We start from the raw sequence: 529,478 nt of genomic DNA on the forward strand, positions 1-529,478 counted from the left end.
TCGTTACCTGCACTCTGACTACTTGTCAGCGTTGTGTCATCAATCCGGACCTGCGAGTGAGGAAAGTAAAAAAAAAAAAAAAACCCCAAAAGGACACCAAACACTGCCGGATTTGATATTCCTCAATATGAATCCGAATAACATCGCGTTCTGACTGGCGGGGGGAGAATTCCTCACGCTTGGCGATGGCGGGCGCCACCCTGAGCCGGCTCGGACCAATATATGAGTCGTTTATTTCACACGTCATGATACATGGCTAGACAACTGTACACATTATATCAAACTAACAAAAATAAAGGAGTACATCGTTGAAACGCGAGAAGCGCAAATGGCATCCAACAGATATGAAAGTTGCACCGTAAAAATGCAGTTCTTGCAATTGGCGTACAACCGGACAGCGTTATTGTTGAGATACTGTACATTTCCATTCCTTGCGGGATCCCTTCGGGGGAGATGTGGAAACGGCGGCGTTTATGGCATGACGACAGTCACCGCGAGCGAGGAGCTCGTATCAAAGTCCCGGCTACGCAGTCTGCTTGAAATCGCACACACACACACACACACGCACACACACACACACACACACACACACACACACACACACACACTCACGTCCAAGTCAACCCTCGACCTTCGCCGCACGCGGGAAGCGCGCCCCCCTTTTGCAAAACGTTAGTCGCAACATCGTCAGAGTGGACGGCATTCAAATAGCGAGTCGCCGGCCGTTACAAGAACACACGATACACCCTCGGAACGCAAAAGAAAGTGTCATGAGTACTAGCCAAGCAACAGACAGAAGTTGGTCAAACGGAGATCTGCGTTCACTCGACGACAACCTAAATAGCCTCCAAGCCAATTCAAAGAGTCACAATGAGTGTTGCAAATTGAGCCCTTATGTTCTCTGAGAAGTCGCCCAACTGAACCCCCCCCCCCCCGCCCGCCCCGGCTCCGCCCCACCTCATCATTCGCATAGAAACAAACTCGAGCGGAGCCTGCGCCCGACCCAAAATATCTCTGCGTCCGAACTTTGCGATGAAACACATTTCAATGAAAATAGATTGATAGAATTTGTGGATTTTTCACAGTAGTTTGTACTGCACCGTACCTTTGTGTCCATCTATTTCTGCCTACGTTATCGTCACCTCCGTCGAGTCACTTCACAGCAAGTGTGGCGTCTCCTTGAGAAAGAAAAAAACCCATTTCATCGCTCTGCCGTTCCTGTCCAGCGGGGTCACTACGTACGAGTCAGCACGTCCTCCGTCACTGCGGGCCGCCAGTGATTTCGGGGCCGAAGACTCCCAAAGACGTCGTCGTCGTTCTTGTGGATTTTGTTTTTATTTTGTTCGCCCATTGGCAACGCAGTTTGGAGAAAAACGCAAACAAACCCTTTGCTTTGGCACAGATTTACATGGTAGCAACGTCCGTTCCTCGATCTCCTCGGCCGAGAGCGCGACGACAAACGCTGAAGTGGCCCGCGGCGGTCATCCTCGGCTCGGTACACCATCGCGGACGAGTCTTTGCGTTTGCGCGTCGTCGCCGTGTCCCGTCCATCGAGTCAGTAAACCCCCTCCTCCGTCCCCGCGGCGGCGCTTTTAGATCTGAGTCTCCTGGACATTTTCCTTTGAGCTCCCCTTGAAGAGAAGCGGCTCCATTTGGGGGTTTTGGTTCTGGCCCATGAAACCTTTAATGGAGCCGTGTAGGCCCATCGCGGGCATGGGGAGCGACATGGGCAGAGGCGGCGACATGGAACTCGGGGCGGCGTTGCCGCCGTTTCCCGAGGAGACCAGCAAACCGGACGTGGAAATGGGGACGGGCATTTGCTGGCCTGGCTGGTTCTTGTGCAGTCCGCCCGATGCCATTCCGTCGGGCCCGATACTCAGACCCATCACGTTGTTGTTGAAATGATGGGCCTTGTAGTAGTGGTTCAGCGTGTCGGAACGGCCGACGTTGGGGAGGCCGACGATTTCGGGACGGTGCCTCCGCAGGGTTCCTTCCGCGCCACCGCCGCCGCCGGTGTTGACGGCGGACCCGCCGGAGATGCCGCTTCCCGCGCCGGCGCCGATCTCGTCCTCCACGTTGACGATTTCGATGGCTCTGGCCGGGCCGTGGTGCTTGTGCAGCTGGTGTTGCTTGCGGAGCTTATAGAAGACCACCAGCATGACGGCCGCCATAAAAGTGATGGCCACGAAGCAGCCGATGATGATCTTGGTGGTTTTCATGACGTCGTCCAGGCCGGGAATGTTGGTGACGTCTACGACGGAGACGGTGGCCGCGTTTTCCGTGGCCCTGTTGGCCCGCGGGGACAGCGAGGAAAGCGAAGAGGCGGCCGGGGCCGCGGTGAAGCCGTCCGAGAGCCCCCTTTCGACGGTGGGATTGGGGAAATCTATGAAGGTCTCGTTGATGTACTGCCTGGCCGAGCTCTTGTTGTTCCCCCCTCCCACCGTCTCCACCGTCTCCACGGTGACGGTGGTGAAGTAGCTGTAGCTGTTGCCGGGGTCCGAGGCGGACACGTTGAGCACCGCCGTGGCGGTGGTGTTCCCGGCCGAGTTGGTCACCATGCAGGTGTACTGCCCGGTGTCCTGCACGGTCACGTTGGTGAAGTTGAGCGTTCCGTCGTGGAGCACCGAGATGCGCACGCGGTACGAGCCGTGGGTCATCAGCGTGCCGTTGGGCGTGAACCAGTTGACGGAGGTCATGGAGGTTCCCGTGCGGCATTTGAGCTCGGCGGCCATGCCCTCGGTGACGTTGAGGTCGGCGGGCGGCTCCACGATGACCGGGGCGTAGCAGGTGAAGTGGCTCTGATCCAGCTCGCCGATGTACTTGCCCTTCAGGCCCGGCGGCGCGTGGCAGCGGGCGCAGCAGGTGGTGTTGCTCGGAACCGTTTCTTTCAGCCACCAGCTGAGCCACAGGACTTCGCAGTTGCACACCCAGGGGTTGTGGTTGAGGTGCACCCTTTCCAGCTGGTGCAAAGGCGTGAAGAGGTCATGAGGCAGCGAATGCAGCGAGTTGTGCGACAGGTTGAGCTCCTCCAAGATCTTCAGGTCGTCAAAAGCGTTGCGTTCGATGACCGCGACCCTGGAGTGCATGAGCCACAGCTTCCGAAGCGACGCCAGGCCCTGGAAGGACCCCGGCCGCACGATTCCCAGCTGGTTGCCCGACAACTCCAGCTCCTCCAGTCGGACCAGCGGCGCGAGGTTGGGGATGTCATTGAGGCCGCACATGCCCAGATTCAAGAAGCGCAAGTTGATCAGGCCCTCGAAGGCGGCCTCCGAGATGAAATCCAGTTTCCTGAGCTCCCCGAGATCCAGGCGGCGCAAAGAGGGAACGCGGTGGAAGGCGAACGCCGGCAGCGTCTCGATGGGGTTGTTCCGCAGCCACAGTTCCCTTAGCTTGCTGAGGTACTCGAAGGCCTGCGACGGGACCACGGTCAGGTGGTTGTCGAAAAGCTCCAGCGTGTTGAGGTTGGGCAGCCCGTTGAAGGCGCCCACCTCGATCTGCCGGATGCGGTTCTTGGAGAGCTGGAGGATCTCCAGGTGCCGCAGGTGTTTGAAGGTGTCCGACTTGATCACCTGGTGCGCAAACACAAACATTTTGGGCCACCTCCCCTCAGACCGCGCGACCCCGGCCGGCCGGCACCCGCGCGACGCCGCGCTCACCTGAATGGCGTTCTCTTGGAGATTGAGGTATCGCGTGTTCTCGGAAATGCTCTCCGGCACCTGATCCAGAGTCTTCCTGGTGCAGATGACGCGGCTCGCCTGATTGGAGCAGCTGCAGGGCACGGGGCAGGAGGGAGCCGCCCCCGTCGGCCGAGGTCCGTGGTTGTGGAGCCACAACAGAAGGTGGACCAACCACAGGAGGGGGGACGGGCCGCGGTGGCTGCTCACCATGACGGCACGCATGGCGACTCAGTCATGACCCACCCCGACTGCTGTCTGACGTTCCGAATCGCCTCCGAACGGGGGGGGGGGGGGGGGGGGGGGGGGGGCTTAAGTGCTTATTTTTATGTTCATGTTTGATGTTCCGATGCCGTTTTTCTCCTTCAAGATGGCTTCATAATTCAGAAAGACGGCTCTGATCTGATATTAAAGACTCGCTCAGTCACTCTCTCTCAGTAGATCCTTATTTCACTTTGCTCCTGCTTCGCCGCGACTACCGAGTAGCGTGCTCTTCATCGCATGTCATTTCAACAAAGCGCGTCCCCCCCTTTTTTTTTTGTTCCCATGACAATTATTAGTCTAAAAATGTTTGTGAGGGATTTCGCTCCGGAACGGAAAGCGTCTCGTTGGATGTTTGTTTCTTCTCACTGTGGAAGGAGGGGCCGGGGGCGGGGAGGGTTAGAAAAGGAGAAAGAGAAAGAAAGGAGGTCAAGTCATGCACAGTGCGGTAGCTTGGAGATATTAGCCTAACACATTCATGCAAGGATGCCCGGGATGGAATTGAATTATGAAAAGATGACAACGTCCCGAGACTGGAGACAAGGTCGTCAAGAAGGGAGAAAAGAAAAGAAAAGAAAAGAGTGGCCCGGAAGCGGCCATATTCTTGACGCTGAACTTAACGACTCAATGGGCATCTGAAATGTCCCCCCACAAAAAAAAAAACGCTAGATGACCAGCAGCAGAAAAGCAGGACTATGCGGTCAACCCGAATGGCTGGAAGATGACTTTGCCACCCAGAGAATGAAATTCGGAGGACCCGCACCACACTTGAGCTTGATTCTTGCAATCCAGCAGAAAGCAAGAACGCAACGTCGTTAGGAATCGAAAAAATGCGACGCCTTCACGCAGGGTCAAGTCATTGTTGAGCGCGCCGCCTAACGCTGGCGTAGCAAAAGCGTGTCCTTGGTTGAGAGGCCGCCGCGCACTTTTTGGGAAGCAGAAACGCCCGCAAGCATCAGCGGACTCGCTAAATTTAGCACGGCTCGGCCGATAAGAGCGGAAAGCGTTTTCGAGACCTTCCGACTCCACCGCGGCCGCCCTCTTCCGAGACGCGCGTTTGACTCTGGAAAGCGACCGGGCTTTTTCACACGCTCCGATGGCGGCGCTCTGCGTCTCCTCTGCTATATGCGGCGGCGACGGCGACGACGACGCATGGGCTCCTAGGAACACGGTTGCCGTGGCAACCTGCTCACTCACCATTTGGTGTTTTTTTACTGTCCGGCGCCCCGTTCTACATTTTTCTGATGAGCGTTTGCCGCGCAAAATCCACGACGGGCGCCGCTGCCCTCAAACGTCAGACGTGATGGATGGCTTTCTTCCTGGGTTATGTCCACGTTTGGGTGGGAGGTTTGCAGGGACAAGAGGGCAAATTGAATGCGATTTGGAGGGCTACGGAGCAGAATACCTGGCGAGGTCTTTGTTGGGGAGACATCGCTGAGAACTGTTATATCGGCTACCAAGGAAATCACGCATCCACGCACGCGTGTTTTTGAAGCAGCTGTGGTAGGCGAGGAGGGGGGGGGGGGATTGGGGGCGGGGGTCTTTGCACAGCCTTGGGGGAGCAAAAACACATTCTTGGCATGTTAAGGACCACGCAAGGTAACAAACCTTTCACTGTGTGGGGCGCGAGCGAGACCTTGACGCTGAAAGCCTGTTGCCTTGAAACGCCATCCTCAATCTCTCCGCCATATGAGGCGACTTAGATCTCATGAGATGCTCTTCAGCTAATACAAAATGACACTGACTCTTTTCTTTTTGGGGTGGTGGGGGGGGGGGATGACGGTTGAATCAAGACATCGTTGTACGCCTGCATTGAATTTATTCCTCCTCTCCCTCCTGAAGGAAATCCTCCAAGGTGTATTTCCTAGTTCCTGCCGCTGTTGTTTTTCTTTTTTTAATCTTTGCTGCTCTTCGGTGTTGAGAGCGGATTGCAACAATGTCGCTATTGATTATTCGATCGGGCCTGAGAGAGCGCTCAGTCGTGAAAAGACAAATTAGCTGCAAGCCGCTGACCAATTGCTACAAAGCAATCTCACCGCGACTTTTCCACAACATGGTCGTGAAGGTTTATGAAGAGGCAGTTTGGTTTTTTTTGTTTTCTTTTCGGTGTGGGGTGTGGGGAGGGGGGGGTCAAAAAGAAGGGTCTATCTGGCGCTGGGTTGTTGAGTCCTCGCATTCAAGGCCCGATGAGATGATGGTGTGCATGAAGACAAAGCGGCACAGGTGCAGCGGGGCCAACATCATCGACTGTAACTATGACAACACTCGATTGATTGCGATGGGGCACAAATGCCGCATCAAATGATGAGAAAATGTTGCATTTTTAAATCATAACGATCATTTGAAAAAAAAAATAACCCTCATCGGAGTGGATTTAGTGAGCCGAGCGAGGACCAGCCTTCAACCTGTGCCCCAATCCAAGAGAATGGCCTTATTCATCCATGCAGCTGCGCACTTTGCTCTGGAACGCAATTGAAATTCCGAAAAGGCCGAATTCTGCACACGCTGCATTACAAAATGGCTCGCACCCTTTCGCGCTTAATGACAACTGCACCCACAACCCCCCGCCGCCGCCCCCCCCCCTGCCCCTCGAAAGGCAACGAAATGTGCTTTTGAGTGAACCTCAAGGTTTGCGCGCCTGTGTCCTTTTGCGCCGAGGAAATATTCATTCCGTCTCAATCGTCACGCATCCTTGCAGCCTGTGCACGATTTGCCACCCGACAGTCTCGCGCGGATGTCAGCGGGCGCACGGCGGAATCAAATCGCGGCGCCGGCCATTTCGTCTCATGCTTTCCCTTCGAAGGTTCACACCTGCACGGGCGCGCGCTTACCTCGGCGTCGCGCAGTCGAACGTCGATGTTTTTCCATTCAACATCCTCATCGGCGCTCGCCCGTCTGTCTTTTGCCACCCCGCCGCCTCCCCCACCCCCCCCCCCTCAACCTCCACCCCTTCCGCCAAAATGGATTGGCTTGTCTCCCGGGCTGAGAGCTGCCTGCCCTCTTCTTGTTCGCCTCGTCGGCTATTCCGCAGCGCCAACGCAGCGGCGGTGGCGGCGGCGGCGGGCGGCGGAGCTGCTGCTGCCGCTGCTGCTGCTGCTGCTGACGATGAACACAATCCACGGCGTCACGGATGGAACGAGGCGGCATGAAAACATGAAAAGGGAGCGAGGAAATTCACTTGGAAGGCCACCGGGAGACGACGATGCGAAGTAGGATCACGTCGAAGGGGACGAGGATGCACGCGAGCGTCTGTTCATCCTCGGAGAAGGCGCGCGCGCAGGCTGCGCGCAAGTACAGCCCCCCCCCGCCCCCGCCCCTCGCTGCTCTTTACGCACATTTCGCACGTCCCCCTTCTCTGAATGCCACTAAGAGCAGCCAGGATGCGCCTCTCGCGGCTACACCTGCAGTCGCGGAGCCGTTCAAGCACCCGATGCTGTAAAAGAGCAGGAGGCCGACTCCAATCTTGGAGTCGTGAGTCACCCCATGGAGCACTCCGGGACAAGTTCAGGCTTTGCAGTCAGCAAATCAACAAGACTTTCCCGGAGTGACTTGATTGATGACTTGCTAAAGCCACACAATAACCCCACTGACCGCTTGATTTTTGCCCTGGCGCTGGGCTTCAAAGGTCTTCGGTCGACTCGCCCCGCCTCCGGCGATATTTTATGAGCTCCGTGACTTTGACTTCCGTCCCTTTTGGGAACAAACACCCTTTTCACTTTTACTCGGACTTCCGCAAAGTGGCTTGCTCTCAGCAATGATGAGAAAGTCATTGACGGTGACCATCGGAGGAGAACTGGATGCGAAGACAAGAAGTAAAAGGGGTCAACCAGCTGGCCAAGATGACGGAGCTCGCCGGAATTTCTGGCGGGTCCGGACCGTTTGCTCTAATCTCTTCACCAAAATGTCACGGCAAAGGGCTGAGGTGGTCTGACCCTTCAAAGAAAAACATCCGAGTCAAAAACGCACATGGGAGCTTTTGTCATGGGCCCAGGTTGAACCTGTTTGGCACCAACATAACGCTGCTTATCACCAAACGAAAAGCATACGTAATGTTTTGGGGTTTCTTGTGTGTGTGGGAGGGGGGGGGGGGGGCGGGGAGGTCTGTTGGAACTGGAGCCTGAGTCAAGGTGGAGGGGCAATTATGAGCAGTTTGAAAAAAAGCCAGCAGTGTTAGTAATAAGCCTTGAGGCTTTGGCTCCAAAGCCAAAACACAAATGTCAGGAGAAGCCTGCAAAAACTGCAGCCATTTTGCTGTACCATACCCCCCCCCCCCACCACCACCAATATATTTGTAATGGCTTGGAAATGATTTTGTTCTCCTTTTAAGGAGATCCCTGTGATGCCATGAAAGCTCTCTGCCAGCCATGGCTTGTCCTGCAAGCCTTTTCCAACAGCTGAGCATGATTTTGGGCTTCGTGAAATGATGCACATTGGTGGTTTGCACAAAAGTGTCTCTTGTGAAGACACGGCAGCAAGCGTTGCCCCGGCGCATTTGGAGCGTCCCCTCTTCTCAGTTGCTGCGCTGCGCTGCCCTCCTCCAAGTTAGCGGGTCTTCGCTCTGTCCCGGCCCGCACTAAAAGCTCAGAGAACACAGAAAGCCAGTTATGCTTCCGAAAGACCCCCCCAAGATATGACAGCCCCCCCACCCTGCTTCCTCCTCGTCCCCTCCCTTTTGCACCTCGCTGCGAATGCCGTAGTGAGCATTGTTCAAGAGCGCTGCCTTTTTTTTTTTTTGCTGAAAGCCTGCACAGCAATGAGGTCTCTGTGCCTTTTCGACCCCCTCCACTCCGTCCCATCTACTCAACCCCCCCCCCCCCCTTCTATTAAATTTCCAGTCACACAACAGTGCAGAGGATATTCCTCCTTTCCCTTGTCCCCCCCCCTCCCGCGTTCTCTGCTGAAATCTCAGCTCACAATCCGGCCTGCTTCCCAACCTGGCCGCCTTTCAGCGCTCCCGCTCCTCTCCGTACGTCTTTTTGCCTTGCACCCCCCCGCCGGCCGCCACGCCATTTCCAATGACTCCACGCCGCCCCTGCCAAGTCGGCGGCCCTCGCCCCCCTCCGCGCTTTCCACTTGGCGTCCTCACTGTGTCATTGCACATTGAATCTGATATCCCCCCTCCGCCACCCCCGCCCCCCTTTCTGCACTTATGGCACCCTTGAGCATCTGCGTGAGGAGAGGAGGACGCGCACATGCGCCTGTTCACCACAAGTCCACATCACGGCTGTATTGCCGGTGTCATCAGTACACGAGGTGCACAGTGGAAGGGCTCGTCGTGCCTCCGCGCGGAGGACAAGCGCGTGGCACTTGGCGATGACAAAACCAAAGCGCTTCCGCTTAACGCCGTGTTGGGAGCCACGGGAGAGGGAGGGCGGCGAGGATTTGGCTGAGGCTCGCTAGCGCGCCGAGACATATGTGGCATGCTGATCGCGACGGCGAGGTGCGGCTCACGCCGTCAAGGGAGTTTTGGAGGGGCGGGAGGGGGCGGGGGGGTGGGGGGGTGGAGGGCGCACAGACACACGTCCGTCACTTCCAATTCCCTCACCAATGTGGGGGGGGGGGGGGGCTGGAAAAAAAAAATCATAAAAAGTGGACATTTTGTGGCGCCAATATGCGGGAGGCTGAGAGACAAAACCCCGCTGGCTCAGTATCTTAGCAACAGCCTCCATCTCCTTGGAGACGGAGGCCTGACATCATTTCCTGCCTGGGAGAGGAAAACTCACTTAAGTGTGTGCGTTTCCGTGTCCGCGTGCTTTAATGGAGGTTGACTGCATGTTCCACGTGGGCATGCGTCGGACCGGCACACTCGAATTAAAAAAAAAACAAAAAAAAAGACTAAACGACAGTTTGACTCCACGAGTAGAGGTGAAATTTTGTCATCGCTATTGTATTTTCTGCCACACTTCCAGCTGATTATTTTTAGTTCAAGAACCGCATTGCCTTCGATACGCGATGGCTTTGCCGACGGCTCATCTCGAATGTTCCAAACGTCAGCGCTGAGAACATTGAGCGATTTGCGACCCAAATTTGTTTATCTTTCACTCCCCTCTTGTGGTGGAAAAGGAAAATTGCAATCGATCTCAGGACGGATCGGAACCACGCGGCAAATGAATTGCGTTATCCTTGTCCCACCGGTAGATTGTGCTGTTGGAGCGGTTTTGGAAGTGGGAGGGGGGCGGGGGGGATTCCATGTTTCTTCCCGCGGGCCCCTTCATCGTCCTTATGCCAAAGGTACTGATAAAAGGTCATGACAAATTGCCTTTTAAAAATACATATTTATTTATCCTCCTCAAGAAGATGTCATATTCTGATTTTAAAGTCACAAGGGGCGACGCCTTAAACCGGTTGCCAGCCAATCGCAGGACACACAGAAACCAACAACAATGCGCCCGCGCTCACACTCACACCTCGGGACAATTTGTAGGGCCCAATCAACCTGCCATGCATGTTTTTTGGAATGTGGGAGGAAACCGGAGTACCCGGAGAAAACCCACGCAGACCCGGGGAGAACATGCATACTCCACACAGGGAGGCCGCAGCCCGGATCGAACCCGCGACCTCTGCACTGTGAGGTGGACGCGCTGGACCACTGGACCACCGGGCCACCATAGCTACTATATTTTTTCCATCTAAAGCCACCAGTTGGACTGTGCAGTCTGTGTTCTCTGAAACTAAGCCATATGCCCTGTGAACTGAACTCAGGCTAAACCGATTTCAAGCATCAATGTCCCTGATAAAAAATAAATAAAAAACAAGCAGAAAACACAAGCCGCACACTCAGCAGAGGTGATTAGAACATTTAATCACAGACTCCTATCGCTGCGCCGCGTCGACTCAGTCGCTCCGAGGTTTGATTTACCCGCCCTCTCGTGAGGAAAAATCTCATTCACGAGACGGATTGCTGAGGGGGGCCCTCCGACCGGCCCCTATAAATCATTCTTTAATCAGAAGCCTCGGAGATTGGGTGCAGGCACCCTCGGGAGCGAGACCGCGACGCGGTGACTCCTCCCCGCGCGCCCGCGCAGCCCCGGCAGTTTTTATCTTGGCGTTTACCCCCTCCGGGAATGTCAGTCCGCTCGTCAGGGAACGAAGAGGGATGACCCCGACCCGCGCCCTTGCCCGAAAGCAAAACACCGCGGCGCAATTCGTGTCTGTCAACGGAACGCTGCTGTTTTATTCAACAGTTGGCGCTCACGGAGGAGAGCGGAATATTAGCCGACTTCAGCAAGGGCTCCGAAATAGCACCGCCGAGGCGAATGCTGCAGCGATTAGTCTGTCACGTTGAAACTCAAACAACACCGTTGTCGGAAACAAAGATGACTTCTGGTCGCGTGATCGCGACAAAGTCCAGTTTCGGTCACATTTTTGCGTCACTTAAGTGGACGTTGTGCTTCTCCTTCTGGTGTGCACGCCTTGGGGGGGGGGGGCAGAGGGGTATGGACTCATCTAAAGCAAAACTACACCATTATCGTTTTCGTTGTAGTTATCACAGCATGCGTTGCTGTAATTGCTGCCCACAGCCACAAGGAGGCAGGCTATCTATGGATTGCTATGATCGGCTGTCATGAAGCCCTCGTGCGACTGATGGATGCACTGGGTTGAATTCATGCAGAGCGTGGTGAAAATATTCTCCAGAGTCTGCTGCGTGAGGGCGGACCAAGGAGGGGGTGCGGCGCGTCAGTCAAGTGTGAGTGAGAGCCCAGCGCGGGTTTAATGCAAAGCTTGATGTGACGTCATGGTTTTTTTTTTTAAGATCTTGTGCGTGCAGAGAGCCAGACTAAGTGGTCAGACCGCGCGCGCCCTCCCCGGCGGTGCGTCATGACCATGGCCGCAAGAGCGGGCCACTCTGAGGAAGGGTTTTTTTTTCCTCTACCCCCACACCCCCCCCACATACACACGGGAAGTTTTGGACGCGCCTCAGAGGAGACGGAATGCGATCTTTTCAAAGCTTTGGAGAGATCAGGCAAGATTAATTAAAGGGAGGGGGGGGGGGAGATGCAGTGCGGGTATCCATGGAGAGATGGCATGCGCGCTCGTCTTCAATCGCCGGCTTACAAAACCATCAGTGTGCTTGTTGTGCCTGTTCCTTTCCTACGCGGGCTACTGCGCCTTATTCCACGCGGAGCCGCTCACGCCGCCGGCCAAGGGGGATCCGGCGGCCGGCGGAGCCTGCGCGTCGATCGCGGAGGCATCGCGGGCGTTTGCGCCGCGCGACAGGAGCCACGCGCCCAGCCCGCCCGCGGCGCACCCCAAGTTCGGCAATAAAAAGTTGCCCGACGCCATCATCGTTGGCGTGAAGAAGGGGGGGACCAGGGCGGTTCTGGAGTTCATACGCATCCACCCGGACGTGAGAGCCGCTGGCACCGAGACGCACTTTTTTGACAGGCACTACGGCAGAGGGCTCGAGTGGTACAGGTAAGCTCGCAGGATGTTGGGGGGGGGGGGGGGGGGGGGCAGCGCATGAGGTGCACTCGTCGAATACTCCGAGAGCAGTTCTGCAGAATTCTCACTGACGCTGTCAGAACTATCGATTCTGGAAAAAGTGGAGGATCGAAATACTCGACACCCAGCAGGTGGGGCGAAACCTCTGACTGAATCAGTGCAAGAGCAGTGATCACAGCGCAAATGCATCTTAAGGTATTTTGGATACATATACACACACACAATATGTGACGCCAGCATCCACTTAAAAGGCTCGAAACGAAGAATGAAAAATCATTCGAGTTCGTGATTAGCCGTGAAGCGAGATCGGCCTCCGTATTGCGGCATTTTGATTGTCGGCCCCCAGAGAAGGTCAAATGCCAAGTCGGACTTCGGGGCTTCGGAAGGCCATCGCAAAGCCTCGTTTGCGTCCGAGGAGTAAAAGGTCAAACCGTGCGGCCGGACAGCTACTCATTGAGCGGAGGAGCCGCGGCCGCGCGCAAGCGCCGTCGGGCGAAAAGGTGAAGCTGGAGATTCCCCAAAGTTAACAAATGGGAAGCGCTCTCGGAGGGCTGCGGCGCACACGCTTGCCTTGTCACCCGCCGGCCGCGCGCCGGAGCGGCTTAGCTCGAGCGGCCTTTGCCACGCGCCGCGACGTACGGAGAAATCATTTGAGAGGATGTAAACGAGCTTTTTGCTTTTGATCTTTCTTTCAGAGGGGCGATGCCGAGGACCCTAGAAGGGCAACTCACCATGGAGAAAACGCCCAGCTACTTTGTGACAAAAGAGACGCCGCGCAGGATCGCCGCCATGTCCCGCGACACCAAGCTCATCGTGGTGGTGCGCGACCCCGTCACCCGAGCCATATCGGACTACACGCAGACTTTGTCCAAAAGCCCCGACTTGCCGAGCTTCCGGGAGCTCGCCTTCCGGAACCGCAGCTCGGGCCCGGTGGACACCTCCTGGAACGCCATCCGCATCGGCCTGTACGCCCTTCACCTGGACAACTGGCTGCGCCGCTTCCCTCTGGCTCAGATGCACTTTGTCAGCGGCGAGCGCCTCGTCGCCGAGCCGGCGGGCGAGCTGGCCCGGCTGCAGGACTTCCTGGGGCTCAAGCGCATCGTCACCGACAAGCACTTCTACTTCAACCGCACCAAAGGCTTCCCGTGTCTCAAGAAACCCGAGAGCAGCGGCTCGCCTCGCTGCCTGGGGAAGTCCAAGGGCAGGACTCACGCGCGGATCGACCGGGACGCCGTCGAGCAGCTGCGCGACTTTTACAGACCCTTCAACGTCAAGTTCTATGAGATGGTGGGCCACGATTTCAAGTGGGACTAGACATTGGGGCCGACCCCTACTTTGACAGGGCGGACGCACCTTTTACGAGGAGGAGTGCGGCAAATCCAGTCAAAACTGGCGGGGCATCACCTCCGCTTGACCGCTCGGCTTCCCGAGCCTATTCATCCGAAAGCAGAGCAAAGGGCAATTCTGGGAAGAAGGACTTTGAAAACGGTGTCAAAAGTGACAGTCGGACGCCTTGATTTGTACTTTAAGCACTTTAGGGGATTTTCTTGCGTGTTCATCCATTCAATTCCGCCCATCGCCCGAGTCAAAAGGGATCTGGGGTCATCCCACGCTTGGCCAACAAGGGGATTGGATGCCTGTGAATATTCTCTCAAAGAGCGTGGCACCCTTTTTTGATAAAAAACAACAACATATATATATATATATATATATATATATATATATACAGTATATAGTGTGTGTATAGATAGATAGATATAATTTATACAATTTGTTTTTGTTTTTTTTCATGTACGTTGTTTCAAAGCCTTGTACAGCACTTTGAGTTGCATTCTTATGGATGAAAAGATCTCAATAAAGTTCGATTGATCGAAGCATTCACACGCGCATTGCGACTCAGCGAGTGGCAAGTGGAGTTGCCAACATGGAAGTTGGGCCTTTCGCCAACGGAAGACAGAAAAAGCATCCAAGTGGAAAGCCATCGACAAAAAAAATAAAAATAAAAAAGCCCTTCAATTTTGTCTCATGCCTTTGTTTCAATGGAATCATAACTGCTGCTCCAAGCTTCACAAAAATCATCAGAAGACCTCATTTGGTGAAGGGTGCCACACAGATCCAAACAATGCTCGTAGAACACACAGTCGAGGAAGGGTGTGGCAGTTCAGTGACAACACAAGAGAAAAAAAAAAAGAGACATGCATGACATCCAAATCAGCAAAAACAACTTCACATCAAAGTCACGCGTCATCATCGGCAATCCGACCATTCGCGTCGAGAAGCTCGGCATTCGCGGCCAGCCGATCTGTCTGGCGGTGTCAAAATGGCCGCCCGGCTCAGCGCAAGTTGCACAAGGGGCAACTTTGTCCCCGCGCTTGCGCTCGCACGTCTGAGCGAGGCGTGAAATGAATGGTTGGCAAAAGAAAGAACGGGATGCAAAACTTAGCTTTTGTGGCCAGCCAGATTCCAAGCCGGGCGCAGGCTGCAGAGTCCGAGTCGATCCCAGGAAAGTCGGGGCGACGGGATTCTCCCAAAGTCCAATCGGTCATTGGGGGCCATCTTTGTCTTTCTTTCATTTTACTCCCGCTTGAGGCTTTCTTGCATTTTGCCACTCCGTTTGGAAAGCTTGGTTCCCTCCGTGCTCAAAGGTGGCACCTTGATTTCCTTCTCCACTTCCTGTTCCTCTCTTTTACTTCCCGTCAGTCAGCCAATAAAATGAGAGCATGTTGAAGAAAGAGCAAGTCAACCAGCAAACAGAAAAACAAGAATAGAATGTGCAGAAAACTCAGAAAAGCTAAAGCAAACAAATTCATCCAAAAAAAAAAAAAAATCGAGATGTTGTTGGGGGACAACTTGAAGCAGCTTGCTGTACTTTGACCTTTGACCTGTTCCACCTGCAGCCTTCCCTCTTGAAATCTTTTCTCACACTTTTTTTACAACTTCTTCCTCACAATAGTTAGCAGAAGATGGTGGCGAAAAAAAACAACTTCAAAGACGCTCTTCCTGCTTGGCACCCTCAAAGCTCGCCGATCCACATTTTTTTTTTCTTTTAGGCTTTGCCCCAACGTGACCTCCAGGCGGGGACGTGGGTGCTGTGCATTCACTCACTGCGACGCCCCGCCCCCCGCCCGTCGCCGTCGTTCCTTGTGTAGCAGCGGCACATATCCGGATCTTCACACGCACGCGCAAAGATGCCGTCGGTGAGCAGCAGACGCCGCCGCGAGCAGTTCCGAGGATGGTGCGCACGGCTCCTAATTAGGCCTGAGGGCCGGGAAGGCGCAGACCCGGGGAACAAGCGGCAGCCAGAGTCTGATTAGACTCTCCCAGCGCTCGGCCCTCCCAAGATTGCTTGCAGGTCAAATCTCGCTCGCTCGCACGCTTTGCTTTCCTTTTCAAATCTCAACTCCCGCAGGAGGCGGCCTATGCAAATGTTGAAATTCTTTGCCGCGGCAGGTTGGCGACGTGACCTATTTGCACCAACTCGGGCCTTCTCCGTGCCCGGGCGGCGAGGCGCTCGACGGTCTTTTGACTCTATTTCGAACTGAACGTTCAAACAAAGATGCGGCAAAGTTCCCCCCCGAAACATAACAAATTAATTGACAGTCGGAAGACGGAGTTGAGAGTGCTGAAAAGTCACCGAAATGTCAGCCAGATGTCGGGGCTCTCGCCCTAAAAGCTACCCGCTGACTTTTAACGACCTCCCAATTTCACAAGGAACCCCGCATTGTTTCTTAGCAATTCTCCAACAAGCGTTAGCGTAGCCCCGCGACCCGATGCCGATCATGCGGCGCGCCCGCTCCATTGAAGGCGGACTACTTCAAACGAGGAAGATGAAAAATGAGGTTCCTTTCCGATCCAGCGACACCGCAGAGGAGGACGGCGAACGCCGAATAGTCGTTTCGGCCGACAGGATGTCCCAGAGGCCGAAATCGTCAAATTAAAAAGGACGCGCTGACAAGTGCGCGGCGCGCTCCCCAGTACGAGGACCTTCGTGATATGCGCCTCCCCGCAGCTCTCGGCAGAGGCGCGGTCCGCGGGGAGGCCGCGTCCGAGGTGATGCGCTCTAATGAGCTTCTGGCCAGAAAAGCCGAGAGCGGAAGAAATGAGGCGGGCGGCGTCAAGGGAAAGTCGGGTCATCTCGCCGCAAAACGTGCGAATGTGCTCGAGGACCCGGACGTCGCGATTCTGAGGCCGCGTGAAACGCTGAAATGCAAAAGGAAAAATGGTGGTGGTGGTGGTGGGGGGGGGGGGGGGGATTTTATTCACAACACAAAAACCTCGCATTTGAACAGGGGTGTGTAGACTTTTTTTTTTGCATCCACCTCACGTAATCATCGCATGGGCTGACGAGGATCCATGAGCATCGTTTTCACAGCGGTCAGAGGAAACCGCAGACAGCGCAGCACTCGACGTCAAGTCTTGGAATGACGTGCGGCGATCGGAGCCGACCCTTGATGACATCATTCGTCAAGAAGAGGCCGCGCGGCTTCGCGAGACTAATCGCACGCGTCCGAGTCTTGCAAATAGGAAAGCGCCGCACGCCAGAGCACCGAGATGGGAGGCGCGAACCCCAGGCGGAACGCTCGCCGGGAGACGTGCGCTAATTAGGATGCGCGCCGCACATCTCTCCGAGGAGGAGGACAAGGTTCACCTCCGCGGCCAATCAAAAGGCGGCCCGCGTGCCGGCGGCCCCCTGGACCGCAGGCCGGCCGCATCCCGAGCCGACGCCAAGATGTCGATGGAGGGCCGATTGTGATCGTGAGGCGGTCGAACGCGTGATTCCAGTGAAATGATTCGGAACTTGACTGTCGTTTGTTCCCACGCGCAGCCAAAATAACAAACACAGAGAGGGGGGCGGCCCCTTCTCTCCGATGGCACGTCAGACGCTCGTCGCGGCTCTTTTCCCTTTTATGTTTCTCCGAGCACTCGTGTATCTCCTTGAGAAAATCACACAGGACAGACACCGACTCATCTTCCCTTCTGAAGACCGAACAACTTTTGTCCGACCGAGTGTGACGCGCACGTGCCAAAAAAAAAGCCTGCAAGATTCAAGGCCGGGTGGCGAGACACGCCTGGTTTCTGACAGGATGCACGTGTGAAAGCGTGATCGGGGCGTACGATAGAAGGAAGGCTGCTTTCCAAAAAAAAATGTTAAAAAGCGCACAAGATCAAAGCCTTCGCCTTGCTCTCTCTGGTGCAGCTTCCATCTCGGCATCGCTGCAAAGCCTCTCTTGATGGAGGATGCAAGGAGGAGCCGCGGCTGGCGGCCAAAAGGAGAGAGAAAAACAAAAAAAAGACACGTCGGAGGCGATGATTGACATCCCGCCATCTTTTTTTCCATCTTCCCGTGATGTCGATCGAGACACACGGACGCCAACGACGGCGGCCTCGCAACGAGGTGGCAAAAGTCATCTGTGCTCAAGATGACAGAGTAGCATTCGGCGTATTTCACCAGGGTGGCGAGCGGCGAAGGGGCCTTTGCGGCCCCGGCCGATACTCGAGTAAATCACAAAGAGTATGAGCGAAAAAGCCGCCGGAGCGCACCGACGAGTACTTGCTTCCTTGTCGATCACGCACGGAGAAGCATCATAGCAGGAGTGGCGGCAGACGTGCGATACTTCACGCGCCTCCGCGTTGGCAACGGCCCCGGGATTCCGGCTAACACGCTAGCCTCCCTAATGGAGGTGATATTCATTTATGGGGGGGGGGCTTCTGGCTTCCTTCCGCATGACAACAAATTCCAATCTCAACAAAACTTTTTATCTTTTTTAAACGAGGCTGCACGTTGCAGAGGCACGCACGCCGGTGATTCCTGAAAGTCGAATCCACTCCCGAGGCGCGGTGGCGTCGCAGCTGGGTTTGTTTGGGGGGGGGGGGTTTTCCTCCTCCGTCGATATCTGCTGGCGCTTATGTAATTGGGTGACGCGTCATGTATATTGCATGGCCTAAAAAGCTGCTCTCTTGCCGCCCGCACTCAAGGCTCGCTGGATTTTTCATCTCCAATTAAAAGGGAACTCGAGTATTGCGCCGTCGGACCGGAGCAAGAGGGAGAAATAATTGACGGGCTCGCTCCCGAAACAAGTGAATTATTTAATGTGTTTTGGACTCTTATGCCGGTTCAAGAAAAAGCTCTTGCACTGAAAATGCAATTAGGTCCTGGACGCAGGCGGTGAAAAAGGTTGGAAACAAAAGGAAAAATTCATCAGGACCCTTCACGAGGATGATGCGCTCGCCGTACTTTGTCAAAGGCGCACAGGACGTGATGTACGTGGGAATCCGTTCGCGACTAGCTAGGCAGAGATGGCTCGCCAGTGAGATCGATTTGCCATCCCAGTCGAGCGACGTACGCTGAATGTCCGAGCCGAAGCTCTGAATCGATCGTCGATTGAACCTCGCAAGATAATGAGCCGTCTTTGCGGCTAACTCCAAAAGCTCGTACCGGGACCGCGTCGCTCTCTCATGTACAAATAGCGCCGTGTCTGACTTGAGAGGTTCTTTGACCTTTTGCCCTTTTGGGTCTGCGGGCTCGGGTCAATGAGCGGAGCCCGGAATTTAGCGCAGCGGCTAGATTTGGGAACTGCAAAATCTCCGGCGCCGCGCGGGCCGCTCGGATCGCGCGTGCCGTTTCGATTGATCGAGGCCCAGAAGCCCTTCAAACAAAAGCTCTCGTCATCAACAAATGATCTCAAGACGGCGAATTGAAAAGCGCCGCTTCGTGAGGGTCGCGGCCCTCGTCCTCTTCAATCCTGCGACAAAAGCGTGTCGATAGGGAGCCTCGCAGACATCGGTAAGGATCGAATTTAGCTTGCGGAGATTGCACCGATCGATCCGCCGAGATTGCGTCGGGCACATTTGGAGCGGCGCCGAAACCCGTCCGACGCGTCAACTCATTCCGCGTGGACGCGAGTCGACAAGGCCGATGTCACGCTCGAATTCAGATGAAAACTTTCAGAATTCTCCGAGGAGGCCTCGCTAATGAGGCTCTCTTGGAAGCGATACAAACTGGAGATGATTATTGATGTGGGAGCAGAAGAAGTCTGGCTCCTTTGCAGCACAGTCTCGTGCCAGCTTTGCGGTCGGTGAGGGTTCTTTTTTTTTTTTTTTTTTCTTGGCGACATTCAAACGTGCATTTTAAGTTGAGCAAGTTCTCCGGCGGCCGAAACGTCGCATGTCGGAAGAGAAGGCCTCGTGTCACCGCGGGCCATTTGGAAATTTGGATCACTTCCCAGGTGACGGAAAGGGGGGGAAAAAAAAGGGGGGGAGAAAGCAATCGGTGAAATTGATGACATTTCGAGAGAATTACAAGAGTGGAAAGGGGGGAAAAGAGGCGGGGCTAACGCCGCCAGCCTGAGGCCAAACCAATAAAAGTGCAATTGAATCGCATCTTCAATAAATGACGCTCCCGCAGTTTCATAAAGGCGTCGCCTTCACCGACGGCCGGATAGTCGACTCCACCGGACGTCTTCATCATACGAATGGGCGGTTGCAATTAAAGGACGCTTCTCCGGAACAAATTGGGTCTTGCACCAATTTCCTCAACTGTTATTTGCAGGAAAATGTGCAGCGCCATCAAGAGGACACCATGGGCAATGCAACTGGAAATCTTTTTGTTTTTCAATGAATAAATGGAATGTTCTGGTTCCCGATTCTGACACTTCCATTGAATAAAAGCTTTTTTTTGACTGAATATCACACGCACACGCGCACACAAAGCGCGCCACGAACAGGCCTCGGACAAAACCAACACGATTGCTCGGTTTTCAAGTCAGCCGGTTTAATTCCATGAGCAGTTGGTGGACATTCATACAAAATGTAGACTTGTGCAAACAAAGCGTGGATAAAGGATGCCTTTCACATGCTCTCTGATGCTGGCATTTGTTTTTGTGTGTGTGCGCGTTTTGTTTTTTGGAAAAATAGAACACTTAAGAAACACTATGTACAGAGCCAAGAGCCGTACGTCATCAAACCGAGCGAGACGTCGCTTGCATAGTTGAGTGCATGCAGAAGCCAGTCGTCATGCAACCGTTTTCACGACGCGTGCGCAAAGCGGTGAAGGAGGAGTCGCCGCAAAGGCGCTCGGTACACGTACCGCACGCTCGGGGGCTCGCCGCACAAACAAATGAGACCACCCTGCTCCAAACGCTCAACCTTACGTTTGGGATTCGGACAATTCGCAATCAATCAATCAAGAAATAATAACAATACAAAAGATCCTGTCGAGTTAGATTTTGATGCAAATGAATGCACGCTGATTCCAAAATGAAAGTCATGTTCTGGTTTTTTTTTGTTGTTGTTGTTCTATTGTTCTATTTCCTGCCATGCATTGTTTTGGTTTTCGGAGCTTGTCATTATTATAAAAAAAAAAAAAAAAAAGCCATCGAGCGGCTCAAAATCTGTCAGACATTGGATAGAAAGTTTTTGTTTGTTTGTTTTTTTTTGCCAAAGTCCGTGCTGTGCTCAGTCCCCGCCGCCCCCGCAAATAGATGCGTTTCGGGTCAAGAACGAAAACGTCGGCCGGTACGCTACAGCCAAAAAATAAGAGTGGTGTTGTGTCTTTGCAAAAGCAGAAGCGGATCTCATTGGATGGTGCAAGCGGACCGAACGGTCGGGGCCGGCGTTGCGTCGGATGGCCTTTTGTGTTCTTTGAGAGGAATGTTCCGAGACGGCGTGGCAGTCGGAGAGCTTCCAGGCCACCAGTGGGCGCCACAAGTAATATAGAGATATATATTCTACTTTATACTTTTTTTTTTTTTTTTTTACTCATTCAGTACCAGCCAGTTCTGGACCAAGTCTGAAAAGACGTTTAAAAACGTCTTTGGGAGTCAATGAGTTAATGAAGGAAATTTCAAGGATCCCGAATGCGAACGCACCAAAACATCGCAGTAAACTAAAGCGATGGCCGGCCGTGCTTCCGTGCAGTACAGTCTCGTATTTCCTGGAAATCATCACGAGCATCCAAAGTGCTTCGGTCAAAGCCACTGGTTGGTCAATCACGACAGAACAAAGTGGACAGCGAGTGTTCGGAATGGCAGCCGTCAAGCGGGCAGCACCGAAAGGCCAAAGGCGTCAACTCGGTGTTCGGAGACGCACCGCAAAGGAGAGCGAGATGAACCTCGGGCGCTCGCGTGGATTTCATTTGGACCTCTGGCTCGATTGCGTGGAGTTGATGGGGATTTTCCTGGACGGCGGCGCGGCCTTTCGGGCGGCTTCTTTCTTTGAAGCAGAAGAAGCCTGCTCGCTGGTTTCGGAGAGTTTGGATTTAGCGGCGGGCGGCAGCAAATGTTTGGCTGCGGCGAAACCTTTGGAGGATTCCTTGTCCTTGGCGGCGGTGGCGTCCGAGGCCGCCATTTGGGCTTTCTTGCCGCTCGCGTCTCCGCCGGCGTCTTCCGGACTCGCTTTGCCGCCCTCCGTGGATTTGGGGGGGCCTTTGGGCCTCAGGGCCGTTTTGAAGAAGGACAAAGCTTTGTCCTCGGTCTTGCTGTTCCTTCGGGGGCCTTTGGACGACGGGGCGGCAGACGCGGCGCCGACAGCCGAGGATCGCAGACTGGTCACGGAGGAGCTGCTGCTCGAGCTTCGGGCGACCGTCCTGCTCTCCGCGGCTCGAACGGCCCTGCCCTCGGCTTTGCCGCCGGCGCCGGACCTGGACGGAGGACCGGCGTTGGGAAGCTTCTTCCCCGAGACGGCGTTGGTGCGCGAAGATTCCCGGCCGGCGCTCCTGTCGGCTCCTTTGCTCTTTCCCGAGGCCGAGCTTTTATCCCCGCCTCCTTTGGCGGCCGTCCTCCTCTGAGGGTGCGCGCTTGCCGGCGAAGCGCTCCTCCTCTGCTGGGCGGAGTCGGGATGGAATTCGTCGCGGGTTTGGGACGGGCCTCTTTTGGAAGGCGTCGCCGTTCTGGAGGAAGCGGCCTTACAGGCTTTGGGCGCCGCGTCGGTCTTGTCCCTCGGATGGGACGCGGCACCCTTCGCCGGCGCTCGAGCGGGCGACTTGGCGACGCCCGGGGACGCGGGAGACAAAGAGCTGGAGGACGTGGAGGAGGCGGCGGGCCGCTTCCTGGGGCTCCTTTCGCTCTCTGCGCCGGTCTTTGCCGAGCTGCGTTTTGCGCCCGCGCCGTCCGCGGCCACGTTTCTTTGTTTCTGCTCCTTAGCGGTGGCCAATTGTTCGGCGCCGCTGACGAGATTGTTGTTGTCCCCGGCCGGCGAGGAGCTCCTGAGCTCGGCCCGCGACGTCGCTTTGGGGTGAAGCTGCTCAAACAGCCTCTTCGCACCGGCGTTACGATCCAACGCCGCCAGGGCGGACTTACCTCCCAGCTTGGGCGAAGCGCCGAAGCGGGACGTGGACAGATGGGTGTCGACCACCTCCCCGATCATTTCCAGCGTCGCGGAAGAGGAGTGGGATTCCAGGGAGAAGCGCGAGGGGGAATTGGAACGCAGCTGCAGCTTGGCAGAGCACCAGGAAGGCTTCTGGCCGTTCTCGCTGAGCACGAGCGGACTGGCGATGGACGTTCTGGAGGAGAAGCTCTGCCTCTGCATGCCTCTGACGGCGGGGCGGCTGGATAAACCTGCGCGCCGGAAAGGCTTCACGTCAGAAGACGTGCGGCGCACGTCGGGAGGAATTTGCGCGCTCACCGTCATCCTCGCTGCGTTCGCCGGCAAACTCCGCCGACTCGGAGAGGGAGGCCAACGACGTTCGTCTGGAGGAACCGGACGACGCTTGGCTCGGCGGACGGCTTCCCATCAGACGGCTGATCCAATGCTCGCACAGGGAAGAACTGGTCGATCCTAAAAGCCCCCCGGCGGTCATTCGGTTGACCTCGCGTCAATTATAGTACATAGGGATTCCCCGAAAAGCCGCATATAACGGATGCCCCCAAGATCGGCCCTATGTAGATGCGTAGATGTACACAAGCCGCGAGTAAGACTGCAATCCCAAACGAGGCAGTCGAAACGGAGGAAATAGAAGCAAGTAAATTACCTCCCACCGAACTGTTGGCAGACCAAGACGGAACGGTGGCGCGTCTCTGGTAAAACAAGATGTAAGCCGTCTGCTTGCAGACGTCCTCTTCCGATATCGGATGAACGTCGCTATCGTCGAAGCAATACCACTGCCCGTCGATGGAGTTCTTACACTGAGCTGCGAGATTCAAAATGCAAAAAGTCAGCGTCGGCCCGGCTCGCCGTCCGGCGGACGGCGCCGTACCCGTGTAATGTCCTCCCTGCATGGTCCCGTGATGGTTGCACACGGCGTAGAGGTCGTAAAGGTAATCCTCGGGATCGCGACCCAAGCCGTACGGCCGTCTCCACGGCGACCAGTGCGAAGGGAGACTCCAGCTGCTCTGGCTCCTCTTCACCATGTGCGGCGCCATGTCCATGCCCGTCAGCGGGAACTTGACCATGTTCTGCATTTTCATCCGCCGATCGCCATCCTGAAGGAATGCAAAAAAATTCAGCGGCGTCCCCCTGAAAACCATGCCGCGCCCCAATACCTGTCTGAAGCGCTTGAGGTGAAGAATGAGGATGTCAGGCAGCGTCCACAAACTCAGCTTGATGCTGCCCTGCTGAAGCCGCTTGCAGTGCGGACAGCGCCAGGCGTCATCGGGGGCGAGCTGGCCAAAGGAAATTGCCAAAACTCAAATCCAACCGACTGCAACTTGTTTGCGTTTTATTTTTTCTCGGTTCGGTTGTTTCAATTAGCTCTTGCGCGACACGGGCTCCCTCTAGTGGTCACTTGTTTTTAATCCAGTCAAGGACGCCTTTTTCGGCGCCGGTACCTTTTCAAGCACACTTGCATAGTTTCCTTTTTTTTTTTTTGTTTTGTTCCTGTGTTCAAATCAACTGACAAGGTGTTGACGACGGCGGCGCACCTGTTCCTCTTTGGTGTAGAGCTGAAAGCACTGAGCGAGTGAGCAGTTCTGAGGCTGGAGGTGCTGCTCCTTCATATGGCGCACACTTTCAGCATCGGGGATGTATTCGTCCTCGGCTCTTTTGAAGAGACTGCAAGTAAACCACAGCGGTGACTTGATCCCGGCGGGGGGGGTCAGCTGGCGCCGGCGTGCACGAGGCCTCAATTCGCTGCATAGGTTGCGTAGGACTTACGAGTCTTTCGTCTCCTTGTCCCATTCCGCAACAATTTTGACGTGCGGCGGCCCCCCGGCACCGCAGGACTTGTATGCTCTGTTGAAAAGGAGAGGTGGCAGTTGGACTGTCAAATCCCATGAATGTGACAGAAATGTCGATCCAAATTTGAAACGCCCCGCCCCCCCACGGGCGGCGATGCCCCCTCGCGGTGGCGGACGGCCTTACCTCTCCACAGAAGGATGGCAGAGCGGCCGCTCCTCCTGAGGCAGGAGATAGGTGATCCCGACGACCCCCACCACGCGCAACGTGAAGGGCCCTGCCTACGAGACGGCAAGAGCACAGCCACATCACGGGTGGGCGGGCGGCAAAATTGCCTTCTTGTCACAGCACGTGCCTGCACGGCGGCTCCAGGCCGCAAGACGTGACGCATCTTCTCCAGAATTTCCTTCTGGAGTCCGTCCCATGTGACCGTACGCTCCAGGTAGAGGATGAAAGGATTGCCAAACCTGCGGGGGATCCCCAAAGCAGCCCGGTTAGGCCCTTCCAAAGGCAGAGACTTCGACTCCGCTGCTCACTCGGTGGAGCCAGAGCCTCGGCCGCTTCCTCTCGGCGTACCTGCGTCCCTGCTGACCGGCGCAGGCTCGGTTACAGACCAAGAGCACCACCTTCTCCTCTGGTCCCGTGTTCTTGTTGGGGCTGAGGGGCGGCGTTGCGGCCTCCTGGATTTGCGGGGATAACCGATTGTTATCCGCGCTGTACTTGAAGTTGTTCTGGTTGAGGTTGGCGTGTGGGCTCCCTGTTTCGTGGTCAAAAATGGTCATTGATGACATTATTTCGATGAAACAACAACAAGAAAAACGACTCTTCGATAGATATCATTGAAGATGTTCATTGAAAAAAAACCCCGTCAATCGAGGGATTTAAGTTGGGAAAAAATAAAGAACTAAAATCGGACCTGGAGTAAGGCCCCCTCGCCTGGCGCGACAGTGTGGCGATTTGACCCATGGGCACGTGTTCACAATTATCTGTCATTGTGCTGGTTTCAAAGGTCGATGCGGCGTCGGTACTTGGTTTGGGTGAGTTTTGTCTGGGAGCGAAGGCATTTCTGCCACATTCAGCAGACGCTACTCATACGCGCGAAGGAGCGGGTCGGCGTACCGCCTCGCTTGGAGCGGATCTGATCGGGCCTGAAGAGCTCGGGCGTCTCGAAGGCAAAGATGGAGTCGCTCTCCTGGATGATCTCCAGGTCGTCGTCGTCGTCGCAGAAGGAGCGGTGGAAGCCGTCGGAGTACATCTCGGTGAGGACGATCTGAAGGGCGGACGCGGAGGCCCCCTTAAGGCGGCGCTTCCCGAGCCGCCGCGTTGGCGGGCGCGGAGGAGGACGTACCTGCTGAGCGGGGATTTTGGTCTCCTGCGCCACCGCTTGTCTGAGCCTGGACACGGTGCCAGACAGAGGCACGGCCACCCCGACCCTCATACAGTGGGAGCACTTGCCCTGGTACACCACCGTCACGTACAAGGGCCTGCGCATCCGCACAAGCGCACGGTGAGGGAGGAAGAAAGCGAATCAAAGCGCGGCTGCGAATTTCAGCGTCCCTTTGGTCCGCCCGTCTCTCTTTCACGGCCGCAAACTCACCGCGTGTGAGGTACGGGGATTGGCAGGGAGATGCAGAGAAAAGGATCAAAGGTGTTGCTCTGTTTCTGGCAGTGAGGACAAGTCAGCGAGGATCTGCGCACAAACGTCACACAAACGACAAACTCGCGACGAGGTTGACGTTTTGGGAAACTTTCACGTGGTCAATCTGCAAGCAAAAAAACTCAACGGACGGTCCTTGCCAACAGATATTGGATGAGAAAAGCGCAACTGCTGATCTACTTTGTAGCAACGGTGAAGGGATGCGCACACCGCCCAATTAAAGAGAAAAAAAAAATTCTTTTTAAAAAAAGACACCCTTTCTAGACACCCGTGTCAGAAAGGCGCTTGTGGTCACTCGAGCCATTTGCTCATATTTGCACACTAAAACGTCAAGTGGCGTCGGTTCACGCGTTTCGTAAACACAACGCTGCACGTCGACGGAAAAGCTCCCAGACGATGCAGCTCATATGGGCAGTGTTTGCGCGTCAACAAAAGTCAAGCGCAAAGGACAACGCGGCGCATTTGTCAAGTCGGAAGACAAACAGCGGCCGGGCGGATGCTCGGTACCTGTATTGAGCCTGGAAAAGTTCTTGCACAAACGAGCCGGGCGCTGGCAGCGGAGATCCTCCGGGGGCGTTTTCGTTCTCCACCGGAGGCTGGAAGGCCAAAAACGGGGATGCGCACACCGCCCAATTCAAAAAAAAAGAATCCCACACTTCATCGGTGTACGAGCGTCGATTTTTCCTGTAGCTGTATCCGTACTGCGCGTGGAGTATTTTTAGCCCCTCTGAAAATAAACAGCGCGCTTGACGCTTACCGTCCTGGGTGGCCTGACGTCAGGACGGATGATGTTGTTGAGGTCTTCGTGAACTCGATCCAGCAGCCACAGGAGGAATTCCTGGGCGTCGTGTTGGGAGTTGCCCTTGAACTGAAGGGCGCTCTTTGACACCACGTTCTGCGGCGGGGAGACGCACGCCTTATTAGCCAGATCGATGGATAAGATACGTTAGATCGGATCGACAAGACGGGTTTGTCGGTAGGTAGATGGTACTGTAGTTTGAAGACAGATTTGTAGCTCGCTTGATAGACAGATCCGATACGTTCAGCAGCATCAAGATACAAAGGATCGAGTCGACATGTTTGAGCGCGTCCCGACCAAATGATTTTTCCTCTTATTGCTATTTGACTCATTCGCATTCTTTCTCCTCGCCATTAATTCTCCTTCCGACTTCGCCGAGTGTTCGTGCACATTTCGAGGCTGCCGCTCGAACAAGAAAACATCTAAAACCTGTCAGACAGTTCAGACTCTGGCTGGCAACCTAGCTAAGGGAGAAGGGGGGAAAAAAAAAAAAACAGCCCAAAATAGGAGCGCTTTGAGGAAGCAACTACAGAGTCCTCAAATTCACTTTGAAAAGCTGAAAATAGAGGAGCGGTAGCTACATTGTTCGGCGACAAAGATGAAAAGGTTTGCTTGGTACGAAAGCTGAGAAGCGGGAGGCGGGCGGCTCCAAAAGGTAATTCGGTTCATTTGAGCTTCAACGCTCCCTCCTCCCCTTTTCAGCAGAACATTCTGCCTTTAAGATGGAGGTTTTATGATTTGTCAACAAAAAAGGCCAAAGGAAAAAAAATGGAAGAAAAGACACAAGGTCAACTATTCCATCAAACATCACACATTATCACTTGACCGAGGCACAGCAACTGCAAAAATGGGGGAGATGGCCTGAAGGTAGAATTTTTGACTTTTTCTCAAACACAATAAATTAAGAAGAAAAAAAATAATAATCCGAATCACACTGGATAAAATGGTCTCTTCTCAAAGTGCCAATATGACCGTCTCAAGCCAGAGCCTACCTTGAAGTCTCTGCTGTGCTGGGGCGTGTACTCAAAGGTCCACAGAGCTCGAACCAGACCGGACAGCTGCTCCGTCACCTCCCCGGATTCTTCCTGCTGCTGCTGCTGGCCGGACTTCTTCTGCACCAGGACCCCGTTGGACTTACTCGCCTTGGTGTCGGCACCGGCGCCGGTCTGGGATCCCTCGCCCCGGAACTGCTCAAGGGCCAGGTACTCGGCGAAGAGCTCGGTGTTGCTCAGGCACTGCAGGATGGCGTTCATGAAGCAGGTGTTGCCGTGGTTCTTGAGCCCGGCCACGCCTGGCACCTTGTCGCCGAAGGGGAAGCCCCCGCAGTCGCTGTCGTCCGACTGCAGCGAGCCGCCGGTGAGGGCGGCGGGGAGCGACGAGGCATCGTCCTGGTCATCGCGGGCGGCCTGCTCGTCGTTACTGAAGTGGGACAAAGTGGAGAGAGTCCGGAGAACTCTGTTCATGAAGCTGCCCACAGAGCGGACGGAGCTCCTCCGGAACAGCTTCTTGCTGAAGGACTTCTTCTCCTTGTTGCTGACCACTTTGGACATGGCGGCAGCTCCTTGCTGGCCTTTTAGAGAAAGGGCTTGACGAGAGCTCGGCACGTTTGCCTCGCGGTCCTGAGGTTCCGGGTTTGAATCTGGGCCGCGGCCTTCCTGCGTGGAGTTTGCATGTTCTCCCAGTGCTGGGCTGAGTTGTCCCCGGCTTTGTCCCACTTTTGAAAAACAACCCTGTTATGTAAATATGTTATTGACAACAAGACATCGCTGAGTGTTTTCCTTTCACCCCAAAAAAAAAAAAAAAAAGACTAAAATATAATGTATAGTATAATTCTGCTTTTGTTGTTGTCGTTTTGCCCAAAGTCGGCTCTAGCTCCAGCTCGCCTATTGAGGACAACAGAAAACGGAGAGGGGGGGAAAAAAATCGCTTGAAATCGTTGTTTACAGCACTTGGCTGCAGCCCCCACGCGATATCAGTCGGTCGTGTCGTCCACAGGGCCCGGGCATGTTCCACGTCGAGGCCTCGCAAGTTGTGAAAGGAGACAGACGGAGCAGCTTGCATCAACGCAAACGCCGTGTGGTGGCCGTGGAGAAGAACCGCTCGGACCGGGGCGCCTGTCGCACGCTCGCCCGCCCGCGCATCGCGTCTCCAGCGGCGTCGATGGGCCCACGTCATGGAGGTGCACCCTCAGAAATAAACATCAACCGCTCCCGAGTAGCGGGTCGGTGGGGTGGGGTGGGGGGGTGTCCCTCATCTTTTATTCAACGACGCGTGGCTCCACCCTCTCGAATCCTCGAACGGGGCTCGAGCGTTGGACTTATTTCTCGTCTTCCTTAACGCGCCTCCGCGGTGGTCATCATCGTCGCGGTACCCCGCGACCGGAGCTTCGAAGTCCGCCGCCCGCTCTCCCGTGGAGCGCCGCTTCCTCACACGCTTGTGCGCCGGCCGACGGTTTTGGAGGAGGGGGCGGGGGGGGGGGGGGGGGTGCTGGAGTCACGCGGTTCGGTCGTCGGAGCCCCTTAATTGCCGGTCGGGACAAGGCTGGGTGGCAAGGCCGTGGAGCGCGGTCATCCTCATCTGGAGGCAGAGACACTGCAGGCGAGCACGCGCAGGGCGGGGACGGATGACGTCACAGCCCAACACTGGTCCAGGATGGAGGGAAGCAGGTGGATGTTGCCGGATGATGCCCGCGCTCTGCTCCATCAGTCTCCGCCATGAGCGCCAATCACAAGGTGCTGCTGCATGAGACCCCCACCCCCCCCCCTCCCCACGAGAAAGCTGGACAACATTTATCCACAAGATGAATTAAAAACAGAAAACAATGTCATATAAAATCACCTGCAGACGCTTGGACTCAATATTTACATGGCGGGAACACAAACCATTTGAATAAAATACTGTACATCATGTCCTACCCACCAGAGACGCCTCGTTAATGGATGGTTATTATGCGCAGATCCCTATTGAAGCAAACTTGGCTTACTCTGAGCAAATCAATCAAAGGATGAGGGAAAATGATGACATCGAGCGCCAGCTCACCTGATGAACTTGAAGTCTGACTAGTTCAAGAAACAATGCCATTGGTGACAGTTGAAATGACATGGACCAGCACGATGAAGTCTGAAGGCCACGGGCAGTTTAGATGGACATAGCAACACAGGTGCTGAAAACTGATTGGACCCCACACCCCCAAAAAGTAACATCCACCTTTACATACTGGGAGAGGAGCCAAGAGAAACATTTAAAAAATGGCTTGACTGTATGAAATAAATACTGTTGGAATGTGTTGCAGAATTATTCTAAACAGCTATTTTCATTCAAGACATTCCACATGAATGATAAAAAATAAAAAATAAAAAAAAACAGCGCACCGCTCTCTCAGTATTGAATTATTGCCAGTTCATCTCTTTTCGTCAATGGACGCTACAGCTTTGTGTTTGCTTTCAAAACTTAGCTTGTAGCAGACGTGTGCACATTTTCAGCATGACGTCTCTGATCCACTGGTGAAGGACACTTTGATCCTCTCCTTTTTCATCTACAACTGCTTCAGACAACAAAGTGTATGCAGAAAAGTGGTGAAGATTGCACGACTGTCTGTGTCCTATGTGTTGTGTTGACTTCAAAATGGCGCCGCGAGGGTGGCTGCCTTTCCAGCAGCTCCTATATTTTGTTGTTCTACTTCTTCCTTTCATAACTTTGCTGCTGTGAATTGGGAATTTCTCCATTGCGAGACTAATAAAGGTTTTCTTATCTTATCTTAATAAATGTAGCTCGATTTAATCAAAATACAAATCTCTCACCAAGACAAAAATGATGCCATCTAAGCATTTTATACATTTACATACTTTCAAATACAGTATGCTGGAAAATTCCACTTGAATACCGCAGCAAAAAAAAAAAACAATCGATCAGAATATGAAGCTCGTACATAGAGTTGGTCACCTTCGACTTCGCAGCACAGAATTGGCGTAAGAACGTCAAAGAGCAAATAGATTTGAAATGCTGTTCCACGTACCCTGCACTCGTCTCGCCGCAATGCTATATGCAATTGCAATCACCGAGTGCAAAGAGGAGACTCACAACTGGGCCGAGAGGGCACCCGTGATGAAGAAAAAAAACACCTCGTCATGACAATCTGCCTTCCTGTTAGGGGGAAAAACAACAAATGATAAAAAACACCACAGGATCCCACATGAAGTCTTTGTGGCCCTGCATATTCATACGTTTCAATGATGATTTTATATTTTGCATCTTTCACTGTCTTGTTCTAACCGTGAAGAAATTATTTTTTCCGGAGTCCCTTTTTTGGGGTGGTGGTATAAAAATATTTAACATTACGTGCCCCAGGCCACTGTTCATGTAGAACCCCGCACTGGCATCCCGATCCTCACCTCAGCGGACGCAGCGGGTAGAAAATGCAAACAGAGGAGGGGAACAAAAAAGTCCACACTCAATTTTGTTTGTTTTTTTGGTGTTTTAGTTGTCAATGGAGCGCAGGGCGGCGATGGTCGCCACTAGTCGCCGAGGCAACTGTTTGGCGGCTTGTCTGTAGTCTTCTGGCTTGGCCCTCAACAGGGTGACGATCTGCTGGAGGGTGCGAGACGGCTGCAGGCCCAGAGCGTCCATCACGTTGCTCAAGTAATCTGAGGAGCACGAGAAGAGTTTGTCAGCGGAGAATCGGTCTTTCGTGACTTAGCACCATGCGTTGCGATCCGACGGCGCCTGGTTCACCGATGTCCGTGGCCAGCTGCTTGGCGGAACGGGCGCCCAGACGGGGGATGAGCAGGATGGCGTCGCAGTACGTCCGCATGGTTGCCCGAGCGATGGAGCCCAGCCAGTAGTCAGCCGTGTTGTCCAACTCGGGAAGGTCGTCGCCTGGGGAAGTGTGGCGGGGAGAGTTCAAGACCTACTGCCAGGCTCGCAGGCAAAGAGGTGGAAATGTTGAAGAATATCACGTGGAGAAGAGCGAGTGACCTTGCTCTGGTGGAAACGGTAACTTCCCAGCACGCAAGGCCAGTTCCAGCGCCGGATCCTCCTGCGTCACAAACGGTTCCAAGTGAAGCGGCAGAGACATCAGGTACTGACCGATCTGGAAGAGGGCAACGGTGTGGCCGTTAAACTTGTATTGTAGGTCAAGGCAGCACCGGAGCCTAAAAAAAAAGAAGACGAAACAACAGCTCGCTCACATTTGTAATGTACTCTTGTGGTGACAGGCTGAATGTGGGCAAGTCTTCAGCGTAGCTCTCTCCGAAACCCGGCGAGTCGTGATTCTGTGCACAAAGAACAATTTCAATGGAGGATAACGACGTCGACGAATGACAACTCAAGGGCCCACCTCCATCTTGCCGATGGCGGACAGCTGGTGCTTGATCTGTAAAAAGACCGAGTCAAAGGCCAGCTGGTGGGCCTGCTGGTTGAGTCGGGTCAGCGCCGCTCTCGGCTCGGCGAGGAGATTGGAGTTGCCGGCGCCCTTCTCCTGCGACACAAAGGCAGCCGTGTTTTCCAGCGGCCTTGATCACGCCCGGTGCCCTCGCGCCACACCTTTAGCGAGTAGAGCACTTCCAGGAGACCGCTGTACTCGGCCACGCGGCCCTTCTGCAGATAGTTGTACTCCTGCCAGGGATTTTTGCTGGCGCCCTTCCTCTCGGTGGCGCCGGCCTCCTGGATGCCCGTCAGGCTGCGAGGGCTGTACGAGTCCGACAGGTACTTGCCCGCCGTGCCCATGATCCTGCGGCAACGGTTGATTCGGGACATCGGCGACCAAACTTTGAGAATGACACAGTAACGGCACACAACCATCGAGACCGGTTGACTGACTTGTTTGCCAACTGCTGCTCAAAGGCGCCGCATTGTCTCAGCAACTCCCCGCAAGTGGCAATAATTCTGCAAAAGGACAAGACAACTTGGGGTGAAAGACAACGCAGAGGAAAATCAAGGGCGCGTCATGGGCATAGCAGAAGAAAGTGAGGCGCCTCTGAGAAGTACTTTCAAGTTGATCGCTCATCCCAAACCTGACTGAGTTCTGGAAGGCAGTCCAGTCCTCCTGGAAAACAGAAGAACTCGGCGGAGCCTCCTCCAGTTTGCACTTGGTCCTGATGGACTGCAGTGTCGTGGAGAAGTCGGACACGTACCTGGGGAACGCAACGGTCAACGCAATGGCTGCAGAGTCGACTCCAAAGGGAAATAAGATCCGCCAAGGCGGTGCGCGCGTGAGGATAGTCACTTGGTGAAGAGCGCTTTGAGGGCCCGCAGGAGGCCGCACACGCCCAGCCCGTCGGTCAGTTTGACGCAGCGGTCCACGGCGCCGCCCGCCAGGGCCACCAGCTTCCCAACCGAGTGCTTCAGCTCCTCCACGCAATCCGCGAGCTCCCCGTGTTCCTAAGGACGGACCGGATGGAGGATGGAGGATGATGGCGCCGTGCGCGGCATTTCCGAGAGCGCGATCGGGGCTCACCAGAGGAACAGCACTGATCTGAATGAGGAGGTGATTTTGCTCCAGTTCCCCGTACTGTAGCTGGTAAGGCTTGTAAGGGTCGTAGATGGCGCACACAAGCTCGTTCACCTTCAGGAGGTTATTCTCGCCTGGGGACACAGCCAGAAGTTACAGCAACGGCAATTTGCTCATCGCCGTCCGTCTGTCTGCTCGGCACAGACCGAGATGTGGCATCATGGCGGCTTCCAAGTTGCGCCCCAAGGTGAGTGCGGTCTGGTTGAGCTCCAGAAGGACGTCCAGGCGTTGCTCCTGGGCCGTCCCATCCACGGCCGTGCTCAGGCACACGGGGATGGAGGGGACCATGGCTCCCAGAGTCTGGATCAGCAACACCGTCACCACCTCGTGAGGGTTCTTGAACACCTGGGGGTTGTTGAAGCCAATTTTGGTGAGGAATCGCCCCTATAATTTGTTTTGAGAACCGGTCCACGACCCCCCGCACCCATCGAGAATCCCCAATTGAAAATAATAAGGGCGGCGGTGTGAGGACTGGATCTCAAAAGCATATCCGGTGCATTTCCTTCACCTGGCTGCACCACTGGAGCTGAGCGTGCCACGTCGACAACAAGGTGTCGTAAAATTCCGTCAGCTGGCGATTCAGGCTGACCTCACTCTGAGAAAGGTCCTGCCACATATTCACAATCGGGCCCTGCAGAAATGAGGGCACATCACATCACTACAAACCAAAATGAAACATTCAAAAAGATGTCAATTACATTTAACCAAGCCAGCCTCTCGCTTCGCTTAGGAGGAGGCTAATCAAACTGTCACTGCATTGATCTTGGGGTTGTAATCATTTGAAGACATCTGCATCCAAGAGTACTTACCGGCATAAATTCTTTGTCCTCTAAACAAACAAAAAAAACCTCCGATGATAATGCAATTTAGCTGCAGTTGACATCCGTGCAAACAGGCTCCACGCAATTTGAGTGAATTCTTGTCATCGTGACATGGCGAAATTCCTGGCGGGACTGTTGGTTTAGCAACCACGTCCCTTTGTTTACTCACTTTATGACACTTGTAGTAGTACGCAAGGAGCTGCGGCATTCTGTCGATCTCCGAGAAGACTTTGACAAACAGTTTGGCTTGGTCTGCATGGGAATGGTGAAAGGGCCCGTCAAGCTAAGCATCCAAATCCCAACCGAACTAACGTGGGCAAATGGGTGGAAGTTGGCATACAAAACCACACGTTTCAATCGGAGCTTACCGACGGACATGGAATTGAATGCTGCCACTATTTGGGGGCTGGCCAGGGCCTCCAGTCTGTTTTTAAGAGCCTCCAGGTGGACACACTTTTCAGAGTAGTCCGGCGTGTCCACCAGCATTGCCAGGCTGTTCTGCATACTGGTGAGCTTGGATGAGATGGCTGCAAGGTCCTGAAAGACAGAAGGACAAATATTTGTTGCTCTCCGGAGGGGGGAAACACACACACACACACATTAAACCAACATGTACTTGATTGTACCTGTGATTTGAAGGTCTCCTCGATGTCGACACTGAGTGTGCTCCATTTATCGGCCTCCTGTAGCGCCTCCGCTGCCAGCTGCATGCGACTCTTCACCTGGTCGATCTCCACTAGGACCTGGAAGTCACACATGTTCACAAATATTTGACACTTAACTCTCATCGTGATTATAACGACCTTCATGAATAGTTTGTAGACCGAACCAGGATTGCAAAGCACTCTTCAACGAGATATCTTGGCAATCATTTGTGTCTGCAAGTCTGATTAGCTCTGTTGTGTCTCGAAACACACCTGCATGGACTGCACCGTGTCCTGCTCAAACTTCTTAATGTCCTCTTTGACCAGGACCATTTGCTCCTTCAGGAAAGTAGCTTCCTGCTTCAATGCCTCCACATCTCGCAACACTCTGGGCATGTTCTGCAGCGCCTGGTTACTGGTCTCTACAAAAAATACAAGTCCATTTATTTTGTCTTTCTGGAAACTGAGACTCGAGGCACAAACTGTCTGCCTTAGCTTTTGAATGCACATTTCAAAATACGGCCAAGATTGCAAAACTTTCTGTTCCCCAACACGGAGCTGAGGGAAAAGGGTGAAGTACGATACTGACCCTCAATTGCATTGTTGACTTCCTGGATAAAAAGCTGCAGCTTCATAACCAGGGTGGCGGCGTGTGTATCCGCCTTTCCCGGCGCTTCCTTCTGCACCACTTTAAAGGCGCCATTCACCCAGTCTTTCACGTCAAAGTCGTCGTCCAGAAACCTTGAGAAATCCATCTGCTGCCTCCGGCTGATTCATTCGCTCGACGTAAAGGAATGAAATGTCATCGAGCCATGGCGAACGCTAGTTTTTCCCGAACAACGGTTTCGACACAAATATAAAATAAATAGCCCAGGAGAATGAGATAATCATTACAACCAAATAGAGTTCCAACAAAGCAACGGCTTCCTCCAGAGTTAATACGAAGCGTCAACAGATATTACGGAAGAAAATGTTTTGGAGACATCACCAGTAGTGCCGTAGGTATCCGGAGTAAGCTATGACAGCAACTTCCGCTGTGTGCTCCGTGTTTACCTTCCGCGTGATGTCAAATCGTACAGGTTATCCAATAACTAGGAAACATAGGTCGCCTTATAAAACCTAAGTAAGCTTTCTGAATTATTTATTTAATCGCATTTCACAGAAATGTTTGACGCTCAAATTAGGAAATTCCACAATGGAATCAACGTTCGCCAGTGTCACAACGAAATATCTCCGTCATGAAACCTAAACCGGTTTTGATTTCTTTGTGTTCCCATTTTCCTTTTCGCCCATTAGGAAAAAAAAAAAGATCCTGGGCATCCAAATATGATATAGTGTAATATAATTTAGGAGACGTAACGAATAAACTCACTCTTTCAAGTATATGTTCGAAAGCAGGGCATCATGGTGACCTTGTGAGCTGTATGTTAGCCTCATTCATTTATTTTTATTTTTAAAAATAAAGATTTTCTTGTTTTTAAACAAGAATAGACAAGGACAGTCACTACTACGCAGCGTTTAACCGAGTAGTTCAAAACTGTGATTAACATGAGGTAGGGAACTGCACGGACAGATCTGTGGCCATTAGGCCTCGTCTGGTTCCTCAAACTGTGCAGTCTCCAGTAGACCTCGAAAGCAAAAGTAGTTTGAGTTCCAGTATACGGGCGCCTTGTTTTGACACGAGCCCACCACTTCTGGTTTGAGTGAAGCGAAGGGGTTGGCTCCACTTCCCTTCATGTTCACCTCCAATTCCAGCAGGATCTGCAAAGAGTAACTCATTTCTGCGTCGCTGCGGAGGAAGAGGCGAGAAGTGTTAGCGGCTGTCGCATGTCACAAAGAAAGAGGAAGGGAGGGTCAACCCAGCATCGCAAATACTCACCTCAGAGCAGTAAACATCGATGGGATCTCACAATCCCTCAGAAGTAGTAGTGTCGGAAGCCAACCCCGTTCCAATTCCTGACTGGCGTCAAACCCTTCATAGTCAACCCCCCCCCCCCACACACACACACAAGTTTAATGATAGTGACCAGAGGCGGGTAATACAGACACCGTAACGTGATTGTACCGGGATGAAATCCGACCACCAGGTCCGGCTTGGCCGCTTCCTCTTTTTCGACCACTTCCTCCCAGAACTGATGGTAGAGGCCCTTGTAGGCGCTGATGTAGACCCTCTGCCTTGGCCCAAAGGCTCTGAGCGGAGGCCTGATGATGGGCCCCTTCACCAGCTCCGGTCCCACCATGACGATTTCTATCCCCTGGTGTCCGGGGTACATCTTGTTGAGCTCGTCATAATCCGTCAGCTTTGCCGCCAGAGTCTCGCTCTGGCCGGCTCCCACCAGGTGGACGGTGAGAGGTTTGGAATAAGGGTTCAGGGCGAAGAGCCTCATCCCCCAGGCGATGGTGAGAGGCCTGGAGAAGAACTCGCTGCAGACCCTCCACAGGGACTGCTTCAAGTCTTCATCTTCAGGTCGAGGCCTGCCCGCGTCGCTCCACAAGGCCTTCATGTTCGCTCCAGTCAAAATGGGATGCAGGCGAGCGGTGAGATCCCCCTGCATGGCGAGCCACTGGTCCCAGCTCTTTATCTCGGACTCGGGCTTGGACCACTTGTCAGTTGGGAAGGGAAGATCTCCTGTTGGCTCATTTTAAAATAATCCAGTTGCAAAAAAACAAGAGGGTTCCAAAAGACACATCAATGTTCTGTTTGAGGCAAATGGTTGGGAATGTTTGGGGGTGGCCATCTCCACATTCAGAGCCCCAAAAAGAACAAACCGTAGTAAGGTGACCATTTTTCAAACAGTTACTTGAGGATCATCAATGTGATGTCTTCATGAATCCGTAGTTTGGACACCACCACTTCACAGCCATCACCCCGCTCCAACGCCATGTACGACTGATGCTATTCATGTCAACTTTCTTGAAAGAGGATCTGTTGCGTGACGAGCTAACTCCTAGCACCACTCATGATAACACCGAACTCTTAGAGCAGGCTTTGGGGCAAAGATGGGGCTTGGCGCGAATGCCTGCTCTCGGAGTTTGGTGTTTTTAATCAGCAGGTGGTAGTGGCAGGCCTCCCCAAGTGCCATTTGTCCAGAAGAGATCCCGTTTTGAGAAATGTATTCTGGGAAGCATAAACTGAGCAGTGTGTTTTCATTTAGAGTTCATTTCTACTTTTGTACTCAAGGACACTTTCAGAGGCCGTACTTTTGGAATGAAAGGAGTTCGAAGAAGTACTTCTACTTTTACCCAAGTATCGGCACTGCCATTGCCATCTCCGAAAGCATCAGACAAATACAGCTGGAACTTTTCTTACTTGCATACCTTTGAACACAAGCCATTCCACCACTCTGTCAATGGCAGCCAGACGCAGCTGTGAGCAGAACCTCTTGTGTTTGGCCCAGTTGCCCTTTTGACACTCCTTGCAGCAGTAATAAACATTCATGCATCTGTAAAGGACCAACGTTGTTATCGAACAAAGAGTAAAAATAGGATATCTTTCGGACGGGTAAAATAGGTTTCCTTTCAGTTGACCTGGAACAGCGCTTTAGCCTTTGCGGTGTTGCCAGCTGTTCCGAACTCTTCTCACATTGCGCGCACACTTTGAAAGACTCCTCCATTTTCTCAAACATTTCCTTTTGGGAACGGAAAGACATGGATTTTTCCGTCTGTGGGGCCACTCTGGAAAGAGAGCAAACTTAATCATGATAAAAGCATCAACCCCACTGGCTCCTAGGAGCATGAGCTATTTTTAGCAGGAGGCAATTGTACTTGGAGAGGGTGGGCCGACTCAACCACATGACATTTCAAATGTCTAACAAGGAGTGTTAGGATCTTAATGCGACAACACAAACAGGCAAATTAATGCAAATGTGTAAAGCTTCAAATTTCAGTGAAAGACAGCAAAAGCTTAAAAACGGTCTCATCACGTTCATTAAAAAACGGTCATGCAAACGCAGCTTGCACTCTTGCAAGTGCGTTTGCGCGAGACTTTGTAGAGAACATTTCAACCAAAATAAAATCCAAATCGAATGCCTATTAAATACATACCTCACACTTTCTGCCATTTTGAAGCTCTGTTAATGAAGGTGGCCACGCGGCTCCTCCTTCCACTCCTTCGACGACTTGGGGTAGAACGTCAAACCACCTGTTGTCGTCCATCTAGTCTGAATGACATCGATCTTTCCACGTGCTCCGCATGCGCTACAAATTTATAATGCGGCGTCATGTAGGGGCAAAATAAAACCATAAAGTCCAAATAAAATCATGCATATACACACACATTACTGCTGTTTGTCATTGGGGATGACGTTTATGACTTCAGAAGACTATGGAAGATTATCATTTTAAATACCTGTACAGGACTGCGTGCATACGTGTTGTGACCGCGAGAGGTCAGTGTCATTGTTGTTATGATTGTTTCTCTGGACGAGTTGGAACTGGGAAAGTGAATTCCTTTTGTGTTTTTGCATACTTGGCCAATACTGTATATTAGATTTGGATTTGATTGGAAAACGCTAAAAATGTTTGTGTCATGTTTGTCCTCCTAAAGAAAGCATATTAAAATAAAATAAATATTTCCCACCACCATCTTTTTCCATTTTCTAACATTTTTGACAAAGCTCCAGGGAGCTACTAGGGCCAGTGGCTTATTGGTGCCAATCAATTCATCCACCCGTCCATGGTTTAAGACAACCAAAAAAATGCTTGTGCTTAATTTAAAAAAAGAACTTTTATTTGGTCCACTGGAACCTGAGATTGAAATATTAAAACATACATATGTATACACATATATTCACAACCCAAGCCCCCCTAAAGGATTGACATTTTATTATTATCACATTTGTCAGCATTAGGCTCCTGTTCACTTTTTTCTGGGGGGCGGATTTAAAACAACAGTTTGTGTTCACCTTTAGTACCTGTACACTTTCAAAGGACGGCGTGTCGTCGCTATTGTAGCCTCCTCATACTAGCAGCAGGGGGCGCCACTGAAACAGAAAAAGGGGGGAGCGAGAACCCAAGTGACAATGAGACGAGGGGTGGGAGGCAATATAAAGTGATTGGCTGTGACCTTGCACCCTCACATTCTTTCGCAATGACAAATTATTTGACAACAAGTGAGCAAATCGATTCAAATAAATTACATCGCAGAGCTGCTCAGTGCAAATATTCAAGAGTGGTCATATTAGATGAGGATTTTTCTTTGGGGGTGGTTGGTTCTTTTGATGATGGTGGGGGTTGGGGTAAGTACAGCTGCTTCGCATCACAGAAACTTTCACAAGGTGTTTTTAAAGATAAAATGATGGCTGGAAGAAAAATGTAAAATCCCAATCGGCGTGTGTCATTTGCATTCCAACCAGCCAGTCCGGAGCTTTGTGGCTTTCAAGTCAAACAAAAGACTCATGCCGTCATTTCGATGACCGTGAAAGAGCTGTGAGGGGACAATTGTATTATTATTATTATTATAATTTGACGGGATCTCTGCATGGCAAGGGGCCCTCCGGAGGCTCGCGCTCTGCTCGACAAGGGCTACAAGAGTAAACTTGAACGCCTCCCCTCTCGCGAGACTCGACGACACCGGCTGGCCGGCCAGACAGCGGCCCTCACACTTCCTTCCAAGCCTCAAAACCTGTCAACATGAACACATGCAAATGACACACGACCGGCTTGGTCCTGGGTTCGAGACAGAGCGGGAACTTTTCAAAGACATTGGAACATGCACCGCAAAACGCCCAAGATCCATCCTGCACCTGCATGGTCCAAATAAAAAAATACAAAGTCAAGTAGGTTTGGCTCAATAGGTACCGTCATGTCAGTGGGGTGGGAGACAATCAGTGCACCCCCGCCCCTCCTCCCGGTTGTTTTAGCGAGTGGGCGGAAAGCGGAAAAAAGAAGTGTTGCAAATGGCTCAGTAGTTACAGCACTGGGAGTCCACATCCAGCGCTTTGTACCGCACGCACACGCAAGCGGTCAGCGGGGCTTGAGAGCGGCGCCAGTCCGCCCTCGTTCATCCTGAGGGGCCGGCCGCAAGAAAACTTCAGTGTTGAGCAATACATTCGGATGTGAGTCATTCCACATCTTTGTCCGCGTTTCTGGCGTCGCCCGCCCGGCGTTCTGGCGGCCTCAGCGTCCGTGGGATAAACGGGCGCCGCCGAGGACGGTGGTCATAGCGGCCTGGGGCGGTGCAGGCCTTCGATGTCCGGGGTGAGCTGCGGGCTGTGCGTGGCTTTGGTGGGCGTCCAGTCGCCCAGGGAGGCCTGGGCGGCTTTGCGGTGAGCCAGCCGATGCGTGATGGAGAAGCCGGCGTTTCCTTCCAGCTGGGAGAGCACCACCAGAACTTGCCTGGAGGGGGACGCGGAGAAGAAAGGCAGAGACGAGGGACCGTTCAGAGAAGGGCATGCAGACAAAATCGGGTGAATATTTTTCTTTAGCGCTGACTCTCGGATTCGGTCCAGGGCCTTACACCCTGCCTGCATTTCTGCCTTTGTCAAGGATGAATTCAGGAAACCTTCAAGAATGACTTGAGTCAGGACATTGCAAAATAATAAGGCTGACGTTGATTTAAAAAGGAAAAAAAAAAAAAAAGGAGTGGAGCCATCGCCTTAAAAGAGGAAACTATCTTGGGGGGGGACATTTTGTACTTGCCTTTTATGTGGGCCATAACTCTCGGGGAGAACGTGTCGTATAACATGCATCGCTATCAGTGAATCATTTAAAGGCGGACTCAACTCCGAAGAGGATTCATGAGCTGTCGCGGCGCCACCGTGCTCATTTTGATCCCAGACCCATTTCTTCATAGAGTGCGCTCATCACAAAACACAAAAAGCGTCTTCCATCACTTTTTCTTTAGTTCAAAACAAGGTTGTTCATGTATGTGAAAACTGCAACAACAACAAAAAAATTCATGCAAATGGAAACTAAAAAGAAACCATGTCACATTTATGAAATGAACTAAAAAGAAGTACAATTCTAACTCACTAAAATGTCCTTTGTGCTTGTTTTTGTCAATTCATCTGCTTTCGGGTTTGCTGAAGACCGTACAGATGAAAGAAGGTCAAACTGGCGTTTGACAATTGCAGTTTTACTTTATTACGTTTTATACTGAGCCGTGTTTTGTTTTGTTGCTTTATCCTGCGCCCAATAAATATGTCAAATATTTAAAACAAAACAAAACAAAAACTTCAAACAGAACTAAAATGAAGCATTTCTCAAAGAATGAAAACAAATCGACACAAACCTGCCCTAAAAATGAATTGGATTAACCAAACCAAAAACAAACGATGATGACAAATCCCAAACGGTTACGAGGCCGATCCCAGGCAAAACCCGAGCACGTACCGGTGCAAAGGTGGCACGCTGTCGATGGTCTTGAGGCTGCCTCGCGTGGACACCACGTTGAAGCTGTCCGTGCAGTCGCAGGAGACGTGGAGGTAGTACTTGGGGTGGCGGTTTTCCACCACCACGATGAGCCCCGCCCAGCCGTGCGTCAAATAGTAGCACGTCATGCCCTCGCGGCCCTGACAACACAGGAAAAATGGGTCCAAAGTTCCACCCGAGGAAACATTCTAATGCTTACGGTATAATTCGAAAGACATCTCATCACCCCCCCCCCCCCCAAAAGAAGCCCCAAATCCCTTGTCCTGGCTTTTCTAGCCGTCCCCGTGTGACGCGCGCCCTTACGGAGACCGAGACAAGCACCTCGTGTCTTTCGCCCTTGTTTTCTGTCAGGAGAATGATGGCGTCGGCCAGCGTGGCGGCGGCCGCCTCCACCTGCTCCACCATCACCTGCCTGGAGCTGTAGATGGCCAGGATGTAGCCGGGGAAGTCCTGACTGGGCCGGCGCTGGGCTCCGCCGGTTGGACTGGAGACTGCGGGGAGGAAAACCGTCATCCGGTTGGTTTACAAGATGACAAGCGGAAAGGCTTGGACGACAAACACGCCGACATTTCTTCAACGGTGAGCGACTTGCTTCTCATCGGCTTATCTCCACATTGTGTGAATGGAGCTTACGTTTCCGAAATGGTGCAACACAAGTCAGAGGCGACCAAACTGCTTGAGGATGGTTTTAGCTCAACCTTTAACGTGCTGCTCGAGAATTTTGCCCGCTTCCTTTGGTCCATGTTTTGTGACCAACGCGCCTCTCACCGTGAAATCGTTCCAAGTTTGTAGACACTTACTGGGCGTGGGCGGCCCTCCTGAGCCGCTCACGTTCATCTGCCAGTGGTTAAAGGCGCAGCAGACCACGGCATACTCGCCGGGCTCCAGCATGACGTCGCAGCCAACAAACTTCTTGACCGCTCGCTTGCTGTGCGCCAGCAGGCGGCCCAGGGTCAGCTTGCTACTGGTCCCGAAGGAGGCCCGGAACACCATGATGCACAAGTCCAGCAGGTGACTGTCGGCCGTGTCCGAGCGCCTGATGAGCCAGGGGGTCAAAGTTTTGGTGGGTGGTGGGGGGGGGGGGGGGGGATAATAATTAAAAGAAAATAGTAGTAATAAAACTTTGATTGTGAATCCGTTGCACGTGTCCACGTTTACCTGCTTCCCTCCTGGAAGAGAGCAAACTCCAGCGCCGTCCTCTCCAGCACAGTGAGCGCCATGACAGTCACCGGCCCGCTGGCTTTGCTGGGGAAGCATCCCTGAAGCCGCACCTCCTGCCAGTCTGAGTGGATCTTACAAATATCCACCGAGTCAAAGTACCTGCGGGGAGGAGGAGCAAGGAGACGCCGTTCTTTAAATGGAGGCTTCAAAAGCCATTGTGTTGCCTTTGCGTCCCTCCTGGTTTTGTTTGCTTTGTTTCGGTCCAGGCGGGCGCAGGCCGAGACGTTACGTGTGGGAGGGAAAGTGGGACGAAAAGACAGATGGGGTCCTTTGGGCCAAACACATTTTTCAGGTGCAGTTGCTCAAAGAGGACAGCTGCCTAGGCCCTCCTGAACTTACTGCATCTCCTGTTTTACTAGACACGCGCACTCTTGCGCACATATACTTTCTCTACACACACACACGGACACTCTCGGTATGACGCAGTGCAGTGCTCCACTGTTGCAAGCCACCACAATCGTGTCATTTCTTCGTTCAATAAACATCTCTACATGAAAACAAATTCCAACTGAAATTAAAAATCAAGTCACCTCCTGTCACTAATGTGAAAACGACACTAAACTAATGGAAGAAATAATTATTTTCATCCCCATAGTTCAAGATCAGATACGTATAGTGAACTGCAATCAGGCGATGCCGCTAGATTTTTGCCTCAAGTTATCAGACGCTGAAACACTGGCCGTGAATCTCGTGCACAGAAAACGGATGGTTGGCTATTTCACATGGCTCATGAGATTGTTCTGCTTCATGATGAAACATTTAAAATGGGAGGCACTGACAGATGAACCGAATAAAACAAGAAAATGCAAGCATGGTGGTAGAAGCCTGCTGAAATGAGGGCATTTGCTGCGTGTCAACATAACAACAACAGCAGCCGCAGCAGCAGCCGCGTTGCTCAGATTGCTGCCAAAAGCAGATGGTGGGTAAAATCCGCAGGGGCGTGAGCTCACTAAACGCGCCGTCACATGACACGCGTCCATCGCGCTGGACTCGGATGACATTTGGAGAATCCCTTTTCGCCGTTTTCAGCAAGCAAAAGCCTCGGCATTATCAAGCCGCTTGCGCGGAGGGCGTCTTTTCCTCCGATCAAATGTGCCCAGCTGGAAATTCACGCATTTCACATTTGCCCAAAGGCTGCACGTCCGGAATCGAGACAAGGCAGCCGGCGTGCGGCTCACATTCAATGAGCATCAAAATATCAGCGCGGCCGTCGCAACGCAGAGCGCGGCGTGCGTGCTAACGCAAGCGCTGACGAAATGTCCTGTTAGGAAACGAGGGTCGATGAGCTGTCATGACTCCTGGGGGCCGCGAGGGAGAGGAACAGGGAAGCCGAAATTCAAATATTGCTGGCTGAAGACTCGTCGAAAAAAGTACGAGGACCGATTCAACTTGCTGAAAACGCGAGTCAAAAATTGTCAGAGCGCAAGAAAAGTCGAAATGCCTGACAACTTTTGTGTGACATCACGCAGCCGCCGGCCGACTCTTACTTGATGAAATCGCTGTACTCCATCCAGAAGACGCCCTCGCTGCTCCCATGCGCCATCAACTCGTGACGCAGGTGCTGAGGCCAGTCCGTCCACTCGTCCGACCAGCTGCCGTTCCATGAGAATCGACCCCACGGGTTGCGCAGTCGCAACAACCTGGAAGCGGGAAGTGCAGCGTGATGAGGGAGGGAGGGAGGGAGGGAGGCGAGGCGAGGAGCCTCCCTCCCAAAGAGTGCTTCCAGGACCAGTTTCGCACCTGTATCCTTGGACATCTCGGACATCCAAGATGGAGTAGGCGTGGCGAGGCCGCAGCCCCAGAGACTCGTAGACGGCGTCATCGACCTTCATGTTGCCTCCTCCACACGAGGCGCCCATCAGAAATCTGTGCCAAAACACCGCTCACCTTTCACGACGTCTCGCCATTGACATTGTGCCGATCTGTATTGGCCCCCCCACCCCTCTCCGAAAAAAAAAAAAAGGATGACGGAAGCATTGCTTTACCCCGCTTCCTTCGAGCTGAGCATCTTGGCCCAGATCAGGTCGGTATCGATGGGCTCCTCCCGCGGGTTGGTGGAGCTGACCTGCAGCATGAGCGAATCGCACGGCGCCCCGGTCAGCGTGGCCAAGCCCTCGATGGCGCGCCCCGCCTGCAAGGCAAAGTAGGAGCCGTGGAGTTTGGCCAGGGCCTTCTCGATCAGTGCCACCCACAGCTGCTTCCGCTGGGCCTGGAACGACCACGCACACACGCAAACGCACAGTGTCACGTGTCATAGCACACAAATGATCCCCAATTCACGGCTTTTAAAATGATCCAGCTTTGTTCCCGTTTTGGTTCTGAATTTAGAGATGGGATTCGGCCGCTATTCAGTTCGGGGGAAGCGGGGGGAAAAAAAAGCCCGCCAAACGGCCTCGGCAAAGATTTGAAAGAGGTCACGCATTTCAGCGATTCGGCACCTAACAGAGGTCTAACCGGTCGCATTTCACGAGGCAATCGATCAACGGCGTTGTCGGTCGCACGCAGACAGACCCCAGCGCGACATGGTTGTACCGTTCCCCCGGCATGAGCGGGTCAGGTTCCTGGCGCGCGGACAGACCTGGGAGAAGAGGAGGAAACCGTAGTCGTCGCAGGGCAGCATGTCGTCCACCAGCACCGTCGTCCACGTCCCGTCTTTGCATAAGCGGACTTGGTAGGCCCCCTCGGTGCAAATGGTCCTGGTGATCATCACCCTCTCCACCAGCTCGGGACGCTCGGCCAACACGGCCAGAGCGCTGAGGAACCTGCACCGGCAAAAACCAAGAAGACGACGCTTATCCACACGGTGCTGACGGAACGAAACTATGGCATCTGTGGGCTCAACGTGAATGAACCAATGCTGGTGAAAAAGCACCGTTTAGGATCGCAAGCCGCTTTCACGTTGGAATTGTCGGAAATGATGGACATTTTTTGCCATTGGAAAAACAATACAAATGGGAAAAAAATAATTATCTATCTATCTTTATACGTATAATTCTTTTCTTTGTTTTTTGCCCATCCTTGGTTACTATGCTGTCAGCTTGTATTGCAGCCGTTTTCATCGACAGGAGTGGCTGGTACATCTCTACACTACTTCTCTTGGGTTGGCTGGTGCGTGCTTGGTTGTTTACTGGTTATTAGAACAACTGTGTGTGCGCATGTGCGTGTGTGTGTTTTAAAGCGAGAGAGAGAGAGAGAAAATTGGGTTACATCCTGTTGAGAGTGAGAGGATTTGGCTCTGGGGAGGGTTATTTTTGATAAGCCGTGTGCGCTGCTGATGAAACTAGTATCGGGACAACTTTGTGAGCGACTTAACTTTGGCCTGTGTGTGTGTGTTTGTGTGAGACACATCACATGTACACACCCCAAAGGGTGCAAAGCAAGGACAGAAAGATAAAGCACATTTCCCGACTTGGTTTGGATTATCTTCCTGTCAAATCCATTTGTGCATCTTTACACTATGATCTCGCTTTTATATTGTGGGGGAGTCATTTTTTTTCTCCACTCTTTATGACATCATATTTTCTTCATCATTTCTTTGTGTTAGTCACCATCGTTTCCTGCTCTATGTGCAAGGCTGAATTCGGGGCTTGTGAAATATTTTGCAAAGAGGAAAAAAAAAAAAAAGGACATTGGACTCTGGACTTTCCACTCCAATGAACAGAGCACAGATTTTATTAGCCGTCGGCTCTGATAAGGTCTTCATTTCCATTAAATAAGGGGAATGAAACCCAAATTGTTCTTTTATTTTATCACGTTAGAAGATGTTGCATTAGACTTTACAAATTGAGATTTTCTTTTCTTTTTTTTTTATGTGAGGAAGCTTTGAGAGGGGATGTGATTGCAGCACTCCAGATTTTTCTGCACATAGCGAGCACGCCTGTCAAAGTGAAATTCTGAAGCCCGAGGAGCGTCCTACTTCCTTGTGATGCGTTCCGACAGCTCACCAGCAGTTTCCCAGCAGCCCCTGAAGGATGTCAGAAGGTCGCGGCGTGCGGAAAACGGACCACTTGACGCCTCGGTCTTTGAAGTTGCTACATTTGATCTCGTGGGGGCGCAGCCACTTTTTGATTCGCTGCTGGACGCTGTCGCCCTCGGGGAAGCCTACCGAACGAGGTCCCGGGGGGAAACTGTCGTCCACAAAGTTCACCGTGTTCTAATTGAGGGTGAGAAAGAACACGGTAGAGGATGGAGCGTGAAAAGCAGACAAGAAAAGAGGCGGGACAACCAGACACACACAACTTGATTTTTGAGCTGGATAAATTTATGCCTAAAGCCTCAGACAGTCGGAAGGTTGCCCACCGTGTTATCACGGTATCGAGTCGGACTTTCATTTTTTGATTTTTTTTTTTTAACCCACTCTTTGCTATCCCGCCTTTCTGTGAGATGAATTTTTGGGGTAGAAGGCATTGCGAGCTAGCTAACCGCACGTCACAATTCCCCAGCAAACCGCTAAAGTGAATGAAGGCACGCAAGTTGTGATAGAGTGGGAGAGGGATGACTGATTCTATTTACCCATCCCACTTTTTTGCAGACTAATACAAGTATGAGTATTCATAGGTACCAACTACTGAGTCAGGCAGGGGATGTGATCCGGATGCCCCGCTGGTAGCTCCCGGTGAGGAAAATTGATTGCTCGCCAGTCCCTCCCCATAATTCAATTCGGTTGCCTTGATGCCGCATTAGTGACCAGACGAGTGTCGCCGCCTCGCCGCCATCATCCAAGGTCGCAATGTAGCAACGCAGAGTGCGTAGTTCAACAGTTTACGCACAACCCCTTGAACTAGCTTTGACGTTTTATGGATGCAGGTAGATTTACTGTCACACAAAAACACTTGGGCCCTTGACTTCAAAATAAGTGCATGAAGACCAGGAACCAAGATGTCATACTTAGCCTATAAGCTACTCCATTAAATAATCCGGTTGCTGTCCTTTGAATGACTCTGAATCTCCAGGGAAAATGCCACAACTGTCAAAAGTCATGTAAATGCACAATTTTTGGCCTTCTGCTCATACTGGGGCAAAAACACTTTTTGTACCTGACCCAAATAAATCCGTGGCCTGTGTTCCGCACATTAAAAAACAAAAAACTTGGAAGGGTGACTATTATTCGAAATACAATCATCTTGATCTTTTAAGGGTACTCCTTTCTTGTGCGCAGCTGACATCTGAAATGATTTGCTCATAGGGCTTGATCTTACAATGATTCAGAGCCGAAGGCGTTGTGAAGTTGACAGAGCGCGATTCCCTGCTTCATAAACAGTGGCGACATGCCAGCAAGCAAAAACACAGACTATTCCCACCCTGACAGCTCCCAGCAGATGCAAAACTGGCAAACATCCAAGCCTGCTTTTTGGAGGGTGGTAAGCTTGGAGCCAAAATCATCTGTGGCACCGACGCCCTGTTTTTTTGTCCTGCAGAAACAGACCAGCAAGAATGCATCGAGGCGCATTTCACGGCATCACACTTAATTCATGGAAAACGGAAAGGAGCTCTGGCGGAAAGCACCGAGGCCGTGGTGAGGCAAACAGCTGTTAATGACGACGAGTCACACCACCGGACCTACTCGAGGTTTGGCCACAAATTTGGAGAAACAATGTTGGAGACCGAGAGTGACGTAGGAGGAGGAAAGAGAAATCGATCCCAGTCTTGTTCGGTCAGCTTTCAGTTCTGTTACACAAAAGGTGCAGCGACAGTACGGGGCGGTGTTGAACCCTTCAAGCTTCGGATATCCGAACACAAACGATGATGAATGAGAAAAACGGAGCAGGTCCAGATGATGCCCTTAGTGAGGATGTTCACCGTTGGGAAGCGGCTCATTTTTGCCCAGCACTCGAGCTCTGTGGCTAAAAATAGGCCAGACCGGCGTTTGCTTTAGCATGTTCACACACCAGGCAGTCAGCCGCAAAAATGTTGCGACAGTGGGACCGGTTGAGCATGAGAAATGAAGTGAGGAGGGTTGGGAAGAGCGAGGGATCATTTGAATGCCAGTCTAGAATCTGGAAAAGATGTGAAATAAGAGGGGACAAATATTCTCAGACAGCTTCTCCAACCAGGAATGAAGCAATGAATCAAAGAAAAAAATGATCATCAAATACTTGTGTGGTGTTAAATAAATGACACGCAGTGAGTGAACCGGCCTCGTGCTGGCCTGAGGTTTTTAAGTTAACCGAACATGTAAGCGACGTTGCATTTTGGGCATTCGCAGTCTTGACAGAGTTCTAACATAGTGGCCAAGATGTACGGAAAATATCATCCGACCAAACAATTGCAACTCGAGAAACAACAATAACATCTAACAGCATACGTCTTCCAATATTATTGTGGAAGTGACAACATTTGCATCATACTGTGCAAGGTGAAGGACGTTCTGCGTCGAGTCAACAATGAAGACGGTTCCTAAGTCCATAAATTAGTTACAACTACGAGGTCCCAAAGCAATGAAACGGGAAACGCTACGAGACAGTTTGCCTACTCAAGTGTGTCGATGCATTTTTCTCACCTCTCTGCAGAAGCTAACAATGTTCTCCCACAGTTCCTTGGCTTCACCCTCATCATTTCGCCGCCGGGCCTCCACATGCATGCTCTCTCTCCTCTTCAGAGGCTTGATCACCTTGCGAAGGGTGAGGTACTGCTGGGGTGTGTGGCAGGCGGCGCAGTTCTTGGCCTTCACGTCATTGAGCAGCGTACATGCCGGGCAACTCCACTGGCCGGGCCTCTCGTGAAGGCTCGACGAGACGCTCGCGGGCGAGGCGGGACTCGAAGAAGCGGTGGCTGAAGATGAGCAGGAATAGCCTCTGCCCTGTTTCCGTGTTTTATGACCGGTGGAGGACGAAGAAGAGGGGGGCGCGCAGGAGCATGCCGCGCTGGGCCCAGATGGGATCTGGCCGCAGTACGCGCAGCAGCGAAGCAGGGACGCCTGCTGCTCCTGGAAGCCGTGCAGCTTGGACGACCCGCAGGCGGAGCACTTTGGGGCACCGGTGGGGTTGCGCAGGGTGCACTTGGAGCAGGCCCAGGTGCTAAAGTCCGGGCTGGAAGGGCTGGCCGGGGTGAAGCGCACCGTCTCGCAACCCAAATCGATTAAGTCGGCACCGGCCCGCGACGAGCGGCAGCTTTCGCATTTCGACGAGCCGCCCGGGTTAGCTAAAGAGCAGCCTGGGCACTTCCAGGTAGGGGCTCCTGAGGAAGGGTGGTGGATAGCCTGCTGATTCTTTGGAGGCTCTTCTTCTTCTAAGATACTGAGGCGCTTGCTGGGGTATGAAGGCTCCTGGGGTTGGGCGTGCTTGGGTTTGGCGGGTCGCTGGGGGCCAGGCTGCGGGAGGACGCTGGCACTTGGAGGCGAGGTGGGACTTGGGCTGTTAGGGACTTGGTTCGTCGGTCGCCCTGTCGGAGGCACCTCTCTCCTACTCCGTGGCACGGGGTTGTTCTGGAGGGAGGAAAAAGCACTGAAGGTGGAGGACGGCACGGGGCCAGGGTCTTGGGGTTCGCACGGCAGAGCTGGGGGTGAGTCATCAGTTAGGTCTATGACTAGAGGGGCGGTCCCTGCCGAGGTCACGGGAAACCCCAGTACAGGAGTGCGAACCTCCGGTACCACCAAGGCCTCGGGGGGGATTTTGGGTAACGACAGTTTCCTGGGGCCGCCGCAGGCTGAGCAGGACATTGCAACGGGCGTATTGTGAAGCGTGCAGCGAGGGCAAGCCCAGCCCGACCGCTGCTGCTCCATGCCACCCACTTCTCCGTTGCTCTCTGACCTTCTCAACATGTCCTCCTTCACAGGAACCTGTCCTTGGGGCTCTGAAAGCACCGCGGGTGTGAGGGTGGGCGTCGGGGGTTCGGTTGTAGGAGCGGGGGGCAGACCGTTTGAGGTGGCAGCTACGGTCGTGATGGCGGGCGCCGGGGTGGTGGAAGATGGTCCGAAGCCGCAGACGGAGCAGGCTCTCGATCCCTGAGGGTTATTGAGGGTACAGCGGGGGCAAGCCCAGCGGTGCTCCTCGCTACTACTCAGGCGAAGGATCTGGTTCAGGTCAGGTTTCTGGCGAGGCGCCTCACAGATGGAACAGCGAGGGGCTCCGCCGACATTTAAGAAGGTGCAGCGTCCACATGACCACTCACTGCCTCGCACTGCAGCTGCCATGGAGCCAGGAGAGTGAGAGTGGCTGCAAAAGACCAAAACAAACGGTTTAGACTCACGTCATTTTTGAAATTCTACCATTGCCATATTAGGACATTTGCTATTAGCCCCATTCGGAAGGTCAGATTTGAACCTTTTAGGTACTTTCCCCGTACCCGTACAGGGAACGGGGGCTTGTCACTGTGCACCAACTTGCAGCAACGGTACCCTTGACACGTAACTTGGGAAAGGACATTTTAATTGTGGAAACCATACAAAAACTACAAGGAGTCCAACGATATCTTTATGCAGAACGCTGCAGTTGATTATTGCTTATTAAAGCCAGGTTTCTGGAACAAGTACGAGGAAATGAAATTTCGAGATGGCTGGGGAGATGAGTGAATAATAAGATAAACTACCAAGCGAGGGAACACTTGCTTCCACCGAGATAATGGCGGTTGTCCAAAGGAAGAGTCGGGTTGCGGGGGGGGGGGGGGGGGGGGGGGGGGGTGGCAGACAACAACAAACAAACATTTGAGACCACGCGAGGATGGGACCCAGAAAAAATAAGAAAGGAAAAATGGAGTGTGAGAGGGAAAGATTGCCTCGCTCAGGGGAGCAAAAATTAAATCTCTTTCCAGAGGGTACTAAATCCATCCACAATGGCTGTATGATTAGAGCCAAAAAATGCAGCACAGAGGGCAAGAGATGGAGGAGAGGAGGCTGCAATCGCCTCACAATAACAGAGCTACGATTCTGGCTGCTTCTCGACAGACACTCGACAAATGTGACAGACAACTCTCCATCCCCTTAGCCGAACACCTCTCTCCCGCTGACCTTTAATAGGAACGCAGGCTTCAGAAGAGCAATGGATGTGCACTTGGTGCCTTTGTCTTCACCAACACTGTCAAGTCACCGTCACTCAAGTTGCTCACGCGTGAACAACAACACGGTGAAGTGACGAGCTTCGAAGGGGAACGGCGGAGAGCTGTGAGTGGGGGGTCAATGTCGGTGGAATCTATTTGTAGATAGAGTCACATGCTTTACTTTTGTGCCGAGGTTGGTCTGCAGCCTCAGCCTTTCGCCCGAGGACAATCAAAGTACGGAGGAAGAAGTTCCAGTACATTATGTCAGAAGCCATTAACCGAGTATTTATTCTCCTGGGCTGACGTCAGCACTCCAACCTCGAGCATCCCCGGCGAAGAGAGAAAGTATATCGGTCTTCCAGCGATAAAAAATAAATAAAGAGTTGGCTCTTAGCTTTGCTTCAACATTAATTGAAGAATTTAGCAATATAATTATGGAAATTGCGTGTTTATGGTGTTATTAAAAAGACTGCGAGAGGAAATCAATTTTGGAGCCACTGTTGTAATGCTTCTGTTAAAACACACCAAGAAGCTGACTGCTAAATGTTTTCCTTTTTTCTCACATCGCTTGGCCACGGTTAGAATTGATGACACGGCAAGCTACCCAAAGGCCCATCCTCCTGTCTGTCGGTCTTTCCGTCTACAGGGACCCACAACGGCCATGACAACAATGAGCGTCAGTGCGTCACGCTTGATGACAGCTCGTTTCCATAAGCGTCAGGCGGTTTTCCTCGACAGCGGGAGAGCAGAGTCGTGGTGTCGGTCGCATGGCAACTTTGTCAAATCAATTGATTTGGTTGGCATCGGAGCTGAGGGATGGAAAACGTACCATGTCTGTCCCTCCGCAGCAGGCATGAGAGCTCAGAGCATTCTCACAATGAGCGGATCACACGCCCGAGAATTTTCCAAACATCGCACTTCATTCCCTCTTTATTTTTCTGCTGTAAGTGTGCACCGATGAGGGACACCTAACTCAATAAAATATCACAATCCTGGCCTTTCATTAAAACAAATACACATGTCTGGCCTGTGGTCCCAGGACAGTACTTGGGGGAGGGGGGGCGCTCATAAGCGGTCCCGTGCTCAAACCTTTTCTCCTTGGCCCTGTTCAGTCAAGCTGCTCTAAAAGTGCCCACTTCAGCTCCTCGGTTGCTCGGCATCGCAGACCCGGGCAGACAGCCAAGAGGTTACAGGGGTGCGAAAGCGTGAGAGAGACGGAAGTCCACCTTTACAATAATTAGCTCTTTGCAATGAAGATTTCAGTGCTGCAAAGTAGCCGGTCTGAATAAATCATCAGGATCAGGGCATCAATGACCCTTGCGTAAATGCTCACGGGCTGCGGGGCCATCATGTGTCCTCAGTTGACTGTGACAGAATTTGAAAGCTGCAGAGCTCGGGCGCAAAGTCGCAAACGAGTTCAGAGTTCCCAGCTGCGTGCAGACTACAAATAGATGCAAAACAATGGCGGGTTGCGTGATGGGAAGGTGAGGCTGGGCGCTGAGACTCCTGACCGCGTGTACCTCAGTCTACCGCTGGCTGCTCGGATATACTCTGCGGACGGAACTCTGCCACCAGATCAAGTGAGCCGAGTCCCCGCCAGCTTCTCCCCGCGAGACATTTGGCCTTTGTGCGACAGTCATTAGCACTCACTTTCCAAACTTGGCTCTGGGCCCGGGGGGGACGTAGGGGGATGCGGGAGGGCGGGGAAAGCTTGGCCTGCTCCTTGAAGAAGCTTTTTACTTTATTAATCCAACACAGACGCGAGCAGTCTTGAAAATTGACGCCTCGATATTAACGCCACCACAAACTCACACTTAAGTGAGGAGGAGAGTACCAGGACGATAATGTTTGAAGGTTTTCATTTTGAAGGAATTACAATGATTGATTCATTTAAAATTCGAAGAATGCTCGAAAATCTTCATTGAATTTTGTGGGAATCAGACTTTGAGTTTGAACTGGTTGGAGCCGGCGTCGGCAACATTACACAACTGACAGCCGGCCATTTGGTGTTGGATTCTTGTTGGCACCCGTGACTTTAGGCCAACCACAATCAAATCGGTCAGCAACTTGGCAAGATGGACTTGCGCTATTCGACAAGTCTCTCTCTCTGACACACAAGTTGAAACACGTCACGATGTTTTGTAATCTGACACACTGTGAGGCGATGACACAGCAGGAAAAATTTTTGTTGCGATTGAGAGGGAAATTTCAGACACAGACTATGGAACACGTTTCACAATAAAATCTTATTTAGCTCACTTCTGGAGAATACAAGTTGCAGTTACTTTCGAATGAATCTCATCTCAAATTTGACCGAACCCTCTCCTGAATGATAGAATTGCCAAAAGAGTCAAGCTTCTGTTGTTGCCGATTTAGGCTAGCTTGACATATGACCACAAACGCTTTTTGACCAAGGCGACGGCACCCATTTTAACAAGATTCTACCTAACGAGCTCTCGAGCGACTGTGCTTGAACTCTAGCATAGAAAAGGGCAAAGGAAGAAGTCGAGCGGCGCCTGACCTCTGGCTTTGCCCTCTGTGAATATTTCATGACCTGTGCTCATTTTTGCCAAGTGAACGTGTCAGCAGAGGAGACAGCTTGGGATGCTGGAATATTTAAAGAGAGGAAACTGTCCGACTTGGTTTTAGTGCGCTGTGGCAAAACGCTAGCGCGAGCAGGGAGCCTACAGGACACTCCAGAATGGGAGGAAGAAGTGACAATACAGCGCCGCGGGCAGAGAGGAGGCAAGCTATCACGCCATGACGCCTTTGGAGACGAAAGCGACCGGCCCGGGTACTGTACCAAAGGGGTTCGCCCTCTCGGCGCGAGCCAGGCTGACACAGCAAAACGGCAGAGTCGGCCCAAGCGACAAACCTAAAAGAGAGTGACAATTATTGATCGGAAATCCCCGACCGCTGACATAATGAGCGGCAGATCCCAGCATGCCGACGACAGCGTTACATGGAGTGGGGGGAAATCGGCAATCATCCAGTCTTGCAAACAAAGCGACATCATCAGGACATAAAGAGCATTGCGAAATAGGTTGCGGTGCTTTCAACACTGAAGAAGACGCTGAAATAATAATTCAGGCGTAGGCGCCGCGAGCAGGCATTCTGCTTCAGTCCAGTGTTGGTCAGTTTTAATCCGATTAAAAGAAGGGGCAAAATGATGCCGCTCCAGAAAGATAGCAAAGAAATGAAGAGGAAGCTCTATGCAGAAAGTGCAGTGCTACGCTTTTAGTTTCACGTTCTTCGTCTGGAATGGATTCCCGTTTGCAGTCCAGCAAACAAACGCGCAAACGGTGGATACCTCAAAGAAAAGACGTTCTAGATTTGCCAGCAAGTGTCCTCCTGTGAGAACCGATGGCACAAAATCATTCCGCACAAACGGTTCCCCAAAGTCAAACGCAGCTTCGTGAAACCCTACCGGCCAACTTACTGCGGGCCGAAAGTATCATCGCCACCTCGAAAGACAAATAAAGCTGAAAACATTGGAGCCGGAAAATATGCTTAAGAATAAAAGACAGGCTTACTCCAAAAGCAGAAGGCCTTGGTGCTAGATTTCATGCTCCGTCACAGCTCAACAAAGCTTGCCTCACCACAGCAGTGCGTGTTGGCGAGACACGTTCAAGCTTCAAGAAGACAAATTGCACAATATCGTTTTGTCTTCACAGGGACTGAATGTGTCCCTATCTGTTGCTCAGATGACCCTCAAGGGTTGATTGCAACTTGTTATTGAGGGCTGGCTCATGCCTGGAACTGCTGCCCGGGTCTTGAGGAATGCTGACGCCGCATGGAATTTTTCATTAACTCCCCCAAATTGAGGCAGGGCTCGGTCATAACGAGCTCCTATTCTAATCCCCCCCCCCCCCACGGGCTTGTTTTCACAGGGTTCCAAACAGTCAGCTCCATCACCTCTGCAGGAGTCACCATCGACGCTGCCAAAACGCTCCATAATGTGCTCGCAGAGGCCAAGTGGTGGGATTTTGGTCTGCAAATCCAGCTCAGCCAGATTTTCAGTCCAAAATAGAAAAACAACATGAAAATAAAGCCTCAGATTGGATCAGGTTTTGCGAGTTGACCCACGGCTGGGAGGTCACCAAATTCTCTGTGAGCTGTAGCCAAGAAGTGTTGCCAAGACACCGTACAGCGCGACATTCTTGCGCATCCCTCGAGATTTTGGACAATTCTATTCTGTCCATGCGGACAGAGGGGTACCGATACATTGTGTACTTGTCCGGTATGTTTTTCAAGTGGAAGCTGTGAAAGGTTTTGCACCATTTGTCTCCATGCCTGCCGAATGACTCCAGTTGCTTACCTGCGCTCTCGGTGAGGCCGCGCAGCAAGTTGCTGTTGCTGCTGACGCGTGATGAACGCGCCGCCCCACACCGGGCTGCTGTGACTGGTCCTGAGCCAGCCCACCGGGGGAGACGACGAATAGGGGTTGCCGCGAAAGCCACGGTCCGACTCTGTCTCTGCGGAGAGGGACGAGGCCGAGCTCCCCATCGCCACAGTGGCAACAACGGACGAGCGCTTGGAGAAGAAGGGGTTGTCGGAAGCACCTTTTTGCAGTCTCAAAGCTTCCGGTCTCAAGTAGCCAGGCTTCGTGGGAGTTCGCAGACACGTCAGTCCGTCGCTCCGTCACAGCGGTGCCTTATAATTAATTGTCTTTCTTGTTGATTTTTGACCTCTCTCTAGAGCGCCACTCTTCATTCCTCCCGCGTACCTTCGCACATGTCTCATCAGTCTGTGCAGGCTCATGCTTGGTCCTCCTCTTTGAGAAATATGCCGCGTTCACTGTCGCCGCCTCTTGGAACAATGGCCGGGTTCATCCAGGCCATCGACATCAGTCTCCTGGTCCACGCAGACGGTTGCAAACAATCAATAGCGGCATGGATCCTGAGTTACATCCAGTAAGAGAAAATCAATGTGCTGCATTTCCTGGGGAGGGTGTTGGCAAAACTACCAGGCATGCTACTTTTCCAAAATCTCAAATGTCAAACATCCGGTCTGGATAACAGCTGGACTCCAGCAGAACCCCCTCACCGGCCACAGCTGCACATCAGCCGTGGACTTCATCCTCATGGCAAATGTTTTCCCACGCTAAAAGGTATTTAGCAGAACCCAAGATTACACGACTCAGAGAGATTCTTGCAAAATATACACAACTGTTTCTGGCTGGGGATGTTCTCGCCGAGCACTTAGCAGCTGATAACTTCAAATAAGGACGGCAAAAGTGATTTTAAAAACAACAATAGGACGATAGGAACCTCCGTTTGCTTTAAGAGCAGTAAAACAAGTGTCACAAATCGAATGCAGAGAGTGTCGTTTTCCATGCAAGAAAGCCAGGATCACATCAGCTGATCAATTGGCTGCTGGCTGTTACGTGAGCAGTTATCAATGTAAATGTACACATCAATGTACAGATACACTTTTCAGATTGAACCAGTTAGAGAATGCATAATTTCACCTCCACTGCCCTCCCCCCCAAAAAGCATGCTTGTGTCCTCTTCCTTCAGTAGTACAGTCGAGAGGCCAGGGAGCGAGTCTCCATGCAGTCAACACGAATGCCGATGAAAAAGCGAATTGCGCACCAAACGCTCAGTCATCTACTCCAAGATCTCCCACCGGCTCTCTTTTGGGAGCCGATCATTTCCCAGGAGACACATTGACTCGCTGCACATGCCGCTAACATGAATGCCTTTTCCAAGCAGACATGCTCAGTGTTCTCCCTGAATGCAGCAGGACGGCTTCCATTCACCGCGGCGTGTCAAGTGGCTCCATTCGGGTGGGCGCCGTCAAAACGTGCTTGTCGTCCGCTTGTGTGCGTATCGCAGCACATGATTTTCATTCCCAGCTCGACGACAGCGAGAGCGCCGTGAATGCGCGTGTGATCGCCCCCTGAACGGCGGATTACTGGAGAGTCTGCAGCCCGCATGCGCACTACCCCCAAGCCCCCAAGCCCCCACCGGCGGAAAACGAAGCTGGCAGGCAGCAGGCAGGAGATTGAAACAAATCTCAACAGGGTCCGAGCTGTGAGGTTTGAGTCATTATTAAGGAAATGCAGAGGTGGCAAAAGTACCCACCGTCTGCACTCAAGAATATGTACCGGTGCTTTTGTAAGGAAAACAAATAACTGTGAATTTAGAATAAAAGTAAGAAGTAAAAATAATTTGTCTTTTTTTTAACTGTCCATTATATCCACAACAAGTGGGAAATTAGGGATGCACCAATGACCGAGGACTGTACAAGTACTTGCCGATACCAAAATACTGAGACTTGACAATGCCATAACATCTTACAATTGTGATGAGCACCTTTTTTCCACAACACACGCACAAAACCTTTTCTTTAACATGTCATACCTTTCATTCAAATCAAATACGTTTCAGAGTAACCACATTACTGCTATTCCAATGTCCAACTGCATGTACTGCTTATGCAGCCTGTAAACAAGTAAGTTAGGTGTCGTCTCAGTCTGAACACGCGGGGCGTGTAAAAGGAGGGGGAGGTAAGACATGTAGATCATGTGAGAAGAAAAAAAAAAGAGAGGCAAGACAGAAAATAGAGTCGCGGGTGTATCCAAAGTAGATAGAGTCGGTAAAAATAACTTCACTTTTGGTTGCACACGATTAACTGTGTGATAAACGAATGTCATTTCCCCCTCTGTATCTTAAAATAAATCCGATGATATGTTAGTTTCAGACATTTCAATCATGTGCAACTGACGTCAATGTTTAAATCTAATGAAAGTGGCTCTACTCCACTCTGAGAGACTGCCTTGGGGCCCACAAAAACATCAAGCCCAGTTGGTTGAGCTCGTGTTTTTAAAACTGTAACTCAAAAATGCACAAACATCACACATGGCAACGCGCCTCACTCACTGCCTAGACTCCTCTCAAGCTAAGCCGCGCGTTTGATTGACCTAACAAGGTCAATCAAAAAAAATAAAAATAAAAACTATGCATAATCAAGAGTGTTTTTTTTTTAAACTAGCAAAGGGTTATTAACAACAAGAAGATGGCAGTCGGTGACCACACTGCTCATCACCACGCTGCTGTCCCTTCACATTACTGAGATAAGCCTTCAAACTTTCCCTCACTCTTCCACTTCATCTCACTTCGTTGACCTCATTCCAAATCTCCGGTTCCTTCGCTGAATTCATTGCTCACCCGGAAAAGACCGCATTTAAAAAAAAAACACACACAGAGGCTATCGAACCAGAAATTGACATGACTCACATATTTGCCAGTACATCTTCATTGCATGGACAGCAGAGTGTTAAAAAATGAGACGTTGAGTCGCAGACGCACTCATTTCACTGGAACTCTGCTCGGTTCCACTGGGGGTGGAAAAAAAAAAAAAAAAAGAAAAAGGGGCGTGTTGGTCATAGTCTGCAACAGGCATGACTAGCCCGATCATGAAATGAGTTGTTCACACTCAAGCTGGTTTATCAGGAAAATCCGCTCCCATGGCTTCGCCACGTCAAAGAATGCAGATCCTAATATTGTTTGACTTATTTGTAAAAGGGCGAAGCGCAGAGAGGATTTAGCGCCCAAAAAAATCGAGTTGCAATTGGGATTAGAAAGGGGAAATGCTACGAGGACCGAACGGGCAGTTATCTGCTTCATGGAACTGGCGTCCGACGATTTACACAATCACCTTGTGGTCTTCTCATACGTCCCTAATCCTGCATGTTTGAATGGGCCGGGCATAACGCAGCGACATGCCTACCGTAACGCAAATAAAGACTCTGTGACTGTAACTCTTTGTCCGTGGTGCACCTGTCCGTGGGGCCACCTGGCCTTCTGGAGAGAGCAGCTGCACAACGCTCACAGGCCGCGACAGAGAGGTTGGATTTCATTTCGATTCCCTCTGGGACGGGGGCTGATTTCACACCACCTTGTAAAGGTTCCTTAACAAAGACACCAATTACCAATATGAAAAGATGGTTTATTGTATCTTTTTTTTTAGCTGACACCACTACAAGTATTCTCTTGAGTACGATACATAAAATTTCATTGCACCTATTGACAAATGATGATTCACTAGGGTCAAAACGCCACGGTGTAGCACTAACTACTGGCGAGGAGGACCTAATGTGACATTTTGTTTTGCCTGAGGTATCGGTTGCTGGTATCGGCAGGCTCTACGGAAACCGCTACCTTTTAAAAAGTCGATCATAGGCCCGCCTTTTAAATAAAAGATACCTGGCCAAAATTAAGCTTTTTTTTCCTCCCCTAATTGCAGCAATTGCGATTCGAAAATTATTACTCCAGGTATCACAACAATAGTCCAGTTGTCATTTGAAATGTTTTCTTTTCTCAGGGGTTTTAATTGTAACGGGAGCAACTTGAATTGTTTCTTGACCTACCTTGTGTTGGGGTGAATGTAAAACTTGAGTCACTACATGGATGCGGAGGGCCCCATGACTTGGTTTGCCTTGGGCCACCCAAAAAATAGCGAATGCAGTCCCATGACCGTTACAGTTTTCCATTTAACTCAACGAGTCGTTTCGAGCCTCGGGTAAGCGTGGCGTGACCTTTGCTCGTCCCATGCAATCATCCAATGGGTCATAAAGAGCATGACTAAGTCGTTTTCAAAACAACCTTCTTGGAAATTGCGTTAATTGAAATGTATTGGACACTAGCGTCACACAATCGCTCCACTAGTCGCCAAAGCGGTAACGCGGGAATTGTGCCACAGGAGGGATACAAACATTAGCTTGACAGCGTAGCCAGCTGACTGAAAGAGCTTGTCAACAAAGACGGCACGATTTCAATCGAAGGTGTTCACGCGGTCGGACTGAAGTTGATTAGCACGAGTCCATTCAAACATCGGCGATTCTCACCTCAAGTCTAAGCGAAGGGCAGAGGAGTCCCCCGTCTTTGTCGTGGCGGCGCTAACTTTTCACATCCATCGAGAGGTTAAGTTGTTCCCGCGTTGCGCTGCGGCCAAAAGGAACTTCCCTTGCGTGGGCTGCGCGTTCTCCGCTCCCCGAACACGTCGCAGACATTTGGGACAAACGTGGAGGAGATTAATAGGCCGACAGGTACCAAAGGGAACTGATGAGAACGCGTAGGTTTACCCCCCAACAGCCTTCAGAAGGTAGCGGAATCGGTACGCACTAAACTCAAGACGAGTGTGCGTTAAGTGCGCAGCGAGAACCATCTGCCACTTGTGAAGCTGAAGTGAGCGTACGTAAATTCATATAAAGAATACACGGAAACAAAACTACATTTCCCGAGTTCAACACAGAATATCCGGGTTCGATATACAGTATTGTCCTTCTTAAAATGCTGCTTGCGATTTAGATTGAACATATTCGTCCTTATTTTTAGAATTCAACATAATATTTTCAGTTTTACAAATATGACTCTAAGTTAGATAAGTATAACAGTGAAAGAAAATGGCCTTTTACTGCCACCTAATGTCCAGAAGTGTGAACCGTCAATCTGATGACGCTACTGTATCTAAACTTTTATCTGGACCTCTTTTGATTTTTAAATAGTTGATGTAGTATGCTTTTATCATTGACAGTCATTTAGTTCAAGTTTTAAAGAATTTATTTGAGTCGTGTGAGCCAGAAAATAGATCACCAACGGCCACGGCCGAATTGAGATGTCTTCGCTTGTCCCTCGAAAGGGGCCGTACCGTAAAACATCCAGCACACAGTTTAATTAGTACTGTATTTTTACGTGATTAAAGTTTGATATACTTTGCTGGTGGTGAAAGACAACTCGTTTACAGTCTTACATTTTTTTCACGCATTTCCATGAAATTAAATGAAATGTAAATATGGATTTTATTCCGAACGTTTGGCTTTTGAGAGCAGATCATTGTTTGGCCACAAGAGGGTACTAACTGTCCACTGAATTTGTAGCGCCTTATGATGGGAAGATCGAAATTTATTATTTTCACCAAACCAACAAAACACGATTTGAAAAAAATAAGCGCCGTGTTTCAAAAACGAGGCAGAGGTTTCATCCAGAAAATGTAAAGAAACAAATACAGTCTTACCTCCAACACAGTATGGCGGGAGCAATGGTGAAGTCGCATTCGGTCTCTGACATGACTGCGTAACAGACAAGCACTTGCTATCAATTCAACATGTAAAAACTTACACTCGACAAAACGTAAATTAAATAACAACACACAAAGCAATGTGGGATTGTAACAAATCAGAGGACTAATTGAGCACACCTCACAGTAGAAAAAGAAAAACAAAGTGAAATATTTGTATAAAACTGATCATTAGTACGGACCATCAAAGAGATGCGACTCACCAGAGTACCGGTAACTTCCTTGTTGCTATGCCTGATGATTCGGCGGGAAGCAGGTGCGCGGTGGCGTCACTTCGGTCCTAATTTAATATCCTTTACTCATCAATCCGTTCCATATGCACAGTGTCAACATTGATACTGCGCTAAAATAATTGACATTTTCAAAAAATCTTGAAAATGCAGTGTACATAACTAAAATAGCCCTCAAATAAATGTTTACAGTTATTAAAGTTAAATGTGACAGGACTAAGAAAATGTACTATTTCTGAGCTGAGTGAGGACTGAATGTTGCACAACTACACGTATAACTCGAGGGACCCAGCATACAACAAGCCACACTTGAAGAATCACTGATATGGTAGATTAACCCGACAGAGCTCCATGAAATATTTGGTGCATGAATCACGTTAATTAAAAAAAAGAGAGAGAGAGAGAGAGAGATTTACTGAATACCCTAATTTGATGACCACCGGACAATAGCAGTCACGCCAAATGAAGTAGTTACGCGGGAGGATGTTTATGTGAATGCGCATGTGACGCAAGAAGAGTACATCTAAAAAGTCAACACACCCCTGTTGAACTGTTTGGCTTTGTGATTTTAAAAAAAGTAAGACCAAGCTAAATCTCAAGTCATCGGCCGACATCTTTCTAATGTATGTGTCACACGACCAATGGAGCGGAATATGATTGGCTTCATGTTTGTAGGGCCACACACAGAGGTTTGTCACTTGGGGTTGTTTATGTCCTTGTTATGGCGGTTAGATTGCCACCCACAGGGTTGTTTTCGTCTTCTATTTTCACAGGCAAAAACTAACTCTAAAAGGTTTGATGAAAGAAGCTGAAGAAGAAGCGTAAGCAATATACCTTTGTGCTTTAGTGCAGTTAAGGAGATTGATGTTTAAAAAGGTCACGTGTTGTAAAACTCAAGAGGGGAGGTGGAAGGTGTGATAACAATAATTTGTCGGTGAATGGATTTTTACAGGCCTTAAATGAGAGAATTTTATGATTTGGGGATGTTGAAATGTTCTGACACATCCATCGACCTTTATAAAACAAACAAAAAAAGAATCAAGTCATTCCATAGCCATTAAATATATATCACTCAGCGAAACACCCGGTGGTGGTGAATTCAACGCGCTTTACAAGAAGCTGCAATTTTTCTTTTTTTGGCAGTCATTAATTTCATTGTTTGGTTTTGTCTCAACGTGTTTAACTGCTCCAATAAATTCCACTGATTTCTGTGCAAGCACTTGTGCACATGCTGCCGCCGTTCGACAAAAGGTGCGGGGCTCCGTTTTCTTGCTGATGTCGACAACATGCCAACGGGTAAAAGTTCATCTTCGATCAAGTTTATGGAAAAGAGGAAAGGCATAAAAAAGCCGGACGCCTCCGAGAACTCATTCCTGGTTTGCTGCTCACAGAACATTGACATCCCTCGACCATTTCCAATGAGACTTTGGGATAACGGCTTAGCATGATTTGGTTTTCTGTGCAAGTCCAGAACGAATAGAGAGGCAAGGCTGAGGATTGATCAGTGATGGAAATTCCAGGTCTTCGGCTTCTGACGCTTCTTCTGCTCTTTCAAGGAATTTGCACGGTTCGAGGTAAAAGTCGATTGCCCATTTGAAGACTGCCGTGTATTAAAATGAGAACAAAAATGATCAAACGTAATCATAAAGGGTTATATTTAAGTGCTGGGCCTCCAGAACAGAATAGGTGCCTCAAATCTCTGAAAAAGGGGGTAGGGGGAATTAAACGTTTTAACTAAAATACTCATTTGTTTATAACCCCTCTGAATTTTTTTTTTATTATTAAGACATTTGATTCTGTCACATTCCTTCAAAAGAAAGTGGTTTTTGAAAACAATTAATCTCATCTCATCTCTCATCTCCAACTTTATTTTTAAAGTACCTCTACTCAAAACCACCAAAGCTAAAAGAAATTGCTCTGACACAAAAGTCAAACGTTTGAGGGAGGGCTGGCTGACTCCAGAATACGTTCATCAGGGTCATCCGGCCAAAATGTGGTGCGCACTTTGTTGCAATTTCACCAGGTTTGCAGATATTTTGTTACCTGTCAGGCAAGTCCTCGTGAAAGATGAACGTTTTGTCTACACTTGGATGTTTTTCGCCTGAGGGCGGTTCCAAGCTCATCCGGATCACAGATCCAAAGTACACTTATTACATTTACGATTTGAACTCCCCAAATCACATGTTTTGAGCTGGAACCCGTAATAAACCGCCATTGTAAAACACAGTTTGAACATTAACACCAAAATACTTGTAAAAAAAAAAAGATATGTATCTCACATCCAGTCTAAGGGAAAATTGTACCTAAATGAATGTAAAAAAAATTAAGCTGTTTGTGATCAACTGGTTTGATCATATTCCATGTTTTAGATGTATTTTTGTGATTTTTTTGACTTTTGTTGTTGTTTTTTTAAATTTCATTCAGTGATTTCTGAACCGCTAGAGTTGTTATAAATCACAAGCTTTGTGTGTTCTTCCGCAGGGAGCTGTGAAAGCGGGGAATTTCAGTGCACCAGTGGGCAGTGCATAGACATCGCCTGGAAGTGCGATGGAACCAAAGACTGCACGGACGATTCCGATGAGCTCAATTGCCGTGAGTGTTCTGCATGGGGGGCGTTTTATTCGGAGCGGAGTTGCATGGAACAATCTCATTACTTTTTCCTCCCCCCTTTGTTTTGTTTGCGTGAACAGCCCCTCCAACATGCAGCTCACAGCAGTTTAAATGTGTTACGAACGGTGAATGCATCCCACTGGAATTTGTCTGTGATGGGGAGAAGGACTGCACGGATGGTTCGGATGAAGAAAGGGAGTGTGGTATGGAGCGTCTAGGACCCCACTATTTTATCCTTTTTTTTTCAAACTAGAATTCCAGTTTGATTCCTCTGTATTTGTAATGAAACAGGCGGTCGAACCTGCAGCCCGGACCAGTTCACCTGCCAAGAGGGCCAGTGCATTCCCGCCAAATACAAATGTGACCATGTGAAGGACTGCGTCGACAATTCTGATGAAAACAATTGCAGTAAGATAAATGTTGAATGAATCAATTTTATTTGTGTGTATTTTTCCAAGCCCTTCTTTTGTTACAGTAAGAATATTGGAATGTATTTAGTGATTAATTGAATGTAACATGATGTATATTCTTCCCGTTTCTAAAGAGGTCTGTTGTTTGGAAAAGAGAATTTTAATCTCAATGTTTTTTTATTTTTTTTTATTTGGGGAAATAAAAGAAATGATCAAATGTATTCGCGCGTTTTTTTCTTCAGACTACCCACAGTGCACCGAGAAGACATGTGCCAATGGTGCTTGTTACAACAACTCTCAGCATTGCAACGGACTCCAAGACTGCAGAGATGGTTCCGACGAATATAACTGCAGTGAGTGAGAACTTTTTCGTGATCACAAAAAGACCACCGAGGAAATTACAGACCTCCGCCACGGTCAAATGAATCGATTTTCCTTCCTCCTAGCTTAGCGGCTAGTGCCGAAAAGTAACGGTGGTGGAAAGTTTGCCTGTAGGTGGTGGTATAATCTTTTCAAAATGGTACAAATTTGATACAGTAGCGTACGAGAGAGCTCTCAAAATTGTCACACCGAAGAAGACATCAACAATACAGAACCCGGAATGTTTCAAGTTCAAATGGGAACGATTTAGGAATGATCACATTGGGAACGAATGGTGAATTTTGGGGGTGAGAAATGTTGATGTGGGAAAACCAGGAGTATTTGGAATGAGAAATCTCATAACCCCCCTGGCGTGAATTTCAGCCTTCACACAATTATTTGTCATTCTTCATTCTGTCTGAACGTCTGCTTTGCAGCCGTTAATCACTGCTCCATCCATGAATATCAATGTCCCAATGGCATCTGCATCCCAAATTTCTTCTTGTGCGACCACTGGAATGATTGCGGGGACAACAGCGATGAGCAAGGCTGCGGTAAGGTCAAATGAAGTCGCCCGGGTTCAAATGTTCAGGTTGCTCAAGCGCTGCGGACTTCAAGCTGCATTCATGCCATTGCTGCCTCTTTTCTTTTGCAGTGTATCAGAGCTGTCGCGGCGACGAGTTCACCTGTACAAGTGGCCGTTGTATTCCTCAGTACTGGGTGTGTGACAAGTTCAATGACTGTGGGGATAGCAGTGATGAAAAAGGATGTGGTAAGGACCCTCCTGGCCTTGGATGTCCGATTTTTTTTCCCTCCGGCCTCCATATCAATCAAATCTGCCAAAGCCCCTCGGAATCACTTGTTTCTCGATCCAATCAGATTTCAAACTCATCCTCAAAATTAATTTCCGCATCCTGCATCTTACAGAGTAAAAATAAGAATGTCAAACATCTTTTCAGTTTTAGTTCTCTGCTCTCTGCTTTATATTGATATTGTAACGACCCTGCTCGAAAAATTGTCGCTTGCAGACAGCAACTCACGCGATTGTTACCCCGGCGAGTGGGGCTGCCCGGGCTCCACTGCTTGCATCCCGCTGGGGAAGGTTTGTGATGAGAAAGCGGACTGTCCCGGGGGAACAGATGAGACCAACTCCACCACCGGGAAGACCTGTGGTAAGATCTGAAGGTTTCATACACTTAACAGAACAAAGTTTGCCAGTCGACGGGAGCGCATCCCCAACTTTCATAGGGCGCTAAAAGTGACGGTCCAAGCGTTATCGGCATTGGAGGATAGTGCCCCACAAGCATTTCTAAGACGGTAGTTGCTGAGCTTTTGATATGATAATGGCTCTCAACTTTATTGCCGCCCTTACAAACGCTTGGTTGAACGTTAACCAACTTGATAATTGCCCTCGGAGGCAGCACATGATGGCCGTAATTTAGCTTGCAAAAAATTATAATGTCGCCTCTGCAGATGATTAGAGGCCTTTAACAGGATGCGTCGGTAAACGGAGACTTTTATTGGCATCTCCCGCAGGCTTAGGGCACTGCTCAACCTTGAGCTGCGAGTATCTATGCCACGTGTCGCCAGAAGGAGGTGCTTGTTACTGCCCGGATGGCTTTGTTGTCGGCAATGACAGTCGCTCCTGCGTAGGTAAGATGAGGTGATCGAGAAAACCGCATAGCGACGGCTGCTGCTAACATGCGCAGTTGGAGAAATGGCATCGAATTGGACTGCTATGTGCGCAGACTACAACGACTGTCAAATCTGGGGGATCTGTGACCAGCTATGTGAAGACCGGCCCGGGACGCACCGCTGCAGCTGTGCCAGTGGATACTTCCTGGAGCGGGGTCACATCTGCAAGGCCAATTTGTCAGGTACTAACTGCCGCACATCTTAAAGTCTACATTCAAAAGTTTTCGATCCCTCAAACTTATTCTGTGCCTCAAGTACTGGTGGCTGGTATCGGCAGCCTATTACCAAAAAACAAACAAAAAAAGCTACGATTTAGTTTGACTGCGAAAACTGCAATATAGTGAAGGTTTACTGTCGTCGGTTTTTCGCACGATAAAGAATATGTGCCTGCGTCAAACTTTTGTGTCCAGGTGGAATGCCACACCTCATTTTCACCGACGGAGGAGATGTGATGATGGCCGACGTACACGGCCGCAACGTTCGAACTTTGATACCCGCTCAGGGTAAAAATACGGTCGTCGGCGTGGCATTCCACCGACATAGCGAGACCGTCTTCTGGAGCGACACATACAACAACAAGGTGAGCCCTCTTCTGTGACTTTTAAATGCAGCTGTGAGCACAGGGTCACCCCCATCGCCTGTTTTTTGGACCAGGTGTATTCTGCCAACTATAACGGCGGAGACATTAAGGAGGTTCTGACGGCGGCAGTTCACAACGTGCAGAACCTGGCCGTGGACTGGATCAACTTCAAGCTGTACGTGTTAGACGCCGCGGTGGAGCGCATCGACATGTGCGAGTTCGACGGAGGCAATCGGGTCACGCTGGTTGCCGAGAACCTGCTGAGTCCTCACGGCCTCGTCCTGGACCCCACGGTGGGGTGGGTCGAAATTGCAATTCTTGTTGTCGAGTTGTTGAGTTTGATTTGAAGCAACTTTTCATTTCACGGGCCAAAAATTAAATTCATTGGTATTGAATTGACGTCTGCGTTTGCAGTTACATGTTCTTCACCGACATGGGCGACAGCAATGAGCAGGTGAAGCTCGAGCGGGCCTTCATGGACGGCAGTAACCGCGTGGAGCTGGTGAAGAGCAGGCTGGGCACGCCCACCGCAATTAGCATCGATCTCGTCACAAAAAGGGTCTACTGGTCTGACAGTCACTTCGACACTGTAGAAACCGTCACCTATTACGGTTTGGACCGGTAAGCGTCATACCGGGATCGTTTCTGCTTGCCATTCACTGTGTTTAAGGGCCGTTTGTTGCTGCTCCCTTTCAGGAAAATAGTGCTCAATGGTGGAACCCAGGCTCCACATCCTTTTGGGATGGCCGTCTTTGAGAACCACGTCTTCTTCACGGACTGGACTAAGATGGGGGTGGTGCGAGCCAACCGCTTCAACGGCAGCAGCCCGGCGCTCCTCTATCGTACCGCCAAGGGACCTGGCCATATTGTTGTCTCACACCCGGTGCTGCAGCCCATCGGTAAGCGCCGTCCCAGAACCTTCAACATTCCGCAACTGGACTAAATGAGCCATCTCCTCAAACAGTGATGAACCCCTGCGGGCGTCACAACGGCGGCTGTCAGCACATTTGCGTCCTGAGCCATCGCACCGACAATGACGGTCTGGGCTACCGCTGTAAGTGCCGCCATGGTTACGACCTGCAGGCGGACCTTCGGACCTGCTTCAGTGAGTTTACGAAATGGCAAACACACATGATGGTTAGTTAGTTATTTTGACCTGCTTTTACGCTTGTGAAACAACAAAGTGAAAAGTATAGCCCAGCTGTGGCTCCATTGTCGCTTATTGGCACAATTTGCTGAGAGAACGACAAGGCAGGGGCAGGGGGTGTCGGCAAACCGATCTCAATCTCCGGAAAAGCGCCGACAAGCCTGGCACGGGCACGCGTTTGCTCACAACCGCCTTGCACTTGTTGAACAGAGGTAGAGAACTATTTGCTGCTGGCCACCTCCAGGGCCGTGCGAGGGATCCCGCTCAGCATTTCCCTCCAGGAGGACGTCACACTTCCCCTCTCGGGGCTCGGCTCCTCTTTTTCCGGCTCCGCTGTGGAGTTTGATGGCAACGAGGAGGCGATTTTCTACAACGACAGGTTCCGGGACATTATTTATAAGTCCAACCTCAATGGGACCGGTAAGCAAATGTGAATGATACTACGCTCATAGTTTTACTCAAACCTGTCGTGATTTTTGCGCGTACTCTGAACGAAATTCTGTTCTTATCCTTTTAGTTCAGCAGATTTTGACAGGCTACAGGGCCTCATCCGTCGACGCCATGGCCTATGACTGGACCTCCAAAGTTTTATTCTGGACCTCAAGCTCTTACAGGACAGTGACTGCCTTCAGAATCACCGACAAGTCCCGGCGAGACATCGTTAGTGGATTGAAGAGCCCAAAAGGAATTGCGGTGCATCCCGGTGCCGGGTGAGTCGTCATTTGGAGCCAATAACAGCAGATATTCCTGGAAGTCGTGTCATGAAACGAGGTGGTGAGGGACCCCGAAAAGCAGGGTGGATTTAACAAAATGTGTTCATAAAACTAAATCCAAAACAACAAGAAACCCATGAAAGTCAACACAAACAAGGACCCGACCGTGAGTGGTCGGGCAGGGAGTCCGTTTAACAGAAAACTACTCATGACATCATGACCAACAGATGTGCAGCTGTAGGAGGAGCCCCAGAGTGCCACCTCTTGGTCACAAACAGATCCACCATGACAGTCCCCCTCCCTCAAGAGAATGATCGCAAAAGTCCCCAAAACTCACCCAAGGGCTTGACGTGGACGTGCGTCGCTGGAAACGGGGACGGGTGGCAGCTGGAGATGCGCGCCGCCGAGAAAGGGTGCAACTGGGACCAGCTCTTTGGTCCTGCAGGGTCCATCTTTTGGTTGGGTCATTCTCATGTCTTGAAACGAGGTGGTGGAGGAGCCCAAAAAGCAGGCAGGGGGACCTAACGAAACCTATTCACAAAACACTCAGAAAACAAAATCCAAAACAAACAGAATCCAAAGTCACAAACAAAAACCCATGACAGGAAACACAAACGAGGACCCGACCGTGAGTGGTTGCGCAGGGAGTCCTTCAAACAGAAAACTACTCATGACATCATGAGCAACAGGTGTGCCGCCGTCGGGAGAGCCCCACAGTGCCACCTGTTGCTGACAAACAGATCCACCATGACAAATCGTACTGTGCTGTCTCAGTTTGAATTAACATTTCGGAGTTGGAATTGGAATTTCCAACAATGAATTTGCAGCATGAAAAAAAGTCAACATCTAATTTCAGATTCAAACTCCAATGGATCCAAAATGCTCAACATTCGGGGAGTGCAAATCCACTCTTTCTGAATGGATCAAACATAAATAAAGCCCATCATATTTACGCTCCATTGGTCATGTGAGACTTACATTTGAAGGCTCGTCGCCAGCCGGCCGATTACTCTGGGTTTATCCTGGTCTTATTTTTATATATATATTTTTCTTTAATATCACAAAACCAATCAAAAACGGTTGGCATTAAGTGAGTTCAACAGACGTGTGCCGGCTTTTTATTTAGATGGACTGTTCTTCCGTAACATCCACATTCACCCAAAAATGTCCTCCCGTGCAGCTACTTGTTTTGGTCTGACTGGTTTCGTCCGGCGGTCATCATGAGGGGCTTCCCGGATGGCAGCAACGCGGTACCATTGGTCAACACCACGCTTGGATGGCCGTACGGACTTGCCCTTGACTATGCGTAAGCGTACACTGCAAGCTTAATATGCATCTCCTGTTTAAGAAGCATCGGTTCATTGTACCATTTTTTTACTTTTCTTGTGTGTGTGTGTGTGTGTGTGTGTGTGTGTGTGTGTGTGTGCGCGCGTCTTCAACAGCCAAAACCGCTTATACTGGGTAGACGCCCTCTTGGATCAAATTGGTCACATCGACGTTCAGGGAAACAACAGACAGACCTTCGCCAATATTGGGCAGATCACAAATCCTTACTCTTTGACGGTTTATTCAGGTCTGTCCGTTTTATTTGTCTACATGACTGACAAAACATGACCATGTTGTTCTTCAGAGTCTGAAAGAATACAAAGTAAAGCATTTCTTTTTTTGTGTGTGTGTGTGCCCGCCAGACTACCTGTATGTGTCTGATACCAGAACCAGAGCGATATTTGAGATCAGGAAAAGGGATGGAGGAGGAAGCTTTATGATCAGACAAGGAATCAATGGCATTCTGAACATCAAGGCCTACACAGCCGACCTCCATAGCAGTGCGTTGGCGCAGTCTTGGCGAAAACGTCCGAGCAAGATGACGAGGACAAAACAGGGAAGTGACTTTGCGCTTCACTTGTCTCCTTGTAGGTATCACCAGTCGTTGCAATTCGGTGCCAAACGGGCGCTGCAGCCACTTCTGCTTCCCGACTCCGTCCTTCAGCCGCGTGTGCGGATGTCCGTACGGCATGAAGCTGCAGGTCAACCAGCAGGACTGCGTCAAGGACGACAGCGTGCCCCCGCCGGACAACAACTGCGGGGACTACTCTTTTGAGTGCGACGAGGGTCGATGTCGGCCCAACTCCGACCGCTGCGACGGCTATTTGGACTGCGTGGATAAGTCCGACGAGGCCAATTGCACCAATATCGGTGAGTAGGTGTCGATACCATCAACATTTCAGCGCCTGACACCGGGACGTACAAATACGGTGTCTTCGTATATTGTGTTGTACAGTAATACTGCGTTTTTAGTCACGGTCTCGTTCAGTCATGTTTTGGCAATGTCGTTTGATGTCTGGCGAACCTTAGCTGTTGAAGTTAAGCCATTGCTTGCCATCATCCAGGGGCGACTTGCTCACCCATTGCCTTCACCTGCGACAACAAGCACTGCATCCTGCCCGTGTGGCGCTGCGACGGCACGGATGACTGCGGCGACGGCTCCGATGAAGCCGACTGTCCCACCGACGTCCCCGCCACCTGTTCCGCCCACTCCTTCACCTGCGACAACAAGAGATGCATCTCTGCGGCGTGGGTGTGCGACGGCGACAACGACTGCAGAGACGGCTCGGATGAACAAAACTGCAGTAAGTGTAACTGTCAGTTTCCGACAGTTTTTAGCTAGTCCAGGTACCAAGGCGTAAGCGGAGGCTCGGCGGGGATGGAGCCTTTTCCGTCGCCGCTCCCTTTCTTTGGAATGATCTCCCGCTGGTTTCCACTGTCTTTGTTATGAAGTTATTGTTTTATTGTTTGTTGCTGTGTGAAATGTGTTTGTCCCAGGTACAGCACTTTGCATCCAGCAGTGGTTGGTTTGAAGTGCTCCACTATATTACACAGCTCTCCCATTCGATTTTCAAACATCCGACCTCGTTGCTCTGACGTCAATCCGCTTGTCCTGCTTCTCAGATTCCACCATCACCACCTGCGGTCCTTCCTACTTCCTGTGTCCCGACCACCGCTGCATATACGACAGCTACGTATGTGACGGAGACCAGGACTGCTTGGATGGCTCGGACGAGGAAAATTGCGGTAGCAATGACGTCACTCCCGCTCCGCGTCGTTTCAGTTGTGCGGCGATCACACTTTGAAGACACTTTTTTTTTTTTCTTCCGACAAAGAATTCTCATGCCCTTCCTATCAGTTCGCCTGTGCCACCGGCGACCAGTGTATCAGCAGCAGTTATCACTGCGACGGAGTGTTTGACTGCAGGGACCATTCCGATGAGTATGGCTGTCGTAAGTCTTGCAACATTGACGGACTTGCCGTCGTTCGCCATCGAGCCAGGAAGATTTGCCAGCGCAGTGAAGAATTGAGTTTCGTAATGTCTGTGCCCAAAGCCACTCCAGGCCCGGGCTTGTGCCACGACAACGAGTTCCAGTGCCAAACCGACGGATTCTGCGTACCGGAGCAGTGGGAATGTGACGGCCATCCCGACTGCGAGGACGGATCCGATGAGCACATCTCCTGCCCGCCCGTCACCTGCTTATCCGGCTACTTCCAGTGCACAAACAAGATATGCGTCCCAAATGCCTGGTTGTGCGACGGCGAAAATGACTGCCGGGACAATAGCGACGAGCGGAACTGTCCCACGCCGCCGTTCCAGTGTCCCAGCGGCCAGTGGATGTGTCCCACGGACCAGGTGTGCATTCAGCAAGATCAAGTGTGCGACGGCCACGGGGACTGCCCCAATGGAGCCGATGAGTCGCCTCTCTGCAGTGAGTTTTGCTTTGCTGCCGTTTGAAATGCATCATCTCTCTGGCCATCCATTTTCTATGTGGAAAAAAAAAAATTAACAGACAGACAGAGCTGGAAATGATTATTCATCGCTTGTGTGTCATTTGCCAAAGACGAAGAGGACTGTTTACTGAACAACGGCGGCTGCAGCGACATCTGCATTCAAGGACCGTTCGGGGCCGAGTGCAAATGTCTGCCGGGTTTCCAGCTGCTGAACGACTCCAAGACCTGCAACGACATCAACGAGTGTCTCATCCCGGGCTTTTGCAGCCAGCAGTGCTACAACGAGAAAGGAAGCTTCCGCTGTTACTGCTCCTTCGGTTACCTGCTGGAACCAGACGGGCGCACTTGCAAAGCTATAGGTGGGCAAACACGTCATCCGGGGAGGAGGTCACGTATGCGCGAGTCTTAAGTCGGTGTCTTCGAGTGATATCAAGCATGCGCCATACCAAGGTTGTCATAGGTTTGGAGTGTTTATCAAGCGTAAGATTAAAAACAAGCTCACGGGAAAGTAAACTACAGTGGGCTCAAGCTCACGTGAAACCTTTCACAAGAGTCAGCGGGCCAAGATGAAGGGATGGGAGCTTACCCATGATGCTCTATTGTTTGTTTGTCTTCCTCTTTTAGACCCTCTCGCAGCCGTGCTTCTGATAGCCAAGCGTAGCCAAGTCATCGCCTACAGGATCAACGCAGAGCCGCCCACCGTCAGTCCAGTGGTTAGCGGATCAAGCATTGTGACCGTAGACTTTGACCGCGTGACTTCCAGGGTGTACTGGGCGGACGCCTCGCAGAAGAAGATCTGGAGCGCCTACCAGAATGGAACCGATAGACAGGAAGTACGTTTTCCCTTTGATGTGGTGTATTCGCTCGGCAGAGTACCTTCATGCGTTCTGCCATCCTGACAGGGAAAAAGAGAAGACGTGTTTTTCGATGAGCGCCGGGAATCCTTCAATGGATTATGATACTGTCGAATTCGGATCTGTCAAAGTTTGTTTGCCTTTGTTGTTGCAGATTTTCTCCAGTGGTCTGATAGTGCCGGAGAGCATCGCGGTGGACTGGGTGGGCAGAAACCTCTACTGGACCGACTCGGTCATGGAGAACATTGAGGTGTCCACTCTGGACGGTCGCTTCCGGAAAGTGCTGCTCAGCAAAAACGTGACCAGCCCCCGCGGCCTGGTTTTAGACCCTCGCAACCAGTAAGGAAGCATTAGGTTGGCTTCTTGCTTGAGTCATCGGTTCAACTTTTTCTGGTCACCCCGCACAGTACCAACCTGATGTTCTGGTCGGATTGGGGTCAGAATCCGAGGATCGAGCGGGCCGACATGGATGGAGCAATGAGACGGGCCATTGTCAGTACGAAGATTTACTGGCCCAATGGCTTGGCGCTGGACTACACCACGCGCAGGGTCTACTTCGCCGACGCTTACCTGAAATACATCGACTACTGTGACTATGACGGAAAGAACCGCTATCAAGTTATGGCGAGCGACATGGTACGTTGAATTCTAATCAAATTATAGCCAGGTCAGAATCGGGATGCCGTTAGCAACCAAGTCCTTGGGCTCCAGGTTCTCCAGCACCCGCACGGCATGACCATCTTTGAGGACAACGTCTTCTGGTCGGAGCGCTTCAGCAGCAAAGTGATGAGCACCAACAAGTTCCACGGCGGCAATGTCACCACACTGATGAACAGCGTCTATCAGCCCATGGGCCTCGTTCTGGACCATCCCATTAAACAGCCTGCAGGTGACCTATTTTCTGATAGGCACTGACCGATCGTTCCCATTAGTATCCGGTCCGAGTTGGTGCGAAGGTCAAACGGTGGTTTTGTGTGCAGGTCTCAATCCATGCAAAGACAAGATGTGCAGTCAACTGTGCCTGCTGTCGGGCTTCAGGCCAAAATATTACACCTGCCACTGCCAGTCCGGATGGACGTTGGATAATGATAAACGTACCTGCATCAAAGGTGGGAGGTTCTTTTCCGTCGAGCTTGTTGCAGCATACACTGTAAAAAAAAGAAATCGGCAGTTTGACGTCGTCAAAAATAACATCTGGATTCAGATATATTTCGCAAGTCGATGTATAGTCTACGAAATCAAATTGAGCAAATTTAACAAAAGAAAAATAATTATATACTGTATATATTTTTTTTTCTTCCCCCACCGAGGCACAAGTAAGCTCCGCTTTGGTTTGAAACGAATCCACGTGTTGACTCAATTTCAGATGAAACCCCCTTCTTGATGGTGGCAAGAGAGTCGGTGCTTTTCGGGATTCCTCTGGACCCGGCCGACCCCTCCAACAATGCCATGGCGCCTGTGCCGGGCATCAGACAGGGGCGGGACATTGACTTTGATGACCGGGAGCAGTTCGTCTACTGGGTGGAGTCATCGGTGAGCGGACGTGCCGACCTTGTCCGCTAGCCCGGGCTTGTTTGCCGGACCTCTTGGCACAGTAACCGAAAATCTTTGGTGAGAGTCCTCTTTCCTTGACCTCGGCCAGGGTTCCATGTGGCGAGTGCACTTCAACGGCACCAAAAGGTCTCGGTTTGCGCCGGGTGCTCTCATGGGGGTGCCGTCCGGCCTGGCTTTTGACTGGATCAGCCGAAACATGTATTACAACAGCCCCGTGAATCAATCCATTGAGGTACAAATAGCCAGGAAGTGGTCGAAAGGTACACAGCATATGCAGAGCGAGTGAATTCTAAATCAAAACCCTTCCTTCAGGTCATCCGCGTCGATGGACAACAGCTCTATCGGAACACTCTCATCACGGCGACAGGGAAACCCGAAGGCGTGGGAACGCCTGTCGGGATAGCCTTAGATCCAGCAAGAGGGTAAAGCGTGGACTGTATCATCTAATAGGATGGAGCGAGGATGGGACCAAAGACGTTGGGTTCTATTTCCCCTCCCCAGGAAGTTGTTCTGGGCGGACCGAGGGTCAAACAACGGGGTTCCCCCAAAGGTGGGCAGCGCCGACATGGACGGAGGCAACCTCAGAAACCTCTACACGGGCAACCTGGCAAACATCGGCTCCATCGCTGCCGATATTTCCACCAGGAAGCTTTACTGGGGGGTGAAAGGCTCAGGAGTGGTACGTCCGTATACGAGAACAACTTCTGGAGCCTGCGCGGTGGCGCTCACGTGCCTCTTATTGGTTTAGATCGAGAGCGGCACCATGGACGGGGCCAGCCGGGTGACGGTGGTCAGCGGCCTGTCTCACCCGTGGGGCTTGAGCATCTACCAGAGCCATCTGTATTACACGGACATTGACTACGAGGTCGTCGAGAGGGTCGACAAAGAGACGGGCGCCAATATGGTGGTGATGAGGAGCGGCTTGTCCCACCTGCGTGCCGTCAAAGTGCACGCCAGAGACAGTACGCGGATTTATATCGACCGCGGTTCAAATGTGCCCCCTCCCGACGTCTCTCTGCCTCTTTGTTCCATCTAGACTCGGCGGGGACGGCAAACGCGTGCAGCGCCAATAACGGGGACTGCCCTCACCTCTGTCTGCCCAAACCCAACAACCAAAGGAGGTGCGCCTGCACCACAGGCTTCTACCCGTCGCCGGACGGCTCTCGTTGCCAAGAGGTCGACTCCTTCGCTGTGGTCTCCACGCCCAAGTTCATCCGCGGCTTCCACGTGAACAGCTCGGATCATTCGGAGGCCATGGCTCCCATCGGTGGATGTGGGTTGACGTCGTCCGTGGCCCCACAGAGTTTCCTCTGGCCGCCTTGGTGAATTTGGGCTCTTTGCAGCTTTTTACAGCACCAGGGAGAGCTTGGGCCTCCACATCGAATCTGGCTACATCTACTGGGTTGAAAACGGCACCTCCACCTCCTACAAGGGCATCTACAGGAGCAAAACCGACGGATCAAACTACCAGAGGGTGGTCTTCAGTGGCATTGGAAGAGGAGGCATCCAGGGTCTCGCCGTGGACTGGGTTGCTAGTATGAAACTCACTCTATCCCTCGATCATGAACGCAGTTTTTGCGCTCTTTCCGTGACGCTGAGATTCGGCACCAATAGGCTAAATCGGAACCTCGAACCGCTAGTCTGCGTCAGAGCTCCGGGGGGGGTTTACTGTGATGGCATCGTCATTCCTGTTTTTTTCAAACCCCATCTTTCTTGCTCTCCTCAGACAACTTGTACTTCACCAACGCCTTTGACAGTGAGACCTTCCTGGAAGTGCAGGCCATTAACACGTCGTACCGACTGATTCTCCTCAAGTCCGTCCACGACAGGCCCCGCGACCTGGCGGTCAACCCCAAGCAGCGCTACCTCTTCTGGACCGACGGCGGGCAGACGCCCAAAATCGAGCGGGCGCTGCTGGACGGCACCAACCGCACCGTGCTGGCTTCGGAGAGTCTGCTGTCGCCGCGCGGCCTCACTGTCGATTACACCAACGACTTCCTCTACTGGACGGACGATGTCCTGGACATGATCTCTCGTATGGCTGCCGACGGCTCACAGAGGCAGTTGATCCGCTATGGCAGTCGCCTTCCGTCTCCCACGGGGGTCGCTATACTCGGAAACGTCATGCTGTGGGTGGATGGAAAACTTGGCAAGCTCTTGCAAGCTAGCAAAGAGCCGGGCAACCTGAACCAATCCGAGGTGATATAAAGCACTCGAATGTTCTGCGCGTAATTCACGACTTGATTGTTCTGACCACGAAAGAAGCAAAAAAGACGTCATTCTAGTCCTCGCGGTCTTTTGCGGCTGTTTAATCAGTTGTTGGAATTTTATCGTATCCAATATCGCAATCTGAAATTGGCCTCAAAGAGCCCATACGGGTCGGGCCCGAGTCTTAAGTGCTACTTCTGGAATCCAACCGCGGCGCATTCTTGTCACCAGGTAATCCGAGACAACCTCGATGGGGCGTCAGATGTCGCCATCTTTGACCCTCACGTGCAGCCTTTAGCGGCCCACCAAGTGGGCTTCAACCCGTGCCACGAAGACAACGGGCGCTGCCAGCAACTCTGCTTCGCCATCCCGGAGCAGGACCGCCCCAAATGCGCCTGTGCCCACGGCTCGCTCCTCACCAACGGAGTGACCTGCGGGTACGGGCAAGATGACTTCCTGGTTTACACTACAGACTACACGCTGACCAGTATGAGGCTGGACCCCCAAGACCACAGCAGTCCTTTCCCCGCCTTCAACCTGGGCAGCAACCTGATGGGCTTGGATTTCGACCACAAGGAGAAGCGGATTTTTTTCACCCAGTTCAGCGGCTACGGCAGGAGCAAAATTGGTTACGTCACCACCACCTCGCCCTCGACTGCGCCCACCATCATCGCGGCAAGTGAGTTGACCGTTGGCACCGACCCGAGTTGAATGGGCTTGACGCGAGACAAACACGAACTCGAAATCTAACTTGAGACACGAACTCAAGTTTGAAAGCCTATTGTGAAGCTCAGTTTGAACCCCAAACCCTCGGTTATCACCCTACATTGAACCACTCATCCTGGTTTAAAACACGATTTCCGAACCTAAATTCTTATTTAAAACCCGACCGTAAAAGCCTCTGTAAATCGTAACTTGAGTTTGAATCCCTACTTTGAAAGCCGCTCCTTAAGTTTGAAACCCCAATGCTATTTGAAAACCCTACTTTGAAAGCCAAAGCCTCGTTTCGACATCGAAATGGTCTTTCAACTGAATTTGCTGTCAGATTTGGACGACCCCGAAGGCTTGGCGTTCGACTGGGTCAACAAACGTCTCTACTTCACCGACTACTACCGCCAGAACGTGCAGTCGCTCGGCTTGGACGGGAGCAACCGCACCATCATCGCCCACGCAAACCGTCCTCGGGGCATCGTCGTCGACCCCTGCTACGGGTAAATGTCTCCCTTCCACCTTTTGAAACTTTGGACGACGGCCACGTCAGAAATGAGGACGCTCTGTGGCCCGCGCAGGTACTTGTACTGGACCGACTGGGCCGGGCCTGCCAAGATTGAAAGAGCCACGCTGGGCGGGAACTTCCGGAGGGCCATCATCAACAGCAGCTTGTCAACCCCCAATGGCTTGGCCATCGACTTTGAGGAGAGGCTGCTGTACTGGGCTGACGCCTCACAGTACGTTCGCCGCAATCTTCAGGCCCGCACCGGCCAGCGGCTTTTTTTTCTTTCCTTCTTCTCTCCTCAACGTCTCGTCTTCGGTCTCTCGTCCTCCATCAGAGACAAAATCGAGCGGTCCACCCTGACGGGCGCAAACAGACAAGTGATCATGCTGGGCATCCAGTACCCCTTTGCCTTGACCGTCTTCAAGCAGGACATCTTCTGGACCGACTGGACGGAGCGGGCCGTCTTCAGGGCGGGGAAAGACGACGGCTCTGGCGTGGTGGCGCTGAGCCAGGACCTTCAGTACCGGCCAAACGACATTCACGTCTTTTCCGGGTCCAAGCAGGAGAGCTGCTCCAGCTCCTGCCTGCAGTTCAACGGAGGCTGCAGTCACGTGTGTGTGCCCGGTAAGCAGCAACCAGTTCTTCGTGGGGTTTGACCAGCCTTTGAATCCATAAACGCAAGTTGCTCCTCCAGGCCCGGCGGGACCAGAGTGCCAGTGTCCCCACGAGGGCAAGTGGTACCTGGCCAACAACGGCAAGGACTGCATCCAAGACGACGGGAAGCGCTGCCAGCCCGAGCAGTTCACTTGTCTCGACGGCACTTGCATCAGGGCCAGCTGGAAGTGTGACGGCTTCAACGACTGCAGCGATCACACGGACGAGCTGGAGCGAGTCTGTGGTGAGGGATGACGGCTTTCATCCTTGTCCTTTACAGAGACAAAGAGAGAGAGAGACAATAAAAGACAATTCAATCTATACCTTGATGGATGCAGTGCGATATGATTCACGGTCGATTTGCCGCACGTAAAACAAAAAAAGAAAACCAACAAAAAAAAAATACAATATTCCAAATGAAATTGATACCGCTCGTAACCGTTTCCAAGGCCGTTTGGAGTAATGCGTTGCTGTGTGTACGCGCGCAGCCTTCCACACCTGCTCGGGCAGTCAGTTCACCTGCGACAACGGCCGCTGCGTCCCGCTCAGCTACGCCTGCGACTACACGGACGACTGCGGCGACAACAGCGACGAGCGGGGCTGCCCCTTCCCCACCTGCAACCCGGACTCGGAGTTCACCTGCAACAACGGCCGCTGCATCAGCGCCTCTTTCGTCTGCGACGGCTACAACGACTGCCGCGACAACGCCACCTCGGATGAAATCAACTGCCGTGAGTCAATTCGTTCCCATGCGGTGACGCCCCGAGATCACAGCAGGGGATCACCCCGCCCCCCTCGATATTGGGATTCAATATGTGCTTATTTTTTAAACACTGGATGACAGTAAACAAAAAATATGAGTCTACCAACTGACCGAAATAGATTTTTTTTTTTTATTGCGTTCCGCTACTCGATTTGAATTGGATTAATGGTTAGGCCCTGCCTTTCTGCCTTTGACTCTCTCCAGCTGACAGGCAGTGTCCCTCGGGCAAGGTCAAATGCGACAACACCAACATCTGCATCTACCCCGACAACCTGTGTGACGGCTACAACAACTGCGGCGACAACAGCGATGAGAATCCTCTCTTCTGCGGTAAGCCGATTCATCCGTCGGGCCTCGTTTCGGACAGTTTGTTGGCGGGCTCTCAAGCTGGATTTGCGTCGCAACAGCGGGCCGCACGTGCCCCCCCGACAAGTTCCAGTGCGACAGTGGGAAGTGCATCCCTGAATCGTGGGTGTGCGATTTCTACAAGGATTGCGTCGATGGAACCGATGAACCTCTTACCTGCGGTAGGCTCATTTCATCTTTCCGGCCCGAAATCTTCTGTTGACTGCATCTCGCATCTTGTTCCTCTCCAGAGCATCACGTGCAAACTTGCGACGTCAGCGAGTTCACTTGTACCAACGGAAACTGCATCCCTCAGTACTTTGTGTGCGACGGCAACAACGACTGCTGGGACAACAGCGACGAGGCTCCCGAGCTGCAATGCGGTCAGACGTTTAGCCCTTCGAGATGCAACAAGCAGAAACCGGTTTTCTTGTTGTCATCTATATAATGCCGCGTGACATTTCGAAAAAAAAAAAAAAGGAAAGATTCCTCACCTTCGTGCCATTGATGGAGTTGTGTCTCCCACAGGCCAGCGCACGTGCAGCTCCAACCAGTTCACCTGCCCGACGTGGCTGCCGGGTCACCCGCGCTGCGTGTCCTTAAACTACGTGTGTGACGGGGACAAAGACTGCCTGGACGCGGCGGATGAGCTCCAGAACTGCCCAAATCGGACCTGCCACATGAATGAGTTTGCCTGCTCCAACGGCCTTTGCATTTACCTTCCTTATCAGTGAGTAGAACACGAGAACAGCTGCCAAAGACTCTCGGTTCCGTCCGGCGAGGCGGATGTCGCCCGTGACGCTGCTCCTCCCCCTCAGCTGCGACCGGGTGAACGACTGCGGCGACGGCAGCGACGAGCTGGGCTGTACTTACGACACGTGCAGCAGCTCCCAGTTCACCTGCGCCAACGGGGCCTGCATCCCCGCCTCTTACACCTGCGACGGAGAGAGCGACTGCTTGGACGGTTCGGATGAAGCGGCCAGCCTTTGCGTGACGCCGCAACCCACGTGCGCGCCTCAGCAGTACATGTGCAAGTCGGGCGCCTGCATCGACGTGAAGAACGTGTGCAACGGGGTGAAGGACTGCCAGGACAACAGCGACGAAAAAGGCTGCGGTGAGAAAACGCCACTCCTCGTTTTGGCCAGCACTGGAGTCTCCTGGCTCAGCACTCGCACACAAAAATCTCTTAATGGATTGATGTCACAGTTCGAAACGCTGCTCTTGACTTTATTTAGGAATCAACGAGTGCCTGAGCCCTTCGGTCCACCAGTGCGCCCAGCTGTGCACGGACACGCCGACCGGTTACTTCTGCTCCTGCAACCCCGGCTACGCGCTGATGGCCGACGGCAAAGCCTGCGAGGACCTCAACGAGTGTCTCAGCACGCCGTCCGTCTGCAGCCAGATCTGCGACAACACGGCCGGCTCCTACCACTGCAAATGCGCGCCGGGATACCTGCGGGAGCCCGACGGGCGCACCTGTCGCCAAAACAGCGGCCTCAACCCCTACCTGCTGTACACCAATCGCTACTACATCCGCAACTTGACCACGGACGGATCCCAGCTGAGCATCGTGCTGCAGGGGCTCTCCAACGTGGTGGCGTTGGATTTCGACTATTCGGAGAGACGGCTGTATTGGGTCGATGCCGGAGTGGGAAAGATTGAGAGGATGCGTTTCGACGGGCGCGGCAGGGAGGTGCTGGTAGACAGCGGCGTCCTCGGAGCGGAGGGCCTGGCGCTCGACTGGGTGGGCAGGTGAGTAAATGCTCAGGTCAGAAACGGAATAACTCAAAGTAAATCTGGGAGGGACAAAAAACATTTTTGCGGACAAACTAAAAACAAGAGTGCTTGACTGAAATCGTCTAATAATACCGTTTGTATCCATTCAGTTTTGGTAAACACAGTTAGCATAAACGGAGGTTTTTGCCAGCCGTGTTTTAAAATGTGGACAGAACGCACGGTATTGTTGCGCCGCGAGAGGTCACAAAATCATGTCTTTGTTCCTCCATCCGTGCCGTGCAGGAAGTTGTACTGGGCGGACGGTTCCGATGGCTCCGTTCATGTGATGGAGCTGGACGGGCGCTACATGAAGAAGCTGATCGCCGGCCACTTCACGGACGGAAACAACACCTACGTCGTCAGCCGGCCGAGAGCTGTGGCGGTCAACCCCAAATACGGGTACAAATATCTGGCTCGAATCCGCGACCGGAGAAGCTGGACTTGAGAGTGTCGCCCCCCCCCCCCCCCCCCCCCCAGGTGGTTGTACTGGACCGACTGGGCCGACACGCCGTACATCGGCAGAGCGGGCATGGACGGAAGCAACGTCAGCGCCATTGTAACCGCCAAGCTGGAGTGGCCCAACGCTCTGACCATCGACTACACCACCAACAGGATTTTCTTTGCCGACGCCCACCTTAACTTCCTCGAGTAAGTTTCTCTCTGGCGCGCATCCGAGGCGGCGCGCTCCCTTCTCTAATCGACCCGCTTGCAGCTTTGCGGACATGGACGGCCAGAACCGACACCGGGCCATGGCCGGTACCCTGCCCCACGTCTTCGCGCTGTCCCTCTTTGAGGACACGCTCTACTGGACCGACTGGAACACGCACTCGGTGGAAAAGGCTCACAAGTACAGCGGCGAAGGGCGCACGGCGATGGGCAACAACACGCACCGACCGTACGAGCTTCGTGTGGTGCACCCCTACAGGCAACCGCAAAGTAGGATGCGGCGGCGGCGGCGGCCGGGCTTCAGCGTCTGAGCGAATGTGGCCTACCTGGACTGCAGCGGAGAATTTGGTCCTTTTTCGCAGGTGAAAACCCGTGCTCGTCCCACAGCCTGACCTGCAGCCATCTGTGTCTGATCGCCCCCGGCGGGCAGAGGGCCACCTGCGAGTGTCCGGATCACTTCATTGGAATTGCCGTGGGCTTCAGGATCCAATGCGTCGCCGACTGCTCCAGCACCCAGTTCCGCTGCGGGGACAACGAGAGGTCAGTTTCAGCGTCCGTCGCGGCTTTCGAATATGAACGCGGCGCGGCCTTTGACCGTCTTTTCACGGCAGATGCGTTCCGATATGGTGGAAGTGCGACGGCCAGTCAGACTGCGGGGACGGCTCGGATGAACCCCAAACTTGCCCGCCTCGTTACTGCCCCGTCGGCCGCTTCCAGTGTCACGACGGAAACTGCACGTATCCCGGCTTCCTGTGCGACGCTCACCCGGACTGCCCCGACGGTTCCGACGAGGACGCCGCTCTCTGTAGTGCGTCCGGGGAAATCCACTTTTTTTTTTTTTTTTTTTGGGTGCCAATCTGAATTTGGGGATCGGAAGGCAAACACCGTTTTGTGGCTTTAGGTGACCATCGATGCGAGGAGAACCAGTTTCAGTGCAAGAACAAGATGTGCATCCCCATGTCGTGGCACTGCGACGGCTCCAGGGACTGCTCCGACGGCAGCGACGAGGATGCCCAGACTTGCAGCCAGCGCACCTGCCAACCGGGACAGTTCCAGTGCGCCAACGGGAACTGTGTGCCGTCCAGCTACGTGTGCGACGTGCAGGACGACTGCGGCGACGGATCCGATGAACCTTACGACACCTGCAGTGAGTGAGGCGAATAAAGCAAATACAAAGTCAGTGGTATCGCCGCACCAAAATGCGCCGCCGAATCAAATCCCTTCGTCCCTGCCAGTGGGCCCGGATTACAAGTGCGATGAAACCGAGTTCTCCTGCAAAACAAACTACCGCTGCATTCCTCAGTGGGCCCGATGCGACGGCACCAACGACTGCATCGACGACAGCGACGAGCAAGGCTGCGGTCAGTACCGCAACTCCGGAGCGCGTACAAAAATCCTGCTTGAACTGCTTAGCTGCTATTTGTTGTTTTGTTTTGTTTTTTTGTCTGCCCAACAGAGGAGGTGACATGCGACCCCCTGGGCGACTTCCGCTGCGACAACCATCGCTGCGTTCCCGTCCGCTGGAAGTGTGACGGCAGCGACGACTGCGGCGACGGCTCGGACGAGAGGAACTGCCGTAGGTGACAAAGTGGCCGCGGCTTTGCGTTTTGACGCCGCGACGCCGCCGACTGCTCTTTCCAGAGCCGAGGCCCTGCTCCGAGAGCGAGTTCCGATGCGACAACCAGCAGTGTGTCCCGGGGAAGTGGGTGTGCGACCATGACAACGACTGCGGCGACAACTCGGACGAACGAGACTGCGGTGAGCGTCGTCTCGTCGAAGCCTCGCGCCGCACGCAACACGGAGAGAAGCTCAGAGAGCCGCCGACGCCGCATCGTAACGCCGGCGTCCCAATACTTTTGCTCATACCGCCTATTCTCTCGTCCAGAGTTGCACACGTGTCATCCGGGCACGTTCCAGTGCGACTCGGGTCACTGCGTCCCCGCCGTGCTGCAGTGCGACGGTCGCCCGGACTGTCGGGATCTATCGGATGAGACCGGCTGTCGTGAGTCAACGCGGCAAAGTCATTTCGCGCCTCGGAATTTCCGGCCGCCGCGTCCGTCGCTCAACGCTTTGAATGATGTCATTTGCCTCTCCTAGCCACCCGTTACCCAGGAGGCCGATGGTGCCCTCAGGCCCAATTTGAGTGCGCCAACCATCTGTGTGTGAACACGGCCTGGGTTTGCGACGGCGCCGACGACTGCGGGGACGGATCCGACGAGCGGCTCGCTTTATGCCGTGAGATTGGCCGTCGATGGGCTAGCAGAGGGTATGAGCGGAGCGGGACAACTCGGGGCGTGTGCCTTATTTTCAACAGTCAACATCACTTGCGAGATGCCGTCTCGATTTCGCTGCGCCAACGGCTACTGCGTCTACTCCGGCCTGCTGTGCAACCAGAAGGACGACTGCGGCGACGGCAGTGACGAGAAGGAGGAACTTTGTATGACTCGAACGCGCACGCGTCGCTACGATTCACAAGTCTGCATTTATCTTTCGGTTTGCGGGTGTTGAAAAAGCGAGTGAGATCCAATGCAAGCGCTTGACCAAAACGATCGTCAGGATCATTTAAATCCGAGTCGTTATGCTCATAGCAACTAACAAAATAACTCAGAAACGACCTTTTCCTTCACGAAATGAGATCATGGAAATGCTTGAAAGAAAAAGTTGAATATGATATAGGAGTTGAATATCACACACAGCAGTTCAACATACACACGTACAGATGGAAATGAAGAGACTAGATGCAGATGCATTGCAATTTTCTTTTGAAACTGCTTCCATAACCAGGTATGGGGGAGGGGATTAATCAATAAAGCTAAAGCTCATGTATCTCTTTTACAAAGATTAATCTAAGCACCACTAATATGTCCAGATTTTGCCCAGTGAGGCCAGCGAAACGGCTGAAGCGCAAAAGCGACGTGCAAGAGAGAAGGAAATGATATGGAATTGTTGTGCAATCAGCTTAAGCAGCAATCAGAACAAATGATTTGCGGTCGGCGGGGCGGGGATTAAATAGCTCGTGGCGGACAATGGATTTGGAGCAAATGAACCCAAGCGCGAGAGGTTACTGCCTCTGAGGATGGCGCTCAAACCGCGCTGCCATTTTTGCAGGCCGCCCGCCCACCTTGGCCCCGTGCACGCTCGAGCAGTTTAAATGCACCAACGGCCACTGCGTGCCGCTGCCTTACGTCTGCGACCACAACGACAACTGCGGCGACCGCACTGACGAATTGGGCTGCAGTAAGTGAAGGAGCGCTCCCGAAAACAAAAAATTGCCGCCCTCGCTTCTTGGAACGTTGCACCCAAAATGTCTCCTTTGGACGTAGATTTTGGCCACGACCGCAACTGTCAGGAGAAACGGTGCCAGCAGCTCTGCACCAACTTGAACGGCACGGGATTCATCTGCTCCTGCGGCCCCGGCTACACCGTGGACCCGGACAACACTTACACTTGCTTGGGTACGCAGGCGCACACCCCAACAAAAACCGCGTTGTTATTACTTACAAAATTGGGCTCGCCGCCGCAGACGTCGACGAGTGCGAGGTTTTCGGCACCTGCCCTCAGCTGTGCAAGAACACCAAGGGCGGCTACGACTGCGACTGCGCCCCCGGCTACCGGAAAGTCGGCAACGGCGACCTGTGCGAGGCCCAGGGTGAGAGCGAGCGCCGCCGCCAATTCTTGGGAGCAAACGCCGCAGGCTTCTCCTTTTCTTCCTCCGCCAGGCGCCGCTCCCGTGCTGCTTCTACCGGAGAGCGTTCGCATCCGGAGGTTCAACCTGCAGACGGAAGGCTACCACGACTTTGTGGAGGAGGCCGAGCGCATCCTGGCGCTGGACTATGACTGGGACCACAACAAGACCGGATTCAGTGAGTTGAGAGGGAAGGAGGAGGAGGCAAAGGTTTTTGGCAAGTCCCCATTGCGCACGCGTTCCCTCAGGCATGGTGTACTTCACCGTGGCCAGCAAGGACTCGGCGCCGGGCGCCATTAAGAGAGCTTACATCCCGTCGCTGGATGACGGAAGCAACAACGTCGGCGCCGCCGTCGACCTCGGTATCAAGTACATCACCAGACCGGATGGCATTGCCGTGGACTGGGTGGGCAGGTGAGCTCCCGTCTGACAAGCGCTCACGGAGGGTCATTCGGGGCCACGCACGGGGCGGGGAGCCAGCTCGGGGATTTGCTTTGTCTCGTAGGAATCTGTACTGGGCCGACTCCAAGCTGAAGAGGTTGGAGGTGGCCATGTTGGATGGGCGCTACAGGAAGCATCTCGTCAAGACCGACGTGGGCCACCCGTCTGCCGTCGCGGTCAACCCGCGACTGGGGTAAGGTCGGACAGAGGCGGTCGAAAGTGCCCGAGTCAAAGCCCGTCCACTCATGGCGTTGACGGCAGTTCAGGACGGGTTGGAAAATTCCGCTTCCAATTCCCTCTTACTTGAACCGGACCAAAAAGCGTTGTCGGTGGTGACTTCCCACCCAAGGGTAAGATGCGCACCAAGGAGAGACTGGATGTGCTTGTGCAGGATCCTGTACTGGTCCGACCGCGGGGAAGCGGCCAAGATTGAATGTTGCTGGCTGGACGGTCAGGAGAGGAAGGTCTTGGTGGGCCAAAACATGGGTTGGCCCACCGGCCTGTCCATCGATTTCACCAATAACGACAGAGTCTACTGGTCCGACTCCAAGGAGAACCGCATCGAGTCGGTCCTGCCGTCGGGAGAGGACCGCCGAACCGCCGTCTTCATCGGTGAGAACGGAAAATCCGAGGAACCTTCCTGGATTTCTTTTTTTTTCCCAACTGAGCATGAATTCGCACTCCGTCCTCCAGATGCGAGAAACCCATTCAGCGTGAGCGTATTCGAGGACCACGTTTACTGGAACACGCAGGAGAAAGGCGAAGTGTTCCGGCAAAACAAGTTTGGCAGCGGGCCCAAGACCAAGCTGCTGACCGTGGGACCCTGGCTAACCCAAGTCACCGTTTACCAAGAGCAGCGATACAACTCCATCGCCGGTGCGTGACACAAACACAAGTTGGCACGAGCCTTCGCGCTCAACATTGCTCGTCTCCGCAGTGACGAATCCCTGCAAGGGAACGTGCAGCCACCTGTGCTTACTCCGTCCGGGAGGCTACTCGTGCGCCTGTCCCGAGGGCACCAAATTCGTCCCGGGGAGCGACACGCACTGCGATGCCGGTATGTCGGGTGATGACGCCGACTTGTCGTTGGCCGTCTGCCACCAAGTCAGCACCTTTGCTCTTTGGCAGGCTTTGAGCCTCCACCCACCATGCCGCCACCGTGCCAGTGTCAGAATGGCGGCACTTGCTACTTTGACGACAACAAGGCACTCTGCAAGTCAGTGGCGGAACGTTTGGATTGGCAAAAACGCCGTCCCAGCGGATGCCTCCGTTGTAACGCCGTCACCGTATTTGTCGCGTCAGGTGTCCCCCGGACTGGAAGGGCGAATACTGCCAGACCAACATCTACGACGTGGTGGCATCGTCGAGTACGTTGACGCAAATACAAACTCGGCGTGGTATTGCTGACGCTCCTTTATTTGTACTCACCCGCCACACGTGTCCTCCTCGTTGCAGTCGGCATCGCCATCGGAGTGACGGTCATCGTCTTGGTCCTGCTCGTTGCGCTGGTTTACGCCGCCAGGAGGAAGTCCAACATCTTCCATCTTCCGCAGAGACTCCGGGACAGCCTTCCTTCAATGCCTTCAATGCCTTCCATGCCTTCCATGCCTTCAATGCCTTCCATGCCTTCCATGCCTTCCATGCCCAGCTTGCCTTTCTTGAGGTGAGATGACGTGACAGTGCTTCCCAAATATTAGTCTTCGTAATCCCCCCCACCCCCCAAATGTATGGCATGCTTATTTCTCTTACTGTAAAAAGATTGATACGAATGCCAAACCATTTCTCTGACTTTTTTTGGCATTCAGAAAAAGTCCACCTCCAAATGCATCAAACTTCGGAGACCCCGAACCAAGGCACACTTCCGAGGCGGTGAGTCCAAACGTGGAAACAATCAGAAGGCCATTTCACTGCAAATGACTTTTTGTCCCGTTTTGTGTTTTTCCTTCCGTCAGGTCCCATGTATGTCCCTGGAGGAGACGGAGCAGAAGAGTTTTGACAACCCGACCTATGCGAACGGACCGCAGCCCGGCGCTCGGAGCGCGCCCACCGCCGCGGCCGCTCCCACTCCCACAAACCAGGTCAATAGATAAAAGATAGATGCATAGCCTGTACTCTAAGCTAGTAAGATCACTCAACGTGCACTTGCGATAAAAAATAGCGGGTAGCGGTTTCAAACCTCACAACGCTCATGTTTTTCTCTCCTGTGTGCAGAAGAACATCACAAATCCATTCTACATGGAGGAGGTCAAGGTCGAGGATGAGCGCAGCAGAATGAGCGAGACCAAGCCCGCGACTTCCAACAAGGTGCTCACTTGAACGCGCACACTCTCCAACGTAAATCGGCGGGGTCGCGACACCCCGTCGGGAACGTTTGTTTCTCGGCGCGATTTTCCACGTGAGATTGAGTCCTTCGCCCACGCCGATGTTGCAGGAGGCCTTTGAAAACCCGGCGTACAGCTCGGAGAGCGAAGACACCGACGTCCCTTCGCCGCCCGCCGCTTCGAGCGCACAGGTAACCGTGGAAACGCCCGTTGAAGCTTTTCTGCGAGCCGTCACTAACCGGGAATATAAAGCCTCCGGGGTTGGGGATTTTTAAATTGGATTTTGATTTCTTGACAGAGGTTTGAGCCCCTTGAGAATGAGGGGTTTGTGTCTTTCAAAAACCCAATGTACACGGTGAGTGTGGGTTCATTTTAATTTGATTTGAGAGCGGTTTTGCTCGTTTTTACTCAGTTTTGTTTTAAAATGGCTTGTCTTTATTAAGTTTTGATTAGCTTCGTATTTGTTTATTTTTAATGTAGCCAGTATTTGTTGAGTGCGAGGGTAAAATCACTTTGACAAATGTTCTATGTAGTTTCCGTTATTTCAGTTCAAGTTATTTTGTTTGTTCTGGTTAACTGTACTAACAGTGCTCTTTGCTATTATTTGTCTAATTGCAGGAAAAAGGCCGTTCGTTAACTGATGATTCTGAGATCTAATGTGACATCGACAGAAGAAATGAGGCCAACATTTCTCAATTGACATTGAGGACGCTGAAATTATTTTGTACTTTTTTTCCAGCTCTCCCGGACATGGCATATTTAAACACCTGCGTCAAATCAGCACAGTTGTAAAATAAGTCATGCTTTTGGTTGGATCCAAGTCTCGCTGTATGTTTTTTTTTTGAATGAATGATATTATTTTGTAACCCCATGTACATTCAGATTCTTGTTCAATTTAACCCTTGTAATTGTTTTAAACTATTAAAAAGCGGGGGTGGTTGAGCTTCATTTGAATCGACAACATTTGATGGCCTTGCATCGTTAGCAGTCCTCACCATTGTGATTGGCATACACACGCACGCACACGCCGTTCAAGTCAGTCTTGAACGGCCAGGCAGGAGGCCGAGAGGAAGAACAAAGAGGAGGTTTATGGATGGAGTGAACGAGGACACGAAGGTAGCTGGTGTGAGAGAAGAGGATCCACAAAACGGGGTTAGATGAGGCAACCGAAAGGAAAAGAAGAAGAAGATACGGGTTTGGAAGTGAAAGTAACTAGTTGATTTTACGCTACACGATGATGCGTTCAAGCGCGACCAAAAATAGCTACAATTTTAATTACCTATGGAAATGCACGCGTGTTGTTAGATTACAAGACCAAGAAGCATAGTTCTCGTGACTCTTCCTGATAGGAATGCTCGTTCTGCCCTAAAAAAAATCGAGTTATTCTATCGCTTTTCAAAACGACCGCTCGCTCGATATATCACAAAATTAGAATTTACAGGATGGCATTAAATGCGTCGCGGCGATGACAATGGCGCCCGGCCGAGATGGGAGGAGAAAAGAGGAGGCAAAAGGGGCGCAAATAAAATAAAAGCTCATGCGTGAACGCCGGCGTAGAGAGGGTGAAGATAAAAGACACAAAAGAGACCACGAGAAGGAGCGCAAAGAGGAAGGAAAAAAGAGGAGCCTGGAACAAGGTGAGGCATCTTCGATGTTGCGCGTGTTTGCTGCTCATCACGAGAAGCCGGTGCACTTGCACAAATATTCATTTGTACTTTCACTTGCTCATTTTAAACCATGTCAATTTACACAGAGCGCTATGTATTTATAAACTAGACGGCCCACATTAAAGTAATTGCTGATCGGTAATTCAGGGAATCATATAAAAATTGCATTTTTGGGAGGAGGATAAATTAAAGCATTAGGCAAAATAATTCACTCCAGAAGCGTTCGCGTCAGCAACCTTGAGTTCAAACTAAGGCTCGATGACACGATTTAATTACTGTACTATGTATTTATGATGCGTATTTTTCTCCTTGGATATTATTTAATGCTCCTAATGGAATGCCCCCAATCGTTCAAAGGCGTCCTAACATGCTCAAAGGGAGTTTGGAGGGTGCAAAAGCTTCTTACGCTTGGCCAGCCACCAACAACCTTGGCTGTGAAATCTGGCAATGCCTTGCCAAAGAGACCCCGGGCCGCCTGCTCGCCTGCCCTCCCTGCCACAAGCTGGCTGGCTCCAAGCCTGCGCCCTGCTGTGTGTGGTGAAGGTGTTTGGAAGTCTCCTTGCTTCTTGTAAGCCTCTTAAGAGCCTTCCGGTCTTCCTGATCTGCTCGCCGCCGCATTCTTTCCGATTTGATTTCCCACACTTGTAATTGTGCATTATGGAAATGGCTCCGTCGAACAAACACTAGCCGACCAATGTTGTCTGTTTGATTTTGTTTGCGCTGACTTCCAACATGTACCGAAGTTCATTTTACGAGCTACTTGCATTTGAATGCAAAATGTTTATTTCCATTACCGTCCGTGTTCGAGAAAACAGTTACTCTCGGTTTAAGTGACTTTTTTTTTTAAATGGCAAATTCTTTTTGTTTGTTTTTTTCGAAATGATTTCAACATTGGCAGATCACTGCCTTTGATTAATATTGCCGTCAATGACGAGATGTATTTGTTTTAGATATGGGAGCTGATATTTGGTCCAGTAAATCATTAAATCCTAGACTGTAGTCCATATCAATGACATTTTTATCTTGCCAATATGTGCTCCTATTTTCGCTAACAGATAGATGGAAGAGAGGGCAGATAGACAGATAGGGGAAAAAACAGCAAAAATATCGCACGCCCGCACGCAGTGATGGGCAGATGGCCAAATGTCTGAAATGATGACTTGGCCCCATTCCATCTGTCTCCAGCAATGTTCGTCCGGCGAAATGTTTGTGCGCGTACGTGTGCAATTTTAACGCAAGGCCGGGGACCCTGTTGAGTGTCAGTCAAGCACAAACATGTTCAACTCGACTGACCCTCAGCCGACGCAACGACTTCAAGCCTTCATCCTTCTGGTCAAATGATTTCGACGCGTACGCAACACGACACACGTTGACACCATGACGGGCAGACGGCCCTTTCTGTGTCCTGGCGACCACCCCGCGGCAAAATAAGCTTGGCAGACGGGTGGCGTGCGCGCAGGGAGAATTCGCCGATGCGCGCCCGCCGCCATGTACGACGCCGGCCTCGTCATGCAGCCCACTGACTTTTACTACTGCGATAGTACATTTCATTTTTGTTCCTCATGGCACAATTGCCAAAGTTGTTTTTGAACCGTCTCGTTGAGGAAGAAAAGCGCAAGGATCCATCCAGCTGCTTGCCTCATATGGAATGACCAAAATAGCAGGATTCATGTAAGGGTCGTCGTGGCAACCCTGCCAACACAACACAACCTAAATGAGAATGTTGCGCAGACGTTCGCGCCAATGCCTCGTCCGATTGGCGGGCGGGTTTCTCTCGTAGTCTACCACTCGTGTGTCGGTTTTCCAGGAGTGCCAACGATGCCATCTTAAATCAAGGAGGCGAGATAATACGCGCCATCTGCTCGCCAGGAAGGGAGATCGGTTGTGGGGAAAAAAAGGGGGGGGGGGGATGTCGTTGGCTTAGAGCTCTTGTAATTCGAGTGAGCGCGCAGATGAAGGGAGGAAGAAGCGGCACGTCGGCAGAGTACGCAGTCGATTCAAACGACGGATACTCACAACCGTTGAGCAATGGAAAGGACATTTTTATCTCGTGTTATCGAGTCGATGAGCAGAGCAGACAGATGGATGGACGACAAGTGCAATCAGTGACGATCACGTGACCCGCCGGCTCGAGGTTAGCGAGGGGGGTGCCGCCGGCCAGCGCGCTTTAATCACCTTTGCATTGCGAGTTCAACCCGCAATCATACAGAGCGGGCGACACGAGCGACCTCAGAAGATGAACGCCGCAGATGGTCATGAGCGCTTGGAAGAGGGCTTGTTGTTGAGCTTGTGTCCATCGTGAGAACACCATGCGAAAAACGAATAGTCTCCTCCACTATTGTCAAATAATATGTCTCGAATATTAGTGGATGAAGGTGCAGAATGGCGTTGACAAAGTTGACAAAGCCCACCGATGGCATGCAGCCGACTAACGACTACGTTTTAAAATCGGCCGTGTGTGACATTTTTCACCTTGGACTGAAGTGGAGGATCGGCGGGCACCATTGGAGCGACCTTCGCCAGAGGCGTGGCGGTTGACCCTCCTCCTTTCCTGCTGACCCCCTCCTCGCCTCCTTGGATGATTCCGACAAGCATGCCCGCGGCGTCTGCAAACACAGGTAGGAGCTCACAAGGTGCCGAGAACGTTCGCCGTGAGCGCAAACCACGCTGTTGACTGAAACGAAAGGTGGCGTTGCGTGTCACCCGTTCCATCTGCACGAGACTTTGGCCCTGCTCACCTCTCAACTGCACCCCGATGCCAACCACAAGGAGGATCTGGGCTTCCTCAAAGAGGTCTTCAGTGAGAAGAGCATCAGCTACCTCATGAAGGTAAGTCGCCTCTCATATGCGCCTCGGCGCAAGAAATTTGGGCCACTAACAGAAACTCTCAGATCCATGAGAAACTGAAGCAGTACGCGAAGCAGAGCCCGACGCCGGTCCTGCGCAGCGCCTCCTGCCTGGCGGAGGATGTAAGTGCGGCCCACCCTTTCTTGTCATTTTGGGTCTTTTTTTTCTCCCCACTTGGCCCATAATGATTTGGAATTTGTGAGCCAGCTGACAGAGGAGCTCCAGAACGGGCTGCTGGAGGAGGATGAGAAAGAGCTGCTGCTTCTGCTCAGCACCCCTCACCTCAAGGTACGCACGCGGCACGAGAAGACCCAAAGCGCGGCTCTTACCGTCACTTGCTCGGGCCCCGCCCCGCCCCGCCAGGCCGTGCTGTCGGCCCACGACACGGTGGCCCAGAAGGACTTTGACCCGGTGCTGCCCCCCTTGCCCGAGGACGCCGACGACGAGCTGGAGGAGGAGTCGGTGAAGATCGTCCGATTGGTGAAGAACAAGGAGCCTCTGGTGAGACCAAAACGTGGGCTCGTCAGTCCGATTTAGGCCTCAAAGAATTTGAAAACGGAGTTCTGCCCCGATTGGTGTTTACTTGACTGTTGGCGTCCCCCCCAACCCAGGGCGCGACAATCCGGCGCGACGAGGCCACCGGCGCCGTCATCGTGGCGCGGATCATGAGGGGGGGAGCGGCCGACCGCAGCGGTGAGGAGCCACGACATGTTTTGCCTTTTTTGCTGGGGGAAGGGGGGGGCCCCCCCCTTCAACCCCAACTTTGCAGCAACACGACTTCCTTGTCCGCTCTGACACACAAGTGAGGAGATTACGTTGTGTAATGCTTCGCAAACTGTCAACAGAGATTAAAGCCTCCAGATTAGTGGCGCGAGATTGCATATTTGGAGATTCCAAACGGGGCTCGCCCCTGGATGTTTCCATGGAGACGTTACCAACTTCGTGCCATGCGGCCAAATGGCGCCTTTGCTTGCGTTGGTCTTTGCAGTCCGTGAGATTTCACGTCACAGCCTTTTGTGTCTTGCGTTGCCAGGTCTGGTGCACGTGGGGGATGAGCTGCGCGAGGTCAACGGCAACCCGATCGCTCACAAAAGGCCGGACGAAATAAGTCACATTCTGGTAAATGCCGCGTTACCGCCCGCCACTTTGAAGACCAGAGCGGCGCTTGATGGGGTGACCTCGTTTCCCGCCAGTCCCAGTCGCAGGGCTCCATTACTTTGAAAATCATCCCGGCGGTCGCTGAAGAGGACAAGACGAGGGAAAGCAGGGTCAGCGCTTTTGCAAATGAAGGTGAAGTCAAGTTGGCCGAATCCTCTTGATTTGAATTTTGTTTCTTGACCGCCTCCATTGGGCAGGTCTACCTGCGGGCTTTGTTCGATTACGTGCCCTTTGAGGACCGAGCCGCGCCCTGTCACGAGGCGGGGCTTCCTTTTAAAAGGGGGGACATCCTACAGGTGGTGAGCCAGGAAGACGCCACCTGGTGGCAGGCCAAGAGAGTGGGCGACTGCAACATGCGCGCCGCCCTCATCCCCTCCACGCACTTCCAGGAGAGGTAGCCTCCCACTTGTGCTTCATTATGGAGTCGGTGACCACATTTTAAAAAACAAACAAACAAACAAACAAAACGGAATGTCTACTTCCTGCCCTAATTTCTATAGACATGTCTATTCATTGACTTTCTTAATGTGTTCCATTGTAAAGATCAATTGCAACGTTAGCTAATTGAGTTTTTCTGCTGAATACGGTCTTTGTTCCGAATTTATCGTTGGATGAAATTGATTTTTTTTTCTCTGCTCCGTGCTTCATTGTATAGCGCGGCGCTTGTTTTCAAGCGCTCCGGAAACGCAGTCGAGTTATTTGCGATTTGTGCTCCGACAGGCGTCTGCGATACCGCCTGAAGACGGGCTCCTTCCCAAGCGCCGCGTCGTCCTCACACGTGGCCGCACGTAAGCCCTAATCGCCGCTCTCCTGTCCGCCGTTACCTGAATTAAGCCCAAACCGACAAGCGACTTTGATGAGATCGATGCCCGCGGCGCCCCCGACCCTGCGAGCATAAACCGACGAGATGCATAAAGGCAGATTATGCAAACAGAACAGCGGATTGCTCTTTAATCTCCGCAATCTATCGTGTCATCCCCTAATCCAATTTTGGGGCCACGTTAAATGAAAAAGGGACGCGCAAACAAAAGGTGCTGCTGGGAATCCATTCAGAAAGATACATTTGGAGAATCAGAGAGGTCAACTGTCCATTTTTACCTCGTCATTCGAATGTGGTACAAGAAAAATACAAGGATTTACGCCTAACAGTTGTTTTCATTATTATTTACTAGCTGTAGCGGTTCGTTGTTGTATGCCTCACCGTGATTTATTGCTCGCTTTATTTGAAAATGCAAACAGAAAAGGCACTGTAAAAATCAAGAATCAGAGTCATGTGACATCACAGTGCTGAACCTGCTGCGCTGTGCCGTGTGCAAGAGGATTCACACTACCTTCCTCTCCTCCTCCTCCCGCTCGCTCCACCCCACAGACGATGGCGACCTTGGGGGAAAAGACGGAGGTGAGGACGGGTCACTGAATCAATGGCTCAATCATCACAAGTGGGCGGATCTCGAGACACTTGAATGCGGGCCAGATTGCAACCGATGCTGCCATCCGACCCTCATTTGGATTGAAGAGAGTGGACAAAATGGGCTGAGGGTTGAAATTGGGGCCTTGAATTGCAATTTGGGTGGCCTCGTCGCATCGGTGACCTCTGGAATGGATTGCAGCATTCCCCCCCCCCCCAAAAAATAACATTTCCGAGCCGAGTTGAGTCGGCTAACTGTCATTTGCTCGCAGGTGACCTGCACAGAAGTTTCCGACTCAAGAGGGAGCGGCAGAGTTCTCCGAGTGAGCCTCGCACCCCCGACGCCAATCGCGCCGAATTCCTGATCTACGAGGAAGTGGCGCTTTATCTGTCCCGGCCCGGCGAGAGGCCTCGTCTCATCGTGCTGCTCGGTGGGTGGCGTCCGGCCCGCCCCGGGCGCTCCGCGCTCTCGCGACGGGCTAATGCGGCGGAGGCGGCCGTCTCTGTGTTGTGTTCAGGATCCCTGGGAAGTCGCGCCGCCGAGCTCAAACAGAAGGTGATCGCCGACAATCCCCGACTTTACGGATTGGCTGTGCCTCGTGAGTGCGCTCGAGAAAACAAGAGGGAGAAAAAATAGATATACAGTACATGTATTTTTTAATCGCACGTTCAAATCCGATACATCATTTGGTCATATTCATTTGTCTGTTTCTTATTCTTCGCTTTTTTCTCGGTTTGTTTTCATTTGTGTGCGCGCGCACGTGCAATCCAAGACACCACACGACCCAGGAAGATTCACGAGCGTGAGGGAGTGGAGTACCACTTCATCACCAAAGCCGCTTTTGAGGCAGACATCCACGCGGGCAAGTGAGTCCGCCGCAGCAGAGCTCTCCGCCTTTGAGCCGATTGATTAATGGATCGGAAATTTGATTGGCTTCAGTCGGTCGGCCATTGTAGTTTGCAAAAACGGCGCCGCCTTCCCTGTTGCGCTTGCAGGTTCCTTGAATACGGGGAGTATAAGGAGAATTTGTACGGCACCAGTTTGGAGTCCATTCACAGAATTCTGCTTGAGAATAAAATCTGCCTTGTGGACGTGCAACCGGAGGTTGGTGTCGCGATTCGGAGTTCTTTTTGTTTGTTGGCATGACAGTGGAACCTCAATTTAAACGCGCAGGGGTTGAATTAAATCACTTTTTGGTTTTTTTTTTTAGGCCCAAAGACACCCGGTACATTTTTTGGGACGGATATGCGCACGTTATTGTAACAATATAGAAACCTCTTACCTTCAAACATGCCGCCACCGTTGCGGCGCCTCACGCGGAAGTGGTCCCAAGCAGCGGGAGGGGCGAGAAAGGCCTAGCTGGGTGAAACAAAAGTTGTCTCCGTTCAAATGAAATGTCAACGTTGACTTCAGTTAAAAATTTCCTGCTTCCTTTTCTCACCTGCATCGCCAAAGTAAAGCCTGACAAACAACCATTCACGCTAAATCAAAGTTTGACTGTAATTGGTATATGATACGTTCTCGACATATCTTCTCTCTTCATCTATTTCAACGTTTTGCCCGAAGGCACTGCAGGTTCTCCGCACGTCGGCGTTCAAGCCCTACGTCGTCTTTGTGAGACCCTCCGTCTTTGACAGCGAGAGCAAGTCTCTCAGCTCCTGTTCCTCGCTCGTCAGCGTCGCCGTCACCGTGAGTGCGGACCTTTTGCAAGTCTCCATAGTGACCGGTGGGGAAGGTCGATTCAAACAGCTGAACTTTATCATTGAGTTGGGGTCAGACAAAGACACTTTAAACCTGCCCGTGCATTTGAAAGCGATTCGATGAGTTCAACTGTTTACTCCCCCCCCCCTCTCTAAAAGTCCCCGCCCCCAAGTTGTAGGCATGAATGGCATTTTTTTGAGTAATCAAATGCATCACCTGTATTCTTCCTGGCCGATCTTGTGCGCAGGAGCGCGACATCCAGGACATGAGGCGGTCAGCGGAGCAGATGGAGCGGCGTTACGGCCACTGGCTGGATTACGTGCTGGTCAAGGAGGAGCCGCTGGGCGCGGCGGCCGAGCTCCACGCCGTGCTGGAGCGGGTGCGCCTGGAGCCCCAGTGGGTGCCCGTGTCCTGGCTCAGGCCCTCCTAGACCTCATTTTCGTCTACTTGCCAAGCGGTCCGCACTTGGGTGCGTTTTGTTGGCTCTGCATCGACTGAGATCGCGAGCGCAGATGTAAACGGCGACGGCACCGTGCGAGAATTCCAAAGGGTGGAAAATATCCGGTACAGTTCCGAGGGGAATTTGGGAAATGTTCCAGATGGGAATTTTCCAAAATCTTCAACTTGCTGCAAGTGCCAAATAAACGATGCTCCACTTTTCCATTGGCAGAGATTGTTCAACATGCTCAGCGGCAGCTACTTGTCTCACATTAAATGTTTGCTGTTGATGATAAAACTTTTCAGACGTATTTTTTTTGGGGGTGTGAGCAATCTATTTATTCTAGGACAAATGCAACAATTAGAAAGTGAACCATGAACAAAACCGGGAAAATATACACGTGAGGCTGCATTGTGTGCGCAAACACAAAAGAAGAGAGCGCTACTTCCACAGCTTCTTGATGGACATGTTCTTCTCGCTGTCTTTCTGCATCACCTGTTAACCAAAACACGAGGAACACGTTGACCAAAGAAGTTGATTGAGAAGGGAAACATCACAAGAGAAGTTGACCCACCTTTGCGACAGCCATCTCAAAGTCTTCCTGGGTGACGTGTACTCTCCTCTCTCGCAGGGCGTACATGCCCGCCTCCGTGCACACGCCCTTCACACAACAACAACGCGCGTTTCAACAACACAGCGCGCGCATGCACGCAAAACGTCAGGAAGCGAGCGCTCACCTTAACCTCGGCGCCCGACGCTCCGGGCATGAGCTCGGCGATCTTCCTCAGGTTGATGCCGCGCGTCAGGTTCATCTTGCGGGAGTGAATCTTGAGGATGTCCAGACGAGCCTAACCCACAACATTAAATAAAACTAATAAATGAAGTTGTCATGGCGCAACATCACAAGTGTAACGTGGGAGAGCGGCTACCTCTTCGTTCGGAGGAGGGAATTCAATCTTCCTGTCGATCCTTCCTGGCCTCAGGAGAGCCGAGTCCAAGATGTCGATACGGTTGGTGGCCATGATGACCTGCCGGCGGTACAGAAAGCGTTCACGTCGAGAAAAGGTAGAACGGTGTAATCCCCCCCCCCCCCCCCCCCCCCCCCTGAGTGAGCCAACAGGCGGCGGGCGCCACCTTGATGTTCTTGGTGGCCTCGAAGCCGTCCAACTGGTTGAGCAGCTCCAACATGGTCCTCTGCACCTCACTGTCACCACCCGAGCCCCCTTCCAAGCGAGAGGAGCCGATGGAGTCGATTTCGTCCATGAAGATGATGGAGGGCGCGTGCTCCCGGGCCATGACGAACAGCTCGCGCACCATCCGAGCACCTTGGGGACACAATTCACGCTCGGCTTCACGCGGAAATGGAGCCTATCGGGCGATATTTGTTCTTAGCCGCTCACCTTCCCCAATGAACTTTTGCACCAGCTCGGACCCCGACACCCGGATGAAGGTGCAGTCGGTGTGGTGGGCCACAGCTCTGGCAAGCAGGGTCTTTCCCGTCCCCGGAGGTCCGTACAGCAGCACGCCCTTAAAGCCGCGGCAAACGCGCTGTCAGAGAAGGTCCCTCCATTTGGAACGCCCCCACCTCGCCCCGGGCGTTCCTTCACCTTGGGCTGCGCGATGCCCAGAGCTTCAAAAAGTTCTGGGTGCTTGACGGGGAGTTCGATGACTTCCTTGATCTCCTTGATCTGCTTGTCCAGCCCGCCGATCATCTCGTAGGTGGAGTCGGGGACCTTCTCCACCATCATGAGGGACACCAGAGGGTCCACCTTGTTGGGGAGGATCTTGTGCAGCGTGTAACTGTCGTTGCGAAGAGCCACGCGGCAGTTCGGGGTCACCTGGGACAGAAGGGCCAAATGAAAAGTCGGCTTCTCCTTCTCCGCCCAATCAGGCAACGATGTCTTGTATTCGCTAACAGTGTGTGTGTGTGTGTGTGTAAATGCCAAATGCAACTTTAATGACTGAATAGCGTTTGTTTAAAACGTCGGTAAACAAACTTGTTGGCCCGTGTGTGATGTCACACCAGTCTGTGCGCGCTTCTTGCTTTGGGCGAGTGCACAAGCTAATAGTGTTTTTTTTTTCATCTTTTCAGCGTGTCCCAGTTTGAAATCCCAAATTTGACATGACGTACTGCAAACGATAAACTGACAATACTCACGTCATTGATGTCAATGTTCTTATCCACGTCAACCACAAATTTCCCTTCTGGGTGCACCTGAGAAGAATAAAAAGGAAAATAAATACACGTTACTTGTGTGTGCTAAGTGTGTTCTTGTACCAAATGTCACGCCCGTACCTTGACCAAAACTTTCTTTTTATCCATGACCCTGACCACTTCTCCTACGTAGGAGCCTTGCTCCTGAAGCAACTGCAGCTCCTCACGGAGGAGACGCACTGACACACAAACATTTGGGATTATTATTATGACTAAAATTATGATCATTAGGATTTGGGAGCACCTTTAGCATTGAGTTCATTTCTCTGCGCTTGCAGTCGTCTGAGATTCTGGCTCTTCTCGTTCACGGTCAACTGTTGAAAACGAAAAGGAGGTTCAAGAGACAAAATTGGGCGAAATATAACACCAGTTTACCTGCAACTCTTCTATTTTCGATAAGTAGTACTGGCGGAGACCTGATCCACCTTTACTCTCGCCCATCTCCATCTGGAAAAACAATGACATGAATAAATCAAGGATTAGACAGTATATCATATTCGATGGGTTCCTTTATTCGCAAGGATTGCTTCAACTGAGGGATTACATCATTACCCAGAGTGATAGAAAATGATGTCACTGACGGCTGACAATACAGGACGCCCAGTATGCACATGCGCTCGGCCTGACAGTTCTATTGCTCATTTGAAAGAGCCTTAATTGAAGGTCTTCAAATACAGAAATGGAGTGATGGTGACATTCGAACGAGTGGAAATCCCGAAAATGTTTCGAAACGTAATGCGAATGAAGGCAAAGTGAGTTAGCGACAAGCAAAGCGCTTGTCTTCGTGCTCTTTCCAGCGGACCGACGAACAGCGCCAACGAAAGCCAAGTAAATATACTTGCAAGCCGTATAGGCTACATGTTGAGGGTTACATTATCAAAAAAGACATGCGGATATTGACGCAAAGTGGCCACGGCGCTAGCTAACTCGTCAACTAGCCTAGCCGCAATGATACAGCAAACCGGGATCAACATTGTTTGGAACCAAGCCGAGTAAAATCAATAAACTACAGTCGAAATACCAGTTTTGATTTATTCGAAGTGACGAGAGTAAATAAATATTAGAACGCCACCGACGTTTAAAGACAATTTTCGGACGAAAGTGTTCAAAAGTGCCAGAAACTCTACCTACATTGTCAGTGCCGTCCCCCTCCATCTTGGAAAGCGGGCATCGGTTCGGCAGTGACGCATTTCCTGAAATATCTTTCCTGCGAGGTGAACGGAAGCTGATATGCCTACAGCGCCATCAACTGGTCAAAAGCAACCCAAAATAAGAGCTACAGTATTGTAAATCACCCGTCAAATGGATACTTCAACACTCCCACTTTTAAATTCACCTCTCAATCCATTTTCTATATTCAATTATAGCTATGTGTACTCATGTGCAATACTGTATTTCCTGTGTCCTGACTGTGCAATACTGCTTGATGTGCAATACTGTACTGTTTTGTTGCTAGAACCACGACCTCCAGTGCTAAGCCTACAGCCCTCCTCTCATCCTGTTTTTCCTTTGCTCTGTCTCTATAATAAGCCGCTCCCGCACAACTCAAATTGCCCCACGGGGATAAATAACGTTTTCTGAATCTGAAAATGTTTTTTACTAGTTTCCATTAGTATTCTTTTGTATGGTTACACATGTTGATACCGTGTTCATTGTGTATTTTTTGTGTGGTCGTTTTAAAAAGTAATCTAATTAATACAACTCCAAGCAGGACCTGCTCCACCAGTTTCAACGGTTGAAGCGCCTGAGCTCTCAGACTTGTCCCAACACGCACCTTCATAGCGCAACGTCAGGCTCGTCAGCTCCTTTGCCAGTCACAAAGCAGAAAACCGGGTGCAGTCCTGGGACATTTGTCGTTATGTTTATTTTAAAAATTCCCCACATGTATAAAAGATAAAGAACTTGGCTCGACCTTAAAATAACATGCACATTTTTAAACGCCTTGCAAAAAGCACGCCAACATTACATTCTAAACAGTTTTGGCACATCTGCGAACATGGAATGTTGAAGGAAGCGAAAGCGATCCCGGTGCAACAAAAAAGCATTTCAATGATGAGCCGGTTCATGCAACGAAGTAAAATGAACTACACATGAAACTTTTCAAACCTTTTGTTGTAACTCAAAAAACATTCAGGAAGTTTAAGGTAAAAAAAAAAAAAAACCTCTAAGAAAAGTATTACTTTGCTCTTTCAGAGTTTATATTCACAATTCTCTGAATAAAAATATACCTTTGTGTATACATTTTGGAATGGCTTTAAATGCTTTCGTTTGATCAACAAGATATGGCTTGCAAATAATGAGAGGTAAACAGACACCACATTTGGAACGCAGCATGCCGGTAAGAAACACAGTACCATAAACAATCATTTCAAAAAATGCAAAACAAGTCAACGGCTCAAAATGACAAACAATCTCGGATTTTGGAAAGAAAAAAAAAGCATTTTAAACAAATGGGCGAATGATACTTGATTTAAGGAATGTCAGAAAGGCATGTAAACATTTGAATTTAGACTCAATCTTAGTTAAGACAACGCGTTCACTCTTTAGGTGAGCCTGATCCCAAGAACCTGCTCCAGCTCTTGTCTTCTCTGCTGCACCTGAAGGCAAAGGAGGGGTGGGAGGAGGTCATTTCAAAAGTACAACCGCCGAGCTGAATTGTTTGGCACGCCGACGTACTTTGGAGTACACGTATCTGCCGACTGCTTCTGGCATCCACGGTGCCTGGTAGAATTCAGTCCTCCTCTCCTCTTCTGGATTTCCGGTCACATCTGTCATCACCTGGAGGGGGAAAAAGTTTAAACAACAAAATGGGTGTTGTGGTTAGAGAAAAATGATAATAATCACAATGTTCACCTTCAGATCTCGACATTGAGATTTGAGCCAGTCCTGGATGAAGTCCTGAGGATTATTGCTGAAGCTCAACATGAAGTCTCTCTCGGTCTTCAGCTGGTTGATGTACTCGATGGTCTCGTGGATCTGAAAATGCAAAGTGTTACGCTTTTTTTCTCCCCGGGAGAGCTTTGGCGGTTAAGTGGACCTTGGTCTCCAATGCGGTGATTTCCTGCTGGTTGGTGGTGGATGACAAGAAGCTGCTCATTTGGCTCTTGAGCGGGTCGTCCACCTCCACGTCGATGTCATAGCAAGCCGTCTTCTTCTGATCAGTGGGGTCCACGCTGCACAAAAGCCAAAGGACATCACGCATGGGGCAAACGTGCACACAAACGCTATAATTGGCAGTCATTCGATTCACTATTTGGCAATCCCGCACAATATGAGGAAATGGTTTAAGAGCAGGATCTCTCGCAAACATGCGCAAATGAAAAAAACAAGACGACAAGAGATGGCGCCAAATATACAAAGAGCAAATAGCCAAGTGTTAATTTGCTACGCTGATTCACAAATCCCAAACGCAGAGCACGTTTGCACTGAGGAGGATTGAGAGGAAGAAATTTCATCTATGCTGCATGCCATACATAAAGCATATTTGACAATGAAGATGACCTTGACCTTGAAACCGCGAATCAGCAGATCGTAACGGTCAATCGAGGTTCATATTTGGCGAGAGCAAGAAATCAAAACGGTGACAGCCAACAAAAAAAATGTTGGACTCAAGAGAGAACTTCCAATCCCAGCAAACATACCTGATCATGTGATTGATGACGATGGGGTCGGGGTGCTGGAGCAGCCCGGCCAGTTTCATGGGAATCTCAGAGAACCTCATGCGATTGCAGCCAAATATCTGATCGGTATTACACACGTAAAGAAAAGTACACTCGAGGTGAAATAACAAGCTGCGGTGGCCGTCCAAGTCGCGCTTGGGTGCCGCGTTCTTGCCCGACCTTTCTGAAATAGTGATTGCAGTTGATGTACTCCTTCTCGTGGCTGTCTTGCAGCTTGTTGTTCTTGATGTAGAGCCAAAGAGCCTGCATGATGCTGGCCCGCGTCTGCGTGTGCACGCCCAGCAGCCGAGCCAGCCGCAGATCCAGTTTGTACTGCGGCGGCTGTGCAAAAAAAAGAGGGGGAGAAAAAACTGTTGAGCATTTATTTTTTTCAAAATGATGAATGAGAAAGGTGGCGGCGCCAAGGAGCGCGCCCACCTGGTGGTCGAGCATGAGCAGCAGGGTGCATTTGACGTTGACGTCGCCGGGCCTTTTGACCTGGAAACCGTCCGTCTCCTGAGTGGCGGGCATTCGGTGCCACTGACACAAGAAATATGTTGAATAAATAACATTCCGTATCAAGCGTCAAAAAGTCTCATTCTGTCCATTTGTTGACGAGAACTAGTGAACTGACACGCAAATAAAACTAAACACAATTCCAAATGAAAAGAGTCCATGGGTGAAAACTATTAACATAGGATTGTCCATGTATGTTATAGGTAGAGCAGAAAAGAAAATTTGATGACTTCCATTGATTACGGACGATTAAATGATTGGTCGTTCTGTCACTTGGATGAAATTGATGGTGGATGGAGATGTAGTACTTGGTTCCAACCACCAGAGGTGCTGCTGATTCATTCTCAATGACTTTGCGAACAGAAGAAGAACAGCAATCATGTACTACAGCATTTAAGGTTATATTGGTGAAATGAACAATACCACAAGACCAACAACATGCTTGCTCAATCTTTCTGTCAACCAGACTTTTTTTTTTTTATATAATCGTCATAGTTTCTTTTATTTTAGTTTCTTCTTATCATCAATTTGTTTGTGCATTTACTGACGCTGGGAGCTGGGTTCAGAGGAAAGTAAGGCAGTAGCCATTTTGAAAAGGCCCGCTTGAACGTTGACGTCTTGTAATCAAATGTCTTCGGCCTGATGGCGTCAGGCCATCGTCCGGATGGGAGATCCCCAAGCGCCGAGCCTGAACCGCGTCAAACAAAGGCCGTTCCCGAAAAGGCTTTTAACGATTCCAGCTGAATTCCACTTTCGGTTCAAGTCAGGCTGGCGAGAAGCATTGCTGCTCTCCACATGTTGGAATTCAAAGTGGAATACTTGCAAAGTTATGTCATACCTCCACCAAATGGTTGTCGGGTCCGTAGAGCTCCTTATCGAGCTCGATCACCAGGCTCTTAAAGAAAGATGAGAACTTCCTCTTCTGCTTGCCAGGCTGGGGTACACAGAGCGCCGAAGAGAACATCAAGACAGAAAACACTAGATAACCGTACATGGAGTTGATCTAGATAAAGGTCTATCTATCTAGCTAACTGTGTAGGTTTTGCTGTTGTACTGGCAAGATAATGTCATATAAATAAAGCACGAGTTCATTGCCGTTTCTATAATTGCAGTTCTTGCAGCGTTTGCAGCTGCATTGCTGCGCGCTGACCAAATTGGGGGCGGCGAAGCATAAAAAGTGCAGACAAACAGAAAAAGCCGCGAGCGCGCACGGTCCCTCCCCAGCCCCGTGGAAGCATGTTTGCACAACACGACCTCTTTCACTTCTTCTCTGACATCCTCCCTGGCCTGCGAGCCGCGTGCCTGAACATCCCCTTCATGTGGCCCCAGATGACACCGCCAGTGGTGCCGGAATTGATGGCGGGAGGAGAGGCGTGTCAGCCTCCCGGTATGTAAGGGGCCTGCGGTTTCAATTCCCGCCTTTTAAAACGAGCGCAAGGGCCCGCGCGCCGGCGCGGAGCGCGCTCGACGCACATCTGGACGCGCCGGCCGAGCCGACCGGCCGCGGCGAGGAGAGACGTAACAACGGGGCCCAGAAATACGACGCCGGCAAAAAGAGATTGCAGTGGAATTGGCCTACTTCTTCGAGAAGTTTTCCCTCCACTCGCAATTCCCAGGAGGACACCTTCTCTGTCTCCTCGCCCTCGGGCTTGCACGGGGTGTACGTGTTGGAAATGTAGATCCTCAGCTTGCGCTTTTGCTGCGTCGTCAGAAAGGAAACAAACAAAGCGGAGCTGTGAGACAAGCTGGCGTCTGCTAAATCAAGAGTGAAGGTTGAGAAATTACAAGCAGATTTTTGTTTTTGAGGGGGGGGGGGGGGTTGAAGCCGTTATAAAGACGCTGTCAGTTACAGCACGCGACACTAACCTTAAATGGCTGAAATATAGCGAGAAATAAATGGTGTCATCATGGAGTTCACTGAATACAATTTGTAGCTTAAGTAAGTGTTCGAATACTGTGATGTCTCCGCGATGTTGCATACCATAATGGGCTTCTTTATAGCCTCCTGTATCTCCATGCGCTTACGGGCGATGGTCTGATCCAGTTTCCTCTCAAAGGCCAAGAGGTCCATGTAGGCCTGAGACTCTGGCACCAAGTCGCGGATCTACGGCGTTAACACGGATGTACGCTTTTATAGAATAATCACTGACAATTCCCAGAAGAAATTCCCGGAGGTACAAAAGTCTCTTACTCTCTGTGGGAGAACCTTGTCAGCCATCTTGCGTCTTTTTGCCCTAATGAAGAAGAAAAAAAAAAAAAAAAGCCCACATGATTATGCTCATCAACTGCCAACTAACATTTGATAAATGATTTCACTTTTCACTATGACTCGTTCAACACATCATTGTTTAGCAAAACCATCACACGTAAATGGTCTGGCAATTATTTGCGCTTCACGACACAGCTCCACCTATTTATGAATCTGTTCATGGATTCTCGGAAGACTCCCAAAGTGTTGCTTCGGGCGCAACTCATTCTTCTCCGCAGAGACTTGGGCAGGCCATGAAAGAGCTTCATTGTGGAGGAGACTGCAAGCGCAGCCTCACCTCAAGGCTCGCCGCGGTTATGAGCGTGGCATCGCAGAGCGCTTTCAAGTCCAAAATAGCCACCGGTCTCCAGTCACGGGACGCTGCGATGACCGTTTGTTTGGAGATGCGGTCGCTGTTTAGTGCTCGACAAACAGGCTGCAATGGACATTAGGGACGTCGCTCTGTGAAATTGGCTACGGCCCGATTGCTTATTAGGCGTTGCTAGCTCATCACAATGGAGATATGAGCTTAGTGGAATCCAAACACGAAATGGTGGTGTACAGCAGGGCAATGATTGAGGTCGATAACTTTTCTCCTTTTCAATGAGAGATGCGCATTTCCCTCCATTTTCCCGATAGACGACAAGGGAAATGAACACTCGATAGATTCGATGGTTGGACTTGATAGACGGACTCGTATTACGACGACGCTGTGCTCTACTGGGTGTCAATGTGAATACCGAAGTGCGAGGCATTCTGGATCGCCGCCCTGATTGCGTCACTTCGATGACACCGAGGAGAAGTTTAGAAGTCTGTTGTAATTCCACAGTCTGTCTTGGGCAATCACATTTATTAAGAACCGTTAGTTCTTCTTGCATCACACACTCTCACTTCTTCAGTCCGTACCCGCGCCGGTGGCCTCCCAGCGCCTCTTGCTGCTGGTGGTGGTGGTGATGAAATAAGCGCTTCCGCGAGGCGTCCAGGGTTGTCGGGGGCCCCATGGTGGGCCGCATGGGCATGCCGCCGCCGCCGTATGAGGGACCGGGATGGTGCCCCCCCATCGAACCCATTGGGCCCCCAACTCTGCCGAGTGGCATCCCGGGACGCTGGCAGGGTAAAGGAAAAGCGTTGCTTTAGAAGGACGATCAGCTACAAAAACAATAATGGCTCTTTATGATTGAATGTTTATTTTGAACGGGAAAATGACGATATTGTAACACTTGTTTTCCACGACTTCTAACTTCCCCACCAGCTCCAAATAATTTTGAGGAGTATCTGTGCTTGGAGTCTTGATATTTCTGTCAACTTTGTCATTTTACTCCCTGCTTTTGAAAACGGATACTTTGCAAACAGTACGGTGAACTACGGGGGCTTGCAAAAAGGGTGGACAATATTTGACAACATCCAACTACAGGCATACTATGATGAAAATGACAAAACATTAAATGTAGATCATTATTCTGCACCGAGCCATTGTTCCAACCTCCATTGGAGACAACATGTCAGACGGTCACTTAAGGGGCAGTTGGAAGACGTGGTATAGATGGAAAGAAATACATTTTAGGGGACTTATCACGGCATTTGGCCACTTTCTAAGACCTCAACGTTTCATTCTTCTGCTCCATTTTCATGATGACTGAGCGATTCTGATGCAAGCACCCAAGAGACATTTTTGGTGATATTGCCCCACATGTTTGCTTGACCCAAATGACAACCGCAAGGCTCACTGACAACACGGTGCTGGTGTTAAACTTTTATTTTTACTTCCACCAAAAGAGCCACAGTCTTTTGAACGATTAAAAAAAAGGTTGAAAAAGTTTCTTCATGATTGTGCGCTAACCCCGTTTGAGTTAGTTCCTTTCAAATGCGGAAGCAGCACGGGACACGCAGCTTGTGCCTCGCCTTCAGCGTTATAAAAACAACTATTTTTCAAAGCAATCTCTGAACGTGGACAGAAAAACGTTCGGATAACTTTTACTCTGCAAAATCGAACCGAATATAAATGAGAAAACGAAGCAAAAAGACGAACCTGCGTGTACTGCGGTGCGCCGCTCAAGGAGCGGGGGTATCCCGCCGCAGTTGGCGGCATCCCGGGCATCCTCAAGCCGGCAGCCAGTCCAACATTCATCGGGCTCAGGCTGGGGCTCATGGTCGGACCCGCGAAGCTTCCCCTCGTCGACATTTAGTGGTTTCCAGTTACTGGGAAAACGAAAAAAAACTTGCTCCAACGTACTTGCTGTTGAGTGAACGTGTCAGTTCGAAGTTTTAAAGTTTGCGTTACCGTGACTTGGTTTGACAGCGCGTAAGGTCAACAACAACAAAACAAAGCCCAAAAAAAGCGCGGTCCTACTCGAGTCGCGTCCAATTTCGAGGTTCTTGTTTACTACTAGTTGTTCTTATCCGAACACTGAGCCGTGGTGGATGTTGGACCCCTTCCGAGGTAGTCTGAACATTTTCAACTAGCGACGTTACCCCAGCGTTTTAAAGGAAAGATCTCCTTTTGTCGGCTGCTGTGTTCACAAACATCGGATTTTGGAAAGCCTGTGCGCTTCACTCTCACTCCCATAGCAAAGCATAGTTTTATGTTGTTGTTTTTTCTGCTGTTTTCATCTTTTTTCAGCGCCGCTAATTTTCCTGGCCATTACGATAGCCCTTCATAATTTATACATCCACCATTTTTATCAGAAACCTGTTCAATAAGTTTAAAGTAAGCGTTTTCGAGGCAGTAATTGAAAGCACCATACTGTTTACGGAAGCTCGTTGCAAATGAGGCGTAAAAAATAAATTTCGCCTCTATTCCCTGCTTTCTGATCATTCATACCGGCACAATTATCGCGATTAAAAATTATTATTTTTTGTGGAAGACGTATATTAACACTTAAGATTGTTTTTGGAATGGGCCTTTTTTCGGTTCGACAGCGCCCTCTGTTGGTTATTAGCATCTAAGCAGCAGTAAAGTATTTTCCCCGTTGTATTGGAGCCCAAAAGCAAAAGACAAATAACAAATCATTTATTATGCTAGAGGGATGAAAGAAACTGAGCCAGGATAGCAGCAATTCAACTATCGGAATATTTACACTATCACATCACAATTGAGGATTTGTGCAACCCTTTTACACTGTAAACACATGAGACATGTTTGAACCCTAAAACTCAAGTACGCCCCCACCCAAAAAAGAAAAAAAAAAGACACCTGCTTTCGCCACCAATTAATTTCTTGTTCAATAAATGTGCACTCGTTGGTGAGTGAGTTGTTTCTCCTTCAAACTCACGCATGCACACACACAGGCGCGAAAACAGAAGCCAAACCATTGCTAGTGATTGTCTGAAACGTCATGTGACCCTTAGACATTATTTTCTTCCGGAAGAAAATGCACAGCTGAAATACGCAAACGCTTGCTTGCGTAATTCAGTTTTTCTTTTTTGACAATACTTTGCATGATATATGTAGTGAAATCATACATCAAATGATTCATTATAACCGTGACAGCAATTCCAGCGAGGAGAGGATTAAAAAGCCAGTGTCTTTACGATGATTCGGGTAGTTAAAAAAACAACAACAACAAACTGTCAAGTACGAAGTGGGAGGTCTGAGCAGTAGTCGTCGTACAAGCCACTGTAAAAGGCAATACTTTCACCACAATCGAGTACTGCTGGTTGTCCACGTGTCATTACTGAGGGAAGGCCTCATCTTTCATCAACATGCGCGGGCTTTCCTGGTTGTCCATGCGACGTCGAGGACCCATCATGCCTGTGGGGAAATAAATGCAAAAATAAAATGCACACCATTACGTTGCAGCTAGCTTTTGATAGCCGTCTGTTTTTTTGGTTTTTTTCAGCATGATCCATTCAGGCCGATTTCAACTTACTGCTCTTATGCTTGAAGGATTTGGATCTTCTTGGTGAATTTGGATTCTGAAGTGGAGGGGAACAAGTGACACAGAGCTCAATGTTTTGAATCGTACCGCTGCCAGGTCTGAATTGAATTGACACGGCACGGCCTCAGAAGACAGAGATGAGAAACATAAGAATGAGAAACGTACCTTGTCAGCTTTTCTTTTCTTGGCTGTAGATGTAAGTCGGGGGAAAAAAAACACTTTCAGCAGGTAATACAATTTAGAAAGCAAATAAAAAATAAGAAAAGCGGCACCTTTCTTTTCTGCCCCGTAAGACCAGTCGTTATCATTGACGTCGTCGTTGTCTTCTTGGTCGCTCTCGGACTTGTTGTTGGTGTTGTTACCTGTGACTATTCTGGAAAAACGGGAAGAACGTGCCACGACACATGCACATCATCATTTAGGCCCGACCAGTTATAATTGGACGATATTGGTTATTTTCAAATTGGTATTTTTTTCCAACTCAACAACAAATTACAACATAAGACAAAGATAGCGTATTTTCACGACCCTAAGAAGTCTCTGATTTTCTCCAAAATGGACAGGGCGCCTAATAATGCTGCCCGCACTGTTGTTTGAGCTTTCGCAAAAGCAACAGTCACGACTTGACAAAAAGGTTTTCAAAAAGACCTGCTCTGTGGTTTGCTTCTTGAGGCCTCACCTGCGGTTGGCGATGCGGCTGCTGTTGCGTCCCATGCCGAGGCACTTCTCCAGGTGCGGCGCAAAGCGCGAGGCGGCGATGCTTCGGCTGCAGTTGGGACAAACGCACTCTTTGTTTTTCCACTGGTTGTAAACCTGGCCGAACACATCCAAGCCCGGCTGGTCCACAATTTCTTCACATTTGGACACGGGGGGGTGGGGGGGGGGGACAGTCGAGTCAGATGTGGATTGAGGAGACGCACCATCACCAAAGTCTCAAACGTTGGAAGGCGGCAACTCCACTATTATTGGTTGTGGAGGAAATTTCATTCCGTTTTTTTTTTCTAAAGCACATCAAGTTTTCAAAATAATAAGCATTACATATTTAATAACATCCTTCTGCAAGAGGCCAGTTGTCACCGCTAAGCATCTACACGGCATTCTCACCAAAGTCCCGCATGCTTTCTTGGTCCGTGTCATCCAGAAAGAAATAACCCTGCTTGACAGCCCGGTGCACCTCGAAGCAAAGGCCCAGGCAAGCATCCTCCACCAGGTCAGACAGGATGTCCTGAGCTAGGCCCTGTTGGTGGCAGGAAACCAAGCATCGCTGAGAAACTCACTCACTCACTCACTCACTCCCTCGGCATTGTTCTCCAAGTTAACTGCACCTCCAGCTTGCCGTTGTCCAGGCCGGACATTGAAACCTCCTCCATTTTCATTTGCCACAAGTACCAGATGAGCCGTCGCTGCTGTGGTCATGCTGCAGCTCAGCAAGCCTCGGCCAAAACAGGGCTGCGGAGATTGGTGGAGGAGGCTGACGTTGACGCGACCGGCTCTCGATCGCATGAATGGAACGCACTGCCAGATACTCACAAATGCACGTCAGATCACTTGCGAGGCTTTGCGCTCCCCTCTCTCGCCGGTCTTTCACTTGCCACGTCTATAAGCTGAGGATGAAGACCATTAAAAAGCACGTTAGGTTGACGTCGGCGCATCGACTGGATGGAACCCTCAAATATCCTCCGCCCCCCTTTGGAGGAAAAAAAAAAGCAGGCAGAACAAAACAAAGGAAAGCGAGGGGATTGGGAACGCCAGCTTCCAACAAGGCGGTTTACGAGCTAATCGAGCTAACAGAACGCGACGGGTTTCGAACGTAGCATTCACCGTGTTAACGTGAAGGATACGACTCCCAAGTGTTTGTCGGTGCCTCCCTGGAATGGCTTTCGCCGTCGAGATTTGTGGTGCCCCGTAGCTCAAGCCAACGCCGCTGCATTGCGGCGGCTGCTTTCGCAACATCTCGTGAAAACACGCGCGCGCCGCTTTGCAAGCATCTCGCCGTGGATTAAAACGCGTCTGCGGTGAGCAGGGCGTGCGTAGCAATCGCGTAAAATGTCTTGATTGGGTTTATTTACCTATTGCGGCAGGCATCCATCTTTAGATCTTCAATCAGACAGAAGCAATCGATCGCAGCGCGACGTCTTCGCTTGCCACCTTCTGTCGGTCAGTCACGTCGGGACATCACTCGAGAAGTTAACGCTGAGCCCCGTTATTTATGACTTCAAATGAATACATTTTAGTAATAAACGAGCGGGAATTGCATGCAAATGCCGCGGAAGTGGTTTTCAAGTGTACAATGTGACCCTTGGATTGTTCTGAGGAAATTGTGTCATCTCGCGGAATATTTGGTGGCGATTTTACTGCGAAAACTGCAATGTCGAGGTTCTAAATGATCTGAACGGTTAGAATTTGGAATGGGATGGTGCAGAACTTTTCTGTCGAGTGTGGCATTTTGAATTTTGTCAATAAAACATGTCTGAAAAACCCAAAGTATTCATTTTCCATGGTATTCAAATATAACATTTATTAAACTTTACACAACTCCAAGTCAACTACAATTATTTCAAATATAAATGCATCATTGCAGAAATATAAACAAAACCAAAGGCACACAGAGGGCAAGATGTAATTGCCAACAACACTGTCACTGCAGGTATTTTGAAAACAATATGGCAGCATCCATCTAAAACACATCAAAGCAGATATCCACCGGATGGTCGGCGTCAACCTCCTGCGGATTGACGTCGGAGGGTTTAACGGACAATGCTGGCCACAACAACAAAACACCAAGTCCTGTTTCATCATCCTGACCTCATCGCAATCCCAATACAGTTCCTCTTCATCGCTGCTGCTGACCTCAATGTCTTCGTCCTCAGAATCCTGGGAGACAAAAGTACTAAACTATTAAAAAACAAAACCAAAAAAACTGTTCATATCATGCGGGAACACTCACCGAGGGTCTTGTATCCTTCTCGGTTAGGCCAATGTGATCGCTTGCGGAGTGTTGACGATTCTGCAATAGAAAAATGCTTTGGACATTTTCCCGCCTTAATACGCAATTATTTTTTTCAAGGTCCTATTCCCACGAATTTCAACGCCGGGTTCAGAATCTCATGAATGACTCACCGAACGATATCCCTTCATCTTCAGCGCGTAATCTGTCTTCATCTGCGAGATCGCGCATAGGACCTTGTATCAAGTTGATCAGCAGTGTCCGTGTACTCAACGTTAGCATGCATACCGTCGCGCAGCGCAAACTGAAGCTGTTCCTCTCGCCGGCGGTCAAGTCACGCCAGCGTTGGGCCCACTCGCTCACGTAGCCTTTTTTGGGAACGCCCTCCATGGACCCCCTCTGCTCTTTGCAAAATAGGTTGTAACCGCTCCTTCACACCACACACACACGCAAACACACACGCCACCGCTAAAGCTGACAAAAATGCGCGGCAATCCAGGTTACAGAAAAAAAAACTTTTTTTTTTTCTCTCTCTCTCTCTCTCTCTTTTTTTTCCGCTTGAGTAATAAGAAAGCATGAGTCCATCTTCATTTACTGTATCACAGTGCGCGTTTGTGTGTGTTTTACTTGGGGGGCTTCGGAGGTCGGGTGTCCTCTGGGGATTCCTCCAAACTCTTTTCGCTTTCACCCTAAAAGGAAATGCATCCATTGACTATTTGGGGAAAATTCCAGATGGGTCACGTCAAGATTTTTTTTTCTTACATAGTTGTATTAAAAAAAACAAACAAACAAACAAACAAACACTGTCGGCAATGCTAAGTGGACCCTAAAATTGTAACAGAATCCGCATAGTCTGATTTAACACAAATTAGACTGCACCCCCCAACATCTACATTTCCTCTTGTTGATTAACTAATGTGTCATTTTGCACTTTTTCCCCCTATGAAGTATTTCCAATGTGAACATTTTGCCACACATTCAAGCCTCCAAATGTCATGTGGTCATACTTTGGACGTGTCCTTGGAAAGCCACTTCTCCTTCTCTTGCATGTCCGTATCGCTGCGACAAAAAGGAGTCACAGAAATTTCTTTTTTTCCTTTTTGAACAACGGCAGCACGCACTCCCATGTTAAATTTAGTACCTGAACTTTCTCTTGTATTGTGCATGTGCACGCCGGTACTTCTCCACGTACGGGGCCTGTAAGTGATGGAGAAGAAATGAGTGACGTTCCATTCACGACAGGGAACATTCAGGCTTGAGCCTACCTTCTCCTCCTCTGTCAGGGCATCGTAATTGTCGACGATTAGTTTGAAGAGCTTTTCGCGAGTCAACTCAGGGTGCCGCGCATGATATTTGCACACGTTCTCTTCGTAAAAGATGATCCTTGGAGGACCGGGTTTCTTTGGGCGCTTTGAAAAGACAGATGGATCACAATGACGGTGTGTCTATTTCGTGGGCATTTTCTATCTGGATGCAAATCTCTGCAGTGAAGCCAACCAACGACGGAACGCCTGTTCAAAATTTGACCAAAGACATGTTAATAACCCACTTGGGTTTTACCTTTTTGGGTCTATTTGAAAGTTCATCTGCAGCTTCATCAACAAGCTCTGTGAGTGTTCGAATCTTGCGCATCTGAAGAAAGAATGCGTGCATCTAAGTGCCGTATAAAATGTGCACGAAACAAAAATGTAAATGAAACCAACGACGCATAGAGGGTCAACAATGACTTGCTCTTCCACAGCAGATGGCAGAAGGTACAATTGACCTGCTGCAATTCATACGGCAGAATTTGCGTTGAAATAACCCCCCCTCCCCCAGATTCACGCAAGTAAAATCATGAGTCAATTGAGACGAGATCATCATTAAGTATTTATTATTTTGTGACATTTTTGCCTTAAAAACACATCACCTAAGCTGCAAAGAAATACCACCAACTCTCAAAATAAACATTAGCAACTGTTAAATTCGAAAGCAGCAGACAATACTACACAAAAATTGGTCTCACCTTGTGCGACACAACTATCCACTTTTGTTGGCAATCTTTTGGTGAAAAGGGAGGGAATGCCACTTTCTCCCAGTCCAACTTCTTGACTGCATGCAAGAACGGTCTCATTCGGTCACCGTCCGAGATGTTTGTTTTCATCGCATTGAGAAGCTTCAAAAGATTTTCTGTTGTCCACGCTTTGTAACACAAGGAGGCAACAGAAGGCCACCTTAAACCGCTGCCAGAGTCGTAGCTGTTGAAGTTTGCAATCCCTACCTGTGTCCATTTCGGCTCCGGTCGCCGCAAAACACTGTAGCGGTTTCCTCGTAGGTGACTTGAACGTGCCAGCTCATGAGCAAGGTTAGCAGGCAGGGTGTGTTTTCTTGTTGTTAAATCTCAAAATACAGTTTTGAACACATCGTCGCTCCTGCAAAGTTGATTTAAAAGCATGAAAACGCCGCCGTAAACAGAACGACATGTGCCGGAAGTCATCCCCACGTAGGCGTGGTCTTTTGGTGACCAATCAGGAACGAGCAAATGTTTTCTTCGTGAGTAATCGGGATGACAGAGAGAATCGCATATTGCGCCATCTACCGTTGAATCGGATGTATAATGGACTTCCCGTTGATTAGGATTTGACTCACCAACAAAAAGAAGTGGAAATTAACGTTTAATGTATTATTTAAGGGCGGCCCGGTAGTCCAGTGGTTAGCACGTCGACTTCACAGTGCAGAGGTACCGGGTTCAATTCCAGCTCCGGCCTCCCTGTGTGGAGTTTGCATGTTCTCCCCGGGCCTGCGTGGGTTTTCTCCGGGTACTCGGGTTTCCTCCCACATTCCAAAAAAACATGCATGGCAGGCTCATTGGACGCTCTAAATTGTGCCTAGGTGTGAATGTGAGCGTGGATGGTTGTTCGTCTCTGTGTGCCCTGCGATTGGCTGGCAACCGATTCAGGGTGTCCCCCGCCTACTGCCCGAAGACGGCTGGGATAGGCTCCAGCACCCCCCCGCGACCCTAGTGAGGATCAAGCGGTTCGGAAAATGGATGGATGGATGGATGTATTATTTACAGTATGTTTAAAAAAAAAGGACGGTACTGAAAAAAATAAAGACATTACATTGTGTTAATGTTAGAAGGAAGAGCACACGATCAAAGGTTTTCATAATAATTTTATTGACTTTCAGTAAAATATTACGTTTTTTTCACGGAGACGGAAAAGGCACAAATAGACCGGAATGACCCAAATGCAATTTAAAAAAAACCGTTTTGATTTGTCATCTCGCGATACCAATCAACCATAAGAAATAATTTATACCCATTTTTCAACGGGAATACAATTGCTTGCGACCTGGAATTTCAGCCCTAATTATTTTCTTTTTAAAACGTTTTGAAGAGTGGCCATTCTTTATGTCTACAATGGCATCTGAGTTTCCCAGTAGACATCTTGTCCCGGCTCCTCCTCGAATGTCACTTTAGCGTCATCCGCATCCAACTAAGCAACAAAGGAAATACAAGGCATTTAACATTCCTATACATAAAGGACGTTGCATGAAAAGGGACAAGCGACTTACGCATTTCATTTCCAGCTCAGTAAAGAGACGCCCGGTCATGAACATGCGTAAGGGAATGGTGAGGATGAGGATGAATGGAAGTGCGAGGGAGGCCGGACTGGATTTCACAATCCACAAAAGAGCGAGGCACACGATCTGGATGGCCGTGAACAAGTGCATTCTCCCGGTACTCACCTGCCATCAAAGTGTGACGTGAGAACCCGACCCCAAATCCCGCCGGTACGGGCGGCGGCTGTCGTGGCCACGGGCGGCTCTTACTCTGGTAGCGTACGGCTCGTTGGGATGGTATTTCTTGGGGATGAGGAGCAGCAGCATACGATCCCACAGCTGGATGCCGTTTAGCGACGTGACGCCCATGTAGAGGAAGATCCCAAACAAGGCCGCCATGGGAATCAGCTTCAGGATGGGCTCCATCAGAATGGACAAACCTTGAAACAAACTTTCGCTGGAGAGCTTTTCACGTTTGGAAACGATAAGCGCCGGGGTACTTTGAGACTAAACTTGCTGGGTTACGACGGGTTTGCGGTCCCAGATCCATCCGCAAAGTTTTTTTTTTTTTTGCTATTTCATCTAGACTTGAGACTTATTTCCCTCTTGCGCGCGTCCTCCCACCTCCGCCGCCTCCACTTACCGACCAGCAGCGCCACAACAATGCCGCTGACTCTCTGCTCCAGCACTTTCTCGATCTCGGGTTTGGTTCCTTTGCTCATGACGGTGAGGGCGTTGGCGTGGGTGACGGAGCGCACCGTGGCGGCGCTGAGCCACGGCACGCCGAAGATGGCGCCGATGCCGCCCATGCCCACCAAGAGCAGAAGGTCAAAATGGAAGCCGGAGCCTTTGGCCATCTTCCTTTCCGGTTTGCTAACGATCAAGCTGGAACATTTCACGAGAGACCAATTGGACGCGGGTGTCTGAACGAAGAACCTTTTTTGGGGTTGGGGGGGGGGGGGGGCGGGGCAATAGGACCTACGTTGTGATTTGAGACTCCAAGAAGATGAGGATGAAGACGAGCAAAGCCGGAACGCAGCATGCAAACATCATCCACACGGGGAAGGGTGAGTGCTCGCCAAACGGGTTGATGAGCCAGCCTCTTTTGGCTGGATTCGAGACCATCAGACCTTTAGGTACCACCAGTTTCTACAAAGACATTTTTTTTTTTTTAATCCCATTAAGCCTCGAAATTGCATGAGATTGAGTGCACGGAATGGACAAAAAGCTGAGTGCTGAGAAACGAAGCGTGGTCCTTGTGGTTTTGAACAGCGTTGGATTCCAATAGAACACAATTAAAGCACCGGTACCCGGTTAACGAGCCTCCCGCATTTAGCGGTCTCAATCTTTTTTTTTTTTTCTTGAGTGCGGCTGTTAAAGAAGGTGTGGTGAAGCGGTGTTATTATACAGCATTGCATGCTTTTAATTTGAAAGTCTGACTTTGAACAGGATGTGTTTCTGTTGCCCGAGTGTTGCGGAGCAACAGGCAAGAGCATGTACAGGTTTATGTTGGGGTAAGATGCACACGAACCTGAGTGTAGGTGTCTCCAATGCTGTAGTCCACGACAATCATGAGGAAAATGGCAATGGGCACACCGAAGTCACCCAACAAACGTCTGACCTAGAAGAGCCACGCGATGATGAGGATGAACCCAAGCTAGTTCATAGCAAACGGTAAAGAGCGCTCGTCACCTTTCCCGGCAGAAAGGTTCCGTTCTTGAACTGGCGAAGGAAATAGGCTATGAAGAAGCAGCCGAGCATGAGGCACATGGAGAGCAGGGCCGTGTTGGGGTAAGCCGGCGTCAAAGAGTTGACGAGAAGGGTGGCGTTGCCGGTCGCGTTGTCCAAGACGAGCGTCCGTTCCAGCTTTGGGTCCCAGGGGTTTTCTAGAGACGCGTTCAGATGGTCGTAATTCAGAATCAGCGGATGAGCCTTGAAGATCTGGAGAGGCGCGGGAGAGTTATTGCACTCCGACGGAACACGTCGGCCGGCGGAATTCCGAGCGAAAGAGGAGCCGCGGCCCGACGACGGTTACCCTGGCGAGCTTGGCGAAGGTTTCGTAGATGAAGATGATGGAGATGAGGATGGAGAATATCTCCTGGGTGAAGCGGGAGATGAAGCGCACCAGGAAGCTTCCCTCGCACGCCACGATGATCACCACGATGACCACCAGCCACGCGCCCACCCACACTCGCCCGACAATGTACTCAATTTCCTGGGACTTGCAGAACTGCATCAAACAGATTTGATCAATGGACTTGAGCGAGTAGCCGAGTAGAGACTCTCCAAGTGTTTTCCTGCCGCATTACCGCGACTCCAGAACTTAGACATCGATAAGAATCTGCTCATGCCAAGTTGTATTGCTAACTGCGTTTCCCACTCACAGCATAAAAGGCCTCTTCGAACACTAACAGAGGCCCAGAGAAGCCGATAACGAGCACGGGCTGGGCAGCGATGAAACAGAAGATAATCCCCTGGATGCTGGTGGAGATGAGAAGCTCCGGGACGCCCATCATGTCCTCCACCTTGTCCGCTAAATGAAGAAATAGCACAGATGAGCGCCGCGGTCTCAAGCGCGAGTGCCGGTATCGCATACAGACCTAGGAGGCCCCCGAAAGTGATGGCGGGAGAAAGAGCCGCAAAGTAGATGAAGATAATGGCAGCGAGGACCTGAGCGTTGAGAGCATCGCTAATATCGCTCTTGTAGTACCGGTATCGTCTTCTAATGTCTCGTATCATCCCGCCGAATGGTCGACCCGTGCGGGAAAGGGGGTCTTCGGGGGGAGGTGCGCCGGAGAAGGAAGCTGCAGAATTAAGAAAGCCGAAATTTGATTCGGGGGGGGGGGGCATTTTGGCGCTTTGCAATGAGCGTTTCCTCAATCGCAAACGTCGGGCCTCACGCTGACTGGGCTTGCTGTCCAACACGGGCTCGGACGAGTGGACTCTCTCCTTCAGCAATTTCTTCTGGAAGTCGACGATGGATCTGAGCACGGCTTCGCTTTGGATCTCGACGGGCGGGATGACGATGCTGCAGTCCATGAAGTCGCCCACGGCTTCGGTCAGATCTCGGAGGCTCTGTGCCTGAGACGCCGCCCGGTTGAACAACTGGTGGACAGAAACAGAAGCGTTCATCTTTTTTTTTTTTTTTTGAAGAAATAGTGAGCACTAGCCTTGCGACTTGTGACTCGTACACTCGCGCGATCGACTCGCACACGCGAGCGCCCGGCGTCAGCAGACTCACTTTATCGGCCATGAGCGCCGCCATGGCTCGCCCGGTCTCGTGGTAATCCGTATCGGCCTCGCTGGGCCCCATCAGCGCAAAGACGAAGCGTACGGGCTCCGGAACCTCCGAGGCCGAGTCGAGTGCCACCGCCTCTTTGAGACGCACAAAGACCACGGCGGGCCTTTCCAGGAAGTCCAAAGCTCCTGCAGCAAACCTCTCAGGGTGTCGGTTTGGTGAACGTACCGCTGAAGCGCCGCGTTTTCCGGAGAATCGCGATCGAGCTTCACGATGAAATTCCGGCCGCGATTCAAGCAGGGAGAGGCGAAAACGGCAAAGCCGTTCATCCGTCCCTCTTTAAAATGATGCCGTGCGACAGCGGAGTGACACTTTCTCACCTACTAACACCATCGAAGCCTCCACGTGGTCAGATTCGTCCTTCTGCGCAAAACAAAAAGAGTCGGATGACGTTTCGAGTCCTACGCGCGTGGTGGGATCGACAGCCGATGACCTTTACCCTCTCCTTGACGGAGAACCCGCGGAGGTCCGCCCCATCGGTCAGGGCTCGACTCTCCGGATCATCCGCTTGGCTGGAGGGAGGAAAGAGAAAATGAACTCGAACGCCAGAGTCGCCAGCGCCGTTTCGGAGTCTACCCGCGGTTCCGGAGCAGACACTTGGTCATCCCCTCCTGGTCGCCCGGTCGGATCTGCTTGTGTTTGAGCATCTCGGCGACCATTTTCTCGGCGATGCCGTCCAAGGTTTTCTCCGCGCAGTCGAAAAGCATCACACCTGGGCGCAGAAAGGCATTGTGCTTGTTGCTGACCACATTTTCTGCACGCTCTGAGTCACATCGTTGGGGGTCCAAAAACACATGACGGGGAAGTTTTTTTTTTTCCTCATCCTGCATGCCAACGAAACACAACACGTCACCGTGAATACAATTGAGAATGTCTTTTTTTTTTTTTTTTTTTACATGAAATTTTCACGACATGTTTCATCAGAAATGTGCACATGCGCAGTCGCTCCCCTTCGATAGAATAGATCGGGCCAAGGTGGGGCGCGACTCTACAGCACATCCACCAAAGCCAAGGTAGGGAGGAGTCATTTGTTTCGTATGCTTGTTTTGTTGGCATCCTGGTCCCAAAATGGAGGTAAGCACTTTAAAAAAAAAAAAACTGGACCTCCCAGTTATGGTTCGTGCCCCCACCCCTCCCCAGGCATTTTATTCTTTCTCAATAGATGACCGGTGTTCATGGAGCGTCGCAGCTGGACCAGACTCTTGAAGGTGAGGTACGAGACGGGCGAGGTGGCCCACACGCCGGACCGGGGGTCCGAGCTCTCCTCGGCCGCCGCCCATCGTCCCGTCTCCTGCCAGTAGGCCTGCTCCTTGGGGTCCTTCATCATCTTGCTCAGCTGCAACTACCGAAGGGAGAAAGTCGTTGTTGCTGGTGGCGCTGCGCTGACGTGAATGAGGCGTTCGCCGGCGGCCGCAGTGCGTTGGGGGGGGGGGGACGCGAGGTTGGACTGGAACACTGAAGTTGTAGGTGAAAACAGAATGATTTATTTCCAAAACACGGATGAAGGAAGGGGGTGGAGGATTAATATCGGATTGACATTCTGCGTGGCGCCTGTGTGTGCGTGCGCGTGTTGAGCGTCTGCGCGCGTGGGACGCGACGACATTGACGTTTTGTAACGGAAAGGTGCACATTCTTCGATGCGCTAAAATATTTCCTATTGCACGACCAACATTAAAGTACGGCTGCGTGGAAGGCGCATTTTACTCTCTCACGAGGAGAACAATCTTCAAAATTAATTGGGCAGAATTCTCACGGCTCTTACGTTCTTGCCTTCCGATTTGATGCAGAGGAAATTTTAGTTTTTGTTCGGTTTCATTTTCGATGCGTCACTTTCGAAAAAAACAAAGTCGGAATAACTGCTATTCGATAAGTACAGCGGGAGGATATTTGACGGGTTTATGATGCTTTATTATTATTATTTTTCTTCAATCCGCGTCGTCAGTCAGCGGGTGTTGACAAATGGAGAAATTGGTGATCATTTACGAAGCGCGACACTGCATTGCTTCCTTCGAGACAACTTTTGCAGCGAGCGCGGCACCTACCTCGTGCGGTCATCCACCAAGCGGGCCAAAGCGGTGACGAGCGCCGACTGACCTGGGAAACAAGAAGAAAGCGTGACTTTATAAAAGGCTGGATGTATGGATGCACGCTGCGGGATGATGGGTGGTCCGCGCGCGCGTACGCGCACCAATTGACGGTCTGACATCCGGCACCCATAATATTGATAGTATATACAGCTGCCGGGTATGTGCCGAGTCACACTATGTCATTATCCAACCAGCATCTTATCCCATTTAATGTCTGTGTTTAGAGGTCAACAAAGGCTTGGATTACACTTTTGGGTCTTGCGCGCTCACCTTCAAAAGCGCTCCGACGGATACTCGCTGCTCCGCCGTTCCGTCCATTTTCCAGGAAGTTCAGCTTCCAATGGAGAAGCTCCACGGGAAGTCCTTCTGTCAGGTCCACTGACGACTGGCGTCGCCTGGAACCGTCAAGCCACAATGACGACTGGCGTAGGAGGCCGGTGCCTTATCCGTTTGATAAAAGTGATGCAGAAGCTAAAAACAATCAAGTTTTATGATTAGGGGAAGCGAAACCGTGACATTCAGTGGAAAAATGCGTGGTGATGGATTGCCCGAGAGCACCAAAGTTGACTCCGCTCGGGTCAGTGGCTTCTGGTTAGGTTTTGGTGCCACGGTTTCGAGTCTTGAGGCAAGCTCGGCTTTCAGTCTGCCGTCACGAAGCCAAAGAGGCCTTTTAAACTTAAAGCCGCGGGGACGTGTGAGCATCAACACCAACATTTTGCGGACGTCAGTTCTCAACCTCTCCTATTTGTTGACTTTGACCATCACGTGATAGTTTGGTGCCTCAGTCGGCACAGAATAACCCGTGTCAAAAGTGGTGCTCAAGATACAGATCTTAAAGTCAACACCCCAGATGGGACTCAGACCCTCGAGCCCCGACTTAGGAGGCCAGTGCCTTATCCATTAGGCCACCGGGGCCGCCGACCGAAACCTGAACACCTAAAAACAATTTTTAGGGGGGAACACGTGATCAATTTACATTCAATAAAAACATTGCTGCACTGACAGATGGAATGGACACTGAACAAGTTTCTGGACACGCACATGAGAAGGATTGTGTGATACCTTGAAATGGAGCAGTTGCGGATCTCTCCCAACAGGGGGCGACATTGTCTCACAATACAATGCCATTTAGCCTGCAAAAAAAAAAAAAAAAAAAAAAGATCAGTGGGTATGAGGGATTAATTTATAGATGGATAGTTAGAAAGTTAGTTCGTTAACTAGCTAGCTACATGATTCTGGTGGCCTTTTGGTGCCGGGTAGTTATTTGCCACCCCTTTTGTGGCACGTTTCAGCAAAAAAAGAACATCAATAACGATGTGGCAGAATTATCTTCCATTTCCATCGCACTGGGTGTGTATGAGTGAGTAGTCGCAGCATATCAAGCATATCTCCATGTCCCGAGATGGCTGCATAATGACTGCATTGAGAGCCAAAAACGCCCCGGGCTCATTTTGTTCATTTCAACTGTGTTTCCTCATATCTAATCAATACAAAAGACCCCACTCACTGACAAAAGACTGCAAAAATTCCACCCACACCCAAAATTCTGTTTGACCGAACACAGACAAGGTTGAATAATGGACAATCGGTATCAAAATACGACTCCTTGTTGAACACGTTCGGCGTTCAAACAGCCTTGTCCTCTGCGCACATTGTCATTGACAACACTCGAATGTCGCGTTCATTTACAAAACGGCAACAAACAAAAAACAAGCCTCAAAACAATAGCTTCCGTATTTACAGCGACCGAGCATCGAAAGACCGAGGACTGCCAACCAGCAGAATCTGGCCTTCTTGCGACTGGATCAATAATGTATGAAAGCAAAGAGGAACAGACGCGCAGAGAGAAAATCCGTGTCACACTGCCGGTGGCACATCAGAAAAATAAAAATAAAATTGCACGACCGCCACCGTGAATTCAGATTCTCAAATGACAGTGAACGCGATTGTCATTTGAGCCAACGCACCATCATCACAACTTCCCCAAATGCAAGACTAACCCTTAAACCGGACTTTTATTTATTATTATTTTTTTAAATGGATTCCAAAGTAGTTGAGCGAGGCCACACACGTGCCTTGGCCCAACAGGACCGCTCACCTGGAACGCAATCCTTGATTGGAACCCGAGAGGGGACAGCCAAGGCCTCGCGGACCACCCAGCGTCCGTCCACCGCGTCTTGACAGATGGCCGCGCAACGTGAGCCGCAGCTATGTTGTTTCGGCGCACCGATTCCGATGGGGAGTCACCCGCTAACTTAACCGCGCGAGGTAAATTGCATTACAGCCGCTTGCTTTGCTGCGTCCGGCCTTTGACTTGATTATTTTTGCCATCTCTGGCGCATACCGAATGCCAAATGCAGCCAAAAAGAATGCATGTCCCCTTGTGGAAATGACACCCGGAACCTTGAAACCTTCCAAAAAGTGACTTCCATGTGGCTGCTGGGAAGACTGCAAATTCAGAGTTCCTCCAGCATTTCGGCGTGAGCTTTCGTCTTTAATGGGGCAGCGTGTTTAGTCATGATCGTAAGCCACTGGGCGCTTTTAGTTCTTTTTATCAAGCCAATATTTCGCATCGGGTGTCACATTATTCAATAGAATGCTGTGTCCTCCCATGCATAAAGCCGGCAATGTGCTGTCCAAGGGACACTGAAGTCACAGATTCATGAGCATCTTACAAAAAAAAAAAAGAATGTGTGTGAGTGTACAATCTGTTTAGCGTGCGCGTGTGTGCGTGTGCGTGTTCATGAAGTGGGCGTGGCCAAGGCAGAGGAAGCCGAGGAGCTGCGAGCTGGTGTCACAAGAGCGGAGAGCGCACAAGGCGCAAAACATCCGACGGGCCGCAGTCTGCCCGTGCTTTGCCCTCCGAGTGGAAGCCGCAACACTTCTTTTTCGACACAAGCATGGCCGCCCGGGCGATTGCGCTCGGAAACCTGTGAGCGCGCCTCATCCCACCGCTCGAAGCGCTCCGCTTGGGAAGATGGGAAGGACCGACGGGATGAACATGATTTTGATAACAATCCTGCTGGGACAGGTGAGTAGCTTTTGAGTTACAGTGAATCAACTGCAGCTGTTCCTCTTCTCGTGTGTTAAAGTTGAGAAAAGTCCTCCGAGGGCACAGAAGCTGCAATGGTCGGAGTGATGTTTATGTGTGTGTGTAAAAAAATATATATATATACTGTATATACAGTATATATACACACACACACACACACACGCACATATAGCTAAAATGTGCTGTCCCACATGCAAACGCTTCCCATGAAATTCAACATGTTTAGCTTTGCTGTTGGTGACATCAAGAATTGATTTTTAAGACATGTCATGTACGTAGTAGGATGAAGACGAAGACATCCTGCCATTTTGCAAGAAATCAGACGCCCGAGAGCTAAATTCAATTATCTCTAGTACACGCTACGTGCCTGCTGACTCACAGGTGCCCGGAGGGGGGTCGGGGGGGGGGGGGCGCAACTTTTGATGTTCTGTTGCCAACATTCCGCACACACCTTAATTTTCACGATTTATGAGCGCTCACTTACATGAGACATGAACGTGCGCGCAAACACACACACACACACACACACTGTGTGAAAGTGAGGCTTTAATGAGGGCGTGCGTCAAAGACTGTCAGCTGGCTGACGGCGCAAGGACACAACATTAGGGACACCTAAACAACCGGAGGGGATTCCTCTCGACAAGAATGGCCTTTCACAAGATCGCATTTTCAGAAACTAAATATGGTTGTGTATCAGTACTTGTCATGATATTAAATTTTAACGCTTGCAAAGCCTTTTTTTGGGGGGGGGGGGGGGAGGGGGGTCAGAGTTGATGAAGTTCTAATTCCTAAATATAGGAGGAGCGATTGGGTAGGTGTTCCTAATGTTGCGGCCCCTGTGCGTAAATCAGCCTCACAGGCAAGCGGCGGAAAGGAAAACAAAAAAAAAGAATCAATAAAAACAATTGCTCGTCCTTGGGCCTCAGGAGCCAGATGGCCGTTGCATCTTTTATCAAGGTTGGCCCAGGAGAACAAGTTGTGCTGTGAGTCAAGTGGGAGGGTCCCAAAACACACACACACACACACCTCCTTGCACGAGAGCACGTATGTGACACACAAACATCCCCCTCTGTCAAAAAGACTCGACGGTGGAGGAACGCTTTCATGCGCAAGGAGGCACGAGCCAGCCCCGCTTGTTTTGTGTGCTACATATTGTCGGCGATAATTTAAAAGGCGCTTCAACGACGTCGCTGAGCTCCACTTGCTTGTTTTCACGCCGCAGACTGGAGCAGGCAGACAGTTATTTTGATGTCGTCGTTTGTTTGTTTGTTTGTTTTTTCATTCGGGAAGCCGTTGACAAAAATAAATAGAAATAGAAATGCTTCCTCCAAATCATCTCCTCGCAGGTTACGTAATGGACGGACGTGGCGGGGCACTTCATGTTGTTTTCGCAAAAGCGCCCGGACACGGAAGACGTGCGCGCGCTGCTTGTCCAAACTTGACGATCAGACCGCGTGGAGTCTAACACGCAAATGACAAAAACAAAAACAACCGATTTCCTATTTGTCGTCGTCTGCTCGCTTATTGCGAGCGCACAATGTAAAATGCCATCGACGGGCGAATGAAACTCCCACCTAGCCTTCATGTCGTTGCAGTCAGAGCGCTTTGAGCGACGTATAATCGAACACAAATGATGCAGATGTTATAATAATAGACAGGGGGCATAGATTCTTTGTCCTCCGCCCAAAAAAAACGACCGCGGCTCTTTTTCGCATGTCTTTCGGCAGCCGGCAGTAGTTTGAGAAAGACCCAGTTAGACGGCGAATCGAGTCCGCTCGATTAAACCGGCAGAGCCGAGCGCGTCTTGCCCGTTGCCCGACGGACTCGCTTCCGGCTCGTGTCCCACGCGTTGACGACGTCTGCGATGATCGGCAGGCGGGGGCCGCGGACAAGAAGGAGGAATGCCCGTCGGGCCACTACACCGACGACGGAAAATGCTGCAAGCAGTGCCCGCCCGGCGAGGGCGTCGACAAGCCGTGCGGGGCCACGCAGACCGTGTGCGAGCCCTGCCTGGACAGTGAGCAAACGCGCATCAACACACGCGCACTCATCATTGACAACGTGCACGGATGCAAACTACATCTAGAAGGTTATTCTAGTTCTTGAAAAGGTTTTACAGGCGATCGGTCATTTAAATAGCGAGGGCTCGATGATGTTTGCCGTTATTTGTTAGCACGAAGCTAATCGACGTGACGCTTTCTTGGCAGAAGAATGCGAGAATTGCGCGTTCGTCGAATTAGCGACGGCATCGTCAGGACGCCTTTTCGGGCCGATTCCCGATTATGAAAGCGTTATGACGACTCGGCCTCACTTGGCAGCCGCTGAGGAAATCGGCCGGGTAATCAGAGCTGCCCGTCCGTTACCATGTAGGGAGTGAACCTCGACGGAGCGCGGACTTTATGAGCACGGGCAGAAGATATAAAAACGGGAGCCGCTCCAAATGTTGTCGAAAAATACACAACGGGGGATTTTTTGCGCGACGGACAAAGTGAGACGGAGGAACCAAAGATGGCGGATGAACTCCAGACCGACATTCGGGGTCCATCTGTTTCAACAATCGCCTTGAAGGTTATTTATATGCGAGTCTGCCTTATCCCATGAGGTCAAGAGGACGCATTCAGCCCGCCGAGGCCGGGATTGGTTGACGGCCAGGCCCTGCGCCGTTCCCAGGAAACGGCAAACCCACGTGGGTCAAGTCGCGCGTAAGGAGACCCGCTTTTCAGAAACGATGCAGGTCGTGAGAGAAGTTGCTGGCAGCGCGCGAGATCATTTACTGCACCTCCAGACCCTTCGAGGGATGGGAAGTTTTTCCTTAACACCTTGATTTATTATTTCTTTGTTGATTTAACCCCCCCCACCCCCCCCTCTGGAATTTAGAAAAAAAGATGCCAGACTTTCAGGCTTGTGCAAATTCGGCAACAAATGACAGAAAAGCCCACGCAGACGTTGACTATTAAGGGCAACTCAAAAGCAAAAGCTGACGGCATGCTGAGCCATCGGTAGCCTTGATTGGCCCCCCCCCCCATCCCGCAGCCTTGCGTTATTAATGTATTGACTTGCATTATTGATGAGCGGCATTATGATAATGGCTCTGAGAGCACTCGGGGAGGAGAAGGCCGAGGAAGCGACACGTCTGAGTGCGTCTGGTAAGCGGGGGGGCAACACCCCCCAACATTCCTGGCTCAACCAGCACCAAAAAGGCAAAGGGGACAGCCGGTTTGCACCAAGTCGTCCCTTCCACCTTAATTGGGTGGGACGAAGCCCCGGGACAGTTGGGGTACAGTATCGATACAAAGTGGGTTTGATAGAACATGAGTTGATTTTTTTTTTTTCTGACTCGGGAGGAATCTCCATTTCGTCTGCGCCCTTCCATCAGCTCCGACGACAACGCGGTCACGCGTGCCGCCCGTCAAGCATTTGCGGCCATTTATCGGCGGCTCGGCGGCGAAGAAGGCCCGCGGGCCGATTTACCTCCGCGCGGCGCTCTGACACGTGCGCGCCGTGCGCTTACAAATGGCTCCGTTGCATAATTTAGTGGCTTTCCCAGTTCTGCGGCCATCCGAAATACAAAGCCATAAAACATTCACGACTGACCGCGCCCTCGCCTAGAAAACGGAAAGCATTCCCAGTCACGTTTTTTTTTATCCTCTTTCCTAAGACGAACAAAACATGCTTTGGTTTGCGTTCAGGCGAAAGCTTCTCGGAAAACTTCAGCCACACGGAGCGCTGCCGGCCGTGCGCCAAATGCGCGGGGCTCTTCCGCATGGAGACGCCGTGCACGGACGCCAACGACGCCGCCTGCGTGTGCAACTACGGCTTGTACCTGAACGAGCTGTCGCAGAGGTGCGAGCCGTGCACCAAGTGCCCCGCGGGCCGCGGCATGCTGTACAGCTGCGAGGCGGACCGCGACACCGTGTGCGAGGACTGCGGCGCCGGCGAAACCTATTCGGACCAAGAGAGCTCGCGCGAGCCCTGCATCCCCTGCAGCAGCTGCGACGAGGGCGAGGAGCTGCAACTGCAGGCCTGCACCGCCGTCGCCGATACCGTTTGCCAAGGTAAGACGCCCCGTCGGAAAGGAAGCGGCGTGACACTCTCCCTCCGCACGTTTTCTTTTCTTTTCTATTGAGAAAATGCAGGCGCCGCGCACGAGCGGCCGGTCTCGTTCCGATAACCGAGTCCGAACGTTCGCGATCGCGAGTCGAGCCGGCGGCAAATTTCAAGCGAGTCGGGACAAGTCGTTAGCTGCGAGTCGGCCGGGCCCCGCTTTGCACTCGAGCTTTCGAAATGTAGCCGTACGTTAGCAATGGCGCGGCTCCGCGACGGTCTCCGAACGCAAATCCGATCCGAAGCGCGTGAGCCAAACAACGAGCGAGCGCTCAAACCGGTGACTTGAGATCGACTCGGTCCAAACGACGACCGGGCATATTTGCGGTCGACGTACAGCCGTCAACGCTTGCCCTCGACACGCATCCAGCCGATGCGACACTATCGTCACTGTTGATCCAAATGTCATCGCGCGGCTCGTCCCGCCGTCTTTGGCGACGCGTCTCCACCCCAACGACACAAAGAGTCTTTTTCGCGGGATGACAGGAAGGGTCGCGTCGACGAGCCGCGCTGCGACTTTCCTTTTCTATCGCCGTCGCCCGCGGCTATCGCACCCGCACGTCTCAAATTCCCCACGGCTGCCGTCGGCGGCCGCCGCCGCGACCTCGCCGGTGACCTCCACGCTTTTGTCCCGCGACAATGAAAAGGAGTGTGCCGATCGGCCGCCGTGATCGCGGTCTGAAGGGACTCTCGCTACACTTCGGGTTGTCTTGAACTCGTTGGGACATTCTCGGGACAGTTTTTGCCTTCATATATGAAGACATTCTGATGAGCTCGGTGAGGGCCGACGACGAGGCTTGAATTGTGGGAGCCCGCCATCCCGGAATGATGTCGAGTTTGTTTCCGGGTGGAGAATTCCCCCCCCCCCCCCCCCATCAAAGTGTCTCGTCGGGTTTATTGGACACGTGATGCGCCGCCGTATCGTTAGCGCGCAGTTTAGGAGGCGCAATACACGTAGCGTGTCACCACCCGGTCACACGTGAGTAAGATTGCGATCAGGCGTGCGACGCGGGAGTTTTTCCACACCGCCCGCCCGCGCCGTCGGTTGACGCCGAAGATCCCAAAGAGCGGCCGGCGCACGGCACGGCGAGGCGCAGCCGGACAAAAATGGACGGCTGCCTGACAAATTGGCATTCTTGAGGTGGCGCGTGCGCTGGATGATCCCCGTTGAGTGGAAAAAGCAGCGACTAAAATGCTCTTTGAGGTCAACGGAGAGTCGGAATCATTTTCCTTTGAGGATGCTGCTTGAATGCAATTTGATTGCATCGAGCGAGAAGCACGTCGGCTCGGGAAGATCAGAATCGAAGGAGCCAGAAGTGCACTGCATCCTTTCCATAAGCGGCGCGGCACGTCACGTGACCGACGCGAACTCGCTCGGTTTTCCAGCCGCAGCCCCCCCGCGTACGGCCGGCATCATCATTCGTCGCTCTAACCTCATCACGAGCTCCTTTCTTCCCCGCGTAATCTTTTTAGCGGAGCACTCACGTTATCGCTGCCTCCGAATCTGTAGCGCTGCCAGACGCCCGTATGCATTAGCCCGGTCGGACGACACCGGCCCGCCCGAGGGCTGCGACTCGCTCGGTCGGGAGGCTGGAAGGAGAAAAAAAAAAAAAAAAAAGAGTAAGCGGGCCGCCAGCGGCGTCGGGACGAGTCGCGACTCGAGATTGTGCGGGCGTGCACGGAGCGCGACTTCCTACGCGACCTGGAGTTTGCGATGGCAACCGGCGCCGTTTCGTAATGATGGATGCTCCATTGAAGGCGGGTGGGAGGGGCGGGGGGGGGGGGGTCACCCAAGTGAATGCAAATGGCGTTTAGCCAAGTCTACTTCCTGAACTGCTGAGGAGGGCGAAGAGGAGGAAGGAGCCATTTGCGAGTTTGGTTGACCTTAACAATCGACAGGCCCATGGAGGCGGCGGGGGCGGGGGGGGGGGGGGGGGTGCCCATCACTTCCTTTCGAAGGCCCTCCATCAGGATTTGATTCGCGTCAAAAGAGTGAAATGCCAAAAGTAAAATGCCAGCGACGGTCCACCACATTAGCACATCAAGAAGCGGGAGGAATCCCCAGTGGGCCGGGGGCCATCAGCCCCCCCCCCCCCCCGTCTTTGTGCGGCACAGGGCTCGATTGTGCGCCTCGGCAGACTTTGCGCCACCTCTGACTCCAGCCCTCCGCTGCCATCGAGTCGTCCGTGATGCACACTATCGGCATTGTCGTTTGAATCGTGGCCCTTGTGGACAAACGACATTTTTGGGGGCTGATGCGGGACACGGGGGCGGCCGCGACATTCGCCCTCCGGCTCGTGCCTTCGTTCGGCCAACGCGGCGAGCGGCGCTTGACCGGCTTGCGTCCGTCAAGGTCAACATTTTGTCACGGTTGAGCTTCGGTGCAAAAAGGGAACGTCAAAAGATTCTTTTTCTTTTGCGTTGCAATTTTAGAGTGCTCAATGAACCTGCCGAGCATCGTTTTGGAAGACGAGGTCACCCCCCCCCCCCCAAAAAAAAGTAGCCACTGCAGATATCGAGAAAGACAGCAAAGCGTGAAGAGGGACAGATGCTGAAAAACACGCCGCGCTCGATAAAAGCGATGGAGTTACTCGGCTGCGCTCTCCAGTTTCTTTTTGACCTCCACGAGTGCCGATTGCATTTTGTTGCAGATCGCGCGCAAAGAAAAATGAGAGCCAAGATGGGGGCGGGGGGGGGGGGGGGCAATGCACGGAAGGAACCGCGGCATGGAGGAGTGAGGCAAGCAACGGGATCATTCCTGATTGTGTCATTTTTTTTGTTTGATGGGCACAGGTTGCGACGCTGCGGCGGCGCTTACGCGCTTCCATTTTTACAAGAAAAATAAGCGCTAAGCTTTTGAGTCGATGTTGACAGAGGGGCAGCATCTGCTTCCAATAGGGAGACGAATCATTCGGGAGTGGCTGACGCACGCACACGTTCACACACCAAAACCGGTTTCAAGTTATGTGGGGCCTAAACGTCACCTGTGAGGCACATCTTGACCTAACACACACACACACACACTTGGTGAGTCAGTCAATCACTCACTCACATAAGCGCCTACACTGACTCACTTGGCAGCAAACACACACGCGCACACACACACACACACACAGAACCTTAATGGACAATCTAATGGTCGGGTTGGAGGCCAATGTGGTCTTCCGGTAATTTCACACACAAATTCCTACTTGTAAATACAGACGTACTTTTTTTTCCAACTGTTGTGCTTCTTTCTTTTTCATCTAATAAATCAAGTCGATGCACTGACAAGAGCTGCTGAACTGTGCAAGGGGGGAGGTACAAGCCCCCCCCCGACCCCCATCCATGACCAGACTATCTATGATGATCTCGGGGCCCTTCTTTTTTTTTTTTTGGGGTGTGTGTGTGTGTGTGTGTGTGCGTGTTCCACTTTGACATGTGAAGATCAGATGGATGCAGAGATGGGAGGTGATAACGGAACTAACCGAATAAAAGGACATCACCGGGGTGGACTGGACACAAACCGGATTGAGTTACCGTCTGTGAAAGGCTCGTTCGGAAAGCAGAGAGCCACCAAACGAGCGCCGGCGATTGTTTGGAAAGAAAACGTCTGTTCAAAAGGCAGTCAAATGTGAAGAAAGAGTTGAGGGGGAGGGAGGGGCTGGGGGGGGGGGAGATCGGGCTATCGAGCGGGACAAAGAGGATTTTTGTCAGGGATCGGTGTCTGCTTTCCAGTGGGCAAAAAAGACAGCGACGGTGAAATGGGAGGCAAATCAATACGTTGCAGTGCATCACAAGACGCTTGTTGGGGAATCGCGGCCAACGCGGACGGATGGCGACGCGGCCCGGGGGGGGGGGGGGGCGCCGAGCGGCCAAAGTCGCCACCGCAGCCTTGCCTTTTCTGAAGAAATAGCAGCGTCGTCGTTCACATATTCGCTCGCTCACGGAGCAAAAGTTTTGTTTCGCAGCGATATCGACTGGAAAAAACAAATGCTGAGAGCCTCCATTGCATGTCAAACAAAACCCCAAAAAACTCTTCCTCGAAAAACGTCCCCACTTGCATATGTGCCGACTTCCTTTCCGTTTTCGTCCCGCTCAGAAGTAGCCTGGCGCCGTCTGTTGACAAACATTTTGAAAAGGCCGACTTAATTCCGCGCAAAGCAAAGGCACATTTATGGCAATTATACAGGATGTCCCCAAAAAAATTTTAAAAAAGCCTTTCAAGTGATCTTGGAGAAATCGATGCCTCGAAAGAGCGGCGGATTGATCGCATATTGCATTTCACTTTCCAAATTCCTGCCCCCGGCATCCGTCTCCAGAACATTTGAAATGTTTTTGCCTCGTCAGGGCACTCAGCCGCTCTCTCGGGGTCGCCCGTTCCCCGTTCCTCGCCACCACTTCCTGTTTTCGCCGCTGTTGAATAACAGTCACGTCGGTGACGAGGCGGCGAGGTTCCCGCCGAGGCGCGCGCGCGCGCCGAGAACGGACGGACGGCTAAAGTGGAGGTGCGGGGTTAGCCGCGCCACGGGGGACGGCGTATACGCGCGCCGTTTCCAATCTCGACACCCGCACGATACCGCGAGATCTTCGAACCGAACGAAATCGTAGCGCTCGGAAAATGCTCTTTGCTCCTCACAGAACAGTACCCCGCCGTGTCGCCGACGCCCTTCACCGAGCCCACCTACGTCGACTTCCCCATCGACGAGCCGCCGTCGGACGGCCCGGCGGAGAGCGGCGCCTCTGACGCCGCCGCGACCACCGCCGCCGCCGCCGACGCCGACGACCGCGACTCCCACGAGCGCATCTACAAGAGCCTGAACCACAAGCTCATCCCCGTCTACTGCTCGGTCCTGGCGGCCGTCGCGGTCGGCCTCGTGGCCTTCATCATCTTCAAGAGGTGAGCGCAGGGACCCTTCCGTTGACGGATCGCTTGAATCTATCCATGCCGACAAATCTGCAAAGGGGAGGCCCGGACCGGGTTTTGCTCTGGTAAAATGTGCCCACTGAGGGCGTGAACGCCGCCGAGCAAACTGCGCCGTTGGCGAAGGGCTGACCCCTACGCCGTCCCCTCGCCGCGCAGGTGGAACAGTTGCAAGCAGAACAAGCAGCGGGCCAACAACCGCGCGTCCAACCAGAACCAGACACCGTCGCCCGAGGGCGAGAAACTGCACAGCGACAGCGGCATCTCGGTGGACAGCCAGAGTCTGCAGGAGCAGCCGGGCCAGACCCAAACGCACACGGGTAAGCCGCGCCGCGCCGCGCCGCGCCGGGCCGCCACCCTCGATTTGCCTTTCTCTCACGCGCGTTTGCCGTCGCAGCGGTCACCGTGGACGAGGACCCGGGCCTCCCGCTGCCCCCGCGCGCCAGAGACGAGGCGGAGCGGCTGCTGTTCAACGGCGGCCGGGGGGGCGACGGCGGCGCGGAGGACGACTGGCGCAACCTGGCCGGCCTGCTGGGCTACGAGGAGGAGCGCGTCGCCGCCTTCCGCCGGGAGCAGCACCCGCTGCGCGCGCTTCTCTCCGACTGGGCCGGCAAGGACGGCGCCGGCGTGGACGCGCTGCGCGCGGCGCTGCGCAAGATCAACCGCGACGACGTCGCCCAGAGTTTGGCGCCCGCCCCCGCCAAGGCCACCGCCACCTCGATGGTGTAGCCGACAAATGCCTTCTTTCGCTCGCTCGCTCGTCCGGACATGGAAGGAAATTAGCTTGACCGCTTCGGTCCGCAATCGTTCCGATACGGATCCGAGCCCGTTTTGCCCTTTGCAACCTTTTTCCGAATAACCGCGGTCGTCCCGAAGTGAACGTGGCCCGCAAGCGGCGTTATTTACATATTCTCGTCGCGTTGAAAAATGGCCGCCGAGCGTAGGTCTGGAACCTCGCAGGCGTGACACGCCGAGCGCGGGATGTTTGGATTTGTTTCCGAACGGACCTCTTCGCCGAGAAAGAGTCCCCGAACGCCGAGACGTGGATCGGAGACACCGGAGCTCGCCCGACGCTTCGTCATCACGCGTCGCGTCACGTCACACCCGCTCACGATATGTCGCCGGTGGTGCATGGATTGACCAAACAAAAGCCACGGTGTACATTTCATGACGTTCTGACATTATTCGGAGGGGGTCATTGCGACGTCCGCACATCGGGCTCATTCCTCTCAAAACTTTTTCCACCGATTGCAACCTAAAAAAAGTCAAGTCAATGAAATATCCATCCAAGCGTTTTCAACGGCGCTTATCCGGGGCCCGCTCGTTGGGGGAGCCCGCTCGAGGGTACCCTTGGACCTCCAAAATGTCTGCAAATAAACGCCTCCTTCAAATAGACATAACCCCCCACCCCCCCCCCCCCTCGAAAAAAACCCCCACGGTGAATTTGATTGGCTCATCGACATAATTATTCCTACGCAGGCAGCGTGAATGACGTTTTGCTCGCCAAAACTGCGGCGTCTCCGTACAGAAGTTCCAGCATTCAGTATTAAAGCTTTGACGTCGCAACACGATTTTTTTTTGCTTCATGTTGCTCATGATTCAGTCAGTCTGTTTTCCGTCACTCTGCCCTTCCCTTTGAGAGTAACGCGACACGTGTACCTCCCAAGCCACCTGGCCCCATTTACATCCGCAGACGGCATCGCCGCGAGCTCACTCGCGCGCGTGCGATAGCGACGCCAAAGTATCAAGGCGGGTTTCGCCCGCGCTCTCCTCCCCGCGTTCTTTCTCAGGGTATCGCCAGCCTCCGAGCGACGCGACAATCATGGCGGCGGCTGTCCACGTGCTCCATTATTCTTGCCCAGAGAGGAAATCAAGCACTTATTTCATTGGGGTTTGTTTTTTTTTAAACAGTGCACGAAGGAGGGGGGGGGGGAGTTATATTTGAAGGAGCAAAATGTTATTGTTATTCAAATGAAGGTATTGCCACTCATTTTCATGTTGCTCGCTCGATTGTAGCACTTGTACTTGTCGATTTGTGTGTTTTGCATCACAAGTGCCTGGCCACCATTTCAGGGCTTCTTGATGTTGTCGGACAATTTTGTTTTGTGTTGTTTTTGTAGCAAATTTCGTCCTGTAAATAGATGTGTTTTATTTGATTTTTTTTTTTTTTTTTAAGGAAAAGACCAACGTACAAATTGAAATATTGGGGAAAAACAATGAACACCCCCCCCCCCCCCCAAAAAAAAGATTACATGCACGTTGTGTGATTAAAAAAGCCTCCCATGTGTTTACGATAACTTTCAAGAGTGCCCCACGTTTGGAAAACTGTGAGCGGACACTTAACTCCGGACAGTATTTTGTTTCGTAGGAGAGGTTGGACTTGTACAGTAGTGAAGGTGATGACGTGCGGATTATTTTTGCACTTGAGCGTCGTGTCACAGCGATGATGCAAAAATGAGGGGAGCACCCCATGCGCAGTCGCCGAAATGTACGGCCCGCTCCCAATGTTCCTCATATGTACTAACAGGCTGCATTGTACCGAATGTGATTTTTTGAGCTTCTTGGACCGTACGTACTCAAAGGTCATGAACCTGGTTCAATGATTTATCAACTGCCACCTAACGCAAGAAAATGTAACGGCATGCTCTTCAAATAAAAGCTTCAAAATCCTTGTGTAGTTTTATTGTCGAAGAGAACGTCATCATATCGAATGTACATGAATCAAGAGTCTTTGTCAGTTATTCAATTTTTTTTTTTCCATTCAATGGACGTTTTACCGCTCCTTGTGGTGGGCTCGCCACGGGGGGCTTAAATGCAGTAACATACGTCATTCTTCGCAGAGGAGAAAGAATAGATGCCTTTGAGTACTGTCAACATGTGTGATCAAACATCCGTCGGTTAAAGATTACCACGCGGCAAGAACGATGCCAATCGTTAGCCTGCCTATGGCATTCCGCGTGGTTCGGATGGAGAGCCATCTGTCAAAATGATATCGCGAACCGTGGTGAGGTTTGGCCCTCAAGTCCCCGAACTTCCCTGCGGCGTGTAACCGGAGCCAAACAGGACCCCGCGGGGCTCTAAAGTGGCAAAAAAGTAGTTCGCGCTTGACGCGTGCGGTCCGGGTCCGAGACGACAAACAATCCGTCAAGTTAACGTTAAAATCTAGTCGTGTACTACGATGCGTACTTTGAATATGAACTCCGCACCCGAATGGATGGATGGATGTACTCAAAAGTTCAATGGTAGTGCTCTGAAATCAGGATGCAATTCTGTCCAGTGCCACCAGAGGGAGGCCGAGTACCAAATTTCGAGAATCGCGGCGTTATTTGAGTCAACGTCTCGTATTTTAACAAGAGAAAAGAAAGCGAAAACATTGGCACGCTATCGGTCTGCGAGTGGAAAAGTCATCCGATATGTTTCGAGCTTTGTCATGTTGACTGACGCGGCGTTATTTATTCTTCAAATCACCTCAGGGATGAAACAGGAAAGAGGACTCCCCGAGGACGGTGGGGGAAAAAGCGGCAGGTCGTGGAAGTCGTCGGTGAAAGACCTTTCCGGAGGTTGCGCCCGAAATAACACGCGGCGCTTTGCTTGGCTCGCTCCGAAAAAATTCGGTCCGCCGACGCGGGCCGAGAGCGACGCCGGCTATTTGTCGGCCCCCCCCGTGTGATGCTTTGCTCTCAGCTTTCCAAAACAAAGCCGATCGTCATCTTTGCTTTTTAAGACCCCGTCGAGTGTTGGCGTACTCGGGGGCGAGCGGCTACTCTCCACTAACTCGTTGCGTTTACAAACCGTCCATCCATAAAAATGAAGCGCTGCGGTTTGCCCGCCCTGCTTTCCGACTCTCCTCCTCCTCAGTTTGCTTGGGGCGGGGGGGGGGGGGGGGGGGGGGCGGGGGGGACGAAAGCTGGGGAAGCTCCGAGCGGCAGCTGCCAATTAAGTGAAGAGTGATGAAATTGAATCTGTGCTCCGAGCAAATGGACGCACGAGTTGGAAGGACGAGCAGGGAGAGTCCACTCGGGGAAATTCTATTAAGTCTTGTAAGCGCCCAGTGTTCACCTGCTCCCATCATCGCTGCGTCAAAGCAGCCCCCTTCCTTCCTTTTTTTTTGTTTGTTTTTTTGTTCCTCTTCCTCATCTGACTGCTTTTCCTCGAGAAGGCGCATCAAAGATTTGCCAAAATAGCCTCATTTTCATGCAGTGGGAAAGAGCCCGCTTAGTTTATGAGCGCGGTTCAAAGTGACGTTGCGGCGTGCTGCATTTAATCGCGAGAAAGCCCGGACGAGCGCTCGTGTGGATTTCCTGATCTTTTTTTTTTTTTCTTTTTTTAAGAGGCCACAGCTGCATTAAAAGGCTAAAAATGTGAAACTGTGAATTCGCAGTGCCCCACTTTTGCCACATCTGTTTTGCATTTCTCTACAATTCTACTACGTTAATAAAAGTTTTTTGAAAATGCTCATTTTTTTAAAAAAATGGGCGTGTAGAATTTTGATTTCCGTTCTATCCTTGGTAAGTTCTACCCATTGCTCTTTGCGGAAAAGAAAAAAACAAAACCTGCGGACGCACGGCGCGACCCAATTAAAGCATTCCACGTTTGGAATGTTCTGCGGCGCGGCTACGGATGTTTCGCGGCAATCATTTATTTGCGGCGGTTTTGCGGGGCATGAGGAAAAGATCCCTTGATTGGTCGCAGGTTGTCGTAAGTGAAGAACGCCTTTTCAAACTAACTGATCTTTACGTGAAGCCACATCAAGTCGGTATAGTTTGCGCTCAGGCCTGCTCTCCAGGCACCCCCCCCCCCCCCTCGCCCCTTAATTTACCAGCCTGAAAATATTTTTTTCAATGCCGTTCTACAGGTTGAAGGTCACAGTCATAGTTGGAAAAAAAGAAAGAGATGATTATCTCGGTCGCATCATGATGCACACCAAAGTTCAGGTGTTCTGGTCTGCTTTTCCTAACTTTTTTTTTTTTTGCTATCCGTCCCACCTGGGATTTCTGATGACGGTATTTTTTTTCTTCTCATCCTTCCTGCTCACAAACAAACATCGTCGACAAGATCCCCGAAATGAACACGCAGAGAAGAATGCAAGCATGGCGAGGCCAAGGTAGTTTCCCGTGTGTGTGTTAACAGATTTCGGGGGCGCGCACACACACCTGAGGCACAATGCGCTGCTGCGACTTGTCTGTGGGTGGTGTATGCAAAACACACAGAGGGAGGGCGGGGGGGGGGGGGGGGCAAGACGCGAGCCGCAAGTGAAGAACGACTTTGAAGTATTTGTCACGAGGCCAAAGAAACTCCCCAAAATGCATTCAACCATCTTTCCCACGTTTGTTATTTTTGGGGGGTTTTGGAGGGGGGGGGGGGGCTGGGTGACCATTGAGCTCGCCAGACAATTGCAGGGCACATCTGGACCCGGACAAGGTCAAACTGATTTGATCTCTCATTAAATTGAATGGAATCAAACGTGGGTATAGTGTTACGACGCGCAGAGTCTCGCTTGACGGTGGCATCTGTCATGACAAGGCCTTTTCAGACAAGTGAAGGGTGATAAAACTCCTAATCCCAAAAAGCGTGAAGTCCGCCCAAACCCATTGTTCTCTTGTTCAACTGCTGCAGATTTGCATAGCGACGGCGCTAAGAGACACGTTTGGCCGCGGTATCGACTGTCAGGGATCGGCTGCGGATCAAAGCGGGCCAGTGAAAAGATCGGGATTCCCCCCCCGCAGCCCCCCCCCCCTCCCCTGGGAGTTGTCGTGGGAGTGGCCCATTTGCCTCACGTGGGTAGCGAGGTTATTAGTGTTAATGAAAACAAAAACCAGAAAACAAAAGTGCATTGTCCGTTTACAAAAAGGGCGTTTAAAGTCAAACTACACAGAAAACAAAGAGAGTGATATGTTGTGTATTTCCACATGTCTTTCTTTGGCTTGAAGGCCATTCGCTTTACGCTAGGGCATAGTCGCAAATGCCGTTTGATGAAAAACATTGGCATCACCGTGTTTCATTGACGATCTCAAAATACTCACATGCATATCATCTTTATCCTCTGCGAAGAACACAAACACGACTGCAGCTTATTAAGTAGCCGAGAGCGGATCCGTGTGCTGACATCGCCCCTCGGTTCTCAAAGCGTGGTACTCGTACCACCGACGGCATGTGCGCTCCCTCTCACGGTACGTGAAAGAATCAGTCAAATAAATGTTGAAACTGCGCATCATGCTACGGTGGCTTCAACGTTTGTTTGTTTGTTTTTAATCCAGTACAATAATAGTGCCTTTGTAAAGTCCACTTCAATTGGATTTAACTTTTAGCATCAATACATTTACATTCGGTATGTTAGATTGGAGTTGCAGCTATGCCAATTTCAATCGGGGTGGTCATGAAAGGCCCCCCCCGCCCGCCTCTTCCAAAGACACCAAGAGCAGATGAAGTTAGGAGCGATCGGCTACCCAATTTATCTCATATGCTCGGTGATACGAATCTAATTTCAGCCTCTCAGTACCACAAACAGGAAGGAGAAGCTCGTCGATAAACAGCCCGTGGCCGCTCTGGTTGGAGGGGTGGGGGGGGGGGGGGGTGCTGTTAGGAAAGACAATATGATCCCACAGTAGAAAGTGGGGGCGGGGGAGTGTTATTGTCCACGGCAAACTACTGTATATCAACCTCTAATTCCTGTCATCAACCTAATTAGGATTTTGCACATTTGCTTAAAACATTGTATTGAAAGGGAAAATACTCGGCGATGAGCCTCACTCCTATTTAAAAAGAGCATCGGTGAAAAAGTCAAAATAGTGTCAATCAAGTCACTCTTTTCAAATGACAATTTGTAGCTCGGAATTCGAGTTTCAGATGTAAAACTGAGGCAGAGGAGGTCAGACATCAGCAGGGGTGAACCCGAGAGCACGGCACGCTGGGGAATCGATGATGAGAGACTCAGATTTAACCTGCTAAACTTGAAACATCTTGTTCGTGTCAACATGCTGTCACTCAACTTTGCGTTTTGGCACCTCTTTTCTTCTTCTCCTGCTTTGGACCGATAACATGTCCTCAATTTTCCTCCGTCGTCTCCATCAGCAGTCCAATCAAAAACTTTTCTAGTAGGGGGAGAAAAAAAAGATTGTTAAAATATGACTCACCGCATGTGGATTCACTTAAATTGATGTTTGAGAGGAAGAAGGCAGAATTAAGTTTTCTGCAACATTTGAATTCGTTTCGTTGTTTTATTCGTGGTTTCACCGCTTGGATTAGTGGCACGGCGCCCCCTTGTGTCACTGAAGGGAGAGCATGATGTAGCGTTGACGTTAGCTGGCAGCCCAGCGATTGTTTTACTAAATTGCTCCCAGACAAAATATACGTTCCATCCCTTTCAAAAGCGCCGATGTCACCTCCAGCCAGATCGTTTGGGTACCGCACCTTGCTGGGATGTATATGTTGTTGCAAACTCCAAACGCAACAGTTGTTTTGTCATTATTTTCATTTCAAATCAGTAGCGGTCAAATCAATTTCTGCCTCCCAGAAGTACCCCGATGCTTATTGTTTGGAAACAGTCTAGGTTTATGCATAGATGACAGGCGCAGTAAAGATACCGGTAATTTAAAACCGACGGCACAAATTAACTTTAGTGTGAAACAAGTATTTTCAAAAGGACTTCTCACTGTACGAGGAGGCCATGCCGTTTTTTTAGCCCTCTTAACAAAGATATGCGAGTAGTAGGTCAGCAAAGTATGACAAGCAAATAAACTTGCAACAAACTGGGAAACTGTATTTGATGCTTTGTGAGTCCCCGGTTGTCACAGAACTGATTTAAAGGCTTGCGAATGACTCATACAACGCAGGATTCACCCTGCGACTGTTCGTATTTATTGATGCAACGATAACATGAAATGGGATGTTAGTTTTGCAAGTGATGAATTTAAATGCAAAATGGTGGACTTACTGGTTGTTCTTAGAAGACTCCTGCCCCGTGAGCTCAAGGGCAACTAGCAGCCATGTTCCGTGTATGACGTACGTTTCGACTGCAGGCTTCTCGCACATGACTTTACAGTGATGTATTCTCTCCACAATCAGAAGACGCAACAACCGCAGTGGAAATTGTGGATTAAAAAAAAAGGAGAGAAACTCCAACCCCTTTTCAATGCCAACGGCTTGTTTCTCGAGGACTTCGCTTTGTTAATTGTTTGGACGTGTTCACTACGGAGCATATGTCAGGAGTGCAGTTTGGTGCCTCGTTTTTTTTTTTTGCATGACTATAAAAATGAACAAAAAACAGTTGCTGCAGCATCAGCGGAACCGGTGCCACTAGCGGTACACTGGATCTACCTAGTGGTGTCCAAAACACTTCAAGTCCTCCATTGGATTTGTACGTGAACGGACCATCAGGCGTTGTACGTAATGTTGTGGCCGGTGAAGAGAGCGTCACGCTGCTGCCCTCTGCCGTTCACCCCGAACAACTGTAACGTTAAACGCTCGTGAACGTGACGGACAGCTGTCAACTCCCAACTACACAATATATACTTTTTTGATTTGTTAAGCTACAAAATGTCGTTACAGTTACAGACAAGTGTCGAAAGCGCACACACTTTTTTAACGTAAAAAAAATGTCACAAAAGTTGAACGTTATATTATACTTTTTTGGAATGTAAAATGAGCTGATCAGACTTGGTTTTTATTCAAATTGTAAACTATCATTTGGGGGGGGAATTTAAATGATGATACACAGGGTGGCGTGGGCCCTCGGCCTAACATTTTGTTGGTGGCGCTCAGTGGCCTTGCAATCCACTCTTAAGCCACCAGACGGAGACATTTCACCCGATGTTACGTGGTGCCTGGGTGATTTGACGGTTCGCAACGGCAGTTGGCGTTTGCACGAAACCTGCAGGCTACTTGAAGAAAGTGGAAAAAAGAGTGAGCAAAATCCATCGAGAACAGATTTATATATATATTTTTTTAAATTATATCATTAGGAGTAATGATTTGCCTTTTCAAAACAAATTATTTGTAGTTCCATGTGAAGTATATTTAAAAAGCAGACAAGGTTTGCATTCAATACAAAATAGTTATGGTTTATTCTTTGGGGAACAAAAAATGGCAACAACTAAGTGTCACTTCTCATAAAGCAATAATATCTACAGGAAATAAACAACGATGGTTCCTTCTTAATTCAATGAGCACTTTTTCTCTCACTGGCAAAGAACAATTTAGGTGTTTCATGGGTTGTTTTTTTTCTTTTTCTTTCACATTCAGGTCACATTTGAACATTAAAACGTGTTCATTTCATTTTAAATGGCCCTCAATCAACAAGCCCATAAAGAAAAATAATGTTGAGCGTTGGTATAAAATCTCAAAAACAATTGGGGGGAAAATGCTGCACGTGCATGCATGAACATCGTTTTGAACGTTGAGACCTTGAGTTCGATTTGCTCTCAAGGCCCACATGTGCACGGTGACATCCAGTTGTGTGGTGCTATTCAATGCCGTTTTAACTGCTTTTGTTTTGAAAAATAAAATAATCACAGAAGTCGCCGATAAAGCATCTTTAAAGGGTATACTTGCCCTGCATGTTCAGTTAGTCCATGTGCTTTCCCGACAGTAGTTCCAACTTTACTGCTGATTGTTAAGGGGGCGGCCTGTGGATTTGTTTTTTGTTTTTTTTTTAGTGCAATTTTCCCACATTTGACGAGCCCTTTGGTTGCCGTTCATCTGGGTTCTCTCATGTCATCCTTCCTCATGTCCTCTACGGCCTCCTCACCAAACACAAATAAGATCAAATGTTCAAGACCTTACGTGCGCTCGGCGTCCGCTTTCCACACTAGCAGGTTGTTGAAGGATTCCAGTCTTCACAAATGGGGGGGGGGGGGGGGGGGAACAAGAGCGCAACGTTGTACAGCACTAGCCACAGAGGAAAGTGCAGGTTTGTTTTTCTGTAAACGACAAATATCCACTTGCCTCTCCTCCCCCCTCCTCCTCGCTCTTCCCTCCATCATTAGAAGGGACTAAAATACAGCAGGTTCTGGATTGGAGGGGGGGGTATGGTGTCTGAAGGTAGAGGCTGTAGGTAGTGTAGTAACAGCAAAAAGGGGCAAAAGGTTCTCCATTTTTGTGGGCGTTGGGGGGGACAGTTGTGTGACGCCTTGAACGCGGCGAGGCCCGTTAGGATTGTTTGAGGCGCTTGCGCGGCGGTCCGAGGAAAGGGCACTGGGCCGAGGCCAGCGAGCGGTACGCTTCGGCCACCAGGTGAGGATGGGACTCCACCATGGACTTCCAGCCCGCCGTCTCCATCACCTCCGCGGCGTGGCTGGGAGACGAAGCACGAATCCCCGTGGAACAGATTTAAACGAAGCAACAAAGCCCGCGCAGCGCTGGGAGTGTTTTGTGTGAACTCACTAGTTGATGAAGTCGACCGCCTGCGTTTTGAGCTGGTCGGCGCTGTGCAGGTCGGCCAGGATGAGGATCTCGGCCGCGTTGTCCACCGACAGGCCGGTGCACAGCGCGTCCTCGCACATGACCTTCAATCTCTCCAGAGCGTACTGAGGAAGACGCGGGAGTCGGTGAAGAAATAAGTCTGCTCGGTCAGTATTCGCGCGCCTGTTGGCGCTCGAAACACAGAGGGCCACGACGCGCAACATGCCGAGGTCATCTTCCAGGGCAACCTTACTTTGTCGGCTGCGGCGAGCAGGTCGTCGGCCATCTTGTCAAGGTTGGGAGCTCTGTCGGTGTAGATGAAACACATCATCTCTTTGAAGACCTCGGGCTCGACGTCGTTGATTTCCACCCGGTTCTGACGAGGGAAGACACGGGCAAAGGTGATTCAACAACGAGGCTGCTGCTATTTCACGCACTCAAAAGAACTGCGGCGGAAGAATCCAAAGCGGCCCGGCGGCTCACCTTTTTGCTCTCTTCCATCTCGTGTTCAAACATAGCGCTGAACACAGGCGAGCGCGCTGCAAGAAACCAGAAGGAGAAGTGTGCGACTTACGGGAACGAGCGAGGAGATTACGGCGCGCGACTCGTGTCGCTACCTGCCAGGATGGCTTTGTGGGCCTGGAACTCTTGGCCGGCCACACACAGAGAACAGTCGGTGAAGCGCGAGTTCTCCCACAAGCCGCCCAGCTCGTCGGCGAGTCGGCAGTCGGGAACCTTCACCATGTTCATGGTGTTCTGGCCGGAGATGTTGACCGAATCCTGCACCACGCTCACCTGCGATACACACGCATGCGCGCGCGAGACGTCTCAATCGACGGCAACGCGGCGAGACGGAAGCGCGAGCGACTGTGATATCGGCGAGAACTCGAGTGAATAAACATTTCGGATTTGGCGGCATAACTGTTACTTGCATCAAGCCCGCGACCCTTTGCATTCCCCACACCGTTGAATTCTTCATTTGACATTTTTTTCCAGGCCTTTACTGTGGCCTCTGTCAGTTCTTGTTTCGTTCTGGGAGGGTGGCGGGGATAACGGCAGCATACCTCACAGAAAAGTGTGAGCTTGTCATCTGGCAGGAGACCGTTGGCTTCATCGAGGAGGAAGTCTCTCCGGATGAACTTTTTAAATCCCCAGTCTTTCCCCTGCACAAAGCGATACGCCCTCTGGCTTTCTGCGTCGTCGGGAGGGCAAAACAAAACAAAAACACATCGTCATCAGGCGCTCTGAAGAAAAAAAAAAGCATCGGGTGGGATCCCGCTCACCCATGGCTTTGGTCTCCTCGCCCTTGGCGTTGAGGATGGAGAACTTGAACTTGGCTCGGACCTCGGCCTTTGGACAGCTGACCAGCAGCAGGTAGAGAGACAAGTAGTCTTTGCTCTCCTCGTCCAGGCCTTTGGGGTTCACACGCAAACACCTGAAGCGGAGGGCGGCGAAGCGGCTTTAACCTCAAGAAAAAAAAACGCCTCGCGCTCTCATGTAAGCAGCGCTGCGCACTCACCACTTCAGCTTGTCATTGGCCCCCGAAGAGAATGTGGAGCTCTTGATGACCTCGCCCATCTCCTCACGGCAGAAGCTGAAGTTGTTGATGGTCCACATGTACGAGAACTTCACTACTTTGATCTGCACAAGAAGCGCCGACAAAAAAAAAACATCTCAGTCAAAGGAATTATGTTGAATACAAAATTCTTATCTGACATTTTAAATTCCCCAACGCCTCAACAGAGGTGCCACGTTTAACACTTGACCCGAACTTGTGCTGCGTTCAAAGATGTCGCATTACCTGCGTGTAGCACCAGCTCTCAGCCACAGGCCCGCTGGACATTTCCGCCGGGGGAGGGGGACTCGGAACTCTTGACATTGCCAGCGTGACGGAAGGTGTTGGTCTCGACTGAAGGAGGAAAGCGCTGATGGCACGTACTCAGCGCTCGGTCCAAAAGTCCATCTGCACCAGAACCGGACGCGGTTCGCCCCTTTTACAGACCACAATGATGACAGAATCAATCAAAACTGTGTGTCAGCCCAGCTTTCACGTTCATGCCATTGTGCTCACATTCAGGAAATAAGTCATGAGGTCGGCGTTTGGTGGTTCCCCTAACTCTGTGGGGATTTTCACGCTGACCACGAAAAAATATCTATATATATCACAGATCCCAATAAAAATCGAAATGTGAACGTTTTTCTGTGATCTGAATTGATTTATTCGCGCGCAAATTGCGTGAACCCGCGGTTGCTGCGGCGCCTGTGGTGATGGTTGGGGCGCTCACACACACACACACACACACTGTAAATTGACTGGCAAAGTTAATGTTCATCCCACTCAGTTTCACACGATACATTGCCTTAAGTGTGAGGCACAAGTTTGTCAGCCACGGAAAATATTCAAGTATAATCAGCGAATGTAATGGTTGCACTGGTGCACGTACATGAAAATTGCAGTTGCTTTGTCTAATATTTTAGGGGAACGCGCCTGTGTGTGTGTGTGTGTGTGTGTGTGTGTGTGTGTGTGTGTAAGGGGTGACAGTTAGCAGGTTGGCAACCTGCTAACACTAATTGACAATCATGTCCGTTTTGAAAACGCGTTTCAACATTTCAGCCGCTATGGCTCCACGTGAGAGTGGTGGGGAAAGAGCACTAAATGACAAGGTGAATGTTGAAGCATTTGAAGCGAGTTGTTAAGTGGCGAGGGACTGTCAGCACGCGAGCTAACTTCAATCACGGAAGCTAGCTGCTGGTTAGCCACCTAGCCAAGACAAGCGAAACGCCTCGCAAATTGCACAAGTCGCAACTCGAGAACACACCGCAACGGGCTCCGCCGCGTTGTTTTGAAGCTGTGCGTGTGGCGGCTGGTGTGATCTGTGGACGATCTTACCTCTTGTTTTAAGCTCGCTAGCTTTCCGGGACCCTTGTGTTGTTGTTAGCTATTAAGTGGGAGACCTGAACCGTGTGACGTCACCAGGAGAGCCGTGCTCGTTTGGCCACCGTTCTCATTTTTACAAATAAAAGTATTACTCTGCTTATTTGGTGTTAAAAGTTTAATAACCATGACTTGATGTTATGTCAAACGATGGTATGTTAGTGGATACAATCAATCAGCTGTGTAATATAGTTCTAATACTACAATATTACCACGAGTGGTAACAGGCTCCCTCTAGTGGTACGAGAAAGAATCACAAGTATTTGCGAGAATCAGTTTCCTGAAGTTATGGACACAAATTGAAATATTTGGAAGAATAATGAACTGTATAAGAAAACTTTATTGGGTTTTTAAAGACTAATCACTCACGTTTCTCACATTGTGAATCATTTATACACAACACTTTACAAACACCCCCCCAAGTGTTTTCTTTTTCTGTTAGTTTTTTTGAACACAAATCACCCTCAATGTTGATAATTCATCTCTTCATTTTGGGCACGACGACGTTCCCCCTGGTTGCTATGGGGATCAGGAGCTTGCGCTGCTCCATGCGAAGGTATTTTTCAATCAGCACTTCCACTGGCACCTTGTCGTTGACATGACGCTGCCTGCAGCATGAGCACGTTGACAATTTGACGCATATTGCAGGCAGCCACATCCAACACGTGAAACAAGGAGCTACCTTTTCAACAGCAGAACGGCATCTTCCACCTCAATGGTTTTTCTCGCGGCGTGAGTGGCAAACGTTTCCAGGTCCTCCGCCATCCGATCAAGGAATTTCTCCATTCTGTTAAAAAAAAATTTTTTTAAAAAAGGGTAAATGACAGCAGCCAGCAGTTACCATTCCCGGCTCGGATGCTCAATGCAACGTTATTTATTTAATTAACTCTTTTTTAGATTATGTGACTAAAATTGAATGGCGTATGTTTGCACACACAAAAACAAACAAACAAACAAAAAAAACGGCAGCATGAGAAGATATGACCACCTTGGCGGAGGCAGTGAGGGTGGCATAATCAACATGGTGTGCCCCATTGAATGCGCTTCCAAACGTGGACCGTTTCAAATACTTGCGGGTACTTACGCGTCCCTTAAGACGGGGTAAACATCTCCAGAGACCCTGGTTTTGGCAAAGTGGCGAAACGTGCTCATAAGGTAGCTCTTGGGAAGGCCAACGCCCCTCTGCGCCGTCGCGCCACTTCTCCGCTTTCTCGCTCGTTTTGGTTTGGCTGGCGGTAAAACTTCAGTGGAAGTACTGATGGTGCATGAGGGATGATCATCAGAGAAAAATGCCGATTCATTTTGGGGGTCAACAAAAAAAAAAAATCATTTTAAGAGTACAGCTTGCCTGGCTTGAGGCTTCAATATGGTGGGCGCAGTCGGATATGGGAGTTCAAAGGTCTTCCTTTTCTCGCGAACGAATGCTGGAGTCTTCATGTCTGCTGATGTTGAAACATTTTTCGTTCCATTAATATTCCGAAGTCATATACTTTTTTAAACAGCTCACACTGAATGAGAGAGACACAGACAGACAGACAGAGACCTTTGGATTTTTGGTCATCTTCCTCGTCGCAGTCTTCCTCCTCCGACTCGTCCCCATATTCGGTGGGCTCCGCGTCCTCAGCAGGGGGCCCCTCATCGGGCTGTTTGCGGTTTTCGTCGCCGTTGTTCACCTCCAGAAGATGAAAAGAGTTCATGTCACCAGCGCCGTCCTGCACAGGGCATGACAATTCCCGGTCCGTGTCTCGACCGCTTTCAAGGCTGTGGGAATCGCTGGCTGGATGGGTTCGGTTCTTGACCTCTGAGCTGCCTGCACACCACAAGTCCCACATATCATTTAAATGCAAGTGTTCAACTTAAAAGTGAAATACAAATGAACTGCACTTGGGGAATGATTCTTTCGTGTAGCACTACACTTTCAGTTTTTCAGATCTAAGTTTTGCATAAGATGTCAGTATGGATGTGTCGGTTCTTACCGGGCTCCGTGGCCTCATCCTCTGCAACAGGCACGACAAGTGTGCCCTCAGATCGATGAGCTCGCCGTTCCTTGATCTCATGATCTCTTTCCTCCTCTTCCTCCCCTTCATCAGCTTCATCTTCCTCCTGCTGCCGCTGCCTGTCATTCTCCTCTTCGGCCACGTCGCTTTCCTCAGACCGAGAGGGGGCAGCGACCTCCTCTTCAGTCGGAGAATCAACCACGCCTTCGGTTTCTGAGTCAACGCCAGCCTCCTTCTCTTCAGATGTCATGGCGGCCTCCCCCTCTTCTGCAGATGCTTCTTCATGCTCCGTTTCTTCAGTTTGAGAATCCAGAGCGATCCCTTCCACTTCACCTTCCTTGTCGTCTTCTTCCTCGGGTTCCAATCCGGCTGCATCACCCTCAGATTGGGAAACCGCCGCTTGGTCTTCATAATTGGCGGTGGCCCTCCTCGCCCGGCTCTCAGACACCTCCGGGAGTTGACGCCCGGCGTCGAGCTCTTTCTGCCCATCCTGCTCCGACACCCTCTGAAGCTGAGACGCCAGGACCGTGGCCTTGTCCTGCGTGGCGACCGCGGAGAGGTCGGGGGCGGCGGTGGCGTCAGGCTTGGCATAGAGGGCGGTGTTGCAGTGGATAATGTCAGCGGTAACTTCCGGGTCACCCAACTCGCTCAGACCCAGAGTGATGGTCTCACCGAGGCCGGGCTGCCCCTGCATAGAACCGCTCGCTCCTGAGAGGGGGAAAAAAATGGAGAAAGCAGACCAAAATAGAGATTAGCAATAACAGTTGAAGAATCTCCCCCCAAAAATAAATGAATCAATCATGCATCGAACATGTTTTTCCAAGTGATATCAGCTAAGAGGAGCTGGGGATGAAAAGAGGATAGACAGAAAAAAAGCTCAATCACCGTGATCTAAATGCATCTTATTTACGGCATCACCAAACTCATGTTCAGTGATTCTTTGACGGGAAGATACTCTCCTCCGCAGGCCTTTTCTCTCGGACTGATCATTCACAAAGGGCGTTTTTAGACTCAGCGAAGAGGAGCTGGAAAACACAGTAGGACAGGTTGCCAAGTTACCATTATGTCATTGGAACAGTGACAACGCTTCCAAGAGGGAAAAGAAATGGTGTCGTCATACTTTGACAACGAAAGCGAGAAATCGCCTCGCGTCGATTTGTCCTCTTCATTTTCAGCATCTGTTTGCACAGGAAGCCGACAGTCAAGCAAATGATCAGGTTGCAGTACAGGGAATCCTCGCATATTTTCCCATTTTGGGGAGGAACCTATCTTTCATGATTTGCCGTTACAGCTCCATTTGTTGGTGCTACTCACTCCGGCACTACTTGGTGTCGACCTTCAAATCACAACAACTTTCACCTCACCATCATCATGTTTGAGGCGCTCTTCAAAGGCGGTTACGCTGAAGCTGCGATGTGGTCTCTTCCTCTTCAGTCCTTTTGCCAAGCTCGCTGCCATGTCGGACGTTAAATTGGGCAGGTCCAAGCCAGACAGCTCAATGCTTCAAACGGAAACAGCGACCATTTCTGTCTTATTTTGCATTATGAATACAAACGTTGGGGAAACTAGCAAGAAACGCACATATTGTTCACCTTGGATGCTCGTTGGCAATGCTGGAGTCCGCTGAAGGCAGCTGCGGCTTCATTGGCGCAGCTTCGTCATGAACCACAGGTGACTTGGTTGGTTCTGAAGAACACCACAAAGGATGTTGTGAAACAACCCAGAGGCACCATGTGAGGTTTTGCAGGAGTGTCACGAGCACCTGTCTGGAGGATCTTCATGAGAAGGTGCCTTGGCGTGTCTGCCTCGTCAAATGACATGGAGGACGAGGCCGGCGTGATTGCCGTTTTCAACCGGGCGGAGGCTGATCTTTTTGTCGGTGGCAGAGATTGCCTGGATATGCTCTGGAAAGAATAGTTGTCGTTGAAAAGAGCAGACCACCCCGGCAAGTACTGCGCTGTGAGGCGCTTTCTCACCTCGCGCATCTTATGCCTCATACTGTGCCTTATGATGTCCTGCGGGGTTCGTGCAGGTCCATCTTTGGCTCTCGTTCTGGTGCTGCGAGTTAATGTGCGCCTCTGCTCTTTGGAAACACTAAAAGTAAAGACGGATGATAAATCCAAGTGGGGGAAACATAAACATTACTTTCAACGTCAATTGTCACGTTATATGTAAACAAAGGGGGGGGGGGTTAAACGTAATCAATAATGAAGTTGTTTTCCTGACCTGCGGGTGACGGGAGTCCTGAGTGGCTCGGTCCTGAGAATATGTCGGAGAAGAACCCGAGGAGTCAAGTTCTCCGTCGAATCCATCTCGACGGACATGCCGCTTACTTACCCGAGCTTACTTGCTTTTCCTGGCAATATGCTCACGATAAATCGGCGGCAAAGCAAGTGACTAATTTTTGACAGTCACTACCCAAAAATAGTAAGTTTAAGACGCAGCGTCTCACGCTTGAAATTGGGGGAAAATAGCTTAGCCACCCATTTGAACGGACGTTGACGTTTAGGATCCCGCGTTATTTTGAATTCATCTCGCGCGATTTAACTTTTTCCGCTTCCTGCTCTTCTTCGTCTGGTCTTCTTCTCCTTCATGTCAATGGCTTAACATGGAATATGACCACTTACATGGACCTGCGCGATTAAAGCCTATATTAACAATATTTTTGTTTGGTGACAAAATACGAGAGTGAAGTTATGTTTTCTGAACACACTTTCAGTGTAACGGGCTATGAATTCGCTAAATGCAACACTGGCGTCGCGTGGCCAGAATCGGAATTGCAGGTACAGAAGGCGAACGCGCTGCTCTGTGTTGCGGTTGAATACATTTGTTATTAAATGCGCCCCTATGACAAGAATGATATGTGTAATGTACCTAAGTGTCAGTTGACTACTATTGTCATATTCTCTTAATTCTTCAGTCTTCAATGAAACGAGAGGAGTGATCTCAATACTTCTTTAATAAATTACAACACAGGAAAATTCAAAGTGAATTGTTCAGTCAAACAGGTGCTTGCCTGTTTTATTTATACAGTCACTGATAAATGATCCCCCCCTATCACATTTAACATATGCATTGATTCGATGACAGCAGCACAAGTTTTCAGTCAGCGTTGTGCAAATGCTCCACGGGGGACGACAGTATCACAGATGGGTTTAGAAATCAGGCCTGTCCTTCTTCATCTTGGAGTAGTCCGTGTTTATGGTGAAAAGCTGGAAAGACACATATACACACACACACACACACACACACACACACACACAACAGATATGAAGTAGGCGATATGAACTTTGAGGCATGATAAGAGAGAACATTGGCTTTGCAGTAAAAGGCTGTTGTTCACATCAAGCTTCACAAAAGAAGAAAGAAAATGAATCACATTCAATAAAGTGCTTTGTAAGAAAGAAAGAAAGAAAGAAAAAACTTTACTTTTTGGGGGGGGTATTTTAAATTTTTCTTATTTCACTCAAACACAATTCAGAAAAAAAACATGATTTGGCTGTGATGTCTTCATTTGTAAAGGTTCATACCTTGTACTGCTGATTGGCCTCCATTTTGTTCCAAGGCTCTGGGTTGTTCTTACGATCCCAACTAACAAATGGAAAATAGCTTTTTTTCCCCCTTTAAACTGAGCAATATGTTTTGAACACGAGGTCGGGGAAGTAATCACAGGGACTTACGAGACATCAGGATTCTTCAACGCCAGTCTGCCAAGGTACAGCATGCTCATTGTTGCCCCACCACCGATGAAGATGAACAGTGGGATGAGCTGATGAAGAAAAGGGTCATTTCAGTTCAATGCCATGTTTGGGACAGCAAGTTTTATTTTATCCATCAGCAGGCAGCCCGAATTTTTCTCAATACAGTTAAAAATAGATCTATTGATCTATCGATATTTTGTACATGAAGGATGTTCATTATTTAAGCCATAAATTAATGCACAGAATACACGTTAGAAATTCCAAATAATGAAGCACAGAGCTCAAGACAATCTTTGTTTCGTGGAAACGTTAGAGCAGATCGAAACAAAAAAAATTCTTATTTTTGAGGGGGGAAAAATGTCCTTGCGTAAGTCATGTTTATCTTGGGAAAACACAGAGCATAAAGTACAGGGGCAGTATGGTACATACGTGCAGCTGGCTGCAACATAAATGGCCGTGGGGCTATCATGTATTGTATGTCTTTATTTTCTCAATTTATTATTTATAAAATCGTCACTGCGATAACAGAGCTAATCATAGAGACTAGCGGTATGCTGATTGAAATATAGACATTTATCATAGGCCTACACTTATTTTCCCACTGGTCAAGGGGCTATACGAAATACACGTTTATATATGATGTGATTAATCTCCTGCAATTATTGTTCAAATGTCTAGATTAATGTAAAACCCGATTGGAGATGAATAGGTTTTCATAAACATCAGCACCATTGAGAGTGGCTTTCTAAGAGGACGGTGCTGCTTTGGACTCGTCCTTTAGCCACGCCAATGAGGCACCTTTCAATGTCACCAGGTCATTTCAAAAATCAAATCTGATCAATTCAACGTGACGAGGTACACACTCACAGCTGGATGGGTCCTGAGCTGCTTCGCGACGGTCCCGAGCATCGACATGGTGACACTGACCGGCTCCGGGGATCAATAAACGGCAAGGCTGTCCGGTCACGACGGCAGGTTTCACTGCGGGAGAATAAGTTTCCAGTTTTCCGACAGGCCGGAAGGACCCTTGAAGTACACGCCGCACCTCCTTGCAGCTCAGCCAATCAGCACGCGCAGAAGGCAACAGCTGGCGATGTGACGCACGTGACCGCCGCTTAAAAATATTTAAGCGGTGAGTGGCTCGTTTGGGAGCTCATTACAAAAAAAAAAAAAGAAAAGATAATTAAGTCATAATGCGTCATGGGTGCCCTCCACTGACCATATATGGACGGTGCGGACGCCTCGAACATCTTCACCTCGTTTTGGAATTAATACACAATTTTTGATTGATACACAAACGTGATTGACATTTTTGTCCAAAATTTGGGCTGAAATCTGAAAAGCAGTTGTGTGAAGGTTAAGACAACAATCTGAACACTTCAAGTCCAGATAACAGTCCCACTTCCTGTTCCTTCAAAAATCAAAGTACTTGCCGAGAATCCAGTGCTTTGGCGTCATCCCCATGTTCCTCGTAGCCACAAGGGAACATATTTGCATGTTTATCCCAGGATCGTTTGTTGTCAGTGACGTATTAACCGCCGAAGGCCTCAAGTGTGGCCATTTTAAGGCATTCAGTCACAGCAATAGCAAGCCTCAGCATTTCCACGACGTTATGAGTAAAAGCACATCTTCATTTCAGCCGTTCTGGTAGGCTTTTTCCGCATTTTACATTTTTATTTCTTTGGCCGAGCCTGAATGTTTTGAGTGTTATTTTCAATCTGCTCATAACTGCCTCCACCTCATCGAAGGCCTGACTTCCAGGTGTAGAAAAACAGGCCTACGCCTAACGCGGCCAACCTTGCTGTCCTCGGACCATAAAATCTATTGAAACGTGGGGAAAATAATGACATCAAAAACCAGTGTCGAACGCTTTTAATACGTCACAACAAGGCTGCACGCATCAACAATGCTCTAATTCATGTGGGCAGAACACAGTACCTGAGATGACAGCCCCTCCCCCACATTGCAGTTGATACACAATTCAATGGATACTAAAACTTAAAACGTTCCGACTTGTGCTCATTCCGCACGCACATATACAAAACCAGACTAACATATGGAAGCAAGCGTATCATCTCTGAATAAAACCCTTTCCTGGAAGTGCATAAAAAAAAAATCAATCTTATACAATATTTTTCATAACACCTGTCTTGATTATACAGACAAAACTAAAAGTAACAGGCCTTTTTTCAGTTCGTATTTTTTAGCTTATTTTGCAGGTTATGTGAGGAATGGGAAAAAAAAGGTATGGAAACTACAAAAGTACAAAAGTGAATGTAAAAAAAAAAAGAAATTTGCAAAAGGAGCAATTTGGATTGTGCAAATGTGTCTACCAGGAAATACAACTACGGCACCTTGAAAAGAGGGAAAATGACAATGGGTGTACCGCTAAAACTGGTTAGGTGGTCAACTACATCTAGAAACACACCATTCGGAAACGTTTCCTTTTTGTAACGGAGCAACATGTGAACACGTGTCCTCCCCTCACTCCTCACTACGCAAACTGTTTAAAGCAGGAACGTGTACGCCATACTTTGCAAGTTTCTTTTCAGCCAGCAATCATCATCATCAAAGTGTGAATGAGAAGAATCCCAAATGATTTGTCACGCTTTGTACGCCAGCGGTTGTGAGGGTAAACAAACAGGATGGCGAGACCCCGATAAATAACCTTTTGTGGACTTTGAAAAAAGGGAGTGTGTGTGTGAGTCAAGCAGCAACATGTCTTCAAAGAGACCATCCCACCTCTCGCACTCATGTTTGGCCAAAAGTGAATCTTTGGATCTGGCTCTCACACTCACACACACAAACACAAAGTAAGTCCTCTTTGGATCGATTACTTTCCAAAGTATGATTTTTTTTTTTTTAAATAAACATTTCACACCCAGACGGAAAAGGAAGCTTTCCTAAAATAAAGCAAGAGCAACCACTACCGGAGAAAAGTGTGAGCTTTGATCAGACGGGGTCGGCGCGCGCGTAGCCGTGGCCGGAGGTGACGGCGGAAGAATCGAGGGGGTTGCGAGTGCCACCCTGGCTGGCGACGGACAGGCTGCAGAAGAGCACGTCCATGGAGGGCAACAGCGGCTCAAGGAGGCTGACGGGGCAGAAGGCGGAGCCCCCGTGGGGGGTAAAGTTTACCTTGTTGGGGTCCGGGCAGAAGGAGACGGGCACTGGCCTTGGCCGGTTTGAAGTGCTGAAAGAAAGGACGTTTTACAGCTGTCATTTTAACACTGGAAATTGAACTTATTTTTATCCTTATCCAGGAGTTGAGAATGCTACAATTCAAGTATTAACAGTTGAAGCTTTTACGATGCCTGCAATCAATGAATATACTTGACATTGCAGCGCATGGAGGGAGGACAAACGACAACCTTCCGCCGTACTTGTAAAATGTCCGAGGCCTATCACACACATGCGGCAAGTATGAAGCACGAGGACGCACCCGGTCTCCTCCCAGACTCGGACTTTTTCGCAGCCCTCGGGAGGTTCTCTCTGGAAGCAGCAGCTCTTGTTGGGTCCGGGCGAGGACGAGTTGAGCAGAGCCGGAGAGGGGTCGGCCTCGCTCAGGGACGACGGCGGGGACGGGAGATCCGAGCCTGGAGTCAGGGTGACGGTTCAGAAACGCCCGCGTCGTGACACCAGCAAGTGAGTCGGGAGCTACGGCCACCTTTCCGCATGTCCGGAGGGGCGTCGGCGGGCGAGGAGCCCGGCGAGGACGAGGCCGAAGACGGCGAGGGGGGCGTGGCGGAAGCCTGGTCGCTTTGAGATCCGCTGCTGCAGCTCTGCGGCGGCACAGGAGCGCGGTGGCCGTCCGGGACCTCCAGAAGCTGAAAAGACACCGTGCGGAATCGATACCTGATCATCATGCTTTTGATTTGGTTTTTATGATCACGATTGCAAATCGCTCAAACTTAGCGGCGCCAAGTTCACATATGCTCGGCCAAGCATTTTTGCATCACCTGATGCTGCCGATGCCCCGGCTGACAGACGAACATGCCTTCCAGCTCTTGGTTGAGGCCCTCGACGCTGCAGCGCAGCCGAGGCACCAGCGTGGACAGGGGAGCCAGCGGGATGGGAACGGGCTGAGTCTGAAGACACAAACGGGTCCCGTTTGCACGGAATCGTTCTAAACAGACGGCATTTAAGGTTGTCCGGGGGAGGGGGGGGACGGCCTGTCCTTACGAAGCTCTCTGATGTGCGCCTTTCATGCAAAAGAGGGTGTGTGGGGGGGGGGGGGGTGCAACGGTCGGGAAGCGAATTCCACAGCACGGCTGCAACGTGCACCGAGATATCGCAGGAATTTCATGAAGTGGCAACTAAAGTTTGAAAACCGGCACGACCACAAAAGCGGCCCGCGGCACAAACGTTTTGCGTTGCTGAAACGAGCCTGGAAATGACCCCAAAAAAAAAAAAAACATGCCACAGCTGTGCTGAAATGCAGAAGCGGTGTGATGTTGTGTCCTTCCTGTTGCCTCAGCGTTTGACTTCTTTCATTTCCTGCCCGAGTGAAGACGGCGTGAACATCTCAGCACAATATGCAACTTGCCATATTTTCCCCTCCTTTTTCCAAGTTTTGATCTCCATTTTTTTTTTTTTTTTACAAAAAGTGGCTGAGCGACAGCTCACATCTCGAAAACTCTCAAGGTTACTGGTGAGCCCAGGGATCGTCTCTCAAATCACTCATCAGTTGTAAAGCTGATGAACTTTAAGATTCGGGTGCCTCGATAAAATTCTACACTCGAAAAGCGCCATATTAGCAAATAAGATCCGATTTAAAAAATGTACAGCGTGGGCCTTGGCGCAGGTCTTGCCTCGCTCTCATCGGCTCTCTGGGCTTGCGGGGGAAGGGAGGGGGGGGGGGGGGGCGAAACCAAGCATGCGAGGTGCACGTTGCCGGCAGAGCGCAGAAGCACCTGAGCGGTTCCCAGGTTACAGCTCCCGAGAGCGGAGCTGCGCTGGCGGTCTCGCTCGTGGCCCCCCGAGACGCCAGGTTTGCTGTGCTGCTGCAGCTGTTGTTTTAGTTTGCTGATCTGCAACGGAGAGAGGTTACGTCCAGTCAGTCGGACAGCGCACCGCTTCTTCCGAGTGAGCTAAAACAAATGAGTGTGGAGCGAGTTTCGGTTGCGCGCTTTGTGCTATTGCAATCTCGAGTCATTTTCCATTCCGGCCCAGTGCTCTCGGGTGCTTTGAACAAACGAGAAATGTTGCCAAGTGCAACGCTCACTTCCTGCAGATGCTCCGTGCTGCCCCAGGATGCCGAGCGTTTGTGGTTGATGCCGCCGCCGTTGACGCCGTCGTCCCTCCGGCTCGACGTTTTGTCCGACCAGTTGGGAGTCTGGGAACAAGAAAAAAAAAGATAAAAATATATCATTTTTATGTTTGAGAACCACCGCAATTCCGTCTGTAAAACTCCAAAGTCCATTCCATTGACTCTGGGTGGCAAAAGTGACATTTCTCGCTTGAATTCAAAGCGCCATCGAGAAGGCGTCCCAATCATCTGACCTGAGTGGATTTGTCCTTCCGGCACAAGCTGCCCTCCGGTTCTTTGGGCCAGTGGCCTTGCAGGTACGGGCCGATGATGGCGTCCAGAGACACGGTCCGCCTCATGCCGAGGCTCAGCTGCTGCGGTTTGGCCTTTCCGGCTGTCGTCGGGATACAAGCCGGCGTCAATGAACATCGTTTGGTACGCCACTTCAAGGAGAAGTCCAGCGCTCAAATGTTGACTTCGGTGACGACTTTGATTTCCGATTTTTCGGAGCGACGGCACGTTAACTCTTAAACATATGATCGCTATGCGACACAATAGCAAGATCAGATCTGGAGACTTTGGTTCAGCTGATGTTCGTATGATACTTTTGGAGTAAATGACACTTGAATTAGTGGTTCTACGTGTCTGAATCCGTACTTCTATACTTTTTATGAGTCTTTTTTCCCCCCTCTTGATTTTGACTTATGTACTACATGTCGCTACTTGAATCAGTACTTTTACCAGTCATTTTTGAACACACGCCTTCTACTTTGATACAAAGTGTGAGCACCTGAATGGGTGCTTCTAGATTTACTAGTCAGTTTTTATCCAAGTATCTGTATTTCTACTAGTGTGAGTACTTAACCATTTATGAGTGCCTTTTTTTTTTAAACCCAAGTGCCGGTCTCTCTACTTTAGAGTACGAGTCCTTTTGTATGCGAGCGTGTCTTGGTGCCTCCAATGGCGAGTGACAGGTGGGGAGGCTCCTACCTGACTTTCCATCCCTGCCTTTGGCTCGGTGCTTGCTGGCCAGCTGATAGGGGACGGTCGCCTTGAGGGGCTGCGGGCCCAGAGTCGCTCCACTCCGGCCTGACATGCCTGCAGCAGCCTTTGGTGGACCGGCGACGGATGTGGAGGAAGGTGATGGAGTGGGGGGTTGCTCGCTGGGAAGCACTACCGCCGCTTGTCCCTCGATTGTTCGCTTACTTAAATCAAGCAAATTCGAACCCGAGTCAGCGAGTCGGCATTCCCACGGACGGCGAAAGAGTTACCTCCGACGCCGAGCGGTTATTTGCGGCTCGTCATGAGCTTCGGGCCACTTTTCTTGTCGTCTTCTGGCGAGTTAGCTGCCTAGCAAGCAAAGTTTCTTTGTGAGGATGTGGAGATGTTTGGAGCTCGCTGGCGAACAAGGAAGCGGACACCTTACACGAGGGAGGGGGCAAAAAGAGCACGTCAACAAAGCACCGACTACGGGCTTTTCTAGTCAAATTCAAAAGAATTTTCAGTTGTTTTCGTGCGGGCCGCAGCGGGTTGCGGCGGCCTAGAAAGTTGCGAGCTGGCTCCCGGGGTTCTGTCTGCTTGCTCAGCCCGCAGACTCCAAACACCTCCGCCACGCTGGTGTGGGTTTAATTATGGGGAAGGCGGGACTTAGTGGTCTTTACTTCTGATTGGTCAAGGCAACTAGAAGCTGCCTTCCAATTGGATGGTTTGCTACAAATCTCTTGAAGGACGCACGATGAAGTTAGTTTGTTGACGCCCCCTTTGTTTCATATCACTTGTTGAAGAAGCGGAACGTAATATAAACGCAACATCATCGTTCAACACGTTAAAGGATCACTTTCAACACTTTAAATACGTGTCATTAATGAGTGACCTCTTAGTAGTACACGATGTTCGAAAAGTCACCGTGCCCTTCTGTTTTTATGAACGGACGTGATTCAATATAGAACACAAGAAGCCCTTGTACTCTATATTGTAACATATACATTGTTATTTTTTATCAACAGGCATCTCATTTTGGTCGAAAATCTCCCACCTTTACAGATAATACACCCCCTGGCCCCCCACACAAAATCTGACTCTCACCAAACCAGAGCATAAACTGAACAAATACTGTATGTTGAGACATTTACATGATCTTCTCAGCCCTCCGATGGGAGGCATCACTATGATGTGGCCTGTGATGAGAAGGACTTTCACACCACGCACACCAAATCGGGCTACTTCTACTCTTGCCCCAAAATGGCTGATTCCAGCTCACCCATGATCCGTAATGCAAACAGGCACTATAGTGGCCAAAATATCCAACCCCAACAAATGGCCCCGGATCGTAACAAGGATTTTAAGGCCTGCGAACTGCATGCATGAACACCATCCGGGTGGACTGGTTTGGGGTGGTGTGTGCCTGCGTAAGCTTGTGTGAGAGCGGCAGCGTGCATTGTAGCAGATAAATGTCCCGACTCTGTGCAAAAAGGGAGTGCCAATGGCGGGGGTTGCGAAAGGAGGCACAGATAACACACTATGCCCCCCTTGAAGCAACTCCAAGTAGCCTCCCCCTTAAACTTGACTGTAAATTTGCACCTATGCAAACGCAAGTGGGCTTGACAACACAATTGTCTAGCTGGCCCACCAACACCGATACGCCTTATCTCAGTGGGTGGAATGCTTGTGTCCATCAGCTCATTATTTTGCAGCCAACAGAAACGTCGCTGGCCAAAGACAACACCAAATAACTCTTTTACGGGCGGGGAGTTAACTGAACATGTCAATTAGCATCTAGCCTGCAAATTCACCGCATACTTCCATTTGGTTGTTCAAAAAAAAAAAAGCAAGTTTATTGCATTTAAATAACACAAAAATGCACCGCGTAGCTCTCACTGAAAATATTACAAGATCCTACCGAATACTAAGTGGCTACGTCATGAAAAAAAAAAAAAGAATCGTCTTGAAAGAGCAATTCATTGGTGAAACGATGAGCGACACACGAACACAGTTTGGAGGGTCGTTTGTTTCCTGCTCACGCTTGCTTTTATGGGACAATACAATGGAAACATTCATTCTGCATAGTCATGATGCACTTTCCATTTGTATGGTGCATTGCAATGCCCCTGCAAACCTCGCTAACCTGATGCTAATATGTCATATCCTAAGTCTAAACTTCGACTCGGCAACATTATTTTTCTTGTTTGCTTGTTTGTTTTCTTTACAAGAAACACTAAATTTCTTGTAAAGTGAAATGAAATGTATTATGAACGCGACAGACCACAGAGGACTTGCAATATTTGGAATGATTACGCGGCCACGCTAGCTACCTAATTCCAGGTCTCAGTTGCGCCGGGTCCTTTACGCGGCAGCGTTTGAGCCATGCCCCCTCCCCCCCTGCTTTATCTTCAGAATTGCGGACGACATACAGTAGCTCTCAGTCTTTGCACGTTTTTAGCAGTTATTTTCAAATATGTATGCAGACGACAACAACGCCTGGTTGACAGTTGTCAGTTGATGTGTACGTACAATATGAGTGAAGAAGGGCAGTACTCCAGCTATTTTTTTTTTTTTCTTGGAAAGTCTTGCTACTCGTTCATAAAAATAGCATAGGTCAAAAGAGGGATGGAAAGCGGTGAGAGTTCAAGAGGCGTTATTTTGACTTTGTGTTTCACGCCGAATTGTCTTTCGGACGTGAGCGTTGGTTTTGGCGGCCCACTAGCTGGGAGAGAGGGCGGGACTGTTCTCTGTGCTGATGTGGACCAGGCACTCACTGGACTTGAGGCTTGATAGAGACTTGCAGCTTGGAAGGGAGCCCAAGGAGCCGCAAAGTCCCATGAGGGAAGGGGTGTAGTCCTTTTCTGGATGCAAGAAACATTTTCAGTCGTATTTGTTGCTGTTTCTTTTTTTTCTTCTAACGGACAACAGTGAGATTATTCACCTGTGCGCCAGGCTCCTCCGTTCTGCTTCCCCTCCGGCCTTAGAGGGTCTGAATCCAAGCTAATCTCCACTGACAGCAGCTCTGTGCTGGGGAAACTCCTTCTGAAGATCAACAAACAAAACCAACGAGGTACTGAACAGAGATCGGGCCGACAATTGCTAAATAAAGCTCCTCCCTTCACTTCAATATTGTTCCTTGGCCCTTAGATGTCACAAGGTGGTACCAATCAATATTTTTGAATGAGACATAGCCAGAGCACAACAACGGCGAATAGCTGGCAGATGACCACTCTCCCACCTGACCCTTGCAGGCCCATGCGCAGAGCAAAATATTCCTTCAAAAGAATTCTAATTGTCGGTCAAACCTGCGGAAGAGCTTGACGTGGTCCCGGCTGTCGTACGGCTCGAGCAGAGGCCATCGGTTCACTAGCGGGATGGTCAGGTTCTTGGCCAAGTGGCTGCTGTCGCACGGAATCAAACTTGTTCTGTATCGAATTGAACAAAATTGTTCCGCTTGACATTGTGACGATTGGCGTGGAATGACGGCGACGGTTTTACGGTTTCCACCCACAGTTGCTCCTGAAGCTCGAGGACGACGGTCTCCAGCTCTTTCTTCTCCCGTTGACTCCGACCGCGCAGCTCATCCAGGCGGACTTTCAGCCTCTCGTTCTCCGCCTCGGTGTTCTTCAGCTGGGACTCGCGCAGCCGCACCAGCTCCTCCAAGTAACCCTGACAAGGCACGCCGACTCAACTTTGACCCCACCACAACTCTAAACATGAAGGGTGCGCCGAGTTTGTGCTTGAACCGGAACACGACGACCGACCTTCTGCGCGTGAACGATCTTGAACCTCTGCTCCATCTTGCGACACTTTGTGCTCCAGCTCTCCTCGTCTGTGACCAGAGGCACGTAAGGATGCTCGGGGATGCTGTCGTCACTCGTGCTGCTGTCGACGCTCTGCCGCTCGTCGTCGTCGCTCACGTAGTCGTAGCTGGGACAGAAAGAGGCGTGTCTTTCGGCGTCTAGCTTTCACGCTGCACATCACAAACTATTAGGCCCGCCGCGTGCCGTGCCACAAATGCGACAAAAGTGGACCGCTGCAAAAAATTATAGTTGCCAATCTGTCTGTATCTGATCATAGAACACAATTAAAACTATTTTCTGGAAGAAAAAAAATTGAAATGCCTCTTTACTGTACCTTTGTGTGAATTTCAAATACGGCGTGTAGTCCACAACTGCGGAGCATTTCCCATCCAAGGCTTCCCCTTTCAGACAGAAACTGTGAAAGGAGACAAGCCATAGATCAGATCAGGGTTTGCGGCTCAAAGTGCCTGGAATGGAGGTCACCTAAAGTCTATGGCTCCCAGGCCTATGAGCATCCCGGTTAGGACGGAGGCTTCTTCTCTTAGCATGATGGCTCCCTCTGCATAGAAGCGTCTGCAAATACACAAAATACGCACCGGCTTGAGTTGCCATTTCCGATGCATTAAAAAAAAAAAAAAGAAGTTCAGCCTCTCACCTTGTCGTTCGAGAGTCCCTCAGGGCAGTAGCTATATATTCCGACAGCCTCTTCTCCATCAGGGCCACTCTTATCCAGGCGCGGCCCTTAAGGGATCAACCAAAGACAGCCAAGGTGAATCCAGTATGTCCGAATGTCTGAAGTAAAGCCTTCTTTTAAAAGGCAACATCATCCTCGGCCTTACTTTTGCTCGTGAGGGGCTGATGTTCTCCATGCTCTCGATGCTGCTAATGCAGCTGTTTGGCAGTTTGGCGCAAGCCAGTCGAATGAAATCCCAGAAACTCCTCTGGCCATCGAACCAGCGACCGGAGCCTGAAATCATTTTTTGGAACGGTTCAAAACGGGGCTAAGTAATAGACGTCAAATGTTGAAGGTAGCGCAGGTAAATGGAATCATTTTAGCACGTTAGCATGGAAAGGGCACATTATTGAAAGCGCCTTGTAGCAAATACGTGTGGTCGAAGTGATCAAATCCAAAGGCAATTCAATCCTCAACACAAAGAGAAATCAATGTGGGTTACCTTTAAAACAATGGCTGAGAATGTGCTCCAGGACGGCCGCAAAGTTGATGAACTCCTCCGATGAGTCATCGATGGGCTCGGCCGTGTATTTCTCTAAGAGGGTCTTGACTGAAAACCTGTGGGGAGGCGCCGGGAGAGAATAAAGACAAAAACAAAACAATATGTTGTTAAATCCTACATACATACATAGTAGCTGGAGAAACATGAAGCATTAAAAAAAAAAAAAAAAACGTTTATCTAATCAATCCATTGAAGTTACAGCTTTACATCCATTTACCGAGGACTCAAACTGCCCCACCCAAGCTGAACTGGGGTCACTCTTCAAGGAAAATGTTTCCGGCAGGCATCCAGAAGAAGACCAGTCACATATTACTGGACAGATCAATTAGATGAGTAACTATATTGATAATGCAATGTGCTGTTTTCATAGTGATCGTTATCAGGAATGGCTAACTGCGAGCTCCAGCCGGAGCTCCAAAGAAACACCCATTTGCATGTTTTGCATTCATCCCACCACGAGGAGAGTGATCAAACTCTCCATTGTTCCAGAAGCATCAATGTGTCATTCAGTAGACAACGTAAACAGCGGACGATCACCCGGTGGCTCTTTGAATCAAAATAAACACAATTCCAACGCCTTCTCATGACTCCGTTATTCACTATTGGCCCTCTAGTTGAGGGGTGGTAGGAATGTGAGCCATATTAGCCCCTTTCCGGAGCTAATTAAGGTAATCAAACTATTCAAAACTGCCTGCGTGCACCTTGTTGGTGACCCCTGCTGTAACGGAACAAATCATTGCTGCTACTCATATTGCATTTCCAAAAAGGAGACTCAAAGGTCACGCAAAAGACCCAACATAAGTGATGAGATTTTCGACCCTACTTTTGAACCCCACTTATGGGATCGCCAAATGGACTAGAAGGTGTGAATAAATGCACCCAGGCCTCTTATATGGTGATTCCCCAGGGTGCCAGCCGGTCCTTGCCCGGGGGAAGGTTGTCGTCATGGCAACCACACCATCATCCGGCTGAGGGTAAAATGGAAGATGACACTGCTAAACTCATGCCGAGCCCCTTTTTGTTGCCGTCTTTTCTGTATATGAGTACGTCAGCACAGAGCTGTCACTGTACTGACTTCTAATAAGATGATGTCATCTGAGGTCAGGACACAGCTGAGTACCAAGAGCAGAAAAGTGGGGCGTACATACAGGCACGGTTCGAGACACTTAGGCTACGGCATGTCTGGTAAAGTAACACTGACCTGCACACGGTGATGAGGTTCTTCCTCTCCACCGCCACATTCCGAGTGGATGCTTTCTTCGACACTTCACCCATGGTGGCCACGCAGCAGGGCTCCATCTGGCCGGCAGCCCGGCGATCAAAGGACCCCTCCCTTCCCGACGCGGGTCCGCCTCATTCACGCCCGCGGCGAGAGAGGACGGAGGAAAAGCTAGGAGGAGCCGCGAGATGCAAGCGGCACAAAGGAATCGTGTGTCGTTCCTCTGTTTTGATTTCTAATCTCGCCAACAGACTGCTGTTGGACATCTGTGCTGTCCTTTTCGTTCACGGTGTCTCCGCCCCTATCCTCGACGTCATCATGACGCGACACCCTAATATATTTACAGTATTTGCATCTTTTAACCAATTTGAGATTGATTAAATGTGGAATTTAAATTTAAATTTTAGTTTATTTACATTTTTTTATTTCAATTTTGAATACATTATACATTCATTACTTATCTCAAAGCACCACTGTATATTTTGTCTATGTCAGCCAATAGCAGAGCACACCTAGATAAAAAATTTAAAAAATCACACTTTAGGACAAGTTGGAGTGATCAATTAAACGACCGTGAATGTTTTTGAATTGTGGGAGGAAACCCAGAGAAAATCCACGCAGGCACATTCAAAACATGCAAACTCCACACAAGAAGGCCAGATCCCCGAATCAAACCCATGACCTCTGCCTGCCACGCTATAAAATGCATATATGTATTTATACTATAGCATGGTGCTTTGAGATACAAGTTTAAATGGCTCCACAACAATGCTTATAACTCAAAACATGGTCACTCAAATAATCTTTCACCATTGAAATGAATGGAGCTACCATTAATCTATTCCAGGCTCCCTAGGAAACCAAACAAACAATTCGTAGTGTGTTTTTTAATAAGGAGCATAGCACTAAATATACTAAATATACATGTATGGTAATCAACATAATTAAATATCCATCCATCCATTTTCCAAACCGCTTGATCCTCACTAGGGTTGCGGGGGGTGCTGGAGCCTATCCCAGCTGTCTGCGGGCAGTAGGCGGGGGACACCCTGAATCGGTTGCCAGCCAATCGCAGGGCACACAGAGACGAACAACCATCCACGCTCACATTCACACCTAGGGACAATTTAGAGCGTTCAATCAGCCTGCCATGCATGTTTTTGGAACGTGGGAGGAAACCGGAGTACCCGGAGAAAACCCACGCAGGCCCGGGGAGAACATGCAAACTCCACACAGGGAGGCCGGAGCTGGAATTGAACCCGGTACCTCTGCACTGTGAAGTCGACGTGCTAACCACTGGACTACCGGGCCGCCCATAATTAAATAGAATGGAAATAATTGTTCAAGTTCATGTATCATGATTAATTCATTGCAGCTACTTCTGGTGTGTGCAACTTAGTCACCAGGGGGGCAGTATAATATACCCACGCAGACACAAATGAACAGGAATTTCACAAACACCGGACTTCAACTCTGCATGACCATAACAGGATAAATGGATGGAGTGCAAGATTGTGCCTATACAGTATGCACTTAATGTAGATGCACTTAATGTTGTGGTGATAAAAATAAAACACACAGATACATGTGAATGCTGGTGCAAGTTTGGGTACCGTTTTCGGTGTGAGTCAGGTTCTAAGTGACCTGTGTGAAATTCAGGACAGTGTTGCGAGACGATGAAGTGGAAACGTGGCTGGCTCAGAAGAAGGTGAGGGTGCTTCTTTGTGAGGGAGCCAAAGGCATCTGCGTGGGCCTTTCGGGACTGACGAATAAACAAAGAACAATGACAAGGCTGCACTGCAGCGCCCAAACCGTCTAGACGTGTCTGACCACAGCCGACTGTTAGGGAGGAATGAACGCATTGACACAAGTTATGTTCACGTTTACATGACATTCAAACTGGATCACGCGAGTGTAATTTAGGGTCAATATTGTCGACTTCAGTGAATCTCAAAGTGGGGTACGGGGGCATGGGCTCCCTTCATATATATGTACACCAAACAATATGAACACATTCCCTAGATATTTACAAGACAGTCTCCAGTTCTTTCACAGACAAGGACGTATCTGGATCCCGTTCTCCAAGGGTCTCCGCCAGAGAACTTTTAGGCTCATCGGGTTTCTTGGTACCTCTCGCGTGCCTTGCAAAGACCCCCCCGGCCCCCGGCCCTCCCGCCGGCCTCCTTGCCGCGATCACCGAGCTCTCGCATTCACCGCCCGTATATCTGGGCAGATTGCTTTGCGGATGGAGGGCGGCCTGGCGGGGCAGCCTGAGCCCCGGGCCCCCCCCTGCGCCCCCGCTGTAGCCGACCGCTCGGTGATTGGCGGCGGACGTGCAGACGCTGTGGGTGGTGGTGGCGTGGGACATCATGCCGCCGTAGTAACAGCTGCCTCCACCGTTACTGCTGGTTATCCTGGCTTTTTGTTTGAGGTCCAGTGCGAGGCTTCTCCTTAGCCACGCCTTCTTCACCTCTGCCTGCACCTGCAAGTCATCCAATCTTGCTCAGTCACAACAAATACGATGGCTCTTAAAAGTCTACACAACACAGGCGAAACACCAGATTTTTGTGACTTGGATAACTCATTCCATAATCTTTTAAGCCATCTCTGACTCTGCTGCCCGACCTCTGTTCATCAGACATCGCCGTCACAACATTACCTCGCCATTGCAGAAGCAGTAGATGAAGGCCACAAAAAAGCCCTGGAACACAGCGGGCAATCAATTCACAAATCGCCCGCATCATTATCACGAGACGTGACCCATGGATTTTGTCCGACCTGCGATGAGTTGAAGAACATCTCGTAGTGCATCTGCACCTGCCACAGCAGCCCGGATACTTCGGTGTAAGGGAGAGCCATGAAGACCATGTAGTGGACCCCAAACAAAGGCATGAGCACCAGTGTGGACTTGAGAAGCTTCCTTCGGGGTAAGGTCCACATGTTGGGGGAGCGGCGAGTGGGAGGGGTTAAAGGTCAAGACCTCAATCCCGGGAAGAGAGATTCTCTCACCGGTATTGTTGCCGAGGATCCAGTTTTCCAGTTTTGGTCTCCCATAATTTGGACGCCAACACGCGAATGATGTTGACAAAGAGCAGGAAATTGACCTGCGTGAGGAGAAAACGTGTTTACGTAACAATGTTTCGTATCGGGGTTGCAGTATTGGATTGTACGGATGTACTTCATCAAGTGACCACGGAGTGCATTTTCCTTACAACAATGGCTGCCAGAATGGGAACTTGATAAATCCACTTCAGGTTTCCAGCACTGATGTCCCAACACCTAGAAAAAAAACAAAAAACAAAACGCGTGATCTCGGATTCGACTCCAATTCCCCCCATTAGGATGGCGGCGACTCACTGCGTGTCTGCCAGAGACGCCCGCACGCTGACCCAAATGGACACAAACAAAGCCGGAACACCTAAAATGAGAACGGTGGCCATCAATCGCCGTCCTGCATGGGACCCGCTTCTCCTGCCGTCCCGTGCGCAAGTAAGCTTACCCCAGCCGATGATGGTGAGGGCCCAAAGGTAGTTCTTATCAGAGAAGAAGGCCATGAAGATGAGGCTGTGTAGGTAAAGGCCCTCCACCAAGATCCAGTAATGATTGGTCGCCAGGAAGTATAGAAAAAAGGTGACGGCTACTTTGCAGCCAGCCTAAACACGCATGCCAACATAAAGAGAGGGTGAGGATTCCCCCAGCCGCTCAAACAAAACCGATATTGTGTAGCGCCACCTACTGGCATGGAGATGTCAGATTTTTAAGCAGCTGGAGGCTCGGGGGTTCCCCAACAATACTCATGACTCAAAACATTGGATGTGAAATCATCTTTCCCCATTGGGGTCCTCGGTTTATGACAATATTGACATCTGACTTGATGCGTTTTTTTCGGTTTTTTTAACGATACATGTTCTTAGATCTTAGATCGCAACAGACGCTGAATTCCCCCCCCCCCCCCAAAAAAAAAAAAAAACAATTCAAAAATCCAAATCCAGACATTCAAACTCAAATGACACAGAAATCCCTCCATACAGCGACCATGCATGATTTTACCATGTGTTGCTTCTGTCCCACGAGCTCGGCTTCAGCTTCTGCGCCCTCACCGGACACTGAGTAGAGCACCGCGTCCTTCACAAAGATGCTGACGGCTCGGCAGACGAAGGAAGTGAAGAGGTGCACGTGGATGTAGTTGCGGGTGCAGTGGAGCCGTCTGAAGAGTTGGACAAAATTTTTGTTTATACATCGGAATATAAATGTGAATTCTCTTGTGGCTGTCTCAATGGAAACCAACAAATCTCAATTTAAAAAGTATGAATATTTTTTTTCCCCGCTGTATCTTACTTGAAGTAGCAGAGGATGAAGACGGCCACCAGCAGAGATGCCAGAGAGACGGAGTAGCCAACGGTGTACATAAGGTGCAGTCTTTCAAACACCTTCTGCAGGACAAAGAAACAAATAAGACAACGTAGCGCACGAGTACATCCACGAGGGTGTTCTAGGTGGTGAGCAGCTGCATTTTGGACCAACTGGAGATGCGTCAGGGAGGACTGGCTGACTCCAAAATAATTACGGTTATACATTAACCAAGGCATGGATTACTGTTTGGTAGTACTGTTGTTCTTAGTGAGTTGCTTAACTTAAGCCAGTGGCCTTCTGTATTCTTTTCGTTGATGCTCTGAAGTTCGATTTCCACCAGACAGGGCAAAAGCGGAAGTTAAGGAGAAAACATATTTTTTGCTTCGCCGGACAAACAACAGAGGCCCCATAATTGAATCCTGTGGAACACCATCTACCTGACAATGGGTCACAGTGTGATTGAAAGCAACTAAGGCGACCGCAAAAAGTCCTGCTTGCCAAATCTGCCAAGGATCTAAACCCCGTTAGACCACTAAAATCGTCCCAACTCGTCGACACGGGTCATGCACTAGTAGCATTCTTATCAAGTAATTCAAATATTAAATCAATAGTACCTCTTCTTGAGTCCTGTAATTGGCTGACAAGTAGGTGGTGCACTCGCTGTAGTTTGCCCAGGTCCGGTTGATGACGGACACCTGCTCCCAGTTACCAGACGCATCGCAGTGGCGGTAGGCCCGACCTGGAAACAGTCGGGGACATCAACGCAATGCTAAAGCTCCCTCGCGCACGCGATCGTGCAATGGCATAAGAAGGCGCTCTGCGATTTGTACCTCCGTGGTTGAAGTCGTAGATATACTCGGGACAGCCTACTGACACCAGGTGACCGGCGCTGCTCCTTGGCCAGCAGATGATGCCGTCCCACTCGGGGGCGCAGTCGCCTTCTGCCCCCCCCCCCCCCCAAAACAATGAAAACGTGCAAACATGTTACATTGTAATGCATATCTCCATGTAATATTTGCATCATTTTGTTTGACCGGTCGTTTCTTATTTTTCCACATTCGATTTGTTCTGCTGCAGCTTCTCGATTCTTTCTCCAATTGAAACGGCTGAAGCCATCTATCGACTCATCTACATTTGCATCACAGTGTGAAAGCCAAACGCTTTCCCTGCAGGATATGACAGGCGGTCACTCGTATCTTATCAGAGCTCCCATAAATCACGGCTGCAATAACAGCGCTCGGGATCTTCGCTCTTCTTGTCTTTCCGATGTATTTATAAATCACAAAAAACAATTGACGCATTTAGAAATTCCAAAAAGAAGAATGACAACATACAAACAGACCTTGCATGAGGGCCATTTGTGACTGGATGCTATTTTCACACTTGGCCCGAGCTCCGATCAGCACAAAGATCTGCTCGTCACGCGTGATGACATCATCGGAGTCCACCTGCCAGTCGGGAGAATGGACATGACTCGCAGTAGCTTGTGAACAAGTGAGATTTTACCTAAGACGGTCTCTGGTATGCTCGATATGTGCGGCTGCGCCATTTCTGAAATGGTTTCCTCCTTGAGATCATAACATGTAAATGGTTGCCGTTTGTAAGGGGAATTTGGAGAATTTTTGGTGGGAGCCATGTGTGTGCAGGGGGGCTGGGGGGGCAGTAGGGACTCGCAGAGAGCACCATTCAAGCTAGGGTTATCACTATTTGGATTTGATTTGTTGTAATTTGTGTAAACAAACAAACAAAAACTAATCGCATTCTAAAATCGAACTTAAAAAGCAGTCCTTGGCCAACTGGGGGTGAAATAGTACAAACAGAAATACTACACATACTGTAGATTTGATTATTAAATGTTGTCCAAAAAAAAAAAAAAAGTCACCATTTTTTGACCAACCGAGGCAATCTGTCAACCCTTGCGGAGGATTTTGATGAGTTGCCCCAAGGTGTTGTGAAATAGTTGAGAGAGGACGCGGTATGTGATGATGCGCCGCCAACCCCTTTGCTTCCCGCCGCCTAGGCCGGATGGGCCGGATGGCGGGAGAGCTGACCGACGCCCCACACAAGTGCGGCCTTTGTGCAGCCACTCACGACAGAGCTGGAAAAACCACAAGGAGCCCCAAACCAAAAGAACAACTGTGCCGGGTTACCACTTCACGTATAAAAATCCAGTAAAAATTCTGGGGGGGGGGGGGGGGGGGGGTCTTTAAGATTTCAGGTTTTGTTGCTTCAGGGGGTGCGATGTTAGCACGGCCACCAGCAAGAGGTCGCCGTTAAATCTCTTTATTTTTTCTCCAAATAGCTCAAGAGCAGATTCAAACAAAGGCTCCAGCGTGGTTCGACGTCACCGCCGTGCAGAAAGGAAACGATCAAGAAGCCCAACAGACACATTTCATGACGCGGCCCATTAAAATAAACTGCCAGTCGGCGAATTTGGCTTCCACTCAAAATGTTGACCGGTTATCAATTGTTTTTAGAACGGGAACGCTCAGCCCAAGTCAATACAGACATATTGAGAAACGCAATAGCGGTCGTGAGTTTCATGTGGTGATTCCTGGAAGACGCCTGCTTGCAGGTTGTGTGAATTACTGTGGAAACATCAACTTTCTCATCACCCTCTTAAAATAACAGCCAAAGTTGATGTGTTAAGCAAAGGATGTAGCCAATTTTACAAGTTGTCATTTATGAGACTACGGGAAGTAAAAAATATATATATATCTATAGCGATACATTTTGTCAAAATATGACATAGGCCATTATTTTAAGAGGCTGACAATTATGGAAGCGTAGATCAAGGGTGTGCAAACTTTTTGCCTCAGAGAAAAATCTGAAAAATCCAAGGGTGCATTTTGTGATTTTATCAGAATAGTTTTGCCTCCAAAATAACCCTTTTTTTAAAAATACAAGTTTTATTGTATGTGAGGGAATGTGTAACTTCAATATAATTCAAAAACTATTGTACAAGAAAAATTGTATGTTTTTTTTAATATCAGAACATATGTTTGTAATTGTAGGTTCCCCAACATTTGCATTGCAAAGGATTTTAGAAATCAGTCTGGACGTATACAGTAAATACTGCATATGTAAAATAACTCTTGCATAGTTTTATTTTTTATTATTATTTTTTATAGCGCTGCTGAAAGCCCGCCATGTTTCCTGAAAAAAAAGTTCACACTGCTCTGTGACATTTTCCATATTTGGCCTCAGGTTGGGAGTGGTATTTCTTACAATAACCTGTCACTGTGTGACAATGTTTGATTCATACAATCAAATGTCTTTCTGCGTGTATTATTTAATCATTGCTTGGGGCTGGAGTTTCAATAAAATCTTCAAATATTCACATTCAATCCTCTTATGTTTCCCACAAATTGGCACCATTTATTTTGAAAGCCCACAAAAAAAGGATACAAAATAAAGCCATAACTTTTGCCTGAGCTTGGGTTACTTTTGCTAATTATGAATTGTGTTCCTCAATTTATGATATCCTCAATGAGTAGATCAGTATCACCCAAACGTGACAAGGAGCACTTACCAGTCCCGTCACAGTTATTACACTGTGAAGAAGAACCAAAAGAGAAAGTCCAGGTCCAGGCAACATCCCATCTGTCATTGTGGCAAATTCAGCTGGCCGTTTTTCTGCTCAAAACCTCATGTCCACTCATTCCCCGGATCGGTCATCCCAAAACTCTCCTCTGGATCCCACCTGGGCTCCTCTCCTCTTGAATGTGTTTTTGTGTCAGTCAATTTAAAAAAAAAGAAAGAAAAAACAAGAATTACAGTTCAGGGTCTCTTTCGTGCATCATGATTGTTCAGATTGTGATGTTGCTGTGCACGGCTCAGTGGACATCATGAGAGAGAGCAAGAAGGGGAAAGTGCAGAAGGAACGTGCTACCTTGTGGGGAGGAGAGAAAGAGAGAGGGGGAAGCACTGGGGAGGAAGGACGCTTCCTCCTCCTCCTGCAGTTGTTTGGGAGATTATCACTTCCTGGAGGCCTCATCTTTATTTTTGTAAAATAACACACAAGACATATCTGGTTGTCATAATTGCCATGGAAAATAAAACAACAACATCAAATAAATGACACCTGCCAGTAGACATGAAGAACTCCTTTTAGTTCATTATAGCTGATTACAATTTGGGGCCCTTTTTGGCAAATTTCCCAAATTCTTCAAATTAGACTAAAATGGCTGCTTCAAACCAACATGGATGACTTCCTGTTCAATTTCATGCATGGATGGGTCCCTAGATAATGATTATAAGCAGTGATTACAAGAGGGCCTAATTAGCCCACGTGTTACGAATTTACAATGAGAAGCCAAAGTATTTCTGAATTGGAAAAAAATGTCTACCTTTATGATGATATTAATCACTTCTAAAGTCATGTAAACCAGTCCGATATAATATACCTAAATTACGGAGGTCTTTGAAGGCACCGTGCGGGTCACTGAACGAGTGAGTAGCGTCTAATTGGTAGAGAACCAGGAAGTATGTGGGATTCGCGGACTGGGGTTTTTATGAATGACATGTAATATTTATTGTGTGTGTTGGCGTACTCCGTATTTACAGTCCAGAGTAAATACATGAATTATATATAACTTTAAGGGAGAAGTCATTAAAAAACAATGCAATACAAATCCCAGTAAATTTGGTACTACGGAAGTCTCGGAAGCCAACAGTGTCGTTCTTCGCGTCATCACAACCCGGAAGATGACAGCTTCACAACAAGGACATTGTCACGTTGTCTAAAATAGTAAAGTATCGAACGCTAAGCGGTCTGACGTTATTCATTTAGATGAAATATTTAGCAGAAGGAAGCTGACAGCACGTTTGGTTGGAATTTTACCGCCATGTGACGTTAAAATCAGTGTAGCGTTGTGTGTGTTTGCGTGAAGGGCATGGCGGGGCGCGTGTTGCTGGGGGCTATCCGGACCCTGCGATCCACGGAGCGGGTTTGGAGGAGTCCTCCTGTCCGGGCTGTGCACCCGAGCCATGCCTTGTGCGCAGGTCACAACAAGTGGTCCAAAGTCAAACACGTAAAAGGTCCTAAAGATGAGGCGAGGGGGCGAATGATAGCCAAATTTGTCATGATGATCAAGGTTGCTGTGAAAGGTGAGCATGAAATAAATAGCTTTTTAAGTCCGGTGTATCTGAGAATTCCTTGCGCTTCGCAGAGGGTGGACCCAATCCAGACATGAACGTCAATTTAGCCCAACTCCTGGAGCAGTGCAGAAACAAGAACGTACCAAAAGCATCCATAGAGGCTGCAATCAAGAATGCGGTGCGTTCATCATTCAATTCCATTTCCTACACACTTTTCCTCATTTAGGGTCCTGCGCAGATGTGGCATTGACATAAATGAGGCGCGGGCATGTAATCACACAACAGTGCACGATTAAGAACCTTTTTTTTTCTGTGCTCCCATCAATAGGAAAAAGCCAAGCCGGCATCGCAGCACATATTTGAAGCTCGGGGACCGGGCGGATGCCTTCTACTCATTGAAGTCCTGACCGATAACAGCTCGCGGAGCCAGCAGGATGTCCGAGGGGTCCTGAGTAGAAACGGGTCAGGCGGGCTTCCTTTTTCGCTCTGATTTTCCATCCAAAACACATTTATCTTCCTGCCACACTAAGAAGGGATTTACACAGCAGGTACAACTGCCCGATTCTGATATCATCATCCCTATTTTCTTTTTTTCTTTTTTTTGGTGGGGGGGGGGGGGGGGTCGTTTTCCAGTGATGTGAAACATGCAAATTTGCATGTAAATAACATCATAAGCATCAACACCGGACACTGACAACATGGAAGTAGATCCAAGTATATAAATAAACAACTGAAATATACAGTAGTAAAAGTGTGTTATTTGTTTGTTTTCAGGAAGATGCAAGTGTGCATAGATCACCAATTACCTGTATGTGGTCGACATCCCGCTAAAAAGCTTTGTAACTGCCACAAGATGGCAGCAAAGCACTAGTTTTGTCCGAATGGAAGAACCGAAAACCTGAATTGAAGCGTAAACGCAACCCGACAACGAATTCCACGAGCTGCCTCAACCAGGTGTGTTTATGTGTCGGCCCGCAGAGGGATGCTCTCAGAGGGCGCCCGCCACAGCTTCAGCAGGAAGGCTGTGGTGGTGGTACCTGGTCAGAACGTCACATCCGAGCAAGCGCTGCAGCTGGCCATCGAGGCTGGCGCACAGGACGTCCAAGAGACGGAGGACGAGGATGACGACGCGCCCCTCCTGCGGGTAAAACACAAACGTCACACACAGGAGACAAATGATGAGTTACTTTGAACTCCAATCGAGGCTTAGTATTGCTTAAAAACGATGAAACTCACAGTCGTCTCTTTTTCCAGTTCATTTGTGACAATGCGGATCTGCGGAAGGTACGGGCGTCGCTGGAGGAGCTGGGGATGAAGGTGACGTTGTCGGACTCCGAATTTGTCCCTCGCGCACTCTCGCCCCTGGACCAGGAGCAGCTCGTGGCGGCCTCCACGCTCATCGAAGCCCTTAGTGACTGTCCGGACGTGGTTCGCATCTGGGACAATATTCAGGCTCAGAGCTGAGAGGGTTTCTGGAGAGATGCCAAATTGTAAATAAAGGCCTTTGGACAGTTGAGCTGGAACCTCCTTGATCAATTTTGGGCTCGAGAAGCAAGCGCTGTGACTGGGATGACTGCTTTTTTTTTTTTTTTTTTCCGTCAGTAGAGAAACAGCATAGCTTCCAGATGAATAGCGTTCTCAATCACCATTTAATTTAGTGTTGAGATTTTTCATGAAATACAGAAGACTAACATCAAACTAAAACGTGAGGAAAACCACATTTTCTGTCAAAAATAAAAATGCAGTCGAAATAATCATCGCCCTATAAATGACCAAGATATAAATCCACCAGATTTCATTGCAGCCATTAAACCTTAAATCGCTCTCCAAGTGACAAGGATGGAGTTGGCCCATTCGTTCCCAGTGACTCATTTGATCCAGTCCATCAAGCAATTAAAACCATGAAATCACACCACAGAGGAGCCGATTTGAAACCACACGTTCAACATCGAACCAGCAGATGCTCATATGACACCAATGTTGGTTCGCTTGTTGAATCGGGTTTTTCACTCAACTCGGAATGCTATTTCGTAGCGGGAAAACAACGGCCATCGTCAAGTAGGAGACATTTGAAATGCGGCAATAAAGATCAAATGAAGGTCAAAACCGAAGGACCAATGTCATCGCGGATCATTTCCTCCTCGCGGCGTTGTCATTGTGTGGACGCCGCGGTCAATAGGATGACACATTAGTGCGACGCATGGCAACATATTGAACACTTTCTGTACGTTATGGGTCATTCTGCAATTGGAGGGACGTTGGACAGCCCAGTGAAATTTCGACATACACAAACGATGGAAAAGTACGCGTGTGAAGGACACTTTTCCTGACCATCCAGGGTTACACTGAAAAGAACAAGCGAATACGACGCGGGGAACAAGAGATCTCATAATGATGGTCGATTCCCACGTTTGGGTGCCTCCTCTAAATCGCGCCCCGGTTCTGGGCCGACCCTTGCGGCGACGTCATCTGGTCCTTTCAAGCTGACAAAAATACGCAGCAGCGACTACGTCAAGGATGCGTGAAAGAATGCGACGTAATGTGTCAAGAGGGGAAGTGCGTCGTGACAGGCCTCCGGCTTGATTTCTGTGTTGACCGGTGACAGCCATTGATTTTGCCCTCACTTCCGCCGGGGCCGCAACGTGGCATCGATCGCTTTTCCAGCGTTGACGAAGACATGCGAGCTGCGGGCCACGCGTCACGGTCCGTGCCAGAGAGGAAGGTCCCACGCTGACATTTCCATCGGCTCTCGCAACTGCAGAACCGTGAATGCCACGAGCGGGAAGAGGCAAAATCCCCGAACGAAAAAAAAAAAGAAAAAAGTTGGATCAAGATTCCACATCTTCAAATCGGGTCTATTTGAGCCGCGAACTTTTCAAGCCCAAATCGTTGATGGGAAGAGGACCCGTCTCGCTGTCGATGTCCGACTTGAACCCGATCAAGTGCGGGGGACCGGCCGGCAGGGGCCCCCCCGAATGCCCATCCCTCCCGGCGGCTCCCGGGATGGAGCTTCTCAGCCCCTCCAAGGTGAAGGATCGCGCTCCCAACGTCACAGAGAAGGTCACCCAGGTATGAGCGGGGCGGAAAGGGATTTTGCAGGTTGGGGTTACCGCATTTCTTTCTTTGTTTTGAAAGTACGACGTTCACGACGGCCGTTGATCGGACCGCCAGTGGAAAAACCAGTCGTTTGTTCGGTGGCCGTTCCGGTTGCCAAACGAGAGCGGCGTTTCATTGAGCCGCAGCTCAATTGAGTTGGCGCCCGAGGGCTCGGCATTCCGCATCACTGCCTCTCCGGGACGCCGGCTGCGACCGCAGCGCTCGGGCGGCGAGAACTTAGACGCATCCTATTTGAAAAGAGACGAAAGACAAGACTTCGCCGCTATTTGCTCGCTCGGTTGTGGAAGTCGTCATCGGTCTTGTCCGGTTGAGATTGAAGTCCAGTTACCTCGATTCAACTTTTGTCAATCTTGGGATCGCGTCGCTATTGTTTGGTCCACTTCCTTCTTCTCCTCAAAGTTTTGAGGATATTTTGTTTGGTTTTCCCCTTTTATGGTCCATGAACTCGTGTGCTTTTTGTTGTCACTCGCGAAACGATTCAGGGCAGCGGTCTAACGTCCGCACCTGATCACGTCGATATGATCTCCTTGATCTCCGGATGAAGGTCCGGGTAGTCTTTTAGTCTTTTGGTCCCGTTGCAGCGATTTGCTCCATTAAAAAGTCAAAAGAATGATTTCCTTTCCCGGGGCCAGGTACTTTCGCTGGAGTCCGACGTGCTGCCGGAACATAAACTCCAAGTGGCAGAGACGACTCGGTGGATCTTGCTCCACTACAGCCCCTTCAAGGCCTTCTGGGACTGGATCATCCTCCTGCTGGTCCTCTACACGGCGGTGTTCACGCCGTACTCTGCCACGTTCCTCTTGGACGAGCACGGCGACGGGCGTCGGAGGATCTGCGGCTACACGTGCGACCCGCTCAACGTGGCCGACCTGATGGTGGACGTGCTGTTCATCGTGGACATCGTCATCAATCTGCGCACCACCTACGTGGACCGCGACGACGAGGTGGTGACGCAGCCCGGACGGATCGCCAAGCACTACGTCCAAGGGTGGTTCCTGATCGATCTGTTTGCGGCCATCCCCTTTGACCTTCTCATTTTTCGGTCCGGCTCGGACGAGGTGAGAGCCGTCGCCGTCGCCGCCGTCGCCGCCGCCGCGGTCTGAAAAGGAAGAGAATTCTGAGCGATGCAAAAGTCAATTTCCCCGGCGGTGCGGCGTCGTCCCCGAATCACCCGTCGCTTCCTTTCCCCAGATGGTGACCTTGACGAGTCTGCTGAAAACGGCTCGCTTGCTGCGGTTGGTCCGCGTGGCGAGGAAGCTGGACCGCTATTCCGAGTACGGAGCCGCCGTTCTCTTCCTGCTCATGTGCACTTTTGTGCTCATCGCCCACTGGCTGGCCTGCATCTGGTACGCCATCGGCTTCGTGGAGCGGCCCTACACGGAGACGGGTTGGCTGGACAATCTGGCCCAGCAACTGGGCAAGACGTACGACGACGACGACTCCGGCTCCGGCCCGTCCGTCAAAGACAAATACGTGACGGCTCTGTACTTCACCTTGAGCAGTCTGACAAGCGTCGGCTTTGGGAACGTCTCTCCCAACACCAACTCGGAGAAGATCTTCTCCATCTGTGTCATGGTCATTGGCTGTGAGTACATCTTTTCTTTTTTTAACGTGGCGACTCCCAACCACTTTGCCAATGTCACCAAATCGATCAGGAAATCATTTTCTTTATCTGGCACGACGTCAAATTGTAACCGGGCCTGGAAATGAGTCGACGGCCTCGACTCAATTAACTCATTCAGTACCAGCCAAGTATAGACCAAGTCTGAAAAGACGTTTAAAAACGTCTTTGGGAGTGAACGAGTCAAGGTTGGGAAACGCTGCTCGAATGAAGCGATTACGAACAGACTCACCGTGTCTCGCTTCCTCCCTCGCAGCTCTCATGTATGCGAGCATTTTCGGGAACGTGTCGGCCATCATCCAGCGGCTGTACTCCGGCACCACCCGCTACCACACCCAGATGCTTCGCGTCAAAGAGTTCATTCGCTTCCACCAAATCCCGGTCGGCCTGCGCCAGCGACTGGAGGAATACTTCCAGCACGCGTGGTCCTACACAAACGGCATTGACATGAATGCTGTGAGTTCTGCGCTTCGGTTTGTTTGCTCGAGGTGGCGGAAAGGCCGTGCGGCCCGATTACCCGAAGGTCGGCTTGACGGTCGTCCTCTCCCGCGCAGGTGTTGAAGGGCTTCCCGGAGTCCTTGCAAGCAGACATCTGTTTGCACTTGAACCGATCCCTGCTGCAGACGTGCAAGGCTTTCCGCGGAGGCAGCCAGGCCTGCCTGCGGGCCTTGACCGCGAGGTTCAAGACGGTCCACGCGCCGCCGGGCGACGCGCTCATCCACTGCGGCGACGTCCTCGACTCGCTCTTCTTCATTTCGCGGGGTTCCATCCGGGTCGTCAGGGATGACGCGGTGGTCGCCGTACTAGGTAAAGGGCGCCCGTCGGCAACTCGCGGCGGTGGGCCGAAACGCGGCATGTCACACAATCGGCGTCTCGACGGAGTATCGAAGGGGTTTTTGCGGTCACGTTGTTCGATAAAGATCGATTCTATCCTGCGCCGCACGATGAATGGAATTGCGCAAAAGAATGAAAAGCTCTCTTGCAGAGAAGGACGACATCTTCGGTGAGCTGATCCACCTTTACGACGAGCCCGGCAGGTCCACTTCGGACGTGCTGACAATCACTTACTGTGACCTGCACCGCATTCTGAGAGACGACCTGCTGGAGGTTCTAGATATGTACCCCGGCTTTGCAGACAACTTTTGGAGGAACCTGGACGTGACCTTCGACCTCAGAGATGTAGGCTTGGAAATCCGTGGCGGGTTTTGGATGAACGACGACTACAAATTTGTCCTGTCCATCAGGCGGATCAAGCGGCGCCGATATTAAGCGACGAGTCGGGGGACGACAGCGATTTCCGCCACGGGTCACGACGCAAAATCCACTCTCTGGACTGCAGAATCAGACCCGGTGAGGTTTCTCGGTCGACTTCCTTTCACGCCAGCGTCAAGTCTTCATATTTCATTGCCTCTTCAACAGACGGAATGGACGATGAGGATTCCTATCCTCTTCGGTCCCGCCGGCATCGCTGCTCCCCGCCACAAGCCCGCTGGGAAGACGGATGGAGCTGCGGTTCCCCCCCATCTTCCCGGTCCGGTGAGGACTTGACAAAAAGTCTCGCTCGGGGCACCGAAGAAGGCAGGCTGGAGTTCGCCCCCGCGGAGGTGCGGCCGCCACCCCCGAGTGGCACTTTGGTGGGGAGGGAAGCAGCGTTGGACCGCAGTCGTCAAGGTATCGCAGTCGGGTTCTCTCCGAGCAAGTCCCAATTTCGGTCCTGTGACTCAAGTCTCAGCCAATAAGAGCCCCAAGAGGCCAAAAGCACCCCCCCAGTCAAGTGGAAGCACCACCCGTTGTTTTGCTTCCGATGTCCGCAGCCTCGTCTTTCAACGTTCCACAAATGTTACACTACTGGACGGATCGCCGATCTCAAGCCTTCTCCGGTCGAGCCTGGCGATCATCTTCGGCGCGCAACTCCCACCGTCCGCCGCCCTTCATCGAAGAGCAGCCCAGCGAGCTGGAGTCTCGACTGGAAGTTTTGCATTCGCAGCTAAACAGGTGAGTTCGAGAGCCCAGACGGGGGAGGAAAAGTGCCCCCCCCCACCCCCCCGGCTGTAGTTTGGCGATCACCGACATAGGCGGTCCTTCGCTTGATGCGTCTTTTACTTTGCCAGATTGGAGACCCGCATGACGGCCGACATCAACGTCATCCTCCAGCTTCTCCAGCGGCAGATGGCTCCGGTCCCTCCGGCTTACAGCGCCGTGTCGTCTCGGACGCTTCCGACCGACTCGACGGGCCCGTATGGCGGCGGCACATCGGCGCTGCGTGCGATGTACCCCGTTGCCCACTTGCAGAGAGACAGCCCGTCACCCTGTCCGGTATACCGAACAGTCACCATTCAACTCCGTCAACTCGTTTTTCCAGAGGTGGCAAAAGTACTCACGCATTTTCATCTGTGCCACTCCAGAGTTCCACCCACTCCGATACGAAATTCACAGAGAAGTCCCGGCACTTGGCGGCCACCGGCACCCCCGAAACGGAAATTCATCACGGTTCAACGGCGCGACGGCCACAAGGCGCGAACCCCGGGGTGCGCACCTCTCTCCGTTACCCCTCGCTGCCGGACAACCTGAACTTGACCTCAGGACTGCCCGAGACCCACAAACACCTCTCAGACCCAGCGCTTCCTGGCATCTAATAGGGATGAGAGGACACGCCGGAGAGGCGTGAAGTCAGAAGTCCGGGCCTCCCTGCTAAAGCCGTTGCTTTATTTGGTGGATATTTAAATGACAATGCATGAGCTTGCTTATCGACAAGGGAATCGGTGGCCACGCGTGAAGTACACTTGCACAATCTGAGATCTAAATTACAGGGGGGGAAAAAAAAACGGTCTGATTTGCCAAAGTCACTTGAAAAAACTTGAATTTTAAAAACAAAAACGACAATCTACTGCAGCTCCACATACAAGCACTAGATGGCAGGAATAGTTGTTGTTGTTGTTGACGGTCCAGTTTACTTCTTAGCTAAAAGTGCAAAGTCACACCTAGAGAAGTGATCTAAATCCACATCTTTTTTATTCCTTATACACACACAATATGCAAACAAATCCATGTACAATTCATTCTTTTCTTCACTAAGTATCGTGTGCGCTTACAGATTTTCTCCACAGTCGACTGATCACAAAAATATTCACAATAACACATACGGAATTTACATTTGGGGCAACATGAAGTCAATTCTATTTGAATAATTATATCTATTTTTTTTTCCTTGTCTGAAATTAGCTCGATTTTTGAATTTGGGCAATAGTTTTTCAAGACGTAAAGGAAAACACTCTGAAAGAGTGTTAGTATAACAATACAAAGTGTTTTCAACCCAAAACTACATTTAAAAAGAGCTTAAGTGTCACTGTGAGAGGCTGCCTTTTGTCAGAGGAATTATTCAGAACCAGTTCACTGTGCGTGTCCATATACAGTATAATACACACACACACACGTGCGCACACACACATGATTTTTTTAAAACGATTGTAGAAAAAAAAAAAAAAAAGATTTCACAGAGGTTTATCTTTTAAAACGTTGAAAGTTAGCAGTTTACAACGGATTAGAAACGACGTCTGGCGGGCATTATAATACGCCGACTCGATTGTAGAAAATGGCTCAATTTTAAAACGCCGTACCAGAATGTACGCATTTGACTAAGCTCAATTTTTGGGCAGCCGGTTTCAGAGATTTTCTTCGATGATGTACATGATGTCGCGGCAATGTATTTTAGCGTAATTGGGTCGAAATGAGAGTGGAAAACAATCAAACTTGAGGACGTGGTTGCCTCCTCAAGACGGACGCGGAGGTGGGACAATGTGTCCATTGAGTGCCTTTGACCTCCCTCTCGCCACTTGGCGGTCGACACGAGGGCAGAAGGGCAGTGGATTATTAACTGGGATGCCATTGTGCGCCGTTTTGTTGCGTCGCCGGGAGGAATTTGAGCCATTTGAGCCAACGGGCACCAAAGAACGACTTCGCCCTGCAGCGACATTTAACGCATGAGCGTGTGTGTTCATTCTTCGCAATTGCCGGAATATAGTCGCCAAACGGCATCCAGCGAGTTCCTCATCCCGCACGAAATAAGAACTTGAGTGCTGTGAGATTCCAATTTCAAATACGTGTCGTGTCGTGGCTCAGCAAAAGTTGGGGGTCGGAGGGGGGGGGGGGGGGGGGAGAGGCTTTAAAGTACAAGCACGGGAGGCAAATTAGCAGTGCATTGAGAATATGCAAATTTTTGCAGTATAGCAAAATCCCTGAAGAGTTCACTTTTTTTTTTTTTTTTTTTTTTAAAGTCGTTGGTAGTATGACAAAGAAGCTGCAGACACACGCCAGTGTGGCACAACGCCTCCGTCTTCAACAAACAGCGCCTCTTTCTTTCGGGAGAGCGGCAAGCCCGGCCAGATGGGCAGCACAGGGACCCCTCTGAGCGCCACAAAATCTCTTTGAGCGCATGGAAAAACCCCCGCCAGCTTTTTGAATACGGTTAGCAGAACACTAATCGTCGTCCTCGGGGGGTGGGGCGGCTGGAAAGTCAACCGTTTTCATGACAAAGAAAAAAAAAAACAAAAAAACATTTTTCCTGCATATCATATTTGGCGACGTGTAATTTCAGGCTTTAAAAACTGAAAATTGCCACGTTCCGCAAATGCGGTATTGCCAATCAGAAAGAGAAATCGCAGGAGAGTCTGACACAACCTTGCCACGTCGGGCTCGATTTGATATAGAAAAACACCCTGGAGAAAAAAAAAAAAAAATCATTCAATTGTCCAGTCGAGTGAGATTGGATGAAAAAGTCCTCAGTTGTTCTCGGACAGTGAATTATTCACAGCTGAGTAAACTTGTTTTCCAGAAAGGTCGGACAGCTAAGAGGAACATAAACGTCCCCGGGAACGCCGGATGAATGGGATGAGTCACGCTGCGTCATGACCTTCTAATTTGCTTCGACGCTGGCTTGCGCAATCTGGGCGCACGCCCAGCCGCATAAATATTGTCAGCGACTTCCGTCGCAAGCCGAACCCGGCAAAGCCTCCCCCGGGGTTCATGTGTACCCGCTCCAGGTGTCCGCCAGTCCAAGGTATTCCGGATTCTCCGCCGTGGGGGTGACGAACCCGTTGATTTGTCCGGGAACGTCCCGCTCCGGTTCCGCGGGGCCGTCCGCCGCCGTCGCCCCGGCGACGGCTCTGGCTTTGGCCACTAGGTCCAGGTAGTAAGGGTTGTCAAAGGCGGGTGAGGTGGAGGGGACCAAGTACCTGGGGTTCTCCACGCTGTGGCCCGACGTCAAGCCGTTTGCAAGACGCCTGTCCACTTTGGAGATTTTCCGAGGGAGGGTGTTGGGTCGCTGCGGCCTGGGCTCGTGGACGTCCTGATTGACGTACTCTGAACAGGGCACAGATCGATACCGTTGCCGTGTCCTCATGTTATCACTTATTGGTACGCGCGATCATCCCAATCGATCAACGCTCTTCAATTGTCTGAGCGGTGTTTGTCTCCCCCTCCCTTTTTTTTTATTTTACAATAAATGTTACAAATGGATGGCAGGAATGCTTTTGTGTTGAAGGAACGTTCTGTTCCACTTTTTAAACTGCTTAGTCAGCTCATTGTTTTGTTGGTTGCATCCTCTCATGGCTCGTAGCCTTTTGAGAAAGACTTTGGGAAGTCAGGGGGGGGGGGGGGGTTGTGCTCATTCAAAGACGCCACAAGACTGTGCCAAAGCCCCGAAATAGGAAAGTAGCAATTGGTGTTAAGGAGGTATGTTAAAGTGATACCGGGTGGTAACTTTACACTTTGTTTTGTTTTGGGGGGGGGGGGGGAATTTTGAAACAAAATGTGAATTGAAATGGAAAGTGGCACCCACCTGGCAAGATGTGGTTGTGATGATAGACGTGACTTCTCCTGGGCAGCGAGTGATGAAGATGAGGAGGAGGACGAAGGAAGCCGTTGGGGCCGTCCGTCTCCAGCTCGCCCCGACTCCCGTAGGTGGGGTCCTCGCAGTAGCGCCCGGGGCTGGCCGGGGGCAGCGCGGCGTCATCCAGGGCCGCGTCCGGGAAGACCGAGTCGGACCGGCCGCCGGCGGAGGGGCTGCGGGCCGGCGTCGGGTAGCGGGGGGTCCACGCGCCGTCGGAGGCGCCGGCTCCTGCCGGTAGGGTGGGGTACTGACCGCGCCCGGGGGCGCTCAGGGAGGAGTACAAGCCGCGAGGGGCCGCCGCAGCCGCGGGGGGCTCCGCGTCCAGGCCCTGCTCTCTGCTCTGCACGCCGTCAGACGAAGAAAGGACACCGGAGAGTGAGGAACTCCGGCGTCGAGGCTTCGACAATCAAATGGATGCGGAGTCGCTACGGCACCGACCCTGTATGACTGACGCCCGGACGGCCCGTTGGACTCGGCCCCGTCTGCCTGAGCCCTGGGATAGAGGTTGGGTTGAGGCACCAGATACTTCTCGGCATCCAGCAGCTCCCTCATATTGTTGCCGTCCTCCTCCAGAAGCATGCGGAAGAACCGGCTGTCCACCGGGCTGGACATGCTCATCTGCTCGTCGTTCTGCCAAGGCGTTTTCCTTTTTAGTCAATAGCCACGTCTTGTCGGTCGCGCGCGCAATCCTTCGCCGCGCTCACCTGAATGACGACATAGCGAGGCGGGTCCCTGGCCATGGTGGAAAAATCATTCACCAGATCTTTAAATTTCGGGCGGCTGTCCGGGTCGATCATCCAACCTTCCGTTCAGAAAGACACGCGAGATGATTCATCCGAGCGCATTGCCATCGCTCGCTCACACAACTAAAAAGGAGCAGGGCGGTGCGGTCATATTTATTCTTCGCGGTGTTATGCGGCCCCGCTCCTTTCTTTCGTCAGCCGAGAAAAAAAAAAAAAAAAATACGAACATTTGACCATGATCATGTAGACGTCGATGGTGCAAATGAGGGGCTGCGGGAGGCGCTCGCCGCCTTCCAGCACATCGGGGATGTCTCTGGCCGGGATCATGTCGTAGGGTTTGGCGCCGAACGTCATCAGCTCCCACACCGTCACTCCTGAGGCGCAAAAACGAGGAAGCGACAATGTGTCGCCGCAATGCGACAACGCCAACGTTACTCGGACAACTCACCGTAGCTCCACACGTCGCTTTGATGCGTGAACTTCCTGTGGAGGATGGACTCGAGCGCCATCCATTTAATCGGAACCTAAAAGCGGAGATTCGGCAGGATATAAGCGAAACAAAAAAAAAAAAACAGCTCCGACGCCCGGGCGGCGCAACGTTACCTTCCCGCCGTCGGCGTGATATTCGGTCTCGTCGATATCGAGCAAGCGCGCCAAGCCGAAGTCCGTGATCTTCACGTGGTTGGGGTTTTTCACCAGGACGTTGCGGGCCGCCAAATCTCTGTGGACGAGGCGCACCTCCTCCAGGTAGTTCATCCCCTGCATCGACGCCATTGAAAATTTCACACGTTCAATCGATCGATCAAATCCCGCCGGCGCCGAAAGCGACGAGACGCACCTTGGCGATCTGGACACACCAGTTGAGGAGGAACTGCGAGCCGATGCAATCCTTGTTCTCCCGGACGTAGTCGAGGAGGCAGCCGTACGGCATGAGCTGAGTGACCAGCTGCACCGTGGAGGTCAAACAAATCCCCAGCAGGCGACACACGTAAGGACTGGCCACCCCCGCCATCACGTAGGCTTCCTGGAAACGACGGCGTTTCTTTTGTGCTTTGAAAGCATTTCGGAGCGCGTTTTCCTCACGCGGCGGTTCCCGAGCGGGTCGATCAAGCCCCCCCCCCCCGAAAGACTCACGTCGAGGATCTCTTTGTTGGCTTTCGGCGAGGTGTTCTCCCGTAAAACCTTGATGGCCACCGGTATCTTCACGTTTTCGCCGTCGGGAGTCCACACACCCTTGTAAACGGTCCCAAAAGCTCCGGCGCCGAGCACCCGCAGCTTTTTCAACTCGGTTTCCTTGAGGATGCGCATCTGAGCCTGGTTGGGCGAGGCCCCGCTGGGCGTCAACGGTTCCACCAGCTGCGGAAGAAAAAAAAAACCACACGCTGGCTGAGAGCGCTCGGCTCCCGCGCGTCACCGACCAGGTGAGCGCTCGCGGCGCCCACCTCGTGTTCCTGCAGGATCCTCCTCAAGGTCTCCTTCTTTTTTAGCTTCTTTTGTCTCCTCAGGTAGAAGACCAGCAGAGCGAAGAGGATGAAGAAGAGCACCACGCCGCCCACGGCGGCCGCGATGGTCGTGCCCGGTCTAACGGCGAGAGAGAAGAAGAAAGAAAGCCGACGTTTAGTCGCGAGCGCGTTGTCGGGCGGCTCGGACCTTCGCCTACGTCCGCGGGGGACCTCGCGCGCCCCAGCGGCGGCCGTTTGAGAAAGATTTCTCTTCACGCGTTTGGCAAATGACCTCACCCTGTCTTGGGATGGATCGGACAGCCTCTGTCATCCATCTGAGTGCAGCTGAGAGAAGAAGTGAACGGTGTCAAGGCGATCGCCTTCGCTTTGTTCACTCCACACCTTGCTTGCGTGCGCGTGTCCACTCACGACAGGGTGCAGTTGGTGTTGCAGGGCAGACAGTGCCCGGTGGCGTTGCTGTACTTCCACACCGTCTGCTGGTCCTCCTTGACGCCGCTGGGGCAGTGCTCCACGCACGACTCGCCGTCCCGGAAGTTCCGGCATTCGGCGCACTGGTCGGCGCCCTGCGCGCACAAAGCCCGCCCTCTTACCGTTATTTCCCTTTCGCCGCCGTACAGAAAGCGTCTCTCCGCCGAGCTCTTCCGTTGCTCCAAATGCGTCCGGGCCTCTTACCCGGCCGTGGCAGCTGACGGAGCCGTTGAGGGGGCGACACTCCGCGTGACAGGCCGTGCACAAGAATCCGTCGGTGTATTCGCGTACGGGGCTGCAAGACAAATCATGATTCTCGTCGTCATCTGCCGTCACAACGGACGAGCGGGAAAGGTGATTTGATGGCTAGAAATTCACTGGAAGTCAACACGCGGCGAGGCGAGAGAGGGAGTTTGGGTCCGACTCTCCTTGACGAGACGGCGGCCGGGCGGACGCAAAGGAAGCTCACCCCCGGCGGAGGTCGCACCGCTCGACACACTCGGCGCCGCGCCGGAAAGTCTTGCAGGACACGCACTGGCCGGGCCCCGGCCCCCAACAGCCGCCCTCGCACAGCGGGTGACAAACGTGCCCCTGCGCCTCTGAAAAACAAGAAAGGCCCTTTGCCACGGCGCCGTTCTCACGCTCGCCGTGCCGCGGCGCCGGACAAACGCGTCGGTCGACCCACCGCAGACTTGGGGCTCTCGGTTGCGGTTGACGATGTAGTGGGGCCCTTGGGTGGGATGGAGGAGGCCGCTCCAGGGCAACGAATCGGTGTAGCATAGCTGGGAGTTGTTGTGCAACAGGATCAAACCGCCGCTGATGCTGCGGAGCGAACGCAGTCCGAGGGAACGGATGCCGAGGTTCTGAACGGCCAAGGAAAACACTCCCCTGATAAAAGAGAGCCACAACTCGACCGTCTCATTCCCGTTCATAAAAACCGTCCGGTATTAAATGCAAACGTTGACAGACACGGTCAAACGTGAAAATTACGCTCATAGAAAACGAGGCAAAAAAACAAACAAAAAAAATCTTTGCGGATCTTACTCGCTAATGATTTACACGTGCCGTTGACCTAGTTTGAACACGTTGCGCTCGTCCTCGTGCGCGCCGACCGCTGCTACGTTTGTCCCGGCTGCCGCGCGTCGCCAGTAAGAGCAGCTGGCCTGGCTAATCATTAGCTTTTATGACCCCGAAAGCGTTTCAACGGAAACAGACCGCAGGATTAAAAAGAAATGAATAAAATTCAAAAGTGAATGTACACGATCCATTGTTGCACGATCCAAACACTTGACTTGTTTTAATTTGCCCCCTTGCTGATTTTTGCCGTTGCCCCCGGCTGGGGTCCACGTGAGACGTCATTTGTTTGCCAAAGTGCAGCTCGACGAGCTCCGACAACATCTGCGTGTTATTCACAAAGTCTCACTTGTAGAGCATCCTGCCTCGGATCACCTGCAGGTTCTCAAACACCGACAGGTCGCTCCAGTCTTCTGGCCAGGCATCGATGTACAAATAACCTGAAAGGTTAACGGCCACCGATGAGACGCGCGGCGGACAGGACAGATTGTCGGCGGACAAACGGAAACGGCTTCTATCGGAGACCATTTGCTTTATTTTGAAAGGCGCCGTACCCGTAATCTCCTCCAGGTTCTTGAAGGCCCTCAGTTGCTCGAGAGTCAGGCCAGATGTGTTGGTCGCAGGGTCCCTAAACAGTCACGAGAGACATATCTCAGCAGCGCGACTTCAGAGTGGCCACCAATAATTTTGACTCACTAATTGGAAGAAATTTCAGATTGTTTCGAGAAATCTCAACGGGATTTTATCGCATGACCCAACATGACTGCGATTTGCCTCTCTAAAATATTGCCGTTTAAAAAAAAATAATAACTCACACAACGAAGCTCTGAGGGAGAAAGGCCAAACTCCCAAAAATCTTCTTACAAGCACTGAATTGTTCCACGTTAGAAGAGGTTACCATGGCGACGGCGTGGTTGTCCATGACGCCAAGGTTGTCCATCCCCAGGCCATAACACACTGGGAATTAAAGTCACAACACGGCATGGGCAAAATGATTAGGACCCCCCCCCCCCCTCACACACACACACACCCCGTTTATCTTGAAAGACGTGAAGCGGAACTCGGCGCTGAATTGTCAGGAATCCAAACATTTGTTGAAGACGCTGTTGAGGCCAAAGCACGCACCTTTTGGACAGTCCCCTTCACACTTTTCACATTTCTGCATCTCGTCGCCATCGGGATTGGAGATGATGACCTCCTGGTTGGCTTTGGGGCAAATTAGCGTGCAGGCGACGTCCATAGCCAGGTAATTATCTAACGACGAGGAGGATTGTTAGTCACCGGCGGCGAGAAGCGGCTCACTTCCCGGATTCGTGGCTTCCAAAGTCTCTTCTCACATGGACACGTCTTGACGCAGGTGGCCCCGAAGTTGAACTTTTTGTCCGGGTTGGGCTTGGTCTGAAAGGTGACCGGGTCGTAGATGGTGGGCGGCGGGCAGTTGTCCTTACACACGCCGCTGTCGTTGAAGTGGCGGCACGCCTGCGGGGAAGACGGCGAAAGACGCTCTGTGACCGAATACTAGCAAAGTCGCCGAAACTAAGATTGGAAAAGAAAAAAAATGAAACGTTTTTTCACTCGCTGCCGTCGAATGAAGAATCCGAATGTGCAATTTACCAGACAGTCGGAGTCTTTGGGTCCCGTGCATCCGGCGGCGCACTGCATGTGACAGCAGTCGTTGGGCAGAGGGCCTTTGCAGCGCTGGCAGCCTGACGCGCAGCTGATGCGCGTCACTGTGGGGCGGGGGCGGGGGGGGGGGGCACGGGGGGGGGGGGGTTTGGGGAGGCATTTAAGTGGCACGCCGGTGATGAAATGAGCGACGGTGTGAACGTCACCCACGCGTTTGGCAATCCTGTGCAGTTTCTCCCCAACAGCTGTTCCGGCACGCCGCTGAGCAACCGGGACCTGGCTCAGAGAAGCAAAAAAAAAAAAAAAAAAAGCCAAATATCAACTCATCTGGCAGGCCACGAAGGCGCTGGATCGTTCCATCGAGCGCTCACAGTTCGACGCTCGGGGCTGCAGTCGGTGCGGCCCGGCGTGGATGTTCTGCTCATCCAAGGTGTCCCTCCACACAATGTTCTGGGGATCCGGGAAGCAAAGCTGCGGGTTTCCCCAAATATAGACCCCGCCCAAAAGGATCTCTGCGGGGCGAGTCGTCACGACAGGAGCTCAGTAAACCCTTTCATCAATGACTCGATGAAAGGGTCGAGATTCAGCCGACCTGTTAGGCTACGAAGACGAAGTGTCCGGAGTCCACCCTGGGCATCCCGAGCGTTGTCCTGCACCACCAGCGCATAGCTGGAATTGTAAAGCTGGCTGCCTCGGATAATCCGGAGGTTGTCCAGAGGCACTAAACTCACCGAGACATGAGCCACCAGCACGTAGCCTTGCACCTCCACAATCCCCTGTCAAACGACAACATCAAATGGGACCGTGACGCGCTACCAAGGCACATGCAACCTTGCAAGGGGCTTCCTCGAGGTTTGCTTCTAAGCCCACCGCGGTCAAAATATACCAACGCATAAGTCCAGCCACGTCAGAGTGACCGACTATTTATTCCCTCCGATACTTTTTCAGACTTTCACGTTCCGATCCTGCTCTTGCTCTCAAAGTAAACACCTGTAGGAAGGAGAGGTCCGGCTTTCCGTGAAGGTGCGTGATCTCCAGGTTGCCGTGGACGACCTGGCAGCCGGTGTAGAGAAGCCTCAAGGTCTCGTAGTGGTTTTCCAAGCTAGAGGGCAGGGCCAGCTTCATGTCCGTGCCAAGGCACACTGCGTCGCACGTAAAGACATATGATTGTTATTTCATCAGTATTATTTTTATTGTCATTCCGAAAATCTGATGTTCTCCAGAAAAAAAATAAAAAATACACCGGCGTGGTCACTTCAGAGTGTCTTGTCGTCAGCTGTCAGTGCACGCGCATCGCCGTTAGAAAGTGGCAGAACAGGGAAAGCGGGAGTAAAAAAAAAAAATGTAGATCAATAAATCTGACTTGACAGTCACTGTTGACATAGAAATAAAAACTCTACCTCAGCAATGTTTAAAAAAAAATCTAATTTCAAAATTAAACGCGTTGAACTCCAAAGTGAAATACAACTAAACTCGACCCAGGCATGAATTCTTTCACATACCAGCAGAGGGAGTACTTTGCGAAGCACCGCATTCATTTGTTAACTTTCCCTCGAGTCTCGTCCGTCTTTCCAGTTGATGTATTCATTTTTATGTGAGAAAGTGAAGATGGCGCGGTTGGCGAGTGAAATACAAACCGCATTCATTGCGGCAAGATCTATTTTTCCCCCCAGAGTGGGCCACTACGTTCGGGGGGGTCATACAATGTTGCAATCCGCAGTGGGGGCTCACGCATGCACACATAGCTCCCATGCTTCGGCAATCAGTCATACAGTGAATTGGCCCTCCTCTTCTTTTTCTTCTTGAGGTTATAAATGACTTCCTCTGGCATGCTGCCAACAGCCCCTCGACAGTCGACGCACTTTTCCTGCTGTCGCCGCCCCCCCCCGCCCCTCCCCCGCCCGCCCCTTGTCGAATCAGTGTCCCTCCTTCGGCAGACATGGTTTTAATGCCACACGGGGACCAAGTCGCCGGGTTTAAATGTGGTGCGAGGATGGTCCCTTTGAAACCCGACGGGAAGCCGGCCACTCGCTTGACGGCAAATGGCGCAACGCGAGTCTGCCAAAAATACACGCCCAGCCGTCACAGCTTGTGTCAGGTGTCGATTCCGATGCCTCGCTGCTTGAGCGCTGACATCATGGCGAATGCTTTGACTTGACAAACGGACAAATTGAGTCGCAATGAGACAGATGGATAGGAAATAACATTGTTTGACAAACAATGCTACTTTGCAAGTTCATTATTTCATGCTCCGATGAGGGCTTCATCTATTATTTCTATTAATATTAAATGACCTCAATAATTCGATGATACAATCACGAGCTCAAAGCGTGGCGGTGATCGTTTTTCAACATAAGTGACGACCATGCCAGACTACCTAACCGGCCTTACCGGCGAGCCGCTAACGTGAGCCGACGACAGCCAACTCCACGCTCTCATTCGGCGACTCCCACGTCACTCGCCGGGCTGAAGTCGCAGATGTCATCGTGCGGAACACAAGAAGTGCACAACTTGCACCTCTTTCTACAGCTATTGTAACACAACGGGCTAAAATTGTTTCAACGACCGAGTAACGGGGATCCGTAAAAAAAAAAAAAAGTATGTTTGGCAGAAGAGAGCATCGTTTGTTTCTACTGTTTGTGTTCGGCTTCCTCTTGAATTGTTTGCTCTTCAAATGTCTCCGAGCAACGGCCGAGTGTGCGCACAATGCATTGTGGCCGTCTGCCTACCCTTGACCGTCTACCAAGCCGCTCCGCGGCTTAAGACATTATCTATTTCCACCCCTCCCTCCCCCATTCAATTTTACTGCTGCCACCTGTCCCTCGGCTCGTCTTCACTGGGGTTTCCAAACTCATTTCACAGGAATGTCAGCATCCACATATTTTGAAAATGACACAGTCGCTCGGCGACACGTCAGTGATCCGCAAAATGGCGTCCGAAAACTCGGACCTGCTCGAGTCACCGTCCTTGTCTTCGGGGGGGGGCCATGGGGTCAGCATAAAAAGGGGGAGACGCCCCGCCACAATGTTAATATCTGAAATTGGTAACATTGAGAAACATTTTACGGAATGTTCTCTGAACCTGAAATATGCTGGGTCAGGTTTTGAGTATTTCTATGGGAACAAAATGTCGGCGTACCCAATGTTGTGTCCCAAGTATCCAAGTAAACAAAATCCACTCGTGGCTTTCCTTGCAAGTGGTGATAAATATCAGAACCTTAACCTCAGACGGAATTTGTTAACGAGTACGCTAGAAATCGAGGTCGAGGCCGCACCTTTCGTGTGGCGGCGAGCCAGTCCACGCAACGGGAGCGTGGTTGTTTGTTTACAAGTATGATTAATAATGTCTTTACCGTTGTGTTAACCCGCGCGTGCGGTGACAAACGCGCGACGGCGGCGGCCAAGTGCCGCCATCGTAACGCGCCGGGGAAAAGTCAACAAAGATCAGATCATCTGGCTGCTCAGATTACTGGACCCGATCCCTTGAAAGCTCCCCAAACAGAACAGGAGTTTCTCTGGAGTCGATTCGACTTCACAACGGACACCTTCGTCCTTCGGCACGCATACATTTGACCTAAACCACCCGAAGACGTTTTTTTTCTTGCTTCAGTCCGCCATCGAGCAAGAAAGAAAAAAAGCCCGGTGGCGTGGGGATCGAGTGTTGCTCAACAGACAAGATGAACAGGATCTGAGCAGCACTGCGCCGACGTACGCGTAGTCCTCACCGGCTGTCGTGTTGAGATTAGCATCACAAACACGGAAGGCTTTCTGCCGCAACACTACGCGGTGACTGCTGTCACAAGTTTTTTTTCCAACATCTTACCAGTTCAGCAAAATTTCACTGACTAGCTGGATTAAGAAGAGCCGATTACGATTGGATTCAGTTCCAGCTGCATGCCGATTTGTTTGTGGAAAAAAAAATACAACAACATACTGAGATCGGTTTTGCATTCCGCACCCAAAAACAGCCGTCAGACCCATGCATCCAAAACCCGCCCAAAAATTGTGTTCCTCAGTTTAATCATCCACATAAATATTTCAATGCATGACAACTGCTAAAGATGCACGACGTGTAACTTTGTGAGCCTTGGTCAGCAGCGGGTGCAAAGGTTCCGTCCAAGGCTACTCATGTCATGGCCCCTTTCTCAGCTGCAGAATGAGTTAGATCACTCACGCCGGCGTCTAGACTGGTGAGTCACAGCTGCCCGGCTGATCCTGAAACTGCGTTCAGTTTCAGCTGAACTAATCCACTTCGCTGCGCATTCGTTTCAGCGACGGTGAAGCCGTGTAACCGCTGTTAGGGTACACTTGCACAATCCAAGGAGAGCCAATACGACAGCTGGAAATCTCACTCCATGTAAAAAAAAAAAAAAAAATGCTGATGAATTTATCACTTGTATTTGTTCAACAATATGTTGGAAAAAAAATAACTCAGCGCACATGAAATCGCCATCATGATATTGAAGGGGGGGGAAAAAAAACTGCGAGTAGATTATTTTTCAAAATTCCTCACCGGTACAGTAGCGTACTACTTTTCTTATGAATGAACACATTGCCAACTTTTTTTGTTTGTGTTTTTTAGGGGCAGGAACAAATTATTGACATTTGCACTCAAATCAGTGGGGAACAATGACTTGAGATACAAGTGTTTTTGGGAAGTGTGAATGTTTTCGATACAGCTCTCTGGTCTCTGCGAGTGCTGCCAATGTCATGTGCAATGCACGTATTCCAGTTGTCAGCACTCATGCTAAACTGATGCTTAATATTGATTGACACTAAGGCGCAAAAGTGCACCGACCTGTTCCCGCCAACAATGCGGATTTGTTTACCTGTGGCAAGCGGCTGCGTCACGGTACGTCGTGTACCATCATGGCCCTTCCAAATGATTCCTGCTCAGCTGTGGAGTTACATGACTCTTTTTACTCACAAACAGAACGCGAACAAGGGCAAACTCCGGGATGAATCAGTGCTATTCATGCAAGTATGAACGAGGGTCGTATTGACCCCTTCTAAAAGAGGCCTTTCAGTCATATTGATCTTCATATGCTGACCTCAAAACAAAACAAAAAACGTCTGCGCCCGTTGGCCAATCCGACCCTGCAACGGGACACTTCATTAGGAACCCTGCAGGGTCAAACGGCAGCCAATGCATTCGAAATCCTGACAATAATATCACGTAAAAAGCCCATGGAAACACGCGAAGTAAATGTTGACATTATACATTCAGTGGCCACGGAGGTTAGAATGTCACCAAAAAAAAAAAGAAGTGTCATTAGCAGTTTGCAACGGAGACTACAACTAGTGAATGTTGCTGTTTGGCTCCTTGTTTAAGAGAACAGCGAACCGTACAACAACAACAACAAAAAAGTAGTGAAACTTAAACAGTTGGACGTGTGCATTGAAAGCGTGCCCAGTGTGTCTCGCACACTGGCATGCACTCAGGCAGCCTGCAGGGAGAGAGGCAGCAGACAAGACAAGTGGCTCTCTAATCAGACAACGTCCTGTTTTGGAACCGCTGGTGAATAATTGACATCGCAATGATCCTCGGTTGCACAATGCACCTCTTGTTGTTGTTATTGTTGTTTACATTCACGGCTAACTGGCTAACTAGCCGCCTGGCAGCCTGGCTGGTTGGTTGGTTGACTGGCTGCACACGCCACAAGTTGCAAAGCAGGTTCTCAGATTTCTTCACCTGAACTTTTTTTTCTTTTCTTTTTTTTTAAACTACTCCTCGCGCTGTTTGTGCGTAGATGCGGTATGTAAAGTAGAAACGCCTTTTTTGGAAGTTATTAGAGTTGGGATTTGTGGGAAAGCAACTTTTGGGGGCGACAGGTGTGATTCTCAACGCGATACTTGGAAAGCTGTCACATTTAGACTTATTCAAAAGTTTCAAACGTACGGAATTCCGTGAGATTCTGTTCTCCGCACACTAAACGGGGAGTGGACGTGGGTTCGCGGGTGCCGTTTGGTGCTGAAAAGTCACCTACCTTCCCTGGCCAGCGAGCCCGACCCTCGGAGCAGCACGGCCCCGAACAAGAGCAAGCTTCTCACCGCCTCCATCTGCGGACTGTCCCGGGGCGACGCTAGTCCATACTCCCGACGTCCGCTCTTTCCGTTCGGGCTTTTCTCATCCACGTTGAGGCAACTCGCCGGGATTGCTTCCTGATTTCTCGCCCCTCACACAATCTCGGACTTCCTCTGTGGAATTTCGTGCCTGTTGAGAGTAAAGCGTGTCTGCGCGCGGTCGACACGGAGGCGCGCTCCCATGAAGGCCTGACAGGGGAGTGGCCCGACAACCCACTTCAGACTTTTGATTACTTAACCCTCTGCTGGATGAACGAATGATGAAATCCATCCAGCCCTCCCCCAAGCATTACCATATGTACACATAAATAAAACAGAATACAAGAAAAGAACTCAAAGAAGCTAGTTTGTTGCCAGGTTTTTGTTTTTTTTGCTTCAGTTCATGCCGCTCATTCTGGTGTGCACACATTGGCCACCTGGGGGCAGTACAATACAGACGTACCGTACGTAAGCCCCTCCGTAAAGTGCAGTTAAGCGTCGTTATTCGACAAATAAATCCTACAAATAATATTAAAGAATATATTCCTGGGAGTGTCGTCGTGTTGTCTGTCTACATGTGTTGCGGCAAGTTATTACTCCCACATAGATGAAGATGTTAGATGTAAACATTATTTTTTTAAGTCCGTCTATGGTGTCAGCACGAAGCCAGCGGACTTTATGGCAAAGATATGTGGTTGTTTTAAATACACAATGCATAATTCTCTTTATTTAGTGTTTAGTTTATCAGTAAACGTCATCTTGAGGAGGCAAGAAACAGCTTGAAGACTCTTCTTTTCCAAGAATTATTCATGTATGCCATATTGACGTCATTGATGTCCCGTTCCGAAGGGGGCGCAAAAATCCCCATAAAAATACCAACACTTAACAAATAAGACTGTAAAAATACCCGTTTTAAAACAAAAGGACATTTTTTAAATGTTTGGGGGCCCACAAGTGCATTTACTCGTGGGCAATAGCAAAGGTATACTTTAGTGTAGCACGACCAAAATAGAATATATTAGATTATTTCCAATGAATATTGTGTAAAGGACCACCACAAATGTGCTTTGGCCCATTTCTCCCCTAAAAGACACCATTGTATTTGTGCTCGATTAACGTTCTGCTTCCTGCTGATGTTTAAGAGCCGCAGACGTCACATGGAGACAAATTATTCACCAACCCCTTTCCTTTCACTTTTTCTCATGACCTTCACTCCATAGCTGCAAATCAGGAACAGCAGGAAGAAGAATAAAGTCCATTCATCCTTCTGTGCCCCCCAGTGCCCCCACCCGCAGGAGCCCGGGTCAGAGTCCAAAGCTAGTGCACAGATCTATCAGCCAACAGTTCAAGTGAAGTCACTTCCTGACAGATAGAAACACACGTCTTAGCTTTGCTGAAACCTTCGTGAATGGAGCCGGCGATGCAAAACTGTGTGATACAAGTGTATTTTCGACACAACAAAACCACACAAGTGAGCGTCCTCCTTTATCAACAAAGAATCTTTTTATTTATTCATTTTTTTAATGTGCTTTTCTGTGTGAGGTGGACTGAGGCGTTGGGGGCAATGAAAAGGGACATAGTATGTTGACAAAAGAAGATAGGAAAAGCAATGCACTGACCACATACATGGTATGACGACAGCTTGGAGGGCAATGTGCTCATTTACAAGTATGAGGCAGAGATGATGCCAGAATGTTCATACCGGAAGAAGAATTAAATTCAAACCAACATTGCAAAGCCACGGATTCCCCGGTGTGTTGTAATTTTCCTGATGACTTCCTGACTTATGTTTGAGCCATACCTGTTTGGTCAAATTTTACAAAGGTGTTGTAGTGAACATCTTTCAACCTCTTTCAATTCAAGGTTCCTTTTTTTTTTTTTATCGGGGGCGGGAATACCATTTTTTTGGGGTTTGGTTTGGATTAAAAAATAATAATAATGGGATGGCAACCTAAAAAATTATCGCATATTAAATCACAATCGCAATATTGAGGTGGGAGCAGGAATGGGGGAGGGCGAAATTTTCCAGCCCCATTTTCCACATGGGTGCATTTTGGGGGTGTATGTGCCATTCAGAGGGAATACTGCAGCAATGAAATCCATACAAAGGCCAACAGAATCATTACTCAATACTTTCAGAAATGCTTCTCATTGGTTCCTCACGCTTAAAAAGGCAATCCAGGTGAATAAAATATTTCAGTTTCATGATGCACGTCAAGCACATCCCACTCTAGAGTGATTTAAAAAAATAAAGCACCATAAAGTAATTTAAAAAAATAAGAATTAAGGAAGTGGGTGATAGATTAATAAAATAAAAGATGAACAAAAGCAGCGGGAGCCAACAGAGGCACAAAATAAAAAAGAAAAATATACCAGTCAGCAAAAACAAACAATAACCTCCTCCCATTCTTTCTAGAACAATCCACCAAACGGCGGGGGGCACCACTCTGCCACTTTCGACACAGGGGATGTTGACGCCCCCTATCAAAGGGAAGCATAAACCGCATTTGTGCTGAACTCAGATTTGGGGAAAGAAGTTCTTCAGTGGACCAAAAAAATGTCGATTCTCAAATCTTTAACTATTTCACTTTCACCCTGTTTTTCAACATGATTAATAAGGCAACTAAAAAGGAAATAAATAATTCGAATAAAACAATGTAAACAGATGTGCCCGATGGAAGGTGTCATGCAGGTCAGGCGGGAGGCGGGTCTACTTCTACGTCGAGGGCTTCGTCGGCCGCGATTGGAGAGGTCCAGTGCCGTCGGACAACAGGACTCCGCCCCTACTCCACTTTGACGCCCAGCTTCTCGGTGTTTAGCAAGTAGAGGCTGTCGTCGATCAGGAAACTGGATGGGAGGTCGCATACTCGTTTAAGACGAAAATAATTTCTTTCAAGACTTTGGCTGAGTCAAAACAAAACCTTTCAAGGAGGCGGCCCCACCTGTAGAAAAGGAAGTGCACGGGGACGGTGCTCAGGTGCCAAATGGCGTGCGCGTCCAGGACCCACAGATAAGGCGGGAAGTCCAACAGCTCCAGCAGGGCCAGGGCGTGCATGAGCACTACCACCAGGCCACACTTCCACCAGTACGGCAGCGTCCGCCGGTTGCTCCAGCACCAGCAAAGCCACCACAGCAGGTTCACCATGCCTTCAAACAAGAGGCAAAATGGAATTCCTATTTGGCCGATATCCGTGAAGCGCTTCCCAAGCGCCCACTGGTTATCCCCTCTGGCCGAGCGTTTGTCATACCAAAGCAGGCGTTGGCAGCCATGTTGTAGCCGTAGTCGAACCTGACGAAGGTCAAGTAGGAGATGTGCGACGTGAAGGCCAAGATGAGCAGCACCCCCACGATGCTGGACACCCAAGGGTGCTTCAGGCCCAACGTTCTGCCCAAAAAAACAAACAAAAGAAGGTACAAAAAGATACTGTGTCACAAACAGAGAAAAGCTCGGCCATGAAATTGAATGGCCGTTCAGGAATCTCCTGAAATTCCCGACGGCCACCGCGCCCCTGGGTGTTGCTATTTTATTGAAAGACTTTTCAGAACTTTGAAGGTCTCTCAGGAAAGAAAGTAGGAGCATAAAAGTCACTGCTGTACTTTTCACTAACAGGTTGTTCTTTGCATGGTTTTTTTTTTTTGGTCCAAATGAGGTGAGTTGGGAAATCAACATATATTCCACTGCTGATTACGGTAATTACCTCACACAGCATAAGTAAATGGAGTAGAGAATGACTGCAGTCGCACAGAAATAGTCCATTTTCTGTAAGAGAACACAAAGAAATTTGACTTGACCTCTCTGAACTGCACCTTTGGAAGAGGACGTAAAATGCTGCCTTGACTTATGCGATTTTTTGTGCTGACATATCTGGTGTCTTGACTCGCGACATTTAATGCTAACACACAACTCAAGATGACAAACCAACTACGGGTGACTGTAACTAAAGTTGATATTGCACCCCTGCATTATTTTTCACAAATCCCTATCGCATTATGACACATTACCTCAGTGAGGAAGGTGTCACGGGTGTGAAACACTGTGGACCAGAACCAGGCATTGAGCGACACCTGCAAACACACAAGCACGCACACGCACACCGCCATCCATTTTGAATACAAAATACAGCTTTCTCTGCTTCGTTTTCTAAGACAGCGTCAACTTGCCAGACCAGAGAGAAGGCGTTAATGGTGTGGAACATGGGGCTCTGGCGTGGCACGGTGCTCCGGTAGCGCAGCAGCATGAGAAGGCACGCCAGGCCGTTGAGGAGAGAGGCGAGGGCGGACGCCGGCTCCTCGAAGCACAGGAAGCGTGTAAACGGCCACTAAGACACACATTACAAAACAAATGTGTCAGAATGCCAACGTTAGACACCCGCTGCGGCTATGTTTGGAAGAATTCAACCATTTCCCGGAATCGATGGATGTTCATCCTAAGCAAATGGTTCTGGTATATGGGGTTCGATGTGTTCCGGCTTAATCACAAAAGATTTTGAACCTTGCCGTGGAACTGTGGGACATTGTAGCCTCCGGCCTGGTAAAGACCCACAGTGGTCCACATGCACTCATAGCGACAGTCGTCACGACAAGTCCATCCTGACAAGACAAATGGGAACAACAGTTGAGGGCAGAAATGAGATAAAAGTAAAAACCTTTGTTGACAGTAAAATACATGTGGAAATATTTTGTCCGTTTTTGCGTTATTCTTGAAATCAGAAATTGGGATTGATCGCTTAACCTCGTGGCAATGTACCTCGCAACAGACAACAACAAAAATTACGATGAAACCAGACAGGTATTCATGCTCCAATACACCACCTACATCACACCTTGCGAAACAAGAAAAACCTGCTTTTAACTCGTATAGCAGCACCATTAGGCCAAGAAATCCTATTGCAGTGCGGATTGGAAGGGACGGCCCAATTCAATGGCCACCAAGTTCAACAGCCATTTCCACTTGTTAAAGTCCAAATTGCATGATTCATTCATTCAATTGCTTTCCTCATTGGAGTGGAGTAAGCCTAAATATAAGGTATTTTGGGAAACAACACAATACACTTGTCGCTCAAATAATCTTTCCCCATTCAAATGAATGGAAATGCCATCAATGCCTTCCAGACCTTGGCCACAAGACGGCAGTATAATCGTTATAAAGATACAAATGAAGAGTTTCACATCTAAGTGACTCTGTAAGAAGCACAAACCGTTATTTTGGGCAAATGTCAAAGAATATATGCCTGCTGAATGTATTGTTACGTTAAAAAAAGATATTTGCAGGAATATCCCCAAAAGATCTGCGAATAAGTGAATCTACCGATGCAGGTGTCCACTGAATATGTGCCCCCAGTGCTGGATTTTTTTCTGTTGAGCGTCTACGGTTAATTGAGCTACAGTAGTACGTATGACACGAGTTAGATTAAAATCGAAACACAAAAACAACTAGCGGCGACGTCGACAGCAACAACAACAACAACAACGTCACAGCTCACCTGTCAGCGCCATGTACTGCGGCTGGACTGTCTGGTACCACCATAACTGAGCTCCGGTGCAGTTGCTTTGGACACATTGCTTCACGCAATCCCGGTACACCGGCTCTTTGTCGCCCTGGGAGCCCTCCGCGGTGGACGCCGACATCAGGAGCACCACGACGACAACCACCAATACCACCGAAGCCGTTCTGACAGATGTGAGGCGTGGGGGCAGCGGCGGGGCCATGGTGGTGGAGGGTCTCGGCGCGGCGGTGACGGCGTCGACACTCACGAAGGCACGGTGGGGCGACAGCGGCATCGAGGAATTCCGGAGTCCACGGTCCACATTACCATGCTGCCATTTTCATGTGTGTGGTGACCAAGTGGATTTGAAGTGATGATGGTCTCGTCCGGTAACCGCCAGTCAAAAGACAACCCTCCCCACCATCCCCGGCATTGAAAACACGTCAAAAACCACGTGTAACTCTCCCTTCTGGTTATTGTTTTCAAAGTAAAGGTTTTCGTTCGTCTGTTGCTTATCTTGTAAAAACGTGGTTGTGTCGTTGATCTAATTTCATACTTAATATGAAAGTATGTACACATATTCATCGTGTATTACTCTACAGGCTCTTTTGAAACCTAGTAAGCGGCGGAATTGTTTTACTTTGAAGGGACATAGCGTGTTGGTTTTCTGCTGCCATCTAGTGGAAGAGCATACAATTACGCTGACTTGCTGGCATTGATAGATGGAAACAAAGATAATTTTCAGACCAGTTAAGTGAACTATAAAATTTGTTGTTGACTGCAGGCATATGGCACTCTGTGTGTGAACAGAGATCTAATGTATGCTTTTCCATGCGACACCCTCCCTCCCCCAAATCAAACCAAAAAGAGAGAGTACGGTACGAAAGACTGTGGCTTTTATTGATACTTCTTATTTTGTTACAGTGGAGACATGGTCAGTCACAACAACAGGTTGGAAACAGCAGCAAGAGGGAGGAGGAGAAGAAAGAAGCCAGTTTGACTTTTCTTTCTTTCCTTCTTCCCTCGTCATCTTCCGGCAGCTCCGTCATCCCTGCAATATGACCTGTCCTCCGGGAGAAAGAGGCGGGTGGAAGCTGACTATTTTAGTGCAAAACTCCCGCTCCATCCCCACAAAAGAGGACGACTCCGTTAAAAATCTATGCGAGGTTGAGACAAACAGACCAAGTGGGTCAGACGGCTTACTTGTTTCAAGTAAGTGGCTGTGCCTGCACCACAGCACCCAAGAGAGATTTTATAGGACCGCCGTGTACACCGGACTGCAAATGCATAATGCAGGTGTGATGCAAGCACTGTTGGCCTTAACACGCACAGACAGATTGGAGAGTCAAGCCTCATTCAGGTCGTCTCACTGTGAGTGTCTCAACAAAGGAGACAAGTCTTTTCTTGAGTCAGCTGGCAAGCGGAACTGAGCGGGCCGAGGGATACGTGCGCACGGCGTTGGAGCGGGTTGGTACGGTTCGGCGTGGAAGTGAGGTGAAGGGTTTTTTGTTTATTTGTTTGTTTGTTTGTTTTGCAGCGAGGCGGGTTTACTCTTCCTTTTCTTCTCCGTGTGTGATGACGTAACAGATGTTCTTGTAGTCCACATTGCCAGCCACATCAGGGGGGAAAGCAGCCCACAGGTTGGTCATCTGGATGGAGATGAAATGGAAGAGGTTGTTCATTTTGTTAGAAAAATAACTCGGCCAGTGATTCTTAAACTTCTTACGCCACCGTCATGACTAAAATGAAAATACTCATCAAACATAAGACAGAGTCAATGCCGTTAATCTGTTCCAGTCACTCAAAAACCACAAGCAAACATTTTTTTGAACAAGGATAGCATTCCATTATGTATTTTATAAAAACACTAAAGAGTGACAATAAAAAAGTTATGCGCGTCTTGGCCACCTGAGGGCGGTGTAATCTTGACATGGAGGCAGTCTCAGCTGCTAAACTAGTCATTCTTTGCAGAGGCTAAAAAATACACATCTTGGTGTACTGTATACATACGGCCCCATCTCCCTTCCGTTTGTCTGCCTGTAGGCCTCAGAGGAAAAAGTTTGGCCGTCCCTGCTTGAGAAACTCGACCCACTCACTGTTACAAAGTGTCAATAAGCACGACTGAGCTCACCTCCTCGGCAGTGAACCTGTCACATTGTGTGGTCAGGAGCTCCTCGAGGCTGCAGAAGTAAAGCGGATGCAAATATACATCAGGTTATGTTGATCTAAGACGGAGGATTGAACGACAATGAAAACTCCGGGATCTTACAATTCCTTCTTGATGGAGCCGGTGGCCTCGGGGTCCAGGACCTTGAAAGCGCTCACGATAACATCCTCGGGATCAGCGCCTAAATGAGCAAAAGTTTGTTCCTCATTTTAGAATTTATTGCTTGCGTTTGTTCAAACATACATGGGGAGAGGGCCTTGAAAAAAAAAGCATATTAAATCACAATGGGATTATTGAGGTCAAAAAAATATTCATTTCAATCATGACTCAAAATTGTTCTGCGTTATTCGTAACCCTAATGCGGGCAAGGCCTACGCGGTAGAAAACGGATGCGGCGAACGCGAGCCGCTCGTCAAACGGACCCTTCAGCTTCTCGCCGAACATGGTGAGGAAGACGGTGAAGTTGATGGGGCCGCTGGCCTCCTTCACCATGGCCTCCAGCTCCTCATTCTTCACGTTGAGTTGGCCCATGGTGGCCAGCACGTCCCTCAGGTCGTCCTTGCTGATGATTCCGTCTCGGTTCTGGTCGATGATGGTGAAAGCCTGCCATTGACATGACAGCTATGTCAAAAGCCCGCTCTCCTAATCACGCGCATGGCTTGCCAACATCAACTTGTAAATGTTGCCCGTCTTTCTTTGCGCGCAGTGAAACCAAAGACGATGACATTGGAAACCGTCGCGGACTTGGCAGCTGGTGGGCCACTTGTGTTCCCAAGGTGTTAAAATGGTTGCGGAATGCAGGACAAGCCCTTGGCAACATTCAGGCAGGCGGTATCCATGACCGCCGTCACCCACCTTTTATGTCATAAAACTGAACACATCATGTCTTTTCTAAATTTAACTGATAAAACGTTTAGTTTTGGCATGGACCAGCTAGATTAAAATATTTGAGAATAGGAGTAAAAGTAGGCCCATTTGAAATGTATTGGGACATCCTTTATGATACAGCGCACTTACGGCAGTGACGAGCGATACATGATACTTTGTTTTGTCTCTTATTTAGATCTTTGGGCCCACTGACTAATCATATTGTGCCAACCGCTTACTTCTTGACATTCTATTCAGCTTGTTTCATCGCTGTCACTACGACATTCAGGTTACTATTCCCCAATGGGACTGTTCCCGCTTCTATTGACTGTTAATCCCACCATCTGTTGGGCAGCATTCCAGTGGGGTCACACAGGAGGCCCCACCACCATCACCACAACCACCCCCTTGACCTCCAGAGTCATCAGTTTTACACGCGCTGTTCATGTGGTGCTGCTTTGCGTGAGATAGGGGAGAAGGTTACCTACCTCCTTGTATTCTTGGATCTGGCTCTGCTCAAACATGGAGAAGACGTTGGAGGATCCGCCCTCACCCTGCTGCTGCCTCCTCTTGGCCTTCTTGGGTGCCTAGGATACAAGGTAAAACCAACTTTATTGTCATGTCATGCGGTATGCCACAAATACGAGGTAACAATAAACTGATATCAAATATGTAAGATTACTGCAAAAAACAAACTCAAAAAAAAACAACCCCATCCATCTTCATGATAACTCCTGCATGTCTGAATTTAGGGCTGAGTCAAATCCAAAGTGTTAGGTGCCCTGCATTTGATCTAAGGTACATGCCGGCTCTTGGCCAAAGTCAGCTGGGATAGGCTTCATCTCAGCCGCGAGCCCAGTCAGGACACGCGCTTTTGAAAATGGATGACGAGAGGGATAAAGTCTAAGGAGACGACATGCAGTCTATGATGCGGGGAACAGGCCAAACCTTACCATCTCTCACGTTTGTTGGGTTGTTGTTGGTCAAGAAGAGAAGCCTGCGCCAAGCCGACGTGACTGACATGTCAGCAACGGGACCCTTTGGACCTTATATACCAGCCGGTGGGGGGGTTAACTTTAGCCACACCATCAGGTTTGGCAGGAAAACAGAGCTAAGGGGAAAGTAAGAGAAAAGGGGGCGGAGCGAGGAGGTGGCGGGGCCCGTGTTCCAAAACGGGCATCGGGAGTCTTGGAATGAGGTGAATTCAATGCCAACACACAGCCTGGGACTTTGGGGACATGTGTGGACTAATATGACCGAAGTCACACACGGGGTCACCTTTCATTGGAACAAAAAGATGAGCGGCCATGGATTGATACCAAGTCCTAAGTGGCTAATGCGCCCCGCATATCCAAGTATCATCACCTGTCTCTGGGATAGAGTTGATCTGTGGTGGGGTAGACAGATGAGTAGTAGAACCCTGGAGGATTTATAAACAGCCATGAAATTTGAAAACAGTTGGCCGATAGACTTTGGTCCAGCGCCAGGGATGGCACGCGACGAGGCCAGTGATGTCACTGAGAAATGTCAACAAGTACCGTACACGAAGCATGGAATACGTCTCTCACAATTGGAGCTCATGTTTTCGAGCAATTCATGTGATATCGCATTTTACATGTTGCAGAATGGCCGGAAGGACCCCACCCCCCACCCACTATAAAAGAGTTTCCAACCACTGACGAGCACTTATTGCAGTTGCACTAATTTGGGCGGCGTGCCCCAAATAGTCGCTTTCAAAGAGGACAAAAAGAGGTCCACCCACTTCACTCCATATAGGAGCTGGACTGGGAGCCGTCAATCATACCAACGCGCAGCTAAGACAAGTATGGCCAGTCCAAAGTGAACCCACACTTGATCCTTGAACAAGAACCTCTTGGACTGACTTGTCCTCAAAATATGTCTTCACCGGGTGCATAGCTTCACGTTGAACTGGATTCGGTTCGGTTTTAAGCGCCGCAAATGACGCGAGCGGTGCCTGAAGCGTTGGCTGAAGGTCACCGGCAGAGAGGCCGCTCACTTGGAGCATGGTGAAGGTGAAAAGAGAGAGACAGAGAGAAAGACCATAAAAACAAGACAGCTGGACACACCGAAATAGCTATCCTCACCCCACCCCCACCCCAACGCCGTCGCCATTCTCTTTCTCAACCATTTGAGCTTCCGTCTAAAATTTGACGACTTCTTATGACTGGGCCCGCTTTGCCCCTTCTCTTCCCCTTTTAACAACTTGTGTATTTGTAAATAGCCCCAACCGAAAGACGTCAAAACAACTCCGCAAATTGTTTTGGAGCAAACCACTCGCTTGCTTTGTTGCGCAAACTAACATCGTTGCCATTAATGTCAGTCATTTATATTTGAAAGTTGTTCATACGCCGACGCTCCAGTCTTGTTCGTCCTGTCACTACGTAGGAGAGACAGAAAATTGCTCAGGACCTTCAGCTCCAAGTCACGAAGCTTCAGGAACAAGCCTCCTCTGAGGATGAAGCCACAGAGAATCAAGATAAGAGTTCCTTAGATGGTCCTCTGTGAGAACGGGGGGCTTTCAGGAAACAAAGAAAAGACCCAAACCCCAAAACAAGATACCTGACAGATCAAAGGTAAACATTCTTTACTTTCACTTGTGGAATTGTATTTTGTGTTGACCGCTTGGCCATTCATGTTTCACATCTTTGAACGTTCGCTACGGAAACAAGAAACGCATCTCGGCTTGGGCCGTCGCTCAGCGCCCTCGGCAAGGAGAACGAGGCAATTTGCTTTGGACTTTGGGGCTTCTCCATCCAGATTTGGGGTTGAAGTGTCCAAACAACATGATTAAAAAAAATGAATCTTGATTTAAATGTCATGTTATGGATTGGTAATACTGCATTGAAAGCACATATTTTTGAAATGAGATTTTGAAAATGGACCAATTTACTCAAAACTACTCAAATCGATTAAGTTTTCCTGGAGTGCCACTGGGCTCGCTCGTCCGCTTCTTGACCAATCCGCAATCAGGTCCTTGACTTCCTTTCCAAAATCAGCGTGCAATTTGCTGAATTCCTCCCGGGTGCCCGAACACACCGCCGGGCAGTCCCCCGCGGGCGGGGCCGGGCCGCTAATCGGCGTCACGTTTGCAGTCCTCTTGGGCCACAGTTTGGGCGATCTCTTCACGGTGGATTTGAGGGGAACGGCCGGAGTTTGCAGTGTCGGGATGGAGCTCGCGCTGGGGCCTGCGGCCAAAACTTCAGCCGGATGCCGGGTCAACGTGCACAAGTGCGGGCTCAATTCACGGCCCACATTCGGGGCGGCGGCGGCACCGTTGGCTGGGTCACTGAACAAAGCCGCTAATGTTTCTGAAGCCACAAATAAGAAGGAAACGTTTCATGCGAAGGTGTTCAGTTAAATTTATGAGCATGGACTTCCTAAAATATTCCCTCGCGACCGTTCTCACGCTCTCGCTGTCGAAAAAAGGGGGGACTGTTGTATAATATCACTGTGCGGAACCCCCAAAAAATAATCAGATATCGAATCGTAATAGCAATGTTGGGGGGGGGGGGTGGAATATTAAAATATTTTTCAAAATCGCTAAGCCCTGCGTTCTACTAATACACTTAATTATTTTACTTGAATGGACAAAGAGCATACAAATACACTGACCCAAAGCTGGATATCAAATAAATTCTCAAACGACTTTCAATAAATGACAGCTCAGATTTCAAAACAACAACACTGAGACCATCCGTCAGCTCACCTTTGTACTTCTTCTCCAGCTCCATCACTAGCAGAGACAAGTAGCCGTGGTTGGCTGAGAGGAGGGCTTTGATCCAGCTCTCCTGGCTGGCCTGGTCCTCTGCAGCAAACTTGTAAGGGCGCAGGCCCGGCTCACTCCACACCAACGAAAAGGCAAACTGCTCCTCGGACTCGCACAGCTGGACGGTGCAGCCCTCCAGAACAATGACTCCGATGAGGTCACGGTCATCCGGGTGGTCCTTGTAGAAGAGGAGGTTCCCCTTCAGAACAAACCAACGCTTGTGATAGGAAGGCCTGATGTCACCCTGCAGGACAATGCTGTCGGTTAGTCTGGGTCTTACGCAACAGGAAGCTGAGATGTTGCTGAATTTGTGCGAATGAAGTCCTAAACATTCGCATTAGTCTTTTATGTATGCATTTATTTATTTATTTGGTCATATTGTAAAACAGGACAACTGCTTCTGCTTTATTATAATTGGAAAAAAAAAACTGCCACACAACTCCACCTGTAATTACACTGCAAGTTAACCTCATGAACTGATGGAGGCAGGACGTGGTGAGGTTTGCTGCCGCCATCTTGTGGCACAGTGAAGTGTACTTACAGGTCAATTTTTGCTGGGTACACGATGGAAAAAAATAAGAACAATAAATAAAAAAGACCAAGTGACCGGTTGTAACAGCTAAAAAGCTAGTTGGGCACCTGTACGTCATGGTAACACTGGATGAAAATGATTTGGCAAAGTGTATTATTAGTGCTATTATGTTCTTCGTAATGTTATGATTCATCTATTCTCTTCCAAAAATATTTATTTGAAGAAAATTAATCCAAAAGCAGTTTTATACATTGAAATTAACGTGTACAGGGTAGTTCACCTTCTTGGAGAGATAGCCTTCTTTGTCCACTGGTGAGTTGCTTGATTCCAAATAAGAAACCACCTTCTCATCTATCTTCATTTCATCACATCACAGGCTGCTCAGCACCAAATCTGTTGCAACATGACCGAGCATTAGAACACATGACTGTAGTCCATTTCCTCTCAAGCTGTTAAAAAATGTTTTACAGTTGACAGTTGTGAAGAAGGAATAGCAGTAATAACACACTCAATGTTTGCGGTCAAGCCAGAAATTGCGTTTTTCCTCCTTTCCACCAGTATTCGGCATTTATTTATGTCAGGTTTGTTTTGTTCCCTCAGAAGTTGTGAACCATCCGCAACTTAAAGCTCCGCGCGATGTGAGGAGGACGAGTTTCGAAGGGCGTCAGAACAAGTCTCATGAAAAATATAAATACGCCATAGACTGTGTGTGAGTAAACTATTCGGACACGGTCGTTTCCATATAAATGGACATTTCTGAATTTTGCTTACACAAGATCGGAGTTGTTTGTGGGTACTCACCTGTGGGAAGGACGAAAATGTAGTTCGGGTTTCGTGCAAAGGTGTTGAGCCAATCACTTCCGGGTTGTGGAGCTGGCTGTGTCGACAAAATGGAACCCTCCGAGCAACAAAATAGAAAACCGTGCACGGTTGATGCCGTTTTGTAAATTAAAGTCGTCCTTGGACAACTATATAACTGTAGCTAGAGGTAAAGTGTTTCCTCAATAATAATAAAAGTACCAAATGGCACCACCAAAATGGCTTATTCAACTCCGTGCTTTATGAAGAATTTACATTTTTTTCTGCTGCAGGTAAAAAAAAAAAAAATCCATTTTGCATGGTTTACTGGTAATGTTTAAACATTTTTTATACTTCCATAAGACCTTGTAGCTCAGTGGTTAGAGCACTGTTCTAGTAAACCAGGGGTCGTGAGTTCAATTCAAGGCCTGACTATAAAGAATGGCAAATATCTTTTGAAGCAGACAAAGGGAACACAAACCATGCATTAAAGTGTGATTGCCCTTCCTTTACAAGCTCGGTAATGAAAAATGGCAGAAGTAGTGCATTCAGCAAAGCAGTGAACTTGTTCTATTTTAGGTCCAATGCAGTCTTAAAATACCGTCAGACTCCCAAGTCTATGCCTCCACGGCAATTTCCTCAAAGAGACACAGCAGGTTTTTGGGCCCGAAGCCGGGCTGGTCGTCCGAACGGCTGCGGTCGCAATAGCGGCGCTGTGAAGATCGTCTGGTCTGCCTGGAGTCCAGATGGTCAGTGTGACTTGGGGTGAAAGAGGTGTGCGTGGATGGCGTGTTGCAGTCGCTGTAGTAGACGTTGGAGGGTGCCCGGGCCTCGTTGGATGGGGACCACTCAAATGGATCCAGGTGAGGACTTCGGTCAACGTAATCCAGAGAATATCGGAGAGGAGTGGACGTACTTTTCAAACTCAGTGTGGATTTCATCCTGTTAGAGAAGGCCCAAAAATTAAAGACCTTCAAAATCATTGGTGAATTTGTAAATGCTGAACCGCGGATATGACGGGTTCACCGTAGTACTGTAATGCCTCCAAAAAAATCCATATCAGTCTGGCGAGTATGTCGGCAAATAACTCAGAATAGGTTCACCAAATGCGAATATGCTAACCTGTCCGAGAGCCTTGGGGAATTCCCCGGTCCCACGGATTCCACCAGGAACACCCCGTCGTCCTCTGAGCTGTCAGCGTGCAAGGCGCGGAGGGGCAGCGTTACTTCCCCGTCCCAGTTCTCTTTGGGAGGAGTGCAGGGCGCTGGCTTGCTCCAGACGGAGAAGATCGGCAAGTAAAGAGAAGAGAAAATTCGCCGACCAAAGTCTACCACCACCTGGAAACAAAACCAACCAGCACAATATTAACGAAAAATCAACCAAATTCATCCGTGCATTTTCTGTAAGGCAGACCCGTTTAGGACAGCGGGCCACCTTGAATCAAAATCAACAGTCCTAAATGTGACCAAATTACCCGGCAGAAGAAGGCCAAAGTCAGCATGGTTTCTGTGAAAATAAGGTAAGCGTGTCTCTTCCATCTGTGTTTCCTCACTGCAGGCAGCGCAAGAAGCTCAGGCACTGTCGGCCTCTCTGAAGGCTCTGGAGAAAGCATCATCTGAAGAACTTTCTGAAGGTCGGTGGAAAGCCCTGCAGAGAGAAATGTCACAAAATGTAATCATGACTAACCCTGAATAATCACAAATTACAAACGCATCTGGGGAAGGGGGGTGAGGAGGGGAGTACTGTAAACCTACCCCTCGCGACCTCAGGGAGGTGCCCGTGTCTAATTTGCTGCCAGCCCTCCCCACCATTGGGAACCTCAATGTTGCACGCAAGCTCCAGAATGGAAACACCCAAACTAAAAAGTAAACAATAAGGTGATGTGAGGGAATCCGCCATCTCCCAAAAGTATGACCTTTCTAATGAATGGCGTTCAAGATTTCTGCACCTGAAAACATCTGCGGCAGGTCCATACTCTCCCCGTAGGAGCTCAGGAGCCATGTACCTGGGATCTCCTCCGGGGTCATCTTCTCTCACTTTCTCCAAGCTGCTCTCGTTGAGCTCCAGCAGAAGCCCAAAGTCACCCAGTTTGAGGCGCCCGGAGGCCGTGACCAGCACATTGGCGGGCTTCAGGTCCATATGAACAAAACTGCGAGAGTGCAGGTGGTCCAGAGCTGAGAGGAGGTCGCACAAGTACCACCATGTCGCACGCTCATCTGTGTTGACCGGAAAAGCATGACACATCAGTGGTGTCAAAATATTACCTCAAAAGACCCTTTCATAATGTCTGTGGAGTAACTAAATGGAAAAAAGAGCGGAGAAAAGTCTTGACCAGCTCTGAGAAAAAAAATAAAATATGGCCAGCAGATGGCATCATTGGATCTCTTTGGGATGAGACCGCCTGTATCAAAATTATGCAGAAGCTCACCAACATGCTTGTGATTGATCTAAATGTTTGTCACGTTAAATCCAGTACAAAAAGTGTCACAAAAGGGAGAAAAGATAACCGAGGATACATTTGGACGTTGAGACGAGAGCGTAATGTGGGCACACGTGCGCATGGCCCGCACATAAACGACTAAATACTCCTGTAGACACCTGGAAGTAGGTGTGACGGCGAAATGGTGCAGATGGTCCCTACCGTTACCAGGAGTCTGGCTCTCTGCGTGGAGCAGCAAACTGGTGTGGCACAGTTCCGTCTGGATGTACAACCGACCGCACTCCTCCCAGGCGGCGACCAAGTTGAGGATGTGAGGGTGCGGGCAGACCTGCTCGTGGTTCCAAGCCTCCCTCACCTTGCGGTTCCTGTCACTGTTGCCCCTGTAGCGATTGAGCGAGCGTTTGACAGCATACAGGCGGCCATCCTTATTGTTTTGAACCTATGAAAGAGAAGATGGTGACAGAATTCCCTGTGGTTTCAAATAAATGTTGTTTGAACTGTGAAGATGCTCAGCTACATATGTTTGTGCGACGCTACAGACTGCTATTTTAACTTCTTGAGGTTCTACTGTATGTCACCCATCCCCACCACACTCACCTTGTAGACTTCACCAAAGGAACCCCTTCCCAGCAGGCCCAGCGTAGTAAAGCACTGATTGAAATACGACTGCTGCTTTTTGGGGTCGTACACAGATTCCGCAGGAGCCAACTGGCTGAGCGAACAAGACAGGGGCGTCCAGGGGGACGCTTTTTGCTGGAAGAACCGGCTCACAGAGAGAGACTCCTTTGACGGCGCCAACGGCGGCAGAGAACGCGACAGGTGATCAGGGGTGGAGACGGAAGAGGTGGATGTGGATGAGGAGGAGAAAGGGTGGCGACGCTTTTTCAAGGAGAAGGACTGTTCCGCATGTGCAAAGTGGGTGGGGAGTGGGAGAACTCTGGTCACTGCGGTATCCACGCTTGGTGACATTGTGCCTTCTTTCTGGTCAATGCTCTGAGAACGTTAAAAAAACAACAACAAACATTCTGTGAATTTTAAAGCAATACAATGTGGACACTGGATAGTGTTTTTAAATTAGATTGGAAAAACAAATATAAATCAAGCCATGAACCTCCCAAACCAAATCTCAAGCATATGAAAACAAAAAAAGGTACAATTTTAATTGTTGTTTGGCCAAGTGCATTTCACATGCTAACGAAACATCCCGCCAGACAAGTTATGTACTTGATGTCTACTGTAGAAAGAAAGCAAGTCAGTGCTACTGGTGTTACTGGTATTTATACTGGGACACCTACTATTGATACTGGCATCAATACTAGATTTCCCATAAAAGAGTAAACTGTAATAAGCGATTCGACAATGCTGAAACTACCATTTGGTAAAATGAAGCTCAAGGATGCTTTTCCACAGGCAGCAACTGCTTAAAGTACACGTACATACCCAAGTGCAATGCAGGTATCGCTCCTGTTCACGAACTAACTTAGAAAAATGGAACTGCAGTACGAAATTGGGACTGAAGAAAATGCAACAGAGACGTTAAGAACTTACACCCGCGCTGGATCGTTGACGTGGAGTGTAGCAAAGCGTAGATTTTAGTGTCCTCATAAACGTAAGTAACGTTTATGGTCCTTTGAGTGCGTGTACAAATAAATTAAATTTTATACTGAGCATAATCCAGGATAGATATAAACAGTACGCATTCGAAACAGAGGCGCCTACCCAGCCCTCTTTCAAATCAGTCGAGCAGGATGTTGAGTGACGTGGTCGTGTTATGATGAATCCCACTTGAATTCTCGGCAGGACACTCTCTGCCGCAATATGATTGGCAGAGGCACACAGCTGGCTGCATTATAATTGGCTTGCATCAGCCAATCACATTGATAGCAGGGCGTCCCCTGCCTAGAACTGCAGTGGCATTATACATTGTCAACACGCGAAGTAAAGTCGCGCCAAATTCCGAAATCTGATATACGCAGGGATGCGCATCTGTGTTTCGTGAATTCAACGTACACATTTTATTTGCCGTAAAATCGCGCAGGCGCGGTGAACCTGGGGCTACTGCTGCACTACAGGGCCGGCGCATCGGGCTAGCTAGCTGATCATTTAAGATGGTAAGTGAGTTATTTTAATCACATTTTTTTTGTCATTTCAGTCCGTTGTTATATCACGGGGATGAACCTTCTGTGGTCGGCATCAAGATTACAACGTTGTTGGCGTTTAAAAAGATCGATTTAGGTGTTAAATAGCGATCATATGCTAAATTTGCCGTGTTAGCTTCCAGTTTCCCATCTACAAAGACAGCGAGGTAATTTAGCCCGGCTAACCTTGGGAGTGATGTCATTTGAGTTGAGTTAAATACTTAGCCGATGAAAATAGAGGTTATAAAACGCTGGAGTGTGTCCGAAGTTGGTAACCGTCACGCCTTAAAATGTTTCTTTTCTGTATACCTGCGAGCTGCTTGTCAACATTTAACTCACGATTGGATTAATGCCAGAATCTGTGGTGCTTTCCGGAACTCGGATGAATTTCCAACTCGATTTATAATTAGAGCGCTTCGCAATACTGTACTCGCACACGTATTTGGTCTACTTAATGTGTTATTTGAAGACATTGTCAACATTTTTTCCCCACAACAAACTCACCAAATGTTAAGATTACTTTCATTTCCTTTTATAATCACTATGTCATTTTCAAGATCCAACGTTGTCGCCTTTTCAGTCTCATTTGTTTCTCGTTTCAGGATGTGTTCTTAATGATCCGGCGTCACAAGACCACCATCTTCACAGATGCCAAGGAGTCCACCACAGTCTATGAATTAAAGCGTATAGTCGAGGGAATTCTAAAGAGACCGCCCGAGGATCAGCGGCTTTATAAGGTGAATTAACCGCCTTTCCTAATCTGGAATTTAAATGACACAAAAGAATTTGGTAACTGATTTACATTGTGACTTCACAGGACGAGCAGTTGCTAGAAGACAACAAAACTCTGGGAGACAGCGGATTCACCAACCAGACTGCCAGACCACAGGCACCGGCTACAGTCGGTCTGGCTTTTCGAGTCAGTGGTATGTTAACAGCAAGAATATTCAAGGGAAATCTTGTGGAGAAATGTGCCAAAATGTTGTAACAAAGCTTGTATTGGCTGTTGAAACAATGTTGCATTATTTACCTCATTCAAAAATTTTGGTGTTCTGCACCAACCTATGCCATCTCCTATTATGTGCTAGCCTTAAGTTAGCATACTATCCTAAGACAAAGCTATGTAATTTTTCATTATTTGCCAAACTTCTGATTTATATCTCAAGTTTTCGCTTGCAAGTCAACGTAAAAAAAAAGTCCAAATGATGGCTTTTATCTGTCAAATACGCATTGTTAAAAAAAAAAATCTCTCCTGTAACCCCCAGACGAGATGTTTGAGCAGCTGCACGTCGAGGCCTTCTCCAGCCCCCCAGAACTCCCCGATGTGATGAAGCCTCAGGACTCCGGTAGCACTGCCAATGAACAAGCCGTGCAGTGATGCACGCCCCCTCCGCCATGCGACGCGACTGTGGAAGTAGTGTGTGGGTGGGGGGGGGGGGGTGTAGATTAACTGCAGTGAAGAAGTAGTGGGTTGGAGGATATGTAGTGTCATTTCAGTTAATGAACAGGGACGTTGGCTGGCAACCGCGCCCGTCCATGTTATCTTCACGCTATCATCGCAGCACCCCCCCCCCCAGTTGGCTTCACGTGTCAGGTTTTTAGGTAAATATGATTTCTGCTTGGGCTCTGCTCGTTGGTTTGGAGAAGGTGTGTGTGTGTGTGTGTGTGTGTGTGTGTGTGTGTGTGTGTGTGTGTGTGTGTGTGTGTGTGTGTGTGTGTGTGTGTGTGTGTGTGTGTGTGTGTGTGTGTGACCTATTCTAATTATTTTCATTAATGTTTTTGGAAAAAGTGAAAGTGTACTCGTCCTTTTTAGAAGTAACCTGCATGGGTAAGGAGTGTGGTGTGTAAACGGGCAAACTGCATGACCCGAGGGCTTGATCTTCACACAAACGGATGAATACGTCCTAGTTTCCTTTCATCATGTCTTCCAGTTATGTTCATTTGGTTTCTTGTGTCCCACCAGGAAATTAATTTTGTCGAAGTTATGGCCATGTTTTGTTTTGTGCACGTGTCGTCACTTGTGTCTCTTCTTTGTACATTTCCTGAGACCAAAGGCCGGACACCAGAGAAAAGTTTTTTAAAGATTTTTATTTATTTTTTGGCCACAAACTTATGGAAATTGTTTCGTCACATCATCCTTTTTCAGCACCTTTCCCCACAAAAATACCCTGTAACTGTGAGCTTGCTTAATTAAAGGTTTTCCATTTTTGGTTTTTTTTTATACTTCTGTCTTGTTTTTTCCCCCCTTCAAATATTTTCCAAGAGAAACACTCAAGTCAATGCTAAGAAGTCTAGTAGAATACTGCAATTTTCTCAAAAATTTAGTCACAGGTGAGCCGTTGTTTATCCGAGCTGACTTGAGGCGGGCTACACCCAGACTGGTCGCCAGCCAATCGCACGGAGCATTGAGACGAGATGAGCATTCACATTGACAACTCAGGACAATTGGAGCCCTCTGGAGTAAATATGGGAAAACCCCACACAAGCATGGGGAGAACATGCAAACTGCACAAGGGAGAGTTTCAAACCCCAAATTGTGCTTCAGGTGTGCATGCCACAAAGCCCATCGAGCTGCCTTTATTAGAAAATATTAAAACCTTTGATGGGAGGAATAAAATAAAGGCAACAATCGAGTGTTTATGCTCCATTATCGAAATCACTACTAAGGAACCATTTACATAACGGGGCCTGTTTCCAGTCTTGATTGGTTTTTAGAAAGGCAAGACAGGCTGGATCTTCCCACCTGTGTTCAAATAAAGAAGCTCGAATATAGTCTTAAAAAAACTAATGTAGTCTGTGACCAATTTGTAAAAAGGTACTGTCACACCCATTCAATGAAAAAAAAAGTTGCAATTCCTAATCACGGTCATTTTGAAGGTAGATTTTTGTCTTGTCACCATTTGAAAACATTTTTAATAACTATATATGGGCCATTCCATAATTGGAGGACAATTTGGCACCAACTGTAAAATATTTTTATGTTTCCAAGGGAAACGATAAACAAGTGAATTTGATCTGTCCGGCTCAACGGTCATTGCTAAAGATAAATGTTTTGCTGTTGGGTGCAAACCTGTTCAGGATATTCTGGCACCTGAAAAACAACAACAAAAGAACAATTGAAGTTTAATTTAGTTTGAAGATTAATTTAATGTTAGCATTACCGTAATTACAGCAACAGGGTTGCAAATCAATACTAATGTTGTTTGCTGGAGTAGCCGTGTTAGCTGTGATGCTAACTTGACAAGAACAAACTTCAGTGTCACAGCTTTCATTTCTCAAACTAAAGTAACCACCACCAAAAAATACTCCGCTTGTGTTTCTGTATTTTGCGGACGGACTCTTTGAAACTTCATGCGTGTATTTGTGAGTGCGTGCGTGCGTGTGTGTTTTCCGACTTGAAACCCTTAATTACTTTGTGTGATGACATAAATGCACGTTTTTCCTGACAGTAGTTTGTGCAGTTCGCATCCAGTGCCACTTAAATCCAATTTGTCTCTCTCGCAACTCGGGAAGGTCTCTCTCCAGCCAGACATGTAGTGACGTCATGTGTCCGGGGGAATGCGGGCTGGGAACCGCATTCTTTTTTTTTTTTTCCTGCTACTTCTTCTCCTCCCTCCCTCCCTTCTGTTAACGCCTTCCCGGCTGCGAGGAGGCATTACACAGGAAGAGGGAAGGAGTAAGTGAAAAAAAAATGACGAGATGCCCTCCTCCTCTTCCTCCTGTGTGGGCGAATAACGGTGCATGAGAAGTTATTGCAGCCAGACAATAGCGCCAGTCCATATTACACACACACATACACACACACACACATACACACACACATCCACACGCGCTCGGGAGCCAAGCTGGGGTGTTCCACGATGGAGGATTTGGGTAAGTAGTGAGAGTGTGTTGTTCTTTTAAAGCTGCAGAAGGGGATCTGTATTTTGGGCTGTCCTGCAGGAAATTAGCTGTGCGCTGGCGCTGATTGCCTGATTTCTCTTCCACCGCCCCCCCACCATGTAAGACAGCGATGTGGTGTGTAGCTTCAGAACGCTGGAGTCCAATGATGGCTTGTGATCGCTCTCATCCAGCCAGTCTTGTTTGTCTTGTGGAGGTCTGTGGCGTGGACACGCTCCTAACGTTTGAAAATGTCATTATGATGGATTGTGAAAGCGCCGAACTGATAAAATCTCATTTTCCAAAAGCCGCAAAACACTTCCTCTTGATCCCGGAAAGCATAATGAGGAGGTGGGCAAGACGATGCCCGCAAATAGCCTAACTTGCTTCAACAATAATCCACAAAGCTGTATGAAAATAGAATGAGCGCTTTTTATTATTTGTGCTGTGTTCTTTCCATTGAGTCTACTTTTCTGAGTGCCACAAGGATGCAGCCGAAGCAAAACTCAGCACATCTGGATTAGATTGGCCAGTCAGGCTGGCTCCTAGTGGCCATGTTTGGTCCACTTTATGTGCTTCCCCCCCCCCCCCCCCCCAAATATGTACTGTTGTAAGTTAATGTGTTGAGAGAGGAAGCTGGTAGCGGCGGCCAAGACAAACAATTTGAATGGGCCTACTCTAAATAAGGGCATAATTCCCTTTGGGAGAATTTTAACTCCTTATATGTGCAGACCGAATGTGTGTACGAGGGAGGGGACGACGGTGTAGATTGTGCATATGATCCTCCCCACACACTCGTACCAGGACTGTGAATCATCCTGGGCAGATGAGCAATGGCGGGAGGAACGGCGCTCATATTAGGCAGCTCACAGTTTTTGTTTGTTTGTTTTTTTACAGTTAAAAAGCAATAATAGGCCTCAAACAGTCATAAATTCCAGCGTTTTCAACCTAAAACTAAAACCTGGAGTAGGAATTCTGAATTATTTCTGTGAAACAACGATTGAATCTATGTTGCACGTTTCAAAGCGCCTTGTTGTCAGCCGTGAGTGCATGCACAAAGAGAAAGGTGACGGCGCCGCTGATGTAACACTTGAAAAAGTGGAGAACGGCATTATTTAGGGTGGCTTCAAAATGCTCAAGAACTAATGCAGACCAGCGAGCTTGTAATAAATCACGAGCACGCAGAGAAGCGCATGATGTCATGCAGCTAAAAGTGTGTGTGCCTGTGTGTGTGTGTGTATGTGTGTGTGTGTGTGTGTGTAAAGAGGGGGGTGGATAATGGAAATATAAAGTCCACTGCCAAACAGCTCTTCCTCCTCTGCATCCTTTCCATGCTGGCATGTCCCGGATAGCTGAAAAGATTTGTGAAGCCTTCGAAGGGCCTCCGTGGTGTTTGGTATGAAGTTGTGAAGCTGTCTCCTTTCTCCTCAGGAGTGCCTGAGCCACTTAACTACCCTCTCAGTCCTCGTATTGTTGTCTTTGGTACGTAACTGTCTGAGCACATGCTTCTTCTGCTGCCTGTCTGGGGCATGTTGCATGTTATCTCTCTCTTTCCGGCGCGGTGCCACATGTACTTCCGGGTCGCAAGAGCTCCGACGCCGCCAGTCGGAAACAAAACCTGACATGTCAGTTGACCAAGGCGGATTGTTTTTGAAAAGAGAATCAAAACAAACGTTGACAAAGTTCAGTTGAGTAACAACGGATCGCATCGTGCCACCCGGAAGTACCCTGGTGACTCAGCGTTGACAAACATTCCGAAAAGGTCTGAAGCCACTCCATCCATTTCCCCGACCCTTCCAGTTTATAGTCCGTCTCTCCCGCGCAGACGCCCTCCTGGCTGATTTGGAGAGCACCGGCTCCCCTCTCGCTCGTTGCCCGGTCCTCCTTACGTCAGACCCGCCGATGCACGCTGACCCGGCCGTGCAGAACCCAGCCGAGGTTCGCCCACCGCCGCCAGCCTACACCCCACAGCAGGTACTGAACGAAACCCACCAGGGGTTCGGCAAGAAAAATGTTCGAGGTGAGCAGCGGCACGCTGGAGCAACTGGAGACACTTCATGGAGGATCGGCTGACTCCGGAGTAAAATGCATTGCAGTAATTCAGCCGAGATGTGACCTAGGCGTGAATCACTCTTTCAAAGTGGCCTTGAACACCTCGAAGCGTGACGTAATATGATGTAGCATAGCACAACACAGCATAACTCGATGTAACATGAGGTAACATATAACAAAACCTACTCCGAGGTAACCTAACAACGCGACTTAATGTGACGTGACCAAACGTAACATCACGTAGCATAACCTGCTGGAGCATGACTCAAGGTGACGTCACGTGCCATCGCCTCATGTAACATTTTCAGGTAGCGTGCAATGAGATTCTACTGAGGTAAAATACGTGCTTTGGCTCAATAAAAAGTTGGGAATCACCGTTGGAGAGGATTGTAAAGAAATGATTTATCACCCGCGTACGATCTGTACATTTTTACGGCTCTGGGAATCCTTTCACTTGATAATGTCCCGTTGTCTCAGACGGTTTCTGCAGCCATGACGTCCTCCCAAAATTCCAAGCCAGACAAACTGTACAGGTAACCCACTTTTTTTTTCTCTCTCAACATCACGTGTTTGTCAAATCGTGGTGCTAGCCACTCATCCGCTCGCTTCTTGTGACATCTGTCTCACAGTACAGTGTGTAAATCCCGCTCTCCCCGCTCAGCCGATCCTCCTCCTCCTCCTCCGGCCTTCTCCTCCTCCTCGCTGCTAGGAGGAGGTCTGAGCGAACTGGACCATTTGCTACAGGAGCTGAACGCCACCCAGTTCAATATCACAGGTCAGCGCGGGTGTGTTTGGTTGTGTGACGCTCTGAAAAGCTGTTTTTAATCTGCTATCCTCGAGATCCATCTTCAGGTCCACGTACTAGTGCACTCGTCCTTTTGTGAGAACAATCCACCCAGTTCTTATCACATGTCGTGCATTTTCCAGATGAGATCCTGGCCCAATTTCCCACTTCTAAAGATGACAAGATAAAGGCCTCCGCTGTCTCCATGTAACAACAAATCCGTTAGAATTGCTCAGTTCAACTCAGAGCAACAAATCCTTGATTTGAAATGCAATTGTGTGTTTTCTGGCAGCTCTGTAAAGCCTTCGGCAACATCCGCCACGCTGGAGTTGGACAAACTGATGGCATCTCTCTCCGACTTCCGTGTCCAAAGCACAGTAAGTAGTAACGTGGAAAAAAAAAAAGATGAAGAAGAAGATAAGAAAATAAATCATGCCGCAACCGTGTTATGATTGCTGGAACGGCTGCTCGCTTAATGCTAACCTTCCGTATGAAGCCGGAGAAGGGCAAATGGACTTTAGCCTTTGTCATTTATGCTGGGCGACTGTGTTGTTGCTCGCGACAGCTACAGCTTGTTTGAGCCACAAAGACCTTTCGTTGACCTCACGATACATTCATTGTCACGTCACATTGCTTCTGGTCAGAATCGAGTCAATGGACGGTACCTGCTGATAGCACGTCGTCTCTTGACCTTTGATACCTAAGCACAGCAAATGTCATCCCCTTTAGGGCTTTTAAAAAAATGTCATGGGTTTTGCTTGCTTCAGCCGGCTGTGCCCGTTAGTCCAGTGATCACGACAACGACACCAACAAGCGCAGCAGGACCACCGCAGCAGCAGCAGCAGCAGCAGCAGCAGCAGCTGATGGTCCCTCCACAGGTTACATCGGGCGGCTCGTTGGACAGCATGCTGGGGCTCCTCCAATCCGACTTGAGCCGACAAGGGGTTCAAACTTCTTCCAAAGGAAACTGCTCGGCCTGTCAGAAGCCGGTCGTGGGACAGGTGAGCACTCGCCGGCTACCAGGCAGTAGAACTGAAGTCTTGTGGCTTCACGGTGAAACGACTTCACTGACCAAAAAGAGTCCCGTGGCCTCCATGCAGCTTTTTGCGGAACAACATTTACTGTGTGACCGTTCCCCCGTCGCGCAGGTGGTGACGGCCCTGGGCAAGGTGTGGCACCCCGAGCACTTTGTGTGCACGGAATGCGAGACGGAGTTGGGCAGCCGCAACTTCTTTGAGAAGGATGGGCGGCCGTACTGCGAGTCTGACTACTTCACGCTCTTCTCGCCTCACTGCGCGCACTGCAACAAGCCCATACTAAATGTGAGCCGTCTCTTTGCCTATTGTGGATCAGCTTTCCGCTCGTTAGGAGCTTGACAGACCTTTACCCGTCACTCGCTTTACTAGTCACTCCCTTTCTGCCATCCGGAAGTACCCTGGCGCCGGTGATTTCAAAACACGATGAACATGCGTTTTGTCGTTCACTCAGAAAATGGTGACTGCCCTGGACAAGAACTGGCACCCTGAGTGCTTCTGCTGCGTCAACTGCGGCAGCACGTTTGGTGACGAAGGTAAATAGCAGTAGAAGTATAGCTTTTGGCGTAAAAACAGACGCGACTAAAAGCAGGACTAGTGATTCAACTTATTGAAAGTCAGAAAGTACAAACTCTGAAGCGTACAAATGTTTTTTTCTTTATTTTATTATTTCTAAAAACAAGTAAACATAGCTGGTAGCTTAAAATAAGATGTTCTTAATATGATGTTAGAATTGAAGACATTTACCAGTAATAGAATCTCCCAAAGTAGTTGGTCGATTAAAGTACGTTTTAAAAAAGCATATTCTGCTCTCATTTGAGATGTTTGGATTTAAATTTTTGCCGTGAGCCCCGGCGATCATCACTTGCGTCTCCATCCAAGTGCGGCGTCGTCCTTGTTCTCAGGCTTCCACGACCGCGAGGGCCAGCAGTACTGCCAGCAGTGCTTCCTGACTTTGTTCGCCTCCCGCTGTCAAGGCTGCAGCCAGCCCATCCTGGAAAACTACATCTCGGCACTCAACTCTCTGTGGCACCCGCAGTGCTTCGTCTGCAGGGTGAGTGTGCCATGGGCAGCGAATGTGCACGGATCGCACACGGTTCAGGATTTCGGGTGGGAATCCGCAAAGCTTTTCGGGAGTATTTCTGTCGACGTCAGTGAATGAAGCTACCTTTTATTGGTTGTTTTGTGGATTTATATTTCGGTAACTTTTAGGGTGTATTCCAGGAGATTGAAGAATAGTTTTGATCACTTTTAAGAAGGCGAGCGAGTATTTTTGATGAATCAGGAAGAGTGCTGAGTGAGAGACCAGAATGCATCAGAAAAATACCTTTCTTTTTTATTAATAGCTGAACTTTGGGAATGGAAAAAAAACCCTCATGATTCTCATGTGACTTTGGTCCTGCTATAAATGCCTGCCACTGTTTTTCAAAAAATGCTTCCGGAAAAAAAAATTCTCCCCCCCCCCCCCCCCCCCCCACACATCTTGCAGGAGTGTTACAGCCCCTTTGTCAACGGCAGCTTCTTCGAGCATGAGGGCAAGCCGCTCTGCGAGGCCCACTACCATCAGTCACGCGGCAGCGTGTGCCAGGCGTGCCAGCAGCCCATTCTGGGCCGCTGCGTCACCGCCATGGGGGCCAAGTTCCACCCCCATCACCTGGTGTGCCACTTCTGCCTCAAGCCGCTGAGCAAAGGCTGCTTCAAGGAACAGGAGAACAAGCCCTACTGCCATCCGTGCTTCATCAAGCTCTTCGGCTAAGGATGCGGACCACCTGCTCCTCCTGCTCCTCTCTCTCTCTCTTGTCGTTGTTTTGACATTTTATACTGTGGCAATGAAGGTGGAGCTGGCCTCGTTCGTAGTTTGGAGCATACAGTGAACCCCTGCAAAAATACCTGAATAATCGATAATAGATGCCACAAGATGGCAGCGGAGCACATTTTTTTTTCCCTCTTTGAAAAGGTTATGGTCACACTAAGTGAAGGGAGCAGCTTCATTTCAATATATTTCACGAGTTGAGTTTGGTGCCAAAACAATACAGTACTTTGATATTTGACATGGATTCAGCCTGAGCACAAAAATTGCAAAGCTCCACGTGGAAGCAAGAGGGCACCAAAGCACTATATGAAGCTCCTCAATCACTTCAATACAGTTCCTTAAGACAATGTTTTGGCCTGAGCACAAAAGCAGCAAAATATGCTACTCCAAATCTGTGAATACGTTGGAGGGCATTGTACTGAAATAAAAAGAACCCCAAATAATTATCTGTTCAAAAACAAAATGCACGACACTTAAGCCTGGTGGTGTGAAATACAACTTAAAGAAGTACACTAATTAGAATAAGACCAGGGGTGGGCAAATTATGGCATCAAGCATTTAAATTACAAAGAGTCCTGTAATATTTATTACTTTTATTTAGCCCTTGAAATCGATTCCATAAAATGAATGTATTCCTTGTTTAATTTATCCAAAAGAAAGTTTGTTGATTTAGCATTGTAAATAGTACAACGATACACAAATGTTTAGTTTTTTATAGTTCATCTAACAATGATAAAGATTATAAACAATACAATTTAAAAATGAGAATAAGTTATTTCATTAACGCTATCTGTTTTCCATACAATATTTTATGTTTATGAATGATGTGGCCCATCTGCCCGTTTCAAAAACTCAACGTGACACACAACTTTGAGCACAAGTTTGCCCACCCCTGAACTAAACATACTTAAAAATGAGGTCAAATATTTTTGTAATATGCTTGCATTGTTTACAAAATGTGCAAATTCAATGTTTTTTTTTCGTTGTTTTTTTTTTTACCAAAGATATACAAAATAAATATGGAAGGATTCTCTTCTCTTTCCGAAAAGGAATTTTTTCTTTGAGTTTAAAGACCAAATAAATTCTGCAGACGTTTTTATGTTGTCCTCTACGTCCAGTATATGTTGAGTAGGACCATTTAACCTGTCACACGTTAGATATTACATCACATTATTCTTTCACAAATCTTGTATGCACTTTGCCAAAAACTCTTACTAAGAATTAAAAAAAAACACATTTCATTCTGTTTCATTTGCGTTTTCATTTTTGTGCTGCTTTATGTTTTAGAAGTACAAGTTTACCACTGGGAACTAGAATCACAGCAATGAACATTTTAATGTACTTTTCCAACGTAATACAATTATTAATCTCTGACTGTGCGCCCCAAAATATGTTATAACATTTGTCGAGGCGAATGAAAACTACTGTATACAATTTTTCGTGACGATCAATGGGGTGGGAGAAAAGTAGGAACTTGACATTGGTATCGGTGTACCTAATAAATCGTCCGTTCAAATGAGCCTGGGAAACGGATCCATGTCACGCTAATTCTGACCACCAGATGTCGCCCTTTGCCTACTGAAACAAAATCGAAGAAGTACATGTGCGTCTGTTACCAACGTGCGTGATGGCGCGTCGCGTTCCCTCACGCCCAGGTGAGTTTAATTAAACATAAATAAGATTCAGTGAGTTGCTAACAGCAGGGAAACTTGGATAACCTTTAACGAGACTAAAAATACATCATGAATGATTCAGAGCGAACGAAAGTAAGTGAAGAACATTTAAGGCGGTTTTTCATCAGGTTTGGCTAACGAAGACGTTCTCTCGTTTTTTGGTTTGATTAGTTTCGCCATGTTCGCTGTCGTTCAATGCTGTGCCGCGCCATGGATTAGGTTGCTGGGCCTTCAATGTAGGCTTATACGACCCATTTATAAGAGGCCCAAAAGTGTAAAATTTTTTTGGTTTGATTACTTTCGCCATGTTCGCTGTCGTTCAATGCTGTCCCGCGCCATGAATTTGGTCGCTGGGCCTTCACTGTAGGCTTATATGACCCATTATAAGACCCAAAAGTGTAAATTAATTAATTGTACACACAGGAAATGGCCCATTGTTAAACAAAATGCTGAATGCTACAAATGTGTTTTCAGAATCGAAGTTGAGTTGGCCTTAACAAATTTTGCCCTGATCAGCCAATCAGAGGATGGGAGAATTCTGGCATAATGGCTGGCCCTGCGAAGAAGAATTTGAAATCTGATTGGACAAAACGTCCAATTGCTAATAGTGCCACTTTGGAATTGGCACGAAACAGTCACATTAAAATTGACATTGCAATGTAGTACAAAGCAATTTTCAGTTCGCAAAGGCTGCACTTCTCTAGAATGTCTTGAGAGACCATTACCAGTTGCTTGTATATTGTCATCCAGGTGGCCGAAGAGGTTGAAGAGTCGCTGCAGCCTCAGTGGCCTGAAAATGGAGAAGATTGGAGTGAAGAGGAGGCCGAGACTAGCTTGGAATGTGGCCTCTTGCAGGTCATGGCGGAGGAGGATGAAGAGATCAACATCCATAATGATGAGACTTTCGGCATGGGTGTGTGTGTGTGTGTGTTTTTACCCTCTCAAGGCAACAATAAATCAAAACATATTGGGTCGTGTTTCGAAATCATGTTGGCTTCAATATGGCCCTTCAGCAAAGAGGTTTGCCCACATCCAAAATAACACATTTATGAAAAAGAAAAAAAAAGTGTCATTATTTTAAAAATGGAGGTTGTGCACATAACCTCACTGGAGGTGGAAATTGAAGTTCCATTTCGCTGTCGGCTTTAATAACATTTTGGAAAGGAAAATTGGCATAGTTTAACAAATTGTCTTGATTGTGTTCTGTTTTGTTCATGACAGACGAAGACACACAGGTGACCCCAAATGGGCCCAACAGCACTTTCCTTGAGTTTGGGGACCAGCCGCCTCGACCCCCCACGCCACCGCCTAACCTCAGACCTCCGCCGCCTCACAGCTTGCTCTCTCCTTCTGTACGGGTGCCCCATTACATGCAGCGAAGCAGAGGGCAAGGGCTGAGGAGGGGGCTGGGCAGGGCTCATATCTTCGAAGACCCCGCTGTGATGAGAATAGTGGAGTGCCGGCCGACCCTTAAGGTGATGTTTGCATTGGCCTTTTGACTTTTTGTCAGCTCACCTGTTTGTTTGTTTTTTAACTCCAGAGCCTGGATAGCGCTATCGTGGACTGTGGAAATGTCATGGTCCGTCATCCCTCTGAGGACGTAAGTGGACTTTTCTTCATGACTTTGTGTTACAAATGATTTTTAGAGGCTTTCTTTTGTTCTTGCAGTGGATGGAACCGTCATACAGAAAGACCAGAAGAGTGTCGGGATCGATACTTCAGGTTGAGATAAGTGAAGTCTGGGTATGTCAAGACTTGCAGTCTTACATTATGCGGTTCTGTGTCTTAGGACAGCGCTATAGTGTGTGTTATTGAGGGCCACCGAGGCCAACACCTGACCTCCAACTTCCTGGATCCCGTCGCCTCCTCCTTCAGGGGCAGGAGGGGAGGGGAACTGTGGGGGACCTATGCAAGGCGGCAGTTTGGCCTGAGAGGCCCTTCACAGGTGGAGAATTCTTTTTTTATCTCTACCGCTAAATGCCTTGCTAATTTTAGAAACCATATGTAAAAAAAAAAAAATAATAATAATACAATTTGAAGAGTTGGTAGAATTTGAATGTTTCTGAACCTTTTGACATAGATGCATGCAACTGTTCTACTCGTCACGGTACGTCGCTGGCATAGAGATTTGAACAAAGATGCATTATTTGTAATAAATTTTCAGATCTAGCAATTGGATAATTGAATGATCAATTACTGGTGAAAAAACCGTGTCAGTTTTTTTTTTTTTTTCCGGTGTAGGTGCCCATGATGTCGGGTCCCCCTTTCTCCCGTCAGCCACTAACCCAGAGGCAGTGTTACAATCAGGTATACACTCGCATGCATTCAGGGAATCCAAATTGTTTGCCCCCCATGGATGAATTCTTTTTTATTTTGCTGATCAGACGGGAGGATTTGGGTACCCCACAAACCTGCCGTGCCCTTTCACCCCGCAGCCACTCGCTCCCAAAATGATGCAGCTTCGTTTTGGCCCCAACTCGCCAAGGCCGTCCCCCTTCTACAGTCCCTCATCTAATCCAGTACAACATTTCAGGTTTGTGACTGGGAAAATGTGCATTCAACGTGGTAAAATTCCCATTTTGGGAGTTGATGCATGAGCAAATTGAATCTATAATTTGTTTTTAAGATGAATTCCTTTACGGGTGTTTGCAGATACCCTGGCCCAGTCACCCAGCTCCACCCGCAACATAAACGCGCACTTAACCAAAAACAACGTACATTCCAGAGGTGAGGAGTTGTCCCCGTTGAATCTGACAGAATAAAATGTCGGCTGTACTTTTTATTGGACGTAATTACACACCTTCCGTAGAAAACTGGACGGGTGGGATCCTTACTGTAATCTGATGACAGCCAAGGAGAAGGAATGGATAATCCGGCTTCAGATGATCCAGCTGCAGAGTGAGAATCCGTACCTTGAGGATTACTACTATCAGGTATGAAAATGCCAAATTGAGCCAGGCCTTTACTATCCATGTTTATATTTGCTTCCGTGTGGTGTTTTAGGAGTATTACAGACGAGTGGAAGCCAAGGTGGCAGAGGAGGAGCTGGGCATCAGGAGCAAGCGGGAGCCCCCCAAACTCACCACTCCTTACATCACAAAAACGGACACCTACGCACCAGGTTATGCTCGCCGTCTTCCCAAGGCCACCATTTCAAAGTGCCTTCTGATGAACCAAATAAAGTTCAGATGTTCGTCGTGGTTTTGGCCTTGCAGTGGTGCACATTGAAGGCTCCCTGGGTCAAGTGGCGGTGTCCACTTGTTATTCTCCTCGGCGCGCCATCGGGGCTGTTCACGCGGTTCAAGCTCAGGGTCCACTCGAGGTAATAAAGATTTTTGCCACCGTATTGTTCATGTTTTTAATGTTTCCCTCGCTGACTGCTTCAATTGCAGGAGCAAAAGGACACAACGCGGCAACGATTAGAACTTCTGAGCGAAATTGAAAAGGTGTGGTGGACATCTGTCTTTTTCATCTTTTCTCCTCCACTTCCGCCGTCAGGTTCACTTCTCTTCTTTCCCCGCAGCTGTTTGTAGTTCTGTTAGAGGTGGAAGAGTCAGATCGGACCAAAACCCCCCTCTTGTCCGAGCCCGAGGAGAGGAAGTTGATGGAAAAAACCCAGAGGAAAGTGGAGCACATCTACTGCAGGATGCAGAAGCATGATGTCCTGTGAGTAACTGAAATGACCAGGTTGTCCTCAGACTTGAGACGACGACATGGGTGGTGCACACTTGGAAAGTATTTGCAACACTTTACACACACATTTGAGGTTGGCGGCTTTTTCCAAAAATGGAATCGATTCATTTTTCAAATGCACACACAAATGAATTTTTTGGATTCCCGGGAAAGAAGCCAGAGCACTTCAGCGTCAACACCTCCCACTTTTTTAAAATGCCTTCTTCAAAATGGAAAAAAATTCCTCAAATAACCATCAATATATATCCCCCCACCACCACCATACAAAGTATTTGCTGTGAGTGAATCGGGGGTGCTCAGAAAGCATTCACTGGATTTTGCTCTTTCCGCATTTTGTTACGTTCTTATTCCAAAACGGAGTAAATTTGTTCTCAAAATTATACACACATTTCATGAGGTTCAGTGGGCCCATACCTCAAATGTATCTAAACATATTTTACTTTTTTTATTATTATCTTTAATCGGTTTTATTGGTTAAATTCATCTGTGGGTGTTTTTATTATAAAAGGAATTCGGAAGGCGAATTTCTTCCTTTCCTGGTGGTCTCAAAGGGCAAAAAGCTTCTTGCCCGCCTCTTGCCGTTCTTGAAGCATGATTCGGCCATAAAGATCCTGAGGATCGTCGCCTCCAACCTTCCAACGCTGATGAGCAGAGACACCGAAGAGGTAAGCCCGGTTTGCGGCGTGTTCTCATTGTTCTGACATTTCTGAGTTGATAGTGGCTCGCGTTTTTTGTTTAGAACCTCCCAGTCCTCTACCCTCCTCTCCGAAATCTGATCGGAGGCCTGAACTTCAGTCAGCTGATTGGGATCCTCAGAGTTCTGACCTCGTCGGAGAACCTCTCCACGAATGAATGTCTCTCACTGGTGTGCCAGAACAAGGTCTTTGCCTGCTTGTATGAATGCTGACAGTTGAGAATTAGGCTTTCTGTTCACAATGCTTCAAAATGATTTTTGTTCACGGTTGTGAGTGCTTCCCCCCCCCAACCCTTCTTTCAGTTTGGGATCTCGCTGCTTTATGCTCTACTGTCCCACGGGGAAAAATTGTTGTCCTCCGGTGTTCCTCTGGAGCCCAGCATCGGTGACTTTGAGACATGGTACCGCTTCCAGCTTGTTGCTCCTTGAAAGGAGTTCAATTCAGACGCATCTTCCTATTTTGTTGCTGTTGTTTCAGGACGGACACGATATTCCAGGTGGCGGGGCAGCTTTCCCAGTGTTCGCTGGTGGAGCCGCTCCTCCTTCCCACCAACCTGCTGACGCTCTTCTGCCGCTATTTGGACAAGCGCACGGTGCACCAGCTAAAAAGCAACTTGGAGTAAGTCCTCTTTCATATCAAACGAGTTTCAATCGGGCCTTCCTCGAACCAACCTAATGCTGCACATGGTCTATCGAAAGGAACTCGGATTTAGAGTGGCATACATGTTATTTTGATTCATTTCAAGTGTTTAGTGGAACTGTTGAACCCCCTTGCATCTGTTGATTAGCACGTATATGTACATTGACACATCTGTTGGTTTGTCTCAATATAATCTATTGCTGATTCACACACTGAAAAAAAACAACAACCCGAGCTAAACCCCCAAATGTTTTATTTAGGTCTGCGACAGGAGGCCTGGCGCTTCCGTCCTGAGCACGACTGCGCATGGCCATGTTATACCGAGCAAAGGCCGAACTTGCACTTGGAAGCTTGTTGTGGGTTAACAAGAAGCTTCAATGTAATGTATCTATTTTGATTCTTATTTCTTCCCCCTCCTACATCACTCATTTGTGCACACCCAGAAACTGTTTTTTTTTTTTTTGGGTCACTCTTTTGTCTCAAGCGGTTTAGCTTATGAAGTCAGAAATACAAGTTTGCTGTTTGTCCCTATTTGTATATTTCAATCAGATTTTGTTGGATCAGAAGTTCAGTATTGTGTAGTAATATTTGATTGTACAGTCAAACCTATGTTTATAGCAATCACTCAGTTATAATGTGGCCCATGCACATTACAGCCATGCAGGGTGTTTTTTTTTGTTAAAAAAAAAAGGTATGAGTTGTCTATTTGATGTGAGCTTTTGTTTGGGAACAAGGATTATTTAAATCTCACACTTGTACAGCACTAGCAATATAAATAAAAAAAACATTGTTAAAAATGATTAACAGCTTGAAGGTTTTATTTATTTTTGGCGGGGGAAGCTGCAAATGGACAGTCCAGATTTTACTGCGCTTGTTTATAAATGTGTTTACTTTCAAACAAACAAGTTGGCGTCCTTTGCTGCGACGCCCATGTGCGACATTCCTCAAGAGGGAGAGGGACATGAGAACTTTTATCGGACAAAGAAGGACCACTAGACCAAAAAGTATTGTAGATTGTTAATGAGGAGCAGTAAAATATGCAGCTAAGTTTCCCAACTTATTGTGACATAATGGCCAAATTCTTTGCAAATGTGTTTCCTCAGATGGGTTTACAGTTTGAGGCTGCAATCCACTTTTTTTTTTTCCTCATTCGATAACCTGCATAAAAAAAAGTAGACTGATTTTTGAATGACTGGTCAACATGCCAAAATGACAGCTGTAACCATGTGAAGTCTTTTTTTTTTTTGGACGCCTTGCGATTTTGTAATTGAAGTGCGGACAGTTTGTGCAGAAGCCAAGTATGTGAGAGGTCTGGGCAGACCAGGAGGTGAGACGTTAACCTTTCCTTGACCTCATAAGATTTGGGTTTCGAGTGAGGAATTTAAGTTAAAGGTGAGATCTCTTCCTCTTTTTAGTTGCCCTTTCATTTTGCTTGCTTTAAAGCGTGCAAGTGGGGCACCCAATTCAAGTGATGTGCGTGACGCCATGGAAACTCAAAGCTGTCCCTCATGGTTTCCATGGAGCCCCATCTGTTCGGGGCTAGGTATGGTTCATTGAATGCATTGAATATATCTTTTTACTTTTAAATTTTGATAGCGATGTTCTGTTTAAATTTGCAACATTATGTTTACTCTTGCCCCAACAAAAAGTTAAATCTGTTCAGATGCATGCACAGTACGGTACAATTTGACATTAATTAGGACATTTTAATGAAGAAATTGCAGGAGCGCTTGCAACACTTGACATCTTCGAAGTTACGGTAAATTTAAATACATATTCCTCAAGGGTCTTCGAAGTAACATACAGTACGGTGTGCCTTTTAGCTCCTTTTTATTGTTTAATTTACAAAGTATATATGCTTTCGCTTGGCGGCCTCATTAAATTTCCCCAGCTACGTTTACACCATGCAGTTGTACATCTGTCTCTCCTGATGAAGCCAGTCCGGTGGATGGGAGAGACTTCTCTCCAACTTAACCAGGATAAGACTGAAGTTGTAATCATCTGTCCTGAGTTCCAGAGAGACTTGACTCAAAATACGAACACTGTCTCTACATCCAGATTAAGTACCCCTTTTATTGAGTCGGCATCCATCTCCCTTCGAAGAAAACACCCGCCTGAACTATTTCAAAGATGCTTTTTATCATCTCGACAAACATGAAGGATGCCATGCAGAGGTCATCATCGGTCACTGTCCAAAAACTCTCTCTTTGCTTTAACTTTCTCTTCAGTGTAAATGTACTTGAAGTGCCTAATTGGTCACTTTGCATGTATGTGCTTCCAACGCCCGTGTGGATTCAGGGGGTGATGTGTGGGGGGCTGGAGGAGGAGCACTTGAGGCCAGAGTGTATATGAGACCCTCACATCAAGCTTTGTTGCACACTCGTCATCTTCAGCCCATTCTCCTCTTTTGGGGTGAAAATAAAAAAAATCGAAGTACCTTCAGGCCGTTTCCCCCTCCAGGTCCAGCATGGGTGGACGCTTGGTGTTTCAGAGTGTGCTGATCCTGTGGCTGGTGCGGAGTGCGCAAACTGGGGGTGAGTACATGAAACGCACTTGAAATCCAACCAGGACCTAATTTTCCTCTCAATGTGAAGTGCTATGATATCAAATTGTTAATAAATTCAGGCTCAGTCGAAGAATGTCAATTTAACAACACATAAATAGCCAGCGCCACTTTACTTATAATTAGTGGGGTGGGGGAACAACCTGCCAGTACAAGTGAATTATTTCATATTGAAAGGTTTGATGGATGTTTGGACCACAATTGCACTGAAATTTTAGTGGCAGGCATTTGGAAGCAAGTCATAAAACTCAAAATCTCCTGCAAATAGGGGGGGAAAAAATGGCGGTAGTCTAACTAGTTCTCTGACAGTCTTCACAATTTCAAACCTAGCTGTTTAGAGGCGCAGTGATTGATTATTGAATTTATTGCTGTTATTTTTGATTGATAAATCATTTTAACACTTTTTGAGGGGGGGGGTAGGAGCGGGACAAATGCTCAAAATTTACACTTTGCAACGTGAAAGTGGAGACCTATTTATCTTTGTGTTGAATGTCAATAAAACACTTGCTTTTATTTTGCAAGGCAAATTTTTTTTATTGCCCTCGGTTTCATGATTTAAAAGTGCAATAAAACAATTTACCGAAAGCAAATAATTCAGTAGGCCAGGTCAACACAATCTGCTGTGATAAGTGCTGATGCAAATTTGCATTCTTGTAATTATATTTTATTTTTAAATCGACTCACACCATGGTCCTCTGCCAGCGTGCTTGTTGCGGCCTTGTACCATGAATGATGTAACTTGCTCAGAGTTGAGATAAATTTATTTTTCAAAGACTTGGGTTTGCCTGTAAAATTTCAAACCGTGGTGTTAACCGGAAATCCTAGCAACCATAGCCGCGTTGTCCTTCAGTCATAGGTTCCGTTGTCTGCGCGGCCGTGCGGAATCAAAGACAAGTCGAGCTTCGGTGGCAGCAGCGGTCTAAATTTAACATCCCGCTGCGAGTTTACAAGTGGTTTTACTGCCCGTGCCCGGTCGCTGCTTTGACGTCGAATAAAATGGAATTAGCCCGCTGTGGTTCTTGGTTGCGCACCTGTTGATTTTTATTCCAATAAAACAGTTTCATATAAATCACTGATAATTCTAAAGTCATGGCTAACATTTTCCATCAAAGATAAATGGAGACGTGATAGCTTAATCGAATTGTTGATTAAAAATATACTTTCTTGAAGGTTATGGTGCAGGATTGTCTGCACTACCCAATGGCCATGAAGCACACTTCAACGGTGAGTCTGTGTCAGCGTGTATTATAGTCCCCCCCCCCAAAAAAAAAGATGCATCTGTATATTGCACGTTCGCAGCAAATAATGGCCTTCTCTTGTAGGAAGAAGAGTGCACAATGGTGGAGGCGCTGCAAGAACACTGAGGCCTACGAAAGGTTTAGCGTTAATATCGCAAACCAGTTCATCTGACGTCCTTGCCGCAGGTGCATGACGATCATTTTCTTTTTCTAAGGTGTAGGTTCACCAATGGGCGCCCAGAATGGATATGCTGGATACCGTAACAGTGAAGGAACCGGTGAGTGAACAGTAAATAAAAGTGACATGACGTCAAGTAGAGATGAGATGAACCTCACCTTAGTTTGGCATTTTGCTCCAATTGAAGGCTATGGAGGAGCTGCTGGGATGGCCACTAACATGGGAACCAAAGGTTTCTTTCTTCTTTTTATTTGATTTTATTTGGGGCCTGCTTTGAATAATCGACACATTCCGACTTCTTTTTCAGGCTACGTTGCAGGGAGATTTCAAGGAATGTGGCCACAAGGTAGTAACATACTGAACATGCGTTGTAAAAACTTTGACCAATTCACAAGTGAATGGAGCCACTTTTGAGAGTGCAAGAAACTCACAAGTTATCATTCCACTGGTCCATATTTCTTATTTCCCAACTATAGAAATGCGTTTTACTGAAACACTCAGGTGATAGTTGGTGACATAAAGCAGTTTCATCCAATTGCAGTGGGACTTAAAAAAAGAAATGTCGGTCTATCGTTGTTGCAGGCTATGGTCGCCATTCTGGGCCCACCAACAAACATCCAATGAAAGGCAACGGTATGCTTCCCTTCAAAATTCCCACTGTAGGTGCTCTCCTACAATGTTTTGATGTCAAAATTCTCATTGCAGGCTACAGAGCTCACGTCGGCACATTTGCTGGACGAGGAAATAAAGGCAATGGTCATTTTAGAAGATGAGGAGAAAGAGATTTTGGCGGCCGCCTTGTGTCATTCATGAAAACTCTTGATGTCTCAAGGTTATGGAGGTCCTGCTGCTAGTCCCCAAACTGGAATCAAAGGCCAGATGAAGGGTGCGTAATCGGATTTGAGCAATTAATGCCATGTTTTTGGAGTAAATAAATCATGTTTAAGGTTCTCTTAGGTTATGCTCGTGCAACTGGAGCTCTTGCTGGAAATGGAGTCGAGCCAAATGGTGAGTGACCACTGAGAGTGTCATGGCCTGAGACTGTATAATGTATTAGTAGTTGGTGTGATTGACAGCAGAGAAATCAAATTCCCTCCCTGCTCACTGTAGAGTACTGCGTTTTGAGAAAATAAAACATTTATTTGTAGTCCTTGTAGGTCATGCGTACAGTGGACTTGCCAATCAAGGTTATGGTAAGCAAAGGTTGCTGTGTGGACTGGACTGGGCCAGTGGAAAATATTGGCAAAATACTCCCTTAATGTCCCGGAAGTTGAGCAAATCTGATGAGATGCCAGTTTTTTTTTATTTGGCATCAACACAACTCTCTTAAGGTGTAGGTTCACCTTAAGAGACCAACAAATTGTTAATACAATGATTTATGATTCCAGTAAAACATCAAGTCTTAAGATTTTCTGGGGGGTCATAAATTATTCAACAAACGATAAAATCAAAGCGTTACTGACTAAAGCGATCTTCCCTGACCTCCATAATACACATTACTGCTATTACTCTTTATTAGGATATGGAGCAAAAGCTGGTCGACCAAATGGAGCTGGAAACAATGGTAAAGTTTGGCAAACCAAACCAGATTTTAAGGCCGGCCTTATTTGGCATCTTTTGCATTGCATATTATTCTTCACAGGCCTGGGGAGTGCTGGACGTAAACCCGTAAAAGGATACGGCCAGCCATACTACGGAGCAGGTGATGACACACCTCCACTGTTTTCTTTTGAGGTCAGCGTTTTACTTGTAATTGATTGTCAATAAGGTGCTGGTCCGGGGGTGCCGCAGCTTGCCAGGAACCATGGCAAGGGTGCGCCATATAATGGTTATGGTACACAACCAATGGGTGGTGAGTCGAAGTCAGTCCTCAGAGACCTCCCCTGCCAGATACTGATGTAAAGACTATACATTTGTGTGTATTCTTAGGCTACACTGGCGGTCATGGCAGTGCTGGAATGAGCCTGGGACCTCGATATGGAAGTGGAGGAATCAAAGGACCCAAATCAGGTTGGCGCATCTTTACTGTTGAGAAAAAAAGGTGGTGAACTCGCAGCATGCGCTCACTCGGTAGCAGTAATTCCGGGGTGTAACAGATTAATGGCACTGCCATTCATTTCAGTGAGAGTTTTTTTTTTTTTTTAAATCAAGACATATCGTCTGCATGATGGATTTTTGTTTTGTGGTTGATTCTGAAGGTTATGGATACCCCAATAGTGGCACAAACTATCCTGTCAAACCAGGTAGATTTGGTGATTATACCGTCTTCCTCCCGCACTCCAAATGTGTGCATGTTTGCTTCAAGAATGACTGTAGTCATAGGTCTGTCATCTTACTTGCACCCCTCCTCCTCCAGAATATGGCAATACTCCACATGGGAATGATGGTGCGAAGCCCAACGGTGAGTCTCAGATTGTCCCTTCAAAATGCGTGTTTAATGCAAGTATAGTTATGAGTAAATTTAATTGTTTTTCAGGATACGGAGTGAACAGAAGAGGTACTGCCGTCTCCAAAAACATGTTGTGAAAGTGTGTATCACTAAGTATAATCTCCATGTAGATCCCCCATTTTCTGTTTTTTTTTTTTTAAATCAAGGTTATGCGGCTGGACTTGTGCCGAGTGGAGCCATACCTAATGGTAGTGGATCACACTTAGCTTATCTGTGATACCGGCGGTTCAGGAATGGTGCATTCATGCTTGTTTGCTTTTCAGGATATGGAGCCGGAGGCAGAAAAGGATATGGAACCAAACCCAATGGTGACATCCTATGAATGTGAACAGGAAAGCACTGGTCTTTGCAACATCTCATTTGTTGTTACGCTTTTCTTCAGGCCCTGGAAATGGTGCAGCGTTCAGAGGAGTGGGAAATAAACTCAATGGTGTGTTTGTAGAAATCGGGAACAAGTTGCACATTTAGTCCACAATCTTGGTATTATGATAAATGTAAACCACTTAACGCAGGATATGGAGGAGGAGGACCTGGCTCGCCACCTCAGGCCTCTAAAGGCGTTGGACCTATGTCACCTCTGCAGGGTAGGAGTTCTCTCTGCGTTGTGAAATCCAGACCGGGATGAACTTGTGTATCTAATTCACAGGCTTTGGTGGTGCTGTTGCCCTACCAAATCATGCAGCTAAAGCACCAAACTCTGGTAAGCACAGTCTGCATATGGACTATAAAGTCATATGCATGTCTCCAGTACATTTAATCAACATCAAATCCAGGTCATGTTTGAAGGACAATTTTGTAACACGAGTTATGCAAGAGAGCGGCAGAGCTCTTAAAAGGGAGGACCATAACGCAACAACCCCATGCATCGAACATGTACATACTCTTGAACCAACGTTACATAAACAAAATGACACATTAGCACAAACTGCTGTGACATCGCCACCCTGATTTTTGCAGTAAATATGAACACGATTTCCGCTTGCGTCTCAGGTTTTGGCCACACGCCGTATGGAAAAGGTCCAAAAATGCCAGGTGCCCCTAATGGCAAAGGGCTTAAAGGTGACGTTCTGTCACCTCGACAACCAAGCTCAACACTCCAGGAGGGCGCCTCACCTCAGCGACCAATCATCGAAGGTGGCACGCTGCCGGCACCTGAGCCCACCAGCGGGCGGCTCGTTCTGGTCACCAAAGACCAATACCAGAAACTGCCCTTGCCTGTGCCCCAAGGGAAAAACTTCATGCAGCCGCAGGCTACGCCGGCATATGTGCCCAAAGAGCCCAAGCTTGGTCCTGAATTCTCTCCTGGGTCGGCGCTCATGAGACCACCGGACAAAAGTCTGACGCCCCCCTCTTATGAAGCAGGGCCGCACAATAACCCTGCAGGTGGTAGACCTGTTACCCCTCCCCAAGGCAAGTACCAAGAAACTCTTGTCTTGAATAAATGACACGGAATCCCCACTTTATATTTTTTATTTATTTTTAACTCACTGAAGTTAACACAACTTGCCTGTCTTGGCGGGTTTTCGAGTGAAGTCATGTAGCTTGAGTCAGTCATGTCCAGCCTCTCATACGTTTTAGCAAAGTCTGAAAATTGGCCACTCGAGTCAAGACGTGACTCGAGTGTGCTTGGGGCCCTTGAAAGGTGCAATATCGGCGGATGGAAAAGTATGAGGACATAAGCCTGTTAGCAAGAGTCCTGTAGAATTGCTTGATTGAAATGTATTCCCTTTTGAAATTGTTTACCCATTGCCACTAAACTTGATCCATAGAGCACTTGCAAAAAAAAAAGCAGCAACTCTTGTAGTCTCTTCTCTCTGTTCTGTGTACCTAAATTTTAACATTTCCCTTAAAATTATTGGAGGATTTAATTTTGATTTCAGTCAACAGATACAGAATCATTGAAATGACAACTGAAGAAAAATCAGTTTTCGCAATGATCAATATTGAATGCATTAGCGCTGCCTTTCTCCAGTCTTACGGCCAGCAGAACATTGATGAAATGTCTGACCTCTAGGTTATGTTTTTGGCGCCGATCCGCCCACACAAAAAAGCCCAGAGGCCGATGATGTATTTGGGGTGGGCGTCACCGGTGAGGGTTATTCAAAGGACATCCTACATCCTGAGCAAAGGCCAGCTGCTCAAGTCACCCTTGAGGAGGGAGCCCAAAATCTGGAGATGGAGGAAGCAACTAAGAGGCAGATGGTCAAGGGTGTCAAACTTTCACCGGTTACTAACGTAACCCTGAATTACATGCATTTGCCTCTCGTGAATGTCAAAACACTTTTTTTTTTTTTTTTTTTTATCTGAAGTTGAATGGGGAAAATCGACAGGATTTGAAAGTTTGGGAGTTTGTCGAGCGCTTGCTGGCGTTAATGTGCCAATATACACTAAACTGTAACCTGTAGAACATGAGATTTAGTTTACATGATGCCTGACATGCGACTTGGAGTTTGCTGCATGGTCTGCAATGTAATATACCGGTACTTCGCCCCAAACCATTCATTTGCATCCATGATGTTATGCAAACAATATGACTAAACATAAGCACACTAAGTTTCTAATCTGTCCTGAATTTTAGAGAATGGAGGAGGGGCTTCAATATCCAAGGGACACGGACCTGAAGCAGGCAAACCTGGTAAAATTCTAGTTTGCATGTTAAATTCACCATGACCCCCGTAGCTTGTGGAGATCAACGTGCAATTTGTTGGCTAACGTATTTTATTTGATTTTTTTTTAAGATAAATGCACTTTTCTTGTAGACTGTGGCCCAGGGAGTCCAAATGGACAGTGGATGAAAATACCTCGACCAGGTAAAAACAATGCAAATTAAGACGTCCAGTAGGATTAACCTAGTGATGTGATCACTTACCATTTGTAGGTGAAAATGCTTTGTCACATTTTTGCCATATGAAGTGTTTTTAAGTATCATGAAAATGGGTCTGATTTGAATTTAACGTATGTATATTTATTTATATCCATTGTATTGTAGGAGCTGGCGTGTCGGCGGGCAGCACACCAAACACCAAAGGTACTTGTGTACTAATGACTGGGTTCTTTCATTTGGGCTCATAGACAACAAATGAAACTTGCAAGCCTGGGCTCTATTTATCAGGTTACGGAGCAGTTGGTCCAAACAGATTGGGCGCCAATTCCGGTAAATCTAATTTTTACGTCCGTCTCGACTCTTAAATTGACAATACATTTTCAACTGCACATCTATGTTTTGAAAGGTTCTGGACCTGCAGGCTATGCTGGACCTAATACTGGATATGGCACCGGTAAGATCAACTTGGCAAAAACCGATAATGACAAATGTGCCAACTCATTCATACTTCTGGGCGCGTGCTTTGGCCTCGGATATCCAAACGCAGGCAAACCCCAACAGCCAAGTGAGTACGCTATTCCCTTAGGTCAGAAGCATTTCACTGACACTTAGCACCATTTCGCCAAGGGTTAACGTTTTCATTGCACTTCCTCAGTTTACAGGCCAGGAGCCAACCTTGGAGGAGCTGCCTATGTCAAGGGAAGCTCTTACCCAGGTCAACATTTTAAATAAGATTTTTAAACCAAGTCGTCAAATCTTATAGACAAACAGAATACTGCGTGTGTATTTTTACATTTATGTTCATAAACATGAAATCTATATCTTAAATGCATGAGTGTTTCTTTCCTCCCCCCTCCCCGCCCCATCCCCCAAGGCTATCCAAATGTCGATGTTGCTGGTGTCCAGCCAAACTATGCCAGTATGTAACATCATCAAATAATTCATTGCTTTGGAAGGATTAATACTGTTTCTCTCTACCAGCTGGAATATATGCTCCAGCTCACCCGTGAACATGACGTGTTATTAAACAAATGTATGAATGGTATTAAACTTTTTCCAGATCTTGGCCACGGTGTTCCGACAATTGATGCAAAATCAGGTGGGTGAATTTGGATCCTAATCAGATGTCACTTTGGAGAATTTCATTTTAAAAATGTATAAATTTTTTTAATGCTCAACTTGCAGGTGGCGCTGTGCAGGTGCCTTACAATGGCGCTCCAGCCGGAGTTGATGGTAAGATGATGCCGAATAAAGAGCAGAATTGAATGTGAGGTTAAGTTTGATGAGACTGACCACTCAAGTTAACTCTTTTACCTTCCATTTTAGTGGAATAGGATTTATTGTTCTGCCTGTCACTGACATAGATGAACATTTTTTTAAAATTCATTTTTAGGGGTTCCATCTGTCTCCTGTGATAATCACTGAAATGTTGATTTCTGCAGATGCAAATCAGCCTGAGCCACAGCAAGCCGGCCTCGGTCCAAATGGAAAACAACCCCCGCTGTACACTGGTATGTTGAATCTTTTTAGGTCTTTTTTTTTTTTCTTTGGTGTAGTTTAGTCAAGACTCCCCCCCCCCCCCCCCCCAACATTTTAACAGCAACATCATTTCCCCCACCTGCGCCAGGAATGGAGGGTTTACCTTACGGGGGTCAGCCGGGCATGGGTCCTGAGAAAGCAAATGCCAAGTATGGTGAGGTTTTTTCTTCTTGGTCATTCCAAATCTGTTTTTTGCCTTTTAAGAACGTATTGGTTTGTCAATCATTTCTTCTGTTGCTCCAGGCATTGGCGGCTTGCAGTTTGGTGGTGGCCTTCAGCCAGCCAATAAAGGTGGAGGTAATTATGAAATTTGAAATGTAAAACCCACAGCTCAGGAGGCACGGTCTTCTCGATGGCTTTATTCAAAAACAGATGTGGTGGAAATTGATAGTTGAGATGATTATTGAGGGCCTGGCTAACAGCTCCGTCGCTCTGATAAATGGCACAGATCTTCTTAACCTTGCTAAATACACAATTGTGCTGGATTGTTGTTGGGGTTCCCCCCCCCCCATTTTAAGTAGTTTGATGAGCCATCTGCTGCTGCAGCTCCCAATACTTTGGTTCAAGTTACTTGCTTTACGCCATGCGGGCCTAGCTTGGTGCCTATTGTCAAAGAACAATCTGAAAGGGTCGAACTCTGCTTCTGAGACCGCCAATTTATAATGCAGGCTTTGGCGTCTATGCTCCCGCTGCTGATGTGAAATCTGGGAAATACGGTAGGCACATTGTTTTGTACAGTATGTCACTGATATGTCTATTTTGGCCATGTCTAATCACGATGCAGTGGATAATTGAAGGGCAGAATTTGTTTCCAAGTCATTGTATGTACCCTTCTACATTGATGTAACCTTAGATACGGCCGAGATGGGTGGCGTTGCACCTGGACAATATGGTAAGCACAGATGTACTTAAATACATTAGGAATGGCTCAACTGGGCCTATAACTGTGTCCTCTCTGGTCAGGGTATGGCGGCATCACCAATAATGGCCACCTTCTACGTCTCGGCAGTAATGGACCCCTTGCTGGCAAATATGGTGAGTCCAGTTTTGGCACAGACATAAACAAAAAAACATTTTTTTTGTTTTATTTTTTTTAAATTGTCCTGATGGCTGTTCCCTGTGCAGGTTATGGAAGAATACCCCACGAAGTGCAACCTGTTGGGTTTGACCCCCGGATGAGGTCTCCTGGTGCTGGACAATATGGTGAAAACGTTTATCATCCAATCCAGGAAACGACCCAATAAACGGGACAATTCTTCTTTTTGTGCTGCTTGTTGCTAATTTGTATGTATTCCTCCTCAGGTCATGCGGCTTTACCTTATCACTCAGGTCTTCTTGGATTTGGACCAAATGTGAACTATGGTGAGAGCCTTCAAATAGCATTTTTTGGGGGTGGGGGGGGATTTTTAATTTGAACAAGTTTTTATGATTGTCAAGGTGGTGTTGACGGTTCCTATGGGTCACAAGGCCTCGGAGGTGAAGGAAAGCCTGTCGGGAAACATGGTTTGTTGTTTTTGTTTTAGCATTTGGTACATGACTTCTTAAGGCCATTTGTCGATTTATTCAATTTGAATCTTTTTAGTGAATAATCTGCCACTTCACCAGAGCCAGCCGCTGGAAGCTCCTTCTGACAGCCGATCAGGTAGAGCAGAAAATTCTCTCTGCGTCTCACTCCCTCTATCTGTCTCTGTCTGTAGCTGGAATTTAAGAGAAACTTTGTTGATCTTGGTGTGCAACTTAAAGGGAAAGTGTAAATGACAGAATTTCTCTTGATCTTAAACAGGTTCGCCTTATGAACCCCAGCCAGGTACAGCTGAGAACGCCAACGGCACGTGCTCCACTCAGGAAACGGTTTTCGATTTTTGTAAGGACTTCATTGTGGTGATTTTTGGTCTTCATTTCCTCTCAGCGGGAGGCGATCCAAATCTGTCGCGAGCGGGCGAGGGCATCGCGAATAATAAATATGGTAAGTGGGAATTGATCGCATGTGTGCAAGATTTTTTTTTTCTTCAAGTTACCGTGGCAATAAGCAAGTCTTTACTTGGGCTCTCTGGAACGTGCAACATTTTTTGGGGGGAGAGGGGGGGCTGCAGACAAGTGCATCACTCAGTTAATTTTTTCTTTCTTTCAGAAAATGTGGGTTACATAAGCGGAAGCAAACTGCAGCCAGAAGGTAACGTATGTTTCCAAGTTTGTGTACCTAATGTTCAAAGATGATAGAAAAATGCTTATTTCCCCCTCCCCAGTCATTTCACTCCCAGCGGCACCCACTCCCTCGCCGCCTGACTCAGTCTTCACACCAGCGCAAACAGACGACTTATCTTCAGACCTCACGGGCACTGGCAACCTCGCCTTCAATTCGGAGGCGGACAGGCAGGCCGCCGCCCAAGGGTCAGAACAGCCCAACGACCCAGCGCAGATGCCGCGGCAGCTTAACATCCAGCAGCACCTCAAACTGCAATTTCACCCTCAAGGCAAGAGACACAAATTCAATTGGTTTAAAATAAATAAAATAATTTTTACACTTGCCTTCAGGATCAAAGAATGCAAAATATGACTTAACTGGCTTCTTTGGAAACGGTGGCTACCAAGGTAAGAGTTGACTTCTAAATATAAAAACGTAAAAAGATTAATCTGTCTTCTTCCACACAGGTTAACGCTGCTGACATCACTTTATTCCTCTGTGTCATTGTACGATAGTCGTCCTCACTTCCAGATTGTATAATAGCTTTTACTCCTTTGTATTGTTCAACTTTTTTTTTTTTTTATGGATTGAGTTGCCATATTATCTGTATTATTTTTTATAAAAATATACCTCTGAGCAACAGCTTTATATTCTGCACTTACGTGTTCACTGTACAGGCAAACAAATAGTTTGACGACTGGGGAGTCTTATCCTCGGCGTGTTAGTGTATGTGAATCAGTCAGCCATGCCTCACATAGATCCATTTCTATATAATGCCAAAAAATGCTTTCTAATTAATGTTGCTTGGAAAGAAAAACAAAAATGCTTAGGCTGGTTGTTCCTGATCATGCACAAATGTGAGGCCGCGCAGAAAGCACATGCCAAACACCGTAAACAAGAGCCGGCTCCAATCGCACGTGGCCTTTTTGAGGATTAGCGCGGCTTTATCCTTAAGAATAAGAAGTGTGCGCTGATTGGCCGCGAGTGTGCGTCTCCAACCTGATCGAAGTACAGGGCGCTCGTCCTTCCACCTGAGCTGCGGGATGGCTGGCAGAGGGCCGTGGCGAGGCCTGGTGTAGGATGCCAGCCCTACGGGCGAGTGGTCAGGATGGTTCGCCCGAGGCCGCGGCTGTTGGACTTCACCAAAACTCCTTCACATCTTCAGTTTAACAAATACGTCCTGACGGGCTACCGGCCTGTATCCACTGCTCACGAGTGTGTGCGGAGTCTCTTTTACATGCACAATGAGCTGGGCAATATCTATAGTCATGGTAAGTGACTTTTTTTTCTTTTGCATGTTTCAACAGACTGCGCTTATACTATCCTTAGACTAGCTGCAAGGTCTTCCAGGTCGTGTCGTACAAAGTCGCAGATGTCTGCTGTACTCTCACTTCTGGCTACTTTTCAAAGCTGACGTGACAAGAGTGTGTAATGAGGATATGGGATTAGCTGTAATCTGCCCAGGGAATCCCTGCCTTGGAAATATCCCACTGCTAACTGGGTCTTGAACAGATGAGCATGGAAATGCACTCAGGTGGCTAAAGTACTCGGTCAAGTTGAAGAGCAGATACACATGTTGGGGAAAAAAAAAAATGAAAAAAGCTCTGAGTTGAGGAAAAGGCAAGGCATTTCATACACAATGTAATTCAATGTGCCACAATTAGAACATTAAAGCAATTGCCAATAAAATGTACATTGAAAACCAAAGAAAAAGTAGCCTGCATAAAGAACATATAGTGACTTAAGTTTTTTTTACCAACAACTTGGATATTAAAAAGCTTTCTAAAATTACCAGAACATAAAAAGTGTAACATCAGTGGTTACGGATATCTTGCTTGCAGGAATAAATGTTTTATATGTATTAGCATTTTTAAATTAAATGTTTTGGGGGATGTGTATAAATTTATATTAATTTTTTTTTGGGGGGGGGGTGGCAGTTTCTCTTTACATTTGTATGTCCTGGTCTAAAACATCTCGAGGTGTGTAACCTCTGGAAGTATCAACTCCATGCTCCATTTTCTCATTGATCATCCCTTAAGTTGATTAAATCAAACACTATTGAAGTAGGGGAAGCAGAGGTTAGTGAGCGCGGGCAGGTTCTTCTGCGCATGTGTCCGGTGATCGCCACTGTTCAAACCTCTGTCCTCCCCAGGTATCCCCTTCTTCCTGTTTCTGGTGCTGCTGCCCTTCAGCATCCCCTGGAGGGAGGTAGATAGCATCTGGATCGGCGTGGTCCACTACCTGGCCTGCCTCAGCCCCACGGTGGGCTCTGTGGTCTACCACGTGTTCATGAACCACGTCGGCGGGGAGCACGTGTACGACACTCTGCTCTCGCTGGACATGTTCGGCGTGTGTTTGGTGAACACGTTGGGTGCGTATTTGACACCTTGTCAAAAAAGATGATCTCAAGTACATAAAACGGGCGCAAAACAAAACGGAATGGCACTATTCAACCAAATCGTAAATTTGTATAGCTAAATGCTAACAAATGAGCTAATGACAATAGCATTGTGATGGTAATTATAACCCTTCAAACAACTGGTGTTTTAACACACAAGGAGCGGCAACCTAACAAACCGACTCTAAAAAATGCATTTTAAAAGTCCAAAATGAAATGGAAAAACTCAAAATGAGAAATCTCATGACCCACCCTTCCTTGTCACCAGGCGCACTTCCCATCATCCACATCACGCTCCTTTGCTTCCCGGCAGTGCAGCGGGCCGCCCTGCTGGTTTACATCTTCCTGTCGGCCTACGGCATCTACTGCGCCACCACGGCTCGCACCAACGTCCAGCGCCTGCGGGCCTTCGTGTGGCAGGTCATGTTCCGCTTCAGCCTCTTCCTGTTCCGCGTGTATGGCGGCGGGGCGGGCAGCCCCGACTCGCTGCGCCTCTTCGTTATCATGGACTCTTTGGCCGTGCTGGGGGGGCTCGTCAACGTGATCCAGATTCCTGAGCGCTTCATCCCAGGCCTCTTTGACAACTGGGGTAACAGTCACCAGATCATGCACGTCATGGTTATCTGCTCCATCATTTACCTCCACTGGGGAACACTGGAGGATCTGACCTGGGTTAAGGACTACCAGTGTCCTGCAGAGTGAACCCCACCCAACCCATTCAACAAGCTGGGTTGATAGATTTGACTTTGAGTCAGCAGAGTGAAGAATCGAGTTTAACCCTTCAATACGAATTGAGAGGAACTTGACCAATTTTGACAATATTGGTGAGAATCTTAAATAAAATATAAAGATTAATCATCCATTGATAGACAGGTTGTTAAATTTAAAGACCTATAGCTTATATTTTGATCAAAATAATTAAGATCATCTTGGCCTGGGCCAAAAGTAACCCCTTAACACTATGTAAGGGAAAAAAAGCACTTTAGCCCTGGTGGCACGAACGGGGAGCTCTTCTAATGTGAATTCCATTGTACATGTAAAAATCCATCTTACTGGATTTGTACAGTAGGTTGTTGAAATGCAGCGGTCAATTTATTTTTTAAAAATGGCATAATAAAGTATATTTTTGCATTTTTTCTTGTCTGTGTACTTTGGGATGAGAGATGGAATTCTAGTGGAAAATTCTATCTGGTGGTAATGAATACAACAGCCGGTCTGTTTTTTTTTTTTTTTTTTAATCGGCCATATGTTTCTACTCAGTCATCTTCTGAGCTGCTGTCGTCTTCGCCGTCCGAAACGTCGGCAATGGGAAACCGCAAGATGGCCGCCACTCCGCTCAGTTGAGTCAGTTCTAAAAAAGTAAAACGGCTGACGCTTGATTGTGATTTGCTGACAAACTATCAACTGGCACCAAAGTTTTTCCAGCCCTTGCATACATGTGCCAGATAGTCACAATGAAGCGTTTGCAATACATGCGCAGGATAAATTCCTGACGTAAACTGCCTTGAGACATTTTTTGCCAATTGGCACAATATGTAAAGCAGAATTAAATTCAGACTTGCCTGTACACTGCATGCATGTGCAACTAATATTGTGGCTAATGAATGTAGCTACTTTAGTTTTTTGACGGATGACAGTGCTTCAACTTACGTTCACCAGAGACGTGAAGGCTTGAGAATATTCTGCATGGGGGGGGGAATATATATATATATATATCTTTTTTTTTTGAATCAACAAATCATTTCAAACGCATACTTCATTTTTTTCAGGCTTACCTGACAATGCCACCGCTGTCTCTCACTTTGTCCACCAGGCGAACGTAGCGCGCCCTGGTGGGCACGTCCTGGTGCCTGCAGGACGCCATAACGAGCAGTGAGCACATAATTCACACTGACTACATTTGTGAGTAAATCGAGATGAGATTATCCTTATTTTACTGTATAGAATTTTGGCGAGACTTGTGTTTGTGTGGCAAGACAAGATATATATTTGGGGGACATAAAATTTGGCCCTGTGAAGGTTGAGAAACACCAGTGTATGTTATTTACCTGAAAAGCTTATCGCTGACCAAGAGAGTGTCAATGGCAAGGGCATCGGCAGCCTGTTCCACATGAGCGAGTCTGTGAGGGAGCGCAAGTTTGTCACTAAATGCAACAACGGTCAAAAAGCAACACGATCTACTCATGCTTACCCATAAAAAGCTCTATGAGGTTCATGTTGGAGCATCTTGTAGAAGTCTTCCAGGGCTTTCACCTCTCCGGCAGCCTGGAATTCGAAGAATCGCATTAAAAAAAAAAAATTTAATCTCCACACAGTGTAGTCCATATTATTGAAACAAAAGACTGTCACCTTGGTATCTGACAGCCTGTTTGTCACTGTGGGGTCTGAGAGGATTTCTGCAAAACAACAAGCAGTATTGCAGCCACATGGGGGCAACATAATACACCAATGCACATTGAGCCGTCACAGCTTCTCTGTAAGATGCAGCCCTTCTTCTCAGAGGATAAAGAATATATGCCTGTCCATATTTTTTTTTCTATTACGACACACGATACGCTCTCATGTAAAACCTGCCAATGCTCAGCTCTTATAAGACTGCCCCTTTTCACCTTTGAGTGAGTACTTGTGACCGGATGACGAGTGGACCATCATGAATTTGGGTCGGTTCTCCAGCAGCACCTTGTTGTCATGTCGCACAGCCTCTTTATAGAGATATGTCATGAACTGGTCCTTCACGAAACCCGGACTGGCTACCAGGATGCATTTCACCACTGAGGAAAAAGCAACCACTTTACGATCGCAATACCACAATATACGGTACTCACAAAAAAAATTGAGATGAAGCTAAAATCCACTTGTCCTGAATGTTTGGTGAGTAGCGAAACAGAAGTAAAGTCTCACCATCAAAATTAACGTGGCGAAGTATGGCCTGCATGACAGCATCGTAGAACCTTTCCAGAGCCTGCGAGGAGATGCCAACGGACCTCGCATACATGTAATGCGTGCGTTAAAAAACAAAACAAAACAAAAAAACGGAAATACAGACGCACCTTTTCATGCTGGGTGCAGCTTCCCCTTCGCTTGCGAGGAATGGTGAGCTCCACTTTGGCCCGCAGAAGTGTCATGGCGGGGGTCACCAGCACCAGGTTGGCCAGACCCTCCTGCATCACCACCGCGGCCACGTCCGCTTTCTGCGTTGGGTCGCACGCCTCGTCTGCGGCGCGGTCCACACGATGGTCGTATTGTGCCAAAGTTACATTTTCAACATTGATAACACGCAGGAGCCGCTTACCGATTCTGGCCAACACAACACTGTCCCAGCTCTTTTTAGCAAGTGTGAACTTCCTGTTCAGCTCCAGCTCAATAGTGTGGTACGCCCCCATCTGATGAGTGAAGAACACCACATAAGTACACCATAACATTTATGTACTGAAAAAATATTAATATCTGTGTTTCGCTGAGCAAAAAGGACGCTTCCTTCTTAAGGCGACTTTTGACATGTCTGGAGGAAATCTGTTCATTAGCGCTGCTGACCTTGACATACTGGTTCTCCTCGATGTTGGTGCCCTTGACTCTGAGCTGGCAGGCCTGTGTGTCAAAGTCGATGGTCTCCACGCATAACGTCAAAGTCGTCCGCACTCTGGAGCTGCCCACGCTTCCGGTAGTAGATTCTGTCTGTACTTTTCTGCGGGGTCAGAAAAAATGGCAGTGCAGACTTTGCGGCCAACCCAACTCCAGCTGATGACGCCACCCTGATCTAAGGCTGTGACAATTAATCAAATAACTTGAGTAATTCGATTTCCATAAAACATTGAAGCAAAATTTCTGCCTCAAAGCTTCACATGGATCATTTTTCACCACGGACTAATGTCACTGCAGTCACATAGACCACTTCGTGTAGAAATAAGTTGGTACTTGTGAGATCCACGTCACTCACTGGGACAGGCCCTGCCTTATAAAGCCATTGACACTCAAAGTTACAGATAGTACAGTAAAACAATGCGATACAGTGCTCTTTATTAGAAACACACATCACAATACAGATTTGAGAAATGTGGATGTTACGATTATTTAATTCACTAGGGAGAGGAGTCGGTAAATGCAAACTAAATGCTAAGGATTCATGAAGTCAAGATGGCGCCCGAGTAGGCAGCCGTCGGCAAGTGCTCTTGTGAGCCTTGCTTTTTTTGGTTTGTTTTGTCATTTTGTGTTTGTTGTTACGTCGTGTGGACCTGATGTGGACTTTTTTCAGCATTTTTTGGCCACGACATTCGTCAAGGAGGAAACTCTGTGCTTGGTGGTTGCGCCTTCTCGGCAGCATGGATATACCAGCACTGTTTTTGCCTGGGAGGAATGTCGGCGCCATTTGACTGTCGTTGCTGGACAGTCCCGGGGCGCTTGTGTCTTGCGCCTGTTATGGGCAGCATTTTTCACAGCCCCGCTTTGTTCAGCGGAGAAATCGGTGCTGTTGAACGGTCTGCGGCTGGATGGATGTAAGGCTTGAGGAGCCGACGATGAGAAGAAAGGAGCGTTAGCGCGGAGTGCCGATGCGGATGTGGAACTGGGAGTCGCGGCTTGGAATTGAAGTGGATTTACATGGGACAGGAGATGTGAGCCAATCTCTTTTTCGTCAATGGACGCTACAGCTTCGTGTTTGCTTTCAAAACTTAGCTTGTAGCAGACGTGTGCACATTTTCAGCATGACGTCTCTGATCCACTGGTGAAAGGACACTTTGATCCTCTCCTCTTTCATCTATAACTGCTTCAGACAACAAAGTGTATGCAGAAAAGTGGTGAAGATTGCACGACTGTCTGTGTCCTATGTGTTGTGTTGTGTTATTTTTGTTATTTTGACTTCAAAATGGCGCCGCGTGAGTGGCTGCCTTTCCAGCAGCTCCTATATTTTGTTGTTCTACTTCTTCCTTTCATAACTTTGCTGCTGTGAATCGGGAATTTCTCCATTGCGAGACTAATAAAGGTTATCTTATCTTATTATTTTTCTACTTTTGTGTTGTCATTCAGTCCCGGGGATAGACCCCAGTGGTGGAGTTATGTCAAATTTGGACGTCTGCAGATGAGGTTTGTTTCACGTGTTACCTGACAAGGACAGAGTAAGTAAAAATATTTGAAAATATGTCCATGTGATGTAGGCAATACATTGGAATTGGTAACTGGGACCTGCAAATCCAGCCGTTTGCGTCACAACTTGCGGTATACAAATGTTTGTACAGTGTACCTTATGGTGGACGCTCTCAAACTGTCCCCCTGTTGCAGCAGGTTGTAGGTGTGCCACATATCTTCTGCTTCCTCGGGAATCAGAGTCACCTGACTGCAAGAGTCAGTAAACCCAATTTATATTGCATCGCTTCAGCATTTGGTTTGTTTACACTTAAGTTAATATGCTAGCTGGCGAGACGTCCAGCAGCCTGTTTTTGCATGAGAATCAACATCTTCCCTCTCCGTGGATGTGTTTATTTTCGTTACCAAATGTCAACAAACGTGCTAGCAAGCGGCATGTGCTTAACAGCTGTAAAAATAGGCTAGCTACGCCTGCAAGCTACGTTAGCTTGCCAGGCAGCTCACTCACCCGGCGTTATCTTTTTCAATGTCTCTATGGAGCAGCTTCATTGTCGCTGTTGTTCCACACGCTTTTTCGAAAGAAAATGCTGTAGATTCACGAAGGTTTGTGAGCGTACGGCCTCATGGTGATCTTAAGGCTCGCTGTCAGCTTGACAATGAATTAGTTCGAACAGGAAGAGAAACAAAATGAAAAGTGGTCGCCTCCGCGTGTGACGTAATCAACTCAACAGCAACTGAATGGGCGGTGACAACCGGTAACACAGATAACATACGTTCAGGCCCTGCCGAACACTGAGTCGTACGCCATATTGGAGGTGGTTCGTGCAGAACAGAAAAAAAAGTGTTGAATTTGTTGTTTCTCAACTACGTCTAAAACGTTTTGGCATACAGTCTATCAGGGGTCAACATTCTTTTTCATAGAAAGCTTATTCTTGGACACTGATTAATGTGAAGCGATGGCAGTTTCATATGCAATTATGAAATAACAAATCAATAATTAATGGTATTCATCTATATGCACATAGATGTGTATCAACAATGCTTTCACAAGTTAAGAAACAGATATCACCATGCAACCCTTTTTAACAATCCCTATACATGTTTACATTTTCCAACAATTACTTCTACAACATACCTAGAATATCACAATGTGCCGCCACTTGTGAACTATTTTTGGAATTAAGCTCACACGCTACTCGCGTGGTCTTTGGTGACGGCTGGCCTTTCTAAATAATTTAACAATGACATTTGACAGAGGCATTAGGTTTATGATTGCATTTTAACTATGCAAAGCACTTTGTGATTCCTCCCTCTGAAAAGTGCTCTCTTGATAAACTAGGAATCGTGATTCAAGTTTAGGGGAAGAGCTGCCACATCTAATATGGCGCAGACGTCCACAAATAATTTATTGCTCAAGACGTGGCTACTCATGAACATCTATACATCTGAGTATTTGAGCTACAGTTTGCAAAGAGGCGTCCTTTTTGTGCTTCATGAAACTTTATTGACACATGATTATTTTATTTGGCCTCTTGGCGACGGACGACTAACGTCACACACATCCTCAAGTGTGGACAAGCACAGTAAACAGAATTAATGGTAATGTTGGGGTCATTGCATCATCGCGAATCGCTCACTCGTCTCCCATTGTTTGGCGCACCCACGGGTGCCGTTTCATACAGGAAGGACAACAAACAAAAAGCACTTAAAATATTGATGAGTTAACATAAATACGACGTAGCTGAGTGGGTAAATATACCACAGCGTCCATGTACGACCAAATTCGATGAATGGTTACCATTTCAATTATTGATTTGTTTCGTGTGAGTAAATGCTAACAGACACGAGAAACGACCGATGCACGAGAATACTGAATCCCGCTCATCCCGCCTCGTCGCCGAACGGACCAATCGGAGATCGTCATATTGTACGGCCACTTCCGCCCAACCTTTCACGCGAACTCTCATTCAGTCGTCTTTTTTTGGTCCACGGCATGGTGCTAAGCAGCCACGGCAGAAACAACAAAATCCACCGACAATCCCGTTTGAATTTGGATCTCTCCAGAGAAATAGTTGACTCTGTTCAGTTTCTCAAGTGAATGTCAGCTATTCCGTATTGAGCGACACCGGTAGAAGGCCGTTTGGCTTGCCCATTCTTCCCCAAGGTTAGCTAGCTCACTGGCTAACGATAGCCGATTAAGCGCTATCGCAAAATTAGCTGATCTGGAAAAAAAAGGAAAACAGTCACCCAGGAGTCCGCTGTCACTTACTACTACGCCGTTGGCTCGTAGGTATTTGTCAAAAGAGTAAAAGGCTATCATGGCGGAGGCCGACAAACTGAACATCGATTCCATCATTCAGCGTCTGCTGGAAGGTAAGACTTCGATCATTTCCACCGAGGTAGCCATTTTAGCTAAGTTTACAAGCCGAATCAACGATGCACTGTATGAATTCTTACTACTTACTACATTTATTTCTGTTCCTGCCCAAAAATTGGCAATCGTGTTTCACTAACACAAAAATGTTTTTCAAAATCAATTTAGTTTAACAAAACAAAAATCGACCTTCTCGTGGAGCTATTTTCTCACCATTAACGTGTGCTTGAGATGCATTAAAAAACAATGTAAAGATTCGCGGCATCCTTCTAAACTGCGACGAAAACAACGCGCGCAATCACTTGAGTCTACTACTAATCATTAGCGCTTTTCTGCTTCGACTGAACGATGTACATACAGGCCATGGTCGCGACCCACCTTTGTAGAAGTTAACAAATCACTACAGGTAAAATAGCGTTTGAAAATATTGACGTCTTATTTTAAACCCATCTATACGTCCCACACACGAAATGAATGAGAATCACCGCTTCACAACACAGATTGTATCATCTATTAATGTATTGAATGGTATTAAAAGTTATACTTTACAGTATAGTATAATATATAGTATACAGTATATGTTAATGTTATTAGTCAGAGGTTTTCTTGTTGATTGCTCCCTCCTGCTGTCTCTACCCTGGGTTTCAGTGAAAGGCTCCAGACCTGGCAAAAACGTCCAGCTGACAGAGAATGAAATCCGGGGTCTTTGCCTCAAATCCAGGGAGATCTTCCTCAGCCAGCCAATCCTGCTTGAACTCGAGGCGCCTCTCAAGATTTGTGGTCAGACTTTGGGTTTTGGGGATGTTGGGACGGATACTAGTTAGTGTTCAATCCTGAGGAAATTGTGATTACGCGACTAAATCTGTCTGCTGTACTACAATATATTATGGAGGTTATGTGACGGAGCCTCCCCGCAATATAGAAAGACCTTTAAAAAAAATAAGAAGCCCACCATGCGTACTTCAACCCGTTTGTCGCTCCCCATTACTGTAAAACTGACCCATAAAACGAAAAGGAATTAAACTGTACGTTTAACCATGTTTGCATCAAAAGGGGATGTTCACGGGCAGTACTATGACCTGCTGAGGCTTTTTGAGTACGGCGGCTTCCCACCGGAGAGCAACTACCTGTTCCTGGGAGACTATGTGGACCGAGGCAAGCAGTCGCTCGAGACCATCTGCCTGTTGTTGGCGTACAAGATCAAATACCCAGAAAACTTCTTTCTGCTGAGGGGAAACCACGAGTGTGCCTCCATTAATAGGATATATGGCTTCTATGATGAGTGTGAGTACCCCCCCCACCCCTTTTTTCTAATCTCACTGAATCACATAATGGACGGACGGCTGAGTCGATCGCAACATGTTGAACATGTTGAAGTAATGAAGTAAAAATGTCACTCTCAACCTCATATTAACAGCACAGGCAGTTTCCACGCAAAATGATAATGTTGCTAACTGTCATCCAAGTGTAAAGGCAAGTTAGCTAAAGTCAAAAAAAGGTGAAACACGCCTGGAAGACACGAAATGGAGTATGTGGGAAGAAAAAAATGGGTGACAAACCTCTGTGGGATTTTCTGTGCTTGTCATCTTTAGTCATGCTTCCTGGTGCGGACTATTTCTGTAAGCACCTGTTTTATCAGATGAATTTTGCGTGTGCAATTGATTCACAATTGTTATGAGCAAGCACACCCTGTCCTATGTCACCGTAAGAACCGTAAAACCTTTCATGTGGTATGCCAGGATTCCTTGGGCAGTGTCCAATTGAATCACTGCAGTACAGTTAAGTTGTGAGCAGCCTCAACGTTTAGCCATTGAGTTACTTGAGTTACATGGAAAACGTTACTTGGAAAAGTGAACTATATATATATATATATATATATATATATATATATTTTTTTTTTTGGGGGGGTGCATAATGGAAAAAGTTTAAGAAGCTCTGCTTTCGTCTTTAACGTTTAACTTTGGAAATGTTGTATATCATCACAAACATTTTGCGGTTTATACAAGACTAGGGGTGGGCGAGCCAAAACTAAGGATGCCGATGCCAACCATCAATACTAAAGGCAAATCAGTTTTTTTCTTGAAGTCCTCCTTGCCCGTAGTTGGTGCTAAATTGCAGCAGTTTGACACATTAGCAAATCATGTGTTTCACTTCTTCCTACTCCTTTTCGAATGTGTACAATTTAATGTTATTTTAAATGTTGGTTTGTGATCTTTATTTTATTTTTTTGTCTGCTTAGTTGTTTATTTCTTACGTCATGTTCATAATACATTCACACATTGTGTGTCAAAGACGGAAAGGTGTTTAGTCACTGTTATCGGTCATTGTGTTCATTGAATTATTTTTCAAAAGTACTGACAGTATCAGAACGTGGTATCGGTCGGTTCTCAAAAGTGAATGCTCGTGCTGATACATGCTCTTACGTGATTATCGGCATGGCTGAAAAATAGTATCACTTAAGTTCTGCTCGGCCTTGGGCGTTCGACCATTCCGAATTTACAAGAGATGCTTCAAGTTTGAGTTTCCACTTGCACACAGAAGCAAGAAGGTTGTTCTCAATCGACAGTGTGCGGTCATCAGTGGTAGTAGACTGCCACCCTGAAGCTACACGTGCTCCCAGGCGACACAGCGTGATCAAGCAATGTGAGCCTGCCTGATGTTTACAGCCCAGATTACGTAAAGCACTTTATTATTAATGTGATGCAACAGGGTGAGTCTTGACCGATTTTATTAGCATCTAGATAAGAGTTTTTTTTTTTTTTTTTTTTGGGTCCACAGGTAAGAGACGGTACAACATAAAGCTGTGGAAGACCTTCACTGACTGTTTCAACTGTTTGCCCGTCGCTGCCATTGTTGACGAGAAGATCTTCTGTTGCCATGGAGGTAGTCTCACAAGAACAAACAACACGCGCGCAGTCGTCGCTGCTGGCTGTTTACTGTCAACACCGCCGTCGGTCGACCTTTGAGGCCCACCCGGTGCCATTGTCATTTGTGTTTGACTCACAACTGCGGAGTCACACTTAATGACATCTTGTCGAGGCAATCATGTATTTTGAAAGTTTTTCGTTTCGTTTGAATCCGAAGGACCCCGTTCGGGCCCCAATAATCCAAAAGTTGTCATATGATGAAGTTAAAGGTGAAGATTTTGACAACTAGGTGAAAAAAAGACAACAAAAGATGCCCTTTCTCTCCCCAAAAAATGGTGACTGTTTTTGACAAAATAGACCTTCCCAAAAAATCATGTTATGATAGATGTGTATTTTTTTTTTCATGGGAAGAAAGTTGCATTTTACAAAATGAATTAAAAAAAACGTTCATGAAAACCAACAAATATTTGATCACACCAATTTATATTGTGACTGAGCAAGATTGTATCTGACCTGCCGGAAATTTAGCGGGCACTCGCTCGCTTTATTTTTGTCTGCTCTAACGTAGGACTTACTTGAATGGTCGGAGTCGGGAGTCGTTTTGTGTTAGAACATGGACCAAGTTACTATTTGAAGTCTTCCTTTTAAAAAAAAACAAACGGTCGGTTCTGGAGCAGCTCGATCATCTGTCTCAACCATCAACACACATGTAGCTGAATATGTCAACAGACGGCCGTGATAATTGCTAGGGTAACCCCCCATCTGATCATGTGCTGTTCCGTTGGACGGCAAACACAGCGAACCATTTGCTTGCCGGACGTCATCGCGCGTGCCTCCCCTTTGGCCATCAAAGTCCCTGTGTTTCTGGCAGGACTGTCTCCGGATCTGCAGTCCATGGAGCAGGTGCGAAGGGTCATGCGCCCCACCGACGTGCCCGACCAGGGTCTCCTATGCGACCTGTTGTGGGCCGACCCCGACAAGGATGTATTGGGCTGGGGCGAGAACGACCGTGGCGTCTCCTTCACCTTCGGCGCCGACGTGGTCACCAAGTTCCTCCACAAGCACGACATGGACCTCATCTGCCGAGCCCATCAGGTCAGTTGGGCTCAGGCGTGGATAATTGTCTTGGGTATTCACATTCCAAAAATAGATATAATTTATTGCATCAAATAACTGGCTAATTTCCCCCAAATTCAGGCTGTGGCCTTGGTGCCATCTGGTGGCATCTTGTTGTTATGGAACTGTTGAAGTGAGTTGAGGATCTTTATTTATGCCAAGTCAGGCATCCATAGGCAATTCAAGTGAGGTACAAACCTTTTTAGGCGACCGTCAAGTGCTCGCCCATATTTGTTTGCCAATTTTTTCTCTTCATTTTACTACAATACAACAAAGAATGAAAGTAAACGTTACATATGCAGGATGTTTATTCTCCGTTTGATTAAATGGATTGAGTTATTTCAAATCAAATGCGTCCTGGTTTGGACTCATTCCCAACCCCCATGTAAATGTGAGGAAATGAAGTCTGCCCCTCTGCCAACAGGTGGCAGCAGATTGTCCCTTCCCTTCTGTCCTTTTGGCAACTTCATTTCAGTTCTGTCAAGCCAAAAAGTATACCTCTGAACAATCGCGTCCTAAATGGTGTTCATATTCCTCAATACGAACCGGTTATGTGGATTTCAGGTGGTCGAGGACGGCTACGAGTTCTTTGCCAAGAGGCAGCTGGTCACGCTGTTTTCAGCCCCCAACTACTGCGGGGAGTTTGACAATGCCGGAGCCATGATGAGCGTGGACGAGACCCTCATGTGCTCGTTCCAGGTGAGCAAGCAGAAGATCCCCTCGACAAATTGAGTTGGGTGACAACTGGGTCAGGGACGGCATTTTCAGAGAAACCTCCTTTTTCACATGTGCCTCAATAGATGTGGAAACAGCTTTTAAGGCAGACATTCATTTGTGTTAATTGGATGACTTGCCCTTTGCTCTTTTTTTTCCTCCCTCCGTTGCCAGATTCTCAAGCCCGCAGACAAGAAGCTGTTCTACGGCGGGGGCGGGGGCATGGGCTCCGGACGTCCCGTCACCCCCCCGAGAAAAGCTAAGAAATGACCGCAGTAGCGGGCCCTTGACCTTTGTCCTCTTCTTTCCTGCCCTCTCTACCTCTCCTTTCTTTCACCAAACAGCCAGAAATCAAACCTTTACCCAGGGCTCCCCCCTCCCCTTTTTTTTACCTGTACTTCTTAAAACATTTAATGTTACAAATTGTCTGAACGAGTGACGCCCCCTGTGCCAGTGAATGTTAAAATGCTGGGCAAGTTGTGCGTGTGGTGTGAGAGTATTAGAGATTTCTACCCCCCCACCCCTGCCATTTTCCTGTGGAAAGGTTGAAACCACAGAGTGGGTCTGTACATCGATTTGACTGAAAATTGGCAGCAGACCCCTGCCAGCAGCTGGCGTGTGTGTCCTCATGGAGGGGGGGGTATTTTGTTTTCCCTGTCCTGCCGTACTGTAAAATTTCCACGTGTGAGCACGCACGTCGCCCATGCGCACACACTTACACAACTTTTCAGATTCATATGAGCCAGAGCTGTAAAAAAAAAAAAAAAAAGAGGGAAAAAACATACAGTTTAGGTTTGTACAGATTTGATTACTTGAGATTTTTTTGTCTATTCGTTTTGTAGTCTTTCATCAAGTTGACCAATAAAGCGAGAATCTGAGTTAGAGTCCCCTTTGTCCGCGTTCTTACGTGACGGCGTTCTAAACGCATGCTACAAACGTGTTTTGGTTGTCGAACTTCATTTGCTCGGACCAACCAATTATGGGGATGGATACATGTTGATGTCATGGAGGGCCAGGATGAATTTGAAATCTGATTGGTTCAAGACACAGACATGTACACATTGGAAACAGAATAAAAAGAGAGAGAGAGAAATGCTTTGAAAAGAAGAGAATTGACTTCTGGGAATCAATGGAATTCTTTCTACATATGCACCCTCTCTTGGGATGTAAGCGGAAGGTGTGTCTCTTGAACGTCACACGTTCTATTTTGATTCCCCCGCATCAAAAAAAAAAAAAGGATCCTGTTTCCTTCTTGGGCATTTGTTCGTCTCGATGCATTCATTCATCTTGCTGTCATCGAAGCCCTTTTCCAAGACGCTCCGTCCAGCACTAAGCCTTCGAAACGGACCAATGAGGGGAGAGGTGACGACGGCGACAAATAGGATGACCCGCTTACCTTTTCAAATTAATTGGAAAACAAACGATATTGTGGACTAGAAAAATTGTAGTTAAATGCAGTAAATATACCATTTAAGTCACGGATGATCAAAAGTTGACTTAAAATGTTGCAATACGACACACATATACATTTATATTTATATAATGTGTGTATTTTATGGGATTTTTAATAATCAAGAAATGTTGAATGAAATATGGTTAACTGTTTTTATTTGAATGTTAGAGGAAAAAAATGGGACATCCTTCATTTAAGGTGAAGAACAATCTATTTTCTATCCCACTGACAGCTCTTTGGATTTCATTCGACAGTCCACGTGTACCTAATGAAGTGTGCGGTGACTGTTAACCACCCTCAACGGCAGATTTTAATACTGTACACGTATCACGGTAAGCGCTCTATCGAGCCGCCTTCCTCACTTTACGAGCGGTATCGCAAAACCGGAGAGGGATTTTGTTTACGCTCCTGCAATCCTACATGCTGCCTGCAACCGGATATTTCTATTCTAAATATAATGTGACGCCAGCACCTAATGAAACGTAATGGTTAAAGACAGCGGCGGGTTGGCGGGGAAGCTTGCCATATTATAAACCAAACAAATATCAAATGTGGGACGAGCTTAAGTGTGACGAAGTTGTACTTTATTCGGTACATTTGAAAACGTGGTGGTGGGGGGTTCATTCCTACAAAACACGGGTATGGTGTCGTTTTTTTCTGTTAGTAATAGCTATTTTAGGATTTTTCATTAATCGGTTTACATTAGCATGGCGGTGGTGTTTTGATAGCAGAAAAATCGAGCCAATTAGGTAACTTTAAACAGCATGTGACGTATTGCATTGTTTCTCTGCTTATTCTTGGTGGTACAATATCGAAGTTCGAAAAAACAGGGATTTGCTTTTCTGTTCAGAGAAGTCATTTTATTGAGGTACTTATTGAAGTTATCAAGTTACATTATGTGGTGTACTTTTTCGCTGAGCGTTAGCTATTTTAGCATTTTTTATGAGTCGGTTTACATTAGCAAAGCTGCTGTAACGTGTTTTGTAGTCAAGCCAATTTGCTAACTCTGAAATGAGAGCATGTGACAGAATGCATTTTTTTCTTATTCTTAATGTTCACAACGCAATATGTAAGCTATTAAAAATAGGGAAACAATTTTGTGTTCGGAATTGTGCCAAGTTATTAAAACGGGTTTTGTATATACACTGGTGCCTTGAGATCTGAAGCCTTTTTACATTGTCTCTTAAAACAACTGCGCCTTAAAATATGCTAGCTTCATGCTAACACTCAAGGGAAACACTATAGAAAGGCTAATAAATAGCATCTTAGGTCCAGGTTCGCCTGTGAGCCGAGTGCGAATAAACTGTAGAGAAAATGGATAAAAATAAATAAATGAAAATGCTAATGGATTCTTTTTGATTCCTCCTTTCCCAAAGGTTGGACATAGAGAAGAGCCCATTTAGTGCGCCTGTAATAGTGCCTTTCAGCCTTAAACTTTTTTTGTGGGGTGAGGGAGGAGGTCCGTTTTCTCCTCAATGTTGTACAATACTCGGAGTGTAGTAATCAGTAAGAAGTGTGTAAAGCTGCCGTGGTGCCATGCCCAGCAGCACAGTGTCACCTGCTCTATATATATCTGGCGAGGAATCCTGGATTCACAGACTCAGCTGCCACTTCTATTATTACTATTAGCTAATGCTGTAAAAAGTACTCCGCTAACACGGACGCCGTAGCTCCTTTATCCATTGTCTGATTGCCTGCTACTAATTATGTCCTCACTGTCAATAGCACCCCGTGGCTTTCAAACCGGCTGTCTCTTTGCCGAATCAGTTTCACTTTCATTTGCATTTGCATCTGAGTCAGCGGAGCCTTCCCGTTCGGGTCTTGAGAGTCCAATACAAATATAAAATGGAAGAACTCGCAAGGAGCATGGCGCAGATGCTAATGAGCGGATTGACGGCAGCTCTTCTCGCCTTGTTTCTCAATTTCCCTCTCTCTGACCAGCTTTTTAGACACACATCCTTCCATCCTTCCTCCCTTCACCGAAACCAACTTGCTGCCTGCCTTGTGGCGGGTCCCCCATCTTTTCCATCACGCCTGCTTTTTATTTATGCATCCTTCCGTTGCTTAAAGCTCCTTTTCTGGAATCCTTCTTCACACTCTTCCTTTCCACCTCAGACCTCTTTCTTTCTTTTCCATTTTCATTTTTTGTTTTTCTTTCTTTTCCCTTTTCCCTGGTTTTCTTGTTTCTCTTTCTTTTTCTGTCCTTCCATCTCTATCTTAGTCCCACTTTTTTATTCTCGATTTACTTTATTTTCCTTCCTTCCTCCATTCTTTTACTTAGAACAATTTTAATCCCCTAGCCAAACCTGTTTTCAAAACCTCCTTATTTTCTTGAGTCATATTATTTAATTGTTCACAGCAGCTGTCGGGGAAAAAAAAAAGTAAATTCAAACATGTATACCTAATTTTGGCCCACCCTGTAGAGTTGTAGTCTCCCCCTTTCTAGTCCAACTCAAATTTCTCATGGATGTGAGGTTAGTTTATGTGAATGGGTGATCTCAAGTTCGTCCACACCGAACTCCTCCGAGCATGCCTTCACGAGCATTGTTGGTGCACCGGGAACGTGAAAAGTGACACTTGCCCAGACTGTTCCCACTAGGCTAACTCACCAATACTGTTGAATGTTGAATGTTGAATGTTAGTTTTGAGTGGTAGCCCCCTGCCCTTGTTCCTCTTCAACGACCCAGTCCCATTTTAGGGGAATGTGAGACACTTAGACCCAAAGTATTTCACTCAAGTCCAAGCTACAGCGTAATTTGGTGGTCAGAAAGTCCCACCTCACAAAGGTAGGATCTTTGAAACGAGGTTCGAAGCAAGGTACTGAGTGCTGTTGCCGCCTCGGTGTGTCTCCTTGTCCGTGTCATTTTGCTTGTGCAAGTCAGCAGGGATGCTTTTCAATTGCGTAACCCCGCCGTGCGCTCAGCTGCGCCACCAACTACACACGAGCTACTTAACACTTGTTCAGAACTGGCAACATGGATAGTGTTCACAAATGATGGAAGGGGTGGGAGGGTTTGGCGTTTGGAGTTAATGTGGCACATGGTAATCCCTCAGACCTGGCAAGATGTCCTGGCATATTGCGCCCCCACGGTTGCCCCAGCTTGCACCGTGTTGCGGCTTGAAGAAGGAAGCGGGTTGCGGGGACTCGCGTAAGAGGTTAGGGAAACACGATCCTTCTGTGATATTGAGTTAAATGTCACTGCGCCGTCGTGAGGGAAACACTGACAGGCCGACCCCAATCGCAGCCCACCCCCCACTCCCAATCACAGAGGTCAGAACTTTTGCACAACAGCTGAAGACCAAGGAGTGAAGTTCTACGCCAAACAAAGGTAGACAAAAGGCCTCAAATTGTTTGCTGAAATACATCACATACGATATAGTCTCCCACATTCATTTATGATAAAAAGGATTTATCCAGCTAGCTAATTATAGGATGATTAAAGTCTCTAGCTAACTTGCTAGCTTACAAGCATTTACGACACTTTGTTTAAACCAATAGTAAATCAACTTTTGAACTGCTTTTTCCTCCACCAGTGCGACCCCATAAAGTACTGGGAGTCTACATCTAGCTAGCTAGCTGGAAAAATGTGATAGATCATCTATTATTCACATGTATTTTCTCAGTCATATTTTCTTTCCCATTCTGGATCCCATTGTGCTGTGCAGGTGCACCTGATGTTGCGGCCAAGTCACTGCAGTGCCTCTGCCGCAAGAGGCCATCGTGAGTTGCAGCGTGAGAGGCGCCGCGCGTCTTCGCTGCTCATAACAAGAAAAGTAAGTGGAATATAATTCGACCCCCTCCATCTAGCCATCAGTGCGTCTACTCTGGGGTGCGATTTATGTGTCATGGCGGCTTGGCTCTCGACGCCTGTGCTTGCATTCCCCCACTGCCTGCTCACTTTCTTCCCTCTAATGTTCGTATACGCCACATTACATTGAAAATAATGTCACGGTACGGCACGAAACAAGTGTCATAAAAAGTATACACAGTGAAATAAAGACTATGTCATCTGAATTGACTCACACATTTACTTAGTGTTGAACACAAAGCTATTACAGTATTCTGTTTTATGGATGGGAGTGGGAGACAAATTGTATATTCTGCTAAATAGTGGAAGAGAATCAAATTGTTCTGCCTGTCAATATGTGTCACTAGCATTGATAGGTGCACAAAGATTTAATTACCGGTACTTGTAGTGAGCAAATAGCACTTTTCAGACCCATCAGTTTTTCTCAGTTGCTTTGGTACGTTTCTCAGATCGGAATAAAATTCCTGAAAACTACCTGGGCCTGTTCCAAAAAAAGCAATTTCTCCTTTGCCTAATGCTTTGCAAATTCCATTTCTGAACTGAAAACTAAAGCGATTGAGGAAAAACTGTCTGGAAAATTGAATTGCTTCCTGCGGCTCACCTGCTGATGATCTCTCATGGAAAATTACAGTAGTTGCGACTCACAGCTTCAGTGCATCAGTTTACTCCAATATATAAACAGGATAGTGTAGGGTTTGAAATCTGAAAAAGACCTCCCAAGTTCACCCGAAGTAGATTGGTGATTCTTAACCAGTGTGCTGCGAGATCATCCGCTGTACTGCGGGAAACAATCCACTTTCCCTTCCCGCTAGGTGGCAGAAGGTTGTGTCTACCTCTTGCCTTTCAAACAACTGAATGGCTTGTGTTCAATTTAGCAGGCCCAGATTTGACAGCTACTGTCATACATTTGTGAGTGAACTGAGACGAGATTATTCATTTCAGTTCGGCGGACATTCAGCTTTGGGGAGGACCGGTAAAATATCAAATCTGCTTGAATCAGGAAATGTACTGGTCCATTCATGGATCAAACACCTGCTGCGAATTTTGCCATTCAGCTCCTTGTTAGAGAAGAGCAATTAGTGCAAAAGGTACTAAAGCATTGAATCGCTTCAGGAAGTCACGTCTCCTAACCTTGATGACAGCCTGCTTGCTTTCAAGCCGAGGATAAGACAGCGCTGTTGAAATGAATCGGACTTCACTTTTTCCGAACCGATGTAATTGGGCAATGGCAAGTGAAACTCTTGAGCGACTTCACGTACCTGTAGTCTGCAAACTTTGTCGCCGGTCAGTTGCTTTAAATATCGCTGTCGTGAAGGATTATGGGTATGGTTGGATGTAACCTATTCTAAAGGTATGTCAAATGCTCCCTCAAGGCCCCTGTCCAAAGCATTTTTAGAATTCGAGGGGCATTGAACAATTGAGAGAAGGGTTCGAGTGCATTTGCAGTTCATCCTGAAATTGGCCCTTAAATCCCCAACCTGCTTAGTTTTTATGACTGTCTACTTTTTGTGAGCTTTCTGTTTGGCGCACCTTTGGGAAACACTGCCGTAGATTGGTTTGAAAAAGTTTTGAGGTTCTTAACATGGCTGCGAGCTCCCACAACTTCCTCTGCAGAAAGCAGTTGATCTGTCACTCAATGAATTCCGCCCCCCACCCATCACAGAGGGGGTGAAAAAAAAAACTCCTGCCGCATGATCCCCTCTGTCGCTGTCTCACCTTGTCTCTTCGTCTTATTCCACTGACCATGCATGTTCCAAAAACAGATCCCATTTTCAATCTGCGGTGACACCCCCTCCGACCCACCACAAGCGCTTCACCTCCTTTCCCCAAATCCGAGTCTCCTTGTACCCGCTGTTACTGTCTCACCTCCTCATCGCTCCACCTCACGCCACACCCCTCCCCATGGCGAGCCCTCCCAGTCACCATGTGCGCCCCCTATGTTGGCATGCGAAGGCGTGTGCCGACGGGGGGTGGCCACCAATCCCGGGACCCCTTAGGTGGTATAAAACCCTGAGCAAGTATGCACTTATTCGCTCTTTCTGTCAGACCAGCACTCCTGAATCGGAGGGTGCCACTTAAGGGCAAGGGTGGTGGATCCAGGGTGCACGCACTTGTAGACGAGTAGACCCATCGGGAGAGCGCGGACAGGAACCGTCGTACGGCCCGTCCCTTATCTATCCCAACAGGATGGAGAACGCACACACCAAGAATCCGGCAGAATGCCTGGCTCACTTCGGCGTGAACGAGCACTCGGGTCTGACCCCCGACCAGTTCAAGAGGAATCTGGACAAGTATGGCTTCAACGGTAAGACTGCGTAGACGCTGCAAGAGCGATGCGGGGGGGGGGAGTCTCTGCTTGCACGGCCATGACTTTTTTAGCGAGGCCTTGCGACAGCTGCTTGACACGCAGCGAGACATTGAGAAGCAGAGATCTTTGAGGGCTTTGAGGGGCTATTTAAAGATAGCCAAAGAAGATGGCTGGAGAGCGAGAGAGACAGGTGACAGGCTCAAGAAGCTTCCTGGCTGATATATGGGCCGGGGAGCTCGGATAATTTTAGGCAGGGTTCTAAGGGGTGGCCCTTGGACGGCTTAGGGTTTAATGATATGTGACACGAATGACTATCGACGACTAATTAACTGTGCATCGCTTGGCTTTATTCTTTGGAGTCAACAAAACTTTGTGCGCCGTGAGTGTCATGAAGCCCAATCCCTGATCTCTTTTTGTCTCCTCTTCTTGTTCAGAGCTGCCCGCTGAGGAGGGTAAGTGTTCCGAGCCCAGCCTTCAAACACCTCAAGTGACATTCTTCTTCCCTTGGCCGCGTGATCCGATCCAGGTCAGGTCGAATCAAGGCAACTGGACTCTTCTTATTTGGTGGAGATGTTCTGGCTTGTTGAGGTGCCAATTTAAAATGTGCAGTCTTCGTTTTTTTGATTTGAAGTGTGAAACCTCTGGTTCTTCAGTGCCAAAACCAGAGGGTTCGCCCTTCAAATCGCAAACAGAAGCAGGTCTTTTGATTCCTTCAGCTTTTTTTTTCAGCATCAAAGTTTCAGAATTGAAAAACCAGAAATGCCACACTTCAAATTTGGGCGTATTCGGATGTCTGCAGTTTTAGATATGAGGTGTGAAAGTTTTACAATGGAAGAATCGGAGATATCACGCTTCAAATCTCAAACGCAAGAGTTCTTTTGGATCAGTAGGGTCCTTAGTTGGAAAACCAAAGACTCCACACTGAAAAGCCCTTTGAATTTTGCATTGCAGGCGAAACGTCTTCACACGAAGAGTCCAATTGCCTCGATTCGAACATGACCTCGCGGTCCTCACAATTCGCCATGCCAAACACAAGTTTTCCTCATTAGACTATTACGTGCGCACAGAGGGTGGATTTGTCCTTTGTTTGCACCTCTCAGGCAAGAGCATCTGGGAGCTGATCATTGAGCAGTTTGAGGACTTGCTGGTCAGAATCCTGCTGCTGGCCGCCTGCATCTCTTTTGTAAGTAAACACCGGCTCTCTACCTAACCACGTCTGGCGTTCGAAAGCCGCACTCTAAAACTGGTGTGAGGGACGACAAGTCCTGTCAAGACTTCTTGAACTCACAGGCCAAAGCCCCCACCCCCACCCCCCTCCAACCATGCCTCTCCGGTTCGTCTTCCAAGACCCCTCAGTGTATTTCAGAAGATGACAACTCGAGACAAATTGCGTGTTGTTGGAGAAGGTGTATTAATTCCGGCAGCCAGCTTTCACCACCAGCTGTCATGATGGCCTTAGAAGGCAAATATTGAGGGCGAGAGGGAGGCTTGGAGGGGGTGTCATAAAAGTGAAGGGGGTGGGGGTTGCTGAGGGAGGGACGAGTTTTTTTTTTTTTTTTTTTTTTTTTTTTTTTTTTTTTTTTTTTTTTTTTTTTTTAAGGGCAGGCCGAAGCTGAGGAGAGAAACTGAATCCTTTGGGAAAGGTCAGGATCAAGGAAGGAACGATGGGCTCTAAGTTGCAAGGGCGTCTTGATCCAATTAATAACAGTGATGTCACCACATTATGTCTCCACCTGCCATACAATGATAATCTGTCATTTTTATGACTCATTTATTAAATGTTTATTGCACTCGTAGTAATCTCGAACATGACTTAAGCGCAGTCATTTCCTCTCTCTAAATCACACGGACATCTACAGTGTCCAGACTATTTCCATTGTGGGCCACATCTTAAAAAAAAAAAATGAACGGAAGAAAGCGCATTATGGAAGTATATCACTGCCACCAAAGTTTGAAATTGAATTTGCCACATTGAATTCTCTTTCTGTCAAATTTCTAACACTGAAATGTTCCACTTTCCCAAAGTAATTTTTTAAAGTGTCGAATATGGGCTGGATTTCGGACTCCCTTAATCTAAATAGATTAGCTCACAGCATTCTATTGAGAGCCACTTTGCACCCTTGACCCTCAGTTTGAGAACTGCCCCCCTTGCCCCCCGCAGCTGAACTATGATTGACCCTCCCTTTGTCCTTCAAGGTTCTGGCTTGGTTTGAGGAAGGCGAGGAGACCGTCACCGCCTTCGTGGAGCCCTTTGTCATCCTCCTCATCCTCATCGCTAATGCTGTGGTCGGAGTGTGGCAGGTCAGTGCGATGGCCGGACGGGACGGGAGGGGCTTGAGGAGGTGAGGGGGCTGCCTGGCACATTTGCCAATAACACGCCTATCCCGTTACGGTGATGTCAGAAGGAACACGCTCTCCGGTTACCTCCATTTCATGCCCGCCTGGAACGCTCTCACTTTTACAGCGGCGAGCCTCAAAATAGCTTTTGGCTGCTTGGGCGCAACGTACGTAAACAATGTCACACATGTCACTTTTACGCCACAAACAGGCACACACAATAAGGATTTTTTAATATTCCGTTTGGAGCTGTGGTAAAAGGACACTTGAATTCAACTACTTTGCTTCGGTAAAAGTAAAAAAAAGTACTGGTTTTTTTTTTCTCCAAGACGGAGTAAGTCCCCAAGAGCTCAATCAACCCAAATTACCTCGATCTTCTTTTTTTTTTTTCATGTTGTCATCTGCAGAGGTTGGAAAAAAAAGTAACCTTCCCACATGTCTGTTTTCAAATGTAGGGAAGAAAAAGTCTCAACATGTCAGAAAAATGTCTAATAAATGCATGAAGCTCGCCATGCGTACGACAGATGTTGTCCACGCAGGTATTGGCTGATTGCAAATGTAGCGGTATTCCAACGCCTCCGCAGGCACGCCGTTAAGTGCTTGGCACCGCTGTCGGGCATCTTGTCAGTGGAGGAACGTCATTGCGGCCATGCCAAGGCTTTTTTTTGAATGAGAGCATTTGTCATTCTTCATTGTCAGGCGCAGGACAATGCGAGACGAAAGACCCGCAGCTTTGTTTATATCCGACTCAGCCGCGTTGACATGATTGTGGCATCCAACCGCGCCCCTCCTCCTCCACCCTTCCTTTTTTCTTCACTCATATGCATTTTTGTGTGCACAGGAGCGTAATGCTGAGGATGCCATCGAGGCTCTCAAGGAGTACGAGCCTGAGATGGGCAAAGTTTACCGTTCTGACAGAAAGAGCGTGCAGAGGATTAAGGCCAGAGAAATTGTCCCCGGAGACATCGTGGAGGTGTCTGGTAAGATGACAACGCTTTCCTTTTGGCAATCATGTCGACAACAGTGATTCCGACCCACAGGAAATGATCCCGTTGTTTATTTTTCTTCAAATCATGTGTCGTAGTTGTTCCATCTATGCCGGCCGGCATCTTACAGTGAGGGTAGAACGTGCCATGCCTCAATAAATGTTGGCTTGAACACACGCTACATCCATTCGACTCTTCACCACTATACACTCCCATACTTAATCAATAATAGTAATAATAATAATAATTATTATTATTGTTGTTGTAATAATAACAATAATAATGTCCACTTTTGACCGACAGCAAGTGTGAAACAGCATTACACTGAAAGCTATTTCAAATATTTGGACCCTTGACCAAAATATTAGAAGCAGCTCCCAGGAGGACACATCCCCAATTTAAAAAAAAAAGAAAGAAACAAACAAAAATCGGTTAATACCTCTCTGACAGAGGCATTCAGACCCCAGCATATTTATTTTTTCTTACTCAAAATTTGACCATGATAGATTTATTGAAATATCGGAAACGGCTCTCGGTGAGATGCAATCACAGAAATTAGTTGTTAAATCAATGCAATTGTTATCTTTCTGTATTTATTTATTATTATTATTTTTAGGGATTCAACCTCGTTTTGATTTGTACAAAGGTAAATATTCAAAACAGCTCTAGGTTTAATTTTAGCTCAAGGTCAAAATATTAGAAACAGCTCCCAGCAGAGTGTAACCACAATGATGAACATATTGTTGAATAAATACCTCTCTGGCAGTGCTAATGGAAAGTTAAGATTTGTATGTTTACTTTTAAAATACTACTATTACATTATATTGTTAGATTACTCATAGTATTAAAAACGGATCTCAGTGCTATTTTGGTGAGGGTTCAGAACATTTTTACCATTAAAAAGATAGATATATTAATCAGAACTGAAAATCAAAGAACATAAATAGCTCTCAGTGTGATTTTGATGCCGCTGTCCAAATATTCAACACAGCCACCCGGAGAGGACAACCACGATTAAAAACATGTACGTCGTTCAACAAGTACCTCTCTGACAGAGCCAGCCAAAGCTGAGCAGTGTTACATTGAATGATTGACTGCACGGTGAAAGCGGCAGACGAAGCGTCATGTCTTTTTAAGGCAATGCCAAGCAAGGGCCGGCAGAGCTGCCGCCGGCCTGTGAAAACATGCTGAGTGGAGGAAAACAAAATCACAAAGTATAAATACCCTGGTGAGCACCTGCCTCACCTCTTCTCCCCTCCCTTGTCCATGTACACCTGTTGCCCCTCTGGCTGACCCCACCCCCCTCCAAAAAGGAAAAAAAAAACAGCGCTTCATTCTCACCAGGTATCGGTTTACCCTGCGCACCCTTCTGAAATCCATGGATCAAGTATAGAAATGCTGCGAGGGTTTCCCTTACAGTCACTTGAATGTTATGGGGTGTGAAAATAATTCATGTTCTCTCAGGAGGTCATTATATTTCTGCAGTCCGTGCGCCTCCACACATGTCACACCTGTATGATCCAGTACAGTAGTATACACACTGGTGAACGATCAGAGCAGTACTTTAGACGTATGAAATGGTGAGATAATGACGAGGCATATGCCTGAATGAATTGAATTCACTTTATTATCCTATCCTGAGAGTCATATGATGTTCATCATGTGGAAGTAATACAGTATTGCTGAATTTTATTGTGAAAAGTGTGGAATTTGAGGAATGTGGAAGGTAATTCTTCACATGCAATCTCTCTTAATTTGAGCAAATTATGAATAATTTGAGAATTTGTAAGAGTGACCAAGATGTGCCCAAGGAGCCGAACAATTCAATCGAGAAATGCGGAAGGAGGAGGTCGGGCTGTAAAATGTCATAATTTGGGAACTCCGGCAATGGTAAGGGTTCCCAAGATGTCTGAATGAACAGAACTGTTAGCAGCTGGTCAAGAAATGTGGAGGAAGGCAGTGGCACTAGCTACGTAAAATACGGCAAATCTTACGGGGTTTGATCATCATTGATTGTCTTGTTTCCCAGTTGGTGACAAAGTCCCCGCTGACATCAGACTTGTTTCCATCAAGTCCACCACCCTGCGTGTTGACCAGTCCATCCTCACCGGTAAGCTGTTCCGACGCTATTCACAAAACAGTCTGGGATAGCCTGGCCTCAGGTGAAATTTCTGGATGTTGCAAAAATGCACTGCAACTTTTCCAGGTGATCTCAGCAACTGTCCACCTGTTCAACATTTCTGTACTTTTGAAACAACTTGCTATGCTCTAGCAAGGAGCTAAAAGGCAAAAAAAGAAATCACAAAAGATGTATGATCTGTGAAAATGCATCTCCTGCGTTCAGCTCCTTGTGCAAAACGTACTGAAACTAGGCAAAAATGAAGTTCACTCCAGTGCATTTTTTGCGTCTTTTACCCCATATCCATTGAGCGGTTCCGTATCTAACGTCCATTGCGTCTGTCAGGTGAGTCCGTCAGTGTGATCAAGCACACCGAGTTGGTTCCCGACCCCAGGGCCGTCAACCAGGACAAGAAGAACATGCTTTTCTCTGTAAGCTTTCTCCCACCGCCTTCATTTCCTCCATCCCCTCTGCATGGCCCTCAGCTTCATCTTCTCCTCCTCTCCACCGCAGGGCACCAACATCGCCGCCGGCAAGGCCATCGGTGTGGCCATCGCCACCGGAGTCTCCACCGAGATTGGGAAGATCCGCGACCAGATGGCCGCCACCGAGCAGGAGAAGACCCCTCTGCAGGCCAAGCTGGATGAGTTCGGCGAGCAGCTGTCCAAGGTCATCTCTCTGATCTGCGTCGCCGTCTGGGCCATCAACATTGGCCACTTCAACGACCCCGTCCACGGAGGCTCTTGGATCCGCGGTGCCGTCTACTACTTCAAGATCGCCGTCGCCTTGGCTGTGGCCGCCATCCCTGAGGGTGAGTCAAACACGCGCAAAAGTCTGTCGCCCGGTTTTCCACCCTCACAAGTCTTTCTGAGCAAACGAGACGATCAGCTTTGGCATCGATTGACATTTCCATGTTGCGGTGGATATATTTTGAGGGATGTACTTGTCTTTACAGTCAAAGCCTGAATGATGTCATTAGGCACGGTGTGCTGCTCCTAATCTCTTTGAACGGATTGAAAATGATTTCCAAAGCTCTTATTTGGCATAGAACATCTCTACTCTCGAATTTAATGTCTTCTGTACATGGCCCAAAAGCAAAACAAAAAAACAAGCGACCAAACACGGTCGCCCTATCTGTCTCAGGTCTGCCCGCTGTCATCACCACCTGCCTGGCCCTCGGGACCCGTCGTATGGCCAAGAAGAACGCCATTGTCAGAAGCCTGCCCTCTGTGGAGACGCTTGGCTGCACCTCTGTCATCTGCTCCGACAAGACTGGCACCCTCACCACCAACCAGATGTGTGTGACCAAGGTGGGTGCACTGGAAAAGTCATTGAGGCCATAGCAGGTTGTCTTGCGTGCTACCTGACGACTTCCGCCTCTGTAGATGTTTATCGTCAAGAGGGTCGAGGGCAGCCACGTTGACCTTGACGCCTTCGATATCTCCGGATCCAAGTACACCCCAGAAGGCGAGGTGTAAGTTTTCAATTCCTAACCAGGATTTGTTGCATTGTACGATATGATAAGACAGTGGTGGGCTGCACGTTTGGTACCTGGGCCTTCTCGAGGGATTTACCAGCCTGAATCCACCTCAACCATAACGCGCTTACGGAAGTAACCATCAATTTAAAAAATTATTCCGTCCTTGATGTGCAGTTCCCAGGCTGGTGCAAAGACCAACTGCAGCGCCTACGACGGTCTTGTGGAGCTCGCCACCATCTGCGCACTGTGCAATGACTCCTCTTTGGACTACAACGAGGTAAAGTCGGCATTTTCCGCATCGGAACATTCACTTCCACCGTTCGAGCGACGTGACGTGGCAATGTCGGGACCCATCGTGGTCTTCTGTCTTCCCAGTCTAAAAAGATATACGAGAAGGTCGGTGAGGCCACCGAGACCGCCCTGTGCTGCCTGGTAGAGAAGATGAACGTGTTCAACTCCAACGTGAAGAACCTGTCCAAAATTGAGAGGTCCAACGCTTGCTGCTCTGTAAGACTCCTCTTATTTGTTTTCATTCTCTTCATATCCAATTCAATTGTGGGGGTTTCTTATATTCCCTAATTTGATGAGTACATGCGCCTGACACAGATTAATGGTTGGGAACAGATTAAGGGCATCCCAGTTCACCTCAATGGGGAAAAATGTTCACACAATTCCAAAATTTATTTCTTGGTCTCCAGGTCATCAAGCAGCTCATGAAGAAGAACTTCACTCTGGAGTTCTCCCGCGACAGGAAGTCCATGTCCGTGTACTGCACTCCCACCAAGGGTGAAGGCGGTGCCAAGATGTTTGTGAAGGTTGGTGCCCTTCTCTTGAGCCAAACGTTTCAACTTGCCCAGCACAGGCGTCAAAACCATGTGGCTCCGCAGGGCGCCCCCGAAGGCGTGGTCGACAGGTGCATGTACGTGCGCGTTGGCACCACCCGCGTCCCCCTGACCAACGCCATCAAGGAGAAGATCATGACCGTGATCAGGGACTGGGGTACCGGCCGTGACACCCTGCGTTGCCTGGCCCTGGCCACCTGCGACAACCCTCTGAAGCCCGAAGAGATGAACTTGGAGGACTCCACCAAGTTTGCCGATTACGAGGTTAGCGCTTGATGACCCTGCCCGTCAAATTAACAGTATACAAGAGTTCACAAGGTCTGAAAACCCCCACCCCACCCCTCCGGGACCCCTTCTTCACAGACTGACCTGACATTTGTGGGCTGCGTGGGAATGCTCGATCCCCCTCGTAAGGAGGTGACTGGCTCCATCGAGCTGTGCCGAGCGGCCGGAATCCGTGTCATTATGATCACCGGTTCGTATTCGCTTGTGTTGTCTGGAACGATGATGTCTGTGACGGCCACTAAATTCATTCCTGTCCATCATCTTCAGGTGACAACAAGGGAACCGCCATCGCCATCTGCCGTCGTATTGGCATCTTCGGTGAGGATGAGGATGTGGAAAGCAAGGCCTACACCGGACGCGAGTTTGACGATCTGCCCACCTACGAGCAGTCCGAGGCCGTCCGGAGAGCTTGCTGCTTTGCCCGTGTGGAGCCAGCCCACAAGTCCAAGATTGTTGAGTACCTGCAGGGTTACGATGACATCACCGCCATGGTAAGAAGTCCACCAAACGGGACGATCATGATGAACTAGACGGCAAACACTGACTTGTGCTCTCGCTGCAGACCGGTGATGGTGTGAACGATGCCCCCGCCCTGAAGAAGGCCGAGATCGGCATCGCCATGGGCTCTGGCACTGCCGTTGCCAAGTCTGCCTCTGAGATGGTCCTGGCTGACGACAACTTCTCTTCCATTGTGGCTGCTGTCGAGGAGGGCAGAGCTATCTACAACAACATGAAGCAGTTCATTCGCTACCTCATCTCCTCCAACGTGGGTGAGGTCGTGTGGTAAGCGAGAGAATCAGGAAAACAGTCGGCCCAAGGCCCGAACCAACTTGTCGGGATTTGGAGACATAAGAAAGATGCTTAGGTGCCATGTGTCCAAATGTTCAGCTCGCGGTCTCCAGCTCTGCCTTTGCTTGATCGCTTGGTGTTTGTCTTGCTAGTATCTTCCTGACTGCCGCTCTGGGTCTGCCCGAGGCTCTGATCCCTGTGCAGCTCCTGTGGGTCAACCTTGTAACTGACGGTCTGCCCGCCACCGCTCTGGGCTTCAACCCTCCTGATCTGGACATCATGGGCAAGCCCCCACGCTCCCCCAAAGAGCCCCTGATCTCTGGCTGGCTGTTCTTCAGATACATGGCCATCGGTGGTACGTGGCTTATCGAGATTGTAGTCTATTTTTTTATTTTATATTTATATTTTTTAACGCACCTGGGGCCTTCCTGCAGCATATGTCGGTGCTGCTACCGTCGGTGGAGCTGCCTGGTGGTTCCTTTATGACACCACCGGTCCTGGAGTCACCTACCACCAGTTGGTAAGTCTTTGTCTCTCAATCATCTCGCAAGCTTCCATGTTCAGACATGCATTCAACCCCAAGTTCTCCTCCTCTCAGTCCCACTTCATGCAGTGCCACGACGAGAACGAGGACTTCTCCGGTGTTGATTGTGAAATCTTTGAGGCTTCTCCGCCCATGACCATGGCTCTGTCCGTACTGGTCACCATTGAGATGTGCAATGCTCTCAACAGGTACTTCCACGAATCCAAGAGAAGTGTGAACAGCAATCTACCAGGTCTAGGGAAGTCGATGCATTCTTTTTCATTCTTCTTCAGCTTGTCTGAGAACCAGTCCCTGATCCGCATGCCTCCATGGAGCAACATGTGGCTTCTCGCTGCCATGACCCTCTCCATGTCCTTGCACTTCATGATCATCTATGTTGACCCTCTGCCCGTAAGTTTGTTCACTAGCCAGAGTTGCTTTATGCGCTGCTCCACTGACTATTAAACCTTTCACACCCCCTCAGATGATCTTCAAATTGACCCATTTGACTTTTGACCAGTGGATTATGGTCCTCAAACTTTCCTTCCCCGTCATCTTGATTGACGAGGTGTTGAAGTTTGCTGCCCGTAACTACGTTGAGTGTAAGTATTTCTGCATTCCAGCTCTTTCAGACCAACAACAAATAACATCTGATTCCCCGATTTCATGACTATAACGTATACTTGATTTTTTTTTAACATCATTAACAAATTTGGATTCCATCCTCCAGGTTCAGTCACACCTATCATGCCATTGACCCTCCATTCATTATCGCATTAACCCTTTCTGTTGATTTCCAGGCTAATTCAGTCCAACATCACCGTTACTCTGTAACTAAAGTAAGGTACTATATATCTGCCAAGTACTGCTGGTATTTGTTGTTTTCATGCATGTCAGTGTTTCGTCCCAGCTATCCTCATGCACATCCATCAGGCATGTGCATAGTTTGCATTCTCTACTTTCAAAAAAAATTGATATTTATGTATTTTAAGCCATGTGTTTGTAGCCATTACTGATGTCACATGACACCAGTCCGTTTAAGTTTTCCGCATTCGAGCTCATTCATGTCCACGTTACGAGCGTAGCAGCAACGCTCGCTCTCTAGTGTGTTAGTCAGGACAGTGGTGGCTTGACTTGCGAGTTTACTGTGTCCCGAGCTACGCTTGTCACTCAAAACATTGTGGAGAACGATGAAAGTCAGCGCAAGACCGTTGCAACTAAACTGCAATCCAATTAGACCCTTTCTCAGAGAATATGTGACCGTGAGAATTGTGTGCTCCTTCTGCCTGTGTGAGAAATATGAGCCGTTTAAATGTTTTGAATTATTGCAACGTCCGTACTAGTTTTGTTTGCCCATCTATGGGGTTTTGCATTATGTCTTATCTTGAAGCTAACAGAATGTGTAATTTTCTTCGCTTTCACTTTAGTTGGAAAGTTTTATTTGTATTTAATTTTTTGCACTTTGCCTCTTTTTTGAAGGATTGGTCAGTTGCTGCCAAAATGTCACGTGTATTGTGCCACCATCCAGCCGTCGTAATGCAAATATTTGCTCCTAACTCAAAACCCCCAAAAATCTCAGAAACGTAGTAAGTGGGGTCACTCTTAGGTTGAGGTACCACTGAAATTGTTTGTATTTACATTTTTTTATACACATACTGTACATTTCTAGACTAGAACTAGAATAGTCGCTCTTGTAGTACTGTATTAGTATTGCTTTTAATCATGGACAGAATGTATATCACAAAACGCTTTACGTGTCACTGAATGACATATTTTCTGTCCTGAGTCGCTTGCTTTTATTTGATTTGATGTGGAAAAAAAGGAATTCACATCGATCCCCAATCATATAATGCATTGGAAAAAGCTCTTTTTTCCCTGTGCTTTGATTGCGTCCGTTTTTTGGGGGGAAACGCTCCCAAAAAACATTTGGAAAGCTACTTAAAAGTGCACTGCAATCCCCCCCCCCCCCCCCCCCGCACCCCCTCTTTTTGACAGATTATTTCCTCTGTGCAGGTACAGAAGCTATTTAGAGATGTAGAAGAAGGAGATCTCAAAAGGGTTGAATAGAAATAATTGGAGAAGAGCAAGACAAGAGAGAGAGAGAAAGGAGCATCAAACCATCAGGGCCAGCTGAACCAACCATCAGAGGAGAGAAGATAAAATACAGGGAAATGTGCACCAAAAAAAAAAAAGCCTCTATATAAAGAGATTGAAATCTCAAAGGGAGATGTCCCTGCAAATTCAGTATCAAAGTATTTAAGATTTTATTCTAAGAAATGATGTATTAAAAGTGACTTTTTTTTTGTTAAACTTGGATATTCTCTGCTGTTGTGTTTTTGTGTCCTCTGTCCATTTTCCTATGATAGATTTTTCAGCTCATGACTTTTACTCTTTTAGTCTTTACTGCCTTCTGCAGGCACCCTGCATTAGGCGAGCTCTGCACAGTGTGCTGTAGGGTTGCATTAATGAAGGGCAAAAAAGCCAACATCCATCCAGCGGCCAGGGATTCAACTCTCTCGGCTAGCTGCAGTCAGTGGTCTCTGGACACACGTTGGGCATGTCCACGCAGTCTCAACACTTTTGGTCTTATATATTGTTTACGCGATGAGATGAAATAAAATGATGATGACAAACTCGTGTACCTGTATTGCTGAGCATATTTTATTGATGAGTAATATATATATTTTGCATTAAATAAGAAGTGTTTTATATCTAGGCTTCAGAAAGGAGTCCAATACATCTTTGCCCTCTTTTTCAGACTAATTCAATGTTGAAACAAGCCGTATGAACGGATCGTTTCCTGAGACCGAAAGACATAAACTGTATATATTTTAAAAAATCAAAATGACCAACGTCGCCTTAGTGTCGTTTAGCCAATTTTGTCATTTTATTGTGTATAGCTCGCTAAGTTTCCCTGGTGCGTAGCTTTGGTGTAGTTAAGCTATTTCATGTGGAACAGTATGTAGCTTATCTCCTTAAATTTTGCACTGCACTGATTGAATGTGCATATTTGCGATTGATCTATAATCTCCTGTTGGATCTGTTTGAGGAATGGCGGATTAGTTATGTTTAGAACACTATGTTTTATTCTTATGAGACTCGATGAGCCATTTTTTGTGTGCTAGGACAAGTGTCATTCATAGGTGGCAGTGTCACCATAGGGGGCTCGGGGTAACGTGATTGCACCAGGTCGAATAAAACACACGAGCAGACGACGACGGCGCGAAAATTGAAAATGAACGGCTCGTAAAGCGAGCGTGAAACTCAAGTGGATGTTTGAACATTCATCACAAGAGTCTTCTAGCGTTGTGTCAAACTTCAAGATAATAGTTTCCCCTTCAGGTGTAGTACAAATTCCCTTTCCTTTGTGACAAGCATGAGTGCTGCGTTTATTGATTTGTGTGCGTATTAAGGACCACTACAATGTACAGTATTTTGAGGTTTTAAGCGCCATTTTGTCATTTTCTTTCATAATTAGCCCCTCAGCTCTAGGTACTATCTCAACTTCACAAGGTGTGTACAATACTAAATTGGTGTTAGCATGGACACAATTTTATGCGAGTTGACCACGTTTTTTGCTTATTGTTGTTCTTGTGTGGAAAACGAAAAGAAGATATTTAAGACTCTGAGAAAAGTGATAAATGGTTGGTATCATTTTTCTCTCATTTCCCCCCGTGTAATGTGTGCCCACTGGCTGACTGTGTTGTTGAAACGCCTAATTAACACTACCCAAGTCTCCAAAAAGGAAACATAAAGCTACGTTAGATTGCCATACACTGGGTGAAATCCATGTCAAAACCAAAATTGATTGGTCAGTATTTTATTTTATCGTGATGTTGTGCTGAATGTGTTGTGTAACAAACAGCAACAGTGAAATGCGCAAATGAAAGGCTGCAAAACTTGTTAGATTTCTGTTCTGAACTGTATGTTAACTTGCTTCATTTCTTGCTTCTCCTAGTCCTTGTCAAACTGCTGACTGCTCAGGCTTAAAATTATTTTTCCAATCACCGACTTCTCCTGTTGAGGACCAACAAAAAAAAAGTAAGTGATGTAACTAAGTTTTCTCCCCCCTGCGTGTGTGGATTTTCTTTGGTCATGCTGGCTCTCTCTTCCTTTACAAAAACATGAATGTTATGTACACCGAAGACTAAATTATCCTTAAGTGTGAATGAGAGTGCAAGTGCTTGCTTGTCCTGTGACCAGACCAGAATGTGTACCCTGTCTATTTCTCAGTCATCTGAATTACATTCCAGTCATAATAAAATGCCACATTTAAAATTTTATTATGTTTGCACTTTACTTTCTTACCTATATAAATAACCTTTGGGCGTCAACAGGTTTGGTTAGTCAACCGCACATATTCAGAATGTAAATTAGGAACAGTCAATATTGTGACTAGCAAATTACACTGAGTTAAGAATCCGAATGCAGGTAAGTCCTATACCACTGCACAATATTAGACAACAGTATCACGGTGCCATGAGATACAAGTTTAATTTGTTCTGTGGTCATGTGGAACAAAAAATGTTGATGTAGCTCTTTCACTATCTTAAGTGTATGTACTTTCTCTATTCTAAGTCCTGTAACATCGACATTTTTACCTAGAAAACAACTGTGTCACTATATTCTATTTTAGTGTGATGTTATGTTACAGTGGCAACGCCCAACATCTGAGAAATAATTAAAGCCAATTAGGAGCCACTGCAACGTTGCAAAGCCCGTTAGAACTGTGCTCTGAATGGTATGTTGACGTTCTTCATTTTGCTCTGGTAGTCCTCGTCAAACTCCGCTGACTGCTCCGGCGTAAAATGATTTTTCCAGTCACCGATTTCTCCTGTTTAGCACATGAAAGGGATGGGAGTTGCCAGTTCATTAGATTATGCTTAAAAATATGAGAAAAAAATGAAGCCTAATGGAAAACCGATAGCCGAAATTGGATCCCTACTCCCGCTAAAGAAAACGGATGACTAGTTATCACCGTTGTAAAAATCGCTTGAAATACATATGCGCAGTCGCTTAATGGTGGTTGCATAAATGTTGAATGACCTTTTCTCATGAATTTGGAGATGGTCTGATCAAAAATCTCTTTGCCAAAGAAGCTATAGTTGACCATTGGGTTCTCTTCCATGTTCTTGAAGGTCGTCATCTCCACAATGTGGCTGATGACATCATCAGGGAGGTACAAGTCGAGGTACTTCATGATCCGTTCAATTTCACGTCTGGGATGCTAGGGTTTGACACAAAAAACAAAACAAAAAAGAAATAGAATTACTATGTCAAGAATTGAGAGATGCCCGTATATTTCCGGCCTCCCAGAACCCAAGGACCCCCCGAGAGGCACTTTTGACGGACTCCAATAGTGATGTAACGGCCACTTGATGCAAGCTATCATCAGAGGCTTGACATCCCAGTCCAAACCCATGCAACCCCTGAACAGACTAAGCCAGTGGCAATGCAGCAATAAACTTGCCGAGATCCCAAGGAGCCCACAGAGCGCACCACCTTCCCCAAACAAACATGAGCCCCGGGAAGGTGACTCGGGCGAGGTCTTCATTCACGACCTCTTTCATGTCTTCATAGAACAGGTAAAGGATGTTCCTCTTTTCGCGCTCCTCCCAGTACCCTTTCACATGATCGTACCAGGAGCCCCATCCCACTGCAGAGACAACGTTCAGGACGTCACTGACCTGCTCGAATTGTCCTCACTCGCTGACACTCGCACTTACGCTCTCCACGCATGAACTTGTGGATGAATCCCTCCCAGGGTCCGGGCTCAGGACTGATCTTACTCATGTGAAGAAAGTGGTAGTAGCTCACCAGGGTGTCCTTGGCATTGCGTGCGATGTAGATTATCTTTAAAACACATCACTTTATGAAATGAGGGTGGGTTCGGGATTGGTCATCCCCGCAGGTGCTTGACCACATCAACTTACTTTGCACTTGTTTTCCCAAAAGCCGGCTGGAACCAGCTGAAGCGGCATATGTGTCTTGATGACTCTCGGGGGATCCATCTCCTTCAGGAGATCGAGACCTGATGGTTCACAACAAATACAGTACTGTATATCTGAACTGTCAGTGGTTCCACTGGGCACAGAGATGTTGTTGCTATATTTGTTCAGCCTGTGTCCTGCACCGAGAGGATGCTTGGATCGGAGTACCCGTACGGTCCAACGAGATCCAGTCGTGGTCTAACTTACCCGATTGTTTGCATAGCCGAGTGGAAGCCTCGAGGAAAGGGTGCCGCTTGACTATGGAAGCTCGTTTTGAGCTCCTATCATCTCCGTTATGAAGAAGGAGGTCAACTATCTCCTGGATCCATGTCGTCCCTGATCATGTAAATGCATAAGAACACATTGTGACTTCCAGTAAACATTGAGAGCACCTGAGAGTGAATGACACGTCACTTTCAGCATCTTTCCAAATGGATGGCCGCATGGCTCTGTGTGTCAAGGGGGAGCTGAGGACTGAAGACATTAGTGTTTCTTTCACTCGTGCAAGTTGCAGATTGCAGTTAAAACAACTTTGGACCTAGAAATCACTTTCAATGGACATAAATGTCCACGTCCATCTTGAAAGATTGGCAAGCGGCAGCCGAAATGTATGAAGTGTCTATTCATGACGTAAGTGCAGAATAGAAAATTAGCTGCCAATAACTTGCCATAAAAAAGCTAAAAAACAAACAAACCCACACACACACACCAAATCTAAATGGGGTGTATATTAGTCTTTGTAAAGAATTGAAAACTCCCCTTCAGCTATTTGCGATTATAAATTATATGCAAAAATAAAAAATTGCCCCGAGCAACTTCACAAACTCGTTTTTAACTAACGTGCACATGAAATTGCTTAACAGCCAACATATGATATGGAAAATCGATATTAGCCAATTTCAAGCGGTGACACAGAATAAATGTACTCATGCTCTTGAGTGTTCAGAAATTCTGCCTATTCCCTCGTTTTGCTTCTGCCCTCAAACGTGGCTTGAATAAACATATGTGTCGTAAGAACTCAATGTGTGTACTCGACTGCTCGTGGCATTGAAAAGGTTTGGCAAGTACGAAGCACAAATATTAATTACAGATCGTGTTTTGTTTTTGTTTTGTTTTTAAAGCTGCAAACTGCCCCACTTAAGCCAAAATGTTTGCTCAAAAACCACAAGAAGAAGCAGGACAATTATCAAACCTGATTTAGGGTAAGAGATGATGAGGAGGTCTGACGGATCAGGAGTGAAAGCAGACGCGGCCTCGAAGGCTTTGGCGATGTGGTTCGGAAGAAAAACCCCTTGTACTTTGACAATGAGCGAGCGAGGGATGACGGGCTGGTTGTCTGACATGACTATGGTCGATATGTATATGAATGTTTGCCTTACATCGGTTTAAAAACCAACATACCCTCAGAGGGCGTTGTCAATCGTGTCATTTGAATACCCAGAATGGAATCACGAGAGGCCCGAAGATGCATGTTGTCTTTACGCGATGGGTGGATGATTTATCTGTTTGCAACCGCACATAAAAAAAACGACTTAACACCCAACTACGGACAGTATCCGTTCCTTCAGATACCCATTGAATATTCATTGAGACCCGGCCGTTTGGGAAACGTACCCAAATTCCCAACGGCCACCAGGGCACTGTCTCCATCATGAATGAGTCATGCTTGCAATATAGCTGCCTCGGCGTGGATGCCTTAGTCGATTTGAGGTCGACACACCCGATGTTTTTCCATCGCGTCATTTGCAGCAGAGAGAGATGGAAAATCTCAAAATGATTGCTCCAGGAACACGTAATCAAATAGTAACTCAAAACGAAATTACAGGCAGATGCAAAAAACAAAAACATAAACATTGGCTAAAAATTCATCAGACAAGCACTAAAAACCGCTTCCAGACTCTAGCCCATTCCACTGTAGCTCAATTTGTAGCTCAAAGTGATGTCTGTCCTGGTCTTTTGTCTTGTAATTGAGTACTGCAACTATTTGCATCGTTTCTTTCATGATGGCTTACCTATTTGGTTTTTATTTCTCTCATTGTAGTCTTAAAATTTTATGCGTCTCACTTTTTGCTATTTTATAGATCGCCCTGGGGCTACGGCTGAAATGAGCATTTATGCCAAGTCCGGCACACTTACACTATTTATTCTTGTGTTGATTTATGTGCACTGTCCCAATGAAATGAATAAATACATAAAATAAAGATGGCGATTATTTTTCAAAAAGTTACTCGAAAATTCTACTGTTAGGTCATGCAGACAGTTTTAATGTCTTGTTGTTGTTTTAACTGCAAACTGCCACATGACGAGAAGCATGACGGCTATCAAACCTGATTTAGGGTAGGAGTCGATGAGGATGTCCGACGGATGAGGCGAGAAAGCGGCCACTCCCTCAAGGGTTTTGCCGATGTGGTCTGGAAGACGAATCCCCTTGACTGTGACCAAGTGCGAGCGCGAGATGGCAGTTTGGTTCTCTGACATGACTGAGCTCAAGCCGAAAGTGTTGAGAGTGCCCTCGCAGCGTGTTAGTATGAAGTCCTTTCTCCTCCCAACGATCCTTTGGGCTTTGGAGCTAATCATCAGGAGCCGCAGGGCGGCTGGTCGACCGCTTATCCGTTTGCTGTTACTGTATAATTGCCTGCTTTCCCCGCCCTGTTTCGGTGGCTCTCTCAAACCTGAAGATTGCGGGTTCGATCGGCAACCGTTGTGACCATGCCTACGTGTCCTCGAGCAAGACACTGAACCCTGAGTTGCTCCTGATTCCGTGTCATCCGTCGATAAAATGAGGAGACAGTGTTTAAAGCGCGTTGAGTACCGAAGGTACTTCTTTCTCCCAATACGCCCCTTTCTACCCACCTACATTAAGTTAATAAAAACCCGAGCACAGGACATTTGACAGTATTCTTTTTAATGCATGTGACATTCGTGATTTTAAGCATCAGGATATGCAGAGCACGTTGAAAGTCAAAGCATTTCGATTGAGTCAGGCGTGTGGTTTCGAATTGACATTCCTCAGTGTCACGTAAGACTGTCATGCATCTTGTTGAATGTTGCAGCTAAGACTCTGCCCCGACAGCATCTCTTGTTTCAGAAATCACAAATTAGGAATTTGTCAAATTACACGACCCGTTGAAATGGAATGGAAATGCCATTAATCTGGTGCAGCCGCCACCCAAGGAAAAAAAAACTAAAAGACTAATGTGATTCCAAAATGGAAAATAGCACTCAATAATATATGCTGCACAAAAAGAGAGTCATAGCACAATTAAATAGAATGTAAAAATATCACATGATGGATCATGATTGAATGCTGGAATTCATACTGCTGCACCTTCCGGTGTTCCCTTCTTGGCCACCAGGCGGCAGCGTAATGGCAGTCGCACGGACAAATGAAGAAGAGAAAAGTAAGAACAATAATCTTTATTTAATGATGCACTTTTAAACTCATTTTCTGGCTTTATTCTAAGCCCCCCCAAAAAATAAGTTGGATCAACAACATTCGCAACACGTTCCAATGAAGCATAATTAACGAGTTTCCTCACAAATGGGAACCAACCCCCCCCCCCTTTTTTTATTTTTATTTTATTTTTTTATTTGACTGTGATGGTCAACTGCAGTCGTCACACCCATCAGCAGAGAAATGCGGACGTAGAAATTGAAAGACCGCAAAGCTCGTTACAATTCAGTTTTGAATGGTATGTTGGCTTGCTTCATTTTCTTCTCGTAGTCCTCGTCAAATGCCGCCGACTGCTCTGGTGTGAAGTGGTTTTTCCAGTCACCAACTTCTCCTGTTGTGAACAGAACAAAAGGAGGAGACGCGCCAGTTTTTTTTTTTTTTTTATACATGAAGGCCTAAGTGATGCCTGATTGGGAAACAGGCAGCCCCACCACATGTTGGGACACTTAAAAGAAAATGACCGAATGTTCGTGAACATCAATTGAAACGTGCGTAGTTGCATGATGGTGGTTACATCACGATTGAATGACCTTTTCTCATGAATTTGGAGATGGATTGATTGTAAATCTCTGGCGGAAAGAAGCTGAAGTTGGTCATCGGGTTCTCCTTCATGTTCTTAAATGTCGTCAGCTCCACGATGCGGCTGATGACGTCATCGGAGAGGGACAAGTCCAGGTACTTCATGATGCGCTCCACTTCGCGCCGAGGATTCTGGGCGAGGGAACGAAAGGAGAAAAAACGAGTCTGTTCTGCACCGAGAAGTATTCTTCATGTCCAATTGACTTACCAAAGCCATGCATTTGGTAAGTGTTGAAGTACTGCATTAAAATGCACAATTCTCCTCGTGAACAGAGAAGTACCAGTGACAAATGACTCGACAGAGGTTTGACCTCACTACCTCTTTCATGTCTTCATAGAAGAGGTAAAGGATGTCCCTCTTTTCTTGTTCCTCCCAGAAACCTTTGACGTGATCATGCCAGTAGCCCCACGCCACTGCGGTGACAACGTTCAGGAAGTCACTGATCTGCAGGAATCGTCCTGATGTCTTTACTTACACTCTCCGTGCATGAACTTGTGGACGAAACTCTCCCAGGGCCCAGGCTCGGGACTGGCCAAATTCATTTGATGGAAGTAGTAGAAGCTAACCACGGTGTCCTTAGCGTTGCGGGCAACGTAGATGGTCTTTAAAACACACGTCACGTTATCGGATGAGGGGCGGTTTGGAGTTGCCACCTGTGCAGATGCTTGGCCTTTATCGACTCACTTTGCACTTTTTTTCCCAAAAGCCGTCCGGAACCATCTGGATTGGCAGATGCGACTTGATGACTCTTGGGGGAACCATTTCCTTCAGCTGATGGAGACCTGATGATTTGCGGCAAATCGATCAGTTAGCGCTGCCTTAATTTACGAGTTGAATTTTCTCTGTGACCAAGATCGTAGCTCAAGTCACTCATTTGTCTTGTTGTGTGCGCGGCCCTGTGAGTGATCTCAAGAGCTGAAGTCAGGTTGAGCCATCCTGGCTGTTCAATCTACCTGTTGGTTTTGACCTACTGTATGGCTCCTTGCAAGTGTTCTCATTTTGCATTTGAGCTTTTTCCTCTTCACGGGGGTTTATTTGGCAGAATAGGATTCCAGATAAAAAATATCAGACAGGCCCACCTTTTTCCTGTTGTCATCATCCCTTTTTAATTAAAATCTTTTTTAAAGACATTCCGCCATCTGTGGTTTTCAAATGAATACTGTACAGTACAAGAAACTTCAGTCTGTCGTCCTATTTTTTTCAAACGGTGTCCTCCACTCACTGGACATTTCATTTGGAAAACCTCTACAATGTAGTGGGACCCACTTTAAAGTCCACGCACCTGATTTTGTCCGCAGACGGTTGCTAGCCTCGAGGAAAGCGGTTCGGATGGTGATTGGGGCTCGTCTGCAGCTCTCAACATCTCCGTTATGAAGAAGCTGGTCGACTATCTCGGCCGTCCACGTCGAGCCTGAGTTGATAGTAGAGAGCCTTGTCACCCAAAGGTACAAGAACACGTGACTTATTTGACCTTCCGATGCACTGAATCATCCAAACGCCACATATCGATCCATTGCTCTACAATTTGTCCTCTTTCGGATTGCAGGGGAACTGCGGTGAGTCACAGCTGACTCTGGGCAAGAGGTAGTGTGCGTTCTTGACTGATTGCTAGCCAATCGCAAGGCACATATCGAGAGAAAAACAGTCACGCTTACGATCTTGCCTGTGGACAATATAGAGTATGCCATGAACATAACATGCATGATTTGGGAATGTGGAAGGTAACTGGCGAACCTGGAAAAAAAAAAAAAACCCACACTGCAAAGGACAAACATGGAAATGCGACACAGGACGTCAGAAATGTGAGATGCCAAAGCCGTCACCCAAGACTGTGAAGCAGACTAGCCGACAATGGCATCATTCTGCGTTTGAATGGCACAATAGGCCCCTAAAAAGAGACGGCGAACAGAAGCATAAAGATAATCAAACCTGATTTTGGGTAGGCAACGATGAGAATGTCCGATGGATGAGGACAAAAAGCGGACAGGGCGTCAAAGTCTTTGGCAATGTGATCCGGCAGAAGAATCCCTTGTACTGGAACCAAGAGCGCGCGAGGCTTGACAGTCTGTTTCTCCGACATGACTGAGGTGGAGCGACCCCAAATTTTTGCTTTCGCCCTTTCAGTGTGGCACTTGTGTCTGTATGAAGTCCTTCCTCCTCTCTTATACTATGGTCTCAGCACTTGTCACCGCTGACTATTTATTTATTGAATTATTTATTTGCCTTAGAGCTTCTGCTGATGTGGTTTAAAGCCAAATGACGGCCAGTAGTCAGTGTCAACAGCACCACACCCAAAAATTAAGCGGGGCGCGTCGTGCCTCTGCAAAGGGGCCGGCTGCTGGGCCAGCTCGCCCGTTTAGTTGAAACTTTCCAGCTTTACATCGAGATGTATTTGACAACTTAGGGCAGAGCACCTTTGGTTTGAAGCTACCCACTTTTGAAGCGAGCGAAAGTATTGGAACAGACTTGGAGTGAATAACATTTCATATTTGGTGGCATAACACTGAGCTGCAATAACCGCATGCGACTCACTGATTTCACCAGGCTGTTGCAGTCGCCATTTGAAATGCTTTTCTGTAGCCCCGTTCAGTTCTTGTTTGTTTCTGGTGGTTTCTCCCTTGGGTCTCCTCTTCAGAAGGTAAAACGCAGGCTCTATTCAGTTAAGGTTCTGCCATTGATTTGGCCAGTCTTCGATGGTCTTTATTGAAATGCTTGTAAGTTTGTTTGAACTGTGTTCTGAACGGTACGTTGATATGACTTTTCCAATCACCAACTTGCTGAAATTAGGCTGACATGCATCTCGAAAAACGTCTAAAAACTCTGACTCATAAATTCATATCATGCGGTGACAATCATTTGTTAGTTTTACATCATATTCTCATACATTCAAGAACAGGAAACAGTTTAGCCTGTCACCACCCTTGTTTGACAACATCAGTTGACTTAACTTGGACTTGTGAACAGTAAAACAGAGCAAAAAGCAGTAACTCGCCAAACCTTTAGTGAGCGGGTGTCAAAGCTCCCATAGCTTTGCCAACCCTCCCTGCCCGCAAAACACGTCTTTCTCTCCAAATCAATTGTCCGTGAAAACACGACCAAAGGACAGAAAGTCATATTTTAATGCATGTTACATTCACGTAGGCATCAGAATGTGTGGAACTCATTGTAAGTCCAACTGCGAGCACTGCGACCTTGTGTGTCGAGCCGTGTCGAATTGCCATTCAACGAATCCTGAATATTTCAGCTCCTGTCAGTTTGTCCCATACAGTGCGAGGCAAAGGGTTCCCTCGGTACGGAGCATGTGAAGTAACGAAGATGTTTCTTTCCCCGATCCATCCAATCCACTCGAGTGATTCAAGCAAAGGCAGCACAGTGCTGGAGTGGATCTACACACCGTTCTGAGGTGCCGTTTGAATCTCAACTTGTGAGTGTGAAACCTTGTTTGTCTTTAGGTGTTCTGCGACCAGCCCCGAATGTGCACAAGTGCGATAGAAAATGCCTGAAAGGATAGATTCAAAGCAAGTGGATGGAAGGCTTGTGGGCCATAATCGAGTGTCAGGAGCAACATGCTATATTGTGTTGAGTTTTTAACTTTTGGAGTTAATGACACTTTGGGTGTGGATGTCTTTCTTTAGTCAACCATTTCTTGAAGTCAATATTGTGACAAGGAAATTACGCGGCATAAATTCTTTCCCCAAAATGGCTTGAACAATTTCAACCCACATTACTGTAGTGAACCGCGTGAACTCGGATCATGCAGTAAACTGCTCGAGGCTAGTCGCCAAGCACCACACGGATGTAATCTCTACATATTGTTCGCTTCTCTTCTTGATCTCTTTTGAGAAGCTTTGTCGTAGATTTCTTTTTCACCCAAAAGTTGCTTGGACGAGAAACAAGTTCTCGTGTAGCATCAGCAGGCTTTCCTGCAACTGCAAAACACTTTTGATATAATTTTACTATACTGCTCAGTTATACTGCAGATGTAACAAGCAACAATGGAGAAATGACTCGGTAGACGCCACTGAAACAACGCGAAGCCTTTTAGAACTGTGTTCTGAACGGAATGTTGACTTGTTTCATTTTCTTCTCGTAGTCCTCGTCAAACTCTGCTGACTGCTCAGGTGTGAAATGATTTTTCCAGTCTCCGACTTCGCCTGTTAAGGAGAAACAAAAAGAAGATAACCGCTTGAATCGTCTGGTGGGCAGAATAGTGTCTCCCGCCGCTCCGTGACAAGAGGCGCTAGCCATTAGCTAGCTCGGGTGGTATCAGTACAGTAGTCATAATAACTAACATGGAACATGCCCAAAAAATGGGGAAAATTGAAATAAGAAACAAAAAAAGTTGACAGGGCCTTAAAAGCCTCCGAGGAACAGTTTTTAAAAGCATCAAATCATTTATCCCGCAAATTCTTTGAACCTTAGAATGGTAAGAGAGGTAACTCCTTTACTCTAACAGGACTGAACTCAAGTCGAATGACCTTTTCTCATGAAGCTGGAGATGGACTGGTCAAAAACATTCTCAGGAATGCAAGTGTAGTTGGCCATTGGGTTCTCCTTCATGTTTTTGAAGGTCGTCAGCTCCACAATGCTGCCGACGACATCATCAGAAAGGGACAAGTCCATATACTTCATGATACGTTCCACTTCGCGTCTGGGATCCTGCATGGAAAAGTAACATGAGGGGTGTATGTGCCGAGCTTCTTCAAAGAAGCTTCTGGCAGACTAAATAATTCCAAGAACGTGTGTGTGCGCGAGTGTGTGTGCGTGTGTGTGTGTGTGTGTGTGTGTGTGTGTGTGTGCGCGCGTGTGTGTTGCACATAAAAATGCAATGAACGCCACAGGAGAGTTGTGAACTCACTACCTCTTTCATGTCTTCATAGAAGATGTAAAGGATGTTCCTCTTTTCTCGTTCCTGCCAGTAACCTTTCACATGGTCGTACCAGGAGCCCCACGGCACTGCACAGCACGTGAGTGTGGGGGAAATTATACAATTGCATTCAATGGGTCCAAAAAGTATGACCTATTTGCCACGGGTTTATCTTGTTCCCCTATCTGTGCCAACGACGTATGGTATTACAACAGTGTGAACAATGAAATGCTGCTCGATGACAGAAGGAACCAATCATCTGTTACCGTTTAAAAAACAACTTTTGTGTTCAACTAAAACAGGCCCCGATTTCATACAGACTAAGTGCATTTGAGGGTACATTTGGATTTCAATTGGGCCGCACAATAGAGGGCTCTGTCCTTTTAGCAATTACCCACAATGCACTACCGGCGGCCATATTGGAGGGCTTGTTTATAACAGCCCTCCAATATGGCCACCGGTAGTGCATTGTGGGTAATTGCTAAAAGGACGCAGCCCTCTATACTGCTCCACTCACACTCTCCACGCATGAATTTCTGGAAGTAGTCCTCCCAAGGTCCAGGCTCAGGCTGAGTCATATTCATGCGATCAAAGTGGTAGTAGCTCACCATGTTGTCCTTTGCATTGCGTGCGACATAGATAGTCTGTGCACGATACAGAGGGGAGAGTGAAAGCCACAATGCAAGGAACACCTTCAAAAATAATTAATGAGTGGCGTTGCTGTATGTGAATCCCTACTTACGTCAACTTACTTTGCACTTTTTTCCCCAAAACCCAGTCGGAACCAGCTGAATTGGCAGATGTGTCTTAATGATTCTCGGGGGAGCCATTTTTTTCAGAAGCTGAAGACCTGAGAATTCACATGGAAAAGATGCATTTGCAGCAGAGCAGGGGTCACCAACCTTTTTGAAACTGACCTTCAACGTGAAGGGCTGGCGCTCTGATACACACTTCTATAATCATAGCTTTTACTCTCGTGTAAGAACTTTCAGTTTCTCCACTGAAGTGAGAGACGCACAAGAGAGCAAGTGAGGCCGCCCCTTTGTGGGGTGCAGGCACGCTTCCTGGAAGGGGAAAGAGATTGCCTTCCTTCCTTGTGTGTGCCTTCTGGCTACCATGCCAAAAAAGCCTGCTCCTTTGGTTGCAGTCGATTTCGACTGTAGAATGCAAAGTCAGGCTGTGTGTGTTGATGTGCCAATTTGTCTTCGAGAAGAACCCAGATGAAAAGGGCGTTTTCCTTCTACCAAGTATTTGGAATATTTATGGTTGTAGCGTGCAGTGATGTACCACACCATGCTGAGAGCTGGGTTTTTTTTTTTGTGCAAGGGTCATTTCGGTTTTTATAAAGGCACATGAGAAAAATGTGTTCGAAACAGAAAGATTGTGATCTAATATGAACATTTGCTGTTGTTTGTTTTCAGAATCGCGCGGCAGGCCAGATCAGATGCTCTCTCCACATGAACTTGTTCTCCAACTCTTGTTGTCCCGCTCTAAGGTAACCAAAATACAAATGGCTCTCACTCTGACGTGGTGCAAATCAGCATGTGCACTGCAGATCCTCTTTTGGGTCATGGGAAAGCTGCAGTCTTTTCTTACATTTTGCATTGGTTGCTAGTCAGCTGCTTGGCACTTGTGAATGGGGGCAGTGAACAGGGAGTCTTCATTGAATGTGAATCGGTATACTACAAAACGTTTATACTAAACATTAAATTCAATAATAATGTATAGAGTGTATACTTGGAGATATTTGCTATGGGAGAGACATCAGCTCATCCACTACCCAAACGAGAACAAACACGATAGAAAATGTATAGATGGCCAATACAATATGTTGCTCCACTGAAAAGCATGTATCCCCGTATTTTAGGCTTTTTGGGGGGAGGTCACTTATTTAGATGGTGCTTTATCTTGATCATGTTTACAAAGCCATATCCACTTGTCTCATTCAAGTGTAGTTCTGACCCGCACGTTGACGCAGCGTATGACCACACACAGAAAGGTGAACCTGTTTAGTTTAAAGTAACTTCGTTTAATCTCCAATATCCCGTGCCGTGCCCTGGCCAACGGCAGAGTAAAGGATGTTTTTTTTTCTCTTAGGTCCCATTTTAAATCCATCTGTGTTTCTTCCAGCCTAGCTAGCGCTAAGCAGGTTCGGCATCCAAGTTTGAAAACTCCCTATTGGTTGTTGCTCGCTCTGCACTAGCCAGCCAACAGTTGAGGTGTTAGGTTAGCGAGCCTAATATTCCCCTTACCACTTTCTCATTTGCCCTCCGTTTTCAATGGCCATTAATCTACTCAATTCCACTAACTACTGATTTGGGCAGAGGCCTAGTCACTATACGGTTTCTTTTATTTTTTTTCAGGAATTATTCCGATTGACACGAAGTGATCAGATCAGCATTGGACATTGCCTATCATTCCCTTGTCTTGGCTTGGTAAAATTGTCACCTGACAAGACGTGCCAAATTAGGTTCAAGGAAGTGAAAAGGGCTACATTTGGTTTTATCTCTTTTGACTTGGCTTGTGTCAATGTATCAAGTGAATTTAGAACATATTGCAACAACATACTGTATAGTATGCACCTGAGGGGATTGGTGGTGGGCTGCATATCTCCAGGAAAGGACTGCGGACCGGCGTGGGGGCTCTTCTGCAGGCCTCCGCATCACCGTTGTGAAGAAGCAGATCAACTATCTCCTGGGTCCATGTTGTCCCTTAAACCGACGAAAGTACAAGAACACCGTGAAATAACATCATCCCATATTGTCAACGTGGAGAGAAGCAGTGCATTTTGTCCGACCGGCTTTCGGGTAGGTGGCGATGAGGATGTCTGATGGGTCCGGACAGAAAGCTGAGACGACGTCAAAGTTATTGGCGATGTGGTTCATTAATGGAATTCCCTTCACCGGGATGAGCGGGAAGCGAAATATCGAGCTGCCGGCCTTCTGGATAGCATCGCTGTAGGTTAACTCTTTGTCCTCTGACATGGCTTCAGCAAAAGGATTCAGTGGACAGATAAAATCGCTGCAGAAAATATAGTCTGTTGGCTTCGCCTGAAGTCCTTTCTCCTTTTCCGTCAAATATTTACCAGGGCCGTGATTCTCGACCTTTTCCTGTCACTTCTTTCCGCAATAGAATATCCTTCTCGTCCGGTCCACTAACATCTGGACTTTGCCTCCCGAGGTCCTGTGGGCTTGTTTTACAGCCTCTCTGACATGTGAGTCCCAAAACTCTCAGTGGGCTGTCCCAACAGAATTTTGCTGCAAACAGAGTGAAAAGAAGCTGTCCTGTAAGTTCCCTCCTCCTGATACTTGATCAACTATTTCCTGTGGAAGTTGAAAGAAGGACGAGGAGTGTCTTGTGTCAGTTCCACAGCCAAACAAAGAGAACAGTGGTCCCAGTTCAATTGCACAATTTAATTGTTAAGTTTCGGTGGATTGATCAGCAACGTAGTTTAAGCCAAGAGATAACTTGCCTTATTCCTATACTTTGTTTTTTTAGCCCCCCCCCCCCCCCCCCCACGGCTTGCTGTCCTGTGTGCTAAAGCAATAAAACCAAGATCATCAGTGCATAGTTTGGTTATGCATCAGGACAGTTTGCAGAACACACGAGAAGTCATGTGAGCAGAGTCAGCCTGCAGCAACTGTTTTGAACAAGCACAGAAAGATTTGACCACAAATCACTGTTATCAAACAAACCTCTGGGTGGAGACAATGGGCTTTTTGCATGTCTCTGTGTTATGAGAAGTGACTCACCAGTCTCTAATCGCTCCCTATGCTTCTACCAGAATTTCTGCACAAGTATCTGTACAGAACACATGAAAAAGTATTGCCCTTCATCTATGGTCTTTACGGTAGTGCTTTATTTTCTCCTGTAACCGGAAGTTGCTTCCTCAACTTCCTTGGTAACAAGAAGGCATCGCAACCGCTTTTGGGTAGCAAAACACGAAACACATTTGCCTCGGTTTACTGTAACGTTACGTTCAAAAATAAACGAAAGGTTTCTCAAGCTGCCAAGTAAATAGCCGGCGAGGAATAAAATGCGTAGCGTGCTTTATTTGTGAGGACATGAACCGCCGCCAATGGGGCCGTCTCGCCCTCGTCTTCTTGGTTGGGTGCTTGGCGCAAACGGGAGCACAAATGGAGACAACGCCGACTGATGGGCAAGCTGTGAGCTTTGCGACCCCCTCTTCGGGGGTCACCGACCGGGTGAATTCCAGCAGTCGCTTCCCTGGCGCGAATGAGTCGATCAATATTTCGGTCGGAAGCACTGGTACTCCCGTTGCAGACAACCAAACTTCCGTCGCTGCTACCATCTCACCAAGTGCAGTTCCAACAAACGGGGAACCTGTTCGCTCAGCGACCCTTTCTCAGCGGCTCACCGACAGCGTGAACTCCACCAATCTCCCCAGTGGCACCACGGAGTCGATAAGTGATACAGTCGGAAGCACTGTGCCTCCTCATGTGGGGGCCGCAAAGGGTAATTTACAGCAGCAAACCCCCACCCGCCCCCACTTTTTTTGGGTTTCAATTAATTTGCTGTATGTGTAAATTGTCAGTCACATTACATCAAACTCGATTGTCATTACAGGTCACAAGTACAAGGCAACAAATGCAACTCTGTCAATGTCAGGCTTGGACTGACACTGAATATCTAATACAGACTAACGTCAAGGTTTGTGTCTTATTATCCAGCTTGTGCCTGCGATTTAACTCCTGGTGTCTGCGACATCGGCTGCTGTTGTGACACTGGTGACTGTGGCTTTGCTGACCTGAGTACCATCTTCACAGGATGTCAACAGAAAGCGAAGTAAGAAGGCGTCATCTGTGCATGTAGAAGTGCCTGTTTTTGCCATTGTTTCAAGGATAATATTTTTTTTTGGGGGGGGGGGGTGCTCTGCAGGTCAGGAGCATGCATCGAGAAGTGGCTGATGTTTCTCACCAATGTGGATTCTTCTTTAGTCACTGTGACCGAATCTTTGTTTTGTGTTCAATCTGCAGGTAAATGGTTGCAACTAATTCCTACACGGCAATATACAGTAGTGCCTTGAGATACAAGTTGAAGTCTTTTTGTAAGTTAAATTAATTGTGTCTTAAGTCATTATTCGCCATTGAAATGATTTGAATGCCGAATTAATCCGTCATAGTCACTCCCCCCACCAAAAAACGTTTTTAAAAAAAATCAGTTTTGATAACACGATAAATTCATTTAAAATATGCACAAATGGCCTAATTAAATACAATGTAAAGAATTAAATGCTTTTTTTTTGGCCACTGTTTTTTTTTTTTTTTTTTTTTTTTTGCTTCAATGCTCTGAACATTGTGCGTGCCTTGGGCTCCTTGGAGCAGCATCATACAGACATGAAGATATAGTTGGAGATGATCACTCCTCAGTAACCTGCAGAAATAGCAATCTATCTTTACAGAGGATAAAGAACGTATGCCTGTGGGTATTGTCATTTCTGTCTACATTAGATTACGGTGGCCTGGATGACTGAGAATCTACACATACATAAAGGGGAAAACAAATTCTAGAAAGCACATTTTGTTATTGTGGGAGTAACATAAAAATATTGGGTGGCAATTATGCTATTAGTATCAATTACGGAGCGGTACATGAAAGAATCGTTGCCTAAGTACAGTTGATTGGATTCAACTCAAGTTTAATGTGCGAATTGCTGAATCGGTTTCATCACAAGGAGACGACCGGCAGTGTTTCAATGTTGATTGATTGATTTTTTTTTTCTGCCAGCAGTTGATCATTTCAAGGTTCCCACTGCTCCACTTCAGCTTCCCTCTTTAGGGGACTCGTATCACTTCGCACCAGCGCAACCAATCAGCGTCGGCCACAGCAGACATTTTTATCGGGTAACTGGAACACTTTGGTGATGTTTGACAATGTCTCACACAATATTCCTTCAGACTTTTAATGCGGCTATTCAGAACCAGGTGCATGACTAAAGTTCTTCCTGCGTATGTGACGTTCAAATCCGTGTTGTAGGTCGACGATGTCATCCAGACGTATTTCAGCAGTTCATCTGTGCGAGGTCTCCTTCGTCAGCCGTCTCCGGGAGCCACCAGTGCATTCTGTCTTAATCGCAATCCCGCACGTAAGATGATGACACGTAAAAAAAATAAATAAAAAAAGTAGTTACAAATATAGACATACAGTATCTATATTGTACTGTATTGTACCTTCATTTTCCAGCCACCCGAAACACTTTTGTGTTTTGCTCATTTTGCAGGCTTCTTAAGATCCGAGTCTTTGTCTTGTACTCGCCTGGTAGCCCCTCAGTCGTGCACCAAAGACCCAAATCTCAGCGCGCTCTCCTACTTCTCGGACCTGAGCCTAATCCAAGTAAGCAAGTCTGCGCAAGTTTATCAAAAACAGTTTTCAGATGATCTGTTCTCTTAAATCAATGCGAATGTTGTCATCGCAGATTCCAAAACCTGCACAAGAACAAGTGTCCGACCTTTTGGTGAGAACACGTTTGCCAACTTTTCCTGCTGGTTTAAGTCAAGTCAACTGTATTTATAGAGCACTTTCAAACAGCCATTGCTGCATGCAAAGTGCTGTACATGGAGCAATTTAACATATACAATAAACAGTAAAACAAATCGGTAATAAAGACGGTAGAAAGCACCAAACGGTAAAACCAAGAACAAATCTAAGTCACGCTGAGTCGAATGCCAAAGAATACAAGTGAGTTTTGAGGGGGGTTTTGAAGATGGGCAGCGAGGAGGCTCGCCGAATGTTCAGTGGGAGGCCATTCCAGAGAGAGGGACCAGCAACAGAAAAGGCTCTATCCCCTCTGAGCCTCAGTTTAGTTCTTGGTACAGTACTTATAATAATGTCTGGTCCGCAGACCTGAGGCGCCGGGCAGGTGTGTAGGGGCGGATGAGACGGAAGGCATCAGCATCAATTCTAATGAAGCAAGATGTTTTTTGCTTGTTTGTTTTTTCCCCTCCCAGATCCCAGTGTCCCCGCTCTCTGACTGGCCTGCACCAAGCGAGCAAAATAACCTTTGTGTTAATGTGACAAAAGAGGTGAGAAGCTTTATTTTTGGTTTTCAAATGACAAGTTCAAGCGCAAACGCCGCCAAGTTTCTAATTTGTATTCACAAAGAGTATAATTTACTATTTCAGTGGAATTTAATAGCTATGTGAAAAACTTTGTGGAGTTGTCTCCATTTTATTTCCTGTCAAGACTTTTTTCTCATTTGAAATTCAAGACAATCCGCTTCCTCACTTCAGCTCAGGAAAAAAATTCTTGAAACAGTTCATCTTATCCCTACCACATTTTCTTTCTTTTCAAACTAAAAAAAAATAAAGGCCCATATACATATACATTTTATTGTTTTTCCCACCTCTAATTTCTACATTTTCTTGCCAATTCAAACCATTCCAATTTCAACATGTTCAGGTCATTCAATGCCATTCCACAATTTTTCATTCAGCCTCCTTAGCCTTCACACGCAATTTTTCCAGAATTGTTTTTTGTTGTTGTTTTTCAATTTTTTTTATTACATCGCAGCTATACGTTCATGCCTCCCATCTGTCTGGATGCTTTTTGCAGGTTGAATTTGTCATCGTGTACACAGACAGAGGAGCACTGGCAAGTGCGACAGTGAATGTTGTTTTGGCTGATGTGGAAATAAACCAGTTGTTTCAACAAGTGCACTCGGTCCAATTCAAGGTATTCGCACCAACGGGTCTTTATCCCAAAGCAGAGATTATTACCGTCCTTTCATCTTGTTTTAGTTGGGGACACCTCGCCCGTCTTCACGGCTAATGATCCACTCAGTTGGAGTGCGAGCGGGATCCGGCATCCTCGGTCGCTACCATGGAGTAGTGAAACCCGTATCCCCGTGAACCGTGTGGTAAACCTGCCCCAACACTGGTTCCATATTGTACCTTTGCCAGTCATGCGCGACGGTTCCTTGACAGCATGCCAGGTGACCGTAATGGGGGTGCCGCGAGCTGGCGAGTGCTCCTCTGACCCCTCCGCACGGGCGAGCATCCTCTTCACACACAACACAATTGCAGGCTGCGCATTTAGGTAAGGGCGCATGAAGCAAGAGCGAGGTCAATCCTGCTTTGCGTGCAAATTGAAAAGAAAGACCTTTTAACTTCAGCACAACGCAGAGAGGAGTGTTGTGAGCAAACAAATCGCTTTACGGGGTCTTTTCATGTATTTGCGTGTTCCAAGTTCTCCTTCCAGGGACTGCGCCGAGCTGCGATCCAACGTTCGCTTCGTCTTGCAAGGAGATGCTATTCCTGACATGATTGCCATGAGCTCGGGCTCCCAACCGGAGTGGACCAGAGTGCTCAAAGAGGAGTGTCCCGTCAGCTCGGAGGTAGCAGTCAGGTGTTAAAACTGCTGGCATTATTCTGAACCCGAACATGTGACCACTAACGTTTGAGCGTCATCTTTTCCGACACTCTAATCTTGAGGATCTAATGGGTGGGTTTCCCGACTCTTAGGAAACATGTGCCTCAGGCTGCACCCTACCACACTCGCTCTTTGTGCAAGTGCTGTGGGCTCGTATGGGCCTCCTTGACCTCCCTCAGAGCTACATCCTGGGTGTTAAGTACCTTTTCCGGTGTCAAAAGTTTCAGGTAGGCCTGTATTTTTTATTTATTGATTGATTTTTTTTTTGTCTCCATTCTAGACTGACATTTGGAATGAAAAAGAATAAACCGTGACTTTCCAAAACTGACAGCTGGTTTAAAAACTTGTCATGCAAATTTGAAAATAACCCCTCATCTTGTGTCTTTCAGTGTCCTTTGTCTTCAACCATCAGACTAACCACAAAGGTCGCGTTTGCTGACATGACGGTTTACCGGCAACCGGTGCTGAAGATTGGCTCGCCTTGACTGACACGCCTTGTTTGTCTTCGGCACCACAGACCTGCAGGGACTCATTCTTGTTGCAGTTAAGGTCACTTGGAGTTTATCGCTGCTCACGGTCTGCTTCCTAACAGGATTAGAATTCCTCTGCGGGGTAGCTGGATTGTAGATGCAGGGATTGCTGAAAGTGTTGCTACGGCATCTTGATTAGTCCAAAAGTAATTCGACACAAACACTGGCTGACATGGCATTTCTTTATTGAACCAAGTTTTGTACATTTTTAGTAACAGCATTTCGGGTGTAGGTGTATTTATTTTTTTTGGGTACACATCTCCTTCCGTAGATTCTCTTTTTCCTCGGGTTAGCTCCTGCGCGTACTTTTCTCCTTCTTCCCCGAGTGAAGGACATAGTTGAACAGATGGACAATTGCAGCTGGCGTTACTCCTTGCAAACGTGTAGCAGCACCAAGCTGAGGAGCACAACGATCTTATTTCAATGTCTGACACAACTGGTTGACAAAAATGTTGTCAGTTGTTGTTCCTCCTCAAAATTAAAACAAACAAAACAAAACTACGTATGTTTTTTAATTTAATTTCAAGCGTGAATGAAATTGACAATTTGTTTTCCCATCATTCACTGTGTTAGGAATTATAGTTAGAAAAATGAAAAAAAAATGACGGTGGCTGCAAGTTAAAGTTAGATTTTGCCATCTAGTGGTGGAAAGCCTGAAGTCAACAACAACAACAAAAATCGACAACCTTGCTGTGCCGGTGGTAAGAAGTGTTTTTGTGGGATGGTAACACTGTAAAGATAACACAGGACAGTGTTTTTGTTTGAAACTCACCGTGCTGGGCCGAACTCTGTCCAAAATTTCCCGTACCTCTTGTGACAGAGAGACTGGTAGGGACAAATAGTCTAAATCCTGTGGGAGAGCCATGCTCTCCTCTTTTTGAATTCTCTCAATCTCCTTCTGCTGGAGGACGCAGTGAGGCCTGTACACAGCTGGGCGGCACACATCCACAGAAGATCATCATCATGCGCAGCAGAGATCTTTTCAGAGTATTTGTAAATCAGATACACCAAGATGCTTCTGGCTTGCAGACATTGCATTGACCACACTCGACTTGAACTGAAAACGATGTCGTGATTATTTATTCACCACCTTCTATCTTCAGCCGTTGCGAGAATTCTGCGTAGGGTGAAAGGCATTCCGGGAAAACGGAGACCAACATTTCAAAGGTCGCGTCGTTGTACTGAAGCATCTCCAAGCCACTGAAAGAAGAATCGTATACCAGGTGACTACAAACTCAAATAGAGGAACGCCTATGGGATTACCACTTGAGTTCAACGTTTTGTAACTTGCGTCGGATTGGCGGCCTTCATCTCGCTGATGTGCACGCGAGGCAATTTAAGTCTCCAAGTTGTGGCGGACAGAGAGACATCCCGAAGAGCTGCAAGCGCATCCTGGAGACTGTCTCTCACTCTTACAGTCTGCTGGTAGCGGTGGGAGGACACGCACCCCACCTCCGCAAAGCCTGAAATGACATGCTTAACTCTTTTCGTCTGGATGGTGGGGTAGAAGTCCTTCAAAAAGAAAGTTCTGAAATCTGATTTCCCAGTTGTAATCCGTTTTTCCACCATGACTTATAGAAAAGCAAGCACAAGGTCGCTCCATTGACAGCTCATCCCCAGCGAGGCCCTGCAACGCCGTTTACCTTTGAGGGTAAGTCGCAGATCCGCATTGTCCGGCCTCAGTGACGTTCGAAACTCCGCCCGACTGGTGAACATGCGGTAAGGTTCCGTCACACCTCGTGTCACAAGGTCATCAATCAGAACGCCGATGTAGCTCTCGGTACGAGACAGCGCCATTGTGGGTATGCAGAGTGCCGCGCGGGCTGCGTTGACCCCCGCCCACAAGCCCTGGAGAGCAAAGTGCAGAGCTGGGAGTCATGGATTTATGGGATGTCACCCAAAATACGGTAAATCAAGGTAGCACTGCGTGTACAAATCTTTATTTAAAATCTAAAATGCAATCACCTGCGCAGCAGCCTCCTCGTACCCCGTGGTCCCGTTAATCTGCCCGGCCAGGAAAAGACCTTGGGTGCTTTTCACTTGCAGCGCAGGGCTCAGCTGAGTCGGGCACACAAAGTCATACTGCACGCCGTAGCCTAACACACAAAGAAAAATAGACCTCAATTTACATGTTTGACTTTTCTTTCTTTTTATAAACACGGTTAGGGTCACACGTACCGGGTGTGTGGATTTCGGCCCTGTGCAGGGCCGGGATCTCTCTGATGAGGTGCAGCTGCATGTCAGGGGGCATTGTCATGGAGAGACCCTGCGGGTACACCAGGTCAGAAGTCAGCCCCTCGGGCTCCAACCAGACCTGATGTTGCCTGCCCGGGAAGCGAAGTACTCGGGACTCAATTGAAGGGCAGTACCTGAACTTTGACAAGGGCCTCTTATTTAGGAAGGGATTCTCAAATTGCACTGTTGTACAGAAAATTTAGTTATCTTCTGATTGTTTATTTTTATGTATATTTTTAAATACCATGAAACCAGATAGGAAGTTAGATGTACATCAAAAGTGGACAGGTGTGTACCTGGGGCCCTTTGTGTCCTGCTGTATGTGACAATTGAGATGAAGACTCTCTTTCACCAGTTTATCCACACCAGGAGTGGTATAGGTCAAGTAGCACGGCAGCTGCTCCTCGGCCTGTTAAAACGTGAAATTCAACCTCAATACGCGGTACTTTGGTGTATTCACGTGTGCTTAAAAGTACCTTGCAGTGAGTGTGGCTATTGAGGAAGCTGAAAGGACTTGGTTGACTGTCGGGCGGGTGTAGCGTCGCCTGGTCAAAATCCACTGAAGCCTTCACTATTCTAGGAGGGGTGCCTGTCCTGAGTCGACCCATCTTCAATCCCAGGCGCTCCCTCAGCGTGTGGGACATTCCGGCGCTGGACGGTGCATCTCCGATCCGCCCCCCCGGGGATGTGTTCTGACCCATGAAGAGGGAGCCGGACAGGAAAGTACCCGTGGTAAGAACCACAGAGTGGGCGGAAATTGGGAGGCTTGCACCTGCTGCCATCAGAAAGCATTTTTTTCAAACAGTTCTTAAAGATTGAAAGTATATTATACTAAAAAAAGTAAATACAATTGGAACGTACTAACATTCGCTGCTTAAATACTCTTTAGGGAGTGATTATTTTGCATACCATTAGGGAGCTCGTGTACCAATCGTCTCAAATTAGCTGTCTCCTTTGAAATTAATAGAAATTATCTATTTGTTTTTTTCTACATTCATGGCAGGGCTTGGTCCTTGTGCCCCGTGAGTCCTGGGGGGGGGGGGGGGTTACTCTATTTGTTGTTTTAATGGGTTTGTTGCCCACCTAAACGTATCCCAGTGACTCTGTGGCATCCAGGCTCTTCTGGGTTAGATTCTGTAACAAGAAGCTCCTCCACTGATCCCTCCAGCACCGTCAATCTGGGAGTGGACAGCAGCTCGGACTGCAGGCGAAAAACGGTATAATAAAGACAATCCCAATTCGAGTATACTAAATGCTCGGACAGATGAAAAAGTTTAATCACAACTATAGTTTACAGTAATGTCTAAAACCATCCATCCATTTCCTAATCCGCTTAACCTCACGAAGGTCGCGGGTGTTGCCGGAGCCGATCCCAGCTGTCTTCAGGCAACAGGCGCTGTACACCCTGAACTGGTTGCCAGCCAATCGCAGGGCACACACAGACAAACGATTGTTTGCAAATCAAGGAAGGGAAAAAAAAACACTAAAAGACCGAAGCAGAAATCACCTGAATGAATTGGCCGTAGCGTTGGCGGTCCAACTGAGCCCGGGGTCCCCACACAGCGGGGCCCTTTCTGCGATTCAAGATAGAAAAATGGATGCCAGCCCAGTCTCCCGCTCGACCGCACACGCCGTCCAAAGCGTCCACCTCCTTCACCAGGTGACCCTTCCCCACTCCACCCAGAGAGGGGTTGCACGACAGCGCACCTGGAAGGAACATGGCAGAAGGATGCCGCTCGGACCATGAGCGGGACTTTGGTTTCAAAGCTTGCAGCCAAACAACTTGCACCTTGTTCTCTTACCGATGGTGTGAACTTTCTGTGTGACCAGCAGTGTCTGTGCTCCGACTCGGGATGCCGCAGCAGCAGCCTCGGTACCTGCGTGACCCCCGCCCACCACGATCACGTCATACTGCTGTCTGGCAAGGTGGCTGGCACGTCTGGAGACTCGCCAGAGGAAGCTCTCCAAGGTGGGAAACTTTTGTCTCAACATGGACGATGCTAACCTGTGTGGATGGGAAAGAATCACACTGGATTGGTCACGCTCAAACGAACCGAACGTGCCTTTGGTGTGTGGAGTTCACAGAGCGAAGCGAGATTCGAACCCAGCACCTCTCTACAGGAAGGAAGGCGCGGTCTATGAACAAATCACATTTTAAATCTTGTTCTTATAGACAACGAACACGCGACTGAATGTTAACGAAACAAAATAGGTCTTATTTATGTTTAATTAGCCTTTCACCGATTGCACACTTACAAGAACGAATGCATTGTCAGATTGCGGTTATCACAACCCCTAAAAATCAACACCTTGAACTACGTACAGTTTTCTTGAACTACGTACAGTTTCTTTGCCAAAATTCAGAGAATGGTTGTGGTTTCCGCCGTTTTTTGTTGTTGTTTTTTAAAGGAATAACAAAGTCCCTTGAGTAAGACAACGTTTTACCGACATTAGGAAGCGGCCATGCTGCGTGTGGTTTACGGTCGTAATATATACACTAAAGACGCACACACAAGTTTTCTAGTGTGTGCTTTGTTTAAATCCCGTTGTGCAAAAGTAGAAATTGAGGTAAAAGCAAGATATTCCCCAGCCACTGCCTTATTTGACGGCGTCCACTACGACAAAAATGATTCATAGCGAATGTTTTGAATCTCGTGACAGCCGAATCATCATCCGTTTCTACTGTCGTAAAATTCATTTTATCCGAAAACACTCACACACAAACAGGTACTGTTTTTTTGGTTTGCCTTGCTATCATTGCCTATTTTTTGGAGGGGAGGGGGTAGCCAATTAACATTAGCAAAGCTGCGGGAACATTTTGTTTGATTGTGTGTCTGAGTTATTATCTGTACTTTTTCAATTGGGAAAAGTTCTCAAATGGGTGTTGCATTATCTCTTCTTCCACTTCATCTGTTTTTTGCCCCTTCTGAGACCATGCAGAGGTACCGGGTTCAATTCCAGCTCCGGCCTCCCTGTGTGAAGTTTGCTTGTTCTCCCCGGGCCTGCGTGGGTTTTCTCCGGGTACTCCGGTTTCCTCCCACGTTCCAAAAACATGCATGGCAGGCTGATTGAACACGCTAAATTGTCCCTAGGTGTGAGTGCGCATGGTTGTTCGTCTCTGTGTGCCCTGCGATTGGCTGGCAACCGGTTCAGGGTGTCCCCCGCCTACTGCCCGAAGACGGCTGGGATAGGCTCCAGCACCCCCCGCGACCCTAGTGAGGATTAAGCGGTTCGGAAAATGAATGAATGAGACAAAAATTAGAGAACAATCCGATTCAATCAACTCTTCAACGTGCGCGCGAACGCTCGGTGGAAGGTGCGCGCGCACGTCGAAGCCCCTCCCCCTCCTCTCTCGGTCGTGTTTCCCAGTTAGCCGCGCGCGGATCGAGTCAAGTGAACCTACCGAGAGGTGGTGCTGACTGACCGCTGCAAGGTTTCTCGACTAAACCTAAATTATTTCACTTTCGGAAGCTACTGACAAGCAACATAAAGTCTTTGTTTGGAAAAAATAGGAAGGTTTCGCCTGTGCCGGAGTCAAGGTGACGCGGTTAAATGAAAGAAAGTAAAACGCGGAGTGAAAGCGCCTGACTGCGGCTTGAGGATCAAAGCTAATGCTAAGCCACCTAGCCGTTGCTACATAATTACACGAAAACTCGTGTCAGTTGAGCCGTCGTTTGCTTTGTCATAACCGCTGATATCACAAAGTAGATGTGCGGAGAAGCATTTTGAGGGCGCCACGCCACGTTTGGTTGGAACAGCGGTGGTTGGGGAGGGTTGCTTGAACACTTTAGGCCACAAGCGACTGGTATTCACTTAGCAAGATTAGCTACGATAGCCCGTATTGCCAAAGTGACACCGGCTCAACTGCTAAAGATAGTTTACAAACGAAGCTGATTCGTATCGAACGGTTTAGTGTTGATTAGTTTCGATACTTTTGGTACTGTCCGACCCCCCCGTGCTTATTCGCCATGCTGAAACAACAGCAGCCCAACTCCGGTGGGAGAAAAGCGTCAAATGGTACTACGGGCCCCGCCGGTATGTCTTCTCCAGTCAGTGGCGGCAACCGGACGCCGGCCGGGAGGTGAGTCACCCGGGCTACATGCGCTAGGAAACTACGGGGTCGGCTCCTTGCGCTAAAGGCCTACCGGTTAAGCACACGGAGCTTTCTCCGTGTGCTCAATGGGCCGCGTCGCAGCCACAGAGCTTTCTCTCCTGGCCAATCCATTTCGTTTCTGGGGGATTGATATGTGGGTCGAACGAATCGGATAGCTCGAACGGAACCGAAAACAGACGGAGGGGCGGGTTGAACTTGGGTGAAACCATTAAGTCGCAAATCAACAGACAGGTGAAAGAAAGTTTATCTGGCCGGTCAAGACCCAAAAAGCGGACGCTGTTCGTCAGAACACAAAATCTCTCTATTTGCAACGCTAACCTCAATGTGGCTCGTTCAACGAATCATCATTGAAGAGATTTAATGGCTAACTCAAGGTCTGTCTTGCTGCGTCGTCGCTGTTGTGGGATTTTGTTTTGGTCAGATTGGCCTCAGCCTTTGTTTTGTAATCGTATGTGTGTTTTTTGGCTGCGTTGCCACCTCGTTGAGCAAGCCACATTGGCCTGGTTGGAATTTGACGTAAACATCGCGCTTTGTCCTCTTTTGTGGTTTATATTTCTAGCTGAATTTTTTCTTTTGTTGTTGCCTTTGTGTACGATGAGTTTAGTTTGGAATTGAATCAACAAATAAACTAAAGATCTTGTCACCATTAGAAGGTCAAAGGGGGAAATTTACAGCCTGCCATTGTTTTGTTGAAATTACTATATCAAATAGACCACGTTTTTTTGTGCATGCAATGCTTGTTTTTTCCCCTACTTTATCCTTTTCATAATTTTTGCTGCTGTAAATTGCGAATTTCTCCATTGAGACAAATAAATGTTTTTCTTTTTGTTCAAACGTTTATTTAAACTGACTTGTGTGGAAAATAGAGATTAAACATCTCTGTTTCCTGTAAAACTGATTTGATGAAGTGTCGGCGAGCATTTTTTTTTGGTTCTTGTCTTAGAATAAATGTCAAGTTGCCGCGCTGAAACGTACCATACTTCAATTTCTGTTTTTGTTTTTAACAGGAATCGAACTACTGCGAAACCGTCATTCCAGTCTTCTCCCGTGAGTATGGAGGCCTAGATCATTAGGCCAACAAACATGAGCAAAACCTGAAACATATTTGACCTAATGACTAAAAGCACAATGACAAAAACCACTGGTTTTGTGGACTACTACCGACCACGCTCAGTGAAGGAGCACCAAAGATCCGAAGATCTTTCTTAGCTGAATGAGCAATTGTGGCTCTGCAAGATTCAGTTGCTTTCCACTCAAACAGCGAAAGTAGCTGCCTCCTTCCACCTCACTTCACCTGATATGATTAAGGTTGTTGGAGATTAGGGCTGGCATTTTCTGTTGATGAAAGGTGCGGGCGTAATGGCTGAGTCCCAGGCAAATGGATACATATCACATCATGTCAGGACAGCTTGTTTAGAATGTGTTGCTGGAGTCTTGATGGAGACTGTATCTTGTCCCTTGTGCAGGTTTTTGAGGGTGTGTACAACAATGCTCGAATGCTTCATTTCCTCACAGCTGTTGTGGTAAATCTTCCTTGATGATTTTCCATCTCCATCCAGAGAATGTTGTCAAGTTCCTTGGTAATTACAATTTTCAAATTGCATCTCCTTCAGGGTTCCACTTGTGATATAAGGGTGAAGAATGGGAGTGTGTTTGAAGGCATCTTCAAGACGCTCAGTTCCCGGGTGAGGCTGCTACTTTTGACTTGCAATACACACAGAAACAACTAATGCTGTACTATAGTAGAAATAGTACTATAGTGAAAACGTGACTTTCAATTTTCATTTGTTCCATGACAAATCTGACCAAATAATTTTTCCCTGTTGAAATAAATCGGTGTGCTGTTAATCCCACATCTGCTTAATACAATGATTCAGAAGCTCAATGGAACATTTCAACATTTGGGGAGCCCCGGGTGGGGTGCGATGACAAAGAATCGCCAACACGGCTTGCAATGAATCAATTTACACGCAGTCTAAACTTGTTTGCTCCCCTTATTGTTCCTAGTGTGAATTGGCCGTGGATGCCGTGCACAAAAGAGGGGAGGAGGGCTCGACCCTGGCTCCACCGCGGCGGGAAGACATCACAGACACCATGATTTTCAGCCCTTCGGATCTGGTTACGATGATATGCAGGGACGTAGACCTCAACTATGCCACCAGAGGTGCGCACTCAAGTGAAATTCACCGTTACCATTGTGTTTGTAGTCACGGTCAATGTTTTACTCGTGTCTGTGTAAACAGTGATGAATGTAAGTGCACAAGGCAACTCAAGATTATTTTACCAGCGGTGGAGTTTGCAGTATGTGTTGGTTTGCAAAATGAGCGCTAAAGGACGCGGCTCATAGGCAACTTACGATATTGTTGAGTTGACTATTGCATCACCTTGACTTGTGTGCAGATAGCTTCACCGACACCGCCATCAGCTCCACACGGGTCAACGGTGAACACAAAGAGAAAGTGTTGCAGAGGTGGGAAGGAGGAGACAGCAACGGGGAGAGTTATAATCTGGATGCGGACGCAGTAAGTTCCTGCCAGTCTGTCATTCGCAGCATGAACTTATAAATGTCAAATATTGTCGGTTGATGTGCCACTGTGGTTTTGATTTGTTTTGTTGAATGCTAATTTTTGCCCCCCGCCCCTCAATAGTCCAACGGCTGGGATGCCAACGAGATGTTCCGCTACAATGAAGTGAAATATGGAGTCACGTCAACGTATGATTCAAGTCTCTCTATGTATACGTAAGTTTCCGTCTGAGTCTTTGTGTCAACCTGGCGATATCAACCGCTGAGAAATGTTTTTATTGATTCACTCAAACATTTCCTTGTGTGTATTTTTGAGTTAGTGGTCGATTCTGCGAAGTCAGAGAAACACTGAATATGCACATTGACACAACTCCCACCTCCCACCCCCAACCTAGTGTGCCGCTGGAGAGGGGTACCTCCGATGTGTACCGACAGCGGGAGGCCCGCGCTGCTCGCCTGGCCAGCGAGATCGAGTCCAGCCCCCAATACCGCCACCGCGTCGGCCTGGAGAATGACGAGGGTAAAAGTGAGGAGGACAAATACAGCGCTGTGGTGCGCGACAGCACCGATCGGGACAGGAGCCACGAGAGCCTCCGCGAACGTGAAAGGGGCCGAGACAGCCCCGGGGCCAGGTGAGTAGAACCGTGTGGAGTCTACTGACCGCAATCAAACTCGTCAAGTGATGACATTTCTTTCCTTTTTTTTTTTTTTTCTTTTTTCTAAATTGACATTTACGCTGTTGTCTTGTGTTGTTCAGAGAGGGCAAGTACATTCCTTTGCCTCAACGGCAAAGGGAGATGAACCGGGATCGAGCCGAGCGAGGCCCCGGCGGTCCTCCGCCCCACAGTCGTCTGAGTGGGGGTTATCGCTCCACTCCTTCATCCCCCAGAGCCCCGCTGCCTTCGACGGGCGGTCCCCAAACTGGTGTGTCCCCATCAGAGCGAAGCAGCCCCCTATCGGGCCGAGGCGGGGCCTACGTTGCCCACCACCCGCAAGGTAGCCCCAGCCCAGGTCCCGGCTCCGCTCCCGGCAGTCCATATACACCCGCTTCTCCTGGGGCCGCGCCCAGCTCTGCAGGCTCCCTCTCTGCCACCCCTTCCCCGACCAGCCCACCTGCCCCCCATGGACACTCAGTCCCACATTCCCACTCGCTACCACACTCCCTGTCAGAGGCTGGTAGACCTGTGAACGGAGGTAAAGCTCTGTTTTTGTCAATAGTGTCTTGTTTTTAGAAAAGAACACACACATCATTGTGATAGTACTTGAAAAGTCAAGTTTTTCTTTTTTGGGCTCCATTAATTGGAGGACCACTAAGTTAGACCGTACATGTGCAGGAGGCATAGTCAAAAAAGGGTTCCTGTTTTGCCACATTTTTGCTTCTGTTACTGAATACTCTTTCTCCAGCGGGGCGTTGTTGTGGAAAATGTTCCTATTTTATTGTGTAAATAGCTTCTTTGTGTCATAAAACTCTGTAGCAAAAGCATTTGTGATTAGTTGCCGGTCATCGTAGTTGTCAGGGGCATCGCACTCATGGCAGAAGTGTGTGGCGCAACTCCCCGACTTTTTTCCACTGCCCCTTTTCACGGCAGATGTTGCTCTTTCAGTTGAAAACAAAATGCAACTTGTCTTTCAGTCGCTGCCAGGACTTCTCCCAAAGCTCAAAGACCTCCACAGTCGAGCAGAACAGTCCGCACTCCAAACACACACGTTCAGTCCACTGGTACCAGCTCCTCCCTTTTTAATACATCGGCTACTCAAAACAATATCGTTTTTTATTTTATAATGATTTTTTTAATGACTATTGATGAGCCTGACTCTGTCCTTGCAGCCACTCGTTCACCGAAATCGGGCTCTTCCCAGGACACACCTTACTTGGACACGTCGTCTATCTCCTTGCCTGCTCAGAAGACGTCGGGCCCCGCCCCTCTGTTCCCCGTGGACGGTACAATCAACACTTTGACCTCCTGTTCACCTTTAACAATTGAACATTGGAAAACGAAGTTCACCTGCCAAATGGAGTCCGTCGACTCACCTAATGAAGCGGCACGACTCATTACTTTGTCATTTGTCTTCCCAGTGAATGAAATCCTATGCGCCGCTGCAAAAGAACGCTTGGCCGAGAGCCCCGGCGGCACGGAGGAGAGCAAGAGCAGCAAAGGTGAGAAGGTGATAAGCCGACATTAAGCCGGAACACCACAACTGTTTTCCCTAAAACCATCTTCTTGTTATCCGCTGTTTTCTCGCCTAGCTCCTTCAGTTCAACAAAGGTCACAAATCGAGGAGCTACGGAAGTTCGGCAAGGAATTTAGGGTGAGTATATGCTTCCTTTTCAATGAACTTGGGAATGCGATCCCGAAGTAGAAGATGCCCTGTGGCATAACCGTATCCGTTTGCAGACTGACGCGTCGACTTTGATGAATGTTTTTGTAGAATTTTATTGTAATCCTGAAAATGTGATGACACTTTCATTAAATTAGCACCTTTGATTTTCCTTCCAGCTCCAGCCGAGTGGAGGCTCTCCCAGCTCTCCTGCCGCAGCGACTCCTCCTGTGGTCGGCGATGTAGCCCAGGCCGGCGCCACCAAACCCACGCCGCCGCCAGACCCTCACACCGCCGCTGAACCCAAACCGCAGCCCGCTGCCCCCAGCCCGTCCCATCTTCAGCCGTCGGGGCTCCCGTCCGATGAACCCAAGGAAGCCGGCATGCCGGGTGCCCCCAACTCGGTTGCCGCGGGAGTCGTTTTGGACAGACATTCGCCGGCTGCCCCTCAACCGGCCAGGACCCCGGGAAGTGAGGACGGCATGTCGGAGCGCACGGAGGGTGTGGCAGAGTAAGTTAAAAAAAAAATGTTTTTTTTTTAAATAGGAGAAAATTTCAACACCTTTTCTTTGTCTTTGTCTAGCCAAGTGAAGAAATCCACTTTAAACCCCAACGCTAAAGAATTCAATCCAATCAAACCTCAGATGCCTATGGTGAGCCTTTTTACCTTAAGTGAGTGCAGTGCGAGTACCGCATTTCTGACTCTAATTACCTTGCGGTCCAGACAAAACCCAACACGGCCCCCACCCCGCCTCGACCCACTCCTCCGAGCCCCGTGGTCATTCAGCACCCAGGCGGCCAGGGTCCACTGTACAATGCCCCCTACCTGTCCTATGTGTCGCAGATTCATTCTGTACAGGTACACGAGCAGAGACCGTCCCATAAATAACAATTTCCGATTGTATTGTCAGGCAAAAAAAATAAAAATAAATTCTTGATTGTTCATTTTCCAGACCCCACAGATGTACCAGTACACTATGTCTGCAGTCAGCCAGGGAAAGTACCCCAGGACCAAAGGTCATGCATGAAACTTGTTTTTGCCTCTGACTGAATATTGTTTCAGCTGTACAGTGGTACCTTGTTGGGGCCACTTCCACGTGTCCTCAAACCATGTGGGCCGTTGCATTTCAGGCTCTGTAGTGGCACCGCGCTCAGACCACGGTGCCTCGGCGCCCCCCATGCTGCAAGCGGCGGCAACAGCCGCCGGCGCCCCCTTGGTTGCATCCCCTTACCCTCAGTCCTACCTTCAGTACAACCCGCAGCAGTATGGCCAGCAGCAGGTCATCCAGGCCATGTCACCCTACCCAGGACAGGTAGGAAACAGCACGTAAGTGTTCACGTCTTGCCTTTATTTCAAAAAATGTTCGACTCCCCACTCTCTCTTTCAGCCCATGTATTCCATGCTGCAAGGGGGGGCTCGGATGATAGGGCAAGGCGGGGGTCCCCACCCGCAAGCCCTTGGACCTCCAGGACAGTTCCAGACACAGGGGGACGGGCCACAGGGACCTCAGCAGGGCATCTATGGTGAGCAACAAAGTTATCTTAATGCACCTTAAAGACCTTTTGCACCACTTTTTAACCAATGTTCCTTGAAACTGGCAAGCTGGAATAGTGTGGACTGACTTTTGTCTCCAGCACCCCAGTCCTTCTCCCACCACTCAGGGGCCGTACATCAACCGCAGCCATCCAGTACCCCAACAGGCAACCAGCCCCCACCCCAGCATCCTGCGCCCAGCCCCGGACAGGTGACACCGTCTCGGAACTTTGAGTCTTTCTGATATTTCAGTGTGTCCATAAAGTCTCTCTACACTGTGATAGGGTTTTTTAAAATGAATAGACACAACTTGGCGGCCTTATAACACAAATGCCCAAGTCATTTTTGTAGAAATTCTTACCAAAGGAGCCATACGGCTCCATCAATGACTTGTGCCATACACCACCTGATGGATGTGACAATAGATGTCCGTGCTTAATTCCTGTTGTTTTTGTGCATTTTGCCTTTTCTTGAGAAGTGGGGGGGGGGGGGGGGTTATTTATTTTTTTAAATCACAACCCATTTCTTGAACGCGAAACTTGAAATTAAACATCTGTGATGCGATCTCTACTCTCGTTGGCTGACGCCCACGTCACTGACCAAGTCAGGCCCCGCTCTTCAAAGTCATATACAGACTCGACAGTAAGTAGAATGTGAGCAATACCCACGCCTCACATGCATGGCAGTTATTTTTTTAAATCCAATTAATCAATAGAATATTAGATTCTAAAAATATTTGATCGCTGCAAGCTCTAAATCTGATGAACATATCAATTTTTTTTAGTTTAGTTTTTTTTTTTTTAAATAGACTTTCTGGACACGCTGTACAAACGCTCGAGTGTAAGTGTAATTTTGTTGCAGCTGAAGTGTCAACAAGGGTGTTGCTTAAGTTCACAGTGGTAACAATGACCAAATGCTGATTGTTGACTTCCAGAACACCCAATCCGGCCCGCAGCCCCAGTCCTTGTACCACTCAGGTCCACTGTCCGCACCCACCCCGCCCAACATGCCGCCTGGCCACACGTCCCCGCAGGGCTCCTACCCCATTCAGGGCTACAGCATCCACGGCCACCAGGGCATTCCACCCACGTATCCCCTGGGCCAGTTGGCGCAGGTCGTAACCCATCGTATTGCTTCCCAGGTCCCTTTTCCAGTTACAAATCTGAAGCTGTCCTGTCTTCTTCTTGGTCAGGCCCATGTACAAGGAGCCATGTCAGGCCCCCACCATTCGGGGAGCCACGGTCAGCCACAATTAGTGATGCTGCAGCCTCCCCCGCAGCAGGGGCCCGGCTCGGTGCCCCAGCACCCGCAGCACGGACCGCAGCAAGGGACACACCAACACTTTTACATCGGGCATCCGCAAGGTAGGACGACACTGTGAACCACCGCCCTGAAAGTGAAATGTCCGAAGATGGTGCCCAAAACCTGATTGGAATATTTGTGCTTTGGCACCATCTTGTGGCATCTAAGTCATTTCTAGACCTTTTTCGAGGGCGTCAATTACTCCGGGGGTTTCCGCTCGTCTTGGTAGGGCTCCATCCCTGTCACCCACAAATAGCTGAGAAACTCAGCCGTAATGCTCCTGCGACGGCGCAAGGTGGAGCCAAAGCCCGTGCCTGATTGGAAAGTCGTAAATGGTGTCAAGCGATTTGTCCCGACTAAGACATCGATATCTGTAAATCAGGAGGAGCCACATTTAGCCTCCATTGTCAGTGGAAGTTTCTGTAATTCTATTCAAAAAGTTATTTTCATAGATTATCGATTCAGGGTCCAGAAAAACCTCTATGTAAAAAATAAGCAACCTATAATCTGTGAACGTTTTAACTTTTTGCATGTAATTATGGAAATAATAAAACTTCTCTGTGATATATATATATATATATATATTTTTTTTTTTTGGGGGGGGGGGTGGGAGGGCGGGGTGATTGCACATGAGCGTGCACACTTCCCAGGGGCCTGACAAAAAAAGAGTATGCCATTAATTTTTGGATATCATAAACTGAGTTTGAAATGCTATGATGGTGTTTTGGAATCATAGTGGATGACACATTTAGAATTTAAACTATTCGATATAGACGACGATAAATATTTTCACTATTCACGCCATGAGTTAATGTACTTTGGCCCATTCAGTGAAATGTTTCTTTTTGGCGCTGACAGCCATGCAGGTTCAGACACACCCGGCCTCCTTCCATCCACCCGGAAACTAAACTTCTCTCTTCAAAAATGTTCCCGGGATTGAGCGCCGCCGTCCCCGCAGCCCGCCTGACGACGGTTCGACTGAACGTCCCAAAACGAGACTGACAGCAAAGCGCAGTGGCGGGGGAAGGACATAGCCTCATAGCACCTTCTTGTTTTACTTCTTCTTCTTCTGCTGCTGCTGTTATTGTTCATTGGCCCCAGAAGTGAAGGAGTATTTTCTTTTTTCCTTTTTAATGCAAACGGATGAAGATGGCAAGGCGACGAGCACGACTGCGAACCTGTGTGCAAATCCTGTGCTCCTCTTCAACTTCTTCCCTTTGTTCAGAGGCAGGAGGCACCTTGCTCGCTTGGACCAGTCAGAGGACAAAGGGTTTCATCTTCCAGCAAAGTGTTTTTGGCCTGGTCGGGTGTGTTGGCTTTTTGACACACGCACGCACACACGCACGCGTTCAGGGTGAATACTTACTCTATGACATGGGGCATTTGAAGAGAGGATGGGATTTTTAACAAATCGTTTCTTTTAAGTCACCCCGGTTGCTTAAAAAAGAAAAAAGAATCAACCTCTGACCGTTATTCTCTTCTTTAGGTAAAACATTTTTTAAAAAGGACAAGACAAAAAAAAATTCAAAAACAAAATGACCAAAAAATAAAAGTTTTCAACTTAACCACATGTTATGATGCTACTTCATTTTATCTCTAGTTGCATCGGCATATTGTACCGCATTCATTCAAAAGCTTGCTATTCTTTTGTCGCATTGAAAGCCATTGAGTATTTCTCCTGTATAGCTTGAGGTCCATGTACAAGTCTGCTCTTTGCCTTCACGAGTCAGACAAATCGGCGCATTAGCAGAATAGCTGATTTAATGGTGATGTTTTGACCGCTCGAGTTTGACATGGGTGCAACATTATTAGTGAGGCTAAACCTCACTAGTTGACAACTGTGCTACGAGTGTAAACGGAGGCGAGCAAAATTTAGTCACGAGTAGCATGTAGAGTTTTGCATCATAAGTAACATGGAGTTGTGATACCAAGGCCATTAAATTGGATATCGAACTCAAAAGAGCTTTATGGATTGTGCGCTTGGGGAAAATGACTGTCTTACTCGCAGCATTTTTTTCTTCCACTGCCGTATGACATGTCTGCACACTAGTGGGATAACTGCAAGGAGGGAAATTTTGTTGCACTGAGCTGTCTTCTGATGTACTCGTACATGGACCTTAAACTGGATATTAACATTTGTGGGGTTATTTCAAACGGCCATTAGGGAGAGCCCTCTTCATTCAGCGGCAGCCATGCTGGAGCAACATGGTGTGACAGCGGGCGGGTGACTCTGTGGGTCAGTGGGACATGCTGTCCCCTCGGGGCGAGCGCGACAGCGCAACTCGGCGCGCCCTGTCTCGCGTCAACATGTCCGCGCGCGGCCTACTTTTCCCTCGCTGGGGTCAGTACGCCAGCGAGTAGAGCAGCTCGCCGCTGCGCTCCAGTCGATGACGGTACTCCAACTGGCCGTAGTTGCCCTCGGGGACTCCCTGGACGCCGTGGAGGAGACCCCAGCAGCAGCAGGCGATCACGGCAGTGCTGTCGCTGTCGCCTAAACACGACAAAGACAAACCGGTCAAGTAACAGTTCGGTCGCATTTGGGTAGAGATGGGTCACCCCGGGCTGGTCTCCACCCAATCACAGTTTACATTTTGTCAATTTCAGGGTTTTCACAAATACACTGGTGACAAGTCAGTGTCAGTGCATGTACGACAGGTTGGCAGTACATGTCAGGGTATGTATGTGGGGGTTGTCCAAATGGGTGGGCCCCGAATATGAAATGCTGCCAGTTTGAAGCGCGAACCTCCGTGAAAGGCGGCCCTGCCCATGAGGTCATCTCCGGCAGCCAGTGCGATCATGGGAGCGTCGTGGCCACTGCGTCCTGCCCAGCCCGCCAGGCTGAACGTCTTGTATACGTGGTCTCTCGGCCGGCCCGTACAAGTCGGGCCAGATGACAGGACCCACGCCGTTCGAGATACCCCTCGTATCCAGGTACCTGCAAATCCGTTTGAAAGAAACAGAAAAAAAAGGAGTAAAAATTGTACACAAGTAAACATGGATGAAGTATAATTATGTCAACATTTTACGAGTTAACATCTAACACTTAACTAAAAGTACAAGTTTTGCCTCCACTGGTAACATGCCTAAGTTGTCCTACCAGTGTACAGATGTAGGGGAAAAAGGCCACGACTTGTTCTCCACCTTTCGTCAAGCTTCCTGGCACAAGATTCAAGAGTAAGACGATTTTTATACGAGGATACACTGGTTACACTTGTTGATATCTGTGGGCCACTGTTCACTCGTCAATTTATTCGGGTCACTGAAAGTACAAGGTGCATGCAGTTGTCAACTAGTCAGTTTTGCATTACTGGTAGTTAAATGCACTTGTCCAACCAGTATGCCAAAATTATCCGATTAGTGAGGACAAAGAGCAGACGAGCGCACGGACCTTTACATTCAGTATAAGGTCCACGTACGAGAATAGTGCACTTTGAGCGACTGTATCACGTTCCACAAATCTGTCCCGAAAACCTTTCAACGTATTTGCGAATACGGGATATTTTCGACGAGGAAATACGTTGGAAAGTATTTGTAGTAAGTAATTTGTAGTTGGAAAGTATTTGTCAAAGATGATTAGTATAAACATAAATCTACTTTTTGGCCACAATGCCACCGGGGAGAGGACGGTTTTCATTGACGTCATCAAAAGTTGCGCGCGCACGATTGGCTCATAACGAGCAACAGGTGTGTGTGGCCGTCAATATATTTAAAGTCATTAAAAAAATGTACATATAAGTTGGTTAGTTAACATGAAGGAATAAAAGGTTGACTACATTTCTCATGACATTTGGTTATGATCAGTGATACACGTTGTGCATTAATTGTTAGGGTTCGTGACACACATCGTTAATTGGTTAGTGACAAGCACAGCGCAGCATTGATTGGTTAGTGCGGTACAGTACAGTGAACACAAATGCATTTCCCCTTGCCGGATTCGAACCCTGGATCTCAGGTGAACGAACCCGCGGCGAACCCTTTGGGCCAGCGGTGACCTGTCATCAACCGCCGCTCCCGGTCCGTTCATCCTTAACAATCGCACGTCCCGAGCCGCGGGGTGCCGGCTGCGGCTCCCCGAGAGTAAAAGCCACCGGCGGCCGGCACTCGCCTAAGCCGTCGCGGTCCAGCGGGTAAGGACTCGATGGTAGCTTTCGACGACTCCGGTTCAAATCCTCGTCCAGCTGCCAATGCTGAGCGCAAGGCACGGTCGACCGTTTTGAATGCCCCCGTATTTGTTCTTAAAGTTTGTATACATGCATACGTCATTAATTATTTAAAAATGTATATATAAGTTGGTTAATTTACAATAAAGGAATAAAACGTTATTTGCATTTCTCATGACATTCGGTTAGGATTAATGACACACGTTGTGGCAACATTAATTGGTTAGGATTAGTGACACACGTTGTGGCAGCATTAATTGGTTAGGATTAGTGACACACACGGTTATTTGGTTAGGGTTAGTGACAAGCATAGCGCAGAATTCATTGGTTAGTGCGGTACAATACAGCGAACACAAATGCATTTCCCCTGCCGAGATTCGAACCCTGGATCTCAGGTGAACGAACCCGCGGTGAACCCTCTCGGCCAGCGGTGACCTAGCGCCGACCGCCGCTCCGTCTCCATACGTCCTCAAAAATCGGACTGCTCGCGCCTCGGGGCTCCGGCTTTGACTTGCCGAGGATAAAAGTGTACAGCGGCCGGGAGCCGCCGATCCGTCGTGGCCCAGCGGCAAAGGACACGACGGTACGATTCGACGACCTGGCTTCAAATCCCCGTCTCGGCAGTGGGTGCTGAACGAAAATAATACGAATAAAAAAAGGTTTACATATATATATACATATATATATACATATATACAAATAAAAAAGATATATATATGAATGAATAAAAAAATTATATACTGCATAATTTATATATATATATATTTATGTATGAATGAATTAAAAAATATATACATAAATATAAATATTTAGGGGTGGAGTACTAAAAAAGAGCGTGGGGAAGGGGGCGGCGAAGCCCTCACGCCTACTACGAACCTAGGTTGCTTTTCCGCCGCCGCCCCCCCCCCACCCCAAAGAAAGAAAAAAACCTTTCATATAGGTTTTTTTCATTTACAGGGGTTTTAAGACACTACCCAAAGAAGGAACCTAGGGGGTGGAACCGGGCCCCGGCTTCGCCGGGGCCCGGTTCCACCCCCTAGGTTCGTAGTAGGGTTTTTTCCTGTAAATGAAAAGAAACCTATATGAAAGTTTTTTTTCTTTTACAGGGGTTTTAAGACACTAGGGGTGGGGGGGGGGGGGGGAGGCGGCGGCGAAGCCGCCGCCTCCCCCCCCCCCAAAGAAGGAACCTAGGGGGGTTTTTTCCTGTAAATGAAAATAAACCTATATGAAAGTTTTTTTTTCTTTTACAGGGGTATGTAAATACTATTATACTATACTAGATATGTATATATATATATATATATAAATCTTTTTGATTCATTCAAATATATATATATGTTTTAAATTCATTCATATATATAAATCTTTTTTTATTCATTCATATCTACATATATTATTTAATTCATTCATATATATATATAAAAATCATTTTTAATTTATATATATGTATATATATATATATATATGTAAACACCTTTTTATTCGAATTATTTTCGTTCAGCACCCACTGCCGAGACGGGGATTTGAAGCCAGGTCGTCGAATCGTACCGTCGTGTCCTTTGCCGCTGGGCCACGACGGATCGGCGGCTCCCGGCCGCTGTACACTTTTATCCTCGGCAAGTCAAAGCCGGAGCCCCGAGGCGCGAGCAGTCCGATTTTTGAGGACGTATGGAGACGGAGCGGCGGTCGGCGCCAGGTCACCGCTGGCCGAGAGGGTTCGCCGCGGGTTCGTTCACCTGAGATCCAGGGTTCGAACCTCGGCAGGGGAAATGCATTTGTGTTCGCTGTATTGTACCGCACTATCCAATGAATTCTGCGCTATGCTTGTCACTAACCCTAACCAAATAACCGTGTGTGTCACTAATCCTAACCAATTAATGCTGCCACAACGTGTGTCACTAATCCTAACCAATTAATATTGCCACAACGTGTGTCATTAATCCTAACCGAATGTCATGAGAAATCCAAATAACGTTTTATTCCTTTATTGTAAATTAACCAATTTATATATACATTTTTTAAATAATTAATGACGCATGCATGCATACAAACTTTAAAAACAAATACGGGGGCATTCAAAACAGTCGACCGTGCCTTGCGCTCACTATTGGTAGCTGGACGAGGATTTGAACCGGAGTCGTCGAAAGCTACCGTCGAGTCCTTACCCGCTGGACCGCGACGGGTTAGGCGAGTGCCGGCCGCCGGTGGCTTTTACTCTCGGGGAGCCGCAGCCGGCGCCCCGCGGCTCGGGACGTGCGATTGTTGAGGATGAACGGACCGGGAGCGGCGGTTGCTGACAGGTCACCGCTGGCCGAAAGGGTTCGCCGCGGATTCGTTCACCTGAGATCCAGGGTTCGAATCCGGCAAGGGGAAATGCATTTGTGTTCACTGTACTGTGCCGCACTAACCAATCAATGCTGCGCTGTGCTTGTCACTAACCAATTAACGATATGTGTCACTAACCCTAACAATTAATGCACAACGTGTATCACTGATCATAACCAAATGTCATGAGAAATGTAATCAACCTTTTATTCCTTCATGTTAACTAACCAACTTATATGTACATTTTTTTTAAATACTTAGTGACTTTAAAAATAAATATAGGCGTATTCAAAATGTGACTACTTGCTGGCGGGGTGAAACGTGGATTTGCGGAGCGTGCCTTGCCTTCTGTTCAGCATCGACGAGGATTTGAACGGCAGTCGTCGAAAGCTACCGCCGTGTGTCCACAACCACTGGACCGCGACGGCTTTGGCGAGTTCCGGCCGCTGGTGACTTTTACTCTTGGCGAGCCGCAGCCGGCGCCCAGCGGATCGGGACGTCCGATTGTCAGGGATGAACGGACAAGGGGTTTGCCGGCAGGTCACCGCCGGCCGAGAGGGTTCGCCGCGGGTTCGTTCACTGGAGATCCAGGGTTCGAATCTGGCACGGGGAAATGCATTTGTTTCAACGTACTGCACCGCACTAACCAATTCTTGCTGTACAACGTGTGACACTAACCCCAAATAAACGTCATGAGAAAATTCGCCTCCCGTTCTTTTCTGCGTTTAAACTAACCGACTTTCCTCCTAACCGTCGGTCACTCATGTGGCGTTTTTGCATGCGCACAAACGTTTTGTATTTTTGGAGGCGAAAAACGAGAAACGCCAGAACGCCTAACGGGACCGCAACGCAGACGGCGAACCTCAGGTGCCGAGTTCATCCATTCATTTGCTGATCCGTCCGCTTTATCCTCACGAGGGTCGCCGGAGGCTATCCCGGCCGTCTTCGGGCGAGAGGGGGGCGGGGGGGACACCCTGAACCGGTTGCCAGCCCATCGCAGGCCTGCAAGCACACAGACATGACCGTCATTCCGCGCTCACACCCCGGGACAATTCCGAGTGTTCGATTCACCTGCCGTGCATTTGGGGGGGATGTGGGACGAAAGCGGAGTACCCGGAGGAAATCCACGCGGGGCCCCCCCGAGGCGGAGTCAGAGCCTCTGCACCGTGAGGTCGACGCACGAACCGCTTCCTCCCTCACCTGGCCAAGTTCAGTGACAGCGAATACTCGGAGTAAATATTTAAAGTGGAAGGTACCTTTTCGTTCATCGGCGCAGAAACTTAGTTATTTGAAGTTCAAAGGAATACAAAACCGACAGAACTGCATACTTTGCCTCAAGTGCATGCATTACAGGAAGAGTACCTTTTTTTTTGGTCAGAGACAGCCAATTGGACCACGAGGCAACACGTTTCTATCATAAAAGTAACATGCAAATGTCACCATCAAACTTTTACTCAACGTCCGACTAAAACCGTGAAGCGTGACTGACAACGGGGGGAGGACGGTACTGTATTCGCAGCAAATAAAATGAAATTGCACAAGAGCCCAACTGCCCCAGGCAGAAACGTCACCCCCCCCCCCCCCCCCCCAATACGTTTATTCGAGTCATGGCATTTTGTCACAATCATTCTACATTGTCATTCTTTTACAACCCCCCCCCCCCCCACCCCGACAACAAAACACATTACGCGTACACCCTCCCCAATGCTTAAAGTAGACCATTTGACCGCCCTTCTCACTTTAGTTCAAGAACAAAGACAAACGGTTGCCCCCTCCAAAAAATCCAATGTTGAACCGACGCGTTGTTGCCTTGAGAAGGGTCCGGCTGCCGTCCTCCTCCCCGTCGCCTCCAACAAGCCCGCTGCTGCCGCCACCACCGTCGGCCCGAACGGAAGCTGCAACTGCTGTTCGCGTGCTTCGCCGACGACCGGCTGAGATTTGCGCAACTCGTTGATAGTTTTGTACATGTCATTGACAACAATACCAAAGATGCTGAAACATTTTATTGAATTGGTCGCTGAGGGGCTGACAACGTCCCCATCATGCATTAGCGTTAGTGAGTGCACACCCAGTGAGTTAGTGAGAGAGCGGCGGCGACAAACACCCGAGCGGTACAACGTCGACATACTCTCCCCCTTGTAGGTTTGGCATTTCGCTCTCCCGGCGCCTTGGCCTCCGCGTCTCTCGTTTGGAAACGCTGCGGGGGGGGGGGGGGGGGGGGGGGGGGGAAATGGTCACATGCCTTGTCATTTTTCATGCAACGCAAGTCGCCTCAGGAGCCACGTTCACCTTGGAGCCCCTTCGACGAGAGCAAGTGGCCCTTCTTCCAGATCACATCCACGTCGGAGCCCTGAAAGAAAGAAAAAAAAATGTTAGACTGACGCCACTCACGCATTTCTTGGCCGTGTGTTTCATGACATTTCGACCCTTCTTTCATCCAGCAAAACGAACCTCCCTACACTGTCGCTCACAAAGCAGCATCCCAACTGACAACCACCACAAAGTTGCTCCGGATCCAGACAAGCCAAACAACTAGCTGACCATCTCCAACACGCCTTGCCACAGAGCACTCGAGTCCCCACAAAGACACCGGTTCCACCGCCGGCTCCAAACACAGCCACCGCCACCATCAGAACAACCCGCAGTGACGACGCTCAACCGAGGCACGCCGCAAAGCTCAATGCTCTGGCCCCGCCGCCCGTTCAGCATTCTCTGGCAGCCCGTGGACGGATGATCCTCATCGGTGCGCCGCTTGCGGAACTGCTCCTTCTTCTCACCCCCAGTCGGCTCCATCGGAGGCCTGCGATCCCAAAAATAAAAAGACTTTTCTGCAGGTGCCCCTTGACGATGAAACGGCCGTGCGTTTCGTTACCTCTGCGCGCTCTTCCGATTCATCAGGATCCTCTTCCACCTGACAAAGCCCACAGACGGCTTTAGTCCGGGTCTGATCTTGATCCTGGCTCTGCTTCATTGCCATTTCGCACTGCCAAAAGACAAAACAAAAACCCGCATGTGTACATGTACTTCCTCCCCAACGCGCAAGGTCGACCACTTGAAGTCACTTCACATTTTTATTCAAGGACAAAAACATCAAGAGAAACTGCTTACGGGTTCCCCCGCGGCCCCCTCAAAAATAAACATCTGAAAATACTTCACAGTACGCAATGGAAGCATCGTTGCCTCGAGAAGGCTCCGGCCGCCGCTCTTCTTTCCCGTCGCCTCCAACAAGCGAGACTTCCAAAAATCCACCCCGCACGTATTTGCGGGCCGGTCGTCATCTGTCGAGGCGCGCTGGAGAGTCGAGGTCGGCGGGCTTGGCGCATGGATGAGGAGCCGAAAACGACGGCCTGGGTCCAAAAGCCCCATCACGCATTCGGCGTTAGTCAGAGAGCACAGCCAGCGAGTTAGCGAGCGGCCGAGACGTACTTACTCCCCCTTGCGGGTTTGCCACTTTGCTCTCCCGGCGCCTTGGCCTCCGCATCTCTCGTCTGGGAAAACAGAGTGCTCCGAACATGACTTATCTATTTTTATTTTTTTTAACGCAGACTCAAGTTGCACTGGCCTCAATCGCTACACCGCCGGCCGCCCCTCTTATATCTAACCTTATATCTGACGAGCGCAAGTGGCCCCCCCCTCATCACAGCCATGTCCGAGCCCTGCAAAGATGAACATTGTCAGACCGGCGCCGCCTGGTGATCTATTCTCCGCGTGAGTGTTTTGCCACCTTTCTACCAGTCTTTTCGTCCGGCTCCTCTTTCAGGCCGCTTGGGGTTTTCTTCTCTCACTCACCCCCGTTCCGCTGCTTTGGCGTGCCAAACGGCTCCCCTTTCCCCCTGCAAGTATAGAAATGCAACAAACGAAGCGTGCGCGCAGATCGCTCGGCGACGCCCATCCCGCCTGCAAAGTGTCCACAACGGGAAAAGGATCGCCAAAACCTACGTCGGACCGCCGCCAATGGGAGAATCGGATCGCGACCATGCAAACGTGACTGGAGCAGAACGCAAACAAACAACCGATGGCTCAGACAGAGAAGCGACGGAGACCAGGAAACGGCGCACTGACACTCCCAAAGAGATGAAAACTGTTGTTCTTGCACACGTGGAATTGATTTCTCCAGACCCTTGCTCTGGACGGGGTCGAGGGGTCACGCTGGCGTCAAAAAATAATTAATAAATGGCAAACGCAAAGCTTAAAATGAATTGCATACACAGTTAGAGGTAAGATGTGTCCTTTATAAAAAATATATATATATATCGAGCCCGAGCAATGAACTTGATTTGCAGGCCTGAGCCAGAAATTTCACATTTTATTTGTATTTTTGGCAGGAAAAAACGCAAGACTTCTTCAGGTTCAAATCATCAACCTATTTTAATGAACGTGATAAATGCATTTGCGCAACCAAATAACGCTGAAACACAGAATAGGAGGACAGACAATGACCTTGATGCGCATTTGCTTAATTACGCCGAGAAATCCTGCAGCCCACTCGGCTGGAAAAAGAATAATTCAAAATAGGTCAAGATAGATGAAATAATTTCTATAGTTTTGTCTCAACCAAATTTAACATCGTTTCAATTTTCGTTGTCTGCAATTTGGTGCATGCTCAGCGTCTGGCCGTCTGCGCTCCCGTTTAGTAGTTAAATCGCAATTGCGTTACAGCGCCTTCTCCGTTTTATCCAAATTGTTTGCTTTAAAACAAGTATTCGCACAGCGTTTTAGTAGACATTTTTTAAAACGTACATTTATTTTTTAAAAAGTCAGCGAGAGAGAAGCCCGACCCCGAAGCAACGATTGACATTTTCCACCCCAAATTCGGTTGGGCCACATCTTACCTCGATACACAAATGTCGTCAGAGTCCCATCACTTGTGCATTTTTCACTTGGGTGATTCTTACGCTACAGCGCAAGAATGTCGGCCAATTAAGAGTGACGGAACGACAACGACAGAAAAAAAAGACAATCGCATGACTCGTCGCGCCAGAGGTCAACCGCAGGCTCACCGGCGGCCGATCGGGCGCGTGCGAGACGGCCGCGTCAGTGGGAGTCCGAGTCGTCGAGGCCGGAAGCGCCCCGTCGGCCTCTTCGTCGGGACCTTGGGCCGTTCGTCCTTCTCATGCACAGCACTCGGATGGCCGCCCGCTCGACGGCCGAGGATAGAACCGCCGAGTCGTAGGTTGTCGCCGACCGGCACATCCAGCCGCAGCGGCGCCGTGCCGACCATCTCGGCCTGCACCATTTGAGACAAAAAACTCGGGTAAAAAACGGGGGGGGGGGGGGGGGGGGGCGACGCTGCCTAAACCGCCTGAGGAATTTTAGGCGGCGGCTGGAGATTACCCGGGATTCAACTGGACAGGAAGGCGGCGAGTTGGATGGCTCTGCCGTTTCGCTTTATACTGTATAAAAAAAAATAAAAAAAAACTCAATTCAGCAAATGACATTTGTCGGCTTCGCATACTTGACAGTTTGGCGCTTTGTCCAAAAAAGAAAACTCACGTTAGCGGCGTGCCCGTCACCTCATTTGCGACGTACTCCTTACCCTGGGCCGAGATCCTCTTGCGACCCCCCCCTCATGCGGTCCGGTGCCTGCGCGACCCTGAAACACAGAATGTTTTTCCTCGACGGTATGACGGAGTCCTTCCTGCAGCCCTGCCTACACTGTCGCCCTACAAAGCAGCCTCCCAACTGACAAACACCACAAAGTTGCTCTGGATCCAGACAAGCCAAACAACTAGCTGACCATCTCCAACACGCCTTGCCAAAGAGCACTCGAGTCCCCACAAAGACACCGGTTCCACCGCCGGCTCCAAACGCGCCGCCCGCCACGGCCACCGTTCCCATCAGATATTGACAACCCAGGCCGACCACGAGGCACGACGCAAAGCTCAATACTCTGGCCCCTCCTGTTCAGCATTTTCAAGCAGCCCGTGGACGGATGATCCTCATCGGTGCGCCGCTCGCTTCGCTTCGTTTGTGGAACGGCTCCTTGTTCTCATCCCATTCAGCTCCATGTGAGCCCTGCAACGCAAAAAGTCAAAGAGTTTTGCAGGTGCCCCTCGTTAATTCGATGGCCATGCGTTTTGTCACCTCCACCCTCCAAACCACGCAGACCGCTTTTGTCCGGCTCTCGTCTTCATGCTGCTCTAATTCGCTGGCGCATCCCGTCCCAAATAGCGACTTCACACTGCAAAAAAAGAAAAATGAAAAACACTCGGGTTCTGCATGTTTCACGACTCAAACAGTTGGTTCTCTTACTCTCGCCTCATGGATCTCGTTGCCTCTCGCAGCCCGCAAGTGGACGAATAAAGATGTACTTTGGGCTGCGTTTGGAGCAGAAAGGGCTGAAAATGTGCATTCGTGAAACGATTCAGGCTTCCACAATAATATTCACGTTTATAGAACAGCGAAGGATATTGGCGAATAACCTGCAAAGGGAGGGTGGGGGGGGGGGGGGGGGGGGGGGTTAGACATGCAATTGGGATTCCTCATATTGGCTGAAGGGGGGGGGGGGGGGCAAACATTTTGGACCAAGACAGTGTTGGGGGAAGAGTGGCCTCCTCTTCCCCGCGTGTTCGTTGAATTTCGCACGAGGAGAATGTTGGTAAACCAAATAAAGGCTGGAGGCGATGAACAGTTCCTTCGAAGGGTTTACTTTATCTTTCTGCCGTTTACGAATCGATTCGGGCTCTTGAGGGGTCCAGATTTGAATCAGGAAGCGTAAAAGAAACACATTCATGAGATTATATAGAGACAATATGATAATGAGAGGCGGGGAGGTACCCCTCTCATGCGAATCCCAGAAACAAAAAGTAACATGTCATCTGACCCGGTGTGGCTGGAAGAAGTTTGGAGCGGTGAGGTGAGACCAGACCACCACTACCCACCATTTGGTGTGATGGCAGGAACACAGATACTTGAGATAACAGTTCCTCTTTTGATGTTAAACATGTCCTGTGGAGGGGGGCCCTAAAAGTGGTGGGGGTCGAGGGGCACTAAAGGTGATTGTAAAAACAGTGAGCAGGAAATACCTTCAACAGCATTCTACATTGTTTCTTTCAAGTGTCTGAACAAACACAACTAACAGAGAGGAATAACACCTTAACCACCAAACCTAACTAAGAAGAGAGGAATAATACAAGAGTATTCCAATTCTAGGAGATGATTGTTACAAGGACGCCAAGCTACGCTGTGGGCATGGGAAGGTTAGACAGCATGACTAAATATGAGCAGAATGCAGACTTCAACAGTAAACTTCATCAAACCAGACATATGCATCGGAGAAATAAATGCGTACCACCTGAGAGAAAATGCCATGTTCAAACAAAACCTTTCATTGTTCAATTCCCAAAGCACAAAGACATCGGTTTTGTAATTTGCAACAATTTAAAACAAAACAAACAAACGAAATGAGTAAAAGAGCTGGCCAGCTTTAAAACAAACAAAAAAAGTTGAAAACGTGGCAAAAGAAACGAAGAGCACAATGTACTAAATCAAGGCAAAGGCGAATGGGTCGTGGCGTCCTGCGCTCCAACCTCCAACGCTGCAAATCGGGCAACAAGCAAAAGGACATTGGGAGAAAGGACGACAAGCGACAAACATTTGCCCGTGTGCTCTCGCCGAATGAAAGCCCGCGTGGTCGGCCGCCATCTTGCCGCAGCTGTGCACCGCGCTCGATTAACTTCCTCCCGCACACCTGACTCCAATTCGTTTGTTAGCCTGACGTCACGTCGGCCAATCCGAGCCAACCTTCTTCTCCCGCTGCTTGTTCCACGGTGTTTTGCACACTAGCGCCACTCGTCGACCCGCCTGGGTGACTGCTTCGGCTTCCCATGGAAATTGCTCGACTGTCAGCCCCCAAAATATCAAAGTGATTACGTTACATATTCATCGTCTTCAATTGTTGCCCTCACCTGGTCAGTATGAGAAATGCTGTCGATGACAACTTCTGGGAAATCCAAAATAAAAAAATAGATGGCTTTATCGTAAGGCGTTTTTGGCCCAAAAAAACCGACCATGTATAGTAAGGCGTTTTTAACTTGACAGCTTTGATTCACACACTTCTTTTCCCATCCTTGCAGGATCTAAAAGCGGTTAGCGATGAATTACATATAATTACTTTTACAGCCACGCAGTTTTTGTTCTCCAGAAACATGTACTGCTGAGTTTTAAACATCTCTGCCCAAATTTTGTGTGTGTGTGTGTGTTTTTTTTAATTGGATGAAAAGACTAAACTGTCCTTAAGGTCAATGAGCTCGGCTGTGACCCAAATAAATTGCTATAGAAAACAACAAGGGGGGAGGTTCTTATCTGAAACAGATTTTTTTAGATTCGTTTTGTTTTTTCTCCAACGATAAAGTTTTCAAACGCGTCTGTGACGGACTGACGGACCTTCCGTTGGTACTGACGGATTGCCCGCCACCGAGAGTCTGCGTATTGAATGAAATGAAGGGATGAAGGCATTGTTATGGCCCAAATCCACGGGAAAAAACGTGACAAGAACGTGAGTCGCATGAAAGAGAACCAACTCCTGTTTAAGATCACGCAGGGATTGCACTTTGTCCCTTCAGATTTTATTTTATTTTTTTAATTAATCTACCGTATTGTCACGACCAAAAGACGCACTTAAAAGCCTGAATTTTTTTCCAAAATGGACGCGCCGCCTCAGAATGCGGGTGACCTTGTGTATGTAGCACTTTCCAAAATCGATGAACGCGTTGTGCCACTTCGATGAGGCGTCTTTTTGAAGCCAGCGTCAGATAATACAATGCGTCTCGTGTACGTGTTCAATGCAGAAACAGCAGCCGTACCTGACGCGACGCCTTTGAATATGGTGGTGACAATACGGTAGGTAGAAAAAGAAACTCGTCTTGTTTTTATTTTCTTTACCTGAGCCCGATGCACATGGATCTCATAGCGGCTCCGCAGCCCGTCCCCTCCGGGTTGTAAGCAACTCGGTAGCCGCCTTCCTCCCCGGGCCTCAGCTGGGACACTCCTGAGAAGCCATTGAGACATTTTTCTTGTTCTCATAACATTGCGATTGAATTCTCGAGACTTTCTTGACAACTTGATTTTTATAGCTTTTAATGACTGCACATTCATTTTCAATGAGGCCAGATTGCATGATGGTCCATGTGGCACTTTTTTTTTTCTCCCCAAGCTGAAATGGCATCATGAGTGCTCAAAATATTCACTGTATCACTTTTAATTGTAATTTTTCATAATTTTTTTTCAATGTGGCCCTGACGCATTCATATTTCACATTTCAATTTTGAAATCCACTCACTGATTTTTACTCGATTCAGACTCTTCAAAATGTAACTATGTTCTTCAATTCAAAGAATTCTTTTTTTTCTTTTTCATTTCCGGTGAGGGAACGCTTAGTTAGGTCCTTTGGGAAATCACTCATTGAAATTCCAACTTGATTCTTGTGAATTTGAGGCTTTTCACCATATTCGGGCTTTACTCTTGTAACTTTACGTTATTTTGATAAGCTTACTTAAAAAACAAACAAAAATGTTCTTTTGCTGCTCTGTTTTCGTGACGTTCTGATTTCATTCCTGTCATTTTAGCTCTTTGCTGTCATCATTTGAAGTTTTTGCCGTTTTGGCAATTACCTTTTTTTTTTTTTAATTCACCTAAGACTTTGGTCAGACTTTTTTTTTCTGGTCATCATTGATATTTTGCTGTTGGATGTTTACCAGTTGATCGAGCCAGATTCTTACCATGAATGCTTGAGGGTCCCGGCTCCCTGCCTTCCATGTCTTTCATCCCCTCCACATAGCGAGCGGCCACCTCGTGCAAAAGCTCTTCCCCTTCCTTGTCTGTGTCAGGGAAAAGATGGGCTCGGTTGTGATCTTTGGCATTCAGAAACAGATTCACAATTGCATTATTGTGACTGTGTCATAAAGTGCGACGAAATTCAATGACAGCTCCAATGTGCGGAAACAACAAAACACACACGAGAAAGACCAGTGTAAAGAATATGATAGAATGCGGAGGTTTTGTTTTTATGAACCTGTCGCAAATTTGGAACTCAGCATTTGCAAATGTTGGGGGACCTCATCTTACACTTTTTCCTGCAAATCTCACCTCTTCACTGGTTTTGCGCTCAGGGCCAAAGCGGGTTTAAATTCATTACAAAAAAAAAAAAAAAAAACCACGAGGAAGCAAAAACATCAGCCGGGCTTCGCGTTACCATTTTACAAAACACGTGACACCGCTGTGAGGTCTGCAGCTTGTTTGCCTTCATCACTGTAAAGGTCACAGCTGCGCCTCCCATTCGCCCCAATAACGCCACAAAGGGGCGCAAATGCGATTTAACCTTCAGCCTGGATGAGGAGGGCGGCTTGTGTCTGTGTGCTTGTGCGCATGCGGGCGCGCGTGTTCCTGTCTGATGAGGCCTCATTACGACCACACGGGCCCATCGCGTCAATGGAATCACGGAGAAGACATGAGAGGCATAAACGAGGAAAACGTGCAATTTGGAGCGCACCAGTGGCGAGTCCCTCGGCCGTGGCCAGATGCAGGACCGCGTCGTCGCTCACGGGCCAATCGGGCAGCTCGGCCTTGATGTTCTTGAGCCCGCCCAGCTCCTGCAGAAGAAGGAGAATCCAAACTGAAACTCAAGAAAAATGGACCAATATTCCTACTGGTCTGATTTCACTTGGAAGACCCTGTAAAGGGATATCAGAGATTTTCTGAGCGTTTCCAGGTTGTTGTTTTTTGGGGAGGGGGTGGGGGGGGCGCTCTAATTTACACAGGAATATGTTCCTTGGCTCAAATGAGGTTGGGAAACACTGGCATACTTCATCTGACCTTGTGAATGGCTGCTCCAGACTCATTGTACTCCCATTGCTGGTTCCTGTAGCCCAGAGCATCACCTGCACCACTCAGCAACATGGCTGCCTCGTAGTTCTCCACTGTGACAGTTCTGCAACCACAAAAATTACCAAAATTCCCAGCACTGATATTTTCATCATGTTCATAGCTTGCATGATTACACATTTATGGATCCATATGAGGTGTTTATTGTTTGCAGCAACACAGTGATCATTGACTTGCACACATGCATACCCTATGGTGGGTGGGGGTGGGGAACGCAGAATAGAAATCACGAACACAATAAATCCTGAAATGTCTACAATGTATACCTCATCATTCATAAACAAATTGGTATAATGGACAGGTGTCAAACTTCGGTCCTGGAGGGCCGATGTCAAATGACCATTTGGATCAGGTGTGTTGCAGCAGGGAGAGATGGAAAACATGCAGGACACCGGGCCTCCATGACCGAACTTTGACACCTATGGTATCATGTATGGCACAAAAAAAAAAGCTTTTATTTGCGCATGCGTAACACTAGTGATGTGCTCCACGGGTCGAATCCCTGAAGCGTGTTCCGAGTAATCTCGATGAGTGGTTCATGAATGGGGCGTCGCAGCAGCGCGTGCTGATGACGTTAGAAGCCCCGCGAAGGGGGTGTACCACGTGACTGATTCAGGAAATGATACCATAGGTTCGAGTGTTGTTCGAAATAAAAGCGACAAAGAAACGCTATGGATTCCCCTTCATAATAATAATAATAATGCATTTTATTTAAAAGCGCCTTTCATGCCACCCAAGGACACTGTACAGACAATAAGAAAATACAATGTAAAAATTAGTACCATGTGAAAGAGTTTGTTCAAAAGCAGGTGAAATTCTCTGCAAAAAAAAGGAAACCGCCTGAGTCCAAAAACTTTGGATAAAATATTGTTTTTAAATAAAAACGAAGAAGCACTTTATTTTAACTCCTTATTTCACATTTTAACTTGTTGCATAAGCGCACACATAGACAAAGTAACACAGAACAATTCACGTTAAAACACTCCTCAAATACATATTATTTATTGTGTTCAGAGCATGATTTTCACCCCACCATTTTATTGCATGCACCAAGCATGTTATACATTTTCCTGTCCACATGATGGTGTAGTCGAGGAAATGATTCATCTTGAAGCCCCGAAGCGTGTGTGAAGTATTTCCCTGCAGGGCTTGACCGATTTTTTTTTTAATTTATTATTATTATTTTTTTTGCTTGACCGCTTGATGGGGCTTCATTTTGCCATCACCACGTAACACACTACTGTACATCGCGGCATTATGGGGGAAAAGGTTTAACGCTTAGCCTACCAGTACGTTCGAACGTTTTTCAAAATAAATCAGTTGGAGCGTTTTTAAATACGTTACAGGGGTGTCCTAAATCGGTCCTCGGGGGGCGCTGTCCTGCCTGTTTTCCAGGGCTCCCATTCACGTCGATGGCAATTACAGTCTTCACTTCACCTGCTACGCATATTTTTATAACGTGCGAAGTGATACAGGGAGAACACACGGGGCTATTGAACTTTACTGTAATATTCAATACACAAGCTGACATGTTCTATTCTATTGTGCTTTTATTATTCTTGTTTTGGTTATAAAGTGTCCTTCAGTGTCTTGAAAGGCGCTTATAAATGAAATGTATTATTATTATTGACTCATTCTCCCCGCCCGAGTTTCGTCCACTCACCGGTCCATTGCAGCGACTCTCCCAAGAAAATGAGTGCGCACAACGCAGCTGTGAGCAGGCGTCGACGTCGGGGCTGAGAAGCCGGAAGCGGTGGACCAGCCGTACCTCGTCGCCTGCAAAATTCGATCGCAAAAGTGGAAGTAGTGTCCAGCGACGTGTTCCGGGCCGACAATGTTTTACTTTTGTGTCTCGTTCTGTCGCTAAATAGACGAGCAAAGCGGTCTCGGAGTCTTGCGGCCTAAGAATAAAAAGAAAACGCGAGAGCACACGACTTCTATATGAATGGACCAACAATGTCTCCGACTTGACGCCAGGAGAAATGAAGCCATCGGCGGCCATTTTACGTTGCCACGCGCTGCAGCCACCTAACTTGAATTCTCCGCGGCATTTTCACCATATCCTGTCAATAGCGAAAATGGGATCGAAGCACATGTCTACCTTTAATACTCAAAGCGTTTCACACCGTTACCTCATTCACCTTCCGAGGATGCAGCATCGAGAGTAACTGGAGGTTCACGGTCTTGCAAAAAGGGGTCTTCGGCCTGGTCGCAATGTCCAGGTATTGAACCTCCAACTGCAAGTTGGGAGACCACCACTCTACCACCCTGTATGCTAGAAGGATGTACCAATAAGTCTGGGAGAAGCGCTACACTGCAGATTGAGCAAGAAAGCAATATTAAGAATTTTTTCTAAGGTATATATCAGAATCACTGCTTATCAAAGATTCGTCTACATCATGTTGTCAGAAGCATTAAAAAATTAAATGAAGGCAAAGCATAATGGGACTAAATTCACTGAAATGTCAGGTTCACATTTATAATTCACAGTACTGAGGTCATCTACTCTTGATAGTCGATGCAAACAGTCAAGTTTGTTCTCTGAGAGACTCCCATTCCTTCTAGCATAAAACATTCATTGAAAAGTGCTAGTAAAACATAAAAGTTGTGAATACTGGTGGGCAACGGAAGATGGCTGACCTCTAGCTTCAGCTGCGAGGGTCCTCTTCACACTCCAGTCATATATAAATCTGCTCTCTCGGTAGAAGCCGGTATGTATCATTTTCTTGACAAAATTCAATTTTTGTCATGGGCCGATGTCGCAAGATAGATGATAGAATATCACTTGTCACATTACAATTCCATGATGATTTGGCTTGATCCTCCTCACCTTTTAGCGCTGTAAACAACGCAAGTGTCTGCCACCTTTTTGCCATGACAATATCACCCTCCCTCCCTCAGAGAGGCCGCCGTCTGTTGGTGATACATTTCCAACTTTTTTCATCTCAAGGTAAAAGGAAAGGTAATATTCATACGAGTGACATTTAAAATCAGCTTGAGCAGCTCTTCAAATGGCTCCCGAGCTCCACGGGGCAGCACTTGCTGCCGATACCGACACACATGGCCGGCATCCATGATGGACATTGGCAGCTGTTGAACGCCGATGGCCGACTGATTCCCACAGCTGATGTGTCCACTTTTAGCCACCATCAAAGTGAGTGTATGAGTTTGGAGCGGAGTTGGATGTCAACAGTTGGATGACATTTCAAGTCCATGCACATAGTACAGAAACACACAATTGTCGTGCAAAAGAGTGATAAACTGTAAAAGTGACTCCTAGATGACAAAAAGCTCCGAAGCAGCCCCAAATGTCACAATAAAGATATATGATATACCTGCTTTTATTTTCTTTGAACAGGGGTGTGTTGTGATAACCGCTGGAAGTCGGTTCATTCCAACGTTGACTGTCAGCTCCGAACGAGAAGCATGACACACGTCCCTGGAAATGCCCTCCCGACCTCGTCGCCTCACCCGCGTCCTCGTTCGCCGCGGCTCAGGGAAGCCGAGCGCCGCCGCCAGTTCCGGTGTTGCCTAGCAACTGGATGGCAGAAAACAATCGGGGCCATCAGGTTGGGGATTGAACAGCGAGCAGAAATATTTGCGTGCGAGGGGCGCGGATTATAATTAGACACAAAATAGGCACACGTTAAAGCGTGCACAGGGACGACATTTACTGAGCACCGGAACGGAAACAATTTGTTGCCCAAATCCTTCTTCATTCGAGTGAAAGCATAACACAGAACATTACAGCTGTGAGTCTTTTGTCAACAGGGAGAAATGGAAAAATGAAGACATAAAATGTTTTGAGTTATGAAAAGTGAAGAAAAATTAACGAGAGAAAACAAACAAACAAACAAGCATATACCTTAGACTGTCAATCCACTAGCTTGTTGTGCCATCCCTGAATCTGCGGTTGGCAAATTCAAGGCATCATGGCTTCCAGGGGCGCACCATAAAATTGGGAAAATTGAGCTTTCTTTTTTGGGGGGGGGGGTACCTTTGTAGCTTTTGACAAGACAATTATTTTTCTTTCACAACTGACAAAATAATCACAAATATGACAATAAATATCTGAAATCGTGTCGCAAAAACTCCCGAGAATGCTCAGCTGACAACCAAACTGTTTTTCTCCAAAGCCTTCAAGTTCCTCAGGGCGCCTTTTCATCGGCATAACGCGCTGTCATCTTCCACGGTGTAAATTAAAAACGCTTGTCTGATTTGCATATCAAATTCCCCATCGGAGCTTCAAACACAAATCTGTCACATGCGCGCGCGCACACATGTACAAACAATAAAAGTTGCAAAATTACAAGAAGCGAGTCGAGGAAAAAAAAAATATATATATATTTGCCTAGCAGCCAGTGAAAGAATGAATCCTTTAAAAAAAAATCTTACTCTGTATAAGATTAACCAGCCCTGGGCGAGAACCATTTTTGCGCAGACTTAATTAAAACATTTGTGGGATTTTTATTTTTTTTTGTATTTCTAAGTACGCCTCCTGTTTAATAGCTTCACCGAGACACCAGACTGAAAATTATTATTATTTTTTTTTTTACTGCCCTTTGGAGTGTTTTTGTATCCAAATGTCGGCAGGCCACACATTACCTGAGGCTGCGCGTTTGCCCTTTTTTCTATGGCGTGCTCTCGTTTGGGGGGGGGGGGGGGGGAGAACATTTTTGCAATTTCAACCTGCGCTCGCATTAGCAACAAAGCCCGACCTCTGAAATGGCCACTTTGAGCATTTGCATGTCACGAGACGGCGTGTGCTATTTGTGCCTTCTGTGTTGCACTTTCAAAGCGTTTCACCGTCCCTTTCCTTCGATTCTATCGCTGCTGAGAGTTGCAATGGAGCTTTGATATGCGAGAATAATGCTGCTTGAAAGTAGTAGTTGGTTTCAAAGTAGTGCTTATCATCGCACTCGTGTGGAGGTTTTCCTTAGCCACAGCGGCTCTTGGCATGCGTGGCTGTGTTAGCGCACTGCACGATGATGGAAACATGTAAATATCTGGAGCAAAGTATTCTTCAGACATTTTGTAAGCTTCAGTTCGAACCCCTTTTGTTGTGATAAGTGTACGGCTCATCGGATTTGCATAAGTTATGTGGGGGTGGGGGGTCCGTCATGAGCAACATGGCTATAACCACGGATGGGAAAACAAACACATTTCTTCTTGAAGGAGGCTAACCAGTATGACTTGTAGCGAGCACAAATTACAACCCATCCAAGCACTTTGACGCGGAAACGGCAAAAAGGCGCACTCTCAGCAGAATATTTTATAAGACTAATTGCTGCCATTCGTCTTTCTAAAACGCTTCAGCGCCGTCGTGTGAGCTGCTGCAACACAAACAGACCGTGACTAATTTGCCGCACAAGGACTGGTTGAACCGCAGTTTTGACGCTCTCAAAAGGAACAAAAATCAAAGTGCTAAAAAAAATCAATTCTGGCTCTCGTTTCCATAAGTCCAAAAGCAATTTTGTCGACTTGAGGCTCTCGTTTCCATGATAAGTCCAAAAGCAATTTTGTCGACTTGATTAGGTTTATTATAAATAAATAAATAAATAAAGGAGTCTGTCATGAATGAATACTGGGTCTGTATTGGTTCACAAAACAGACCCGTTGCCTTTATAGTGGTGCCTTGAGATTCAAGCTGGATTTGTTCAGTGGCCACGCTTGTGGTACAAAACACGACATTCAGCCGGTGGACTAGAAGGCAGTTACGAGGTTGTTTTGAATACACAACAAGTACAACTTTTATGTTTGGTTTGTCAACAAACACATTTAAACACATATTGCATGAGCAATGGATAAAAAGGAAAAGTCACGCCCCCCCCCCCAAACTAGCAACCATATCGTGTCACGACATGCATCAATAATCATGGGCAAAGATGGAGATGATACAATGAGCTTTCAGCTGTTGTTTTCTGCTGGATTAAAGAGAATTTGACATTTGATCATTTTCAGCAAAAACGAGAGTGAGCTAAAATCATTTTTTCCATTTTTCTTTCAGATTTAATGTACTAAACATTAAAATGCCACCACGTAGTGGACGACAGTGGAATTCAACGCCATGTAACCAGGAGGCGGAACAGAACAGATTTTAAAATTGCACAAAGTAAAAAAAAGTAGATTAGGTTGACAATTGATCAATTGGGAGCAGGCTAATTTCACCGCCTCACGTTTAAGGGCAAGACAATTATTCACTGGAACCCCTGAACGCATGCGCGTCGCATGATAATGTGCCGAATTTACTACGGTTGCACCAAACAAACGAGGAGAGCCCACTTTCATTCTCGCCATCTATTACTGCTGCCCTCTAATGCAACAACGATGCCAGGAAATTGTCCTATTCCTCTAATTCGGTCCGCGTTAGCATTTCGCTAAGTTAAGTCTCTATTTGGGAAGAAACGTTTACTATCTGCCCAAACGGCTTCCTGCTCTGAAGTGAGTCGAAATCTATGGCGGCTGATCAGATTTCTTTCAATCGCAAGCCCAAAATAAATAAATAAATAACAATAATAATTTGGGCCATACATTATTTATGTATGTCGATACCCAGCTGTTGTCAGCTCGTATCCCTCAGGGAGCACTTTAACGTTGACTGCATTTGTAATGAGCTCTTCAGTTGTTATAAACATACAGACATACTGTACATTAAAAAAAAGAAATAAATAAACGCAAATATGCAATGATAAAAAGCCGCAACGAAGGAGGCCGCCCAACGCTAAAAATATAAAGGGGATGGGTGTGTGTGTGTGTGTGTGTGTGAAGCGCCGTCATCTTGCTCTGCAGGGTTTTGTGCATGACACCATCATGTTAACGCAGTCACGCGTGTCCGTCCAGGCCACGGCATCACTTCAGTGCAAGCAAAACATACAGTACATGACTGGATTGCGGGCGGGCGGGCGCGTGTTGTGTGTTCTATGCTCGGCTGCAGAGGAAGGACGAAGAGGATGGAGGAGCTGCGGAAGCAGAGAGAGCCACAAGGGAACGCCACGAAAGAGAAGCATAAATATCTTAAACAAAAAAAAAGTCGGAAAACATATTCATTGTTCTTAATGTTTCCCACCAAAAAATGCTATTAAAAGACACAAATGAGTCCACAAAGACACTAATTGGTGTATGCAGGGACAAATAGCACGTTTCCGCTTGTCGATCACTAACAGTGACTCAAGAACGCTTAAGCCTAATTATATGGAGCAACTATTACTTGGGGGGGGGGGGGGGAGAATATGCCTAATTTTGCTTAAAGGACCAAAGAGGAGACATTTGAAACAAAACAATTGCATCTTGGAAACTGCCATATATTGATTACAACCCGCACCTAACAGACTAGAAAAACAACAAACATTTGTGATCGACATAGCGTGCAAAGAATTCAACTGTTTGTGCACCATGATGAATTCATTGCGACGATTTGTAATGTGTGCAACTTGGCCACCGTTGATTGTTTCGGTGTATTTTCATGTCTGTCGTCGAACTTGGATTGATTCACGCCTCTCTGAAAGGACGAATAACGGATAGACTAGACCGAATAAGTGTGCATACTAAAAGGGACATAATTGGGTGACTGGGAGAATTAATGAGGTGGCCATTTTTTTTTGTTTTCAGACTGCACTTAAGTTTAATTAAACAAAACCGGCGTGTATGTGTGTGTGAGACTTTGTGGCTAGATGAATGAAAGCGTTTGCATTCTGGGGAGGTGGCTCTCAATTAGTGTCAAAAAGGCTTCGGCGTGGTGCCTTCCTCGCTATCCTCCTTCAACGTGGCCTCCGGTGTTTTGGTCACTCCGGGCGCCGATCCCTCGTGGTGAATTTATCCGCGAAGACAGTTGAGGGCATGCGCAACTCTGCGGGAGGACGACCCAGCGTGGATCGTTGACCCCCGTTGTCAAACGGCCGAGCGTCGAACGCGTCACGGCGCAAAGATGACCGCGTTGGGCTGCTTTTGTTCAGGACTCCGTCCAGCCGAACGAAGACGCAGGCTCAAGTGGGAGTGCGTCAACAACAACAACAAGTGCGACGGTGCGAGCGTGACAACGAATGGATGTGCGTTTCAAAACGCGCCCAGTGATCAGTCCGAGGCTCGGCTTGCATTAGGTTAGCGGTGAAAGGTTGCGTTTGCTTTTTTTGTCTCGGCTGAAGACTTTGGATTTTCGTGGTCATGGGTTAAATGGAGGGTTTTGGGTCAAATTTAGCGGGTGCATTTTGAGGTTCTGCTTTTGGATCAGGTTCAAGGCTTTGGGGATTGTCTTTGGTTCATGGGTTTTGTCGTCGTGTCAGAGGTCATTTGTTGAAAGCAGGTTCGGTGTTTGGCTTGGGTTGGGGTTTTCGAAAACTATTTGCGTCGACTGAATAATATTCTGATAATGCAGCATGTCAGTGAGCGAAAGGTTGGGGGACAACATGCTTGTACATTAAATCAAGGGATTGTCCCCCAAAGCATGTGTATGTGTGTGTGTGTGTTTATCTCGTATGAGTGTATCTGCGAGAAGCCACACGTGCTACACAAGGAATGACTCCCCGCTGTCTGTCGCGTTCTTTCTCTCTCTCTGTCTCCGTCTCGCTCCTTCAGCACCTCCTCCTCTTCCTCCTCCCGCATGTTTTTCTCATGCACCCTCCCAAGCTCCTCATTCTCATCACTACTTGATCTATGGGCACTTTTAATATTTCACCGTCAACGCGGTGAGCCCAACGCTCAGGTCCTACGAGCCCTCCCGCCTCTTTCTTTCTCTCTCTCTGTCTCTCTCCTCCACTTGCTGCATCTACTCTGCACTCCTCTCTCCGCCACCTGTTAGTTAGTCTCCCTGGCTGCGCTACGCTGGAATCCCTCCTCCTGCACCTCTTCTTCTTGTCTTATATGAGTTTCACACTCGCTCTGAGGTAAGCTACCGTCGCATTTGCGCATACATCATCATTTTGCCCGACTAGCCAGTCGGAACAACATGAGGCGAGACGCCGGCTGATGCTCTTCTTTAAACCGGTGCAACATGTGGCAGATGTGCCTCGGCTGCTCTTCCACACACACGGGTTGAAGTTTACGTACTCATTCCCGACTTGGCTCGAATTGATGGGGGGGGCTCACTGTGCTGCAGCTCCAGTAGCACTGGCTGGCACTTAACTTGTGGCATGTGACTGACAGCTGCTTATTTCAAGGTGAACATGTGTGTGGATGTGTATGGGGGGGGGGGGGGGGGGGTTTACATTTTCAGATGTGCGCTGCAGGTGGACCAACATAAGTGACTTTAGCGTGAATGAGAGATACGGATTTAAAAGGAGGAGCGAGCGGGGGAGTCGTCCACGCTTGCGGTATGAGTCTAATTTAAAGTGAAGGCGCTAAAAGAAGAGGAGGAAGTGGAGGAGGCATGGAGAGCAGAAATATACTCCTCAGCATCTATACGGTAGCGATTGTATAACTACAGAGCCACAGGGCTGCTGCTGCTGCTGCCGCTGCCGCTGCCACGGCAGCTGCGCACAACTTGAGCATCATTATCCTCAGCATATGGGAACTATTCAATACAAGTGGCATGAAAAGGGTCAGCCGACATCATGACATGTTTACAGAGGAGAAAAATCTCGGCAGTCATACATGGATTGCTTCCATGACTTAATACTGACTAATGACTGATTAGACTGTTGAGCCTGTTTTGTGGTTGGGGCCCCCCTACAAACACGATGATAGATGAACTACTGAACCTTCGGGCAATTAGTGGGGCACAGAGTTCAAAGCAAACACGCTGCATCAGCATTTAGATGTTATGATGCACGACAAATGGAATAAGCATTGTGTTTCGAGTGAGGACAAAGAACATCCGGCTACATGGACCTAAAGGTGGATATCAAAGACACACTTAGTCATGCATACAAGAGACCTTTCCAGACGTATTGTTTCAAACCGCCGCTGTGATACCCGCTTTCGCCGCATGATTGTTGTTGTTCCTTGAGAGAATGGAAAATGATCTTTACGCTGAGCCAGGTCTCTACCTCCATATTATTGAAGTCTTTTTTTTTGAACTCTTAAGAGTGAGTGAGGGGTTTTCCCGATGTGAGGATGAAAGGACAGGATGAAAACGGCCCTCATGAGAGCGATCAATTAGCGTCGCGCTGCGAGCTTTTTTTGTTGTTGTTGTTGTTGTTGTTGTTGTTGTTGCTTTTCCGCCCTGCGAGCCAACAGGCCCTGCGCCTGCATGTGGGCTCAGAGCCACATGTGCCACTGACTATGCTCATCACTTCAGCGCACGCACACGCCTGCGAAAACCAGCCGCATTGTCTGAGTGCATTAATGAACTGATGCAATCTGCATGTTCACTGGCATTTTTGTGCGCCTCCTGTCACGTTTTGCTAGACGTCTATTTATCTTCTCATCAGAACAAATGAATATTTGTCTTTTTTTTTTTTCTCCAAGCCTTGAAATTCATGACTTCACGTCCATGTCAGGGTTTTTTGTTTTGCCGGGGCAGTTTGCGGCGTCTTTTGTGGGGTAAACGATGAGATGCTTGACACGTGTTGATCATCCACTTTTATCCAATTTTAAAACTGCTTCCGTTGAAACGGTAAAAACAGTCAGGGTGTCGGCCTCTTAGCCCTATCGATTGACATGCAGTTGGGAAACAGACCCTACACGCTTTGCTTTTTAGCTATAAATATATGTAGTTCAGCACTATGGTAAAATGCTAGTGTATATATAGGACTTAGTGGCGGGTAGATGGATCGCTGTCATTTTTGTTGTGACTGTGATACAGCATGCTTGGCATTTTGATTGGCCGTATCATCTGCCACATTACGCTTTCCACCTGCAATTCTCATCTTGAATAGCAGCAAAACTAGCAGCCATTCAATGCCGCACACTGCGCGGCAGTTCCGTTGCATTTGATTGCGTTGCTGGCCCAACATTCCAAAAAAATTATAATAAAATAATGGAAAACTTGAGAATTTGATGAGTAAAATTATGCGGTGGGCCAATGGACGTGCAGTGTGCCTCGAGTGCTGCTTTAGGGACTAAAATGGATGTCAACGGGGTATCAGTCAAATACGTCAAAGACCTTTTTGGGGCTGGCGCGCCAGCGTCCGCCTCTGATGATTGTTTCATCGTCAGCCAAGGAGACGCTGGCAGAATGAGCTTTGATGCGCGTCGCCCGCTGTTTGTGCTCGCAGCGCAGAGACCGGTTGGTTATGCGTCTGTGACAAATGACCCCGCGTTGGCATGGAAGGTCAACAATCATAGAGAGATCTTTTCTGAGCCGTGTGCTTTCTGCGCCGCTTCCCTGACGACTGCAAAGACTTCCAATTGAATGTGGTGAACACGTTTTTGCTTCGACGCATTTTTATCAAAAGTAAAAAGATTGTTATTGGCTTTGGTAAATAGTTTGGAAATAATTTGGACTCTACCAAATAAAGCTAACGCTTAACAAGCGGTACATCGACCAGTCACCCATGTTCCCTGCGCTCACCACAGCTCGGGAGCTCATGCGGGAATGCTAGGCGCCAAGCTAACTACACAATTTGCTGCTGGCTAGCTCCCTATCGTGGCTAAACACCATGACTAAAGCTCACCTCCAAGGCGGCAAATTAGCTGCATTTCCGACAAGTAGAATTATCATCACTAAAGCAGGACTCAGTGTAGCTGCATGCGACACACAAAGCAAGGTCAAGTCATGCTAATTGCTAAGCTAACACGAAATGTGAACAGTCACGCAAACAAACACAATTTGTGGGTGGGAGGGTGTCTTTTTTTTTAATGATTATTATCTAACTCCACCAATTTAGATTCAATTTCAAACTGTACTATAAGGGGCCTTTGGAAACCGCGTCGGTTTTCCCAACTACTGTCTTGAAATGCATATCACACATTGGACCGCCGAGTTCGTTTTGGTCCGGATCATTATTATCTGTATGTGAATCTTTTCCCAAAATACAATCAATCACTTCTGTTTATGTCGCCTGAGTGTGCTCTATTTGCTACTTGGACAGCTTCCATTCTTTGATGCCAAGGCCTGCCAAAACTGTGAGAAAGTGTGTGACTCACCAAGTCTCCAGCTATCCCCCCCCCCACACTAAAGTCCAGAGATATAACACTCCGCCTCCAATCGATGGATCCTGCAGGTGGTCCAGAGGGGGATTTATCAACCTCCGAAGACAAAACGCCCCCGCCGGGGCCAGCTGCGTTCCGTCTTTAGAAAACAAAAGCCATCAGATCTTTTCGACGCAGCCCCCTCTTGTTTATTTAAGGATGGGAACAGACGCGTCGGCCCGGTCGTGGTCAACTCAGCGCTTTGCTAACACAACTTTACGTAACCGTCATGCCATTATGCTGAAGAGGAACGGCTCCGCTATAGAGATTCCATCCCATAATCTCCTGATTGTCTGTGGAGGATTCAGATGAGACACTGCAATTTGATCGAGGAGGATGGAGGCTTGGGGCGAGAGATTTGCTCAGCGTAATGCTTCATCTTTTACCCCAATAGCTTCAAGTGAATTCCACCGTGGTCCACGCAAATGCAAATGAGAGCCCACCATCTGCTGTTTTCTACAAGTAACTTCCTTTGGGTGAGATTTGTAATTATTGCAGCGCGTGAGCCGTCCGCATTCTTACTTCCGAGCACATAAACGCCTCATCCGCATGAAATTCCCCCATATTGGGAATCGCTAGACACACAACTATCGTGTAACTGTCACTTTCTGCTGTAACACAGTCATGTAAGACCCCACTAATTAGATTTCTGGGAAGATTACAACGGTTGGCGGCACAATGGTGGACGCTAATTGCCCGTACCTGTAGGTGTGATTGCGATGAGCTGCCGGCCGGTCCGGTGTGTATCGGCAAAAGTCATTTGGAAAGGGCTCCAGCCCTGCCACCATCCTGAGTAGAATAAACAGGATAAAGAATTAATATGTGAATGAATTATGGCTTTTACAATCTCAGAAGGGAAAGATAAGATAACCTTTATTTGTCCCACACTGGGGAAATTTGCAGTCGACAGCAGGCAGCTTTATTTATATAAGGTAGCTCAATGGGCTTCACAAATATAACATCTGAAGGCATGTGCAAACAAAACCTTGCTAATTACAATTACGCCACGACAGATTAATCGGCCGATATCAGCCTTTTTCCAAGTATTTAACATAAAGCAAAGATATTGATGATTTGTTTTAAAAAATTGACAAAAATCTGCCAATTTTTGCAGATTTTTTCTCTTTTGTATTGGACCAAGTGTTGTAAAACGGTCAAATATTCTGCTTGTTGTTGTACACTTCAAGGGACTGAAAAGAAGTTCTCGTTCATTATAGATTCTTTATCAGAATTTTGTTCTGCTAAATGTAACGGTCAGCATCGGCCTCCCCACGCCCCAAAAAACAAATGATCATCCACAACGGTCAGGCCCTAACAATATATTCAGAGCTTGTGGTGACCTGATGTCCTCTTCCTAGTTGACTTGGAATGACATAACGGTAGTTGAATCCATTTTAGTGGGGAACATTGAATTGATGCACGGTATGAATTGAGTTGTGATGAGACTTCTTCCCTTTCAGTCTTTCAATCTTCATCCCAATGACCGTGCGGAAAGGAAAAACTTTAGCCATCACCATCCAGGAGCACATGGCCATCGACGTCTGCCCGGGACCCATCCGGCCTATCCGTCAAATCTCCGCCTACTTCCCCCGCCTGTCGCCCACCTCCTCCTTCTCGGAGCCGATCTCGCCCAATCAGACGGGAGCCAGCGCAGCCCTTGGCCCTGGCGGCACGGGTCAAGGCGCAGTGGGAGGAGGCAGCGGCGGCCTGTTGTCGCCCTTGTTAGCGGCGGGCGGTGGCGGTGGCGGCGCGGGGGGCTCACTGTCCGCCATGAGCAGCATCGACACCTCCATCGAGGTGGACAGCTGTGACAGCGACGATAACAGTGAGTCACATACAAGATGCTGGAGCAATAAAAAAATAGAAAGCACTGCTCCAATATATCGGTGGTAGCCCAATTTGGTACGCGGCCCCAGAGAGAGTTGGGTTGGGTTTTTTTTAAATCAGCAGTGCATATATTTTCTGATCAGTAATGTACTAAAAAGTAGAAGCACCGGTGCAACTCCGAAATGCACATGGACAAAAGGAAAAAAAAAGACTTGACTGTGACTTCACCTCGTTCTATTTACATGGAGTTTTCAGCCGCAAAAGGTTGAAAAAAGTAGCAAGCCGAAATGTAAGAAGTAAAAATTCATCAGAAATACACGCAGTTGTACTTTGTTACTTCCCACCAGTGCACGGAAAGGACACTAATTCTGCTTCAGCTTTTCATTCCCGCTGCAAGAATGCTCCTATACGCTCTTAATTAAGAGCGTCACGGCTGCCGACGTGATTTAATGTGTCACAATTGTCCCGCGACGCTCCAAAGAAGAACATCACGGTTTCAAGTGTGACGTAGCCTCCATGCTACTATTTTTGAATTGAAGAATCCTATCACATTCAACCCTCTGGGCCCTCAACGCAGGCAACGTGCGTCATTGCCTTAAGTATTATTAAAAAAAAAAAACGTGCGCCTGTGTGAAGGAGTCTTTCATGCATTATTTCAAGTTGTGATGAATGATCGTGTGCAGTCTTTTAATCCTTGAATAAGCCACACGGGTGTAGGTGTGAAGAGGAATCGCATGGAAAAAAAAGACATCTGTGATCTATTCACAGCATCTTTGGGTACATTGGAGTTTGACCTGCTGTATGACCGAGCCACCAGCTCCTTGCACTGCACTGTCCTCAAAGCGAAGGTAGGCAAACAACTTCATGTTGTGTTGTGCTTTGGGGGGTTTTTTTGGGGGGTGGGAGAGATAAATGACATTTGAATGAATTTCAATGGGCAAAACTGATTTGAGTCAGACTGCAAGGTCCCGCTGTACAAGCTGGGAAACACAAATCTAACCATCCTGAATTCATGTACTCGACATCAAAATAAAAAACAAGCACAACAATCTCATCGGGATCAAACGTGACTCTTTTCTGTTCGCTTCTTTTTTGGGGTGCTTGCATGTCATTTGAACACATGAAAAGCATCGTATTTGTTTGGCCGAAAGCCCGCCACTTTGATGATCGACGCACTCACAGAGCCGCCGGCGTTGCTGTAAAATGTCGATACCGGCGGATGAAAGCGTTTTGGAAAAGATGCGTTCAAAAGACGCCCGCGCCGGGCCGGAACATCGGAATCAAACGGTCACGTGTCGATGGGGGCGAGATATGATTTCAAAGAAAAAGTTAAAAACAAAAAAGATCACCGTGCGGTTGAATTTATTCACCCATTCATCGCGACGCATTTCAAGTTTCACCTCTCTGCAGTTTTGAAGAGACGTTTGCTAACTCATGTTGAGCCGGTGCGGCACTCGCGCAATACGGTCGAGTGAAATTTCGAACTCCATTTGGTCACGATGATGATACTAAGTGTGGAAGATGATACTTGGTGTGAAAAGTTTGAGAAGCACTTGTCCAGATCAAATTCCGACTGAATAATTCATTGATCGAGGTTTGTCCCAAGACCTTTTCATCTATCCGCCGGCGCCGTCCGCGTGTGGCAAATTCAATCTCCAAAAGGAAGCCTGCACCTTTCCGTCGGCTCATCCCATAATGGACGGTTCCGGGCATTTGCTCAAAAGGTTGTGCTTCGCTCTTTCGTTTCCCCCCACGTATTGTGCTTTGTCTCTCTGTCTCTGCAAGGGTCTGAAACCGATGGATTTCAACGGGCTGGCCGATCCCTACGTGAAGCTGCACCTCTTGCCGGGAGCCTGCAAGGTCGCAATCTTGTTAGCCTCGTTTTGAGCTAATTGATCAGGAGCCAGTCATACCGCGGGAGATTGCGTGCAAGCTAAGGGCAATCTTCTGTCCCGGGCTAACCTGCCTGATTATGCGAAAGGAAATTGAATATTTGGAATGGCGTGGTCATTAATCATTTGGAAACGGAGTGCACTCTTGGACTCATTTGCTTTCTCAACGACGTCAGCTACGGGAATGCTCGGCTTTTGCCGTCATAAATAATTTCTCTTGAATACGACGAGTGCCACTTTTGACCGACTGCGACGCAATCAAAAGTAGTACGCTACTGCGCTACGCTAGTAAGACTACCGGGCCCAACTATTGCAACTGCCTTTGCGTTGGTTTGCCAAACCTCTCCCGGTGTCCCCAACTAGGTTTGGCAGAACATGAGCCGGCGACTCTCTTTTGGTATTCTGCAGGCCAACAAACTGAAAACCAAGACGGTCCGGAACACTTTGAACCCGGTGTGGAACGAGACGCTCACATACTGCGGCATCACCGAGGAGGACATGCATCGCAAAACGCTGCGGTGAGTGTTGCCGTCCTGCGGCCCATTTGGATGGCAGCCCCGCGTGCCGTGCTCTTAGGCCTTTTATGCCTCGCGTTACACTACATTCCCACGCTCCCACGCTCCCCGCCGCCGCTGCTGCTGCTGGCCGCCGGGATCAGTGAAGATCTCCGCTCATTCCCCCTCCCTTTGTCTGGCTGTGACAGATTGGGGTCACGCTTAAGCACCGCGGGGTGTTTTCATTTCCTAGAGCCCCTGCCACCACCAAAGGTGAGAAAAGCTGGGAATCGTCACGTCCGTGCGACTAAAACTTTACCCGTGTAGAATTTAAACGGGATCGACAGACAATCCCGAGGGCGGGGGGGGGGGGACTGACCTGTGACACTGTGGTCGGCAATCCCCGCCGCTAATTTATATGTACCGTAAAAATAATGTTGTTCTGTTCAGAAGGTCAACTCCAATGAACCCGAAGACAGCGTTCAGTGTTCTGAACATTTGAATGCGATGGCTGTGGATAAATCAATGAGAAGAATATGGTTACATTCGGAAAGGGTTTTTTTTTTCCAGATGCAAATAAAAGCTGATCATTTGTCACGTTGGGCAGCGCTGCCTAATATGGTGCCCGAATGCTTTCCTGCAAAGATAAAACCTTGAGAGATTCTCAATCTTTCGAAAATATGATCAGCCAGATTCTCTCCCCCCGCAAAAAAAGTTATAACGCGGACACAAAGCAAATCATCCCATTCCTGCTCGGCTGCTTTATTCAAATGTGACAAAAGAGCGGAACTCTGTTTTGCTGTGATGCAATTTAATTTAATTTTTTTTTTACTCCCCCACCTACGCGTTTAATCCCCCCCGCTACAGGAAGCCGAGTCAGGCGAGGTGAATCTGTCATAGAATATCATTTAGAAACGCGTCATAATGTTTACGGTGCCATTTTTACACAGTTGCTTTACATAGCTTATGGTATATTTTGGGCTATGTAATTGAAACATTGTGTACAATTGGCTGTGGGCTACTTTAGGCACCGCAGTTTCAAGAGCGCGTGGAACAATTGAGCATTTTACATTTCCAGACGAGCCAGGAATGTTATGTTGCCGCCCCATTCGTCAGAGCGGCGGACACGGCGATTCCCTTTACTCTTTGCATCTCGCACGTCGGCGCCATCCATCAGCACGTCTCCCCTCCCCGTCGCCCTTTCCAAATGTTCCCAAAGTGTCTGTAATGTGAGCTACTTGACTTGATATTACCTCCGAGGTTTGTCACCTGTGCCCCGGAGCAACATCTGGCTCCCTTTGCGCAATCAGGTCTTTAATCATCGCCGCAGAAAGAAACGCCGCGCCGCCTTCTGTCGCCATTCATTTTGGGAGTTTTCGGACAAATGACCGCACGGGAGAGATCGTACTTGCTGGTCTCATCCCTATTTTGGATTTCTTTACAGGTGGAATCTCATCTGAAGCGCAGCGCCGCTTCTCTCGAGCGGCCGTATTAGCCGATGCGCAACCTCGCCGGCACTGTTAGATTGTAACGAATGCTCGCCCGGCGCGTGGCCTCCATCCGCTCCTTGCGGCCTCGCTCGATGCTTTTGATTGCAAACACGGCACCTTCCTCCACCGCTCCGCTGCCTTCCACTTAGGCCTTGTGCAGGTGGCAGGTGTAAAACTCGGATGGATCCATAAATCAGGATGGACTCAGTCCGGCAGGATACACTTTCTCAAGCCGCGCAGCGATGAAAGCGTTCCTTGTACAAATGTCCAAAACGTTCTGTGAAAGGCGCTTTTGTCACGGCTGCAGCTGTTGTGAATGTGCCATCTAAATAAAGATGTATTATACTCGCATTGATTTGATATATTATATCTATACCAGAACGGATCCGTGCAATTTGCATTCATTTCAACGGGCGCCGATGATTTGAGACGCAAGTTTTCAGTCACGCGAGAAATTAAAGTCATAGCTCAAAGCGCCAAGTAACATGAAATCAAAACAGGCACTCTTTGCCTTACAAGGACCAACATCCTCAACATTCTCAGTGTTCGTTCAACAGCTTCTACCTTTTATTGGTGCGCTGCTTCTCCTCCTCCTCCTCCTCCACTCTCAATTTCTATTTTCCTCTTTCTTCCACTTCCAGAGTGTCCGTGTGCGACGAGGACAAGCTGACGCACAACGAGTTCATCGGGGAGTCGCGGGTGGCTCTGCGCCGCGTGAAGCCCGACCAGACGAAACACTTCAACATCTGTCTGGAGCACCCACCTCCTGTGAGAAGAAAATACACGCCGAGAGGGACGGACGGTTCCACCCAGTGGACGCAAATACCAAATACGCCACCTTGAATAACTTCCTCCTTGACCTACTTTTCTTATTGACATGCCTACTTTTACTTCTTCCTTACCAATGTACCTTTATTACTTATCTACCTACATCTCCCACCCCTATAACTTTTTTTTAAATTCTCGATTACTTACTGACCTGCCTTTCACTACTTTCCTTAGTTGTGTATCATGCTTACAGAAAGAAGAAAAATGTTTTGGCCTAAGAATAAAATGACATTGATCTGAGAAAAAAAAAGAGCAGTCAAAATCGAATTGCTTGATTTTATATACATATGTGAGCAGCAAACTAAAAAGGGAAACGGGTAAGAAGAGAGAGACATGATTGACAAGAGAATAACACGGTTGGAAAACTTACCTATCCACATAAAACGCGCTACGAGTATTCTTGTATTGCAATAATAACAACAATGACGTGCTCACGTGCTCAATGCTGCCTTTGCAGCAAACCGCTCAACGCGATGGAGAAAACGGATAAAGATGTCAAAGTGGGTTGGGAGGCTGCAGTTAAGGCTGGCCCTCCGACATCTTTGTCATCTATCTCATGATACTGACCCGTGCCTTGTCGTGTTTCTAAGGAAGCCATTCCTCAGGCCTGACTCTTGTCACCCCCCCCCCCCTCTCTCTGCTGCAGCTGCCCTCGCCCACGGCCATGAGCACGGCACTCCGAGGCATCTCCTGCTACCTGAGAGAGGTGATGACGCCGGCTGTGTATCTGGGCTCTTTCTATACCACTCGCCATGTTCAAGACATTTGAGCCGGGCCAGATTCGGCGACCCTCCCCGAAGCGCCCACATGGCGGCCGCATTTAATGCTGACGCGCACGACTTTTACATTGGAGACGTTTGGTTTTTTGCAAAGTGAGGAAGCGATGCCGCGATCGGCAAATCTGCCGGTAGGCGTGGCTTGTCGGTTTTAGTGACACAACTACTACGCCGCTGCACTTTCATGTTGGCCCTTGTGATGGTGGTTTTTTTTTTTTAATTATTATTTTGGAGTGGAGATAATTCACTGGCCTCTATGTTTGTCACCAAGGTGCTTTATTGATTGCAGTGATTGTTTTTCGTGACATCCGTCCGCTCCCTCCCCACTGAAAGAGCCCAAAAAAGCAAATCATTTCCCATCGGTCCGTGGGCGTGCTGCGACGGCCGTTGATGCCGTTTGCTTCTGCCTCCCTAATGAGTCGCTCGGTATCGACCTGCGAAGATCTGAGCCGTTTCATTACCGCACACACGCTGCAAATTAGTAATTGTCGAGTCCATCAGTCAGACGAAAGCCCTCGCTTCTCCCTTTCCCAAAATATGAGAACTTCAGGAGAAGAGAAGCCAGGGAGACAATTAGCGAAGGGAGGATGAATGTGAGGCGTGCGGCATATTGATCACTTTCCTGTGTGTCCCGCTCTCGCCTGGAGATAAGACTTAATGAGAGACGGAGCGATACCGAGGAGGCAAGAGACTGGAAAGACAGCTCGGGCTTTCACGAGAAAACCCCAAAAGAGCTTGTGCAGCAGGGATGGCGCTCCCATATATTACTATACCCGCAAATAACATGCACGTGTGGATGCTTCTGGCCAAGTGGCTGAGTCACGGCCTCCCACATCACCCTTTTTCTTCCACCTGTCACTTTGGATCTTTTCTGTCCCTTCGCTTGTGTGTCAAAACTTTCGATAACAGTCTGCAGCCATCCAAGTAAAAGTACCGAAGCCCGCGGACATAAACAGAATTAATATGGCTCGGGGCAGACACGCTGCACTCTGACGGCTTCTCACCTCTTCCGACTCGATTTTTAACGCATGGGTGTAGCGGCAGCTCAACTCACAGTCACGTGGGCCGTGGCGACATTCTTCAAGTCCCTGGAAATAAATACACGTGTGTTGGAATTGAACACGGAGAAGAGTGTTGTGAACAACCGTGCCAAATTTGAATGAGTGCAAATTGCCCAACGATATTCAAATGAGGTTCCAAAATCGTGAAAAATGACCTGAAACCATGCCCCCGCTCAACTGGCAATCACATACTACTGCTGCTACGGCCTGAAAAAATGGATGCTACTTCATCTAGCATTCTATAAAAATATCAAATTAAAATATATCCACTAAAATGCTCCAGTGGTTGGAATAGATTCCACTCGGCTATCGTGGGACTTTTCCATACCGCAACCGCGAGGCGCTCTAAAGCGGCCACAGCAACGCCAAGATCCTGTCCGCCAACTCCAAGCCCCAGTTTACATGCTGGCTCTCGAGACTGACAGGAAAAAAAATAAAAAATAACAAAGAAAGACATGTCCTCCAACTCCTCACTTTTCCAGCTTCTTCTGATTGACGTGCATGTGACTCGCAGCCAACATCGAGGCACTCTAAAGCAGACTAAATGAAGCAAAGATGCAATTGGAGTTGCATCCATCAATGTCGGCATTGGACAATGTGAAAGTGCCCTTCAGGAGGTGGTTTATTGCCACATCAACTTTTCACACCCTGAATATTGTTGCTGGCACTGAAACGGTCAAATGCTTGAAAACTCGCAGAATAAAACCTGTCATTGAAAAATCTTATTGCTCGTCCACAAAGATAAACACACACACACACACACACACACATCAATATAGTATTTGAGCCCAACATACAAAATCAATGTTTTTCTTCTTTGTCAACATCAAAACTAACCCCGGCAGGTTTGAGGACTGAACTCATAAAATGCATCAATACGACTCGCGACTCAGGCTACCTGATGCAAGAAAGATTTGTTATCGTTTCCAATCAATATGTTTCACTTTCCCAACCAATTTGTGAAATGTTGAAGAGGATCTGCAAAAAACAAAATCAAAAGTGGAATACAAGGCTACCAAGGACCAAAGTCCCACGATTTTGCCCTTTTAACCTCAGCTCCGTCATGCATCAAAGATGGCTTATTCAAAGATCAACTGATTCTGGCTTGGATATTCGATACGACAATCAGGATCTGACAAAAAAAAAAAAAAAAAAAAAAGAGAAAATAGATATATACAGCCCGTGGTGGAGTGAATAATAATGGAGGGGGTTCTTGCTATCACTCCAGGAAATAAGATCATTCAATCTGGGGTCGGGCTCGAGAGCTTAGTTCTGTAAATGGATTTGGCATCTATACCTGTGACATATACAGTAGTGACGTATTTGGCTTCTGAGACGGGTCACCGCATCTTTCTTATTCCAAACCATGTTTCATCACACACTATTGCCCCGACTTTGACATCACGAAAGCACGAGAGCCGCATCTTATCTTTACAGTACGTCGGGGACCTATCAAGTAAGAATTAGAGTCGCCGCCCATGTTGCGCGCCTGCATTACTTTTGATTACATGCGGGGCTCCTGCGGCTCAACCTTCTGCTTCTCTTTTCGTGTCGCCTGTCTCCTCGCCGTCCTCAGTGGGAGACGGAGCAGCAGAGAAGTCTGGAGGAGCGAGGCCGCTTGCTGCTGTGCCTGCAGTACGTGCCCCCGGTCGACACCGATGGCGAGGGGCCGGGTGAGGGGGCCCGCGGCGGCCTGTGCGTGGCCGTCAAGCGCTGCGCCCACCTGGCCGCCATGGACGTCAACGGATTCTCCGACCCCTACGTGAAAACGTAAGAAACGCACCTGCTTCCGGTGTGGTCACTTTGAATGCTCCTCGCTTTAATCCGCCCAGCCCAGAAGTTACATTCTCAACAGCCACCCCGATGACAGCCGTAATTTTATTTATTTATTTACGGCTGCAACTTCATTTAGCTACCGCGACAACGTTTTGTTTCTGTCATTGCAATTAGAGTCCAACCATTAATCCCGTGGGGGTGATAAAGTAAACAAAAGGACAGAAAGGGTCTCGGACTGTCCCCCCCCCCCCCCTCCCCGCCCAAGGCCCCACGAATCACCTGGAGCCGTCACTCGCGAATGACTGCCCGATCCAACAAGATAATGGCGACAGATGACGGCTGCTTTCCCACCAGCGGGAGACGTCGGCAGCGCGTTCATTCATCAAGTTAACGATGGCGGCGTCGTGTGGAATGTCAGGCCTCAAAAACGGAGTGATGGACTCCAACGTTAGGGTCACGCCAAGGAGCAGACGCCAGAGTTTGGCGGGGTCGTTAGTGTCAAAAAAGTCCCCCGCCGTTTGATTACTCAGTGGCGAAAGGGAAGGAATACCGCACGAGTCAGCGAGGTTAGCGAGATTCCTCCGCTTGACTGATGCGCTCTGACAGCAAGGAGACAAATGAGCGTGGAAATGTCCTTAATGCTACACTCCCCCCCACCCCCCCGGGGGCTTTCTGGCTTGTTCCTGGAACGAGCGGATCGCCAAACAACCCGCAGTCATGCCCACACACAAGTTCACAAATACACACGTGCCGCACAAATGAAAGATGGGAGTCCGCATTTCGCGTCGGCGCGGATTTGACTCCAAACAAACAAACATTGATTATTACGCAAAGCGCCTCATAGTTTGGCAAACAAATCAAACATCAACAAAGCAAAACTTAATGAACAAATAGTGGAATTTTTCTTTTATTTTTAAAGCTGAGAAATGTTTCTTCACACGCATATTGCATCCACATTTTGCCTCCTCTAGCCGAGTGAGCCTCCGCATCCCACTCGTGCGCGGCGATTGCGCCCGCCGCCTTGTTTTGTTTGGCACGTACGCTTGCAATCGCTGGCCTTAAGCATCAGAATTCTTCTCGCAAGATGCTTTGTTGTGTCTGCCCGTGTGTGGGAACATACGCTCGCAGACACGACGAGCCGTGGGTGGCAAACTGAGTAAGAGATTTAGCCACGCTCCTTCCAACTGGCTTGCAAATACTGGGGTGGGGTGGTGAGGGTGCCCATGCAATCTGTGGCGTTGGTGAAGACGATGGCGCGCATGTGGGGGCAGTGGCGTATATAAGGGGTGGGGCGGACGGGCCCGGCACCGAATATTTTTCTCAAAACTGTATTTGTACAAAAACAATATTCACACACCAGACACAACAAGCAACCTCCAAAACAAGCAACTAGAGTTGTTGTTTTTTTTTGTAGTGGACAATACTGTGATAGAAGCCACGTCCAAGTTAATTAAGCGATGGGTTTTGTCTGTCACACTCTCTCTCTTAGGTACCTCAAGCCAGATGTTCAGAAGAAGTCTAAGCACAAAACCGCTGTGATAAAAAAGACCCTCAACCCGGAGTTTAATGAGGTACATTGTCAGTGTTGAGATGCTGAATGGACGAATGCAAAGAGAAGGCTCATTTCGGCTCCTATAGACCTCGGCCACACACTGCTGCATCCGGAGCCAATTAATGTTTGCACATCATCATCATCATCATGCTTCTGCCTCATTCACAAACACAGCAGACCCGCTTTGAGAAATAATGGCTTCACCTTATGCCCCTTCTTGTCAGGAGTTCTTCTACGAAATCTCCTTCTCAGAGCTGGCCGCCAAGACCTTAGAGGTCACCGTGTGGGACTACGACCTTGGCAAGTCAAATGACTTCATTGGTGAGTTGAAATGCGGCACACTCGTGACGTACATATACTTTCTTCCTACAACGATGGCACCGTTAGCAAACAACCGCTTACATGTCGTTTGACCAAGACAAGGCACCTGAGAAAATAGGCAAATGGCTCGACTCATGCGTCTAACCTTGTGAAGTGTCATTTGAAAACACAACCTTGCGTCAGAGAAATTGCTCCCGAGCAATTTCAACAGGCAATTTGATTCCAAAGTAAACGTAGCGAAAATTTAGACGTAGTTAACATGCTCCGTAAGGGATTGGCTATTTAACTGACCTTTCTTTTGCTCGGATTAATGACACGTATGCAATCTTTTTGATGCAGAAATTGATCATCTGTCGTCACCTATTGGTACTTTTGCCATTCTGTTCTGCTAAATTACTCAAAGACAAGCAAAAAAAGTATTTCTAACGTACCTGTGAGAAAATGTCTTCCGCAAATCTCACGATGGCGGTCCGATTTGGAGGATGACCAAGGAGAAGCAGCAGTAAAACAGGCCAGTTATCTAGGGGAGAAAAGTAGTTTGAAATTTAAAAAAAAACTGTTTAATTTAAAAAATATATTTGCAGTGGTTATTTTACTGTGAGCGACAACTCGGCACCTAGCTAGCTATGCACCGAAACCCATTGACTCTGATTGAGTTAGCTACCCGTTACGAGCTAGCACCTTGCCATTATTCCACAATTCCTAACCACTTACTCAACATTTCAAGAAATAGAAGTTAAGTCAAACCAAATGGCCACTATAACTTACCAGATATGAAATGAGCACCGTAAACGCGGCCATTTCTGGTTTTATCCTCGGTCCAGTCTGGGCGCTAAATAGCTCGCAGCCACAGGTGTCTACGGTGTTTCTGAAATAGCCCCCTTAACCTCTTGGAATTGAGAAACCCTTGAACTCATTTCCAGTAGTACACACAGCGGCTAGGCATATTGATATTGTTTGAAACTAGTCCAAAACCTTAACAACCACACGCGTGGATATCTCCCGGTGTTGCGAGTCAATAATGGGCGCTCAGCTTTTGATGACGTGTATTGAAAATGGGTCTCGCTGTACAGTATACGATGAAGGTGGGAAATTGGAATTACAGTATCTCACTGAAGGCGAAAGTTTTTCTGCTTCATCACAACCCATTTTGACGTCCAGAAAACCGTCTTTGAAAATGTGTTCATTTATTTAAAAAAAAACTAACAATAATAATAATATTTGTTGAGAGGGAAGAAATGTCATCTGTGCTGTATGTTACACACACAGTATATTTGACAATAAAGTTTATCCAAAACAATTTTATTTTGAAAGCATTTCATTTCGCCAACGGCCTATCTTCACGCAGTCAATGCCAATCACGTGTCTATTAACTCAATAATAAACAATGTTAGATGATTAGAATCTTGTAAATTATGTTTTGCCACTCACTGTGTTTAATTGGGGGTCACCACTGTCGAGTGACGTCACAGTGAAGTCGGGCGGTTGGGGCGTTCGAGTGCAATTTTCATACTGCGAAGTCGGAAAAGTCTGTCTTCCCACCTTCCTCGAATCTAGCGATAGAGAATACTGTACTCTAGTCTGGAGTGTTTGTTCTCAGATGTTTTCCCTCTGAAATGTGCATCTTCTTGTTTATGACCATGTAAGAAAACCTCGGAAGAAATGCAAATTCCGTTTCTTTACCTCATCTGGTGTCTCTGTGGTGGCCAGGAGGCGTCTCTTTAGGGTGCCACTCACAGGGCGACACCCTACAGCACTGGATCGACTGCCTGAAGAACAAGGGCAAGAAGGTGGAACGCTGGCACACGCTGACCAACGAGCTGCCCGGCTCCACTGCGCAGGAATGAAGCGCAGCCCTCAAGCGCACCCCCTCAGGACCGCGCGTCCGACCGATGACACCACATCGCGGCGGCAAGAAAGAAGGATTTCTACACGATTGTCACCGGTCTCCCGGCTTCACCAATGACTTCACCATTCATGAAAGCAAAAAGGCCTCTGTCAGAGAAAAGCAGGTTGAGGCACACATCATGAAAGGCCTGGTCACCACAACCTGCACAAAGCTGCTTTTTATAAGTCTATCCAATGGGATGCCTGTTGCTTTCTGTGAATTTGGGTGGTCCGAAAGTTGCCCATTTGCAGATAGAGGGGATTAAAAACGCGTTTACAGGGAACACGCAGCAGGACAAGCAGTTGGTGTGTATTTTGGATGTCACCAACGACTGCATTGGCTCAATTTACTCATAAAATACGAAAATGCAGTCGGCTACGCAAATTAACCATACCTTCTGCCATCTGCTGGAATACAATTTCATCGTGCTTCCTGACACTCCGCGTCGCTGGCATAAAATAGATGTGCAAAAAAATATATATATATTCTTACAATTAAATTGGATCATTTCCCGCGCCACACGTGTTTATCTCTAAAGTCACGGAAGTGGGGAATCGCGGCTCTTACAGCTCTTTTTCTGTTTGCCGTGAAACCGTGCAGAAAATAAGAACATTTAGCGATATGAAGGATTTATGTATCCCAATAAACCGGACCAGATATGTTGATCAGATAAAACCGCGCGCACGTCTCGCTCGCACTGCTGCAACGCTTTCGAGGATCTTCAAAGAGACATTTTGCAACATTGGATTTTGAATCGATTGAGCTTGGCACAGCACGCGCTGCCGACAGCCCAATAAACTGGAAAAGGAGAATCGGTTCTTCCACGTTCACTTCTTGTCAATCGTTTGCATGTTCCGTGTTACTGACGTCTACTCAAAAAAAATAAAAAACGAGCTGCCGTTGTTGCCAGTTGCACTGTTTTGATGGCAAGATAATGTTCATGATATATGTTTTTTTTTTCTCTAATGTGCTTCAAGTTGTTTAAAAATATCCCAAAATTACAAACCTTGAGCGAGGAGCACTCATTCGGATTTTTTTTTAACGATGCAAAAAAAACACAACCAAATGTTTGTTGGCATACCAAAACCGACCTGTGAGAGGCGGCATGGTGCTTCGGGGCATCCAGACTGCTGGAAAATACACACAAAGAAATAGTCGTAGTTGTAGTAGTACAGTAGTAGTAGTAGTTTCAGCATTTTTCCATATCCATCTTAAGGTCAAGGAACTAGTATTGCGCCTATTCCTCACTAGTAAGATAATCGTGTGGAGGTTTTCTATAATTTACATTTAACCAAGCACAGAGCATTCTCCAAAGCAACCACTTTTATTTGTGGACGGCGTTAAAGGAAAGATGCATACTTTTGTGTGTGAGGCATGCTGTAAAAATATATATCGTTTGGACATAGGGGTGTTTGTCTTCTGAAAGTTCAAGTGAGCATGGTTTATTTTAGTGTATAAATTGTTCTTGTTATTTGCTTTTGTGCTATCCTCTCATTTCCTTCCATACGGCCAATAAATGCAATAGTGCCTCTTAGAGGCCGAATGTACGACTGCACGTTTCACCCCACAAATCTAAAAACTGATCGTCGAGTTTGACCGAGTTGACGTGTGTGAGCAATAATTGTGTCAACGCGGATACACACACGGAGAGATGCAGACGACATGTCATGAAAGCGCAAATAAGACCGAGCAGGAACACAACAACATCTAATCTGACATGTGACATCAAGCAACTGGACTCCAGGCCACGGGGCTGAACTACAACCAAATGATTATGCCGCTTAAGGAAAAAAACAACAACCTTTTTTGCATTAATTTTTCTTTTACTGAATAAATAAAGATGAATTCCACAGACCTGAGACCCGTGCAAGTGTTACAGTCAGGATGGAAATTGCCCACTTTTGACTGTTCTGTTGACACCATTGTGACTTGCGTGCCCCTGGAAAGAGTGCAACATAATATTTATGGGCGCCACAACAACGAACTTTGAAATGGGGGATGGAAACTGACGCGGGGCACGTTCAAAAGAGGTTCGTGCGTACATACTCACAATATTAGGGACACCAGAAGAAGTCCGTTGAACAACAGGAACGCACTGGCTCATACAGTGGCTAGATAAAGTCTACGCTCCTTTTAAACTGCTTCTGATTATCCCCAATTAAGGCTCAGATGCTCGAGTAGGCTTTTGTTGTACTTGGATTATTTTACTATGTCACAGAAACCTGGTACCTGAACTAGGGGCTGCAGAGTTGACAGTGGAGGAAGCAGTACAGTAGGTGAGAATGTAATCCCCAAATGTGTGTTCTTTTTCTTTGGGTTATAATTTGTTTTTGAGCATGCAGGGCGACAGGACGCCGGCGGCCACACGGCCGGGTGGTTGCTAATATGAGCCAGCTGGATACAATCCCACTGACCCACTTAGTGCTTACGTGGTCAAATGTGAGCAGCTACAGTACAGTAGCTCCTGTCAAATTAGCCGACTCTCAATACTGTGCAGTAGCTTTGCCTGTCAACACGTAAACACAGCCCAGGGCTTTTTATTTTTATTTTTAAATGCTACTCTATGCTTGTATCTTGCCATACATATGTTTTGCATAATATGTTAAAGTTGGGTTAACAGACTTTCATTATTGATATGGGATTTAATTGAGCCTTTTTTTTTATCTAAAGATGCAATTCTCGTATGCTTTCAACTGGGCACGACCAATATCTTGAAGCAAGCACACTCGGCCTCATTTGGAGGAATGTGCAAGTGAGAGTGAGAACAGATTCTTGAAAATGAATACATTTTGTGCAATTTATTAAGTTTAAACGTCTTTAAAGCGTAAGTGAGGGGTAAAATTTGAGTTTAAAAAGCATTTGGTTTTTCTGCATCGCTGATTTCCACCTTTTATGTATGGGAGGGTTTGAAGTCCCCCCCCCCCCCCCCAAACCACCGCCACGATTCTTTAGCAGAAAAACAAGTACAATCCACAGGCATGCAATGTGGATATTATAAATTTATTTCATTAGTATAATATTCCAAAGTGCCAATTCGTGGTACATACATGAATGAAAAATCCCCCGGCATGCCCGTCACCACAAAGACAATCAGAACATGAGAGTAGCTAGTCAAGAAATAGGACAGCCTAGGTGTCTCCACCTGGTCAACTATTCAACTCATATCACTATATTGAGGATTATATACACCTCGTGATAATTAGATCAAACATACAATAGAGAGGGGAGGAAAAGAAAAAAAAGTGCCACGTTGGCCTTTATAGGAGTCGATTATGTACAGTGGGTGAGAAGTCGAGGTGGTTTGCATCACAGTGAGAATCACAGGCAAAGGATACACTGGAGTACTCAAGAAAAGCCATTTTGAAAATACACCGCAAAGGGCGTGCAGGCCTCACCAGTCTTTTGAAACGGATATAAATAATTTCAAGGGTGTTGGCAATCGAAACGCACTTCTGCCTAAAAAGCTACCGCGTAACCGCGTAACCGAGGAGCAGCGCACGCCAGCTACCTTCACTACTTGGATGGAAATCACCTGCTCCTTTGTATTTCGACAAAGTGCACACACAGTATGGCCGAAACACACACACACACACACACGATATTTTACAAACATTATCAAAAGTTAACCTGTGACCGAGATTTTCAATGTTAAACCACACTCACTGGCCCTTTCATTCAGTACTCCTGCATAATCTCAGGACATCCAATACAAAAATTGTGACATAGAAAAACAAAACAAAACAAGTGGGGGTCATTTTGGGTCAAGTCAGTCAATTTTTTTACCCAACAGGGAGAAGGGGAAAAAATATATGAATACAAGAATTATAAAATAAAATGGATCATTTTGTACAAAACAACCTAGAATGTTGGGTCGATGTGATCCACGTAACGGACGGTCCACTTTTTTGAGTGCTTAAGTGGATTTTCACCCAAGTTGAATCTTTTTACTGGATGTCAGACTGTTGCAGGGGTCTCAAGCGCATATCTTGAAACAGTTTCAATGGCGGTACTCACAGTGCTTGAAAGGTGGCAGCGGTCAGAAGATTGCGGAATGTTTTGGCCCCGTGAAAACATTTGAGACTTTCAACTTGAAATTTTTGGCACCTCTGATCCCTTTAGTGTGTACAAGTCTCGTGGAATCCTGTGGGATTCCAGCCCCAAAAGCTCCCCCCCCCCCCCCCCCCCCCCCCGTCTCGGTGCGGCTCCGTTTGATCATGGCAAGGAGAGGCGCAGTCTCAGAACAAGCTGATGGAGACGCTTTCTCCTCTGGGAAGGAGATAGTGAGGGGGGAGCGTCTCCGTATATCTGAGGGGATTTGGCATGCCGCGAGTGCGTCCTGGGATCGCCGCAGTCCAAGTGTCCACTGAGACTTGGGGGACCAATCAGTTTGTCTCCATCCTCCAACAGTAACCAGGCGAACGTTCACAATCCCTCCCTTGTGACTCTGCAGCATTTTTTTGGGGTGGGGTGGGGTTGGGTTGGGGGGGAGTGCATGTTGTCATCCATGAGCAAAAACAGACTTCTGTAAGATCGAAGGGCTAGAAATATCGGGGCTGCGTTTGGGTTTAGTCACAAATCCAGGTAACAACTAGTTGGTAAAAGACAGGCGGTGCAGGTGCGGCCCGGTCGGGATGCGGCTGCCTTATCCCGTTTCATCCCGGGATGAAACTCAGGTTTTCACATTGACTAAAAGAAGGAAAAGGAAGTGGGTTAGTTGACGAGCTGCTGCTCAAGTTATTGGCCATGTACACAATGTATGTGAGAGAGAGAGACACTGGATAAAGACTGAAATAGATTTTTTTTCCCCAGGCCCATACAATTCTAAATGGAATTCCAATACACAATAAACATTTGAAATAAACAGCCAATTAAAGAAAAAAAAACTTTTTTCGTCCCTGAATGCTTACCACAATAAAAATGTGATTTACAGGCAGACCATTTGACTGTTTGTCCATTATGAAACTTTACAAAGAAATAGAAATAACTAAGTTTTAAAAACCGATATTTTGGGGACTAAATGTGTTATTAATTTTTGTCTTACATTGCAAAAGGTATCGTGTTAAAAAAATAAATAAAAATCCCAGGCTTATAAGTGAACTCATCAAAGATGTGTTATGGGAATCCTTTTATTAGCCAGACACAGGAACATACATCAGACTGGTCGGGCGTGTGCTACAGGGATAACAAGACGCTTCACACCGCGTACAAGCAAACAACAGACCACATCCGCACACAGCTCTGTGGCATCATGCAACCGTTTGAAGCAAGAGGTCGGGCGTGCAAAAGATATGTCAGATGGAGAAAACAACGGGATTAAATGGAGATGGAAACAGGAGCTAATGGCAGAACATCACAGAGATGGAAGGGCGGCGCATGACAAGGAAAAAACTCTCTCAATTGACTTTACAATGTTGTTTTTTTTGGTCATGTTATGAGATGAATATTGATTCTCACACACACACGACGTGTCAGAAAAGTGCCTACTTAATGGGGGCTATTTATCAGGAGAATCTGTGTTCAGGGAAGGCAAGCAGCCTTCTTCACATCACGCTTGCAGCATATCAAGACGCCATTACAAGGAAATGGCTTCCCGGGACTCCAAGACCAGGTGAATGGGTCATTATCGACGCACTATATGACATGGAACTACTACCATATAGTTTAAGAAATGAGGAGGAACTATGTCAAGGAAAAACAGGGTTGAAAATGTTCACAGATGGCCAACGAGACAAAGATGACATCCCCCCCCCGCCCTCCCTTATTTGTTATAGAGTGGATCACTGTGATGCATGAAAGCATTTTTGAGTGTGTGTGAGTATGTGTGGGTTGGGGGCGCTGCAGTCAATTCTCCCCCCCCCCCCTTTAAAATACATCTCATGTAAAGAAGGAAAAGTTCATAGGAGTGAATCAGCACAAAGAAGGTAAAGAAAAAAAGGGGGTGGGTGGGAAGATGGAAATCTTAAAGGTCAGATTTGGGACACTCACTGGCCAGGTTGACAATGCAGGCGATGATAATGAGCATCCCGCCCACCAGCGATACCACGGACAGCATCTTGGCCACGCGCCCCAGACGCACGGCGCCATCCAAGTTCCCTTGCTCCAAGCTGTTCTTGGACTGGGAGGGAGGAAGAAGGGGGGGGGGGGGTGGGTGTCAGTCAAAGGGGACAACTTTTTGGTTTTTCTCCCCCTCAGCTGAAACCATGTACTCTCACCATGATGGAGTAGACAAATCCCACGATGTTAATGGGCCACACGGGGCAGAAACAAGCCAGCACGGAGAGCAGGAGGTAGTCCTTCACCTTGGTGCGGTCCAAAGGGGGGTTGGTGGCGATGCTGGAGTGGCGGGACAGCGAGGGCCTGGGGGAGAAGGCGGTGTAGCCTATAGAGCCCGCCCGGCTGCCCTTCCTGGTCTTGGCGTGGTGCGGGTATGAGATGGAGTGCTGACCCCGGGGAGGCGATGAGACCACGGGGGAGGGGTTTTCACTGGCGAGGACCCCGTTACCTGGGGGCCACAACGGATTTCTCACAACTCCAATATGACTACTTTCCAGAAAGTTTAAAAAAAATAAAACTAGCTTGCTTGAGTTATTTGTCGTATGATCATTTACTCTTCAACAAAGTTCTTTGGCTGACTTAATGAAACACAGTTCATATTGCGTTATTTACATCGACACTCACTGCTCTTCAGCTTCTCGTTGATGACTATGACCAGCTCCCCTTTGGACTTGCTGCGTGGGGGTCCGGCACCGGCCGGGCTGCTGCTGCATAGGAGCCGCTCGCCCACGCCTACGGAGGGGCACGGCATGGCCACAGACACTTGATTCAAATCGGGCTCCTCCTGGTCCAGCAGAGACGGTCGCTCCTCTCCGGGCCAGGCGGAAGGAGACGACGCGGGCATCATGTTGACAGCCGGGAGGATTGAAAAGAAAAACAACAGCTGGCGTACCTAAGGGAACAGAAGAGGTCCAATCAGAATTGGCATGACAACAAATGTGGTATTTGTTGATAAAAGGAAACACTCCCTGCATAATGTATTTTTTTGGGCAGTACATTGTCAATATTTTCAGTGATGAAAATAAAGGTCTTCATGCTCATTTAGTTTGAGAGAGAGAGAGTAACAGGCTACGTTATGATACAGCTTGAGACACAGGATATATTTCTGACAACCAACCCCTCTAAATCATCGGTGCCCAGCCAGCAAAATCTCTAACAATGTGAATTTGCAAATGCTAGGTTTTATGTTTTTAATGTCTACGCCTTGGCTTTTTCTTTTTAACATGAAGAATTTACCTTTTGTCTGGACACCCATAATTCTTTGCTGGCAAAGACGTTGAAACACACGAATGCTGCACCAATTAAACATAATGGTATTGCCATGACGACAAATGGTGAGACACAAACAAGTCAATAGAGTCCACACACACACACACAGTAGTGTATACAGTGCATTGCATGTGGTAAAAGCAGCTACGCAGGTGAACACACGCCATATGTACACACAAACTAAAGAACAAAGCGGTGGGGGTGGTTATTGAATGGGTGTGAGAGGGGACAAAGGACCAATCCTCACTAATTATGCTGCTTCGCAAAACAGCCACATTGGATTCTCCCATGAAAAAAAAAAAACATCTGTATTTTAACCAGCTCTCAATGTAAACGAAATGTATCCAGTCAAGAACAATTCACAAGCAGAAACTGACCTTTTTTGATTATTTCGGCGTTTTAAGTGTCAACACAACGGCGGCGAGTCGAATGCCTGCATTGCACGTTCTCCGAGAAGAAATGGTGCCGTTTTCCAATGTTGGCGTTCGCGCTTCCGAAGGGAGGGCATCCGTGTGCGAGGATGGGGAGAATGAGGAAGATGCTTGTTAGATAGCTCGGATGGACGGGAGGGGCAGCACACAGGGCGGGCCGAAGAGCTGGATGAGGAGATGAAGGGTGTGCACACTGCACAAATGAAAGCAGAAGAGGTGTTGTTGTTTTTTTTTTTTTAAATAGAGATGATCGATAACATTCATTGTGCTTACCGATCCGTGTCAAACAGAGGTTGGGGTTGCCCGATTTTAATCGCTCGTAATACAAACAACCACATAAAAACCATCAAATACAGTCGCGGTAAATGAACGTGGCCAGTCAAATACGACAAGTAAGGTCGTTTGTCAAATTGGAAGCAGTTGTGTAAGGATGCATCACATTTACTTCCAGTCAAGATTACAAAAAAAAAAAAAGAAAACCTTGGACGATTACAAAAAGAAAGAAAACCTTGGACGTGACGGGATTTAAACGTAGCGCGCCATCTTCCGGCGTAAAGGCATAACTACAAAACCAGCAGTGAAACCATACGCTGGCAAAACTTTTGTACTTGACGTCATGCAAATTCAAATTGTATCCTTGAATAGCAATCCCAGAGTCGGGGGATTGCTTAGTCGCCCCCATCCCACCGGGATCATTTTGTTTTTGTTGCGTTTCAGAAAAGCATACAATCCCCCAATTGATTCACCCATTTTAACCGTAAGCAGTTCGCTTTCACAGGTATTGGGGCACCTGAAAACAGTTGTTAACATTCAAATAATTAACTAATAGTTTTACTCGAATAACAGAGGTCACAAATCAATTTTTTGATTTCTGCAGACAGACACATAGCTCTAACTGGACAAGAAAAACGTTGCAATATAATTGAAAGAAAGCTTTCGGTTCATGATTAACTGGGTCATGTTAGATTGAATGACACTCGAGGATGAAGAATATAAAGTATCTTTGGACTTCCATTCAGCATGGTGCCCTCTTCACTGAGTCGGGTAGCCCCCCTCTTTCCTTTATGGTTAAAAGGATTTAGCAACAGGGTTTCTTTTTTGTTTTGTGTGTAGACTCATACAACTTCAAAGCATAATTGCAATTATTTTAATTACTACAGAGAATTCCCTTGTCTACATGCTTGGTTTGTGCTCTGACAGGCACGATCAACTGAGGGCCAGAACAGGATGTCGACAGGTGGATGTACAAGTATGCCATTCCGAATCCTGTCCAATCATCTGGATTTACCAGATGGACTGCCAAGAAGCCATAGAAACATCAAGGTTCAGTGGGACAAAATCATGCAGCTATGCTCAGTTTTGAACTTCATGGCAAAGGTCATGAATACTTCAACAAGGTGATTTCTTAGTTTGCATTTCTTTTAATAAAATTGGAGAAAAAACAAAACAAAACAGGAAAGCTTGTGTGGAACCTTGAAATGGGGCAAAAAGAAAAATATTCCATATGCAAATAAGGCTGCAGGCAATATGTGTAAAAGTGGATGCGCTCTGAACATTTCAGGTGCCTTGTACGTCACACAAAACGAAGGTTGGCATCAAAACCCAACCTTCGCCAAAAATGAAGGGGATCACTTTCCCAACACACTCAAAAGGTTTGCCTGGAAAAAAAAAAAGAAAAAAAGATGAGCTTATTAAATTGATACACTGACTGACCACTTCATTAGGTCCATATGCACAATAGCAGACAAGGCGGCGTTCCTGATGACTTGCCTTCATGAAGGTGGAAAATCTTTTTTCTGTCATCCCCTCGACTTGACTTAGATCCTCTAGCTGCGTGATCACAGTCCGACATTACAGGTGGGAAGCACAACATTGTCTTGCAAGTCAGTATACGTACCTTGGAGAAAATGCCGCGGACCTCCCTCCAGCCAAGGATGAGCTTGGCTTTCTTGTCGCCAATCTGCTGCAGACTTTTGAGCTCTTTCAGGGACCCCGTGTTGAGGATCTGGAGAATCTTCTGCCTGGCCTGTTCCACAACAGACTCGTCCAGGTGGGACTCCCACCCGCTTGGCATGTTCTCTTTGCCGTCTGGAAGCTGAGACAATATGCACAAGTGCAACACTCATGTCCACAACTGTCAAGGGAGGGAGAGGGGAAAAAATCCAGAGTCTCCATTTTTCCCTCATAGTATATTCCCGATGCAATTTGTAACTCAGAACTAGCCCCGCTTGCTTTTGTTTTTAATAAATCAGAAAATTTCACACAACACTGACTCTAAAAATATTGTATTTTCTCTCAAGTAATTTACAAGGCGTGTTTTATCTATCAACATAGTTCTATGAAACTGTCAAGCAGGCAATATTTTATACAGGTGTTCCCAATGTTGTGGTCAGTGAGTGCTAGTTGGGAGGTTTTGTCCTAGCCTCATCTGACTGGTTTCTATAGAAACTTGTAAAATAGGGGGGAAAAAAACAAACAGGAGAGACAAGACATCAAAGTAGAAAAAACAGAAAGAGATGGCCACATGCACGCAGTCTCTCTTTGTCTGTGGCCTATGCACACACACTGAAGAGTGGGACGCTGACCTCAGCCTTATCCGGAAGCGCGGCGGCCACTTTCTTCTTGACACAGACCGACTGCTTCCTGATGGTAAGCGCCTTGACAGGGTGCAGTTGGGACACTGCAAAAGGGGGAAGCGCAAATTAGGGCCACATCCCGACCACACCACCATGAATAATCCAAACAGTCTATTTTAGCAGCAACACCGTCTTGCTCACAAAGGCAGCTTACACCAAGAATGGGTCATTCAAGTCGGTAACAATGTTCATCAGCATTTCCACAAACTGTGTCCAATGTGAGCCTTAAGGTGTGATGCAGAGATTGGTCACACTTGTCCCCCCACCAAATACATTTTTAAATATTTTTTTTTTTAAAACTGGAGGATCAAAAAGCTTGAATATTTTTTTCAGATATTAGAGCGACAACAGAACCAACCGGAACAACAGATGGTTATCAATCTGCAATTTGACTTAAAAAAAACAAAACAAAAAAAAAAAAACCTCGTTCCATCATGAATGCTTACAGTGATCCTGCAGCGGTTGGACCATGGCTTGCCGCGTGTTGCTTTTTGTGACGTTGGCCTGTTTTTGCTGCAGTGGCGCCGTGCTGCTCCTGAAGCTTGGCTCCTGACTGAAACGCGACTTCTCCTTCACCAGCTGACTGAGGAGCAAGGCCTTTCTCTCAAAGTCCCTGTGCTCCTGTTTGAGCGCCTGCATAGTCCAAGTAGAATGGTCAATACTGTAGCAGGACACTGCCAACGGGTGCCAAGTCAAGAGGAACTACTTCGCTATTGTACAAAAAAAGATTTCCCCAGGTATCTGTTCTTGTTACTCCCTAAATTTGAAAACAGAGCTGTACTTAAAAAGTATCTGTATTAAGAACAGAGTACTCTGGCCACCCCCCCCCCCAAGTACCCATGAAGAACAAAAACGTCCAACATTTTAAAACCCATCAGAAGGACAACGGCACGTTACCTCGATCTCCTTGTGAGCTGAATATTTCAGCATACCGACACTGTCTTGGTTCTCGCAGCACATCACCCGCTTCTCCAGAGCAAGCAGTCTGTCCATAACCGATTGTTCTGACAGGCTGAAAGGTGTATATGTGTGTGTGTGTGGGGGGGGGGGGGGGGGGGGGGGGCAAGAAGACGAGAGAGTAGGCCGATGGTCAGAACAGAGGCTTTATGTTTATACTCGTCACATGTGTACGCCAGATGGCAAGAAAGCAGAGGACAGATGGTTGGTTCGTGCATAGCCTACTCGAATTTTGGCAGAGCGACAGTGCTCGTGGGGGGGGGGGGGGGGGGTGCAGTGTCGCACCTGTGAAGGTGAGCCGATGGCAGGGTGGAGGCCTCCTGCTCCGTTTTCTTCTCGTCCCTTTGCTTCTTCTTCTCAGGTTCGGTGCCAGACCGCCCCGCCTCCTGCTCCTCTCTGGCCCGTTTCACTGGAGACAAAGCAAGCAGGAGGGAAATTAACAGTTTAGTATGCGGGGCACAAACACTGTTTGCCTAATCTCAGGCCACGCTGCAGTGCCTGAATTCATGCCAACTTGAAGATCGGCAACTCTGATACTGCTTTGCAAACTGCTGGCAAGTGTGTGCCAGAGTACATTTCATCAGGGTGAGGGGGAAAACAAAAATTTAACAGTGGTGGCACCCATTGCGAATGTAAAATGTCACTGCAAAGATTTCATGAATTACAGCACAGCTGCCAAATGAGGTCAAATTTAAGACCTTTCTGAAGGCTGAAGATCAAACTTAAGAGGCAGGGACAATGTGACCACAGCAAAATAAACCCCCACCACAACCACATGACATGATTTGACCACTCTTCCAATTCTGATTAGACTGCACTAAAAGGCCAAAGTATTCGATTGTTCTGCCTGCCACTCTACATCACCGTCATAGATAGAGGAACCAAGATTTTGTATTGGAGTATATGGGATTACTTTTCACAGACCACTTAAGTAAAGCCCAAAAAGAGAACGGTTTGCCATCACCTGGCAGCACAGCCACAGTTTCACGGGTGAAGGGTGTGTTGACGATGAGCTTGGATTTGGCGGCAAAGTTGAGCGCGCCGACGGTATCGAAGCAGTACTCGTACTCTGGGGCGATGTTGACGATCATGAGCGAGTGCGCCGAGCCGCCGAGAGAGTCCTGGAGTAGGCGCGTCAGTTTACTGTCCCTGTAGGGCACGCGCACCGACGCGCCCGACTTGAGCGAGTCCACCACTTTGCTGAGGGTGAAGAGCGACAGGTTGATGGCGCCGCTTTCCTTGAGGCGGATGCCCTGGTTTCCCGTGCGTCGGTTGTCCTCCGAGCCAGCCAGGTCCACCAGGTAGAGTTTGCCCGTTTGTTGGCGGCGGGGGAGGCACCGCTGAGTGCGCACCACCTTGACCGCCAACAACAACAACAAAAAAAGTTGAGATTGGCCAGAAGTAAAAAGGAAAGGCAAGAAAAGGACAAAAGGGAATACAAGGATCGCAGACAGCTGCTTGTACCTCTCCGAAAAAAGTCCCAGAAAGCCCAGCAGTTGCTAGAGGGAGCGTCGCAAGAGAGGGTTGATTTTAGCACCGGCTACCAAATCCTGGCCTACTGCACAAAGGCCACGACCTGCTAAGATGCTCTTTCAAGGCTCTAGTCAAGGAGTGTCCAAACTTTTTCGTCCAAGGGCCGCATCAATAAAGTTCAAAGAAGTTTTTTTTAGGGATCTGGACATTTTTTTCTTCCCCTGCCTTGTCAATCTGCGTATAACACAGGTGGCACAATGCAGGCAAACTGCTTGGACAATGTCAATTCTACAAACTTGTACTACTATATGGCCCCTAGTCTTTAGTTTGGACACCATTTCTCATTCAAGGCACCGCCCCCCCCCAAAAAAATTCAAAGCAAACTATTAGTGACTGAAAGACTAAATGGTTGGGCTCAAACCTTTATGAGGAGGACCGCGTGGCTGCGGCTGGAGCGCTGGTTGAGTTTGGTCGAGGCTGTGGTACGATTGAGGTTGGCCGGCACAAAATGGCGTTCAAAATCAGAGAAGGAAGAGATCATCGTGTGCGTGAGGCCAGGTATGAGGATGTTCTTGTCTTTGTCCTCCCGGATGGGCAAATCCTGGGAGCTCGGTGACAGAAGATCCAGTACCTGAACAGTGGAGACGGAGGATGTTGACATCAGCGTGACTGCAAAGAGCTCCTATGTCGCAATTCATCATTCACACACCTATTTTGGCACAAATTTGCATCGGTTTTTACAAGTGTTATTCCAATCCAAACACGTGGTTGTAAACCAGGGCACAATGTCCCGATTCAAAGGCCCGGGAATGCCTCACCCACAATAAAGGGAGGGTCACTGTGTTATAGAGGAATAAATCTGTGGAACACCACCCACACCTTCTCATTGTAAATTTCTAAATAAGACATTCCAATGGAGTAGTCCCAAGCCTCGTCCTCATCCTGAGCGTTGACCAGGTTGAAGACTTCCCCAACTGCACGAGGAATCACACCAGGTTGCGTCGAATTGCCCAGCATGGTGTGCGTCTTGCCTTTTTTTTGGGGGGGGGGGGGGGGGGGGATATCAATAAATACATACGGTCACTAGTCTTAACAGTAATTGTGTAAAGCAGCATACCAGCTCCTGTTGGTCCATAGGCAAAGACGCTAGCGTTCTGACCCCTGGTAATGTAGGGTAGAATGGGCTTTACCGATGACAAGAAGACCTCTTTTTGTGTCGTTTGCTCACCGTGGAACACGTCAAAGCTGAAACGACAAGCGATTCATTTTTCAGCAGACATTTCAAGGAGACAAGAATACAATTGCACACACTGTCAGTTCAGATCGGTAAAACCAATCCAGAGTAATCTGAAGTGGGATTTTATGCGAGTGTGAAGCTAGGACATAAAAATGTCGTTATTGGTTGAGGGCTCAGGAGCTCAGCCTGTAAGCACTAGTGGGCCACAGTTCAAGTCCCACTGTAGACAAATGTAAAAATGAGGTCTACGAACATGCCGGGATGTTTCTTCCCTCTGGTTCCGTTTGGTATTCAGCACAAAAAAATGGCACTTAAAATAATTGAAATGAATAATGAATTTTCTTTTCTTAAATGTGTCGTGTATTTAATATGAAATAAATCTAAACATGTCTTACTGTAGTAGTCCTGAGACGCTGCTAGTTGATGGAAGGTTTCGATTAATTAAGATGGAAACTTACTGGTATTTCAGTGTTTCTGTAGCATTCCTCCAGTTAACAATCTCCAGGTTCTGTGAGTCCAGGCCCCGCACACAAGGTCCCTCGCCTCGCTCGTCCTGTTTGTCCATAAAGGGTCGTAGTCGAACTGCAACCCTCACTCGGGAGATTTTCTTGCGTCCGCGGCCTTTGACCGACACGCGCTCGGCCATGTTTGGTCTCCTGGACGACATGTGCCACGAGGACAAATAAGTCGGTATACCAATTGGCTGAAATGAGGCGCAATGATAAAAATGAATGAAAATGTAGCGGTGTATAAAATTTCATTTGACATATTTCTGAAAAAGACTTGAGTGACGAGTCTCAGCAGCTCTTCGCTAACCCACAAGAGCCGCAAACTCCACATTTTATAGTCATAAATAGTCAAGCATATATCAAAATGTATCCATCACTTACCAATGTTGTGAACAGAATACCGCAGAAATTATGCCTTTATTAATGTCTTAAATATCGCCCTAAACTCAAATTCAGCATCATTGTCTATGCCGCTCTTTAACAATGACTAGTAGGAACGCCTAACTAACAGAAATCTTTTCAAACACGGGCCACGAAGGCGGAAACGGCTATCAGCCAATCACAACGCCGGCCAAAGAACCTCCACAACAGTTAGCCAATCAGAACTCGCTAAATACGAGCCGGGATACAGCGCAACAGTCCTCTCATAAAATATGCTCAAATCCATTAAAAATAATACTAAATGTAAAATGTGTATTTTTCCAAATTTGAACAAATGAATTTCCCCGGATAATTGGGCAAAATATACTTCTGCCAAGGTCGGCCATACCGGAAGTGGCACCGGACGTAGATTTCCAACTGCAAGGAGCACGAGACTTGAAATGGGTGAGGGAGGGAGATACAAATATAAATATAATGTATGCACTAACTATTAATCGGGAAGATGTGTTCGATTTAATTACACCACTCTCCAGGAATAAGACTCGTATTTAAATTGCATTTAGTGTGCACATTGTACCTATATCGTGGCCACAAAATTTGTTCGTAGTTGCGTCTGCACCTACGAACCAGCGCTACACTTTCGCCACAAGCGCCGCATACTCCACGTGACGTGGAAGTCGGCGCGGGTGAAAAACTCAGCAGGTTATTCTGTCCAAAATGGCGCCTTGTTTACGTCTGAGCATTGTGTAGTCAGAATGGAGCATTTCGCCGATTTCATTCGTCGTCGAGGATAACTTTACCGACGCTTTCAGCAACGACGATCGGTAATGACAAGCCAGCGCGCTAACGTCGTGTGCGGCTTTCCATTCAAAACGTAGCATTTGCCTGGGAGTTGTTCAAATGAGGGTTTGTTTCGTTTTCTCTCAATGCAATTTGCTTATGTAGTCGATCTACTCTCGTGTGCATCTTAAATGCATGGCTTTCTTCCCAGTTTTTCCCAGTTGTGGTTCGCTGTTTTGTAGGAGCCTACTTCATATGTTAATTCATCAATTTTACTCACTCTAGACTCAACATTTTGTAACATGAAGTTTCTTTTCTACTACTTTCTTGAGTGGGGCTCCTTTCAATCCATGCACCATGGCCAAAACATCAAACCCATGATGTTGAAAAGACCAGACACTTGATGAAGTCCAAGGCTTACTTGGAAACGTGTTTCGAATGTATACTGTGCATTCAAGTTAAATACATAAAAGAACAACTGCAAACACTGTTTTTTTGTTGTTGTTTTTTGCACTTCTTCCTTAGACTTTACCTTACGGAAGGATGCAGGCTGAGGCCCCAGATGTGTCCTTACATGAGGGCATCCAGGCTCTTGATGTCAAAGAGGCAGAAAATAAAAAGGAAGTGAGCAAACAGGAGGAAGAAGGCACGGAGCAGCAGGATGCCGAGATGACCGCTGCACCGGTGGAGGACAGTGCAACCACAGACGGCAAAGGTCAAGAAAGTGAGGCAAATTGTAACTGTAGTTCGCATGGCCTTTTGTACGAAGTTGTCATGAGAACAAACGTGTCAATGACACAACTGCAAACATTAAAAATGGATCAAAAGTACTGTTTTCTGAATAAGTACACATACAGTGCATGTTTAGAAGAAAATAAAGGTAACGGTCATACTGATTTGATTCCTTCAGGAAAAAAGTACCATTCAAACTCTGAAACTTACTTTAATAATTTCAGATCTTCAAACGATTTTGACCTACGCACAAAATAACTTCCAACTTTTTCACAAGGCCAAGACTTGGACCGGCCGGAGGGAGACAAACACACACCTCAGTCGGTTGTAGCCGTCGAGGACGAAGAGGGGACACGGGCGGCAGACAAGGACGGCGAATGGGAGCTTGTGTACAGCGACGAGGAAATGGAGGACCCCCAGAACTGGATGCCTCCTCCTGCCGAGATCAAGAGACTGTATGAGCTCCTGGCCAAGGGCGAGATGCTGCAGCTCAATTTTGAGCCCCTTCCCCGCAGGCCGCCCACGCCCGAACGCCCTCTGTCACCCGAAAGGGAGGAAGAGGAGGAGGAGGCAGAGGAGAGAGAGAGGAAGGAGAGGGAGCGCAAGTCAGTCGGATGACGATCCTTTCCGGGCTATTTTTCAGGGATTATAGTTTTCAATTTCGATTAAAATGTTGTTTTTCTTTCCCCCCCAGGCCTCCAAGTCCAACTGAGTTTGACTTTAATGATGAGCAGCAATTGCAAGCCACCCCAAAGAATGCCTTCATTAACAGACGTCGAACGCCAGGTGAGCAGCCTGCCCAAATCTTCACCATCAGGGTTAATAAATGATGGAAAACGGTTTAAACTTATTTATTCCATAGCCACCTTACAGTAAAATAGAATGTTTGGGCATACTAGTAAACTAACGAGCGAAATCGCACTTTGGTTAAGCCTGAACCTGTTTGGCCCCCGCAGGGTCATCAGCTCGCTCGTCCGTGAAAAGGGAGGCCAGGCTCGACAAAGTGCTTTCCGACATGAAGCGCCACCGCAAAATCGAGGAGCACATCATGCGCACGGGGCGAGATCTCTTCAAGAGCGAGAAGAAGCCGGAGGCGGCGCTCTCGCCCAACAGCCAGAAGGAGCGAGACAAAGAACGGGAGCGAGACAGCAACCCAAATACCATCTTCTCACCCAGGCAGAGGAGATACTGAACACTTGTGACGCAATATCATTTTCCAAGAGACCCCCCCCCCCCATCCATCCCCACCTGTACATTTTCCAAGGCGCTTTTCTAAAGTTTTTTTTTTGGGGGGGGGGGGGAATGTAACAAGCTTTGTATGTTTTCTATCGTTTTGGATAATGGGAATAAACATGCTAACACTTAAATGAACATTTGCAAAAACTGGAAGTTAATCCTGTTGGGGATGAATAGACAGAAAATGGTAAAAATTGAAAGCAGTGTGGCGTTCTTACCATTTAAGCAAATGGTGGAGTGACTTGTCAGCAAAAATACTCACAGCCATATTTACTTTCTCCTCCACGTGGCCCAGGTGCACACACGAGGAGCAGCAGAACGTTCTCTGAATTGAAACAAAAAAAATGTTGGCTTTATTAATTTACACTATTTAATCAGTCCATTTTTTTTTACTTTCCCTATTGAAGATCTACATTTTCCCAGAAAGTTGTACATGCTGGAAATGTTTTTGTTTTTTTTAATATCACAAAAACTTGCATTTGAACAGGCGTGTCAACGCCATGAGCGCCATTTCAACTCGCCAGTCAATTTTCTGAAGAATAAATAATTGCAGCCATAAAGAATCACGTGAGACACCGTCAGGACAGAGAAGTATATTTCCGATAAGTTGGAGTAACATTACAGCCTTCACATAAGGCTCAGAAGCATCGAGTATAATATGGATGCATAAATATGCATTCAGAACCACAAACCCAATAAATAAATAAATAAATACAAATAAATAACAAGCATTTGGTGGAATATACAGTACGTTCGGGTCGGGCGGGCTGGCGGCGGGGTCGATGGTTGCTTTGAGTAGGACATGCCTGGTAAGTAGTCCAGATGTTTTGGCACACGCTTCTGTCTTCAATTCTTTTTTTTTTAATCTATATTTGTATATTTTTTTGACCCACTTCCAGAAGAGTGCAGCTGCAGCTTGAAAACAAACGTATTATGTGGGGTGGGGGGGAAGCAAGGCGGTCTGTTTAACAAAGGTTCACAGAACCTGTGGCGCAATTTGCACAATGTAAAAGGTCTAAAAAATAATAAAATACTGACCGCAAGAAATGTTTTTTTTCTGTTTAACACCGGGCTTTCTTTGCTTTTGGCTCATAGTCTGCATGTAAATTCCGAGGGGAATTCTCACAATACTGTTTTCCCTTCAAACTGTAATTCCCTTTATAATGCCCTTAACAAAACTACCAAAAATAAATAAATAAAAAATACGCCTAACATATTTAGTTTTTCGTGACCCAACAAAAACATCCATCCTTTCAAAGTGTGCATGAGCCTCCCTAACGTTGCATTAGCGGGACATGGAATGAAGTCGTACCTACACTTAGCTGCGCATGGGGGGACGGGGTTGTCCATCATGAAAACCAACTGAGGAGAGGTGACAGCGATAAACACTGAATGAAAAAAAAAACAAAACAAACAGAAACGCAACACCGCCCTAATACTGACATGGAAACCTGCGTTATGTACACCCGTCACATTTTTCTCCTCTGAGGATGGAAATCAAGTGAAAAGCAAATCCGTTGTGGAAAAAGGGAATAAGGCAGCAGAATACAGTCTTATGAAATTGTCTTCCGGTTTGCGGGTTGCTTCTTACATGTTCGAGTGACAGTGACTACATAGAGGAGTACAGAGAAACACTAACGAGCCGAAATTTCCTTAAGTCAGGATATATTTTTTTGTCTTCTTGGTTGCTATAATTGAATTCGGCCGTCCGTCTACAGCAAATGTTGTAACATACAATATAATACATTCCTACGGACCCGCTCTTCCCGAGAGTCACGGTGTGATCTACAATGAAGGAAATGGTCGCCGATGCTTGCCCGACATCCAGGCAAATCCTCCCATGTCAGCGCGTGCTCCTTCCCGTCACGGTGCCCAATGACATCATCAGAGTGCGCCGGCGCTCTTTTGTTATTCCTACAAAGTGAGAAGCTGAAGTGCTTGAAGGCCCGCCAAGCAAAACCCCTGGCACGGAAGCGGTCGTTGCGTGCTGCCTGCAAAGACTCCAGTGCTACTTGAGGACATCGTCTGGAGATTTTTACCCTTTCGCCTTGTTGCTACTTATTTCCCCATCCCTTGAAATTGGTACATTCGCCTCCCCCCCCCCCCCCCCCCACCCACCCCCACCCCTCCCGACTCCTCTCAGTGGGTGGCCAAGTCAGGCTCCATGGAGGGCGCTCGGTAGCCGTTGGCCGGCTGGGGCGCCGCCGCGCCGGGAGAGCGCCGTCTCTGGGAGCGTGAGGAGCCCGTGAAGAGTCGTAGGGCGCCTCGACAAATGAGCGAGAACCAATAGAGCTGCGGGGCCATGAGCAGGGCGGCCCCGAGATTACAGTGCCACGGCACCGACAGGGGGACCAAGTGGAACGGAATGGACGCGTACCTGCACCCCGACAGAAAAAGGAAGACACGAGGGGATTGCGTGATTAAACGCGGACGTCAGCTCCCGGCGCACAGGTGAGACTTGCGGGCTCCTGAGCCGAGGGTTAAGAGAAGACAGGCGGGAAGAAAAGACGTACCTTCCATAGACGTAGTAGAGGTAAGGGAAGAGGAGGACCCGACAGATGAAAAAAGTGATCAGCATAAGAGCCCCGTTCACTTTGTGCAGGAGTGTGTGTTGCTGTTTGTACTGAGAGCGGGAAACAACGGAGAGCAGAAAGAAACAGAAAAAGAGAGAGAGAAGCAAGCAGTTTGGTGTGAGTGGTCTTTGTTCATCTTGAGTTTTTTTTTTTTTTTGAAACCCTGTCATACTCCGACAGTCAAATTGACAGCAAAACGCTAAATAAATGGTTCTGATACTATTGGACTGTCCCCTCGTCAAGTCAAATTTTGAACCAATTTGAAGTCTTGACATTAGCTTCAGAACTCATCCACGAACTCTCTCGAAAGGTCCGACATGAGCCGTATGCTGAAATCATGGAACAGGAAGTAAGGGTTAATTGTGCTATTGTTATGTTTGTGAACGGGACGTGGATGTGAAATGGACTTTGAATGGAGAGCAGCGGTGACGGAGGCGACCTGCTTCGGTCAGATAACGAAGATAGGGAAACAGAAGCTTTATCACCCCTCCCTCCCCTCTCCATCCACAACAGCACATTGAAGGCAAAAGGTGCAAGGGGGCCGTCCCGCTTATCAAACTAGCGCACAGACAGCTGACTGGACCGAGCGCAGAGGGAGAGAGGCCATGACAGTCTATCTGCGCGTGCAGTGTTGATTTAAGCAGACGACGTTACCAAGTGACGACAGAGCGGGCTGCTCGTGTTAAGAGACAGTCAACGGGAGCCATGTGCAAGTGGTGCAAAACTGATTGCATGCTGGGAATGAGCAGAGAAGGTAGCACGCCCTGAAGAGATGAAGAGAAGGTGGACAAATGAAAGTGGAGAAAGCAAAGGACCTTCATGAAGGAAGGCACGTTTCCATCAAATTCAGTTCTCCTTGCTCTCCATGAGAAAGGTCCGATATGCGAGCCTCCAGCACGGAAGCGACTCCAAGATTAATGGTGTAATTCAAAAGGTGATGCGGAGTCTCCATTCTGTTCCATATCTATGCAAAATACAGGACGCAGAGCATTGGGAGCTCGGGCAACCTCATTTCTCAATAGTATACCTCAAATAAAAAGGCAGGCAGCAATTGTGTTTTCTTTTTTGGGGGGGGGGGGGCAATAAAACTTGTTGAACGCTATGCAGTGGAAAATTTGGATGCATCTAACCTTGGTGCTGGTGCACACCTGCCATTCATTAGAGTGGAGGTCATTATTTGAGAAATAGTTGTTTTCTCTCTCTCTCTTTTTTTTTTAATGGCAGATTTTTACTCCGTGTACTATACTTGATGCTGGAGACGTGGCTCCAAAGCGGCACGGGTGCCATGCGCACCAACACTGTGGACTTGGTGTGTGTCCACCTACCTGAATGAGTATTTTTCCTAAGCAGACCGACGGAGTGCTGAGCTCGGCCATGAACATGATGCCCTGGAAGTAGTCTCCCTTTCCTTGACGCACAAACTAGAGGAGGAAGAGATGGACAGAAACTAATCACCGGGCCGGAAAACAATTACACCTTGTGCTCCGCTGTAGGCGGCTTGCGGAGCGCACCACTTATAATTATGCTGCGCTGTAAATTCGCCTTAGACTGGAGTCAACAAGCCGTAACTCTCGCTGACAAATGTGAAGATCTATCGCGTTTGATGGCTGTTATCAAATATCTTCTGTACAGCAGAACTATGTTGGCACATCTAAAGAGAATTGGACGCATGTAAACAACACAAGTGACCCCCTCCCCCATCGATACATCACACAATTGAGCATTTAGCGCAAAGAGGAGAAACAGCAGTTACCACAGAAACGGGGAAGCAGACGGTAACCATGACGACGTGGTGCAGCACCATGAGGAACTCGCGGCGCAGGTAGCTGGTCAGCGCGGAGGCCATGTGCTGGGGGGCGGCTGAGGCCTCCTCGTGCCCCTTGACCCTCAGCTTGTACCAGTAGCACATGAACATGGCGTAGATATCATACACAAAGTAGGGGACGGCAAACATGATGTACGTGCTGGTCAGCCAGTGCCTGAGGGGCAAAAGAAATAATATGGCTTGCGGCCCATATCTTAAAAAAAAAAAAGTACTGATAATCAATAATAATAAGCAACTGCTCCACTATACTGTGGTGTCAATTGGAATTGGATTACTTGCTCAGCATTAGCATGTAAACAGCACCAACTACTGCAGATGGACTGAGGACGTTCTTTTTTGTTGACTCACTGGTCCTCGATGATGTCATCACAGGAAGAAGCGATAATGTAGCCAGCTGAGGAAGCCATGACCGCCTGAACCGACGACACCAACCTAGAATGGAGACAACTGGCATGAAAACAAATGCTGATTTACAGTCGCAACTGGCCAACAAGTAGCTTTTAGCACAGTATTTCTCAATCTAACATAAGGCCATATTTTACATTTGGGGGCGGGGAAAAAATGTAATCAAACGCCACCAAGGAAAAATGTCACCAAAAATTGGCTCAATGGGTGCATTTTATTGTTGCGATTCACTCTAGGTCACTGGCAAAGACGAGATGAGCAAAGACTTTTGAACCAATGAAGTGAAATTAGACTCTTTCCTGCACCACATCTGATGATCTCACATGACACACGCGCTGGGGACCAGTTTGAGCTTAACGTGGTTGAAAGGAAAATTTGTCCGTGGCGCAGAGAGTCTCACCTGGCCGACACGATGACGGCGTCTCCTTCGCTCCATCGCAGCGCCGGGATGGACTTGAGGCACTGCTTGGACAGAAGGAAGAGGCCCGGAAAGAACACAGAGCCAGCAGCGAGGATGGTCAGCATGGTCCCTGGCCGTCAGGCTGAGGCAAAAAGTTGGGCGGGCAATCGGATCCTGGAGATTTGTTGCTCTTTCTCCTCCCTGCAAGAGGTCAAAGAGTTAAAGCAATCAACCTGTATTGATCCCCTTTAGTCAACAATAAGAGCAAGTCAGGAGAAGAAGTGCGGAAAATAATTGCCAGGTGATGAAGTTAAGATGGGCTTTTATGCAGCTGACAGTGGTAACTTGATTTGTCAGGCACTTTTCAAAACATGTTTACCAACTGCTTTGAACAAACACAAATACAAATATGTACCTAGAAACAAATGTCTGAATTCAATTTACAGGTTCCTTAAATCAAATCCTAACACAAAAGAAATGTTTTAAAAGTTAAATTCTAAAAGAACAAAAGCAAATTTACTGCTGACTCATTAAAAAGTTGAAATCCATTAGCAACGTGCGCATTGCATCACTGAAAAATGTACTGTATATATATATAAATATTCCTGGCAGCGTTATCTCAGGTTTGGTATCTGAGCAACATGTTACTACAATCAAGTTTAACTGTGTAATAGCATGAGACACATTATGCCAACTAAGCGTCATACACTTGGTACATAATAATTCATCATGATATAATCATATAATCGCTGTCTACAGTTCTTTACGTTTGTCACCAAATTTTACATATATTATGACCAGCATAAATGCACAATTTTTAGACAATTTTTACCGGTTACCACATACGGTATGAATAATAACATGCTTAGATCATCCAATTTCACTTAATTGGTGTGGAAATGATTATTCATCTTAAAATTATATATTTTTGTTCACCTGTCTCCGGCAGCGACAAATAGTGACAGGTACAACAATAAAATGCTCTGCTATTAGAGGAAGAAGACAGCAGTTTTTGGTGACATTTTTGTTTGGTGGGGTGCCGTGAGATTCTTTTTTTTTTTTAATGTAAAATGAGTGCCTTGAAAATAAAAAATTGCAAACAATGCAGCGGCGCAGGTCATCTCAGCAATTGTGTGTTAACAATGATGCTAAACACGCTAGCTAACGTTAGCCAATGTCAACCTGTAAGTCCGCGCCGGCTAAAAAAGCTTTTTACGTTCTAGGCGGTTTTTTTCTTGCGGAATTAAGAGCGCAACGCCAAATACGAGGCGGCTAACACGTTAAAAGTGTGGAAAAAAAACTGTTTTGTTACAAACGGTGGTGGAAATTAAGATTATATGTTATTTGTTTGGAGCAGTTAGCACAAGCCGCCACCGAGCTAGCCCGTTGAGGCTAGCAGACAAGAGTTCAGTGCACATGTCTCGGGGGGCGGGGGTGGACTCGACATAATAAAACTAATATTTACACAGAGGCTTTGGTGGCTTCCAGTCAGCGGCCGCTTGAAACTCGCGTCCCGCGCAGTAAAGCTAGCGTGGTCCCGGGGGTCTCCGCCGCGCCGATCCACATGTTTTGTGCGGCCACTTAGACGCCTGCAGGCTTAGCAGCCAGCCAGCTAACGGCTAGCTTGCACCAAGTTAGATCAAAATCAGGAGCAAGCGCGCTTGCTGGCACAAGTATGGGCGCATTCGGCGACAACACTTGTACTAACGTCTAAGCGAAAGCACGAGAAAAAGCTTTGGGCGGCGAATGTCAGTCGTCGAAGGAGCGATCCGGTGCCCGTGTCATTGCATCTGTGTGTGCGCGTACGCGTACGCGCGCCCCTCGCTCTCCTGCTGCTGTTGACTCAACAGTCAGCGGACTGCTGCGCCAGCTACTTGCTAGCAGCAGCTTCGAGGTCCTGCAATACTCGCCACGCATCCTCAGTTAGCACCACCAGCCTTCATGAAAACCTCGCATCGAGCCGCACAGGGAGAGTTCGCATGGTTCTGCTCCGTGGATGTTAATTGCACAGGTGGCAAAAGTAGTCATACGCTTGAACTTTTGGGAAAAGAACGGACGAAAGTCCCGTTCTTCAGTAAAAGTTTTAAAAAGTACAGATTCAGAAATGTACTTTAGGCGCAGGCACGTGCACACAACGGCCCCAAGTGGTGCTTGAGTCCTTTGGCCTTGGATAAAAAGTGTACATTCTGCTGCAGCCCATTTTTCTTTCATTCACCAATATTTTAAAAAGTACAAATTATCTTCTTTATAACCAACCCCACAAATGCATTTGGTGGTTTAAAAAAAAAAGGAAATGGCTGAAGAGATGAAAACACAACACAGCGCATGTTTACCCATTTTACTTGAAATTGTCCAAATTACAAAATAACATGATCTCTAGCTCAGCTACAAAATGGCCTAATGTTTATAACGGTAATCAGCATTTTTGTTTGTTTTTCGCATGAACCTTTTGGACATGCATACTGTTGAGAAATATAAAAATATAAATATAAATACATCCCATTAATATTCTCAATGAATCCCATGACTAAGATCTGATCATCATAAAATAATTCAAATGCAGTTGAGTACGATAAGGCATTCAGATTTATCACAAGAGCCGCACAGATTTCGAGAGGTATTTTTTTTCTCTCTTAGTGTAAATGGAAGTAAAGTAATATCGTCTAGTGAATGACACGTTTTCTCACCAGGGAGGAAGGAAGAACACATTTTAAACACTACAGTAAAGAAACGTCGCTTTAAAGGTTAAGGAAATATTCTCTCAAAACTGAAAAAGTTTGTCAACTTGCTGTGGCACTCATTTCAAGTCCTTTTTATAGCACATTAAAAACAGATGCAACCAGTGAGAGCCATGTCACATGATAAAGATAAATATGTTAGGTGCTATACACACTAAATCTAATGTCTTATGTTTACTCATTGGTGAGGCAGGTAGACAAAACAAATGGGGGGGGGGGGGGGAAAACTATGGCAATAACGGTTACGATCAAACAAATGGCCAACAAAATCAATTTTTCAAAAGTAAAAAAAAAAAAAAAAACATCTGGTATTATTGTTTAAAACCTTAGTGAAACAACCCCAAAGTTCATTTTGTGCTGATAAGCCTAGTTGGGATTGCTTTCATGCAAAAGTTGTTTTATTGTTTAAATCGTCTGGGTGCAAGAGTCGCAGTGTTAAAAGCAGAAGTGTCAATTCATCTTTCGCCCCCCCCCCCCCCTCGGCGCGATCCAGAGAAGAAAACTTTAGCGCAAGAAAACTCATTCCAAGCCCATTTTCATCTCGACAAACCAAACAATGACAGTGGAACCTCCAATGTTAGTTCACTTCCAAGTTGTTCTTGTTTCAAAACATGTTTCCCAGTGAGAAATAAATTTCATGACTGTCAATATTCCCAACATTGAAACACCATTTCTTGACAGTCACACACGTCACGATAAGTTTTGTTTGACTTGGATGTCGGTTGAACTTCACAAACGGTCCCACTTCAGGGTGGATTAACCTTTGGAAGTTCCACTGGACAGCAATAAGGCACTTACACACTGCACTTCATTGGCCCACGACAGAGAAGTAGCCCGGTGCCTTTAGCCACTCGTTTGGATGTTCAGTAGGCTTTACATAAAAGGAGGAGACAGAGGAGGGACAAATAGCAGCTAAAAGATGGATAAGGGTCCGGGATCTAGGGGAGTTTAGGCTCACCTGTGAGCTACAGCTCAATGAAGAACGTCTCGAGGTTTACTTCAAGCGGCACAGGGAGCAGTTTCTTTTTCAGCGCTTCATCTGCCTCGTGTCTCAGAGCCACCGGGACACCGCTTTCTCCTTGCTTTCCACTGTATAACTGCACCAAAATTTCTTGCTATTTGCATTCTGAAATCAACCAATGTTGTCAGAGTGCACGGTCAATGGAAAAGAAAAAAAAATCTACTCATCGTGGTCACCAGTCTCCAAAAGGCAGCACTTACACAATGAATGGGCTCGTCAACTGCGTTCTTTGTGGTGCTAAGTGCAGTGTGAAAGGGCCTTCAAGGTGCTTGAACCTCCGTGGCGACCTCTGTACCTTTTATCAAGAAGTACTTGCTACCATGCCATATCCACATCCTGATCTAGAAACCGCTAATTCCTAAAGGTAACCACTTTGTATAAAAATCATACAACTCGTATTAAAAGTCAGTGAACAAACAAGCTAACATGCTAAAGACGCCCTGCCTTGTCCACACCGAAACAACTTCCCTTCTCATTTAGATATTGTATTTTTCAGAGCGCAATTTCTCATTCTTAACACAAGCGCTAAATATTTTTAGTCAGTGAGCTGCAAAACAAAAAAATTGGTTCAGATCAGCGCTGGTGTGAGTAAAACACAGAGAGAGAGAGATCAGCGCTGGTGTGAGTTAAACACAGAGAGAGAGAGAGACTTCTAATTACAACAAACACCCAGAAGAGCACAGTTGTCATCAGTTTAGTTGGATACGAGCATCCTGGATCAGTGGTGGGGCAGCAAGGCCTTCTCTGCTGTCTTAAATGCAACAAAAGCACTGACCTACGTTAACAGCATTAGCATTCTCTCCATGAAATAGTGTGCATTTCTTCTCAAGTCTATTCTCCTCATTTTTAGTGTTGACCTGGGCTGCATTGCTTCCAGGTAGTGTGCGGATGTTCGATTGCTTTTTTTTCTTTTTTTCCCCCAATCAGAGTGCCTCTGTGTGTTACCATGTAAATCGAATTCTTCCACAGCCGTTAGAAGCAGTAGCGGTGCCTCGTATAACTGGTTTAACAACGATGGGACTGTTTTGGTTTTTTTTCTTTTTAAACTAATTCGATTTCAAATTTGCCTCGGGGGGCCTCAATGATGTCAGTATTTTTCTGTCCTCTTGACTGGTCGGAGAAAGTTAATCCAGCGACTGTAGTCACACACATGAATACATGTAATAATCAGCATCTCTGATGATTATTTTATCTCATTTTTTAGATCATCGTGTTATAAGTATTGATTGCTGTTTTATTGCGTTTTGTATAGCATCGATCATTTTTAACATCGCAGAGCGATTGTGGTGGTGTTACCTCCCCGCTGAAGGCCCAGCTACCAAAATGCACGACCCGCCACCGTTTCAGATTATGAGGATGACGTATCCAAGCTTGTTGAAATGCAAATGTATCAAAATGTAACGCGGTTGTGACCCTCCAACTGTGATCAGCAACTGTAAACTGATTAGCATCGACGCATCTTCTTCTCTTACCTTGCCCTCTTTTGATTTCAAGGACTGAGGTTATTGCTGTTGCTGCTGCTGACCTGGCTATCGCTAACTCTGCGACTGCGGCGCCGCAATGCTCGAGCAGTCCGTGACCAGGAGGTCCACCACCGTGCCGCCCGTGACATACACGGTGGGCGCCGTCACCATGTTGCTGAGGGAAATGGAGCTTGTGGCGGCCACGTTCGAGGTGGCGGTGCTCTGGGCGCCCTGGCTGCTGCTGTGGGTGCCCATGTGGCCCTGGAGCTGGGTGGGCGTCTTGCAGTGGACGCCGCAGAGATGGCATACGAGCACGCCGCCAGACGCCGTGCCGCCAAAGCCTCCTGGGCTGTCCTTCCATTCCTGGCCGTGGTGCTTCTGGGCGTGGACGCGAAGGTAGGTCAGTGTGGTGAAGCCTGATGGCCAAAGAGTTGGAAATCACCTTCAGCACACTATGGCAAGAGTATCAAACTCATTTCGCTAACGTGGACTTACTGCGGTTGCACAGATGGCAGACATGGTGCTGTGACTGGTTGTGCACCCTCATGTGATCTGTGATGTAGGCGGCCGACAGGAGCTTGCCACAGATGTGGCATGGGACCTTTTCCTCGTGGCGAATCATGTGTGCACGCAAACGGTCCTTCGTGGCAAAGCTGGACTCGCATGTCTGGGTCGGAGAGAGAGAAAAAAAAATCAAATAAAATGTAGACGGATGTGTAATGTTGATTTACACATTTGGACAAATGAACTCCATCTTGACCAATCAGGGGCATCGAACACCTCGGGTCACATGGATGATCTGATTAATGGAGTGCAGCAATGAAACGCCGGACTAAAGAACTAAATCCAGTCCAGACCTGCACGGCCAGATGGTAAGGGGGCCATATCTTCTGTGGTTTTAAATAGCTACACAACCTTAATCTGTTGTCATCCGTTAATAGGGGCGGTATACAGCTGCCAAGTGAACATAATATACATCGATGAGTCAACATGGACGTACCGGGCATTTGAAGGGCCGCTCTGAGGAGTGCACCTGTCGCACGTGACTGTTGAGATGGTCGGGCCTGGAGAACGTGGAGAAAGAAAGGTGAAACTCTTCTGACTTCCAATGGGACACGTTTGACTGTTGAAAAAACTCGTCTGAGGAGTCTGAAAATAAACTTCTACAAGACACTCCTAGTTATTATTAGGGTTCATGAAAACTAAAGAAATTACTAAAATTGCTCAACATTTTTGATCATGAAATAACACAAGAACGAGACCACTTAAAAAAAAAATTATATATATATATATATATATATACAGTATATATAAAATTTTAAACGTTTATATATATGTGTATATAGGGCGGCCCGGTAATCCAGTGGTTAGCACGTCTGCTTCACAGTGCAGAGGTACCGGGTTCGATTCCAGCTCCGGCCTCCCTGTGTGGAGTTTGCATGTTCTCCCCGGGCTTGCGTGGGTTTTCTCCGGGTGCTCCGGTTTCCTCCCACATTCCAAAAACATGCATGGCGGCAGGCTGATTGAACACTCCAAATTGTCCCTAGGTGTGAGTGTGAGCGTGGATGGTTGTCGTCTCTGTGTGCCCTGCGATTGGCTGGCAACTGATTCAGGGTGTCCCCCGCCTACTGCCCGAAGACGGCTGGGATAGGCTCCAGCACCCCCCGCAACCCTAGTGAGGATCAAGCGGTTCGGAAAATGGATGGATGGATAGATATATGTATATATACTAACTGAAACTACATTTTACGTTTGTCACCATATTTTAAATGTATTTATTTCAGTGTGACCGTACGGCCGTACAGAAAAAGGCAGCTGAAAAACAAACAAACGCATAACTAAAATGAAGCCTTTTTGAAAAATGAAAACTAATAAAAGGAATGATATTAAAATACATAAAAATTGACTGCAGAGGACAACACCCCAAACTACCACAATACTGATGAGTTGTTGATGAAACGACGCAGCATTTTAAAGCTCGTCGTCCACAGGTTGAGAACTACAGAGACGTTATTCAAGAGTATCACCTTGAGAAGGCCTTGCTGCAGTGGGGGCAGATGTAAGGCTTCTCCACACCGCCCTGGTGGGAGCGCACATGGTGACTCATCCGGTCCTTCCTCTTGAAGCGCTGCTGGCAGATGGGACAGGAGAAGGGCTTCTCGTCCGAGTGGGACAGGCGGTGGCGGTTGAGGTGGTAAACGTCGCGGAAGGCTTTCCCGCACGTCTCGCATGCGTGGTTCTTTCTCACCGGCGTGGGGTTTTGATTGGCGGGCCGCTGAGGGGGAAAGCGGGCAGCCAGATAAAAACGTGCCATAAAAGTTCAGAGGGGAAAAATAAAAAAATTGGATTCATGCAAAAACACCCACGTTTCGTTTCTATTAATCGGTTTGTTGAATGGAGGCAACTGGAATCTCCGGTGTTGAACATACGCTACCTTTAATCCAAAAGGCTTCTTCAGTTCCCGAGTTCTTTCACACCTCTTTTCAAACCCAGATACCAAACTGATGAAGCCTTTTGAATGAAACACCTTCAAAAAAACAGCAAAGGTTGTCGCCATTCAACTGTTGCGGATTCTGTGTCTTGCATTTTTTACAATCAACACATACATTAACATATTATTAACGTGTGTGCTAATAGTCATTTTAGCATACAGCCCCCCGTTGCGTTAATATTCAGTCTGAATGTTAGATGACTACTTTTTGGTTGCAGAGAACATGCAGAGGAGCGTGGTGGTGGCTTCTGGCACGTTTCTAAAACCTGACTACGAGGATGGAGTTGCTTGGGGTGCCTCATTGCTTCACGGAGACTTGTACAGTGGATAGAAAAAGTCAACACACCCCTGTTCAAATGACAGCTTTTTTGTGGTATAAAAGTGAAGTGTAAGTGAAAGTGAAGTGACAGTGAAGTGACACTATTGAGATGTGGTAGGAAAATACTTTTGGGAGGGGGGGGCAATTGAGTTTTAAAAGGTTTTTGTTCACATAAATGATGGAAAAGCTTTGGAAAGATTTGTCATCCTGCTTGAATAATCACATAAACAAACTGGTATTTGCACAGGGCTGTATAGCCTTTTTAAAATCCACAGCCGTCAACCCTAACACAGCGGAGGTTTTCAGGTGACACACGAAAGCCAAACTCAACCATCCCTGGAGGCAGCAGCTCAAGAAACAACATGCTTGAAGTTGGGGTTGACAACAGCCATCCGCACAAGGCCCTGACCCACCTGTACTGTCGCCCCTGTGGCCATGACGACAGCAGCAGGAGGCGGAGCATGGGGGTTAACACTAGCCACCACGGTGGGCATGGCAACCCCTTCTCCATCCTGACAACCCAGGTCTGACTGCTGGGCCCCCGCCAGCACGCCGGGAGGAGCCAGAAGGGGAAGGGCGGAGAGGTGCAGCAATGTGAGGGGCACTCCTGGGGTCCTCTCCGCCCTCCCTCCAGCCCCAACCGCCATCACCGACGGGACCACCGTGACCACCTGGCCAGCGGCCCCCTCCTGCAGCCCCTCCGCCTGCTCTCTGGCCCTGTCCTTCATGCGTACCCCTGTGTGGACCGACTGGTGCCGCCGAAGGTTGTAGTTGTTCTTGAACTGCTTGTTGCAAATGGCACAGATGTGCGGCACGCGGGCTGGCCGAGACATGGGCTTCACTGGATCAAGGAAATGTGGTGGGAGGGGACAGAGAGACAGAATATGAATAACTTTTCCTTTACAAGATGCTGGTTAGAATTTTTTTTTCATAGTTTATGGTATGAACCACCCAAAAACTACCACCACCCTGACCAACATTTCAATGGGCTTTATGCACAAAACAATGTGACATCCCCTGGGGAAGTTGTGGCTCACTCGTTTGTGGTTTAGGCTCCGTCCATAGCCTTCAATGAAAGATTGATTGAAAGGGATCCCTTTAGCCCAGGAAGAGAAAAATACTGAAGCCGTGCCTAAATTGTAGCATAGCAGTGGTAGTTTCAAAATGTAGATGAAGATAGGTAACAGTTGACAAATGTATGCCCGTCACTGTGTCCATTGGTGTACCTAGTGAAGTAGCAGCAGGGTGTGGATCAGCTCCATGGACCTCGATGGGCATGGGCTCCTCTTTGAGAGCTGTGGTGTCCACCGTGGAGGGAGGCTGAGCTATGTGCTCAGTGGGTGGGGTTTGGGGGGAGCTTGTATGGACTGACATGAGCTCCGATTGGAGGCTCCCCTCCACTTGGTTTTGGGTGGGAGCATTCTGGAGAGACAAGAAGCCATCATCAGCAAACGTGCACATTACTTGCCACCGCAGCAGCTGTTGCTACTGGCGGTGTGTGAGCAAGTCAAATTAAGAATAATGATAATAATAAATAAAAAAAAGAGTCTCACCAAGCCTACCTGGAAGAGGAAATTGCTCCACGCAGCATCCATTTTGTGTCACTGAGATGGAGATTATAAAATCAGCTCCTGGTTGAGATCAAAGAGGGCAGCTTTCGCATGGTTTGGGTCGGCTCTGGAGGTAAAAGAAATACTTGAGCCGTCACCTCCAACGTTGAAAAAGGAAAATAGGTGGGTTTAAACAAACCAAAAAAACTGAAGAAGGAAAGTGATGATGTCACGGGGGCGGCATGATGCAGAGAAACCAAATGGGCGCAGAGGTGAACGCACGCAGGCCGGGAAGGACCAAGATCCCCTCTCGCTTCTTACTCGAATCTTTTACTTGGATTAATTCAACGACAATCAGGCCACGGTTAAAAAAAAAAAATGAATCACACCAATTCGACTGCCTCCATAAACTCACGTCGGAATTTTACACTAATGTACACACACGTGAAGTAAAAGTATAGAGATATATTTTTTGTAACACGGGAGAGCGATTAAGGGTTATAAAACACGTATCTGTCAGCCGTTAAATCATGCTTTGTTTTAATGAGTCAATCTGTTTTCCGAGCCCGTCCGTTAGGCCACTCGGATGTTTGCCGAAGCCTCGTTGTTGGAGTCAAGCCGTGGCCCGGGCGAGTGGCGCTCTCACCGGGCCGCGGCCCGTCGCCCCACCTCGGCCGCTCAGCCGCGAGGATGTCATCTTTCTTTTTTTATCGCCCGCTCTCCCTCCGCCCTCCCTGTGTCTTTCTTCTTTTTCTTTTTTAATTCCTCGTTCTTCTCCCCCTCCTCTCCTTTCCTCGCACCGCTATGTCCCACTCGCTTTTTAAAGGGATAGGGCTTCCTCTTCGGAGCAACCCCCCTCTCTCACTTCCGTCTCTCGCGGCCTCGAGTCCGGTCGGTCCTCCCCCGTCCTCGCGGTCCTCCTCCCCCACCCTTCCTTCCTCTTTGCCCGGGCGTGTCGGCTCTCACGAAAAACACTCACGATTTGTTTTTCGCCTCCGTGCCAGCTGGATGGGCCCGTGGGTCGGACTCAGACGTTTTCCCCCCTGCGTCTCGGAACCAGCACCGCGGCCACTTTTTTTTTTTCTTCAACGACCGAGCCTCGGACCCGTCTTAAAGGGCGGTGCGCAACGATCCTCCCCGTCGGCCTGCAATAATGATGTCAGAGTCGGATATAGCACAATGGAGGAGAAAAGGCGCGGAGCTATGTCGTATTTCGATCATTTCCAATTCCGCAACGAGAAAGCGATTTGTTTTCAGACGTTCATCACATTTACACAGTCGTTAAGGAAGGCTGACCGGTGGAATAAACGACAAAACATTAGGTACACTCGAGGCCAATCTGATGAGGTGTTCCGTACATCCCACTCCAAAAGTCGATATGAGAGGCATTTCAAATTTCAATTTCGCTGGTAACCGCCATTTTAGAAGGACCTCAATGCACCACAGTGTGATTATATCAGTGTGCACAATATAACCAAAACAGTAAACAACTTTAAAGGAGGTATTCACGTGTCTCAGTATTATTGTCACTGCATTTTGTTTTTAAAACACGTCCCTGCTTCTGTGCAGCAAATTACTTTGGTCACCATTTTACAAGCACCTGTGCACAACATAGCCACAATGATAAACCATTACAGTTAAAATACCTCTGAAAAATGATAACACAGACACTCGTGTTTATCCATTTTGTTGTTTTCAGCTTGCTACATTCCACTGGGGATATTCCTGCTTTTTAATTGCCCTCACAGGCTAAAGAAAACACCTGAGTGGGAGTGCAGTGTAATTTTACGCCAGTGCACAATAATCAGTCATTCATTACAATTAGTAGAGGTTAGTAAAATCAGTAAAAAACATTATTTTATAAGCTACATTTGGGTACATATCTTACATGAGATAACATCACCAAACCTAATCATTTGTTGAGTGTATTTTATAGGCATTTTTGCCCTAAAAAAAATCAAAATATGAACTGTTTCAGGGGTGGGGAATCCCAGTCCTGGTGGGCCGCTATCCTGCAAGTTTTCCATCTTCCCCTGTTACAACACACGGATTCTAATGATCAGATCATCAGCAAGCTCTGTGGAAGCCTGATATTTAACCTGTTCATTTGAATCAGGTGTATATAAATATATACTATATATATACAATTTTCTTGTTTTGAATCGGAAGCCCTAATATAAGACTCGAACCGTCAAATATGAAAGAAACAACCACGCAATCATTTAACCATCTCACTCCAACAAGCAACACGTGATGCCTTAATCGAGTTTAGATGTTCACGAGCCACACTGAACGCACCATGAGCAACGGTTCCTGGGGGGGGGGGGACAACGGTTCGCTCGCGAGAAATTCAAACTTTCGCCCTTCGCCCCGCCCCCGCAAAACTATATAAGTACCCTTGCCTCCTTTTCCCGTCAGCTCACTGAACTTCTTCACCCGACTACGCGACGTCAACGAAGAATACCTACAAATATGGTTAGTGTGAACCTAATATTAATAACGTTATTACTCTAATAACGTTAGAGGAACAATTTGCAAATACGGGCAGCAGGTGATGCAGCTGTGTCGTCGTAAAAACGGCACATTTGTATTTCGGAAATATTTTTCAATGCTAATGTCGATTTAAAATAATTATTCCACAGTCGGTGCGGCTCAGATGATAAAATGTTCTGCCTAACTAAAAAAATGATTGTGGCTTTTTTGTTGGGCGAGTGCGTTGCTGCGATCAAAAAAAATCTGCGTAGTTCAATTGTGCAGGGGGTGGGAGGATGAAAGGGTCGTTTTAACCAAACAATGAACCTTCTTGTTTTAAAATGTGTTCAATGCTTCTTTGCCGACTAATAAACGCGTTACGCATTTAGGCCTTCGTGTTACCGCGCGGTGAAGCCGGAAGTTAATCCTCACCCCCACAGAAAGCCGTCAGATGGCCGTTTGTCCTTGAACGCAACACACTGGCAGCTGGACGGAAAAATGTTCTCACTTTGTTGCTTGGGAATAATATCACCTCGGTTCAAAGTACAGTTATCAATAATTGCTCGAGTAAGTGTTTAATGACAAAATACTGAGTAAATTGTGATTTTTTTTTTAACTGAATCTTAAATGGACAAAAATATGGAGTAGAATACAGTTGAGTTGAGAATGTGCAAAATCATGTTGCCCAACTTTTCGCTAACTATAATAAATCTGAATGAAGGAAGAAAAGTGACCTTAAATATGATTTTGTTCAGAGTTCTTCTTGGCTGCGTTGTATTAAAGTCACTTTGAAAATGCTGTCCAGTCATGTTACTACCTGGTGCCATTTGATTGTTTGAATGGAGTCACTCCTGGTTACATTGGATTGGTTGGCGCAGTCATGTGACTGCAAAAGCCCAAATAGATCATAGGTGTAGTAATAGATTAATAAAAATAAAAGCAGGCAGAGTGTAGCTCAATCAAAGTATCTTTTTTCTTAGATGTATACAAAAACTTATCTTGCATTAAAAACTAAAAATATAATTTATCCCAAAAGTAAACTTAAGGTGTTAATATGACCCCGTTTAACTGAAAATAAAAATTGACTTTGTCTCACCCACTTTTCCCCCGCAGCGCGAGTGTATTTCCATGCACGTTGGCCAGGCAGGTGCCCAGATGGGCAACGCCTGCTGGGAACTGTACTGCCTGGAGCACGGCATCCAGCCTGACGGCCAGATGCCCAGCGATAAGACCATCGGAGGGGGGGACGACTCCTTTAGCACCTTTTTCAGCGAGACTGGAGCTGGCAAGCATGTCCCCAGAGCAGTGTTCGTAGATTTGGAGCCAACCGTCATCGGTACTAAAAATGCTTCGTTTGACCTGACACGAAAAAAGATTGTTTTAAAGGGGAGTAGCGGGCATTTGGCATAACTTAATCTCAACAATCTCTATACATCTATATAGGAATCCATTTTGATCTAATGACAAGACTTTGAAATTACATCATACTCACCAGAGAAGATTGTGTAGATCGCCACAGAAATTTTTCCAATTGACTTTTGAGTTGTAAATGTCAAAGCCCATGATCTAAAATGCATTGTCTTTGCGGTCTGCAACAGATGAAATCCGCTCAGGGATGTACCGCCAGCTCTTCCATCCCGAGCAGTTGATCACCGGGAAAGAGGATGCCGCCAACAACTATGCTCGTGGTCACTACACAGTTGGAAAAGAGATCATTGACCTGGTCCTTGATAGGACTCGCAAACTGGTAACTCCCCACCCCACAGTCGCACGCAACACAACTACCGCTAGTTCAGTTAACACGCAGACCGCTTCACGGCCCGCCACGGAAGCCACACACGCAAATGCACAGATCATTACAGTAGAATGCAAAACCAATTTTTGTTTGATTGTAAAAACATATTTGATTTCCTCCTTTCCCGCAGGCTGACCAGTGCACAGGACTACAGGGGTTTCTCATTTTCCACTCCTTCGGCGGCGGTACGGGCTCAGGCTTCACCTCCCTCCTGATGGAGCGCCTATCGGTGGACTACGGCAAGAAGTCCAAGCTGGAGTTTGCCGTGTACCCCGCCCCCCAGGTCTCGACGGCTGTGGTGGAGCCCTACAACTCCATCCTGACCACCCACACCACCCTGGAGCACTCGGACTGTGCCTTCATGGTGGACAACGAGGCCATCTACGACATCTGCCGACGGAACCTGGACATCGAGCGGCCCACCTACACCAACCTCAACCGCTTGATAGGGCAGATCGTGTCATCCATCACTGCCTCGTTGCGCTTTGACGGCGCCCTCAACGTGGACCTGACAGAGTTCCAGACCAACCTGGTGCCCTACCCGCGCATCCACTTCCCCCTGGCCACCTACGCCCCCGTCATCTCGGCAGAGAAAGCCTACCACGAGCAACTGTCTGTGGCTGACATCACCAACGCCTGCTTTGAGCCGGCCAACCAGATGGTCAAGTGCGACCCCCGCCACGGCAAGTACATGGCCTGCTGCCTGCTGTACCGCGGCGACGTGGTGCCTAAGGACGTCAACTCGGCCATCAGCAACATCAAGACCAAGCGCTCCATCCAGTTTGTGGACTGGTGTCCCACCGGCTTCAAGGTGGGCATCAACTACCAGCCACCCACCGTGGTTCCCGGCGGAGACCTGGCCAAGGTGCAGAGGGCCGTGTGCATGCTGAGCAACACCACGGCCATCGCCGAAGCCTGGGCCCGACTGGACCATAAGTTTGACCTGATGTATGCCAAGCGCGCTTTCGTGCACTGGTATGTGGGTGAGGGCATGGAGGAGGGAGAGTTCTCTGAAGCCAGAGAAGACATGGCCGCCCTGGAAAAAGATTACGAGGAGGTGGGCACCGACAGCCTGCCAGATGACGAGGAAGGCGAAGAGTATTAGAGGCATTCCGTTTCCTTGTTTCTCTTCTTGGGCCTGCTCCACACAAAGATGTGGTTCAATGGCGTAGGATCTGTCAGATAAAAATAAATAAATCCTTGTGTGTACTAGACTGTCTCTCTATTGTTCCGTCTCCTCTTTATATTTGTGCAAACTAATAAAATCCTGTTTACCAAGATACACTGTCTCTGTCATTGAACACCTCCACCGCTAAAATTTGGAAAAACAAGCCACAATATTTTTAAAACTTGACCTATGACACTTTAAAAACTGAAGTCATTTATCATGAGAATCCAGGCCGACCTCAGTCGGTGGAAATCTGATGTACATTTTTGTTTTAACCAGTTAACGGGTCCGAAAAATGAATGTCAACTTACCCCGTGTTCCTGCAAAGCGTGAAAAATTGCAGGACTAGAGAAAGAGCCTCATTACATCTCAAATGTTTACATACTGTAGTCGACAGTACGTTGCTATATTAATTTAAAAAGAGTGTGACGCCTTCACCCAAAAATCTCAGGTTTATTTACAAACTATGTGGAAGTCAACTAAATGTTTATGAAAGAAACTATTATCTGCATAGAATTACCGTACCAGAAATGAAGTTTTCTGAATATATTTAGTCCTGTACATGCATGTGCCTTTAAGAGGCGGGGCCTGGTGGAGTTAGCATGACAGCAATTCCTGCAAAGTGTGCTTGTTTGCGCAATTGCTTCAACTGCTGAAAAGTACAGTACATCAGTGACTGTTTCCTTGACCACACGCAAGGGCATCACAAAATGTAAAATGCTATGAAAACCCACAATGACATTTTTTCCCCTTATGCTGTTAAAAACTGAATAAAAAACCCAATTAGAAAGGGGTTGTGTGTAAATAGCAATTTATTCTCTTTTTGTTCAAAGCGCCCCATTTCATTTACAACATACATTTAACCCCGGAGCCCAGAATGCTTGACCGGAATGTTCAAAACAAAACCTGCATGTCTCGTGACTTCATTCTGCCTCTGCCAAGTTGACATAAACAAGTCCACTAACACCGCCACACTTTTCTCCGGACAGAAACGAATATGTTGATAGGTTTGGAAGTCTTTGTTTCAATTACGAGTCTTTTACGCATGCATCCACCAAGACTCCAAATGAAGCATTACACACTAAATTGTCTTGAGCTGGTGTTGTGAAGTTAAAACGAATGACGGCGGCAATTCGATTTTCCAGTCTGATTCAGAATTGTCCCTTTGGGCCTCCTGGGAGGGTTTTGGACAGGCCATGTGAGCAGAGGAAAGAACCTTTCGGGCATTAGCCGCATCACAAAGACCTTATCAATAACAAGCACCGGCCGACAGGCTGCTCACGTCACTGCCACTGGCTCGGAAGTGACCGAGCCAGCGGCTCAGTTGAGGCCTGGCCCTCTTCTGTCCACATGACCTCCTTTTCAATGTTCTCCCCATGTGCTTTGTGCCCTGAAATAAAAACACACCAAAAAAGAAAGAAAAAAAAACGGAGGAGGTCCAAGTTCATTGTTTTGGGGTGAAATTTCAGGATGAACATAGAATGTCAGCTTTTAAAGTCAACCTGTACCAATACATTTGATGGTTTAATCAGAATTGACAATCAAACAGCCCTCTTCATCATGAAGGTCAAGACACCTAACAAGTGATCAACATTTCTATGGAAGTGAACACTGAGTTTATAGGTTGACAAGAGTGTCATAAGCAGACCGCAACAGAGAGACTGGAAGAGTCACAGAAAGGCATACAACGGGACATTACCATCGATCAAACACTTGATTGACTTCACTCTTCTTTTTGGAGGTTAAAATGCATTTTAGGTTCATCCTGAAATTTTATATATAGATAGAGAGACGGGTCATTCCAACTGACATGAGGCCACCAGCATTTGACAGCTGAGCAGTTTTTCTAAGCATGCCCTTCGCCTGCCGTCGGCGCTTCTCGAACTGCAACCTGACACCTCCCCTCCCAGGAAGGGTTGGGGGGGGGGGGGCACGACAGTTGGAGAAGCATCATGGCCGTCGCACGGTTTGCTCTCAGCAAATCAGCACACTCCTACAGAAGGAGTCCAATTTGGCGGACTCTTCAGAGAGCGAACCGTCACCTGTGCCGACTCAAGGTTGTTCAAGGCTTCAAGCCGACGATTACGATGCTCAAGTCAGAGCCGAGGTTAGGTAAACTATCAAATTCCGACGGCCTCCCGTGTGTCCATACGCTACCTGAAATGAAACACAAAACGTACGGTGTGAATGTATATGGAACAGGGTGCGGCGGTGTCTTTTCACTTAAACTGTCTTTCAAAAGGTGGCAACATGACAAGACTTCACTGTTCAACACACAAACATAAATCATTAACAATTATCAATAATCCCTTATTAATAACCATTAATATCTCAAACCAGACCCGACATTTTTTTTTCTTACAGCTTTGCAATCACAGGTTGAAATAGTGAGAACGTGATACGACGACAGCTACAATCAGGATCGCCAAGGGTCATGTTGACAACTCTTGAAAATGAATTTGAAGTCGTTTGCTCTGAAATCTTGGAATCCAACACTTATTTGAATACACTACGGTATATCAAAATTACTTGTCGGCATCTGCGTAACTCTATAAAACCGGCTTATAATATTCCACACAAATATATACAATAAAGATCCCAAAATGTGGCGCGGTGAGATGGCTACGTTACATTGCAAATAGGTTTGGCGATGCTTACGAATGTCTTTGCACATCGAGCTCATGCACTTAAGTGACGCCTACACGCGGTTAAGATACTCAATACGTCATGTCTGCCGAAGTTATTCATATCATCTTGCTTCTTTGTACACTAATTTCTCCTCTTTACAAACATTCAGTTGTGGTCATCAGATACACATTTTGATGACATGACATCCCTTTAAGAAACCCTTAAAGGCATTGGTGACGTTCGAAGCAACATTTTTTTTAAACCCCAAACACTTAATACAAAAAATTAACAAAACATTAAATAACAGGATTTTTTTTTCTTCTTTTAAATAGCCTCAAGTGGACCTATTTTAGCAACTCCTTTTTTGTTTTCTTCGTTCCCGGAGATTGAATTAGCGGTGCTTATATATCTGGACACTACGTACAAGTACAACGCGTACACCAAAAACAACAACCAAGTGGCTCTTGTCCTTTCTCGCTGTCTTCTCTGTTTCTCCATTCCACCTTGGAACATCATAGAAGACAAGACAAATCTGCAGCTAAAAAAAACACTCTTTTGCTTGTTGTGTGGTGTGTTACATTCCTCTCTCCCAACCTGAGTGGATAAAGGGAGCAGGTTGCAGCTCAAAAATGGGCCTGGCTTTGCCTCCCGTGTCCACCGATGTCCTCGTGGCAAGATGACATCGGCATCGAGACGCAGCCTGTGATAGCTTCCGCTTCAAATCGGGCTAGGATGGTTGTTCTCAAACTGGGGCTCGGGGGACCCTGGGGTTTCGCCAAAAAATAATGAGGTCAATGTAACTTGGGAGGTACAGTGGTGCCTTGATTCATGAATTTGATTGGTTCCATGACGCATATGTAAGTTGAAACTTTTTTCCGCAGACAGGAACTGAAACGCACTTATTCTAATCCAGCACCACCTTCTGCTTCCTGGCCACCAGGAGGATGCAGAACAAAGACATCCAACCAAAGAAGGGTTTTTGCAACCAAGAATTTCAAAAGTTGTTTCTCGCGGAGGATAACTAACACATGCCTGTAAATACCTGTTGCTTAAAGGATTCTAGGTGGCAAGCCCATCGATGCATTGTGTGTTCGTATTATGCTAGCAATCATTTCTAAGGAAAAGGTATGCGGTTGTTTTACATACAGAATGTAATTGTCTTCATTTTATATTTAGTTTGACAGAAAATCTCAACTGGGAAAGAGCTTGAAGCCTCAAATTTGAAATGTGAAGAATTGTTCACTAGTTGCCAAACTAAAATTTGGCTCGCAAGGTAAAATTGTTTTTTTAAATCTATTGAGCAACGGGCGGCTTGTATTTGAAAAACACTTAAGTCAAGGCACCACTGTATTACCGTGGTAATCTCAAGTGTCTTTTAAAATGGCCGTAATACAGAAGTAAAGTCTTGCTTTTGAGAATAAGACAAAATAACACTATTTTCTTAGTGACGAAAGAAAAACTAACTGACATGCCATTTTTGTGCTCATGCCAAAGTCATTAGTTAAAAAATAAATAAATATTGCTTTGGCGCCATTTGGAGCCCAGGAAATGTTGACATGAAGGGAGGAGGCTCATATGGTCAGGCCACAGCCTTGTCTAAAAGAAAAAAAATGCGTTTCTGCCATCTTTTTCCAGAGCTGTATATAGTAGGGGTGAACTACATTCTCTATTTTGGAACTAGTCTTTTTTTTTTTTTTAATAGTTTAACTGTCATTTGGATTATGAGTGGGTCCTTGGAAAAAAAAAAAAACTCCCCTGTAAGGTGTCCCTGGACCCAAAAAGTTTGAGAACCCCTCGCCTAGGAGTAGGAGAGGTGCGAGCCATTGGAGATGTGCGAGGTGACGGAGGTGCTTCGGCTTAGGACGCCATCGGGGCCGGTGGCCGCCCCGGGTCCCCCGCCGGACGCCGTCCTCCTCAGAGGCTGAGGGCTGTTTCTCAGGGCCATCAGGCTGGGGGCAGCGCGAATGCCCCCGTAGACCCCGCCCTGCGAGGACGAGGAGGAAGACGAGGAGGAGGACGGGCCGGAGATGGACGGCGGGGCCGGGGGTGGCGGAGGTAGCATGGCGAGAGACTGGGATGAGGAGCGCGAGGGCAGGTGATGGGAAAAGGGTAAGGGCAGAGGGTGGACCAGATCTCCGCCGGGGCCTCGCACGCCAGGCCAGTCCCTTTCCTTCTCCCGTTCCCGGTCCCTATCCCGTTCCCGCTCACGGTACAATTGGGGTGTGCTCTGGTGGTGGTAGTGCTGGGGGAGATGGTGGCGCTGGTGGTGGGAGGAAGAGGAGGACGACGACGAAGAGGAGGAAGAATGAGACGAGTGGTGCGCCTCCCTGCCCCCGTTCCTCCCCATCGCCAGGGCCATTGCCAAGTGCGAGGACGAGGAGTCGCTCCTCCGCTCCACTCGTTCTCCTCCTCCACCGCCGCCGCTGTTGTGGCTGCGTCGTGATGCTTGTGGCGGGGGTGCGCTCTGTGGGTGCACCCCGTGACTCCAGTGGCTGGCAGAGTGAGGGGGTGGGGGCGGCGCGTTGGGGTAACCCTGCTTGGAGTAGGCGTCGCCCGGGAGGCCCGCGAGGGACATGCCGGTGAAGCCCAGACGTAAACTCTCGGAGTCAAACGACTCAATCTCGCTGGCCTGACGCTCCAGGAGGGTGCGGATGCGCTCCGAACGCTCGTTCTGGAGGGACAACATCTCCTCCTCGATCTGAGGGCACGAAAAACACACAATGATGCTGTGGAACGAGTAGGAATAATCACGCAGTGTTAGCACCTGCTAGTCAATGTGATATCATGGTGAAAAGGTCAACGGAAATGAAAGATCTGACCCTCTGCTCCAGCAGCGCGCGTCGGATGGAGACCCTCTGCTCCAGGTCCTTGACCTCCCGCTCATGCTGCGTGTCCGTGTGAATCTTGATCTTGCTCTGGTAGGCGTTGAGCAGCTCTAGCTCCTGCTGCAGCTGCATACGCAGCACCTTGTACTCGGCCTCCTGCGTCTCGTCCAATCGTAGCTACGAGCGAGACAAAAGGACGACAAGCCGGGTGTGAGGAGGATGTGCAAAAGTCAGAGTGCCACGTTGAGGAAATGCATTCTGCTGCGTTACAAGTTATCCAGGTTCGACATATTATGAGCGTTCTTTCTTTAACTTAGAAATGAGTTAAGAGTTGGCGTAACACGGGACAACCAGATATTGAAGATTCCAATGAGCGATTAAAACCTTTTCAGAGTTATCTAGGCACACAGAAAAACGAGTTTACTGTCTGACCTGAGATAAACATTAGTGGCATAGAGTTGCGCAAAGCAATAAAGATACGTTTTAGCCTGAATGTCTGGTGTCTGGGTCCTGGAACGGCAAAAAAAAGTTGAATAGTTTGAGGTTCTGGGCTGTAAGTAAACTATATATATATATATATTTGAAATATTCATTTCAAACGAACATTAGCTACTCATTCTTGAAGTCACCAGCCCTATAAGAAGGCGGGCAAACTAGCGCACACCATTTCGGGTTTCCCTCGGACACAAGGTTGTCCTCCAAAAATGGATCGATCAAAGAAAATTGTGTTCGGAAGCTTCATTAGTCTCCACAACATCCGGAATTGTCAAGAAATTCATTTCGGTGTCATTAGCAGACATGTGGATTTTATGCTTGAGGGTGACCTGAGGCGGATGATACACAAGATGCTGCAAAAAATAAGTAAATAAATAAAAGATAGATATTTATATATATCGGCGAGAATGACTACGGGGTGGGACTGAAACCTGCTTAGGTGTAGTGAGCGACCCGTTGCTGCGTGACTCACAGCCTGCGTGGACAGCATGTCATTGATGGAGTGGTCGTACTGCTCGGCCAGTATGGCCAGCTTCCGGGTCTGTTCATCCTTCAGGCGCTTGAGCACGGCCTTGTGGTCCGATTTGGGCGTGTTCTCCAGAAGGTGGTTCCGTAGGGCCTTGTACTGCCGGGTTTGGATCTTGCACGTGTCCTGGAACTGACGCTTTATCTGCAGCTCTTTGGACTGCAGGGAGAGAGAAACTGGCAAACTTTTGCAACTGAGGGTCACATTCAGGTATTAAAATAGGTGCATTAGAATACTCACTTATTTTTAAACTGTACTACGGATAAGTACCCGTGTCTTTAATAATGTAGCAAATATATTTAATGATCTATGTATCAGGCTTTAGGTTATAAAATGAGATTAAATTGCATTACTTTAAATGAATACAATTGCTTCGAGATCGTAAATGTAATACGTTAAATGTTACTATTGACAATGGCCTAACAGTTACTAAAACGTATTGAAAATGCTAAAGGTATATGTAAATTTGTTGTTTTATGAGGCAAAAACAAAAAAAATCAAAAATCCATTCTACTTTGACAAATTTTTGAAAGGAAAGAAAAAGGCATAACCATGACATTTTTAAGTTGGGTTGAGCTGCGTCTTTGTTAACCTTAAAAATAGAAAGCACTTTGTAAATCATGAAGAACCACCCCCCCCCCCGCCCAAATTTAAAGCCTAATTTGCCAATTGGTTTATGCTTGAAGGACCCTGACACAATAACAAAAAATGACAAAGACAAAACGGCTGGTTTAAGGGGGAAGAACATAAATGACAACAAAGGAAACTGAAATCATAATAACAAACAAGACGATGAGTTCAACACAGCTGGATTTATTTTGGTATAAAGAAAAATATGACAGCTTTTTTTCCTTTTTTTTTTTAAAGCATGTGAGCAACACAGCTAAATGAATAAAAAGAACAAGTGGCTGCCAAACAATGCAGTACTGTACTGTTCTTTAAAGAAATACTGCTTCAATTTGGTAAAAAAAAAGTCGAGGTGATGTGTCAACAGCACATTACGAACATGTAAACATACTCGGAGGAACACGGGACAACTCAAACACAAATGGAAATCAATGGCAGATAACTTACAAATTAAATATGATGTTAAATCTTGTGTTTAAAGTTACTTTAAAAAAAGCCATATTTCCCCTGAGGGAGTTTTGCTTTAAAAAAAAAAAAAAAAAAAAAACTTCATCATGCGCTATCCTTTCCAACGCGCATGAGGCATCAGACCTTCTTTCAAAAAGCACCCTTAATGTACGTTTGGTATGACTTCGCATGAAATGACACGAAAGCACTTTCACTTTGACTTCATCTAATTTCTCACCCGGGATTCATTCAGGTCTTCAGGATGCAATCTTCTGTGTTTAAATCGCTTGTGTCGCTTCATATAAATAGAAACTTCCACTATAGTTGGAAAATATTATGGTAAGACTTTCCACTCTTCACTTAAAAGTCTCTTCATACAATATTTTAAGGCATTTGTGCAAATATTTATTCAAAGGCACTAAGCGGCTTTACGTGCCTATTAAAAAAAGACGAACTGTTTACATGGTAAAACCTAACATGATTATTGCATAAAGAGCAATAAAAATTGAAATTGGACTCAGATATTATCTGACATCTGGATATGTATGCTGCACGCTAGATTTGACTCTGACGATTATTGCACGTTGTTATTCACCGAGAAATTGGTAGTCCGCAATTAATACCGTCATATTTGTTCCAAATATAAAGTAAAAACACCTAAATAACTAAATGTAATTAAATTTTTTTTAAAGATTGCACAGATATGGTCATAAAAACTTCAAATTGTCTTACAAATTAAGAGCAACACATACTGTAAATGTAAGGAACTTTTACAAAAAGCAAAATAATGAAAGGTTTAAAGCTCGATCAGGGCTTGGGAAGGTCACTGTGTGATGGAGGCTGCAGTGCAGCACCTAAAAAGCGAGCAGCTCGGAGCAGCGCGCGCAGAACCTGACAATCCATCAAGCATTTTTTCTTTCAATTTTCCAAAGGGAATCGACAATCACAATATGTAAAAGGCTCTGGTACTTTGTTATTTAAAGCTATGAAAAAGGGGGGGGGGGGGCGATTCGATCTTTTCAGATGATTACAATCATCTGTTCTTAATATATGATTCTGGACTGAGACACGAACGTAGCTTTACTTTATGGTCCTTCCTAAAGCTTCCAGCTCACGTAAACCTGACATTTAAACATTAAAATCAAATTTATTCCTTGGCCCTGTTTTTACAAGTTCATTCTTTTTTTTTTTAAAGCCTAAATATATTATTTGTTTGTTCTTTTTTTTATAATACGACCTCCAACTTTCTTTCTACTCTCATCTCCAGGGCCGCACCTTCCCCCTGACAAACCTTCCCGAGGACGTTCTCCTCAGAGCGCACTCCCAGCGGGTGTCATCACGGAGCACCCTCTCCCTCTGCTCCCTGCGCCGCCTCTCCCTCTCCCGCCTCACTCTTTCCCTCAGCCTGGCTTCCCTCACCTCGCGGGGCAGAAGTAGGGGCAGCCGACTGGGCCGCCACTTCTTCAAAAGCCCAGCATACCTCAACCAACGATCAATGCTGACTGGAAGCTTTTGGACCAACATCCCAGCCAGATTGAGCACGAGTGAATTCGCCACGTCGGCGAGGACCCCCAGTGGGCGCCGAACAAAGTGCTTTACCCAGAGAAGGGCCCGCGCCAGACGGGAAGGCCGCCCGCTGCGAGCCCGCTGATTTAAAGGGAGGCTCTTGAGGGGGACGGGGATTTTGGAGCGCCGCACCCCCCAGTTGCGCCCCGCTTTGGGAAACATCTCGTAGAGGCTGCGCTCGGCCACGCCGCCGAGAAGCGACTGGCACACGGCGAAGAGCGGCCGCGGCAGGCGGAAAAGGACACGCATGCAGAGCCGGTTGACTCTGCGGGGGGCGCGCTGGAGGAAGCGGCGGGCCGGCCGCACCACCAGCACCACCAGCAGGTAGAGCGACAGGAAGAGAGAGGGCGAGCTCAGGAAGGACGCGGACACCAAAATCATGGGGACGTAGTACATCCCCAAGCTGAGGGACAGCCCCAAACTCATGAGGCCGCTGGCCCACAGGCTGAGCGACAGATAGGAGGAGAAGGAGAGCGAGAAGCAGGAGCGCAGAAGGAGGTAGGAGAAGAAATGGCCCAGGAGGGCCAGCTCGGCGGAAAGGAGGAGAGACCCGAGAGAGGGCGGCGGGGGCGAGCGGCGCAGAGACAAAAGAAAGACGCACAGCAGGAGCAGCGTGAGGTTGCAGGGCCGGCCGGCGGCCCACAGCGAGAGGAGGAGGCACACCGAGTGAGAGAAGAGCCACGGGAAGGAGGACGGGGGAGGAGGCGGGGAAAGGACGCTGGGGACGGCGTCCAGCACCTCGGGAGCGTCGGGGAAGTAGAACTCGGACAAGTCGTCCGGCTCGCGGGTGCGTCTCTCTTCTTGGGACAGGGAGGCGATGAGCTCGGATGGGCAGCCGTCAGCAACGCCTCTGCCTTCCTCCTCCTCGTTTTCCCACTGAACTCCTTCAACCTCCCTCGCCTCCTCCCATCCCTCGTGCTCATCAGAACCTCTGCGATTCGGTTTCACGTCATGCTCATTGTCTACATCCTTGGCCAAAACTTCCTCCTCCCCTCTAAATTCTGGCCGATTTTCCTCGTTTTCACGGCTGTTTGACGTCATGTCATCATCCAGCGCATATTTGGCGCCCCCGCTCGAATGTTCATCCTCCTCTCTAAATTCTCCGCCATTTTCCTCGGCTTCCCAACGAAGCCCTTCCACCTCCCTCGCCACCTCCCATCCTTCTTTTCTTTTTGGATTCAGTTCATCATCATCATCGTCACGGTCTATATATTTGGTGCCCTGGTTATTCGCTTTGTCCAGTATCTCTTTGGTCACATCTAAGTCTCCTAACTCCAACCCGTCGCGATCCCTACTCAGGTTCTCTCTTGTCTGAACTCCTCCTATCTCCCAGCACTCTCTTCTGTACGGCTTCATGTCATCATCATCATCATCATCACGTACATATTTGGTGCCTCGGTCATCCTCATCACTCATTCCTAACTTTTCTAACCGGGTCTCCTCTCCTGGGCCCGTTGTGGTCTGGTTATCACTCACTTTGAGGCTCTTGGGCTGCTGTCGGACCTCCACGGCGTGCTTCTGGCGTAGCTCCTGCTCACGCCGCTTGTTGTACTCCATCTGGTTGGTGAGCTCCGTCTGGTGCTGGGTGCGGATCAGCTCGGCGCGGGTGCGCTGCACCAGGCTCAGCTGGCGGAACTCAAGCTCCTGCGTGGACTCGTGGTGGCGGAGCAGCATGGCGCAATCCAGGTCCTTCAGCGTCTGCTTCTTGTTCAGCTCCTGGCGGACAGAGAACATCCAGCCGTTTGTGAACGCAAGTTCTCTTCAAGCTCACTCCGGGTTACCTCTCGGAGGAGATCCTGTTCCAGGTTGTGGCGTGCCAGCAGCATCTTCCTCTTGTACTGGCGGCTCTGGAGCTCATAGTACTGCCTCTGCCTCCTCAGCAGGCCCGACTCTTCCTCCGCCTGGAGCTGCTGCAGACATTCCTTCTGGTGCACCAGCCACTCTTGCTTCTCCCGCTTTGGCGTCGACTGGTTCTCGTTCAGCTCCTTGAGCGACAGGAGCATGCAAAGATGAATGTGCACTCCTGATGGGCTGAAAATGCTTGACTCGCGCTGTCTTGACAAAAACCTTTGGGATTGCACCACAGGTTCGATGGGATACATATGAAAGATGCTCAAGACACCTCTTTGAGTTGCTCTTTGCGCTGTCGATACTGTCGTTTCTGCGACTCCAGCAGACTCGTCAACTCCTTCTTTTGCTGGCCGAGTATGTGTTGCTGGAACTTCTTCTCCTCGGCCATGACCGCCTTGGTCTGGGGAGACAAAGGATAGATACTTCTCAAATTCACATCCAGTGAATTTTATTCAGTATCAAATTATCCTAGAGCCAGACATGTTTATGGTTACATATAGGCAATTAGAAACATTTTTAACAGGGGTAGGGGGGGGGGGGTTCCAATTAGCATTTTTGGGGTTTGCCAAAGGACGTACAAGCGAGCATCCTCCAAATTCCGGAACATTGATCAAAAATACCACATCTGTAACGAAACGCCTCACCTCCTTGTCCATGATGCCAGAGTGCTTCTTGCACAACTTTTCACCCTCCATAGAGAAGCTGTTCCTCTGGTTCTCCAGTTCTTTGTCCAGTCTCAACTGGTGTTCGTCCATCTCCGCTTTTAGTTTGTTTTCAAGACCCATCAACTGTTTCTGGTGCTGCCGACGCATACGCTTGTACCTGCATGGACCGAAAGACCAGCAACTCAAGAGATGGTCGAGAGCTCCCTTTTCACTCAACCTCACAATGGGAGCCAAAATGCCGCTTTACCCAGACATCTGCTCTCTCAGCGCCGACCCCTGCTCATGTTCTTGGATCTGGCGGGTGACGAGCGAGGCGGTCCGGATGGTGGCAAAATGATCACGGCCTCGACGGCGCCTCCCGCCTCCTCCACCACCTCCCCCGGCCCCACCTCCACTGACAGATGACGCATCCCGTTGCAAGTCCACCTCCGGCTGGTAGGGGTCATCATAGATGTTGTCGTGGCTCTGAAAAGGGAGACAACGGTGGACAGGTTCGATTCTGCTTCAATCGAAATCTATTGCAGGGCAGGAGTGGCATGATCCAGGGTGGACCAAAAGTTTTGAATATATACTTCATTGATGTTGTTACATTTACAGTCTCTTTCCTTTCTGACCGCCTGCCTTCCTTCCATCCTTCTCTCAGGGGAGCTCTTTATTCTTGCATCCTTACATCCATCCGTCCTTTGCTGAAAGTTGCTTTTCTGCCTTTTTACCTATTTTTCCTTTTTTTTTTTTTTTTTTTAAATAAATGAACAAGTTCATTTACACTTGTGGCCCATCCTGCATGCATATTGAGGCAAGGTGATTCTTATTCGGTATGTCGAACAACCACGAACAATGAGCATGTGTCACAGTGAATTGCCTTTTCCTGGAGGTGGCGCAAAGCTACGTAACGTGTCCAGTCAGCCTCATAAGTGGGAGGCATGACAGACATATCGCATGGCAAGAGTAAACTGGGGTGGGACTTACCAGGGGCTTGTGCAGGATGGAGCTGTTGGAGGTGACGGTGTGCTCGCCCTCCTGCATCATGGCCATCTCGCCGCTGTCGTCCGAGCCGTCGGCCAGGCTGTTGACCGAGCTGCTTTGGGAGCTGGCGCTGATGGACATGGACGGTAGCGAGTGGGAGCTTTCCATGCTGTTGACTGTGCCCGTGCGCAGCATGTACTGCTCCACGTCCTGAAAAGATGCAGTCAAATCATTTCAGTTAGCAAGTGTTGATCAAGTCAAACATTTGAAAGATGGCTGCTTTTTTCGTGAATGAAGGTCGATGGGCATTAAGAATCTTTATACCTTGGACTTTGAAATCAGCCTAAAATATGATGAAAATAGTGTACCCGACATTCCCCAAATTCCATTATTTCCTTTTGATGAGGAGCCAACCGGTGTAAAAAGTGATGGCAACAAAGCCTTTTGTATGGAAGGGAAGTGTACATTGAGGGCTCAGCTACAAAGGCAAGTGGGCCAAAAAAAAAAAAAAAAGAAAAACGCAGTTCTCAGGTGCGGATGCTTTTGTTCCACTTTAGACTGTAGAGCAAGAGTTCAAATTTAGGGCGGCCACGTTGTGCCGCAACATGCCGGGCAGCACTGAGCATGTTTCATTGACCGTGACACCTCGCACTGTCGTGTGCTCGCTGCAAAAGATTCCCACCCTTACCTCTTCCTCATCAGCCCCTTCAGGTGCGGGTCCATTGTGTGCCTCGTGGAAAAGGATTTTCTTCATCTTCCGGTACTGAAGGTTGTCCAGCTCGCGGACAGCGTCCTTGGTGCGTGCAATGAGGTCCATCACGCTGGTCATGGGACGCTCTCTGCATAGGAAATGATGCTGGAGGGGAGAAAGGAGTTTCAAGAAAACGCAGATGTTAGAAGAGCACACACACTGTGGTAGCTGTCCGAGCTTCGTGTGGATGTGCACCTTGAGCAGCACATCGGAGGTAGGTCTGTCCTGGGCAATCTTCTGCAAGCACGAGTCCACAAAATTGCGGAAGTAATCTGACCTAAAAGACAGCGCAAACATGATCATTTATCTGGACATGCTATAAAATGCACTACTGGAAGTTGTGGCCTGTTTTTCTTTTTTCCACAAGGAGGAGAAAGTGTTGTTTCTAGTCTTAATTATTTTAGCTGTTGGCAAGTAAAGGATACGTGTGTGTGTGGGGGGGGGGGGCCGGGGGGGTCTGTTTCTCACCAGTGATTCGACTGCAACACGGGGCTCTCATTCTGTGCGATGTGGTATAAGGCACTCATAGCATTCATGTTAAAGAGAGGAGGCTTCCGTTCCGCTAGACGGGAACAAAGCGCAACATAGTGAGACAAAGATGCATCGTGGTGCAAAAAACGCAAACAAAACCATCGTGGGCCAACAGACTATGACCAATGAGCGTCCACCTCTTACCCAGCTCTATGCAGGTAATGCCAAGTGACCACACATCCACCTTTCCATCGTACTGACCCTCATCCATGGCCAGGATCACCTCGGGTGCCATCCTGCGTGAAGGAGACAAAACAAACGTGACAACTTCCTGCTTTGCAGACTTCACACAGTGTGAACGCGCCCTTCACAGAGCACAAAAAGGCCACCCACGATCCAAGCTGTCCTACCAGTAAGGTGTTCCTACGAAAGAGTTGGCCGGAGCGACAATGGACGCAGAACCAAAATCTCCCAGTTTGACTTGACCGGGCTCCGTGAGCAAGATGTTTCCTGCTTTCACATCCCTGAGTGGAACAATAAGAGAAAACCGATAGCTCAGCATCATGGCGATGACGACGACAGAAAGGAAAAGATTCGCTGACATGCCAAGAATCCAGTGCAGACGTAGCCAGGTTGACAAAGCGGCCTACCTGTGAATCATGTTGTGAGAGTGAAGATAGACCAGTCCCTGCAGTGCACCATGGGTAATTGCAGCTATTTCCACTTCCTGAAGGGGCTTCTTGTGGACTATGTGAAGAGATGACACAAGATATCAAGCTTTGAGAATTAAGATGACAAAAGGCAGATCAAGGTTTAGTCACCACTTGCATCACACAGATAACAAGACGGTTCTTTCCTTCTCACCTTCCAAAAGGTCCGAAGCCGAGCCCAAGCAGTACTCCATCACCAGCTGGCAGGGACACAGTCGGTGTTGTGAGTGCACAATGCTATTTTTGGCTCACAAAGAGCACAATTCACACCACTTGACCCCGCTAGAGATTTTCCAGCTGCACTTTTGAATGACGACGTAGACTGACAGGCGGTCGAGTGTTCGTCGCACACGCATTTCACAGCGCTTACCCATGCCGTGTGCTCCCTCAGGTAGCAGCCATGGTACTCGACCGTGTTGGGGTGCCGCAGTTTCTGGAGGAACTTCACTTCCTTGATGATATCTTGCCATTTCTACAACACACCCAGAGTGCGAAATGAGCCAGCATGGCAGAAATTTGCAAGTTGCTGATGACCGTGACTGTTACCTCATTGGACTGCTTGCCACTGTAAGACATCTTCTTGATGGCCACCACCTCATTAGTGCGGATGTCATGGGCCTAATAACGACACGGATGATTACACAAACCTGAAGTCATCTTTAACATCCAATAATTCAGCCTTGGCAACTAAAATCCCGGCTACGTTTCCACCAGTGCTCGTAGAAATACAGAGAAACACAACTCACAAAGTACACAGCTCCGAAGCTCCCATGTCCGATCTCCCTCAGGTCGGTGAAGAGCTTCTCAGGATCCTCCCTGCAGAAGAGCTCAGCCACCTCCGGGTCCTTCAGGCTCCCGGCCCGCACACTTGACGGCATGACCAGCGCCTAGTCAAGAGGGGTGCAGGCACACAAGGGGTTAGTGCTTTCAGGGTTTCCAGCATAATTTTGCGACTGCAACCAAAACCATAAACGTCTTGCTACTGTCATTCCTGGCTGACAACATTGTTATGGTTGTCAAAGTGATTAGCTCTAAAGATTAAAATGGGTTAATTACTCTTATACTCACCAATCTAAAATAATATACACAATTAAATTTAACATCCCCGGCAGGAAGCAGCTCGATTTTGACCAAAGTCCAGAGTTGAAAGATAATACACGGTATACTTTGATGACATACTGGTATATTGCTCAACGACAGACATCAGACAGAAAAGCTTTCCGGCACAGCCGTGTTGGTGCTGTTAATGAGGAAGCTGGTTGTTCCCTTTGAAGCAGACGCTTCAATTTTGCAACCAAGGCTAAAGCAAGTACTCAACTCGATTATAACAGGAATCCATCCATGGCAATGTCGTTCCAAATAAATGCTGCACACGCACACACACATATTATATATAAACAACGCAAACTTCACAAAGGAAGATTGGAGAGGTGGAGGAGGAATTGAGCAAAAACGGCCACATTGTGTTACACAATGACATATTGCACCATATGTTTTGTTCCACTTAAAATATTGCATGAGTAACATGTAAAGTGTTCTTTTTGAACTAGGAATGCATTTTTTTCATTATTGGGGGTGGGGTGCAACAACAACTTTGTAAATTGACATTTAGAATAACTCAACATTATCTAAAATCTCTTAATGTGCTGAAATTGCTGGTATTTAACATTTTCACACATCTAGCTGTCAAAGTTTGACTCAAATAAATGTTTTCAATGTCACTAAGAGTTTTACTGTCATGATTCAATTCTTGGCTTGCTTCTCACAGAAATGTACAAGTCGTCAACAGTGCGTGTTTTTCTCCTTTTATGTTTATGTGCACAAGCAGATGTTACTGTGAGAACCTCTGCAAAGGTGGTTGGTCACACAGTTTAAGCGTTTCAAGCTCCAAGACCGTTACAATTTTGACATAAAAACAACACACATTAATGTCATGTTCACTTTGACAGTTTCAAGATTCCCACCATTACTGCAACACCATTTCCCTTGATTATGGAAGATTGAATCAATATTTCCATTTTATTTTTATATTTTGGGCACTTTCAGATAAAGGGATTTTTTTCTACTGGTGCAAAGAAGTCAAAATGTGTCAAACTCCCCTGAACAATGTACAAGGATAAATATTTTTAGCGTGTCTTACCGTGGCTTTTGGGATCCACTGTAGCTAGCTAAAGCTAGCTAACTGGCCTGGCTGGAAAAATATAGGTCTCACTCCCCGTTTTCGCCCCCCAGCGCTGCTGCTGCTGCAGTCTACTCAGCGGGAGCAAACCGCATTCTGCCTGTCGACACGGTTACTCAAACTCGTGGCCATCCCGACGATGCCGGTGAATATGGGACAGAATTTTACAGGCGACATGAATGAAAGTGCCCGGTCGAGTGCGCCAGTGACAGTTCGCGAGCTAGCTAGCTAGCTGACTGACTGGCCGGCTGTCTGTCTGTCAAGCTAACCGAGCTAGCGGCGGGAAGAGCGGCCGCTATCTCAATCGCACGCTAATTAGTATTTAGCGATTAGAGCGATGCTCGGAGCCGAACGGCGAGTCCGCATTGTGGGATGGTGTCATAAGTCCCCGCAGCGGCGCTCCATGCTCGGCTGGGCGCTGTCACAAGTTTTAGTGTCTTTCTTCCGTTCTTCGCCTTCTCCCCATTTCCCTCAACATTGGTTTTTGTTCAGTACCCCGTGATGGCGGAGGAGCGGGTGGGAAAGGAAAGGAAAACGGAAGTGGTCTTTTTCGCCCAAAGCGGTCTGAGTCGTTTTAAGAGAAACACTGCCCTCCTGAGGTTCCGCCAAGATATAGACGTCGTCTCATGGCTGTCAATACTGTACACGAGACCCCGCATACTCGCGATGTGTCATTCATGTAATCACTTTTTTTTAATACGCGCTGAGGTGCTTTTTCAGATTCCGCACTATGCCGCCCATCCTGAATCCATCATTTCAGAAAAAAACAGTACAATTAATTTCTAAGCATCGCTGTCATCCTGATACTGCAGACATCCTTTTCCCCACTACACACGAGACCTGGAACGACCTCAGCTGTCCAAGTGTGCTGGGAGGGAGTGGCTAAAATTCATCAGCACGACATTGCATATCCTAGCGGATTATGCCGTTTATACAACCGATTCTTTTTTTTTTTTTTTTTTACATAAGAGAGAAGCAGGCAGAGATGGAGATGTCACAGGGGCAATGACAATGAGCTCAGCCAGTTAATCAAGTCCAACATGCGGCTCCATGGTGATGGAGGTTAAGTTGATATCTCAAGGAAGGAAAATCTCTTCTGCTAATACTTTGAGTTTACATTTTTCCAAACAAGAGGCAATTAAGTTGATTATAAAATTCATTTTATATGATTCATCCCACTGGCGGTTGCAATTTGAAGGTCATTATCGTACTTAAAAGTGTGTGTTCACAGTACAAAAGTTGGATCAGCACTTGGACATTTACCTTTTATTTATTTATTTGTTTTTTTAATTGGTACTTGTATTTAGGTATAGACTGTGAGTATTTTATCCGTTTCGGTTAAGCCCGCCCTGCTGTCCTGCACTCACGTTGCTGACTCCTCCCAGCACATGAACAAGATCGGATGCATCTTCCCCACCGCTCATCGTCATCATCATCATCATCGCAGCATCGAGCCGGAGTGGCGGACGTACCGAGAGTCAGCGGCGGGTCTGAGGAGCCTGAGAAAGGGACAGAAACAGACGAGTTTACATATGATGTGATTGGCTGAAAGCACAAGTCAAAGGTGAGAACAAATCTGGTGGTTCCCAAACCTGAGACAGAGTCCCATCGGGCATCTGCTTGTATCTCTACTGACAAGCGCCACAATTGTTTTCTTTGACAGACATGAGCTTGGGAGAGGCGTGCATTTTCTTGCGAGGCGGGAAAAATATCGTGAGTACGACTCAATGTGCTTGTTGCAGTTTTGATGTAAAATGTGTCAATGTATTGGATTATTGTCCAAAGTATCACTTAATTGAATGTTCAAACTATGCTTGCGGGACAGCGGCATAAACTTGATTCAAAAGAAAAAGGAATCATGTGTAGTGCTGTCTACATGTGTTGCTCCACGGTTTGTATTCAAATATCGGTGCTTCAAGGGTGATAGAAGGTGTTTTACATTGTGCGTTAGATTTCTACGGGCAAAGCAATGTGGCTGTTTTAAATATGCAAAGTGTTATTCTCTGTGTCTCACTATCTTTGTCAAGGAGCCCATCCCTTATTCCTATATTTCCATCTTCACATTTTGCCATTTTTCTTCCTCCTCTGCAGTCAAGGGATCTGGCGGACGACGAGATAGACGGTAAGCTGCATCAACATACTTCACGTTTCCAGCATCGTGTTTCTGGTTCAGTGGCCGTGTGCCCGACAGAAGGATTTTGCTGTGCGTTTGTGCAGAGCTGCGCGATGCGTTCAATGAGTTTGACAAGGACAAGGACGGCCTGATCAGCTGTAAGGACCTGGGCAACCTGATGAGGACCATGGGTTACATGCCCACCGAGATGGAGCTCATCGAGCTGAGCCAAAACATCAACATGAACCGTGAGTCTGCCACTGAAAAACTACAAACACACACACACACATCCACTTCTGATATAGTTTGGGGACTAAACCCTTAACAACACCCTTTGTTGTATTTTGGAAAAACAAATTCCTTTTTGGCCCTCCAGTTGGCGGTCGAGTGGATTTTGACGATTTTGTGGATCTGATGGCACCTAAACTTCTAGCGGAAACGGCTGGCATGATTGGAGTGAAGGAGCTGAAAAACGCCTTCAAGGAGGTCAGACTGCACCACTGACGGTTAATCGAATTTGAATCAAAATCGCAACGTAGCAGAATGCAATCTTCCACCTGCGACAACCACAAAGTTGTCAATTACCTCCTGACCCTCTGCTCATCTGGCTTTTTAGTTCGACGCAGACGGCGATGGGGAGATCACCACGGAAGAGCTGCGGCTAGCCATGATGAAGTTAATGGGGGAGCACATGAATCGGCGAGAGATCGACGCTATCGTCAAAGAAGTGGATGACAACGGCGATGGCACAGTAGACTTTGAAGGTACATACTTCTTAAAAACAACGCAGGGCCAACACGGTGGTTACTTGACGGCTTGAGACTTGAAGAGATTTTTTTTTTCTGTTCGATTGAATTTGAAATGTGTTTTCCCCGTTGAAATGAATTGAAATGCCCCAAATCTGTTCTGGTCTGATTTCATAGTGAAATAAATAATGCTTGCTGTCTCCCACAGAGTTTGTCAGGATGATGTCGCATCAATGACAGCGGAGGCCGACCGACAACTCACCTCTGCAAATACACAACATTTGTCCGTTCCTGTTCAATTTCGCTTGCCGTTTATTTGGCGTGTATTAAAAGAGCTAGAGTGAGCGTGCTGATGGGAACTATAGCACAACCTGTAATCTAACCAAGATTAAATATTTCAAAACAGCGAAGATATTACTTTTTACCAGCAGTTTTTGTCTTACAGCATTTAACCTTGATTATTTTTTTTCTTAATTTAAAAAATTTAAAATGTTGAGTTTGTATTTTTCAGGAAAATTTAATTTTCTGCGTGGCAACCCCACCACAAAACAAGCTACTGGCATAACATCTAGCTTGTCGGTTGTGTAATGAAACAGTACAATGTTCTATGGATGTTCCAGAGATGGGATTTGGAAAATAAAAAAAATAAAAAAACAATGCCGTCAAACACTGTGGTGGATGAAATGTTTTGGATTAAGGAAACACGTCTGTCTGCCTTGGATTTGGAGGCGCGTTAGGATAAAGAGATTGCGTGGCCAAAAATGGAGAAGCCGGACAGTGATTTTAGACGTCCTCAAAAAGTCATATGACGTCATGCTTCCTTTCATAACAGGCTTTTTAGAGAGTATCAAGATTTTTTTTTTTAATATAAACATTACGCTTCTCTGAGAAATGGGACAGCCTTCACAGAAATGTGGCGGTGCATTTGCAAATCACGGACAAGATTAATTCTTAGTTTTTTTAAATGGTTAACCAGTTTTTGCCCAAACTTTATTGAGCTAAGGCACAAAAGAAACTGCATCGTTGTTTCATGCCACAATTTACAGAACAGCTTGGTGTCCTAGTTGGCATTGCAGATGAATCTGCCGCCCTTCCGTGAAAGGCCGGTGAGCTAGCTGGGGGCTCGTGCCTCTCGCCACAGCATGGAAAGCCGTGCAAAGCACTCGTCTAAACAGTATGAGCAGAAAGTCAATGGCCTTGGAGAGTCTTAAAAATGCTTTTTGGAAGTTGCTATTATGGCATAGACTGCAAAACAAGTGTCATCCATCTCCACGCAACGTGAGAAGAGCTGAACCAGATGGGCTGACCTTCCGACACAGATGATTCTAATTGAAGCCATTCACTTTGGAGCACATCTGCCATTGTCAATCTGTTGATTGGACGGGCATGATGACAACATGATGGCCGTGTGCTAACATGTTGCAAATCCTCTGTGGTCAAATTTGACATGTCCTGTGAAGTCCATTTGTCAGTCGTAGCAAGTCATGAAAGACATTAGGGAGAATTTCCTGCACTCATATAGAGATGTTTTACTTGACTACCTACATTTGAAAACATCTGTATATTTGAATCAGTACTTTCACTTGAGTGTCTGCACTTCTACTCAAGTACAGTGTATAAATCCCATTGCCACCTCAGCCGTTTGTTTTACAGTGGCGAGGAGTGAATGATTGGTGCTGAGCAAACACCAAATGACATAACCACCCCTGATCCATCCAACATCCAGCTTCAACCTTTATCGCGTTAATCCTCAATAATCTCTCAGATTGGGTTTCAGTGCAGTCACTCTGGCCACCCTGCATTTGACAGGATTTTTGCTTTAAACCCTAGCAGCAGTCACCTCTAAACATTGGCAACCTTTCGCTTTGTTTTGGTTAAAGTGCTTGGCTCGCACGTGGTCATTGGAGAGCCTGTGATCATTCGTATCGTTTTCAGAAGTCCAGTGCCGTGCCCCATCATGCACAGAATTGGCCTCTGACCTTTTCCTGCTCACTTCAATGTTCATATATAGATATATAAACAGATTAATTCACTCATTCACAAACTCGCCTGTAGATTATTTTAAATCTCTAACAACACTTTTTTAGGGCTATTCAATACACCGTATTTCATTTCGTCTGCCATCTCATCAATCAAACGTCGTAGCGTAATATTAAACGGACCAATCAAAAACGACCGTAGACTCGCGTCACCGGAAACCGGAACAGTGCAGCTCCCAACTTCTCATGTGAGTAAATTTGATCGTGTGCGTCTCTGTGCTAATGAACATTAAAAATACTTTAAAATGCATACTAAAATTATGGCTTTGTGTGTTCAATAAATAAGATTTGTTTAACCCAACCACATCGCAACAGTTCCCTCCGTTGTGTGTTTACAATATAAAAAGTGGGAACGAACGTTATTAGCGATGTGTCAAGTTGCACTCGGGCAAAAAAATAAATAAATAAAAATCCGCTCTAACAATATATTCTGTACATTCCGGATATTAATACAAATGTTTTGAAGCAATATGAAATGTCCAGTAGTGTGGTAAATATTGATCAACAACCAAACCTTCTTTAAATAAGAAAAATGGCACTCTTCAGTATTGTACTATATAAAAACAGTGATAGCATAATTACAAACAGGCACATTTGATGATAAAATACAGAAGACCATCGCATCTAGCCAGACATGTAGTAATAGTCGTGTTTCGTAGAAGATAAAGAATATGCCAGTGAGTTATGTTATATTGTCTAGTCATGTGTTCCGACTCTTTGTGTGAAAATAATATATTTTCGGAGAATTGTTCACAACCTGCTAAACTGCTGTTTGTTGTAAAGTTCGCTACCACTTTGAGGTTCTGAGGCACCAATGTATTATTGTCCTCACAGGTCTCGCTTGATATTGACTGGATGTAAGACCCTTCCAAAGATATTTCTGTTGCAAAGCTTCAGAAGCGTTTGGACCAGATCCATCCTTCAAATCGCATCCTGTAATTTCCGCTTCATCCTCCCCCGCTATCATTCCTCATTCCGTCCCAGCCCAATGGAGCTAAAGGACGTTCTAAAGGTTTTGGAGGATCTCTCGCCCCTCTCGCTGGCTGAGCCATGGGACAACGTGGGCCTCTTGGTGGAGCCAAGCGAGCCGCGGCCCGTCAAAACCATCCTGCTGACCAACGATCTCACAGAGCCAGTCATGGAGGAAGCCCGGGCCGAAGGCTGCGATCTCATCATCTCCTACCATCCTCCGCTCTTTCGCCCAATCAAACGTCTGGTCCAGAAGGACTGGAAGCAGCGATTGGCTATCAGAGCCGTGGAGGCCAGCATTGCGGTCTTCTCGCCTCACACGTCTTGGGACAACGTTGGTGGAGGAGTCAACGACTGGCTGGTCGGAGGACTTGGTGAGTCGATGGAAAAATGCTCACAGCTAAAGTGGCAAAGAGTTGGGAAGGTACACTGGGGATAGTTAGTTTTAAGTATTCCATCGCGCTTATTTTCACACAGTTTTTCAAATAAAATGCCCAGCGTGCTTGCTTCAAGCCATTGGAGACTCCCGGTTGAAGTTCACTACAAATCCAAAGAGAATTAAACATTGTATATTTCAACGCCGAACAAATGTTCAACCAAGCCGAATAATTTCACTGCTAGCTTCATGCTAACATATAATTCGAAACTCAATTGACAGCCTAACGGAAATTTGCATAAATGTTAGTTTTTTCGAAACCTTCAAACTGCTGCTTTGATCCACGGAGAGCAGCAACACGTGCAAAGGCGGAAAACATGACTCACTGGCATATATTCTGTTTGGCACTTTTTGTCATTTAAAATATGCACCTTGCCACATTAAAGGTTGGAGAATCACTGATCTCTTCTCACCAAGTGTGCTCCATGTGGTTTTGGTTTCAGGTGGCGGTCGGGTGTCTGTACTGACTCAGGCCTATGTGGACTTGCCTTTCAGTCACATAGTGGAATTCCAATGCAAAAATGACATATTGGATGTTCTCTTACGCGAACTGAAGGCTTTCGAAGGAGTGCTAGTACAAGACCCTCTCAGGTTCGACACTATTACTCATACGTAAACCAGATGTGTTGCGAGAAAGTTATTTCAGCATAATCCTGACAACATCAACCAAATGTCATACTTGAATATGATATGTATACTTGGTACTGCAATTTAAATTGGGCAAACTTTTTTTTTTAAATATTTGTCTTTTTAACAGCTGCGACGCCACCAAGACTCAAGTCAGCCTATACTGCAGTGGTTCTGCATTGGCTCCGGTGGTTGATAAAGTGACGCGAGACATCATCGCCGTCGACAGGTCCCTCCGCATTCTTAAGGCAGAAAAGGTGAGCGACATGTTTCACAGCGACGTATAAAATGAGTTCACATGTTGAAAAATGACAGTGGAACCGCCGCTTTTTCCATAAAGTGAATTTGCGCAATTTTCTCTCGCAGGACATGTTGATAGGAAATAACTGATCTCGCTTTTACACTGTTGTCTTTCCAATTTTGACCGCCTCCAGCCTCCTCGGCTAGGCCACGGTCAGGGGCGACGCAGTGTTTTGGATGAGCCGGTAACCATGGCAACAGCCGTGAAAAAAATGAAGTCCCACTTGGGCTTGAGCCACCTACGTTTGGCCCTCGGACAGGGATGCACGCAAGGTGTGGAGACACGCAAGCCAGTGAACTTAATAATGAGGAGGTGTGTAAAAAAAAAAAAAAAGTTTTGCTTACTTTTTGCATGATTCCCAGAATCCCTTGTGCGGACTGTGGCTGCATGTGCGGGATCGGGAGCCTCGGTGCTGAGCGGCGTCCAAGCAGACCTCTACATCACCGGTGGGTTGGCCTCTCCTCTCTGGCAACAGAAGTGCTGTATTTTGCAGTGTTTCAGATTTAATGTGGTTTTAGGTGAGATGTCTCACCATGAGGTGCTGGATGCCGTTGCCAGGGGAACCAGCGTCATCCTCAGTGACCACAGCAACAGCGAGCGCGGCTATCTGTCTGTGTTCCGCCAGAAACTAACTCAAAGGGTTCCTGCCGATGTCATCGTGATGGTCTCCAAGGCTGACAGGGACCCCCTGGAGGTTGTGTGATGAGTAGAATTCCTGTGAACCCCAACCCTGCCCAGAATATCCAGATTCCTCCCATAAATTACACCCGCCCTAAAAAAGGACTTTGTAATGGAATATAGATTCCACAAGATGGCGGCAAAGTTCTTTGGAGCCGGATTGCACCAAAGCAGTGTCAGTGCAGTTCCTTGCCACCTAAGATGTAATAGAATGATGCCAAAGCACTATTGTTGTCAAAATCAAGCAACTCAATTCCTGCCAAGACTGATTCTTGGCTCCAAATGCCACAAAATGGCATCAAAGTAATGCTAATATTGCAGAAACTTCCACGCAAAATGTGTGAACATGTACCTCTTCTCAGATTTCTCGAGGCAACCTTGTCGCCCGTCAGTTTTTGTGCTTTTTAAAACACCTGCCAAGGAACTATGCAGAAGTGAGGGAGGAGTTTTATTTACATCAGTACTCTTTATGCACCATCGAGGTCTTATCAAAGCCCAATCTAAGACAAAAAGGAGCACCAACTTGGTTGCAAGGAACTATGTTGACATGAGAGGGGGAGCTTCTGTCAGTGTTTTGGATTGTAGGACTTGATCCATATTTGCAAAGGGTTGCTGTCATGAAATGTATTGCACAAAACAATGATTTGCGTGCACTGAGGGTTGTTTGTATGGCTTATTTCTGCAAGCTTTTTGTCCTGATAATCACTCGCATCATGTCCATCGCGGGGGTATTTTTTAATTTAATGTGCTTCGCCCCCCAAAAAATTACTTTAAGTCTTGGGGAAAAAAAGAAAACCTAAGTACATGGGATTGAATGTGTGAAGTCTGAAAAGACAAATATGTCTGGGAGTGAATGAGTTAAGTACATTTCAGAGTCTCTACTTGTTACTTTTTTACTTCGAGTCTAATCAGTACTTCTTTTATCAGTCTTTGTTCTACTTAGTCTGTACTTTCACCACCTTGAACAGACGGGAGAGCTTTCTCAGATAGGTTAAAGAACGCTGACAAATCGGCCTACCTTTCACATGCCCTTTGTTATTTTAAGCCTCGAAACTCCTCGTGTCTTGCCCTGTCTTCTTTCACAAATAAATACATAAAAATTCTTCCATAATTGACAGTGCAGATGTCCATTTTCCAGCTGTCACACCAAATGGCACGGACTGGTTGCAACACACTCAGAAATAAATGAGCTGGCGGAAGTGGTTTGCTGAATTCCTGTTTGGACCTAATCTGCGCTGATCATGCATGAGACAGAGTGATGTTTACAAGAATTACAAACCTCTTAATGAAGCATTCCTCCAGGCAGGAAAAGCCCGTTTTGAAAAATATATATATATATAGCTATAGGACATTCAGAGAGGGCATTGGGTCATTCATTCTGCAAGTGCTCAAATGTCTGTAAATAGTTTGGACTTTTTTGTTTTTTCCAAATTTGGCCAAAACGTTTTTAGCCAAATCTTAAAGTGCAGTGTGTGGTTACCAGAGATGTGTTCCTCGAGCCGGTCCTTGGTCCTCGGCCTTGGCCTCGGAGTCAAGTCCTTGGTCTTGGGTTGCCGGTCCTTGGACACAACACTGGTGGTTACATGCAATGGTCTTTCATTTTACATTAATTTGACAGTAAACAGAATGGCATTCAACTGCTTCAAACACCTTCTTGCCCCCACCCCCAAAAAAAATTCAGGTAATACATACCTTTCAGCACCTCGGTACTGGGGTTTTGGGTGAAATTCCTGGAATAACTTTTATGACATGCATAACAGACATTTTCATCAGACCAGCTTGCCACTTATTCAACTCAAGCATGCGAGGAAGAAACCAACTATCAAATCAATACAAACATGAACTTTATTTGAGAAACAGTGGTCAAAGAACAACAATGAAATATTTACAGTTGGGTACATTCAAAACAAAAACAAGTTTTAAACCCAGGAAGAACTAAATACAAAATGTGAACACTGGTTTAGTCCGAATCAGAGTCAAGGTTGTAGCAAACAGGCTTCCTGGCTCTCCTCGGTTTGGCCTGTGCTACCACAGCTTTCGGAGCTGCAGATTCCTTGTCAGAAATCTGGAAGCTTTCATCATCACTCCACTTACTTCCTTTTTTCTATAAAGAGAGAAAGCGTCAACATGCACAAGACACTACCCCGCACCCTTCCCCCCAAAAAAAATAAATTAAAAAAAAAATAAAAAAAAAACACCCAAATTAAACACAAACCTTGGCTCCAGTGGATGTTTTGGACATAATGCGCGACATGAGGTCCCCTGAGTCACTGTCAGAGTCGTCACTCATCACTTGTTTGCTTTTGGGGGCGGGCTTCGGCTTCTGTACTTTAGCCTCGCCCTTAGAGTCAAACGAGGGAATACTCTTGGACATGGCACTTGATGAAGGTTTGGGTTTGGACAGAGCATCCACGATGGATGGCTGCTTCACATCTGAAACAACAATTTAAGACCGTGATCGATGAGACGTTCAAAAGCGTTTTAGCGTTCATGGGGAGTCTTACAACCTGCAGCTTTCTTGGATGCGACAGCTTTCTTTGGAGCAGCCCGTTTGGTCTTAGGCTGAACCAAAGCCGCTGGGGCAACCTCCTGTTTGTCAGACTGAGCTGCTAACGATCCATAAAGGAAAAAAAAAAATGTGGGAGACATCAAAACTTCCAGATGTGCATTTGTCAGGCTTACTGCACAAAAGAGCCAAAGACATTACCGGTACTTACAGCTCAATTTGCTTCCAAGTTGTTTATGAGCTGTTGGTTTAGCCTTTGTCACTTTCTTCCTGTGAAAGATACTTTTTTTTAAAATATGTTGGTATTGGACACAAAAATTAAAAAAAGACAACCAATTTTTATACAGTGAAAGTTCCATTTTTTTAATATGTTGGTATTAGCTGCCCATCTTCAAAACTCTCTTGTATTCTTTGGCATTCGACTCAGCATGACTCAGATTTGTTCTTGGTTTTACTGTTTGGTGCTTTCTACCGTCTTTATCACCGATTTGTTTTACTGTTTATTGTATATGTTAAATTGCTCCATGTACAGCACTTTGTATGCAGCAATGACTGTTTGAAAGTGCTCTATAAATACAGTTGACTTGACTTAGATTAAAAAAAAAAAGACAGCGACCACTTTCTATCGGGTCATACTCACACAGGCTCTGGTGCTTTGGGAGAATCCAGGTCACTGTCCGAGTCAGGGACAAAGCTAGTATTGTCTTCGTCATCGCTGATGACAGCTTTTTGTTTTGTTTCACTCTTCACACAGCCATCAAACTCATCATCGCTATCAAACATGGAGTACTTGATGGCAACTGAAAAGAAACATATCGGATCCGGGGATTCAGTAATGCTGGTTGTTTGTGGCAATCGATGAGCGGAATCCCGCGGCTATCCACAAGAGCAACAGTTCTTAAAACGACGCCCATGCACCGGAACACAAAATAATTAGCAATAAAATATTAGCCGTGACCCATTGTCAAACCCTCTTTAACCCCACATTGTGGAAAAATACATTTAAATATGTAAATAAGTACCTGGGCTTGGATGTCTGGATTCTTAAGATACAAAAAAGTCCTCCCTACCTTCGCTTTGGCCCAAATGAAAGCTCAGTTGTTTGAGGCAACACCCGAATCTGACATTTCTTCCTCTCATCAGTTGTACAGGTACGGCAAGGCAACTTAGATAAAATAGTTGCAGCTTGAAGGCGCATAAAGCAAAAGTTTCCAACATGCCAATAAATCACTTTTTTAAGACACGTTTTCCCCGTAAATGCCTTTCACTAGTTTGACTTGTCATATGCAAAACGATGTGAACATGATTCGCCATTTCAAAGTGTGAATTAGTCACACGTGGCCTTTTTTTCTAAAATAATGAGAGTGGTAGGAAAACTCCCAAGATGGTGAGGAATGACCAAAGTGCCAAGTGGGCAATGCCGATTGTCCTTTTCTAATCAAGCACTTCCGTTTGCAGTCATGCTCGAGGAAGCAGTGCACTTCAGCTAGCGGTGATGGATAAATATTAGTTTGTATTTTGATTAAGTTAGTTTTAGATGTTGATGGTTTGAGTTGAAATTGTGAAAGAAAGAAAGAAAGAAAAAAATCCGGTGCACATGACAAACAGCCTTCGGATTGTGATGGGGGGTCTTGGGCAGAAAGATTCTCCCCCTTGAGCCAAAAAGTCAGAGAACCCGTTTGCGGGACGGACCTTTACTTTTGCGTTGAATTCTTGGGGTAGCAACATCCTCGACCTCCATTTCACTTTCAGACCGACTGTCACTCTCCTCCTCCTCTGATGTCTCATTCTTTTTGGACTTCTTGGCAACCGGCTTGAACTGAAGGGTGGTCTGCTTGCCCAATTTTGATCCTGCAACCAAATGCAGTATTTGACAGTGTTCCAAATGAATGAGTATCATCGTTGTCGTGGCTCTTGCTCTCCGCTTGTCGCAAACGGTATCCGATTCCAAGCATTTACTTTCACTTTTCTTCTGTAGTAGAGCAGTCATGCCGACCTTTGCCTTGTGAGGCTGCTTTGGTCCTCTTTGTCAATCGTGCAGGCAGACCGTCTTCCCCCTCGCTGTCCCCAAATTCCATCTTCACAACATCTTCAGTCTGCAAATGCACAATTGAGAAACAATTGATTCAGAACGAGACCATCTTCCCCAAAGTCTCCCTTGTCTAAATAAGAAAACAGACCGTGACATTTCTGCCTCTCTTGCGTTCTCCTTTGAGGAGGTCGGCCTTCCTGCTCGCCTCGGCTTTCATGGCACTGGTGATGCGTGGGATGACACGGCGGCCCTGTGGCGTGGGCAGAGTTTCTGTTTTGACCGTCATCTTCACCGCTTTGCCTTTGGAAGTCTTTTTGACGGGCAATGCGGCATCCTCTTTCTCTTTGGCTTCAACGCGCTGGGGGGAGATCACAATGACCAGGTGTAATTCTAAGATTTGGAGGCAAATCCTCAACACAGCCAGCGGAAAAAAGAAAAGATGAGCGCCTACCTCCAGTTCTTCCATAAAGGCACCAAGATCGTCTTTCCACAAGTTAGATGGAGTCTTTTTCTTCAGTGCGTTCAACTCTGTCATCTGCAAAGTAATGGTGGCAAAAGGAAAGATCAGAAAAAGAGTAAACATATCAAAAAGAGCACACCGAGAGCAGATGTGAGTAGCTCACCTTAGCATCTCTCTGCTTGCAGAGCTCCTCCTTCTTCTCCTTGGTCAGGAACCACATGGGCATGCTGAGCAGGTAGTTGTAGTCGGGCCCACTCGTGTCCTCCTCCTCCGGGGCTTCCTCCTGATCCTCCTCCGCTTGCTCCGCATTCTAATGATCACACGGGAAATTGAGTGCAGGTGGCTGCTGACTGAATGGAAATGAGACGGAAAGAATTCCCTTCCCGAGGCCGTACCTTGTCTTCCGCCTGTTTCCAGGCTTTGACTGGGTCCGAGTCATAACCCATCTGCTGCAGCATGCGAATCAGTTCCTTCTTTGGTTTGTTCTCTATATGAAGACACTTAATATGAGCAAACCCAAACTCAAGTCACAGCATGCTCTAACTGCCACTTACCAATGACCAGGGCGCCCTGGATTTTCTCCAGGATGAAACGGGCCTGGTTGGTGAGCTTGGCACTCTCTGCACCCAACATGCCCAAGAGCCAGGCCTTTCTCAGGTTGTAGTAATTCAACCTCAAGTCAAAGAAGTCTTTGAGAATGTCCTGCGCGGAGTCGTACTTCTTCAGGCTGCCCACGTGGTCAAACAGAACCTGAAAGCGCCACAAGTCTAAAGGTGCTACATCCACAAAGGAATTCTTGCAGTCTCATGATAGCGACTTGCTGAATGTACCATGGAATTGCAAGTGAGAGGATTCTGCAGCTTGAAGACTTTATGGAGTCCCATGGCCTCTACCTCCCGCAGCTTGTCCTCGGTCATCTTGATCAGAAAACGCACAGTGGTGTCAGTGTGGTATTCCTTGTAGTCTGTGATCAGAGCCGGAACCTTCTCGGTGCCGTTCAGCATCGGCTCCAGAACGTTCTCCTTGTATGTCTGGAAGAGAGATGACACGGCAATGTTGTGATCCAAGTGAGCAACAAATTCAATTTTATTTACGAGCCTCTCCGTTGTCGACACAACGTTAGGAATACCTCAACATTTAAACGGGATAATGCAATCTCTTATGCGGCAAGTAAATCCCAGGCTGATATGTACCTCGGTTTTGAAGCTCATCTTTTATTTTTAAGAAAAATGCGTTGTAAATAGGTTGCATGAGAAATATGTGATTTAAAAAAAATGCAATGCCCCTACATTTAATTATTGTCATGTACTGTATATTTTTAAAATCTGTCCAACTTTTGCAGACAAAAATCAAATCATTCAGAGGGCTGCATTTGGCCTGTGGAACTTCAACTTTACAGCGGTGTATTAAAATATTGTGTACCTCCATCTTGTGCCATCGAGTTTGTGATAGTGGTCTCAAGATTAGATTGCAACTAACCTGTGTCCAGGTTTTGACGGGCAACTCGGAGATCTCAATGGTGGTTGAGTCAATGATTGCCAGCTCTCCACAGACCACGTACTGGTTGTCTATCAGATGATCAATGGTACCTTTGAAGCCTTTATAGTTCGGGAGCTTCGAGAAGACAAAACCAATGAGCATCGCCTTCACTCTTGGTCCACCTTTAAAGACCCGAATAGAAGGGCCTCACCATGGGTAGCATCTCCTCTCCGTTCAGCAAGCGTGTAATATTGGCGACGATCTCTCGGATGTCATAGTTGGGGATTCTGCTGGCCCAGCCTGTGCCAATACCGTCAGAGCCGTTGATCAGAACGGTGGGAATGATGGGTATATACCACTCGGGTTCCACACGCTGGTTGTCGTCATAATTGTTCCTCAGCAGATTATCGTCAGTGGGTGGGAAAAGAAGGCGGGCCAGGGGGCTGAAGAGTTGGGAGACATTGAGCGACCGCGGATTCATTGAGCGACTTTTCAAAAAGGTAAACGTCGACTGCTGACCTGAGCATGGTGAAAATGTAACGGGGGCTGGCAGAGTCCTTGCCACCGTGCAGCCTTGTTCCAAACTGGCCAAGAGGCTGCAACAAGTTCAAGTTGTTGCTTCCCACAAAGTTCTGGGCTAATCCAATAATGGTCATCATCAGAGAAGTCTGGAAATCAACGGGTTTTGTTGTGTGAAACGTCTTAGTTCCCCACTACCTTTGTTGTTGTTTTTTAATGACCCATTGTGACAACAATTATGCTAAAACAAACCCAATGCTGGCCAAAGACATTTGTAGAGTACTGTACAGACAAACATGGGTCCTCTGTATGCAGACACACGGAACCAAAATTCAGAAAAGGACAGTCATGAGCAAATGCGACAGTCACCTCCCCATGATGATACGCTGACATCTCAGCCACAGAACCAGCCAACTGGGCCACCTTCACTTCCCGCTTGTCATTTCTCTTGAAGCAGCAGAACAGTACCTTCCTCTGGCCAGGCTTCAGCCCTGTCACAAAGCAAATCAAATACATTCATCAGAGCCGTTTGCAAACTTAACGGTGTTTCTGAAACTGGCTGCATTAACATACCATCCACCAGGCAGGGAATGGACCTCTCGTTGTCAGAGTGGGAGAAGAGTACCAGCTCCTTGTTGACAAAGTCATCGTAGGAGAGATGCGTTGTGGACTGGCCGTACAGATACTCCTGCGGACACAGAGCAACCCGGTAACTTCAGAGTCTTCACCAATCAGTCCATGAAATAAAAACATTTAAATGACACGGTGGTCAACCTCGGGCAGGTTGTGCTCCTTCCGGTGGCGTCTATTGATCATGAAATTGGTGAGCCACTCTTTGCGTTCGTCCACTTTTTTCTTGCTAAAGGCCTAGCACAAAGAGGACGGACAGTAGATTCGATTGATCCTCCCTTCCAAAAAAATCACCTCAAGCAATAACAATGCCACGATGCAAACAGATGTGACTTACAAGGGTGATGGCTTCGTCGTCTTCTGGCCCAGAGTATTTGAATGGAATACGGTGTCTCTGCATGTCACAGAAATACTCCTTGGCCTCCTGCGACGTGCTAGTTCCCAAACCTGATTGGACAGAAACGGAGCAGACGGCCGATGAGAAAGAGCGGCAGAATGCAGAACAAAAACCGTGACGTAGGTCAGGCATAGAGAGAAGCTTACTTGGCTGGTTTACTACCACACAGGGGTTTGTGACAAACCTTTGTAGTATTTGATTTTCCAAGATTTGTAGTTGGACTGGCGCTCCTTCCATTCATTGAACTCCGGGATACTGTAGAATGACAGCTGGGATTTCTTGTATGATGCCTGAAGGCAGGAAACATTACTGTATTTCATTCCCAAACACGATGCCATGAGAGATCATTAGATGTGCCGCAGGCTTCTATGCTTTGGGCACCGCGTGGCGACATACTTTGATGATTGGAGTGATGAACTCTTCCAGGAAGTTGTGGCGCAGCAACGACGGCCAGTTGTAGTGGATGAAATTGATCAACAAACCTTTAATGTGGGAGCCGTCTTGATCCTGTCACAAACGTTATGCGAGTCAAGATTAGTGACACTTGCGTGGGCTTGATGGGAAAAAAAGTGAGAGGAAGACTAAAAACAAACCTGATCCGTCATGATCATGATCTTGCCATAGCGCAAGGTCTTGAGGGAATCTGGGTCACTGTAGTTCTTTTTGTACTGCAGACCAAGGATCTTGATGATGTTGTTGATCTCAGCGTTCGCCATAATCTGCAAGAGAAGACATGCAAACCGATAAGAAGGCCTTCAAATGACACCAAAGATTGGGGGGCGGGGGGAGAAATCAAGTGGATCTGGAAACCGCCGATCTACCCATTGATGCACATGAACACCATAATGAGATTAAGCAGCATTTCCCATACGAGTGGTAACTCATGGGACACACGACGTGACTTGACACTGTACTCTGCGTAAAAGGCCGCAAATGCCTTTCAATCACAACAACAGCGAAGCCTGACCTGTTTGGGAGAGGCCTCTCGCACGTTGAGGATTTTTCCTCTCAGAGGGAAGACGCCATAGCGATCCCTGCCGACCACACCCAGGCCAGACACGGCCAGAGTCTTGGCCGAGTCTCCCTCAGTGAGGATCAACGTGCAACCGATGGAGTTCTTGCCACCTACCAGATTGACAAAGTGATTACAGGAGCTTCACTCCACGGCCAGAGTGTTGAATTGGAAAAACAGTACCTGCATCGTTGGCGTCATCCAGCTTGGGCATCCCTTTGATTTTGGTGCGTTTGACTGCCGAGCACTTCATGTTGAGCAGCAGCTGAGCTTTGAACTTCACCCAGTTCATCATACTTTCGACAATTCCGCAGCCGGTGGCCTGTTATGGAGATGAGTCGGCAAAGTGAAAGACGCTCAGAGAGGAAGAAGTGAGCGATGCCGGCCGGCCATGCTTTACCTGTTTAATGAACTTATCGCTGAGCTGGCACGTGGAGCCAAAGTTCTTATGTTGCAGAGTCATGTTCTCTTTGGTCTGAGAGTCAAACGTGGGGTTCTCAATCAGGCAGTTGACAAACAGCCACATGTGGTTTTTCACCTACAATGGGGATGGAAATAAGTCATGTGATCTCAACAGCAACATCACTGTCATCTTGAGGAGGTTGTCTTTTCTTTCCCAATATGCATGCCAAAAGAGTATTTTTGAAATACTTTACATGTTTTAACCTACTAAGGAATGCATATGGAGAGAGGATTTTATTTTTTTTACCTGGAATGGTTTGACCACCACACCAGCTTTGTTCTTTTTCTTCACAACATCAATGAGCTTGCTCACTACCTGATCGGCCACGTAATCGGCGTGCCTGCCGCCCTAATGAGCAGAGGACAAACATTAGCACCCAGTTGGCAAAAGGCCCGATAGCAGTCATTTGAATTGCTGGATTGACAACAAAATTATAGTGCCCCGCCCACTCTCGATTACCCTTGTAACGCATCTGAATAAGTGAATTGAGAGGGGCACCTAATCCGGTGTAAAAGTCTACCTTGGTTGTGGCAATGCTGTTGACAAAGCTGACTTGCTGGAAGCCCTTCTCGCTCATGGTGAGGCAAACCTCCCAGCGCCCATTGACAACCTCATGAACCACTGTCAGCTCATTCCCCGTCTCACTCACTTTGTCCTTGACATACAAGTTGACGTAACTGCGGAAATCTGTAACCTGAGGCGCACATTGAACAAGGAAACTTAATAAAGATGCAGCAGAAACATTCTCAATTGTACAAAACGTGACATTTGTTACATTCTGAATAAGGATATCTAACAATGATCAGAGGCACACAAGACAACATGTGAACTTACAGGAAGTCTTTTGCTGTTGAAGAACACGCGGACACCCTTGGTACATCCAGCGATGTCGTAGGCCCTCCTGGTCATCAGGGCCACCGTGTCTTTATCCAGGATGCTCATCTTAAACTTGGGCAGATCAGGCCGAAAGGTGATGCAGGTGAAATCCTCTCCATCAAAGGATTTGATGGTAGCTTCCCCGGTTCTGCCCATGTTGTCGTACCACGTCTGAAGAAAGAAAAGTACTGATGTGAAGTGACAGGTGAGGGAAAGATTCAGAGCAAAAGTTCTGCCATATTTGCTCAGTACCTGTCGAAAGGTCTTCTTTGATTCTCTACAGGCTGTCTCAACGGTGAACTTGGTGCTGAAGATGTTGCACAACTTGGCACCGTATCCATTACGCCCACCTATAAAGTAAGGTATAGACCACAGATGTCAAAATTGAGGCTCAGGTGCCAAATCCAGCACCGAAAAGCATTTTATTGGCCCACCGAAGCAAATTGTGTGTCTGAAATAAACATTGTTTCTCCAGGAGTTGGCACAATTTAAGAGTTTCAAACTTTAGTTGGTACCAGGAGAAATAAAAAAAATCCCAGAAGGGGGAAAAAAAAACACTAAAATGGTTTGGAATAATGCCATTTGCTTTTCCTGTAAGGGTGGTGGTGGGGAGGCATTAAACTGGATATTTTGTAATTTAAAAAAAATTAAGTTGGGTGATGATTTATTTTAGGGTCATGCTACCCAACCCCATATAGTAAAAGAATGTGCATGACATAGCTTACCAGTGACTTTCTTTTCACCGTCGTCATAGTTACTAGAGGTGAGGAGCTGTCCAAAGATGAGTGCAGGTACAAACACTTTCTCCACCTTGTGCTCCACCACTGGGATCCCCTTGCCATTATTCCATATGCTGATGGTGTTGTTTTCACTGAAAGGGGGAGGGGGAAAAAACATAAGCCACGATAAAAACTCATTTAGGTTATGTGAATTGTTCCACGATGTACATTCCCCTGCATATAACCTTCTCTGGGTAAACACCACTGAAGCATATCATACTCACACATCAATGTTGATTTTGATGGAGGACATACTATTATCTCTCTGCTTGTTGTCCGCAGCATTTACTGGGAGGAGGAAAGGGAATCCTTGCGTGAGACAACAAATAAAAGACTGTCATTTGGACTTAAGGCCGTTTCAGCCGTTTGCTTACCAAGGATCTCATCAAAAATCTTGTAAAGCCCCGGTACGAACGTTACATCCCGGCAGTTCATTCCAACATCTTCGTCATACACCCACATTTGCTGAGGAAAAAAATGGCAATGGGTGGGTTCTCATCCGTCTTGTAGATCCAGCTGGCGATTTGAGTCTTACCTGGGTGACAGTCTCTACTGAGCCGATGTAAGAATCAGGTCGGAGCAAAATGTGCTCCAACTGAGTCTTCTTCTGATAGATCCTCTCCACTGACATGCGGTTGGGATCCGTCTTAGTCTTCTCCAGTGACTGGTTCTCGAAGAAATTGATCTGTTGAGGACACAATTTTAAGTCTTTTGATTTGTTTTCAGTATTTCATATGCTCATAATTGTGTATTATACATTAAAATTGTAATCACAGGTAACCCCCCCCCCCCCCAATTCATTTTCGGTACAATTAGTATCTCATTGAATCATTGCAGGGTTGGTTACCATTTCCCATCATTTCCCACTGTACTTTGATGCTAATAATGATGGTGGTCCTTGATAGAAAATTACCCAACCGATTCCTGTCCTAAGTGAAACGCCATTTTGAGCGTTTGGGGGCGAACGCCATCTTGTAAACTGCTTCGTTGACCCCCACAAAAAATGCAAATTGTAGTTCAGCTTCGTACCAAGTTCATGCGAGAGCTCCCTATACTACCACTACGTTTGTTTTAACATATTAGTGACCTTTTTTCCCCGTATCAATAGTCACGTAACGTTGCTTGACAACTTTAGACTGCATGGTAGTTAACCCCAGGTTAACGTCCCAGTCCAGCAGCTCAGTGTCAGTTACCTTCAGTGGTTCAGCCATTTTCCCCTCCTTTATTCGACAGGGATATCCGGTCGGTGTTTACTGCGTTTAAAATGAACAATTTAAATCCTTGGACAATATACACAGGTACACGATAACAGAGGGAGCGTTACCGGAAAAGAACGGAGTTTAGTGAGTGCGACCCCCGTTTAAATATCAGAGCGTTTCAGGCGCCAGTTCACAACAGCCAATGGGTCATTGAGCACGTGACAAAATCATCCAATAAGATGGTCGTAATCAGCGTGAGGTTGTTCAATAGCCCAATCAGCGAGAGTATTGGCCCTTTCACCCCGCCCTTAGCACCCAATGGCCAATCGACTTCGCTTATTTTAAAAACACGGTTCAAACTTTTTCTTTTTTTTCAGTACTACTTTTTTGAAATTACAGTATTTTTTTAACATCTTCCAACAATGATCTGGCCCAACCGACTCTTTTAATTTACCATTTCGAATCTATCCAGTCACTACCAAACATGTCAAAGTTGTGTCGTATAATTGCAAATACAGTAGCTTCCCAAAACAAACAAAGTACCTAACAATTGTACTAAATATGTTGGGACGAGCGACCTCCTCCTCGTTTCCCCTCTAGCCATCTCTGTCACAGCAGAATGAAAATTATTCATCTCTGTGCAAGCAAGCAATCATGCAGGGGGTTTCTTGTGTGTATTGGGAGCGTGGTGCACTTTGACAGTCTGCCAGCAGTCAATGTAAATGGAATGATGCGCTTGCCTCTTCTCCTTATCTGTCCTCCTTGCAGGTCTCTCAGCTGACCTGGACATGGTTGTGAAAGCACTGTCTGTTTCAATGAATAACATTAGTAGTGCTTTGTAAGAGAATACTGGAGGATAGAAGTCTGTAAAATATCCAGCCATCCCCATCCATTAATTTTCTATCCTGCAAATTGTCGCTGTGCTGTGAAAAACAAACAACATACAGTATATGTGTGTGTGTGTGTGTGTGTGTGTGTATATATATATATATATATATATATATATAATACACACACACAGTATATGTACACACTTTTGCACATAAAAATAGAGACAAGGGAATGTATTTTTAAAAGACCAAGCCATTGTCAAAATGTAGTCTGTGTCAACATCTAATAGCCAGTCCCCTTTTGATAATTCATACCGTGTCCTTACTTTCCTCAAAGGTACAAAGCCTGACCTTTAAAATGAACTCAAATCCCCACGGCTATTGTGGTGAATATGCCTGAGAGACACAATATATGCATGACTTTGCAGTTCTTTAAAAAGGCCAGAGGGAACACAACTTTTATATTTAATGTGCTGGCAGGCGGTTGTGAGGTGGTGGAGCGATTTTGGTGAGGCACTGGTCCTGATTGCTCGTTGTGGATGAATATCACTAGAATGAGAAATAGCATAGATGCTACGCACTAAATCAAATTCAAAATCAGTACTGTACAATGTACACACAAAAGGAATGGGGATGGACACTTCTCAGTCTGCCGCTGTAATAGTAGTCATTTTTAGGCAGAGGATAAATAACATATGACCGTGAGTATTGTTATTGATCTGCATGGGTTGCCATAGTTGCAACATTTCCAACACATGAACATTCTCAACACTTTGAAAAGAGGGCAGCACCTATTATGACTGGCTGGGCTTGCTTTGGAAATAAATCCGTTTGATGCGCCCATCTCTTGCGTAAGACCCAGTCAAGACACGCTGGAAAATAAATAAATAAAGCTGGCTAATGTTTTCGCACAAACCCGGCGAGTGTTTGATCTTGTTCTGTGGACGGGGCATACACACGCCCGGGAGCGCTGGAGGAATGAAAAATGAGAATGAAGGAGAAAAATTCATCACGGCTTTTTCATCCAGCTCCACAGCAGTGCTTAGACACCGCGAGGGACTCTTATATGCAAATCCCCCTTGCAAGGATTACTGTCATCTCACAGGTACGGCCTTTATCAAGAGTGCAGACTGGAGCAGAAGCAATCTTAATGAAGCTCAATTAATTGACTTACTTCCAAGTGCAGCTGATCCGAACTCATCCGAACTGCTGTCTCATTGTCAGATTTTCTTGTCAACGAAGAGCGGGAATGCTGAGAGCGAATCATGTCTGGAGTGACCCGTACAAATGGACACATTTCATAATCGGCATCTTCGGTGAGCAGAATGTATGTTTTGGCTGGCAGTACAGGGTGTACCCCCGCCTCTCGCCCAAAGTCAATTGATGAACAGAAAATCAAAACCGTTCTTTAAATAGGTTTTTAGATGCCACGGTTTGATCGTGGAATGACTTCACTGTAACTCTCCGTACTCTCTAACTGCCAGAGAGAGTCCAGCCGGATCTTTAATGGTGTTCGTAAATGTCTTCTTGGCAATTAAACTTGATTAAAATACCCAACGGTAAAAGGGAGTCGAACAAACTGACAACAAATCCACGAACCATGCTGTCAGCTCTTTGTTGCTGAGCACAACCAGCAAACTACCTTCAATTTTTGGACAAATGCCTAAATGGATAATAAATGCTGGCAATATTATTTTGAGAAGGCATTCATAATTGTACACAAAGTACAACGTGGCACTTCATCATCCGCATTATGTCATTCCGGAGCAGCAGGAGGACGGGAGGAACCCGACGTATTGATTTTAATTCCATTACAACCTTATGAGTGGCTGCTTGGCAGACTCCAGGGTCAGCAGAGCTGTTTTAGTGCAATCGATCGGCTTTCCTCATCAAGGGTGTGGACACGACCTGCAGAACCTCAGGACCTGACCGCGACAAGACCACAATTCAAGTTTATTGTTCAATGAGACTTTTCAGACACTTGTATTCTATTTGGCAAAGGCCCTTTTATCAACCGGGCTGTGAAACAACAACGGCTTTGGATTGTTGACTAGCATTCGTTTGCCGTAGGTCTCCTTGTTTTATGAACCGTCTGCTGAGCACCCCAAGGTGGACCGCACTAATCATCCAAAGTCGACTGTGAGAGATTCCAGCTCATTTGAGACCGTGATAAAGGAGACTTGATGAACGGCCAGAAAAATGTATACTGTACTCTTCCTTTCCTTAAGTACAGCAAGTAGACGCTGACCTGCAAAATGCTTGTTTACGGACGAGACCAAAACGTGGAGCAGATTCCGGATTACTGTCGTTAAGATACATTTTACGGCCACGCTTGAACAGAAGTCCGGGAGAAACGACGCCGTTGCAAGGGAAGTCAGCTCACCTTCAAATCGCAAGGGTTCCACAGGGGGCGTGGCCTTCGCTGTGAGGCCACCTGCTGCGTGCACGCGAGCTGCCGGCCAGCAGACCGACCGAGACGATCCGTCCCAGAATCGCCGTGAAAGTCACGTCGTCACACCAGCGAGGGAAGCCCTCGAGAAGCCTCCGGGGGAGCAGGGTGGAGGCGTTCGTGCTGCGTGCGCGTTGACGTATTTGCATCGCACCCATGTTGGACGTGCCCCTCTCCCGGGCGCCTCCCAGCCCGAGCGCACAGGCGCCAGCTAACGTGTTGCCTCCTCTGGTTGCGTGGAAACTAAACGGGCGAGCCTTGAACTGCTGTGGAAGCATCTGCGGCGGAAAGCAACAGACAGCAAGTTGAATCTGCTTCGTGGTGTCGGAACACTGAAAGATGCGGTGGATCATGACGATGGGGGAAAGAGCGCCACAAAGGTTAGTGTATTGGACACATCAATATTTTGTTTTTTAAATAATCATACGTACCACATGCATGACGAGTTCATCATGAATTCTATTTTTCTCCAGACAAATATAGACCAGCATGTCCACATAGGTTTTGTTCAATTATATCTTTCAATTAATTTCCCTTTAGTGTTGCATTATGGGTAGGAACCGCAGTTAGTTGAAATGAATTATGCTCATTTGGCATTGACTGCTTGAAGTGGACACACGACAACAAGTGACGGATCAGCCGCATCGTCAATCATCGGCATCTATATTTTATCAGACTATGTGAACACTTGCGTGAGACGGCGTGGGACACAATCGAAATGTTGCCATGCATCCCCGGTTCAAATCAGTGGAAATTGAAGCTGGCGTCCAATGAGGGCTTTGCGAGTGGATGGAGCTAAGAGCTCGAAAACAACATTACTGCCTGGCTTGATCAAATCTGATCATGTCAAGGCTCGGTCTGCCGCCATCCCCATTGATAAACAACCGGCAGCTGATTCAGGCTCTCATGCCCTGGAAAACACCATGCGCCGGCTCTCTACACGATGCAACTTTAGGGTGCAAATATATATATATATATATATATATATATATCAGAGGATTAAGAAAAAAAAAAATATATATATATCTATATATGTGTGTATATATATATATATATATATATATATATATATATATATACACACGCACACACACACACACACACACACACACACACAGTATATATATATAAAAAAAAAACACAAAATAGGAGGAGAAAGAACTTACCAAATGCCAAAAATGCCCCCAGGCACTATTTCTAGCACTGTAGTCAAACCGTTTCCAAATTTATTTATTCATTATTTTTGGGGCTGTCCTGACACATTTTCAAGTTGTGCCAATTAAGACCAGACTATTGGAATTGTGTCGCTTGAGCCACTCAAAACTGAGCCTCAACTCAAGTTGACCGCGGTGCAGATCGTCTGCGTGGACCTCGACGGCAAGAGCTGCATCAGCGGTTCTCAAATTGTTAAACGGCGGACGGGTGTTAGTTGAATTGGAAGTGGTGGATTTTGTTGGCGGGAAGCCTTTGTGCTCCTCACGCGGGACACAGTATCGCTACCCACCATTGCCACCGCACTGCCCGCTACCCCACCTCACGAAACGCTATTTGATACTCGCAGAGAGATCGATGACATTTTTTTAATCTTTGTAAGTGGATTGGTGCTCATTGACCGTACATTTTGAAGGAATTAAAGACGCCTGGGTGAGCTGTGGCGCCCTCGGACGAGACGGGCCTGCACATTGTATGGTTGGTCTCGGTTTCCCCTCACTGGAGTTCTTTGGATGAGGGAAGGTTAGGCCGGGTGGACAGAGTCCAATTTCAAGAATGAAACAAAGAAAATGACACGTTGTCTATTTGAAACACACACATCATTATGCTTTACATGACAGCGTCGATCCTAACAAACAATGTAAAATGATAGCTCCGTGAGCGAACAGATAGCATCCGTGTCATGGATTGATAACTCTTAAAGCAGTGGAGCAACACGCAAACAGATAACAGTATTCCCAGGCGTATATTCTTTATCCTCTGCGGAAAAAACAACAAATATTCCTGCAACTTATTGCCCTCAGTTGGCCGAGGCGCAAACCAGAAGGAGCGGCAAAATGTCCACTGAACTGAAGCACGAAATGGAGTCGTTGAATTTCTCTGCATTCTATTCAATTGGCACGACCGTATTATCTGTCGTAGTCGAGTGATGTATGTTGACTGCAAACGTTTGAATAGTCGTGGAGATATTCCCATTTTTGCGTCGGCACAACTATCTTATTCTTATCCAAAAGATATGACATGGGATTGTCGGGTGGAAGGACAACTGTGTCAGCTCCTCTCAGTTTTGTGAGTTGTTTTGTCGGAATGCTATGTGCCTCTTCTGCTAAGTTAATGTCAGTCCGCATGTACCGAAATAGACAAAGTGCACGGCAGGGATGCCAATTAGAAAAGCGGCGCCATGGCACCCAAGGATTCTCTCGGGTTGTTTATTTTGCGCATTTTAAAAAAAGGGCCGTTTGATCCTTCCACTTCCCGGGAAAAGCAACGGGAGTCCAGTTGTTTCTCAGCTGCGATGAGGGCGCAGCACCCTGTCCACCCGTTCGGACTGTGGGAAAATTGAGCGGGGGCCCCAGTGGAGTGGGATTGGCCCAGTTTGTGAAGACACCGGTCTCAAAGTGGCGTTTTAAATCGGACGGTGATTTTAGGTCCTCCGATTGTTTGCTGACATGAAGCATGCTCGAGAGTTGCGAAAGCTGACGCGTTGTTTTGTATGCCTCAGGCTCGGCAGTTGCAGGGGCGATTGACGCGTGGCCTGGCCCCAACGCCGAAATGTCCATCGCGGTCGACTACGCGGTCACGTGTGTGCTGCCGCACAGCCTGGTGCTCATGACTTTCTGCTTCCACCACGCCGCCACCACTTGCTCCAAACACTGCTACTGCTCGGAGAGCGACGGCGGCGGCAAGACGGTGCGCTGCAGCAATCGGCAGCTGACCGCGATCCCGCAGGACATCCCCAACGACACGCGGCGAGTCTACCTGGACTTCAACCTCTTGACCTCTATCCCGGCCAACGCCTTCGCCGGCCTGTCGCACCTGGCGGAGCTGGACCTGTCGCACAACGACATTAGCCAGCTGCAGCCGGGCGCGTTCAGAGGCCTGAGCTCCTCGCTGCAGTTCCTTGACCTTTCCGCAAACAAGTTAGTCCATTTCACCGCGGACTCCTTTGAGGGCCTTCGGGCTCGGGCGAATTTAACCAACAATCCCTGGCATTGCGACTGCAACCTGCAGATGGCCATGCCCCGCGTGGACCTGGAGCCCGTGTCGCTGACCGGCATCGTGTGCCAGACTTCCGACCCGGAGGAAATGAGCGTTCGGGGACTGGCCTTCCTCTTGGAGCCCAACATCGACTTGTGCGTGGTGATGAAGAGGACTACAGACGTGGCCATGCTGGTGGTCATGTTTGGCTGGTTCACCATGGTCATCTCTTATCTGGTCTACTACGTCAGGGCCAACCAGGAGGACGCCCGCAGACATTTGGAGTACCTCAAGTCATTGCCTAGCAGGCAAGCAAAGTCTGAGGAGTCTTCTACCATCAGTACTGTTGTTTAGCCACCAGGCCGGTGTTGCCCAACCCTTCCGGAGCAAAGGCAAATACTTGACATCTGGAAACGCTTATTCCCCCTCTGAGCCAAAATGTCATTAAAAAAAACACATTGGGGCCATTCCACCAAAAAGAGTGATGTCTCTAAATACTTGATCCGTGTTTGAGGATGACTGCTGAAAAAATGTTTCAACTGAGACGATGTGGAGCTCTAAGGTTAAAAGGTTTTCAGAGCACGGCTAAAACGGCGCCAAGTCGGGCACGTCGAAGTCAGCACATTTGTTCTCTTTGGCGGCTACATGGCGCAATTGTGCAGTTCGCCGGCTCGCTATGCCGACACCTGACAACACCTGCTTTAGAGCGCCTCGTTGTTACGGCGCGGAAAAGCCCCGTGACATACTTAAACGTGGATACAAATGGCAGCGATTTTGGTGGAATGGCCCACAAACGTTGAAATCATCACCAACCACTCTGGTAGGCTACGTACCAGGAAAGGTAATCTCTTACTGATTGATGTGCTTTTTCAATTTCTCTCTCCAAATCATACAGACATCACAAATCATTTGTGACTCAAAGTTTACAAATGGAATTGAATGCGCAATATCTGGGAAGCGCAGCAATGTAAATCATCAGAGTGGCTCATATTATTTTCCCAGCTCAGTCATAACCGCCCGATTGTCACTTGTGCCTGCTCGGCTGTTTGAGTGGCAAATTAGAGGCGCCGGGCATCCGACTTCATCTTAACTGCCACATTGACCAAAAAGGAACAAAAAAAAAAAAAAGACAAAATCTCACCGAGTTGGCTGATTGAATGACAAACAAGGGACCGACAATTCTGCGAAGGGACAGGGGAAGCCGGACAGACGCCGAGGGAAAAATAAAACGTCACTTACGCATAATGAGACTTTAATGAGAATATTCATAAGCGAATGACTACTCTGTATTCAAGATAGAAGAACTATTAAAAAGATGCGCCTGAGGGTACCGCACTGTGGACGTACTCCCATCAGGATGGGGCCTCCTTGACTTTCAAGTGTAATAACTGAGCTAATTGTCAGCAATACGTTTCTTTGCATGAAAACTCAAGCTGATGCAATGCAGCCCGCATGAATTATTCACCTCTCGACTGCCCATTAGCACTTTTAGAAGGATGCGGTCGGATGCTTGATCGGGGAGTAAAAGCTGTAGCGTGTTTTGGGCCAACCTGGGTTATGATTGCATCTTGAAGCACCTTGTGATAGAGAGGATGCGATGCGAAAGGAAACTGCAATGCACAGTGGGCGATTGCGTCACCTTCACAACACGCGTCCGTACATTTTCATTAAAAAGATGTTTGGCTACTGATGTGTTTGTCTTCTTGCAAGTATACTGGGATGCATGAATAGCAGCTGTCAAAAGACAGAGTGTACAAATGAATATGAACTAGTCGAGAGACACCGGACCTGCTCGGCAGAATAAAAAATGCTCGTTGACAGTCTGGTCTTAGATAGCTTGGACGCGGTGCACTGGTGTTGGTGTTACACCTGCAGGTGCACGCACGAGTGGGAGCGGGGGGAGATAAGGTGACGTGTTAAACGGTGGGTAGGGAGGCCCTCTTCGCGGATTGGGTTCCAGGTGAAATTGCTTCCAGCCACCTTTGTGACACGAGGCGAGCATTAATGCACAGGCTGATGGACTGTGTATTCAGTGGGACGCTGTGCATTGTGGGCTGCGAGGCGGGAGCTGATCCAGTGTCACTTAATTGGTCCGAAAATGATCACTTAGTTACTAGAAATAATACATGTTGTATTCCACTAAACAGGCCCAGATTTCACAGAAAGTCCATTTGTGAAGAAGAAGAGACGAGATCATGATTATTTTGGTTTGGTGTCCACCCTCCTCTATTTATAGCTGATAGGCACCGGGCCCTGCTGTTCTGTAATACAGTATACATTACACCCCCCCCCCCCCCCCCCGCCAGCCAAGGGATCAGTTGAGGTTTAGCGTGCAGTACACACTTTTCCACGAGATGGCCCCCTTGCACCAGTCAGGCCTTTTCATTTATTTTCCTTTGTTCCAGACTTTGACAATCACTTGAGAGTGGCCCGCTGCCCATACGGTTGTCCAACCACCCTCAAAAACAGCCCACCCTTCCATGACTTTCTTTGAACGAGAGGCCCTTTGGAAAGCACATGTACACACTTCATGTTAAGATGGTACAGCCTGTATTTAACGGTGAGGCGTGCGTATCACCCACAGTGAGCTGGGATTGGCTCCGGCACACCCTAATTAGGCGCTACACAAAATTGATGGCTGGAATTTATTCTAGCGGGATGTAGAAAACTGGCATTACTTATCAGAACAATGTTACCAAAGCTTTGGTGACTTTATGAGCTGACTAACTGAAGTGACTTTGGATGCCGTCCTTCAGGTGGACTCCCGGAGGTCCACACCCTTGTTAGTCCCTCTCTCTGCTCACCACTAGTCTCTGAATTTTCCACCAATCTCACCCTCTCCATTTCCATCTTTTTTACGTCAACATTCACTGGAGGTGAAGAATATCACAAGCCTCATTCCATTAAGGAGTAGAAAGTAGCGGTAATGATTATTTTTAAATGTAGGTAGTCAAAGTAAAAAGTCGCGGGAAAAATAAGTACTCCAATGAAGTACTGTATCGATAGCTGAAAAATCGACTTCGGTAGAACGAATTTGAACATTTATTTCCTGCCGCTGTGGATTCTGTGATTTTATTTGTGATTCACAAGACCCAAATAAGGATTTGCAAATATGCTGTGATCTAAATAATGATATTGCTCATCCGTTTCCCAAACTGTCCCTTTCTCACAAAATTAAAAGGAACTCTGCAATCACTGACAATGACACGCTGTCCGAGGCGAGTATTGGGAAAGCCCAGGATATGTCCACTGCTTGCCACTCATATATATATACACGTACGTATGACATTTGGTCAATCAATCAACTGTGTACACTTGAGGTCAGTACTCGAAAGACATTTCCCCAGTCGAGGCCATGAACATCCTGATTGGTGAGTAGTGACGTCAGTGAAATGCTGCCGTCTCTCTGGGCACAGACCAACTGAATCAAACTGTTTGGGGAATTTTAACTTGGACTTTTCTAAGGGGCATGCTAGTGTTCTCTCTCTTTTTTAATTGTATTTATCTTTTTTTTTATTATTATTATTTTTTTTTTTACATGAGTTTGACATGCATTAGTGTCACATGATCTAGGAATTGGCAGCTACTCTGGCCTGGAGGGAGGAAGCAGACAGGGAAGAGCCAGAGCTCAACCCTTGTGCTGCACCCCTTTTGGATTTCGCGTTGTTCGTGACAACATTTTTGTTGCTGTCTCCCTGCAGTTTTCACTCTCTTCCACATGGCCAGGGTTGCGGGCGCCGCGCCTCTACCGGAGGTTTGCGCCGACATGTGCGCACTTGTTGAAGGGGCGCAATTCCAAGCGCTCGTCCGGAGGAGCCGCAGTCTAACCGAGAAGATCCTGCTCGCCATTCCCGAAGCGCACAAATCGAGCATCCACGCCGAGGTGAGGGACTCTTCATCTTTTTCTCACCAGCGTCTTGATTATTATCGCCAAACAGGTTGTGGACCTAATTGGATTATAGCACACGCAGCGGCTGCATGGCGACGAGGCATCACTAATCGAGCTCTATTGAATCGTCGCATTGATTGAGTTCTGCTCTTGTTGATTGACATTATGAACTACTACTGGCCCCTGAGCTGTAGTCCAAATCAAAGACGATAAGATAGTAAAAGGAAATGTTTACTTTCAATTTCTCTTCCAAAATATTAAGCTGTTTGGTGTATTTTTTATTTTTTTTTTAGACGGAAAAATTAGTTTGTGGCTTCCTTCAGTGGTGGGCTCCCCCCCCCCCCCCCCCCCTCCGGCCTTCTCCCGCACTCCATAGACATGCATGTCAGGTTCACTGAAAAATACAAACTGTTCTTAGGCGTGTGCATGTGACAGAATGGTCGTCTATGTGTACCCTGTGATGAACTGTCCCTTTTCAATATGTGCGTACTACCCAGTGGTGAGCACATTTGAGTCTGTGGGTTCAAATCTTGCTTCAGGCTGTCCTGTGTGGGAGTAAAGGATTGTTTGTCTATATGTGGCCAGCGATTGACTGGCGACTAGTTCACAATGGACCTTGCCTCTCGCCCAAAGACAAACGGAATAGAAAAAAATGCTGGATGGATAATCAATTTCAAAAAAATTTTACCATTGAAATTAGGTAGGAACCGAACTTTCGAAAGCATATTTCGCCAATGTTGTAACATGTCTGTTCTTTCGTTTCCTCACCACAGACTCTGAAACTGAATTCTTCCGAAAACGCCAAGCTCGGCACAATGGCGACCAACATCAACTTCCCACCTGCTCCCGTGCTTAAAATTGCTTCGGAAAAAGTTCCGTTGGTGAGTCCCTAACTGGTTCATGGCCAGTGGACTCCATTTATTGTGATGATATCAGTTTTTGTTGATGGAAGAGCCATCCTAATCGATTCAGAATTTGGTAGATTGTGTGAAATGAATTGAACCCCTCCGCGCAGCATTTTCTGCTCATGGAACCACGGGATGAGACATGTTGGTGGCCGTCCCTCACGTCATTACATTTGATTGTGACTTGTCCTTTGGTGACAAGTATTTTTCTTGGCTGATTGGTTTCCTCAGTGAAGTAATCAAAGCCCTGTTGGTTGTTTGCACCCCCTTCCCCCATCAGGAGAGCAGTCTGATACACATACACAAGGGTCTGCAACTGCACCAGGCCTTGCTGAGCACCATCTCACCTCTGCTGGAAAGAACACAGAGAGTGATTGACCTCATGAATACTGTCCGAGATCTCGCTGTTCAAATTAGCAAGGTAAATAAAACAAACGTAAGGCCTCTGCAATTCTTTGGTCAATTTGTGATCGCCAGCGGCAAGAACTTACTGAATACTTTTGATCATTGACTAAAGTGGATTTTACACGCATTTATTTTCCCGACGACTTTTTGTTTGTACTTGTGTGCGATGACTTATGCCATCTCTGATGATCCCTCCGCACGCTGGTCTTGGTGCAGATGCTGCGAGCTGTCCAGACAGATTATGACCCGCAGACAACCCCGAGCCCCGTGACCTTACACATGCACGGCGACTTTGAGGTCCAGGTGGCCGCCCACCTGACGCTGGTGCAGCTCCAGTCCCTGGGCCAGGATATACACCGCTTGCTCCGGGGTCTGGACACAAGCCACGAGGAGGAAACGGACAGCGACCTGCTGATGGGACTGATATAACACTGCTCACTCTTCAAAATTATTATTGTTATTTTAATGTACCAGAAGTATTTATTGCTCCGCTAAGGGATTTATTTTTTTATTTGCCTATTTATTTGTATGTATTTATTTATATTTGATTGAACAGCTGAGATGACTTGTTGCATGCTGCCTTGTGTCTACACTAACCGCCACCACTTGCCTGTGTCATGACAAACTTATACCAAATACTAATCTCAAAGCTCTAATACATACCGGAGTCTGACAATCAAGGGAATCTTATTAGACATAATGGGGCATCGTGAAATACTAAGTTCAATCAAATGTTATTTATGGAGTATTTTTGTATGAATGCCAATAGTATTTATAATCTGTCCTGCAATAAACCGTTTTCTTAATTTCTGCTTCTCTGACCGTCAATCATAATGCAGGATGTAAAAAAAGCCAATAAAAAAAATGATGGCAAAAGCAATTGTTGGCTTTACAACAATTAAGCCAGTTTTCACTTATGTGAAAGAAATTTTGTTTCAAACAAAGACGCGTGGCGACGTGAAAGCCAAAGATCACCAATGCCAACGCCGCCGTGTACAAAGCTAATCTACTACAGTAAAAAGGTTAAAAGGTTTTCGAAATAATTTCCACATAGTGGCCAGTGACACCTGGCGTAGTTAATTCAGACAGCGATGAACTCGTGGCAGCAAGAGGGAAGGAGGTTCGTGCCTCTTTCGGCTTTCCGAGAGGAAGTGTTGTAAGCGCCTGGACGGTTGCCGGTGACCGCAAGCGTCATTCGGCGTGATGAAAAGGCCCCCTCAGAGTCATGTGATGACGTCTCTAAACATGTGATCCTGAACCTGACGCTGGGATGATGCAAACGTTAAATAATGAACAGTATCAAGAAAGACAAGCCTTTTGTTTTTTTAATGTCGTGACGAGTTACCAAAAAGTAGCAGACGTTTACAAACACACAAATGGGGAAGTTTTACACGTCAAGTGTAAATTCATATGGAGCCGAGTTGGATTGCCCCACCCCCTGCCCCCCCACTCATCCCTGGAAATTGTTATGGATCAAATAAGTGTTGTGAATTTTGCTCCAATTGTTGAGGGAGATAGTGCTGAAACACTGAATAATTCCTCAGTTGGTTTTCAAAAGTTTGGACGAAGTCAAGTTATTCAACAGGATTGTTTTTTTTTGGGGTTGGATCCTGAAGTTTCACCCATAGGCCGAATATCCCGAACATTTGGCGAAAGAACCTCAAGCGTTACAAGGCAGCGATGGCTTTGGCTGCTACTCTCCTCCCCAGGGGTAGACTCAAATCAGTGACGGCCAAGACCACTTTGGGTTTGGCCAGAGCGGGCAGCTTCACCAGCTCAGAGACCTGGAGGCACAGAAACAAGAGGGGGAGGGGCGATGAACAAACACATACAACATGTTGTGCAACACTTGAACACTTGAAAGACCCTGAGCAATGTTTTATTTTGCGGAAGATGCCAGTTGCCCCATGAATCAGTTTTCCCGACTTTGTACATGTCCGGGCATGTATATGGCCATGTCAATTTGATGGTCATGGGCCTTTACCAGCCCCTTTGAAAAGATGTTATGGTTAGCTTTCATCCAATTCACAGTGAACACAAGAACAATACGGCGGTGCTTTGCCTCAAATCATCTTTCCCCACTGAAATGAATGAATATCACAATTATCCATTCCAGCCTTTCTCCTAAAAAAAAAGAGCGTATTGTATTGCATTGTTTGTTAGCATTAAGCTAAGCGGACTTTCCTAAGGCAAAGCTATGTGGCCGTTTTAAATACACTCGTGTTTGAGGTTTAGTTTGACAGTAGGCGTCAAGTACTAATGATAGACGATGGCAACGTACAAACCTGAAAACAGCCGACACCACAAAGGAATTGAGAACATCTGTTCTGTCGAGTCAACGTTTATATATTGCGAGAATAAGCACTTCATTCGGCTATTTTCCAGTAAGGTTCGACGAAAGGAGGCCCCCGCCTTGGCCTCCCTCCCATCCTGACTCACCATTGTAAACGGCATGAACTGCAGGATGCTTCCACGACTTCCCTGCTCCAGGCATTCCACACACTCCTCCATGAAACTATGCACAAACTGCGTGTGAGGGCCCGCCATCTTGGAGCCCAGGATGGAGGAAATGAGCAGGAACAGGTTGGCTGCGGAAAGGGAAACGGATCTCATAAATTGTCAGGGTTGAAATTACATAATCCTCTTGAAAGTAAAACGTGTCACACACCTACTGATTACACAATCCAACACAAAAGCCGCCAGAAAATTCTGGCTTTACAAACACATTTCTTTTCATGGTGGTTGCTTGATCAGCCATCTCACACAAAGTGAATATCAGATAGGTATTTATGACACGATAAATAATGCGGTGACATCATTTTGTGTCTAAGATCTTGCATGAGTTGGACTGACCAAACAAATTATTCGTGTGTGTGTGGGGGAGGGGGAATCAATGGGGACACCTCATGATGAGTACTGTAATTCAGTGAGGACATCGCATGGGACAACGTTTCACGCCGGAAATGTTCCTCATTTCAAGGAAAAGTGCTCAGCGTCTGGGAAAGGCAGATATCTCACCCAGGACGCGGTTGAGTGGCTCTCTCATGTTGACAGTGTGGAGCTGGGAGGCAGAGAGGGAGCTGCTCATTGACCGGTCCCCTGAATGATATCAGTGGAAGAAAATTACACATTCAGTATTAAGTAGTATTCATGCATCGCACTTACTTTGCCTTCACTGGAGTATGAAACGGTATTTTTACTCGGCCACATCGAGCTACGATCCACTCGCCACTTTTATTTTAATTTATTGAATTGAATTGAATTGAATACAACTTTATTGTTATTTATCTACCATTGCTTGCGGGATCGCACGTATCGGTTTTGGATTGTCAGAGAGATTTGGGCACTGTCACACGACTGCGCTTTGCCAATTCATCAGAACGACTCGTAAAGTTGGACCGCATTCGACTACTCAAAAGGAGCCGGGCAGTCACGTGACCACACACAAAGACGCTTCATGGAGGATTGGCTGATACCAAAGTCAAGTGCATGGCAGTAATGTACAGAGCCACAGCTGAGTTCTATCTATATTGTGGCCACGATTGACAAAGCAGCGAATGCCAAAAGGAAAGCTCAAGGCCTGGAAGGACTTCTGTGTTGTGGCCGTCACAAAGAACTGGTAATCCTCATGCGACGTTGTGAAAGACGAGCGGGCTTCCTTCCGCTGTGTGCTGACATTCCTAAAATAGCCTTATGAGACACATTTCAGTTTCTCATTGAGAAAACATCACGACTAGAGTAAAGGTTCTTGGATAGTTTGTTTTTTGTTTTAAATAGGCTGTACAGCGGCTCCATGAGATACGAGTTTAATCCGTTCGGTGGCCACGCTCGTATGGCGAAAGACTTACATCTCAAATCATCTTTCATAAACTGGCACAATACACGGAACGCAAAGAATCAAATAGCTTGTGCTTTTTGATCGTTTCATTGCCGCTTGCTTGAAGCGTTTTAAAACGCGCGCACGCACGAGCACGCGCTATTCATTAGCGCATCAATGGCGTCTCCCATTTTAGGTTAAGCATTCAACTAGTGGATTAAAAAGCAAAGTTACGCGGTTGTTTGAAATACACCGTGTGAAATTCTCGAGCCTTCATGTTTGGTTTGACAGTAAACCGAAAGAGGGAGTGGAAAGAAACAGTGTGAAGGCTGCCAAAGTGCTGCCCGTTGCGAGGTGTGTTGCGTTCACGGACACAAAACAGCGCTCGTATACACAGGCCAGAAAGACTAATGGCTAACTAACACCTATTTATGGACTGACCTGGACTGGAAAGTGCCACAGGCTCATCCTCATTGGAGCTGAGGAGACGCATGAGCTTGGAGGGTTGCGTGTCATCCAGGGGAAAGAGGCTGCTGTAGTCCTGTGATCCCAAAAAATGCACACAATTGACACACGTCACGCAGCTGCTGCCTGTACGGTGCGTTTACCTCGATGTCTTCTCGCTGCCTTCTCCGTTGATGAGCGGAGCAGGAACCTTTGTGGTTGGATGAGTACGAGCTGAGTGCGCACCACACAGACAACCTGAGGACGCATCGGGGGGGGGGGGGGGGGGGGGTTCAATACCAGCCCCCAAAACAACGGCAGAGCAAGGTCTTACTTGGCCAGTGCTTTGCCAGGTGGGTCGACCAGGCTGTGCCAGTGGGCAGAGTCGGTGAGCAAGTTGGGCACGATGGTGCCCAGCAAGGTCAGGGTGATTTGCTGACTGTCCAGACAGAAGATGCTGTAAAGCAACTCCACCACACGATGGGCCCACTCCTGCCGAGTTTCCTTGAGCAGCTCCTAAAATTAAAAGTCCACACTCACTGAGATATGCACGCACACACATGGTCAAAGTTTATGTTTTGCTAGCCTAATAGCATAACATTGGGTCAGTCATTTTCAAATGCTTTCAAAAGTAAGTTTGCGAAACACTGATTTATAGGTTTTTAAAAAAATGGCCCTGAAATGGGGCCCAATAAGTACGTTTTCATCGCCCACTTACCTTGACCAAATTATTGGTGAACCAGAAGACGCCGCCCATGTTGAGCAGACTCTGGAAGAGATGCAGCGCTCGACTGTCCACCCAGCCTTTGCGCAGCACCAGCTGGAACTGCTTGGTGAGGGCGGCCCGGATGGGCTCTTTGGCCGGCAGCAGGTTGCGGTAGGGTATGGGCTCCTGGCCCTCCATGGGGGGCCGCAGCGTCGCCGCCGTTTGCTGGAAGACGTCGGCACACATGTGCTCCATGATGGAGCTCATTATTATCACGCTGGGGGGGGGGGGGGGGGGAGAAAGGAACCCACTGAATCAAAGTCAAAACTTTTCATTCTTGACAGTCTTTTTGTCATTTGTGTTTGTTTGTAGTAAGTGCAACGACACAAAGTGTATTTTGCTCAGTAAACAACATCACAAATATGTTGTGTTTGGTATTTTGGGAGGCTGGAACAAACGAATGGCCCTTCCTATTCATTTCCATCGGGAAACACTCACAGCCGTATATACAATAGCTCAATGAACAAGTACAATATGTAATTGACGGAAATTTATTTTGGCTGTAGATAATGCATGACGCTATCATTGTAAAGGCCGATTTTTAAAAGTATTATTATTCAGATGGTGAAGGAAATGAAAGGTGATTCATGTGAATCATTTGAGGGGTTTATACCGTTCGCTGTAAAATTGCAGCGTGTTTTCGCCATAGAGCGGGGTGACAAGCTGGCGGATCATGGTCTGAGGCTTCTCCCTCTCGTCCCGTCCCAGCATCCTGACGTGGGCCACCAGCCACGCCACCGCACAGATCGCCATACTGCAAACTTTGCCCTTGATGTTGTCAGTGATCTTCTGCACTCAAAGGAGGATGTCAAAAAGAGGAAGGCGAAAATGGTGAATGGAAAGAGAATGTGTGACGAAAACGCATCCGCATTGGGTCATAGCAAAACTTCAATGGAAGAAGGAAACGGAGGCATTAATTAGACAACGCTGGGTGATGTCACGGATGACCACACGATCACTCCTCACTTACCAAGAAGGTGATGCTCGCTTGAGTGAGCAGTTAAACAATACAATTCACAGAAGACCGGACAGACCTGCACTGCCTCCACAGAGAGCACGCCGTTCTCCCATGCATTCAAAACTTCCAAAATGGCCGCCGGGGTGCTGAGGCAGATTTCGTGCCATTTCACTTGACTGTGAGCAGAGAAATGAACAATTTAGGAGGTCATCGAGATTGGATATGAAATACAAGTGAGAAAAAGGTTTATATAATACCGTTTCCTCAAACACTATATCATGGTGAATCCTTCGCGCAGATATCGTAGATTTATAATTCTACCTACGAATATTTTGGACATATTGTTTCAACTCTTCCGTGTTCTTCCACAAATACAAATTTAGACTTGTGCGGCTTCACTGAAGTACAACTTTGTGGCTAAAAAATGCGTTAGCCTGTCAACGGTGTTTTGTATCATGTTAGCATTAAGCTGAGTGTGGGGGGGGGGGGTCGATAGATGAAACTGGAGATGACATTGTGAGGTGGGAGGGGTGAATTATTATCTCTATATTACAGATTTTTGTCCGTCGTGGGTCTGTATTGTCGCCCCATGTGAAAAACGGGTGCTCACTGTAATACGATCAATTATTTTCGAGCATAATGGCAAAACATAGTTGGCAACTCACACAAGCTTCATCTCAGAGGAATTGTTTAGCAGGGTCACCAGACTCTCTACTTTTCCGGGCTCAGGCCGAAAGCAGGGGTGATCCGGGTTCAGAATCTTCCCTTCCTCTGGCATACACGTTTGTAGCCATGTCTCAAAAAAGGGAGTCTCCCCTGAGGGACTGGGGTCAGAAAGGACCACCTGTTTGGGGGAGATGGAGCACAACCAGATTTAGCGGCCAGGGACTGCCAAGTAAAATGACAGTGATGCCATCTTGTGGCTGTGCACTGAAAAAACATTGGCTCGGGACTTTTGACATCGAGTCAAGCATGACCCAGGGCTGACCTCGGAGCCGTACGTCTGCACCACATGGCAAAGCATCAGGAAGGAGATGTCGAAGAGCAGGGCCCGGACGGAAGCGGACTTGGCTGCAGGAGCGTTGGAAAAAGTTTTCAACATCCAACACACTAAAAATCAGCAAGGCAGGAAAGCATCGGATTGATACTGTACTTACATCCTTCACCGCTGATGTGCTTGGGAAACTCATTAAGCCTGTCAACAAAAACAACGGTACGAACCTGCTGTGCATAATATATCAGCACCGAAATGCGAAAACCAGTTAAATGCAAGTTATGACCACCAAATGAAAAGCGTGGCAATTCCAATCAAAACTGAGAATACGGGGGAAGTCTTGACACCGGTCTTTCATAGAAGGTGTATCTAATGAAGTGTCTGAAGCGTGTCCTAACTTGATAAACTTTCGGGCGAAGGACTTGAGTTTCCCTGTGGCGGCTGCGGCCGCCAGGAGCAAATCCAAGCTCTTGCCGGACAACATGTGACCAAGGACACCCAGAAGGCCCTCCGGAGACTTGGAGTGGTCGGCATCCACCGTCTAACGGGCCACACAGAAGGTTCAGGGTTAATTGTATGGCACCGCTATTAAAGTAATGATAAGTCAAAACAAAAAACGGTGACACACACACACATTTGTTTTTACTTGGAAAAGTGTAAAAGGAAAAACAATCCATTTGGTTTGCACAGTCATCACATGTTGCAGTTCCCAGAGAGAAAATTTTGCAGACAAAGCAACCATACCTTGATACAGATCTAATTCTGTCCACAAATACACCCGCCTATCGATTTTGGTTCGATTACTAACGTGGTGTGTGGGAAGGACTCATGTTGTCTGATGTTGAGACACACAATGAGGACACACACACGCTCCCCCCCAGCGCCCAACATTAAAGAAATAAAACAAAATACCTCCCTTTTGAAATTATGATTTTTATTGGATGGGGAGTAGTTGGGAGGTCAAGGACGAATTAGCCAGAAGTTTATTATGACATGATTCTAGGATGCATATTGTAACTCATACATCAACGAAGCAATTGCAAGGATAGTCGCTGACTACTAATTAAAGGGTTGTGCGGCATTGGCAGACTCAACTTGTACACCTTTTAAGATTCTATTTGGTGCTGAATAGACAGAAGTCAAATCAATAATGAAATAAATGAAAAGAAGAAATGCAGGCCTTTAAGCACGCTTTGTTTCTAACCTTGAGAATATTGGTCACGGTGGGCTCAGCTCGGAGGATGAGGCCCGGGTTCGGTTGGATGTTAGCATTTTCCGCGGTTTTCAGTTTTGGGGAGAACTTCCTGTCCTCCGTGCTAAATCAAAGGTGCAGCGAGGTGGGGGCGTCGGATCGGAGGAGAGGTGCGAGGAAGGAGGAAAAACAAGGGATGGGATGTGTGATACTTTATGAATACATCAAAAAAAAAATACCAATCACAGTTTGGAACGTGAAAACGATCGGAGAGGGACAGTGTACCGTTTCGATGTGAGGACCTCCGTGTTGGAGTCGGACAGTAGGCCGAGCTTGTTACACTCCTGGAGCAGCATGCCCAGACAGTCACAGCTAGGAGGAAAACGGTTTCTTATTAAGGATGGAGCGCTTTAGCACAAGACTTTTGCCATGTCTTGACATTGAGGTGGCAGGAGCCTGGCACACTCACTTGCATCTTTGGTCAGCTTTGTCCAGCAGTGGCGTCAGTTTGAGGAGGTACTGAAAGGCAATGTTCACATCCTCTGTAAAGTCCTGGAAAATAAAATGGGAATCGGATCATCTTACAGCTTCTGAAAAGGATAGAGTGGCTCGTCAGTTTCCAAACATTGTTTCACCTGTCCTTTGTCACTCCGAGGGTACTTCTTCAGCCGGAGCAGAACTTGTGGAATCTTAGAAATGGAGAGATAAGTGAGTGAGTTTTGTAGGGCACAAAGGGTTTTCTTTTGGCTGGAACAAAGGAGTCTAAATGCAGTCACCTTGAGGAAGGTGAAGGCAGTCCATTTCAGCTCCTCTGTGCCCTCTGGTGACTCGATGAGGCCGGTGAAACACGCCTTCCAGATTTCCAGCACAAAGAATGGACTAGGGATTCTCTGTTGAGGACAGGAGATTTTTATGAAAGTGCTCTTGATTTAAAAAAAAAAAAAAAGTGAACATTCGGGACAGCAACAAAAAAATAAATAAAAATACTGGATTAGAATCAATTAATCTGAAAATAAAAGGGACAAAAAACAAAATTTGCATTATTAAACAATAATGTGTATGTGACCTATAGGTGCTTTGCCCCCTCCAACTGAAAAATACCCTCACCTGCATTCTCTTGATCATCATCAGCTGCTCCACCATCGGCTGCGTCTCCCCTGTCAAATTCATGGTCCCTTCCAGCATGATGAAGGTGTGGATTGACGGGAAGGAGGCGTGCAGCAGCGGGTCACACTGCACCGACAGCATCTGCGGAATGCTGAGCAAAAAAGGGGACGTCATTGATTGAAGACGGCACAAAATGACATGCGAGAAGCTCCAGCGGCTTGGTGTCAACATTTACAAATGAAGGAGGGAGGGCGCACCCTTTCACCAGTGACAAGCTTTCCTCTAATTGAGCCCGCAGCGATGAGTTCGATATAGAGCCGAGGCCGTCGCTCACTTTAAGAAGAGCCTGCTCGACATTACTCCAGGATCCTTTCGGGAAAAAAAAAAAAAAGCCATAAAAAAACTGAACATCAAGACTGTGAAACATCAACAAGATCTGTCAAGCTAGGACTCTCACAAAAAAGATTCAATTTTACAAAATTGTCAAAATGTATGGGTCACCTTGATCTTCCAGCCGAGCGATGTGCACCAGGGCTCTGTTCTTGGTGCTGCTCATGAGTTTGTGCAGCCTCTCCCAGCACTCTGTCAGACAGGCCTCGGTGCCACCCAATGGACCTGGTTCCCTCAGCTTCTCGCAATAGCAGGCGCAGCCCTGCAGCAGCCACACCACCACCCCAAGCAGCGCACGACACAGCCCGATGCATTCCTCGGCCTTCCCGTGGCAACTGCAATTTAAAGGAAAGTTGGAATGCCATTTGAACAGTTCTTCTTCTCGTTTCCATCTAATAGTAAAGGGTTCGGTAGCGCACATTATATAGAAATGACTTACGTGAGGCGATGGCAGAACATGTCCATGATCTCCAGGAGGGACTTGACGCACAGATCCCGAGAAAAATCATCAAACTGCGAGGAGAGAGGCGCGTTTATTGGCCTACCTACATTTTAATATAATGTACTATGTCAAATGGAATACAGTCAACCCTCGTCAATTCGCCCATTTGCCAACTCACATAACTCAAGGAAATTTTCTGTCGAACGTAACTGGAAAAAGCTGGCAATGTATATTCATCTGAGCAGGGTAGGCAATGTCTCAGTATTTTTGGAAGTGGTACTTGGTGTAAATCGTTTGAGAACTCACTTTACTTTGGAGTCAGCCAATCCGCTATGAAGCATCTCCACTGGTCGCACGTGCTCCATCAATACGGTTGAGTTGAGAATTCATAGGTAATACATTTAGACAACATTTTTTAGGTGGAGCCGCTGCGCTTCTCAAGTTGGTGCGATTGGCGGCAGATCTTGGTGTCTAATCCCCGCAAATAGCCAGGGTTGACTGTATTGCCAGCGGCTGTTCTCGTCTTACCTTGCTAATGGCTATGAGCACACTCGAATAAGACACCATCTAAACACAGAAAGAGGGAATCATCAAACATTGCAAATTGCAAACTCCTTTTTAAGTTATCTGTCACCTGTGAATTTATGGCATATTTGAGATATGACAAGATAAGTGGGTTAGGAGATGGACCAATCAGCGCCTGCTCCATTAACGCCTCTGGAAGACACACAAAGAGGAAGAAAATACTATAAAACATAGGACATGGTAGGTATACTGAACAATTCTATTTTTTTCTCTTTTTACACAAACAGTTCATTCATTCATTCATTTTCCGAACCGCTTTATCCTCACTAGGGACGCGGGGGGTGCTGGAGCCGATCCCAGCTGTCTTCGGGCAGTAGGCAGGGGGACACTCTGAACCGGTCGCCAGCCAATCGCAGGGCGCACATAAACGAACAACCATCCGCGCTCACACTCATTCTAAAGCAGTAATGGACAGGTCGCAAAGGAAGAAAGGATGCCAATTAAAGAAGGAAGGAATGAATGAAGGAAAGCATTTAGGAAGGTTGGCTGTAAGATGCATGAATAAAAATCAGGTGTGATGGAGGGAAGAAAGAAAGTCAGGGATGAAAAAAAAAATGCCAGGGGGGAAAAGCAACTCCGAGGGTACCTATTTTTGCCTCATGATGCTTGCAGTCGTTAAGTAGCAATGACTGCTCTTACCTGCGAGGTTAAGATATTCCCATGTTGCTCCCTTTGGGAAATTCCTCTTGATATTAACAGCCCAATGGTAGTCACTCCAGCGCTCCTTCCAAGCCTGCAGGATGGCTTGCTTCAGGTTGACTACCTTCATTCTGGGGAGGAGAAAAAAAAAAGCCTCGATGTCAAACGCAACTTTGAGACAAACACCAATGGATGCTAATCCATCGATAGCCGTACATTCAATGATTTCCTTGAGGCAAAATAAGAGTCGTGGGAACCATAACACGAAAGAAACTACCGATTTAAAATACGAGTCATTTACTTGTTCCTCACCTTTAGTTATATGTGTTTATGTATTTATGTATTCGCAACATATGTCTAATTTGAACTCTGCGTGGATATTTCTCAGCATCCTTTACCAAGCGACGCCATTTTGCTTTTAGTGATGCAAGCGATTATTGGTCGAAGCTCCCGGCATCACAATATTCTCGCAGCGGATTGGCTACATCCAAAACAATAATAAAACAACCCAACCACTTGGAGCCGCTCTTTACCGCTATGTTGTAAAACTCGCAAACAGGTCAAATTCAAACTGCCGTTGCAAATTTAACAAAAGGTTCAAAACGGGGTAGAACAGGTGCAGCGATCATGTGCAGCATCCCTCACTGAGTTTTTTAAAAATCTGCTCGAATGGAGAGTGCAGGTGGTGGTATGCATGGTGAGCAGAGAGCGAGGCTAAAGTGAGGTCCTGCCACTGAAAATCATCCTTCAGTCAATCGGTCAATCATCCCACACCACACGGGTGTTCATGCTTATGCAAGTACAAACATACACAAAAAACGAGAGAATGCAATTGAGGTTAAATTGTCATAGTTTACTGAAAGCAAATCATTTGTAAGTATGGTTTTTAAAGTTGTGAGTTCCTTTTCAATCACCCGAGATGTTTTTAACGAATCTTTTCTCCAAATGATACTTGATCATGATGCAAAATGTACTGCTTCGACATCCACAAGTTGTATTTGAATAAGTTGTTCTGGAATAAAGGTTCACTGTCTCTGTTTGCTCTCGGGTGTGCATCATCGTTGATAAAGGGACATTGTGCTCTATTCAGAACAGAGACACCACTGGAGGCACTTGGAGGTCCCACGAAGACAACAAAGGCGTCCATTCTGCCTGACACTGGAGACGTCCTGCTGGCAGGAGATGACCCCTGTGTCCTGGCACGGCGCAGGCAGGTAGGCCATTGCGGGCCGTTGGGCTGTTCGGAGATGTCTTATCTTATCTCTTTTCCTTCCACTGGGAGATGAATTTGAGAAGGGTGCTGACAGGAGAACCTGTTAAGCCATCTCTGTGTGCATTCTCACGCTTTGGACAGATGCACTTTTGTTGATTAAAGCTTACGTCAGCACCAATGAAGCACACGTTATAATGTTCACAGCACGCGAAGAATTTACCAAATGTGATTTAAATGTGTTTAGAGTTGCAGGTTAGGAAAAATGTGGGATTGTATGAAACATCCAGCTGAGTCATATTTTTTGACGTGCGGTTTGATTCATTCTCTGGGGGTCATGCTGCAGCGTCTCAATTAGGTTGAGGTCAGGATTCTGACTGGACCACTCCAGTTCAATATGAATTTACCTTGATAAATGCAAAACCAACATTTCTTAAACTTATAAAGCAACCTCAATTCAATGCAACTGAACTGTACTTGGACAGTGATTCAGTGACCCACATGAGAATCGCATGTGGAATTTTTACTTTTTCAGCACCTGCTATGTTCAGTAAAAACACAAAAACGTACAGCGATTGTATGTATGGTATTAACTGAGGCAGATCTAGTGCTGTCACTTGATGAGGGAAAAACTTTCATGGACAATGTAGATAGAAATCCAAGTCGTGTAATTCTAAATGGTTCACATTTTCTTGCAACTATACATTTCTTGAGTGGTGTTTATTTTACTGGTGTTTGGAGGCCTACAGTATAAGATTCACTGCTACATTTCAAGCCAAGCGCACAATAGGTTGCAATCAAATGAAGAAACCCTTAAGAAGAAACTCAATTGTGAGCATCAATCTGTACATTTGGCCCCGATGAGGATCATCTTTATGAAAGGTACATCTAAACCGTGGCTCATGATTTTTCTTGATTTGTATTTACTGTCCAGTCGAGCTCTTTTGGGATTTTCCAAATATTGCATTCCACTTTACTTTTATATCCATTTATATTTAGCGAGTAAGCCATCTATCAGAGGCCTTCAGGCGAGGTAATGATCTATGGTTAGGAATACGGAAATGAGAGCAGGCCCCCTCAGGTTGTCCATTCATGTCACTTTGTGAATCGACGTGGATACAATAGAGACACCTGCCTGAGCAGAGAGGATCCTAAATAAAGTCGGACCAACCCCCCTCCTTCAAAATAAGTTCTCTTCATGGAAAATCAGGTCACAGTCACGTGCAGATGAGCTGAGAATTTTGTCTTTCAAATTGGTATTTAGTTAGTTTGCTGGCTATATATTTGCTGACAAAAGGTTTATCAGCATAAACCCACATTTCCAATATATATATTTTTGGCTGGCTCCATCTTTGTTAGGTGTTCTTGTTTTTGTTTTTGTTTTTTTTTCTTCCAGTGTTAGAGGAAAGGCGTGTGTATGTCTGTGTGTGCTGAACACAGCTGGCTGTTCTCCGGGAGTCGCAGAAGGGACATTCCCGTGAGACTGTAGTTTCAAAATTCACTATTGCATAATTAACATTAACATTAAAAATCATATCTGTTTTTCGCCGAAAACTGAGCATTTCCAGTAAAATATGCGATGCCGCAGACTGGTGCCACAAGGCCACAGAACCAGAGAGAGAGAGTCTGTGAACGTATTAGTCAAGTCACTGTGCACTAACATGCATGTTTCAATATCAAATGCAGTAGACAGTTTATATAGATATTGCTGAAATGATAAATCAGATAACTGAAAGAATTTTATTCCAAAAACAGGTTCCCATGGCTCATTTTTCCAAACGGACTCACATTACCGCGGACGTACGGCCCACTCCGTGCATTTCTAATATTCCTAACATCTGTGAAAAGCCGCGGCCGAACAAGAAATAACATTCTCTGTTATCCGTCTGGATCTCAGTTTGTGGGTAGTTTATCTCAACATGCCCTTGATTGTCCCGAACCTCTCGGTGTCTAATCCTACTGTGATGCTAAACCACCACCGTCATATCACACAGCGGCGATTAAAAGTCGGCTCATTTTCAAAGCCGAGTGTTCCTCGACGGTGATCTGAAAATCGGTGACGCTATCGCAGAGTTGGTGCTCATTAACGCCATTAATCCAAAAAGAAGCTGCTCTTGTCGTCACTGTCCTGAAGTGTTCCATAATGCGACTGGGCACAAGGCTTCAACATGGCCTGCATGCTCCCGTTGTATTTCCATCCTGAGACCCGATTGCAGCCGCGGCCCGTGGCCAGCATGATAAAGCGACACCACAACCCAAATCACTGAACAACAACTGATCTCATGCAAATCGTTTTGGGAATATTTATCATTGATGAATAACATGTTGGGAATTTTATTTTATTTTTTTTTACCTCTACCGGTACATGCGCATGTATTCAGGAAATATGTTGGACTACCGAAACAGAATTTGATGCTTGGGGGTGAAAAAAAAAAGTCACCGATTGATCTAATGGAATCCTCTTCTCGAGTTCATCTTTGGCCAAAAGGCCCCGTGGCTTCGCGGGTTGCTTGTCTGTCATCGTGATTAATGAATGAGCCTTCTTGAATAATTGGCCCGAGACCGTGGAATCATTTGGCTGCGGTGACATGAATCTTGCTCTCTACTTAAGGCACCCTTCATGGTGATGTATTACCTTAGCAACCATTTCAACCACTGATTAGTAGTTAGGCCGGGAACTTGCAATCAACAAAAGAAAAACACAAACAGCAAACTGTTTTTTGTGGACTTTATTTATTTATTTGAATTACTTATGTGACTGAATGAAAATGAAAAGCCCAGTAGACAATTTACCGGGCATTTAGGAAGACTTCTACAGAGGTCAAAGTTATTTTCCAATCATCCCTTTAAGAGAAATACCACTCTGAAATGTGCGAAATGGAACTTAAACTATCAAAAGAAAATGGAAAAAAATATATATCGATTCCACATTTCGGCCTCTTAATAGGGAATCGTTGTTGGATTCCGATAAAACAGCGAACTGCGTTTTATCACAAAGAATTTTGTGTATAAAAAATAAGCTGCTTTATTTAGCCAATTCTATCATGTTAGCATATTTTTACACTTAAGATCCATTCATTCATTCATCATCCGATCCGCTTATCCTCACGAGGGTCACGGGGGGGGGGGGGGGGGTGCTGGAGCCTATCCCAGCTGTCTTCGGGCAGTAGGCGGGGGGGGGGGGGGGGGGGACACACCCAGAACCGGTTGCCAGCCAATCGCAGGCACACTCAAGATAATTAATTAAAACACTTTTTTTTGTTGTTTTTAAAGGGCACACGTGGGCAACATCGGACAAAAAAGTGAAGATAGTATTATTTGAAGTGCGGCAAAGAACCTTTTGTGACACTTCACCTAAAACCAGTAAATAAGTGTGATCCGGTGTGGAGAAACATCAGCATTTAAATCCTTCCCAGAAGGCAACGAGCGCTTGTTCTCCCAAAAAAAAAAAAAAAAAAAAAAAAAAAAAAAAAAAGTTCTCTTCGCATCATACTTCATGTCTTGAAATAACAACTACAAAGAAAGTGAACATTTGAGCAATAAATGTCAGGAATCGAAGTAACTGTAGAGGGGTTCAACGTGACAAGAAATAAAAAGGCAAACATTCTGACCGACGGGACACCTTCCTCACGGTCCTTTCCTGAGCATTCAATTTCACATGTGCAGTATATCAAATATATTCGTATGAAAAACTTTTCATCTCATTGGCCTGCACGCAAACGAAACATCACAAGGTTGGTTTGGAAAGCTAGTTTCGAATACCAGGTACATTTGTATCCACATGTAAAATTGTCTTTCCTGTTATTTTGCTGATTGGGGTTTCTTTCTACCGAGCTTATTACATAGCAGGGTATTGCATCTAAAGTGTGGTATAAACCTGTCGTCATTTCTTCAGAAGTACCGACGTTATTGGCATGCTGTTCTAGAATCATCCAAAGCCCTGTGTTTTCATATTCACAATTTTTAAAAGAAGCAGCGAGGAAACAAAAAAAACAAAAATTTTGAACTCACTGAATAATTTAATACCATGTAGCAATCCCCCGGCATTTTGAAAAATATGCAAAGATTAATGGAAAAAAAAGGTGGTTTTTTTTTTTGTTGTTCTGGTTTTAGCTGAGAAAAAAAAAGTCTGATTTTATTTTGTTCAGCGTATCAGTTTATGCTGAAAATGAAAGTACAACTTACACGTTAAGGTGCTTATTTGGGGTTAAGAGTTGAGATAGCCACATCCCCGACTCATTTCGTTGCATGTTGCATTGGAGTTCTGGCAAGTTTTTTTTTTTTTTTTCTAATCCCTTTACAGTGCACATAATGAACGTTGCCTTCTCACGTAATGCTGGTCGGATCACAACTTGGAATGTTCTCAGTGGCTTGTGATCATTTTTTCCCCTTTTTAAATTTTTTTTTATGGCTCATATCATCTCGGTGCAGCAGTGCGCAAACTTTGACTGTGTCACTGAACTTCTATCTATTACATGATGCAAAGGATAAGAAGATTGTGGGCAGAGGGGAAAAAAAAAGTCGACGGAGCGCAATCTACTTTGACAACAGCTGCTTTTAGAAACCGAGACGGCACACAAACGATAGCAGAATGAAAAAAAATGTATTTACACCTTAAATTCAATGATGTCAGTTTGTCATCGCTCATTAGAATCGTTAACACACGCAAAAGTGACCGTGTGAAAAAAGATTCAAGTTTCCACGAAGGAAGAAGGTCTTTCTTTATGTATCCGTGTGCATTATTGTGGACATTTCTTAATTTTCTCAGGTGCATTCTCTGAGCTTGCCACGTTCACTCCCATGTTGTCCCTTTTTCCTCTCAATCGAGCGCAAGCGTCAATGTTTCCTATGGCACTTTGCATCGTTCCGCATTTGTAGAGTCTCCGACAAGAGAGCCCGGACCTAGAAGAAGGTTTCATATTTCGGACTCTCTCCGATAAGACCTTTGCTCCAGCGTCCGGCTGGCCTGCAAGCGTTCAAACTCGTGTCGGCTGTTGCGGTCCGGACTGAGGTTTGCCAGCGCCACGTTCCCACCGCCTCCGCCCTCCTGCTCATCCTCCTCTTCCTCTTCCTCCTCCTCACGGTTGAGGAAAGCCAGCTCATTTTCGTAGCAGAAGGAGTTCGAACCGGGGACAAGGAATTTGTTCTCCAGCATGTCCTTGGCACTGCATCGGGGGGTGGACGGCACCTCGTAGGTTTTGTGAAAGTGAGCGTAATCCACCTTGTAAAGGTTCTTCTCCTCGAACAAGACGGGCTCGAACCTGTGTCCCCAAAGGATCTCGGAGGCTAAGTAGGAACTCCGCGCCTGAGTGGTCATGGCCGTGGCTTCCACCATTCCCTCCAAGATCACCACGATCTCAAAATCGGATGTCTCGAGGTCCTGCTTGCCGATCCCAAAAAGGGGGCTCTCCTCATCGATCTCATGGAGAATGGTAATGGGGGAAACCAAAAAAATCCGATCCAGGCCCTTGTCAAAGCCCACGTCGATGTCGATTTGGTCCAGGGGGATATACTCTCCTTCGTCGGTGACGCGAGGCTTGATGAGCTGCGCCCTGACGTGGGCCTCCACAATGTGGCTCTTGCGAAGGTTTCCCACCCGCCACATGAGACACAGTTTCCCGTCCCGCATCGCAATGACGGCGTTGTGGCTAAACAGCAGCGTTTGCGCTCGCTTCTTGGGCCTGGCCATTTTGGCCATGATGGCGCCGATCATGAAGCAGTCAATGATGCAGCCCACGATGGACTGGAAAACCACCATGAAGACCGCGACGGGGCACTCCTCGGTGACGCAGCGGTAGCCGTAGCCGATGGTGGACTGCGTCTCGATGGAGAAGAGAAAGGCAGCCACGAATCCGTTGACTTGGAGCACGCAGGGCGTGAAGTTGTCATCTCCGGCCGGATTATCCAGATCCCCGTGCAGCAAGGCGATGAGCCAGAAGGCCAGGCCGAAGGCCAGCCAGGAAACGACAAACACCAGGGTGAAGAGCACCAGCATCCATCGCCAGCGAATATCCACGCACGTGGTGAAGATGTCCGCCATGTAGCGCTGCGACTTGTCGTCCATGTTGGCAAACCGCACGTTGCACTGGCCATTCTTTCTGACAAAGCGGCTGCGACACTTGCGCCGCGTGTGGATCTTGCCGTTGCCAAAACCGTTCGCGCCGTGCATGGTCGTGAGGCGGAGGCCCTCTTCCTCGGACGACACGATGCTGTAGCGGTTGATCCTTCCCCCGCTCATGCCGCCGGCACCTCCGGCTGCGGGATCGGAGCGGAAAGGCTGGCCATAGAGTCCCAGCGGGTGATCGAGACCCCTCCTAGCTTGATCACTTGCGCAGTTGCATCTTAGTAGGCCTTCGACGGGAAGCTGGGAGGGATCCTTGTGCTTGAATCCAGTCCCTAGACGGAGAAGGACGATATTGTCAGTGCATTGAGCCTTTGGGTCTGTAGGTAAGATGGCCACAGCCCTTTTTGCCGAAATTGCCGTAGAGGTTTCTCAATGAGTAAAGTGCCGGAATAACAGCCACACTGGTATTCTTCTAGAACAGAGGTGGGCAAACTACGGCCCGTGGGGCAAAATCCGGCCCGTTGGTCTTTTTAATCCGGCCCGCCGAAGGTTGGTACGCAATTAAGGTTCGATGTTAACAACCGCATTCATTTCATTTGGACAGTTACTTGACGTTGCAGAGCATAGGGAGGAAGGGGGGAGACGATACGGAAGCCCGCAGTAGCGTTAAATCAAGCAAATCCCGTTCGATACGACGGAATAATGTACTCTTAAAGTCTGAAAAACGTGCCAAAAAATGCAAAATACTGCTTTTTAAATAAAGAAATCCAATTAATATTATGTCGAATTTAGTTCACCCTTTTGATCCGGCCCTCCATAATATTTTCTGCTTGTCATGTGGCCCTATGCAAAAAAATAATTGCCCACCCCTGTTCTAGAAAGTGAAAAACATTGGCAATTTCCGAGTTGTCTCCCACCAAATGTGATGTGATGACATCTGAGCGGTAGCAAATATGACAACCAGCACTGATGTCTGCTTAGGCGTCACAAAATGTGACGGGCTGTCATGTCGAGATCCAAAAAGTGAATGCCGCATCTATAAATTGTCCTTATTCACATTGTCTGGGTTGTATTTATGGTGTATCGGGCCGCATGCCGTGCCGATGTGACAAATGCAGCAGAAAAGCCTCCCCTTCTGTTCTTTTGTGGCCCAAATTGTCTTTTGTCCTTTCAGCAGAATACTTTAGTCTGGGAATCGGCGACGCCGTGCGTCTGCGCACACTTAGGCTAACTCCCAGCGGGCCTGCGCGTGCGCCACTTCTTCCACGGACACGCAGTAGCAGATGCTGCGTGCTGGGATGGAGGCAGCGGGACTCTGTTTGACCCCGTTGTGCACGACTTAACGTATTCGTCATTTTTGGGAAGCATGCGTTCCATTTCTATCAGCCTCCCGTGCTGCTTTGCTCCATAACCTGAATGAGTTTAGTTCTTAAAGAGTCCTACCGGGCAGAGGCACTTCCTTTACGATGTGTTGGAATGACGACAGATGACCTGGACATCATGCTGGAATTTGAGCCTCGGGTCAAGGGCTTCCGCCCAAGAGGGACCGCGCCGCGGCCCCCTCTGGGCATAGACAGCTTTTATCGCTCGGCCGCAGCCGCTCGGCGTGCGTCTGCTTGATTCGGGCCCTGAAGACTTGACAGATCACTCATGTGCACTCCCAAATCCCCCATGCCCGGCCGCCCGGCCCTGGGCCAAAGTTGCCTGAATCTGGTGTCCTATTACCTCATTCGCAAGTGTCTCCAAAGGGTCGTACTTCTACGCAAAAGATGATGATTTTTTTTTTCTCACGTGATACGGTGACCCTGACGACCGCAACTTCGCCTGAGACATATTCATGATCTGAGCAGCCCTTCACCCCCCCCCCCCCCCGTGCTCACTCCGTCATCGTCATGCGGCGTCGGGTGTCCAGCGTGTTGCTTGAACGAAAATAAAAACCTCGCGGGAGTCCTCGGAATCATTAGAGAAGTACCGATGCGCCAGACCACCTGTGGTGCTGTAAACGCGAGGGCGTCGGCGGAGTGGACGTCGTGCAAGAGGTCCAACTCGCGATTTGGATTTGACCTCATGCAAAAGTTTGACCTAAGCCACGGACACTGCTACACAATAGAATCCCTTCTATAAAATGTGCCATCTCGTGGGAGAGCATCGAAGTGTTCCGCCTCATCCGGCATAGATAGGGGGAACAAAAACCGATGGTATTTGTCAAATAATCTGTGTGTTTACGTGGCATTCATAAATCTTTTTTTTTTTCTTTTTTGTCAGCTTGCTGCACCTACCGCGGTGGACCACTGACTCGTTTGGGAGGACAAATTATGTGGGCCGCGCGTGTCTTTGAGTCTGCCGTGCCCGTTCCTCGGGGGGGGGGCCTTGAGAGAGGGGTCCGGGAGGGGAGCCGAGACCGCTGATTAGGGTGAAGAGAACGCATGATTGGATGCTCACAACAATGGCGGCGATTGGGAGGATAATGAAGCGGAGTGGCAGAGGACACTCGATGTGATGGCGAGCGCGCAGGGAAACTGAGCTGAGCCTCCACGACGGCTCGCCACCTCCCGAGGCCATTGTTGAAGGAAGAGCCCCGCGCTCGGGTGTCATTGGATTTTGCGATTGTGCAACTTCATCTCCTCTCAAGTGACCTCCGGGTATTTTCCTTTAGAAAGCAACACCGCTTGAACACGCACGTACGCCGTCCGTACGTCGAAGATGGATGTGAGCGGCTCGCTGTTTTGCATGCGGGCGATTCCTTTTCGAAGGCAGGTGTGACTCCTCCCCTCTGCTGGGGGTTTCATCACGGGTGGGCCCTAAGAGAGGCGCTCGTGAGAAGAGTTCACGTAGAACCGAGTCAACTCACGTCATTGCAGCAGCTGTTGAATTGTATGTTGTGTTTTTTTTTTATTTTTGCGAGCTGCACATGTTCAGCCTTTTCGACACCTGACTCTCCTTCAGCGCTCATTCCCACCTACATTGTTCGAGATCTTTATTTTGTACATTTTAAATCCTCTCCATCAGATGATTCACTCCCAAACGGGACAATTAAAATGACCTCTCAAACCCACTTGGGCCACTCAAAGCGAGTGGCGCGAACAAAGCGGAGATGAAAAGCGGGATGAGCTCGTGAAGCTGCATTTTGGGTATTTCATTTGCTTCGTCCGCTGTCTCTTTGGGCTTTGTTTATGCGGCGATGGAAGAATACGCACGCGCGCGCGTCCGCACGCTCAGCTCTCGGGTGTTATGCAAGTTGTTGCATTTCATCGCTTGAAAGAGATGAGTACCTAAAATGCTTCTGCTGGGAACCCGCGGCTTCATTTTTCAGCTCATTTGTTCCCCGTCAACTCGACGATTTCGGCTTAATGAGCGGCCAGCACAGGAGGTACGCCTCCGCACTCTGCCTCGATCCACTGCGAGAACGGCATCTTAACTTCTGCGCTGGCGATGATGATAAAGTCAAATAACAGCTGTCGCAGCCCGATTATTTTGTATCGGGTTCAACAAAGTAGCACGCAAATCGAGGTGAGGCCCCGAATAACATTCATCTCTTGCTAAATACAAATCGAAATGGGCAAGGTGCTATCAAGCGCTCCGTGCGAGCGCATCATTCATGGCCGCGAGCGCGGTTGGGCTTATTTGACAGTCGCGCGTACGGTTTTATAGCCGGCGCTTGCAGGTTCGTCGGGCGAATTCTTACCTTTGGTTTCATCTGTCTTCTGCCAGGCTGCACGCAGGACCCAAAGGCGCGCTCTCTCCGCTCTTGCGGCGTCCGCGCGTCAGCCGAACTGAGGCATCGCTGAACTGAGCTCTTCGCTCTTTTGCTTCAGTCCAATTCCTCGGTCAGGCACCACATCATCCTTAGCATCAGAAGGCTCGGGCTCCCTTTACAAGTCTTCATCCTTGCTTGGTCGCAAGGCAGAGAATCCACTCAGTCAATCTTGGGTGTGGGGGGGGGGGGGGGAACAGTATCCGAGTATTTAAAAAAAAAAAAGAGACTTTTATATCCAGCAAATGCTTGACTTGTTCGAGTCAACTTCTGCGACATGGAGACAATCCTTGACAATTGCTTCGAAACTGTCAAGGAGTTCCTCACCGCTTATTAAGCGAACACGTCTCTCTATCAATCTTTGCAATGTGATCTCGTTGGACCGCCGCTCTCCCTCTCCCCCCCTCTCTCTCTATCTCTCTTTCTATCACACTCTCCTTTCGCTCCCCCCCTCCCTCGCTCTCTCCAAAGTGTCACAGAAGCTGCCATTTGCAGCCCACTTCTCTCTCCTTCTCGCTATCTGCCCCCCCCCCCCCCACCCCCGACCACCACCTTTTTTTTTTCTCCCATCCTCCCTTCCTACATCACGGCACTACCAGTTGACAGCAACTTGATGCCTCACTCAGCCAACGGAGGCCCGTGAAACAAAGACTCGCCACATCAAATGGAGAGTACCATCTTTGCTAAGCCCATCTGCTCTGCTTCTCCTCCCGAGTTAAGTCCTGTTCTCGCGCCGAGCTGGAAAAGAGCTTATTCACCTCCTCGCTTTGGGTCAAGCACCTGTCACGAGCAGCATTACTCGCAATAGTTGCCGAATGTGAACGTGGACACGTGGTGCTTGAGGCGTAGCAGTCTCAGGATAGACAGATGTGCGTCTGTCCGTAAATTTCGAGAATTATTTAAAAAAAAAAAAAAAAACGGCAAGTACACGAAATGAGGCTTGAAAATCATTCAAAAATGTAAATGCCGTTTCTGTTCTCGAAGACTGTACGCTGAAACCGCGCCCCGCTCAACTCTCAACTGTTGACTTGGCCGCTTCCGGCGCCCCGGTGACCGGGTGCTCATGGAGCTTTGTCAAGACGCAACAACGAGGCGCTCCATACCCCTCGAGCTTTTTCGCTTTTTCCGACAAAGGCTCTCAGGTATTTTATTTTTTTTTTACATCTTGCCAACAGGGCGCACGTTTTGACCCTGGTGAGAAGCGTTCCCGTAATTGTCCCCGCGTTGCACAGAAGCAGACCGCTACGTGTATCCCGATTCCCTTGTGTGTAGCACTTAGCAAAGTACGACATCCTCAGCGCTTCAGAGGGCAAGTCGTCAGTCAACTAGGGAGCGAGAGGACAGGGAGAGTGTTGAATGAATGTGAGGTTTCTAAATCCAGCTGCGGTGGCTCAGCCTCAGCTTTATCACTAATGATTCATCAGTGGAGGAAAACATCGGGTTTCTTTTCACCCCCCCCCCCTCCTCCCTTTTCTCCCTCACTTTGCGCGCTCTCTGCCACTGATTTCAGACTTGTGCGGGGCGATTTGCAAAAGCCTGTGTGTGATCATCACCCGGCCATTGTGTTTTGGGCCCGAGGACATCAACTAATGGGAGCTCAAAGAGACCCCTGAAAGCGCCTCTCCGGTCGGTGTCGGCAACAGGTATTGTGCGGCTTTTTGCCGATTGTGGGGCTTGCACGCTGCGTGGAGAACAGTAGATCACAAGGCCCTCTTTATCCCCACTCCGGACCTCGTTATGTAAGTGTGCCGTATTCACAGGTGGCAGCGCGCATATGCATGTCTGCGTCTCAATGAGAGGGTTTTGCCTCCTACGGAGTTGGCTAAGTGGGAATCACTGTCGCTGCCATGGCTACAGGTATCACACATTTGGACTATTTTCAGACCAATGGGGGGAAAGGAGCGGCTGCTGGTCACAACGAAATTCAAATCGGGACTCCGACATTGTGATTGCGTCGAGCTCCGAAGCAGACGTTTGTGGGGATTGGTTTTTGAAGGCCCCGTAAAGAGAATCCCAGAGATTTGTTTCTCGATACTTTATATTTATGTTTGAAGAAGAGACCCAGAACTACCGAATGGCACTCTCAGATGTCCAGCAAGTCCCCTTTCTGGGGTGATTGTTTGCTAATTGGACGCCAGTGTCATTTAACTTCTCAAATACTTTTGAGAATTATTTAGAAAAAAAAAAATCAATTTTGCACCATACCTCTATGCCATGCGCATGACCCCCACTGTGGCAGATGGATCGCTTGCCTCGTTCTTGTGAAAGTACCCCTTCTTTTCATCTGGGTGGATGGAGTAGAAGTCTCCTTTGTTGCTTTATGGCCAAACATTTGACCAAAAAGCCCAGTTCGCTCATCTCTCGGCTCCATGTCTGTTGGTTATTTTCTGGAATTTTGTACCATTGCTGTTCGTTTCTTTCTTTTTTCTTTTAACTTCACGTCGGCAGGGATTAGGAATGTGATATCGTTGTACTCACACCGGCAGAGAGAGAGAGTTGTGAAGCGGGCCTCTTGTTCTTGAGCCCAGCTGCTTGTTGATGAAATCTTCAAAAAATTCCAGGAAGTGGCCAAGATACATTTTGTTGGATGTTGAATGAGAATGAAAATGACAGGTTGTGTTTTGTGAATTGTGATTGTGAACACAGAGTGATATTCAGCGTGATGGTAGATAAACAAAAAGTAAGGCAATTCCTTAAACTTCCCAGAGGAAAAGAATTGAGTGGTTTTAAATGACGTGGTGTAAAATGGCTCGACAAGAGTTTCATGACCTACTATGGGGTGACGCGGGGGGGGGGGGGGGGGGGGTGAGCATTGTTCACGATATCACTTTTATCACCGATACCCCGCGGGTGGTTCAACACGACTTGGCCCGGGACCCGGCGTCCCGTTGCCGCCCTACTCTCCGCTCACAGCTAATCCCGACTGACTGGAGCAGCCGCTCGGCTCAATCAACAGGCCAGACGTTTTCAGACGCCGGCTTCGCTTTATTTGCGGATTGGTACAATCGCGCGCAGTGAGCAGTCGTGGAACCCAATATCAGTTCCGAGAGCCGTGCGTCGCTAAATCAGCCCTGCATCGACAAGAACCAGATCACGTTCTGACATAGCCAACTCGATCGCACTTAAATTGTGAGCCGCTGGACATCACACCTCTTTTTTAACTGATTTTCCTTACCACTGCAATCAATCGTAAAAGAATGGTATCATCTGGAAGAGTGCCGTGTAGTTTCACCGACTTGTTGGTGTGGGTGCTCAAACGTTCACGCTTGGATGTGTGTGTGTGTGTGTGTGCACGCGGCTATTTGTAGCAGGTCTTGACTCCCTGGGAGCCCGTCTTCCATCTGTCCATTCCACTGAGCGCCTCCCAGCAAAATCCAAATTTTATCCCAAATTTACCAGCAGTTGACCCTTTACCCCCCCATGGCATCTTAGGAACACGCATTAAATCTGTCAAGTCTGACCAGAGAACAACGGGTCCACGCTTCACAGAATCGGATGACTTTCAATGTCGAGAGCTGGACAAAACATTCAATCGTGTGGCTGATATGTTGAGATGCTTTCAAAAAAAACCAAAACAAAACGAAACTGCTTGGCTCTTTACAACATGAATTAACTAGTGGGGCATATGGTGGTTTTGTGCAAGCATATGGTCGAATGCTACTTTCTCCTTCAGCTCGAGGCTTTTTTGGAGGAAGCGATACGAAGCCATTCATAAGAGTGCGATGAGATCCTGTCCTGTTTACAAGAGAACACGCCAGCGCCATGTGCCGTTTTTTTTTTTTTCCAGGAATTCTATTCTCATACACAAGACGCACTCTACTTTGTCCCTCTCGGGACAGATACCTCGGCCTCACATTGGTCGATCAGTTTGGAGCAGTCATGGCGACTGAGTTCTTCAAGGATTTTTGGGATTCATTTCGGAGCCATCAAGCATCACCCCGAGTCGCGCCCCTGCTGAGACAATCGACCAATTCCACTTAACTGTGTCAGACAAATGTCATTTCCTCCCCGCTTTATGTCTTTCTTTTTTTTTTTTGTCCAAAACGGAGACGTCTCTTTGCGTTTGCTCAAGCGTCCTCCCAGAGGAATGACAAAGTGCTTTTATAGACCTCGCCGCTGCTGAGTGCGCGGCTGTCCAATGAGGTGACCACTGTGCTGTGAAGGAAGTGAGAGTCTCCAAGTACAGCGGGACTTCCTCTATTTTGCGGGGGGGGGGGGGGGGGGTCACTGTGGACTTTGCAGCGGTGAATTAAAGATGGCTCCCGTGGGTAAAATGCACGAGCTCCACCCTTAAATAACGGTCTGACTTCGGGGCTATTTCTAAGAAACCACGATTAACGCTAACCTTGACCGGGCCTGACTTACTGTCTCAGACAGCCCGTGGTTGATTCATCTGCATTCAAGCACAACTGTACACGTTCTATACACAAATGTGTCATTTCTCTTCCAATCAAGCCATCTAATCACATTACTTGGCTAATTTGTGGCGACCGGAGGCTATTTTTAGCATTGCGGTCAGCAGGGTGTCACCATGTTCCGACGACCACGATGTATAACGCGGGATATCTTCAGGGTATTCGCTCCGACCCTTAGACAAAAATATTATTCAGTGGCCAGATGATCAATTTAGACGTTCCGTCTATTTACACTTGCGTGTAGATAGCTCGCAAGTGCTCACGGAGATCGTTTTTCGCATCAGTAGTTGCAGTTCTTTTAATCAGTAGGTTCTTTTAATTGAGCCATAAAAACATGGTGCTATTGTCAAGGAAGAAGCAGATTCCCACACAGAGAGTAACTCAAGTGTGGCATCCCTGCTCACGTTGAGTGTTTCCTTGCAAAATGACTCATCTCCCGCTCCGTGGTCACTGTTTAGGTCCAGATTATCCACCGGATGGACACTAACTTTCACCTGGCTCTCCTTTCCTCCGTCGTCACCGTTTCCAAAATGACGCTCAGCGTCACTTGAAAGTGGATGACTCCACAGGTGAGGAGATGCTTTCGACGGTCGAAGCAATTAAAGCCCCACAAGGTTCGCCTCTGATCCCTCGCCATAGAAATGCTAATGTGCCAAGTGAATTACCAACATCTTTTTGGACCCACGGCTAAAATTAGACCGGCACATTATAGCCTTGTCTCTCGTAACAAGGCACATTTAAAGGATGTGCAGAGGATCACACTTTTCCGACCTGCGATTATTAATTTACACCTCCCTGGCACCTCGGAGGAAGAAGCATGGCTGGATGAGTGGAACTGTGCCGCTTGCGCACGCGCTGTGTGTGTGTGTGGCTTTTGCATGTCTTGCGGTTTTCTGGTTTCTTGGCACAGAGAATAAAATAGAAAAAGAAAATAGTGATTGTATGCTTACGTATGAAATTTGCAAAAATTCCAAAGCAAAAATAGCCTTGACATGTCATCCCCCGATACAGCTGCAAATGCCCAAATACACCACTGTCTGTATATGGGTGAGACTTTCGTCCTAATAACACATCACAAGAATTGTAGTCAGGCAAGGTATGCAACAGCAAGTGAACACTGTGAAGCTTTTACAAATCCTGCGCTACATTGCGGTTATTTTATTTTTTCAAAGAGAAAGGGTATCTCTCCTTTAATGCCTGCCAACCATCCCGCCTGCAGCTCGCTATCTGGCCGCCGAACCTTTTTTCCATTTTGGCCTGATGAGGCTTTTCAATGAGGCTCCTCACTTTCACCGCGTCGTGCTGACACACACGGCCCTGCGCTCACTGCTCGCCCTCCTCTCCGGCGCTTCCGAACCCGCCTGCCGCCTAAGGAAGATGTAAACTAAGCTAAGCCCAACGCGCCCTGCTCCATTATTCATCTGCCCCTTCTAATGAGTTTTCCATCCAACTTAGCGCGGTAAAAGAAATGATTGTGCTTGATCACTTTAATTGAATTGCGCTTTTGTTGGAATGCCTCCATCCGAATCCTTCCCTGTGTGTCAAGTAGTTAAAAAAAAAAAACAACTCCAGAATTTAATAACAGACACTACGTTGCAACATGAGTTTGCGCTGTGCATGTATGGTGTAAATACTAATGCAAAACATTATCGTCTCACAGGAGGATGCAGCACTGAAACTGATTTACAGCGAATATGAGTGTTTACAAAGAGGAGGCCCGCTCAATATTTGATGGCTTCGTCAAGTTTCCGAGCCGCAGCCCAATGCGGCCCAACACAAGGGTTGGGCCTCAGTGCGTGTTTTGCTCTCCTTGTTTGAACAACTCTAGCACAAGCCTCTCGGTAATGTTTTTAACATGAACTTTATAGAAATACAAGAACACACGTCTAATTGGCAGCTCGACATCTTTGATTATCCAATTTGATACCGCTTTAAAAAAAATGATAATAAATAAATTGCAAATATGGCACGGCATGATTATACACATATGCTGGAAGCGTCTTAATCATGACTAATATGCATGGTCCGCGGGTACACATCAGCCCCACGAGATGGGCTTGTGACGGCACCCTCTAGACTTGCGTTCTCTGGTACCTCGGCTCGAGGGTCAGGTCTCCTTATGTGACTCTAAATAAATTGGCTTGGCCTGCTTCCTCAGGCGCTGCTGTGCTCGCAGCTTCCTCCCTTTCTGAGTGGCCAGTCCCAGTGGCGGTAGGTAGGTCTGCCACGAGGAAACAAACACAATCTATCACATTTTCATCTTTGTGCTCCAGTGCAGGAAGGGAAAAAGGATTTTACTTACAGCCCTTGGGTATGGGATTCTGTAATGTAGACCTGTGAGACAAAGCCAAACGCTGTCTTAGAAAGACTTTTGTACCGACAAAAAAAAAAAAGTGATATTCGGCTATTGGAATCTAAAATGCACTGTAATTTTTACATGTGAACATAACTTGCTTCTCTAAACTTTCGAACGCACATGTTCAATAGCTAAATCTTACTAGTTCACTTCCTTGCCTAAACTTTAACATCCCAAATTTTTAATGTGCTTTTTCATTGGAAAACTAGTACTATATAATATTGTCATTTAAAAACAAATCAAACAATTTTTGCCGCATGTTTTGGCTTCACTTCAATTGTTGTTGTGCTGTATCTTCTGGCATGTGCGCTTGGGCCACCTGGTGGACATCGAGACACAGAGTTGAGTTCACTGCCACTGAACTCTAGTGCGCACATTTCAATTTTTTGCTCTCAACTCCAAACAAAATAGTCATTCTGACGACAGCTCGCATTTGAAAAAACTACCATGTTGGGTCACTCGTATCTCAAGGCACCATTGTATCAAGTGGATACAAAACATGACGACACAACAGCAGTATAAACATGCCTCTTACCGATTTCTATCCTTGCATCACATTCCTCAATACATTTCTTGATTGATTCTTGATCAGTCATCTGCAACGGGGCAAACACAACAATCAGGGATTAGCCCAAACAACTACTGCGGCACATACGCCGGACATGTCGCTCCCACCTGCTGGTTCTGTCGGAACAAAGTGCGTGCCTCCTGAAGTATATAATTTCTCTCGGTCAGCGTGTCACTTGCCACTCCACTTTGGGCTTGCCAGGTTCGTGCAATGCGAAACACCCGCATGTAGAGCGACAACACCGTCCTGCGAGTAGAGGCCGTCATCTGTACTCACTTGGGACAAATGTGACAGGACCTGCATAACAATGTGTGATATTGACAAATGTACTGCCAATACTGTATCTTTGTTCATCTCTCGATGCCACAGATGTACACTGACAGGCAGAGCAATTCAATTCTTGTCCAGTACCACCACACACATCATCACTATTTCAGTATACTGTATACAACTTTTGTGGCATTTCTGTTTGGTGTAAAATGTGTCTTGCCTCAGTAAATGTTGGGAAACGTTGCAATTATCAACTTACTGTTTTATATTGTTATGTATGAATTGAATCAGTACTTTTTTAAGGGTTGCAATTTTACCACAAATAACACTGACCGCAATTCCACCAATTTACGAAAGATGTCGCTAAAACATCGTTTGCTACCCACAAGGCGCGCATGGCCGTTGTGAAACACGTTACATACTGCATATTATTTTCGAAACTTAAAAATGTCATAGTTCGCGTGTTCTCTGTGCCAGTTACATTTATATTTGGTTAATTATGCTGTAGTGAGTCAGTAACGGTTTAATACCAACAGACGAATATTGCCTTCTTCAACAGAGCGCACGAACGCCTTTTCTAATGGACACCAAATTGAATGAATGCAATTTCAAATCAAACTACATACCGATAAATAATAGGATTACCGTTGAAAAGTGAGCTTGACTGGTCCTTGTAAAGTGAAACTGCCGGAATCGGGTGACTCAAATGCTTGTCGCATGGTAGTGACGTCACTGGCAAGCTCAATTTAAAACAATATGAAAAGCAGCTAAGCGAGCGCTAAACAACGCGTTTACGTAAATTAATTGGTCTTAAAGATTTTAAGGAATTGTAACTAAATATGTACCAGTTTTCTCATTGATTCGTTGTGTAAAATATTTTAATAGATTCAGTGGCACAACATAATCTCTTAAGGAGCTCTTGAACGTTTCATCGACGGAACATGTCATTCATTCGTTTTTTATTTATTATTTTATTACGGCTGTAATTCCATATTTACGATCACTGTCGTTTCACAGAATTAAAGGATAATCGTCAGTGGCGCTGTGGTGAAGATCAGCTGTTTTGGCCGCTTGGAACAGGGAGGAAGTGATGCATCGAAATGCCCGTAAAGAAGCTCCTCCAAAAGGGGGAAGCACAAAGAAATAGACTGTCGTGTATTTTACTGTAGTTTCTCAACTCGCTTCGACATGCCAAGTGTAGTTTTAGTGGAATTACTGTGACACGTCTTAAACGTTAAGCGCTCTCCTTTCTTTTCCCCTCCCGAGCTGCCACCGCTATTAGATTTTGCAAGTTTTTTTTTTTTTTTGCTGCTTGCTAGCTGGGCGAGCTAATGTGAGTTAACGTGACGAATTGGTCTTCAGTTCTTTTCTGGTCGTATCGGCCAATATTTAACCTTATTTTATTATCACCGATATATACTAGATGGGATTTTTATCCGATTGCACGTCACTGGGACTTCAAAAAAGGTGAGTTCGTGACTCTGTCTTATTCGACACACTTAGCTTAGCTGGTAGCTAACTTTTAGTCAACCGAGGCGACATCGGTCGGGCCCCGATCGGTGACTTGATATTTTACAACTCGGCTACATCCATACTTTGATATGAATTACTGTCAATAAGTGATGAAATTGCTACTCTTCTTCTGGCAAAACTAAAACCATTACTTCATTGTTGCCAGGTAATTTCCGGATTAGTGTACCTATAAATCATGATGCAGTTACACCTAAGAAAATTCTTAACCTCAAATAACATTATGGAAAACTGACTATAGTTGGTTCTTTACTGCCCACCCTAACAGGGAGAGTTTGCCATTTTTTAAAGTAACCACAGCGCCTGAGGAAGAACAACGTACAGAGACAAGGCATGGCAGTCATCTACCAGGCACCTATGAGCCCACTCCTTTCCAGTCACTGCACATCCCGTCCAACTGTCACCGTGGATTTCACAAGCTTTGCTCACAGTGTTTTGGAATATCCACCTCTCAAAACTTGAAACAATATATACTCATCCCACGTTTGCTAACTACTGGCCAAGTGTGTCAACAGAAGCACGGCGAAGGAGCCTCAGATGAGAGTTTTCAGTAGCAATACGGAATTGGCAACATATCTGCTCATCTTTCTGACTTTTATTTGATTGTTTCAAACCTCTGAAGTTAGTGTTATAGTAAGATTCGTGAAAGCAGGCGACATTGAAATCTTGCTACCCTTTGCCGATGTCTGAAAATGTGTCTATGGATGAGCAGTTTTTGCTGCTATCCTGCCTCACTGTGAGGAAAAAAAGTGGGGCTAATTCGTATGATCCCCACCCCCACGCAGTTTCTCTTGAAAATAAAAATGCAGCAATTAAGGTAGACTAAAGAAACACGGCTCAGATTTTCAGGGGCAAAAACAGTAATGTAAGTTAGAACCGTTTTAGCATCTAAATTATTGACATTTATGGCAACAAGGTTTGCATTTTTTAACGCTTTACCCATAAAATTGAGCTGCAATATATGTTGCTCCCGTGGTTTGAAAATGATTATTAAAACAAAAAATGCCTTTTCTCGCAAAGGTGTGTTGGTTGGAGTTGTGATCAGTGCACTCAAGGGGAGATGTCTGAACATGCCCAGAGCAGCAATGCAAGTGTATCAGCTTTGCTTCCATGCTGAGCAGGATTCCCTGATCACAATGATCCGATCAAGTGTGGCCTTGCGGGATCGGAAAATAAACTTTCTAATATTTGGGCTGATATCATATGATTCACAGCCATCAGTATAGGATTTCTAAAGCAGTGCCTGGAACTTGTGTATGTTTTTGTTTCTCATGACATTGGGTTCTGTCTTTTCAGCATTGCCGATATCAAGGTCATAATGATGGCGAAGCATAGAGAGCGACTGATTTGCAGCCAATGCAATGCAATGGATTGTATGTAAGTACTCCTTTGCTATCTTGGCTACGCGCTTGGGGTTTTGTCTGAACAACTGCACTTTATATACATGAAAGCCACTTGATACATTTCCCCTCTCACAAACATTTCTAACCATTGCGGGGAAAGGACATAAAGATATCAATTCGGCAGCCATTTGCATTTTCTGTTGTGCGTCCAAATGGGAGTCAACATTTGTTTTCACGCAGGCATAACAAATTGGAATGCTGTTTTCACTTGTTCTTTTTAAGGGTTTGACAACTGGCAGTGCAAGAACTGGATCGTGGTTTATTTGGCACAGGTAGAGGCCAACATTTTATTTTGCATGAAGGTGTATTACAAAGCATTTTTTCCTGGTTACTCTTCATCAACCAACTGTTGTTATTTGGTACTGTTTAGTGAAAAAAGCCATAAGTGAACAACAATTGAGCAATATCACACAAGTGGGACTCATGTTGTACTCAGACATGAGTCTCAATTTAAAATTGCAACTGGACATAGTGCTACCAATCCACCAAAATGTTTCAGGCCCAGGAATTTGAGATATTCTGTGCAAAGTGTAGTCATTCCTAAACATAAGTGCAAAAGAGACCGCTTAGATCAGTGATTCAGTGGAATGAGTCCAGTTCATATATATTTAACTTTCACTGCGTTTAATCTTTGAGGACTGTTTTTCCAAAAATTATTTTGATACAAATTTTATTTCATCTATGTTAACTGAATTTTAATGGCATCATTCAAGTAACTTCTTTTCCCTATATTTAATGACAAACAACTGCCCAATGTTACAGGGGCTATCCAAGAACATGAAATATACTTTTTTTAGGAATAAAACATCCCCCCCCCCCCCTCTCTCTATTCAATCTCAATATTCTCAAGCTGTCATTGTCCTAATGTTTCTGGCAATCTTTAAATGTTGTCATTTGCTCAAGGTTTGAGGGTATGTTGAGACATCCGGATGGGCCAGAGCAGAGGCGTCTAGGTGGTTCGGACGGGGACTGAAGGGAGGAGGAGGAGGGGGGATCGACAGACGGGCGAGCCGGGAGAAAGACATGGGCCAGTGCGTCACCAAGTGCAAGAACCCGACATCCTCGCTCGGCAGCAAGAGCGGCGACAAGGAGAGTGGCTCCAAGTCCCACAAGAAAAGCAGCTGCATGGGTAGCGCCGGAGGCCACAAGGAAGAGCCCAGCGCCCTGTGCTCAAAAGCCGGCGGCGAGCTGTCCAATGGCACCAAGGCCCTGGAGGCTTGCGTGGAGACGCCCATCATCTCGGCCTTAATGGGAGAACCGCGCAAGGCGGACAGCCCGGACGGAGACGGGCTGTCCATCAAGCACATCGAGGAGCTGTTCTCCTGCTACAAGGACGAGCAGGAGGACGCCATCTTGGAGGAAGGCATGGAGAGGTTCTGCAACGACCTGTGCGTGGACCCGGCTGAGTTCCGCGTGCTTGTTCTCGCCTGGAAGTTCCAGGCAGCCACCATGTGCAAGTTTACAAGGTGAGAGGGCGCTTTGGGAAGGAGTCATGCTCGCTCGCGTTTGGTTTTACGGTAACTGGCCCCTCTCGTACACAGGAAGTGTATCCTGCCAATGTCAACGTGTGCTTTGTCTGAATAGAATAGCCTTCCGCTTGAGTCACTCACTCACTCACTCATCCCCCCCTCTGATTTTCAGCTTGGCTCTTTTGTTGGCAAACGCTTAAGATAATAGACACACGAACCACTGTCCACTGATACGAATGGAAGTTGGTTGGGTCAATTTTATTTGGATTTCACTTTTCACAAAGAGGACAAAGCAAGTGCTTAAGATAAAATATAAATTATATACATGATAGATTAAAATGCAATCGTACAGATGTGCCACATGTTCAAGAAAGTCAAATCAAAACCAATCAAAAATCACAACAATCAATCAAGTCTTATCGGAATGCCTGCCGAAACAAATGTTTCGAACTGAGTCTTAAAACCGACTGCTGAGGAGTCGGCTCGAAAGGAAGTGCATTTCGCAATTTCTGGGAAACGCATTGAAAGGCTCTTTTACCTTTTTAGTTTTTAATCTCATGTGAGGGGGATTTCGTAAAAGGCAGTCAGCAGACCGTCGTGACCTAACTCGACTCAAATCACAGCGCTTTAAAAAAAATGCCACAGCTATAACAAAGTGCTATACATCGGCTTGTACATATAATGCGACAAACATAACATGAATAAAAATGGAAAGCAAGTCGACACTCTGGACCAGTTGGGGACGGTCTGAAGCAGTTCAGAGAAATCGACTGTTACATTTCCCGCTTGGATTAGAAAATAGCATTTAAATAGGCTGGGCATGGTGCACACTTTTGCAACCACATTATATGTTAATATTTAATTTAATACCTGTTTGTTTGTTTTTTTGTTGTGGATTGGGAGTGATCCCGACATGGCCTCCCTCTCGATCATTTCATTGCGGTGTCGTTTCGCGTTGCTTCTGTTCGATTGACTGAGAGTTCTTGTCCCATGTCTGCTCTGACCAGGAAAGAGTTTGTGGAGGGCTGCAAGGCCATTCAGGCGGACAGCCTCGAAGGCATCTGCTCGCGCTTCCCCTGCATGCTGCTGGAGGCCCAGGGTGAGGAGAACTTCAAGGACCTGTACCGCTTCACCTTCCAGTTTGGCCTGGATGCCGACGAGGGCCAGCGCTCGCTGCAGCGCGACATCGCCATCGCGCTGTGGCGCCTCGTCTTCACCCAGGACATGCCCTCCATCCTGGAGCACTGGCTGGACTTCCTGGCCGAGAACCCGCCGGGCGTCCGGGGCATCTCCAGGGACACGTGGAACATGTTCCTCAACTTCACGCAGGCCATCGGGCCCGACCTGAGCAACTACAGCGAGGACGAGGCTTGGCCCAGCCTCTTCGACACGTTTGTCGAGTGGGAGTTGGAGCGCAGGAAAAAAGAGGAGGAACGAGTGGCGATGGCGATGCACGGCGAGGGCACGCCGACTCGGACGGAGTGTTCGCTGAGCCTGGACAGGCTCGAAACGGATGGCGGCAGAGGATCACAAACGTGGGGGGGCCACTGACCAGCAAACACGAAACGTTCGGAAGGGAGAGGAACCTTGGCTTTGAAGTGAACCATCGGGTGAACGTTCGTAGTATCCTGTTGGGATGGGATTCCTGCTTTGCAGTTGTTGTTTTTAAGCGTTTTTGAAAGGGCTCTGTGAACTGACATTTTAAGCACTTCTATTTAAGTTATTGCTCTACTCCCCTTTTACTTTTTTTGTCTTTTTGTGAGACGTTTTTACTTGCACCGTATCTGTTGAAGGCTTTGTTCAAAAACAAAGAGCTATAACATTATCAGCCCCCATTCCTTGGTTTAGAAATCACAGTGGCGCCTTGAGATACGAGCCGTCGATCGCATGTTTTTGTTTACGATACGAGCGCTGCATCGTGGCAGCTGTGCAACTGTGCTCGAACCATTTACGCAAAATATTGAACACGAACAGCACAGAACACATCAGACAGGGAGAGATTTGTATTTTGTGTTCCAAACATGGTCACAGAATACATGAAACCTGTATCTCAAGGCACCACTGTAGTCATTTGCATCTGGTAACTGCTGATTTAGTTTGTCATTTTCAAAAAAAAAAAAAAAAAAAAGGGAAACTGGGACTAAACGTCAACCCATTTTTGGAAATGCGAGGGTCGTCCTGATTGGTCTCGTGGTTGTAATTGCTTCTGTCTTGCGGTGCTGTGAGGATGGATTAATTGCACTTGCCTTGCCTTGGCCACTTTTGGCAAACAGAAACATACAATTATATTCCAAGGGCATTTTCTAAATGGACAAAATTCCTTTGACACTTTGATTCACTGGAAATCCTCTTTCCAAGGTAACGGACTCATGTTTTTCCTACACCCGAGTGCGTTTGAGGTTTGCAGTGCTCCCCATCGACCTCTCACGTCTCCCCAAATGTCTGTTTCCATTCAAGAAGCAGCCAAGTGTGTAAAAACGCAATGACGCTGCCTTTTACTTGCAACCCAAACGAGCAAAGGCTACAGCAACGTCTCGGCCGATTCCCGGTCGAGATGACGCTGGCTCGATCCCGTTGCTTTTGAAAGATGAATATTGTTTACCTCCAGGCCGTCCGGGGTTTGATAGCCTGTACACAAACGCACAACAAGTGCACACTTCGCAAAGTTGACCGGTGGCGGTTCTATTATTGCACAAAACTACGGCATGCCAAGTTGCTACGCTGTTGCTTAACTGCAGTGCTGTCTTCTCAGCCGCATTCATTCCATTGAAACCCGTCACAGAAGTAGACTTGGGTATGGAAAGCCAAGCGAGTGTGTTCAATATCCTTGATAGCCAGATTAAGGACCATGTAATAGTATATACTCTTTGTCCTCACTATTAAGATGATACAGCGCGCTTGTAGAACAACTGTCTTACAAGTAGTAGTCAGTCTGTCGTTCTTCTAGTGGTCTGAATTGTCTTACTGGTGAGAACACAGACTACTAGTGCATTAAGGATGTTATTGCTCAAAACGGCCTTCCATACGGTGGCGTTAATGAGCGTCTGCAATTAATCCGGTGGCGAAAGAGTGTGACCGTAACCTGTCCTGTTTAGTTTACATCCACAACGGTTTTATTTCAGACCTCATTTCATCCCTTCGTTTATATAAATTGTATTGATTTCTAAATAATAAACAGTGTTCAACTTCTGACTGTTGACACTGGACGTGTGCGTCTGAGTTGATGTTTTTTGGGGGCGTGTCGTCGACCTATGCGTCTCTCCTGATTGGTGGAGTGCCATTCTGGTAACCGGCCATCACAACATTGCGGACACATGAGGAAAGATCCTGCGCGTATTTCGGGAAAAGCAGCAAGCGAACTGATAAGCATTTGATTATTTCTACGACCTCTACGGTAGGTTGTAGTAATAATAACTACATTGTGGCCGAAGTGTTTGTGAGGGAACTCGTTTGGTTTCGCTATTCATTCGGCGGGCGCTAGCTGGCTAGCATCTATTAGCATGTGCTCACTCTTTACGTGACTGTTTAACACCTCCTGTTCTTTTATAAAAGACTTATTCGTACTAGTCAACTCTTTGTCATGGCTAATCTATGTCGCTATTTCTAATTTGGCTCAATATGATGTTTTTTATTGACAGTTGGGACATTTAGCTTCCTAGTTACCCGTGTGTCGTGTCCGTCATTTAATGTCACATTCTAGCCACTATCGTGTAGTTAGCAAATGTTTGTGTCCCGTTGCTAGGCAAGAACGAAACAAAAATTCCATCGAATTATGACTTAGAACCTCGGGGTGTTGTGTCCCCTCCCCCCGACCCCCATTTGTTTCCACCTGCAGCGCTCGGCAGAGGCGAAAAAAGAAGATACAGTACCAGCTTTATATAATTCGAAGAATTCTCGACTCGGGTGGAAGATGGACGCAACCTGAAAACCAACAAGTCACACTTTGGAATCATCGAAAAGGGGAAAAAAGGTGTGCTTAACCATGAATGGCGGTGTTCTGGGGGCATTTATGGCTTGTGTACGGTAAAGTATATAATGTCAAGTATCAAAATGGACCGTTTGAGCCTAAATCCACTTCAACAAAGAGCACACGTAACTCTGATCATCACATAGGCCTCTAATAAAGGCTTCTCTATAGTGACACATCGTGGTCGTGTTCATGGAGCACAGAAATTCTCGAACCGTGCTGAAAAGTGCATTCCGAGGATGCATACAATGTTTCCCCACTACAGCTTCCCATTACTGTTAATGCGCGGGTGGATGCAGCCCTCGTAAATGTTGAGGTCTTTCCTCGTGGTGTTTCCAAGGCAAGGTCAGGCGTGGCGGTGCTGTTTTCTTTTTCTGAAGGGCGCCGGAACGCACCACGAGGTTATGTGGACACAGCATCTGTTTCACTGTCGGCCGCCGCACTATGGATTATAAAAACGAGGTAGGCCACATTCGCTTGCCTTAGTGTTTCATTGAACCAAATCCACAGCCAGCCGCATCCTTTCTTGCTCAACACGTCAAGTCGGAGAGGGGGTTCTTTTTCATTTCAGCACTTGCTTTCCAGTGCTTTTCTTTAGTCTCTGAACTGATGCTATTTAACCACTATTGTGTGTTCCCCTTCCCTGCTTGCCTTGCCTTCTCCTCCCTGCTGATTGTCAGATGCAGTAGCCTGTAGTAAATCACAAGTAAGGGTCTTCGGATTTTCTTCTTTACTGATGATGGTGCATGGATAGAAATGGATGCTCCGCCTCATGCCAGTGACGGCAAGCATCTGATCGTATTAGCGAAGTTGTCACGAAAAGAACATATTATGGAAACCACGCAGTAGTTTTCCCATATCTTTTTTTCAATTTCACACTTCAATTTTTTTTAAAAATTCAAAATAGCCCATTGGATGTCTTGTAATAATCTCTCAAGTGGTCAAGGATAGATGCAGCCCATTGTCCACTTTGAATCCCTTTTGTTGAGCTAACATTAATGTGTAATAATAAGCACTTTGAATTTGACACGTTTAGATTGTAGTACTCCTGATATGCGCGGTGTTGTCAACCAACTCATGTCAGGCTCTTGGGATTTTGAAATTATTGTCCACATTTTCAGTAGGTCCTCATCTATAAAAATCACTTATTTTTTTTGACCCAAATATTTGTCTTGGGCAGTGTGCTGTTTATTGATTGTGGTCGCAGTGAAGTGTCCTGTGTACAGTCAAACAACTGAGGTCGGCTTTCGTGCCTTGTTTGTGCATTGTGTATGTGCACTTGAAGGAGACTGAGGCATGCCAAGGAAGGAAGCTCGCTGCCGCCGTTGACGACAACGCCGATGAATATTTAATTGAGCTCCAGCACAGAAACAGGTGAAGTGTGAACACGGGCTCTCAAGGGGACGCCGATTGGATTTCCCAGTGAAGACGCCTAACTCTTCCATGACTTTTAGTCCTTGATTAACACTGCGAAAACAATGATCGGCTCCTCGTTTTGAGGAAGTTTACACTGGAAGTTTTCAGTGGAGCTTGCCTATGGTCCACAGGATCCTGAATCGCCTCAAAGCCAAAGGCCCCAGAGACATAGAATTGGAAAGACTTGAACAAGGCTTTTCCATTTACTTCAACGGAGCCAATGCCGAGTCCTGCAAGAGGCAGCGCAAGAGCACGAACCACAAGCCTGTCACCTCCACGCCCTTTTGGAGGACTCCGTGTACAGCAGGTTTGTAGTTTCTGGTCAAGGAAAAACCCACAAACATTCACTCTGGGTTTTGACATACTTACTGTAATGCCCTCACACATGGGAAAGGAGAGCCTCAGTCTCCGATACACCTTTCAGCCACTAATAACGGCGAGCGAGCATGACAAACGCAAACAAACTCACAAGCACGTTCATGCAAAAGCTGCTGCTCAGGCTCACGCCCTCGCACGCAGACGTCACATGCCACACCCCACCTGGCCCTGCCTTTTAAAAAAAAAAGGCACATACATTCATGCAGACACTAGAACATGTACAATATTTCCTATGTACATGTTGGGTACACTTCAATAGTGTTTAACTTTGGAGTGACCTCAATAAATACTCTATATGACCGCGTACGTATTCCATCAAGTTAGCGTGCCGTGATCACGTGTCCAGTCTCCACTGAAGAAATGATAGTGACAGACAGTTATAGCTGGCAGCAGCTTTTCCATGCCTCATATGTGCCGCGGACCACCTGCGTGCATAATTGCAGTGCTCCATCTGCAGCGAGCGAACGGCGCACCGTGCCGCACGCTCTTCATGTTCCCTTTTTCGTGCTGTGACTCATCAGCAGATGTCTGTCGACGCGCCCACCAGCTAAGTGAAGATTTGGAGCCCGGCCACAAGCGCCGGAGCCACACCGCCCCCGGAAAGGTCCAGAGGAAAGAATGGACACAGGTACGCGCTTGACAGTTCTTGGTACTTTTGATCCATGTGTTTTGAAATCCAATCCTGGTATTTCCATGTTCAAACAGGAGTCTGTCATAATCCGAACAGAGGATGGACCGAATTTGAAGATATGCCCGGAAAAGCGCTACTGTGATGATTTTGAGCCTTATGAAAGTGTAGACATGGAGGTACAATGGACACACTAAGCTTCTGAGCCCTTTTCTTTTTTTTTTTAATAATGGGAGGGGTTGTGTGTCAGCTGCAGCTGTCTGCTGTACGTTTAGCATCTCTCCATCTCTGCACCCCTCTTCCCCCACCCTTCCCCAATCCAACCACCGCCACTCGCGCAGAGCTCCGGCCCACACTCGCCCGGCGCTCCCTGCTCCCCGAGGGACAGCTGTGCGCTTTCACGCTCCTTCAGCTCCAGGCCCCACAATCAAGCGGGACAAGCGAGCCAGGAGCACAGCGAAAAGGTGCTTCTCAATCTCGAGGAAGTGAAGGTGCGTGCGGGGGTAAAACCCCGTTCCTGTGCTTAAGTAGATTATCTATGCCTGATGATTTTTTTTTCCCCCTTCTACACCCTACATTTGGAATCAGATCTCCTTACACCCTCTTCCTTTGCTGTTATTCCCACATCTGACTAAAAACGATCTATAATGGACAGAAGTCGACACACCTGTTCAAATGTTACATGTTTGTGATCTAAAAGAGTGAGACCAGGACAAATAATTTAAACTTTCGTGTCGGCACTTAAAATTAGGCACGTTTTTTTATTTAAACTATATTTATTTTATTATTTTGTAACGCTGACATGCCATATTCGGCACTATGCGAGGGCACGTCTATGAACAGCAAACTTTTGTGTTCAGGTTTTACGGCGCAGCCTGGAGAACAGCATGCGGCGGAGCAGCCGCGGCTCGGCGGGGGAGGAGTCCGACGAAGAGTGGGTGGAGGAGCAAATTGAGCGCGACGTGAGCACCGAGAGTCTCGACGAACTGGGACTTCCCCTGTCGTCCTCCAAGTCTTCCTCCAGCCCTCGGCCCAGCAGTTCACACCATTTTGACCCAGCAAAGCTTATTGTCCTCGACTTTGGACCGGCACCTAAAGGTGAGTGTCACCGTCCACGTCGATATGTGAAATATGGTTTGTTTTTGTATTTTTCCGACTGCTTCATCACTGAGAGTAACATGGTGGAAAAAAGTAATTCAGTAATTCACGCCTTCGTCACATCCTGGCTGAATTACTGTAATGCACTTTGGAGTCGGCTGTAAAGTGCATTACCAACCAATCAGCGCACGGGAAACGGTGATGTCATGGCTTATCCTGCGAGCAGGAATTAGAATTGTTTTTAAAATTTGAAATCCATTTGTAATGTCTTTTGGAGACGGGAGTATATCCAAGCCTGAAATTCTTTTCTCCGCCTTTTTATTCCAGGTCGTAAGCTTGAGCGCTCCTTGTCTGCAAAGCGGAAGGAAAACAGTGACTCGGTCCTATCCGCCAAGCCACTGCTGGTCAAGAGCAAAACATTAGACACGCCGCCCTCAAAAGACGGCTGGGGCAGTCCGAGTAAGTCTTCTGCTTCGGCAGTTAACTTGCATCCTTTTAGACAAACGCGGGTGACTGACGCCGCAGTGGTCGACTGGCCAGACAGGCAGCGTGGGTTCAGTTCCCGCTCGACGACGCCGTGATTGACTGCCGACCGGTCCGGGATGTAGACGAGACTGCCTTTCGCTACTAATCAGCTTGGATAAGGGAAAGATGATTTGATCGGATACGGCACAAGGTTCCACTGTGAAACCCAGATATACCATCAACCCGATTTTTGGACGCTCCAATTGCACTGCAAGAAAGCGAATCTCAAAAATGTGACCTGTGCAGTTCATATGCATACAAGTAACAATTGAATATGGCGTGAAAGTTGCCGTGAGATCTTTCTAATGAGATGTGCCTTGGCTCAACAAAGGATGGGGAATCACTTCATAACATAAATGTGTGCGTGTTTTGAGGGCCGGCAAGTCAGGCTGAGAGGCCCCTGTCAACAGCCAGGAGGGCTTTCACTGTGGAGCAGGACCCAGACGAGGTGGCCCGTGGGGTGTGCGAGGCCATCCAGAGGGAGAACAAGAGTCCGGAGCTTTTCCCTCGCAACGTGGTCAGCATCATGCCCCCCCCCCCCCCCCCCCCCACACACACACACCCCGACGCTTTTCTGACCTTGTCCCTGCTGTCACTGTAGACTAGTCACTCTATGAATGTTGATGATTTTAATCCAGTGACAGATTCGGCTGGCAACTAAACCCTTACCCAAAGGCTTTGTGTGTGTGTGCGTGCGTGCGTGCGTGCAACTCTTCCATTCTGCTTCACTTGCTCCAGGGCGGAGGGCAGCAGATGATGAACGGCTTAATGCATCGTAACAGCAGCGACAAAGAGGACAGCAGTGTCACAGTGGCCATGCAGAGAATCACACTCCTGGACTCCAGGTTGGTGCAAAATAAGCACACGATGATGGCTTTTGGACTCGGAGTCCTATCCGTGGGCGAAACGCTTCCTAGGAAGCCCTCATTGTTCGAATGGTTGACTTGCCATGACGAGCTCGTAAGCGTACCTCGAAATGCAATAGTCATTGAAAAATGTTTTTAAGAGAAAAAACCTTGACGTTACGACCATGAATTAGTGTAAAGGTTGGAGTCTGAAGGAGAATTAAGCTGTATTTGTTCAAGAGGAAAAAAAGACATTTTGTTTGAATAAAAAGTTGCAATCTCACAAATTGGATGATTACGGTTTTGAAGTCAAAGATAAATGAGGGACCCCTGTTTGAGAATCGCTATTGCAGTCTTTTTGTGTTTGTGGTTATCCATGACATTTTGCAGGCCGAAAGCATGGCAGTGTACTATTTATAGAAACGACATGAAAACGGAATCTTTTCTTTGAACCTCCTGAGCACGATGATGATGATGATGATGATGATGATTTGAGAGAGAAGGAAGCAGAAGCTGGTCATGTTTTGTTTCAGGGAACGGCACAAACTGCTGAAAGCCTTGGAGGAGCTGGAAGCTGCACCCACCTTCAACATTCCTCAGGGTGCCAAAAGCGACTGCAGCAAACCGCCGGTCAGTCGCCAAACTTCCCTTGTCAATATTGCTGAGTCAAGAGTCCCTTCGAGCGCCTTTTTTTCCCTTGCATATGTTGTCACGGCAGCCGAGGCGCTCGTCCGAGGTCCCCCCTGCTGTGTACGTCACAATGGAGCTCCTTTCCAACTGGGGGCACGGGCTGCAGGTGGGCCTGACCGAGTTGCAGTTTTTCGGACCGGGAAACAAGAAGCTGTACGTGTCGCCGCACGACCTTGACATCAGGAACGCTGACTATCCGGGGAATCTGCCGGTGCTCGTCAACGGCAGGGCCAAGGTCAGTCTCCTGCCTCACGGATGCATTTGATGTTCTCCATCCAAGAAAGTGGTTGGAAATTCACCAACCACAAAATTAGGTGTACCCCTTTGTCATCCTTTGAGTGAGTGACTTAGATCACAAAAAAACACCACACACACACACACACACACACACAGATACACTTAGGGAGCGGTGGGTAGACTTTTTATATCAATCGTATAGAGTATTCCACGGTTGTGCTGGTGTATATCTGCATTCAACAAAGGACCTTTAAGTAAAGGCCCTCTTATTTGGTGACATATTTAAAGAAATGACGCCCCCAATGTGAACGTGTAGAGAACAAATCTCGTTCACCGATTTGTTTGGCTGTGCTGCGGTGGTCTTCCAGACGACCAAGGAGCGCCACATGTGGACGTGTCCCTTCCACCCTCCCATCCAGCTCTACTTCATCATCCGGAACACGGAGCGCTCGGCAGACTTTGGGATATCGCGCATTAAAATCTGGAACTACAACAGAAGCCTCAACGTGAGTACCCGTTTGCTTTACCTGTCGTTGCGCTGCTGCTCTTTTGATTGCCGCGAAGGGGATGCCCTCATCCGTATCGTTACGTCAGGGGCGCCTTTCCTTTTAAGCAGTGGCTGGCCGGACTGCCACTCAGTCTGTCCCAAATGTGGAGCACGGAGAGATTAGCCGTGAAGATTAGTGCAAGAGGAAGCGTAGGCTTGTGTCCTTTCATCCTCGCTGTTGTTCATTCAGGGGTACATACTGCCCAAAAGGTGTTGCTTTTGGGATTTCTTTGCAAGATGAGAGACCTCCTTGAAGTGAGCGAGTGACCGTGTCGGGTAAGATGATAAAGGGTGGGAATGTCGTCGCTTGACTTGGGTTTCCCGTGCCTCCTGTGCCAAGAGGATCAGTCGGATTTAAGATGGGCCTCAGCCATGTCGTTATCCAGAACGGCTACTTAGTGCTCGCTGGTGCGACTCAATTCGGTGCATCCGAGATGTATTCATTCATTCATTCATTCTGTCAAGCCCAAAGCGTGTCTATTTTTCTCAGAGGTGTGTTTTGAGTCATGATTTGAAAGTGGCGAGCATTCGGTCTTGTTTTGAGTGACGTTTTTGCAGTGTATAAAAAGCCCTCTAAAAATAGAACTTGTTTCTGTTGCTCAAAATATGGGGTTTCTTTCTCTGAACAGGAACTTGACATCGGTGCACGCCATGTAAAGCTGTATCTCAACAGCACGCTGGTGTTTGAAGGCGAGCTGGAGCGGGGCTGCGGGAATCAGGTCTTCGACTACAGCAACACCATCGAGCTCCAGGACTTCCAAGCTTCAGATTCCTTGTTTTCCAGCCCGTCATCTTCGGGAAACAATCTCCGGGGGGCCAGCCCCCAGCGACACGATGACGGCGGCGCGCACCAGCACCTCACTTCTGCCCTGCCGTCATCAGACGCGTCAAGCCAAGCCATGATGAACACTCAGGAGAGCTCGCACGCCCCTCTTCCTCCCATCGCCGCTCGGCGCTCCTCCGCGCAAAGAAACTCTTTTGAGGAGGCCGCCCCCACGGCGCAGACGGTCACCGTGCAGCCGCCCTCCTCGCGGATGACCCCCCAGTGGCTGCAGCCCCTGAAGAGAGCCGCCCCGGAGGGCTGCGAGGCCGGCAGGGAGCGGCCGCGCTGGCTGGTGCCCCAGCAGGCGCCCGCCGCCGAGCCCAAATCGCCATCCTCGGCCTCGTCGTCATCGTTGCTCCCGGAGCTGCCGTGTAACCCCGGTCGGGTGTGCAGGGGAGGGGAGAGAGCGGCCAACGGGGCACAGCGGAAGGCCGAATCTTTGGACCTCAGCTGCGACCTGCTCGACGAGCTCGGAGAGCAAAAGCATGAGCGGCCCTTCAGTGGACGAAGGAGCTCCTTAAGGAATAGGCAGACGGAGGAAATCAAACACATGAAATCAAATCCAGGTGGGGACGCTCATTAGGACCATCCGGGTCCGCTTTTGGACAGAGGTGGAGGTCTTGAAATAATACTGCTTGATTCTCCAGTCCAGTCCTGGCACAGGTCTCATTTTGATGTTTTCTGTAGAGGCGACCGTGTCAGTCAGCGCCAGCGGGAGGCAGCGGACCCCGAGGCCATTGGGTCACAGCCGCCGGGACGACACCCTCATGGAATCGTGGGACTCCCTCACCAAGTTCAACCAGTGCCAACGAGGTCGCATCTCCAACATGGGCTTCGAAGGCGACATATTTGACGACTTCCAGCAGCAGCACGGCCGCGGCTCCCCCGCGGCCCCCGTCAACCCCTCGGCCGGCACGCCTTCCTCAGCCTCGGCCGCCCGGGGGCTGCCGTACGAGGGCCCGGACGGGGATTCTTTCATGGAGCAGGAGGAAGAGTTTGAGATCCCGGTGCTCCCCAAGGGCCAAAGGTTGCTCATCAACATTCGGTCCACCTGGGGGGACCGCCACTACGTGGGCCTCAACGGCCTGGAAGTGTTCAGCTCCAGCGGAGAGCCCGTCCGACCCGCTCACATCAGCGCCGACCCCCCCGACATCAACATCCTGCCCGCGTACGGCAAGGACCCCCGCGTGGTCACCAACCTGACGGACGGTGTTCATCGCACGCAGGATGACATGCATCTCTGGCTCGCCCCGTTCACGCCGGGTCGGAGCCACACCATCTTTCTGGACTTCGGACACGCCTACCACGTCGCGATGATCCGTGTGTGGAATTACAACAAGTCGCGCATCCACTCCTTCCGGGGAGTCAAGGAGGTGGAGATGATGCTCGATGGGAGGTGCATCTTCAGGGGCGAGATTGCCAAAGCTTCCGGGACTCTTTCGGGAGGTATTGAATAATAATGGATTTTGTTTTTCTTGTGTGTGTGTTCCCAGCCAACAACTCGTTCCGTTGCATTTTTCAGTGGGCAACATTCATTCGCCATAAATTGAGTCAGGTGCTTGGTCACGTGAGAAATTTGGGCTTTTGATGTTTTTCTTGATTGACTGATTTGACCTTATCGGAACTCAGGGCTGGATCAATTCGGGGACACTATTCTGTTCACGACCGACGATGACATCCTGGAGGCCATGTCCCGTTTTGACGAAACCTTCCTCGGTGACAGCCAAGGATCGGAGAATCCGGTGCATGAGGAGGAGCTGCATAGGCCGCGCACTGCAGACGGCGAGGGAGAGGAAAGACCTTTCACGCAGGCCGGCTTCCGAGAGGAGGACCTCACCGTAAGTTCACGGCTTTAAACGGCTCGACAATGATGATGTAAGAAACTCTTTTCCACGACGGAACAATAAATAAATAAATCTTACTTTTCCCACAATTCTACATTTTGCACACATGAAAATCACTCTCCGTTGTTTTTGACGCTACAAGAAACGATGATGTGAGCTGTAAAACATCCATGCACGCAACTTTTCTCAACAGTTGAAACTTCACCTCAACGCCAGCGCGAGCCAGTTGGAGAACATGGAGCAGATTCCTGGGACGTACACTGGAAAGTGTGAGCGCATCTTTTAAACATTTCTGCTCCTTCCTCCCAAATTCAGCGTTTATCCTGACCACGCCTCGCTTTCAAACCCCGACCAGGCCTCCGTCTGGAGCTGGCATCGACATGGGGCGATTCGCACCACATGGGCCTGACGGGACTGGAGGTGGTCGGGAAAGATGGGGAGGGCTTACCTTTGGAACTCGGTGTCATGGCCGCCTCAGCCGGGGGCCTCAATGATCTGCCCCGATACGAACATGACCCGCGCACCCTCGATAAGTACGTCCATTGATTCTGTGGGAATGCTCAAGACCCCGCTTGGTCTTGGTGAACGTTGTCTGAGGACCGCATCATAATTTAACACATTCAACATAACTACCCCGTGCACCCCTAAATGGCCTCACCCTAAATATTCCTGACCTTTTTAAATTCATTGCCGGCCATGATTAGACCCTTCTTGACCCTACCACGTGGGGAAAAAAAACGGCGCGTCATTTCTTTGCAGGCTCATCGATGGCCACAACATCACCACAGATGAGCGACACATGTGGCTAATCCCTTTTTCCTACGGAGAGCCTCACACAGTGAGCATCGCCTTCCCCCAGGCGCAGACGGTCGCCGGGCTCCGCATCTGGAACTACAACAAGTCGGCCGAGGACTCGTACAGAGGGGTGGGACCCTGTCGGCGTTTGCGTCGGTGCACCTCGTGCCATGAGCTCATGATGAACTCAATGTCACCCCGAAAATGTTTCCCCCTAGGTGAAGGTGATCCACGTGATCATGGACGACGTGGCCGTCTCCCCGGTGGAGGGCTTCCTTATCAGGAAAGGCCCGGGCAATTGTCACTTTGACTTTGCCCAAGAGATCCTCTTCGTGGACTACCTCCAGACGCCCGCCGACAGCAAGAGTGCTGAAGAGCACCCCAACAAGTACAAACACGTCCGCGCGTCTCCGCGTTCTGGTGGGAGAAATGCCTTTATGCCATGCGCTTGTGTCCACTTCAGGCGAGGCGCAAAGAAAGCCGAACAAGCCAGCATGGATTACGAAGCTCCCATCATGCCTTGTGGATGTATCCTTTGTGCAGATGGATGCAGAGCTTGTGAGAGAATTGGCTTCTTCGTGTGCTGTGTTCCTTAATAATATTTTTGTTTTTACCCGCCAGTCATCTTTCAGCTGCAGCTGTTAACCACCTGGGGAGACTCTTACTACATCGGCCTCAATGGCCTCGAGTTCTACAACCAGAATCATGAAAAGATCAGCCTCAGTGACAATAGTATCCTTTTGCCCCGTGGAGTGCAAATAATGTAAAATGCACCGCCAACCCCCTTGCAAAACGGTTCTCTGGCGTTTGTTTGTTCATTCTCAGTCAGGAGGCATCAGCCTGCCAAACGGAGTCAATTCGCGTCCGTCTGCTTGCCCAACACGTGTTGAAAAAGAAAAGCCCATTAATTACGTGTTCCTCAACGTCTGCCAGACATCGCTGCTTTCCCAGACAGTGTCAACGTACTTGACAACGTGAGCGGCGACGTGAGGACTCCAGATAAATTAATAGACGGCATCAACAGCACGCAGGACGGAAGACACATGTGGCTGGCTCCAGTGCTCCCGGGACTGGTGAGGGTGCAGTTAGAAGGAAAGAGAACAATTGAAAGTTTGGACTTTTTTTTTTTTTGCTAATAAAGCAATTTTTTCTTTTGCATGCAGGTGAACCGCGTGTACGTCATCTTTGATCAGCCGGTGACCGTATCCATGATTAAACTATGGAACTACTCCAAGACCCCGCAGAGAGGAGTTAAGGAATTTGGGGTGAGCCTCCTCCATATTTCGTATGTTGGTACAGCATCCATTTTTTTCTCCCCATTTTGAGCTTATTTTTATAAATACAGAAGAGACAACTCCGAGCTTCATGTTACAGCAACAAAAGTTCTGTGCTCGCATGTGTGTGTGGGTAGCTGCTCGTGGATGACCTCCTGGTCTACAACGGCATCCTGGACAGCGTGAGCCACACGAGCCGCGGCATTCTGCCCACGTGCGAAGTGGTGGTGTCGTACCACACCATCCTTTTCACCGACAACGCGTACATTGCACACCGCGAAAGGAACACCGTCATCAGGTAAGACGCCATCTGAGGGCGGAGGCATTAACTGCTGCGTTGTTGATTTGCCCTTTGTGCGATTGTCACATTTTGTACCAAGAGTGTTGCTGCTTATAGAGGCCCCCACTTGGAAAAGAGCTGCACTAAAATGAGCTGTTTTTTGCAGAGGATAAAGGATATATGCCTTTAAATGAGCAAATTTTCGGAGGCTGTGCGTTTGAATTGAATATAATGTGTAATTTTCCACATCAGCCCTCATGGCAGCCGGCGCCACAAACAGTGAGTAATGCTTTAGAGCGCCCCGTTGTGGTCACTCCTCACATTGAAGATTGCCCCAGTGTCCCCCTCGCCTGGTTGTCTCCCACTCTTACCGCGCATTGTATGTGTGATTCCCCCACCGCCTCTGCCCTCGAGTTTCCTGTTAGCCTCATTATTTTGTCGAACCTTTTTTCCCCGTCTTGATCAACAGCAGATTGACTCTGTATCTCCCCACGCGTGTACATTTTTCACGTCACAGTAACTACGTGGAGGACCAAGATGTGAAGATGACCAATGAGAATCAGATCGTCCATCACAACAAGAAGAAGCAGGCCGCAGACCCAGGTGAGCAATGTCAACATGAAAGTCATTGTCATATTCTCCGCAGTGGCTAGAAAAAGTCTCCAGACCCCAATTGAAATGTAGCTGAGCAGCGTTACTTTATTTGGGGTTTTTAAACGGTGGCAGATGTGTGCTGAATCCCAGTTAACATGATTAGCTTATTTTGAACACAGCCACATCCCCATATTTCATAAGAGGTTGCAAAGCACGGCTTTTCTTTCCTCTCCTCAAATTGGCTCCATGGCACCAAGATGCCACTGGTAGGCGCCAGAGCAATACAAAAAGTTGAGTATAAACCATTCTTCCCGACCTCTGCTATCACAGTCATAACGGTAATGACAACGTGGCCCACGACAAAAATGGGTTTGGCAGCCCTGGTTAAATGCATCTGGGCACAGTGACCCATGAGTTTGTTTTAACAACAAAAAGGTTAACTCGGCTCGCTAATAACATGTGCGCTGTCTTCCTCATTTCAGCTCTTCGGCCTAAAACCTGCATGACTGACGTTGGCAAGCACGGACAGAGGAGGTACTGACTTATGGCTGACTTTTATGCCTCTGGTGGGTGCAAGCGCCTCTCTCTCTCCCTTTTTTATTTTATTAACACTCCACGTGATGTGCATAAGCCGCACTGAAGAGGACACGTTTTGCACTGATCACAACGGTTTTGCGCTACACACACACACACACACACACACACACACACACACACACACGTTTAGTGTATTCCACTTTCTGGTTGGATTACTCCCATCCCTTCTCTACAAACAGAGTCAGCGGCTCCCTCGTTGCCAGGCTAAATAAACCCCGTCAGGCTGCTTTCTGCCAGCCTTATTATTAATGTGCCTGTACTCTGCCTGTGCCGTTTAGATCCATCAAGTCGAATCAAAAGCCAGTCCACTCTCACTCACTTTCTCCATCCGCTGATTATTCACCATTGAATCCACTGATTCTGGTTCTTTGCTCATCCAATGTAATGCTATGCACACAATTGTTGGTAGCTAATGGTCATTTATAAATGTGGGCTCTTTTGATCGGGTATGAGCATTTGCGTAACACCAAGCTGACTCGTGCGTCAATCTTCAAATCAAACCCTCTTCTCCCGTGTCGTGGTCTCAGCAATGAACTTTCTCCTGTCCAACTGCAATGCCTGAAAATAAGGAAAGGAATTACCAGTTACTCTTATTTTCTACTCAAATTAAAAGGAACGGGTATGAAATTGAAGAGGGGTCACTATTTGAGGAAATACCTTAAAAGCAGCTTTGTCGTGTATTTTGCCAAATGCTAGCTTGAGCTTGACATCATGTCGAAAAGGAGTTGGGAAAATCAAGTGACCTTTACCAAAGTTGCGATCCAACTGGATCACTTGACGCGACTCAAGTCATTTGGTCCGCTCCGTTTATAGTCGCACGCTTGGATTTTGTGTCGGCGCCATTAACGGAAGACTTCCAATATGCAGAAACCGCTGACTTTTACCTCAAATTCCGGGATCGACGATCACACTCGGGGTCACAATCACTTTGTCTCGTACGCTACATTTCGATTCATTGCGACGGTCGCGTGGGAAAGTCTCACGAGCTGCATTTGAGTAAATAAGCCACAAGTTGAATGACTCCTCGTCTATAAAATGTCTTTCATTTGAGTACGTGTGACGTCAGAACTCAGCACGGGGTGACGATTATTGTATGTGTGGAATTGAGTGTTTTGGGGGGAAAAAAACTATTTATTTTTCTAATCTTGACGCTGTATATTACATGTAGACTTGTTTCAAAGACAAATAAATTGTATATATGTGTACTGTATGTCATTTTGTTTCCTCCCCCAGGTGTTGAATCTACTTTGCGTCACCCTGTCAAGGGCATTCACGTTATGTTAGCGTAAAGCCAAATGTCAAATAATCTGTTACGCTACTATCAATGTAAAATGTGAGCCCATCAATTAGCAGTAAGCTAGCGGGAGTACTCTAAAGTACTCCGAAGGCACTCTGGAATACTGCCCGGCACGAAAGACGAGAGACAAGTATTTGAGATAAATATAGAATATATTTATTAAGGCTCTGCTCTACATTTTTAATGGCGATTGTAAGGAATGCGCATTTCGAGTCAGTAAAGTTGTTGATGGAGCAACACGCTCCCCAAGCACTTGGCTGTTAATCACATTCTCGTCTGTGTTGACGGTGGTCATTAGATTTTTCCGGGGAACGTCCCCTCCGCTTTCTGCTCGTCCCACTTCTGGATCTAGGAGACATGATGTCAAATCAAAACGTTTTGCAAAAGCAGTTTCATGTAAGCAATGGATTGATGTTCTTTACCCAAGACATGGGGCAGAGCGACTTGTAGACCCTCCGGTACCACTCGCATGGGGCGTTGTCCACACCTTTTGCATCCAGAGCTTTCTGGCAGCGATGGTAATCTATTAATAGCCATTCGACAAGAACATACAACACCTATTAGCTTGTCTAGTCATAGACTGACGACAACAATACAATTGTTATTCAAGTCCGGTGATCTTAGGACAGGTTGGAGGGGAAAGAGCTTAATTAGCGCGTGATGAAAGAGACCGACAGAGCCTGTCTCGTGATGTAGTTTCAATGCAGAGAGTCGGCAAAAAGATCAAATATTTCATGTGGGCCGGAAGCTTTACCGAGATAGTTGGACCAGCAGTTCCTGGTCTGGTTCTGGTTGGGAAACCTGGCATCAAATGGAGCGGTCCGATAGTTCTCCAGTTTGGCCTTTACGTCCTCAGCCATCGTCACCCGCGTGTCCTTAATCAGCAGCGACAGCAGCACCTTCATTAAACGCTCACGTTTCCAACATCTGACATGGCATTCACATGCCAAAGGTAGCAAAAGTTTACACTGGCAAGTGCACATGCTTGTGCACTTAAGCATATTTCATAAAGGTCGGGCCCGTATGTTTTTATTGTAGATAAAAACATGGAATATTTATGTCTGCAGGAAATCTGTTTCGCTTTTTAACCGCTCGAGTAAATGAAGCTTTAGACACGATTCAAATTGATTGTGGTGCACCTTTAGATACATTGTGGCCAGGAGTAAAGCGTTATTTTTTTTTAAGATAAAGTATTTGTACTCGGTTACTTCCCACCACTGCAGACTGTAAGCCCCTGCAAAATAAAGTGTCGATCTTGGAAAATGGCTGCCAAATTGGGCAAATCAGGCCAATTAGTCTTTTGCAAAAATTGGAACGGCAATATTGTAATAACAGTGACATGACTGGTCCAAAAAAAAAAAAAACGTATGGAACCATCGAATTATTCATTGGGGGGAAAAAATAGGTTTGAGAAAAGGTGGATCATTTTCTAAAAAATATCTCTTCTATGCTCTCGAGGAAAACACAGCGGAATATGGATATAATGTAATGGTATATTCTGTTTTATAGGCTACTTTTAAAAGTAAGTAAGAATTACCTTATGCTCGTATCACTTGGATGTCTGTTGACGTTTGTAGGCTCGGAAGTGCAAAGTGTAACGTTTCAGTGATAAACGCCCCTGGCGGACGATGATCATCTCCTAATGCGGAAGTAGTCTGACAAGTAAATGATTACAAACAACTGATGTTTGGGCTCCGGTTTGCAGTGCACTAAAATGCGTTACTAGGATGCAAATAGCTCCCAGTGATTTAATGCCATACTGTACGTTATCATTGGACTATGATCTGTCGCTAAGAAGTACGTGACTGAATCCAATGGACACAGCTCATGCGCGTGAGAACCACAGTTCGCCAATGGTAACCTTTGCGGTCCCCTTTGTTTTCAGCGGTACCTTGGCTTCCGTTTGATGCTGCAATAAATTCATGGAATTCATTTCAATGAGGATGAATTTGGCACGATCCGGCATTATGTTAAATTGTATCATAGCGTCCTCCCAAAGTCAATAGAGTGCGAGTGTTGGTGCGGTAGGTGGATAACAGTTCCAGATGTTTAAAAATCTTTTTAATATTGAACAACTTGAAACTTAAGGAAAAACCCAAGCTTGCCTTCAGAGCAACACATTTTGAATATATTAACATAGGGCAAAAATAAAAATCTTACAAATAGAAATCCCCAAAATACTATAAATGATAGATAAGGCGCTACAACCAATTTGCAAGAATTCACTGCCTCGGCGAATCTTGAAAATAAAACCACAGTGCATCCTTGTAACAAGTGGCGGGGTAGTTCAAGTTGAAATGTAAAAGCTTAAGGCTGTTCTAGTGGTAAAATGTACAGCAGTTACCCCCACTAACCTTTACAGCACAGGTGTGAAACAATTGCATAGATTTGCACAAGAGAGCTTAAGTGGAAAAGAAAAGAATTGCATCGTTGTGAGAAAGTGCAAGTTAAAATACAGCAAAAGGTTCAGATGGATTTCTCAGCAGGCGGTGCGATTGTCAGGGAAAACGACAGCTGTTTTGACAAAACACCATCTAGAATGGTTAGCGTCATAGCTTATATAATTGCCTCAATCATCATTTAACTTCCCGCAAAATTCTTTATTTTCTGAAAACCTTGAAAAAATGGCTGAGGCAATCACGCTATCCGGCATACATGTATTGTTGTCTATGCAAATGCGTGGCCTGAAAACAAACACTTGACACAGAAGGAATGAACAGACAAACTGTCAACTGGTCCAAAGGTTAGTTCAATTATCGCTGAAGCGCAGTCGGTTAAAGGCCTGTTTGATATCGTCGTCCGTTCCCGTGGCCTCGCTATCGCCGATGGGGAGCACCTTGCTCTGCGGCACGTCGTGCTTCAGCTTCCACTTAGTGAGGACGACCGTGCCTTCCGTGTTCTTGGAGTCGGGACCCGTCAGCAGGATGAAGGCGGCGTGACGTCCTCTCTCCATCAATGTCGCTGCCATAAAAATTCACAACAGCCAATTTTACTGATTTATTCGCCGGCTCCCACGTCGCTCAGCAGGCCGTGTCGTGCCTTTCAAAGTCCCATGCGCTTAATGTCTAGCCAACAGTCTCAATCTTGGGTCTTAAACTGGACATTGATGTTAGATTGGATTCAATGACTGGCTTGCGCTGGTCAACATCCATTTTGAGGTTTCAGGGTAGGAGTTTCTATTTAGTCTGAATGACGAATGTGGTACCTTTAAATGTAACGATGTGGTCCGCGATGTTTTCAGACTCGAGCAGCACGTTGGAGTAGAGCGGATACAGCATATAAGAACGATGTTGGACCTGAAACAAGATCTTCGGTTCACATCTAGCATAACAGCGAGCAGTGCGAAGACGTTTCGAACACAAAAGCCTTACGGTGGAGTTGGACTGCGAGGGCAGCAGCCCCCAGAACACAAAGATGGAAATGGAGTTGGTGGTGTGTATGGAGGTGGGTCGAGGCAAGTTGGCGCTGGACACAAGGTCCACTTTCCACAGCACCTCACCGGACTTCCCGTCCAGGATCACCACCTGCGGGAAAAAGACAAGCATTGTGAGTTCACGTTTCTGACCAACATGCAACAGGGTGAAAATCCGCAATATAGAGACCTTTTTTTTTTTTATTCTGTAATTTAGTGCTAATAATATAATGCGAAACACCAAAGCTGGGCTAACGGAAATTAGCATCACTTTTACTAAACCTCAGGACTGCCACGTATGTTGTGGTACCACATCTATTTCTTTTTTTTTTTTTTGTACTGACGAGTTCCAACTTGCCCTCTTGGTGGAGTTGTCCATATCCTCCTCAAGCGCAATATCAAGTATACCATCTTTGTTGAAATGACCAAAGCCAGGCTCCCTAAATGGATGTCAGATAGGAAAAATAAATAAATACAATAAATCAACTAACTTTACCGTTGCTCCATTTTCATAAGACCTATAGAACTACCTCATGTGCAAGTCAAAGTAATTACAGTACTCTTAAAAATACAACTCGAGTGTACTTGACAAGTTCACTGTATTGGAATGAATGGGTTGGAACATTGAAGTGATTCTCCTGCAAACCACTAGAGGGAGCACACGTACCACACTGAGCATGCATCTTTTACTGAATAGGAATCCAAAATGCTTACCTGAAGACTGAGGTGGTATTGAAAATCCACAGAGGCTGTAATGTCTTTCCATCTATTAAGAGTACCTCGTTGCCCGTAACCAGCATCAAGTTGGACGACTGTCCCTTGTCTGTTCTCGCCACACGCCTCAGTGAGTCACACCTACATGCGTCCGGATAAACATCGGGTTCAAATGAGAACGCAGACGTGCCCTGCGAGTGAAGTCCCGGGCACACGGCGTCTTACTCGTAGACGGGGACCGATCCGGATGCGGCCGCGGTTTTTCTCTCCATTTGTTTCGGCTTCTTGAAGCCCGCCTCCAGCCCTTCTTTGGCTTTGGCTGCAATCCTCCACAGAGCCAGTCCGTGCAAGCCGGTGTCTGGAAAATTTGCCACAGAGAAGCATCCGGGTCACTAACATCAGAAAGGTGTAGTACCAAACTACAACCGCGCTAAAATAAAAACGACTTGCACTTAAAGTAAACATGTAACACTATTAGTGAAGAGAAAATAATAGGGAAAACAATTTTAACTTTGAGACAAATGACTATTTTCCTAATAGTCAAGGCTTTGTCCGAAACTTTGCATTCTGTAAATAATCGACGGGTTCGCGACATTCACTAACCCTTTTGCAGCAGCAGGTACTGAGCGCCATCCCCGGTCTTTTGGAGAAGATGACCGGATGTTTCTGTGGTGTTCAGAGCCACTGTGGACCCAATCTGAGCTCCCGTCTTCCCCGAGAGGAACACCAGCTGAGTCTACAATTGAAAGAAGATTTAGCTTAGGAAATAAAAAGGAGGGTTGAAAATTTTAGGAGGGTGTTCAGCAACACAAGTCAACCTTGGGTCGCCACCCTCACATTCAAAGTAAGTCGATCTTAGAGGACCTTGTTTTCGGGATACAACTCTCGCATTGGACCTGTTTGGATACAATGTTGTGTGCGTTGAGTATCTGATTATTTACCTGCATGCCGTCAGATGCCACCAAGGCCACGTCGCTGACCTTGTCCCCGTCCAGATCGGGGACGATGAGCACGGGCAGGCTGCTGTGCAGACCAGGAGGATGCGGCTGCTGCCACCTGACCTCGCCTGGTAATACACACGTGCACACGTCATCAAACTGTTACTGTTGTGGTGCCCATTGTTCTCTTAACATCTCTACCGGTCGCTCAACCTCCATTTTAAATGTACCTCATTAGATTTCTTGGACTTTTTACTTTTAATCCTGGCATTTGAAAACAGATGTATTTTGTACCCCTTACTGATTCATCCATCGATGTTGAAACAACAACCCCCCCCAAAAAGTGATCACCATTACCGTTCGATTTGTCCAGCGCTGACAGTCGGTCGGAATGAAACAGCAGACAGTCCCACTTCTCTCCCGTGTTTGTGTCCAGGCCACACTGGGCCCAGTGGAAGTCCGGATCCAGTGGACGCTCCCACAGGGTTTCCCCGTTGGTCCCATCCACCGCCAGCATAAACACGCACGGCGACGGCAGACCTGCGGTAATGCACAAAGACCAGTTGTTCTCTCATTTACGTCCCCAAAGTTTTGATTTCAATCATTAAAGCTTTTGGAGGGCATCGTGGTGAGGTAGTGAAACGCACATCTGCCTCAGGATTTTGGCCTTATCTTACCTGCATTTGCACATGTATTGTTCAGGCTGGTCTCGGAGGCCTTGACCACAAGTAGGACATCCATCACTTTGTCGTTGCTCGCATCTTGAAATGCTAAGAAGTCATAGGTTTCTGGAGCAAAAAAAGAAGAACATTCGATCCCAAATTGTGATGACACTATCAAAAATCGGGGGGGGGGGGGGGGGGGGGAACACACACACCCGCGCCAGTGAATGTCCTGTTCCAGGAAGCGAGATACTGCGGTCTGACAGGACACGGAATAATGAAGGAGAAGGCAAAGACCACGGTGAGGCAGAGGAACAAGGAGAGGAAGAAGATGGCCGTGCGCCAGTGGGTCAGTTTGGAAAGCCCCAGCACTTCCTTGCAGCCTCTTTTCAATTCGGTGGCTGGAGGCGCCGTCGCCGGCTCCACTCCGTCCTCTCCGCTCTTCAGGGGATCACCCTCGGTGGGACAGTGCGTCGTCTCCATGGTCCTTTTTAGTGCATCGCTCTGCGCAAATCTGCTTGACACAGGCAAAATTCAGTGATCATCTGTGGCACAACATCAAAACTAACCCAGGCTGCACAGTAGTCTATGTGAGATTTCCAGCTCCTTCTGCTACATCTACCTTTGTGAATGTTGGCCTATTGATGCAAACTAAAGGTCACTCCAGATACTTCCCAGCACAGGTCAAACTAGGACTAGCATAACTTGTATTTGCAGGCGTAGAAGAGATCGATTACGTTAGACACATATTTGGAGTACCCGAGTTAGTAGCTACGCTTCTCTGGTGACAAATCTTTGAATGCACGGCCACGACGCTTGTATTTTGGAGTTTGCGGCTTTTAAGAGTTTACGTTTGTGCAGTTTGCTAACTTGTTGAGCGAAAAGGCCAACCCTCACCCCCCCTGACCTCCCCTCCACTCCCCTCAACGTCACACGACAGCTGCAATACGAGCCACCACGAAAGATCCCGTCATTGGAACGTGAGTTCAAAGTTAAAATCAACATGTTTTTACTCACCTTCAAGCGTCGTCTCACGAATCTTTGGCTAAAAAGCTAGAAGACAGGTACGGCTGTTCCCCGTACGCAAGTGAGGGTGGGTGGGAAATCAATTTTTCCGAGTATTTTACCCTGAATTTGTCTGTAAGGTCGACATTCCTTTTGCAATTCTGAACACATTTTCAGATTGATTATAATTCATTATTCTCAATCGTAGTCACACAATCACACAGTGACATTTTCTACGGCAACGCATTACACGATCCACAATATCTGGTTTAAGCAATGTTGCCTAAAAAGTATGACTCAGGGTAGTAATACCAAATGTATAGGAAGCTCCGCTCCGCCCTGATTGGATAAATGTATACTAATGCTCAGCAAACTCTGCATTGATTGGATAATATTGCGGTTCTCCAACGCTTCCATGCTCCATCTAACCCCAAAACGGAACTTTGACAGTAGTCGACGTAATTTCCCCTTAAAAAAAAGAACGCTTAGAGAACGTCTGGAATCGGCGATGCTCGACCGAATGACAGTTTTTCCACTCCTACAATTAATCAGAAGCTCCCATTTTTCTGCCGCTTCCTTTGGTATCAGCGCCGTCGACGAAAGAGCCAGCAACAATGTCAGCCCAAGCTCAAATGCGAGCTTTGCTCGACCAGCTGATGGGAACGGCGAGGGATGGTGAGTGGCTGTTTGTATGCTAGGCCAGCAAGCTTTAGCCCGCTAGCCAAGATGGAGCCAGTGGTGAGGCAGGCCTGCGTGAATGCAAACGAGGCAAACGTCATTATTACATGCGCACATGACGTGGTTTTGTTTGTATCCATTGGTCTTTTTTTCTTCATTTATTTGTTTGCTGGACAGCGCATGGACCTGGGAGAGTGTACCAAGATTCACGACCTGGCCCTCCGAGCAGACTATGAAATTGCTTCCAAGGAGCGAGAGCTGTTATTTGAGCTGGACGTAAGTGACCTCGCGACAAGGCGAAAAAGAACTCGTCAAGACCAGTTTCTCTTTGCCTCTGCGCCGCGGGTTGCGTATTTTGCTTTTTTTTTGTGTGTGTTGTTTTTTGACATATCTCGGTACTTTTTATTCCATTTTCTTTGATCATGTACATGTAATGTCTCGTGTGTCGAATAAATCAGGACAACAACAAAAAAGCCGGACGTACACATACACATTTGTATTTTGTATTCCAAAAAATTGAAATGTTTAACCCCGCAGACGTGAAGTAATAACAATTTAAAAATGAGACACAGTTGTAACAAGTATACAATTCATCTTACATTACATACATACATGGCCAATGATTTTCAACCTCTCCTAAGAATTACAGTGTGTCAAATAACCAGAGAACTCCCATGCAATAGTAGATTAGGAATTGGTGCTGTATTACTTCGGCACCTTATCTAGGCAGGACAACACAACATTATCAACCACATAGTTTGCTATGCCAGCCAAAAAATGCAAAAAACAAAACAAAACAAAAAAACCCAGTAAAACAAAAAAAAAAAAAAGAGTAGGAGTGCCGTGTCTCACCAAGAGGGGGAGACAAACACACCACAGCCCCGCACCCATGCGGAAATGCATTTACAGTACTTTACATTTCATAAAAGGCGCTTTTTTTTGTCACCGACAGCTAAATGCAACTGAAATTTCCCCTTTATTTTACAATATTAGCAACACTTCTAACTTCAACGTTAATCACTTCGCCTCATTTTTTTTCGAGTTATAAGAGTTAAATGGGCCTTCGTTTAGCTATTCATAAAGCATTCGTTTTCTAACAATTATACATCAGAAGATGTTTAGTTTTTGACAGCCGCATTTATTACTGCAGTACAATATGAAATAGTACCAAAAAACTTGACACTAGACACTTGGCTTAAAACAATACTGTCGTTCATGCACTTTCCCCGGACGATCAAACAACGCCCCCCCCCCCACACACACGCACGCACGCACACACACACACACACACACACACACACACACGACATCAAAACAATGGCAGAATAGTTTAAGACCCGCGCAAAGTCCTCCACACTCAGAGGCAGCAAGGTTTTCCGCGGTTGTCTGTCACATGTTCACAGTTACGATGAAGTTACTCAAACACCTGAGTAACATCAAATGACGTTTGACCACAAACAAAAAAGTCCATGGAACCCAACAGGGAAGTCAAGGATTTCATCTTGTGTTACTTTTTTTTTTTTTTTTGGTAACAAAGATTTTAAATACATCTTAACAAATAGTGATTTAAAGTCACAATTGTGTCCTTTAGAATGTGATATCAGCATATTTGCGGTCATTTTTATCCCGAGGATAAAGCCACTGTTTATTAGTGTCAATAAAATACGGCACAATTTTGATATATTGATGATTCCTTCATTGTGCTAGACATAAATGTGTCATATCAACAAAAGGTCAGAAAAGAAGGAGGACGTTAAAACTTTATCTCCGCAATAACAGGTTTGCCAAATATATTATAAAACTCATGCGAGGTCATTGTCTTCTGGAAAACCATTACATAATTTCATATTTTAACGTTGAAGTAAATTTAGATGCAATACAGAAAGAACAAAAAGAGATTCCAACGACCTGCTAGTTATTGGCCAACAACATAAAGTGAAAACACCTTCTACCCTAAATCAGTTTGTTCCGAAATACAACGCCATCACGACGAACTAATTTCCGGTTGTAACAATTTGTTTTTATGCAAGGCCCTGCAAGGCTAAAGTTAACAAACTTAAAACCTCCCAAAGAATAATAAAATGTGATGTACAGTATGTTCAAATACGTCACAGGACATAAAACGTCACAGACCAAAAAATGACCTCCAAATTTTCTTAGTCATGGACCAGAATTTTCCTCAGTTCATTTTATTTCCGGGAGTATTTGACTTTTGAAGTATTTCATTTTAATGAATACTCCCATGAAACATTATGATTCATTTGTACTTGCGAGACACATTTTATTGATGTGTTAGAATTTATAATATAACAACCACCTAGCAAAATTCTTCTTGCCATTTTGCTTAACCCTTTCAGGGACAGCGGTAACTACAGTGGACAGCTTATCATGTTATCAGGTTACAGGGTGCATGAAAGGCTTAAATTTGAAATTTTAACCATTATTTTAGTGTTTGCTCAATTTCACCTACCTAATCGAAAGTATTTTTTCATCATGTTAACCTCTTAAAGTCCTTCTAATCAAATGGCAGGACAGTATTTGGAGGTATTTGTAATTTCATTCATAAATATTTGCATGATGCCTATCGGCTATAAATGCAGTTCAGGTTGTATTTTACCAAAGGCAAAATATTTTGTATTTTTCTAGTAATCAAGATTAAGTCAATCCCAGCGCTATGTATTTATTTGTTTATTTAAATAACAGTGTTCAGTAACAATGGTGTCATCATGCTTAAACCCTTTCAGGGACAGCGGTTACTACTGTGGACAGTTTTTCATGTTACCAGGTTACAGGTTGTGTGAAACGGTTGAATTGTAATTCAAGGACTAGTTTTATTGGCGGCTAAATCTTCAAGTAGTTTCTCACCATAATCTCCTAATCTAAGAATTGATTCCGGCATTTTTAAGACACGTTCACATTTTACGTTCTATCGCTCAACACGGCATTCATTCAAGCAAGCGGGACTACCAAAGACGGGAATGTAGCTGTGCGAGACGAGGAATAGAAACCTTTGTTATAGCCCTCATGGGAACTCGGTGTGGTTCTATGGATACAAAGTACTGCAGGTACGCAGTCACTGTATTTTGACCTTATTCAGTAATGAGAACACAATCGAGAGAAGTATCGGTCCTGTGACCAATATCGCTTTGAAAAAAAAAAACATCAATAGAAAGAAAGCAATCTTAGCAGTGCACACCCACTCAAGCTAGTTTTCTCTCCTCGTCATCCTACAGATATAGTGGTTCTTGTTTAATGACTTGCAGTTGACATGTCTTTTCTTTTTTTTCACGGTCGTCTTCTCAGAATATGGTGCACCTCTTTCCCCTCTTCTTCACAGGCGGGGGGCAGAGCACGGCTCGGATGGCCTCGTCGAACACTGTCTTCAGACCTCGCTGGGTCAGCGCAGAACACTCGAGGTACTTTACAGCCCCTGAGGACCAGGAAAAGACCATGATCAAGGGACATGTTTCCCCCCCCTGCAAAAAAGACCTTGTTTCCCAGGCCCACCAAAGTCCATCAGTTGTCGTCAGTTTGTCAAAGGTGGTAGCGTCTCTCGGCTTGAAGCTCACCAACAGCAAACGTCAAGGTATCCTTAAGCGAGTTACTCGACTGGACTGATCTGAAGTACAGTGGTACCTCCCTACTTACAAAATTAATTGTTTCTGGAAGGAATTTCGTAACTAGAAAATTTTGTAGAGACGTGTTTTCCTGCCCGAATTCGTTCCAAATGTTTATTTATTCAATTTGCTAGTAATCAGCAGAGCATGGGATAATTTCTCCCCCCCAACAAAAAGCATATTGTGACAACAAGCTACATGTGAAAAGATATACTCTATGTACAACAGTAACTTTTTATGACGAGTAGTTTTTGCATCATCTGAACAGTCGATAACAATGAAAATGTGCTTTTGATGGCAAAATAATGGATTTACTGTACAAATGTTCAACAGTGTAACCATTTTACATTTAACAACTTTACAAACTGTTTGCACATTATTTAGTAGTAGTAGTAGTATTTAGTCGTGCGTGTGTGTGTGGTTATGTGTGCCCATGTATGTATGTCTATTACACTATAGCTTCTTGTTCTAAAATCAAATAATCTTTTCTATCTTTTGTGAGGCTCTTCGTAGTCAAACACTTTGATCGATCACTAGCTGCTTGTCACAGTCCAGTTGTGCCGTGTTCAGAGGGTGCACATTGATTTTATCGACGTGATCTCATCCAAAAGAGCCCATTACTGACATCTGCTGTCCATAGTTAGTGTTTTGTCTATCTTTTCTTTTTTTTTTCTTTTTCTTTTTTTTACTTTACCAGCTTAATGATCAAATCCAAGTTGGCCAATACTTTTCTCTGCCAAAAAAAACAAAACAAAACCCCAAAACAAAACATATTGACAATAACTGCCATCGCTGGGGCTGCTCGTTAGGGTTCCCAGTGATGACATTTCATGTCAACGCCAACGAGTGAAGCAATAAGACATGTTTTATTTACACTCTGGGTAATCAAAAATCCTGAATATTGCCTTCAAGAACAGCTAATCTGAACTACTTCAATGAACTCGTACTACCTTTAGCAAAGCGCATGCACGACCACGACAAAGAGACGTCATCAGTCTAATATCTAATTCACAACTGTTGCCAGCCTGTCTTCACCGCTACTATGACTGCTGCCATACGATACAAGGACAGCATCATTAATTAGCCGTTTGGTTTTTTTAGCATCCTTAATTAGCGACGGATCATGATTTCCGAATGTCGTGTTGATGTTGATGGTAACAGTATGTGATGACTACAAAAACTGAGCTCGGGCAGCCTCCAGTCGAGAGGGCAAGTCAAGCCAGCTGCCACGCGCGAAGAGCGCCAACTTCAAAATGAAGGCCTACCAAGGCATTGCTGTTCATGTATTGTTTGTAAAGCTTTTATTTTTAAGATGGCCTTCGCTGCGGGTTGCCTTCCTGACAGTGTCCAACCAAAATAAATGGTCATTTAAATCATTCGATGTCATTGTGAGCAAAAATTAGGCCAAGAATGTGCAGGATTTTTCATTAAAATTTGCCATGGCCAAAAAAATACTGAACGCTACTTGGCCTATTGCCGTTTGTTTGAGTAGCGTAAAGAGAAATAATCGCAGTTATACGCTGGCGCACAGTAGCAGCCAGGCTGACCACTTTGCCTGCTCGGTGGCCATGTTGCTAGGGGCAACATTTCCTTCAACGGCAATGTGTGGACTTTGAAAATAAGTTCGAACATATTTCTCAACTCATTTTCACAAGCTTGACTGTTTTGTCCAGGTCAAATCATGTGCTATCAAAATATACCATTTGGAGAAAAAAAAAGTTCTCTTGTGGTAATTAGTATGGTTGCGATAATCATTGGAATATTCATCATTGTGACTCATTTTGCCATGGCGGGTCACATTTGTATTAGAATTACTGAAATGCTGGAAAAACATCAAAAGAAAAACGCCCCCCCCCCCCCCCCCCGTGACATTTGGAACACCTGATCTTACCAATTTCTCTTGCCATGGCCAAACCCTGTGGGTAGGTGATGGGGGAAAGCTTCTTGTCCCGCAGCCTCTCAATGGTATCCTTGTCATCTCGCAAGTCTAGTTTGGTGCCCACAAGGATAATGGGCGTGTTGGGGCAATGATGTCTCACTTCAGGGTACCACTGATGTGCCACACATACGAGACACACAAATACAAGGACACACAGACACATGCACACATCCGCACAAATGCATGTACCAAGTTGGTGACAGGAGAGAAAGAATAGTTAGTTTGATATAAAGGCCGAGCGTCGCACGCCTTTCCGCGACTATGACAGCATTACGAACGGATCAATCTGGAATGCAAGCATGTATGAGCACAGAATATCCCCAGGCAACCTATCCACGCTACACTGTGAGCTTTGACCCTCAGAAAAAGTGTGATTTCATACGAAAGTATCTCATGATACTCAGCAGACAAAACCACAGAGGTGCCGGCGCGCTCACTCTGCAGAGTGTTTGAACTCATTCAGACCTCATTTTGCAACCTTTTTTATGGCCCGCAGGGTACAAATCCAGTAGATTGTAAAACGAGGTCTGGATGAGTAGTGGGCAGTGTACTAAGCCAGGTGGAGCCAAAGATGTGCCTCGTTGTGGTCAGACTCGGCGCGGTGGGAGTAAAAAGGAAAGGGAGGGAGTTCGGGCGATCAGTCAGCGTACTGACCTTAGCTCGGACGTTCTCAAAGGAAGCCGGACTGACCAGGGAGAAGCATATCAAGAACACATCCTGGGAGAGAACCAAAGACATGACTAGTTGAGAGCAAGATCTGTTTGTGCTAGACTGCGTGTGTTTTCATTGGAAGTACACCGTTTATTTCATTTTAACGTGCAATTTCTTTTGGCTATTGTATTTTCCGCACAATAAGGTGCTTCGGAGTATAAGGCACATCTTCAATGAATGGCCTATTTTAAAACCGTTTTCATCTATAGGGCGCGCCGCGTTATAAGGCGCATAGAATAGAAGCTACAATAGTGGTTGAGGTTGCTTTATGCATTCGCTAGATGGAGCTACGCTAAAGGGAATACAATACAATAAAACACCGCTTTATTTATAAAGAGCACTGGCTGCGGTTTCCTTATGCATCCACAAGATGGAGCTACACTAAAGGGAATACAATACAATACAGCTTTATTGAAGTAGAGCTTTCACAACCGCTAGATTACAGAACATTTAAAATACCACGTCTAAGAAATCAGAACACTGATCCATATAGAAGGCGCAACGGATTATAAGGCGCACGGTCGGCTTTTGAGAAAATCTAATGTTTTAGGGGCGTATTATAGTGCGGAAAATAGGGTATTTTATTTTAATTTTCCTCTGCTTGAAGCGCCGTGTTAATGTTTAAGCCGCACTTAATGTTATACTGCCTACAATAAGATGAAATATTCAAATATTCTTTCTCAGTTTTGTTGAACACTGAAGGCCTTTTCACACTGCACATAGCAGCGCGCCATCAACGAACCCATTTATTGTGTATGTGGTGGGATGGGGGGGCGGGCGGCACTATGGAATGCAGTGTTGCTGGCGCAGCATAGCTGAAGCACGTTTGCTGCAACGGCGAGGCGCCTGGAATCAAAAATGGTTCTATTCAAGTGCTGCAATAGAATGCTATCATAAAGCCTTCAATTATCGGTGGCTCGGTGATACCATCCATGCATCGGTATGTGATTTAAAAAAGAAAAATGTTTCTGACCTTATGCCACTCAAATAGGAAAACATTTACATCCTCGAAATCTATTTGAGTGAATTTTATTATTTTTCACATATTTTGAAATGTTACATAATTACCAATATTTATTTACTAACACACAATGAGTTGATATAAAGCGTTTTAACCCTGTCAGGGACGGCGGTCACTACAGTGGACAGTTTACCATGTTATCAGGTTACGGGGGTGCAGGGATTATGAAAAATGGCTCCTTGTCCATTAATAAATATTTATCATCAAAAGAATTTGCCCTATTAATATAATTCATATTATTACTTTTACTTCACTCATTTTGTTGTAGCCATGATATGATGAGGTGTACATTTGATCTATAAACTCGTGTTTGCATATTCATGTATAGATTTCGTCAATGTATACCGCAAAAATATTTCAAGAGACATATGATTGAGTTATTCAGGCTTCGAGGATAAAAATGGAAACCAACTCCAATCCTACATTTGCATATTGTTTTTTTAGCTAGTCCCTCAGGGAAACGAGTTGGATTCAACCTTGAATTTTCAGGAGCTGACCAGGTGCAAAATTAGATTTTATCCTCGGCACGGAATTCTCGATGACCGAATCCTATTATTAGTTGATTCCGTACGTGCACGTACTGGTAGTGAAGTGGTACAAACCCCAGATAAAAAAAAAAATGTGTCGGTTGTGTCAGGAAGGGCATTCAACATAAAAATTGTCCCACAGATTTCATGCAAGAGACTCACCGTGGCGAACCCTGACAGGACAAGCCAAAAGTCCAAATAACATGAATGCATGTACAGACACTATATGCGTATTGTACCAAAGTACTCTTCTTCATTTCAATTCATCAGTTGAGCGACTCTCGGTGCACCAGCGCTCTATGGTGTCTTTATAGAGCAACGTAACATCCGCTGTGACGTGTGCCGCGTTAATCTCGCGAGAAAAAAAATTAATCCCGTTAAAATTCATTTAAATTAATGCCAATAAAAATGCGCTAAACTCACAGCTCTAATATATACTGTATATATATATATATATTATATATTATATATACAGAGAGAGAGAGAGTTAAACGAACATATATTCATATTAAAAAGATAAACCGAGAGAGTGCCACAAAAGAATGATATCCGAGAGAGCAGGTTTGATTACCGTCTGTGGGTAAGATAATGGTCTGAGTCTGTCGTAGTCCTCCTGTCCGGCTGTATCCCAAAGGCCCAGATTGACCGGTTTCCCATCCACCATCACATTGGCGGAGTAGTTGTCAAAGCTATAAGAAGGATTCGTTGATGTTTTAGAAAGATGACCAGATTTTGTAGCCCTGCCTAACAATGTGAAGCTTGTTTGGACTGTTACGTGCTCTACGATTGGCTGCTGAAAGTGCCTCTGCGCTTCTCAATTAGGGCTGAACAACGAATCAAATGCAAATTGACATTGCGCAACAGCAGAATGCAATTTTCAATTCACAAAGGCTACAATTTGGAGAATCAAAAACAGACGGACAATTTCGGTTGGCTCGTCGGCTTTATTTGGAAATACAGTATACGGTGGCTATATCTATTTATGTCGTGTTTCGAGACTTCTCAAAACACCTGCTGGAGACACACAAGAACAGAATCATGACATCTTAAGCCTTAAGCAGCCTGTGTCTTGTGTGGGAATGTCTCGCAATCTTCTTTCCAACTGTCTGTAACGTTGACCGAACCCCGACAAAAACAAAACACAACATTCGCTACATGCGCGCACACCTGCAAACCTTTGCCGATAAGTGAGATACGCATTAAAGTTTTGGATCAACCAAGCAATGACACGGACGGGCGGTAATGTTAAAAAAGTGAATGCAAACAAGCGCTTTATTAGAGTCCACTGTTGTTGTGGAGAAATGGAAAAATCTTTGTTCAAACAGAAATGGAAAAATCTTTGTTCTCTATTGGCACGGTGCATCATGGAATGTATTTAGATTTTCTAGTGAGCATCCCTTCTTTTCAATGCGTTGTGGAATACACTGAAGGGCACAATTTATGCTTACTGGCAAACGACACGACAAAACGGCAAACTCACAACATTATTTTACTCACACTGTGGGGATGTATTCGCCAGGGAATGCATTGGTGGTGTAGCTAATCAGCAGACAGGTTTTGCCGACAGCCCTGAAAGACAATGGAGGGACAAGTAGTCCAGAGTTGCATAGCGTATGTGCAAAAAAAAAAAAAAAATCACTCTGAGTACGGCTCGTAAGTATGCAGTGTGTGTGTCTGATTGAAGGGAGGCGGAAACTCTCTTTCAGTGAATTCCACACAGACACTGGCCTACATTCATGTGGCCTGAGGGGCACAGTTGTCCTCTGATTTTACCCCCATCACAGCTCACGTGCACCCACATTCGTAATCACAGACACAATTGTCCTCTCATCGACTCACACATAATTGCTGATGCATAGAAGAGTATGACACGGTGCCCAAAGTTTTTTTTTTAGGGGAGTTGAACTTGTTTGAAATCATTTATAACGCCTGACAATTTGGATGAGCGAGCTTAAAATGTCTATTTTCTCAGTCACGTTTTGGGGGGAAAAAAAGCACTTTTATTTTCATGAATTACACGTTCAATAACGTTTTCCTCGTAATTCATTCCACAAGAAGTACTTGTACGTCTTTTTAAAATTAGGCCCCGCCTACCAAGGACGTACATGTACGGTACGTCTAAATTAGGGGTGTCAAACTCATTTCACATTGTGGGCCACATACGGCTTCGGTAGATGTCAAGTGGGCCGGACCATAAAAATTATGCCATAGTCTGCTATAAATAACCAAAATAATATCTTTCCTTTGTTTTGGTCTAAAGAAGCACAAGAACATTAGGAAAATGTTGACATTTAATAAACAGATCTTTTACAAAACATTTCATGAAGCTCCTTAGATTTCCTTAGACAAATGTGCAATTTACTTTTATTTTTCACATACAGTAATCCCTCGTTTATTGCGGTTAATTGGGACCAAAACCACGCGCGATAAACGAAAATATGCGAAGTAGCGAGCAATTAACATATACAGGTAATATTTATTTATTTATTTATTTAAGTCCGCAAACAGTCCGGGAGAAGCTGCAAAACAACAGCGAGTCGCATAGAGCAACATATACAGTACTGTACTCCATGTATATGGGGGAAAAAAATATGAATATGTTTGAAAAAATCCGCAATGCACCGAATCCGCGATAAACAAACCGCGAAGTAGCGAGGGATCACTGTATATGTATTGCAACTGATCCCACTGATTGTACAAAGGCACACAACTTTAACAAGTAATTGGTATTGAAAAAATATAGTCATGCACTTTTAAGATTAAACGAGATTTATAAAGAAAGGAATTTTAAACCATTTACAGTGACCCTCGCTATTTCGCGGTTCGTTTATCGCGACTTCGGTGCATCGCGGATTTTTTCAAACATATTCATCAAAAATAAAAAAAATCTCATATACATTGAGCACAGTACTGTATATGTTGCTCTATGTTTATTGGTCGCTACTTCGCGGATTTTCGTTTATCTTGGGTGGTTTTGGTCCCCATTAACCCCGATAAAGGAGGGATTACTGTACATGTGCATATAAAATCGAAATGTAATCCCTGCCTACACCTTACAAACTAAGAGGAGTGCTATTAAACAAGACTGACCCACTTGGCCACTCCCTGCCTGTAAACGTCCATATGCTCCCAAACAATACATCTTTAAGTGTGCAACGGAGGATTTCTTTCGAACAAGTGCACTAACTACGTGTCATCACTTACAGCTATTTTGCAGACTTAAAAAACAGTAACTGGAGCGTGTCTGTCGTTGCCTCGCTTAATTATGACGATCGCTTCACAGTGGCTTCAATCGGCAAGCGTTATATCGATAGTACCATGGGAATGACGAAGATGCATGCATGCAACTGAATGAAAAAAATTAGGGCACCGGGGCCTGCTTGTTTGTTAACAGGACAACACATTCCCAAGCGTGCATCAGCACTTCAGCCTGCCTCCAGTGGCCTACAAGGCGTGTAGGTGGTCCGCATCGTATCCCGCCGCATTTTAGCCGAATAACCTTACGATACTCTTAAGAGCCACCATTAAGGTACGAAATAGAACCAAGAAGCACAACAACAAAAATGTAACGAACATCAGGGGTAGAGTGCACAAAAATAGGGCGATCGACAGATCAGCGAGCCCCAGCCCCTTTTTTTTTTACATAGCATCCTCCGTGGACACATCACGGGAGAGAGAATCTTGACACGCGTAATTTTTTTCTTACCCGTCGCCGACTACCACGCATTTGATAGCTTGCATTTGTACACGAACTAAGGGCTTCCGGGGAGCCGGCGCTGGTCGTTTAATAGATCCGACAGGGTGCACTTAGGACTCGGATGAGAGCAGTGAGCCAGTCTGCTCCGCGGAGGCGCTGCAGTGAAAGGGGAGACGACGAATGCTTCCGAGCGGGTCCGGAAAGTACCGAACAACTGTTTCGAAGGGGAAAGGCCGTTACCGTTGCAGCGCACAAGAAAATTACCTCCCCCTACTTCCGGTTTTTCCTAGAGTGTCGCAAGTATTTTTTGGGGTCTATATATTACTTACTTACTTACTTACAGTGATACCATTGATACATATATTTTATTTTCTAAGACTGTCAACATTTGTTAACCCTTTCTGTAACAAATCAATGCCTCTTCACCCTTGAAAAACTGTAGTGAAGTTGTCAGGTAGCTAACAATTAAAAGGCGTGCTATTACATGTATTATTGTCGCCTAAAGTTAGCACGTCTTGGGTTGTAAAAACAAAACAAAACAAACGTTGCGCCAGCTATAAATACGTTACAAGCCCCGGAAGTGGCATTGTGACAGGAAAATCCGGATATACAAAGCATTGAACAAAAATACGGCTGGTGACTTATCTTGACAGCAAAGATCTTTGGTAATAGAAACAAGTGACCTCATGCATCTTCAGCCCCATGCCACAGACGAGTGAACACACTGAACGCTAACCCAAAGCTGGAGACACCAGAACAGGCCATGCTATCCATTAAATAATACAAACATAATTCGTTTGTGAAATTACATTTTATTGATTTAGAATCTATGAAATAATACCTGAAATCAAAATAGTATCAAACCATTACACCAGTACAAGCATCCTTGCCGGCATGTGAACTGCATTTTGATTTGACAGACATAATAAAAAGGCTTCAGCTGTAGAACTCCAAACTGAAGCGGTCTAAAAATTGTTAAAACAGAGTAGGGTCTAGAAACAGTGTTGAAGGATTTTATACTTCACTTTTGACAACGTGCCATGAACATGTTCATCTTTCTAAAATAGTTCTACTGTTCTTGTCGTTGTATGGAAGCAAACTGAAAAAGTTCCAATGGTGGAAAATATAATCACACCCTGAAAAACGATTTATTCTTAATACATCACATGTCGTCTTCTAGTGTGACTTTCAGAAAAGCAATGTGTATTCATTAAAATAGTAAAAAAAGTCATTACAGTGAGTGGGGGTGAAAATTAAAACGAAAGGTGAAATGTTTTGAAGTAGCACCGTTTTACAAGGTTTCTGAAGATGAAATATAAAACATTTAGCACTTGTCAATAAAGGCTCAGAATTTTAGTTTGAGGTCATCGAGTCATTTTTTGGAGCTGCTGTACTGTGCCAGAGGGGAGCCTTGGACATAAGTGAGGATGGCATTCTGTAGATATGTCGCTCTTTGGGCTTCATCGTCTCTCATCCTCTTGATCTCTGCCTCTTTAAGTCGGAGCTTCTCCAGCAGAGAAGACATCTCGCTGTCTTTGTCGAGCAGCGCCTCTCGGTGGTTACTACTCAGTACTGCAATGACCACAAAGAAAACATCTTTTAGAAACCGATCAATAACTACCTTTCGGACAGGATGAATTTTGAGTCTACGGCATTTATATGATTCAATTCAGAATTTATATTTTAATCAAATGCCTGCATTTGCTTGATCTTGAACGTTCTTGTGCTTTTTGGGATGTCACACAGATTAATATTATGATCACGTATTATTATTATTACGATTGTTGAAGATTTATGTTACAATGAACAAAAGGCTGAACATTTATAGAAAGTGTATAGAATACTACCATATACAATCATGAAAAAGAAAGTAATCCAAAAAGCAAAGACTATTCCAAGTTTCGGCCAATCGAAACTAGTTCATTTTTTTTAAAATATCATCAATTGTGTGGATTGTCACGAAACTTCAATGTATGCTTGAAGTTAGAAAGAAGACCACAAAAGGCACCTTTAATCTCTCGCTCAAGGGCATTGATCTTCTCTTTCATTCCTCCTTGTGCGATCCTCTCGGCCTCCAAGTGTCCGATCTGCTCCTGTAGCTCCAACCTGACTCGACTCACCTCAGTCACCTTTTCCTGGTCCTTCCCGGATAGTTCCTGCAAGTATACAACACGTTTAAGATGCTATTTTTTATGATTTCAAATGGATTTAATGCTTTGGCTGTTGCCAGGCATGGCTTCCAGTTAATTTAGGTTTTTGTTATCTCTTGGCTCTGGTTTGATTCTTGAACAAATTGTTGTTTTATTTCCCGGTGTCTTGTGTACGTGCCTTCCCTATTTGTTGAATGCAGTTTGACAAATTAGCTAAATTTTGCAAATATTTGGACAATGACATGACATTAAGTTTTGGTGAAGGAATTTTACTCATCACTGTACTACAGCGGTCGTGTAGTGGCCACTGGCTCGAGGTTTATGTCCCCCTCTTCCCGTTTCCAAATGATGCCGCAAATATGGGTTGAAAATGATTAACTATAGTTTTGAGGCATGCATTTTTTGTGTCAAACAATTTTTGTGGTTGACACAACCACGCTGGTCAACTCTTTTCCCCAGGCCTAATAGATATACTGTATATAACAGGGATGACAATGGCTAGTGATGAAAAAAGCGGAAAAGGGGCGTGGCCTGGACTGGGCGTGGCCTGGCCATTTATAAAAGTGGCACGAAACATGCTGAAGATGAAGTGTATTCAATTTACACACTATTTGAAACTTGAACAGAAAAAAAAATCCCAAGATTGTTCACTATTCTTTCAAGTGCAATTTTGCTTATGCATTCCTGGTGAGCACCAATATGTAACTTCAAATTTGCTGCTCAAAATCAAAACTAAAAAAGGAAACACATTCCCTGCCATATTTAAGATTTGTTCATTACTTGTATTCATAAAGTGTTGTGTAAATGTGATAAAAAGCTGTTGATTCTTACCTCATACAGTGATAGTGAAGTCCCACGCTGTTTACTATATATGGGTTATGAATGTATTTTATTATATAAAGTGGATGTCTATTTACAGTATATACAACAATCACGCTGTGTCACGCTTGACTCACGTCAAACCACGCTTCTCCGTCACGTGACCGATTACGCTAAAAACAAAACGTGGGCGGTCGCAAAATGAGTTTAAAAAAAACTGCTGGAGATCGCAAACGACGGCGGCCTTAAAAGGACGTTCGAGACAACTGGATTAAAGTTATGGCTGAATACTCTGAGATCGCCACAATAGCACTGTTGCTATTTCCGACATCCTACCTGTGTGAGGTGAGGGGTTTCTGCAGCAATGGCGACTAAAACAACATTACGAAGTAGACTGGACATAAACCACACACTTGAGGTGTCATTGTCTCCTATTACCCTGAGATGGGACCGTCTAGTTGCAGAAAATCAAGCTCGGGGCTGTGGCGAATCGTCATTTTCATGCACTTTGAATTTGCGTTGTATCGTATTTTGAAGGCATTAAACATTACCATAGCGATCGGTGTTGCGGCCAGATTAGACACTCCTTGTGTTTATTATTATATTTCTAAAACACCGCAGTTTTCATGCAGCTCATAGCATATTATTTTGTTGTATTAATCCGCCACATCTTAAATGCCGGTCCCTGAAAATATTGTCTGACATAAACCGGTCCGTGGGGCAAAAAAGGTTGGGGACCCCTGCTTTAGCATAGCTCCATCTAACGGATGCACAGTGCAACAGCAGCCACTATTGGAGCTTCTACTCCATATTCTTTTTAATCTGAAACGCCTCGTAGTTCATAAAATCCGGTTGGATTAATTTTTCAGCCTTAATATACAATAATGATTCCCAGTGAGGATGTAGTTGTAATGTTGTATGTAGAACAGGCTGCCGGTGTCCATACCTGCTGGAGCTCCTCTATTCTGCGACGCAGGCAGTCTGTCTCGATGGTCTGTTGACTGTTCTTGGCCTGCTGCTCGGAGATGATCTGTTTCTGTTGGGAAAAGTGCAGCTGGACCTCCTGTAGGGAGGTACGCACTGAGCGAAGCTTCTCCTCCAATGATGACACGTGTTCCTGCTGCTCAAAAAACAAAACAAGATTGGATGGAAGGAGGCAGAGTGGTAAATCAGAAAATGTTCTGTATTTTAACCCTTCATGCACCAATAGTGATAACCTGTAACCTGATAACATGATAAACGGTGTGCTGTAGTAACCGTTGTCCCCGAAAGGGTTAAAATACAGTAAATGGAATGTCACTGACGACCATAATGCATCTCACCATTTTTTCTCTATAGTATACAGCTCTGTATCTCCAACTTAAAAAAATGTTGGGAAAAAAAATGCAGTTTCAATGGGTGTCGGGCACAAGTTCCATTGACCTAATGACGATTTCCGATTCTTTGGATTTCGGCATTGCTTCCATGTGGCCCAATTGAGATCTCAAGCACAGTTGATATCAGTGCAGTGCAGATACACACCCCAAAAAAATCTCTTACCAAACCAGTTGAAGAATGACGATGAATCAAGATATCCTTTATTTGTCCCACACTGGGGAAATTTACAATCCAGTGTATTGTAAGCCTTTTGAAACCAACCTCTTCCTGTCGCGCTTGAACGCGAGCTTTGCTCAGTTCCTCCTCTGCCTGGGATCTCTCCGCCACACATGCTGCTTTCGCCTTACTCAAGTCCTTAAAAAGGAGGCAGGACACTGTTACCTATGATTGGTATGTGATCATCAAGCAGTTCATATGCAGAGTTATTTGCGCCACACCTTACAAGAAGAGTCCCTTTTCTATTTACAAAGGAAAATTCATTCTTGATAAATAGTGAATTCAAACTTCAAACCTCTTCAAGTTGAAGTCGTTGTCCCTCCAGTTTGAAGATGCGCTCCTGCAGGGCTTTCTCACTTTCCTCTCGATGCCGATTTACATGTTCAACCTGGGCAGACCGACACCTGTTAGTTTCGACACATTTTAAAAACAACATTTTTTTACAAGTACAGTGGCCGCTTGCCTGATGTTTTAGGGATGCACGCTGTAGAAAACAGTTTTGGATTCCGCACCCGGATATTAGTTAAAAACAGCTGTCAAACTTAACCCAACAAAAAGTGTCTTCCCCAGAGTTATCATACGTTTTTTTTTTTTAATTACAGTTTAATTATACTGCGCCAAGATAATTGGCTTACACTTGTGTTGTTTTAAGTCAGGATGTGGTAGATCAGTACTACCCGGGGAATTCACTGTAAGGGTGAGGAACTACCTCTCTTTGTCGTAGATGATCCATGTCTTCCAGGCCTTGCTTGAACCTTCGCTTCTCGATTTCCAGGCGGTCTGTTGAGAGGGCAAGATAGAATCCATATTTCCAAAGGTTCCGTGTTGGAAATGACAGTCAAAGCGGTGCTACAAATGGTTCACTATCCGTTTACCTTCTGCCTGTGCTAGTTTGAGCTTCAACTCAGCTGTGCTGTTGGTCAGTCCCCGCTTTAGCTCAAAAAGCTGCTGCTGCTGGGATTTGCACTTGCGTTCCACCTCCTCCATCTGACACACACAAAGAAAAAAAAAAAATCGGAACAATTTAAGGGAATCCTCAAAACGGATGTGTGTCTGTACAAAACCAATCGCTGTACCTTATTTTTCAGTTGTACATTGGTGTCGATCAAGTTTTGGATGTCTCTGAGAAGCTTTCCTTCCCTGGAAGCACTGTCCTGAATGACCAGAAAATATCAACAGCATCCATTTCCGATCCACTTATCCTCACGAGGGAGCCTATCACAGCCGTCTTCGGGCAGTAGGGAGGGGGACACCCTGAACCGGTTGCCAGCCAATCGCAGGACACACAGACGAATAACCAACCACACTCACACCTCGGGACAATTTAGAGTGTTCAATCAGAGCCTGTCATGCATGTTTTTGGAATGTGGGAGGAAACCCGAGTACCCGGAGAAAACGCAGGCCCGGGAGAACATGCAAAGGGAGGCCGGAGCTGGAATTGAGGTCGACGCGCTAACCACTGGACCACCGGTTCAATATCAAAACCTTCAAACAATGTTTTTTTTTAAGTGTTAATACGACAGCAGTAATACAGAGAAGAATACTGTGTTTCTCAGCTACTATACTGTGCAAATATCTTTGGGCTCTGCTAGTATTCCTGGTTTTAATGAGCTCCAGGATTGTGGAGAAAAAAAAAAAAAGCTGAGCAAAAAAAATGTGGCCATCAATTTAATTAACAATTCTTCAGCTTTATTTATCTGCCTGTTGTTTCATTCGATTTTTAAAAAGGGGTGCCGCAAAGAGATCTGGATCGCCATTCACGACAAGGGTCAAGATCTGTCATTCTACCTCGTGTGCTTTTTTCTTCTCTCTGCTCTGCGTCTCCACGAGTTGCTCTTTCTCAACCTTCAATCTTGCTATCAGCTCAGCCAGGCTGTGATTTTTCTGCTCCGAGAGTGCAAGGGCAGCCTCCGTCATCTGCAATCTGCACGCCAACATAGAACCATACGGTATTTGTTGCAGGCGATGCATTTATCGCACCGCGATGCTGCAAGGCAGTGCATCCACAGTTACGCGTGGCCGATAACACCGACGGACTTTGAATTTGGAATGAAAGGAATTATTACTTGGCAGTGAGAGAATTTACAGCCGACTTCCTCTCATTTAACGCTTCCTGGAGTTGACCGATTTGCATGGAACTGGATCTAGTCAGTAAAACAAAGCAGAAATAGATTATGTCATGGATATAATATGTCACGGATTTTTAAATGATATTAAAATTGTTTTACAGATCACAGAACGTAATGCAAGTAATGAAAGTATTTGCAGTGCGTGTCTGTTTCTTTGAATGCACTACGCCGTGATGTACGCGTGCCAGTGTCTGCAAAGCTACAAACGGTTATTGATACATTCTCACCGGTTTGACTGTCCCATTTCCTCTCTCTGCCTGTCGATGGTCACCATCAAGTTTTGGAACTGAAAATGTGGAGGAGCAAGATAATTAAAGAGGCTGAATATTTATTTAAGCTTAAAAAAAAATAGCAAACGGCAAATAATAAAAAAGATACACTTCTCAAAAACAAGATATGATTCATGTTTTTCTGACATTAGCAACTACTATTTTAGAGGCTAAAACCAAATCTTGCCCGAGATGAACAGTGCGCACAAAAAGTCGACTTGCCACGCATGTTTTTGGAATGTGGGAGGAAATCGGAGTACCCGGAGAAAACCCACACAGACACGGGGAGAACATGCAAACTCCACACAGGAAGGCCGGAGCCGAACCCCCGCACCTCTGCACTGTGAAACCGACGCGCGAACCAGTCGTCCACCGGGCCGAGATAAATCATTCAAATAAAACAAATTATAAAACAACTTTACCATAAATGTGACATATAACCTCTGCAATTCAATGAGAAGAAAAATAAAAGATCCCCTGATCTTAACTCTCAATGTAACAGTGGTTCACTGTCTCAATCAAGTACTGTCAATATGACTTATATGAAAAATATTCTAATGTTAATAAAAGAAAAAAATATATATATTTTAATATGAATAGACTATTATCACATCATTGGTTGAGTGCCTCAGCTACCTGACGTCCCTTTTCCTGCTTCAGGTTCTGAATCTCCTTGCTGAGGACCTGGGTTCTGCTGTGGCTTTCTTTCAAGGTGGATTGTCGATCGGTGGTGCGTCCGACAACATGCTCTGAAGGGGTTAAGGCAGCATAGGCATGAGTTAGAAGTGTCACTGAGTGTTTGCTGGACCCTCTGGCACACTTGCATGACAACCTTTAATTAAAAAAATAAATAAAAAAATACATTGATTCAAAGTCAGAGGCACATTTTGAAAGCAGGATAGGGCTTTTTTGATGTGCATTGAATGGATTGCCGATCATCAGTGTGGGGCGGGGGTAAAAAGATGACTCAAGACCATAATTACCGAGTGCTTTGAGTGTGTCGCTCGGGATGTTGTTTCCTGCCAGCTCCAATTGCTCAACACTGCGGTTGCTCTGTAGAGCTTCCAGAAGACACCTGCCGCCCAGGAGCCCAATGTTGTTCCACCTCAGATCTGTCAACGGCCAGAGTCAAGAATGAACTAAGTGCATCGACGGGGTGTCCAGATTACTAACGGTATCTGTCCTGCTATTTACTGATTGACTACTTTGTATCAGACTTACTCTCATTAAAGAAAAATGTCATTAACTCATTCACTCCCAACGACGTTTTTAAACGTCTTTTCAGACTTGGTCCAGAATTGGCTGGTACTGAATGAGTTAAAGCAACAAAACTAGGAGGGACTTCAGACTTTTTAAAAGTTCTTTTTTAACCCGATCAGGGACAGCGGTCACTACAATGAACAGACGATCGTGTTATCAGGTTACAGGTTATCATTTTTGGTGCATGAAAGGGTTTAAAAAAAAAAAAGATTTGTGTGTGATTCACCAAGTACTTTCAGGCTGCTGTTGCGTTTAAGTGTCTGAGCAAGTGCTAACATTCCGTGATGGTTGATCTGATTGTTACGCAGGTCAAGATGCGTCAGCACACCGTTGGAGCCCAGACCCTCGCAAAACATAGCGAAGGCTTCATCCCACACTCCGAGCGCATTCCAGTCCAGCACTAACCTGTATACAAAATGGTGAGCCAATGTTCCACTTGTGACATAGTGACAGTACACAACCAGATCTGCATTTAGAATAGTCACAGAATGCAAAGGTAGAATGACAGAAAACTAGCCGTCGTTCTTACCGAGTAAGGGAATTGTTACGTGCCAACAACTTTCCCAATGCTTCAGCCCCTGATGATTTCAGGTTATTTCCCTGTGAAGAATAATTCGCATGGAAAACAAAAATTACAATGAAATATATTCTGCATGTAAGAGTCAATACAGTTGAATTTGTGTAGACTTACCTTGAGATCCAAGACTTTAAGGGTTGTATTGTAAAAAAGACCGATCAGGAAAACTTTCGCACCTAAGGGTCAACACACAAGGTGATAAATATTAACACGGCGAAATACGTTTGACACGAATTCCATGCAGAGAAGCAAAGGTACAATGCAATTGAAGCGATGATACACGATTTTTTTCCCTTTTTTTCCCCCAAGATGGCGCCAGAGTAGGCAGCCTGCGGCAAGTGCTCTTCAAGAGCCTTGCTTTTTTGTTCTTTTTTTGTTGTTCGATCCCGGCTCTGGCCTTCCTATGTGGAGTTTGCATGTTCTCCCCATGACTGCGTGGGTTTTCTCTGGGTACTCCGGTTTCCTCCCACATTCCAAAACATGCATGGCAGGTTAATAGAACACTCTAAATTGGCCCTCGGTTTGATTGTAAGCGCAAATGATTGTTTGTCTATGTGTGCCCTGCGATTGGCTGGCAACCATTTCAGGGTGTACCCCAACTACTGCCTGAAGGCAGCTGGGATAGGCTCCAGCACGCCCCGCGACCCTTGTGAGGATAAACGGATTCGAAAATGGATGGTTGGATGGATGTAAAATACAATCACAAGAACACAACGTTCAAAAACCACCCTTGATGTAACTTTTGATATGAAGTGGCGCTCCGAAACTAAATACACTGAATTAGCTGCTCACATCATTTTTATGTATTCACTTTTGGCACTGAGAACTCGGTGTGTAAATATGTCAATTATGTTTGTAAAGGCATAAAACATACAATATACTGCGCACACATGATCAGGCTACATCTTGGTCATGGTGTCCTCACTCACCTTCATCACCAACCATGCAGTCACTAAGTGACACCTCTGAAAAGAAAGTGTCTTTTTGAAAAGCACGGCCGAGGAGTGTGCAGGTATCTGCGGACAGACTCAGCCCACTCACATCCAGACGGGGAGACCTGCATTCTTGTAGTTTGACCACGACGCTCTCTTGGGGCTCAACACCTCTTTCCTTACAGAGGCGTAAGTATGTCTGCCTGAAATCCTCCATTCTGCCTTCCTTTCTTTCGCACAGCACTTACTTCGTCACCATATCTAACAAAAGATGAAAACATAACAGTTACATATTTTTACAACACAATCCCTCTCAACAATACGGTTTGTCGTTTTGAAATTCCGAATAGTAAATTTATAAATTAGTTGTTTAAATTAAATAACATCTTCTTCCATCTTAAAACAGTCATTCTCAAAGATCAATGTTTGAGTTCCCTGAGGGGAGTTTCTAGTAATAAAAATGCTTTACTTATTCCTGTAAAAGTGGTATTTGCAGTTGCATGTTCAATGTGTGTTCGTTTGTAAATTGGGCCCTCTGCATTGAGTGTAAAGCACTTCTGTGGTATGGGTGGCAACAAGCAGACCCACCGGTTAATGTTACCTTCTGGTACAACGTCGAAGATCAGTTGTGCCTGTCACTATATGTCGTTGTTATAGATAGCTGAACAAAGGTACATTATTTGGAGCAAATGAATAACAACTTTCGGTTACATTAAGTGAAATCGTATAATTTTCCACGGCACCCGTGATTAACCTAGATATTGGTCAACATAAGGTGTCAAATGAAAGAAAAGTAGGCAAACAATCTTTCTTTTTTTGGTGGTACAACATGTTGACTTCCATTCATTTCAAAACTTCGATACTACTGTTGAGTGACGATGTATGCCACTGGCATTATTACTTAATGTTTGGTACTATTTTGTGTGTGTGTGGAGGGATACCGTGTTACGGAGTGTATATAAATAAAGGGGGTGGGCTTCTCTGCAGTTCGCGTATGGCAGCGACGGTACACTGAGGCACGTCGGGTGTTCAGCGACTCACTGGTAGCGACCACACAAAGAAAATAAGAAACGTCTCCAGTTTTGTGCCTCGAACCGAGTGTAGTCACTAGCAATGATGCCTACACATGACCAGCGAGAGACTTCCGCAGCAGGAGGTTCAACAACTACGATTACATTTACACAACGTGCCTTGGCTAACATATCTGTGAAAGAGAAGAGTACGTGCTTTTACTCCAAACAATTTGTCCAAAATAGAGGAGTTAAACTTTCTGAAATGCTTACAACAATTACACAACCAATATATTCTTTAAAAAAATAAATATAATGACAGACCTTTGAGAATTGAGCACCGCATTTTACACACAAAATGACAGACAAAAACAAAACCGAGCGAGTAACCAGGAAGTGTTTTGGGGGGCGTGGGGCATTGTGGTCAATGTAGTGTAATTTTATCAACTCGCTAATACCTGTACTGCTTTTGATCTTGAATACAAAATAACAATTAAAGTAATAGAAATGTACTGAAATACAAATTATATAAGTGTTTCGTGACATTTCATTAAATTCCACGTTTGCGTCGCTACGAAGTCAAACGTGTTAAATCTAATGACCAGCAGACGGCAGTCATGGGCTAAAACGTTGTTTGAAACCAATGAAGAAGATCGTCGCCTTCCAATGTCGTATACTGTCGTGACAAAAAAAACATGGCTGGAAGTACTACAACTGCACCTATTACGAGTTCTCTATCGAAACTACAATCATTGAATGGACTCTTTGCAATTTATAAAAAGCAAGGACCGACCTCTGCAGATGTTTTGAACAAACTGAAAGAAACTTTACTCAAGGGTAAGGCAGATAATAGAAACGAGACTTATTCATGAAGGCCAACACGAACTACCTGTTTTGTCATATAGAAGCCGGCGTGCAGAACCCAAACCCGAGAAAGAGGAAAAAACAGAGTCTGAAGATGGGTCACGGAGGAACGCTCGACAGTGCTGCCAGTGGAGTATTAGGTATGTCTAGTATCCCGTTTTTATAAAATTGTTTGTGAAAGGTAATGAAGAAAATATACACAGTATAATAGAAACGCTATTGCTCAGTCTTGGTTTCAATTTATGTCCTCAAAATGTTATTGTTAGCGTGTCTGAATACGTGGCATCATTCTGTATTCCTTTTAGTTGTTGGTGTTGGAAATGGCACAAAAATGCTCAGCACTATGTTGGCTGGTTCGAAGGTGAGCTGTGGTACTGTATATAATGTAATATTGTATGTCGTGCAAAAATGACACTTAAAGAATATCTATACATATACAATGAGATATTTTTCTGAATGTGCGTGGTTCTTAGAAAGTGCGGTCCAGTGGTGTGACATGGGGGCCCAAAAATTAAATTGAATTGAATTGAATACAACTTTATTGTCAAATGTGCTGTATGAATGTGTAACATACAGCACAGATGACATTTCTTCCCTCTCAACATAAAACAAGAGGAGCCGCTGCGGGTGTCCGCGCCGCCATCAAAAGAAAAGTTAACAAAAAATGACAAAATAATACAAGACAACACATGAGACACAGACAATCGTGCAACCGTAACCACTTTTCTGCACACACTTTGTTTTCTGAAGTAGTTATAGATGAAAGAGGAGCGATTGTTCAATTGTTCAAATTGTTCAAAACCAGGTGAAAATGCGAAATG

The 529,478-nt window shown here is 47.5% G+C and overlaps 65 protein-coding genes and 3 long non-coding RNA genes across 160 annotated transcripts in view; 28 read left to right on the forward strand and 40 right to left on the reverse strand.

Annotated features, from left to right (window-relative positions):
- Positions 1-216: 216 nt before the first annotated feature.
- On the reverse strand, positions 217-3,976 carry LOC147189434 (leucine-rich repeat-containing protein 4B-like). Its single transcript, XM_086139112.1, has 2 exons — positions 3,657-3,976; positions 217-3,569 (listed from the first exon to the last, which is right to left on the reverse strand). The coding sequence occupies exons 1-2, from the start codon at positions 3,897-3,899 to the stop codon at positions 1,593-1,595; spliced, it is 2,220 nt and encodes a 739-aa protein (XP_085995238.1). The 5' UTR covers positions 3,900-3,976; the 3' UTR covers positions 217-1,592.
- A 7,482-nt stretch (positions 3,977-11,458) lies between these two features.
- LOC147189435 (heparan sulfate glucosamine 3-O-sulfotransferase 2-like) lies at positions 11,459-14,376 on the forward strand. The gene is made up of 2 exons (XM_086137980.1): positions 11,459-12,350; positions 13,073-14,376. Exons 1-2 carry the CDS (start codon positions 11,956-11,958, stop codon positions 13,689-13,691), a joined length of 1,014 nt encoding a protein of 337 aa, XP_085994106.1. The 5' UTR covers positions 11,459-11,955; the 3' UTR covers positions 13,692-14,376.
- A 5,751-nt stretch (positions 14,377-20,127) lies between these two features.
- On the reverse strand, positions 20,128-29,704 carry LOC147189436 (ubiquitin carboxyl-terminal hydrolase 31-like). Its single transcript, XM_086137976.1, has 16 exons — positions 27,934-29,704; positions 26,900-27,037; positions 26,650-26,738; positions 26,083-26,175; positions 25,834-25,969; positions 25,605-25,755; positions 25,062-25,242; positions 24,837-24,952; positions 24,672-24,762; positions 24,465-24,542; positions 24,233-24,362; positions 23,855-23,974; positions 23,569-23,794; positions 23,344-23,502; positions 22,998-23,150; positions 20,128-22,930 (listed from the first exon to the last, which is right to left on the reverse strand). Exons 1-16 carry the CDS (start codon positions 28,489-28,491, stop codon positions 21,507-21,509), a joined length of 3,843 nt encoding a protein of 1,280 aa, XP_085994102.1. The 5' UTR covers positions 28,492-29,704; the 3' UTR covers positions 20,128-21,506.
- Positions 29,705-30,752: 1,048 nt separating this feature from the next.
- cog7 (component of oligomeric golgi complex 7) lies at positions 30,753-36,158 on the reverse strand. Of its 2 annotated transcripts, XM_086137977.1 has the most exons (17): positions 35,504-36,158; positions 35,188-35,336; positions 34,897-35,013; positions 34,639-34,807; positions 34,440-34,522; positions 33,958-34,080; positions 33,596-33,794; positions 33,396-33,523; positions 33,165-33,319; positions 32,953-33,072; positions 32,759-32,824; positions 32,483-32,669; positions 32,277-32,417; positions 32,128-32,211; positions 31,916-32,030; positions 31,673-31,816; positions 30,753-31,584 (listed from the first exon to the last, which is right to left on the reverse strand). In XM_086137977.1, the coding sequence occupies exons 1-17, from the start codon at positions 35,667-35,669 to the stop codon at positions 31,418-31,420; spliced, it is 2,313 nt and encodes a 770-aa protein (XP_085994103.1). In that variant the 5' UTR covers positions 35,670-36,158; the 3' UTR covers positions 30,753-31,417. The 2 variants fall into 2 exon arrangements, with proteins under 2 accessions (XP_085994103.1, XP_085994104.1); XM_086137978.1 differs by lacking the exon at positions 35,188-35,336 and having other exon boundaries at positions 35,504-35,668.
- Positions 36,159-36,299: 141 nt separating this feature from the next.
- Positions 36,300-39,105, reverse strand: LOC147189438 (putative protein MSS51 homolog, mitochondrial). The gene is made up of 6 exons (XM_086137981.1): positions 38,959-39,105; positions 38,443-38,589; positions 38,233-38,357; positions 36,980-37,543; positions 36,794-36,887; positions 36,300-36,703 (listed from the first exon to the last, which is right to left on the reverse strand). Exons 1-6 carry the CDS (start codon positions 38,973-38,975, stop codon positions 36,499-36,501), a joined length of 1,152 nt encoding a protein of 383 aa, XP_085994107.1. The 5' UTR covers positions 38,976-39,105; the 3' UTR covers positions 36,300-36,498.
- Positions 39,106-39,621: 516 nt separating this feature from the next.
- Positions 39,622-61,603, reverse strand: capn15 (calpain 15). Of its 3 annotated transcripts, none has more exons than XM_086138602.1 (12): positions 61,331-61,603; positions 50,006-51,659; positions 47,451-47,659; positions 46,085-46,268; positions 45,492-45,715; positions 45,247-45,372; positions 44,994-45,146; positions 43,444-43,605; positions 43,086-43,321; positions 42,607-42,776; positions 42,247-42,425; positions 39,622-41,250 (listed from the first exon to the last, which is right to left on the reverse strand). In XM_086138602.1, exons 2-12 carry the CDS (start codon positions 51,635-51,637, stop codon positions 41,073-41,075), a joined length of 3,453 nt encoding a protein of 1,150 aa, XP_085994728.1. In that variant the 5' UTR covers positions 51,638-51,659; positions 61,331-61,603; the 3' UTR covers positions 39,622-41,072. The 3 variants fall into 3 exon arrangements, with proteins under 3 accessions (XP_085994728.1, XP_085994729.1, XP_085994727.1); XM_086138603.1 differs by lacking the exon at positions 61,331-61,603 and adding an exon at positions 59,721-59,838; XM_086138601.1 differs by lacking the exon at positions 61,331-61,603 and adding an exon at positions 56,798-57,637.
- Positions 61,604-64,078: 2,475 nt separating this feature from the next.
- On the forward strand, positions 64,079-91,518 carry lrp2b (low density lipoprotein receptor-related protein 2b). The gene is made up of 81 exons (XM_086099241.1): positions 64,079-64,088; positions 65,274-65,384; positions 65,483-65,605; positions 65,694-65,810; positions 66,055-66,165; positions 66,610-66,726; positions 66,828-66,944; positions 67,201-67,344; positions 67,709-67,825; positions 67,921-68,049; positions 68,278-68,447; positions 68,522-68,745; positions 68,862-69,068; positions 69,144-69,346; positions 69,412-69,552; positions 69,805-70,014; positions 70,112-70,304; positions 71,488-71,613; positions 71,750-71,880; positions 71,996-72,133; positions 72,225-72,503; positions 72,698-72,937; positions 73,257-73,379; positions 73,469-73,585; positions 73,688-74,065; positions 74,198-74,446; positions 74,712-74,920; positions 75,096-75,280; positions 75,349-75,577; positions 75,653-75,830; positions 75,922-76,050; positions 76,308-76,474; positions 76,584-76,727; positions 76,808-76,917; positions 76,997-77,174; positions 77,244-77,457; positions 77,532-77,768; positions 77,839-78,030; positions 78,222-78,694; positions 78,935-79,382; positions 79,749-79,914; positions 79,993-80,151; positions 80,254-80,543; positions 80,614-80,817; positions 81,062-81,304; positions 81,541-81,666; positions 81,744-81,863; positions 81,933-82,064; positions 82,210-82,411; positions 82,500-82,795; positions 82,917-83,433; positions 83,701-83,856; positions 83,935-84,105; positions 84,170-84,393; positions 84,486-84,663; positions 84,735-84,931; positions 85,025-85,270; positions 85,359-85,484; positions 85,580-85,699; positions 85,765-85,881; positions 86,009-86,125; positions 86,221-86,358; positions 86,438-86,560; positions 87,232-87,360; positions 87,447-87,578; positions 87,647-87,772; positions 87,843-87,986; positions 88,057-88,222; positions 88,314-88,442; positions 88,641-88,861; positions 88,943-89,125; positions 89,187-89,306; positions 89,378-89,465; positions 89,552-89,616; positions 89,705-89,912; positions 90,055-90,118; positions 90,202-90,327; positions 90,461-90,553; positions 90,681-90,761; positions 90,869-90,925; positions 91,189-91,518. Exons 1-81 carry the CDS (start codon positions 64,079-64,081, stop codon positions 91,225-91,227), a joined length of 13,857 nt encoding a protein of 4,618 aa, XP_085955367.1. The 3' UTR covers positions 91,228-91,518.
- Positions 91,519-93,365: 1,847 nt separating this feature from the next.
- Positions 93,366-100,088, forward strand: LOC147189441 (MAGUK p55 subfamily member 3-like). The gene is given in 18 exon segments (XM_086138897.1): positions 93,366-93,908; positions 94,722-94,855; positions 94,924-95,112; positions 95,115-95,206; positions 95,292-95,372; positions 95,448-95,585; positions 95,696-95,777; positions 96,118-96,203; positions 96,278-96,352; positions 96,440-96,636; positions 96,963-97,030; positions 97,612-97,641; positions 97,923-98,081; positions 98,169-98,249; positions 98,424-98,517; positions 98,647-98,755; positions 99,218-99,340; positions 99,600-100,088. Coding segments are annotated over 18 exon segments (1,944 nt in total). The 5' UTR covers positions 93,366-93,885; the 3' UTR covers positions 99,783-100,088.
- On the reverse strand, positions 100,089-103,180 carry psmc5 (proteasome 26S subunit, ATPase 5). Its single transcript, XM_086138898.1, has 12 exons — positions 103,138-103,180; positions 102,382-102,453; positions 102,251-102,320; positions 102,088-102,185; positions 101,950-102,006; positions 101,399-101,629; positions 101,192-101,318; positions 100,926-101,116; positions 100,721-100,819; positions 100,529-100,639; positions 100,366-100,452; positions 100,089-100,286 (listed from the first exon to the last, which is right to left on the reverse strand). The coding sequence occupies exons 1-12, from the start codon at positions 103,159-103,161 to the stop codon at positions 100,233-100,235; spliced, it is 1,221 nt and encodes a 406-aa protein (XP_085995024.1). The 5' UTR covers positions 103,162-103,180; the 3' UTR covers positions 100,089-100,232.
- Positions 103,181-103,840: 660 nt separating this feature from the next.
- On the reverse strand, positions 103,841-110,953 carry smarcd2 (SWI/SNF related BAF chromatin remodeling complex subunit D2). 2 transcript variants are annotated; one of them, XM_086139075.1, is made up of 13 exons: positions 110,459-110,953; positions 109,321-109,535; positions 108,373-108,415; positions 108,163-108,285; positions 107,761-107,880; positions 107,020-107,115; positions 106,104-106,205; positions 105,846-106,007; positions 105,648-105,745; positions 105,044-105,179; positions 104,860-104,982; positions 104,683-104,784; positions 103,841-104,603 (listed from the first exon to the last, which is right to left on the reverse strand). In XM_086139075.1, exons 1-13 carry the CDS (start codon positions 110,609-110,611, stop codon positions 104,550-104,552), a joined length of 1,527 nt encoding a protein of 508 aa, XP_085995201.1. In that variant the 5' UTR covers positions 110,612-110,953; the 3' UTR covers positions 103,841-104,549. The 2 variants fall into 2 exon arrangements, with proteins under 2 accessions (XP_085995201.1, XP_085995202.1); XM_086139076.1 differs by having other exon boundaries at positions 109,336-109,535; positions 110,459-110,951.
- Positions 110,954-111,422: 469 nt separating this feature from the next.
- Positions 111,423-114,468, reverse strand: atxn7l3b (ataxin 7 like 3b). Of its 7 annotated transcripts, none has more exons than XM_086139081.1 (9): positions 114,377-114,468; positions 113,838-113,904; positions 113,601-113,756; positions 113,412-113,544; positions 112,987-113,158; positions 112,580-112,680; positions 112,473-112,495; positions 112,299-112,344; positions 111,423-112,180 (listed from the first exon to the last, which is right to left on the reverse strand). In XM_086139081.1, exons 3-9 carry the CDS (start codon positions 113,721-113,723, stop codon positions 112,101-112,103), a joined length of 678 nt encoding a protein of 225 aa, XP_085995207.1. In that variant the 5' UTR covers positions 113,724-113,756; positions 113,838-113,904; positions 114,377-114,468; the 3' UTR covers positions 111,423-112,100. The 7 variants fall into 7 exon arrangements, with proteins under 7 accessions (XP_085995207.1, XP_085995205.1, XP_085995203.1 ...); XM_086139079.1 differs by having other exon boundaries at positions 113,838-113,911; positions 114,377-114,459; XM_086139077.1 differs by having other exon boundaries at positions 113,838-113,994; positions 114,377-114,440.
- Positions 114,469-114,798: 330 nt separating this feature from the next.
- Positions 114,799-117,740, reverse strand: LOC147189445 (nucleolar transcription factor 1-like). The gene is made up of 12 exons (XM_086139089.1): positions 117,515-117,740; positions 117,260-117,435; positions 116,815-116,886; positions 116,520-116,663; positions 116,396-116,451; positions 116,262-116,313; positions 115,882-115,943; positions 115,543-115,684; positions 115,428-115,469; positions 115,255-115,314; positions 115,113-115,181; positions 114,799-115,032 (listed from the first exon to the last, which is right to left on the reverse strand). Exons 1-12 carry the CDS (start codon positions 117,522-117,524, stop codon positions 114,985-114,987), a joined length of 933 nt encoding a protein of 310 aa, XP_085995215.1. The 5' UTR covers positions 117,525-117,740; the 3' UTR covers positions 114,799-114,984.
- A 649-nt stretch (positions 117,741-118,389) lies between these two features.
- slc4a1b (solute carrier family 4 member 1b (Diego blood group)) lies at positions 118,390-124,471 on the reverse strand. Of its 3 annotated transcripts, none has more exons than XM_086139085.1 (17): positions 124,453-124,471; positions 124,138-124,189; positions 123,263-123,437; positions 122,672-122,807; positions 122,535-122,607; positions 122,416-122,458; positions 122,039-122,223; positions 121,398-121,902; positions 121,182-121,330; positions 120,833-121,027; positions 120,490-120,738; positions 120,329-120,418; positions 119,780-119,946; positions 119,441-119,682; positions 119,068-119,237; positions 118,810-118,983; positions 118,390-118,730 (listed from the first exon to the last, which is right to left on the reverse strand). In XM_086139085.1, the coding sequence occupies exons 3-17, from the start codon at positions 123,420-123,422 to the stop codon at positions 118,650-118,652; spliced, it is 2,619 nt and encodes an 872-aa protein (XP_085995211.1). In that variant the 5' UTR covers positions 123,423-123,437; positions 124,138-124,189; positions 124,453-124,471; the 3' UTR covers positions 118,390-118,649. The 3 variants fall into 3 exon arrangements, with proteins under 3 accessions (XP_085995211.1, XP_085995213.1, XP_085995212.1); XM_086139087.1 differs by lacking the exon at positions 124,453-124,471 and having other exon boundaries at positions 121,398-121,601; positions 121,704-121,902; positions 124,138-124,254; XM_086139086.1 differs by lacking the exon at positions 124,453-124,471 and having other exon boundaries at positions 121,398-121,601; positions 121,698-121,902; positions 124,138-124,253.
- Positions 124,472-126,959: 2,488 nt separating this feature from the next.
- On the forward strand, positions 126,960-138,910 carry ngfrb (nerve growth factor receptor b). The gene is made up of 6 exons (XM_086139088.1): positions 126,960-127,213; positions 129,110-129,251; positions 130,924-131,289; positions 135,959-136,217; positions 136,401-136,561; positions 136,639-138,910. Exons 1-6 carry the CDS (start codon positions 127,160-127,162, stop codon positions 136,968-136,970), a joined length of 1,314 nt encoding a protein of 437 aa, XP_085995214.1. The 5' UTR covers positions 126,960-127,159; the 3' UTR covers positions 136,971-138,910.
- A 6,369-nt stretch (positions 138,911-145,279) lies between these two features.
- On the reverse strand, positions 145,280-149,605 carry spop (speckle type BTB/POZ protein). Its single transcript, XM_086099369.1, has 10 exons — positions 149,530-149,605; positions 148,441-148,630; positions 148,159-148,280; positions 147,923-148,074; positions 147,704-147,831; positions 147,257-147,434; positions 147,123-147,178; positions 146,893-147,015; positions 146,622-146,764; positions 145,280-146,532 (listed from the first exon to the last, which is right to left on the reverse strand). The coding sequence occupies exons 2-10, from the start codon at positions 148,516-148,518 to the stop codon at positions 146,388-146,390; spliced, it is 1,125 nt and encodes a 374-aa protein (XP_085955495.1). The 5' UTR covers positions 148,519-148,630; positions 149,530-149,605; the 3' UTR covers positions 145,280-146,387.
- A 289-nt stretch (positions 149,606-149,894) lies between these two features.
- cenpt (centromere protein T) lies at positions 149,895-154,081 on the reverse strand. Of its 3 annotated transcripts, XM_086099517.1 has the most exons (14): positions 153,909-154,081; positions 153,798-153,830; positions 153,548-153,665; positions 153,334-153,475; positions 153,164-153,257; positions 152,936-153,072; positions 152,692-152,749; positions 152,457-152,596; positions 151,551-152,279; positions 151,118-151,384; positions 150,923-151,016; positions 150,659-150,829; positions 150,257-150,361; positions 149,895-150,182 (listed from the first exon to the last, which is right to left on the reverse strand). In XM_086099517.1, exons 3-14 carry the CDS (start codon positions 153,566-153,568, stop codon positions 150,053-150,055), a joined length of 2,088 nt encoding a protein of 695 aa, XP_085955643.1. In that variant the 5' UTR covers positions 153,569-153,665; positions 153,798-153,830; positions 153,909-154,081; the 3' UTR covers positions 149,895-150,052. The 3 variants fall into 3 exon arrangements, with proteins under 3 accessions (XP_085955643.1, XP_085955642.1, XP_085955641.1); XM_086099516.1 differs by having other exon boundaries at positions 150,923-151,013; positions 153,798-154,081; XM_086099515.1 differs by having other exon boundaries at positions 153,798-154,081.
- A 431-nt stretch (positions 154,082-154,512) lies between these two features.
- On the reverse strand, positions 154,513-156,301 carry coxfa4b (cytochrome c oxidase associated subunit FA4 b). Its single transcript, XM_086138751.1, has 4 exons — positions 156,140-156,301; positions 155,252-155,340; positions 155,102-155,162; positions 154,513-154,783 (listed from the first exon to the last, which is right to left on the reverse strand). Exons 1-4 carry the CDS (start codon positions 156,185-156,187, stop codon positions 154,727-154,729), a joined length of 255 nt encoding a protein of 84 aa, XP_085994877.1. The 5' UTR covers positions 156,188-156,301; the 3' UTR covers positions 154,513-154,726.
- An 828-nt stretch (positions 156,302-157,129) lies between these two features.
- LOC147189451 (protein FAM117A-like) lies at positions 157,130-162,116 on the reverse strand. 3 transcript variants are annotated; one of them, XM_086139041.1, is made up of 9 exons: positions 161,789-162,116; positions 161,508-161,722; positions 160,772-160,911; positions 160,494-160,604; positions 160,183-160,299; positions 159,229-159,357; positions 158,937-159,096; positions 158,712-158,865; positions 157,130-158,462 (listed from the first exon to the last, which is right to left on the reverse strand). In XM_086139041.1, exons 2-9 carry the CDS (start codon positions 161,611-161,613, stop codon positions 158,225-158,227), a joined length of 1,155 nt encoding a protein of 384 aa, XP_085995167.1. In that variant the 5' UTR covers positions 161,614-161,722; positions 161,789-162,116; the 3' UTR covers positions 157,130-158,224. The 3 variants fall into 3 exon arrangements, with proteins under 3 accessions (XP_085995167.1, XP_085995166.1, XP_085995168.1); XM_086139040.1 differs by having other exon boundaries at positions 161,508-162,116; XM_086139042.1 differs by lacking the exon at positions 159,229-159,357 and having other exon boundaries at positions 161,508-162,116.
- On the forward strand, positions 160,246-165,456 carry LOC147189452 (uncharacterized). Of its 2 annotated transcripts, none has more exons than XR_015104134.1 (3): positions 160,246-160,354; positions 165,012-165,221; positions 165,321-165,456. It is a non-coding gene; the product is annotated as an uncharacterized LOC147189452 (long non-coding RNA). The 2 variants fall into 2 exon arrangements; XR_015104133.1 differs by lacking the exon at positions 160,246-160,354 and adding an exon at positions 164,451-164,568.
- Positions 163,322-168,046, reverse strand: rundc3ab (RUN domain containing 3Ab). Of its 2 annotated transcripts, none has more exons than XM_086139039.1 (11): positions 167,738-168,046; positions 166,477-166,592; positions 166,141-166,268; positions 165,957-166,042; positions 165,785-165,874; positions 165,636-165,716; positions 165,263-165,428; positions 165,010-165,167; positions 164,804-164,923; positions 164,440-164,537; positions 163,322-164,359 (listed from the first exon to the last, which is right to left on the reverse strand). In XM_086139039.1, exons 1-11 carry the CDS (start codon positions 167,833-167,835, stop codon positions 164,217-164,219), a joined length of 1,284 nt encoding a protein of 427 aa, XP_085995165.1. In that variant the 5' UTR covers positions 167,836-168,046; the 3' UTR covers positions 163,322-164,216. The 2 variants fall into 2 exon arrangements, with proteins under 2 accessions (XP_085995165.1, XP_085995164.1); XM_086139038.1 differs by having other exon boundaries at positions 164,440-164,540.
- A 158-nt stretch (positions 168,047-168,204) lies between these two features.
- Positions 168,205-176,680, reverse strand: pth3r (parathyroid hormone 3 receptor). Its single transcript, XM_086138941.1, has 14 exons — positions 176,001-176,680; positions 175,641-175,826; positions 173,451-173,556; positions 172,939-173,049; positions 172,723-172,847; positions 172,094-172,188; positions 171,806-171,962; positions 171,255-171,408; positions 171,113-171,173; positions 170,968-171,034; positions 170,765-170,859; positions 170,534-170,675; positions 170,415-170,456; positions 168,205-170,237 (listed from the first exon to the last, which is right to left on the reverse strand). The coding sequence occupies exons 2-14, from the start codon at positions 175,716-175,718 to the stop codon at positions 169,782-169,784; spliced, it is 1,689 nt and encodes a 562-aa protein (XP_085995067.1). The 5' UTR covers positions 175,719-175,826; positions 176,001-176,680; the 3' UTR covers positions 168,205-169,781.
- A 111-nt stretch (positions 176,681-176,791) lies between these two features.
- taco1 (translational activator of mitochondrially encoded cytochrome c oxidase I) lies at positions 176,792-178,722 on the forward strand. Its single transcript, XM_086138943.1, has 5 exons — positions 176,792-177,217; positions 177,280-177,386; positions 177,537-177,670; positions 178,187-178,352; positions 178,463-178,722. The coding sequence occupies exons 1-5, from the start codon at positions 177,004-177,006 to the stop codon at positions 178,670-178,672; spliced, it is 831 nt and encodes a 276-aa protein (XP_085995069.1). The 5' UTR covers positions 176,792-177,003; the 3' UTR covers positions 178,673-178,722.
- Positions 178,723-179,856: 1,134 nt separating this feature from the next.
- kcnh6b (potassium voltage-gated channel, subfamily H (eag-related), member 6b) lies at positions 179,857-185,438 on the forward strand. Of its 2 annotated transcripts, XM_086138940.1 has the most exons (11): positions 179,857-180,277; positions 180,958-181,383; positions 181,517-181,910; positions 182,203-182,402; positions 182,501-182,753; positions 182,932-183,125; positions 183,191-183,296; positions 183,366-183,617; positions 183,761-183,941; positions 184,058-184,262; positions 184,352-185,438. In XM_086138940.1, exons 1-11 carry the CDS (start codon positions 179,978-179,980, stop codon positions 184,580-184,582), a joined length of 2,742 nt encoding a protein of 913 aa, XP_085995066.1. In that variant the 5' UTR covers positions 179,857-179,977; the 3' UTR covers positions 184,583-185,438. The 2 variants fall into 2 exon arrangements, with proteins under 2 accessions (XP_085995066.1, XP_085995065.1); XM_086138939.1 differs by having other exon boundaries at positions 183,191-183,617.
- erbb2 (erb-b2 receptor tyrosine kinase 2) lies at positions 184,940-199,484 on the reverse strand. Its single transcript, XM_086138938.1, has 26 exons — positions 199,194-199,484; positions 194,198-194,349; positions 193,800-193,983; positions 193,579-193,719; positions 193,418-193,483; positions 193,196-193,311; positions 192,919-193,060; positions 192,707-192,835; positions 192,397-192,538; positions 192,136-192,209; positions 191,931-192,021; positions 191,193-191,395; positions 190,977-191,106; positions 190,712-190,802; positions 190,448-190,602; positions 190,316-190,363; positions 190,019-190,157; positions 189,711-189,932; positions 189,415-189,600; positions 189,180-189,335; positions 189,025-189,100; positions 188,804-188,950; positions 188,538-188,635; positions 188,272-188,463; positions 187,783-188,173; positions 184,940-187,304 (listed from the first exon to the last, which is right to left on the reverse strand). The coding sequence occupies exons 1-26, from the start codon at positions 199,264-199,266 to the stop codon at positions 186,967-186,969; spliced, it is 3,882 nt and encodes a 1,293-aa protein (XP_085995064.1). The 5' UTR covers positions 199,267-199,484; the 3' UTR covers positions 184,940-186,966.
- Positions 199,485-200,741: 1,257 nt separating this feature from the next.
- On the reverse strand, positions 200,742-205,208 carry pgap3 (post-GPI attachment to proteins phospholipase 3). The gene is made up of 8 exons (XM_086138045.1): positions 204,753-205,208; positions 203,762-203,859; positions 203,436-203,588; positions 203,272-203,334; positions 202,968-203,029; positions 202,518-202,654; positions 202,212-202,416; positions 200,742-202,116 (listed from the first exon to the last, which is right to left on the reverse strand). Exons 1-8 carry the CDS (start codon positions 205,048-205,050, stop codon positions 202,053-202,055), a joined length of 1,080 nt encoding a protein of 359 aa, XP_085994171.1. The 5' UTR covers positions 205,051-205,208; the 3' UTR covers positions 200,742-202,052.
- A 421-nt stretch (positions 205,209-205,629) lies between these two features.
- On the reverse strand, positions 205,630-210,218 carry mylpfb (myosin light chain, phosphorylatable, fast skeletal muscle b). Its single transcript, XM_086138047.1, has 6 exons — positions 208,743-210,218; positions 208,278-208,376; positions 207,345-207,525; positions 207,025-207,103; positions 206,887-206,935; positions 205,630-206,404 (listed from the first exon to the last, which is right to left on the reverse strand). The coding sequence occupies exons 1-6, from the start codon at positions 208,743-208,745 to the stop codon at positions 206,303-206,305; spliced, it is 513 nt and encodes a 170-aa protein (XP_085994173.1). The 5' UTR covers positions 208,746-210,218; the 3' UTR covers positions 205,630-206,302.
- Positions 210,219-210,379: 161 nt separating this feature from the next.
- On the reverse strand, positions 210,380-212,972 carry LOC147189460 (sesquipedalian-1-like). Its single transcript, XM_086138046.1, has 4 exons — positions 212,910-212,972; positions 212,389-212,501; positions 211,517-211,820; positions 210,380-211,118 (listed from the first exon to the last, which is right to left on the reverse strand). The coding sequence occupies exons 2-4, from the start codon at positions 212,467-212,469 to the stop codon at positions 210,697-210,699; spliced, it is 807 nt and encodes a 268-aa protein (XP_085994172.1). The 5' UTR covers positions 212,470-212,501; positions 212,910-212,972; the 3' UTR covers positions 210,380-210,696.
- Positions 212,973-213,148: 176 nt separating this feature from the next.
- Positions 213,149-217,079, reverse strand: pkmyt1 (protein kinase, membrane associated tyrosine/threonine 1). The gene is made up of 8 exons (XM_086138049.1): positions 216,895-217,079; positions 215,944-216,339; positions 215,548-215,785; positions 214,855-215,122; positions 214,661-214,764; positions 214,381-214,553; positions 214,029-214,243; positions 213,149-213,848 (listed from the first exon to the last, which is right to left on the reverse strand). Exons 1-8 carry the CDS (start codon positions 216,949-216,951, stop codon positions 213,524-213,526), a joined length of 1,776 nt encoding a protein of 591 aa, XP_085994175.1. The 5' UTR covers positions 216,952-217,079; the 3' UTR covers positions 213,149-213,523.
- A 278-nt stretch (positions 217,080-217,357) lies between these two features.
- LOC147189462 (elongin-B-like) lies at positions 217,358-219,707 on the forward strand. The gene is made up of 4 exons (XM_086099519.1): positions 217,358-217,457; positions 218,087-218,221; positions 218,302-218,410; positions 218,750-219,707. Exons 1-4 carry the CDS (start codon positions 217,455-217,457, stop codon positions 218,860-218,862), a joined length of 360 nt encoding a protein of 119 aa, XP_085955645.1. The 5' UTR covers positions 217,358-217,454; the 3' UTR covers positions 218,863-219,707.
- Positions 219,708-221,186: 1,479 nt separating this feature from the next.
- LOC147189463 (transforming growth factor beta-1-induced transcript 1 protein-like) lies at positions 221,187-228,287 on the forward strand. 6 transcript variants are annotated; one of them, XM_086099317.1, is made up of 12 exons: positions 221,187-221,357; positions 222,716-222,845; positions 223,189-223,337; positions 223,893-223,948; positions 224,045-224,190; positions 224,343-224,406; positions 224,492-224,576; positions 224,967-225,200; positions 225,348-225,521; positions 225,688-225,769; positions 226,139-226,287; positions 226,723-228,287. In XM_086099317.1, the coding sequence occupies exons 1-12, from the start codon at positions 221,226-221,228 to the stop codon at positions 226,987-226,989; spliced, it is 1,668 nt and encodes a 555-aa protein (XP_085955443.1). In that variant the 5' UTR covers positions 221,187-221,225; the 3' UTR covers positions 226,990-228,287. The 6 variants fall into 6 exon arrangements, with proteins under 6 accessions (XP_085955443.1, XP_085955444.1, XP_085955445.1 ...); XM_086099318.1 differs by having other exon boundaries at positions 223,189-223,301; XM_086099319.1 differs by having other exon boundaries at positions 221,226-221,357; positions 222,795-222,845.
- A 501-nt stretch (positions 228,288-228,788) lies between these two features.
- Positions 228,789-234,546, forward strand: patl2 (PAT1 homolog 2). Of its 2 annotated transcripts, XM_086138880.1 has the most exons (20): positions 228,789-228,812; positions 229,470-229,632; positions 229,941-230,194; positions 230,260-230,319; positions 230,388-230,441; positions 230,509-230,664; positions 230,800-230,805; positions 230,961-231,026; positions 231,104-231,252; positions 231,372-231,446; positions 231,529-231,652; positions 231,723-231,840; positions 231,935-232,041; positions 232,112-232,165; positions 232,243-232,385; positions 232,921-233,077; positions 233,152-233,292; positions 233,410-233,507; positions 233,585-233,725; positions 234,007-234,546. In XM_086138880.1, exons 1-20 carry the CDS (start codon positions 228,789-228,791, stop codon positions 234,038-234,040), a joined length of 2,124 nt encoding a protein of 707 aa, XP_085995006.1. In that variant the 3' UTR covers positions 234,041-234,546. The 2 variants fall into 2 exon arrangements, with proteins under 2 accessions (XP_085995006.1, XP_085995005.1); XM_086138879.1 differs by lacking the exon at positions 230,800-230,805.
- A 1,593-nt stretch (positions 234,547-236,139) lies between these two features.
- cmn (calymmin) lies at positions 236,140-247,358 on the forward strand. Of its 5 annotated transcripts, XM_086138760.1 has the most exons (50): positions 236,140-236,280; positions 237,480-237,533; positions 237,632-237,685; positions 237,763-237,825; positions 237,913-237,957; positions 238,033-238,071; positions 238,308-238,358; positions 238,431-238,475; positions 238,558-238,611; positions 238,683-238,733; positions 239,245-239,289; positions 239,368-239,427; positions 239,494-239,577; positions 239,655-239,735; positions 239,924-239,977; positions 240,082-240,126; positions 240,202-240,222; positions 240,321-240,362; positions 240,438-240,482; positions 240,557-240,604; positions 240,687-240,758; positions 240,821-240,874; positions 241,165-241,308; positions 241,402-241,584; positions 242,753-242,809; positions 242,913-242,984; positions 243,164-243,202; positions 243,287-243,328; positions 243,405-243,452; positions 243,546-243,563; positions 243,654-243,713; positions 243,873-243,917; positions 244,059-244,097; positions 244,184-244,231; positions 244,441-244,509; positions 244,599-244,691; positions 244,781-244,834; positions 245,206-245,253; positions 245,391-245,429; positions 245,501-245,572; positions 245,663-245,740; positions 245,840-245,899; positions 245,975-246,040; positions 246,120-246,179; positions 246,321-246,344; positions 246,447-246,503; positions 246,669-246,710; positions 246,784-247,011; positions 247,073-247,129; positions 247,190-247,358. In XM_086138760.1, the coding sequence occupies exons 1-50, from the start codon at positions 236,214-236,216 to the stop codon at positions 247,192-247,194; spliced, it is 3,021 nt and encodes a 1,006-aa protein (XP_085994886.1). In that variant the 5' UTR covers positions 236,140-236,213; the 3' UTR covers positions 247,195-247,358. The 5 variants fall into 5 exon arrangements, with proteins under 5 accessions (XP_085994886.1, XP_085994881.1, XP_085994885.1 ...); XM_086138755.1 differs by having other exon boundaries at positions 241,165-241,584; XM_086138759.1 differs by having other exon boundaries at positions 241,165-241,584; positions 244,626-244,691.
- paqr4b (progestin and adipoQ receptor family member IVb) lies at positions 247,192-250,254 on the forward strand. The gene is made up of 3 exons (XM_086138767.1): positions 247,192-247,993; positions 248,875-249,093; positions 249,389-250,254. Exons 1-3 carry the CDS (start codon positions 247,831-247,833, stop codon positions 249,820-249,822), a joined length of 816 nt encoding a protein of 271 aa, XP_085994893.1. The 5' UTR covers positions 247,192-247,830; the 3' UTR covers positions 249,823-250,254.
- Positions 250,255-250,309: 55 nt separating this feature from the next.
- pelo (pelota mRNA surveillance and ribosome rescue factor) lies at positions 250,310-254,964 on the reverse strand. Its single transcript, XM_086138764.1, has 13 exons — positions 254,708-254,964; positions 254,357-254,449; positions 252,655-252,805; positions 252,413-252,503; positions 252,171-252,334; positions 252,022-252,082; positions 251,730-251,891; positions 251,470-251,516; positions 251,312-251,385; positions 251,169-251,240; positions 250,896-250,970; positions 250,771-250,802; positions 250,310-250,471 (listed from the first exon to the last, which is right to left on the reverse strand). The coding sequence occupies exons 1-13, from the start codon at positions 254,746-254,748 to the stop codon at positions 250,377-250,379; spliced, it is 1,158 nt and encodes a 385-aa protein (XP_085994890.1). The 5' UTR covers positions 254,749-254,964; the 3' UTR covers positions 250,310-250,376.
- A 781-nt stretch (positions 254,965-255,745) lies between these two features.
- On the forward strand, positions 255,746-262,148 carry ppp1cab (protein phosphatase 1, catalytic subunit, alpha isozyme b). Its single transcript, XM_086138766.1, has 8 exons — positions 255,746-255,798; positions 256,490-256,572; positions 257,222-257,353; positions 257,627-257,857; positions 259,352-259,456; positions 260,312-260,535; positions 261,121-261,255; positions 261,445-262,148. The coding sequence occupies exons 2-8, from the start codon at positions 256,518-256,520 to the stop codon at positions 261,538-261,540; spliced, it is 978 nt and encodes a 325-aa protein (XP_085994892.1). The 5' UTR covers positions 255,746-255,798; positions 256,490-256,517; the 3' UTR covers positions 261,541-262,148.
- Positions 262,149-264,057: 1,909 nt separating this feature from the next.
- atp2a1l (ATPase sarcoplasmic/endoplasmic reticulum Ca2+ transporting 1, like) lies at positions 264,058-280,839 on the forward strand. 3 transcript variants are annotated; one of them, XM_086138762.1, is made up of 23 exons: positions 264,058-268,837; positions 269,275-269,292; positions 269,941-270,023; positions 271,037-271,141; positions 272,019-272,157; positions 274,193-274,273; positions 274,628-274,713; positions 274,796-275,093; positions 275,426-275,592; positions 275,668-275,756; positions 275,937-276,039; positions 276,138-276,269; positions 276,461-276,868; positions 276,968-277,079; positions 277,157-277,380; positions 277,452-277,672; positions 277,831-278,033; positions 278,113-278,198; positions 278,277-278,410; positions 278,495-278,612; positions 278,686-278,803; positions 279,002-279,045; positions 280,215-280,839. In XM_086138762.1, exons 1-22 carry the CDS (start codon positions 268,720-268,722, stop codon positions 279,004-279,006), a joined length of 3,048 nt encoding a protein of 1,015 aa, XP_085994888.1. In that variant the 5' UTR covers positions 264,058-268,719; the 3' UTR covers positions 279,007-279,045; positions 280,215-280,839. The 3 variants fall into 3 exon arrangements, with proteins under 3 accessions (XP_085994888.1, XP_085994887.1, XP_085994889.1); XM_086138763.1 differs by lacking the exon at positions 279,002-279,045 and having other exon boundaries at positions 265,734-268,837; positions 276,461-276,577; positions 276,650-276,868; XM_086138761.1 differs by lacking the exon at positions 279,002-279,045 and having other exon boundaries at positions 264,061-268,837.
- Positions 280,840-282,460: 1,621 nt separating this feature from the next.
- Positions 282,461-286,999, reverse strand: LOC147189470 (sulfotransferase 1 family member D1-like). 2 transcript variants are annotated; one of them, XM_086099380.1, is made up of 7 exons: positions 286,519-286,999; positions 284,399-284,527; positions 284,135-284,232; positions 283,928-284,054; positions 283,763-283,857; positions 283,248-283,428; positions 282,461-283,035 (listed from the first exon to the last, which is right to left on the reverse strand). In XM_086099380.1, exons 1-7 carry the CDS (start codon positions 286,766-286,768, stop codon positions 282,923-282,925), a joined length of 993 nt encoding a protein of 330 aa, XP_085955506.1. In that variant the 5' UTR covers positions 286,769-286,999; the 3' UTR covers positions 282,461-282,922. The 2 variants fall into 2 exon arrangements, with proteins under 2 accessions (XP_085955506.1, XP_085955507.1); XM_086099381.1 differs by lacking the exon at positions 286,519-286,999 and adding an exon at positions 285,384-286,491.
- A 791-nt stretch (positions 287,000-287,790) lies between these two features.
- Positions 287,791-290,356, reverse strand: LOC147189471 (sulfotransferase 1 family member D1-like). Its single transcript, XM_086137962.1, has 7 exons — positions 290,155-290,356; positions 289,508-289,636; positions 288,910-289,007; positions 288,701-288,827; positions 288,544-288,638; positions 288,176-288,356; positions 287,791-287,976 (listed from the first exon to the last, which is right to left on the reverse strand). Exons 1-7 carry the CDS (start codon positions 290,303-290,305, stop codon positions 287,864-287,866), a joined length of 894 nt encoding a protein of 297 aa, XP_085994088.1. The 5' UTR covers positions 290,306-290,356; the 3' UTR covers positions 287,791-287,863.
- A 963-nt stretch (positions 290,357-291,319) lies between these two features.
- LOC147189472 (sulfotransferase 1C1-like) lies at positions 291,320-296,076 on the reverse strand. Its single transcript, XM_086137961.1, has 7 exons — positions 295,890-296,076; positions 295,675-295,803; positions 293,845-293,942; positions 293,610-293,736; positions 293,087-293,181; positions 292,704-292,884; positions 291,320-292,379 (listed from the first exon to the last, which is right to left on the reverse strand). Exons 1-7 carry the CDS (start codon positions 296,074-296,076, stop codon positions 292,267-292,269), a joined length of 930 nt encoding a protein of 309 aa, XP_085994087.1. The 3' UTR covers positions 291,320-292,266.
- A 452-nt stretch (positions 296,077-296,528) lies between these two features.
- LOC147189473 (tectonic-3-like) lies at positions 296,529-302,508 on the forward strand. 6 transcript variants are annotated; one of them, XM_086137934.1, is made up of 14 exons: positions 296,529-297,568; positions 297,784-297,898; positions 297,992-298,089; positions 298,841-298,956; positions 299,090-299,198; positions 299,334-299,446; positions 299,529-299,567; positions 300,061-300,135; positions 300,665-300,784; positions 300,850-300,948; positions 301,044-301,147; positions 301,298-301,456; positions 301,573-301,707; positions 301,870-302,508. In XM_086137934.1, exons 1-14 carry the CDS (start codon positions 297,157-297,159, stop codon positions 301,895-301,897), a joined length of 1,722 nt encoding a protein of 573 aa, XP_085994060.1. In that variant the 5' UTR covers positions 296,529-297,156; the 3' UTR covers positions 301,898-302,508. The 6 variants fall into 6 exon arrangements, with proteins under 6 accessions (XP_085994060.1, XP_085994055.1, XP_085994056.1 ...); XM_086137929.1 differs by having other exon boundaries at positions 301,298-301,448; XM_086137930.1 differs by having other exon boundaries at positions 301,298-301,445.
- On the reverse strand, positions 302,179-307,498 carry mto1 (mitochondrial tRNA translation optimization 1). 3 transcript variants are annotated; one of them, XM_086137927.1, is made up of 13 exons: positions 306,589-307,498; positions 306,048-306,250; positions 305,753-305,952; positions 305,329-305,446; positions 304,722-305,020; positions 304,542-304,654; positions 304,189-304,334; positions 303,976-304,106; positions 303,654-303,858; positions 303,302-303,473; positions 303,101-303,210; positions 302,783-302,940; positions 302,179-302,407 (listed from the first exon to the last, which is right to left on the reverse strand). In XM_086137927.1, the coding sequence occupies exons 2-13, from the start codon at positions 306,235-306,237 to the stop codon at positions 302,300-302,302; spliced, it is 1,950 nt and encodes a 649-aa protein (XP_085994053.1). In that variant the 5' UTR covers positions 306,238-306,250; positions 306,589-307,498; the 3' UTR covers positions 302,179-302,299. The 3 variants fall into 3 exon arrangements, with proteins under 3 accessions (XP_085994053.1, XP_085994052.1, XP_085994051.1); XM_086137926.1 differs by having other exon boundaries at positions 304,189-304,379; positions 304,722-305,017; positions 306,589-307,497; XM_086137925.1 differs by having other exon boundaries at positions 304,189-304,379; positions 306,589-307,496.
- A 104-nt stretch (positions 307,499-307,602) lies between these two features.
- Positions 307,603-317,603, forward strand: atxn2l (ataxin 2-like). 2 transcript variants are annotated; one of them, XM_086137923.1, is made up of 23 exons: positions 307,603-308,326; positions 309,367-309,406; positions 309,826-309,882; positions 309,973-310,044; positions 310,367-310,523; positions 310,760-310,881; positions 311,008-311,099; positions 311,279-311,515; positions 311,641-312,077; positions 312,517-312,603; positions 312,712-312,825; positions 312,961-313,041; positions 313,132-313,193; positions 313,382-313,713; positions 313,786-313,855; positions 313,927-314,061; positions 314,156-314,219; positions 314,334-314,515; positions 314,591-314,726; positions 314,838-314,947; positions 315,671-315,850; positions 315,929-316,100; positions 316,897-317,603. In XM_086137923.1, the coding sequence occupies exons 1-23, from the start codon at positions 308,214-308,216 to the stop codon at positions 316,944-316,946; spliced, it is 3,102 nt and encodes a 1,033-aa protein (XP_085994049.1). In that variant the 5' UTR covers positions 307,603-308,213; the 3' UTR covers positions 316,947-317,603. The 2 variants fall into 2 exon arrangements, with proteins under 2 accessions (XP_085994049.1, XP_085994050.1); XM_086137924.1 differs by lacking the exon at positions 307,603-308,326 and adding an exon at positions 308,562-308,733.
- LOC147189476 (ADP-ribosylhydrolase ARH1-like) lies at positions 317,503-361,467 on the reverse strand. 22 transcript variants are annotated; one of them, XM_086137941.1, is made up of 29 exons: positions 361,426-361,467; positions 361,231-361,314; positions 360,467-360,505; positions 359,171-359,256; positions 357,919-358,007; positions 346,173-346,259; positions 336,740-336,942; positions 336,045-336,317; positions 335,537-335,679; positions 335,068-335,180; positions 333,336-333,450; positions 333,013-333,112; positions 332,243-332,341; positions 331,407-331,512; positions 328,608-328,704; positions 328,060-328,538; positions 327,858-327,916; positions 326,248-327,750; positions 326,126-326,179; positions 325,954-326,011; positions 325,396-325,870; positions 324,813-325,323; positions 324,652-324,720; positions 323,595-323,723; positions 323,386-323,525; positions 322,869-323,123; positions 319,136-319,194; positions 318,782-318,973; positions 317,503-318,529 (listed from the first exon to the last, which is right to left on the reverse strand). In XM_086137941.1, exons 8-16 carry the CDS (start codon positions 336,124-336,126, stop codon positions 328,437-328,439), a joined length of 957 nt encoding a protein of 318 aa, XP_085994067.1. In that variant the 5' UTR covers positions 336,127-336,317; positions 336,740-336,942; positions 346,173-346,259; positions 357,919-358,007; positions 359,171-359,256; positions 360,467-360,505; positions 361,231-361,314; positions 361,426-361,467; the 3' UTR covers positions 317,503-318,529; positions 318,782-318,973; positions 319,136-319,194; positions 322,869-323,123; positions 323,386-323,525; positions 323,595-323,723; positions 324,652-324,720; positions 324,813-325,323; positions 325,396-325,870; positions 325,954-326,011; positions 326,126-326,179; positions 326,248-327,750; positions 327,858-327,916; positions 328,060-328,436. The 22 variants fall into 22 exon arrangements, with proteins under 22 accessions (XP_085994067.1, XP_085994065.1, XP_085994075.1 ...); XM_086137939.1 differs by lacking the exons at positions 357,919-358,007; positions 359,171-359,256; positions 360,467-360,505; positions 361,231-361,314; positions 361,426-361,467 and adding an exon at positions 347,075-347,209 and having other exon boundaries at positions 336,045-336,129; positions 336,235-336,317; XM_086137949.1 differs by lacking the exons at positions 357,919-358,007; positions 359,171-359,256; positions 360,467-360,505; positions 361,231-361,314; positions 361,426-361,467 and adding an exon at positions 347,075-347,209 and having other exon boundaries at positions 326,248-326,356; positions 327,524-327,750.
- Positions 341,961-361,229, forward strand: LOC147189477 (double C2-like domain-containing protein alpha). 2 transcript variants are annotated; one of them, XM_086137936.1, is made up of 12 exons: positions 341,961-342,283; positions 345,865-345,946; positions 346,931-347,295; positions 348,066-348,145; positions 349,083-349,157; positions 349,598-349,707; positions 351,815-351,941; positions 352,648-352,707; positions 355,415-355,608; positions 357,104-357,185; positions 357,391-357,487; positions 359,198-361,229. In XM_086137936.1, the coding sequence occupies exons 3-12, from the start codon at positions 346,950-346,952 to the stop codon at positions 359,332-359,334; spliced, it is 1,308 nt and encodes a 435-aa protein (XP_085994062.1). In that variant the 5' UTR covers positions 341,961-342,283; positions 345,865-345,946; positions 346,931-346,949; the 3' UTR covers positions 359,335-361,229. The 2 variants fall into 2 exon arrangements, with proteins under 2 accessions (XP_085994062.1, XP_085994061.1); XM_086137935.1 differs by lacking the exon at positions 345,865-345,946 and having other exon boundaries at positions 341,962-342,283.
- A 2,080-nt stretch (positions 361,468-363,547) lies between the features above and the next one.
- LOC147189478 (trafficking regulator of GLUT4 1-like) lies at positions 363,548-367,569 on the reverse strand. Of its 3 annotated transcripts, none has more exons than XM_086099556.1 (5): positions 367,076-367,569; positions 366,042-366,321; positions 365,588-365,877; positions 365,361-365,490; positions 363,548-364,061 (listed from the first exon to the last, which is right to left on the reverse strand). In XM_086099556.1, the coding sequence occupies exons 2-5, from the start codon at positions 366,274-366,276 to the stop codon at positions 364,045-364,047; spliced, it is 672 nt and encodes a 223-aa protein (XP_085955682.1). In that variant the 5' UTR covers positions 366,277-366,321; positions 367,076-367,569; the 3' UTR covers positions 363,548-364,044. The 3 variants fall into 3 exon arrangements, with proteins under 3 accessions (XP_085955682.1, XP_085955683.1, XP_085955684.1); XM_086099557.1 differs by having other exon boundaries at positions 366,054-366,321; positions 367,076-367,342; XM_086099558.1 differs by lacking the exons at positions 363,548-364,061; positions 367,076-367,569 and having other exon boundaries at positions 365,221-365,490; positions 366,054-366,317.
- Positions 367,570-368,262: 693 nt separating this feature from the next.
- Positions 368,263-376,240, reverse strand: kif22 (kinesin family member 22). 5 transcript variants are annotated; one of them, XM_086138814.1, is made up of 14 exons: positions 376,151-376,240; positions 375,635-375,693; positions 373,891-374,088; positions 373,313-373,440; positions 373,075-373,226; positions 372,617-372,826; positions 371,687-372,077; positions 371,008-371,131; positions 370,663-370,777; positions 370,212-370,398; positions 369,715-369,809; positions 369,027-369,224; positions 368,900-368,959; positions 368,263-368,787 (listed from the first exon to the last, which is right to left on the reverse strand). In XM_086138814.1, exons 3-14 carry the CDS (start codon positions 374,076-374,078, stop codon positions 368,758-368,760), a joined length of 1,878 nt encoding a protein of 625 aa, XP_085994940.1. In that variant the 5' UTR covers positions 374,079-374,088; positions 375,635-375,693; positions 376,151-376,240; the 3' UTR covers positions 368,263-368,757. The 5 variants fall into 5 exon arrangements, with proteins under 5 accessions (XP_085994940.1, XP_085994939.1, XP_085994941.1 ...); XM_086138813.1 differs by lacking the exons at positions 375,635-375,693; positions 376,151-376,240 and adding an exon at positions 374,323-374,609 and having other exon boundaries at positions 373,891-374,135; XM_086138815.1 differs by lacking the exons at positions 375,635-375,693; positions 376,151-376,240 and adding an exon at positions 374,323-374,606.
- Positions 374,959-377,205, forward strand: pagr1 (PAXIP1 associated glutamate-rich protein 1). Of its 2 annotated transcripts, none has more exons than XM_086138829.1 (5): positions 374,959-375,146; positions 375,628-375,817; positions 376,112-376,439; positions 376,529-376,620; positions 376,791-377,205. In XM_086138829.1, exons 2-5 carry the CDS (start codon positions 375,646-375,648, stop codon positions 377,024-377,026), a joined length of 828 nt encoding a protein of 275 aa, XP_085994955.1. In that variant the 5' UTR covers positions 374,959-375,146; positions 375,628-375,645; the 3' UTR covers positions 377,027-377,205. The 2 variants fall into 2 exon arrangements, with proteins under 2 accessions (XP_085994955.1, XP_085994954.1); XM_086138828.1 differs by having other exon boundaries at positions 374,967-375,146; positions 375,628-375,826.
- Positions 377,206-379,195: 1,990 nt separating this feature from the next.
- tlcd3bb (TLC domain containing 3Bb) lies at positions 379,196-385,884 on the reverse strand. 2 transcript variants are annotated; one of them, XM_086138826.1, is made up of 7 exons: positions 385,810-385,884; positions 382,274-382,474; positions 381,817-381,900; positions 381,397-381,622; positions 380,969-381,064; positions 379,584-379,693; positions 379,196-379,447 (listed from the first exon to the last, which is right to left on the reverse strand). In XM_086138826.1, the coding sequence occupies exons 2-7, from the start codon at positions 382,396-382,398 to the stop codon at positions 379,210-379,212; spliced, it is 879 nt and encodes a 292-aa protein (XP_085994952.1). In that variant the 5' UTR covers positions 382,399-382,474; positions 385,810-385,884; the 3' UTR covers positions 379,196-379,209. The 2 variants fall into 2 exon arrangements, with proteins under 2 accessions (XP_085994952.1, XP_085994953.1); XM_086138827.1 differs by lacking the exon at positions 385,810-385,884 and adding an exon at positions 383,739-384,109.
- mazb (MYC-associated zinc finger protein b (purine-binding transcription factor)) lies at positions 384,598-393,254 on the reverse strand. 7 transcript variants are annotated; one of them, XR_015104121.1, is made up of 8 exons: positions 391,859-392,698; positions 391,532-391,727; positions 391,040-391,146; positions 389,523-389,770; positions 388,496-388,559; positions 387,991-388,162; positions 385,970-387,911; positions 384,598-385,882 (listed from the first exon to the last, which is right to left on the reverse strand). XR_015104121.1 is itself a non-coding variant. In XM_086138824.1 (8 exons), exons 2-8 carry the CDS (start codon positions 391,898-391,900, stop codon positions 387,568-387,570), a joined length of 1,164 nt encoding a protein of 387 aa, XP_085994950.1. In that variant the 5' UTR covers positions 391,901-391,982; positions 392,835-393,254; the 3' UTR covers positions 384,598-387,567. The 7 variants fall into 7 exon arrangements, 6 of the variants coding, with proteins under 6 accessions (XP_085994950.1, XP_085994947.1, XP_085994948.1 ...); XM_086138824.1 differs by adding an exon at positions 392,835-393,254 and having other exon boundaries at positions 384,598-387,911; positions 391,868-391,982; XM_086138821.1 differs by adding an exon at positions 392,835-393,254 and having other exon boundaries at positions 384,598-387,911; positions 391,859-391,982.
- Positions 393,255-394,158: 904 nt separating this feature from the next.
- Positions 394,159-397,402, forward strand: LOC147189483 (tubulin alpha chain-like). Its single transcript, XM_086138819.1, has 4 exons — positions 394,159-394,330; positions 395,441-395,663; positions 395,926-396,074; positions 396,253-397,402. Exons 1-4 carry the CDS (start codon positions 394,328-394,330, stop codon positions 397,225-397,227), a joined length of 1,350 nt encoding a protein of 449 aa, XP_085994945.1. The 5' UTR covers positions 394,159-394,327; the 3' UTR covers positions 397,228-397,402.
- Positions 397,403-398,084: 682 nt separating this feature from the next.
- On the reverse strand, positions 398,085-415,483 carry taok2b (TAO kinase 2b). Of its 3 annotated transcripts, XM_086138149.1 has the most exons (20): positions 415,365-415,483; positions 412,565-412,705; positions 412,365-412,436; positions 412,189-412,290; positions 411,973-412,018; positions 411,759-411,855; positions 411,519-411,632; positions 411,313-411,404; positions 411,106-411,199; positions 410,833-410,914; positions 410,575-410,742; positions 409,890-410,096; positions 409,168-409,385; positions 408,900-409,077; positions 408,527-408,655; positions 408,186-408,389; positions 407,881-408,120; positions 403,711-403,923; positions 402,738-402,920; positions 398,085-402,616 (listed from the first exon to the last, which is right to left on the reverse strand). In XM_086138149.1, exons 1-20 carry the CDS (start codon positions 415,437-415,439, stop codon positions 401,717-401,719), a joined length of 3,555 nt encoding a protein of 1,184 aa, XP_085994275.1. In that variant the 5' UTR covers positions 415,440-415,483; the 3' UTR covers positions 398,085-401,716. The 3 variants fall into 3 exon arrangements, with proteins under 3 accessions (XP_085994275.1, XP_085994272.1, XP_085994274.1); XM_086138146.1 differs by lacking the exons at positions 398,085-402,616; positions 402,738-402,920; positions 403,711-403,923 and having other exon boundaries at positions 404,562-408,120; XM_086138148.1 differs by lacking the exons at positions 398,085-402,616; positions 402,738-402,920; positions 403,711-403,923; positions 415,365-415,483 and adding an exon at positions 413,959-414,537 and having other exon boundaries at positions 404,562-408,120.
- LOC147189485 (calcium-binding protein 5-like) lies at positions 415,422-417,513 on the forward strand. The gene is made up of 7 exons (XM_086138150.1): positions 415,422-415,561; positions 415,661-415,710; positions 416,089-416,119; positions 416,215-416,358; positions 416,487-416,596; positions 416,727-416,874; positions 417,065-417,513. The coding sequence occupies exons 2-7, from the start codon at positions 415,663-415,665 to the stop codon at positions 417,091-417,093; spliced, it is 510 nt and encodes a 169-aa protein (XP_085994276.1). The 5' UTR covers positions 415,422-415,561; positions 415,661-415,662; the 3' UTR covers positions 417,094-417,513.
- Positions 417,514-419,062: 1,549 nt separating this feature from the next.
- Positions 419,063-423,017, forward strand: nif3l1 (NIF3 NGG1 interacting factor 3-like 1 (S. cerevisiae)). Of its 2 annotated transcripts, XM_086099501.1 has the most exons (7): positions 419,063-419,083; positions 419,730-420,238; positions 420,744-420,891; positions 421,058-421,184; positions 421,362-421,500; positions 421,591-421,674; positions 421,747-423,017. In XM_086099501.1, coding segments are annotated over exons 1-7 (1,194 nt in total). In that variant the 5' UTR covers positions 419,063-419,081; the 3' UTR covers positions 421,932-423,017. The 2 variants fall into 2 exon arrangements, with proteins under 2 accessions (XP_085955627.1, XP_085955626.1); XM_086099500.1 differs by lacking the exon at positions 419,063-419,083 and having other exon boundaries at positions 419,710-420,238.
- A 716-nt stretch (positions 423,018-423,733) lies between these two features.
- On the reverse strand, positions 423,734-434,576 carry top2a (DNA topoisomerase II alpha). Of its 2 annotated transcripts, none has more exons than XM_086099190.1 (35): positions 434,253-434,576; positions 433,595-433,744; positions 433,434-433,524; positions 433,284-433,347; positions 433,006-433,151; positions 432,533-432,630; positions 432,239-432,451; positions 431,925-432,098; positions 431,651-431,752; positions 431,342-431,479; positions 431,125-431,263; positions 430,897-431,054; positions 430,523-430,648; positions 430,326-430,436; positions 430,114-430,219; positions 429,870-429,979; positions 429,677-429,769; positions 429,476-429,590; positions 429,272-429,393; positions 428,903-429,051; positions 428,595-428,826; positions 428,384-428,518; positions 427,735-427,935; positions 427,459-427,654; positions 427,300-427,391; positions 427,068-427,214; positions 426,896-426,979; positions 426,593-426,802; positions 426,409-426,508; positions 426,105-426,263; positions 425,053-425,212; positions 424,624-424,682; positions 424,414-424,512; positions 424,122-424,339; positions 423,734-424,010 (listed from the first exon to the last, which is right to left on the reverse strand). In XM_086099190.1, exons 1-35 carry the CDS (start codon positions 434,268-434,270, stop codon positions 423,867-423,869), a joined length of 4,659 nt encoding a protein of 1,552 aa, XP_085955316.1. In that variant the 5' UTR covers positions 434,271-434,576; the 3' UTR covers positions 423,734-423,866. The 2 variants fall into 2 exon arrangements, with proteins under 2 accessions (XP_085955316.1, XP_085955315.1); XM_086099189.1 differs by having other exon boundaries at positions 424,414-424,515; positions 434,253-434,575.
- A 2,965-nt stretch (positions 434,577-437,541) lies between these two features.
- lrrc3ca (leucine rich repeat containing 3Ca) lies at positions 437,542-442,365 on the forward strand. The gene is made up of 2 exons (XM_086138800.1): positions 437,542-437,917; positions 440,251-442,365. The coding sequence occupies exon 2, from the start codon at positions 440,301-440,303 to the stop codon at positions 441,078-441,080; it is 780 nt and encodes a 259-aa protein (XP_085994926.1). The 5' UTR covers positions 437,542-437,917; positions 440,251-440,300; the 3' UTR covers positions 441,081-442,365.
- Positions 442,366-444,148: 1,783 nt separating this feature from the next.
- On the forward strand, positions 444,149-446,731 carry LOC147189489 (uncharacterized). The gene is made up of 4 exons (XM_086138754.1): positions 444,149-444,609; positions 445,389-445,496; positions 445,801-445,941; positions 446,142-446,731. Exons 1-4 carry the CDS (start codon positions 444,445-444,447, stop codon positions 446,352-446,354), a joined length of 627 nt encoding a protein of 208 aa, XP_085994880.1. The 5' UTR covers positions 444,149-444,444; the 3' UTR covers positions 446,355-446,731.
- Positions 446,732-447,232: 501 nt separating this feature from the next.
- On the reverse strand, positions 447,233-457,689 carry med24 (mediator complex subunit 24). The gene is made up of 26 exons (XM_086099305.1): positions 457,572-457,689; positions 457,260-457,390; positions 456,670-456,752; positions 456,564-456,602; positions 456,033-456,106; positions 455,705-455,928; positions 455,461-455,572; positions 455,204-455,354; positions 454,873-454,986; positions 454,732-454,785; positions 454,566-454,648; positions 454,382-454,468; positions 454,109-454,208; positions 453,303-453,445; positions 453,068-453,105; positions 452,899-452,981; positions 452,576-452,754; positions 451,987-452,086; positions 451,566-451,741; positions 450,905-451,169; positions 450,521-450,702; positions 450,351-450,444; positions 450,184-450,283; positions 448,944-449,024; positions 448,365-448,513; positions 447,233-447,709 (listed from the first exon to the last, which is right to left on the reverse strand). The coding sequence occupies exons 2-26, from the start codon at positions 457,387-457,389 to the stop codon at positions 447,593-447,595; spliced, it is 2,958 nt and encodes a 985-aa protein (XP_085955431.1). The 5' UTR covers position 457,390; positions 457,572-457,689; the 3' UTR covers positions 447,233-447,592.
- Positions 457,690-461,657: 3,968 nt separating this feature from the next.
- kcnj12a (potassium inwardly rectifying channel subfamily J member 12a) lies at positions 461,658-468,669 on the reverse strand. The gene is made up of 2 exons (XM_086139160.1): positions 468,219-468,669; positions 461,658-464,865 (listed from the first exon to the last, which is right to left on the reverse strand). The coding sequence occupies exon 2, from the start codon at positions 464,705-464,707 to the stop codon at positions 463,385-463,387; it is 1,323 nt and encodes a 440-aa protein (XP_085995286.1). The 5' UTR covers positions 464,708-464,865; positions 468,219-468,669; the 3' UTR covers positions 461,658-463,384.
- Positions 468,670-474,544: 5,875 nt separating this feature from the next.
- On the reverse strand, positions 474,545-476,615 carry lyrm1 (LYR motif containing 1). 4 transcript variants are annotated; one of them, XM_086138768.1, is made up of 5 exons: positions 476,542-476,615; positions 475,734-475,872; positions 475,594-475,654; positions 475,005-475,036; positions 474,545-474,923 (listed from the first exon to the last, which is right to left on the reverse strand). In XM_086138768.1, the coding sequence occupies exons 1-5, from the start codon at positions 476,613-476,615 to the stop codon at positions 474,810-474,812; spliced, it is 420 nt and encodes a 139-aa protein (XP_085994894.1). In that variant the 3' UTR covers positions 474,545-474,809. The 4 variants fall into 4 exon arrangements, with proteins under 4 accessions (XP_085994894.1, XP_085994895.1, XP_085994897.1 ...); XM_086138769.1 differs by having other exon boundaries at positions 475,734-475,923; XM_086138771.1 differs by having other exon boundaries at positions 475,734-475,901; positions 476,542-476,594.
- Positions 476,616-476,880: 265 nt separating this feature from the next.
- On the forward strand, positions 476,881-483,510 carry dcun1d3 (defective in cullin neddylation 1 domain containing 3). 2 transcript variants are annotated; one of them, XM_086138081.1, is made up of 6 exons: positions 476,881-477,229; positions 477,320-477,363; positions 478,723-478,803; positions 479,052-479,101; positions 479,733-480,295; positions 481,306-483,510. In XM_086138081.1, exons 5-6 carry the CDS (start codon positions 479,853-479,855, stop codon positions 481,847-481,849), a joined length of 987 nt encoding a protein of 328 aa, XP_085994207.1. In that variant the 5' UTR covers positions 476,881-477,229; positions 477,320-477,363; positions 478,723-478,803; positions 479,052-479,101; positions 479,733-479,852; the 3' UTR covers positions 481,850-483,510. The 2 variants fall into 2 exon arrangements, with proteins under 2 accessions (XP_085994207.1, XP_085994206.1); XM_086138080.1 differs by lacking the exon at positions 479,052-479,101 and having other exon boundaries at positions 476,881-477,363.
- Positions 483,511-483,563: 53 nt separating this feature from the next.
- Positions 483,564-498,041, forward strand: katnip (katanin interacting protein). 6 transcript variants are annotated; one of them, XM_086138078.1, is made up of 29 exons: positions 483,565-483,692; positions 484,134-484,727; positions 485,551-485,639; positions 485,813-485,988; positions 486,581-486,687; positions 486,765-486,866; positions 487,029-487,178; positions 487,548-487,785; positions 488,113-488,244; positions 488,685-488,827; positions 489,049-489,155; positions 489,689-489,785; positions 489,874-490,080; positions 490,451-490,588; positions 491,259-492,018; positions 492,140-492,898; positions 493,082-493,290; positions 493,490-493,565; positions 493,652-493,829; positions 494,056-494,221; positions 494,310-494,479; positions 494,555-494,619; positions 494,713-494,823; positions 495,025-495,164; positions 495,255-495,356; positions 495,503-495,663; positions 495,898-495,924; positions 496,163-496,248; positions 496,722-498,041. In XM_086138078.1, the coding sequence occupies exons 2-29, from the start codon at positions 484,710-484,712 to the stop codon at positions 496,778-496,780; spliced, it is 4,773 nt and encodes a 1,590-aa protein (XP_085994204.1). In that variant the 5' UTR covers positions 483,565-483,692; positions 484,134-484,709; the 3' UTR covers positions 496,781-498,041. The 6 variants fall into 6 exon arrangements, with proteins under 6 accessions (XP_085994202.1, XP_085994204.1, XP_085994198.1 ...); XM_086138072.1 differs by having other exon boundaries at positions 484,134-484,268; positions 484,606-484,727; positions 494,310-494,619; XM_086138076.1 differs by having other exon boundaries at positions 483,564-483,692; positions 487,029-487,151; positions 494,310-494,619.
- Positions 498,042-498,266: 225 nt separating this feature from the next.
- cox6b1 (cytochrome c oxidase subunit 6B1) lies at positions 498,267-499,752 on the reverse strand. The gene is made up of 4 exons (XM_086138083.1): positions 499,671-499,752; positions 498,888-499,008; positions 498,556-498,656; positions 498,267-498,481 (listed from the first exon to the last, which is right to left on the reverse strand). Exons 2-4 carry the CDS (start codon positions 498,991-498,993, stop codon positions 498,428-498,430), a joined length of 261 nt encoding a protein of 86 aa, XP_085994209.1. The 5' UTR covers positions 498,994-499,008; positions 499,671-499,752; the 3' UTR covers positions 498,267-498,427.
- A 425-nt stretch (positions 499,753-500,177) lies between these two features.
- Positions 500,178-505,025, reverse strand: LOC147189496 (protein FAM234A-like). Its single transcript, XM_086138079.1, has 12 exons — positions 504,877-505,025; positions 504,075-504,373; positions 503,875-503,985; positions 503,555-503,737; positions 503,201-503,325; positions 502,863-502,995; positions 502,485-502,617; positions 502,260-502,400; positions 501,904-501,985; positions 501,505-501,657; positions 501,339-501,429; positions 500,178-501,094 (listed from the first exon to the last, which is right to left on the reverse strand). The coding sequence occupies exons 2-12, from the start codon at positions 504,340-504,342 to the stop codon at positions 500,883-500,885; spliced, it is 1,632 nt and encodes a 543-aa protein (XP_085994205.1). The 5' UTR covers positions 504,343-504,373; positions 504,877-505,025; the 3' UTR covers positions 500,178-500,882.
- Positions 502,955-503,767, forward strand: LOC147189497 (uncharacterized). Its single transcript, XR_015103915.1, has 3 exons — positions 502,955-503,103; positions 503,215-503,328; positions 503,634-503,767. It is a non-coding gene; the product is annotated as an uncharacterized LOC147189497 (long non-coding RNA).
- Positions 505,026-505,388: 363 nt separating the features above from the next.
- LOC147189498 (uncharacterized) lies at positions 505,389-510,535 on the forward strand. The gene is made up of 3 exons (XR_015103914.1): positions 505,389-505,539; positions 505,720-505,818; positions 508,880-510,535. It is a non-coding gene; the product is annotated as an uncharacterized LOC147189498 (long non-coding RNA).
- LOC147189499 (ras-related C3 botulinum toxin substrate 3) lies at positions 506,032-517,245 on the reverse strand. Its single transcript, XM_086138082.1, has 6 exons — positions 517,064-517,245; positions 514,855-514,926; positions 513,929-514,046; positions 511,753-511,815; positions 511,051-511,210; positions 506,032-508,972 (listed from the first exon to the last, which is right to left on the reverse strand). The coding sequence occupies exons 1-6, from the start codon at positions 517,096-517,098 to the stop codon at positions 508,842-508,844; spliced, it is 579 nt and encodes a 192-aa protein (XP_085994208.1). The 5' UTR covers positions 517,099-517,245; the 3' UTR covers positions 506,032-508,841.
- A 601-nt stretch (positions 517,246-517,846) lies between these two features.
- On the reverse strand, positions 517,847-528,198 carry lrrc45 (leucine rich repeat containing 45). 3 transcript variants are annotated; one of them, XM_086138380.1, is made up of 18 exons: positions 528,118-528,198; positions 526,893-527,044; positions 525,966-526,027; positions 525,804-525,874; positions 525,501-525,679; positions 524,998-525,126; positions 524,651-524,763; positions 523,973-524,031; positions 523,683-523,760; positions 523,405-523,540; positions 522,693-522,770; positions 522,492-522,603; positions 522,326-522,396; positions 521,912-522,004; positions 521,662-521,754; positions 520,970-521,143; positions 519,063-519,210; positions 517,847-518,626 (listed from the first exon to the last, which is right to left on the reverse strand). In XM_086138380.1, the coding sequence occupies exons 2-18, from the start codon at positions 526,912-526,914 to the stop codon at positions 518,427-518,429; spliced, it is 1,818 nt and encodes a 605-aa protein (XP_085994506.1). In that variant the 5' UTR covers positions 526,915-527,044; positions 528,118-528,198; the 3' UTR covers positions 517,847-518,426. The 3 variants fall into 3 exon arrangements, with proteins under 3 accessions (XP_085994506.1, XP_085994505.1, XP_085994507.1); XM_086138379.1 differs by having other exon boundaries at positions 526,781-527,044; XM_086138381.1 differs by lacking the exon at positions 528,118-528,198 and adding an exon at positions 526,781-526,816 and having other exon boundaries at positions 526,893-527,040.
- trub1 (TruB pseudouridine (psi) synthase family member 1) overlaps positions 527,875-529,478 on the forward strand; it is a 5,643-nt gene continuing 4,039 nt past the window's right edge. Inside the window, exons 1-3 of one of the 2 annotated variants that reach the window (XM_086138384.1) lie at positions 527,875-528,002; positions 528,699-528,797; positions 528,963-529,018. In XM_086138384.1, coding sequence (XP_085994510.1) covers positions 527,897-528,002; positions 528,699-528,797; positions 528,963-529,018 — 261 coding nt within the window. In that variant the 5' untranslated portion in view covers positions 527,875-527,896. Of the gene's footprint in view, positions 528,003-528,154; positions 528,631-528,698; positions 528,798-528,962; positions 529,019-529,478 lie in introns of those variants that run through there. The other variant, XM_086138383.1, reaches the window with a different exon arrangement.

Source organism: Hippocampus guttulatus, chromosome 19 (assembly GCF_054856545.1).
Source record: "Hippocampus guttulatus isolate MCC_2025c chromosome 19, RoL_Hgut_1.0, whole genome shotgun sequence".
Lineage (NCBI taxonomy): Eukaryota > Metazoa > Chordata > Actinopteri > Syngnathiformes > Syngnathidae > Hippocampus > Hippocampus guttulatus.

What these genes read in the sequence shown, in the direction of transcription:
- LOC147189434 (XM_086139112.1), bottom strand. Translation starts at nt 3,899, where the DNA reads ATGCGTGCCGTCATGGTGAGCAGCCACCGCGGCCCGTCCCCCCTCCTG. An exon ending in TCCAAGAGAACGCCATTCAG is followed by an intron (nt 3,570 to 3,656) that starts GTGAGCGCGGCG and finishes TTTGCGCACCAG; the next exon opens with GTGATCAAGTCGGACACCTT.
- LOC147189435 (XM_086137980.1), top strand. Translation starts at nt 11,956, where the DNA reads ATGGCATGCGCGCTCGTCTTCAATCGCCGGCTTACAAAACCATCAGTG. An exon ending in AGAGGGCTCGAGTGGTACAG is followed by an intron (nt 12,351 to 13,072) that starts GTAAGCTCGCAG and finishes TCTTTCTTTCAG; the next exon opens with AGGGGCGATGCCGAGGACCC.
- LOC147189436 (XM_086137976.1), bottom strand. Translation starts at nt 28,491, where the DNA reads ATGTCCAAAGTGGTCAGCAACAAGGAGAAGAAGTCCTTCAGCAAGAAG. An exon ending in TGGAGCCGCCGTGCAGGCAC is followed by an intron (nt 24,763 to 24,836) that starts GTGCTGTGACAA and finishes TCTCGTAGGCAG; the next exon opens with GGCCCTTCACGTTGCGCGTG. An exon ending in CGAACGCAGCGAGGATGACG is followed by an intron (nt 22,931 to 22,997) that starts GTGAGCGCGCAA and finishes TCCGGCGCGCAG; the next exon opens with GTTTATCCAGCCGCCCCGCC.
- cog7 (XM_086137977.1), bottom strand. Translation starts at nt 35,669, where the DNA reads ATGGATTTCTCAAGGTTTCTGGACGACGACTTTGACGTGAAAGACTGG. An exon ending in CTCAAAGCGCTCTTCACCAA is followed by an intron (nt 33,073 to 33,164) that starts GTGACTATCCTC and finishes TGCGTTCCCCAG; the next exon opens with GTACGTGTCCGACTTCTCCA. An exon ending in AAGTGCTCTACTCGCTAAAG is followed by an intron (nt 32,418 to 32,482) that starts GTGTGGCGCGAG and finishes TTTGTGTCGCAG; the next exon opens with GAGAAGGGCGCCGGCAACTC.
- LOC147189438 (XM_086137981.1), bottom strand. An exon ending in GGAATGGCTTGTGTTCAAAG is followed by an intron (nt 37,544 to 38,232) that starts GTATGCAAGTAA and finishes ATGAGCCAACAG; the next exon opens with GAGATCTTCCCTTCCCAACT. An exon ending in GGTGGTCGGATTTCATCCCG is followed by an intron (nt 36,888 to 36,979) that starts GTACAATCACGT and finishes TTGACTATGAAG; the next exon opens with GGTTTGACGCCAGTCAGGAA.
- capn15 (XM_086138601.1), bottom strand. Translation starts at nt 56,985, where the DNA reads ATGGGGAGCTCGGCCTCGTCCCTCTCCGCAGAGACAGAGTCGGACCGT. An exon ending in TTGTTAGCTTCTGCAGAGAG is followed by an intron (nt 47,660 to 50,005) that starts GTGAGAAAAATG and finishes ACCCTCAATTAG; the next exon opens with AACACGGTGAACTTTGTGGA. An exon ending in GAGTACAGCGATTTCATCAA is followed by an intron (nt 43,606 to 44,993) that starts GTAAGAGTCGGC and finishes TCCTCCCCGCAG; the next exon opens with GTACTTTGACTCGGTGGATA.
- lrp2b (XM_086099241.1), top strand. An exon ending in TAAACGTACCTGCATCAAAG is followed by an intron (nt 76,051 to 76,307) that starts GTGGGAGGTTCT and finishes ACTCAATTTCAG; the next exon opens with ATGAAACCCCCTTCTTGATG. An exon ending in GCGGTCAACCCCAAATACGG is followed by an intron (nt 83,857 to 83,934) that starts GTACAAATATCT and finishes CCCCCCCCCCAG; the next exon opens with GTGGTTGTACTGGACCGACT.
- psmc5 (XM_086138898.1), bottom strand. Translation starts at nt 103,161, where the DNA reads ATGGAGGGGGACGGCACTGACAAT. An exon ending in AGGGGGACGGCACTGACAAT is followed by an intron (nt 102,454 to 103,137) that starts GTAGGTAGAGTT and finishes TTGTTTTTCCAG; the next exon opens with ATGGAGATGGGCGAGAGTAA. An exon ending in CGAAAATAGAAGAGTTGCAG is followed by an intron (nt 102,321 to 102,381) that starts GTAAACTGGTGT and finishes CGTTTTCAACAG; the next exon opens with TTGACCGTGAACGAGAAGAG.
- smarcd2 (XM_086139075.1), bottom strand. Translation starts at nt 110,611, where the DNA reads ATGTCGACGAGGGGAAGCTTCGCGGGTCCGACCATGAGCCCCAGCCTG. An exon ending in GCAATCACTATTTCAGAAAG is followed by an intron (nt 105,746 to 105,845) that starts GTCGGGCAAGAA and finishes AATACCGATCAG; the next exon opens with ATATTTGGCTGCAATCGCAT. An exon ending in GCAGATACGTGTACTCCAAA is followed by an intron (nt 104,604 to 104,682) that starts GTACGTCGGCGT and finishes CTTTGCCTTCAG; the next exon opens with GTGCAGCAGAGAAGACAAGA.
- atxn7l3b (XM_086139081.1), bottom strand. Translation starts at nt 113,723, where the DNA reads ATGACCACAGCAGCGACGGCTCATCTGGTACTTGTGGCAAATGAAAAT. An exon ending in AGAAAGCATGCGGGACTTTG is followed by an intron (nt 113,159 to 113,411) that starts GTGAGAATGCCG and finishes CCAAATGTGAAG; the next exon opens with AAATTGTGGACCAGCCGGGC. An exon ending in AGCCGCATCGCCAACCGCAG is followed by an intron (nt 112,681 to 112,986) that starts GTGAGGCCTCAA and finishes CCGTTTTTCCAG; the next exon opens with AATAGTCACAGGTAACAACA.
- LOC147189445 (XM_086139089.1), bottom strand. An exon ending in TCAGTTTGCGCTGCGCGACG is followed by an intron (nt 115,470 to 115,542) that starts GTATGCATGCTA and finishes GCGATCTCGCAG; the next exon opens with ATGAAGACAGATTACGCGCT. An exon ending in AGAAGGATACAAGACCCTCG is followed by an intron (nt 115,182 to 115,254) that starts GTGAGTGTTCCC and finishes TTTGTCTCCCAG; the next exon opens with GATTCTGAGGACGAAGACAT.
- slc4a1b (XM_086139085.1), bottom strand. Translation starts at nt 123,422, where the DNA reads ATGATGAAGGACCCCAAGGAGCAGGCCTACTGGCAGGAGACGGGACGA. An exon ending in TTGGAGTCTCAAATCACAAC is followed by an intron (nt 119,683 to 119,779) that starts GTAGGTCCTATT and finishes GAAATGTTCCAG; the next exon opens with CTTGATCGTTAGCAAACCGG. An exon ending in TGTTGTGGCGCTGCTGGTCG is followed by an intron (nt 119,238 to 119,440) that starts GTAAGTGGAGGC and finishes GTTTGTTTCAAG; the next exon opens with GTTTGTCCATTCTGATGGAG.
- ngfrb (XM_086139088.1), top strand. Translation starts at nt 127,160, where the DNA reads ATGGGAAGGACCGACGGGATGAACATGATTTTGATAACAATCCTGCTG. An exon ending in GTGCGAGCCCTGCCTGGACA is followed by an intron (nt 129,252 to 130,923) that starts GTGAGCAAACGC and finishes GTTTGCGTTCAG; the next exon opens with GCGAAAGCTTCTCGGAAAAC. An exon ending in CCAGACCCAAACGCACACGG is followed by an intron (nt 136,562 to 136,638) that starts GTAAGCCGCGCC and finishes TTGCCGTCGCAG; the next exon opens with CGGTCACCGTGGACGAGGAC.
- spop (XM_086099369.1), bottom strand. Translation starts at nt 148,518, where the DNA reads ATGTCAAGAGTTCCGAGTCCCCCTCCCCCGGCGGAAATGTCCAGCGGG. An exon ending in CGAGGAGACCAAAGCCATGG is followed by an intron (nt 147,832 to 147,922) that starts GTGAGCGGGATC and finishes CCGACGACGCAG; the next exon opens with AAAGCCAGAGGGCGTATCGC. An exon ending in AGCTCACACTTTTCTGTGAG is followed by an intron (nt 147,435 to 147,703) that starts GTATGCTGCCGT and finishes TGTGTATCGCAG; the next exon opens with GTGAGCGTGGTGCAGGATTC.
- cenpt (XM_086099515.1), bottom strand. Translation starts at nt 153,895, where the DNA reads ATGTCCGTCGAGATGGATTCGACGGAGAACTTGACTCCTCGGGTTCTT. An exon ending in TGAGGCATAAGATGCGCGAG is followed by an intron (nt 153,476 to 153,547) that starts GTGAGAAAGCGC and finishes TATTCTTTCCAG; the next exon opens with AGCATATCCAGGCAATCTCT. An exon ending in CATGAAGATCCTCCAGACAG is followed by an intron (nt 153,258 to 153,333) that starts GTGCTCGTGACA and finishes GGTGTTCTTCAG; the next exon opens with AACCAACCAAGTCACCTGTG.
- coxfa4b (XM_086138751.1), bottom strand. Translation starts at nt 156,187, where the DNA reads ATGTCGATGCTCGGGACCGTCGCGAAGCAGCTCAGGACCCATCCAGCT. An exon ending in AGCTCAGGACCCATCCAGCT is followed by an intron (nt 155,341 to 156,139) that starts GTGAGTGTGTAC and finishes TTTCTTCATCAG; the next exon opens with CTCATCCCACTGTTCATCTT. An exon ending in TTGAAGAATCCTGATGTCTC is followed by an intron (nt 155,163 to 155,251) that starts GTAAGTCCCTGT and finishes TCCATTTGTTAG; the next exon opens with TTGGGATCGTAAGAACAACC.
- LOC147189451 (XM_086139041.1), bottom strand. Translation starts at nt 161,613, where the DNA reads ATGTCAGGCCGGAGTGGAGCGACTCTGGGCCCGCAGCCCCTCAAGGCG. An exon ending in AGGCAGGGATGGAAAGTCAG is followed by an intron (nt 160,912 to 161,507) that starts GTAGGAGCCTCC and finishes TCCCGACGACAG; the next exon opens with CCGGAAAGGCCAAACCGCAG. An exon ending in CGGGGCATCGGCAGCATCAG is followed by an intron (nt 159,097 to 159,228) that starts GTGATGCAAAAA and finishes GTGTCTTTTCAG; the next exon opens with CTTCTGGAGGTCCCGGACGG.
- rundc3ab (XM_086139038.1), bottom strand. Translation starts at nt 167,835, where the DNA reads ATGGAGCCCTGCTGCGTGGCCACCATGGGTGAAGTGTCGAAGAAAGCA. An exon ending in AACCTCATCACCGTGTGCAG is followed by an intron (nt 166,593 to 167,737) that starts GTCAGTGTTACT and finishes GCCTCCCCACAG; the next exon opens with GTTTTCAGTCAAGACCCTCT. An exon ending in CACGTCAAGCTCTTCCGCAG is followed by an intron (nt 164,541 to 164,803) that starts GTTTGACCGACA and finishes GTTGATCTTCAG; the next exon opens with AAGGAGTTTCCCCAGCACAG.
- pth3r (XM_086138941.1), bottom strand. Translation starts at nt 175,718, where the DNA reads ATGACAGATGGGATGTTGCCTGGACCTGGACTTTCTCTTTTGGTTCTT. An exon ending in TAATAACTGTGACGGGACTG is followed by an intron (nt 173,557 to 175,640) that starts GTAAGTGCTCCT and finishes CCCGACTGGCAG; the next exon opens with GTGGACTCCGATGATGTCAT. An exon ending in CCATTCTGGCAGCCATTGTT is followed by an intron (nt 170,860 to 170,967) that starts GTAAGGAAAATG and finishes CTCCTCACGCAG; the next exon opens with GTCAATTTCCTGCTCTTTGT.
- taco1 (XM_086138943.1), top strand. Translation starts at nt 177,004, where the DNA reads ATGGCGGGGCGCGTGTTGCTGGGGGCTATCCGGACCCTGCGATCCACG. An exon ending in AGGCTGCAATCAAGAATGCG is followed by an intron (nt 177,387 to 177,536) that starts GTGCGTTCATCA and finishes TCCCATCAATAG; the next exon opens with GAAAAAGCCAAGCCGGCATC. An exon ending in ACGACGCGCCCCTCCTGCGG is followed by an intron (nt 178,353 to 178,462) that starts GTAAAACACAAA and finishes CTCTTTTTCCAG; the next exon opens with TTCATTTGTGACAATGCGGA.
- kcnh6b (XM_086138939.1), top strand. Translation starts at nt 179,978, where the DNA reads ATGCCACGAGCGGGAAGAGGCAAAATCCCCGAACGAAAAAAAAAAAGA. An exon ending in TCACAGAGAAGGTCACCCAG is followed by an intron (nt 180,278 to 180,957) that starts GTATGAGCGGGG and finishes TCCCGGGGCCAG; the next exon opens with GTACTTTCGCTGGAGTCCGA. An exon ending in CTGTGTCATGGTCATTGGCT is followed by an intron (nt 181,911 to 182,202) that starts GTGAGTACATCT and finishes CCTCCCTCGCAG; the next exon opens with CTCTCATGTATGCGAGCATT.
- erbb2 (XM_086138938.1), bottom strand. Translation starts at nt 199,266, where the DNA reads ATGGAGGCGGTGAGAAGCTTGCTCTTGTTCGGGGCCGTGCTGCTCCGA. An exon ending in TCGTCTTCGTAGCCTAACAG is followed by an intron (nt 193,720 to 193,799) that starts GTCGGCTGAATC and finishes CTCGCCCCGCAG; the next exon opens with AGATCCTTTTGGGCGGGGTC. An exon ending in GAACCTGGAGGAGATTACGG is followed by an intron (nt 192,022 to 192,135) that starts GTACGGCGCCTT and finishes TTAACCTTTCAG; the next exon opens with GTTATTTGTACATCGATGCC.
- pgap3 (XM_086138045.1), bottom strand. Translation starts at nt 205,050, where the DNA reads ATGCCGCTGTCGCCCCACCGTGCCTTCGTGAGTGTCGACGCCGTCACC. An exon ending in TCCCACAGTTCCACGGCAAG is followed by an intron (nt 203,589 to 203,761) that starts GTTCAAAATCTT and finishes TGTGTGTCTTAG; the next exon opens with TGGCCGTTTACACGCTTCCT. An exon ending in GTGACACCTTCCTCACTGAG is followed by an intron (nt 203,030 to 203,271) that starts GTAATGTGTCAT and finishes GTTCTCTTACAG; the next exon opens with AAAATGGACTATTTCTGTGC.
- mylpfb (XM_086138047.1), bottom strand. An exon ending in AGATCCAAGAATACAAGGAG is followed by an intron (nt 207,526 to 208,277) that starts GTAGGTAACCTT and finishes TGTCAATGGCAG; the next exon opens with GCTTTCACCATCATCGACCA. An exon ending in GGCTCCATCAAGAAGGAATT is followed by an intron (nt 206,936 to 207,024) that starts GTAAGATCCCGG and finishes TTACTTCTGCAG; the next exon opens with CCTCGAGGAGCTCCTGACCA.
- LOC147189460 (XM_086138046.1), bottom strand. Translation starts at nt 212,469, where the DNA reads ATGAAGATAGATGAGAAGGTGGTTTCTTATTTGGAATCAAGCAACTCA. An exon ending in AAGGCTATCTCTCCAAGAAG is followed by an intron (nt 211,821 to 212,388) that starts GTGAACTACCCT and finishes ATTGTCCTGCAG; the next exon opens with GGTGACATCAGGCCTTCCTA. An exon ending in GCTGGAGAAGAAGTACAAAG is followed by an intron (nt 211,119 to 211,516) that starts GTGAGCTGACGG and finishes TTGTGGCTTCAG; the next exon opens with AAACATTAGCGGCTTTGTTC.
- pkmyt1 (XM_086138049.1), bottom strand. Translation starts at nt 216,951, where the DNA reads ATGAGGACACTAAAATCTACGCTTTGCTACACTCCACGTCAACGATCC. An exon ending in GTCAACGATCCAGCGCGGGT is followed by an intron (nt 216,340 to 216,894) that starts GTAAGTTCTTAA and finishes TAACGTTCTCAG; the next exon opens with AGCATTGACCAGAAAGAAGG. An exon ending in CCTCCCTGAGGTCGCGAGGG is followed by an intron (nt 214,554 to 214,660) that starts GTAGGTTTACAG and finishes TTCTCTCTGCAG; the next exon opens with GGCTTTCCACCGACCTTCAG.
- LOC147189462 (XM_086099519.1), top strand. An exon ending in AGGATCAGCGGCTTTATAAG is followed by an intron (nt 218,222 to 218,301) that starts GTGAATTAACCG and finishes GTGACTTCACAG; the next exon opens with GACGAGCAGTTGCTAGAAGA. An exon ending in TCTGGCTTTTCGAGTCAGTG is followed by an intron (nt 218,411 to 218,749) that starts GTATGTTAACAG and finishes TGTAACCCCCAG; the next exon opens with ACGAGATGTTTGAGCAGCTG.
- LOC147189463 (XM_086099317.1), top strand. Translation starts at nt 221,226, where the DNA reads ATGAGAAGTTATTGCAGCCAGACAATAGCGCCAGTCCATATTACACAC. An exon ending in CAGCCTACACCCCACAGCAG is followed by an intron (nt 223,338 to 223,892) that starts GTACTGAACGAA and finishes CCGTTGTCTCAG; the next exon opens with ACGGTTTCTGCAGCCATGAC. An exon ending in ACTTCCGTGTCCAAAGCACA is followed by an intron (nt 224,577 to 224,966) that starts GTAAGTAGTAAC and finishes TGCTTGCTTCAG; the next exon opens with CCGGCTGTGCCCGTTAGTCC.
- patl2 (XM_086138880.1), top strand. Translation starts at nt 228,789, where the DNA reads ATGAATGATTCAGAGCGAACGAAA. An exon ending in ATGCAGAAGCATGATGTCCT is followed by an intron (nt 232,386 to 232,920) that starts GTGAGTAACTGA and finishes TTATTATAAAAG; the next exon opens with GAATTCGGAAGGCGAATTTC. An exon ending in ATCGGTGACTTTGAGACATG is followed by an intron (nt 233,508 to 233,584) that starts GTACCGCTTCCA and finishes CTGTTGTTTCAG; the next exon opens with GACGGACACGATATTCCAGG.
- cmn (XM_086138755.1), top strand. Translation starts at nt 236,214, where the DNA reads ATGGGTGGACGCTTGGTGTTTCAGAGTGTGCTGATCCTGTGGCTGGTG. An exon ending in ACATCCAATGAAAGGCAACG is followed by an intron (nt 238,359 to 238,430) that starts GTATGCTTCCCT and finishes TTCTCATTGCAG; the next exon opens with GCTACAGAGCTCACGTCGGC. An exon ending in AAGCAAACTGCAGCCAGAAG is followed by an intron (nt 246,711 to 246,783) that starts GTAACGTATGTT and finishes CCCCCTCCCCAG; the next exon opens with TCATTTCACTCCCAGCGGCA.
- paqr4b (XM_086138767.1), top strand. Translation starts at nt 247,831, where the DNA reads ATGGTTCGCCCGAGGCCGCGGCTGTTGGACTTCACCAAAACTCCTTCA. An exon ending in GGGCAATATCTATAGTCATG is followed by an intron (nt 247,994 to 248,874) that starts GTAAGTGACTTT and finishes TGTCCTCCCCAG; the next exon opens with GTATCCCCTTCTTCCTGTTT. An exon ending in GTGTTTGGTGAACACGTTGG is followed by an intron (nt 249,094 to 249,388) that starts GTGCGTATTTGA and finishes CCTTGTCACCAG; the next exon opens with GCGCACTTCCCATCATCCAC.
- pelo (XM_086138764.1), bottom strand. Translation starts at nt 254,748, where the DNA reads ATGAAGCTGCTCCATAGAGACATTGAAAAAGATAACGCCGG. An exon ending in TTGAGAGCGTCCACCATAAG is followed by an intron (nt 252,806 to 254,356) that starts GTACACTGTACA and finishes CTGACCCCGCAG; the next exon opens with AAAAGTACAGACAGAATCTA. An exon ending in TGTTGTGTTGGCCAGAATCG is followed by an intron (nt 252,335 to 252,412) that starts GTAAGCGGCTCC and finishes ACCGCGCCGCAG; the next exon opens with ACGAGGCGTGCGACCCAACG.
- ppp1cab (XM_086138766.1), top strand. Translation starts at nt 256,518, where the DNA reads ATGGCGGAGGCCGACAAACTGAACATCGATTCCATCATTCAGCGTCTG. An exon ending in GGCGCCTCTCAAGATTTGTG is followed by an intron (nt 257,354 to 257,626) that starts GTCAGACTTTGG and finishes TTGCATCAAAAG; the next exon opens with GGGATGTTCACGGGCAGTAC. An exon ending in ATATGGCTTCTATGATGAGT is followed by an intron (nt 257,858 to 259,351) that starts GTGAGTACCCCC and finishes TTGGGTCCACAG; the next exon opens with GTAAGAGACGGTACAACATA.
- atp2a1l (XM_086138761.1), top strand. Translation starts at nt 268,720, where the DNA reads ATGGAGAACGCACACACCAAGAATCCGGCAGAATGCCTGGCTCACTTC. An exon ending in GGTCCAACGCTTGCTGCTCT is followed by an intron (nt 276,270 to 276,460) that starts GTAAGACTCCTC and finishes CTTGGTCTCCAG; the next exon opens with GTCATCAAGCAGCTCATGAA. An exon ending in AACGTGGGTGAGGTCGTGTG is followed by an intron (nt 277,673 to 277,830) that starts GTAAGCGAGAGA and finishes TTGTCTTGCTAG; the next exon opens with TATCTTCCTGACTGCCGCTC.
- LOC147189470 (XM_086099380.1), bottom strand. Translation starts at nt 286,768, where the DNA reads ATGATTAGCTCCAAAGCCCAAAGGATCGTTGGGAGGAGAAAGGACTTC. An exon ending in CGACTCCTACCCTAAATCAG is followed by an intron (nt 284,528 to 286,518) that starts GTTTGATAGCCG and finishes TTACATGATCAG; the next exon opens with GGACGACATGGATCCAGGAG. An exon ending in TCGGCTATGCAAACAATCGG is followed by an intron (nt 284,233 to 284,398) that starts GTAAGTTAGACC and finishes GTGAACCATCAG; the next exon opens with GTCTCGATCTCCTGAAGGAG.
- LOC147189471 (XM_086137962.1), bottom strand. Translation starts at nt 290,305, where the DNA reads ATGTCGGAGAAACAGACTGTCAAGCCTCGCGCGCTCTTGGTTCCAGTA. An exon ending in CCGTCTGCGGACAAAATCAG is followed by an intron (nt 289,008 to 289,507) that starts GTGCGTGGACTT and finishes GCAAATCATCAG; the next exon opens with GTCTCCATCAGCTGAAGGAA. An exon ending in CTCCAAATTCATGAGAAAAG is followed by an intron (nt 287,977 to 288,175) that starts GTCATTCAATCG and finishes TGTTCACAACAG; the next exon opens with GAGAAGTTGGTGACTGGAAA.
- LOC147189472 (XM_086137961.1), bottom strand. Translation starts at nt 296,076, where the DNA reads ATGTCAGAGGACAAAGAGTTAACCTACAGCGATGCTATCCAGAAGGCC. An exon ending in CGCCACCTACCCGAAAGCCG is followed by an intron (nt 295,804 to 295,889) that starts GTCGGACAAAAT and finishes CGTCGGTTTAAG; the next exon opens with GGACAACATGGACCCAGGAG. An exon ending in CTCCAGCTTCATGAGAAAAG is followed by an intron (nt 292,380 to 292,703) that starts GTCATTCGACTT and finishes TCTCCTTAACAG; the next exon opens with GCGAAGTCGGAGACTGGAAA.
- LOC147189473 (XM_086137929.1), top strand. Translation starts at nt 297,157, where the DNA reads ATGAACCGCCGCCAATGGGGCCGTCTCGCCCTCGTCTTCTTGGTTGGG. An exon ending in GGATGTCAACAGAAAGCGAA is followed by an intron (nt 297,899 to 297,991) that starts GTAAGAAGGCGT and finishes GGTGCTCTGCAG; the next exon opens with GTCAGGAGCATGCATCGAGA. An exon ending in ACCATGGAGTAGTGAAACCC is followed by an intron (nt 300,949 to 301,043) that starts GTATCCCCGTGA and finishes ACAGCATGCCAG; the next exon opens with GTGACCGTAATGGGGGTGCC.
- mto1 (XM_086137925.1), bottom strand. Translation starts at nt 306,237, where the DNA reads ATGTTGAGACAAAAGTTTCCCACCTTGGAGAGCTTCCTCTGGCGAGTC. An exon ending in ACAGAAAGTTCACACCATCG is followed by an intron (nt 305,953 to 306,047) that starts GTAAGAGAACAA and finishes TGTTCCTTCCAG; the next exon opens with GTGCGCTGTCGTGCAACCCC. An exon ending in TCTGCGACTTACCCTCAAAG is followed by an intron (nt 303,474 to 303,653) that starts GTAAACGGCGTT and finishes ATGTCATTTCAG; the next exon opens with GCTTTGCGGAGGTGGGGTGC.
- atxn2l (XM_086137923.1), top strand. Translation starts at nt 308,214, where the DNA reads ATGCTGAAACAACAGCAGCCCAACTCCGGTGGGAGAAAAGCGTCAAAT. An exon ending in TGGTAGACCTGTGAACGGAG is followed by an intron (nt 312,078 to 312,516) that starts GTAAAGCTCTGT and finishes CTTGTCTTTCAG; the next exon opens with TCGCTGCCAGGACTTCTCCC. An exon ending in CCCTGGGCCAGTTGGCGCAG is followed by an intron (nt 315,851 to 315,928) that starts GTCGTAACCCAT and finishes CTTCTTGGTCAG; the next exon opens with GCCCATGTACAAGGAGCCAT.
- LOC147189476 (XM_086137941.1), bottom strand. Translation starts at nt 336,126, where the DNA reads ATGATACATACCGGCTTCTACCGAGAGAGCAGATTTATATATGACTGG. An exon ending in CCTCGCAGCTGAAGCTAGAG is followed by an intron (nt 335,680 to 336,044) that starts GTCAGCCATCTT and finishes ACATCCTTCTAG; the next exon opens with CATACAGGGTGGTAGAGTGG. An exon ending in TCCATGTGCATCGGGCTCAG is followed by an intron (nt 328,705 to 331,406) that starts GTAAAGAAAATA and finishes CTTTTTTTGCAG; the next exon opens with TGTGAAGTCGCTATTTGGGA.
- LOC147189477 (XM_086137935.1), top strand. Translation starts at nt 342,261, where the DNA reads ATGAGTTTCACACTCGCTCTGAG. An exon ending in GTCTGGAGCACCCACCTCCT is followed by an intron (nt 351,942 to 352,647) that starts GTGAGAAGAAAA and finishes TCTCTGCTGCAG; the next exon opens with CTGCCCTCGCCCACGGCCAT. An exon ending in TCAACCCGGAGTTTAATGAG is followed by an intron (nt 357,186 to 357,390) that starts GTACATTGTCAG and finishes CCTTCTTGTCAG; the next exon opens with GAGTTCTTCTACGAAATCTC.
- LOC147189478 (XM_086099556.1), bottom strand. Translation starts at nt 366,276, where the DNA reads ATGATGCCCGCGTCGTCTCCTTCCGCCTGGCCCGGAGAGGAGCGACCG. An exon ending in GAAGAGCAGTGAGTGTCGAT is followed by an intron (nt 365,878 to 366,041) that starts GTAAATAACGCA and finishes TGTGGCCCCCAG; the next exon opens with GTAACGGGGTCCTCGCCAGT. An exon ending in GATTTGTCTACTCCATCATG is followed by an intron (nt 365,491 to 365,587) that starts GTGAGAGTACAT and finishes CCTCCCTCCCAG; the next exon opens with TCCAAGAACAGCTTGGAGCA.
- kif22 (XM_086138813.1), bottom strand. Translation starts at nt 374,099, where the DNA reads ATGTCGTCCAGGAGACCAAACATGGCCGAGCGCGTGTCGGTCAAAGGC. An exon ending in TAGAAATTTACAATGAGAAG is followed by an intron (nt 372,827 to 373,074) that starts GTGTGGGTGGTG and finishes TCCACTGTTCAG; the next exon opens with GTACTGGATCTTCTGTCACC. An exon ending in CCAACCGCTGCAGGATCACT is followed by an intron (nt 369,810 to 370,211) that starts GTAAGCATTCAT and finishes CCCCTTTTGCAG; the next exon opens with TGTCCCAACTGCACCCTGTC.
- pagr1 (XM_086138828.1), top strand. Translation starts at nt 375,646, where the DNA reads ATGCAGGCTGAGGCCCCAGATGTGTCCTTACATGAGGGCATCCAGGCT. An exon ending in AGACGGCAAAGGTCAAGAAA is followed by an intron (nt 375,827 to 376,111) that starts GTGAGGCAAATT and finishes CTTTTTCACAAG; the next exon opens with GCCAAGACTTGGACCGGCCG. An exon ending in TAACAGACGTCGAACGCCAG is followed by an intron (nt 376,621 to 376,790) that starts GTGAGCAGCCTG and finishes TGGCCCCCGCAG; the next exon opens with GGTCATCAGCTCGCTCGTCC.
- tlcd3bb (XM_086138826.1), bottom strand. Translation starts at nt 382,398, where the DNA reads ATGCTGACCATCCTCGCTGCTGGCTCTGTGTTCTTTCCGGGCCTCTTC. An exon ending in GCCGTCATCGTGTCGGCCAG is followed by an intron (nt 381,901 to 382,273) that starts GTGAGACTCTCT and finishes TCTCCATTCTAG; the next exon opens with GTTGGTGTCGTCGGTTCAGG. An exon ending in TCTGCTTCCCCGTTTCTGTG is followed by an intron (nt 381,065 to 381,396) that starts GTAACTGCTGTT and finishes TTCCTCCTCTAG; the next exon opens with TTTGTGCGTCAAGGAAAGGG.
- mazb (XM_086138821.1), bottom strand. Translation starts at nt 391,900, where the DNA reads ATGGATGCTGCGTGGAGCAATTTCCTCTTCCAGGTAGGCTTG. An exon ending in CCCTGCTGCTACTTCACTAG is followed by an intron (nt 391,147 to 391,531) that starts GTACACCAATGG and finishes TCCTTGATCCAG; the next exon opens with TGAAGCCCATGTCTCGGCCA. An exon ending in TGCAGCAAGGCCTTCTCAAG is followed by an intron (nt 388,560 to 389,522) that starts GTGATACTCTTG and finishes CACGTTCTCCAG; the next exon opens with GCCCGACCATCTCAACAGTC.
- LOC147189483 (XM_086138819.1), top strand. An exon ending in TTTGGAGCCAACCGTCATCG is followed by an intron (nt 395,664 to 395,925) that starts GTACTAAAAATG and finishes GGTCTGCAACAG; the next exon opens with ATGAAATCCGCTCAGGGATG. An exon ending in TTGATAGGACTCGCAAACTG is followed by an intron (nt 396,075 to 396,252) that starts GTAACTCCCCAC and finishes CCTTTCCCGCAG; the next exon opens with GCTGACCAGTGCACAGGACT.
- taok2b (XM_086138146.1), bottom strand. Translation starts at nt 415,439, where the DNA reads ATGATGATGATGATGACGATGAGCGGTGGGGAAGATGCATCCGATCTT. An exon ending in TGCTGGGAGGAGTCAGCAAC is followed by an intron (nt 412,706 to 415,364) that starts GTGAGTGCAGGA and finishes CCTCTTGACTAG; the next exon opens with GCGCTGGTCATGCCGTCAAG. An exon ending in AACAGGATCTCCTCCGAGAG is followed by an intron (nt 408,121 to 408,185) that starts GTAACCCGGAGT and finishes TCTGTCCGCCAG; the next exon opens with GAGCTGAACAAGAAGCAGAC.
- LOC147189485 (XM_086138150.1), top strand. Translation starts at nt 415,663, where the DNA reads ATGAGCTTGGGAGAGGCGTGCATTTTCTTGCGAGGCGGGAAAAATATC. An exon ending in TGCGAGGCGGGAAAAATATC is followed by an intron (nt 415,711 to 416,088) that starts GTGAGTACGACT and finishes CCTCCTCTGCAG; the next exon opens with TCAAGGGATCTGGCGGACGA. An exon ending in TGGCACAGTAGACTTTGAAG is followed by an intron (nt 416,875 to 417,064) that starts GTACATACTTCT and finishes TGTCTCCCACAG; the next exon opens with AGTTTGTCAGGATGATGTCG.
- nif3l1 (XM_086099500.1), top strand. Translation starts at nt 419,710, where the DNA reads ATGTATTATTGTCCTCACAGGTCTCGCTTGATATTGACTGGATGTAAG. An exon ending in CTAGTACAAGACCCTCTCAG is followed by an intron (nt 420,892 to 421,057) that starts GTTCGACACTAT and finishes TCTTTTTAACAG; the next exon opens with CTGCGACGCCACCAAGACTC. An exon ending in AGCAGACCTCTACATCACCG is followed by an intron (nt 421,675 to 421,746) that starts GTGGGTTGGCCT and finishes ATGTGGTTTTAG; the next exon opens with GTGAGATGTCTCACCATGAG.
- top2a (XM_086099189.1), bottom strand. An exon ending in TCATGATCATGACGGATCAG is followed by an intron (nt 430,437 to 430,522) that starts GTTTGTTTTTAG and finishes CGTTTGTGACAG; the next exon opens with GATCAAGACGGCTCCCACAT. An exon ending in GAGAGGAGATGCTACCCATG is followed by an intron (nt 428,519 to 428,594) that starts GTGAGGCCCTTC and finishes GTCTTCTCGAAG; the next exon opens with CTCCCGAACTATAAAGGCTT.
- lrrc3ca (XM_086138800.1), top strand. Translation starts at nt 440,301, where the DNA reads ATGTCCATCGCGGTCGACTACGCGGTCACGTGTGTGCTGCCGCACAGC.
- LOC147189489 (XM_086138754.1), top strand. Translation starts at nt 444,445, where the DNA reads ATGGCCAGGGTTGCGGGCGCCGCGCCTCTACCGGAGGTTTGCGCCGAC. An exon ending in CTTCGGAAAAAGTTCCGTTG is followed by an intron (nt 445,497 to 445,800) that starts GTGAGTCCCTAA and finishes TTCCCCCATCAG; the next exon opens with GAGAGCAGTCTGATACACAT. An exon ending in TCGCTGTTCAAATTAGCAAG is followed by an intron (nt 445,942 to 446,141) that starts GTAAATAAAACA and finishes GTCTTGGTGCAG; the next exon opens with ATGCTGCGAGCTGTCCAGAC.
- med24 (XM_086099305.1), bottom strand. Translation starts at nt 457,389, where the DNA reads ATGAAGGTAGTCAACCTGAAGCAAGCCATCCTGCAGGCTTGGAAGGAG. An exon ending in GGAATATCTTAACCTCGCAG is followed by an intron (nt 456,753 to 457,259) that starts GTAAGAGCAGTC and finishes TGTGTCTTCCAG; the next exon opens with AGGCGTTAATGGAGCAGGCG. An exon ending in CCTGGCAAAGCACTGGCCAA is followed by an intron (nt 450,445 to 450,520) that starts GTAAGACCTTGC and finishes ATGCGTCCTCAG; the next exon opens with GTTGTCTGTGTGGTGCGCAC.
- kcnj12a (XM_086139160.1), bottom strand. Translation starts at nt 464,707, where the DNA reads ATGAGCGGGGGAAGGATCAACCGCTACAGCATCGTGTCGTCCGAGGAA.
- lyrm1 (XM_086138768.1), bottom strand. Translation starts at nt 476,615, where the DNA reads ATGCGACAAGCATTTGAGTCACCCGATTCCGGCAGTTTCACTTTACAA. An exon ending in GTCAAGCTCACTTTTCAACG is followed by an intron (nt 475,873 to 476,541) that starts GTAATCCTATTA and finishes CTCTACTCGCAG; the next exon opens with GACGGTGTTGTCGCTCTACA. An exon ending in TGTTCCGACAGAACCAGCAG is followed by an intron (nt 475,655 to 475,733) that starts GTGGGAGCGACA and finishes GCCCCGTTGCAG; the next exon opens with ATGACTGATCAAGAATCAAT.
- dcun1d3 (XM_086138080.1), top strand. Translation starts at nt 479,853, where the DNA reads ATGGGCCAGTGCGTCACCAAGTGCAAGAACCCGACATCCTCGCTCGGC. An exon ending in ACCATGTGCAAGTTTACAAG is followed by an intron (nt 480,296 to 481,305) that starts GTGAGAGGGCGC and finishes TGCTCTGACCAG; the next exon opens with GAAAGAGTTTGTGGAGGGCT.
- katnip (XM_086138072.1), top strand. An exon ending in CTTTGGACCGGCACCTAAAG is followed by an intron (nt 487,786 to 488,112) that starts GTGAGTGTCACC and finishes TTTTTATTCCAG; the next exon opens with GTCGTAAGCTTGAGCGCTCC. An exon ending in CTCCAGTGCTCCCGGGACTG is followed by an intron (nt 495,165 to 495,254) that starts GTGAGGGTGCAG and finishes TTTTGCATGCAG; the next exon opens with GTGAACCGCGTGTACGTCAT.
- cox6b1 (XM_086138083.1), bottom strand. Translation starts at nt 498,993, where the DNA reads ATGGCTGAGGACGTAAAGGCCAAACTGGAGAACTATCGGACCGCTCCA. An exon ending in CTGCTGGTCCAACTATCTCG is followed by an intron (nt 498,657 to 498,887) that starts GTAAAGCTTCCG and finishes GGCTATTAATAG; the next exon opens with ATTACCATCGCTGCCAGAAA. An exon ending in CGCTCTGCCCCATGTCTTGG is followed by an intron (nt 498,482 to 498,555) that starts GTAAAGAACATC and finishes CATGTCTCCTAG; the next exon opens with ATCCAGAAGTGGGACGAGCA.
- LOC147189496 (XM_086138079.1), bottom strand. Translation starts at nt 504,342, where the DNA reads ATGGAGACGACGCACTGTCCCACCGAGGGTGATCCCCTGAAGAGCGGA. An exon ending in CAGGACATTCACTGGCGCGG is followed by an intron (nt 503,986 to 504,074) that starts GTGTGTGTGTTC and finishes TTTTTGCTCCAG; the next exon opens with AAACCTATGACTTCTTAGCA. An exon ending in CCTCGCAGTCCAACTCCACC is followed by an intron (nt 501,430 to 501,504) that starts GTAAGGCTTTTG and finishes ATCTTGTTTCAG; the next exon opens with GTCCAACATCGTTCTTATAT.
- LOC147189499 (XM_086138082.1), bottom strand. Translation starts at nt 517,098, where the DNA reads ATGCAAGCTATCAAATGCGTGGTAGTCGGCGACGG. An exon ending in TGCGTGGTAGTCGGCGACGG is followed by an intron (nt 514,927 to 517,063) that starts GTAAGAAAAAAA and finishes ATTGTCTTTCAG; the next exon opens with GGCTGTCGGCAAAACCTGTC. An exon ending in GGCGAATACATCCCCACAGT is followed by an intron (nt 514,047 to 514,854) that starts GTGAGTAAAATA and finishes TCCTTCTTATAG; the next exon opens with CTTTGACAACTACTCCGCCA.
- lrrc45 (XM_086138379.1), bottom strand. Translation starts at nt 527,000, where the DNA reads ATGGAGGATTTCAGGCAGACATACTTACGCCTCTGTAAGGAAAGAGGT. An exon ending in ATGTACAACTGAAAAATAAG is followed by an intron (nt 522,604 to 522,692) that starts GTACAGCGATTG and finishes TGTGTGTGTCAG; the next exon opens with ATGGAGGAGGTGGAACGCAA. An exon ending in CCTTGAGCGAGAGATTAAAG is followed by an intron (nt 518,627 to 519,062) that starts GTGCCTTTTGTG and finishes TGGTCATTGCAG; the next exon opens with TACTGAGTAGTAACCACCGA.